Below are 576,716 nucleotides of genomic sequence, written 5' to 3' on the forward strand. Positions count from 1 at the left end.
TAGTAACGGGACGGTAATCCTGAGACTCAAGAGTTCCTTGACCACTAGGTACCCTGAAAGGATTACAGGGGTGGCTTCGATAGCACCTACTAGTTACTGTCACTGGAGGTAGAAAACGAAGTATGACAACAACGGACTGTTGCTCCACCTCTGGACTAAGGGAGACAAAAAGAAACTGTTTCTCTAGCACGGCCGTGCTTTACAGGTTCCTACCTCTAAGTGTTCGAGCAGGAAACGATGCGGCGTCCTCCTAGCGGGAAGGCAAGCGTCCGCGCACCACTTTATCCGGCGTCCTCCTAGCGGGAAGGCAAGCGTCCGCGCACAACTCTATCCGGCGTCCTCCTAGCGGGAAGGCAAGCGTCCGCGCACAACTCTATCCGGCGTCCTCCTAGCGGGAAGGCAAGCGTCCGCGCACAGGCTCTCTCTCTCCTGACACGATGGCAAGATTGATAAGCACTGAGCTACGCAGGAGGATTGCTTATATCTCTGGTCCCACAACCACTTCCGGTTAGCCCGCGCCCAGGTCCTTCTGGGAGTTGTAGTGCCCTTGTGGTTTCCGCGTATTGCGTACCTGTTTCGACCCCTCGAGGACAGCAGCGCTACACCTTACCACGATATGTACTTAATGACAATTCTAATGGGATCTACTCTTGACAAGTTAACTTTCTACTCTTGCATTAGACGTTTGCACAGATTATGTTAGATGGACAAACAATTCTTCATCAGAATTCAACGCATTAGGCGTTTTGCAGTCAAACATCAGTATGTAGCAGGATTCAAGTTTTCTTAAATTAGCCTCTCGGTACCCACCCTGTCTTTTTTTGGGGTACTGAGTCCACTACAAAGTATGACAAATCTTCAACCCTGCCTCCATGCATGTCATTAATGTGCCTGCCACTGGGTAAGACTGTTCTTAAATTTTAACCGCACTTAAATGCTGTAGAATTCGGATGTGGGCCATGTGGAATGTACTGCCCACATAGATCAAGGGGCACGAATAACACGTGGTCACTCTTGCAATTAAAAATATTTGGAATCCGCCACAGCTTATTCATGAGAGGAACCTGGACTTCTTTCTTGTTTACTCCGTGCTTGCAAGCTTTACATTTGAAACATTTATTGAAGCCCGGATTGGACTTAAGCCAGTTCCCACTCTCAATCATCTCTGGGCTGCTGTTCACCAGTGCCTGCTTCATGGATTTGGCTCTTCTATATGAGACTAGAGGTTTACGGGATACCAGACTACCTAAGGTGGAATCCCCCTTAACCATGTGCCATTGCTTGTTCATACAGTCCCTGTAACTGGTTATCATTCTGATATCTTGTTTGGAAATCTTATTAATTTTTTTCTCTTTCTTCTTTTCAAAAAGAATTTGTAGTCGGGACAGTTTGTCCACCTTTTCTAGCGCTTGACTAAGTACCGCCTTGCTGGAGCCCCTCTCCCTAAATCTCTGTCAGATCTGTTTGTGCTAAGACAAATGAGTTTGCTTCACTGCAATTTCTTTTCATTCAGAGTTGCTCCGCATAAGGAATGCCCTGCTTTAATTTCTTCGGGTAGAAACTGTCTAAGTGCAGTATAGTATTACCCACAGTGGGTTTTCTAAAAGTTTGTGTATGTAAAGTGCCATTGCTGATAAAAACTTCCAGATCTAAAAAGTGTATATTGGAATCACTGATCGTGCTTGTAAAAACAAAATTAAGTAAATTGTCATTGAGGGCTTTTATGAAGGCATCTGCGCTGTCCATTGGGCCCTTCCATATAATAAATAGATCATCAATAAATCTATACCAGACCTTAATGTTTTCTTTCTATCCTTACTCAAAGTTGACCCTTAGCACCCGCTCCTCCCACCAGCCCATCTGAAGATTCGCATAGCTGGGGGCGAAGCAGGTGCCCATGGCCGTCCCTCTGAGCTGTATGTGTCTGTGCCAAAGAGAAAGAAGTTGTTCTCAAGACATAGTTTGGCCATGTGCAATCACATTTCAGAGCGTTGATACACATTCAATGGTCTACTTCCTAAAAAATGTCTAAGTGCCCTTAGTCCATCAGCATGATGCAAGATATAGGGAAGTCAAAAACTATTTTCCTATGGAAACTAGGTCCCAACTATAACTACCTACTGGTGACGGCCATTAGGTTATGGAGATCTATATATACTCTTCCACGGCAGGGCATTTGTTTGAAATTGGATATATGTATATGTATATATATATATATATATATATATATATATATATATATATATATATATATTTATTTATTTCAAACAAATGCCCTGCCGTGGAAGAGTGCACCATCTTGGTAATCAAAGAGGCTGGGGCTCGGAACTGCATCTCAGCCACTTTTCAGCACAGCGTGCCAGAAGTAAGAAAATATTGTCCTGACTAGTAGGATCCTACTAAAGGATTTAAATAATGTCTTTACTACCACAAATGCGCTTTGAACCTAGTAAGGGAAATTAATTAAGTTCTCTCTTTGGACTGCAAAATCCAGCATGCAACATGGTTGATAGCGCACTTTGTGCGGCCCACTGAGGGCCATTAGCAAATCAGAATAAAGCAGCAAAATTGAACATAGAGACGTCATTGTGCCATTTGTGAAGCGAAACCCCTGACGAAGAGGTGTTCTGCCTTGAAACTCATTGGGTATTTCAGTAATACTTACCGAGGATGCAGAGGCAATTTGAAATGGTACACTGCATATTGGGCACGTTGTTGAGTGCCTCTTTGTAGTGAGCAAGTATATCTCAAATGGTCCCCGTAGGACGCCGAGTCTCTGGAATCGCCGATGGTCCAAATTGGATTTTTGCGCGAAATCCAATTTGGACCATCGGTGAGTCGAGAGACTCGGCATCCTATGGGGACAGTTTGAGATATACTTGCTCACTTTGGAGTGTCGCATATCACAGTGAATACTCATATTTCCAGCGGAAGGTCGACACTTGAAAGACTACGAATATATATAGAAATATTGTAATGACTAGTGTGAACCGCATTACATTTATTCAACGTCCCCGTTATTGGAATATTGGATAACTCTATTATGCTTATGTACATTTATGTCAGAAAACACCGCTACGTCGGTGAGCTTGAGTTTTTGCCCTGAGGAAGCCCAACCTGGGCGAATCGCGTTGGCTGTTTGTTTTGATCATCTCGTATCAAGAATACTCCACAGGATCTATTAATAAAGCTTTTTCATATCACTGAAGGACATTTATTCGTTTCAGTACATTGAAGCATTGTGCAATCACTTTTATTGTTGCCTCTCTACTTGCTTGTTGTTTGATTAAATGTTTATGGTCCTATGGCAGTGGGCCAGAGAGGTAGGCAACACTTGTAGAATAACCTACTGTGACTTCTTCTGTATAGGAAGGTGGTGCAACTAGTAATTCCCTACTGCCTTTTTTTGCTGTTTCATTGATAGTGCAATTAGCGCGGGCCACTGAGGGCCATTAGCACATCAGAATAAAGCAGCAAAATTGAACAAAGAGACATCATGGCGCCGTTTGTGAAGCGAAACCCCTGATGAAGAGGCGTTCTGCCTAGAAACGCGTTGTGTATTTCAGTAATACTTCCAGAAGATGCCGAGGTAATTTGAAATGGTACACTGCATAGTGGGCACGCTGTTAAGTGCCTCAATGTAGATTCGGGCATTTGGTGAATTATCTATACTACTATTATAAAGAGAGAACTGTGTCCTTTGAGCCAGGTAAACTCGAAAAGTACACCACCAATCCACACACCCAATACATGTTTGAAAACGTCAAGGCAAGCAGAAGGACATAGGCTATATAAATTTAAAAAATAAACGTTAATTTGAGAATTCATATTAAAAAAAAAAGTAGTCCCTCCAAAGTAGCGCCGGCCGCGATGTGCGTGCTCACGTCAGGAGCACTGGGAGGAGCGGCGTCCGAGGAGCGACGGACATGGCGCGGGGGAGGAGCGGTGACCTGAGGAGCAGCGTACAGGTCAGCGGCAGTGCGAGCAGCGGAGAGGCGGACGTGGCGCGGGGGAGGAGCGGCAGCGGACAGGCGGTGAGGAGCAGAGAGGTGAGGAGCGGTAAACTGAGGAGCGGCGAATCAGGTAAGCCTCCGGGGACAATGTCGGGGCAGGCGGGTGTCGGCCCGCGGTGAGGAGCAGAGAGGCGAGGAGTGGTAAACTGAGGAGCGGCGGATCAGGTAAGCCTCCGGGGACAATGTCGGGGCAGGCGGGTGTGGGGCCAGGCGGGGGACGGGGATCGGCTGAGGAAAGTTCACAAGATGCACAGATACTCCTGCTACCATTTGGGGTTACTGCAACACGCTGTAGTAAGTCGGACCAGGCGGGGGACGAGATGTTGGGATGCACAGATACTCCTGCTACCATTTGGGGTTACTGCAACACGCTTTAATAATAAATAGATGCATGTGTGTCTTTATGGAGCACAGAGGCGAAAGTCAGAGTCTCGGGGCATAACAATCACCACCTCATCTGTCTTCCCATTCACTGTCAAAATCTACTTGGTAGTAGACCCCACCACGAAGACAGGTGAACGCACCTTACACTGGGGCAGCCGGGGGTCGAGCAGGCGGGGGTTGGGGAAGCCTGAATGCTCCCGGACAAGGTCGGGACCGGCTGCTAGTATATATATATATATATATATATATATATATGAACAAGTTACTTACCTCCGGTAACTCTTTTTCTGGTGGATAGTGTATCTGCCTGTGGATTCATCACGTTTTTTTTTAACATAAGATTTTATTGGAAAGAAAAAGCAGAGTCATAAATCAGTCACATGTAAAACGACACAATTGAATCAAAATACAAAGTAATCAGGATGATAAATCAGCGTACATTTCGACATAAGGGTCCAGCCCGGGTCATGGCTAATTCAGCTGTCGGAGATTCACAGAGTTCACCACAGTATTATTCCAATGTCCGCATTTCTTATCCCACTTCGTGGGGCAACCTCTAGTTTTGTACACTGTTTTTTCGGCAAGCAAGCAGCGGTCCATCTCAGCCATCCAGCCCACCACCAGCGGCCTTTCGGGAGAGCCCCACTTCATAGCAATGGAGCGTTTAGCAAGCAGTAAACCCATTGCCGTCCACTATAGTTCCAGTACGTTCAGGTTCGTGGCCCCCCATATATTAAGGACACTTTCTTTTGGCGACAGTGGGACTGGCTTACCCAGGGATTTTCTCATTTTATGAACTGTTCCCCCCCAGAATTGGTGTATTACCGGGCAGTCCCATAAGATGTGCTAGAAGGTACCAGGTAAGCCGCAGCCCCTTAGACACAACGCGTCAGGGCGCCTTGCAATTTTGGCCAGTATGGGAGCGGACATGTAGGCTCTATGTAAAACCTTCAGTTGGATTAGTCGGAACCGATGGTTGATTGCTGTTTCCCTAGGGGACATTAGGGCCGCCCGCCATTCCTCGTCTTCTAAGAGACCCAGGTCTTCCTCCCATTTGTCCCGTAGTGGTTGGAAGGTGTCAGGGAGATTGTTACAGAGCTTGCGGTAAGTGTAGGATATGGCCTTTACAGGGAGAGGTTCAGATAGCAGTCTATCCTCCACGGGGGAAATCTCAGGTATGGAGGTGAGGTTAGGGATGGCGGTAAGGATGGCATGTTTGATTTGGAGATAGCGGAAAGATTCTGTCAGTGCAAGGGAGTGTTTGGTTTGTAGGTCCGCGAATGTCAGTAGCTTGCCCAAATGTACTAAGTCACCCACCGTCGAAATCCCTATCGTGTCCCATTTATCGAACCCCTGAAGGAAGCAAAGTGAACCCAGTTGTTGCGACGACCATAGTGGTGTCGCTTCGGTAAGTTTGTCCGACCACCCCATACACTTGTTGGCTCTATGCCATATTGCGACCGTGTGTGCCATGGGTCCAACATACCGTTTCCTGACCGGTTTGCTGTAAAGGGCCCCCAAGTAACCTTCCTGCCCGGTCTGATATCTGTCAAGGAGGAAGGCCGGATTCATGGGCGAGCCATGTATCCAGTGATTGATGGCGACCAATAGTAAAGGCGCAGATTAGGCAAGACGATGCCTCCGTCATACCAACTTTGGGTGAGTTTATGGAGGGCGATACGGGCTGCCCCACCGTCCCATAACAGAAGACGCATGCCACTCTCCACAGCGCTGAAATAGGAGTCAGGGACCGAAAAGGGGCAGTTTTGCAGGGCGTACAAAAAAAGACGGGAGCGCCAACATTTTAAATAAGGCCGCCCTGCCAGGAAGGGAGAGTGGGAGAGATCACCAGTGGGCTACATCACTGTATAGCCTGCCTAGGGGACCTAATAGGTTCCGATCATGGAACTGGTGTAACAAAGATACCTAGATATTTAAATCCATCTGAGGCCACCGTGATGGAAAACCATCGGGGTAGCATGGGCGGGGGGCCGTGTAGCATGTATAATGTCGATTTAGACCAGTTGATCGAATAGCCCGAATATTTCCCGAAATTAGTGAGGACATGGAATAGACTATTAATAGAGGACCGGGGGAGAAGTTACATATACCAGGATGTCATTGGCATAGAGGGATATTTTGTCTGTGATCTCGTTGGTCCATTGGAGGCCTCTAATGGAAACGTCCGTATGGACCCGGTGGGCAAGGGGTTTCAAGGTGAGGGCAAACGGTAGTGGTGACAAGGGGCAGCCTTGTCTGGTACTCCTGTGGAGTCTAAACCGTCGAGACGTAAGGTTGTTGACCCGCACTTGGCCCAATAAATCTGTATACAGAAGTTGTACCCATTGGATAATATTTGGTCCGAAGCCAAATCTGCGCAGGACCTCAAAGAGATAATCGAACGCCATTGTGGCGTCAAGGGACAGAATGGCGGCATCTTGTTGTATAGTAGGTTGCCGACTCAGAACATTGTTGACCCTTCGTAGGTTCAGGGCTGTGTTGCGTCCCGGAAGGTAACCCGATTGGTCATCATGGATTAGGGAGGGAAGCACGACGAGGAGGCGATTAGCCAGAAGCTTAGCCAGGATCTTGGCCTCCGCACTAATCTGAGAGATCTGTCTATAAGAACCGCAATCGGTGGGTGGTTTATTCGGCTTGAGGATGACCGCTGTGGAGGCCAGTCTTTGATCGAGCGGCAGGATACCACTATCCCGGCTGTCTACAAACATGTTTTTTAGATGAGGGACAATTCCGGGAGCCTCACCTTTCAGAAATTCGATGGGAACTCCGTTAGGACCCATAGCCTTGCCAGAGTTAACGGCAAAAAGTGCCGTAGTTAGCTCGTCCTCCGTAATGTTGGTGTCCAGAGTCTCTTTTTCAGTCTCTGAGAGGGTGGGTAGGCGCATATCCTCTAGGAGTTGTCTGGACTCCTCGCGACGTGTAATGCGCTCCAGTTGTATAGATTAGCTCCAGATGGTCGGCGAAAGCCTCCGCTATTTCCTGTGGGTCCACGGTCAAGGACCCATCTGTTCTTACTATGGATGATACCCATCTAGTTCCCTGTTCACGCCGTTCCAGCCATGCAAGCATCTTCCCCGCACTGTCACCGAATTCGTATACGCGGTGGCGTGTGTGGAGTAACCGAGCCTGTACCTTTTCCTGTGCCAGTGCTTTTTAGACGATTTGCTGGGCTCGGAGACGGCGAGCCGTCTCTTCCGAGGGAGCAGCGCTATGGGATATTTCAAGACTGAGATGGTCAGATTCGACCTGATAGATCTGTTTATTGTGCTTCTGTATATATCCCATTTTAAGTGCTAATGCCACACCCTTAATAACCGCTAGGTAGGTCTCCCGGATTGTAACTGCTGAGCGCACTGAACCAATGCTTTCCTCAAAGTAGAAGTCGGTTTGCTCTATCAGGCTATCTTTGATGTCCGGAATCTGCAGAAGCCAGGAATTGATAATGATGGGACCTCGGGTGTAATGGCGGTGATATGTTAGATCTACACTAAGAGGAGAGTGATCAGAGATGCCCAGGGGAGGCGCTTTGGTCGTGTGAAGAAGCCAATGTCTGTTGTGGGGCAGAAGAAAAAGTCAATCCAGGACATGCTGTTGTGTGCGTTAGAGTAGTGCGTGAAATAGGGCGTTTCGGGATAGTGGGTTCGCCAAACATCCTCAAGTCCTATCACCTGTACAAAGTCTGAGAGGTCAGAACTATGCCTGTGTGAGCTGCGCCTAGGATGTCGGTCAAGTTTGTTGCTCATTGTCATGTTAAAGTCTCCCCCAATGAGAAGTGTGCCGGTGGGGAGGCCTATCAGCCGGGTGCCCAGTTCTCTGAGGGAATCTCGACCTAGGGTCGGTGGGAGGTATGCCGATACAAGGTTCAAAGGACGTCCCTCCCATGCGGCCTCAACTAGTGCGGCCTAGAGGGTCAGCCCACGTATCCATGTAAGTTAGTGTTAAATTCTTTTTAACAAGAATCTCGTGCCACGGGATCCAGAGGTGAACCCCGCGTGTACTAGTAGTCTGTAGCCTCCTCTCTGAAGTGCTTGACAAGTGTTGCCCACTAAGTGCGTTTCCTGCAACAATACGATGTCGGGGAGTGGCGCCTTAGGTATTGAAGGACTATACCACGTTTTATTTTGTGCCCCAACCCGTTAACATTCCACAACATTATCGTGATGGTCCTAGAGAGGGTCCGTGGCATGGTGTTGGATAATGTGGGGTCTGTGTAGGCGTGACAAGAGGAGAGGCAACGTGCACTGCCAAGTGGCCGTGATAAGGAGGAATGCAAGATCTGGAGGTCTCCGGACCTCTCGGGGACTAGGTGATACCTGAAGGAGCTGACACGCCATGATTGGACCTTGGAGGAGATGTGAATTGTGACAAGGGAAGACTCTGCTGTAAGCGCCAAAGAAAACCAACAAAACCAAAACAAAACACCCAAGGACCCCCCTCCCTCTCAATCCAACCCCCCCCCACCCTGCCCCCCTGCCCGTGGACTTGAAACTATCCACTCCCCAACTAGGCAGAGTGCCTGTCGCCCTCCCAAACACATACGGGGTGTGTGGAGAGCCATGAGTGCCCTCGCCAAAAGTCTACAAGATGATGGAGCCTAGTGCATCTTAAGTCAACTTATATCAGCAGTGGCATTTACATAGTACAATAAACAATGAAAAAACTGGACGGTCCATAGTGTCCGGACCAAAGAAAGGAATGCATGGAGACCATGGGAGAATACAAACCAGACGATACATGGCCGGTCAAGGGTAAAAAGGCTCAGCAATATGAGGCGGGTCTTGGGACAACATCTTGACCGACCATCGAAGAAGGACCGGGCAGCTGAAAACGTCACTGGTCATCCTGATTGCCTTCAGTGAACAGATCCTGGCTCTCTGGGAGCAAGCCCAGGCCCGAGTGATCGGCCGATCCTCGGCGGTGATTCAGAGTGGTACCTGATTGATGCCATCCCTCGAGCCAGTCCCAGACCTCTGCAGGGGACACAAAGAACCAAGTCTTGCTTTCCCACTCCACGCGTAGTTTAGCGGGAAACAGCATGGCGTACTTTATGTTTTTAGCACGGAGTGCCCTTTTGACTTCAAGAAAACAGCGCCGACTAGCCTGAACTTTCACAGTGAAGTCGGGGAAGAGCGTGATCTGAGCGTTCTCCAGGCGCAGGGGTGGCCCCGCTCGTGCCGTTTGAAGGATGACACGGTCTCGGAAGTTAAACACCCGAGCAATTTGGGGCGGGACCCTGTGTGCCCACTCTATGGAGAAATAATTAGACAGTTGTTTTGGCTGGAGGTGTTTCAGGATCAAATTTTCAACAAAGATCAGTGGTCGGCCCCTCAATCCATTCCGGAAACTTGCGCGTCCTTCGTAATCGTCGAGGAGCTCTCCCATTTGCAGCTGTTGTTTTTGGAGTTGGGTCACCTGTTGTCGGAGGGTGGAGGTGTCATCTATTAGTGCTGTGGTTTTAATTTCCATGTCTCGTACTTTGGAGTCCATTTTGCGGAGATCTGCGCGCAGTAGGGTGACCTCTATGTTCACGAGTCTATGCGGGTCTCCAGCGATGAGCGGACACCAGCTATCCCCTTCATCACATCTTCCAGTGTGGGGGTTCGTGTTGCCGGAGGAGGGGTTGCGGTTTTAGGTGTAGTCTCGGGGTTCGCCTCCTTGTTCTCACCCTTAGATCCCCATGAGAGTTTATTGATCTGTTTCTGATTGGACGGTCTGTTGCCTTTATTGGAAGCCATCGTGAAAGCCAACACGCATGGTGTAGTCCAGTGGCGCGGGTCTAAACACGATCAAACAGGAGGTGGTCCTCACTCCCCCAGTCCGGGCAATCCGCCACCACCCCACCAGACTGTCTAAGGCCCAGGCGTGAGCAGGGGAAAAGGAGCAAAGCAACAGTAGTGTGTAGGGGAATGCAAGCGTGCCACTCACTATGAAGCAGGTCACAGGCCGCGTGCATAGGTGCCCCGCACAGGAGGGAGTCCAGCCAGTCCGTCCAGGAGGAGCGCCCCGGGACCAATCCACGTTATTGAAATCCACAATCAGGGGTAGAGCCCACGCAATCAATGCGCCGTGTGGCGGAGTGCCAGGGCGATCCTCTAGTGTGTTCAAGGGTCATGTTTGATGCAATATACATGAATTACCCAGCTACAGCGTCCTGTCGGTACCCTCGGGGAAAAGGAGTCAGCGCCCCCCCCAGAGTAAGCTACCCCAACCTCAGAGTTCTCCAGAAGCCGGGGTGTGCAACGGCAGTTCACGTGAGCCTGCAGTACTAGGTCGTAGGAGCCACCTCCATAGTCGCAAGATCAAGCCCCAGTCTGCGCCGACTCCTCATGGCCGAGGCGGCCCCACGGAGCGCCACATCGCGATACACGGCCCCCACCATACACCACGGGGTTAAGGGGTAGGCCAATCGGGCGGTGTAGCAGGCGATGGCCAGCTAAGGCAGTTAAGTCAGTTACAAGCAGTATTAAGCGGTCCCCGGCAGTAGGCCCAAAGCCGGGGACTCGCGTGATTTTAGCTCCGGGTACTGGGGGGGCCCACTTCCAGCAGCTGTAGTCGGCGCGTACCTGGACTAGCAGGATGGGACCTGCTCGGGACAGCAGGCAGTCGTCTCCCGAAGCTCCGCCATAGCCGGATCGGCGCCGCAGCGGCACCCAGGCTCCAGCAGCAGTCCCGGAGTCAGGCACTACAGCGGTCGGCAGCCGCAGCCACCATTTTGAGGCCGAGAGACAGTGGAGCCTCGGGGACCAGCCGCGACCACTGGAGCCTGGAGGCGTTTGGGGAGCAAATGTTGATGTCCAGTTGGTCAGAAAATCAATACCCCTAGATGTAGGGGGAATTGGACGCACAGGCTGATGATTAGTGCCGGAAATATCGGCGAGGGCCGAGGAGCCGCTTCAGAACGCGGCCATTCCTCTCGGCTGCAGACCACGCCCACCGATTCATCACGTTTTGAATTACCCCTGTGCCAGCATTCCACGGGTAATCATTTTCAAAGCTCTCCCACATCGACGAGGACGTCACAATAGCAGGGCTCTGCTCGCAACCCTGTATGATAATACCGGAGCCATAAGAAGACCTCATTGGCGTTCTGATGTCAGTTTCACCCATTTTTTTCCGTGCCTTCGAGGCAAACGGGTGGACCCACAACATATTGCAAGTATACAATATATATACAGTATATAAATGAAAGAAGAGGCAAAACAGGAAAAGCCGAAGATATTTCCTAACGACAAGTATCATAGCAAGGCCAATGACAAGAATGTCAAGCACAAAAACCTTTCCGTTAAACGTAGGTAGACAACAAGGAGGAGGGTGGGTCAGTGAGGAATCCACAGTCAGATACTGTATCCACCATAAAAAGCGTTATCGAAGGAAAGTAACTTGTTCTTCTGATGGATACATCTGCCTGTGGATTCATTATCTTTTTAATCAAATCCCCAAGCTATCCCTCTCCTAGTGGAGGGTGTCCACCTACTGATACCAAAAAGTCCTACAGCACAAAACGTGCAAAATGGCCGTCTCTCCTCACCTCCGAATCCAAGCAATAGTGCTTTGCAAAAGTGTGGAGGGAGGCCCAAGTTGCCAAATTGCAGGTGTCTACTACAGGGACACCTCTAGCCAAAGCTGAAGTAGAAGACTTTGCTGTAGTAGAATGAGCTCTAATACAATTATGCAGCTCCTTCTTGGCCAAGGCATAGCATATCTTGATGCATAAGATGATCCACCTGGAAAATGTTTTCTTGTGGACAGCTTTGCCCTCCATTCGTCCCACGAAACCAACGAAGAGCTGGTCGTCCAGCCTCAAATCCTTGGTTCTAGCCAAATAGAAGCTGACCGTCATACTAGGGTCCAGGCGGTGAAGTCTTTCCTCCTCCTTGGAAGAGTGAGGGGGAGGATAGAAAGTGGGTAAAGTGACGGACTGCCCTAGATGAAAAGGCATAGCCACCTTAGACAGGAAAGCAGCTAGCTCTGGTTCTAAGTACCGCCTTGTCTACATAGATGGTTGTAAAACGAGGCTTAAAACTAAGAGCCTGAAGCTCACTTACCCTCCTGGCAGATGTAATAGCACTTAGAAAAACAGTCTTGAAAGTGAGAAGCCTCAACGGGCAACTATGAAGAGGCTCAAAAGGAGAACCCATCAGGAAAGTCAGAACCAAATTTAAGTCCCACTGAGGCATAATGAAGGGAGTGGGAGAAATTGTATTAATGAGGCCCTTAATGAACCTCATAACTATGGGAGACTTGAACAACGAAGGCTGGTCTGGCAAACAAAGGAAGGCTGATAAGGCCGACAAGTAACACTTAACAGTAGCCACAGCACAACCTTGCTGCGCCAAGGAAAGTGAAAAACTAAGTACATCAGACACATGGACCTTCAAGGGATCAAACAACCTCTCTCCACACCACTTCACAAATCTGGCCCATCTACAGGAATAAACAGATTTGGTGGAGTGTCTTCTGGCTGATAATATAACTTCACTACATCCGGTGGGAGAGAGAAAGAATTCAGGTTGCTCCATTCAATCTCCAGGCATGAAGGTGCAGGCTCTGGAGGAGGTGGTGTAGAACCTGCCCCTGCAAGAGAAGATCTGCCCTGAGAGGGAGACGGAGCGGAGTGTGCAATGAGAGGTGAAGGAGGTCTGTGTACCACACCCTTCTTGGCCAATCCAGACCGATGAATATTACTTGCGATCAGCCTTAGTGAATCTTCCTCAGAACCAGAGGAATCAAGGGTGTGGGAGAAAATGCGTAGAGGAGTTGAGAGCCCCAATCCAACTGTAATGCACCCCCCAACGCTCCCCGGATCGGATACTGGAGACTGCAGAACGACGGGCAGTGCACGTTCTAGTGAGTGGCAAAAAGGTCCAACCAAGGAAACCTCCACATCCTGAACACGTGATGGACAACCTCTGGATGAAGCCACCACTCATAATAGGCCAAGAATTGCTGACTGACACTGTCCGCGCATTACAGTCAGCACTCCGGCTGGATGATTGGCAATCACACAAATCGGATGGACCTGAGTCCAGGACCAGTACCGCAGAGCCTATCTGCAGAGACAAAACAACCCTACTACTCCCTGTTTGTTGATGTACCACATCGCAGTAGTGTTGTCAGTGAGGACTAGAACGGACTGACCGCAAAGGGAGGGAAGAAAGGCCTTGAGAGCCAAAAAGTATTGCCCGCAATTCTAGAAGATTGATTTGAAGCAATCTTTCCTCTGGAGACCAAAGGCCATTGATCTCCAGATCCCCCAGATCAGCACCCCACCCCAGAGTGGAGGTATCCATGATCACCGTGGCCACCAGAGAAGCAGGTTGAAATGGCTACCCTTGAGACAGGTTGCCTGAAACACTCCACCGTAACAGATCCGCCACAGTGTCTCTGGAGATCCTGACCATCTCCCTGAGATCTCAGTTGCATTGAAACCACTGCCTGCGTAAGCACCACTGGAGTGCTCTCATGTGTCAGCATGCATGGTTGACCAACAGTATGCAGGAAGCAAAGAAACCTAGCAGGCGCAAGACCTTCAGGACTGGGACTGCCACTCTTTCTTGAAACAACGGAATCACAGCCTGGATGTCTAGAATCCTCTGAGGAGGCAGGAAGGTACGATTCACAGTAGAGTCCAGTACTGCCCCCTATGAACAGGTTGCGCCCAGTGGGCACCAGGTGAGATTTGGGTGCATTTATCGAAAAACCAAGTCGAGCAATAGCTGAGCCGTTATTTGCAGATGATGAAGCACCAACTCTGGAGACTTTGCTTTGAGCAGCCAATTGCCAGATAGGGGAATACCGGAATCCTCAACTTTCTGAGATGAGCTGCAACCACCGCCATCACCTTTGTGAAGAACCGAGGTGCGTTAGTAAGACCGAACAGAAGGTACGCAAACTGATAGTGTTGAGATCCCACTGTAAAACGGAGATACTTCCGATGCAACTTCAGGATGGAAATACGCATCCTGTCAATCGATCAATACCGTCCAGTCTTCCTGTTGCAGCATCATAGGAACCTAAGGGGGAACACCACTTACAACGCATTTTTACAACGCACTACCATTACATCGCAACCATTACAACGCATACCATTACAATGCATTGCGCTGGGGGGCGCTCTAGGATAGGGAATATATTTAATTTACTATCCAACACCTTCCCTGCTATCCACGGGGACTGGAGTTGGAATAGTAAATTAAATAATTCACTATTCAGCGCCTAAAAGCATTATGCGTTGTAATGGACTGCGTGGTAAAAACCGCGTTGTAAAGGCATGCGATGTAAAAGCATGCGTTGTAGTGACACCAATCCGAACCTAAGCTAGGGTCAACATCTTTTACTTCTTCTTGAAGTAAAAATTCAAGACCCTGAAGCCAAGGATTGGTCTCAATCGCCCGTCCTTTTTGGGGATCAGGAAATATCGCGAGTAACACCCCTGACCCCTTTCCTGCTCCGGAAACACCTCTATCGCACCTTTCTGAAGCTAGGCCAGAACCTCCTGCAGAAGGAGCAGCTGATGGTCCTCCAAACACCAGCCCCAGCGAGGAGGGTAAGCAGGGAAAACTCCTGTAAAGGTAGGGCGTACCCATTTTCTACAAGATTCAAAACCCAAAGATCTGACGTAACAGATTTCCAATTTTGTATAAAATGGGGCACCCGCCGTCCTATGGAACCAACATGCTCCAAGATAGGGGATCTAGAGCTGCTTCCATGAGGAACCAGTGGGGGGGGGAACAGGAGAGGAGGACTGTTGCATGGTGGCTCCCTGCAGGAGGCCTCTTCCCTTTCCTCTGTACGACTTGTACAGGGGGTTCTGCTGCTGCTGTTGTTACTGACGTGCTTGAAAGGAAGCCGTTGTTCCAAATCCACGAAACCTCCTGTAACCATAACCCCTAGCCTGGGACTGAAGGCCTAAGGACCTCGCAGTAGCCCTGTTATCCTTCAAGCATTGTAGAGCAGAATCTGCCTTTGTCCCAAAGAGCCTGGATCCATCAAAAGGAAGATCAAGCAGAGTTGCCTGCACATCTGGAGAAAACCCTGAAGATCTCAACCAGGCTTGCCTCCTGGTAGCCACCAAGGAGCCCATCACCCTGGCTACTGAATCCACCGTATCCAGACCTGACTGAATTACTTGACGAGCTGCAGCCTGCGTATCAGCCAACACCTCCAAAAAGCGAACTCGTACATCATCAGGCAGTTTAGGAGCCACCTCTTTATCTGAGTCCATCAAAGCATGGATATATCTTCCTAACAAGCATGTGGCGTTTGTAGAGTTTAAAGACATGCTTGCCAAAGAGACCACCTTTTTGGCTGATTGCTTCAGTTGTTTGGAGTCCCTATCCCCTAGGGTGGTGGGGAAGGATCCTGCTGACTGGTTGGTTGAACATGAAGCTTAAACCACCAAGCTCTCTGGAGAAGGGTGGGAGGTTAGAAAAGCCGGATCCCCCGGAGCAGCCTTATAGCGTCTTGCTACTCTTCTTGAAACCGTCAGAGCAGACAAAGGCTTCTAGCACACCTCCAGAATCGGTTCTGTTAAAGCCTCATTAAATTGCAGTTAAGTCTCAACCACTGGAAAAGGAGAGTGCAAAACTTCAGAATATTAGACCTGACCTCAGCTGTAGGCAGTTGCAGATCCAACAGGTCAGCAGCCTTCCTGATGATGGAAGGATAAGGAGCCACTTCATGAGAAGGCATTGACTTTGGGGAAGAAAGATCCCACTCCAATTCCAATTTCCACTCTTCTTGCCTTCCAAGTAATCAACTAATTCCTGTGAATGTGCTGTTATGTTGTATTCCTTATTTGCTAGTGTCATAATGCACATATCTTTCACTATGGCACATACCCCTCCTTCTTGGGCCAGGAGAGAGTCTATGGCATATATATTCTATTTGGAATATGCTTGCATACTTTCTAGTTCCACGGTTATACTTTGGAGGGCGCCTATGGTAGAATTAAATAATATCTTTGGTATAAATCCAAAATATTCTCTGCTCTTTTCACCTTCAGTTCCAGCCACCGCTCCCAAGGCCAGTAATGATGCCAAGATGTATCCAAATGTTTTCCCATTATTATAATTATCAAACCGAGCATCAGCTGGCGCAAAGTGTCCCATAGGTGTCAATCCCCTTTTCCCACTCTAGGAAGCTGCCTCTTTATATAGTGGACCAAACTGAGGAACCCTGTGTAAAGAGAAACCACAATTGGCTGACAGAGACACAAACAATAACCCAAATGCTCTCTTTGGGGTAGTGTGGTCGAGCAGTTAGGCCTATCAAAGGGTTGTGCTAAGCATTTATTGCACACACAAAGGATGTGAGACACACACTCAATAAAGAAAATCAACACCACTTTATAAAATAAAACTTCTTTTTATATGAATTTAGATACCAAGATCATCAGAATCAGGTAAGTATTTTTCGAGTTATAAAATGTATGCGGTTCAAAAGTTGGCACTGCAATTTCCGGAGTGGTAATGTTATCCTATGGGGGAAAACATGTATTGCATTCGGGCACTTAACAGTGACTTATCGGATCGCTCTCCCGGGACTTAAGGTAAGTATGGGGCAAAGTCCATGGCCACACCAACAGATCACCTCATAAGGCTCTGTGGTGTCTGGGTGCAGAGGTGTGTTACAGCATCGGGTGACCCATTCACTTTAATGGAGATCGTTCCAGTTAGAAAGAGGCTGCAAGCAGGAAGAGGTGGCAGTCTAAGAGTATCCACAGGGAGGCTCGAATCTTGAGATTCTCAGGCACGTAGGGACACAGTCTGTCACACTCCTCCTTGTGCTGTGGGGCTTGAGGGAAGTGGCGTGTTTTGGCATCAGGAGTCACTCACATTTGGAGGGAGCCTGCAGAAAGAGTTTGCAGGCGACGACTAAAAGTCCTGTCTTGGCAAACCCAAAGGGTGTGTTCAGCCTTAGAGGTCTCAGGACCCCACTGGCACTGTCACCTCCCTCTCGGGCTGTGGGGTACAGGTGCAGAGGTGCTTTGAGGTGTTGGGTGGCGGCATTTGGAGGCTCACTCTTGGTCTTTGTTTTTGCTTGAGAGGGTGCAAACAGGCCACTCCCAATGTGGGGTTCACTGTCCCTGAAGCCCCTCGTGCCGGTCGGTTTTCCTTTGCATTGGTGTCCGGACTGGACATAACAAGCTCTAATGATACTGTGCGACTCTGGTCAGTTCTGGCATCCCCACACTTGGAGGAAGGACGGATTGGACCTATGGGAGCATGGCTACTTCTTCCCGGGTGGCTGCAGCGTCAGTAGTACCAGTGAGAGGCAGGATGGTGAACTGGACCTTGCTTCTTTTGGTGACTGTGGCTGCAGGGTAGTAGCTCCACTACTCCAAGGGAGTTCTCTGGTGATTTGCGAAGCACTGGCAGCCCTCCGGGTTTCTTGGTGTCTGCACAGTGGCAGGACAAGTTTTTTTTCTCCCACAAGCATTGGGGGCAGCAGGCAGGATTGGTGCCAAGTCCGTTGTGCTCCTCTGTTCTTGGTATTTACAACAAGGGGTGGTGAGGGACAGAGTCTCTGAATTAAGCAGAAAGCTCTCACCCAGTCAAGAGATCAGGGCTAGATCCAACACCGTTTTTTAGCTCACTGCACCATCCCAGTTTCAGAACCTGGCTGTATGCAAATTAGTCTGTTCCTGTCCCAGTGCATGATGGGAACAGGGCAAACCAAACTACAAAAGCCAATTCTTACACTGGGAAGGAAACAAGCTCCCGGGGACCGGTTTCTGGCATTACAGCCGTCTTCGGCCCTGATCTTTGGACTGGGTAAGAGTGGTCTGCTCAATTCAGACACTCTGTTCATCACCACCCCCTTTTCTGAATCGTTTTTGGCCACTATAGGTGTGGCAGGGTATACTCAGACATGAGTCCCTTTCTCACTGCTCCATCAGGATTCAAGCAAGCCGGGCCGAAGACGGCTGAAATGCCAGAAACCGGTCCCCGGTAGCTTGTCTCCTTTCTGGTGAAGAATTGGCTTGGTAGTTTAGTCTGCCCTGTTCCCATGATGCACTGGGCCAGGGACAGACTGATTTGCATATAGCCAGGTTCTGAGCTGGGATGGGGCAGTGAGATAAATAACGGTGATGGATCAAGCCCTGATCTTTGGACTGGGTAAGAGTGGTCTGCTCAATTCAGACACTCTGTTCATCACCACCCCCTTTTCTGAATCGTTTTTGGCCACTATAGGTGTGGCAGGGTATACTCAGACATGAGTCCCTTTCTCACTGCTCCATCAGGATTCAAGCAAGCCGGGCCGAAGACGGCTGAAATGCCAGAAACCGGTCCCCGGTAGCTTGTCTCCTTTCTGGTGAAGAATTGGCTTGGTAGTTTAGTCTGCCCTGTTCCCATGATGCACTGGGCCAGGGACAGACTGATTTGCATATAGCCAGGTTCTGAGCTGGGATGGGGCAGTGAGATAAATAACGGTGATGGATCAAGCCCTGATCTTTGGACTGGGTAAGAGTGGTCTGCTCAATTCAGACACTCTGTTCATCACCACCCCCTTTTCTGAATCGTTTTTGGCCACTATAGGTGTGGCAGGGTATACTCAGACATGAGTCCCTTTCTCACTGCTCCATCAGGATTCAAGCAAGCCGGGCCGAAGACGGCTGAAATGCCAGAAACCGGTCCCCGGTAGCTTGTCTCCTTTCTGGTGAAGAATTGGCTTGGTAGTTTAGTCTGCCCTGTTCCCATGATGCACTGGGCCAGGGACAGACTGATTTGCATATAGCCAGGTTCTGAGCTGGGATGGGGCAGTGAGATAAATAACGGTGATGGATCAAGCCCTGATCTTTGGACTGGGTAAGAGTGGTCTGCTCAATTCAGACACTCTGTTCATCACCACCCCCTTTTCTGAATCGTTTTTGGCCACTATAGGTGTGGCAGGGTATACTCAGACATGAGTCCCTTTCTCACTGCTCCATCAGGATTCAAGCAAGCCGGGCCGAAGACGGCTGAAATGCCAGAAACCGGTCCCCGGTAGCTTGTCTCCTTTCTGGTGAAGAATTGGCTTGGTAGTTTAGTCTGCCCTGTTCCCATGATGCACTGTGCCAGGGACAGACTGATTTGCATATAGCCAGGTTCTGAGCTGGGATGGGGCAGTGAGATAAATAGCGGTGATGGATCAAGCCCTGATCTTTGGACTGGGTAAGAGTGGTCTGCTCAATTCAGACACTCTGTTCATCACCACCCCCTTTTCTGAATCGTTTTTGGCCACTATAGGTGTGGCAGGGTATACTCAGACATGAGTCCCTTTCTCACTGCTCCATCAGGATTCAAGCAAGCCGGGCCGAAGACGGCTGAAATGCCAGAAACCGGTCCCCGGTAGCTTGTCTCCTTTCTGGTGAAGAATTGGCTTGGTAGTTTAGTCTGCCCTGTTCCCATGATGCACTGGGCCAGGGACAGACTGATTTGCATATAGCCAGGTTCTGAGCTGGGATGGGGCAGTGAGATAAATAACGGTGATGGATCAAGCCCTGATCTTTGGACTGGGTAAGAGTGGTCTGCTCAATTCAGACACTCTGTTCATCACCACCCCCTTTTCTGAATCGTTTTTGGCCACTATAGGTGTGGCAGGGTATACTCAGACATGAGTCCCTTTCTCACTGCTCCATCAGGATTCAAGCAAGCCGGGCCGAAGACGGCTGAAATGCCAGAAACCGGTCCCCGGTAGCTTGTCTCCTTTCTGGTGAAGAATTGGCTTGGTAGTTTAGTCTGCCCTGTTCCCATGATGCACTGGGCCAGGGACAGACTGATTTGCATATAGCCAGGTTCTGAGCTGGGATGGGGCAGTGAGATAAATAACGGTGATGGATCAAGCCCTGATCTTTGGACTGGGTAAGAGTGGTCTGCTCAATTCAGACACTCTGTTCATCACCACCCCCTTTTCTGAATCGTTTTTGGCCACTATAGGTGTGGCAGGGTATACTCAGACTTGAGTCCCTTTCTCACTGCTCCATCAGGATTCAAGCAAGCCGGGCCGAAGACGGCTGAAATGCCAGAAACCGGTCCCCGGTAGCTTGTCTCCTTTCTGGTGAAGAATTGGCTTGGTAGTTTAGTCTGCCCTGTTCCCATGATGCACTGGGCCAGGGACAGACTGATTTGCATATAGCCAGGTTCTGAGCTGGGATGGGGCAGTGAGATAAATAACGGTGATGGATCAAGCCCTGATCTTTGGACTGGGTAAGAGTGGTCTGCTCAATTCAGACACTCTGTTCATCACCACCCCCTTTTCTGAATCGTTTTTGGCCACTATAGGTGTGGCAGGGTATACTCAGACATGAGTCCCTTTCTCACTGCTCCATCAGGATTCAAGCAAGCCGGGCCGAAGACGGCTGAAATGCCAGAAACCGGTCCCCGGTAGCTTGTCTCCTTTCTGGTGAAGAATTGGCTTGGTAGTTTAGTCTGCCCTGTTCCCATGATGCACTGGGCCAGGGACAGACTGATTTGCATATAGCCAGGTTCTGAGCTGGGATGGGGCAGTGAGATAAATAACGGTGATGGATCAAGCTCTGATCTTTGGACTGGGTAAGAGTGGTCTGCTCAATTCAGACACTCTGTTCATCACCACCCCCTTTTCTGAATCGTTTTTGGCCACTATAGGTGTGGCAGGGTATACTCAGACATGAGTCCCTTTCTCACTGCTCCATCAGGATTCAAGCAAGCCGGGCCGAAGACGGCTGAAATGCCAGACCCCGGTCCCCGGTAGCTTGTCTCTTTTCTGGTGAAGAATTGGCTTGGTAGTTTAGTCTGCCCTGTTCCCATGATGCACTGGGCCAGGGACAGACTGATTTGCATATAGCCAGGTTCTGAGCTGGGATGGGGCAGTGAGATAAATAACGGTGATGGATCAAGCCCTGATCTTTGGACTGGGTAAGAGTGGTCTGCTCAATTCAGACACTCTGTTCATCACCACCCCCTTTTCTGAATCGTTTTTGGCCACTATAGGTGTGGCAGGGTATACTCAGACATGAGTCCCTTTCTCACTGCTCCATCAGGATTCAAGCAAGCCGGGCCGAAGACGGCTGAAATGCCAGAAACCGGTCCCCGGTAGCTTGTCTCCTTTCTGGTGAAGAATTGGCTTGGTAGTTTAGTCTGCCCTGTTCCCATGATGCACTGGGCCAGGGACAGACTGATTTGCATATAGCCAGGTTCTGAGCTGGGATGGGGCAGTGAGATAAATAACGGTGATGGATCAAGCCCTGATCTTTGGACTGGGTAAGAGTGGTCTGCTCAATTCAGACACTCTGTTCATCACCACCCCCTTTTCTGAATCGTTTTTGGCCACTATAGGTGTGGCAGGGTATACTCAGACATGAGTCACTTTCTCACTGCTCCATCAGGATTCAAGCAAGCCGGGCCGAAGACGGCTGAAATGCCAGAAACCGGTCCCCGGTAGCTTGTCTCCTTTCTGGTGAAGAATTGGCATGGTAGTTTAGTCTGCCCTGTTCCCATGATGCACTGGGCCAGGGACAGACTGATTTGCATATAGCCAGGTTCTGAGCTGGGATGGGGCAGTGAGATAAATAACGGTGATGGATCAAGCCCTGATCTTTGGACTGGGTAAGAGTGGTCTGCTCAATTCAGACACTCTGTTCATCACCACCCCCTTTTCTGAATCGTTTTTGGCCACTATAGGTGTGGCAGGGTATACTCAGACATGAGTCCCTTTCTCACTGCTCCATCAGGATTCAAGCAAGCCGGGCCGAAGACGGCTGAAATGCCAGAAACCGGTCCCGGTAGCTTGTCTCCTTTCTGGTGAAGAATTGGCTTGGTAGTTTAGTCTGCCATGTTCCCATGATGCACTGGGCCAGGGACAGACTGATTTGCATATAGCCAGGTTCTGAGCTGGGATGGGGCAGTGAGATAAATAACGGTGATGGATCAAGCCCTGATCTTTGGACTGGGTAAGAGTGGTCTGCTCAATTCAGACACTCTGTTCATCACCACCCCCTTCTCTGTTCTTGGGTCAGCAAACTTCTCAGTTCACTTCTTGTTTTGGCCCATCAAATCTGAGGTCCTGGCATCAGGGGTGACACATAAATACTGTATTGAGGGACGTTACAGGCAGTGTCAGGTAGTAGCCAATGGGCTACCTACCTTTAGGGTGACTACACCTTCTATATGACCACTTCCTGTGGTAAGTAGGCATAACCCTAACCCAGAGGACCAAATTCCACCAAAACCAAGATGGTGGAATTTTCCTACTCGTGTTCACTACAAGGTAGACCACCTTAGGGGTGGTACTAGCCTGAGGGTTAACATGCCTCTTGACTGGCTAATTTTCCCACCTGTCTTGGTGCCAGATGGGCCCTGGGTAGAGGTGGCTTTTCCCCTGTCTGAGGGAAGTCAGGGTCACACATCAAAGGCAGTAGAGGCCTTTGAAACACTTGCCTTTAAATACAAATCCCCATTCCTCCTGTTTGGGGGAGGTAACAACACCTTCAGCCAGAGCAGGCATTCTTTCCAACCTAAGACAGCATAGCTATCACCTCCAGGGGGTCAAAAACGCGTCTGTGGTGGCAGGCTGGACAGGACCAGTCAGCTAACAAACTAGAGGTTCGTACGTTTTTTAGGGAATACCTCTAAGGTACCCTCTGGGAGCATGTATCAATAAACCCATCACTGGGATCAGTGTGGGTTTATCAATATGTGGTTTTTGATACCAAACACCATAGGTTTCAGTGAAGCCATTATGTAGCTGTGAAACTCGTTCTGACCAGTGCCTAGTACATACCTTAAGATGGCTCCCTTGTTCACTTATACTGGCAGTTATTGAACTGGACAGCACAGGGGCCTATCAGCTTTTGCAGATATGTCCTCACATGTAATATAATGCATCCTGCCTTAGGCCTGCTGCAGGGCTGACTTACAAATATTACACGCAGTGATAGGGGACATGGCACATGTCATGTTATGTTTTCACTTTTAGAGCACCTTGTCACTTGGCCTGCAGTGGCAGTTTGCATGGGTTTGCTGCTAGATCCCTTACAGTGACACAACATATGCTGTAGCTCTTAGGGACCCTCTTTAGTTCCTATACCTAAGGGTACCACTTATTAGGGACTTATAGAGGTGCTAAATGCCTGGTCAATTGGGGATCGATTGACCAGTGAACTTGTTTTGGGGAAAGAACACTGACACTGGGGATCTGGTTAACAGGAACCCAGTGCACTTCAGTCAAAGTAGCATCAAATATCAGGATAAAAAGTGGGGGGGGGGGCTACTGCAACAAAAACCCAGTTAAACCCAGTTTGCAACACACACATTATGTTGAGCACACACCATACAGGTAGTACATATTCTATCTGCTATATTGTGCATTGTACTGATTTCACAAAACTGTCTCTGCTGTAGACCATGCCATCCCGTCCTAAATATGAGGGCCCATGCATCAAAGTCACATGGTACAACAGTCTATCCAGCAATATATATCTGGTACCTGTTTTGTCTTTCCAGCATTCATTTACCCAGATACCTTGGTCCTTCCATTTCTGCTGTACTTCTGGTGTAGTTTGCTTTTGTAAACTGGCTATACCCTTTTCACTAAAATCATATTCTGTAATATCCTTTAATTGTACATTTGGCCTAAGCACGCATGCCAAACCTGAAACATTCTGTGCTGTTTCCTTTGCCACTATGTCTGTAAATGAATTTTCATTACCCCACACCATCCACTACTTTCTTGTGCGCATTACATTTCACAAAAGCAACTTTAGCTGGCAAAGCTAGTGCATTCAAAAGTCATAGAATTAGTGGACAATGTTGAATTTTGTTCCTTGAGATGTGAGAAACCCTCCCTCAGCACAAAATGTCCTCAAGTTGTGGGACACGCCAAAAGCATACTGGCTATCAGTATAAATATTAATGGTCAAATTTGCACTCAGTTCACGGACCCTTGCAAAATATATAAATTCCGCAGCTTGGGCAGATAATTCTGTCAGTCTGCATGTTTCAACTATTGTATGTAAAGTTGTGATGGCGTAGGCTTTAGTGGTGGTGCCATCCTTTATTTTGTAACATCACCCATCCACTCACAGATCTCAGCTCCTTCTTCGATGGCAATATCCTGCAAATGTATATGTCCCTTGGTGTGTTCATCTATTATCAGTAAAAAATCATGTTTTCTTCTTTATTCTCCTGTTGGTATCAGCAGCAGGATGGCTAGGTTAATTGTATTACATCTGTGTATTGTGACATTTGGGCTAAATAGGCATAGTTTATAATGACCTAATTTTGCGTTGGTCAGTGTCCTATTTAAAAGGATGTCTACAGAATGTGGAACAAGTAAGTGGACATGATGTCCCAAAGTCGGAATTTCAGCTTGCTTTAGAGCAGTGGCAGCACCTGCGCACGGGCAAGCCGGCAACGCCCTAGCTACAGCATCAAGAGTAGTAGAGAAATATGAAGGCTGTCTTTTCTTGACTCTCTTGTACTGTGTACGGATCCCTAAATCACAGCCATCTTGTTTAAGCCCAAATAAGTGAAAATCTTTTGCATAATCCGGCTGCATAATCCAAACTGTCTTGATGAGTATCTGACCAAGGCAGTGGTGTTGGAGTGCCCTTTGTTGTCAATTGTAACAGTGGTTCAGATATTAATCAAAAATTTGGAATCTACTGTTTGCAGAACCCCACCATTCCCAAAAATGCACAAACCTGTTTTGTGTTTGTGGGGATTGTAATTGCATTATTGTCTGAATCCTTTAAGGGTCTAGGCATCTCCGCCCTTTCAACAGGAGGAGGCCTACGTAGGTGAACTTCTGTTGAACCAGGTGTCATTTTTCTGGGGAAACCGTATGACTGTGGTGCGCTAGAAAGTTTAATATATTCAGAATTCATAGTGTCAGTGATACATGCATTTTGGGAGGACCTGGCAATCAGTATGTAATCAACATATTGTATGACATTGCTAACATGTGTAGGGTGAAACTTTTCTAGCTGTGTTTTCAATGCCTGTGAGCATTGAAATGTGAAACTAAAGAGATATTGAGAATCCTCATGTAAGGGGATGGGAAAAAAGCATTCTTCAAATCAGTGATGAAATAATGACATGCTGTAGGGGAATTGCCTGCTAAGATAGTGTAAATGTTGAGCACGACAGGGAATCGGGGGTTTCACAATTTTATTAATCTAGGGAAGATCAACTATGATCCTCCAAACATCTAGTTTATTGGGCGTATAGCTCTTTTTAATACCACAGAAAATAAGTCACTTACCTGTAACTATGGTTTTCCAGTATTGGTATCTTTCCTAGATTCACATGCTTGAATCATCCCCACTGTATCATAAAAGCAGTAGATACTACTATCATAGGCCACAATGCAATGAACAGTCACTGCAATAGCCTATCTTCTTTTGTAAAAAAAAAAATCCAAACTTGAACAACCAATCAAATGTCAGTTTATCTTTTTATTAATTGTTGCTTATCTTATCCTGGAAAATGTATTTACTTCTCTTTCTCTTATTACAGTTAGTTTTTTTCCAGTGATCTATCTGACAATCATTGTGAAACAAAAGGCTGTAAGATGTTTTTTTTCCTAACACAACATTTAAACAGCTTGTAAATCTATAATAAATATATAATGAATTACTAAAGCACAGAGTGATGCAAACAAATATTTAAATAAGAGCAAAATAAATACAAACACTTTACTTGGTGATGTGCAAATGACAAATATTTGCAGAAACTTGATTTCTAAACATTATTTGTACACTATATAAATTTTCAGTAGGTGGCATGTACGTGGACGATTTTGTGGCCATTTCAATGGAAACTTTGCTGATTGCAAACGAGTGTGCTACCAATTCATGCTTTAAGCATGTATTTATTAAAAGTGATGGTTTTTAAACATTATTTGCGAAATAATCCTGCCCTAGTGAGAATGCTGTTAATGAACTGAGATATTTAGAAATCAACAAGGGCACCCATACGAGTCAGCAGGGGACCTCGGGGAACATACTTATGAAAACAACAATGGTCCCATGCATAATCACAATTTAGACAGTAGTAAATATAGACACAATGGCTACTATATTGGTTATGGACATGTCCAGCCGGACAGAGGTCTCAATCTTTTACTCATCACAAAGAATTAATAAGAATTTCCTTTTACATGCCCTCCAGATCGCTCAGATCCAGTAAAAGCCATTTACTGGTAGTACTTCGCGCCAGAAAAGCCAGGCACGGAGGCAAAGCATTATCTGTAGTAGGACCCACACTGTGGAACAGACTCCCTCTGACTCTCAGACTATGCACTGAACATCTGAAATTCAGAAAACACCTTAAAACCCTGTTGTTTAAAAACGAGATCTAGCTCCAGCATTACTCACTCCTTTGTGGATGTCAACCGGCCCAAAAGCGCAGAGATACTCCAGTCGGAGTCGATTCCAGCGCTATATAAACTTGTAAATAAATAAATAAATGTAGTGGGGCATAAGCCTGTACCCCAACATATACAGATTGGCATGGTGAAGAGAAATACAAACAGAAAACACAAGGCTTTTAGGCAAAAAATGTTTGATTCCTGTAGATAATAATGCATTAGAAATTCAGTGACACCATTACAATTATATAACACTTGGTATACGTTATAAGTATATGGTGTACAAAGAAGTCAACGGCGTTTCGATCCCACTATCTAATCATGGGGATCATCATCAGGACATTAATAATGCCTAAACAATTTACACCTTTGTAGCCATTATCGTCTACCCTAGGGGTACAGGGCACGATAACAATTGTCAGGGAAGTAGATTCGGCACCCAGCAATCGGGGTGTCTTAATATAGACGCGTCCGCGTTGTGCTTGATCGCGTTCGGGAAGGAGACGTTCCGGGTCAGTCTGTCTTTATTTTCCTCCTACTAATGCCATTACAAACAAACAATAACAACGGATTACAAGGCACAGAGTGCACTCTCACGGGTAGTAGTAAGAATTAGCTCACAGAGACGGGTACTTTTATTCAGTTTTCTTTTCCTTTTTTTCACAGTTCACAGCATAACTACTATTGGCCAACGAAGTGGCATTTAAATCATTGTGGTTCATCTTAGTATTCAGTAAGTTCAGCTTGAGCACTAATCACTATCTTATGGTTTTTCAGTTATCTCAGCATTAATAATGATGGCATGATGTTTTTCTCGTAGTTTCCTGCAGAGTAAACGTCTACAAGACACCAGTTGCTCTTGTGATGGGCTTTGGTTACGTGTGAGTGTCTATTTCTACAGAAGCAAGCATCGATCTATACTAATACCTAGTCACAACTTGATAGGATCACATAGCCCCCCCTTTGAGCACTTGTTCAGCATTAATTTGCATGGATGTTAGGAAACTGGCTTCTTTAGCACATACTCCTTTTTCCTTTTCTTTCATGGATATTGGCTGTTAGTAGACTAGCATGAGGCATGTATCATGGTGATGAATTGTACACTACTTGGATTTTGATTGGTTGTGTTTTCTGTTAACATGGACTTGAGCAGTTTATTTTAAAAAAATTAGTGTGTTTATTGGCCTATCTTTGTATTTTCCTACAGTGCCGCTGAAGAAGGGATTTAGTCCCGAAATGCATTGTGCTTGATCAACAATTGACAATTGGTTTCATGGCAACATGACAACAACAGCTTTGTAAAAAACGTTAATGTTGATTCATGAATATGTTCGTTTTAGTAGGTTACTCCATGAGTAAGGACCCACAACACTGGAGATATCCAGATGGATCAGAGGACAGGCAATGAATGAAGGCTTGACATTCTCAGAACTATATTGTATGCTCCAAATGGAATACAAACAAGAGCTTAAAGAAATACACATAGTAACACATAAGAATGCCCATACTACATCACCCTTCCCCACATAAGCAATGCAAGATGCTACCAATGCTAATGACTAAAACAAATAACTTGTCAGTACAATTCAAAATCCTGTAGTTTAACAAGTAAGTTTACAGATCTTGAGCAGCAGGTAGACATGACTTTCGCACTATTTTTTTCTGGATTTCCAGCCTACTGATTGTTAGCTGGAGGAGCATAGCCTACATCAACATTTGTGACCCTGCAATCATTAGAAGCAGATCCTTTAATGTGTCCAGAAATGGAAGCAGACTGTGTTACTCAAATTAACACTACAAGAAGCTGTCCTTTGTAGACTCACTACATCAGTGCACAACATTGAATCATTCTCAATGTCACTCCTACATGTCTGTTTGTATATTTCAGCCTGAACATCTGAAATAGGAACCACACTATCTTTGTTCCACCAACCCTTGCTTTGTAGCAACACCAAAGGTTTTGATCACTTTAACAGGCAAAGTGAATCTCAATTCCCCTTTGAGGATTCTATTGAGTTTCTTAATCAAAACAAAATCATTTGTCTTAATCTAAACTGTGTGTACATGGTATCTAGAATCATACCATTCATTCTGTTTGTTCTATCATTACTCTGGCTCTCAGGAATTGATCATGTCATTTATTCCGATAATCTGGAAACTTGAATTCTGAAGCAAGCTGCAACCACCCTGGAATAAGTTTGGTCCTGGTTTCCCTACCTTGTAAGCTTTTGAATGGAGAGGCCTCTGTAGTGGAATGGGGTGTTGTCAAATAACTCCAAATGTTATCTTCCAAATCACAGTCCCTCCAGCTTGTTTATTAACAGTCAAAATGGTAACATGACCAAAAACAATTGGAACATCATGCCCTGGACGTAAATAAATACCTAACTTGGCTAAATCCAACTGACTAACAACGCCCTACCCCTTAACAGCTACATAGACCTTGGTGAAAGTTGGTTTACCCACACACTCAAGCGTTGTCACAAAGTACAGTGAAAGATCCACATCTTGCTCACTAAAGGCTTTGGTGTAGATGTCAGTATGGACCAAATTCATACGCCCAGGCCACCATTTGAGAAACGTGTAATCAGCCAAAATGGTGACGGGGCCCCAGAGTCCGCCATCATGGTAAGCATCTTACCATTCACAGTAGTTTGACAAAATGGTCATTTAACATGCTTATGAGAATGAATCGAAGGCATTTCAATGGCGAGAAGCACATTAGAAAACCTGTCAACACAGTCCTTAATGTCTTCAGTATTACAAGGCACCTCCACATGACTGATCCTAACTTTGTCTGAGTTAGTGGGAACGCTTTTGCACACACCCTGGAAATGCCCCATCTTGCGACAACGATTGAACCTTCTCTCTAGTTTAGGACAAATGGGATGATTTATCATGTGGTTCCTAGAACCACATCTGTAACAGACGCCTATACCCTTTCTAGACTTACCACCCTTATTAACAGCGGCAATCACAGAATCATCAGAAATATAACTAACAGGAGACAACCAGGTTGACTGTTAATTTGACTAGTACCCTCACAACTCATGACCTGGGTTGTTATGATGGATCTCTCAATGCTTCTCGCAATATCAATTGTCTCATTAAGGCTTGGATTCTTGCATGTCAAAAGCCTTTACTGCACCTTTTTAGAATAACAATTGAAAATTAAATTGATCCCTTATACAGATGTCAACATTGTTTTCAAACTCACAACGAGATCCTAACATGCAGTGTGGCAATATAATCCTCTACTCTTTCTTCAACAGATTCTTTACACTTGGAGAAGTTGTGCCTTTCAAGAAGGACACTAATTTTATAAGTGTACTGTTTCTGCATCCTTTCCTTGGCCTATGGATACACATTACAGGTCACATCTTCCCCTGGAAGATCAGGCACAACTGTGAGGTTATCAAACACTCTTTGTCCAGCAATACCAAGATGATTAAATAAAAGAGCAGCTTTTCTAACTGATGAATAACCAACAGCATCTATATCTGTAATGTAATCCTCGAAGATGCACAGCCCCTCTCGCCGCTTCACTTCAGGTCTGCCTGGCATTTGCAAAATGGGAGGAGGTTGTACTGCTCCTTGAACAGGTGCCATGATCCAAAGACAAAATATATAAGTCTCACCTGAGGAAATCTGAGAATGAGATATTACAATGCTTCCCTAGCATAAGCCAAAGAATACACCCACAAATGAGAGAGATGCTTACCCTCGAATCCTGCTAGCAGCGACGCTTGAAGAATAAATAAAAGGCTGTAGACGCGAAACAGAGATACACAGTTGCGCTGCGAGTTTCCAATTTAAAATGGCCACCGAAGCCTGGCATAGTTGAAGCATGAAGATCAGCTTATTGGAAGGAAACCTAAGAAGGCCACTGAAGTGAGCGGCTGATGTTGCCTGGGAGTTTGTTACAGGTCTTTGTTGTGACGTAGAAGGATCTTCAGCCTGCTTTGGTTCTCTGGATGCGTGGGGTCTCTGCCAGGGCGTGGTCGGTGGAGAGGAGGTTCCTTTTGGGCACCTAGAAGGATACTATTTCGTTGAGGTATTTGGGTGTGATGTTGTAGAGGGATTTGTAGGCGTGGGTGAGTACCTTGAAGGTTACTCGCTTCCCAACGGGGAGCCAATGGAGGTTTCGTAGGTGCTGGGTCATGTGCTTGTGTCGTGGGGTTCCAAGGACGATGTATTGAGTGGCTGAAAACCAATTGGTCTTTGGAGACGTTAGCACGCACGTAATCCAGCAAGGGTCACAATGAAGTCAAGAATAGCTGGGTTTCGCTGGAGCAGTATGAAGAGTCATCGCCCACGCGTAACTCCTCAAGAGAACACAGACACTCGAAAGAGGCTGCGGATGGCAGTAACAGTAGGACAAAAAAGTCTTGAGCATCTAACACATAAACAGGCTAAAGTCTGGATAATTTCAGTCAAACCAGCCCCATGCCACAAATTTCAGAAAGACCGCAAACTCACAAAGTAGTGTCATGTTGCTGTGTCATATACATATAGTCCTGCGAGGAGGGGGTTTTCTCTGCAAATATCTGTCGCTGGGTCCTTTTAGTATAAAACAATGAGATTCTTCCACCTACTCTTCACCCCACTCTTGGTACCAGATGAAGTATGGGGTTTAAGTAGGTTGTTTCAAATGAATCATGGAGACGTTGTCTGATTGTGAATACTTTATTCCATGAATAAGGACACACAACACAGGAGACATCCAGATAGTTCACAGGACAGGCAAGGAATGAAGCCTCGCTGTTCTCGGAAATATACTGTATGTTCCAAATGAAATACAAATCAGAGCTTAAAGAAATACACATAGAAATACATGTGAATGCCCATATTACAGTCTCTGCATCACTGCACTAAAATGCACTGTCACACAAATGTAGCTCCTTTTCATTGCTTGAGACGCTTTGGCTTCAGCACAGCATGTGTAAAACCCGCACTAGTCTGATGTAATGTGCTCTATACTGTGTGAGCCAGACCCAAGGAAGAGGTGCTTGTGGGTCATGAAACCAATCTCTGGACCCAGCTCAGTTCTCTCTCCTGGTGGGTGAAGTCACAGAGTGAGAAGTGCAGTGACACTGCTGAAGATGGGCTGATGACATCGACTATAAACCCCTGTGGCAATCTATGTCAGTGATGCAGTCTGAATCCTTGCTAACATTTCATGGAATTCCACTCTACGGGACCTGGTGAGCAGAGATGGCGCTAGTGTGAGCAACCTTCCTTCCAATGGTCACGCCATACGCTACACGTGGGAGCCTTGGCAGTCGGCGATTGACTAGCTGACCTGTGACGGACTCACTGCCTCTTTTCCTCCTGGTAGATGTTCGCGTCAGCCTAGGCAGCATCCGAACTAGAGCTCTGGATGCAGAGTGCTTTTTCTCATGTTCTGAGCAGCAGAAGCTTCAAAGCAAGAACCCGGATCTCCGTTTCACCTGCTGCAAGGGGGGCACAGCAACCAAGGGACGGACGGCTGCTATTATAACTGACTGGGTCCGAGAGTGCCTCAGGTTGTTGGGCAGTGGCAATAGTACCGGCGAGGAGGTGCCTGTAGCAACACACTAGAGTGCTGGAGAGAGTGCATCATGACTACCCTCAGGCAGAAGACGTACAAATTGAAAGCAGCGATAAATCAAGGGGAAATCGAGAAAGACAAAACTGAGAGAATGACAGAGAAAACTGACCCTCCTCCCAAAGGTAAACGGGATGCAGGGAACAGTAAAAAAAAGATATAGGGAGGCCAGGAGGAATAAACCTGTTAAAAGAGAATGCAGCGGGAGGTGCAGGGGTTTCACCATCTATTGCCTAACATTTTCCTGTTGTTAAGGGGCCAGCTATATCTACCTCCACCTCTATAGACCCAAGTTCACCCGACGGGAATAACACTGATAACCCAAAGCTGTCTAGCCAGATGAATTCAGAAAAAAGGGCCATACAACCAAAAGACTCAATTTTTTTATTTTCTGTCCTCATTCTGCAATAGTATGTGTAAGAAGTTATCAGAGACCCGTCTCTTAGTTTACTAATCCTTCACTGCCCCATCTTTTTTCGGAACTTGGTATTGGGGAGTATCCCTTTGTGAGTCTTTCCGAGGGATCCCCTTATTTCCATTACCATTTTCAATAAATATTGCCATTCTGGGGGAGATGCCTTCCTGGCCACTCTAACAGGCCTAATACAGCTGTGCTCTCGCAACTACATTGGGGTGTTACAAAATTCAGTACAGTAACAGGCATGAACAAATGAACAGAAGCAGATTCTTCAGTGTGTTTCTTGTCCCAGCAGGGAGATGATTTAATGCATCCAGACTTGAGAAGTATCACAATATGCCGACACGTGTTTCGTCGTGTGCCGTTGAGTCAACACGACTCGTCAGGGCTTTAGACTCAACACCAGGAATGGGTCGAGGGTAGTCTGGAGCTAATAGTACTATTCTGTGTAGGTAGATCAGAGAGATACAATGCTGATTCCTTGCTCAAATAAATAGATGAGTAAAGGTGAAGTATCCAACGGTCCGTTCGCGATAGACGGCCACCGGGAACCTGAAGAGGAGGGATACCTGACTAGGGCACGCCGCTTACCCAGTAAACGAACACGTTTTTGGATGCTCTTTGATCGACGGATCCCCTCCCGGCCACCGCCTGAAACACACACGCTTTCAGCGCTATTATTTTGGATATTCCGTCACCCTAACAGTGCGGAACACAGCGGATCAAACAGGATCTGACCTTACTACCTGAAACATACCCGTTTCCAGCGCTCTAATTGTGTAGACTCTTACACACCCGATAGGGCGGAACTTAGCTGTTTAAACAGAGCGTGATTCCATTGGATACTTCACCTTTACTCATCTATTTATTTGAGCAAGGAATCAGCATTGTATCTCTCTGATCTACCTACACAGAATAGTACTATTAGCTCCAGACTACCCTCGACCCGTTCCTGGTGTTGAGTCTAAAGCCCTGACGAGTCGCGTTGACTCAACGGCACACGACGAAACACGTGTCGGCATATTGTTATTCTTCTCAAGTCTGGATGCATTAAATCATCTCCCTGCTGGGACAAGAAACACACTGAAGAATCTGCTTCTGTTCATTTGTTCATACCTGTTACTGTACTGAATTTTGTAACACCCCAATGTAGTTGCGAGAGCACAGCTGTATTATTGTTGTTTAGTCTCTGACTTTTTAGACGGTTAAGGGTGTTTTGCCGTCTGCTCTTTACGCACTACACAGCAACCTCCTGAATTAACACACAGTAACGTAGAAATTGAGGTAGTGCGCCCTTGATATTGTAACTTTAAAAACCCCTAAACAGTTTCACTCTAACAGGCCTGTTTATTTATTGTCATCGCATAATCATTGGACTTTGGAATGCATGTAAAAAGGTTTTCAGTAAAATTACAACTTTTAATCAGGCTGATAAAAATCTTCCCATATTTCCCAGAAGTTATGCTTCCCTCTAGATTTCCCTTTCCTGTCCATCTTATTTATTCTGATAATCAAAGCCAACCATTCCCGGTGAGTAGGTGGTACCGGACTTACCTATTTAATACAGATTTCCCTCCTTGCTAATAGAATTAACAAACAAAAAATGTTCCTGTTTTTTCGAAGGTTTATCTAGACAGTCTAAACTGGTCATCCCAAATATAATAAGATCCATACTTACATCCAGAGGTCTTCTCACTACCATGTCTAAGGTCTTACCCACTTCCTGCCAGAATATGTCAAGCTGGGGACACTGCCGAAACATATGCAGGTTGTTTGCCTTCTCCAATCCACATTTTGGGCAGCTTTTCGTTCTTGTCCCGCAGAATTTGGATAGCCTCTCCGGAGTCCAGTAGGCTCTATGAACAGTAAACAAGTGTTTTCTCCAGATGTATGACGTTACCACGCATACCATTACCACGCATACCATTACAACGCGGTATTTACAACGCATACCGTTACAACGCATAGCGCTTTGAGGTGCTGGATAGTAGTAAGTATAATTTTATATTCCAACTCCAGTCCCCGTGGATACTAGGGAAGGTGTTGGATATAAAATTAAACTTATTCCCTATCCTAGAGCGCCCCCCAGCGCAATGCGTTGTAATGGTATGCGTGGTAATGCCTGCGTTGTAAGTGTAGTGCGTGGTAAAAAATGCGTGGTAACAGTTGTACACCGATTTCTCCTTAAAGCCGCGGATTTTACAATGGACCAGCATTTTTCCATAGATACTTGCCAAGATTTATGGATATCCAACGTCGCCAGATCCTTCACCCAGGTCGTGTCCGGCGTCAGAAAGTCTTCCTCCCCCGCTAAGATGAGAGCCCAATACCAACTAGAGATGTATTTCTTTATGGGGGTGTTTTTTATCATCTCAGTCTCTAGCACCGTATTTCTGTTTTTGTTCTCTTTCAGTGATTTTGCCCAGCTGGACAGTTAATAGAATTTGAATTTTGCTAGGGAGGCATTTGTCCTTATTGTCAGATAGTCCCAATCTACTGGGGTGTTCTCGGTCATTAATTGGCCCCATTCCAGGAACACTACTATTTTCAGTGGGGTAGCCAGGCTATCTTTAAGACAATCTGGGGTGCCTGGGGAATCCCATATTGGGGCAAAGGTACCGTAAAACGGTATATTCAGAGTACTTCTCATCTGGTACCATAGTTTTGCTGCAGATTTGAGGATCTTTAGTTTCACCTTTTTAAAGTATTTCTGGTGGCCAAATTTGTACAGGAAGTGTCCTACCTTTCCAGTCATTGCTTGTAAGTATTCTGGGTAGTAATCTTGGCTTTTCAGAAGGGACCATATGTGTTTAACCCCTTCGATGCTCATGACGGAACGGTTCCGTCATGAGCATCGGTTGAGCTATGCTCATGACGGAACCGTTCCGTCATGAGCACGTTGGCTCTTTAGAACCTTCAACGTAGCGCGAAAATTCGCACCGCGCTGAAGGTGTTAAATTGGAATGCTCTATAATATTCGAGTAGGTCTGGGCTTGCTATCCCTCCTTGTGCTTTCTTTCTCCTTAGTTTGCTCCAGGCTATTCTTGTTCCTTTTGATGCCCATATGAAACTTGTAAGTTCCCCATGGATCTTCTTTATCGACTCCCTCTTGAATTCTAGCGCGATAGCACTGAAAATATACGTGAATTTAGGTAAGATGGACATTTTGATTATGTCCGATTTTCCTAGAAAGGTAAGGGGGAGGCCTGCACAGGTCTTTAGTAGTTTTCTGACCTCGGCTGCGATTCTGTTGAGGTTTACCAGAGTTACTTCGTCCAGGTTCTTAACTAGATCAATGCCTAGGTATCTTATTTTTTCCCTGTAAGGGTTGTTAACCTGTACATTCCAGCTCATGATTTCCATGTTTGCTTGATTAGTTTGGTACCCTAAGAACTTCCCGAAATTAGTCAGGGTTTCTTCTATTGTATCAATGGAACCCACGTCATCTTTAGTAAAAATCATCAGGTCATCGGCATAAAGATCGATCTTCTTCCCCCATCCTTGATATATGAAAGGAGATATGTTGGGGTGATTTCTAAGACTAGTCGCCAGGGGCTCGATATATAGGTTAAAAAGTAATGGGGACAGGGGGCACCCTTGTCTTGTCCGTCTCTTGATATCTATATTTCACGTAAGGTTTCCATTAATTAAGATCCTGGCCCTTGGAGCTCTGTACAACTCCTTAACCATTCCTTGAAAATTTTCTCCCAGGTTATATTTATTTAGTGCTTTATTTAAGAAGGCCCAGTTCACCCTATCTAACGCTTGAGCTGCGTCGAAGGTTATTACACTTAAGGGGATTTTTTTGGTCATAGCTATGTCTATAGCCCCGAAAAGCTTGTGGGTTAAGTCTTGCAACCGTCTACCTTTCACAATCCCTTTCTGGTCAGTTTTAATCAAAATTCCAGCTGTCTTTCCCAATCGTTTTGCCATAATATGTGTGAATATTTTGTAGTCTCAATTTAATATGGATATGGGACGGTATGACTCACATTTCGCCTGATTTTTTCCTGGCTTTAATAATATATTAATTGTTGCGTCATTCCAGGAGTCTGGAAATTCCCCTTTTTCTACATAGATTAAATTTAACAGATCCGTGAGGGAGGGGGGGGGGGGGGGGGGGGGGGGTACGGGGAGAACAGGACTTCCCTTAGTTTGATGTAAAACTCGTTTGGGAATACATCTGGGCCTGCTGCTTTCCCTCTCTTTAGACGCTTTATTACCTCTTCTACTTCGTTGTTTGTAATTCTGGAATTTAGCTCATCTTTTCTCTCCGTTGTTAACGCCGGAAGTGCCTGGGCATCAAAATACTCTTTAATCTGATCGTCTGTTGGATTAGTGTCCTCCGTGTATATGTCTGTAAAGAAGGTTGTGAATTCCTTCTTAATCACTGAGTCCTCTGAGCTAGGATCTGTGTTGTTTTGGGGTTGGATGCTGACTATCTTATTCCTGGTTTGGTCCGTTTTTGTTTTCCATCACAGCATCTTACCGCACCCTTCTCCATATTCGTAATGGGACAGTTTACTTACTTCCCATATCTTTCTTACCTTGTTCTCAAGGATTTCTGTAAGTAATTATTTTTGTTTTAGCCTATCAGCTTCTAGTTTCTCTTTTTTATCTATTTCGTCTACTGCCGCCACTCGTAAGTCCAGAGTTTTTATCATATTTTCTAGGCGGTCTCTCTCTTATTTTGTAGTTTTTGTTTTATGTACCGCTAGGCTCAGTAGTTTTCCCCGGATTACTGCCTTGTATGCGTCCCAGGTGACTTATGCTGAGGTTCCTTCTTTATTGTTCTCAAAGTATTCAACTGTCTCTGTTTTAAGTTCTTCTATATTTTGCAGATCGGCTAAAATGGTACGAAAGACAGTCCATCTGGGGTGGGTTTGCTTTCTCCCACTCGTATTTTCAATAGCACTGCAGAGTGATCAGATAGATGGGCAAGCAAGTGTTCTACTTTTTGCGCATTTCCTACCAGGCATCTGCCCACTAAGAAATAATCAATTCTGGACTGGAGTCCTAATTTTTTTATTATGGAATGTATTTTTATCTCCCTTTTCCTCCCAAAAATCCGCCAAGCCTAGGTCTTTTATGCAAAGCCCCAGCCACTCCCTCATTTTTGGCAAGTTTACTTGTTTCCTCTATGGAAAGCGATCCACTTTAGGGCCTATGATTACATTGAAGTCTCCCCCTAATATTATCGGGGAAGTTGCTGATATTAGCTGTGTATACAGTTTTTGTAGTGGAGCTGGGTCGTCAGTATTAGGGCCATAATATCCAGCAATGGTTTAAAGATTGTTGTAAATTCTTACCCTGGTGACTGCCCACCTTCCTTTTTTATCCACTTCTACAGATTCTATTCTGACTTTCAATGATTTTTTAAAAAGTATGGCAATTCCCTTAATCATGCACTCCTGGTCTCTACAGACAAATGTGTCCACCCAACTTAATTTTTTTTATAATTTCTTCCCATTCTTTTTTTAAGAGATGCGTTTCTTGAAGTATTATGATTTTGCTGTCTATCGTTTTCAAATATTCCAGTATCCGCCGCCTCCTGCTTTGGGTCCTAAGTCCATTGATATGCCACGAAAGTACCTTAACTATTTTTTGGTCTTTGTTCATCATGGTTTTTGTTTTTTTCCCTTTAATCTCCCTATCTTCCTGGGGACCTCCTGATAGTGTTTGGCGGTTTCTGATTTCTCCTTTTCCTTTTCCACATTCTGAGGACTTTTTTTGGTCTTTTCCCCAAATTTGCTCCCCACCCTTGTGCTTATTTTTGAAATAGTTTTATTATTTGAGGGTGCTAAAACATCCCACACTGGAGAAGCCTCCCTGTTGTCTTCTTTGGGCTATATTGTTGGCCCACTTTGAACTCCGTGCTTGCCTCTTAGTATGTACCATCCTTTATTATTCCATTGCGTCTATTACTTCTGCTGCTGCTCTTGCATTTGATCCTGCATCTGTTCTAGGAAATGTGCGACTTCCTCTGGTTCCCTTATATTATGCACTTTATTCCTCCACATAATCGTGAGTGCTGCTGGGAACTTCATCTGTACAGTGGCTCCAAGGGCTCTTAACTCTTTAATGTGTTGGCCTAGCTCCCATTGTCTGTCCTGGGTTCCTTTTGAAATGTCTGACCGGATTCTAAATGACCAGCCCCCCCCTATCATTAGAACCCTTTTTTAAGGCCTCACTCAAGATTTTTTCCTTGAGGGTGTACGTTTTAAAGTTTATCAGTATTTTCCTTGGCTTCTTCCTCTCCTTGATTTTCCCATACGGGTCACGATGTACCCTTTGTATTTCTCCCTCTAGTCCTGCTGTTTTTGTCCAGTGGAAGTGATCTAGGTGTTGTACTATAAACTTTTTAATGTCTGGCTCATCTTGGCCCTCCGGTACATTTAGGATTCTCAGGTTATTCTTTCTTGCCTGGTTTTCCAGCGACTCCAGCTTTTCTTTATGTCAATTTCTCTCAGAACCCTGATCTCTTTTTGATTTGTTTCCACTTTCTTACTCAGAGCTCCTACCACTGACTCCATTGCTGTGACTCGAGCTCCCAGAGCATTCAGTATGGTGTCCAAAGTCTCACATGTTTCTTGGATCTTGTTCTGGTTTATTTCTGAAATCGCAAATTTTGCCCTTATCTTCTCCAGCATTTTTTCCAGCATCTGATCTGTTGATGTATAAGAGGTTACCGGTGGGGGCGTGCTATGATCGATATTAATCGGACCTTTACAACTCTGTGTTGTAGCTTGCGCAATGATTGATCTCTCAGTTGTGCTATTGAGTGCACTTTGAGGCGCTGGCTCTATGGGGTTACTTGAGGAATTTTCCATCTTGTCTATTACTCCCTTCCCTATACTGGTATTGGTGTTGCTTATATTGAGTGTACAGTCCTGAGTACCTTGCGGAGCGGCATGCATTCCTTGTTTTATCTGACTTGTGCCTGCTCCTTTGCTTGTACTTTAAAGAGTGATCTGAGGGATGGAGTGACTGATGTTTTGTTCTGGGAGTCCCCCAATTCCTCCCTTTTCATTCAACAGGTTTTTCTTGGCCTTGGGAGTTAGTGAGTCTGTCTTAGCCTGTCTCTTGGCCTTTCCTTTTAGTACTGCGGGGGCAATGTACTGTTTGGGGGGGGGGGGGGTAATAATCACTGAGTGTGTCTGAAAAACTTCCTATTTCTTAAGCAGTAATTTAAACGTCACTCATCTTGTTCCTTACTTCTCTCCCTGCCTGTCACTGGTTTAGTCTCCTCAGATAAGTTGGAGTGCCCCACCCTCCTCCCTGGGTATTGCCGTGCTAGGCACCTCTTTATGTACTGTTGGCTCCGTCTTCTCCGCGTTGCTACTCCTCCTTAGGTCTTTAGCCCCTTCACCCTCCTCACCACCCTCAGCCCCGCTTACCCGTTGCATGTGCTGTTGATCTTCAACGCCTTCCGTCTTCCCAGACCCTCCTTCACCTCCCCGGGCACGGTTAGCCCTGGAACGGGTGCGTGGGGCTGGGAGAGTGCTAATGGATTACCGGTCAGTACACCAGGGGGGTCCGTACCAGCTTCAGCCTGCACCTGCTGTGCCTGAAGATTTTGAGCTCCGGTTCCTTCGAGGCCCTGCCTGGGCGGAAATTTCACTGGGGCTACCCCCTGTGTGATAGTTGCGCTGCCCTTGTTTCCCCCCCCCCCGCACCCCCACCCGAGTCCCGAGTTATCGAGCGTAGCATGGGGGTTTGGGAGCTCTGTGCTCCCAGCCATTTCACTGCGTGTACTGCCCTCCATGCCCCGGAAGAGGAAAGGGATCCTGCTGGCAGCTTTCTGGCAGTACTTCCGTGCTTCCAGTGCCTTAGCCCACAAACCTACGTACATACTGAGCGAGACTCTCAGCGTCCTTCAAACAGAAGACACCCCCCTTCGATTGTAGGCAGGTATGTCCGTCTTTAACCATTGCGGCGGTTTTTAAATGCTTCCCGCTACAGCTTGCGGCTTTTCCTCCTTTTTTTGTTTTTTTTCCGTAACAGGACCAGAATCTGTCAAAATTGAAAATATACTTTATATCCTTTGTATAAAAAAAATGTACGATGCAGCTCTTACTTCATGAGGTTTTTGAGATTATGCCTCCTTTTTGCAGCGGATTTATGTCTTTTTGCGCTTGTATTCTGCCGGTGAGCACGGAGATCCGGACCGGACTACATAGCCGTCCGCCAACTTCTCCTCCAAACGGCTCAATTTTGCGGGTAGCTATGGATGATACTGGTGAGGGGATCATCGCTAATAAGGCATCGCTGGTTCCAGAACATACTACTTGTGCCCTTGATACTACCACTGCTACCCTTGACAACGAAGGTGCAGAAAATTTGATTGATTGATTTGATTTGATTCTTCTATTTGTATAGCGCGCGAATGCCCGAGGGCGAGTTGGCGCTGAGACGTACCACTGGCTCTTGAAGATGTTGACTAGAGCTGTGCAGAGAAAAGCCATGTTTTAACTTCCTTTCTGAATGATTTCAAGGATGGGCTGGTCTTTATGTCTAGTGGTAGTTGGTTCCAGATTTTTGCTGCGTATACCAGGAAGCTTCTTCCGCCCCAGTTAGCTCTCTTGAATCTAGGGACCCTGATGAGCTTCATTTGGCTAGATCTGAGAAGCCTGTTTGGATCATATTGTTGTAAATGTTTTTTTTAGAAATTGTGATCCATTTCCGTTTATTGCTTTGTATGCCAGGCACAGTGATTTAAATTGTATCCTATTTACAATTGGTAGCCAATGCAAGTTTTTTAGTTTGTGGCTGACTGTTTCGAACTTTGGTATTCCTAGTATCAACCTGGCTGCTGCGTTCTGCAGGTGTTGTAGCTTGAGTAGGATTTTCTTCCTTGCTCCGGCATATAGGCCGTTACGGTAGTCCAGTCTAGACAATGCTAGTGCTGTCACAACTGTCTTGCGTGAATCATACGGTAAGTAAGGTAGTATTTTTTTGATCATTTTTAGGATGTACCAAAGTGATGATGCCGGTTTACTGGCTTGAGCGTCGAATGATAGATTAGTGTCTAACGTGATCCCTAGGTTTTTCACCTTTTCTGACGACTCGGGGCATCTTCCCAGATCTTTTGGCCACCATGAGGGGGACCATATGTTTGTGTCCCCTCCTAATATCATGACCTCACTCTTGTCACCGTTCAGCTTTAGGCAGTTCATTCTCATCCATTGGCTGATTTGTGCCATGCAGAGTTGGAATTTCTCTGCTGTGTCCTGTACATCCTTACTTATGGACACCACAATTTGGGTGTCGTCGGCGTAGGATATTGGGGTGAAGCCACTGTTCCTTATTATTTGTGCGAGGGGAGCTACATATAGATTAAAAAGAGTGGGGCTCATAGATGAGCCCTGCGGGAATCCACATGGCAGGTTGAATAGGTTAGATTTTATTTCTCCTGATTCTACTGAGAAGGTTCTGTTCTCTAAGTAAGAGGCTATAAGGGCACAGGCTGAGTCATGTATATTTGCTGTTTTTAGGCGCGTTATAAGGATCTCGTGGCTGACTGTATCGAAGGCCGCCGATAGGTCGAGTAATATCAAGGCGGCCTTCGATCCGTTGTCCAGTATTTGCCTAAGTTACTCCACTGCTGTAATCAGGGCTGTCTCTGTTCCATGTCCCACACGGAAACCGAACTGAGAATGGTCCAGCCAGTTGCCGTCCATCAGATATTGGGATATCTGTTTGTTCAACAGTTTCTCCAAGACCTTTGCGGCAAAAGGGATCCTGGCAATGGGTCTGTAATTATTAGGAGTTTCGCAGTCTAGGTTAGGTTTTTTTAGCAGTGGCCTGATTGATATCATTTTCCAATCATCCGGGAATATATTAGTATTGATTATTTTGGAGAATAATTTTTCTAGCACTAGGCTCAGTTGCTGGGAACAGGTATGCATTATTTTGGGTGGACAAGGGTCCATTGGGCTACCTGAATTAGTGGTGTGGATCTCTTTCTGGATCTGTTCAGCTGTAGGGGATGTGAAGATGAATGATGCGGTTTGGGCTGGTTGTATTACTGGGTTTGGTAAGTGTGGAGTATCCTTTCCTACTGTCTCCATGCTCTGATTTCTAAAAGAGTCATAGACTGATGATACCTAGCTGACAAAGAAATCCCCTAGTCTGTTGCAGAAGTCTGATGACCGTGCTTCTGAGTTGTTGTTTTCAAATTTTGATAACTTCTTTACAGTGTCAAAAAGGGTTTTGCTGGAGTTTTTAGACTCATTGATTTTCTGAATGAAGTAGTTACTTTTCTCAGTTATTATTAATTTCTTGTAGCTGGCTAAGGCAGCTTTGTATTCTTGCCTGAGGTGGATATCGTAGTTGGTTCTCCACTTTTTCTCTGCTCTTCTGCACGTTTGTTTTTGTGTTTTTAGTGCTTCTGAGAACCATGGTTGTGAGGGGGTTTTTCTTTTAAGAGTGGCCTTTTTTTGTGAGACTGTCAAATTGACTGCATTATCTAACCATTCGTTGAATTGTTTGCAGGCTATATTACAATTTTCATCGAATGTGGGATGGGATGGTTGGAGTGTTTCTAGAAATGCCTGGATGTCAATTTTAGACCATTCGCGATAGGTTACTTGCTTGATAAGTTCTACAGGTTTTCCAGTGTCCTCTTTAACTTCCAGCGTGAATTGGACTAGTTTGTGGTCGGACCATGGGATCGGCAGAGTATCAATTTTACTTAGGCTCTGACATGAGGTGAAAATACCATCCAGTGTGTGTCCGGCGTTGTGGGTATCTAAGTATACCTTTTGTTCCAAGTCAAAGTTAGTCATTGCATCGATAAATGCTGCTATCTTTGGTTCTGATTTTTTCTCTAGATGCAGATTAAAATCTCCTAGGATTGTATAATCTGGACTTGTCACACTGGATTCAAGAAACGGACTTAGTAGTTCAATTAAGGGGTTTTTGCACTAGGTGGTCTGTATATTAGTAGTCCATTAAACGTATAATTGTTAGAGATTTTTATTTGGAAGGTCAAAGTTTCACAGTCTGGGGTGCTTCCTTTGTCTGAGATTTTAATTCTCAAACTCTCTTTTGCTATAATTGCCAACCCCCCCCCACTTTATTTTTCTGTCAGCTCTAGAGAAGGAGTATCCCTCCGGAATGGCTAGTGCCAGGTCAACATCTGATGCTTCGTCTGCCCATGTTTCAGTGATAAATAGAATATCAATATTTTGTTTATCTATTAGTTCAGCTGTCTGTATATTATGCTTGACTAATGACCTGACATTAATTAAGCCAGTTTTCAGAATATTGTTTCTATATTTTGGTATCCTGTGTTTGTTCAGATTCTTAATGGGAAGAAAATCAAATGTACGTGAGCATGTAGGACATTTTTTACCTTCTTTGTGTGGCTCTATCCGGGCACATATGATGTCTGGTCTCAGCCCTCGAAGTTCCAGGCTGGAGTATTTTCGTAATCTTTTATCAGGGTCACTTTGGACAGGGAGTATGGCCCTTGGCCCGGTCTTGGTGCGGACGGGCTTGCCTTCGGCGCGCAGGCGGCGCACCCGCTGCGCGCGTCCGCTGCGCGTTTGTGGAGGGCACATTTTTAGTGGCGGGGAAGGGGGTGTGGCTTGCGTCTGTGGGCGTGGCTTGTGCTCGCTCCGATTTGGCGGCAAGAACTCCGACCCGCCGCAGCCCTGAGATCGGCAGCGCGGGGAGTTTCTATCAGGTGAGGTGGGGGGAGTGCTCGGGGTTGCGTGCTACGGTTTTTTCAGAGTGCAATTATGGTAAAGAGCAGTCTGTGACAGCAGCGTGCATTAATTTGTTAAAATACAATTTTAAAAGTCAATCTTTAAAATCGAAAATACAGAAAATAGTTTACAAACAATTTTGCTCTCCCGTGAGGTTCCGTGACAATCGTAAGTGGTGTTTTCGACTCTTACGAATATGGTTGAGTCTGGTATCTATGAACCGCAAATGACGAGTTTAGTGGGTGTACGCGTTTTCGCTGTGCTAGCCTAAACCGTTCGTTTGTTTCGTGGGTTTCTACATCCGAGCCCACAGGTTCCATCTTAGATGCGACATCCATTTTGTCTCTTGCCCTCAAGAAGCCAGCGAACGGACGCTGCCCGCTTCGCGACCCTGGGATTCCCAAACTCTTGCGGAAGACACGTTTCCTTTGAAAGTGTCTTTATGATGAGGGGGACGGCACTGTAAGGCAGATGGCCCCGCTCGAGGCTCATCTTGGCGTGCCACTCTATTGTCTTAGTTGTGCATTCATTAGGCACGTCCCCTTTGATGCCTGCAGCTCGTGTTTCCCGTTACCACCTCTTTTACACCCTTTCCGATCTCCCCACTGTTTCTGTCTTCCTCTGCACCTGTTTTTGTCCCTTCCTCGATCTGTTTATTGTTGATTGAAATGTACTAATGGTGGGAAGATGGGTTTTTACAGTTGGGAACCACCAAACGTTTCTGTACTTATGTTCCGGGCCTTGAATACATGAAAGTAACCCCTTATGGTTTTTACAATGGGAACCGAGTTGTAAACTTTTGTGTACCATGATGTTCAATGCATTAGAACTGTATAAAAAGGAGCGACCCACAGAGGCAAGTCGAATCAGACTCCTCGAACCTACACATGCTGTACTTCCTGTGACTTCTGTGTTCCCTGCAGTAATAAACCTTGAATCTTTGACGCCGAAGGAAGTGTCCCGTGTCTCTGTCATTTGTACGCCGGAACAGGTTACCCACGAAGGTTTTAGGTGTTATCCCTGGCACCGCTGGGTCTTAAGAAAACCCAGTCCTTCACCCGGCTATCTCGCCTCAGGAGTGAGATCGGCTCTGATTAGTGGCTTGTGTTCAGCTCGCTTTAAGGTTTTGCAGAGGGGGCGTGGCCTGCGTCTGTGGGCGTGGCTTGTGCTCGCTCCGATTTGAAAAGACTCCCCGGGTGGAAAGAGGGGCTGAGACTTGTAACCGCTTGGAGGAGAATAGCAACCCCAGACCCACAGACCTGCAGACCCCAACTTAGTGATTGAAAACTTTCTCTGTCTTAGATGGGTCCATGGTACAGAAAATTAATTTAGTAGCTCTACAGAGAGTAGTAAATCAAAAGAGAATGAATCCAACCCCACAACTAGAACCATTCAAAAAAAAAAAAAAAGGCTTGGAGTAAAAGACGTAGCCAGTTGAAGTGGGACTACTCCGATTCATATGGGTCACTTCCGTTGGGGCCCCCAATCTTCAACCTGAGGTGAGCCCACAGCTAACTATCGGAAATCTGACGGAGCCCTCTCTAACCTCTATTTTTGACTCATTTAAACAGTTCCAAGAAGAAGTAAGATCCGATAGTCTTGCCGCCAAGGCAGCGTCCAAAAAACTTCAAGGCGGTATCAGGAAACTACATAAGATATGCACTGATATTGGCAACCAGGTCTCAATGGTCGAAGCACAGACAGAGACCCTGGAAACAGAAGTACCTCAAGTAAAGGAACACAGAGCTTTCCATGCGGCCTGTCTCACTGACTTAATGTCTAAGATAGAGGAGCAGGAAAATAGGCTACAGAGAAATAACCTGAGGCTGATGGGGATACCTGAAGGCGTTGAGGGTGAGGACCCCAAAGGGTATATTGTCAAGCTGCTCCGGGTCACCTTTCCATCACAAACTAGCTGGAACTGGGATCAGGAGGTCCAAAGGGCACATCGTTTTCCTTTTCACCTGAAGCAGAGGCGAGATGGCAATAACTTTGGAAATGAGAAACCTAGGGTATTTTTAGTTTTTGGGGAGAATTTTCTTTTGAGACAGCTGGTGTATTACCAGGCTAGGCCTAATTCCTAAAAGAAGTTGAAGGAATGAAACATTTTTCCAAGCCAGACTTTTGCCACGCAACAGTCGAGCGCAGATGGCGACTGCGCCAACTGATAACTCCTCTGCAACAACAAGGGGCTCAAGTATATCTAATGAACCCAGTAAGACTGAAAGTGATATTTGAAGGTGCGACCCAGGTTTTCCTGTCTGAAATCAACGCTGGGGAACATCTAAAGGATATTGTGGGGAGAAAAAGAAATGATGAATGAAGCCAATGACTCTGATATGGCTTACTTAAACAATTTTGATGGGGGTTCTGTTATCTTTCACCAAAGACGTTTGTTTTTCTTTTAAGATTATTTTTCACTGGTAGGTCAGACTAGCCTAAACTCGCTGACTAATAGACAAAAAACTGAGTATGCTGGCGACTGGGACTCACACTTGCTCGGGGTTTCCCTGACTGATTTTTTTTTGGGGGGGGGGGGTGAAGGGGGGTCCGCAATGAATGCAGTGGGACAAAAAATGTTGGTTCTGTTTAAAAGTTTGGTTAGATTTTTCCAGGAAATTTAGCACTTACAATGATGGGCAGAAGAACGGGATGTAGGGGGGGAGGGGTGTAGGCCAGGGGGGTTGGGTGTGAGGAGTGAGGGCTGGGGAGAGGAGGGGGAGAGTTAATCATGTATGGTTTAATCAGAGGCTGAAGCCACAACAAAAAAAGTGGCTCTATTTGAAAATAACAAAAGAGAAAATGGTGGCTGTCACTGATATTCATACAGGGTTACACTTAAAATCTGATAATGAGTACACAAAACAAACTTAGAATTGTCTCAATAAACATATGCGGCCTGAACGGTCCTCTGAAAAGACAAAAAACTGCTCAGGTTCTGTGATTAATGGGGGCGGACATTGTGTGCCTCCAGGAGACCCACATCGAAAGGGCCCAGAAATCTTTGCTGAATTCTTTAGGATATAAAATTATTGGGGCAACTTTGAGAGGCGCTCGGGCTAAGGGATTTTGGTCCGGAAAACACTACCTTTGGTAGCTAACCAGGTAAAATCCGACTCTTTAGGGAGATGGGTGATTGTAGGGTGCTCTCTCCTCTCTAATTTTGCTTTTACGATCATCTGTTCTATTTATGCAAGTAATTTAGATGATTCAGGGGTAATCAATGGTGTAAACGGAGAGCTAGCACATTGGCCGCTGTCTGTAATTTCATGTGGTGACTTAAATCAAAATCTGCCTAGTACCTGGAAATCTGATATATCCTGGAACTATAGAGGAGGGAAAACTAAGTTTTTACGGGCAGTGCTCAACCTGATAAGCACTCCTGGTTTAAAAGATGTTTGGGCTCACTTGAAATCTGATCAAAATGGATTCACTTATTTTTCAGCCCCTCATTTATCATTGACAAGGCTTGATTATTTTTTAGTCTCGACTTCACTGTCCCACGATTGTTGCATTGATACTGCCAATCCGACTATTGTCGGACCTTAATCCATTTATTTTAAACCTAGAGTGATGGGTCGATAGGCGACCAAGTTCGAACTGGACATTTGAAGAAGCACTTCTATACGACAGTAGTTATCGAGAACATATGATGGGTTGGATCCAAGAGTTTCTGGACATAAATATCGGGACAGCACCAATAATGGTGGTATGGGACACATTAAAGGCAGGTATAGGGAGGAACAAAAAGGAGAAAATACAGGTTAAATCTTACAAAAGCAGATGATAGATGCTGAAGAAAAAAAAAATACAGGCTGTCCAGGCAGGAATAGGAATAGAAGAAGCACAGACAAGGTAACCGTTACAAAAGCAGAGATGGGGACCATTTTAGCAGAGAGAATAGCTGCAAAGTGGGCATCGTCTTGAGAAAAACTTTATTAAAAGAGCAAACTCATTGGCCATCAACTGGCTATTTCCACTAGGCAACAGGTAACTGCAAATGCAATCTCCTCAAGCCAAACAGACTCTGAAGGGATAACCAGTGACCCTATAAAATAGGCGGCTTTCAGGGAATTTTACGAGAAGCTGTATCTTGAAGAGACGGTAGGGTCTATAGAATACAGAGAAATTGAGATTAGCGATTACCTAGAGACAACACCGATAGCCAAACCCAATAGCAAATAAAAATCTAATGGAAATTTCTCCAGTCTGGGAGGAAATTGCAACTGCATTAGCAAGTCTTCCGGATGGTAAAGCCTCTGAAACGGATAGCATTCCGGTAGAATTTTATAAAGTTTTTCAGCAGCAAATAAAAGGTCTTTTCACTGACGTAGCAGTTTCTATCTTTGACGGGGCTTCTCCACCGAGTTCTTGGTAATATTTCCCCAAAAAGATGAATCACCCCTGGAGAGGTCATCATAGAGACCTATAACCCTTATCAATATTGATTCTAAAATATTTTCTAGTCATTGCCTCTAGACTATCCTTAAATATTGAACAACTAGTCTCTAGCTGGCAACATGGGTTCATCCCGAAAAAGGACACCGCCGAGCATATCCGCCGGACCATCATTTTATTAGAAGCCGCAAAAGTGACAGAAGACCCGATCTCATTAATCCTCCTCGACGCCGAGAAAACGTTTGATCGGGTCTCCTGGCAATTTTTATGTCTGTCTTGCGGCAATTTGGCTTTGGCTCTAGGATAGTCCATGCATTACAGGCACTACATCAAAACCCTGCAGCTAGAATATTAATTAATGGACATTTGTCAAAACAGATAAGGATATCACGAGGGACGAGGCAGGGTGACCCTGTTCCCCGTTACTCTTTGCCCTGTATATTGACCCTCTGATTAAAAGAATCAAATTGAATCCTGAAATAATAGCAGTGAGTAGGTTTGGCACTAACACAAACAATATGACTTATGCCGATGACTTGGCCATAATAACACCGGAACCTAAATCGGTCATTAGGGCTCTGGAACAAGAAGCCCAAGAATTCGGAATGATATCTGGATATGCCCTTAAAGCAAAAACGCAGATTGTCATAAATGATAAAATAACTTGGGCTGACGACAGAATCACTAAGAAAGCCAAATATTTAGGGGTCAACATAGTCTCAGATCTAGACCTAATAGTTAAATAAAATCTGACCCCCTTAGCAGCTGACATGAAGAAGTCACTCCCAAAAATTAATAACTTACATATGACAATAGTAGGGGATGTAATGTTTTAAAAATGACTTATTTTCCCAAGTTACTTTATTTCCTTAGGACAATCCCGCTAGATTTTAATAACAATATGCTACAAATTTTTTAACACATTTTTCCCCAATTTATCTGAGCCTACTCACAATCGAGAAGGGCTTTTAATCTACTTTCTCTACCTAGAGACAGAGGAGGGTGGGCTCTTCCCAATTTAAAACTATATTATTGGGCTGCCGCTCTGTAATACAGCTCTGAGTTATTGCACGATGATTGCGTCCTACATCCTTCAGGACTGCCTTCTCCTTACATTTCACTTTTAGGGGAAAGTGTTAGGGGTTGCCTCTGGCGTCAGTTGGAACTCGGCTACTACAAGCGGGTCGGATTTAAAACTTGGATGAGTGCCTATAGGGTTTTTTCTATGCACAAAAAGTCAAGATTGAGCCACTGCACTCCTTTCCTTTGTAAATTACTCTTGTTTTTCAGTTCATGTGATGAAATGCGTGCGAACAGAAACCGTGAAACACCTCATCGCGGTTCATTTAGAAACCAATCCAATGGGGTACATTTCTCCTGCACCCAACTGTCGCACTGCGATAGAGGAAATCTTTCCTTTGTGAAACTCTTCATGATTACGTCATTTTTTATCTATTTATCAATATTAATCCAACATTTTAACTCGTGCATCTTCCTTAATTACGCCACTACGGAGACAGCATGTTTGCATTTTGAATTCTTTATTCATCATTTTCAAACACCAAGCATTGCCAATCCAGGCTTTATCGGAGGCATGTGAGGACAAACATGTTTCAAAAGTGGTTTTATGAAATCAACGTGCTCCCAATGCATTTCGAATTGTATAAATTCTTCGTCAGGGGTTTAACTGAAAATAAGATAAAGACACAATTATGCTGGCTGCTTGACCATTATTAATTTGCTCAAACTAATTACTCCAACCCAAAATGCAAACATGCTGTCTCCGTAGTGGCGTAATTAAGGAAGATGCACGAGTTAAAATGTTGGATTAATATTGATAAATAGATAAAAAATGACGTAATCATGAAGAGTTTCACAAAGGAAAGATTTCCTCTATCGCAGTGCGACAGTTGGGTGCAGGAGAAATGTACCCCATTGGATTGGTTTCTAAATGAACCGCGATGAGGTGTTTCACGGTTTCTGTTCGCACGCATTTCATCACATGAACTGAAAAACAAGAGTAATTTACAAAGGGAAGGAATGCAGTGGCTCAATCTTGACTTTATATGCTTTGCAACATAATCACCTCAGAGCTTGCACCCCAAGGATTCAAGTTTACCTTCTAAAGGAATTACCATTACGGAGACAGAAAGAATACATCATCTTAAGTGGAATGATTTAAAAGTAACGATTAACAAAACTGACACTGGCATGAGGAGACAATTGAACTTTGCTGCTTGTACAGTTCGTTTTTATGAGATGTTTATTCACATGTATTTTCTAAACGGGACACTCGGATGGTTTATTATTTTTGATATATGCTTTTACATTTTGTTGGAGGATTGAAAGGGGTGCATTTAATTTGGAGGGAGTATGTTTTTTTGACTGTGATGTGGGGCACCATGGGAGATTAAGTTTATTGGTATGGTTCTCAAACGGGAGGGGCGGAGTGGATTACAGCTGGATTGCTCACAGGTGTGAGATTTCTCTCTTTAAAAACGGCACTAGCGCGAGGGAAAATCATTAAGAGCATTTGTAACGTGGAAGCGAAGTGAGGTCATGCTGCTGGCAGTGGCGAAGAGAAGGTAAATTGAGAGAAGGGTGTCTCGTAGCTCAGTGGGACCTGTGCAGCTGGGAGGGAGTTGTGATTTATGGCATATATTATTTACTAAGGTGAATGACAATTTGGGAGATGGTAGGGTTGGAGCAGGGAGGGAGTGTCATGGGTTAGTGCAAATATTGGTTGTTTTTTCTGTTTAGTTGAGGGCAGAGATGGAGTAATTAGTTTGAGCAAATTAATAATGGTCAAGCAGCCAGCATAATTGTGTCTTTATCTTATTTTCAGTTAAACCCCTGACGAAGAATTTATACAATTCGAAATGCATTGGGAGCACGTTGATTTCATAAAACCACTTTTGAAACATGTTTGTCCTCACATGCCTCTGTTAAAGCCTGGATTGGCAACGCTTGGTGTTTGAAAATGATGAATAAAGAATTCAAAATGCAAACATGCTGTCTCCGTAGTGGCGTAATTAAGGAAGATGCACGAGTTAAAATGTTGGATTAATATTGATAAATAGATAAAAAAATTACGTAATCATGAAGAGTTTCACAAAGGAAAGATTTCCTCTATCGCAGTGCGACAGTTGGGTGCAGGAGAAATGTACCCCATTGGATGGGTTATAGGTAGGGCTCCCGGTTTTATGGTATTTATTTTTTTGCCATTTCCGTCTGTATTTATCCATATTTATTTTTGGGGCATTTTTTCTGTATTTATCCACATTTATTTTTCCCACAAGCAAAAGATGACGCTACTGCTAGTATTTTTCCACATTTATTTCAATTGACAATGCACATAAGCGCTTGGTTGTTATTGTTAAACAAAATACATTACAAACAACCACATATGAGTAAGGGCGCAAAATCCAGCTCTTTAAAACAAAATAGAAACCAACCAAAGGGCTGTCTTTATTTTGATAGCGCATGGAGGCAAAGGAAAGCACAAATGCAGTTTGCCTGAATCAGCACACTGAAGCCTAACCTGCTGATATGCCAGTACACTATTCCAAGCGCACTGTTGCTCTAATCACATTCTAACAGATGGCTCAGCAAATTAAGGGGTGGTTTCTGACATGTCATAAGCTCAAATGGAGGTGCGCAACGCCCATTGGGATCAAAAGGCTTCAGCCCCATCCCCATCGTGTGTGACAGCCCAGGATGAGACAGCTTCCCGGGCACACACACAGCGGCATCCGAGCACTTCACAGGTCTCTAAAAATCATTTGCATATTAGTGAGGCATTGTTGTTGTTTCACCCCTTCTAAGAGCCCCTGCAGCTCCACTCTGACTATTGCTTAAAGATTCAGGCCCCCCAAAAAATGTTCTTAGCGACACTTTCAAAGTAAGGACACCACAAGCCCCCCCCCCTCTCCCCACCCACATTAGGACGGAGGATAGTAACCCCGGGGGACACAGCTTGAGATTGCACCCATATTCAAATACGGTCGATGGCTGTTCATTGATAGGGGGGGGGGGGCGGGGTGGGAGGGGGGCGCCAGAGCTCGAGGCTGCAGTGGGACAGACAGAGTGAGGAGCAGCATTCATGGGGTAGTGTCCTGGGTCGCTGTGAGACCGCCATTAATCTGTTTCCCCGAGGCCACAGAAATGAAATTACTTAACTTGTGAAATGGTGTCAAGCTGGCGTCGAGCAGCGGAGTCTTGGAGATTCCGAATTGAAAAGAATCCAGCATCAGGAACAGGGGTGTGACAAATCTGGGCTGATGCACGGCAGCACTGCAAAATTTACTAGTATTTTCCCGTTTCTAAATATAAATACAGACAAAGGAAAAATAGTTTTCCGTCTGTATTTATATGCAAAAATCCGTTTAAACGGAAAACCGGGAGCCCTAGTTATAGGGTTTTTTCTAACATTCTCAAATTGCTTGGACTGGCTAAATTAAACTATTATACCCCTATCAGAAATAACGATAATCTACCACTTATCTTTAAAAATGTATATCTTGAGCGGTGGCCAAGATGGCGGCCTGGAGCAGTGGCCAAGATGGCGGCCTGAGCAGTCGCAACCCGCGGAGGCTCCTCATCCCAAACCCCCAAGGTGATATTTTCGAAGCACTTTCCCGCCTTTGCAGGTGATCAAAAGCTGCGGGGGAGACCCGGTATCGACCCAGACCAGAACAGCGGGAGCAGCGGGCTATGATACTGTTCTGCGAGCTTCGACCGCCGCCATTGGCAGCTGAAGGAACGGAGTAGGCGAGGCCCTCCCGCGTGAGCAGCCGAGATCCCGCACTACGGCCGGCCGGGGGTCGGGCCAGAGAGCAACGGCCAGTGCGGGTCATAGGAGCTGAGCTGAGCTGAGACCCGGGCCCGAGATCTGAAACGGCCAGCCCGGTGACCTGCGGAGCAGAGGACAGCGTCTGGTTGCGAGACACATGCCGGAGGCCCGGAACGAGACGTCGGCCGCAGCTCGCCGCCAGCCCAGAGAAAACGAGGTGAGAGACGGGCTGCCTAGGCACGTGTGGGAGGCACATCGGCGGGCGGCCATCGCGCCCCCGGAGCTGACAGGGCCCACCCAGCGATAGTGGCGCATCACGAGGCCCGGTGAAGGACGGCCAGACGGCATGGCGGAGGCAGGCAGTGGAGGGTGGCGGAGGCCCCGGCAGCCAACGGCTATGACTGCAAGGCGAGAGCGGGAACACTTTAGAGGCTCTGACGGATAGAAGTCAGACGCACACGCTGAGATTCCGGCGGTCGGGCGGCGAGGCCCCTTCGGATGGGAACGGTGATCGCAGGGAGAGAGAGCGGCCTGAGCCACACGGGGCGCCGGAGGTGAATGTGAGGGCCTGAGCGGCCTTCTGGCAGACGGAGACAGGAAAACGCGGCGACGAAGCCAGGCGACCGGACACGAAGTGACCGGCTCCGGGGGGCATACATCGAGCCCCCGGCGGTAGACTCCAAGGCGACACGGCCCTAGGGAAGCCGAGTACACCCCAACAAAACGCCAGCGAGGACATAAGGCGGCGGGGCCGGGGTGCCGGGGACACCAAACGTGAGAGAGGCCGCGCCATCGACCACGGCAGTAACCCACCTCAAAAGGGGTCCCCCGCGCGGACTCCCGACACAACGCGGAACACCCCGTTGGAGCCGGGGCTGACACAGCACCGCGACGAGTTATCCACCTAGCAGCCGCCATTTGCAGAGGATCCGCGGCTCCCTCCGGCTGCACTATCATACAAGAGAGCACCAACAATGTCCTCCACGAATCGTAGAGGGGGGCGCACTATCCCCGAAATGCTATCCAAGGGATCACACAAGGGGGAGAAAAGCCCAGACAAACCAGCACCACTGTCTCAACCACAAGACAAAGACAAAGACAGGGACGAAGGAGAAGCTCCCGCAACAAAATCGTTCATGGAGGACCTGTTTGCGTCTCTGAGATAGGACATTCAGACCCTAAGACAGGATATGGCAGGCGGCTACAAAGAACTACGGCGGGATATAGACGACATAGGAGAAAGGATAGCGGCGGACGAAAATTCAGAGCAATCCAGGAGTGGGGAGGTGGAACTCCTGCAACAAGAAATCATCAGGTTCCATGAACAACAAACAGACCTACAGGCACACACGGAAGACCTGGAAAACCGCTCCAGGCGAAATAACATAAGGGTTCGCAATGTGCCTTCTAAAGCGGAAGGGGGGACATCACGGCGTACCTGCAGGATCTGTTCCTCGAGATTCTGGGTGAGGGCGAGGACTTAGACATTCGCATTGATAGAGCCCACAGGGTGGGCCTTGCGCGCCGATCGCTCCCCCCCCCTTACCCCCCCCCCCCCCACCGGACATTTTGGCTTTCCTGCCAGACTACCCCTTGAAAGAACGCATCTTGAAGGCAGCGAGACAATTGCGGCCCATTAACTTTCGTGATCACACGCCTGAGCTCTTCCAAGACCTGTCCACGATTACACTGCAGAAGCGACGCACATTCAAGGTGGCAACTACCTTCTTAAGAGACAATGGGGTTCCATACTCCTGGGGCCACCCCTTCAGACTGATTTTCAAGTGGAAAGGGACCCTCCACCAGCTCAGGTCATTAAAGAACACATGCAAAGTTTTGGGCATCCCCCACGAAGAAGAAGCACCGGACGATGATTTAAGTCGACGATTCTCCCGCCCAAACTCCTCACAACAGATGAGAGACTAATGGCAACAAGTGAGACGCAGACGCTCACCCAAGAAAGAGTTCAAGCCGGACCCCGAGACTGTGGCACAAGAACATGAAGCAGCTATACTGGAGGTCTCCAATGCCGATTCATAGGCACACAGGAACGGAGGTGCATACTTGCCTTTCAGTAGCATTGCCAGGGGGGGCGGGGCGGGGGGCCTCGGGCTCGCCATGGACACGCTTTCCCACTACCAGACAATATACCACAGGCCTGGACTGTTGTTGAAGAGGCCTGGGACAATGTTCACCAGTTGGGGTTTCAAAGTTGGGGTTGGGGCAAGGAGGGAGGGGTGGGTGGACGGGGGACTCTGTGTGTTCAATCAGATCAGGAGATACGCAGGACAGTATGGGGCAGAGCTAGGTCAGGACTTCAGCAGGTAGTGCATACACCTTCCAATGGCCGAGAAGCCCATCCAAATTCTCACCCTTAACGTCAAAGGGCTAAATTAACCGATCAAAAGGAGGGCGATTATTTTTTTTCCTGGAACATTCTGGGGCGGATATATGTCTCCTCCAAGAGACGCACTTGCTGGCCAAAGATTGGCACCGCATGAAATCCAGGGCATTGCCACACCAATACTACTCCTCCACGACTGAGAAAAAGGCAGGGGTGGCCATCCTGGTAGCGCGGCACTTTAAGGGGCGAATAGGAGACAAAGTGGCCGAAATCAAGGGCAGGCTACTGGCCCACACGGTACAGCTGGGGGCTTTGTCATTCACAGTGGGGTCACTCTACGCACCAAACTCCAAACAGGAAGCCTTTCTAAAGGCAGCAATATCTGACACACTTACCGGGGACGCCAGACACATGCTGATTGGGGGAGACCTCCACCTGGTCATGGATAATGTGCTAGATAGATCAGGAAGGAAAGCTGGCGACTCAGGGGCCCTTGCCACAGCGGGGAAACAATGGCTAGCCGACAGGGGGTTGGTGGACGAATGGCGAGAAAAACACCACACAGCCCCAGGGTACACTTTCTATTCCCATGTGCACCGCACATACGCCAGAATAGACCATTTCATTGGGTCCGCTGATATGTCCCCCATGGTGAAAGATGTAGAAGTCACCCCAGCAGCACTATCAGACCACAATGCAGGGATCCTTCAACTGAATGTCCCACATACACGTTGTCATAGAGGCAGATGGCGCGTTAGGGAAAACATACTTACCCGCAAAGAGGTTATGAAGCAATTGTCCCAAAGTATTACGGACTACCTGAGCCGAAATGACACAGGGGAGGCGACTCAGGCGACCATCTGGGGAGCACTAAAGGCGGTCCTTCGAGGGGAGATAATGGCGATCACGGCAGCGGACAACAAAGAGCGAAGAAAAAGATGTAAGGACCTGGCGGAACAGGTGTTGGAACTAGAGAGGGTTCACTGCCGGACAGGGGCCCCGAGAATCTGGCGTAAACTGAAGGCGGCCAGGGCGCAGATCGCGAGCCTAGATTTGGACCGGGCGGAATATGCTGCACTCTGCCTCGGCCATACATATTATGTGGGGGAAGACAAGATCGGTCGCCTGTTGGCCAGCAAACTGAAGGCAAAAACGGTCCGCTCAAAGATTCCCCTTATTAATGTAGAAGATGGGGTGGAAGCTAGAGAGGACGATCGCATCGCGGAGGCCTTTCGGGCCTTTTATGCCAAACTGTACGTGGCAGATTCGGACTTGGAAGCTGAAGCAGGCACCGCATACCTAGAGACCGCAGACGTAACGGCCATAAACGAAGCTAGCGTACTGGCATTGGAGGCTCCGATCCGCCAAGAGGAGGTAATATCGGCAATAGAAAGACTCAAACCGCTGAAGGCACCGGGACCAGACTGCTTTTCCGCTGGCTTCTATAAAAACGTTCTGCCCCTTGCTAGCGCCGGTATTAACAAACTTATTCAACTCCTTCCAGGGCCCGGGCTCGATCCCGCAAGAGATGTTGGAGGCAGACGTTATAGTCTTGCCGAAGCCAGGTAAAGATCCAACTAGGTGTGTGGCCTACAGACCAATATCACTCCTTAACATAGATCTGAAGTTATTCACCGGGATCCTGGCGGCACGCCTCGGCCCTTGCTTGCCGGGGGTAATAGAACCAGACCAAGCGGGCTTTGTACCCGCCAGGCAATGTGCGGACAATACTAAACGCCTACTGCACACAATAGATAAGGCACACTTAAACGCTTCGGATGCGGCCTTGCTTTCAGTTGACGCTGAAAAAGCGTTTGACAGAGTGGACTGGCGATACATGGACAACACCCTGGCGAGATTCGGACTAGGGGATAGGTTTCGAGCCTGGGTGGCCAGCTGCCACGCCTCTCCCCAGGCGACGATTAAAGTCAATGGGGCATGCACCAAGCCATTCGAAATTCAGCGAGTCACTCGGCAAGGTTGCCTGCTATCGCCACTGCTGTTCGCCTTATATATAGAGCCATTCGTTCAACACATTCGGAATAACAAAGATATTTCAGGCATCAAATTTGTAGAGGAGGAGCAGACCATTAGCCTTTATGCAGACAACATTCTGGTCGCGGTAGAAAACCCTGGACTGTCCATACCGGCATTCCTGACAGAGATGGAGCGATTTGGGGTGGTCTCTGGATTTAGGATGAACGTGGGGAAGTCCGTTATTCTCCCCCTGGGTAGCAATACCCGACAGGCCCACAGAAGTACGCTCCACATAGGGGGGGCTGGCGGTGCAAACAGCATTGCCATACCTAGGAATTGAATTGACTCCCTCCACAGCCCAAACGGTAGAGCTTAACTACTCCAAACTCCTGACCCGCATACAGGGAGACATTTCTAGATGGCCGCAACAACCGCTCTCGTGGTTGGGCCGAGTGGCCGCTGCCAAGATGACCCTGTTACCGAAGGTGCTCTACTTGTTCCAGACCATTCCGGTCACTACCCCCCTGGGCATGCTTAAAAAATTACAAGACACCATACAACGGTTTATCTGGGCAAACAAACGACCCGGGCTACGCCGCGATTTGGTCACAAGAACGACGGAGGAGGCTGGACTGGGGGTACCTGACTTGAAGCGCTACTTCCAAGCGGCACAGATGAGATGCCTTCTGGAAAGGTCCCGCACACTCTCCGAGAAGCGTTGGCTTTTCCAGGACAGGGCGATGACGGGAGTGCCGCTGTGGAGGGTCCCCTTTCTGACACTGGCGCACAGACCAGCCTATCTTAAAAAATCGACCATCACCAAAACACTTCTCCAGATGTGGGACGCGGTAGCGGTCCCCTGAGGCCTGACATCATTTCCATCACCAATGACGCCCCTGCTGGACAACCCGGCGTTTCCCCCGGGGTACTCCCCGGCTGCTTTCCCCAATGGCGGCAAATCGAATGCTGCACCGCAGGACACTTATTTGATCTACAGGGCTTTATGACGTTGGACACGGTGAAGGAAAAGTATGGAATTGACCGGCCGCACCGATTTCAATACTTTCAGTTGAGGCACTGGCTCACACAAAGACGTAGAACCCCTGGTAGGCCGACCCCTCACTCCATATGAGAAATGGCTCCTCACTAAATCTACAGTTTCGAAAGCCATCACAGAGCTTTACAAACTTTTAGCCCCCCCTCCGCCCACAATGAGATCTGCAGGTCAAAAGAGGTGGGAGAAAGAATTGGGACGAACACTCACTGACAAAGAGTGGCAGGATATATACTACAGAGCACATCACACGGCTAGGAACACAGCCAGCAAAGATTCGGCGGTGAAAGTGGCCTATTACTGGCACCTGACACGGGAACGCCTACATCAAAGTAACCCACGGAGAGATACCGCATGTTGGAGGGGGTGGGGACAAACAGGGACCATGATACACATACTGTGGGAATGTGTGGAAGTGCAGGAATACTGGGAGGGGGTGCTCAAAGACATAGATGTATATTTCGAGACGGAACTTCCCCGTTTCCCGGCATACACGATCCTCGGCCTCCCCAACAGACTCATGTTCCCACTCAAATCCATCAGAGGGAAGCAAAAGGGACTGGCACTAGGGGCCGCAACACAACACAACACATCCTCTCCCTCTGGGGAATGGCCAGGAAACCCACACACACACACACAGGGTGGCTGCACTGACTGTGGTACATCATGGGTATGGAGCGGATCCAAGCTTCACTCACACAAACATCTGACGCATTCAAAGAAACATGGCAGCCGATACTCACCCAAGAATTCACAGAGCTCACATGCCCTAAGTACCTGCGGGTCCTCAGACTCTCAGATGAATTCCGCAATGGAACAAAGGAGGAGACGCACAAGGCCTAGACTAAGTCCCCTCAGGCGTTGGCGAAGGTTGGACACGGGGAGGGGGGCGGGGGTGGATGGTATGGGGAGACTTGGGGCAGTTGGGGTTAGGGTGGGTCGAGGGAGGGGCGTGGATATAAGGGTTCTAGCTTGCAATGCTTACACAGGCTCCCATCATTCAAGCTTACATGGATACAAGACACTCGTCCCCAAAGCTCAGAACTCCAGGGTATATGAGCTACGACGGGAGGGGAATGGAGCGCAAGGTCATATTGTGTTACAAAATGTGTTGTATTGCTTGGCTGAACCCAATAAAAACAAATTTGATCCCCCAAAAAAATAATTATATCTTCAACAGTGGTATCAGGCTGATATTTTTAAATTGGGGGATTTGATTACCCCTGATGGTATCTGGCCATTTGAAGCTCTTAAAACCAGTTATTAACTGAGCAACAATCAGATATTTCAATATCACGCTATTGCCAGATATTTAACAAATATGATCGGGGGTCCAATAGGGTTTGGAAGGATAGACCTCCTAAATAAACTGCTCGTGTCAAGCCTACCAAGGATAGGAAGTATTTATTTTATGCTAAATGAACGACGACCTGATGACACAAGTAAAATAGATGCAAAATGACAACTGAAACTAAACGCTCCACCTAACACCTTCTGTGAAGCTTTACGGTTTGCACACACATATTTATTGTCACCTAAATGGCAAGCACAATTTTATACAACAGAATATTTTCTATACATAACTCCTAGCAGGATTGCTAAATGGGGTACGGGCAGAGGAACAACTTGCCTGAGGTGTGCCGAGTATAGCGCAGATTCTGTGCATATGTTTGCTACATGTTCAAAACTAGAACCATTATTGAAAGAAGTGCAGCGGTTTTTAAGTGGAGTTTTACTACTAGACATTCAACTTACACCAACCACTATTATGTTAGGACTGTATGATACTATTGATCAGAAAAAAGGGGGTGCATTAGTGTTTGTCGCAGTGACTATCCTTAGGATCTGCATTGCAACATACTAGAAAGATCTGAACCCTCCTTCTTTTGGCCAATGGCAAGCTAGGATGTTAGCTACCTACACATTAGAGAAGGCTATCTATGCTAAAAAAAAAGGCAGACATGCAAAAAATGGGACTAGTGATCTGGGAGCCCCCCGACTAGATGGCGGGGCTTATTTCCCCGAACGGGAGCGCGCGGGGGGGGGGGGGGGGGGGGAGGAGGATGGTGGAGGGGGGCGTTTGCTGCGCCGCTGTGATCGTGACGAGCCCAGCTCGTCATGCTGCACAGTGAAGCACGCAAGGGGTTAATACACTGAATATACAGGAACTACAGTAATCGTTTTGTGATGTTATGATGTTACTATGTCTTCTTTTTTCCACTCCTCTTTCCCTGTCTTTTTCCCGCCCTCCTCCTTTCTCGGGCTCAACATCTCCTCTCCTCTTTCCCTCTGGTGCCCCCCCCTCCACTCTTGCTCTCTGCCTCTGTTTGCCCTTTTTGTTAACACAGCCCTTTTCCAAACAGGATTTTTTGTTTGTTTAAATAGTGTAAACTGATTTTTTTTTTTTATTATCTGGTTGACTCCCACTGCTTATAAACATAACATTTATTGTTAATATTTATGGACCTGGGGAGGGGGGTGGAGAGGACTATGTCTGGTGAATAATTATTTGACTTTGTATTATATTGTAAAGTTTAAAATTTAAACAAAAAAACATTTCATGTTTTGATTTAGTATTTCTGCATTTCCCCAGACAACATGTGACTGTCATATAGTGCCTACTAAGAAGTGAGCTGCTTCAAGGTCTTTGTGTAACTTCAGGTAATAGGTGAGTACATGTGATTACTTCATTTTTTGTCTCTAAGAGCATATGTTTTTTCCAGCTTTTATGTTGTCTGTATTTTTTTTCCATGCAACACAGGACGCTTGTACAATGCATACTGTGAACAGAGTCGCTGATTGGTGTCCATGTAAGTTCAGGTTATCGGAGCGTGGGTACAAATGAGAGCTTTGAAGTTGAGGCTGAGGGAAGTGAGTTTCTCACAGTGCCTGATGGTGTGGCATAAAGGGTAAAGGAGTTCAAACTTCATGTTTATCCAATGCTTGGCCTCCCTGCAGGACACAGAAAGATGGTCACATATGTGCCAATTGTAATTATTGTTTTATATAAAAGTGCAATAAGGAGGTACACAGCTGTTGAAATATTCACAGAGCTAGAGGAAAAGAAAAGTGTCTTTACAAATGAGAGAGTAAATCAATCAGATGATGATAAAAGGGGCAACACAAAATAGTACTCCTTAGAGGATCTCCACCTTGAAGTGGGTGAGGGGCTTGCGTGTCTCAGTGACCTGGAGAGCTTTGAAGGCGGGAGCTTAGTCTCCTGACAGGGTTGACCAAGCCGGCCAGGTCAAAGGGTAGAGGCCAGAAATTCACTGGTCCTCCAGGTTGTGGGGTGGGCACAAAGCAAACAACTTTGTCTCAAAAAGCATTTGTTACGGAAATAGAAGCAAGAACCTCAAAATATTTTTGGTAGGAGGGACTTCCAGAGTCTCTGAATGAGACGTGCATGAGTGACATAATAGACAGTAATAGACAGTAGTAGTAAAAGGAAAGTCCTGACAGGATGATGGAGGTTCCGAGTGCCAAGTGCAAGACCAGAACAGACTATTTATAACACAGAATGCTGGTTCAAGTTCAAGTAACATCTGAAATGGACACTGCAACCTTCACACACTAAGGGTCAGTGTAGGAAAGTCGAATATTATTTGGCATGGCTGGATAGCCTTACCATGAAATATTATAACAATACCCCAAAGGTGGTCCTTGGATTCACACTAATACATCCTTAGCTCAGTCCTAGTAGATTGGCAAAGAGCAGTCAGCTTTACTAGAGGAACTTGTGTTAAGCATTTCAGAGTACCATAATGGACAATAAGTAATTGACACGACGTGAGAGAAATGCGACACCAATTTATAAAAACAGAGTGTATTTTTTATTTTAGTCTAGACCCTATAACAAACGGAACAGCATACATATAACCGGAGTTTTCGATTTTTGAAGCAATATTAAATCGGTGCATGAAAAATACATGAAAAAGATAACATTGCAGTCAATTGGAAAAACCACAAGCGACAATTGGTCACTCAAGTCGAGGTGCGTTGTACCCCTGCAGGGTAAAGTTGATGTGGGTCCCAGGACCTAGCCACAACAGTCTGTTCACCTTCACCTGACATGTGGAGCCCAGATGCAGGTTGTCCTGGCTGTCCGTGGTGCTGAACGGAAGCCGCGGGAGAACTGCTTTTACCACTTAAACGATGCTGAGGAGGGAAAAAGATGCAAAGGTACAACAACGCAGAGATTGCACACTTAGGTCACAGGTCGGTTGGAGTTACTTCTTGATACAGCGTTGAGTAAAGGGGTTGGTTGCCAGAATGGTAGCCAACAAGCCTTGGTAGCGGTTAATACGGCGAAAAGGTTCTGGAACTTCACTGGGTCCGGGGGAGTGAGGTAGCAGCCTGAGACTTCAAGTCAAGGGAGATTACAACAATTTATCACTGCTATTTAGTTCCCTGCAAGACACACCCTGTTCACATCTGAGTTCGTGTTTCTGGTATACCCTAGATTTGGTTAACAACATCTCCCGGTCTGTTGCGGTTACCATTCTCTTGACTAGTAAGAGATCCCAGATGATGAAGGGCGGTTTCGATGGTGGACTGATGGGAACTCGTTCACGTTGAGTGGCTTTCCTTCACAAGTTTCCTTTCTTGTTTATCAACACCTTTGTTGTTTTCTGTTAGATACATAATTCAGTTAGCCCTTTGACTCACTGCTATTCTTTGTTGGTTTAGATTACAACTCCTACAATGCACTGGACCACCTGGATTTAAGAGATCCCATGGAGGGCCCGATGACCAGCCACTGGATCAGGGCCGGACTGTCCGGAGCAGGCGCTTCCCCGTCAGGCTGGGGCCCAGTTTGCAGCACTGAGGGCCGGAGTGCCGCAATATCGGAACCCAGTAACAAAAGCAGCAGTGCTTCACACTTGAATATCCTCCCTTACCCCACCTCCTCCTCTCAGGGAGCTGGTCCGGAAAAATTGTGTGGGCTGCTTTGGGTTCCCAGTCCGTTCCTGCTTTGGATCCGGAGAGTGTTTTTACCTGCAGTTTGCAAAGGACTAGTGTCACTATTCTAGGGGAGTCTGAGGGTACATCTGGCTTCCATAGGAGTCCCTCTCTTCTGGAGTTTTTGCCAAGGACGAGGGTCATTCCCTTAGTTCCAAGTCCGTAGCCACATGGACAAAGTATTCCTCATTTGCTTTGGTGCTGTGGGCAAAGTCCTGTTACTTGCAACAGAGGCATCCTCTTGGTCTTTCCTTGATGCAAGTTATTAAGATCGGAGATTCTGTTGTCAAGGAGGTCCCTTAAATACTAGATTTTGCGGAGTTATGGATGTGGAAGCTAGTGGCCAATGGCAGCTAGTGTCTGCAGCTAATCCGCCCCCGAGGTGACCACACCCAGGGGGTATATCAACTTTTCTACCCAGAACCTTCTATTCTGCCACTCCTAAAAATGGCAGAAATCTAAGTTTAGTGTTCAGACCAGGCTGCTCACCGTGGAGGTGTGGTCAGCCTTCTCTCTGGGTGTACAACTCCCTGCACAGCTAACTTCCACCTGCCTGGGTGTAAATGTGCCTAGGGCAGGGGAGGACTGTTTTCTCCGCTGGGAGTCAGCCCTGATGCATATTGGACGCGGAGCTGTATTTGAAAATCATCGCCTTGATGAGCCACTTCACCGGCCTGCTTGGAGGAGGGTAGTGTGACCTCCTTCCTGCCCAGGCCTTTGTTCCCGACTCCTGGGAATCTTGGTGGCAGCAGGCAAAGAAAAGTGCAGACTGTTCAGCCAGAGCCCAGTGGAGCTGGGAAAACAAGGTGAGCAACCTCTAAGGTGCCCCCTGGGTGCAAGCCACATCACCCAGGGCACAAGAATAATGTCAGGGGTGAGAAGGCATATTGTTTGATAGCAAATATTACATATTTTAGTGGTACCATAATAGGACTGCCAATCTTGAGAGTGTTATCCTATGGACCGCTAACACTTATAGGAGTTTCCAGTGGGAAACACAACTATAGGGACATATGGGTATGCACCTATATGTCTTCCCATATAATATAATGCACCCTTCCTCCTGGGCTGAGGAGACCTACCTTAGGGGTGCCTAACATATATTAGAGGTAGAGAACTTGACTGTGCCACACATTGTGAGTACACAGTCTAGTTCAAGCAGTTTGCACTGTCCTGTAGTTTGCAACAGCAGGACTGCTGTCAGTAGTTTGCTTGGGCCATCCAGGGTGGAACAAAACTGTGCTGCATCCCTGGGGACTCCTTTACCACCTATGTCCTGGGTACCCCTGGCACCATTACTAGGGGGTAAAGTCTTTGCCAATTTAAGATTATCAGGTCGAGCATAACAGTTTTGGGGAAAAGCACAGGCACTGGGGTCACGGCAGCAGACTCCAGTGCACTATCAGAGCCATAACCATCAGCATTTGGATACAAAAGGGAGGGGGCGGCCTAACAAAAAGGGGCACTTTCCTCCAGTCAACAAAAGTAGATGGACCGGATCTGGCAGAATGAAAACCACCACAAGAGAGACGGTACTGTACTTGGGAAGGGACAATGACCAACATCACAAAGAAGTAGCCATCATCCAGAGCAAAGGAACAGAGAAATGCCTAACTGAGTGAAAGCCAGTCAACAGCAGACTCATGACAGGCAGGTTAAAAGGCAGACATCAACACCACCATTATGCAGTAGTATGCTCAAACTAATTACGCAGAGAAAACAGTTAAAGACATATTTTACCAACAGATGCAAGCTTTGTCGAACCACAACCTGAAGATTATGATGGGAGACTTGAATGCTAAAGTGGGAAATGACAGCACGAACCATGACAGAGCGATGACAAAGACTGTTGGAATTATGTGCCATAAATGATCTGGTCACAGGAGGGAGTCCCTTCCCCCACAGTGATATTCACAAACTAACTTGGTGTTCGCCCAATGGCAGAGACAGAAACCATATTGACCACCTCATGATAAGTGGCACCTGGAGATGCTCACTGTAAGTTATTAGAGTGAGAAAGGGATTGGACGTTGGCAGTGATAATCTTCTATTGATCAATCTTGTGATGCTCAAACTCAGAAAAACAGAATGCAAAACATCAGTATGACAGCACTTTGATGTGGTAAAATTAAAGGACTCCAAGGCCGGGAGGACATTCGCTCTACAAATCAAAAACAGGTTCCAACTCCTGGCAGACACAGATCTGTCTGAGCCAGCTACAGACACAGTCAACAGCAAATAGGAACAGGTCTCTAATATAGATGAAGAACAGTGAAACATGCCTGGGGATCCAGACAAGGAAGGAGAAAGAATGGAAAAACAAGAAACATGGCAAACTATTGAAGACAGGGGGGCAGCAAACAATAAACTTGTGGGATCTAATGTGAGAGGCTGCAGGAGAAGTACAGGCAACAGTACATAGATACAAACAGAGCAGTCAAAAGAATGACAAGAAAGTGTAGATGAATAACCTTACCAGCCAAGCAGACAAGGCATCCAGTAGAGGAGAACTTGGAAAGGCCTTCAACATTTCAAAGATAGTCAGTGGTAAATCTTGTGCAACAAGCAACATTTCTATCATGGACAAACAAGGCAGACTACTCACAACTGACAAAGAGCAGGAAGTACATTGGGCGTAGCACTTTAAAGAAGTATTGAACAGATCAGTACCAACAAGCGAAGCAGACTTCTAAGAAGCAGAGACAAATCTGCCTGTGAACACCGCCCCACCACAGAATGAAGAATTTGTCACTGACATCCGATCTAAAAAAAAAACGGAAAAGCTCCTGACCAAATCAATCTGAATGCATACATGTTCAAGGCTGATCCTGAAACATCAGCCAAGAGCCTCCAACCATCTGTTACATCGAATTGTTTGAGGGAAAGAAAGTACCAGATGATTTGAACCAAGGCATCAGTCAAGATTCCAAAGAAACTAATATTAACAAAGTGTAACAACTGGCGTGAGAATTACCTTTCTGCCAATCCTGAGTAAAATACTGGTAACATTTATTATGCAGCGCATTTGTGATGCCATGAACAAGTGGTTAAGGAAAGAACAGGCTGGGTTCCCAAGGGCAGAGGGTGTGTTGATCAGATCCTTACTCTACACCATTTCATAGAGCAGTGCATGAAGTGGCAGACAACTATACATCAACTTTAATTGATTTTGAGAAAGCCTATGACAGTGTCCATCGTGCCAGCCTCTGGTGTATATTGAAGGCCTATGGCATATCGCAGTGGATAGGTCTCCTCATAAAGAGCTTCTATGATAATTTTATCTGCAATAAGGAAGAAGAGTATAGCTTTGAAATCAAGACCGATGTGAGAGAGGGAAGTGTGATATCAGCATTGCTTTCCACTTAGTGATACAACGCACAGCTGAAGACCATGCCAGAGACATCAGATGGACCTTATTCTCTACACTGGAGGACCTTAACTGTGCGGATGACCAGCATATGCAGGAAAAGACGTTGTGCCTCAACACCTATGCACAGCAAGTGAGAAGATTAACTCAAAGAAGTCAGAAGTCATGCCACTCAACATTCCAAACCCTTTACCAATCAAGGTAGTTGGAGAGGACCTAGCCATAATTAAAGAGTTCACTTAGGAAGTGCTAACAGAAATTATGGAGGCACAGGATGTGACATCAAGAGCAGACTGAACAAGGTAAGTAATGCCTTCAGGATGATAAGCAATGTTCAGATGTCATTTCAGTACAGCAGCAACGCCAAGCTGAGGCTATACCAGAACTCTGTTCTGTCCACGCTTCTTTATTTTTAAAGGCGGTTTATTGAGAATAAATATTATACAATATAATATGATATTCAAACAAAAAAAGAAAATACTAGGTAGATAAAATTGAGGAAAGCCAGAAGGTAAAATACGAGTCAGAAAAAACAGGAGAAACTTAACATTTTAATCATACATGGTCAGTTTAGTAACATTTTAAGGATAATATAAAATATTATGATGCATTAATATGTATTATAAAAAAACAGCGGAAAAAACATCATGCTACGGTTGGAAAGAGAGGAACTTCAGTGGGTTTAAGAACTTCCTCTGAATTTGAGTGATGTTGAAAAGAGGATTGTGCTTGTTCGTCCAGAAAATTTGTGATGGGAGACCATAGAACAGAACGGTATGCGTCAGCGAAAGAGGAAGTCAGTATGATGTGTCCAGTCTATGATTATGACAGATTGCATACCGCCACGCTTGAAAGATAATTGGGAGCAATCCTTCCAATTCTTTGTTATTTGTTGAAATTCCACTGCTCGGTGGTTAGACTTCTCAAAAATACATTGATGTTGGAAAAGGGTATCTTGGAGTTAAAAACAGAGGTAATTTGATTCCATACCTGCAGCCATAAAGTATGTACTAAAAAAGAAGTAATAATAAAGATGTGATGTATGCAGGGCAAGAATGGCAGGACCAACACTTGTTAGCTATATCGGAATATATGTGATGAAGTGTAAAATATAAAGAATAATCTGTTATAAAATTAAAATAGTGGTTGTGTAGTATTAGCAGCACAAGGCGTTTTGCATATTTTTGACCACATACATCGCCAAGTAGAAACAGGCCATATTACTTTTAAATCACTTTCCCAAGCTAATTCAGTGTCTTTTTTTTACACCTAATCAGAAGGGTTTGTTGTAAGTATATATAAATCTTAGATGCTTTAGGGTTTGTGAGCAGAAGATTCCTTAATGTAGAAGGGGTAATGAGGGTTGGGCTTCAGTCCACACTCCTGTATAGATGAAAATGCTGGTTGACGAAGAGCAAAATCACCAAACTGTCAGCCTCCTTCACAGTATTCTGAGAAGAATCTTGCACATTTTCTGGCTGCGAACCATCTCCAACCAGAAAGTGCTCACCAGATACAAGCAAGAGAGCATGCACACCATCATTACGAGAAAAAGATAGAGATGGATAGGACATAGTATCAGAAGAGAACAAGACTCCATCACAAGGACAGCTTTCCATTGGACCCCAGAATGCAAACGAAGAGAGGCAGGCCAAAGTAAACCTGGGACTGCATTATACATGCAACACATTTTACTTCATTGAGCTAGGCGCACCTTTCAAAAGGTGCTCCCAGAGCAAAAATGCGCTGTATTATGATGAAGGTGCTGCCCTCAGGGCAGCCGCGAACTTGCGCTGCCCTGGGGGCAGTGCATTCATGTGAAAAACGGAGCTGTGTTTTAACAGTGCAGGCGGCAACCCGCCTGCACTTGGGGGATTAGAGATCCCCTTGCAGACGAGTGCAGTCACTGACTGCAGCTACCTGCAAGGGGATGTCTAGGGGGTCTATAGGAACCCCTTTCCTCCCTCCAGAGGGATGCTCTCAAGGGGCGCACTGACAGTACAGTGCACCTCCGGAGAGCTTTTTTGCCTCTGCGCCCACACCTGTAATTCGGCAAGGGCGCAGAGACAAAGGGATTCCATCATTTGCATGGGGCAAGCCCCGTGCAAATGAGGGCATACCCCCTGAAGATAGCGCTGGCATTTATGTGCGCCAGCGCTATTGGTATTACAGAAGGGGGCCCACAAGCGTCTGTGGCACCTTCTATAGTACCAAAGTGTCTAGGGGGTTTGCACAGCGGGCACAAACGCCTGTAGTGCCCGCGGGGCAGTTTGTGTAATACGGCCCCTGTAGGTGTACTGTGGAAAGAGAAATTAATACCCTGAACGATAGCTGGGGCACTGGACAGAAACTTGCCCAAGACATACTGAAGTGGAGGTTCTTTGTTACTGCCCTACATGCCAGGTGGCATAATAGGCAGTAAGCAGTAAGTAATACAAGAAAGTACATCCAGCATAGAGTAGAAGCTGCATCAGAGCCAAAGCTGAAGGAGGTCGGAGGCGTAGTGTGAAGCCAGCCCTTAGGACTGGGAGAGTCCTGCTTGCCCGTCAAGGTGCCGAGTGGTGCGGCTGAGGAGCAGAAAGTTGACACTAGTACCGGCACGACTCGCCCCACCTACGGACCTACAGACCCGCCCTCCCGCCAGTTATTACTTTGCTAGTTTGGAGCCGCTGGGAGCCGCAAAAGAGCGGGCTAAGGAGCGGTGCGGAGCGGCTTTCCCTTCCAAGAGGAGGAGAGGAGGGCACGGTATCTGGCATCCAGCTTGGGCAGGAGGAGGAGCGGTAGAGCAGAGAGCTACGGCTACGGCTACAGCAGAGGAGCCACGGTGCCGAGGAGCTGCAGTCACAGCTGATAGGAGAGTTACTCAGTCCTTGTTGTACCTTCTTACTTTCGAGCTGTTTAGAGAGAGAGAGAGAGAGAGGAGGTTAGTGGAGACAGGCTGCGAGCGTGAGCCCTGAGAGAACAACGCCGCAGCAACCCGCAACCCCAGAGAGTGCTACCGCCAGCGCCAGGAAAAGGCAGCGGAGTAGGTTGAATACCACCGCCAGCTGCAAGCCGGTATTACACGAGACTAGCCGTAGGGGGAGTAAGGGAGAAGCCCGCGTCTTTTTGGTGTCCTACAAGCTTCCTTCATCTCTCCCGTCTTTTCCAAGGCCTTCCCGGAGCAGGGGACCGGCGCTCATTGAGAAGGAAGCGAGAAAGAAGCGGTCTGGGGGGGGGGCTCCAGTTCTCCGGCCCCGGCTCCCGTATTTTGGGCTTCAGGGGCAGTTCAGTTCAGAGATACACTACGCGGGAGGTAAGTGGTGGAGGCGAGTATTGTAAGAAGGTTCCGCAGGCATGTAGGTTCTTCAGTTGATCTTTATTAACATATAAGTAATGGTAGTACAGCAACAACACGATAGTACGTCCTCCGTCCTCCCTTCCAGTAACTGACTCCCCAGCATTCGCCCTTGCATACATTCCACGCATTCCACACGAGCACATGCACACACGCGCATACAGACACACACACGCACACAACACGAGACACACACGCGCGCAACACCAACACGATACCACACACCCTCCTCCTCAGAGAAACTAAGCACCCACACAGAATCAACCTAATCTATAATCAGCAAACCGGACAGGCAACTTCCTTACTCTATCACTACGTCGGAGACACCCATCATCAACGCCAGAATGAGAGGAAGCAGGCCTAACATCACCAACGTCCTCAACACCATCACCAGGATCACAATCAGTACTACAACTACCAGTACCGCCACTGTTTGCATCACCAGATAACTCCAAATCTTTTGCAAAACCAAACTCATCACCCAGAAAATAGCCACTACAAGATCCACGATCATGATGTGCACCAGCCACACCACCCCTCTCATTACAAAAACTCAATTGACGAAAATTCCATCTTTTACCATCTTCTAATTCAACAGCACTACCAAAAACCTTAATCACTTTTAAAGGTTTGGACCATACACTTTCACCCTTCAACACTTTCCTGGGGTTCTTCACCCTGACCAACTGACCAATCCGAACTAAAGGCCAAGCTGGTTTACTACCATGGTGCCGCTGGTTGCGATCTTGATATTTCTTAACCTCGGTTCTGATTTCTTTATCAATATTTCCAGTGTCGCATTGCATTTTATCATTCCTTTTCCTCAACCACCAAGGCACCAACCCAGAGAAGGGTTTCCTGCCCCTCAAGATCTCGAAGGGCGTTCTCCCTGTAGCTGAATGGGGGGTAACACGATAAGCAGTCAGTCTTTCTTGCAAGGCTTTCCTCCAAGGCAACCCTGCACTTAAAGCCAACTCGATTGCTTCCTTGACCACTCTGTTGAAGCGTTCAACTTGGCCGTTGCCTTCTGGGTGATATAATGAAGATCTAACATGTTTGATACCCATCACATGTAAAAACTCTTCCATCTTCTGTGACACAAATTGGGGACCATTGTCAGAGACTAATATTTCAGGAACACCCTCTCTAGAAAATACGTCTTCTAAAAACTCAATAACCACATCCGATGACATCCCACTTACCATCCTTACCTCGGGCCATTTAGAATAATAATCCACTAGTACAATGGCATAACATTCCGTAGATGATAAAGCAGAAAATGGCCCCATAAAATCAATAGCTACTTTTTGCCACGGATACTCAGGTAATTCAACCATGGTTAATGGTACATGTAATGGTTTAACTACTTTATCGCTAGTACAACAAACCTTGCAATCTCTTACTAGTCGGTCCACCATAGAATCTAACCCTGGCCACCAAAACCACTCCTTGACCCTTCTCTTCGAACTAGACATACCACCATGTCCTAAGTGGCTTCTCTCAGCAATAACTTTTCTTAAGCCCACAGGGGGAACGATCCTGTCGCCCCTTAGGATAATATCATTGACTATACACAATTCATCTTTAATTTTGGAAAATGCAACACATTCACCACGTAAACTGGACTCCCTTGGCCAACCCTCAACGATAAAACGTTTAATCTCCTTCAGGACTATGTCTTTCTCCATCTCATTCATCCATGATGTCTCCGAGATACCGCTAATGGCATCCTGCATCCCAACAAGAAATACATCCTTAGTGGTGAATGCTACTTCACAATCAGTATTGGTTATAACCTCCTTGGAATCCGCATTGGGTAATCTGGATAATCCATCAGCAACTACATTATCTTTACCCGGGATATACTCTATGCTAAAATTAAACATCTGCAACTTTGAAGCTAATCGAGCCAACCTTGGAGTTAAGTTTTTTCCTCCCTCAGGTCTTAAAATATTCACCAATGGTTTGTGATCCGTACAAATTCTAAATTTCCTCCCCCAGACATACATTCGAAATCTTTCAGCTGCCCATGAAGCCGCCAATAATTCTTTCTCAATCACGGAATAGTTCCGCTCCGCTTGAGTCAAGGTGCGTGAAGCATATGCCACTACCCATTTTTCAGATTTAACTCGCTGGGAAAATACAGCACCAATTCCATAACCAGATGCATCCACAGACAATACACATTCAGCCGTTGGCACAAAGGGTTTCAGACAAGGAGTGGTAACTATCTCCTTCTTCACTTCCTCAAAACATGTCTTTTGTTGCTCACCCCATGTAAATACTGCACCTCTTTTTAATAACAATCTCAAAGGTTCAACCTTTGAAGCATAGTTTTCAATAAAACGTGAATAAAACTCAGTGAGTCCAAGAAATGACATCAATTTCTCTTTGCTATTGGGCTCCGGAACAGCTAAGATAGCATCAACATGACTGATTTTAGGTCGGATCCCATCTTTAGATATCACATGTCCTAAATATTCAACTTCAGATTTTCCAAAAACACATTTCTCATTTTTTATGGTCAAACCACTCTTTCTCAACGCATCTAGAACCTCAAACAAACTTTTATCGTGACATTCTTTGTCTTTCCCATATATTAAAATGTCATCTTGAAAGACCTTGGCATTTTCAATGCCTTGTAAAACTCTGCACATTTCCCTTTGGAAAACAGCCGAAGCACTGGCGAGACCAAATGGCATTCGTTTGTACCTGAACATTCCTTCTGTAGTTATGAAGGCAGTGCAATGTCTAGAATCATCATCTAATACAATTTGATGGTACGCGCTGGTTAAGTCAATCTTGGAAAACCAAGATGAGCCACCAACAGATGATGTAAGCTCCTGCAAATTAGGAAGAGGGAATGTGTCCACCCAAATAGCTTCATTTAAACATCTTAGGTCTACACACAGTCGTAAATCGCCATTGGATTTAAGCGAAATCACGACTGGCGAAACCCAATCTGAACTTTCCACAGGTTCAACAATGCCATCGCTACATAGTTTCTTAAGTATCTCACCTAATTTTTCCCTATAACTGATGGGAACATTCCTAAGTTTTTGTCGAATAGGACATGCGCCCTCTCTTAATATTATTTTATGTTTGAACCCAACCATTTTGCCAATCCCATTCGAAAACACATCAGGAAATTTTTCTTGTAAGTTTGAATAAGTGTTATTCTGAATGCATTCATCTTGAATAGAATAAACAGGATATTCCCGTCTGGGGTCAATTTTCATGCCTAAATCAAAAATGTGTGGCCACCCCAAAATAGTTGCACCTTTGTCGGCCACATAAATTTTACCTTGGCACGAATTACCACCAAAGATTATTTCAGCAATTATGAACCCTTCTAAAGGTATTTTATGCCCAGTGTAACTACCAGGTCGTACATCAGGACCTAATAATGGTCTAGTAGGCCACAGAGATTTAAACAAATCCATGCCCATAATGGTGTACCATGCACAAGAGTCTACCATGACCTTTACCTCCAACCCATCAATGGTGACCAGACATGACGGTAATTTTTTTACCTTACTTGTCTCTTTAAAAGATTCATCCTGTATGCTACATACATCACCTACAACATAGAAAGCATCATCTTGGTTATTAGCATGAATACAATTAATATCATCTTGTTCATCACTTTGTAAATAGTTAACTTTAGCTTTGAAATCTCGACAGACTCTAGTAAAGTGTCCCTTTTTTTTACAATTAGTGCAAATTTTGTCAAGAGCAGGACACCACTTATAATTAGCTAGATGCGTCGAAGATCCACATCTAAAACATGCAAACTTTTTTGATTCACCAGTTTTTACATAAGTTTTTTCATTCCCCTTTTTATTAGAATAAGATGAATAACTAGTCATCTTACTGTCAGTCTTACTATCGGTCTTGGGTTTATAACTGTCAACCTTATTCACAGCATTGATAGATGCAGAATCACTATCATTTTTTTCATTTCTGACTTCACGAATGCATTGGTCAGAAATTTCCACGCCTCTAGCGACTTCAATTGCATTCTTCAATGAAGTACTGCCAGACGACCATAATTTCTCCTGGATTTTTTTAGATTTAGTCTTCATAAGAATCTGGTCCCGCAAAACCTGATCATATGTGATGGTTTCAAATTCACAGGTGACTGCTAAACCCCTTAAGGCAGAAACAAATTGATCAATTGACTCATCGCTTTTTTGAGCCCTTGAATAAAACTTAAACCTTTCCATCACTACGTTAATTTTCCTTCCAAATCTTTCCTGCATCTGTTTAACAGCACACTGATAAGCGCCCATATCACCAGCATTTTCAATTTTTGGTAGATTTTTAAACTCCCTCAACCCTACAGCACCTAATCTATGTTTAAGTAGTGATACCTTCCTATCTTGAGAAGGTTCTTCTTCATTTAACACTTCAACATAAGCCTCAAACATATCAATCCAAAGATCCCATGCAATAGGAGGTTCACCAGATTCCGCCAGAAAAAATGGAGGTGGATGAATTGAAGACATTATAACCACAATAAAAGAGAAATATAATTTAACACTTGCAAAATAAAAGAAAAAAAAATTTTTCCAAATACTTGCGCAAACAGTTCACCAAAGTCCAGGTTGATATGAAGTTCCACTTGTACAAAAAGTTCACCAAAGTTCAAGTAGTATGAGAGAAAAGAAAAAAAACGATTTTGTAGTTGTAGGAAAAAAAAAAAAAATAGTACATAAAGATATTACCCACAACGTAGAACTAACTGGATGGCCAGCGTTAATTTTACTTATAAACGCCGTGTATGTGTTTATTTAGCTGACATCTGAACACGTTGCTAAAATGCAGCGTCGAACGCGTTGCTCAATGTTGTTTTGATCGCGTTGCTATGTTACTGCCTAACGCGTTACTCAGATGTTGTCTTGATCGCGTCGCTATGATACTCTGTTGACGCGTTGATGCAAGGAAAACACATCCAAAATGGCCACACGTTGTGCGTAGTACGTGATGACACTATCACGTGACGATGACGATCAGCTACGGGAAGACTAGGAGATCAACTGCACGCGCAACTGTTCTTCACGAGTCATTCAGTTTAAAAGATGCATCATACGTTGCAGTGGATGGTTTAAGGTAACCTCTTAATTTTCACAAAAAGTTCAGCCAGAAGTTACTCACTGTTGTAGTTGAAAGCCTTTTAGAAGTAATCCGTTGGTTAGTAATTGATAGCAATCATATTCACTGGTCCAACGAAATTTAAAAGTAGAGAAAAAAAAAATTTTTCCTTTAAAAAATCGATGTTGCTGCTGCTAAATCCCGCTCGTCGCCATGTATTGTAAGAAGGTTCCGCAGGCATGTAGGTTCTTCAGTTGATCTTTATTAACATATAAGTAATGGTAGTACAGCAACAACACGATAGTACGTCCTCCGTCCTCCCTTCCAGTAACTGACTCCCCAGCATTCGCCCTTGCATACATTCCACGCATTCCACACGAGCACATGCACACACGCGCATACAGACACACACACGCACACAACACGAGACACACACGCGCGCAACACCAACACGATACCACAGCGAGCGCGGCCGCCGATAGAGGCGGCTGCGAAGTAAGAGCCCGGGGGCAGACCAAGGGGTTGCCCCACTAGGTCACTCAGCCCGCAGTCTCCACTGTGTGCTCCGCTTGCCCCCCCCCCCCCACCCCCCGACGAACAAATACATTGGATAAGTCTTGTTTAGAACTCGCTCAAAATCTTGCACAGATTCGTTCTGACACTTCCTGACTTTCCTAAGGCTCATCACCAGTGCCTCTTCCGTTATCCCCCTTCACTTCCATTGCCGCTCCCAAAAGCGGCCATGCGTTGTGGGAGGCCAATCATCTCACCGGGTCGATTATTGAACCACTTTTGACAAGTTAACCACTACGCGTTTGTTTCAAACTTAAAGCCTGTAACTTCACCACGATCCACACCACGACACCCGCCTCTAGTCTGGGTAACTAAGTGCTGACACAAAGGATTCTGGGTGCTGTAGTCTTCCTCTGTTTCTTGCGGAGACAGGCATATAAATTAAACATTAAACATTAGGGGAAACGTTTTCAACAAGGAGGCTCATAAGCATTGAGTCACATTGAGGAGCCCGCAACGTGCCCCGTAATCGGTGCTTAAGGATGTCGCACAAAAAGACCCAGTTAAGCACGGAGGTGGTCGCCGAAAGCACAGCACAAAGAAGGATAACAAGGAGCATCAGCTCTCAAAAACCCCAGGAATCAGTCAATGGCAATACCCTCCCTCAAGGACTCATTACTCATTTTTTCCATGCTTCCAGTGGCCCCACAGCCTTGGATGAGGGTCAAGCAGAGTCAGAGTCAGAGATCATCTTCAAACTGGGACCTCCAAAGACTATTAAGGATCTGAGGTGTCCTCATCCCTGTGAGTTTGCTGCCCCTCAGAAAACTGGGAGTCCCGAGGCATGTCCTCAGCCTGCCGCTAGGGCGAAGAGTCCGATAAGGATTACAGCTGACATTCATGTGAGACCTATAGCGGGGGAAAGTAAGGAGAAAGAGCATAAGGAGGCAGTCGTAGCTATTTCTCCAAAGAGTACACACAAACGGTCGAACTCAACGGAGACACCCTGGGTAAACAGGTGATAACCCCCTCGGGAACGGACGCTCTAATATCGTTCCTGCAAAAACTAGAACCGTCAATCGAACGAAAACTGGAAGCGACACCAATAAACCCAGGCAGACCTGCCGCTCTGAGAACGTCACAAATAGAGGGAGGGAGCCCGCTGGGCCTAGCACACCAGCAAGATGTAACGGAAGAATCTATTTACAAAGAGTTAAACCGGTCAGCAAGAAGAGAAGTACAGGACACAATGGCCAGGGTGCTGCTATGGCAGTCCACTAAGATGGAAGTACAAATCGATCTGTTGTACTCAATCGCTCAGCACCTGGCGCGTCAAGACGATAAGTTGGCTAAACTGGAGGTCCTACTTGAAGCCCAACACGCCAACGTGGCAAACACCAACGCTAATGCTGACACAATAGAAAAATGGGCAAGTTTACCAGAAGTTTTAAAGAACAAGCCATTCAACAGTCATCAGCCCTGAAGACGGTGCATTCCGAATTGTCTAACTATTGCACTGTGGTTAGCAGCCCATCAAAGGAGCCACTGGCTGGGCCAAGTAACAACATTCCTTCGGTAGCACAAGGGATTGGGGACCTTGAGGTCTTGGCACTCAACACCACAAGTGACGATTCATTTGACGCTGCTCCTCCTGCGGAGAAGGCCGAAGGTGCACCGGCAGGAATGAAAGCTCCGCAGACAAGGAGGGCTAAAAAAAGATTAAAGAAACAAATGAAGAAATTAAAAGTTAAAAGCAGACAAATATTACCGGTAACACAAACTTCTGGTGACACAGCAAACAAAAGCAGTCCAAACCCACTTTTTCCAATTTTTAACTTCAAACAGGATACTAAGGCCACGAAGCCAAGAGATGTACCTCCCTTCCCAGGTAAGGCCCAAAGGCATCAGATTACCCATCCGGTGGGTCCACACGACGAGGAGGTTCAGCTGAGGATGGCACAGGAAGAACTCTGTGCACAACTCAGCGCCCCCAGCCCCCCTGGCTTGGTGTATCAACACAAGTCTGTAACAAACTAACTCAAATCAGGGTGAGCTGCAAGGCGGCCAAAGAGAGGAAGGTTTACCAAATGAGGCGCCAGGCAGACAGCAGCCAGGAGTCACCTACAAAAATCCCCTGATCACAAACTGCCAGAGGCACATCATACTGGGAGAAGGGCAGACCTTGTGCCCCCTTCAACACAAAAACCAACCAGCCATATACGAGGTGCTGCTGACTCCCATATACACAGCCAAATGCTCCTACGATATTTTAAACAGGTCTAATATTGTTCGCCTCTTTGGCTCCATTGCATCATTGGCGCAAATCACCTCAGACAAGATCGAGTGGGTAAAGTTCAAAAGTCTGGAGACGGACGGGACACCCATGGTGACTCCACCTTGGTCGCATTTGCACAACAGCAGGTCCAACATGCGGTCCTCAAGGAAGCCACACAACTCGCAGAATGGGGCATTGAAGTCACTGTCCTCAGGGTGCCAAAATATCCACATGTCCTCACGCCTAATCATGGCCAGCAAGAAACTACCTCAGTCCTTAAAGGAACAAGGCCCATAAGCCTAGACGGGGGGACGAAAATAGGAAGGCCAAGAACCCCGCTAAAAATTAACGTCCTGCACAAAGACACTCAGCGGAGAGTGCAGCGGCTTCAGCAAGGACTGGACCATATGGAGGACACACTGAGACAGGGTCCCTAACCAAATATACACCCATGGAAATAGTGGATACCCATATCCGCCCAGGGGACAAGACCGTAAGCTAACCATCATTTCTTGGAACATAGCAGGGTTAAGTAACATTTTCGGAGACACAGCCTCACTTGAATACCTCGCACAGGGGGACATATTGTGCATCCAGGAGACCTGGGCGAGGTCAACCACTCCAATTGGAGGCTTCTACGAACACTTTAAATCAGCGACCAAAAGGACCATCTTTGGACGCCTGTCAGGGGGCCTTTCCATTTTTGTAAGCCATGCTTGCAAACTCAAGGTCACTGAATTAAACGTGGTGTCACCGGACCTTCAAGCCATTACAATAGAGGGGTTGAAAACGGGTCAAAAGTCCCACCCCCTTTTATTAATCAACTGTTATATCAATCCAACCAAATATCAAAACGCATCAGGCCATGGAATCTCTCATTACCACGTTGGAAGATCTACTCATAAGCTTAGAGCACCATGGCGTGATAATTGCGGGGGATTTCAACATAAGAGGCCTGGGTCTGATCCCTGTTGCACCCCCAAGCAAGAAGTCAGCCCCACTGACCGAATCTCACAAATTTTAACCTACAATCCACTCATGGAACACAAAAAATGAGCCATCCCTCCTGGACCGCTAAACCGACCTTCAGGAATGTCTCCACCATAGACTATATTTTTACTAACCAAGGGCTGGCCCAAAAACTTAGCGACTTTACTGTGGACGATAGAGAGGAAAGTGACCATAGGCCCCTCGGCGCCACATTCGACCCAATGCAGGAACATGTGGAAGCTCAGGAAATAATCGGAGCAACCTCAGGCGAAGAACAATATCGAGTCCTCAAAAGAATAAAATGGTCGACCAACCTCAGCCACAGCCTGTCACAGTTTGTAGCCAGTAGGGAGGCAGAACTAAAGTCAGAAGACATAAAGAACATCACATATTTCTGGGAAATACGGACCGTGGATTTATTGAAGAGCTTGGGTAACTCCAACCAACCAAGAAGCTGTCAAAACAACACCAGGCCAAGACGCAAAAAATCGCGGAGTTTGAAACAAAGCAAGGAAGCGCTTAACAAGGCAATCAAGAAAAAAGGCATTTATCTGCGAGGGAAGACTTCTATCTCTGCCCTGCGAGCCAATTACAAAAAGAAAGTCTGGGAGCTGAAAAGGCAGTGGTCAGAAAAGAACTGGCTCAAAGTGTTTTCCCTAATCAAAGAAAAAGACAACAGCAAGCTATGGCGTTACATTAATAGCCTGACCCCCAGAGGCGAGAGTAAGGAAAACAGTGTTGTAGGGGATGTGTGGGAAGAATACGCAAAGGGGCTGTACACCAGTGGGGTAAACCAGACTAACCCTGGCAGTTTAGAGTGGTCCAAGGGGGTTGCTGTAACTATTAAAACCCAAAGCACGCCGAAAGTCTTTTCAGGGCCCAGCCAATTCGTAAAGTTCACAGAGGAGGAGATTTTAAAGTACATTAGGGCTATAAGAACAGATGGGGCTCCCGGCCCAAATGGTATTCCCGCCCAGGTCTTTAAAACTGCCCCAGCCTTTTTTGCAACCATACTCACCCCGCTATTCAATCACTCATTCGCAACTGCAATCCTGCCACCATCTTGGAAAGGCTCGGTCCTATTTCCCATACATAAAAAGGGTGACCACTCGAACCCGGCTAACTACAGGCTCATAGCGCTTCTTGACATAGAAGCTAAGGTATACGCCCGCCTACTACTAAGGGACTTGGACGACTGGGTGGATAAGAATGGTATTCTCCCGCCTCAAAGACTGGCTTTAGGGCCAATAGTTCCACCTTGGACAATATCATAGCGCTCTCTTACCTTGCGAAGCAAGCCAACATGAGGAATAAGTTGCCCCTGTTTTGTTGTTTTATAGACTATTCTACCGCCTTCGATTGAGTAAATAGAAGTTGGTTATGGGCAAAGCTTGAGACCTGGGGGCTCCCTCAAGTTCTGCTCAAAGCCATAAAAGCTCTTTATGAGGGGACATGGGTCCAGGTGAAATTAAGCCCAACACTCACAACAGCAAGAATCGACGCCAACTCTGGTCTAAAGCAGGGGTGCGTTCTGGCCCCCCTACTTTTCAACTTGTATACTGCAGACATGGGGGTAGCCTTGAAAGACGCAAACTTAGTACCTCCAAGACTGGGGAAGCTGGTCTTGGGCACCCTCCGTATGCAGACGACACGGTGGTCATGGACCACACCAGGGTTGGGCTCCAAAGAGCTTTAAACAGTCTGGCAACATACAATAAGGAAAATAGCCTACGGATCAACGAGAGCAAGACAAAGATAGTAATCTTCGGTAAATACCACCATAAAAAACAAGCAATATGGTCCTTGGGGGAGCACCGAATCAGTAAAGCCCCATCCTACAATTATCTTGGTGTCTGGGTGTCAGAGAGGGCCACCGCAGTCAAACATCTAAAGGAGTTAAAACCAAGAGTTGACAAAATAATTCTGTCCCTGAGACGTTTAAGCCATCGCCTAGCCAGCCCTTCAGTAGAACCTATGCTGACTGTACTTAGGGCAAAACGGATTCTGTCTATTACGTATGGCCACATAGCCTACCCAGGAGCATTTCAGAAAGTGATCAATGCAGCCCAGGCGAAAGCGTATAAACTTGTGCTAAACGCCCCAAAACAGGCTAGGAATAACAGGCTAAGGCTAGAAATAGGCTTGAAACGCCCAGAGCTGGTACTACAGGGGGACCTGCTAAAATATTACATCAGAGTGCTGAAAGCGCACGAAAACAACCTCAAACATTTCCTAAAAATTATATTTGGACAAGCGGGCACCCCATGGCACGCTTAGGTGAAAAAAGGTATTTCCTCACTGAAAATCGAGGGCATGAGCTTACCTCTACATGAAATTCCCTATTCAGCCTGGGCCCAAGCCGTAAAGCGCCAAGTCCAGATCATCTCGTTTGAGCTTGACTGCTCATCACTTCGGCACAATCCACTAACTCTGGCCCTGGATCAGTCTTATATTCCCGACAAACCTCAACCATACTTGCAAGACTCGCTATCAATTCAAGGGAGGAAGAAAATTCTGTATCTGCGCTTCTCGGCCCTCAGGATTGTGGACTTTAACCCAAAATGGGCACGTACTGACTGTGCCATCGCCTGCCGACTATGCAACTACCGCAGAGAATCTTGGTTCCGTCTTCTGTGTTTCTGCACAAAGCTGGACAGCGATCGACATCGTCTGCTGCGCCCGGCCCTACGGAACCTAGGCTACAGAACCTGTAGAGAGGCCTCGGACTGGTGCTTCCCGGAAACTACGACCTGCCTTCTAGCTAGGGTCTGCAAGTTCATCCACCAAGTCAGAATGGCACTTGTTCTCCACCAAAATGTCATAGATGCCAAGGGTCCTGACATTGTGCAAGGAGATCCATCTGGTACCCCAACCATGCTAGCTGATAGCTAATTTAGCTTGCAAAGTGAGTGGAATTACCGAATCCAGAAATCAAAGCAGGGTTGGTCAAGGGACTTATGAATAACTTTCTTACTGACAATTGGCATTGCGATGAGAACAACTAAGCTGAATTCCCACACAACTTTTAGATTCTCGAAGGTGGGAGGTTAAGGAACAAACAAAAATGTTTCTTTTTAACAGAAGTTTTAATGGACAAAAAGTAATGAAAACATTTGTTATGTTATCTTAAAGTTGTACATAGGGTTTTAGTGGGAAAAGGGCATTCCGGGGGTGGTGGGGGGGATGCTCATGTGTTTTATACTGTAAAGATTTTAAGTAATCGCACAGTCAATAAAGTTTACTACAGTATAGAGTGAAAAGACAATGATAAAGCAGAAGGAGATGATTTGGGAGACATACTGAGGGGAGATTTCAGAAATGTTAGGAGAAAAGGCACGTAAGTGGCCATCAGTTAGAGACTAGGTTGACAAGCTATCCATAAATTACATGGACTGTCCGGATTGTCAGCTTGATGTCCGTTGTCTGTTATTGAACTAATAACGGACAGCATTTGTACATAATTTCAGCACTTACTTTTTACACCTTTATGGCATATTGTGCAGCTATCAGCTAGTGATGCAGATATCGGAACTGGCTTCCAATGCAACCTCAAAGGATATTGACCACTGAATGGACCAAAGACATATTTCTAACAGAACAAAATAACAATGTAGGGCATTTGAAAACCTTTAGCCTGCTTTTTTTCTGGCTTTTATTAGTATGGAGTTTCAGTTTATTTTCTTTTTTTTACTATTTTCCTCTCATATAACATGGCACTAAGAGTTTTACTTACATGAATGATTTTCATTTAACTTTAGCATTGTGGACTTTTTATTATTATTGTATGAGATGGATAGGTCTTGGAATTGATGAATGAACAGAGGGATAGATGGATGAGTAGGGGGTGGACTGATGAATGGATGGAGTGTGGGCATTAATGGAGACGGTGTAAATGGGAGTATTTATGAATAAATGGTTAGATTGGTGGGGCAGATGGATGGATCGATGAATCTTGATGAATGGGAAGTAGAAAGACTAATGGGTGGAGATGGGTGCCTGCACGGATGGAAGGAGAGACAGATGGATGGATGCACTTATAGATGGATAGATAACAGGGCAGGTGCTTGTGCAGATGGATGAATTAATATGGGTAAATGGAAGGATCTTGGAAGGTGGACTGATGGATGGATCTTGATGGGCATAAGAATGGATATGTCGAATTATGGATAGATGAGGGTTTGGCTTATATGGGTAGATAGGATGGATGGTAGATTGATGGGTAGATCGATCTTGCTGGGTGCATGGATGGATGGACAATGGGTGCTTGGATTAATGGATGGGTGCTAGAATGGTAGGATCTCTGTACATTGATGGAGCTTGGGGGTGGGTGAATAGACAGATGGGTGGATAGATGGATCTCGGGTGCATGGATGGATATACAGAAGGATGGATGGGTGGGCGCTTGAAAGGATGGATAGTTCTGGGCCAATGGGTGGATCTTGCTAGTGCATAGATGGATAGAGGTTGATCTTGGTGGGTGGATGGATGGATGAATGGAAGGTAACAAACTCTAGATGCATACTGTCTACAAGCTGAACAATGTATCATTAACCTTTCTGACATTGATATAAAGACGCTGCTGGTGCCTAGAGGAAGATGAGTGAGCATCACCATAGGTAGTTTTAATTATTCAGACACACAAACGGGCTCTTTACATTTCTTGGGATACAATCCGCGTAATAGTCTAAAACTGGTTAGGTAAAACAACGATACCATATTGTTAAAGGGGCTGTTCACCTAATGTGAAAACCAGAATAGGCCACTTTTTATTCGATGTAAAATGGTTTAGTATCTGGCTCTGCAATATTTTAGCGGCATCGAATAAGAAGGTAAACTTTAACTAAGACTCTTTTGGCATTGCACATCCAGAAATTATTTTATTTAAAAATCAAATTAGCAAAAAGGAAGTGAAAGACTTCCATAGATTGAGTTTTGATAAAAATATATATATATATCCTGTCCAGCTTTAGAATTATATTCTGGCAGCCAATGTACCTTTCCTGAGGTAGGGTGCCCACATATACACTAATTACACAAACTGTCAGTAGATTATATGCAACAGCCCGACACACGATAAAGGTTCGATACTCTATCTGATCATCGCCAAAGAGGACTCTACCCAACTGGGGGCAATCCAACCTTGTGACTGGTCAGACCACCACATTATCACCTTCTTTATCAATGAATAAGTCAAACCTACCCCGGCTCAACACACCAAATCCAAGATCTGGAAAAGGGACATGAAGAATCTTAACCCCAACTCCCTACCTCCCCACACCTACAGTCTCCTCCTTCCCCCTACTGGCGCCTCAGATGCTCAATCACTGACCGACCACTACCTCGACTCTATGTACTCAATAATCAACGAAGCCGCCCCACTGCAACTAAAGAGAGCCTCCACTAAGAATTCGAACCCTAGGTATGACGGCAGACTCAATGAAGACAGGCGTACTATGCGAATGGCAGAGCGCACTTGGAGAGCGGACCCCTCTTCACTGCATCGCAAAACGCTGAAGAATAAGAGAAATGCCTACTTTAGGAAAATAAAGCGTGCGAAAGCTGACTTTTTTAGCCTCCAGCTTGACCAAGCAAAAAAACGACCAAGAAAACTGTTTGAACTAGTCAAAACTCAAACCAAGTCGCAACCCGTACAATCAAAAGACACAGCAAGCGATATCCCACACAGTGAAGACTTTTCTGCCTTCTTTAAGCTAAAGACCGACAACATAAGAACTGACCTCCTCAATGATGTAAGCCGATACCCTTAGCACATCAGAATGCCTAACACTCAACCTAAAAATAGCGCATCATAGACGTCCTTCGACACCTACTCCGAAGAAGCAATACACAAACTGATCGGCACCTTGAAGCCCTCTAATCACCTCATTGACCCCCTACCGGCCAATGCTGTAAAAGACTTCACCCCCATGCTCCTCCCACTCTGGACCAAAATCATTAACAGTTCCCTTCAACAAGGTTTCATCCCCGACTCCCTCAAGGTGGGGCAAGTCACGCCCATTCTCAAGAAACCTACAGCTGACCCGTCGGACCTAAACAATTACCGTCCTATCACCAATATCCCCACCTTGGCCAAACTGCTGGAAAAATGTGTACAACTCCAACTAACAAAACACATTGACCAGTTTGACCTCCTCAACCCTCATCAATCAGGCTTCAGAGCGAAACACAGTACGGAAACGGCCATGACGCACATAATTGATGACGCCCTCCAAATTCTTGATCGCAATGACTCATGCCTCCTCATCCTTCTTGACCTCTCATCAGCTTTTGACACGGTCTCTTAGACAGTGGTATAAGCCAACCTTATAGCCTAGCTCTCCTGATCTCTATTGTAGCTGGACCAAAGGCTCTGCACCGTTCTTATATTATCGTCTGTTTGAGGGTTTATTGTTATTCCAACAGCATATGACTATTATCCGATCATGCTATTGAATATTATAATGTACCCAATATTATGTTTAGTCACCCTCTTGTTCCCTCACCCCCTGCTTCTGTGAAGCGCTCCGATATCTGCAAAGATCTTGTTCGCGCTATATAAAACTCTGAATAAATAAATATATAAATATAAATGTCCATCATCTGTTATTAATATGACAAAAGACAGAATATGCCAATTGTTTCAGCACTGTTCCACTTTCTACAGTAAGCCAGACCATGTCACATGATGTTATACAGCAGGTTTGTCAAATGTCGATAACTGCTTTTATACCAGGTGACATTTGTCTATAATTTTAATGCCACTTCTTCACAGCGAGTCAAGTGGTCTACTACATCCTCCAGTAGCTACCATTGCCTGTGGCCACAGTAAGACTGCTGACCCTGGATTGACAGATACGTCGGCCAGCTGATCCTAGCGCTCTACACAGCATGCTCTCTGTTCAATTGTCCTACAAGTGTGTGCTAGTTATTACTTACTGGCATCCAAGCCTGTTTTGGGCAAAATGATATCCTCTTTTCCAGGGACACACTGGACTTATTTTTGATCTTTATTATTAACAAGGAACCAACTGACCCATGAGATTATGAATGTATCAAAGCCCCGAAATAGGCCTACCTAGCCCTGACCAATGGGCAAGCCATCGGACCACCCAGCTCCTCCCTTACTCCGTAAGCACCAACACCAGAATTTGGCAAGGGTGCCATTCGTTCAGCTGCTTTGTCATTTCAGTTCCTGTCTTTTGCTAAAACCCTTCTTCCTGTGCACGACATTATTTCTCTAACAGTGAAAAAATATTCCAGGATCTCAAAGTCCAACATGAGAACATTATGGGTGCTTCTAAATTCCACACTGAAGGCAGTAGTTGGCATTGTGAGCGGATAGCATATGTCACCCATCTTGCATGACATTGAATGGCAGCCAGTCGAGAAGAGGATTAATTTTAAGGCACTGACACTGCTGTAAAAAGTTGTCAGTAGTTTAGCACTTGCATGCTTGTGAATAGACCTGAGAAGCAAAACTCCCTACCCATACATGGATGTCAAACAGTTATGGACACATTATAAATTAAGCTGATGACTGTCATTAAGGTGGTGACTTCTTCAGAGTGAGTAGATGGTAAAGTCGTCATTGATATAGTAGAGTTGTCAATCAAAGTTAGTAATAACTGACCTTGGCAGCCTCAGGAACGTTTTTAAACAAAAACATTGTGCTGTGTGTGATTGTGCACTAAGCCATGGGGGAATGTGGGGCAGTGGCCAGAGCGGCTGACTCTGGAGTATATGGCTCACAGCTCAATCCCCGGCGGCAGCTCAGCACCCTGTGACGCTGGGCAATAGCTCACAATCTCCCCAGCGCCTTGAGACTCCTAGGGGTGATTAGTTTGTGCCTTACAAATACCGGATACATACATACACATGCTATGCAGTAGTTTGGTGTACTGTTCTGGGTGGGTGGTGCAATGTCCCTAAGGTTGTAGTTGAAAGTACTGCCGGATGAGATGCACTGTTCGTTAAGTCACAGTTCCCTGTACAATATGGGCTGGTGCACTATGCCATTGACGGTGCACAGTGCACTAAGGAGATTGTGGTGAGCTGGTTTGCATGCCCCTGCTATGATGATTTTGGTGAACATGTATGTGTGTGAGTTTTTTACATTGTTGTATGTGCTCCTTCTCTGCATCTCATTCAAGTTTCTAGGTTTGACCTGTATTTGGTTCAGCTTTCTTTAACCAGTAGCTTCTTTGCTGCAGGAACCGTGAGACACTGTCAATCACTTCTTTGATTTACTCTACTTTGTCTGTAAAACTGACTTTTTCCCCTGAATGTTGACCATTTATCTTGAAGTTTTACGGTTCACTGCCGGAACTTGACTTTATTCCATGAGGTTTCCCAATGAGAGATAGCAGAAAAAAAAGTGCTAAAACGGGGTGTACTGGAGTGATTGAGAATTTCTGAAGATCAATACCCCTCCCACAGGCCCTAGTAATGTTTAATTCACACCCCAATATTTTCTGAAATGAAATATTTTCAGTTCGAATTATTCAGCCACAATCATTATTTGTAAGTTGGCTGATAGCTAGCAAGCGTCGATAAAACCAATAGGTATTGCTCTGTTTGATGTACGTCCAGTGTTGTGCGACACGCGTAGGTCATAGCAGAAAACTCAAACAGAGGCACTCCAATAATTGGTCATTGCCCTGCTTTACTTACGACAAAGAGTGATTCAATGTGTCACTCATTATTTGTAATTTAGCTGATGTTAGCGCTGGTAACACCAATAGGTGCTCTATTCCTTGCTGTATTTTTGTTTCTTTGGTTTGCTTCCTTACTGTCGGTCAACTAGGTAATGTAATGTCCTTCTGCTGTTTACTGTGTATGTAAAGCGCACTGATACCTACGGGTTAAGCTAGCGCTATATAAACTTTTAAATATGCACGTCGAGTGTTTTGTGACACGCGTGAGCCATAACAGAAAACTCACACAAAGGCACCAACATACTGGTCATTGCCCTACTTATGGCAAAGAGTGTTTCAATGTGTCACGCATTTGCCTGCAGATTGTCACCCACTCACACCAAGGCAGCTGATAGTGCTGCCATCTTCCTTTGCTGTCGCACCCTCTGCAGGCTTGCTATATCTCCCCGGGTACCTCTTGCCTGGTCTGTGCTCTCTTGCCTTGTGTGTATATTTCGCTTATGCCTCCATGCCTCTATCTGCACTTGCGCCGCGGTCCTCGCTAGAGCTGCTGTTCAAACCTTTCCCAAGCTGCATCGCGACGGTAACGGCTCTTGGGGGAAGCGAGCGTGCATCTTCCATCAACCTCGTGCCCCAGCCTCTAGCACGCGCGTCCCCCACCGGGCGCGTGCACCCTCAGATCAAACTCTTGTACCTTTCCACCGAGCGCGTGCTCCTCTCTCCGACCACCTGCTGCCCTACTACACAGGGCGAGCACGACAGTTCTCGTATCGCCCCCACCCCTCCGCCCCGCGCGCTCCCGTGACCCGGAAGCGCTACCGACCTGAAAGATGGCGGACTCGGCTCAGCAGCTACCGGCCACCCCGAGCCGGCACGAGAAGAGTCTGGGCCTCCTAACTACCAAGTTTGTGACGCTCCTGCAGGAAGCCAAGGATGGCGTGCTGGACCTCAAAGTGGTGAGAGAGAGCGCGTCGTCAGGTTGCAGCACGAAGAGCGCAAATCGTAAATGGTGAAAGAGAGTATTGAAAGTGTTGAGGAAAGTCTTAAACGGAGACAGGCGATGAGGGGCATGAAGAAGACTAGCCCCAAGACAGTGAAAGTAAAGCAAGGAGTGTCATGCGAGATACCAGAGGCTTTTGGGGCATCAGGGAGTGCTGCAGCTACAGCTGTGAGGGTAGACCCGGAGAGTGATGGACTAACAGTGAAGATTGGAGGGGAGCTTCTGAACTTTAAAGTGGTGAATGTAGGTTCTGTCTGTTCTGGGAAAGCGAAGCATTGACATTACTGGACACAAAGTGGTGAATGAATGGAGGCATGGGAGTGCTAGACTTGTTGTGATGCGTAGAGGTGTGGTTAGTGGGACTGAAAGTGCTGAATATAGTGTAAATCAGGTGGCTTGCCAAGTGCTGAACCTGTATTGTGGCGTGCATATGTGGACGGCCGGATCTGTGGCTGTTAGAGGGGCATGCGGAAGTCTGGACCTGTAGTGGTTAGTGGGCATGACAAGTACTTGATTTATACTGGAAGGGGCGTGAATTACTTGATTTATACTGGAAGGGGCGTGAATTGTTCCAAACAACCTATAAGGGTTCGCAGGTTCACAATCATTCTGTGACCACGAAGTTCAAGAAAGGTACCAAAAAGCACAGCACAGCAGAAATGTCAAACACATTAATTCCGTCTGTTTCAACGATAAGTTGGTGCAACTTCTCCCAACACCCGCTGCCAAAGGATGTATAAGAAACAAAATGTTCATAGAAAAAGGAAGGTGCACTCCAATGAAGTCAATTGCGCAGAATTTTTTTTTGAAAGTTCTTGTCTTTATTCGTATTCATTCATTTTCTTAAAAAAGGGCACAGCCAACGCTTTTCGTTCCCCGACATACACCCTATCAGGATATCACCGTTATGCGGATCCAAACAAGTTCCCAGCACCTGTAATAAGGTGCAAGCGTCCCGTGCCTCCAGAAGCCAGCAAAGGTTGGTGCTGACTCTGAGAATAGTTCAAGAATGTGGACTTTTGGGATGATTCAACCCTGGTGACGCATTCTAGTGAGGATTCGCGTTTACCTGACTTACAGCCATATTCATGAACCTGAATAGCGCTCGCAAATGGCCAGATTCTGAGAATCTGGCCGTTTGCGAGTGCGATTTTTGCATTTGGGATTCATCATCCCAAATGCAAAAATCGCTATTTGCGAACTCGCATATTTGCGAGGAATTGGATTTAAGGAATCTCTAATAGAGATTCCTTAAATACAATTCATCACCGTATTAGAAATTGCGAATTCGCAATATTTGGTCGCAATTTACCACAAAATCTGACTTTGTGGTAAATTGCGATAAACGATTAAAAAGCACTTTTGTGCATTTTTTTTCTTTTGCATGTTGCACACACACATGTGTGCACCCTTCAAATCGCAATCTTATTTGCGATTAGCAAATTGCTAATCGCAAATAAGGAATACTCCCCATTCATTCCTATGGGCCTTTTGGCCCATAGGAATGAATGGGGAGTTTTTCCTTATTTGCGATTAGCAATTTGCTAATCGCAAATAAGGAATCAGTAGGAATCGCAATAATTTTTGCTAATCCTACATGAATCCCGTTTTGCGAGTCCTTAATAGCGAATCGCTATAATTCGCTATTAGGGCCTCGCAAAACGGGAGATTGATGAATATGGCAGTTAGATTATAACTCTTTAGGTGCTTTCTCCATAAGCCCTGACGAAGTTCCTGTGGCACTAGGGGAACGAAACGCGTCAGCTGTGCCCTTTTTTTAAGAAAATGAATGAATACGAATGAAGACAAGAACTTTCAAAAAAAATTTCCGCACAATTAACTTCATTGGAGTGCACCTTCCTTTTTCTATGAACATTTTGTGACCACAAAGTGTTAAACCCCAACCCCACCCCAAGTTTCAAAAGTTCGAATAAGGGTAACAAAAACATCACCTGGAAATTACATTACACAACTTTTGGCCTGGTTATGACATCACAGGAATTCTCAGTTGAGGACCAGAGAAAAGAACCACGTAGCATCGGACACTTTTGTTTTTATCATATGTCAGTAACTAGCAGCAGATGTAAAGAATGCATTTCACATGACTGCCATGTTCTCAAAGTGTATTCGGAGAGCTCTTCCTACTCGGGAATCTGGGGTTTTCCTCCTAAAATATTTAAACTGTTACTTTCCAGTGAACAGTAGGATGACTAAAAGGAATTACAAAAAAAACATTGCATCAGATGATATGACTGTTGCATTGAGGAGGCTTGGTCTTCCCCGGTCAATCAATCTATCTGTGAGAACTCTAGAAAGTTACTTGCAAGTCTTCGTCAACTTGTTCTTTTTTGTGTGTTTTTTTTTAATATCACCCATTTAGGTTAATATTGCATTGAAACAGTCCCAACATATAGTTTTTGTGTACTTCTGTGTTGGCATATGTTATAACGAATCCCCGAGTTTTGACAGCACAACTTGTGTGTTGATGGCACATGAGCATCGTGATTGTTTACACTGATTCTAAATTATCGGTTATACGTACAAAAAAAAAGTTATTAGAAGTCATAAATTTAGTGCCGCAACATGCAATTAATAAAGTTCTGGTTCCGTTTTTAGTTTTGATAAAATCATCTTACCAGTCAGTCCCCGAATCTTAGCCCACAGTTAGATTTTTAGATCTAGCTTGACAGTGCACCTGTTGGTGACCTTATGCGATAAACAGGAAAAATATTTCATGTTTAGTATTAAGAGAGGGACTGTGTAACATCTACAAGTTGGTTGTCTCGAGTACAGCATTTTTGAATGGACAGAAAACATATTGCACCTTTTCCTTATGGGAAAGCTTGTGTCCCGTTCTACAGGCCTGTGTAATCCTAGCCATGGTCCCTGAGTGTGTATTGTGAAAAGTTATATTAAAGCCAGTAGGTCTCACAGATGCATTATGAAAAGCATTTGTTATTGTCAGTAAGCATTTAAGGGCGAATTGTTATTAGTCTACATTAATGCCTGCCCAGGGGTATCTTGCTACATGACATTTTCAGTGATTACCGCAGTAGATAAACATTTTGGTATTGGTTCCCTCTGACAAACCATGGAGATAGACGAATTGGACCAGGATAATCCTTGTTAGGCTTTTTTATGAGAGATAGTATTTTTCGTTGCTGAACTTAATTTTGTATACAATTGTAATTGTATGTCTGTATGCCTGGTAGTTGCCTTTTGGGAAATATGCTCAATACAGTAGCCCTGATTGGTTCACGTTGAAAAGTTGTGTCCAGTGCCATATTATGTCTAATCTGATTATTAGAAAAAGCTATGACTAAGGCTTTAGGTCAGGTTTATTTATTGTGAAAAGCATGTGTTAAACTCAGTAGGTCTTCAGAGGAGGATTGTTATTATACTGATTTACAGACTATAGACGGGTATTTTGTTAAATTGAATTACACTGATTACACCGGTATGTCTTTCTGCTCTGCTAAGCACAGGAGCGTTAAGATTTTCACTGTTAATCCTTGTTAGGCCTTTCTGAGAGGGGCTGAATATTGTTTTACCAAATGTAAATTTGTTTATAATTATTATGGTTGCTCCAACCTAAGTAGGCCTGTCTATGTTTGTAGTGTCAAGCTATTGTTAACTGCTACAGGCATTATTGGTGCATTGGCAAAACATGACGTCAGATTCCATAACGTGGTCTGTGTATTCTGAAAATGTAAGTCCAAGTCAGTAGGTCTGACTTCTTATTTAAATATACATGTAAATGTCTAAACCTGAACTTTAGTTATTAACTGTGAGAAGTTGGCCCGATATGCAACGTTCGCTATTCTAGCGACCGCTATGTATCGTTCCAACGACCCTTATGGTGTTTGGTTGTAAGTCAACCTATAGACCAGCTATCCTAGTAGCGTGGATACGAGCAGTCTAAGGCTAAAGACTCGAGAGGGCGCGTTAAGCCAGCTGTTTACCACACATGTACCCCTTGAACACCCAGTGAAAGGACACCACACAAGTGTTATGAAAATAAACAGTATATTTATTAAGAATCACAACAGCCCTGTACTCTTTATGAGGGCAGGGTACTAAGCACAAACCAAATCTCTTTAGCAAATACTTCAAGTGCACAATTAAAACAAGTGTCCGAGGACACGGAAAGATTAAGGTCTCGGGCGGACCCGATAAGGCAAGTCGGAAGCGAGGGACTCAGGACCCTAGAGTAAGGAGGCTATGCAGGCACCGAAATGCCGAGTTACCTAGCCACGAGGGCTGCGGCTGCACAAGTCTTACAGGCGTCGGGGTCTTCGCTGACGAGCCAGGAGCCGGAAGAAAAGGAGTTGCTGGCCGGCGACCAGTGCTGAATAGTTCGTAGAGATCCAAGCCTGGATCGGAGATTGATGAAACCTGAAAGCAGAGGGGACCAAGTTCGTACTACTAGCCAGTAGTCAGAGGGTACCAGGAAGGCACCGGTTGGCCGTCACCTCGACCAGGTGAGTGGGCGACGCTAGGCTCTGCAGTCTCACGGACCAGGAGGCGTTGTCGGCGACCACGGTGGAGGTGCGAGCTGTCCCACGAAGGATGATGCTGTCGGCGTCGCTGGGCCCAGGATGGGGCAACAAGCCTTGGCAGATCTCAGGGCCACGTGGTGGGCCTAAGATGGCGTCTTGAGTGGACCAGGAGGGTCCGGGGTGCTTCTTGCAAAGATGGAAGCAAGGGCCAGTCTGGAGCAACCAGACCAGCAGTGATGATTCTCGGATGTCGTCACAGAAGGGCACAAGCCAGCGGCTAGTGACCAGACAACGTGCTGAGCAGCGAGCAGAAGGGCCCCACGCAGATCGTGGAGATGCTGGGAGACTGCACTTCGGTGCTGGAGCGGCTCAGGGTCGGGGCTTCTCGGACCCCAGAGCACTCACCAGAGAGTTACCTCGATGGTCGTGCTGGTTTTAAGAGCGTGCAGGTTCTGATGATGGCCGGTCCCTCGAGGTCTCGTCGCACCCACAGATCACAGCTGAGCTGATGACGTGGGTAGAGGTCAGAGGTGCCAGGGAAGCCGGTTCTCGTCGAGCTGGGCCGTCGGATTCCTTGAGGAAGGACTTGCAGCAAACCGCAGAGTTCTTAGTTGGTGCCCGCTGATGCAGGGTGACTACTCCTTAGTCACAAGGGAGAAATCTTGAGAAGAGTCTTGAATGTCCTTTCGTAGAAAGTAGTTCTTGAATCAAAGATGATCTAATTTGGAAGGGTCCCCGCTCCGGTCTTTATTCTAAAGAAAGGGGTGGGTACATGACTAGGTCCTGCCCTAAGGGTGGGACCAGGAAGGGGGGTAGTTACACCCCTCTCCCCTGCCGGACTTTCCCCAGGCCAGGGCTGTCGCCCCTGGAACTGGTTCTAACCGGCAGATGCGTAGTGAGCACCGGGGTGCCACTCCGCAGTCACCTTCTCGCCAAAGCCCTACCTACCCAGAATACACAAACCCTGTCTGGGACGGTGCGAACACCGCCCTCGACAGGAAACCCTTTGTCCAAGCGCTCCTCGCTGGAAGGACTCCCAGCAGCAGGAGGTCAGACTCGTGTCTGTGGTGGCAGCATCCATTTTGTGGAGCTGAGGCTTTAGTTAACTTTAACCGGGGTTCACAGTTACGTACATGTCGTGTCCCTCTAGAAGGGTGGAATGCTAACCTCATCGCCAGAATTGGTGAGAGGGCAGCACCCCGATTCGTATGACACCTTACTCGACATGCCTTGATAACGCGACACCGGAGTTACCGATATGGTACGCGTTCTCATGGAACAGCTATTGGGTCTTGATTCCGCAAGCTGCAACCGGGCTCGGCTCGGGCCTGAACCTAGCTCACACGAGCCCACGCACTCTGCCTTCAGGATCGTTAAGGCCTGCCATAGGAGTGACTGATAGGAACTCTGGTGTCCATTGTATGGTTAGATATAGAGCTACTATACCTAAAGCGAAGGGTGGTTACACGTCTTCGCCCCAGCTGTCGTGCAGCCAGTTGTGTCAAATTTAGGAGGCCAGCCAGGGGTGGCATAATACATGCTTCAGCCCCTGGCGGCCCTGGGTACACCTATGCCCTGCGTTACGGGGTCTGATAAGGTGGCCCAGTACCAATTGGTAAATGCACCTCGGGTACATATCGTAATTTAGAAAGAGAACAGCCAGGCTGTGGGTCTGATTAGCAGGCCCACAGCCAGAGAAAGTCGTAAACCAGTGAAACAAAAGCAAAAAAATCTGGGTGATCATAGGATTGCAGACCCTACTCTCCTACATGACCCCCCCCCCAAACGTCGGAACAATAAGCTAACCTTGACCAGGTGAGTCTTCTTGTTCTAAGTGGAAATATCTGGAGAGCCCATCGGCATTGCCATGATCAGTACCAGGTCTATGTTCCACTGTAAAGTCCATCCCCTGTAGGGAAATGGACCACCTAAGCAGTTTGGGGTTTTCACCCTTCATCTGATTTAGCCACAAGAGGGGCTTATGGTCGGTCTGAATCTTGAAGTGAGTGCCAAACAAGTATGGCCTCAGCTTCTTCAGGGCCCAAACCACAGCAAAGGCCTCCCTCTCAATAGCTGACCAATTCTTCTCTCTAGGGGTCAGCCTTCTGCTTATAAAAGCAATGGGCTGGTCTTGACCATCAAAATTCAGTTGAGAAAGAACAGCTCCCACACCCAACTCAGAAGCATCTGTTTGGACAATGAATGGTTTGGAGTAGTCCGGACTCTTGAGGATAGGCGCCGTGCACATGGCCTGCTTTAGGTCATCGAATGCTTTTTGACAGCTCGCTGTCCACTGAACTTTTTTTGGCATTTTCTTACTTGTCAGTTCGTTTAATGGTGTCACAATTGAACCATAGTTCCTGACAAACTTCCTATAGTAACCAGTCAGGCCCAAGAAAGCTCGAACCTGAGTCTGGGTGGTTGGAGGAGCCCAGTCCCTGATTGACTGTATCTTGCTCTCCAGTGGCTGAACCTGACCTCCACCTACAAGGTGGCCCAGGTATACAACCTGTGTCTGCCCTATCTGGCACTTGGTGGCCTTGATAGTGAGACCTGCTGCTTGCAGTGCCTCTAACGTCTTCCGCAGGTGGACCAGGTGATCCTCCCAGGTGGAGCTAAAGACAGCGATATCGTCAAGATACGCCGCACAGAAGTCATCCAGCCCAGTAAGGACTTGATTCACCAACCGTTGGAAGGTGGCAGGTGCATTTTTCAGACCAAAGGGCATTACCACGAACTGATAATGCCCGCCAGGGGTTGAAAATGCGGTTTTAGGCTTGGCGTCCTCAGCTAACCTGATTTGCCAATACCCAGCTGTCAGGTCAAACGTACTTAAGTAGTTGGCCGAAGCCAATCTATCGATGAGCTCGTCTGCCCTTGGTATTGGGTGGGCGTCAGTCTTAGTGACTGCATTGAGACCCCTGTAGTCTACGCAAAACCTCATCTCTCTCTTACCACCCTGGGTGTGAGGTTTCGGCACTAGAACTACGGGACTAGCCCAAGGGCTATCCGAGGGTTCAATGACTCCCAGCTCCAACATTTTCTTCACTTCACTCTTGATGCAGTCTCTAACGTGATCAGGCTGCCTGTAGATTTTACTCTTGACGGGCAAGCTGTCACCAGTGTCAACCTCATGGGTGCACCAATCGGTCTGACTGGGTGTTAGAGAAAACATATGTCTGAACGACTGAAGAACCTGTTTACAGTCGCTCTGTTGATGTTCGGAGAGGCTGCCACAAAAGACAACACCATCTACCGAGCCATCGTCAGGATTCTGAGTGAGCAGGTCGGGGAGAGGGTCACTCTCCTCTTCCTGTCCCTCATCTAGGGCCATGAGCAAACTCATGTCCTTCCTGTCGACATATGCTTTTAGCCTGTTGACATGAAGCACCCTGTGGGGGCTCCGGGGAGTTCCCAGGTCGACCAGGTAGGTGACCTCTCCCTTTTTCTCCAGGATGGTGTAGGGCCCGGACCATTTGTCCTTGAGTGCTGCTGGGGCCACTGGCTCCAACACCCACACCTTCTGTCCGGGCTGGTAAACAGTCAAGACAGCCTTTTGGTCATGCCAAGCTTTTTGGAGTTCTTGGCTGGCCTTAAGGTTTTCAGATGCCTTTTCCATGTATTCAGCCATCCGCGAGCGGAGGCCAAGCACATAGTCCACTATGTTGGCTGCAGGCTTTTTGAGAGGTCTCTCCCATCCTTCCTTCACCAAACACAGGGGTCCCCTTACAGGATGCCCGTACAAAAGTTCAAAAGGGCTGTAGCCAACCCCCTTCTGCGGGACTTCTCTGTAGGCGAACAAGAGGCAGGGGATCAGGACGTCCCATCTACGCCGAAGCTTTTCCGGTAGTCCATGAATCATCCCTTTTAGGGTCCTGTTGAATCTCTCAACAAGCCCATTGCATTGTGGATGATAGGGTGTAGTGAACTTGTAGTTAACACCACATTCCTTCCACATAGCAGTTAAGTAGCTCGACATAAAGTTTGCACCTCTGTCGGAGACGACCTCCTTAGGGAAGCCCACTCTGGAGAACACTCCAACTAGGGCTCTTGCCACAACAGGTGCTGTAGTGGTCCTAAGGGGAATAGCTTCAGGATACCTGGTGGCATGATCCACTACCACCAGTATAAACTTGTGCCCTGATGCTGTAGGTGGTTCCATGGGACCGACGAAGTCGATCCCCACCTGTTCAAAGGGCACCCCCACCACAGGCATTGGTATAAGGGGGGCCTTTGTCGTGCCACCTGACTTACCACTGGCTTGGCAAGTGACACAGGATCGGCAAAACTCCTTGGTATCTTCGTTCATGTGAGGCCAGTGAAAGTGTGAGACAAGCCTGCCCCACGTTTTCGTCTGGCCTAAGTGACCTGCTAAGGGAATCTCGTGGGCCAAGGTAAGTAGGAAACCACGCTGAGACAAGGGTACAACCAGCCTCCTGGTCATGCCAGGCTTGGGGTCTCTTGACTCAGTGTACAGGAGTCCATCCTCCCAGTATACCTTGTGGGTACCTGTGGCGTTCCCAGCAGCCTCAGCAGCAGCCTGCTGTCTGAGGGGTTCAAGAGAAGGGCAGTCTAACTGGTCCTTTCCCAGGTCTTCCCTTGAGGGTCCCCCTGAACCCAAGAATTCAACTTGATCAAGTTCGAATTCCCTAGGCTCAGTTTCCCTCAATTCCTGTAGGTCAGCCTCCTCTGAGACTTGATCCTCGACCTGGGGCAAGGGGGAAGGCGCAGCCTTAACCCTACTGCTCTTTTTCTTGGGAGGTGTCTGGTCCGTTGTTCCAGGATCCAGCACCTGTTCAGTGGGGCATTTCCTGACCTGTGACCTAGTCACAGCGAACACATGTGCTGGCAAACCTAACATTTCCATGTGAGTCCGGTGCTCCACTTCTGACCATTGTGATGACTCCAAATCATTGCCCAACAAACAATCTACTGGGAGGTCTGGACTAACTACAACCTTCTTTTGGCCAGTTACCCCTCCCCAGGAGAAAGCTACAATTGCCATACTGTGATTGGTAGTGACATTGCTTGCATTGGTCACCAGGAATTCTGTACCTGGCATGATCTGTCCAGGGTCCACAAAGTTAGGCGTCACCATGGTGACGCTGGCACAAGTGTCCCTATAGGCCTGAGCCATCTTTCCATTTATGAAAGGCGTCTGTCGGTATTTGCCCAAAGTATTGGGGCTTACGTCAGGGGATACGTCCGCGTCCCCTGTACTGACAAGGACAGCCTGAGTGAGTGTGCCAACTAAGTTGTCACGCCCCTCAGAACCCAGGGTTAACCCTACTAAACCCTTGGGAGGCGCACTACCACTGCTGACTGTACTAGGGGGCACAGGTGCCTTAGGGGCTGCAGTGGCAGGAGTCTGCCCTCCTCCTTTCTTGGTGCACTCACTAAACCAGTGAGATTTACTTTTACAGTACTGGCACCATCTTTTGGATTGGCCTTCTTTCTTCTTTTGGGGAGCCTGACCCCCACCCTCTTTGGGTTGTTGGGGACCTGTCGAAGACTTCTGGTCATTTTGTTCCCCTTTAGAATCTTTACCCTTCTGGTCTGCTTTCTTCTGACCACCTTGATTCTGGCCCTGGTTCTGTTTAACTCTTGTACGAACCCATCTGTCTGCCTTCTTTCCCAATTCTTGGGGAGAGGTCAGATCCGAGTCGACAAGATGCTGATGCAACAACCGGTTCTGACAATTGTTTAAAATTTGTTCTCTCATCATCAAATTATACAATCCTTGATAATCAGTAACCTTACTGCCCAGCAACCAGCCCTCAAAAGCCTTAGTGGCACAATCGACAAAATCAGACCAATCTTGAGACTGCGTTTTCTGGGTATCCCTGAACAGCACCCTGTACTGCTCAGTGGTTAGGCCGAACCCTTCAACGAGTGTATTTTTCAAGATTTGGTAATTGTTAGCATCCTCCACCCTTGTGGTGAGGAGCTTGTCTCTTCCTTTTCCTTCAAAGGAGAGCCACAAGATAGCTGCCCACTGACTCTGGGGAACACCCTGCACAGTGCAGGCCCTCTCCAAAGCAGTAATCCATTTGTGGATGTCGTCCCCTTGTTTAAAGGGGGGCACTATCTTACCAAGGTGTTTCGTATCGAAACTCTTTTCCCTATTACTAGGTACATTGCTGCCACCAGTGGGGACTGCCCCACTTAACTGTTGCTCTCTAGCAAAGGCAAGCCTTTCTTTGGCCAGGGCAAGTTCTTCCCTTTCAATCCTTAGATTGGCTGCCCTTTCCTTAGCTTCGTACACTCTCCTCTGAGGGGACGTCATCCCTCTCTGAGACGAGTTGTGAGAGCCATTGGTTTGAAGGGATCTGCCAGAGCCTCTTGACAGAGATCGGGCTCGTCCATTCCCAATGTTAAGCTGACCTGATAGTGGCCCCAGGGGTCCCCCAGTACCGCTATCATGTTTGCTTAAGTTGGACCTGCTTAGTCTGACGACTTCTACCTGTCCCTTATCTGCCTCATCCCCAGAGAGATCCTCATCCTCATCCTCCTCCACATCTTCGTTCTCAGTTGCGAGGTGGATGAGGTCAGGATCGTCTCGGGTTCCCTCGAGGGGAGGCATGTCTCCTTCTGGATTAGAAGAGCTACGAAGTTTCTCAGCTCTTCTGGCATCATAAGTCTCCAAGAGACCAATCAGAAAGGACGTTGTGGGGTTAGACCCCTGCTGAATCTTCCTGGAGTGACAGTCGTCTTAACTCCTTGAAGCTCAGCACAGTATATCCTGAAGGGATGACCTGTGGAGGGTCAACTGACACAAGGGGAGACCCAGAGTTTCCTCCTTTGTCCGACATACTGTTTCTAGTGTGGTGTAAGTGATGCACCTACCTACACTACGTGTTTACCTACTGTACCCTTGCTAAGAGTTGTAGCCAAGGTGTGCTAAGCCTTGAGGAGCTACACCAGCTGGTTCAGTAGAACTCAGAGTATTCTAAGCTTTAGTTATATGTACTAACAGTACTTGTGTGATCTTTCAACAAGATATTCTTAGGATACGTGTGGTAAAACAACAGCAAGCTCAAATCCCAACCGCTGCTCACCAATGTGAGAAGTTGGCCCGATATGCAACGTTCGCTATTCTAGCGACCGCTATGTATCGTTCCAACGACCCTTATGGTGTTTGGTTGTAAGTCAACCTATAGACCAGCTATCCTAGTAGCGTGGATACGAGCAGTCTAAGGCTAAAGACTCGAGAGGGCGCGTTAAGCCAGCTGTTTACCACACATGTACCCCTTGAACACCCAGTGAAAGGACACCACACAAGTGTTATGAAAATAAACAGTATATTTATTAAGAATCACAACAGCCCTGTACTCTTTATGAGGGCAGGGTACTAAGCACAAACCAAATCTCTTTAGCAAATACTTCAAGTGCACAATTAAAACAAGTGTCCGAGGACACGGAAAGATTAAGGTCTCGGGCGGACCCGATAAGGCAAGTCGGAAGCGAGGGACTCAGGACCCTAGAGTAAGGAGGCTATGCAGGCACCGAAATGCCGAGTTACCTAGCCACGAGGGCTGCGGCTGCACAAGTCTTACAGGCGTCGGGGTCTTCGCTGACGAGCCAGGAGCCGGAAGAAAAGGAGTTGCTGGCCGGCGACCAGTGCTGAATAGTTCGTAGAGATCCAAGCCTGGATCGGAGATTGATGAAACCTGAAAGCAGAGGGGACCAAGTTCGTACTACTAGCCAGTAGTCAGAGGGTACCAGGAAGGCACCGGTTGGCCGTCACCTCGACCAGGTGAGTGGGCGACGCTAGGCTCTGCAGTCTCACGGACCAGGAGGCGTTGTCGGCGACCACGGTGGAGGTGCGAGCTGTCCCACGAAGGATGATGCTGTCGGCGTCGCTGGGCCCAGGATGGGGCAACAAGCCTTGGCAGATCTCAGGGCCACGTGGTGGGCCTAAGATGGCGTCTTGAGTGGACCAGGAGGGTCCGGGGTGCTTCTCGCAAAGATGGAAGCAAGGGCCAGTCTGGAGCAACCAGACCAGCAGTGATGATGCTCGGATGTCGTCACAGAAGGGCACAAGCCAGCGGCTAGTGACCAGACAACGTGCTGAGCAGCGAGCAGAAGGGCCCCACGCAGATCGTGGAGATGCTGGGAGACTGCACTTCGGTGCTGGAGCGGCTCAGGGTCGGGGCTTCTCGGACCCCAGAGCACTCACCAGAGAGTTACCTCGATGGTCGTGCTGGTTTTAAGAGCGTGCAGGTTCTGATGATGGCCGGTCCCTCGAGGTCTCGTCGCACCCACAGATCACAGCTGAGCTGATGACGTGGGTAGAGGTCAGAGGTGCCAGGGAAGCCGGTTCTCGTCGAGCTGGGCCGTCGGATTCCTTGAGGAAGGACTTACAGCAAACCGCAGAGTTCTTAGTTGGTGCCCGCTGATGCAGGGTGACTACTCCTTAGTCACAAGGGAGAAATCTTGAGAAGAGTCTTGAATGTCCTTTCGTAGAAAGTAGTTCTTGAATCAAAGATGATCTAATTTGGAAGGGTCCCCGCTCCGGTCTTTATTCTAAAGAAAGGGGTGGGTACATGACTAGGTCCTGCCCTAAGGGTGGGACCAGGAAGGGGGGTAGTTACACCCCTCTCCCCTGCCGGACTTTCCCCAGGCCAGGGCTGTCGCCCCTGGAACTGGTTCTAACCGGCAGATGCGTAGTGAGCACCGGGGTGCCACTCCGCAGTCACCTTCTCGCCAAAGCCCTACCTACCCAGAATACACAAACCCTGTCTGGGACGGTGCGAACACCGCCCTCGACAGGAAACCCTTTGTCCAAGCGCTCCTCGCTGGAAGGACTCCCAGCAGCAGGAGGTCAGACTCGTGTCTGTGGTGGCAGCATCCATTTTGTGGAGCTGAGGCTTTAGTTAACTTTAACCGGGGTTCACAGTTACGTACATGTCGTGTCCCTCTAGAAGGGTGGAATGCTAACCTCATCGCCAGAATTGGTGAGAGGGCAGCACCCCGATTCGTATGACACCTTACTCGACATGCCTTGATAACGCGACACCGGAGTTACCGATATGGTACGCGTTATCATGGAACAGCTATTGGGTCTTGATTCCGCAAGCTGCAACCGGGCTCGGCTCGGGCCTGAACCTAGCTCACACGAGCCCACGCACTCTGCCTTCAGGATCGTTAAGGCCTGCCATAGGAGTGACTGATAGGAACTCGGGTGTCCATTGTATGGTTAGATATAGAGCTACTATACCTAAAGGGAAGGGTGGTTACACGTCTTCGCCCCAGCTGTCGTGCAGCCAGTTGTGTCAAATTTAGGAGGCCAGCCAGGGGTGGCATAATACATGCTTCAGCCCCTGGCGGCCCTGGGTACACCTATGCCCTGCGTTACGGGGTCTGATAAGGTGGCCCAGTACCAATTGGTAAATGCACCTCGGGTACATATCGTAATTTAGAAAGAGAACAGCCAGGCTGTGGGTCTGATTAGCAGGCCCACAGCCAGAGAAAGTCGTAAACCAGTGAAACAAAAGCAAAAAATCTGGGTGATCATAGGATTGCAGACCCTACTCTCCTACATTAACTGCCAAAGAAAATGATCTGAGGTATTTGAGTTGTTAGGTATCAACTCAATTTGTGACAAGAACTTGGCAAAACAGTGAAGTGTCTCCATATATTGATGGCCTACCTAATGCAGCACTGAGATGAGCAGTACTTAGTTTTAGAATTGGGAGGAATATTTTTCTATTATGTCCAATGGCAAAGAACGTAATGGTTGACAATAATAGAAACTGTACTTGTGGCCTGTATCTAAGATGTAATTCACTGCACATTTTATTAAATCGTATATGGTTCCTCCCAGCAAGTAAAACTTTTTAAAGGCCAATTTTTAAGTAGTACGGCTTTTTTTTTAGATCAAAGACAAGGAACAGAGTTTTTAATGGATTTCAGGTGTTTGGTTTTGACCAGCACAATAGGAAGATTTTTAATAGCTGTGAATGACTTTTAAAATACATTTTAACAGTTTTGTTTCAGTTTTTTAACAATCAAGTATTTATACATTCAATATGTATGCTGTGGTTTCACGACTATGATCTGAATAAACATATCGTTTCGTCTTTTGAGATACTTACACTGATGAGCCAATTATAAAGGCTTCATGCCTGATAGGTTCATTGGATAAAGTTGTTTCCGAGTCACAGGTCTGACATTTGTTTATTAAAAGCTATGACAAAGACAAAAGGCCTGATTTATTTATTATGAAACGCACATGCCAATAGGCTTTTAAAGGTGTAATGTTATTGCACTTGTTTGTAGCATGCACACCAATTTTGTTATGTCATTTCACAAACGACCTCTGTAGACATTCATTTTGACAAACCTTAAGAATAGAAGATTTGTGCTGTATTAATTTTTGCTTTCATCCATGAAAGCATACAGCTGCCAGCCCATTTCAACCATTGGCTGTCTTCTCCTGAGAGTGGCAGCATTTGTCTGATCGCATGTGCACATTGACCTAAAATGAGTGTACTTCCGTGCAAGGCCTGGTGGGCAATGCAAGGCCTGGTGAACTATCACTTAATTATCAATTATTTCCTTTTTAGGTTTCGCTGGGGGGCGGAGCCGTTAGGCTCCTCCTCCAGAGAAATCTGTAGTTTCTAGTATGGGTGACTTGAACACGCCCCTCTGCTTCATTGGCTAGCTCCATAAATGGAGGATAGCCATTGGAACAGAGAAGCGTCCGTCAATGCCGGACCAGACACGGGGGCGAGATTCTTTGGCTTTTGCCGACGTCACGCGACGCCGGGAACGCCCCCGAGTCTGTTCCGGCATTGCCGGCACCCACCTTCCTGCTCCGGCCGTCTTCTGCGTCTCTCCTCCCCCTTTCCCGCCCCCTCCCGCAGTCAGTCCGAAGCGCTGTGCTTCCCCCTGAGCGCTTTTTGTGCACAGCCGTTTTGCCCGTGAAAATCACCGCCGCAGCCCCGGGGCCGCGGAGAAGCCGAGGGAACCACCGCTGACGTCACCCGGGAGCCGCGCTGCCATTGGTTCAGGCTGCGGGAGGCTCGCCGGGTGACCTGCGCGGTGATTGGCTGCTTGAGTGAGGAGAAACCAGGAAGCGGACGGGAGGCCACCCCGCGCTCCTGCCGGGAAGAAGAAGGAACCGTCCTCCGGCGAGGCTCTCCCGAGGAGAGAGCCCTGCGACCGTCACCCAGAAGAGCCCAGCGGAGAGGAGCCGCCGCCGCCTCAGACAACCGGTGAGTGCGGGCGGGCTCCTGGTCGACGGCTCTATCTGTCTTATGCTTGCTCCGATTCAAGGGCGTTTTTGCGTTTTCTTCTCCTTCTGACGTAATTTCTTCGTGGGGTGTGAACAAATGTTCTGTCTCCACCTGATTCGGGGTGCGTTTTCGCGTTTTCTTCCGTGGGCGTTTTTTTTGCTTTCTGTTTCTTTCGGCCGGCCAATCCCTGCGCGGCCGGAAGTCCCGTGGGCGTGGCTTATTGTTTGTCGTCCTGTTTTGGCTCCACGAAGCTGGCCCCAGGTGAGGAGGAACTGTTGGCCGCAGGCGCCAGGCCCAACTGGCCCCTCGGACCCACGCCCAGTCAGAGCCGCTTCCAGGTGGATCCGGTGACGGAGGGAGAAGCCCGAGACGACGAGGACAGCGGCGCTGACTCTCCGGAGCCCTCGGCGCACGGCGGGGTGAGCTTCCAGAACGGGGACACGGCGCTCGCAGTTTGTGCAATGGGCAGGAGCTACCGACCTGAATTTGGAAAGAATCTACAAGGGTGAGTGATCTAAGCTATGGAAGTGTAAGATATTGGACGAGAGAGGCACAAGTTAGAAACAGAATTAATTAAACAATGTATTTGGGAAATGGAGCACAGCTTTATTAAAGTCGCTGGGTTGGGGAACCGGGTCTTTTATAGATCTTAGATGCTTCTCTACAGCTTTTAAATCCCCTTTTTCGAATAACTAGCTAAATCCCTCCCAAATCTCTTGGGATCGTCCCATTACACCCCGTTCCCGCCCCCCTACCGCTGCCTCGCTCTCCGTGTCTCCCCGGCCCCGTTCCCGCCCCCCTACCTGCACAACCAGTCCTTGGCCTCTCTGCTGCGTGCACAGAACCGGGAGCCGAACTGTACGACCAGAACACATCACTAATGAGGCAGAATCACTCCTAAAAGCCACTCTGGATGCACAATGACAACCGAGCAAAAGTCGCCAGAAGGCTCGTATGAGGCAGTTCGAATAGATGCAGAATCCGAGCGGGATAAGTCAGCAGAGCACCAGCGCAGTGTGTTTGCAGTGCGTGCTTTTACAGGGAACTCATTCTAACAAGGACATTTTAATAAGGTAATGGGAGTTTTATTGCAGCGTGGTTTTTCTTGGGCTTCTTTGAAATGATCCAGACTGCGCGAGATTCCCCTCCCATTTCCTTTTCCCCTGCCGTGTGGGCTTCACGAGGCTTCCCATATATCTGCGTATATATCAGTTTGTCTCTTTAAGGGACTTCAGAGCCGGATGCGTTTGGTTGTCTTTGTACTCTGTAGCCCTGCCTACATGTGCGTTACGTTGTATTATGCTGTATGGCACTAGATATATGCGGTACATTAAACTTTACTACAGGAAGTGTGCAATTCTAGTTTGAACCTGCATTTGCTACTCTGCAATACGTTGTGCTCTGCATTACTCCATTCGACGCTGAATAGATTGCTTGTAAACTGAATAGTGCTGAATATGTAATTCTCTCGGCGAAGAGTATAATGTTGGGTACATGGGGTTCCTGAGATTCTTACTACACAGTGCAGTGCTACCAGTAGTATCTTGAACATGATGAATTATATAAAGTTTAATCTAAAATTAACTTTACTGCGCTGAATAAACGGCTCCCTTTGCAGTGCGCAGTACAGCGCCGTGTACCTGTGTGTTGCAAACACTAAGGAACTAGAGGTGGTTTATATTCTGGGTGTCAGACCTCATACTTGAGCTACTACAGCGTGTTCGAATCCAACTTTCACGAGATAGGCACATGTGAGTCGTAACATTTCAAGATCGGCACGTGCTGTCACACAACTTATGATACATTGTGTTTTTAATATCTTCTTTATGACTCTCAGTGCGTCGTGTATCCAGGAATGCCTTAAGCCGTGGCTGTCCATAATTATATGTGGTAGTATCTTGGTTCTAGGGTGACAGACTGTTTTGTCATCATCTCCAAGTTGCCGTGACTCTATTGAAATGTGTGTGTTCTCTTTTTTTTTTCTTGTGTTTTTTTCTTGTTTCTTTCTCTGGTATTGAATGTCGAAACCATGGAAGTTGTAAATACGGTTGAGATTAACCTTCAGGGGAATTCCATACAGCCATTAGAGGGGTAATTAAAGTAGTTGGAGTGTGAATATAATTTTATGGCAACCGTTGCTTCGGAAATACGAAGGGAGTTCTTGGTAGCAGCTTTTAATAACCAGACTTTTTCATGCTGTAAGCAGGAGCTAACAAGTATTTACAATGCAATAGGTCTCCGTTCCGCCCCCCTCCCCGTGTGCCCGTTCCCGCCACCCCTCCTCCCTCCCCTTTCACTCTCTGTTGCTTGTTGGTTTATCCAGGGAAGAGCCCCACAGGACTGCCCACCATCCAAAATCTATTCTTGACGCCACTTTGTTGAAACCTTTAACGCTCACATTTATCAAGTGGGTTTATTTTCCATAGACAGAAAACGGGAAACAGCCCTGGACGAAAGCTATTCATTCTCATCATCTCACACCACACACGTTATCCTGATTTGAAACCTTTGTACATTTTTAGATTTGTTAATGTTGTAAATGTGGCTCTGTAGTTTCTGAATCTTATTCACAGCGGGACGATAGTGCCAAGTGATTCCAGTAATAACAGTTTGGCATGACACCAGAATGCAACACATTTTGTTTTACAGTTTTTGTACTTTTTATAAACTCTGTAGAGTCGGATAGTGAAGACGGCTATCTATTAAACAGCCCTCAGCTTCATTATGCACTTTTCTCTTACTTTCTTTTTTCTCATTCTCAAGTTGTGGGTATCCATCATCCATGAAGTAATACATCATACGATACGCTGTCAAATGGTGTTGATTGATACCTTATTCTGTCGTCCTCTTCTTATGTGGGTGGGGCAGAGGCCATCCGTACAATTTTCAATATTGGATTTGTTTTTCGTTTTTCCTCCGTCCATAGTCTTCCTTCAGCTCGAGTAGCTTATGTGACACCAGTCTGTTTTTTCACCCTTGCATATTGTGCCTTCAACCATTTGCAGTAGATGACCAACATAAGTGAAGGCTTGCCCGGGGTGACCATTCACATGAGAAGTAGATTCTCATGTGAATGGTCACCCCGGGCAAGCCTTCACTTCAAGTGAAACTTTTAATACTAGGTTCCTCCAGGACGATCTGGTTTGCGGGAAGGATAATGGTGCCCGAATCACCAGGAGACATTGTTTTTCAGCATTAAGAATAATAGGAGATGTTTAGAGGGTCTCGGTCTGTCTGTGGCTCCCGGGATGCTTCTTTGTGGAGGCAACCGTCACCCACCCAATCCAAGCAGGTCAAGTAACCATGGCAAAATGGAAGGGTCACGCAACCCCCTTTCCTCGATGACCTGACACCGAGTTTGAGTCACTCCAGTTAAGGTCAAGAAATTCGAGGTGTGCATCCAGGAAATGAGAGCCTTTTAAGGGCAAAAACGATTTGGCTCTTTAAACTACATGGCACAGTCAGGTTAAGCATTGATGCCCCTCTGGAGTTAAAGTTCCAAGTTGCTCATACAGGCTCTCCTTCTGGCAGTCATGCTGCAGGCCTTTTGCGCCAAGAGGTTGAGAACGTCTGCCTCATTGGACGTGGGCCTGGGGAAGAAGCCTCAGTTTGCTGCAGTGACTCTGGATGCTGGACTTGCACCAAGAGTAAACTTAGTAAGGTCTAACTCCTAACCAATCCCCATCCATGTATTTGAGTGCAGCTCTAGCACTGTGCAGGTGACAGTTGAGACGGAGGTGATGACCCGGTCAGTCAATGCAGACCTTCACCACAAGTAGTAGTGCAGGAAAACAGAGACTTCCAGTGTTTGACCTAATCACTTGTTTTTCCCAGTGGCCCTGTGTATCAGCCATTGCTACACTTTGCATGGGACTGAATATCCATCCATTATCTAAGCACACTCAAACAGGGCCAAGGAGGCGTTGATTGCATTTCCCGGGCGTGTACCTGTAAGAGATGCATGCTGGGTGGCTTTGCAGGTTTTCCTATGTGCATTCTTTTGATACTTGGCTCTGTCCTACTTTCGTTCTTCTGATACTTGGCTCTTAAGACTTGCTCACTGCGTCATTCTAAGCTTGGCCCAATTTCGCTAAGTCGTGTACTACCAAATAATTCTAGCTCCTCCTCCCTTTTTCATTCATTCTCAGTTGCTGTGAACTCTACAAATAAAGTCATCAGTTGGAAAGATCCCAGATGTAAGAAGAGTATAAAGTTTTCTTTGGAATAACATCATTACTTTTTGTTCATAAGTTTCTTGTCATAATGAATATTGTCCTGCTGTCACTGAGCCTTCAGCTAAAACTCATGCAAGCTTGCTCCTTCAAGAAGGAAGTTGGCAAAGGCATTCATATGAGCAGGTATGGGGACAGGGTGTGTATGATGCATGTTTGCCATTTTGATACTAGTTGCTAAGTTCTCATGATTTTAAAACTTTTGTAGCTGTTTACAGTCTTGTCCACTGTATAGCACATAGCGGATGATGGGAAAGAGCTTACAGAAAATTGCTGGGAGTTTCCATAAAGTAAACTTTATCTTTTTCAATATTACCACCCCACTCAAATGTGTGGTCAAAGACCTCTTCATATATTAATTACAGATGACTACACACATTGTCAGGGGTGGCTGGTTAATTGTGGCATAAACGCTGTATGAAAATTAAAGTTGTGCTGTTCCTGAATGATCTAGAATTTAGCAATATACAAAGGACAGTAGGCTATAGAGTCAAAGAGATGGGAATCCATTTCTTTGGAATGTAATGCCCTCACACACCCAGTTGGGTGTCATGCTTCATCATCGAGCTGCTCGTCATCTGGCTGGCGCTGCAATGCCTGACGGCTCCCGATGAGGTGCACTTTGGCGGAGATCTTTTTCCAAATAGCTGTTTGGTGCAGTGGGGGTGAGAGATTTAGTGAGTGTAGATGAATAAGTGGTGTGTGATGTTTATGTGAGTTAAAACAGGGTTGGGAGTACCAGCAAAAATAACTTTAATTGTGGGGTCTCCTACCCTGATTAAAATAAAGAGGAAAGGCGCAATGGTAAGTTAATGCCTTAGGTGTGACCCTCCTCCTTGTGGTTGGTCAACATGTTTCTTTTCAATTTTACAAGTCTAGAGGCCATTCGTCAGGAGCTAAAGTTAAAAAACTATCTACACTAAGGTGGACTAGAGAACTATAATGAATTAATTTTGGGGATTTAAGCCACCATGACTTACTCTATCTGATGGCTGATAGTACTGGTTCTACCCTAATTGGAATATACTACTGCTTCATCAATCCCCGGCCTTGCCACACCATTGTGATCCACCACTCACTTGGGAGGGCTAGGGAGTGCAGAGTGACTAGGGAGTGCTATGGAGTGCTAGTGACTGCAGAGATTAAGCTAATGGCAATGTAAATGACAATGCCATTTATTTATCTGTTTTCAAAACCAACACATTAATACAAATTTTGTCATTTACAATGCCAATAGCTCTAACTTTTCCAAAGGCGAAACCATTGCATTGTAAATGCTTGTTATAGGTTTTTCTTTACTTCCCCTATTTTTATTTTTTAGAGTATACTCTATGCCCGGGCCCGTCTGGCCCTGTGAGTAATGGCATTTGCATGATTACATGTGCCCATTTGCCTCAAAATGAGGCACTTCAATATCAAGCCGGGTGGGCAGTGCCAGGCCTGGTGGACTATCTTTTAGTTTTCCATTGTTGGAAAGTGCCCCTTTTTGTATGGTAACCCCCACACTTTTTGCTCCAAATGCTGATGGCTATGACTTGGATTGTTTACAGGAATCTTCTGCCCAGACCCCAGTGCCTGTGCTCTCTCCCAAAACTGTTATGTTCGACTTGTTAATCCCAAATTGACAAAGACTTTACCCCATATAAGTCCCAAGTATATGATACCAGGGGAACCCAGGGCATAGGTGGCAAAAGGGACCACAGGACAGCAGCACCGTTTTGTGACCCAAGCAAACTACTGACAGTAGTCCTGCCATTGAGCAGTTTGCACTGCTCCTGCAGTCTGCAAACTTGATTGTGCTCTCCCCTCTGTGGCACAGTCAAATGCACTACCTCTAATATATGTCGGGGACCCATGAAGTAGGCCTCCTCAGCCCTGGAGGCAGTGTGTAATTTATTAAAGGTGAGAACATATAAGTCAATCTGATATGTCTCTATAATGGTGTTCCCAATTGGAAACTACTATAAATGTTAGCGGTCCATAGGATAACATAGGATGCCTCCCCGGGCATTCTTAAGGTAGCTTCATTATGGTAACGCTGAAATGTCGTTTTCGGTATTGAACAATGTGCCTTCTCACCCCTGACATGAATCTTGTGCCTTGGGAGATGTGGCATGTACTCGGGTATCACCTTAGAGGTTGCTCTAGCTTCTCTGTGCTTTCCTGCGCCTGCTGCTGCCAAGACAGGATTCTGACCTCCTGCCAGGTAGTGTGATTACTCCCAGGAACAAAGGCTTGGGCAAGAAGTCGGTCACACCTCCCTCTTCACAAGCAGGCTAGTGAAGTGCCACATCAACGTGGTGAGCTTCAAAGCCTGCACCACCTCTGATATTTAATACGGCTGACTCCCAGTGAAAGTAACAGACCCCCTCCATCCAAGGCACATTTGCATCTGGGCAGGTGGGAAATTAGCTATGCACGGAGGTGTACAACCCCAGAAGGGTAGCCACATCTCCAGGGTGAGCAGCCTGGTCTGTTCACCACAATTTGATTCCTGCCATCTTCAGGAATGGCTGAATAGTCGATTCTGGGTAGAAAAGATGACCTACATGCTCAGATGTTACTTTTCCTGTATGCTATTGTGTTACCGTATGTACACCTGTTCTTGAGGCTTCTTGCTGAAGCTGGTGTTTCCATCTTAGTACTTATTCTATTGAGGGTATGTTGCTTGCGTTTTGCAGATGCACTGTTGCCTTGTTCCATGTTCTCGGAGGCCATCCTCGGTAGGCCTTGTAGGCATTTTAAGATCTACTTCTGGTGCTTAATATATTTCTGAACACAAAGTGTTTGTGATTTCCGTAGTGCACCAGTCCGATTTAAGCCATCCCCCTGCAATCATCATAAGGGTTATCTTTTACATCCATGGGACATTTTTTCCAGTCAATGGTGTCCTTCTTTCCCAATAAGGGTTAATGGAACAAGGTGGTGGATTCTTGGCCTGGGTTGATATATTTATTATTGGCCTCTGTTGCTACCTTAGCTCGTATTAGTTTGCGGGGTTGCCTGGGCTCGTGGTCATGCTGTACTTCGTTGCCTCGAGCCCAGGGTTCCGCGATCGAACCGTTAGAGAGGCTGTTTCCTGACTGAGCTGGTCGGGTTGTTCCTTAAGAGCTTATCAAATAAAGGCTCCTTTCAAATTACGGCGAAGTCCAGACTATTCATTCATTACATTTTTATGGACGACGACAAGGCACGGACAACCCGACATCAACTGCACCCGTTTTACATTTCAAATGACCCCATCTCGCCTGAACATTTGTGTATATGAGTACCAGGTTACAAAGATATAAGGTACGTTACCAACTTCAGGCTCCAATCGCTCGTGCTGGCTTTCTTCACACTGCTAAGAGAGACTCATTAGACTCACTCGAGAGACACATTAACCTCATCGCTGCGGTGCATATTTTTGCGCTACGCAGCTTTTTTCAAAAAGCCGCGTTAGATGGCGAGCTCAGCTCGTCATCCGCACATGCCCCCCGTGGCTGATGACGAGCTGAGCTCGTCATCAGCATCGAAGGGGTTAAGGGGCGGTTCACGCTATGCGCGATAAAGTCTGGAAGCCCATAATTTAAAACGGCAATGGCGCATTCATGTTGAGATGCAGGGACTATACAGATAAACGCGCAAAGGGCACACTGACTTCTAAGGATACATTAAACACAAACAATATTTTGTTTTGCCTGGCCCTGCTGCCTGGTATTGCACTGCATTCAGACAACCAACAACACGAGTGGGCCCCACCTTCAACCACTCAATTGGGATTCTGTCTAGATCCACTTAAAGCGGCAACGCCAAGTCCCACGTGTTTGGGAGGCGTGTGTGCATCGTAATTGCCTGATACTGTATCACTACTGCTACAGTTTTGACACACACATAACTCATTGTGTCATATTATTCGTCATATTTTTGGTATCAGCAGTGATGCACACATCTCGTCATTTTCTTGTGTATCATTGCACCATCATCACCGGTGATACACACACACACACTCACCCAACTTATGCAATAGTTCTGTAACTTCCTTTTATTGTAAATTGTTTCCTTTATTTATAGTTGGTATTATTCTAGTGCCTTACTGTCAAAATGAATTTTGCCAAATCTTATCCTGCACCGCCACCATTTCTTATGTCTCCTGGGGAATCTTTCATGGAGTGGGACGATTGGTGTGACTCTTTTGAAAATTATCTTGTAACTCTTGATGGTTCTAAATTTTCTGCAGTTTGTAAGAAGGCTTTACTGTTAGGTGATCTGGGGAATGAGGCACAACGCATTTTTAAATATATTCCAGTTTCACCACAAGAAGTAGATGATGTGTATAAAGATGCCATGATTAGACTACGTACTAGATTTGCCAAACAAGAGAATGTGGTCATGCGGAGACACACATTTTATACTCAACCCCAAAAGTCTAATGAAACCATTGATGAATTTGTGTCTAGATTGAGAGAGCTGTCTACTAAATGTCAGTTTGGTACTATGCAAGATGATATGATCAGGAATCAATTAATAGTACTATGTTATAGTAAGAAAGCCCAAGTAGGATGTGGGTTGCTAGTAATCTGTCCTTAAAAGAAGCAATTACTATTGATAAAGTAGTGGAAGAGTCTGAGAAGTGTATGAGAGAGTTGAAAACGATCCAACAAGATAAGAGTTTCGAAGTGGCCGTGTTACAATCTGGTAGTAGTGAGGTAGTGAATCCCATACGTGGAAAACAATTCAAAGGTATAGCCTCTGGTGATAAAACGAATGTACCTAAGTCTTCTACTTCATCTTGGCAAAAACCTAACACGCAAACATGTCACAGGTGTGGCAGTACCTTTCATTTAGCTGACTCAAAGAACTGTTTTGCCATTGGTAAAGCGTGCCTAAAGTGCGGGGAAAAGGGACATTATGCACGCATGTGCAAGATACCTAGCAAGAAGGTTGCCATGATTGAGGATGATGAGGCCTCAATTATGGTGATCAAGTCTGATGAAGCCAGTGATATTGATAAAGGCAAGAGCTTAACTCGTCCAAAGGCAGACTTTGCTATCAATGGGTAACTTATGTCACTTATGGTGGATACTGGTTCACTATACACCATAATTCCCAAAGTTTTGTAGGATGCTTCTTGCAAAAGTGCTGAATTGATACCCTCAGATGTCATTTTGAAGGATTACCAGGGTGCCAATATTGGTATTTCAGGGTATTTTGAGGCACACATTGCTTTTGAGAAGAGGTCAACAGATGGCAAGATTTATGCATCTCCTCCGGGTCCTGCCATTTTAGGGTGCTTCACCCATACGATCTTAACATTAGAGTGGATCCTAGGGCTGATCAAACTGTAATGTGCATTAATGATGGACATTTTAGACAAATTTTATAGTGTTACTTTTTGTATGAATTGACAGACTTTTTATTCTTAAATCATTCTTGTTCATGCTTTTATGATATTTTATATCGAATAAGTACACACATAAAGTACATACAACAACAACAGCATTAATGATGATGCTGTTCAAAGAATTGTCAACTCACGAAAAAGTGTTTGATACTGTGTTGGGAGAGGCTGTAGATTTTCAACATGTGATAAATCTCAAAAAGGATCCAGAACCTGTTAAACATGTTGCAAGAAAGATACCGTTAGCTGCAAGGGCTCAGGTCAAGGATATCATTAAACAAATGCTTGATGATGGCATTATCGAGACTGTGGAGGCTGCCGAGTGGTTATCTCCCGTGGTTATTACTCAAAAACAGGATGGTTCTCTTAGTTTTTGTGTGGGCCTGAGGAGCTTAAACAAAGCTGTTATCATGGATAACCTTCCACTCCCAAACATTAATGAGATCATGTTCAGTCTGGCTGGTGGTAAAGTGTTTTCCAAATTAGATCTACGTAGTGCTTACCATCAAATCAAACTCCATCCTGACTCTAAAGAATACACTTAGTTCATAACATCTGGAGGCACGTATCAATTCAACAGACCTCCGTTTGGTTTATGTTCTACTGCCAGTGCTTTCCAACAGATGATTACACAGATTTTGAAGGGCATTGATCGTGTGGTATTTTTCCAAGACAACATTTTGATTTATGGTGTGGATGTAATTATTCGTAATGCCATTTTGGATCAAGTCTTGTCACGTTTGTCTACTGCTGGATTGACACTAGTAAAGATAACTGAGTGTTTGCTGTTCAAGAGGTTGATTATCTTGGTTATTTATCATGTCAGCAAAGATGGCATCCGACCTAAACATGATCTTGTCAGTGCCATAGTAATTGTAAGGGAACCAGATGACAGAGACAAATTAAGATCTTTCATTGGCATGGTGGAATACTATGCAAAATGTGTCAAAAACGTTGCAAATAAAGTTGAACCATTGAGGGAATTTGAGATGGGGTAAGACATATTCGTGGTGGGCTGATCAGAAGAAAGCCTTTAATTTAATTAAGGAGAACATTGCCAATGCCAACATTTTAACTTGTTTTCTCGCACATTTATCTACCTTTTTGACTGTGCGGTGGGCATTGGAGCGGTATTAACTCAAAAACATGCAGGACAGGAAAGAACTGTCGCCTTTGCTTCTCGCTCCTTAACTGATACGGAGAGAAACTATTCTGTTATCCAGCGTGAGTCATTGCCTGCTGCATGGGCAACTAGACACTTCAGGGTCTTCTTTGGGTCTCACATTTACCCTAAGAACTGATCGTACAGGAAGGGAGTGGGGTCATGACTTGTTCATTGTTGATTTTGCTTGCTTTGTGTCTTTTAACCACATGTGTAGTTTTGTTTCACATATTACTTGTGCTTTAAGATTATCTTATAATGTTCTTTTCCTCATTACTTCCTGTGTTGTTTGGAAGGAAAGGGGATGTGTTGTATTTATTATTGGCCTCTGTTGCTACCTTAGCTCGTGTTAGATCGCGGGCTTGCCTGGGCTCGTGGTCATGCTGTACTTCGTTGCTTCGAGCCCAGGGTTCCGCGATCAAGCCGTTAGAAAGAGGCTGTTTCCTGACTGAGCTGGTCCAGTTGTTCCTTACGAGCTTATCAAATACAGGCTCCTTTCAGGTTACGGCGAAGTCCAGACTATTCATTCATTACAGTTGAATTTTAGCTGTGGCCATAGACCTTTTCTATAACATTGACACTTTTTGTTGTTCGATTTTCACTGTGCATTGGCAAGGAAGGTTTCCTGCCACTGATCTGTCAAGTTCCTTGTTGGCCTGTAACGTGGTGGTGCATTGGGTAATAAAGGCCCATCTAATGCAATGGTTCAGAGCCCACCACTGCTGCAAGGTGTCCATGGTCCTGTACCACCTCCTTGCTGCTTTTTCTCTGCTTCATCCTTGGAGTGGATGTTTTTTCTTGTCGCATTCTGGAATACCTTATTCCCTTTTTTTAGGTCTCGCCTAGACAGTGCACATGCGCTGCTCTAGGAGATGACCTTTTGAAATTGGTCTGCTCCTTTTCAGGCACACTCGTGCTTGTGCTGGCATCCACCTTGCAGGAGCAAGCAGCGGCGCGCATGGTAATTGAAAACATATGGCTCTCGCATTGCTGCTGCTCGCTCCCGCAAGGTGGATGCCAGCACAAGCAAGAGTGATTTAAAACAGCTGCTGCTTGTGCTCTTTTCTCCATCCTGTCTTTAAACTCGTCCCCTTTTCGTTGCATGCATGCTTCACTCTGTCTGTTTTCTCTTTCACCATCAATCCTCGTTGGCTCGTTCTTTTTTCCAAATTGACTATTTAATGCACCAATGTACAGGACTTCTGTGCAGGTTGAGGCCCAGGCATCAAGGCAGTCGCCGATTTAATTGTTAAACACAGTTGTGCAGTGCCCCCAATACCTCTCCCCCTTTTCATGCCATCTTCTCAGCCCGCAAGCCACGCCTCAGCATGGGCGTTTCAAAGCCTGGGCAGAGGACGGCTTATTATCAGCCAAAATGTAGCTTATTTCTACCCTGGCAGTGTTTTGCCAGTTCCCTTTGGAAAAAGCTTTGACATCCATCTTGCTTTTCTCAGAAATACAGGAGCCAATGTGTGAGAGATCGGGTCACTGGCAGTGAAGGAGAGGTGAGCAATAGGCAGTTGCTTGTCAACGGGAAGAAGCTTTTCTTATTCCCCCAAAAAGTTGCAGGACCAACCATGCTGGCCTGCAGGTCTGTTTTTCTAACGCTTGCTCATAGTGTGTCCAAACACTCGCTTGCATAGCCATCTCACTAGTCTAGTTATGCACCTGCTCAACCCCGCACTTCAGTCGACCCACACATGGCACAATCTGTTTGCAGGTGTACGTGCAGGGCTCCTTGTGTGTCGGGTTACACACAAGGTGCAGCAACCTGCCACAGCACCTTCATCCCAGTCTGTGTGTGTGCCTGTCTCGGTACAGCCACGGCAGACCTCCTGTCAGTGACTAAACTATTCAGTACAGTACGCTGTTCTACCACATACTTTAAAAACATTGTTAAAGCCAATAGCTCTGTCTAAGCACTAATAAGATCCCAAAGGCGAGATCTATTGGCTATGCCAATGCTTGTTTCCTATAGGCATTATTCATGTACCAATTCTGATTACAGCCACACCATTTTCTTACTGTATCTGTTCTTCAGATGTCGCCATCTCACCCACCTTTTTTGTCGGTGTAGTGGCTAATTTTTATCTTTGGTTTTCCTGCTGAAACGTGTATCCCTTCGACATTATGGTTCCATCTTTTTGAGAATTGGTTTCTAAGGAGGCTGTTGTCTCCCTTACCATACTTTTCCTGAAGGTTCTTGATGGATCGATAGATTTTTGAGTTTTGTAGATCGCAAACGAATACCCTGAGGCATCATGTCATTCTTCTCCCTCCGCATAGGATATAATGAGGATTCTTTCCCAGAAAGCCCATTATTCCACTTCCACCTGATTTGTGAATCCTGTCTGCTTGGAAGAATTTTTTCTTTTTTCTCTCTCTTCCTTTGGAGGATGTGGGTCTGTTTTCCCTTTTTTACATTGTGTCTCCAGTAGAGGCATTTCTTACTGGCCTCAATCCTTGTCGTGCTTGTATGCCGGTAAAGATTTCAGTAGTACTGTAGGATGAGCCAGAGACCTAGCAAAGACCATTCCAATCCCACAGGATTTATACTATTTGTTGTAGATCTGTTGCAGACCGGACTTATTTGAATTAAACCTTACTGAGCACGTGGGTACCAGCCCTTACTCTCTGAAGACCGCCCATGCAGAGAGCCACATGGCTCATTCCAGGAAGTTCAATGGTTAAACTACAATTTAGAAATGGATGCACAGCTGGTTATATGTAACAAAAGTTCCTTTTGGATTGAAGAGTTGTTAGTTAGTTTTTATAGGTGCTCCACAAGGTGGCGCCAGGGGTCCAGTGGCGTCGGGTAAGTAAATACTAGAATGTGGACCTAGAGGATCTCTAGGGTCATCCCTTGTTGGGCACACTTTGCCATTATCTTTCTAAAAAGAAAAGATTTCCATTCTGTTGGTTTGTTGTTAATCAGCAAAATTTATTAATTGTTGACGTATTTTATTAGTTTTCCATGATCTTTCTACTTCTTGACACGTTTAAAGTACAGGCAATGTCATTCTGTCTTATCATATCCAATGCATTTCGGGCATTATGAGATCATGCCCTTCATCTTGGAAATAGACACTGTAAGAACGAAAATGGGGTAACATTTACTGATCTCAAAAAAAACATAAGTAGATTGCATCACAGTTAAAATAGTGCATCACAGTTAAAATAGTGCATACAGGTCAAACGTGCAAAGTGGTCGTGTGGGTGTGGTATACAAGCAAGGGATTGGTATGCGTGCAAGGATGAAGGAACGCAGTTACTTACATGCCTTTCTCCATGTAAGTTTCAAATCTGAAAGGAATGGGGAGGATACTGTTAGACTGTATCGCGGAGATTAAACAAAAGTAGAAAAAAACGGAGGGTTTGTACGCGAGTCAAAAAGACCGCGTGTGTTTCTCATCAAAACTAACCTGGTGAAAGTGTAAGTCCGGTTCGATGTTTGTTGTTCTTTTCGCCGTAGCGGTTCAACGTAGCGGCGGCTGCCAAAGGGTCAGTCCGCGCTTTTCTTATTTTGAAAAAATAGCGGTCATGTGGGGTATCACGTGATACTAGCTAGTGAAAAAAGACTACAGTATTATGAAGCTCTTGTCAGGCGATTATATAAAGCAGTGTTCCAATCATGGTGGGAACTACTAGGAAAAAATGCTATGGTGATATTTCTGATACATACGAAAAAAATTAAAATTAAAAAAATTACAATGAAAAAATGTCGAAAAAACGATCATAGGGGCCACGAACTTCATCAAGAACTTACCATTTTCGCAAATGGCTAGAGTTAAACGAATCAGTTCGGATGAACAAACGCTGAAAATCAGACTCAAACAAATGACCAAGAAATTCACCTCGAGAGGCTACCCACCAACCCTAGTGGAAGAAAGCAGAACCAGAATTGATAATACGGACAGATCCAAACTCTTAACTCCCAAAGAAAAAACTGAGCAAACACGGATTGTAGCTGTATCCAAGTACTCTACTGCAAGTAAAAAATACAAACAATCCATTCTGAAACACTGGTCAATTTTGAATATGGAACCGAATTTTAAACAATCTTTCAGCTCTACACCCATCTTTGCATTCACCAGAGCTAAGAACTTGGGGGAAATCCTCCGGAACAAACTTCCTGACATCACCACATACTCAGGCACCAAACCCTGTTTGAATTGTGGCAGTTGCAACAATATCATTAGAGGCAACGAAATATGCCATCCCACACAAGGTTACCCTATCAAATTAAAAGTAAATGGCACCTGTGAATCGTCCAACCTGATATATGGAATCAGATGCCCATGTGGGAAAATGTACGTGGGCAAAACAGAGCGTCGCATTAAGACACGCTTAATTGAACACAAATCTAACATTCGTCTGAAGAACACCAAATCAGCTCTATCATCACATTTTGTAGAAGCGCAACACAATGCTTCCCAAATCAAGTACATCATTCTTGAGACTATCCAGAAGATAGAGGGAAGAGACAATACAAAATTTTTACTCAGAAGAGAGAATTACTGGATTTACAAATTGTTTACCCAAAAACCAATGGGTCTCAATGAAAGAATAGAATTCTCGTGTTACCTTTAAAATATTTGCTCTGCAGACTGCTGCTTGTGTATACCGTTGTAGGTTCCATAATATCCGACATATGTACACACATACCTCACTTTCCACCACTACCCCTAGCCACCACCTATAGCACAATCACTCACTGTGTCGACCCTGGTACTAGGACCCCATAAGTTCGTGGCCCCTATGATCGTTTTTTTCGACATTTTTTCATTGTAATTTTTTTAATTTTAATTTTTTTCGTATGTATCAGAAATATCACCATAGCATTTTTTCCTAGTAGTTCCCACCATGATTGGAACACTGCTTTATATAATCGCCTGACAAGAGCTTCATAATACTGTAGTCTTTTTTCACTAGCTAGTATCACGTGATACCCCACATGACCGCTATTTTTTCAAAATAAGAAAAGCGCGGACTGACCCTTTGGCAGCCGCCGCTACGTTGAACCGCTACGGCGAAAAGAACAACAAACATCGAACCGGACTTACACTTTCACCAGGTTAGTTTTGATGAGAAACACACGCGGTCTTTTTGACTCGCGTACAAACCCTCCGTTTTTTTCTACTTTTGTTTAATCTCCGCGATACAGTCTAACAGTATCCTCCCCATTCCTTTCAGATTTGAAACTTACATGGAGAAAGGCATGTAAGTAACTGCGTTCCTTCATCCTTGCACGCATACCAATCCCTTGCTTGTATACCACACCCACACGACCACTTTGCACGTTTGACCTGTATGCACTATTTTAACTGTGATGCACTATTTTAACTGTGATGCAATCTACTTATGTTTTTTTTTGAGATCAGTAAATGTTACCCCATTTTCGTTCTTACAGTGTCTATTTCCCTGATGAAGGGCATGATCTCATAATGCCCGAAATGCATTGGATATGATAAGACAGAATGACATTGCCTGTACTTTAAACGTGTCAAGAAGTAGAAAGATCATGGAAAACTAATAAAATACGTCAACAATTAATAAATTTTGCTGATTAACAACAAACCAACAGAATGGAAATCTTTTCTTTTTAGAAAGATAATGGCAAAGTGTGCCCAACAAGGGATGACCCTAGAGATCCTCTAGGTCCACATTCTAGTATCATTCCAGGAAGTTACACATCTCCTAGTCATTCAGGCACTTTGTATTACTGTCTTAACATCAATCCTCCTTAGCGGCCATCACCACAACACCATCACATCACCAGGCTACTCCCTCTTAATTTAACATTTGAATTAGATTTTTGCGTTGGTGTGCTTTAATACTACATGTTTGGTGTCCTCGCAAGAATACTTTTGGGTGAATCTGACCCAGTTGGGAGTTTTCTTTCCTACAGAACACGAAGGTGCCATTTGGCAATGCCTTTTTAGAATACATTAATCGGCAATGTTGTTATAGCTGCCATTGATCGGCACTTAAACATCTGCTGGCAAGTGAATGGGTGAGACCCGCTACCTTTTTAAGACATTGAACAAGCAGAGCTGATATATTTTCTCTTAAAGAGGTCTGCCCCATGATGAACGGCGCCCATATCCCTCCACTGTTTGAAGATGTCATTTTCTGCCACATGACAAACGCCACACAAGCCCTTCTACTCTTTAATGTCATTATCAAACAATCCCCTAGAAGTTCGGGAGTTTGAAACAAACTACTGTATTCCATCACAGCCTGATCAAAGGTGGGCGAGAACCTCCTAATCAGTGGTAGTTAAAAGTGCCAGAGTATATGAATAGCCCATTCCAAAGGGATATGGTTCGCAGCTAGGTACGGAGGACATTTGATTCTCTTGGTTTTTTGTCTGCTCAGTGCTGGCAAGTGCACCCTGTATTCCGTGCTCCCTGTTTCTAAGATAGCTTACCTCTACAGGGCGAGAGATGACCTCGAGGCCTAAAGGAAGAGCTCAACAGCCAACGTGTGAACCAACAGGAAGAGCAGTCACAAGACACGCTTCTCTTGCTTTTTTTTGTTACTGTGCACATTACAAACAGAGTTACTAACTAGATTTATATACCAATTGCAAATAAAAAAAAATTAATGCAAAGCATTGTCATTTACAATGCCAATAACTCAAACTTTAATGCTGCGAGACCTTTTGCATTGCAAATGCTTGTTTTTTAAATGGAGTAAATCCGTTCAGCAGTTCCTGAGAAATAAAAACAAGCATTTACAATTCAATAGTTTTGCCTTTGGAAAAGTTAGAGCTATTGGCATTGTAAATGACAAAATTTGTATTTATGTGTTGGTTTTGAAAACAGATAAATAAATGGCATTGTCATTTACATTGCCAATTGCTTAATCTCTGCAGTCACTCTGCAGTGCCTTGCAGCCCCTAGCCCTCCCTAGTCACTCTGCAGTCCCTTGCAGCCCCTAGCCCTCCCTAGTCACTCTGCAGTCCCTTGCAGTCCCTAGCCCTCCCTAGTCACTCTGCAGTCCCTAGCCCTCTGCACTCCCTTGCAGTCCCTAACCCTCCCTAGTCACTCTGCAGTCCCTCTGCAGTCCCTAGCCCTCCCTAGTCCCTCTGGAGTCTGCAGGATCTCTGCCTTCCTCGATTACTCTTTGTGTTACCAACCTGATTAATGCCTCTCTCAACAAATGACATTCCTCAAAACTCCTAACAAACTAAAATCATTCTGCTCCTCAAAAACACAACAAGGGTATGTCCAATGTTTCCGGGTTCCAACTTTCCATACATTTAGAAGACATCTACTTGCCGAGTGCCTTCAATTTAGTATTACATCCCAGGTGCAGTACAGGAACCACCACCCTGAACATCAGAGCGGAGCTTTGTGCCACAAGGGTTGTGTGTGTCCATTGATACTCCTAAAAGGTCTCTGTGGCCTTAGACACAATTGATCATGAAATCCTCCTGGACAAGCTGGTGGTCCTAATCAGCTATTCCGATCACAAAAGTTGGTCAGCTTTTGGACCCAGTTGATCATTCACCTCTCCATTTCACTGGGCCAGGCACAATTGGTTTGCTGCCAGTGCTGGGTCAGAAGGTTCAAATTGCGGGCTCTTAGAGAAACTGATCTTTAATTTTCACAAGAACTCACTCAACAAATGTGCTTTCTAGGATTATCTCTGACTCAGCAGATCCTCTTTCCTCCAATTACCCCAGATGTTTGTGATAGTCCACAGTGTTCAGTTATTGCACTGGAGTTATTTCAGCTGCATTCTTACTCCTCTCCCTGAACAATCACTATACAACATGCACATATATTAACATGCAGCAAACTCAATGTTGGCCTAAACCACAAAGATCAGATCAACCCTGCCCAGAGATCATTGAATAAGCCATCAATTTAAGAGATCCTGCTTTAAAATGTTGTGCATCATCCAAGTCAGTTATTAGTCATGCACTTGTTTTCGTTTGTCCAGTTATCCATCCAGACACTAGAAATCATACTTTAAACTTGCTCAACTTAACATGCAAGTTTTAAGATATTGGGAGGTAGTTTTTTTTTTATGTGCAGGACTTCTCCCTCTAACTTCCTCTTCAGACTCAGTCAGAATGGAGAAAGAGTTCCCAAAGTTCAGCAGATGCCCAAGTATGCACGTTTTCCATACCTCATATGGCCTTATCTACACTGGAAGCCAAGCCTCATGTCCGATTCTTCCTTATGCACATGTATTTGCACATCCGAAACCTATGACTGGCTTATTAATGTGCATAAATGTGCCTTATGAATTTTACATCACTGGACACATTTCAGAATGATACTTCTAATTTGTGACCTATGCTTGCACCTTCGGCACATCTCTCATGAAGGAACACTCTAGCAATCTCCCATTTTACTCCTCTCCTTCGCCCTAGCACTTGGCGTTTAATCACTATACAGGACGCTATTGATAAATCAATGACCACTGGTGCTGCTAGGGGACATTATGTGTTAAACTTAACTCACTGTCTGTGACACCCCCACCACTGCAGGATATACATTTAGCGGCTAGGTTGAAGATACAGCAATTAGCTTAGAAAACAGACGTTTCTAATGCAATCAAGTACAGCAGCAGGGTTCCTAATTGACTTGGCAAAATTAAATAAATCAAATCCTAACCAGCAAACATCTAACATCTCCCCTTAGTGGGTAGAGTCCCCATTGAAACCCGAAAATCAATTTGACCTCTTGGTCAAGTTTGTTGAATCTTCAATCTGCAGACTCTTCGACAACTTAAGCTATCCATTGTGCCCCACGTGAGTGCCCAAAGGCTGCTCTTGCATGGCACCCAACCGCCCGACATACCCACAGTCCTGTGATGAGCACGGGATGTGTGAGGCCTTTGTTCAAAGAGTGCAGGGAAAAAATCAATTGGGGTCTGCAAGACTTTGAACTTCTCAACTTCAAAGTGACCTCAGTGCGGCTTCCAACCGAATCAGAAAGATCTTCCATCTATAGTTAATGTATGTAATTGCGCCATGTTCAATGGAAGCAGAAGTGGTCAAAACAGGCAGCTGAATGTGCAGGACAAAACCAAGGGTGCAAGCAGTACAAAATAGGCTGACTGGAGGGAGAATAGAAGCACAGGACCAGTAGCGAATATGCCCATCAGGTATTCATTCTAAAGATTAAGCCAGTGCGAGTTTGTTATGCGTGGAGATGTTTATTTGCACCGGTGTCGGACACTCCAGCATGCTTGGGGCGTGTGTGGTTAGGCTTTAAGATTCAAGATAGGCCAGTGCCTCTTGGGACTGGTAATGCAGAGACCGTCCTCTTATACAGTGAAAAAGGCGGTCCTCTAAAGGTTGATCTGGTTTGGGTACGAGTCAGAGCTTTTTCCAACGTTTGAGTAGCCCAGACCTGCGGATACTGTAAATGTCCCAAGCACAGCATTGCTAGCCCTAGCTATTTTAGGGATGTGATCAATCCGATTTATACAGTGATGGCGTTAATACCGGACACAAACATCTTTCTTGTGGAAAATGACTTACAAGGTTCTCGATTACACAGATCGAGTTATGGTGTGTAAGATTTTGCTGTCAGCAGCGTGTTCAAGTAAACAGCTGTCTCCCACCCAGAGACACCATGAGCTGTTCCACTGGCAAGCAGCATTAATCTGCTTTTACGTCTGCGACCTCAGCCGGATGACGTCCTCTACATTGTTCCCCTGTGGAACTTGCAGCAAAGAAGGTGATGGATAAATGCTAGTATTAATATTAGACCCTGGTGCTCAGTTGGGGCTGCAGTCCATAGTTTTTGCCCCACTATGGCACTTTAAACAGAGGCCCGCCTTCTGCAAAACATCCCTGCCTGACGGGATCCGACTTTACACTACACAAACCACCCCTGACAGTTTTCGGTTTATTTGGGCTTGTCAGTAGGGCGCAGCTCGAGCCCCACAGCACGGAGCTCACTCACGCCTGTGCATACCAGTCGCACTTAGGTGTTTCACGAGAACAAACGCAGTCACAGAATTCTGTCTCTGGAGGGTGACCAACGCTACGTGCCTGACCCCTCGATGGCCGCCCCCGTGCGTGACATGGCCAGGTACGTGCGAGACTCGACATCCCAAATACGCAGTTGTGTGAGGGAAGAAGGCAGGTCTCAGCGGGCCTGGGCCTGCCAATCTCTTCAGCTCGCAGCCCCTGGAGAAAGGTATGGCGCTTCTGTGCAGGAGACGACGAACGTAAACTTCGCGGCCTGCAGCAGTCGGTAAACATTCGCACCAGTACTCCCCCTGTTCACTGGCTTCCACCAGGAATACAAGCCTTTAGAAACCAATCCGCACGCATGTCACAGTCAGGGACCAAAGCCACGCACTTCCTGCCAGCACCGGCCTGGTAAATCCACTTTTGTTGCACTGAGAAAAACAAACAACTGTGCAACCCAGCAGCCAAAAGAACAATGTGTGTATAAACGCAAAGCATTCCTGTGAATAACAAGCACAAGTACCTACGAGCACACGGACAGCGGGAGGGGGGGCGGGAAATGAACGGACAGCGGGAGGGGGCAAGGAGAGCACTCACCTGGACTTCCTCGGGCAGCGGTCGGCCGCGGAATGACGAAAACAAACCTGGACGCCCCAAAAAAATAAACCCCGCCCACGGCCGCGAATACGTTGCGGAGGGAAGAAATCGCGGGAACGCCCACGAATCTGTTCCGGCTATGACGGACAGATCTCTGTTCCAATGGCTAGCCTCCATTTATGGAGCTAGCCAATGGAACAGAGGGCGTATTCCCAAGCCCACACTGTTCTAACATTAGATTTCGCCTGCGCCGAAAAGCTGCGCAGAGCGCAGCCTTCGGCGAGGCGAAACCTAAAAATAGAGGTCGGAAAATCAATTTCCCATAGGAAACTTTAGACACGGTTACAGCTGAAACTGTTGAACGGAATTACACCAAATTTGGCAAAAAGGTAGCCCTTGGTTCAGAAGGAGACCTTTTTTTTTAAATGGTGTAGATCTGTTCAGTAATTGCTAAGAAAATCAAAAAATAAAAGTTTAGATATATAGAGGCGCTGTAGATCCATGCACCCTCCCGACCATGAGCTTTATTCTAATTGGCTGTCAACACTCCAAACCAGGAAGTATTGGCAGCCATCTTGTGCCTCGGTAACCGAGGCACAAAAAAAGAGAAAAAGAAACACGAAAAACAAGAAAAGGGGGCAGAGTAGAAACACCCTGACCCCCTAGGCCTGCTCAGGGGGTCCCAAAAAAGCATTTTTGTGTTAAAAATCGTCCAGCTCCTGCGCTTTATTATTAAGCCCCCGGGTGGGCCAAGTCCCGGGGGCATGCTGAAATAAAATTGCGGGGGGCCTGGGGGACCTCCGCAGCCCCGGGGGACTGCCACCCCCTGGGCTTTGATAAAATATTAGCGGGGGGCACACGACTCCCCGCCACCCCCGGGACTTATTTTTTTAATGTTTAATTTTCAGAAAAACACACATTCGCTGGATGATGTCATTTGAGATGTCTTCAGTGATGTCAAGAGTGATGTCACTGACCATGTCATGAGTGATGTATTATGTGACGTCATCAGCAGTGCATTGCGGGCGCGCAAGTTATTGTTAGCTGTTCTACCATCCTGCTAGATCGCTACGTTCAGCCACTCAAGCTCTAGCTGTCGTTCCATCCAAAAAGCACTCGCGCATTGGAGGTCGTTCTTACAGAGCCTGTGCTCCGCAACTCTGGAATAAGCTCCCACTCTCACTGAGGAAAGCGGACAATCTCTTGTCCTTTAGGAAAAGCCTCAAGACCTGGCTTTTCAGTCTTTAGTGTGATTAGTCTCTGCTTTGTCTCTTTCTACAGATCTGTACAGCGCCGGGACACTCTGCTCGAGTAGCCGTGCGCTATATAAATCACTAAATAACATAACATAACATAACTAACTATTACTGCGAATTTCATTGGCTTTGTACGAGTGATACGTGCAACTAACTATAACAACCCTGAAACCTGTATTTTTTTATAGTATATATATATATATATATATATATATATATATATATATATATATATATATATATATATATATATATATATATGTATATGTGTGTGTATATGTGTTCACGTATATTCAGGTATATATTGCAAGTATGGTTGTGGTGAACTGGTTTCATATTGAGTACTTATCTGCTTTTGTCACTACGCTTCTCTTAAAGCTCTAGTTCGGCCTTGAATTGGTAGTTGCTTAAGCATTTCCTTTTCCTTTCTCCTCTGAACTTCTGCGTTACATAGTCCCGGAGGGTTGTCCTATAGGAGGGTTTTCACCGTTTGAGACGGGTTTTTACGAAACGTTGTTCATCTTGCAATGCTTTTGTACAGCATTGTAGGGATGTCTCTCTCGGTCTCTCTATCATGGATGTGCTCGGAGAGTCCCTTTCCTCTGTGTCAAATGGTTGGGATTAGATCGCTTTCTAGTTTCCAGGACAAGGCGCTGGAGATCTAATTCAGTGGTATGGGTTTGTTGTCCTTGGTCCTTTAGCCTTGTCCAGTCATGGGTTGATTATCTGTGGCAGGGCTACATAGTATTATTGTTTCTATCAAGTGTTTTTTCCAACACTTCTTTATCCCTCTGTTGTAGATAATGTTGTCCACTTATTTTTCATGCAGGGTTTGCCACAGTCCTTCTAGTAGAGTCTTCTTTGCTTCACCCATACTTCTTTAACCAGCCTGGTTGGTTGATCTCATTATTGACCAGTTAGTCCTATTTGGGGATCTTTTTCTCAGTTCAGTTCAAAAACCCGCCTTCAAGGATCGTGTTGCTTAGGTATCTAATTCTAAGATAAGAAATCTGCGGCTAGATGTCTCTATCAGATGAATAAATTACATACCTTCGGTAACTGCTTATCTGGTAAATACAGGATCTGGACTCAGATTCCTTAACGACCCCCCCCCCACCCTATCCTCCCTGATCTGCGAACTGTTGCTCTAGATACCTACAAGAGCCCTTTCTTGGCATTCTGATGCCCTTTTTTAGGACTCCGTGATGGTTTGACACAAAGATGTCTCTTTTTTGGCACACTGTTTCCACAAGCAGTTTCTATAGGTGGCTCTGTGTTGCTGGCGTAAAAAATAGTCACACAAGAAACTGACGTCAGTGCATCAGGGGAGGGATTATATGGACTCTGTCACATTCAAAGGACAACGTCGCTACAGAGTCGCCCGATGCCCTCTACCGACGGGCATAGGTACTGCTGTAAACATTTTCCGTATCCAGTCTGGCATCTAGGGATAGATCTAAGATAAGGAATCTGCGGCTAGATCCGGTCTGTACCAGATAAGGCGTTACCAAAAGTAAGTAACTTGTTTGTTAATTTCAGAGACACCCATAAAGGTCAACACTAGACATGAGTGGGCTTTTTGGAATCTTCAGTCAGCGCATTAGATGGCTTGTTAAAAGGCAATGAGGTGGACACTTAGGACGGGCTGCATAATTTAATTATGGAGGAGCACACTTTAAATAATTGTACAACAGAGAAATTTTATCAGCATTTGGTGGATTTTAAGTTGTCTTCACCCAGAGAGCTGGGGATGATGGCTGACAAATGGGTCAGAACCAGGGTGTCAAGAAAGACTCATGATGGGATTGACCAAAAAATACGGTTCACAGACTTCCCATCAGGGAAAGTAGGTGAGTTACAAACCAGATAAAAAGGAGTTCTCTAAAGGCCCCCAAAATTCTTCTCAAGAGGGACCCTGAGACTTCTCCCAGTCCTAAGGCAAGAGGTACCAAGGTAGAAACTGGGATCTAGCAAAGACTTCTGGGTTATGCCATGACTGCCCTCAGACAGGTCATAAGAAAGGAGATGCAGCATGCCCCAGAACAGTTCCAGTGGTGGACAATCCAAAAGGATTATCTAGCATAGGACTGTGGTAGAGGTGTACTCTGGAGAGGACTTTGAGGGATACAGGTGCCAATGTCCCTATGGTGACAGCTAAACTGGTTTCCCCAGATCAGATGTTGCCTGGTGTCCGTCACCAGGTTACCAAAGCTGATAATGAGACTAAGCTTCATCCATTTACCTTGTTCAACTTAGAATAGGGAGAAGTTACTGGTCCAAAGAAGGTGGTTGTGTCCCCTGCCATCCCAGTTGAGTGTCTTTTGTGAAATTATCTTGAGACTTCTGCATGGCAGAGGTAGAGCGAAAAACTCATGCAGAAATGCTGGCTCTCCCTGAGTGGGTGTGTTACTACCAGAGCCCCGGCAGCATGTCAGGGAAGTCATAGGAACTTGGATCCTAAAGCAGTGAATAAATTGACCCAAAGCAAGAGAAAGGGCAAGAGTCTGCTATGGCAGCTTCTGAGAGGCCACAGCACCAGGAGGAAAGTTCTCCTGAGGGATATGTCCTGGTGCCGGAAAAGGGAAATGCAGCTGATGGAGTCTGGCCTGACCTGGTAGAAACCTTAACCCCTTCGATGCTTGTGACAAGGTCAACTCGTCATGGGTGTTACCTGCGCTGTGCGTTTGACGAGTTGACCTTGTCTCAAACAATGGGATTTTGCAAATGGCAGCACACAGCGGGAATATAAGATAGCAACGATGCGGTTAAGCACAGGAACCCTCCAGAAAGGACCTATGCCAAGGGCAAAAACAATGCCCTACTATTGAAAGCCTTAGGCAGCAAGCTGCAGGGCAAGAAGAGGGACATTTCAGTGGTACCAACAGGGTCTACGTGGAGGATGGGCTTCTCTACACTGAGGCCAGGGTCCCGAAAAAAGGGGCAACCAGGCGAGTGGTGGTCCCCCAGGTGTACAGTAAGGTCATCCTTACTTTTGACCTGTGACCTAGCTGAACAACTGAGACAGACCAAAATCTAGGACAAGTTGGTTGCCATTTTTATTGGCCCCAGATGTCTGAAAAAGTGAAGTTTTGTCGCTTCTGTGTGACAGCCAGCTGCAAGACGGACACATAACCAAAGGCTCCCTTCATTCCACTATCAGTGGGAAGGTCTCACTTTGAGAGGGTAGGGATTGACATTGTCGGTCTCATTGACCCTCCGATTGCATCGGGGAATAGATTTATGCTAGTGGTAGTGGACCTTGCCACTAGATACTCAGAGACAAGTCCCTTCAGGACTGCAACTGCTCCTGCAGTAGCAAAGGCCCTTCTTGGCATCTTCTCCAGGGTTGGGTTTCCTGAAGTGGGGGTCTCTGATAGAGGGACTAACTTCATGTCTGCATACCTAAAAGCTATGTGTTATGAATGTGGTGTAAGCTACAAGTTCACTATCCCATCACCCTCAGACAAATGGTTTAGTTGAAAGGTTAAACAAAACGATCAAAAGCATGATGATGAGTCTCCCTGAAAATGAGAGATGGGATACCCTTGTACCTTGCCTAATATTTGCATATAGAGAGGTGCCACAAACGGGGGTTGGAATCTGCTCATTTAAACGTTTGTTTGGTCATCCTATAGGGGCCCATTGAGTCTTGTAAGGGAAGGATGGGAGAGACCTCTCAAAGATTCCAAGCAGGACATAGTGCACTGCGTACTAGGCCTGCGTTCATGTATGGCAGAGTATACGAAAAGGGGAAACCGGAACCTAGATGCCAACCAGAAGATTATTGAGCACTGGTATAACCAGAAGTCAGCACTGGTGAAATTCCAACCATGTCTGCTTCTGTGGGTGCCAGTGGCTCCCAGGGCACCCATGACAAGTGGACTGGGCCCTATCCAATCTTGGAGAAGCGGGGGGATGCCACCCACTTGGTTGACTTGGGCACCCCAAAGAGTCCTCAAAGACTTCTCCTTGTAAATCGCCTAAAACCCCACCAGGACAGAGCTGACAGGACCATGCTCATGGTCACTGATGGACGCCAGGAGAAGGAAAGTGAATCCCTTCCTGACCTACTTTCAAACAACCCCCAGGATGGGCCAGTTTAAGGTGTTGTCTTGTCTGACACCCTTAGTACAAAACAGCAGTATGACTGCAGGTAAGTCTTAGGTCAGTTTGCTGAGCTCTTTTCCTTGATCGCTGGTCAGACAACAGGATGTACCCATGATGTGGACACTGGTGACAGCCTCCCTGTCGAAAATGAGATTTACAGGTTTTCAGACCAAGTTAAGGCTTGCATTAAGACAGAGGTCAGGAAGATGTTGGACTTTGTTATTGAACCCTCTGACAATCCTTGGGGCAGCCCAGTGGTGATGGTCCCCATGCCTCATTACAAAAGATGGGAAACCTTAAATGATGCTTGGGTGGATTACAGGGGTCTCAGTGTAATTACCAAAACAGATGCTCACCCCATTCCAAGAGCAGATGAATTGATAGACACACTGAGTGCAGTCAAGTTTCTGAGTACCTTAACATCAAGTTACTGGCATATTGGATTCACCCAGGGAGCAAAGGTGAGGCTTGCATTTTCAATCCCAGAAGGCCACTACCAATTCAGTTTTGCCTTGTGGATTAAAAATGCACCTGCCACTTTCTAGAGTTTGGTGATTAGAGTCCTTCCAGGCCTGGATGACTTTAGTGCAACATAGCTAGATGATAAAGCTGTCTTTAGCTTCACCTGGGAGGATCATCTGGAAGTGTTATAGGCCCTGCGTTAGGCAGGCCTAACTAACAAGGCCAGTAAGTGCCAGATGAGGCAGAGTTCTGTTGTGTAGTTGGGCTACCTTGTATGTGGAAACCACGTCCAACCTCTTTATCCCAAGATCTAGACTATAACCTAGGAGGCTTCCAAAACCCAGTCTTAAGTCAGGGCCTTCCTTGACTTGACTGGGTACTACAGGAGGTTTATGAACGGCTTCAAGAACATTGTGGTCCTACTCTCTGAACCTACCTCCAAAAAGCAGCCTAAGAATGTCTTCTGGACCACAGGAAGCCAAAAGGCCTTTGACACCCTGAAGGGGGCTATGTGCTCCGCAGCTGTACCGAAGGGACCAGACTATGGAAATGAGTTCATTGTCTAAACAGATGCTTTTGAGCATTGGATTGAGGCAGTGTTGTGTCAAACAAATGATAAGTGCCGTGATCATCCAGTTGCCTATAGCAGCAGGCGACTCCTCCCTAGAGAGTAGTGTTGGAGTGCCATTGAGAGGGAAGCCTTTGCAGTGGTTTGGTCTCTGAAGAAGCTGATACTTTATTTGTTTGGGACTCACTTAATGGTTCAAACCAACCCCATGCCTCTCCGATGGCTGAGGCGGATGAGGAGAAAACCCACAAATGTTGAGGTGGTCCATTTCCCTACAGCATATAGACTTAACTGTGGAACAAATACAGACAGACCATGCCCAGTGCAGATGGCCTTTCCAGGTTTTTACATTGAGATAATGAGAACTACCAGGGTATGGGTTAGTTGCTCACTTCTTTCGTCTGTTGGGCGGGGGGGATCATGTAGGAAAGTGCCCCTTTTTGTAAGGTTGCCCCACCCCCAAAAAACCCCAAATTTTCTGCTCCAAATGCCTATGGTTATGACTCTGATAGTGCACTGGAGTCTGCTGCCCAGACCCCTGTACAGCGCTCTTTCCCAAAACTGTTCGACTTGGTAATCCCAAATTGGCAGCAACTTTACCCCCTTTTAACTTCCTCGTATATGGTACCAGCGATACCCAGTGAATTGGTGGCAAAGTAGTCACCAGGGCTGCAGCACAGTTTTGTGCCACCTTGGGTGACTCAAGCGCACTACTAACAGCAGACCTGCCATTGCAGACTGCAGAGCAATGCAAACTGCTTGAACTCGACTGTGCCCACATCATGTGTGGCACAGTCAAATGCATTTAATCAAATATATGTCAGGCACCCCTAAGGTAGGCCTCCTCAGCCCAGGAGGTAGGGTGCAGAATTTTAAAGTTGAGGGCATTTAAGTATAAAGCCTAGATGTCCCTATTGTGGTGTTCCCCATTGGAAACTACTAGAACTCTTAGTGGTCCATAGGATAACATGGGCTGCCACCCGGGCATTCTCAAAGTTGGCAGCTCCTCTATGGTACTGCTGTAATAGGTCATGTTTTGTATGTAACAAAATGCCTTCTCACCCCTGACATGCATCCCGTGCCCTGGGTGATGTGGCATGCTCCCAGGTGGCACCTTAGAGGTTGCCCACCTGGTTGCTCCAGCTTCTCTCTGCTCTGGCTGACCGCTTTCCCGTGCCTTTTCCCGCCAAGACAGGATTCTGATCTCCTGCCAGGTAGTGTGATCACTCCCAGGAGCCAAGAACAAAGGCATGGACAAGAAGCCGGTCACACCTCCCTCCTCCTAAGGAGGCTAGTGAAGAATAACATTACGGTGATGCACCACCTCTGATATGCATCAGGGCTGACTCCTAGCGTAGGAAATAGCCCCCCACCCTCCCCAGGCACATTTGCATCTGGTGAAGCTGGAAATTAGCTGTTCAGGACGGTGTACAGCCCCAGAAAACTAGCCACACCTTTGAGGTAAGCAGCCTGGTCTGTACACCACAATTTGAGTTCTGCCATCTTTGTGAATGACAGAATAGAGGGTTCTGGGTAGGATAGGTGACCTACACCCCTGGATGTGGTCACCTCCTAGGCAGATTAGCTGAAGGCACTAGCTGCCCATTACTACTAGCTCCCACAACCCTATTTTCCCAAAATCTAGGATATAAGGGATGCCACTGACACCAGAACCTCAGGCCTGAACAACCTTTATCCAGGAAGGACCCAAAAGAGACCTGTGTTACTGACAACAAGACTTTGCCTACAGCACCAAAGTAAAAGAGGGATACTTTGCTGGACTGCGTGATTGATCCTCGATCTTTGCTAAAACTCGGCACTCCTTGACAGAGGGGGGGCCCTATGGAAGCCTGAATCTCCCTCGGACTCCCCTGGACTAATAGCACAAGTCCTTTGACAACTGCAGGTAAAACAATGCTCTGGATCCATAAATTTGCTGGCCTTTGGGCCTTCTGAGGGACTGCCCAAATCCAAATGGACTAGTGCATTGTGGGAACTATAGTCCTGCCTTCCACAAAAATATAGGCAGCTACTGCGTTCTCGAGGACCACCGGATGTCGAAGTTACTTTTCGCAGTACTTACCGCTGCCAAGGCTTGTTGGTCGCCAGTCCAGCAACTGACTACTGACTACTTTACTCGATGCCGTATTAAGAGGGAACATAATGCGACCTAAAAAACAAAAAATACAAAAAATTAAATTACATTTTTAGTCTGCAAGCACTCAGTTGTTGTCCTTTGCCTCTTTTTATTCCCCCTGCAGCATAATCTCAGTGATAAAAGCAGATCTCCTGCGGTTCCTGTTCAGCACCATGGACAGGCAGGACAACTCTGTACCTGGGCTCCATGGACCTGGTAAAACTGAACTGACTGCCGTGGCTTGGTCCTGGGACCACATCATCTTTACCCTGTAAGGGTACAACGCAACTCGACCTACAAGTGACTGATTGTCACTATTGGTTTTTCTGATTAATAATAATAATAATAAATCATTTGTAGAGCGCCTGGCTACACAAAGAACTGTGTGTCCCCGTGCTAACTGCTGATAAATTTCTAGAGGCAGCTATGGAGAAGCTCTGGGAGGTTTACATGATGGGCAACAAAAGAAGAAGGATGCATTGACAGCAATGTTACATTTTCCTTGTATTATTTTTCATTGATTTTCTGTTAATTCTAAAATCTGTAACTTCGGTGTTTTGTATGCTATCCCGTTCATTTTGGTCCCTAAATTAAAAATAAACTCCTATTTTTATAAATTGGTTTTAGATTTCTCTCGAGTTGTTTCAATTACTTATTGTCCAAGTTTGTACTTTGAAATGCTTAAAACAAGTTCCTGTAGTAAAACTTTACTGCTGTTTGCCACTCTGCCAGGACTGAGCTAAGGATTTAATAGTGTGAATCCAAGGGTACCCTCTTTGGGGTATTGTGATAGTATTACATTGTGAGGACTTAACCCCCCCTCCCTCCCCCCTCCCCCCCCCTCCCCTCCCCCACCACCGCATAATAGGCCACTTTCCTACATCCTTTTTCCCTTTTATTGGCCCCCTTTTGTTTTCTTTGTTTTCTTCTCCTCTTTTCATTAGCATACTACATACAACATGCCAGAAAATGCTTATGGCCTGCTTGTAGCTCATTCCATATGTAGTGCACCCCATCCCTCGCTGCCATCATTTGGTCGTACTGTCAGTAGATTATCATTGTTGTATCACTACAAATTGACCGGCATGTTGGTTCTAATCGTGGCCTGCTGGATCATTAATGCAATGTTACATTATCTACCACTGCAAGACACCTACCTTATGCTGTGTTTCATTTTGTTATTGTAACCATATGCCTGCCATGTTTAGGCTCCAGCAGGTTTTTTTTCTACTTAAGTTCTTTTAAATGATCGAGTTTTGTTGAGTTTCTTTGTGTGTGTTGTTGTCGTCGTGTAAGTGAGTCAATGGATGGATGCATGAGTACAGATATTGGCAAAAGTGTCCCATGTGATGACTTTGAGTTCCTAAATCCTTCACTGACAAATAAGTACTTGTGTTCATAAGCCATACCCGTTGGCATTGTGAATACATGTATTATTGTGTCCCTTTGCCAATGTCCGTACCATCAGTATTACCCCAGGCCTCCAAAAACCTACGCCCACTCAAATTTGATCAGATCAAGCTATTGTAAGCACCTACTAGTCCCTTAAGCTGGAAAGGAACATGTGTTTCGTTCTTTCAGAAAGTGAATTAGCAATAAAGATGCCATTAAATCTTGTTTTTATTTTGACACATTTACTGTCTATACATTGAAAGCGGTCAAATGGCAATTTTTCTTTTACTGATTGGAGATGGAGTTCATTTTTCTTTCCCTTACTACAGCTGGTTTTTGTCAAGTGAGCTGTCTGAAGATGTCAGTTTTTTTCTCTAACAAATAACATATAAATAAGTAGCCTTAAATGAATATTACAGATATTTCAAAATATATCCGGAATTCCGAAAGCAATTTTTTTGTACTTAAGAAGAAGGATGCAAACAAAGATTTAAATAGGAGCAAAACAAATCGGAACACTTTGGTGATGTGCAAATGACGCATATGTGCAGAAACTCTATTTCCAAACATTTTGATTAATTTTGGAATACTTAGTTTACTCTCAGTATTAAAATTGTAAAGTCAAAATGCTGTTCACATCTGTAGTCAAAATTTTATATTTTTGGCCATGATTGATCTAACTTAGCAGATTCTGTGAATATGATAATTTTCCGATTTACATTGCGATATACATTTACATTATTTTTTTTTAATTTCCTGGGTGCGTAGCATACATGCTGTAATCCAGTAGTTGTCTGGCACCCACTACAACCACGCAGGAGAGCAGGGAGGAGCGAGTGAGGAGTGAGCGAGCCAGACGTGCTCAGCCCCCACCCCCCTGTCAGAAAGTAGGATGGGTTTCTTATGGTTACACGACTAGTGTCCAGAGAGAAAATATAAAGTGGTGGAAGAGGAGAGTCTAGGTTCTGTTCACACAAATAGAGAGAATTGCAGGTTTTGTCTCTTGTTGTCCTCACACATCCCAAGGGATGTCATACTTAATCATTGGGCGTTGCTCCTCGTAAGGCAGGCACTGCAATGCCCTATGGGCCCCCCGAAGAGTCTCTTTGGTCGAGATCTTTTTATTCCATTGTATTATGAGTGAGCATGTGAGATTTATTCAGAGGGTTTGTGAAAGGTGGGTGGGTGAGTGAGTATTTAAAACTGGCTAGGGGATACCTTAAAGGTTTTTTAATATGTTGGCTCCCTTGTCAGATAAAAAAACTCATAGGTTATTGTTACTAATGCGGTAATGATGTACCCTAGTAACTATACGGTCGACATGTTTCGCGCCCCACGATGGTCAAAACGATCCTTGGCGCTTTAACGGGACCAAAAAACAGGGTTAGTGTAGGTGTGAAATTCATAAAAATAATAACTGACCCCTTTATTTCAAGTGGTAGAGCAGTCCCCCTTGTATAATGTATAGAAGATTCAAGAAAAGATAAAACAAGCACTGGCGTTGCCAATAGGTCTCGCAGTAGGAAAGTTGGAGCTATTACAATTGCAAATAACAATGCCTTTTATTTTTGTTTTCATTTTAAAAACATAAAGGGCTTTGTCATTTACAAAACCAATAGCTCCAACTTTCCTACTGCGAGACCTATTGTGCACTGCACGGTGTGGGTGAAAGTGGCACTGCGTGTGTATGAGTGGCTTTGAGTGAGTTGCGTTGCGTGGGTGAGTGGCGTTGCATGTGTGAGTGTTGTTGCGTGGGTGAGTGGCGTTGTGTGAGTTGCGTTGCGTGGGTGAGAGTGGCGTTGCGTGTGTGAGAGTGGGCTTGTGTGGGTGTGAGTGGCGTTGTGTGTCTGAAAGTTGCACTGTGTGGGTGTGAGTGGATTTGCGTGTGTGAGTGGCGTTGCGTGTGTGAGTGGCGTTGCGTGTGTGAGTGGCGTTGCGTGTGTGAGTGGCGTTGCGGGTGAGAGTGGCGTTGCGGGTGAGAGTGGCGTTGCGGGTGAGAGTGGCGTTGCGGGTGAGAGTGGCGTTGCGGGTGTGAGAGTGGGCTTGCGTGGGTGTGAGTGGCGTTGTGTGTCTGAAAGTGGTGCTGTGTGGGTGAGTGGCGCTGCGTGGGTGAGTGGCGTTGCGTGGGTGAGTGGCGTTGCGTGGGCGAGTGGCGTTGCGTGTGCGAGTGGCGTTGCGTGTGGCGTTGCGTGGGCGAGTGGCGTTGCGTGGGCGAGTGGCGTTGCGTGGGCGAGTGGCGTTGCGTGGGCGAGTGGCATTGCGTGGGTGAGTGTGGCATTGCGTGGGTGAGTGTGGCATTGCGTGGGTGAGTGTGGCATTGCGTGGGTGATAGTGGGCTTGCGTGGGTGTGAGTGGCGTTGCGTGGGTGAGTGTGGTGATGCGTGGATGATAGTGGGCTTGCGTGGGTGTGAGTGGCGTTGCGTGTCTGTAAGTGTTGCTGTGTGGGTGAAAGTGGCATAGAGCCTTTGCCATGCCTTAAAACGTGGCCCACCACACCAAGCGGGTAATGCTAATATTATGGCTACTCCCACAAGGCGCAGTTCATGAAAGGACTAGCAGTTTGAAACTAGATGATGTGTCTCGTGGTTCAATATTTCAGTCCCACCCTAGACCCCTCAAATAGAAACCAAAAAAAGTTCTACAGTATCTATATTGCCATGGTAACCTTAGTTAAAGCATGTAGGTATAAACATTTGAAATGGTATAACATTTCCTAATAAGACCGGAAAAGAGCCGAGACTATAAGACTATTGTGTAAACCTAAATATCGTGCCTTTAATCATTGCCCAATTTTTCTGTAACACCTCAAATAACGTGCTATGATTATGGAACCTCTTGAGTGCCAGAGACTGGCAGCATCGCAGTAGTACTTCTGTCTCAAGGAAACAGAAGTCTGGCCTTTTGGAGCGCACTGAGCCTCGCACGTGAAGGAGCGTTACATCTTTACAATCAGGTGAGACTTTAAGAGCACCTGAAGTGAGCAGCCGAAAGTGCGCGTGCACTGATCACTTCGAATGCGCCCCTAATTTCGATTCAAATACCTTGCCACGATTACACTTGCAGACGGCTTTCTTATGACTATCGAAATCCAGATGCCGTTTAAAAAGAACAGCTGGCAAATGAAAATGCATGTGCATTTAGGAGTTTAAGAAATTCCGCTCCTGCTCAAAAGCCGCGGCAGTGGCAGCCTCCTGTCGACGGTGCAGGCGGCTGGATCTCCCTCGGAGCCTTCCCATCATTTTGGTTACGTTTTTCCGCTCCGATTCAGCGCCTTCGGGTCTTTTTACGAGTAACTGACCCTGCCTAATCCATCTTACAGGTAGGCAGGCGGAAAAGATATGTAATTAGTGGTCTGCGGGGAGGGGGAGAGAAGGGAAAAACAGAGCGAGAGGGGAGAACATGGAAATTGGTGGAGAGCTTAGTACAGAAACCGAGAAAGGAGTACGGAGAAGACAGACAACGAAACAAAGATGTGAAGAGGAGAGAACAAGAGGCAATCTAGACTACGTTGGAAGGAAAAATAAGTAAAGTGATGGAACAGCAGATGCAGACAAAGTGAGTGGAATCACAGGGGAGGAAAACAAAAAGGAGTGGGAAATAAACAGTCACGAGGATAAAAGGTACTGGCAAGAAGTCGAAGGAGGGGAAATTAGAGACAAATAGAAGGAAAAAGATGCATGGGAGTAGAGACAAAGAGAAGGAAAACGATGCATGGGAGTGAAGAAAAGAGTGAAGTGGTGAGAAGAGAGTGAAGTGGTGAGAAGAGAGTGAAGTGGTGAGAAGAGAGTGAAGTGGTGAGAAGAGAGGGAAGTGATGAGAAGAGAGAAATGAGATACACAGATAAAAGTCGAGACAGGGAGATGCGAGAGAAAGCAGAGACGCAGAGGTGAAGAGATTGGGGTCAAAGGCGAGACGTGGAGGGGGAAAGAACTGGAGAGGGGAAACAGGCGTGGAGCTGGAGAGAGGCAACGGCAACAAGCATTGAATAAAAAAAATTAATAAAACCAAGCGTTGGCAAAGCAGGCAAGTCTTTCGTGCTGAAAGTGAAACCAGCCCTCTGCATTGCTGTGGTTGGGGGGGGGGGGGAGAGGCAAGCAGGGAACAAGTTAAACGAGGTCTGGCAGGGAACAGATGGCCTGAGCGTGAAGCAGGGGGCGGGGCAGCGCTGGTTTGTACTTTGTTCTCCAGTAGGCCTTCGCAATTGTCGTTGAATGCTCTCTTCATGGCTTTCTTTATTGCAATTGTTGGGTAGTTCCTGTTCTCCAGGCTGGTATAGTGATGCTGCTTCAGAATCCTAATTAGTTAGGGAGCGGCAGTTCCTCCGGATCCTGAGAAATTGGCCATATGGGAGATTTTCTCTTAGGGCCTTTGGGTGGTGGCGATCGAAAGGGAGGAGACTGTTGCAGTATGTCTCTTTATTGTAGGTTTTTGTGTAAAAGCGTCCCTGTTCGATGGAGATATTAGATCTAGAAATGGGAATTCCTTGTTGGACGGTGATTTTGTGACATGTAGGTAAGGATTCAGGTTATTGATCCAGTTTTGAGCCTTTGGCAGCTTTCGTCAGTACCTTTCCAGAAGATGAGGATATCGTCAATGGAACATTGCCATGCCAGAATATTCTCCTGGAGGGGGTTGCAGTCGGCAAAGATGTTTTGAGACTCAGTATGCCATGTATAGACATGCCAAAATTAGGGCAAAGGTACTTCCCATGGAAGTACCTTGTATTTGATGGTATAGGTTGGTGTTGTACATAAAGAAGTTGTTCTTTAGAGCCAGGGTGATGCATTCCATTATGAACTCCACCGGGGAATATCTGTAGGGATCTCTGTTGTCGGTAGTAGGTTTTCCACTACTGCGATCGCGGCATCTTGTTCATGTTGGTGTAAAGAGCTTCCACGTCGAAGGTCATAAAGATATTAATTTCTTCAATGTTATTTGTATTGATTTCCGCAATAAGGTTGAGGACGTCCCTCGTGTCCTTCAGGTAGGAAGGGGTCATCTGGACCAAAAGGGCGTAGAAAGAAGTCACTAAATGAGGTTACAGTAAGGAGCCAATCCCTGAGACAATCAGGCGTCCAGGTGGTGGAAGAATACCTTTTGTGTATCTTCGGTGACACATAGAAGTATGGTATCTTGGGAGAGGTATTTATGAGAAAGCCAGACTCATGTGTGATGATCCATCCTGGTGTTTCCGCCTCATTCACTGCAATCTTGATCCGAGTAAGCAGGGTCTCGGTAGGGGCAGTTTCAAGTTTCTTGTAGTACTTGGTATTGGCTAGCTGGCGTAGACATTCTCGCTCATAATCACAAGTGTTCATTATTACAGTGTCACCCCCTTGGTCAGCTGGTTTTATGACTACATTTTCATCTTCTCGGAGTGTGGATATGGCTGTTCTCAATTTAGCTGATAGATTGTTGTACTTTTTTTTAGGTTATAGTCCATTTACCTCTTTTAAGACTGCCTTCTCAAAGGTGAGTACTTCGCTAGGTACCATGGCGGTCGTTTATGTGAATACGGAATGTGTTCTGAATCCAGTGTCTCATCTTTCAGTTATCACTTTGTCCTGCAAATAGGATTTTAGCCTTATTTTCCTCATAAGTTGATGCAGTTCACCGATTAGTTTGAAGGTGTCTTCCGTGGGAGTGGGTACGAAACTTAGTCCTTTCTGGAGTACAGAGACATCCTCATTGGAAAGGGTTCTGTCCGATATGTTGACAATCAGTTTTTTTTGTTCGCCTGGCTCCTGGTTTGTCGTTGTCTCAGCGTCCTGCCATTGGACGTTTTTTTTGCTGTTCCCTCTTCTTCTTCTTCCTCTGCCCCGGTCTCTGTTCCAAAAAGGAGGGGGAGTTGGATGTTGAAAGAAGGGGGGTTGATGTCCTTGTTGAGGTCCTGCATAGCCTGGGTACCACATGGGTGCATGTGTCTGGTATGGTTGATTGGGATTTCCATACATGGTTGTCGGGGTGGGAGAAGTCCCTGTCGGCCTCCACTGTTTCCCCAACTGTCGTTGCTCGACTCACTGTGGGAGGAGCGGTTGGATCGTAGTGACGTCAATGAGCATTCTTCGGAGGACATATCGCTTCCAGGTGGTTGGTAGTCCTCCTTGGTATAGGGGTATACTTTTTCCTTATCGAACCTTCTGATGGCCTTCTGTAGTTTTGAATTTTCTTCTCCATCAGATAATCTTTGTGCTCATTCATCTCCGCGTTGTTTTCTGCCAGGCGCAATTTGTATGCGGTGATACCGATTCCTGTCTTCAGTCCATTTTCTGCTATATTGATTTTGATAAGCGTTTGGCAGTGCTAATGAGGAGGACCAGCCAATCACAGGTACATTTCCAGGCTATCTGGCTCCATTCTCCCCTGAAAATGAGATCCTCTAAAAAGATGCGTGGTGCAGTTGCTACTAGTAGGCCATTAGGTGCCAGGTTGGCCCGAAGGTATTCTGTCATAACTGCTCCATGTAGAGCGAACTGCACGTGTTGTTTCTTCAGGGAAGCAATGAAATTCCAATCCCCATGGCTGCTAATAGTTGCCATGTTCCCCCCTGTATCAAGTAATGAGGGAGTTTACAAGATTTCTGCCACAATGTCTTCTCCAAAACGGAGTCCCAGATTTTCATTCATGGTGGATGTGGTGGTGTAGCTATGTATAATAGGTGAGAAGGGTACAGGTAGGAGATAGGAAGAGCAGGAGAAAAGTCCCTCTGCAGTGCCACCATACTAATGTCTATCAATCAAAAAGGAGTTGGGGGGGGGGGGGGACTAGGAGTTAGTTGAGGTCCAGTGCCCATGCTCCACATAGCAATATAGATCCATGAAATGGGGTTACTGTACCTATGGGGACACGACTAGTGTCCAGGGAGAAAAGATAAAGAAGGGAAGAGGAGAGTCTAGGTTCTGTTCACACAAATAGAGGCAATCACAGATTTTGTCTCTTGTTGCCCTGACAACATCCCAAGGGATGTCATGCTTCATCATTGGGCACTGCTCCTCGTAGGGCTGCGCTGCAATGCCCTACGGGTCCCCAAAAGGGTCTCTTTGGCAAGGATTTTTTTATTATGCTGTATGATGAGTGAGGGTTTGAGATTTATTCATAGAGGGGTTGTGAAAGGTGATTGAGTATTTAAACTGAAGACAGGAATCAGTATCACCGCATACAAAACACACCTGGCAGAAATCAACTCGGAGATGAATGAGCACAAAGATTATCTGATGCAGCAGAGAATTAAAAAACTACAGAAGGACATCAGAAGGTTCGATAAGGATACCCCTAAACCAAGGAGGACTACCAACCACCGAGAAGCGATATGTCCTCCGAAGAAGGCTCAACGACATCACTACGATCCAACCGCTCTTCCCACAGTGAGTCAAGCAACAACAGTTGGTGCAAGAGTGGAGGCCGACAGGGACTCCTAACCCCTCCACCAACTATGTATGGATATCCCAATCAACCATACTCAACACATACACTCATGTGAGACCCAGGCTATGCAGGACTTCAACAAGGATTTCAACCCCCCTTCTTTCAACACATAACTCCCCCTTTTAGGAACAGAGGCAGGGGCAGAGGAAGAAGAGGGAACAAAAAACAGGCCCAATGGCCAGATGAACAAAAAAAACGGATTGTCAATATATCAGACTGACCCTTTCCAATGAGGTCTCTGTATTCCAGAAAGGACTAGGTTTCGTACCCACTCCCAAGGAGGACAACTTCAAACTAATTGGTGAACTACATCAGTTTTTCAGGAAAATAAGACTAAAATCCTATTTCCGGGAAAAAGTGATACCTGAAACAGGAGACACTGGATTCAGAACACTATTCAAAATTACACCCACAACCGCCATGGTACCTAGCAAAGTACTCACCTTTGAGAAGGCAGTCTTAAAAGAGGTAAATGGACTAGAACCTAAGAAACCGTACACCAACCTATCAGTTAAATTGAGAACAGCCAAATCCACACTCGGAGAAGATGAAAATATCGTCATAAAAGCCAACTGACAAAAGGTGTGCCACTGTAATAATGAACACCTGTGATTATGAGCCAGAATGTTCTACGTCAGCTAGCCAATACCAAGTACTACAAGAAACCTGAAACTGACCATACCGAGACCCTGCTTACTCCGATCAAGATTGCAGTGAATGAGGCGGAAACACAAGGACGGATCACCACACACAAGTCTGGCTTTCTCATAAATACCTCTCCCAAGATAGCATATTTCTAGGTGTTAACGAAGATACACAAAGTTATTCTTCCACCACCTGGACGCCTGATCGTCTAAGCGATTGGCTCCTTACTGGAACCTCAGTCAATTTAGTGACTTCTTTCTATGCCCTTTGGTCCAGACGACCCCTTCCTACCTGAAGAACACGAGGGACGTGCTCAACCTTATCATGGAAATCAATACAAATAACATTGAAGAAATTCCTCTCTTGATGGATTGGAAGCTCTTTACACGAACATTCCCCAAGATGCCACAATGGTAGTAGTGGAAAACCTACTACAGACAACAGAGATCCCTACTGATACCCCGGTGAAGTTCATAATGGAATGCATCTCCCTGGCTCTAAAGAACAACTTCATTATGTAAAAGACCAACCTATATCATTGCATACAAGGTACTTCCATGGGAAGTACCTTTGCCCCAAGTCTGGCATGCTTTTACATGGTACACTTTGAGTCTCAACACGTCTTTGCCGACTCCAACCCCTTCCAGGAGAATATTCTGACATGGAAACATTACACTGACAATTTCCTCATCTTCTGGAAGGGTACTGACGAAAGCTGCCAGAGGTTCAACAACTGGATCAAAAACCTGAATCCATACCTACACTTCACAAAATCACAGTCCAACAAGGGACACCCATTTCTAGATCTACTGATCTCCATTGAACAGGGACGCGTATACACAAAAACCTACAAAAAAGAAACACACTGCAACAGTCTCCTCTTTTTCGATAGCCACCACCCAAAGGCCCTATCAGAAAATTTCCCATATGGCCCATTTCTCAGGATCCGGAGGAACTGCAGCTCCCTAACTGAGTATGATACCCAAGCAGCGTCACTAACTAACAGCCTGGGAAACAGGAACTACCCAACAAGTGCAATATAGAAAGCCAAGAAGAGAGCACGCAACAACAATCGCGATGGCCTACTGGAGAACAAAGTACAAACCGAGAAAGGTGTATTGACCTGTGTTACCACCTTCACCCCTGTGTCCAACAAGATAAAAAAATATCATGCTGAAAATTGGAAGATCCTGAACACAGACGCCCTATAAATAACACTACCTAGGTTCGCCTTCAAGAGGACGACCAACATAAGAGACCAACTTGTACACATGTGACCATGTCCCCGTAAAAACCTGGGAGGAAACACTTTGGAACCTGCCGCCAGTAACGGGACATTACCCGTGCAGTACCTGCAGCGCATGTGCATTTACAAAACACACCAAGACACTGCAAATGGGGGAGTTCACCTGGGAACAAAGACAGCACACAAACTGTAACACCAAAAATTGCGTATACCTTATTTCTTGCCCTTGTGAACTCCTCTATATAGGGATGACCACCAGACCATCCAAAGTCAGGATTGGGGAACACAAAAGCACAATACGTTGCAGATGCATCTCAACAAGAATGTGTAATCCCTTTATGGAAAGCAAACACTTGGCTGATGACATCAGATGGACTATTATAGAAGCTAATCCAACTTGGAGCACCACAACCCTACTATGACGTGAACAACAATTGGGTCCATCGTCTTCAAACTCGCAAGACGGGAGTAAATGAGGATATCCCGTGGATCGAACTATGATCCACCACACTAAGGAATCTGGGCCTATGGCTCCTGCTCATCAGCTTCTCAGATGCTAAAATACATGACTTGGTGTCTTCCATCCCACCTCTCCCATGTCATGCAACCAGTAAAACATGGGGTCCTCAATCCACGTACCATGTGGGACACAGTACGAAAAACACACATTAGCTTCTTTTCACCACTCTGGGACGAGCACAAATGCAAATAGCACATAGGCCTGTGCGATCTCCACATACTTCTCCATCTGACAGGAGCATCTGTCTCCATACCCATTACCCTTCACTCCCAACATCATCACCTGCACAGCCAATGAACAAGGTATGTGTAGTGATTGTATCCAGTATGCATGATGAGTTTCAGGTAGCTTTATTCACGATGGTACAATAGACCCCACCAGGAGTAGCCAGCATGCTGCTCAGCCCAGCCAACTGTGTAGATTTGACTCCACATTCTGAATGATGACAACATAGCAAGGTTCCAAACAGGGAGGAGCCAATCGTGACTCCATTCAAGCTGCACAGCCATCTTACAAATGAATCCAATAAATTAAATTCATATTCAATGCTTATACCATGTTTTGTCCCTTCTATTCTTCTATATTTTCTTTTCATTTTCTTCAATTTATTTTACGCATTCGCTTCTCAGTTAGCTTGTTTCCATGTTTCAACAAAAACACTGGAGAAAAATGTTTCCACAAGTCACAATTTATTCACAGACACCCAATGCATTTCGGGACTTCCCTTCCTCAGGGGTTATCTAAAAAAAGATTATTTAACAACCATCAGTGACATAAGATTTAAGAGACACACTATACAAGGCTTCAAACGAAGCTACAATCGTCCTTTATAAACTCTATGACTTAACATTTCAAACGTTTGCCATTACTCCAACGCTTATTCAAATAACTGCCAATATTATTTATAGCACTATAACCCCTGCTTAGCTTTAACCTATCCTGTTATTCCCACTTTTCGTTTGCATGAACCCTAAACATGCAGCGCTGTGTACGTGCTTCTCATTTGTCTCTAAACTGATTTAAATTATCTCTATTTCGACAGCAGCAAAAACCCTTTTTAGTACATTAGTCCCCGATTCTCATCGTTGTTAAAACAGACCCTGCACCCCCGTACTCCGCTTACCGTGACAAATGCTCATTTAACTACTTAAAACATATTCCATAAATTCCTTTTTTCAGGGTTGCTTTTTTCAAGGCTGTGCCACATCCTTTACGGATTACTCGGGTGTGTCCCGCACACCTTTAGCTTACATTCTGAACTGCTTTACACCATTTTTAACCTTCTCTTCCTTTTATCACGCCTCCCTCCCCTGGTGTTCTGTCGCGTGTCTTGGTGCATTTCCTAAAAGTCGGACCGGAGTTTGGCTATCCCTCTGAATTTAAACTTCCATAACAGTACTAATGCTGCTGTTTCCCTCGGATTTCGGCCACCACACTCCAAACAATAATATGCGCTGTATTCCTCCTTGAACTTAATTACCCAGAAATCTACAAGGATTGCCCATCACAAACTTTCAATCCCCGACCGAGCGACTATATGATGTCCAGATTTTATCAACAAAATGTACATATTTCTCATTTGCCAAATACATAGCAAGGTTCCACAGAGAGGGCAAGAATAAATTATTGTCAAGATACAACAGTATGGTTCAATTTGATGTGTGGGTTTCCATTACTTTGGACATTTGACATCCAACTATTAATGCATACCATGACACTTCTTTTAGTTGCCCGCACAAGCGTAACAACATACTTGTCTCACATAAATTAACACACTTAAGTGTAGGCTCCACTATGTACCTTGCACGATGTAACACTCTAAGATGTCTCCCAATGAGCCTCGATCTTATATGCATACTACAATAGGCATTTTTAACTCTCCAAGATGGTGCCCGCGCATGCCACTGGAAGTCAGGCAGCCGGACGCCAGGCAACAGTAGAACTGATACATTACGGGGACAGGCAAACCTTCCGGACAATATTCAGGCACGCATGCGAGGGTAGGTGTTGCAGACTAGTGCACCTGGCACAAACCGTAAGTACAATATCTTTGGCTCTCTATTGGCAACAGCCACAGGGCTATTTAGCTCCAATCAATATTAAGGCGCGGTCTATCGCACAGTCTCTTAAAAACTGTTTATTTCTGTTCCTCTTTTCCACATAAATAATCATAGCCCGTAGCGGTGCGGGCAGCCATGCAATTACGTATGGAGCCTATTGAACGTTACCAATAGGTAAGAATGCATTGCATTTATTAATGTTTAAAGATATGTGCAATCCTCTGTATCGTCAATAGTTGATTAGGACTCTATATGCTGCCAACTGATTAAGTAAGCCTATACTCGGATCTAGGGCCCTTCGCTATCCCACCACAGTGTGTGTACACAGAGTGAATGTGTATGGCGCACGTAGCCTATACCCTAATGTGGCACCAACAGCAGTTCTCTCATGCGTCGCAAGAGCGGACATAGTTTGGAATGAGATGCCATCAATCATCTCATCACTGAGAACAAAACAATAACTGTTTTTATGCCTGCCTATGTATTGTCTGTGTGTTTTTTTAATCTTTGCTTGATTCTTCTAGGTCACAAAACAAATGGTTACAACGAGCTGGCGCCACCGTATACATTATACATAGGGAACCGCTCTACCACTTGAAATACAGAGGTCATTCATTATTATTTTTATGAATTTTACAACTACACATTAACCCTTTTTTTGGTCCTGATGACGTTCCAAGGATCGTTTTGACCATCAGGGGGTGCGAAATTATGTCGACCGTATAGTTACTAGGGTACATCATTACCGCATTAGTAACAATAACCTATGGGTTTTTTAACATATTAAAAAAACAGCCAGTTTTAAATTCTCACCCACCCACCTTTCACAATCCCTCAATGAATAAATCTCACACCCTCACTCATCATATGGTGTAATAAAAAGATATCCGCCAAAGAGACCCTTCGGGGGACCCGTAGGGCATTGCAGCGCCGGCCCTGCGAGGAGCAACCCCCAATGATGAAGGATGACATCCCTTGGGATGTGTGAGGTTAACAAGAGACACAATCTGTGATTGTCTCTATTTGTGTGAGCAGAACCTAGAGACTCCTCTACCCCTCTTTACCTTTTCTCTGAACACTAGTCATGCCCCCATAGGAACAGTAACCCTTTTTTTTTATTTATATTGCTACGAGAAGCACGAGTAATGGACCTCAACTAGCTCCTAGGACCCCCTTCTCCTTTTTGATTGATAGTCTTCTTATATTTACCGTAACACACACTACTTAGAAGGGGGTCCAAGGGCTATTTTAATGACTCTGTACTGGATACATGCCCCTCACAGAAAATCCATTACACCAAAAAGTACCCAGGAGTCAAAGACATATTCGACTCATAGACAACCAGCTGCATGACATAAGAAAAGATTGTGGAACAAATGTGATTAAACACGTAAAGTCATTTAAACCAAAATACGTGCAACACACAACCAGGGTGAGAATTTTTCCCATCAGTTGTCTCTCTGTACCACCACTCTTTCATCATTTGGGTTCTCCTTACCCAGGAGTTTGTGTGCACACAGTCTCACAAGTTGTAAAGGAAAGACTGCGCGAGTAAGAAGACTTCACAGTAATTATTATACAAAGTGGTGTCAGTATGGTGTTACAACTGAAAAAGCAGTGCAAGTGAAGATTGTGAAGTGAATAAAATTAGGTGACACTGAGTAGAGTAATTGATTTTAATGTTTTCTCTTAGCTCCCTAAGCTTAAAAACAATAGTGTAAAGTGAAAGAAAGCAGATTAATATCTGCTCAGCGAGTGGTCGACATGTTTCTGCATGTGAGGAAAAGATCCTCTGCATTCATCAGGACCTAGATGTTGCTACTGCTGTAAAGTTATGTGAAAATTGATAAAAATAAATTATATCACCTGTTTGTCGGTGTCTCCAGGCGTTCCTCTGTGCTATACTGGGGAGGCAGTATAGCACAGAGGAACGCCTGGAGACACCGACGGAAAGAGCGGTGCTCCTTATTTACCTGAGCTGCACCCAGGTGAGGTGAGGCGCTATCCCCACAGAAATTCGATTGTGGAGGAGAATCTGCACCTGACAAACAGGTGATATAATTTCTTTTTATCAATTTTCACATAACTTTACAGCAGTAGCAACATCTAGGTCCTGATGAATGCAGAGGATCTTTTCCTCACATGCAGAAACATGTCGACCACTCGCTGAGCAGATATTATGTTAAATCTGCTTTCTTTCACTTTACACTATTGTTTTTAAGCTTAGGGAGCTGAGAGAAAACATTAAAATCAATTACTCTACTCAGTCTCACCTAATTTTATTCACTTCACAATCTTCACTTGCTCTGCTTTTTCAGTTGTAACACCATACTGACACCACTTTGTATAATAATTACTGTAAAGTCTTCTTACTCGCACAGTCTTTCCTTTACAACTTGTGAGACTGTGTGCACACAAACTCCTGGGTAAGGAGAACCCAAATGATGAAATAGTGGTGGTACAGAGAGACAACTGATGGGAAAAATTCTCACCCTGGTTGTGTGTTGCACGTATTTTGGTTTAAATGACTTTACATGTTTAATCACATTTGTTCCACAATCTTTTCTTATGTCATGCAGCTGGTTGTCTATGAGTAGAATATGTCTTTGACTCCTGGGTACTTTTTGGTGTAATGGTTCTTATATTTACCCCCAGTTTTGGTGGATGTAATGCTGTTTTGACTAGTCTGACTGGGATCCTGCTAATCAGGACCCCAGTTGATCTGCTTTCTCCCTAAACTGTTATGCTATGTACTTAAGTACACCCCAGATTGGATGCAGGGGTACCCTTGTCAGTCCCTGGTATATGATACTCATGTACCCAGGGCATAGGTACCCCAGAGGTCTCACATGGGCGGCAGCGTGTATTGTGCCACCCAGAATGAACCTTGGTGCATGCAAGTAGGTTTACTATATCTAAGGGTCACTGCAGGGGGTGTGGCCAAGGAGCCAAGAATGGCAGACGCATGAACTCGGAGCTCCGCGCCGGCTCGACAATTATAGGTGTATTACTGCACAGCTGGAGACTGAGGGACATCCCAAATCTCCCCGTGCGGAGCCGAGAAGCCGGAAAACTGGCCCGGTTATCTCGTCACCCCCCTGAGCGGCTGTAAGGAGCTCGACCCTCAGCTGATGCCGGCGCTCGTTGCGTCCAAGATGGCAGCTTGGAGCTGAATAGCCCAGGCAAAGCGCAGCCGTGTATGGGCTTCGCCGGGACTTGAGCTGTGGTCCGAGGCTGCGGTTCATAGAGATCTACGGAGTGCTGCGAGGGGCGGCCGGAGCACGGAGCCAGTGGAGGTGCAGAGGTACGACGCCAATCATACTGCGCAGAGAAAATCAGAGGCTGAGTGCAGGACGGGGTAGGTCGTTGGAGCCCAGTCGGGGCTCGTAGATTAAAGCGCTGGCTGCACCATCGGCCTTATTGTTGCAGCGGAGCGCAGTACCGGGCCAGAGGGCAGCAGCGGGAAGACCACTGTGGACGGCGATTCCCATTGGATCAAGATCACCACCCACTGGGTGGTGATCTTGACCCAGCGGGGCGGACTGGCAGTGGCTGGGACCAGACCCGTGGATGGCGTGCCGCCACCCCCCAAGAAGATAACCTGGGTGCAGGGCAGTGAAGGGGCCAGAGCATATCCTACCTGCTTTCTGTTTGGAGAAGGCCAGGCCTTTGAAGTCGGGCATAGAGGCCTCAGGAACTTTGAGACTGTGATGGCTCGCAGCTGAACTGTGGGAGGAGTGCAAAGTGTTTTGCCCTCGCCCAGACCCGGTCAGTGGCTGTGGATCTTGGTGGGCACTCCCCCTCCCGAGGGAGATGGGGACTAAGAGGAGAAGGGGCGTCCCTGGACCCCTTGGCAACACTGGAGCAAGAGGATCATCGGCAAGGAGGGTAAAGAGTGCCCTGGGCTCTGGGGGACTAAGTGCAGGACTGGCCCCTAGCCCTGGATAGTGGTTTACTGGCCAATGCTACCCCTGTTGGGAGCACACCATGGGAGGTGAAGGTGTTGGGACCCCCGAGTGTTATAGTCTTTACCCACGGTGTGTCCGGTGGGCCTTGGAGCTGGTTACGGAGCGGCATTCCTCCTCTGGGGTAACTAACTGGCCATATGGCCTATCCAGCACAATGGGAAAACCTTGGGGTCGGCAAACTGGGCCCCTACATGACCCAGATGATAGCGCTCCGGAGCAAGTACAGAATTTCCTGGAGGACCCAGTGCAGTTACAGTTGAATAAAATTCTGGAAGACATTTCAGACACAAAAGCCACTCTCCATCAGGACCTCAGCACAGTGACTGCGTGGCTTGGCCTCTTGTGGTAGGAGCACAAGAAGCTCTCTGAAAGGGTGAAGGAGACAGAATCCAGCCTCACTGCTATTGCTCTCGCCCAAAAGGCTCTAGAACAGCAGATTGGGGCCCTCAATGAGAAGGTGAGTGTGTTGGAGCGATGGGCTGAGGACTCGGAAGGGCGTAACCGTCGGAACAATGTCCGAGTCCTGGGATTGCCGGAAGGTGTGGAGGGCGGCGACATGGTGTCCTACTTGGAACACTGGATGGGCACGGTGGTGGCCTCCTTGGGCCTGTTGACCTTCTACACTCTTGAAAGGGCCCACAGAGTCCCGGCCAGGCATCTGGCACCAGGGCGTCCTCCCGGCCAGTGGTGGCCCGGTTGCTTCTCTTCTCGGACAGAGACACACTACTACAGAAAGCACGTACTGAGGCCCCCAACACTGTTAACAATAGCAAAGTCTTTATCTTCCCCGACTATACACTGGAGGTACAGAGAAAGCTGACCTCGTTTTTGGAGGTCAAGAAAGCACTGATCGAAGAGGGGCTCCAATATTCCTTAATGTTTCCAGCCAGATAAGGTTCTTGAGGGCGACAATAATTTTTGTGGCCGTCCGAAAGAAGCCTGGAAGTGGCTGGAATTCTACAGTGCTGGGATCTCCCGGCCCATGGGCTCAAGATCTGAGATGAGGAGAAAGTCTGAGCTTGGGAAACGAGCCAACGACTTTCTTTGCAGGAGAGCCACTAAAAAACCGAGTGCCTCGCAAACAGAGAAGGAGAGAGTGAAAGCCCTTTAGGTGGTGGCGGCACTGATGCAAGACAGCAGTGTGTCCCCAGAGGGGGGAGCTCGCACATCAAGAGACACTAGGGTCAACGACTCTGACACATACCACAGTGACAGCGTGAAGCCACCAGTGTACACACCGAACACGGCTGACGACCTCATCTGAGACTGCCAGAACCTAAAGGTGCTCCTGAATCCGGGGCCGCGGATGAGCTAATGTTGACGGACCCTGGTCTCGTGCTGACCTGAAGTTAGAGGGAACGGCACACTTCAGGCGAGACGGTTTGTTCGCAAAATGCATGTTCTTGCTGGCTTACTTACCCTACTCCCCCCCACCCCCTCCCCCCTACCCCCACTGAGATCCTTCCTGGGTTTGGGCCTCATCAAGGGCTACGTTTCACATGTTGTTTGGGAGGCTGCCCGTTGTCAGGCTGCCCTGGGGTTTGGGATTGTTCAGATTGGGGGTTCATCTGTTGGATTTTATTGGTTTGATATTTGCAGAGGAGGAAGGGAGTACATGAAAGTAGGCGATGCGAGGGGGGTTTACTCCCAATGGGTGTGGGGTGCGGATCGAGGGCCATGGCAGGCACACTTAATACTGTAAGATTCCTTACGTGGAACATTCGAGGGATGGTACAATGGCCAAACGCCACATTTATTCTGATCTACGGAGTAGAGACGTGCATATTGCTTTCCACCAGGAGACCCACCTTAACAGGGTGGAGGCTGTGAGGTGTAGAGGGTAGATTTTTGCAACCACCTTCTTAGCCTTCCCTAGGGGGGTGTTGATCTGGATGTTGCCCTTGAACACCCCTGGCTTGACTCCGAGGGACTGGCGGGACAGGAAGGTACGTTAGGTTATATATTCGCGCCTAACCAGGATCAAATCGGTTTCCTGGAGTCTTTTTCTGCTCCATTAGCTCTTCACAAGTGCTGCCATCTTATTATAGGGGGCGACTTTAATTGTGTTGCAGATGTTGCGGTGGATCGCTCCCACCCCTCATTGCAAGAACTCTGCCTCACCGTACAGCAAAGGGTTCCCGTAATTGGATGTCCCACTGGGGTCTCTGGATACATGGAGGCTGCAGCATGCAAGGGGTAGGGAATATTACTTTTTTCACAGGTGCACCAGGTACATTCTGGGCTTGACATCGTCCTCTGTTCCCAGCTTTTAATAGTTACGTCTCAGATGACTTGCGAGATGGAAACCTTGGAGGGGCACTGCGTTCACTTCTTTCCTGCTTTCATTTCTGGTGCACACTACAGTTACCCATTATGGCACTGATTACCCTGTCCAAAATGGTTATGCTGCCCCGGCTGTTGTACTTCTTCCTAAACTTACCGGTATTGATGCAGAGTGGTTGGTTACGCCCCTTAAATGCCCTCCTGTGAGAGCTGGTATGGGGGGACGGAAATCCTAGGGTGTCTCTATCAATTTTGCAGCGCCCCATGCTGGAGGGGGGCCTAGGAGTTCCAAATTTTGAATACTATATGCTGGCCACCTAGTTGCAGTGGTTAGCACAGTGGGTGGAGGTGGTAAATGGGGGTGGGGCACATGTCCGTCGGACCCGATGTCTAACCCTAACCCGGTGACTGCGAAACTGTTGCTGCCATCCATGCCAACACCTTACTGCAACGTACAGCTTTCCAGATGTGGACGCGGGGGGGGGGGGGCGCAACGGGCTGTCGGGTATACCCCCATGCTGCCCTTAGTGGGGTTGCCGCACAGCAACCCACGCTCTATATGTACGAGCAAGCAATTGGTGCGGTAGTCCGAAGACTGGACAATGTTGGAGATTATTTAGACAAAACATTGATACCATTCACAGAGCTGGTTGAGGGCTGCAGACTTCATTTGGGTCAGTTCCTTCAATATGAGGCGCTGACGCTCACGTTTGCACAGCTGTGGGGCGGCGGGAGGGAGGAGACTGATACATACCTGGTCCTCCATGCCCTGTTCACGCTTGGCACTTCGGGACATCTGGTTAAATGGTCATATGCGGCCCTGTTGGACGCTTCTCTGGCCCTTCTGGACGGGCTGCAGGCAGGGTGGGATAAGACTGGGGGATGGGCCCTCACCTACGCGGAGTGGCGTAAAGTGTTGCAATATCACAAGAAGGTCTCCCGGAACACCAGTTTAAAATACATTTAATTTAACTACATGCACATGACTTATATGACCCCGCTCCGGCTTAATGTGGCATATGGAGGGGAAGTGCGACACTGTCCAAGGCGTGCTTATCCAGATGCTGATTTTGGTCACATGACCTGGAAGTGTCAAGGTCTGCCCCCTTTCTGGGCGGCAGTGTTGGTCAAAATTAAGGAGGTATTTGGGAGGGAGCTGGCTCCCACAATATAGCTATGTCTGCTGGGTCTCTTTCCCCGACCTCCTAAGTGCATAGTTGGGAACAGGTTGGTTGATCTCGCACTAGCCGTGCAGGATACCGATGTAGTGGAAATCAGCGAGGGGGCCAACGTTTGCAACCTGGAATAAGGAGTTGATTGCATGGGTCGGAGCTGAGGGCAGGATACTGAGCTGGGAGGAGGCACTGGGAATGAGAAAGGTCCCTATTGCTGTGCAATGGAGAGAGGCTGTGACAGAGTGGGAGAATCCTGTGGGTGCCGGCAGGGAGGAAGATGGGCCTGATCAACATAGTTCATAACCTGATGTCACTGCACGAGGTGCCTTCCAGAGACTCTTTGGAGTTGTGAGGGTTGGCTACTCTAGTGGGCTGCATAGAGATTTCAGCTCACCTTTGGCTGGTTGGCGGAAAGTAGATGGGAAGTGCATGGTGGTGGGGAGTCACTCTGGACCTGATTGCGGGTCATGCCTGTTGCCAATTTCCTGGGACTTTATTTGAGTAACGCATACACGCTACTCCTCTGCACGAGTTACTTTATGGTTCTTTTCTAATTGTTTGGGTCTTCTTTTCTTTTTCCTTTTTCTTTTTTGAATTTCATTTTCTCCTACTGATGACATGAACTCTATTAGTAGTGTGACGCGAACACGAACCAAAATGTCATATCCGCAGGATGAATGACTGGACGTCTGCCCATACAATAGATGTACATTTACTGTAATAGTGGAGCAAGCACTTGTGAATGTGACAATTACAGGGCGATGCAAATATCCCCTCAAACTACTTTGATTAATGCAGTTGTAGTTGGGTGAAGCAACATGCAATTCCTGTATATGCATTATTAAACTAAAAGTAGGAAGGATTGCTGAGGGCGCTAGTGGGCTATTGTTGCCACTCTTGCGCTGCACAAAGTCGACTCGTCTGATTATTATGTCCTCCTCCTTCTTTTTTTTTTTTTTTTTTTTTTCCCCCCATTCTGTTTTCTGCGTATCCTTGTTAACTATTTGTATAAAATGCCAATAGAATATATATTAAAGAAATCTAAGGGTCACTGCACTTAAACCCTCCAAGTCACCCTTTACAATCCTGAGGGCAGAGTGCTTTGTTCCAAGTGAGAGGGTACCCCTGCAGCCTACGGAGTCCATTCTCCCAGGTTGTCAGTGAAGCAGCCATATACTAATATAGAGGCATTACGTGACCGCGCGATGACCATCTTGAAAACGGCTGCAACAAACCTTATTGTGTTTGGTGTCAAACATGTTGGAATCATACCCCCATACCGTTACCGGTGTGGGAGGTATGATTCCACCCACTGGGAGAGCCCTCAGTTTGGCTCTCTCTCGTTCCCGGTACCAGCCTTCTAGTCCCGAACAGCACAAACCGGTTACTGCCGTCCAGAGACTCATTTCTGCCCTCCTGCTGCTGAGCTAAGCTTGAGGCGGGGGAGGCAGGACAATAGGCATCCTGTCAAAGGGAGGTGTGACTACCTCCCAGACAGGATTTAGTGTATTGGGGCTGGGTGGGTGCGCTTGCCAGCGCCTGAAAGTCTGCATGAGGGGGCACATTTGGTGTCCCTGTGCATAGTCCAGTTCAGATCAGTCCTGGGAGCCATCGGCCCCCGCTCTGGTGCGTAACTGGACAAAGGATATGGGAGTAACCTCCCCCCTGTCCAGACCCTCCACTGAGAGGTTCCCCTGAATCTTCCCAACTCTTTCCTTAGGGTACTTAAGGGCTTACCTGGGTGTAGGTCCCTAGATTAGTCGTGGACAAGATTCAGAACTGAAACCACTGCACTCTGAGCGTCTGGGCACTCTGGATTTCGTTTGGGCCGGCCTTCGTCTCCCTCGGTCTGCTGCCTTGTCTATGCCTGTGCACAATACAGGATCTGTGTAGGACCTGTGGAGCATCCAAGACACCTGAAGATAATCTCTTTTGGAGTGAAGAAGTCAATCCCCTGGATTCGCAGGTACCACAACACTGCTGACCAGTCTGTTGATCCTGAGCTCCTACAGACTCCAAAGGGTTCAACAACACAGGAGATGGGTTCCCTCGAGGCTTGAGCTGCCCTCTCACCCAGTTTGAGGTCAGAATCCCTTGCGGGGGCTGCAATACCCAAACCCCTGTGCATCACATACTTTTGCAAGTGCAATCGCTTGTTGGCAATTCTGCAGCAAGTGCATTGGGCTCTGGCAGCTTCTCCTGCAAAGATCTTCAACTACATCGCATCGTGAGCTCAGAGGCCAGTTGTTTTGGAAAGTTGCCAGAGGTCCTCCTGCGACTCCAGTGTCTTCGACCTGTGGGTCCTATGGAGGGTCTACTACGTCTTCTTTGGGCTTCCCTGATTGCTCTGGGCTTGCCCTGACTCCGTTGTGGTGAGATTCCTGGACTTTGCTGGTCCTCTTCCGGCAATTTTTTTTTGTTTTGAATAAATAATTCTTTTTATTGATTAACCCAGATCAGCAAAATAGCATATGATAGGTTGAAATTATACACATGAGAGGAAACGACAATCAGTCACAATATTGATCATGGTATGGGTTGAGCTGAGTTGCAACAACATTATTAACATTTCAATTAAGGCGATGGCATATCGTCAATAGGAGACATCTGTGGTGGAGTACAGATTTCCCCTCGGTAGGAATTCCAAGCCCCGCATATCAGTAATCATTTCTTCGGGCAGCCCCTAGCGAGGTATACTGTCTTTTCACGAAACATGCACCAGTTCATATGGTTTTTCCAGTCCGTTACTGTTGGCAGGGTTGTGGCTCCCCACAGTTGAACTATGTTCCGTTTTGCCACCATGAGGCTGATAGTGACTCAAACCTTACCCATTCTACTCAGATCTGTGGGCTCCCATACGTTTAGGAGGCACCTCTTCGCCTCTAGTCTGATATCCAATTCAAGCACTTCACTGAGAACAGTGTGTATCCTTCTCCAGTATGATTGAATGTGCTCACACTCCCATATGATATGCATGAAAGCGCCTTCGCCACCGCACTGTCGTCTACATTCTCCTCTCTGTGCCCTCCCCATGCAAACTTAACATGGCCCAGTGACATATATCCACTGTAATATTTTCAACTGAACAAGCCTCATTCTAGCAGAGGTTGCTACCTCTTGTGGAGAGGTGAGTGCCTCCTGCCATTCCTCATCATAGAGTTCGAGGCCGGCCATCTCCCTCCCACCTCTCTCTTACTGCTTGGAGGGAAGTCCCAGTGTTGTTTATCAGTATCTTGTATGTGAGTGAGACCGTTTTCTCTGGTCGATAGCCGTTGAGTAATCTTTCCTCGAGGGGTGTGTATTGTGGGGGAGTGGACCCTTTAGGAATACCGTATTGTAAGGCATGACTGACCTGAAGATATCGAAAATGCTCCATCTGCGTGATTTTGTATTTCTGTTGCATGGTGTCAAATTACATTACTTCTCCCTTTGCCCATAGGTCTCCGATAGTCGAGATCCCGATAAGATCCCACTTGTCGAATCCCTTCGATTTCCAAAGGTCCCCAAGTGTCTCCGAGTCCCAGAGCGGTGTCGCCAGCGTCCGTTTTCGCTCCCATCCCAAACTTTTTATTGCTGCGTGCCAGACCTTCACTGAATGTTAAGTAGGTCCAATAAGTGGGAAACGTTGCGGTCTAGAATAGAGGGCTCTGTTATAGTTTCCCCCTGGGAGGAGCCAGCTGTCCATGGCATAGCCTGGATCGACCATGGGGCGGTAGGTGCCATGGTTGATGGCTGCTAGGTGTGAAGCCCAGTAATATTTTTTTAGGTGCGGGAGACTAATGCTACCATCATACCAGGTAAGGGTGAGTTTGGCCAGAAGGATTCTGGGTTTCCCTTCCCACAGCAATTCTCTCTGTAGTCCCTGTATTTCTCTAAAGTAGCTGGATGGCACTGGATCGGGGTAGTTCTGTAGTGCGTAAAGGAAGCGAGGCACGGACATCATTTTAAATAGCGCTGCCCTACCCAGCAGGGAGAGCGAAAGCGCCTTCCAGGCCGAAATTTCCTGTTTCCGGTTGCAGGTTATTAGCGTAGCAGAGGTGTGGGTTCGATGTCACCAATACCACCAGGTATTTAAACCCTGTCGTGGTGAGTTGTATAGGGTAGTCCTTGTGATCCTGGGGGGGGGGGGGGGCGGTGGCACTGTGGAGAATATAGAGAATGGACTAATTCCAGTTTATGGAATATCCAGAGAATCTGCCAAAACTTCAGAATATGTCAAACACCGATATCCGTGATACTCGGGGGGGTGGCGAGGAATAGAAGGATATCATTGGCGTATAGCTACATTCGGTCCTCCCATGATTCCGCCCATCGTAGGCCGCGTGTGACTGGATCCCTCCGAATCCAAGCAGCAAGTGGCTCCAATGCAAGAGCAAATAAGAGGGGGGACAATGGGCAACCCTGACTGGTCCCCCGACCTAGTTCAAACACCTCCGATTTCTACTACAACTTGCGCCAGGGGCTCGGAGCATAAAAGTCTAATCCAGCTGATGAATTCAGGTCCAAAACCCAGCTTCACCAATACTGCGAAAAGGTAGGGCCAGTCAATAGTATCGAAAGCCATTGAGGCATCTAGGGAAACAATGCCCGTCGGCTCTTGTTTCGTTGCTAGTCTCCCTATTACCCCATGTACCTTCCGGAGATTCAATGTTGTATTACGCTGGGGCATGAATCCCGACTGGTCGGGGTGCACGATGGCACTAATAACTTTGATCGAACGGTTAGCCAGGAGCTTAGCAAGGATTTTGGGTTCTGCATTAAGGGGAGAGATAGGCCCATATGAAGCGCAGTTTGTCTTGGGTTTACCCCCCTTGTGAATGGTTATGAGTGTGGCTATTGTCTGGTCTAGGGGAAGCCTTCCCTGCTCTTTACTGTCTGTGAACATAGTTCGCTGATATGGGGCTAGCTTGTCTGGGGCTAGTTTATAAAGCTCAATTGGTAGGCCATAATGGCCAAGCGCCTTACCCGACCTGAGGCATCTAACTGCCAATGTGATTTTGTCATTTGTAAAGTCACGTTCCAGGAAGTCTCTGTCCTGATCTGACAGTACCGGAAAGGCAATGTCTCTAAGGAGGAATTGTGAGTCTGCTTCAGTGTAGGAAGTGTGCGTGCGGTAAATGTCGCTAAAGTGGTCTGCAAATGTGTCGACAATAGCTCTGGGTCCGTTATGGATGGCCTGTCTCCATCCCTCAACTCCAGCACCATGTGGGACGCTAGTTCCTTTTTGTCCAACCACGCTATAAGTTTCCCTGCCTAATCTCCAAGGTCGTACACCCCACCCCCCTGTTCTCTCCCCATGGATTTGGCTCTGTCAGGTGCTATGGCCTTATATTCGTCCCTTTTGAGCTGCAGAGTATGGAGCTTTCCTTGCGTAACTTCCTCTCCCAGCTCCTCTTCCAGTTTAAGGACTGTCCCTTCTATTTCAACTAGGTCTTTCATTTTCTGCTTTCGAGCACCAGCTATCCGAGATAGCGCTTGTCCCCGTATGACTACTTTAAAGGCTTCCCACAATGTTTGGGGGGAGTCCACTGTGCCCTTGATGTCCTGAAAATAATGATCTATTGCCTGAAGCAGGGCCTTGCGTACTTTGGGGTCGCGAAGATGACATGGATTAATGGGAGCCACTCTGCATACCCCACTCCGTCCCAGCGTCAGATGAGCCCATAGTGGAGAATGATCTGAGATGCCTCTTGCCATGTGCCTAACCTCATTGATGTGTGTGATCTGGGACGATCAGGTAGTGTATACGAGAAAGGCTATTGTGTGCCCCATAATAATGTGTGTGTTGGATAGAGTCCGGGTGGTATGTTCTCCATGCGTTAGCGAGGCCCAAAGCCTCCAGGAAATCAGGTAGCTCGAGGAGGTGTCTGTCTTGTGTCCCGGAGACTACCGCGTTCAAGTCTCCCCCCCCCCACCCCCCAAATCAGTAGTCCCTCTAGAAGTGAGAGCAGCATGCCCTCCAAAGTCAGTCCCTAAACGTGCGGCTCTGTAGACCCGGCGGCACATAGACGGACATGAAAGTAAGTGTGCGTCCCTCCCATTGCCCTGTGGCTCCAATATATCTCCCCAAGTCATCTGACCATGTGGATTGGATCGTAAAAGGAAAGGAGTTTTGTGTCATAATCCCCACCCACGTGAGCCCGAAGTGAATCCTGCGTGTGCAATTTGTACCCCCACATACTCAGCGCCTTTTAGGTATTCCCAATCAGGTGAGTTTCCTGGAGGAGGACCACATCCGGCGCTTGTCTTCTGATATATTGCAAAACCACACATTGTTTGATCTTGTCCCCCAGCCCGTTAACGTTTCAGCTCAATAGTTTAATGCTGCTACCTCTGTGCTCGCACATAATTGGTTAAGTGAGTTAATGATTCCTCCCAGGTTACTACATATTTGTGTGCTGATTCCTCAAGAAAAAAACAAATCTTCAAAACCCCATCCCAACAACCTCCCTCCCGCACCCCTGCACTCTGGGCAATAAACGGCCCATAAACACACCATGCAGAGTGCCTGTCGCCCAAAAGTGACCTAAAAGTAGAACTGTCGGGTTAAGATAGGCGTCCCACACTCCCCTCCTCCCCGTGCAGTCAATCGTGTACTGTCCCATACGTAAATACCATGTCTTAAGAGTTGTGCCTTCAACAGTTCTTTGCAAGCTCATTCAGCCAGGAGCTGTGTTCGAATTCCGGTACCTTCAGCAGTCTCGGAGTCCAGCAAACTATTGCCAGGCAGGGAGGTTGCACTGCGCCCCTTTGGGGGTTGGAGCCCACGGTACCTCACCAATAGGTGCTTTCTGGTGTCTCAGCGTGGGTTATGGTCTCCAGCTCCTCGCCAACCTTCCAGCCATTCCGCTGCAGCCTCGGGAGTGTCAAAGAGCCAGGCCTTCCCCTCCTTCTCCACCCGGAGTTGTACCGGAAAAAGCATAGCGTTCTTCACTCCTTTATCACGTAGTGGCTTTTTAACGGCCAGAAAGGATCTGTGCTGCCTCTGAACTGTTTGTGTAAAATCAGGAAAAAGGGAAATTTCAGCGTTTTCAAGCCGGAGCGGGGAGCTCACCCTGGCGATTTGCAAAATCACGTCTCTGTCGCGGAAGTTCAGTACCTGTGCTAGCAGCTGTCGTTGGTGAGCACCGGGTTTTGGGTGCCCCCCAGGGACACTATGTGCCCTCTCAATCACAAAGAATTTTGACAGGCCCTTAGGCTGCAGGTGTTCAAGTATGAGTTCTTCTATGAAAAGGTCTGGTGCTTGTCCCTCCGCCCGTTCCGGCACCCCCAGGATTCTTACGTTGTTAAGGCGTGATCGGCCTTCGTAGTCATCCAGCTTACTTTCCGATAGTTTCCTGAAATTCTGAAGCTCTCGGACTTCACTCTGAAGTTGTGAAGTGTCCTCCACCAGGCTCTCTGTTTTGACCTCTAGTTGTTTGATCTTTTCACTAATTTTATGGTGGTCCGCCCTGATGAATGTCACCTCCGCGGAGATCGTGTCCATCCTTTGCTCACGAGAGGATCGGACCCCTGAAATGACCTCCATGACATCTTAAAGAGTCAATTCGATTGATCCAGAGGCGTCGTTTTTGGAATCTCAAAGCGGTCCAGTTTACTCTGTTGGGCTACTCTGAACCCTTTTGTCCCAGACATGGTGGCCGACGTTCGCGCCTTTCCCACACCAGACTTTGCTGTCTTCTGTAGGCCTACAGGGCTTGCTCTCAACTCTGCGGCGGCCGGGAGGCAGACCCGTATTTGCTGCTAGGTTTCAATGCCAAGGATGTTGTTGGTGGCCCTCCAGGCACAAGGCGCAGCGATACCAATGACCATCCCATCTCAGGACCCGTATCAGAGAGTTTGTTTCCCCCCAGTGCAGGCAGTAGGCGCCAGGTATGCTGTGTCTGGGGCACCACAGGAAGGCCTTAAAGACCCCCGCAGGCTGAACGGTGTCCCTGTTAGATGAATGGCGTATGGGGGATGAAAAAGTATGGGGCAGCCGAGTGGACGTTTCTATAGAGGGTTTACAGGATAATCAGGCCCCTCCCGATGCAGAGTGATGTAGGCCCGGTAGAGCCCACGTCTCAGCCGCGACACGTCTCCTCACCTCAATAGCAGAGATGGCGTCTGTGTCTCACCAGGGGGGGGGAAGGGGGTTCAAGGTCCCCACAGCACCGCTCCTCCGCTCGGAACTAGGAGAGTCTTTGGGAAGTGCAAGTGGGCCGGCCTGGTCGTTCCCGGGGCCGCAGCTCAGCCCCCAGTGTCAGGGCGTGTGGGGCGTCCAGCTTCCTCCCACTGGCTTTACCCGGCAACGTGCTGGGCACTCCTCCTTGATGTCTTCTGCCGCCACTCGCCGTGTCGGCCTCCGCAGCAGCTGCAATGGGCCGATGTCTGCCTCGGTTCAGCTCCCGGCCGTGAGTTAAATGTCTACGGCCTTACGTCGTTACGTGGGCGGCAGCTAGGGGTACTTCACTGCCTGGTCACGCTCTTCGTTTAGGCCTCGGATCTTCGCTTGTGAGAACTCCAGCTCCCTGCCAATTTGGGCTGCGATTTTTGGAGTCAGCAGACACTCTTCTGCCTTTTGACAACCGTAGGGACCGGAACTGTGTAACGGATTGACAGGGATGGGAGAGGTAAGACAGAGCTACTCTATCAGGCGGCCATCGCTGTGTAGCCACGCCCCATTCTTGCAACTTTTTGACTTCCTGCGTGGGTTTCTTTGGCCAAGGCTTGTTGGTGCTCCAGCCGGACACCGACCCCTCAGCCCTCGACAGCCCTCGTGGGACAGCTCGTATCCGTCCCCCACGTCGCCGCGTCCCCACAGCTGCAGAGTCAAGGTCATTGACTTCTATCCTGAAGCACCCGACATCGGTGGGCATTTGTCTACCGAGCCCCTGGCCACTCTCTAGTGACCAGATTCTCTCCCCTCTGCTTTCAGGTACTCTTCTTCAAGAATCTGCATTTGCATTCCCACGGACACTTTCTCCTCTTCCAGCAGCGGCACTTTCCTGAAGTCCCCTGTTGGGTTCAACGGCGGTTTCCGACGCCACTTCACACCTATGCACCCGGCTTCCCTAGGATGGGTAACTTGGGTACCATGGTATCCAAGGGTGGGGTAGCTCTCCACCCTTCTGTCTTCCACTGAGTTTCTTCAGGGTCCACTCGGAAGGATCCTTAATCTTTAAAAAATCCAACCGCGACTTGCACATAGATGTGTACGGAGCTCACAGTCGTGTACTCACACTGCACACACTCTCCATGGGGTCCCTATCTACTCGCCTTGGGTGGTTCCTTGAGGTCCCAGCATTTGTACGTCCTCTCGACATTGTCCTGACTCGACGTGCTTCTTATACCATTTCTTTTAGTATATGGTTCGGTCCCCTCCCTCATATTCCAGGCCAGCTTCTCACACCCCCTCCCTCCATCCATGCACCAGAGACCCACAACCTGAGATCCGGGAGGATGAGCGGAGGACGAGTGTGGCCAGCGTTAGCTGGCTGCCACAGAGTGTGAGACACAGGGGGACTGCAGAGGCGGCCCGGCTAGGTTTGGGTACGGCCTGAAATCATATTGGGTAGTCCCCAGTCATCAGTCCATCCAGTGGGAGCAAAGGGAGACAAAGATTACTCAAAAAAAAAAAACACCCTCCAAACTGCAAACCTTCAAACTGCAAACCTGCAACAATTTTTTTTATTCATTTTAAAAGAAACAAAAAGAACAACAAGGGGGAAAACAGACGAGCCAGCGACCAAGTGTGATTGCCAGTTTTCCAGAGGTCTACCTAGCTACAGTTTAATAACATTTTTGCTAACTTTGCCACTTTAAGTATATATCTGCAGGGGTCCAGGCGTTGGAGTAGCAACAGAGGTTCCTCAGCGACAGTGGCTGCGGCTTCTCCTCCGTCATACCAGCCTCAGTATAGCACAGCCATAACAGTTAGAAAGGTCTCTATGCACCTCATGGGAGCCACCTGAGGGAGCCATGAGGTAAGGAGACCTTTCGTATTTGTCTCTTAACTCGCCTTGGCAAGCTTCTGATCTTCCAAAGTTGAAGCTCTGGAAGCGCCAGTAGTGCCTGAAGCAGGCTGCCGGTAACTACCCCCAGCAGGCCCCCCCCTCGTTGGCTCCAGCGAGTTGAGAGAGATAGAGGAAGGATCTGCTCAAAGCCTGGTTAAAGGAAAAATGTCTATCTTAACGCAGAAAAGATGAGGAAAAACTAAAACAGAGCCAAGCAAGTAAGATCAATAGGAAGGGGTCCATAAATCCAGTCGGCCACACTAAATTGTAGTTCTCAAAGAGCACCAACACAGATACCTCTCCATCTTGCGCTCAGGGAGAACAAGAGGAGCACCAAAGGCCGCTCAGCTGAAACCGAAGCACCTTGACAGTTCAGCCTCAAATAATGCCATCCATGTGGACGCCGAAGGTGAATTTGGCTTGGTAGTTCAAGAAAAAGGATTGGTATTCTCACAACTTGAAACTCCAGCACTTAACCTCGGCCAGCAAGAGAATGCGTGCAGAAATTAGATTTTTTTTAAAGAATCCAGCTGACGCTTTACTTACTTATCGTAGGGATATTCAATTAAGTGGCCTTCAAAGCCCAATACAGCTGTTTCGTGAGATGATTCGAACCCAGAATATAACAAAGCCCTTGAAGTACAGGCGGACCTGAAAGTACCAGTCTCTATGGATGGCCCAAAAATAAAAAAAGGGTCCTTTCCAATGGGAATCTTGAGTGACAAAAAGCATCTGAATACGAGTGCCCAGGAGCAGAGCAGAGTAGAGGCTGGGGCATTACAGCTTGTGTCGGCCAAAATCCAGGACGAAGAGACCAACATAACAATCGCAATGGAAAAACACAAATGGGGTGGGAAGCCAAATACAATCTTCAATTTAAGCAAGGACATCCAGGTCACAGCGAAGGTATTCCGCCCCCACATAACTAGCCCTAAACTCAAAACAAACGGCCTGGACGGTTTGGATCTTATTCGGGGTCCAGTCTTTGGAAATTGATAAGATTGGCCAGTTGTCAAGTCATTACACCATCACCTCCCCCTTGAGGGCTGAGGCCCAATTAGACAAGTTCTTTTTATCGCCTCAGGGGGAGCCTCGCAGATTAGAAGTGGCATTGCAGTGACATTGTTCAGTCAGAGCTGGTCCTCTATTTCTGGTCCCCCATGACCATTTCACACAAGCCAGTATTCTTCATAATCTCCCAGGGAGTGCGGAAAAGGAAGTGATTCCTGGGACATCCGCTCCAATCATTTCAATCAGTAGTTAATGCCCTGACATATCAATTGAGCAATTTTGATATTCAGGTGGCTCTTTTAAATGCAAACGCTCTATACATCACTGCAATCAACTCAAATATGGGAGGTGCAAATCGATGCACAGTGTGCTTTCACCTGTGCTTGTAGCGTAGTATTGGACAAACTGACATTGCTTCCAGAGATGTTAGAAACCGAGCTTGCAGAGATTAAGGAGCAGCTATATAACAGCACTATTGTAACAGGTTCTGCGGTGCAAATAAAACATGACAGAATGGGACCTGGAAATACACCACCACTTAGAAGGTTATCTGAAGTAGAAGCATTGGGATTAACAACCAACGCTGATAGGGGACAACAGGAGATAGAATTTGTAGAGTCGACAGATACCAACTTGGACCTCAACCCTCGACACTCATTCCAACAGATTCAAATGGGTCGGAAAGGAGAGCCTTCAAAGTACAAACTGTACCAACATGCACTCCACAGGGGGAATTGGGCCAGCTCTTAAAAAGACAGCCAAAAAGAATTAGGAAAACTCATAATAGAAGGTTAACCAATGCCCAGAGGATCCCCATCGTGGCCAACCAGGTAAAGTCTTCTCTATTTTTCCAGCAAAATCAACAGCTACTCTAGGAAAAAACATGAAGGGCCTGTAGAGGTAGTACATACCAGTGAAAAGAGACCTAATTCTGAATCTGCCCAATTAGGTGTACCATTACGGAGGAAGATAAACAATCGAAAATTGGCCCAGAATCAATGGGAGGTACTCCACCTCAGACCAGGAATGCAGGGGCCAACTACAACATCGACTGATTATGATAGAAAACACCTCGGCCCAAAGATCCAGAATGGCAGCATGCTAGGTAATACAAATACGGACAGCAATACATTTGATCTGCCTCCCAGAGGTGGAATTCAATTAACCATCATCAAGCAGTCTACCTCCCATGAAGCCGAAACAACAACAAAAATGCAAATGTGTATGCTGGAACGAGCCTCTGCAGCGCTACATCAGTGGTAGGAAAAAGTAGAGCAGGGCACGGACGAAAAGGTAGTCGTTCTTTTAGCTCAGACAAAATTAAGAGCACCGGCGTGCTATACCAATGAACCTAATAACCTCTGCAAAGTGATATTTCGTCCAAAATATAAGTCAAGGGGCCAGTTTGACAGAATAAAAAGAGGATCAATGATACGCATGGCCAAAGAAATACTGGCATTAAGCCACATTGAGATGCCTGACGCTTATTCTGTTAAATTTTTAAAACACTTTAACACAAGGCGTAGAAGAATCAACGTTGATCACCTGGGCAATGAGTGCCTTAGCTGATCAGGTGTGGGTGGAAAAAACTAGCATTTGCAAATTGGGGCATAGTTACTTCAAGGCAAATGGAGGAAGCCTATGGACAGTTCGTCCTTCCGGAAGGCCGTGAGGTTAGTGTCTTCGATGAAGATGTGGATAGAAGAAAGGGCCCTCAAGGATCGATTAAGGACCGGAAAAACCCATTGAATAATCGAAAATTATTTGCCTCTTCAGTTCTAAAAGGAGCAAGGACTCAATCAATTTCATCATTTAGTGTCACCACAGCTATCTCTGAGGAGAATTGCACTGAGGAAGGTATTGCAAGTCAAACCCCACACCAAAGTTAAGACTGGTTGTGGCGTCCGGGCGCACTTTTTTCGGGGAGACACGACAAAGTAAAAAAATGACGAGAAAATAATTGGTTGATCTTCCAACAAGAGAACAAAGTTGCAGTCTGTGCATGAAATATTGAGGGTGTTGTGGCAAAGAGGGACGATAACTATTTTGTATCCTTTATCAGAAGATTTCAGATTGTGCTCCTGCAAGAGACATTGGCTCAATAAGCACTTGATCTGCCAGCTTATTCATGTTACACCAAACCGGCAATTAAAACAAATACAATGGGGCGTACTGCAGTGGGGCCTAGCGCTGTACATATAAGTGGATCTTGACTTTAAAACGGAAGAAATAAAGATAGATCACTCAAATTTACAGGCGATAAAGGTGTGATTCAACCATTCCCTCAACTAACCACCCCTGTTGGTAATAAATATCTTTGTTCACCCCCATCCAACCTGAAAAAAAGAATCTATTGAAATTATATTGAATTTTATATCCACTCAATCCTCCACTAATGCAGCGTCTCTAATACTCTTGTCAAGTGATTTGAACATGAACCTCTGCCAGGTCACGCCTAGGGATCAAATAATGGACATTATTGATTATATTTGGCATGTTCTGCCTATCCAAGTACTTAAACAATAGTGGGATACAATGGGAAATTGAGCGGCAAGCAACCTAGAGCACTTGGGCTTATGAGTATTAAATGGCCGAGTAACACTGGATATTCCAGCACAGCCATTGCACCACTCTGCAAAATCAAACTCATTTGTTGTTTATTTCTTAATATCGGTCCCTTTATATCAAATGGTCAACAGTTTCAGTTTGGGTAATAGGTTGGAAATGATCAGCCGCAAATTATCAATTTGAATTTAAATCTCACATTCCACAAACAATACGTACCACAAATAGGTTATGCTACTGTCCAAAACTATTGAAAAAAAATGAGTGGTCGGTAACCGGCATTGCGGAAGTTGAACATCAATCAAGAGTTTTGTGGGAAAAGCTACAAGAGTCATGTCAAACCCCCTTGGGCCATTGGGAGCAATTTTCTTCTCTCTTATTAGAGGGAAATGCTACTCGACAGTCCGCTAGTACAACAATAGGGAATTTTATTCCAAGAAAAACTTCAGTGCAACTCTCCTTAGCTAAAAAGTTGAACCACGCCCTGAGGGTATTGAGAAACAACCCGCTCTCAAGTCTACGGAGAGAGACTTTACCTAAATTAAGGATGATATATAAAAAAGAGGTAAGGTCTCAATCGAAAATTGAGTTTGACTAGTACTGGTGCAAAATTCTCCATGCCTCCAAACATAAATACTCTAGAGAATTCTGGAAGCTAGTTAATCCACCAATGGGAAATCCCAATGCTCAATATCAAATATTCCAGAAAAAACATGGAGCAAACACCTGGGTGACATGCACGGGAGGCCATCTAATGTAACAGGGTCTTTAAAAATGGACAGTCTTCATACCATTAGGGAAGAGCTCTCCACGGTGATTCAACCCAGAACAGTGTAAATGATCATTAGTAAAAGTCATCGGGAGGAGGCTCTGGGGCCGAATGGCCTACCTCAAGCTCTATATAAAGAGGACCCGCAATTCTGGGCAGAGAAATTTACAACATTATTCAATCATTTGAAAAAAAAGAGAACTGTAGCAAATAGATTATATCTTGTACGCCATATCCTATAAGGTGGACTTCTGTATTAATACAGTACACATAACAACATGAAAAAACAAATGATCACTACATTTGATAAAAATATATATTCTGTTTATTTATATTTTCTTGTTTTGTCTTCATTTAATTATATTGAGTTTCAAAATTGCTTGTCATATCAAATATATCTGGTCAACAATAAACAACATACAAAAAGGAGCATAAATCAACACCAAATGACAAGTTGGTTAAGGGACTATAGAGGTTGGCAATGCGGTGGGTTTGAACACTACGCGCGTTTCGGCCACTGCCTTCATCAGGAGACCATCATAAAAATAAAAAGTATATCAGATATTCAGTTGTGTACATTATTGTTAAACAATATAAATATATACATTTGTGTTCCACCCCTAGGCATGGTCATTTTATTTAAAATATCATACAACAACATGACAATGTTTATAGGTTTATAATTATACTCCGCAGCTGAAAAATTGTTTCCTCTTAGTCCATTTTAAATTGATACTGTTTTTTAGGACTCAACATTCTTGGTTTTGCAGTTATAAGGCAGATTGAATCTCCATTTTGATTATTATTGTTTATTTTGTATTCGGCTGAGGCAGATTCTGTTTGTAAACATGGACTCATTGGAAAATACTGAAAAGTAGTTCATTAACATCACTCTCATATATTAGAGCTCAAACAAACAGGAATAGCAATAACTACACAGAAAAAGATAAAAGAGATTGAGATAGAAAAAGAACAAAAGCATTAGTAGGTTCATCCTGTTAGAAAATTCTACAGATTCCCTCTGCATGACTGAATCGCTGTTACCTTTAAGACATGTTTTTGCAGATTTCTAAGTTATTTAGTTTTTTCTGATATAAGGCATATAAATTTGTATGAGTAATGTTCATAACAAGTGTGAGATTAATATGTACCTGTATATGTCATCACAACAGTTTTATTTACAAATTCATATATGATAGACGATCATTCTTGATTGCTTCATACATATCGTCTGTATAACGACGGAATCCGTCGTTATACAGACGATATGTATGAAGCAATCAAGCATGATCGCCTATCATATATGAATTTATATGCCTTATAGCAGAAAAAACTGAATAGTTTGTTAGAGCTCTAATATATGAGAGTCATGTTAATGAACTACTTTTCAGTATTTTCCAATGAGTCCATGTTTACAGTGATCATTTGTTTTTTCATGTTGTGTACTGTATTAATACAGAAGTCCACCTTATAGGATATGGCGTACAAGATATAATCTATTTGCTACAGTTCTCTTTTTTCAAATGACTGTTATTCCCTACATGTAGCAAATGCATCATTAGTAGGGGTCCCCTATTTTTCCAAAAACAACATTATTTAATTACATCCAGGTGAATCAAGAAGTTCCTGATAACTGTAGGGGATCCATTTTGGCCCCATCTACAAAGCTGGACACATTTCGGAACTCAACACTTATTGATTAATAGCTCTTAAGGACTGTTCGGCTACGTTTTTCACCAAATGTCTACTGGGCAACCTTACGGACTGGGTGGAATGTAAAAACCTGTTGCCTAGAAATCATACATGGTTTATTAAGGGGTTGGGTACATCGATTAATATTCAAAGGCTGGCACTCATAATTGAACAAGCAAAATGTCGCTCGTTGAATTGTGTTTTGTAGATTTTCGATCTGCTTTTGATGTGGTACAGAGGAACATCCTTTGGGTTAAGTTATCAAAGTGGGGAATTTCTCCCAATCTCCTTAGAGCTACACAATTATTGTATACAGATACATGTACAAGAGTTAGACTGGGTCAAGGCACATCAGTCTCGAAAAAAATACCAACAATGAATGGGCTAAAACAAGGCTGTGTCTTGGCCCCTTTCATATTCAACTTGTATCTTGCGGATATTTCTCTAGATTTGATCGTTAACTCTCACTCCCCGGTTGTTGGCAGCTTTGAGGTTTACCACCTTTTGTTCGGTGATGATATTATCTTAGTTATACAAAGGTGGGGCTTTAGCGGTTCATCATTAAAACTGCTCAGTATGCCTCGTACCACTGGCTAAAAGTTAATTTAGGTAAAACAAAAACTATGCTGGTGACAAAGGGAATAGTTTTCTACCCAAAGTGTTGTATAGAAGGGATTAATGCAAAAAGAACAATTGATGGACAGAATGTAGAAAAATATCATACATTCACCCCAGTACAGAGATATGGGCCTAAATCCATCGTTTTTTTGCTCACCATGCCATTCCAGTTTGGACCCAGCCATATGCAAATCAGTCTTGACCCACCCTGTGCCCAAAGGGAACAGTCCAGCCCGAACTGCCAGGCCAGGTCCTCCCTGGACTGGAAACAAGCATCCTAGAACCGGTTTCGGGCTTTCAGCCCTCATCAGCCAGGATAGCTTGACTCCGGTGGCATGGAGCGCACGGGACCCACGCCTGGGCATACCCGTCCCACTCAGGGTGACATTATCAAAAAGAATAATCGATGGACAGAATGCAGAAAAAATGTCATGCATTCACCCCAGTACAGAGATCTGGGCTTGAATCCATTGTTTTGTTGCTCACCATGCCATTCCAGTTTCGACCCAGCCATATGGAAATCAGTCTTGACCCTGCGCCCAATGGGAACAGTCCAGCCCGAACTGCCAGGACAGGTCCTCCCTGGACTGGAAACAAGCATCCTAGGAGCAGTTTTGGGCTTTCAGCCCTCATCAGCCAGGATAGCTTGACTCCAGTGGGATGGAGAGCACGAGGCCCTCGTCTGGGCATACCCGTCCCACTCGGGTGATAAATGCAAAAAGAACAATTGATGAACAGAATGCAGAACAATGTCATACATTCATCCCAATACAGAGATCTGGACCTAAATCCATCATTTTGTTGCTCACCATGCCATTCCAGTTCGGACCCAGCCATATGGAAATCAGTCTTGACCCTGCGCCACACTTTGTTCTCTTGCGAGATAAATCAAGTCATAACTTCAGTTTTGAAGCAATTTTCCCTGTATCTTGATTTTCTTTTTAAATCATTACGATTTTGCATGATTCAGGTAAAAGAAGTAGGGTTATATAATAGAATTAATACATGATCCATGTATAGAATTGGATCTTGATCCTACTTTAAAATGTTGAAATCCAGATTTGCATGAAGGCTGGCTGCAAGAGGCTGTTTTATAATTGAGAATAACAAAGAGGATAAAGGGCATCCTTTTGGATTCTCCACTTTATATCAAATTGGTCACTTGACTGTCAATAGATCATAATTTAGACTTTCGGAACGTTGTAATGTAAATCAAAAATTTGGAGTCCCATCATGCTTAATAAAACACTTTCTCCGTCTCATCATGGACTGCCATAAATGTGAAGAAAGAGGCCTTTGATTTATCAGCCAATATAAAAAAGGTGGTGCTATTTTGTTCCAGTTGAAGACTGTATAAATCATCGCTGGTCTGAAAGGACCAAATTGCTCAATATCTTCTGTAAGGAAGTTGCTGGCACCATACACATTGTTTTACTGTCCATTGTAACAGTGATATTGGTCTTTACAATGAACAGAACTGTATATCTTTGCTTGGCCTACAGAACATGGCAATGTTTGTCTCCTGCCATGACACTGGTATATGACAGCTCTCATACTTCTAGAGATACTGTTCTGAGTGGGTTCTGTGAGGTAACTTTTTTCCAGAATTTAGGCAGCCAGACCCAGTAGGCTCTAGTTTTGCCATAAAAAGCAGCAGTCGATTTCTTAAATCTGTAAAGTTGGAAAGTACCTACCCAAAAAGTAGCAGCTCAATCTCCTTTGTTTTTTTACCAAAGCCATCATGTAATTTTCAGGGAAATAGTCCAGTTTAATAATCTGCTTAGACTGCCACAAAGATTTTAATCTAGGGAACTGGGAATGTCTGTGTGCAGTGCTCAACTGAATGGCAATCCCTTTCCAGTTCACTAAAGGATTAAACCAGGTATGTAAAGGAGCTCAGTCTCTGCATATGCGAATGGAAGTACTGGGAGAGGCTGTATATGTTAGTGATGGGACAAGACAGGGGTGCCCTATCTTCCTTCTTCTGTTTACATTGGTTATACAAACATACATTATTAAGATGAATTCAGATAAGGCTTTGAATAGTTACTTTCAGGTACGAATAAAATTAAGCTTCACACTGCTAATGTGGTCTAGAAATATGATCTGGAAAAAAAGAAATGTTGAAAGAGCTCTGTGTATTATTCAGGGTTTCTCTGAGGTGTCCTGATAAAAAATCTACCACTCTAAGACCTAGATATTATTCTTTTGGCCTGGCACATCATTGCCAACTGCATTCGGGATGATTTATATAAATTATGAAGTAACCTATTCAGAACTATAATCTATAACGTCACAAAGCTTCTTGAATTAAATGATATCCCCGATTGAAAACCTTTCATATTTGATTGAAAGCCTGGAATCACAAAATTCTTACACTTATTGGACACATTTAAATAAAATGACCATTGTACACCAATTCATCTTTTCATTTCAAACAGTTCCTTGTAATTAAACATCAAAGTTTATTTCCACAAATAAACACAGCAAAATCTAGATTCATATAGATGAGAAAACGTCTGGCACTGAAAGCTAAGTCGTATTATATGTTTGATGGGGGAGGGGGGGGGGTTGGTCTTTACCACATACTGAAAGTTTTATAATGCGCCCTGTGTTACTCATTATCCATTTTTAGTCCCTTTTATATATTTATTTTGTGTACTTGCTAGGGTATGAATTCGTATTAACTTGCACGCACACTTTTTAGACAGATGTTTTTAGCGTTATTTGTTTTATGCTTTGTATTTTTATTCTATGCCAAAAAATGTTCCACACACATACTGCTAGTGACCTTTTTATAAATACTCAATCGCATTTTTATTATCGAGTTAATGTTTCTATTTTCTGTATAACTGTCAAACAATGCTTTATGATACAAGTTGTCGAAATAAATCTATTGATTGATTGATTGATTGATAGATATCATGCACCCTCTTTGGGCTGTCTAAGGAGGCTGATCGAGCCTTCGTGGACAAGACTTATGGGTAATATCCTTCTTGAATTCATGTATGGTCAAAACGGTACTGAGTTTTATTTATTTAAATGCCCCTAAGTACTTACAAAAATTAATTACTTAGTATTTAACTATAATCAACATTTCCTAGACCAATAGCAAATGTATTAAAATACCACGCTTCTATGACCCTACCGCCATAATCATTCCATGCGCCAGGAAACAAGAGGCTAGCCGAATTTAGCCAATTCATAGTATATGTACACTCTGAGCCTCAATCAGAGGTGAAAACATTTGCTGCAGTTCAGGCGCAATTCAAACACCCCAACAGAGGCACTTTCTTTGTGTTATGTACTGCTCTTTTAGAGAGCCATTTGCGTGAAAGCCTGGATTCTAAACTCAGTAATTCACTGCTATGACATAGCAACTGTGGATAACCGATCTTGTTAACCTTTGCAGCTAAATAATTAAGAAATTCCAGGATGCTCTGCAGGACTCTCGGGAGAGCTTGTCAGAGCAGCACTAGAAAGCAGGGAGTACAGCTGTTGTAGGGAAGGATGGGCACAAAGAGTGGTAAGAGAGGGGGGAGGGGGTGTTGGAGGCAATATATTTTGTGTGCACACTTTCTGAGTACATTTCTAACTTTCTGCCGAATTTGATGTAATTTTGGCGAGCTATTTCTTTGTATCATAGAGCAAAGTTTCCTTTGGTAATTGAAATGAGGAATCGATCTTTTGCCCCCCGCTTTTTTTCTTGGCCCCGCTTGAGGGATCAGTGAAAATGTTCCCATAAAAGAAACAATCCAGATTAACTTTTATTTTTTTACAAGACTCTTGCAGATTTACCAAACAAAGTAACATCATTAGTTTCCAAAAGCCCTCTTCATGTGGAAACTGACCTTACTAGAACTACACAATGGCAAACAACACTGTATAATATCCATGTGTGTGTTAAACTGTGACAATAGCACCAGTGTGGTTGTGGTTTATTCAGAGTCTCCTTAGGAAAGACCTTTATTGTTTTCTTAATAGCTTTGGGGTCGTTCAAAGAATCTGCTAAACAATAAAAAAAAAAGAATCTAATTTGGGTTTTTCATGGGTAGTTTTGTGTAGATGCATCAAGTGGGGCCAAGAAAAAAGTGGGGTCCTGTAGTATGTCGCTTTAAGAGCTAGAATGCTTGTAATGTTCTGGAACGGTTTACCTGTGTTGGGGTTCATGGGTTTCAGTTATTATATGAAGATTCCTGTATTCCTGATGATGTACTTTTGCTGTCTCCTGTACTGGGGGTTTAAATAAAGAACCGGACTTCCTAAAGATACCGGTGTCACTTTCAATTACTACACCGATTTGGCGACGAGGACCAGGAGCCAACAGTACAACCTTTAAAGGAGAACTTTATTTTATTATTTTTCGAAAAGTTCAAAAAACGAACTCTGGAGAACTTCCCATCTCTTCAAATTGAATCTATCGGCACTAGAAGAAACTTCTGGACTTTGTTTTTTGAGTTTTCTTTGTTTAAAAGAAAGACAGAAAAGATAAAACTTTCTTTCCGTGTTTTTTTTCTTTTAACATAAAATTCGTAAGGCCTTTTCTTTCCACTTAAGCCTTATTTACATACATCTCAGCGCAAGCTATTTTGTACTTTTAGAGACTGGCTTACCGGTTAAAGCTTTAAGTTAATATACAATTTCCCGAGAGAACGAAGAGTAAAGAGCTGTTTACCGTTTGTCAAAGCGTGCCATGTTTTCCTTTGAAATCACCAGCGCGAGCGCATATTCCTTCGGCGCATGCAGTCCGCTCTGTGGCTTGGAATAGTACGCTCCCTACGTCACAGCTCTCCCTACGTATTCACCTTTAAGGTCACGCTGGATCACGTAACGTAGCGGCCATTTTTATTTATTTTTTAATCTCTCGTTGAAATTACTTTATTGGGTGCATCTCTTTAACGATCAGCTGCGCAGTCATCGGAATAAACGCGATTTACAGGAGATCATCACTATCATCCTTGGAACATCAACAACACAGCATTACTTTTGGATCGATTTTATCATTTCCTTTCTGAGTAAGACTACGAAATTTAATATATTTTCTTTCTTTTATTTCTTATTACGGACAATGAATCGAGATCCTGAAGCAACTACTGCTGCACAAGGTGACAATCCTGTTCCTATCTCTAATCCTTCTAGCAACACTACTCCTTCTGGCAACATGAGCATTAACCTGAGTGATCCTAAAGAATTTTTAATCAATCCAGGAGAACCAATCATTAAGTGGCTAGATTGGAAAGAGTACTTTTTAAACTATGTGGCTACTTTAGAAGATAATGGCAACATTATGTCTCCTGAAAGAAAAAAGAGAATTCTTTTGCACTGCTTAGGACCTGAAGGCCTTAGAGTATATTTACAAATGCAGAAAGCTGAAAGATCTGGTGATGTTGATGTATTTAAAAGTGCGATTTCAGATCTTGATGATCATTATTCCCCTATTGTATGTGTGGCAGTCTCCAGACGTAGTTTTTACAAACGTAAACAGGATGTGAATGAGAGCATTGAGGATTACGTTTCTGCTCTTAAAAATTTAGCCATCAAATGTAAATTTGGATCACTTCATGATGATATGATTAGAGATCAAATTGTTATGTGCATCAAAAATAAGAATGTTCAGGATAAATTGTGGATAGAAGGGGATGCATGTCTTAAAGACATAATTACCTTAGTAAAGAAAGCAGAACTTTCTGACAGGTGTGTGAAGGCTGTTTCTAGTTCTACCTCCAGTGATCAATTGTCTGTTAATAAGACTATTGATACTAGGAGAGATAAAAATCCAAATTTTAAACAGTCAAAACAATATCAAAATTGGAAACCACGCCAGAGTGTTAAGAAAGAAGACAAGTCTTCTCAATTTTTTTCTTGTTACAGGTGTGGTAGTACATCACACTCTGCTAGATTTGATAAATGTCCTGCTCTGTCTTTTAAGTGTGCAGTTTGTGGCCTCATTGGTCATTTCACCAAACAATGCAGAAGGGGTTCTCAGAAGAAAACTAAAGTCACTTGCGTGACCAGTGATGATTTTGATTTATCTGATGAGGATGGAAGTTTTTATGAAGAGAATCCAAATACTCCTAATAACAAAGTTAGACATGTAGTTGTAAACATTACATGCGATGATACTAACAAACCATTATGCATTGTTTCTTTTGGTGGCATAAACGTACAGGTGGCAGCTGATTCTGGCTCACCGTTTACTATTATACCTAAATCTATTTGGGTCAAAAAATTTGTGAGTGAGATTGGTTCACAATTGCAGCCTTCAGATGTAATTCCTTCTAGTTACACTGGGCAAAATATTGTCATGTTAGGTTTTAGAACTTTGAGGTTTGAGTTCAAGGGTAGAAGGGCTATATGCAAACTCTATGTAGCAGTGGATGGACCACCTGTTTTAGGCTGGAGAGATCAGCGATCTCTGGACATAATTCTAAACCCTAATAGTCCTGAGCCAGTTTTGGTTGTGTGTGAATCTGAGAATACTAAAGTTTGGGTCATGAAGGAATTTCCTGAAGTTTTCAATGGTAGTATTGGAAACCTCCAAGGTTTTTCTCATAAGATCAGGGTCAAACCTAATTCCGTTGCAAAAATCCATAAGGTGCGTCATATACCTCTGATTGCCCGTGATGAAGTAAAACTGGAAATTGACAAATTACTAAATGCTGGTATAATTGAACCTGTTGAAGCGTCCGATTGGATTTCTCCGATCGTGATTGCCAGACGTTCCAATGGGAAAATCCGCATGTGTATTGATTTAAGGTATTTAAATGATAATATCAATTTTGATCAATTTCCTCTTCCCAGGATCGACGAGATGCTGACTTTGACCCGTGGTGCTAAGTGATTTTCAACTATTGATTTATCTTGTGCTTATCATCAGATTTCCTTACATCCCATGAGTAAACATCTTACTGCATTCTGTACTCCTTTTGGGTGCTATCAATTTTGCCGCATGCCTTTCAGACTTGCGGCTGCAGTTTTTCAGCGATTGATGTATGAACTGTTTGGCAACCTCAAAGGTGTGATCTTTTTTCAAGATGACATCTTGATTATGGGGTCTAACAAGACTGTGCATGATGAGCGTTTGAGGAAAGTCATGAGTATTCTCCAAAGTAAAGGTGTCACGGCTGAACCATCAAAGTGTAAATTTGCAGAGAAGAGCGTCACTTACCTTGGGCATGAAGTTAGTGCCTCAGGGATAAAGCCTGAGTCTAGTTTGGTAAATGCAATCAGAGATGCTCCTGCTCCCGAAGTCAAAAGAAGACCTTAGATCATTTTTAGGTCTTGCAGAGTTTTACGCAAAATCTGTTGACAAATTTTCTGAAAAAACTCACACCATGAGGTCTCTTTTGAAAAACAAGGTACAGTTTAATTGGTGCAACGTGTGTCAGAAATCTTTCGAGGAGATAAAATTAGCCATTGCTCAAGCTCCTAGTTTACAAGGTTTTGAACCCGACACTTTTGTTACAACTGACGCCAGCAGTAAAGGTTTAGGCAGTGTCCTTACCCAGGTGAATGAACACAAGGAAGAAGTTATCATTGCATTTGCCTCGCGCTCTCTCACTCCTACTGAAGAGCGTTATTCCGTAGTAGAAAGGGAAACACTCGCCGTTGTCTGGGAGTTGGAACATTTTCGTAAATTCTTATGGGGACGGAAGTTTGTGGTTCGGTGTGATCATAAACCATTGATTAAGTTGTTAACGACTGATGGTCTCACCAATGCCACTGCTAGGATAGCTAGATTATCAATGAGACTTCAAGATTTCTTGTATGACATTCGTTATGTTCCTGGTACAAGGAATTTCACTGCTGATTTTTTTGAGTCGCATGTCTTTGCCTTTGATTGAGTTGGATAAAAATCAGTGGGATGATTTTTCTATTGCTTTTGTTTCTTTTGACACTGCTCAGGGTAGTTTCAGCAAGGAAGAGTGGTGTGATGCAGAGAACTCCGATCAGATCTTGAGTGTGGTGAGACCACTAATTGTTAAAGGTTGGAAGGGCATGGATAAAAAGATTGTCAATGATGAGTTGAGAGGATTCTGGGAAGTTCGGGATGAACTCAGTATCTCAGATATGTTGGTTGTTCGTGGTGATAGAGTTGTTCCACCCAAAGACTTGAGGAAGAAGATTGACCTTTGTCATGAGGGTCACTCTGGGATTACCCGTACTAAACTTCGTGTAAAGGAACTGTATTGGTGGCCTAGGATGGACGTTGAGGTTGAAAGGTGTGTTAGGTCTTGTGTCCAGTGTGAGGTGTCTGATAAAACTTTTAAAACCTTTAATCCACCTTTGGTGTCACGGATTGTCCAAAGTTTCCTTGGGAAGTTTTAGCCATTGATTTTATGGGTCCTGTTATGTGGCAAGATGGTGTACAGAAATACATTTTAGTTTTGATTGACACATTTTCAAGATGGCTAGAAATTAGTGTTGTCAAGGTTATCAACACTAAGACCGTGGTTAATTTCTTAGAAGAGATTTTCTTGAGGGAAGGTTTCCCTAAGTACATCTTGTCGGACAATGGAGTACAATTTAAATCCCAAGAAATGAAAAATTACTTATTGTCTTCTGGTATTCAACAAAGATTCACAGCCCTTTATCATCCTGCTGGTAATGGTATTGTAGAAAGGGCTAATCGCAGTATTAAAGGCATGTTACAATTAGCAAACAAAGGCAGTTTATCATGGAGTTGTGAGTTAAAAAAGTTACTTTGGGCTTATAGGAACACAGTTCATGGTTCTACAAACCAGAGTCCATTTTCCCTAATGAGAGGCAGAATCCCACATTCTAAAGTCAATCCAGGTTGGATGAATAAAGGTGGCATGGTTAATTGTGATTTGTCTAGAGTGAGAGAGGATATTAAAAACTCTCAGATGATGAATTAAATCTACTATGATTCTAAACATGGTGTCAAAGAGGTCAATTTGTCCAAGGGCCAATGGGTTTGTGTTAAAAGTGCTAGGAAAACCATCAAGGGTGAGAGTTGTTACAGTGAGCCTAAATTGGTTGTCAAGGTTATGAATAACACTGCTTTGTTGCAAAATGGTGAGGTGTGCATTTTAGTCGTCTCGCTCCTGTATCGAAAGGGGACAACAAAGTGGAGGAAAGTTATTGTTCACCTTGTTGGTGGGACATTAATGTTGAGAGCTCTCAATGCAGGGATTCCTCATCTAATTTTCCTCAACCCAGGAATGATTGTTTGAATTCTGAGTGTTTGGATCCTGATGTTCATCTCTGTGATTCCTCTCCCGAGTGTGATTTACAGGTTGATGAGAGTGTGTTACCTGGTACTTTCAGTGTAATTCCTGGTATTTCCGATGTGTATCCTGATGATTTATCTGACAAAACTGTGTCACCTAGTACTTCCAGTGTCCCTAATGATACTATTGTTAGAACCTCAAGTGGAAGGATTGTCAAAAAACGCGAGAATTTGGAATTGTTTGATTGTACTTGATTGTTTTTTTTTTTTTTTTTTTTTTTTATTGTTTCATTAAGAAGGGGGATTGTGTAGTATGTCGCTTTAAGAGCTAGAATGCTTGTTATGTCCTGGAACTGTTTACTTGTGTTGGGGGTCGTGGGTTTCAGTTATTATATGAAGATTCCTGTATTCCTGATGATGTACCTTTGCTGTCTCCTGTACTGGGGGGTTAAATAAAGAACCTGACTTCCTAAAGATACCGGTGTCACTTTCAATTACTACAGGTCCCAGAAGTGAGATTTCCCATTTTATTACCAATAGTGTTCTGGTCTTCGATACAGAAAAAACAGCTGAACAAAACTACACAGAACACCACCAGTGCCAACCGCCTGACCTCCTGGTCCAACGTCAACGACGACGAGACACGCAAGGTCATGAACTCCATCCACTCAGGATCTCTCGTCAGACCCGTGCCCACACCATGTATTCAACAAAGCAGACGCTGCCATCGCACCCCAACTACGGAAGGTCATCAACATCTCCTTCGAAACAGCGACATTCCAGGAAAGCTGGAAACACGCCGAAATCAGCGCCCTCCTCAAGAATCCCAAGGCGGACCCCAAGGACATCAAGAACTTCCGGCCCATCTCCCTGCTCCCGTTCCCGGCGAAGGTCATCGAGAAATTTGCCAACATTCAACTGGCCCGCCACCTGGAAGACAACAACATCTTGGACCCGTCTCAGTCCGGGTTCAGATGAAGCCACAGCACCGATACAGCCCTCATCGCCGCCACAGACGACATCAGGTGCCAACAAGACAACGGCGAAACATCAGCTCTCCTCCTCCTGGACCTGTCAGCCGCCTTCGACATGGTCTGCCATCGCACTCTAAAGACACGCCTCCTAGAAGCCGGAATCTAAGAGAAGGCTTTTGACTGGACCATGTCCTTCCTCTCCGGCAGAACCCAGAGCGTCTGCCTTCCGCCCTTCCGATCCGAGGCCACCGACATCATCTGCGGTGTCCCCCAGGGCTCATCCCTCAGCCTGACGCTGTTCAACATCTACATGGCCCCCCTCGCACAAGTGGCCCGCCAACACTACCTTAACATCATCTCCTACGCCGACGACACCCAGCTCATCCTCTCACTCACCAAGGACCCGCACACCGCCAAAACCAACCTCCACGAGGGAATGAAGGCCGTCGCCGACTGGATGCAGAACAGCCGTCTGAAGCTAAACTCTGACAAGACGGAGGTACTCATCCTCTGACCCACCCCCTCAGCCTGGGACGACTCCTGGTGGCCGACCACACTGGGAGCAGCACGACACCCACCAACCATGCAAGCAACCTAGGATTCATCCTCGACTCCTCCCTCTCAATGTCTAAACAGGTCAACGCCGTCTCCTCCTCCTGCTACAATACCCCCCGCATACTCCGCAGGATCTACAAGTGGATCCCGACCGAAACAAGAAGAACGGTGACACAGGCCCTCGTCAACAGCAGACTGGACTACGGCAATGCACTCTACGCAGAAATCCCAGCCAAACACCTACGACTGCTACAATGCATCCAAAACGCCTCTGCCCGACTGATCGTCCGCTGCCGCAGCCACATCACCCCCCACCTGAGAGACCTACACTGGCTCCCCGTCGACAAGAGGATCACCTTCAAGCTCCTCACCCACGCACACAAAGCACTTCACAACTCCGGACCAGCCTACCTGAACAGCAGACTCAACTTCTACACCCCGACCCCCCAGCTCCGCTCTGCCAGCCTCGCCGATGTCCCCCGCATCCAACGAACAACCTCTGGCGGCAGATCCTTCTCGTACCTCGCCGCCAAGACCTGGAACACCCGCCCTACCCAGCTACGGCAGACCCAAGACCTACTCGCCTTCAGAAGACTCCTCAAGCTCTTCGAGCAGTAGTGGCACCCCTTCCCCTTAGCGCCTTGAGACCCTCACGGGTAAGTAGCGCGCTTTACAAGTATTCTGATGGATTGGTTGATATAGTTAGAACTTTACTCAATAATAGTGTTTTTGTTTGATTGTTGTATTTTAGTTAAGTAGTTTTCGAGAAAATAGTGTTTAACGCCTTAAATGCGGTGGCAATTACGCCGCGGTGCGGGGCGTTCCATTGAGTGGGCGGGCCGCTTCGGCCATCGGACATGCGCAGCACTACCGAGGTAGTGTTCGCGACTGCCGTTGGCCGACGGGCACACTTAAAGGGTTAAAGAGGTCTTCAGGTTGGGCATGAACTTCAGTGCTGCTGATTAATGTGCATGCAATTTAGTAAAGGATGGTTATGTTTAATGTACTTGTTGAATTTTTAAATTCATCGCTGGCACTTTAAAACATTTTAAAGGGGTAAACAAATGTTTTATTTGATAATAACTATGGGAATGATTTGACAAATCAACAAGGAATTTGACAGATATTTATAGCATGTTTAATTGTCTGTGAATAAAGTTTTGTAAAGATCCCTCAAAAGGATGGCAGCATATCTGGAAGGGGCAAAAAATAATGTAATGTGCGAATAATTTTCATGTTCTGTAATTAATCTGCATGAAATTTGACATGCTCGTAGCACATTAAACCAATTACAGGAGCATTTGGTTTCATGCAGATAGGGGAAGGTACGGGAGTTAAATGGGAGGGGTAGAAATATGATTTACTTAGACTTTAGCACAGTTTTACAGATCTGAGCAACACTTGGCAGACACTTAACATGTTTTTCATACTCATGATGTTTTGAGTTTTATGAACACCATTGGGGCTTGGAATACCCTTAAGAGTGCTCATAAAGCAGCAGTTCCCATTTTAACTCTCATAGAAATCGTTGCTCTCTCTTACAACATAATAACCCTGAAGAAAATTGTAGCAATGTCGGAATGAAAGCAGCAGCCATAAACCACACACCAAAGGCAACGAATGCTCATGACCATACAATATCCATACCAATAATTAAGCTTTAAAAGGAAAATATAATTAAATAACATAATTTAACTGATAAATGATACTACATTCATTGTCATCCCTATGTTAGTGGTAAATGCAACTTGATATGTAAGTTTATGCTTTTTGTAATTGCACCTGTTATATTAAGGGTGAAGTCATGAGCATTACTTTTGGTGTGCAAGTTATAGTTTCATGGTTGTTCAAATTATGGATTGCGGTCCTAATCATAACTTGCACATTTCAGCATTTTCTTGGCTTTAAGTCAAAACCATAACTGCACTTTAACTGTTTTTAGGTGCATTTCTGTTTTTTAAACAGAACAGGCACCCACAGTAACATTTTATAATTTTTGTTTTTGTTTTTAGAGCTAATCTTTGGTATATATTTATATGTTTATGTGCCTGTTTAGTAAGGAAAATGATGAGAGGTGGGATTAGAATAGTGCAAATGACATAAGGAATTACATTGATTGGCCTTACTGGCGATTGAACATTAATTGTTTGCCAGCTTTTGACTGCAATTTGTATGTAATCCATTAGCAGGAGTTTTACGATGCTCACAGTAGCTTGATTTAGCTTGATTTAGGAATATCCGCCGTTCTCATAATTTTATGAGGTCTTTTATATTTAAACCTACATTTGTTTTCTCTCTCTCTTAGAATAGTCTAAAATGTACATAAGGAGAAATTGTGTAGGTAATTATTCTATTCTTTATAAAGCCATCAGGTTATAATATTTCACTTGCCTGCCGAAGCCCTTAAACCTGGAGTCCTGTAGGGCTCATCACTGAGTCCCACTCTGTTTACTGTCAATATGTCACCTCTTGCCACCATCATTAAAGCCTTCGATATTCAGGCTATCTCCTATGCTGACAACATCTAACTTCTTTTTTCTCGAGGCGGTAGTCCAACACTAGGACAGGAGACTTTCAAGCACTGTATACTGATGGTGATAGGGTGGATGAACCAGAACAGTCTGTGCTGCAATTTTTCTAACATCCTACCCTTCGGTCACAAGGCCAGTGGTTGGTCTGATAACTGGTGGCCAACAGTACCAGGCCTGGCCCCAACATTTTAATTGGTGGTAAATAATCTTGGGGTAAATGATGATAGGCTTACTTTTAGTCCCCACATCACTTTGTTGGCTGGAATGTGCTTTGCTATGCTCTAGCCATGAGAAGCATTATTGTTGTACTTATTCCTGCTGCTCAGCCTAGAATGTTGGGTGTGAGAGCTTGTTAGGATGTTGAGTGTGTAAGACTGTCAGTTGGATGGAGGGATGAGCGGCAGGAGGCTGATCCTGGTGGGGTTTTCCTATCTTCTTCTTAATGTGCTACAGGATCATCTCACACAAAGCTCCTCCCTACATGACTGATCTGGCTATCCCCTACGAGCCTAACAGAACTCTCCGCTCTGGGGGAACTGGATTGCTTAAAATTCCCCGCATCAAGAAAGCCAGAATGGGTGGTTGTTCTTTTCGTGTAATGGCTGCCAAAGAATGGAACTCTCTCCCCATGAGCATCAGACTAGCGGATTCAGATACCTTGTTCAGAAAACGTCTGAAAACCCATCTGTTTTCCCTTTAATGTCCCTCTCCTGGCCCTGACTTTTCTCCACAGCGCGGGGACACGCCGGGATGGCGTCACCATGCGCTTTACAAGCCCCTTTAATAATAATAATAATAACTTACCATCTTACATAAATAAAGTACTTACAAGGAACTACAAGGACTACGCTACGTTTATTTACAACATTTTGGCGACGTTTTTAACCTAAGTGTACCTCCTAAAAAGAAGCAGAATTTAATTTACATGAGAACCTACTTGGAAAAGAGAACAGCACTGAAACAGTGGACTATGCAAAACAAGGTAAAAGACTTTCTACATTTTACAGCTTGTGTTTAACCTAACTGGCACTAAAAGACCCCACCAGTGACCCCGTAATCCGTCGCTCTAAGAACTAAAAGTGCCAGATCTAGCTCAAGGTCAAAAGCCACAGTAAAGAGTACTGGCGTTATGTGATGTGAGACTTCGACCTTTAAACTAGTGTTCGACACCAGTTACGTGAAGCCAAGAGTTATGCCCAACTCTGTTTCCTTATTTAACCTACACCACGCTCCTGTGTTTCAAGACACTTAAATCGAGTGCTCGAAGTTGGACACCCATTAACACACAAGAACGATTTGAGCAGTTTGTTCTGGAAAAATCAGCATCCTTGGTGAGCTTTACACCTCATCAGAGTTTACGTGAACGAGTGTCTTGTTGTGCATAAAGACATTTCTTTCAGCAGTTACACACGTTAACCAAGTCGTGCTCTGCTGCTTGTGAGCCCATGGAGAGAGAACGGAACGCAGCGTGGGAAATTCGCTCCGTTTGTTTGTTTTGGCAGCAGGTAACACGGAGCAAAGCATTATTGAAGGACTGTTATTTATTTTGAGCCATGCCGATTTTCATCTCTTTTTGAGAAAAAACATACGGACTTGCTTTCATTGAGCGTATATTTTGGCAAATGTGATCGCATGGCATCTAGACGATTTTTCAGCCATTAAAGTGTGCGATGTTTAAACCTCTGCGAAAGTTCGTTTCTACACGCGCACACTTTACCTTTCCTGCGTGTTCTTAACCTCTTCGATGCTGATGACGAGCTCAGCTCGTCATCAGCCACGGGGGGCGTGTGCGGATGACGAGCTGAGCTCGTCATCTAACGCGGCTTTTGAAAAAAAGCAGCGTAGGGGAAAAATCACCGCAGCAGCGATGCGGTTAATAGGACATCTGATTCTACGTGGAGAGGCTCTGGAATCTTGTGCTGTTTACGGACGCTATGCTGCTTTGACGTGCCGGAAGCCACCGGCACAACGTGAACTACGTGCTGCCATTTTCCGAGTCTGATGCAGCTATCTGATAGCACGCATACCACCTTGTTCCCTCAATAAAGTTTTGGGAACGCTACACTAGTATATTAGTCGTGGCCAGCGGTGTGTCCATTGGGGCGTAGGGGTGTAGCCCCACTAAGCCCTGGACGCCCCGTGGCACTGCAGCTAAGCTATATAAACGTACCGGCACACATTCTTCAAATTAGCGCAGCGCGGGAGGGACAGGCGATCAGACAATCATGTCGATGCCTGTAATTGGTGCGGTCCGGAGTGCGCAGGGGGTGGGGGTGGAGGGGGGGGACGGGTCTGCTGCAGCTGCGCATGAGGATTCCGGGCTGAGACTTGCCCGCGCATGCGCCTTTGCGCGAAAAACACTTTTGCCATAGAGGAGGGGCCGGGGGTGCGGCTTCAGCCGGGCCGGGTGTTCAAGGCTGCCCAGGGCGAGTTCACAGTGTGCCCCCCCTAGCCAATCCTGGTGCTGCATGCAGGGCCAGGATTGGCTGGTCCACCGCGCATCCAATAATGGATGTTGCGCGGTGGACCAGCCAATCCTGGCGCTGCATGCAGCACCAGGATTGGCTAGGGGGGCGCGGCGTGGGTGGGGGCAGAGTGGCGCGACGCCGGGCAGGAGGAGAAGCAGACGGCGGTGAGAACCCCTCATGTGCCATCGCCGGGAGGCGTGATGCTGCGGGTGAGCGGGTGATAAGGTTGGGCAGACGGATTGGTGTCAGTACAACGCGGTTTTTTACATCGCATTCCGTTACATCGGAATTTTTACAACGCAGGATCCATTACATCGGATGCCATTACAACGCATGGCATTACATAGCAGATGCTATTACAACGCATGGCATTACATCGTAAGTATAGGTAAGTATACCTTTTTAAAAAAAATGTAATTAAGTTAATTTAATTTAATTTAATTAAAATACATTTTAAAATAGTAATTAATTTAATGTAATAAATTAAAATCAATTTATTTAATTTAATTTGAAAAAATAATATTAATTTTATTTAAAAAATATAATGAAATTAATTTGATTTAAATATTTTTTAAATAGTAATTACATTAAATTAATTAAAATAATTTATTTAATTTAATTAATTTAATTAAAAAATGTAATTAATATAATATAATATATTTAATTTAATAAATATATTTTAATTAATTTATAAATGGTAAATATAATTTAATCAGCCCTAAACACAAACCTACCCCTGAACCCTAAAATACCCCTGCACCCCAAAACCCAAACCCTACCCTAAAACCTAAAAACACCCCTGTACCCCAAAACCCAAACCCTGCCCTAAAACCTAAAAACACCCCTGTACCCCAAAACCCAAACCCTGCCCTGAAACCTAAAAACACCCCTGTACCCCAAAACCCAAACCCTGCCCTAAAACCTAAAAACACCCCTGTACCCCAAAACCCAAACCCTGCCCTAAAACCTAAAAACACCCCTGTACCCCAAAACCCAAACCCTGCCCTAAAACCTAAAAACACCCCTGTACCCCAAAACCCAAACCCTGCCCTGAAACCTAAAAACACCCCTGTACCCCAAAACCCAAACCCTGCCCTAAAACCAAAAAACACCCCTGTACCCCAAACCCTGCCCTGAAACCTAAAAACACCCCTGTACCCCAAACCCTGCCCTGAAACCTAAAAACACCCCTGTACCCCAAAATCCAAACCCTGTCCTAAAACCTAAAAACACCCCTGTACCCCAAAACCCAAACCCTGCCCTAAAACCTAAAAACACCCCTGTACCCCAAAACCCAAACACTGCCCTAAAACCTAAAAATAACCAAACACCCCAAAACATATACCTCAGTACCCCAAAACATATACTCCTATACTCATACTTATTATAAAAATTTATTAAATTAATATATTTAATTTATAATATTAAAAAACATAAATAAATATATTTATTTATAATTAAAAATAATTAAATTAATTATATAATATTAAATAAAAATAAAAAATGATATACTTACGATGTAATGGTATGCGTTGTAATAGCATCAGCTATGTAATATCCTGCGTTGTAATAGCATCCGATGTAATGGAACCAGCGTTGTAATAGCTGCGTTGTAACAGTATTACGATGTAAAAAATGCGATGTAACAGTAACATACCAAGGCAGACTCATCTGTCTATAATTAAGTAGAACTTACTCTCTTGTCTAGGCTTCTGAGAACTCCAGAACAACAGCCTTCTGGAAAGTCTCCTACTTTTTCCCATTTGACCAGTCAGTCTGTAGACTTGCATGACGGAGGCTTGGTGGAACTTTGCTGGGTGTCTTTAATATCAATTCTTCTGCAGTTTCTGCCTAGTACGGGCACGAGCTGAATGCCAAGACACAATTGTACTTGTTGGCAGAGGCTCATTTGCTGCAACTGAAGCCCTAAAATATCCCTAATCACCTAAATGCAAGTGAAGTTCCTTGTTCCTTGATGAAGTTTCCTACTAGTAGAGACATCCTTAACTGTTTTCCTTGAAGTAGGGATTAGCGACGCAGCTCGTGACGGGCCGTAGGACTATGATAACAAGTTGGCAACAGACACGGTGGAGAAAAAAAAGGGAGCTCGAGTAGCCGTCCACTTATCTAGTTTTTATTTTCCAATTCCAGAATCGGTCCCGCTGGGAATCAGAAAGCAGATGCTGCGCTTGGTCTATGGCAAGCAGGCAAGCGCATGTTGCCATAGAGACCGGATGCCCGTTTTTAAGGTGGCTACAACAAGTCTTTCGATTGTGAAACTGCAAGCCTGAGAGAATTGCAGAGTTCGAATGTGGCAGCCTGAAATTCCTCGAGGTCTCGATCCACTGCCCAGCCTGACAAACTGCCTTGTCCTTTGTGGTGTGTATTTTGTGCAGTGTTTGCCTTTATTCCCTGAGTAACGGAGATGCCTTATACTCAGTGTCTGTGCAGCGATGGGGTACTATGATGCGTGTCGTCTACCGTTTGGAATGTGAATATTTCTGTAGAATTTGCTTTTCATATTACTGCCAGTTGCAGGAGGAGTCCTGCGTTATGAGCATGTTCTTGCTGCACCTGCTGCAGCCTCGGTGTGCGTGAGAATATAACATGAATATAATCTTACTTCAGCCTCCTTTGAGCACATAATAGACAAGATGATGACAAGAAATTACATAAACATTTGAAAAAACAGGTATGAGAAGTGAAAGACAACTTTAATGGAATGTAACCTTGCCTGAACCACAACACTGCAGCAGCAAAATACAAACTACACTTGTTTTTCTCCTGACTTCCAGTAGCTGAGCTGTTTTTTTTGCTGTTTGCGGACTTCTGTCAGTACTATTCTAGTTTCGGTTTTGATTTGGCCTAGTTTTAAACTTTTCTTTATTATCTCTGTTTGGGCCCCCCTTCCAGTGTTTTTACCCAGGGAAAGTGAGTGTGAAGAAGTGGCCATGGTCCTTGTGAGTGCCAAAATAGGATTATTACACGTGGAGCTGGTCAATAACGCTAGTATTGGGCTACACCCCACTTATGGGCTCAGATCTTTATCAAGGGCTCATAAATTGGGTAAGGGACAATAAATATCGGTATTGACCAACTCAGAAGTCATTAATGCTATTGCTACAGCAATGTGATAACAGTGCCTGACACACTGCTTTCCCTACCCCATGTCCAGGCCTTCAACCTCTGCTCTTTGACAGATCTTAAAATGAACCGTGGAAGGAGAGATCCCAAATCAGCCCAATGATAGCAGTTCTTAACTGATTTCAGAAAAATCTGACTGGCTGGCTTGCTCTCAACATTGATTCCCCTGCTAGCATAGGTTTTTCTAATCTTGTGCGCTTTATGCTTTTAACTGGGCTTCTCTTTACCGCTCAGGATCACAGCACTGTGGCTTCAGGTTTTACCCCTGGCTGCAGCACACTGTGTATGTTTTGTTTTATGAATGCCTGTGATATGTTTTTTCTGCAGCCTTTGCTTTCGCTCTTTAAAACTTGCTCGGCAGGTTGTGTTTGCTCGGATGTCATCACTGCTGGCTATATTTGAAGCTACGAAAGTCAAGGTCTACCACTGAGCGGACATTCCGACCCTCTAGCGCCTGGTCTTCACGAGGAAGAGGGGAGGGGAGTGGGCATGGGGATGCCGTTGAGGTTGGCTGTGCTGTGCCTAGGAGCTGGAATCTGTTACCCAAAATGCGAGCTGGGCCTAACAAGGATGGAACAGTGAACAGGAGGAAGAGGGGAGGGGAGTGGGCATGGGGATGCCGTTGAGGTTGGCTGTGGCTGTGGCTGTGCATGTAGTGTGAGTACATGACAAACGCCTGTAGGTAAACTATGTTTCCCAACTGCTGTGCAACTTCTTCTACTCTTAGAGCTGAGATTTCCATGAAAGTCTTATAGTCTGAATTCAGCACCTGAGCATAATAGACGGAATGTATGAAGCTCTGTGGTTATACTGAATAAGCAGATACCTATGTTATGCCATCTATTAATTTAATAACTGCACTTTCACAATTGCTTTATTAATCTTCCTGCTTTCTCAAATTTGCTTGAAAATGCGCGATTTTCTTCTCATTTTTCCACATTTTCTCGGGGGGGGGGGGGCAGCCCCCCCCCCCTTTGGGGTTCGGGCTCGCTCGCTACGGTTCTGTATGCAAATCACTTTGCGCCTCACCACTTTCAAATGTCACCCACCGCCCCTGTTCCACCGTGCAGTTTACGCCTGCACCGTGGAGCACGGCTCGATTTGCACCGCATTTCTGGGAGACAGCAGGGAGGTAATAACACTCTCAGTGAGCAGAGTCAGCAGAACGTGGAGTGAGAGTCTTAAACTTTCAAATGGTAATAATTTTGTTCATACAAACCCTTCATGACGACAACGGTGACTACTTCTTTTCTTTTAGTTTGTTGTGTTAACAACTATTGAACACTTTGACAATTTATTGTATTGATGCACCACTTAAAGTGAATGAACAAACAGTGTTACTGATCAACATTAAGAGTCATAGCATTATAGTGTGCATGTCATTTTAGTGTGCATCCTCAACTATTTTAATAGCTTGTTTTTCTCCTGGTTGTCTTTGGTATGTCCTCTTGCGGGGAGGTTGTGGGGTAGAGTAACTAACTGTCCCAGTTAGGGATCATAGGGAGGTGTGTTCCCTATTTCGTGGAGGGTGTAGGAACTGTGTGCTCCAGTCCTATCTAGTTTGAGAGCAAAGTGCCCCAGTTCAATTTTCAGACGTTTTGGGAGCTAGGTGCCCCAGTAATGCATCATAGGGATGTCTGTTTGCCTTTTAAATGGCCATTGTGGGAGTTAAGTGCTCCACTACTGGATCGTGGGGTGATGTTGCCTTATAATGTGGAGGTTGTGGGAGCAGTGCGCCCCAATTCAATTTTAAGAGGTTTTGGACCTGAATGTTCCAGTGTCGATCATAGGAACATGTGTATCCTATTATATGGAGTTTGTGGGAGTTTAGCACTCCATTTCTGGATGTTTACCAGATTTTCTATTTTGAGTGATATGCCAGCCTGACCTTAGTGACGTGACTGTCACATTTGCAAGTTTTGTGTATTGTGTCTATAATTGTTGCATCTTTCCCTGTCACGCCGTGAGTTGGTACCCTTTTGCCTCTTTCTGACCGGCCAGTCGGTTCTTTTGGTTTCTTGGGTGTTGTATGCTGTGTGTTGGCGTGGTGGTGTGTTGGTTATTTTTATTTGGGTGTAATGTCTGTGGGAGGTTTGTCTTTTTGTTTGAGAAAGGGAGAAGGTGGTGGTGAATGTAATTTGCTGGTTTGCGTGAGTGAATGTTAATTGCTGATCTTACCTGATTTCATGTTGATTGTTGAAGTTGCGTGATTTGACTTGTTCTCTGCAATTTTACTTCTATTTATTGTTTTCTATTAAAGAAGTTAGATGTGTTGTACTTATTCCTGCTGCTCAGCCTAGAATGTTTGGTGTGAGAGCTTCTTAGAATGTTGAGTGTGTAAGACTGTCAGTTGGAAGGAGGGATGAGTGGCAGGAGGCTGTTCCAGGTAGGGTTTTCTATCTTCTTCTTAACTTACCATCTTACTTGAATAAAGTACTTAAAAGGAACTACAAGGAATATGCTACGTTTATTTACAACAATTATACTGATAAATTTGCTTTGTTTTCAGCTAAAACAAAATGAGCCGCAGTAAGCTGCTCTAAAACAGGCCATCACTAACATCTTTTGTCTTTTATATCCTGGCTGGAAGAAAGTGTCAAATAGGAAGGGACTCCAAATATTCTTCAAAACCCCCACCCCCATAATTGAAGAAAATTCTGAGGCCCTGATGATTTGTGTTTTCCCTGGGGGGAGCGACACTAAATAGTATGTAGTCCACTGGCCTAGAGCCTCTACTGAATTGCAGTTTAGAAGACCGGTTAAGACTTGGTTTCTTTGTCATTAAGAGTTATTCCTATACTGCTTGCTGCTAGCCCTGGGATAACTGTTTTTGGCAACTGTAGGCTATACAAGTAATATTGTATTGTGTGGGAAGGAGTGATGGCTCAGTCTACCTTGAACAAATTGCACCTTTGCTCCATCGTGGTATCCACTGGGCCTGTATGAAATTCTTGTTCAAGTGCCATTTTGCCTAAAGTTCCACATTTTGCATTGTGTGAAATATACACAAATTTTCACCATTTTGCTTAATATAATATTTTGATGGTTTCTGCAGATTGGGCAATAACAAGCAAGATCAGACTTGTCGAGGTTGCCAGTTTTTTTTTCTTTTTCACTCCTCTCATGCCATATGTTTGTTTATTGCTTCTGCTGGAAGGCTGTTAAACCCATTCTCAAACCATTTTTTAGAAAAATATTACTAGGTAATTATTTCTGATTCGCTTATCATTTCATGTTGTGACGTATACACTCTAGAATGCGTTGTCACTAAAATAACACTCTATTCCTTGTTTAAAATGTCTTTGGTGATTGCCTACCATTTCTTTAATACATAGGAGTGTCTCCTCCTAAAACATATGGTACAGTTAGTTAACATTTGGGTGTCTGATCTCTGGACTACCACCAAATAAACAGGATGGACCCTTCTTTAGATTTGGCTTTCAGAATTGAACGAAATGCTCCAGATAAAACCGGAGTAGTGTGTGTATAGTTGTTCTGCTTCTTATGATCTCCCATAAATCTCAGCATCTTCTGCACTCCAAGGCCTTCTCAAATTACCTGGCCACATTGATACCATCCCGAAATGAGATACTGGCTGTGTTTAACTGGCGTTAGTAGAACACACTAGCAACTTTCTAAAATCAACATGTTTTCCGCTTCTATCCGTGGTATGTATCATCTAAAGAGTTGTAAATACTTACATCACAACTACCAGCTCCTCATGAATATTAACCTTAAATTCTCCAAGGAGTACTGGGCCAGAGCTTTCAATTTAACAAGTTGTTTGCCACTTTCTCTACCTAAATTGTCCTTGTGACACATCAATGCTGCCTTCGATCCTGAAGGCCAGTTACTGCATGATGGAATACTGATTTCTTTTCTAAGTGATTCTTTTCATTTTCCGCTACTGATATAGGTCAAACAAACCTGTATTTGCTGCTTTCCATCCTGCTTGTCCTTGGTTGAAAAAGACCTCTTCATCAATCGATCTCCATCCTTGTTCTTCAGAGAAAATTGAGTGTAACTGTTTGTGGTAGCATACCTACATTTCTTCATTATCTTGATTTTTTCAATGTGGGCCAGTTTTTATTCATCTTCTGGTCTGCAAGCTGCAATTGTCGGGTATCATTCTTCCTCTTTTACCTACTCTCAGGCTTTTATGTTCCTCTTTTCGGGAATTTAACCCTCAACAGTACTGTCATTAGGTTTCGCCTGGCGATCCGCTGCGCAGCAGCGTTCGCGCAGGCAAAAACTTTTGTTTACCAATATGGGGCTTTGTCCCGCCTCTCTGTTCCATTGGCTAGCTCCATAAATGGAGGCTAGCCATTGGAAGAGAGAGGCGTCCGTCATTGCGAGGCGATTCGTGGGCGTTCCGGCGATTTATTTTCCCTCTTCGCCCCTTTGTTGCCGTCATTGCGGCGGTTGCTTTTTTTTTTCCTGCAAGGCGTGTTTTTGTCATTCCGCCAAAGCTGGCGCCAGGGCCCGTCGACTTCTCGTTGCTCTGGCAAATACGCCATCACCGTACATTAGGGGCGGCACATGAGTATCAAGCCGAATTTACAGCATTATGGTGATCTATTTCGTGCACGGATAGAATACACACTTCATTTTAGTGAGTTGGATATAACGTGCAGTGGCCCGTTACCTCGTATACCTAATTGCCGGCGGAGCGGCTACACATTTCTGACATCCTTTTGCATTCTTTTGTCTCTAACAGGACCGTAATGGTCCTTGTGGCTGCAGTTTGGATCTAGACGCAGTCCAAGGTTAGTGTCATATGTGAGTGGGAGACATTTTGTTTGCTACGTCATTATTCGGATCTTTCCAGCTTTGGAGTTATCTCGGGTGGCAGTGACATACTAAACGAGTGTTGCACCTCCAACTCTGAGCTGCCTTCACTATGACTGTGTTATATTCGGGCTTATTTCTGTATCTGCCTGTTTACATCACAATATAGAACACTCTTAGGAGTCATGACACTGCCATGGCATATGCGGTGCAGAAGTAATAATTATGGGACCCTTCTTTCCCCTACAGCATCTGTTCCCATAAAGGAGGTAACACATGTAACCTCGAGGCTCCACTGCGCACGCATTGACTTTGGGAATCGCGAAAGTGCTGGGTAAGATACTGGGGGCTTGTTGTGTTTTTTCCTGTGTGATATTTTTGTTTGGCCTTTACTGTCGTGTAGCATTAAGTATTTTCTTCCAAATAGTAGGTGATATATATTCTTTGGAGGTCGCTTCTCACTTCGTATCCAACAGACCACACTTGTTCCAGGTAACGCACTGCTATATTCCTATCGTTATGAACCATAGATCGGTCCCTTTTTGGCTTCAGATACCTGGCCAATTAAATAGTTACAACCTGGACGTTGTAGCATTTTATTGAGATTGCACAGCTGTCCGGCTGGTTTGCACTGCTCACCAGATATTGGCCTCGATCATAATATTATAATGTGGCCTGTGTATTAACTAATTAAATATTTTACTTAAACACTTCTGCATTTAGACTGCGGTTACATAAACAATGTCAGCCTGTCATTTATTTTATGGGTTCTGATGTTTTCCTTACTTTGCAAATTTGGTTGCAGTGCTTCTTACTCTCCTGTTTGTGGATTGGGTATTCCCTCCATGATCACGCCCATCGTTGCCAGATCTCTGATTTATTCTTATCAAGTAGAGCTGCTTCCCTGCCCCCTCAGTTTTGTGTGTGCCTCTGTTGCCTGCTTGCGACCCGGTTTTGTGTATGCCTCTGTTGCCTGCTTGTGACCCGGTTTTGTGTGTGCCTCTGTTGCATGCTTGTGACCCGGTTTTGTGTGTGCCTCTGTTCCCTTCTTGTGATCCGGTTTTGTGTGTGTGTGTGTGGGTGCAAATGCAATAGGTGTCGCATTTGCGAGAGATTAGGCTATTGGCTTTGTAAATGACAATGCCATTTATTTAGGTTTTCAAAGCCAACACATAAATAAAAATGTTGTCATTTACAATGCCAATAGCTCTAACTTTTCCAAAGGCGAAACCGTTGCATTGTAAATGCTTGTTACATTTTCTTTTTAAACAAAACATTTTTTCAGCATCAAGGTGCACCCCTTAGGGAATCCCTCGCTGTTGCAAAGTTGTTTTTCCCAACATACGTTAAGAAATTGCATTAATATATTAGTACCCCAATGAGAAGGCAGAGGGGTGTAAGGGATTTCTCTGTGGTGCTAGATCAAACCCTTAATTATTATATACTCATTAATGTTGAAAATAGGGATTGCAGTTTACAATGTCCCCAGCGTGAGTTTCTGAAGGAAAGTAGGGCACTATTGAGAAACCATTTGTGTCTTTGCCTTGTTATTCAATAGATCTGCCAGTGGTCTTTTCCTCGTTGACTTCGGGTGGTTACATTTAGGAAACCGTTTCGGGGTGTTTTATTATCTTGCGTTATAATGTTTCTGAAGGACTACAATATCAGACTATTTTAAAGAATGGTTATGGGAAAGAAAATTCAATGTTTGTCTAAAGGAGATAAGTTGGATTTGTTTTAAGTTCTAAGGGTTTCATGGTATGAGGACAGGTCTTCATGCAGATATTTATGACTACATAAATCTCAGAATAAGAGTGAAAAGAAAGAGCACCCATATAATTTCCAGTTCCTCTGCAACTCTCGCTAACATTTGAAGTACCAACACACATTTTAAGTGTGATCATGTAGTAAACCCAATATGTATTCTAGCAGATGGTAGTGGCAAGGCACTCCTACTAATGTCAGGACCTTAAACTCTCTCCAGCCCTTCAAATACCAGCACTCTACACATTCTACCCACAAGCGTTCTACATTTCGCTTGGTACATTCACCTCATTACAAATTTTTCTCCTGACTGACAGCACAACCACATCGGCATACACTAAAAAGAAAAAAAGAGAGCTCAAATTCTCAACTCTGTAACCACCTACTCCATTGTAAAATCCTTATATTAGGAAGGCTTTCAACAATCCCTTAAAACCCATCTACTTCTACACCCATCATCACCATCTTTCTCACGAATCTCTGCTGTACTTCAGGTTGTGCTTCTTTGTGGTGAGGAGTGTCAAATTCAGTAACTTCTGGAAATGCCTTTAGCTCCTTAGCAGAAATTTCATATTTGGTCCTCGAAAACCTGGCCTTTCTACTGCTCCTGAAATTATCCTACCGCCACAGTCCGTATACATTTTCTTTAAAAAACTTAAATAAAATCAGTCAATCGGTGGTATATAGAGCGCGCTACTCACCCGTGAGGGCCTCAAGGTGCTTGGGGGGGTTGGGTGGAGGCAGGGGAGGGGAGATAGAGAGAACAGCTCCAGGTCAGTAGAAGAGCCAGGTCTGGAGGTCCTTCCTGAACGTGTGGAGGGTTGGGAGCGTCTGATGTTGACCAGGAGCTCGTTCCAGGTTCTGGCTGCCATGTAGGCGAAAGCTCTCCCGCCGGCTCTGCTTCTGCAGATGCAGGGAACCTCTGTCAGGGCGAGGTCAACGGAAGTGTCTCTTGGGTACGTGGAAACATACTCTGTTGTTGAGGCATTTGGGCCCGATGTTGAGGGATTTGTAGGTGTGGGTGAGGAGTTTGAAGGTGACCCTCTTATCGACAGGGAACCAGTGGAGGCTTTGTAGGTGTTGGGTCATATGTTTGTTGTGCGGTGTCCCTAGGACTAGCGAGGCTGCGGTGTTCTGGGTTGTTTGGAGCTTGCGTAGAAGAGTCTTGTTGAATCCGGCGTAGAGGGCGTTGCCGTAGTCTAGTCTGCTGGTAATCCCTTTCACTTTCCTCTCTCCCCTGAATCGCTCTCCCCCTTCCTGCTTTGTTCCATTTAATCTCCGTCCCCTGCGCCCTTACGTTACCCCCTTACCCTTCTACACACAATGAACCACAGGATGTAACTTGTAATTAATGTACCATCTGTAACAATGTGTAACTTGTAACCTATATAACTCTCCTCATGTAAAGCGCTCTGATACCTCCGGGTCTAGCCAGTGCTATATAAAACTCAAGTAAATAAATAAATGAGTGCGTGGGTGACGTTTTTTCTGCAGTTGGGGGGATCCCTTTGAAGGTCTTACGGAGGATGTGGAGGCAGTTGAAACTGGTGGAGGCGACGGCGTTGATCTGGTGGTTCATGGAGAGGAAGGAGTTGATGATTATGCCGAGGTTCCGAGCGCGGTCAGTTGGGGTGGGTGTGCTCCCGAGGGCGGGGCGCCACCATGTGCTGTCCCAGGCAGAGGTGCAGGGCCTGAGGATGAGGACCTCTGTCTTCTCGGAGTTGAGCTTTAGGCAGCTGTCCTTCATCCAGGCTGCCAAGTTCTTCATTCTTTCATGGAAGCAGAGTTTGGTGTCTTCGGGATTCTTCATTAGTGAGAGGATGAGCTGGGTGTCGTCGGCGTAGGATACGATGCTAAGCATGTGCTGTCTGACAATGGCGGTGATGGGGGCCATGTAGATGTTGAAGAGCGTCCGGCTTAGTGACGATCCTTGGGGAACTCTGCAGATGATGTCAGTGGGGTCGGAGAGGGGGGGGGGGGGGAGTCTGATCCTGTGGGTTCTGCCGGAGAGGAAGGATTGGATCCAGTCAAGGGCGGTTCCCTGTATTCCTGCGTTGTGGAGTCTGGTGACTAGTGTGCGATGTGAGACTGTGTTGAATGCTGTAGAGAGGTCTAGGAGGATGAGGGCTGCGGTGTGTCCCTGGTCTAGCAGCATGCGGATGTTGTCGGTGGCTGAGAGAAGGGTGGTCTCGGTGCTGTGGTTGCTGTGGAAGCCAGACTGGGAGGCAAAAAAAGAAAAAAGAGAGCTCAAATTCTCAACTCTGTAACCACCTACTCCATTTTAAAATCCTTATATTAGGAAGGCTTTCAACAATCCCTTAAAACCCATCTACTTCTACACCCATCATCACCATCTTTCTCACAAATCTCTGCTGTACTTCAGGTTGTGCTTCTTTGTGGTGAGGAGTGTGTCAAATTCAGTAACTTCTGGAGATGCCATTAGCTCCTAAGCAGAAATTTCATATTTGGTCCTCGAAAACCTGGCCTTTCTACTGCTCCTGAAATTATCCTACCGCCACAGTCAGTATACATTTTCTTTAAAAAACTTAAATAAAATCAGTCAATCAGTGGTATATAGAGCGCGCTACTCACCTGTGAGGGCCTCAAGGTGCTTTGGGGGGGGAGGGGGAGGGGGTGGGGAGTTGGGTGGAGGGAGGGGAGAGAGAGAGAGAACAGCTCCAGGTCAGTAGAAGAGCCAGGTCTTGAGGTCCTTCCTGAACGTGTGGAGGGTTGGGGAGCGTCTGATGTTGACCAGGAGCTCGTTCCAGGTTCTGGCTGCGATGTAGGCGAAAGCTCTCCCGCCGGCACTGCTTCTGCAGATACAGGGAACCTCTGCCAGGGCGAGGTCAACGGAAGTGTCTCTTGGGTACGTGGAAACATACTCTGTCGTTGAGGCATTTGGGCCTGATGTTGAGGGATTTGTAGGTGTGGGTGAGGAGTTTGAAGGTGACCCTCTTATCGACAGGGAACCAGTGGAGGCTTTGTAGGTGTTGGGTCATATGTTCGTTGTGCGGTGTCCCTAGGACTAGTGAGGCTGCGGCGTTCTGGGTTGTTTGGAGCTTGCGTAGAAGAGTCTTGTTGAATCCGGCGTCGAGGGCGTTGCCGTAGTCTAGTCTGCTGGTAATCCCTTTCACTTTCCTCTCTCCCCTGAATCGCTCTCCCCCTGCCTGCTTTGTTCCATTTAATCTCCGTCCCCTGCGCCCTTACGTTACCCCCTTACCCTTCTACACACAATGAACCACAGGATGTAACTTGTAATTAATGTACCTTCTGTAACAATGTGTAACTTGTAACCTATATAACTCTCCTCATGTAAAGCGCTCTGATACATCCGGGTCTAGCCAGTGCTATATAAAACTCAAGTAAATAACAAGCATTTACAATGCAACGGTTTCGCCTTTGGAAAAGTTTGAGCTATTGGCATTGTAAATGACAAAATTTGTATTTATGTGTTAGTTTTGAAAACAGATAAATAAATGGCATTGTCATTTACATTGCCAATAGCTCAAACTTTTCCAAAGGCGAAACCGTTGCATTGTAAATGCTTGTTTTTTGTAATGTTTCCTGGTCTAACTTTGCATGAGCATCCCAAACTCTTTGAAGAAAGGATGTCACAACACAAACAACTGGATTTTGTAAAAGTAGTGAAGGTACATTTAAATCTGGGTCTCTGGAGTGTCTTCAAGACAAGGCGTATGCCTCCATATTTTTAGAACAGGAATTCATAAGAAGTTATGTGGCTGTTGAATGGCAACTGAATACAATGTATTCCCATTTCATTCATTCCTTGGCATGGCCAGATACTGCAATATATATAGATCTATATCATGTCTACTTATAAGAATTCATATATATCTTAAGGACTTTGCCTCAGCTAGTGCTTGACTAAGAAACATGTTAAAAAAATAGACAGTCATACTGCTAGTCTTAGAAATGTAAAGATGCTTTTGTAGCCATCAAGAGATGCGTTGCTAAAGTGAACGTCTCCTTCCATGATCGTGCAATGCACACAAGATTGGTGTGGATCCAAGTCTATGGCCTAAGAATTTTTTTAGCCCAGCATGAGGCGGGGTCTGATTGGCCCGGAGACACCACTGCCAATATTAACAGAAGACAGAGGAGTGCTGAAAGGCCAATGTCTAACCTAATACAAGGAAAGTCCTATGTCTAACCTAAAGAAACAGGGGGTTATAGTGCAGGTGAACTCAGTTTCTGCCTGTTGCCTTAAACTTGAAACTTAAAAACAAAAACCTAAAACTTTACTTTTTCTCATTTAGAAAAGAGCATGTGTTTAAATGGGGGTTGCAAGGAGTAGTGAGACGAATTCTACAGCCTCAAAACTGTCAGATGCTAGCCTATACCTGTGAAATTATGCAGGGAAATCTATGTTTTGGAGAAAAATGCCTCGTACAGAACAGGATATGGCAACGCCAAAATCGGTATGTTATGCCCCATTTGTAACTGGGTCTCATTTACTGCAAACGGTCAATTCTATTGCCACACATAACCCAATTACAATTTGTGTGATAAGCATCACACCTCACGCATTTTCTTCTACTACATGTCAGCAGCTTCAACCTGTTGAAATTTACAAAGGCACATACAAGCCAGTAAATAATATGAAAATCCACACATTAGCCCAATTTTTGGGGCAGTTATAGTAATTGAGGCTTTGTTTTTTTTTCACCCCTTCTTAGACCCCCTGCAGCTCCACTCTGCCCATTGCTGGAAGAATTAGCCCCCCCTCAAAAAGTTTTTTCTTAGCCCCCCTAAACTTGGCTCTAGTTGTGCTTCTGCCCATACATTAACATTCGTCAACCGTCGGAATACAGGGTGTAATAAATAGGGGAACCCTTTTACGGGCAAATACGAATTGTAAAAGTAAACCACACTCTGCATGCTGGGGGGCCTGAACTCATATGTAGTTTTAAAGAAAAACTACAAGTCCCAGAACACAGTGAGCTATTAGCTACAATTCATGACTGGATGAAGTTGTCACATACATGGTATACATTAGAGTGTGGAAAGAGATCCTTTCTGCACGAGTATGTAGGATCTCCATGTGGCTCCACATCACCGGAACACCACTTTATACCACTTCTGAAATTTGCTTTTACATATCATTGTTGTCGATTGTATTGGCTGGTCTAAAGGACTCAAACAAAATTAACTAAGACTACAACTCCTAGAATGCTCTGATATGTGAAATCAAAGTACAAGAACGGAAAGGCGGTGTTTCTGTGACGTGGTGTCATCTGGTCACCCTACATCTATCAGCAGTTAAATGATGTGCATGTTGGAAACAAAAGTGAAGCAGCATGCAAGCTGTTGCCATTTGAAGTTCTCTGTCACATCATGCCAGCGATGTTCTGAAATGAGTGATTTTGGATTAAGAGGCAGTTCGAGCAGCAACACTTCTCTTCCGAATCAATTATACTAATAAGAGCGGAGGACCACCCAGCTGAGGCTGCTTGTGCTAAAACTCGTGCTGAACTTCAGAGAGCTCTCCTGATTGGCTCCAGTCTCCCTCGCGCACCAGGACTGCCAGAGTGTGCCAAAGGGGTGTTAAGACCAACACACGCTGTTTTGTTGATTCTGATGGAGGCGTTCGCTGTTCACAGCCCCGCAGCCGCGGCGTGGCAAAGACTAACATCAATCACACACTGCCTGAATCAGCCCACACAAAATGTGGAAAGTAGTAACAACGACAAACACTCAGAAAAGATGAGCGGAAACATCTGAGGCTCGTGCCGCATTCAAGACTAAGCCCCCCCAACACGTCCCCATTGCTACAAAATCCTATAGCCTGATGGATGCAGGGACGTCATAAATGCAACGCACACACAAACAAATCAAATATAAATAATGCAATACAACCCACATACGCACCGCTGCAACTGGCGTGTTTTGAGGGAGATCGGTGTTATCATGGCAAAGCGAAAAACATGACAGATAACATTTTCAGCCATCTGGGTGCGATCTGTACTCGGTGAAAGCAGCCACAGCTAGCTGTTGCTGGGGTAGCGCAACCCACATAACAGCACAGAAGATGAGGATTGAGAAACAGGCTTTGGAGAAAAAACATGTTTTTTTCCTTTACCTTGCAGATTCTGGACTCGGATGTCGCTTATCTGTCCAATCAGCTCCTCCCGCTGGAACCAGTCCCATTCGTGCCCGGCCATGGGGGCTATCCAGGGTGAAATGATAAATGCTGCAAACACACACCAAACGGTTCAAAGAGAGCGTGGCGCCGGAGGGGTCCTGTTCCTGTGCCTGGGGGAGGAGGGCGGAGGGCGGCAGCTTCCCAGCTCAGGGAGCAGAGCGGGAGGGGGACGGCCAGCGCGCGCAGGAGCAGCCCTCGGCCATCTCCCGGGACCGGAGCGGAGGGAGCAAGGAGTGCAACAGTGGAGCAGTGATGGGAGGGCGAGAGTACGGGACCAGGAGCAGGGAGAGGGCACGAGCGTGGAAGGAGGTGGAGTGACTTGTCGGCAAAAGCAGCAGAAAGTACCTGCTCCGGAGAAGGGGCTGGCAGCTCCCTAGCAGGGCAGCGTGGGTTTGCTTATAGAGAGCTAAAAAGCTGCAGGAGCCTCAAAGAGAGGAGGGAGGAAATAAAAACTGCAAGGAGAGGGTACGCTCAAGACAAGGGTTGTGAGAACGTAATGTTTTGCTTCTGTGGGAGGGGAAAGCCAGGGCAGGGCAGAGGGGCCGATCAAGGCGCACATGGCATTAGGCAGGGGCAGAGAGAGGCAAGCTCTCAAGCATTGCGGGCACCGAGGGCTATTTTGATTCTATAAAGGAGGTGGCTGATGTGCTGCCAATGTGGGACTAGGCAGGGAGAGTGAATCTGCGTGTTCCCACACCCTGGCACCCGACGGGGCAAGCTCAGGAAAGTGACAGCTACAGGGGAGAACAAGCACCACGAGCACACGGAAAGCGGGAGGGGGCGGGAACGGGCACAGGACAGCGGGAGGGAGGGGGGGGGCGGGAACGGCGCACGGACAGCGGGGGGGGCAGACAAAATACGTAAACTTACAAAGTAAAAACACATTTATAAACAAAATGCTCCTTACCTGATCGCTTCGTGGGAACTCGAATCTTGCAGCCAACTCCAACAGCAAACACTTGGAAAAAGAAGAAAACAGGCCGACTCGAAGAAAAAAAAAAAACGCACCCACTGCCGTGATGACGAACAGAAGTGGGTGGAGAGAGAAAAAATCGTGGGAACGCCCCCAAATCTGGTCCGGCCTTGACGGACAGATCTGGCTCCCAATGGCTAGCCTCCATTTATGGAGCTAGCCAATGGGAGCCGGGGGACCTTCCTGAAGCACTTATAGTAAACAATAGATTTCTCTGGGGGCGGAGCTAAGCTCCGTGCTCCAGCAAAACCTAAAAAATGAGTGCGTGGGTAACGTTTTTTCTGCAGTTGGGAGGATCCCTTTGAAGGTCTTAAGGAGGATGTGGAGGCAGTTGAAACTGGTGGAGGCGACGGCGTTGATCTGGTGGTTAATTGAGAGGAAGGAGTTGATGATTATGCCGAGGTTCCGAGCGCAGTCAGTTGGGGTGGGTGGGCTCCCGAGGGCGGGGCGCCACCATGTGCTGTACCAGGCAGAGGTGCAGGGCCTGAGGATGAGGACCTCGGTCTTCTCGGAGTTGAGCTTTAGGCAGCTGTCCTTCATCCAGGCTGCCAAGTTCTTCATTCTTTCATGGAAGCAGAGTTTGGTGTCTTCGGGATTCTTCATTAGTGAGAGGATGAGCTGGGTGTCGTCGGCGTAGGATACGATGCTAAGCATGTGCTGTCTGACAATGGCGGTGATGGGGGCCATGTAGATGTTGAAGAGCGTCAGGCTTAGTGACGATCCTTGGGGAACTCTGCAGATGATGTCAGTGGGGTCGGAGAGGAAGGGGGGGGGGGGGAGTCTGATCCACTGGGTTCTGCCGGAGAGGAAGGATTGGATCCAGTTAAGGGCGGTTCCCTGTATTCCTGCGTTGTGGAGTCTGGTGACTAGTGTGCGATGTGAGACTGTGTTGAATGCTGCAGAGAGGTCTAGGAGGATGAGGGCTGCGGTGTGTCCCTGGTCTAGCAGCATGCGGATGTTGTCGGTGGCTGAGAGAAGGGTTATCTCGGTGCTGTGGTTGCTGTGGAAGCCAGACTGGGAGGCGTCTAGGATGCGTTTTTCTTCGATTAAGGCGATTAGCTGGGTGTTCACGAGTCTTTCGGTGACTTTGGCTGCGAAGGGGAGGAGAGAGATCGGCCGGTAGTTCTTCAGGTCGGTTAGGTTGGCCGTTGGTTTCTTAAGGAGGGGTTTCACCTCTGCACGCTTCCAGTCGTCTGGTCAGATGCCGGATATATGAGGGAGGAGTTGATTGTTCGGCCTAGTTCAGGTGCGGCGGCCCTGTGGAAGATGTGCGGGTGGCAGGGGTCTGTTGGGGCTCCTGAGTGCGTCTTCTTCATGGTTAAGGAGATAAGGTTGATGGAAGCAGGGGCCCAGGAGGTGATGGTCGGCATCTCGGCGGTGGTGGGTGGCGTGATGCTGTTTTCTGCTGGCTCGCTGAAGTTGTCGTAGAGGGCCATGATCTTCAGGTGGAAGTAGGAGCTGAGTTCGTCGCAGAGTTCCTGGGAGGGTGTGATGTCAGAGGATTCGCAGGTGGGTTTGGCGAACTGCTGAATGATGTTGAACAGTTCTTTGACGTTGGATGCATTGGTCTTGACTTGATCTCTGATGAAGGTTCTTTTGGTGTCCCTTTTACGCTGGTGGTAATCCTTGAGGGCGCTCTTGTGGTTGTTCCATTCCTCCGTGGTCTTCTGGTTCCTCCAGCTTTTCTCCAGGCGTCTGCAGGAGCGTCTGGCTTCTTTGAGTTCGGTGGCCCTCAGCGGAGGTTGATTGGCGCTTCGGCGGAGAGGTGCCAGCTTGTTGGCGCAGCAGGAGACCCAGCGGTGGAATTCCCTGGCTGCAGAGTTGGTGTCGGTCGAGGCCTTGGGGGGAGGGGGGAGTGGGGGGGGAGGTCTTGGAGGAGGGCGGAGTTCAGGTGTTCCTCTGTGACCTTACTCCAGTTTCGTTGCGGCGGGCCTGGGGCGGTCTTGGGTGCGGTGGTGTGGTGTTGAACGTGAAATGGACGCAGTGGTGGTCCGTCCAGATGGGCTGGGTGGTGTGGCTGAAGCGGATGTTAGATCCTACCGCGAAGATGGGGTCGAGGGTGTGGCCCTCTCTGTGTTGAATATAGATCACTTATTGGGTTCTATTTCAATGGCACCCTTATTCTTACCTATATACAAAGTAAAAGTTCCTGAATCAGATCTACACACCTCATGGAAATGTAATGGCAAATCACACCAAATTTTATAATTAGTATTGAGTTTTTATTTTAATTACATATTATATTTGTATAAATTAGAATTTGCCTTGAGTATTTGGCAAAAATGAATAATAAATGTTTTAAATCAGTTTTATTAATTTAGCCAGTAACATATGCTCACCTCCTTCCAAAAACTGGTGGCGCTCAACAATAGGAGGGGAAAAACCAGGGGGTGGGGCGGGGGGTCTGGTATAGGTCACAGTAAGAAAAGGGAGTGGAGATCTGGGATAACTTGGAGGTAGTCCATATGGAGAATAATGCTAAATATCTGTATAACATTAGTTCCAATTTAATAATCCGAATGTAGGAATAGATGTGAAGGCATGTGCACTTGTCCTTGGGGGAGGGGGTGGGGCTGACCCTGGTCACTCTCCATCTGCCTGATAAAAGTTTATGTAATTTACATTGTGCTGCTAATGTTGATTGATGTTTTCAAGTTCCATATCTGAAATAACTGTGTATTTGATTTTTTTGCAGGCTGCTGACACTTTAGCTGTGAGGCAAAAACGGCGTATTTATGACATCACAAATGTGCTAGAAGGCATTGGACTGATTGAGAAGAAATCCAAGAACAGTATACAGTGGAAGTAAGAGACTTGTATAGTAGCATCTCCCACAACAGAATGATTTCCCAAACTCCTGCATACTGATTTGGATTGTCCACTTCATATACAGTCATATTTTTCTAAAATCCTATCTGGCAACATACTGTAAAGAAGAAAACTTCCAACTGATTGATCTTCTTACTCAATTTCTCAATTCATTTTGTTTACGATTCTACAGTTTGCACTCCTATACTGGAGTACATAACTGACATAATTTATTTTAAGATACAATTGTTAGGTAGGACACATTACAATTATTTTGTATTTTAGTGCTTTGGTACGAAGGACTTCTCGGTGGGATGCTATGCTACAGGTCAGCAGGTATTTCAACCCTTAAACTAGAGTCTGAAGTAGATGTTTAGTCTTGTTGTTAGGGCTGTCTTCAAACCATGTGCAGACCAGGCTAGCTAATGCACTTAGCGTGTGTTAGCCCACTGATTGCGCTGGTGTTTGATTGGTGGGTGTAAGATACTGCTAATTCATGTGTGCATTGGCTCACAAGGAGTGCAGAACTAGATTCAGGTCCCACTGTGGCATCACCAGGGCCAGTTCTAGGGTGATGCTATTAGTGCGACGGCACTGGGCGTTGACTTGGGGTTGGGGCGTATTTTTTTGAAAATGTATATTATCATTTTAAAAGCACATGCTGCCACGTTCCCATTCCTCCAGCAATTTTCAGACATCAATTAAAATGCCGAGATAACTCCGGTGATTAATCGTCTTCCTGGAAAGATACTAGAGGTTTGTCTAGTGGAAGCTCTGACTCATCCTAAGGTAGTGCAAAGGGTTAAAATGCCTGCTGCTAAGAAATTGTTAATTTGTGCCTTAAGGAAGCCACTGTCCCTCCTGAGTGGAAACATGCTAAACTCCTCCCTTTGTTGAAAAAGCCCTCACTGAACCCTGCTACCCCGGACAGCTACCGCCCTATTTCCCTCCTTCCGGCGGTAGCTAAGGTGTGTGAAAAAGCTGTGCATAAACAGTTCTCAGAGTTTGTTAAAGGCTCGGGCGCCCTTCACCCTGCCCAGTCGGGCTTTAGACCCTCCCATAGCACAGAGACAGCCCTAGTGGAGGTGCCTGAGGCTATTAGAGAGTGTCTGGATGCTGGCGGCAGAGCAGCTCTGGTTCTTCTTGGCCTCTCTGCCGCATTTGACACTGTTACACACCGCTAACTTTTGGCACGGATGTCTCATATTAGCATCTCTGGACAGGCGTGGGAATGGAGTAAATCTTTTTTTGACCAATAGAATGCAGCAAGTTTGGCTGCCGCCTTCGCCTCATCCTTGCAAAGCTTGGCTACAGGGGTTCCTCAGGGCTCAACATTGCGCCCTCTCCTGTTCAATGTTTATATGACACCCCTTGTCTATTTGGCAGAGGAGCTGGGGGGCAAGATCATAGCTTATGCTGATGACACCCAGCTCCTCTTTACGTGAAAAAAAACAGATCTCGCCCCAGTGATGGCCAAAAAGTGTTTGGCGGGAGTGTTTCAGTGGCTAGCCTAGGCCCAATTAAAATGTAATGAGGAAAAATCAGAGGTGCTTCTGTACGGATTGCCTACGCCCCCCTACCCCCCCCCCCCCCCCCCCCCCCCCATTTTAAAGAAGATATTTGCCTGGTAGGCTACACCTTGCCTAATCTATGGGGAGCCCAGCAAAAAATGTGGGGGTATGGTTTGGCGAAGAATTGAGATTTTTGCCTCAGATCAACAGGTTGGCCGGTGTGTGCTTTGACACCCTGAAGCGCCTGAAAAAGTTTCTTCCACTTTTGCCTAGAATGGCGAAAGAAATGGTGACCCGGGCTCTCATTCTCTCTCGCCTGGACTATGCTAATGCCTTATATATTGGCCTACCGACATATCCGTTAATGAAAGCTACAGATGGTTCAGAATGCTGCGGCCAGAGCATTACTGGGCATGCCGGGAAGGTCCAGTGTGTGGCAGCTTCTTCGGTATCTGCACTGGCTTCCGGTCGTCCAACATATACTGTTTATGGCTCTCACGTTGGTCCATGGATCACTTTACAAGTCTGGCCCTCAGTATCTTAGAAGTCGTTTCACGTTCTACATGCCGCCCCGACAGCTACGCTCTTCTGGCCAATGCCTGGCCACGGTCCCCAGGTATCAATTTGGCTAGAATGGGAGGCAGCTCCCTCTCTGTTAGAGCAGCTGCGGTCTGGAATGCCCTGCCCTTTTAACTAAGGAACATCGGCGACCTCAGACTGTGCAAAAGACACCTGAAAACGATACTGTTTAAGTAAGCTCCTAGTCTGACCTGTTCATCTCTCCTTCTTCCATTTGGTTTTCGCGCCGGACACTTCCGAGTAGCCGTACGAGCTATAAATTGAGGATAACATAACATAACATAACATAACCTTGTGGATAACAAAATGTATATAATGTAAATAGGTCAATGGGTTACTGCTTCTGTGAGAGAGCTCCTTTTGTTGTCTTTTATAAGTTAAAATGCTAATCTAGAACATTGAGCTATTAGCTGTCATCTAAGAGCTGCATGCAAATGGCAAGGTATATGTTAGAGCTATATGTTTTTTGGCCCAATCTTTCATCATCCTAATCTTGTGAAAATTGTTCATTTGGATAGAAAACAATTTGTATTATAAAAGAGAACTCCTAACAGTGATGTTATGTTTTAACACCTTAGCTGCGTGTAAACATCCCTCCCCAGTGCTGCGCTGTCCATTGGAACCAGTGCTGAATGGACGTCCAATGGTCGTGCGCAGCACTGGAGAGGTAGCGCTGCTGACGACCGTTGGCCGTCAGCAGCACTTAAGGGGTTAAATTCTGGATTTGTGCTTTTCCAGAATAAGGACTCAAACTATATTGCCTATCAGTATCGATGACCTGTCACTCCTACACTACACCTTGTAGAACTGTCTGATGTAACATTTATTATACACTGATTTACACACATATGGTTGTATCTGTGCAATGTGTGTGAGGTGTAAAGTGCTCCGACACCTTACACTGGTATGAGTGGTGCTATAAAATTAAATGAATCTGAGAGACAGTGGTTATGGAGACTTGAGAGGCACTGTTAAAGGGTGTTAGTGAGGGAATCTGTTGCAGAGGTGGTTATTGGGGGGGGGCGCCAACAGACATTGTCGCACAGGGCACCACCAGCGCTGAAGCATCACAAAGGGCTTTGGTTGGAGCATATATTGTAAACTTTAAAAAACAAAATCTCTTCACAACAGGTGATTTGAACAAAGAAGGTTGATCCGACAATCACAGAAAAAGCCAAAAGAGCCTACAAGTAGCCTTTAACAGTGTCCAGCGCAAGTCCTTGTGTCAAAGATAAGACAAGCCACAAAATGTCTGTCATGGTTGCCGCACTAAGCCACAAATTATTCCCAGTACATCTTCCAAGATAACATCAGCGCCCTCGGGGGTGCGATCAAATGGAATCAACTGCTGCGATTTCATCTCCACGCATGGAGGTGCAGGTTACACAAACCCAGATTCAAGACCCTGCCCTGCTGCTGTGAGTGATGATCTTAAGAAGTGGCAGCGTGATCAAAGGGCAGATGCTCAAGCACAGGAGTTTTAGTTATGACACTCTTCTGGTCCAATCTCAGATCCCATTGTGGGCTCAGCAAACATCTTAGCCCTTTCAAAGTTGAAATTGGCAGAGACAATGCTTGGTGTATCAAGGAGAACACAGAGCTCTGTCCGCTGCCCCTGCAGCAACCAGAACTTCAAAAACACTTTACTGAATCCATTCTTATGCAGCAGCCACCCTGCAGGAGGCAGAATTGATCATTCCGTCCACGGGTGGTAAGACACTATGTCTGATAAATGGGTCCTACAAAATTGAACAACTGAGCGATGCGTTTCCCATTTCATTCTATCCCGCTGCACCTTCCACCCACATCCGCGCAGAAGACATATCCCTTTTGCAGCAGGAAGCACAGGCCCAATCGGCTAAAAGGGACATAGAGAGGGTTCCAACCTTGAAAGTCTGGACTGGATGCTATTCCTGCCATGTCCTTGTGCCAATGGAGGACGGGTATTCCGTCCGGTTTTAGATCTCAGCCCTTGCAATGCCTTCCTGTGATAGGCCAAAATCAAGATACTCATGCTCACCTGGGGGCTGTCTGCCCTGTATTCTGGAGACTGGGTGATAGTAATATTTACTTCAGGACAAATATTTCAAAATCCACACTCTGCAGACCCATGGGCACTATCTGAGGTTTACAGTATGGCAGGAGCATTTCCAGTTTGCAGTGCTCCCTTTGGGCATCACCAGTGCCCACTAGGGTTTCACGAAAAAGATGGTGGTAGTTTCAGCACAACTACAGAGTTTGGGGTTTCTTTATGGTATAAAAGACCCATACTGACACTAGATAGACCGAGGAGTAGCTCCACGCTGACAGTAGGCGCTGACGCCCCGGCCTGCAGAAGCTCCAACAAGCAGTGTGGTCTGACATCCCTTGCGGGGTGTTCAACTCAAGACCAAGTAGTGAAACAAAACAGGAGTGGGACCCATAAACCACATAGGGATTGGGTACAGTATATACTTAAAAAACAATATCCCAACAGGTATCAGTTCAAAGACAGTTATGCATGTATGCAGAAAGCATTGCACAAACTGGAAACAAGGAGACTCAATTGGTTTGTCTTAAGGTTGTTAATCACCAAAATATATCAAACATAGTTACATAGGGATATACAGTTAAAGCAGCACTGTATAGAGAAAATCATATGACAACCCGAAGGCACTTGGTGTATAGTGATATCTACAAGTAGATAAAGGTGACGACGCAAGTGATCAGAATGAACAGCGTGAACGGCGCAAGGTGAACAATGGTAAAGAAAAATACAGTGGTGGCTCAAAGAGTAACAATTTACATCAATCGCATTCATTATTTTCCATTTTTGTCGTGAGCCAAATTGAAGAAATACGCCAAAGAATTGCGCTGTGGTGTCGGCGGCGTTTCGATTCTCTTTACTAGGGATCGTCTTCAGGACGGGGTTGTCAAATTTGCTGAGTGCTGCGGGGGAAAGGGTAGAGATCAGGGCGGTGAAAGATGGGGACTGGGCAAAGCAAGAAGGCGTTTAAAGACTGATGCGTGCAGGCAGTGGAGTATGGCTATGGAAGAATAGAGTTACTGGTTAGGGTGAGACTAGTGAAGATCTCAACATAAGATCTGTGAGGATACATAGCGAACGATCAAGAGTTGCGCAAAAACACGGTTGGTAATACCTAAATGATCAGGTACCATTTTACAATTTTTTCAAGCCTAGGCCGCTCTCCTTGTTCTTTCCCCGCTAGGTGCAGATCCTTTAATTGGACCGCGCCCCCGGACCCGCTCAGAAGCACGTCCTGATTCCTCCTATTACCATGTTAGTATAACGCCTTTGACACAGCGCACCCGGCCTTTTCCCTGGCCCACCAGCACCCTCCTCACCCTCCCTGTCTTTCCTTTCAGCAAGTCTAGGAGACGCTGCCACCATGGCCGGCTCCCCAGGCACCCGAGACCCAGGGTGGTGCCTTTTTAGGTATGCTCCCCCTCAACACTCGCTCATTCCTTACCGTGATTCGTTAGCAGCTAGTACCTTAACTGCCCTTTAGCATGTACATGGACTGGTTTCACGCCTAGAATGTTGTCCGCTTTATGAGTGCGCAGCCCTATACTTCTGCATCAAAGCTTACTTCACGAACAGACTTACAAGACTTTAATCGCACAGGGCATCACTATACCTGATCATCTAGGTATTACCAACCGCGTTTTTGCGCAACTCTTGATTGTTCGCTATGTATCCTCACAGATCTTATGTTGAGATCTTCACTAGTCTCACCCGGTAACCAGTAACTCTATTCTTCCATAGCCATACTCCACTGGCTGCACGCATCAGTCTTTAACGCCTTCTTGCTTTGCCCAGCCCCCACCTTTCACCGCCCTGATCTCTACCCTTTCCCCCGCAGCAAATTTGACAACCCCGTCCTGAAGACGATCCCTAGTAAAGAGGATCGAAACGCCGTCGACACCACAGCGCAATTATTTGGCGTATTTCTTCCGTTTGGCTCACGACAAAAAAGGAAAATAATGAATGCGATTAAATTGTTACTCTTTGAGCCACCACTGTATATGTCTTTACCATTGTTCACCTTGCGCCGTTCACGCTGTTCACTCTGATCACTTGCGTCGTCACCTTTATCCACTTGTATGTATCACTATACACCAAGTGCCTTCGGGTTGTCATATGATTTTCTCTATACAGTGCTGCTTTAACTGTATATCCCTATGCAACTATGTTTGATATATTTTGGTGATTAACAACCTTAAGACAAACCAATTGAGTCTCCTTGTTTCCTGTTTGTGTAATGCTTTCTGCATACATGCATAACTGTCTTTGAACTGATACCTGTTGGGATATTGTTTTTTACGTATATACAACTGAAGACCAAGACAGGGTCCTTCGCTCTCTCCCATCAGGTATTTGGGCTGCCTCTTTCCTAGGGGATTCTTGGCTTTACACCTACATACATGGCATGTACACTTTGGTAGAGGTTTGCATCCTAGGAGTACGCTTGATTACTGTCCTGTATCTATGTGCCTGCATATATTCACTATTTTAGCATAATGTTAGAATTCCACCTTTTATTTTCTCTGTTGGTGCCTGTAATCTTGTACACCTGTTTCTGTCTAATGTTTGTTGGAGCAAACATGTTTTATACTAAAATGACACTTGTTCAATAAATGCTTATTGAAAATGTCCCCATAGTTTATTCTGTGTATCTCTCTGAGACCAAGTGAGCAGGAGGGACTGAGCGAAAAGTACTGTACTGTTTCCACGATCCCTGAAGGATCAAGGGTTGTCATGTTCGATAGTTGCCAGAAACTATTCGCTCCTAGGTCAGATTAGGGGGTTTATGGTGGCACTGTGAGGTAGCTGGTCTAAAGGCTGACATATTCTGTGGAGGTGTCTGGAATCAGGCTGGATACCAATCCCTTAGTTTATGTTGTCTAAGCGTGCAGATCCTATGTATTATTAGGAACTACACAACATGGCCCGCCAATGTTGATTTGGTTCTTATTTTACGGTCAAATCTGAGTAGTTCAGTCGTGCTTTCTCAGAGACCCTACTCCCATTTAACCACAAACCTCTGGAGTGGGAAGGGAAAATCCGCCGCAGCTAAGTTATGTTATGTTAGACTGATTTAAAAAGCGCACGGCTGCCCCAGCACAGGGGTGTCCGGTGCTGAAACCAGATGAGCGTAGCTAGTAGCAACTGAACAGCTTATAACTAAGGGAAAAGGAATGTTTTAATAGCTTTACGGAAAGGCAGAAAGAGCTTTATGCTGCTAATAGAGATAGGAAGGGAATTCCAGAGTTTAGAAGCCAGCACCCGGAAGGAGCGGCCTCCAGCATGAGCCCTCCTCACCCTGGGGACAACCACAAGATTCTGTCCCATGGAGCGATGTTGGCGAGAGGGGGTGTAGAAATAGTGCAGGTTGGACAGAATGCATGGCAATGAAGAGTTGAGGATTTTAAAAGTAATGCAGAGGGCTTTGAATTCCACACGCTTGGCCACAGGCAGCCAATGTAGGCGGCGTATTGTATTAGAGGTAGAACACCACCGTGGCAAGCCAAGGAGCACTCGGGCCGATGCGTTCTGGACCCTTTGCAGTCTGACAATCTCAGCCTGGTTAACCCAGAGGTAAAGGGAGCTGGCATAGTCCAGTCTCGACCGAATCAAGGCCTGGATGACAACCTGCCTGATTGAGGGGTCAAAGATGCCCAGCAGAGGTTTAAGCCCCCGCAGTAGCCCGAAACACGTCCCTGCCACCTTCTTAGTTTGGGTTCTGAAGTTAAGGGCGGTGTCAAGCCAGACCCCAATGTTTTTTACCACATGTTTAGGAGCGGGTGCCGACCCCAGTGCGGCGGGCCACCAGTGTTCACACCACAGCTCCGAGTCTCTCCCCACTAACAGAACCTCGGACTTGCTAGCATTGAGCTAGAGACAGTTGGCAGTCATCCACCCCGAGACAGCCTCAAGATCGATACAGATCTTACACGTGTCCGAGTAATGTCATTGGTGAGAGTGACTACCAACCTGGTATTGTCTGCATACGACACCACCGTGAGTCCTCTGTTTTTGGCCACCGTCGCCAATGGTTGCACATACAGGTTGGACAGGGTAGGGCTCAAAGCCGAGCTCTGAGGAACCCCCTGCTTGATGGCATGACCTCTGGACGAAAAAGGAGGGGGTCGGTCAGCTGGAAAGTACTCCTAGAAAGAAAATAGGCAAACCAATCCAGGGCGGCATCTGCTATGCCCACCTCCTCCAAGCGCCTGAACAAGATCTGGTGGGAGACAGTGTCGAACCCGACACTGAGATCAAGCAAAATCAGTGCTGACGTACGACCGGCATCTAAGGCCCATCTCAAATGTTCGGTTACAGCAAGAAGAGCAGATTCCATGCTGTGACCAGGACAGAATCCATTATAAGAAGGTTCTAGTAGATTATTTGCCTCCGGATACTCTATCATGATGGTTGATGTGAACCTCCGAGATTTTCGAGACCCAGGGCAGGAAGGAGATGGGGCGGAAACTCTCCAGCTTAGTAGCATCCAAGTTAGTTTTCTTTAGTAGGGGGATCACCTTAGCATGTTTCCAAGTGCATGGCACAGTCGCCGTAGAAAGAGATAGATTGATCACATGGCACAAAGGAGGGATGAGCACAGGTAGAATTCTCACTGCATAGGCCGGCTTCATTGGGTCAGACGGGGAACCGGACTTGACCTTCCTACATATCACCGATAGTCTCTCCTGGGAGATGACTGGGAGAGTGGTCAGAGTGTAGGAAGTAGAAGACCAGGCCAAGGGGACGGAAATAGATGCAACGGATGAGTAGGTATATCCTTTGTATTGGCTGTAGGTTTGTTCTAGCTTGAAGGATTATATTTCCCTAAAATTGTGCAAAACATATATTTTGCTTAAAACTCCTCTCATCATGTCTAAAACTGGTGATGCTGCTACGAGTGGTGCTAGTACGGCGGAAGTGGAATAGGAAGGTGCTCTTAACATTTCAGAAAATTGCAGACCTGCTCTTACTGTGAAACTATGAGATTATGGAGTCACATCATTAGGTGGGACTGTTAACTTCATGATTGAGGCACATGAGGCATTCACAACCGAGGAATTCTATTCTTGGTTTAAATTACCACCTACAGGTGCACGCACACATTTGTTTCATACTTAAATTCTAGATGAGACAACTGACGAATACGCTCCATACAAGGACATAGAAGTACAGTTAACTTACAGAGAGCATATTAATTAGTTTAAAGGCGCCCTCCCCCATGTGGGTCTGTGCTTTCCATGCCACTGGAGTCAAGCTATCCTGGCTCATGAGGGCTGAAAGCCAGAAACCGGTCCTAGGATGCTTGTTTCCAGTCCAGGGAGGACCTGGCCTGGCCGATCGGGCTGGACTGTTCCCCATTGGGCGCAGGGTCAAGACTGATTTGCATATGGCTGGGTCCAAACTGGAATGGCATGGTGAGCAAAAAAAACGATGGATTTAGGCCCACGTCTCTGTACTGGGGTGAATGCATGGCATTGTTCTGCATTCTGTCCATCAATTGTTTTTCCATTTGTCTCCCCCACACCACAACAAATGTGATACTCTGTCTGCTCAGCAGAGATGGAGCAACCTGGCCGGTCCTAGCTGCTTATACACCGCATCCGGAGACTGATCCATTACCAGCAGGAGACTTGCATACAATTTACAGAGAGATTGTAAAACTCTACAGAAATCTTACACAGTTCGTAATGCGAACACTTACAATTCAGCATTCAAGGCTCACCCAAGTTGGTCATCCACAATGAACAGCGACAAAAATCACCCCACAAACACTGAACGTGATTATTGGAAGAATGCCCACTAGACGTGAGCAAATGCCATTCTGGACAGCACAGAAAATAGCACAGATTGAGGCAGTATTTCCCCATACAAGCCCGCAAGAAAAACACAGAATACTGACAATTTACTTGCCAATGAGAATAGCTCTGCCGATAGAGTATTATACCATGTGGGGTACAGTTTTTACTGCAGTTCATACCAGAACTAATGGCACCCCCCTCAATAGCAGTCATACCAGAAGTATTGAAACAAATACAGAATGAGTACAGGACAGAACCTGCCCTGGACTTGGGGATGAAATCAACAGTTATGTAAGCTAAAATAAGAGGGGAGGCAACAGCGGTGGCTGTACGCCAACACCTTGGGAATGGACTCCTGTGCAACAGGAGCGAGAACTACCTAAGATTATCGAAGATACCTATGCCTCGCTGGGTAGAGTTCACTTGGGAGCTAGACCTGTGAAACCACAATCAACGAGTAATCCTGAAAAAGACAACTCAAAGCAGGCACCCAGTTCCTGTAAAAAGAAATGGGATAGCAAGCAAACAAAAAATAATAAGCAGAATGCATCAGGATCATGGGGTGGTCTCTTCAACAGGAGCCCTCTGATAGAAAATATATTCTTAAAAACTGTGACAATATTAAAAAACCTGACCGGTATCAGGATACTGATACACATTCCTCTTGTTCCTTTCAGGATTCATCAAAATACTTGGAGAGGGAAGAACGATCTGAACGCTGTGCAGAAGAGCGAGCAAAAGCAAAAAAAAACATCGCACATCAGATTACTTTATCAAACAAGAAGATAAACCCAAAACTAAACTTCAATTTTAAAGGGAGAAGGTAGCTGTCCTTAAAATAAGAAATGCCCAGGCTACTGAGGACTCTACTACTGAACGAAAGATGAGCTCTGACGATGCTAGACAGCCCAACAGAAGTAGCAATAGCTCGCCAGAACCTGATGGAATTTCTGGTGACAGCACCGTTAAATGAGCATATCACGGTGGAAACACTTGATCAAGGGTAAGTATTCCACATCAGTTATACGAAATAACCCTCCAAATGGAAGGGGGCACACCCAGAAAAGAGAAAGGTCTCTATGGGGAGAACCTGACTTTTGGATACAATATCCTATTGGCTGAAAGAGATTGGCTGCCTGTGTTTGTTATGGCTTGTCCTAAAGGGGAAGAGGTAATATCACCAGCTTTCTCCGACCTCGCTCCAGAGTCCCTGAAACATACATACGCTCTGGAGTGGGTGTTGGTGCTAGCTCCCGCACTTTACCGCAATCATGTAGGGTGGGATGCTGAATTACCTCACCATGAAATCCCAGTTCAAACTACTTCTACACCACAGAGGCAGTACCCAATAAAACATGAGGCAAATAAACAAGTCAGAGAGATCTTAGATCAACTTGAATACCAAGGTGTTATTGAAAATTGCACCTCTTCCATGAATAATCCTTTGTTTCTAGTAATGAAACCTGACAACACGAAACCTGACAACACGAAGGGATGAAGGAGGTAGCCAAGTGGATGACGACCAGCCGCCTAAAACTGAACTCGGACAAGACGGAGGTCCTCATCCTGGGCCCCTCACCCTCCGCCTGGGACGACTCCTGGTGGCCTCCCGCCCTGGGCACCGCACCCAAACCGACAGACCATGCACGCAACCTGGGCTTCATCCTGGACTCCTCCCTCTCCATGACCAGGCAAGTCAACAACGTCTCCTCGGCGTGCTTCAACATCCTACGCATGCTACGGAAGATCTTCTGGTGGATCCCCACCGAGACCAGGAAGACCGTCACCCAGGCCCTTGTCACCAGCCGACTGGACTACGGCAACGCCCTCTACGCCGGTACCACCGCCAAGCTCCAGAAGAGACTCCAGCGGATCCAGAACACCTCAGCCAGACTCATCCTCGACATCCCACGAACCAGTCACATCTCCGGACATCTGAGAGACCTTCACTGGCTCCCCGTCAGCAAAAGAATCACCTTCCGCCTCCTCACCCACGCACACAAAGCCCTACACGACCAAGGCCCGAGCTACCTCAACAGCCGAGTCAACTTCTACGCTCCCAAACGCCACCTCCGATCAGCCAACCACGCCCTCGCCGCCGTCCCCCGCATCCGAAGAGCGACTACAGGAGGAAGGTCCTTCTCCTACCTGGCTGCCAAGACCTGGAACTCCCTCCCTCCCGACCTGCGCCTGACCCAAGACCACCTCTCCTTCAGGAAGAAGCTGAAGACCTGGCTGTTCGAGCAGTAGCGGCACCCCCCCCAACCCCCCCCCCCCCCCCACCCCCCCACCCCCAGCGCCTTGAGACCCTACGGGTATGTAGCGCGCTTTACAAATTTCATTGATTGATTGATTGATTGACAATTCATAACATCTAGTTTTAGACTACAGGCATTTAACACATGCACAAAAACATTTGCAGTACTAAATGCACACAGTGCCGCATTAATGAATAACATTGTGTGGAAAAAATACAAAACATTCAATATCTCAAATGGATTTTTCTGCAAAAATTTAGCGCCTGGGAGCAGACATTTAACAGCATTCTTGGCCATAGGCTCTAAACACTAATTCTATAGACTGCCCCAAAGGTACAAGAATAGCCCCGAGTTCTCAGTAAGAGTAACGGAGTTCCTTCAAAATTGTGAGCAGGAGGCATTGTCCTACGCAGATGATATTTATCCGATGGACGATTAATTATTGGATCACTTGCACAGAGTAATCTTGGGATTCGCCACTGTGGGCTACAAATGTAACTTTAAAAAATTGCCCACTTCAATTTCCTATTTTTTTGGGATATGAGCTATCGAGTGAACGAAAAAGCCTTGCAGCTAATTTATTAGAAAAAGGAGCGCTGCTCCAACCTCCTAAACTCTGAAAAGCTTACAATCCATTTTAGGATTCCTAAATTTTGGCAGAACATAAGTTTTGGATTACGCATAAAAGGTTTCTACGACCTAATTAGGCCAGATTTTTCAGTTCACCAATGGACACAGGAACACACAGAAATACTTTGTTCTGTATAAGCTGACATGATAGCTTCCAAACATTTATACACAAGTGTAAATACTACAAAATTAGTGATCCGGTAGTCGCGGGTCAATCTGGGTACACTTACCTTACCTTCAATGAAGGCCTAATGGTACCCATTGCATACAAATATAATTTGAACACAAACGCTGAAATGCGTTTTGCTTCCATGAAAAAGATACTTACAGTAGTACACACTTGTAATAAGAGAAAGAGCACTAGCACAGGGGAAACTCATAATTGTCGTATCTCCAGTACTAACCTTAGAGGCTATTATCAAAACAAGCGTTCCAAATGCAAAAACACTACATCCATGATAGATACAATGGGCTAATTCTGTTGCTGCAACAGATGTAGACTTCAGATTTGATTCTACTTTAAAAACCCAAGCATTTCTGTAGTATGAACAAGAATATCCGCTCGCAAATGAAATAATGCCTCTCGATCAGTATGAATACATCATATACACTGATGGATCTGCCCAGCTTGCCGTAGGAAGAGAAACAGCAATACAGTGCGGCATTATCTTGAGTTTTATATAGCGCTGGCTAGACCCGGAGGTATCAGAGCGCTTTACATAAGGAACAACCTAGCAGCATAGCGAGTTACAAAGTTTAATAATTAAAACCTTTTGTTGCACAGAAATTACAAAATGAATGGAAAATCATAAGAGGCAGAGAAGGAAAAGGGTGACAAGAACAGAAGCCAAAGAATAGGTGAGAGGAGAGAACGGAAACTGAGGGGGGAGGGAGTAAAGGCAGTCCAGCGAAAAAGAGAAAAGCATTCGAGGGTCGTCGGGGGGAGTCAGGAGGGAAGAAGGAACGGGCAAAGGTCAGACAAGATGGAGCGTCCGAATCAAGGGAATCGGCGGAAACCATCTCCAAAAATGTCGGGATGGACAAAAGTCACAGAAATCATAAATCCAGAAGTTAAAAAACCCAGAGAGCATGAAAACACAGAGTACAGTCTTAGGGGGGACGTAGCCACGAAACCCAAGGCGACAGGAAGGCTGTGAGATGCATGCTCAGGCTCTGGACCACAGGGGCATCGGTGTAGACGGTCCGCAGACCAAGGTCCAGGGAAGCCAGCTGGAAGTTAGGGAGGCAGCAGCGAGGTCCGGAGGGGGGAGGGCGCGCCTCCCAGGCTTAGGGTGGTACGGAAAAGCACCGGGAGTGTTGCACCGCAGCACCGAGTATGTTCACTACCACTGCACTCACGTGTCCCTGATGTCCCATCGGAGGCGAAGCCTTAGGGCAGGCAGTAAGGGAGGAAACTGCGGTCGCCCTCAGAAGGGTCGGGTGATTATCAGGAGGGGTGATCCTCTTCCCCGCTATTCACCAGCCATCCATGGAGCTTCGTGAGGGGTAATCACTGTCGAGACTGGCTCTTTCATCAGCCGAACGATCAGCATTCACCGGAGTACAGGGGGAGGGAGACAAGCAGCGGAGGAACGATGGGACATGTTTGCTGTCCGGCTGGGTAGGTGACAGCCGTGGCGGTGTGCCGGGGCCAGTCTCCCCTTTAGCTGGCGATGCAGCTCCACCTAGCAACGGCCATGTTGCTTTGCCTTTGGGGACCCGGTCACAGGAGATCGCCCAATATAGCGACTCAATACCTGACTTTCTCATTGACGAACATTTTGTGGAGTATTTATCTGACGAACGGAGCGCATTCCTTGCCCTGAATAATGGTACTATAGAATCGGGTGGATACTGTGGGGGGCATGCAAAGCTTCGATGAGGGGTATTGCCCATTCCTATGCCAGGGAAATGGACTGCGAAAATTGGGCCCAAATTGTGGAGCTAGAGTCTTCAATACGGTCATAGGAATTGGTGAAGATGAGTAAACAGACGGTGCTGAGGCAACAGCAGTTGACAATCTGTAGGGCATCCTTGCGTGGAGAAAGCCCGTTAAGGTTGGATGGCCCCCACAAAGAGGGTGTACAAATTGGTTGACAAATCAAGCAAGCTTTTGCACTGGCTAGCCACAAAAGAAACAGAGTCCATGGGGGTGCCTACAATAGTAGATGGAGCAGGGCAGGTAGAGGAGGCCTCTAAGGGAATTGCTTCTGTCTTTGCTCAATACTATGAAACTCTTTATGCGGACCAGGTATGAATGGAACGTGAATCTCCCGCCTCCTTAGTCACAGACCTCCCACTGACTCGGCTGAATGCAGTAGACAGAGCAGACTTAGACAAGGCACCTACACTTGAGGAAGTGGGTGACGCATTAGCAGACAAACTCTGGAAAAACACTGGGCCCGGATGGTTATTCAGTGGAATAGTATTGGAAACTCCATCCGCACATCCTCTCTCCCCTTATGAATTTATTTACAGAGGTGAGCAACAAGGGGTCCTTTCCGCAAGACATAGACCTGTCAACTCTGCTCGCCCTACACAAGTCTGGTTGCCCGCAGAGCCAGTGTGCTTATACCGGCACATTTTCCTCATCAGCACAGAGGTTAAAGTATATGCAAAGCTTCAAGCCAAAAGTCTCCTGCAGGTAATACCCCAGCTAGTCCACCTGGACCAATGCGTTTTTCCTCACTGCAGCACAAGACACTGCATTGGAGGGTGCACCTGGCACTAGCCCGTATTAAATCTGGGAGGGGGGGAATCAGCAGCCCTTCTGCGTATAGATTTTGAGATGGCATTTAATACTGTAAACAGGTCATTCCTAAACGAAACCCATACCAGGATGGGGTTTGGGCCCAAAAACTGGGCATATGTCAAGGTCCTCTATGCCACACCGTAGACTCAAGTGCACATTAACAGGGTTTTGTCTCCTAGGTTTTCCATCAGACAGGGCACCAGACAAGGTTGTCCCCATCTCCCCCTTCTTTTTGTTCTGGCTATCGAACCCCTGGCGGTCTGATGCGATGAACAAGTCTGGGGCTTGGACTGAGGCTTGGTGAACGAGGACCGGATAGCCCTATAAGCCGATGATGTGTTGCCATGCCTCTCTTGACCCGCCAAGGCAGGACTCTTTAATTCTCATCCTAGACACCTTTGGAGCAGACTCCGGTCTGAGGGTTAACTGGGACAAGTCCCACCGATGCGAATACGGGGCGACAGGTCTCGGCGGAATAGGTTTCCCCTAAATCTTACGGGTAGAATAGCCCTTTTTAAAATGATGATCCTTACGGGGTTACTTTATGTACTTCAAAATTAACCCCTCCATATGCCACAGGTCTGGTTTAACTCTTTCGAGGCTATTGGGTTCACAAAGACCTGAGAGTGGCTTTTGTCAAATGTGTTTTCTCCGTGTATGAGGGATGGCTCGCCATGGCAGACATTCAGCTCTATTATTGGGCGGCCCAATTACTGACCATAAATGACTGGGTGGGGAGATCCACCTTTCCAGGGTGAACTGTCCCTCCTTGACTTGAAAACAGTGATAGGTATCCTTTACGGGGCACCCATTCCAACAACCCTCCCAGAACCGACTTAGGTGGTTGTCAGGGTGTGAAGGGTGGCACTGAGGTGGAGAGACTGGGACTGTCATTTCACACTTGAGACTCCCTGAACGGGGAGGCTAATGTACGATTGTTATGGGACGTATGAGCGACAGCAAGTTCCATCCTAGCAATACACAGACACACTCTCTAGGAGATTGCAGGGCACAGCTGGCAGAACTAAAAGCATTGATACTGCCACTAAAAAAATACGGATCGGGAATTCCCCACACTCACTGTGTGCAATTCGTTTTACAGTGTCCAGTCATACAATGAATATCTTCACTATTGGGGAAAGAATGGGTTTAGAGATTCCAAAGGTTGTACAATAAAGCACAAATTGCTTTGGGAACAGGTGACCGATCTAAAAAAAAAAAAAGGCTTGTAACGGGCTCATGTAATTTATTTATTTATTTATTTATTTATTTATTGTAAGACTTATATCGCGCAAACGAATCATTCCGGCAGGGATCTCTCGGTGCTTTTGGCAGCCCAGTGCACACGGCTAGACCAGGGGTTGCGACTTTAAAACAACCAAGTTTTTAGTAGCTTCTTAAATTGTTTCAGGCTAGGGCCGTGCAGCTCATCCGGCAAGCGATTCCAATGGAGAGAGGCTAGATGGGAGAATGCGGGTCCTCACATTTTTGTTTTCTTAATTCACACATTGAGTCATCAACGTGTTGGCGTGCACGTTTAAGGGGGTTCACTGGCTGATCAAAGTGACAGTGCGAACTGCTGCCGTTGCTGCAATCACTTGTTCTAGTACGAGAATAGACGGACAGATAATGATAGCTGTGAACGCTACGTGCAACAACAGCTCAGCCTTGCCAAAAGGTATTCCACTCAAGTACTACTACAAATTAGATGCGCAAAAAATTCTGGTTTCTTACATTCCAGGAGTGGGGGATAGAGTAATACCAAACATGGATCGCAGATTATGATTCATTCTCGCTGCACACAAAGTTCTGGGTTCAGCACACACTGGATTCGCTGCAACTATTTCACCACTGAAGCAGTATTATTGGTGGTCAGGTCTTCTAAACAGACCAAGGGTTATGTTCTTAAGTGCGACATCTGTCAGCAGTTGAAGGGCTCCACCGTATCACATCCACCACAAACACCATTACTAATATCAGACCGACCTCTCGCCAGTTTCTATTTGGACCACTGCTGCCCCTTACAATCTGTCAGGGCTTACAGGTACATCCTGGTGGTAGTGGATTCATGCTCTAGATTCTTGTGGGTTTGGCCTAATCGCTCGGCTGACACCCGAACTGTTATAAAGGATTTGCGAGTCTTCATAGGGACTTATGCAATTGGCACATTACATTCTGACCGTGGCCCAGCATTTAGCGCACAGGCTTACAAAGAAGCCATTGGAGCTTTGGGTGTTGCTTTGCGGTACTCCTCTCAGCATCATCCAGAGGGAAATTCAATTGTGGGAAGGAAAAACCAGGATTTAAGGCAATCCTCAGCAGCCAGGGTATGAGGATCGGGTGGCAGTTGGGTCAGTCACCTATATTTAGTCCAGAGGGCACTTAACAATATGCCAAAAAGTTCCCTGGGGGGGCCGTACTCCATTTGAAGTCCTGGTTGGGATTAGAATGAGGGTACCCGACCTGGACTGTGGCAGCACAGTGGCGGATAAAAAACTATTTGACATCAGTAATCGTTTGTATGTCTTACAGGATCTCATTGAATTATGGGCATTACAAAGCAACGTCCAAGTAAAACGCACAGCCCCTGGAGAATCGAAATTTGATCCTGCAAGACCTGCCTGGGTCCTGAAGATTGGGGACATAGTCAGAGAAAACAGAGTGCCTGTACCTGTCCTGGCTGTCGAAGGAACAAGAACAGTATTACTTCTGCCTCTTGCCGGCAAGAAAGAAATAGATTTGTCTCAATTGATCTGATCAAACCTTACTATGTGGCGATACTCAATAGTAGGCCATGTGGGCTCCTGGGTAGCACCAGATCTCCTCTCGCTACCGTATAGGAAGTTCAAACTGAAAGGTTAATATCGTTTGAAGATTCTACTCCACGAAATGAAGGAGCCATCAACCACGGAATAGAGTTTGTACCAGTTGAAATTGAACGAATTCAATCTGCAAATGATACACAGTTCTCAATTCAGCCTAACACCAACATATATGTTAATGTCTCAAACTGAGACATCTGCCAGTTCTACGAAACCTGCTGAGCTTCCAAAGATAGATCGATCTGCGTCTGCATACTTCATTAACTTTGATACTTTCTCATTGGATCCAAGTGAACCGGAGTTACTGCCACCCGTTTCCCACAAACAAAAGATTTGTTGTTTCTACCTTAGCTGAAAAAGACTAACCTTGATTTTCCCTAGATACAGCTCTGGATTGCAATTGGTCTACTGTTCCTGGTCCTTTAAATTGGTATAGTGACTGTCTTCTTCCTGTTCCTGATTGGGCATTATCTCCCTAAATGCTCTGCAACACAAAATGTGAACATGGTCCTGAAAGCTTGTGCATCATTACACCGTGAACAAAGAGACCTGTCCTTGGTGAACATTACAGCAGTTCCAGTTTCCGAAGGAGTATTATGGGACGAAGTTTCCTATCATGTATTTGGTCCTACTGAACGTTTAAAAAAATACCACACTTATTTAAAATTTCTTTAAGTGATATCATCACCTTCAGTACTTTCTCTGAAGATTGTAACTTTGAAACTGTAAATACTATGCTTTCTGATTTAAAACAATCTGCTGCATTTTCTTCTTTTTTTAAAAAAAACGTTTTTTATTAACACAAAGGTGGCCAGCACTTTGGGGCATGTATACATTACATGTAATAGATTTACATTTCTGACATATGTTACAGCATCAATGAGCAGTAGCTCTGAGAGTACACACATTCAAAGGTTGGTCTGGAATATGCTCCATTTTCAAACATTGGATTGTATGACAAAACGTCTAATTTTGACACCATGTTTTGTTACCAACGCTAGGATCATCATTTCCTGTACAAAGCAAGTATCCCACAAAATGTTTTATTTTACCTTCATTGGGAACATTGCCCAACACCAGCGAACTGTAGTTCAAGCACATTTACACAAATGTTTGCTTATTTTTCTTGGTTTAACACTTCATACCCGACCTCTTATTATTATAAGCTTGCTCCAACAACTGCAAAGAAAAATATGCTCACTAACATGAAACAGAAATACTCTGCTTCCTTTATTTCCCAACTGTCTTTGCAGGGTTTTGACTTTCGGAGAGACACTATAGACATGCAGTCATGCTGGGGGACTAAAGAATGGCAAGTTCAGGGAACTGAAGCCCTATTTAAAGCATGCCTCGTACCCTATCAAATGATTGTTCTGAACAATGCAGTTCAACAGACCTCCTGTACTTGTCTAGCCAAGATCAAGGCTTTGAACACACCTTGGATTCCTTCACTTACACACTTTGAGGGTTGGCAAAATTACACACAACACAGTGAGGATATTTTCGATGCCATGCTATATGATGGTTCTTACAATTTCAGACCCCAATTGGAAGGGATGGTTGGTTTGGCTAATCGACACAAATAGGTGTCAATCACGAATTAGGGGTACCGCCGATGGGTTTAGTATCCATAGGCCTGACCAACGCTATGTACAGACAGAACATTCGGGAGTGGTGACCTCTTAGTGTTGGGAAGTTGTGCCTAGAGTCGCTAAGAACCTCAACATTGTTCCAGGTTAGGTCGTCCGAAGCCACGTCAAAAGTACTTCTTGTACGCTATTTACAACAAGGTATGAAAAATTACCTAACAGGAAGCTCCTGAGGGATTGCGTGACATTTATAGGATTACCCTAGAAAAGGCTTTGGCCGTGGTCGACAATGGCAAGACCACACATCTAGAATGTATTCACTGGGTAACCTTGTGTCTTCTGCTATATATATAATGGATCAGGATGTGTCTATTATTCAACATGGACAATCGCAATTGCAATCCGTTCTATTATTAGGTTGGATGCTACAATCCTTGCTTTCTGGTCACATGCTTTGGCGCTACATCAACAGAGCAACTCTGTTTTCAGCAAACTATCAAACGGAAAGACAGATGTCAATGGCATCAGAGATGCAAAATATACAATGCTACATATTGGAAAAATTGGACCAATTACCTTTCACCGTGACTGAGTTGTCTTCCACAGAATGGTTAATCCATGGCTGTATTACACTGCCAGTCTTGACATTCCTATTCCAGTACTGTCTACAGTACCAGCAGGTAGGCAGATATGAAGCTTTAGATGTAGCAATGGGGACACTGAAGTTTTTCTCAGCGGTTCAAAACGTGAAAGTGCTTTAAGTGGGCCTCTAGTTTGCAATTATATTTTGCTTCACGGAGCCTGCGATGCTTTGGTTGCCAACTAACACTTTCGCTTGAAGCGTTCCCCAGCTGCTGTGATTCATCCGGTGTTCAAGCTGCTTTCCAATTGAAGCTATTTGATGCTGAATGATCATGGTTGTTGTGGGATGGTACTAGGCATCGCATAGCTAGTCACAGTAAGTTCCAGGGTTACTTGTTGTATGCAAGTATTGTTTTCACTGACACACACAGTTAGGGAGGCGACACTATGGCCTTCATTGAATGTTTCCTTTATACGGTTTGATTCTCTGAGCGGACTGAAAGCAATGCTTTTGCAGAAGGATGTGGCCTTCACCTCAGCCTGAGAGACTTTTGATCTCCAGGTTGCAAGATCTTCATCTGAAATACTATCGCTAGTCCATGCGAACTACCCGCTCAATTTCGGGGCAATGGTTCATCGTATCTTTAACTTGCCTGATGCGAGGGGAATTGTTCACCTAATTAAGAGCATAGGTTCTGGACAATTAAGCACTTTTTAGGCAATAGTCGAAGTTATTCCAGCATTTATACACTCTGTATTGGGAAGCGTTTTTGGAGGGCTTCCGCTGGTCCTACTACTTGTAGTGGGTATCCTGGTTTTAATTTTCCTGCTACGCAATGGATGGCCCAGTTTTTCCAGAGATGGAAAAAGCCCTCCTGGTGCGACGTTGCTGTAGGCGCTCGGTACTCCATCTGGGCACACCTCTGCTTCAGGAGCTAAAAAAGCATTGGTTCTTGTCATTCAGGCTAGTATGGGTAGACTGCATCTTGCCTGTGTTCCGCTGCCTATTCTGCAGATAAGAATGCGTGTTGTATACATGTCTAACACCTCCATCGGATGCGCCACCGGACGTAGACTTACTACTGGACCCCTTAAAGGCCCACATATTACATAATCCTCAGCTTATTCCCATGTTATCTTATCGTCGTTCGGATGAGGAGTGGTGTGTTATGTACCCCAGTGCACCTCAATCTAGGCCTAGGTATGCCCACAACCTTTTACCTGCCTTGGTACTACCTTGCTCTGCATAACTGTTCTTGCACGGACCTTTTTCCTAGTTATGTGCTGAATAAATGTCTATCAGTTTCTTGGAAACTAGCCTCATTTATTATGCATGAGGATAACAGCATGAACATATTCTGTGTAAAATCTCATGGTCATCTTCATCCTAGGGCGAAAGATCTACGTTGCATAATTGCAGGTATTGTTCTAGTTTCATCTGCATAATCATACTTGCAAAAGATTGATTATGTAAGGAACCCCGAGGCTATCTTTATGGTATAAAAGATCCAACTGTCACTAGATAGACAGAGGAGAAGCTTCACGCTGACCCTATATGGAGGTCCCGGCATGCAGTGGTCTGACATCCCTTACGGGGTGTCCAACTCGAGACCAAGACGGGGTCCTTCGTTCTCTCCCATCCGGTAATCCCTAGGGGATTCTTGGCATTACACCCACATACATGCTCGGTAGACTTGAAGGATCAAGGGTTTTCACGTTTGATAGTTGCCAGAAACTATTCATTCCTTGGTAAGGTTAGGGGGCGTATGGTGGCACTGTGAGGTAGCTGGTCTAAAGGCTGACATATCCTTTGGGGGTGTCGGGAATCAATCTGGACAAAAAATCCCTTACTTTGTTGTCTAAACGCGCAGATCATATGTATTATTAGGAACTACACGACATATGGTCTTCATTAGTCATTCACGGAGTGTTATGCAATCATCGTGGAACGACATGACACCATCTACCAGCGCACAGAAGTACTTCTTTTAAGTTTTCCGGGTCGAGTCAGACTTTTTAAAAATAATTACAAAGTAAGGAATCTGCGGTTACAAGTGTCCATCAGAATATATAGATTGTATCACTTTGGAGATGAACTGTGTACAGGGTGCCAAGTGTTTTTGGAGTTTTGTTGGTGTAGGGTGGAGAATCGATTTTGGTTGAGAAGGGTGTGCTATTGAGGCGGCAGTACCAGGCTAGCTGAGTGAATTGTCTGATGTGAAGTATTGGTGCAAGTTAAAGAAGGAGGAGGCCTGGGAAGCTAAAAACAATCTGGACATTCCTATGACCTGTCAAAGGTCTAGCTCCTTGTTTGTGTTTAGGTATGTATATGCATTTATGGATACAAGTACATTATGTTCCATTGGTTATTATTGTGGGAGAAAACATTTGAAAAGAAGGCAAAAGAAGTGAGTACATCTTGAAATGTTAAGAAAACGTAATACCTAAAACACTGCAAGGTGCCTAATTATAGCTATGAGGAGCATTTAGTCAAGATCGGAATATGCAATGTCGGTGCAAGATCAAAACAAGGATATGGTAATATGAAATGACCTCTGGAATGAGAAAGAGGGATTTCTTAATGGAATTGCTTGAAGTAATACAGTCATTTCACATAATTTTATTTACCCTCTGCCCACACAAAGTGACCTTCAGTGAGAGATGTTGCATTACAGACCTGCACGTTTTCAAAACTATGTCCCATTCATTTTAAAAAGGCAATGTTTAATAAAATATGTGAGAAAGGTCTAAATTTAGAGATGACTCAAGCCATTTTGATAAAAACATTGACTTCTGGTCTTGTAAAAAAAACACTTTTGAAAGGTCCTTTCACTTTTTGTAATTGCTGACAGGTGCACTGTAATAGAAGAATATTGCAGGCTCGGTTTGGCCAAATAAAGATAACGTAGTACTGTTGCTCCTAGCTCATCATAGTGTCTTTCTGCTTCTCTGTATACATCTTTCAGAAGCTCCACTCCATGAATGTATTAGTAGATCTGGCGTTAAGTCTCTCAGTATTGCTGTGCAGTTTTATGGAGGATCTAGATTAATTACTCCAAAGATGAAGCTCAAATTCAGCAACGGAAGGCTGTGGTGCAGGAATTTGCCAGATGTTCTAGACAGAAAACCTGATTTGCACAGACACCTCTTGCATGGATCTTGCAATAGAAAAATGGCCAGATACCAACATTACAGATGGTAAATCTGAATAATAAATTATCATCTTTTTGTTCAGCTTGATCAGACTTGTAGGCAAAAGAGGAATTTCCAAGGTTGTTAGAACAGTCTGTCAAAAGGAAATGCTCCCTGAAATTGAGGATCTGTGCATGAAGTGTCTATTTCTCCAGTATTAGGGGTGTCTTTCATAGATTCACATGCTTGAATATTCCCCGTCGTCGAAGTGGGAGTCCCACGGTACATAAAGATAGCAATAATGCTAAAATATATATATATATATGTAATAACATAATACATAATAAAAATAGAGATAATACACACTGAAAAACCTCTACAATGTTTCCTCCATAGGAATGCATTATAAAGAGAAAAACTCATTTGTAACATATCAGTGCCATTATGTTAGTCCAAACTGCAGCCAATCAGGCTCAAGCACCCTCTAGAACCTTCTCCTCAGAAGCTCCAGTCCTCAGATTTTCTACCGCACGTCGTGTGAAGGGAGTCTCCCTGAGCTCTGCTCAGTTTTCTTCATTCAACTACTACTTCAGTTGTTTCTCAAGATGTCAAGTGAGAAGTCAGTCAGTCAAAATACACTTTATTCGATTTTTGTTAAAATCATAAAAGGCAAGAAAAATACATACATTTAAAAACATTTTAAAAATGCCCACAATACATGTATTTTACACAGCGTCCGTAAAAAGAGTCACTTGATTAATCATCATAATATATAAAAAGGGGTTAAAATTGATTTACTGGTTTTTAGTTTAAAATGGTACAGTTCTAGGGATTCTTTCGTATCGTATCGTATCGTAAGGGGTGCTTGTAGAGCGCACTGACACCGTGGGTTTCCTGGCGCTGGTTGGAAGTAGAGGAGACAGAAAGACTAACCAGATTGGGGGAAAAGCCACGTTTTTAAAGACTTACGGAAAGCGGTCAAAGAGTTGGAAGTTTTGAGAGAGAGGGGGAGAGAGTTCCAAAGCTTGGGGGCCAGGTATGCAAATCTCTGGCCTCCAGATCTACAGAGCTTGTAAGAAGGGACAGTCAAGAAATGAAGGTGAGAGGATCTCAGATTGCGGGATGGGCGATAGGGTCTGATGAGGGATTTTACAAAGGCGGGACAGGGGCCAACTAATGACTTGAAAATAAGGCAGCCGATCTTGAAGGCTGCCCTAGAGATGACAGGGAGCCAGTGGAGTGTGACAAGAAGGGGCCTGGCGGATTGCCACTTCGGAATCCCTAAGGCCAATCTCGCCGCCTGATTCTGAACCACTTGCAGTCTAGCCGTCTATGTTTTAGGCAGACCATGATAGATCGAATTGGAGAAATCTAGGCGGGAGAGGACGAGGGCCATGATAACCTGCAGGAGGGCATCGGGTGTAAAGAGGTATGCCACTTTCCTGATCCTGCGCAGTTGGTAGATACAGGACGAAACCACGGTCCCCACCTGCGGCCCTAGGGATAGGGCGGAGTCGATAGTGACCCCCAGGCTCTTCACCGAGACTACGGGGGTGGGAGAAGGGCCCAAGTCCGCCGGCCAGAATTGAGGCCCCCAGAAGGTGGCGCTCCTACCGGGGAGGAGGAGCTCCGTCTTACCGGGGTTCAACTTTAACTGGTTGTGGCCCATCCACTGGAGAATGTGGGACATAACTGCCTGAAAGTTGGGGATAGCAGAGGGGGAATTGAGAGAAAAGATGAGCTGCAGGTCGTCCGTGTAATTAAACACTGTGACGTCCCACTGCCTCAGAGAGAAAAGAAGGGGACGAAGATAAAGATTGAAAAGAAGAGGGGACAAAGAGGAACCCTGGGGGACCCCGCAGAGCGAATGCTCTCTAGGAGCCCTGAAGGCGCCCAGGCTAAGGGTCTGAGACCTGCCGGTCAGGAAGGATCTGACCCAGGCCAGCGCCGGGCCCTGGATGCCAGCCTGTTCGACACGGTGGAGAAGAATGTTATGATCCACCGTGTCGAAGGCGGCTGACAGATCTAGTAATACCAGGGCCTGGGGAACAGCCTTGTCAACACCATCTCTCAGGGCGTCCAGCACGGCCAAGATCACTGTCTCCGTAGAGTGGCCGGGTCTGAAGCCTGCCTGGTTGGCCTCGAGAAAGTTGGAACTCTCGATGAACTGCGTGAGACAGGTGGTGACGTGGGCTTCCAGGATTTTTGAGAAGAAAGGTAAGAGAGAGATAGGGCGGTAGTTTGCCGGGACGGCGGGGTCAGCCCCCGGCTTCTTCAGGAGGGGCACCAGCACAGCCTCCTTGAAGGAGCCCGGCACCGTACCGGAAGAGAGAGAAGAGTTTAACAGGGGGAGAATGCAGTCGGGTAGAGAGTGGCAGATGTCCCGGAGTATGGAGGGGGGGCAACAGTCATCTGGAGATCCCGACTTGATGCGGGTAGCAAAAGTGGCCAAAGATGTAGAGTCTAGAAGGGGAAATTGTGTGAAAGAGGAGGTGTTGTGAGGAGGGGAGACAGATCCAGCGCCAGGAGACGTTACGGGGATGGTGTCCTTAATCAATACGATTTTTTCGATTAAAAAAAAGTGCTGAGGGTATTACATGCTTCCTGTGTGGGGGCCTGAGTGGGGAGCGTCCTGGGGTCGGAAGTAAATTCATTAAGCACCTTAAAGATTTCCTTAGACTGGCAGGGGGCAGATAAGATTTTACCTGAGGCATAGGTTTTTTTAGCAGCCAAGATGGCGAGTTTATACCTATTTCGGGCAGCCACATAGGCATCTCTGCTTGAAGAGCAGTAATCCCTCCTCCACTTGCGCTCAAGCTGGCGAAGTTCCAAATGGAGGGCTTTTAAGTGGGGGGTAAACCATTTGTGGGAATTGCTGTGCCGGGATTGGGGAAACTTAGTGGGGGGGGGCAAAGATGTCACTGGCTGTAGTGAGCCAGTCTGCCACGAGCCCATAGAGCTTGTCGGTGCCAGTGTCATTGGGTGACAGGGGATAAGTTTGGGACAGATGAGCCAATAGTTTGGAGGAATCGACAGCCTTCCACTTGCGAGCCGTGCCACCCTCCCGTGGGGGGACCTTGATCTGGCCAACCGCCGAGAATGTGGTGTCGATCAGACAGTGGTCTGACCACACACAAGGTGTTATAAGTGGGCGAGAGGACGTGACTCCATGGGTCCAAATATGGTCGAGGATGTGGCCACCCTTATGGGTGGCAGACCTGACTAGCTGAATGAAATTCAGGCTCGAGAGACCCTCGAACAGTTCGGAAGCATGTGGGCCAGCGTCCTCGTGCTGAAACCAGTAGTTAAAGTCACCAATGATGACAATACGGGGGGAGCAGGTAGCAATGTTGGTCAGCTGGTCGATGAAGGATGAAGGGAAAGATGGCATAGAGTGGGGGGGACAGTATAGTAGCACAAGAGTGACTGCACCTACCTCGGTCCCCAGACTAAGGACCAGGGTATCTACTTCCGGTAGAGTCATGGCCGCAGAGGCGATGATCTTAAGATCCTTACGGATTACCGCCGCCACCCCTCCCCCCGTGCGGCCCCCTGATCGATTGGTGTTCAGCAAAAAATAGTCAGGGGGTAGCGTGGCCAAGATGTCTGGGAGAGAGTCGTCGGTAAGCCAAGTCTCTGATAGCAATAAGACATCGGGACCTTCAGACATGAGTAGATGTAAGATGTCAACTTGGTGCTTGACCATTGAATGCGGCTGTTAGAAAACTTGCAACACAAAAAGTGACGTGTGCATCCGGTAATCTTTGAAGATAAAGCAAGGCTGGTCTCACTTGTATGAAGCCAAGAGTTTTCAGGAGGGGTATTAAATATTTTGTCCTCTCCGTATTATAAAACGCACAGAAAAACAGAAAATGGAGAGTGTCCTGATTGGAAAACTGGTCACACTCACAGGGTGGTGCATGCTCCGGTTTACCCCACGTAGGGAAACTGCCTAGTGAATAGTGGATCAGATTCATTCTAAATTTGGTTAATAAAAATCTGTGCAAGGGTTTAGAAACAAATTGCAGGTATGGTTCCATCGAGGGGGAAGAGGACAAAACCAAGTGTGCTCTTACTAGTGGTTTGTTAACTTCAGACTCCTCTCTCTCTAAACGTGTCCTCCCCTGGAATTCCTTCTTAATCCATGCAATGTCCATTTTCCTAATTATTGACGGTGTTGTATATAGGTCTGGTCTCCCGAGGGCAGTGAATGATGACTTTATGTATTTCAACCATGATATTTTCATTGCCCCCTCCCTTGCAATCATATCTTTAAGAATTATGTGGTTTAGAGACAATTCTGTATTTAACCAGGTGTTGGCCCAAAAAAGTAAAGGGGCCACTTTCAGTCCATCTATAATATAGGGTAGGCCAACTTCTTCATGTATGGAGTAGATAGGTGTAGAATTTGGAACCGATAGGATTCTTCTAATAAGCTTATTTTCTACCCTCTGCATACTGTCCAGGTTAGCATAACCCCACAAAGCTGCACCATATGAAGCTAGGGAAATGCATTTACTTTTATAGACTTTTAACACAGCCTCCATTGGTTTAGCCCCTAGTCTTTTAGTGAAATCCATCAGGGCTGCTGTGGACCGGGCTAAAGAAATATTCTTGGCCTTAATTTGCGGAACCCAAGAGCCTTTCTCATCAAACAGGACCCCTAAGTATGGAAAGACAGGGACCCTGGAGAGAACCTCGCCTTTACAAGTAAAGGTTTTTGTGTGTGATTTATTTTTCTGCGGACCCACAATCATTGTGTGTGATTTGGTCACATTGATTTTTAAGTCTAATTTAGCCATAAAGGAACCAGAAAGCTCCAGGAGGGTCTGTAGACCAATGCCCGTGCGGGCGATGAGAACGGCATCGTCCGCATATAGGAGAGCCGGAATCTGCTTCCCACCTACCCGCGGGACATCTGCGTTGCCTGCTAACAAAGACTTCCCTAGATCATTAATATAAATGGTAAATAAAAGCGGGGCCAAGATGCAGCCTTGGCGAACACCTTTATTTGACCTGAAGCTGTCTGAGCATCGCCCTTCCCTGGTTACCCGGACCTTCGCAGAGAGTCCCTGGTGCAAACTTGCTATGAGGGCCACCAAGGAATCCTCAATTCCAAGCTCACGGAGTATAGCCCAGAGCTTGGCCCTATTGACCAAGTCAAAGGCCGAGGAGAGGTCCATAAAGGCTAAATATAGTGAACCCTCCCCTACTGTATACTTGGATATTAGGAGATGTAAATTTGAGCATTGCTCTAAGGTTCCCCGTTTCTCCCTAAAGCCGTATTGAATCTCTGCGAGGCCCCCACATACCTCCAGGTTTGTTCTCAATTATTCAATAGTACTCTGCCCAGAATCTTAAAGGCAGAGTCTATTAAAGATATTGGGCGGTAGCATCCCGGATTCTCCCTATCTCCTTTTTTAAAAATGGGCACTATGACAGATGTATTCCAAGTTTCTGGAAAACATCCCTCATTTGTTGCCCTAAAGACATTTGTGAGGACTTTAGACCAGGTGGTTGGGGCGTATCTAAAAAAGTCTACCGGGACTCCATCTGGGCCCGGAGCCTTATTCTTTGTGGAGTCCATTATAGCTTTGTAGACCTCCTCCTCATTGAATTCTACTGCCGCTAGCCCCCTGGTTGGCCCCATATCATTTCCATCCACAGAGTCATTACCGCCATATATATTTTTTAAATGGTCAACCCATTTCTCCTCACTGATAATGCAATCGGAGATTGTGTTAATCTCTCCAGAGAAAAATTGGTTATTTATAATGTCCCAGAATCTCTTACTATTACGTAGTACATCCACATCAAGTAAATCATTCCAGGCATTGTTTTTAATTGTATTTTTCCTATTTTTAATAACCAGCTTATACTCCCGTCTTAATTTGGAGATTAAAGTTTTATCCCTCGGCTTTGTTTGGAGTGCATTTTTCAGGTCTCTATGGGCTCTAGAGCAATTACTGTCAAACCATTTATGAGGCTTGGGTGGCAAACGGGATTGGGGAACTGTGAGTTCTTTAGCTGTTTGTGAGCAAATGAAGTTAAAAGCTAAAATAATCTCGCTATTAGTGGCATTTTGGTCTAGACAAATACACATGGGTTCTTCTATCTTTGGACACAGGGAAGCCATAAAGGTTTCCTGAACCACCTTACCCCACTTAAGCCGTCTGCCCTGGTCACTGGGCACCGTCGATGTGCAAGCCCTAGGAAGACCCAGGTATTTGCTCCATAAGTCACTCCAGTGAATCTGAGCAGAAACTGGGTTGTGGTCACTATGTGGGGAGGCAATTACCTCATATTTTTCCATCTTAGAGGTTAAACCCTGGGAAACAAAAATGAAATCTATCACGGACCCACTTTCTGACCCTTTGTAAGTGGGCAATGATTCGTCACTACCAGTGCTGAGGGGTTCAAACATATTGAGGCTAGCAAGAAAAAATTCAAGCGCCTCCCCCGCTTTGGTGTGAGCGAAATGCAGATTGCCGATATCAGTCTGACCCTCCAGGTTACCTAAGTTACATTTTAAAACACATTTTTGAATGTTAAAATCACCTAAAATTATAAGATCGAAATTAGTGCGTGATTTATGACTGTAGTCGTTAAGGACATTTTCCAGGTGATCCACATGGGCTGTGTCTGTTTGTCTAGCCCAAGAGTTATAAAAATTTGTAACCACTAGGATCCGCCCTGGTGAGATAGTCCACTCTATAATTAAAATGTTTGGGGAACCAGACTCTAGTTGTTTAAACGTCCCTGCCAAATTAAGGGAAAAAAGGAGAACTAGCCCACCCTTAGCTCTTCCTGCACTGCTTGGTATTGCTGGTATAGTAAAGCTTGTGAAGCCATCCATCCAGAAAGTTGGTGAGGTATCCCATGTTTCTTGGAGGGCAATTACATGGTTACTGGCTATAAAGTCTATCCATGTGGGATCTAGTCTTTTGGCTCTAGTGCCCGCCACGTTCCAGCTAAGGAACTGGCATGGAATAAGTTCCGCCTCCCCTAGTGAAACTAAAGGCGGTGTCTGAGTGGATGTTGGCTGTCAGTCATTGACGTCTAAGCCCGCCAGGGGAGTAAAACTATTTGCCAGTACCAAGTTGGAATGAGGGCTTATAGTAACATGTCTTTCTGGTTGACGACTGAGGGGTATCGTTTGCCATGGGGTACCACCCCTACCGGGCTTAGGAAGTGAATGGGACTGTGTGCTCAATGGGAGATTGCCTTTGTGGGGTGGGTAGAAAAAACCTAATGGGACTGGTCTAATAATGTCATCCTCAAGAATCTCTGATCCGTCCCAAAGGAGTTTATCTACACAGTGTATGTTCTCAAAGTTTACCACCACACAGTCACCCCGTACAGATTTTCGTCGACGCCCCACCCATCCCACCCTTCTTGCAAAGATGACACTGTTAGAAATATTTGTGCTCCCACAGCTATGGTTTATACACCAGTCTTTTGCTTTCCCAATTAGAATGTTGGTGGATTCTACTTCCCCCTCAAGTAGTGGTGGGACCCCTACAAAAACCACTACAAAAGGTACAACAGTGGGGGGGAGATGTAGGTGTGCTTTAGAGTATACAACAGATTTTTTCCCTACTACATTGCTTGACAGTGAGAAGTCTTTGTTTAGGCCTTGCTCTTCCTGTGGGAAACTGCGTTTGTTTGAAAAAGACCCCCACCAAAAGTGTATTTACTGTTTATATCCAGAACACAAGGTGGCTGACTGCAAGTTCTGTAGAACTTTTCCTGCTAAAACTATCAGAGACAGGGAAGGTCGTCTTCTTCTGTGGTTGAAGCGCCTTCAGGACAAAGACGCAGTTTTGTCAGACGCAGAGAGTTTCCAGTCAGGTCCTTCAACTGCTGCTTCCAAGCATGGCAGTGTTCAGGAGTTGCCTTCTCCTTTTCTATAGAAGAAAAAGCTGGCCTTAACAGTAGCCCTAGTAAAACCTATTGCTACTGTAACTTCTGTGTCTACGCCCACGAGACCTGGCTCTCAGGCGTCATTTCCAGCCTCTACAAGTGTTTTTACACTTCAGTCAGCACGGTCGTCGACGGGCTCGTCGACCGCCATTCCAACGTCGAAATTGGCTGCTGTGGCTTCGTCGACGATTACAGTGACGACGACGTCTGCTTCGTCATCGTCGACTATTGTCTCGTCGACGGCTTGCACGTCGACGAGAGCCTCAATCTCCACAGTCTCGTCGACGATCCCTATTATCTCGTCGGCGAAGAAGCTTCCGTCGACGAAGAAATCATCGTCGACGCTAAATGTCCCGTCGACTAGTTCAACGACGACGAAGGTCCCGTTGACACTGAAAGCTCCGTCGACCAGCTCGTCGCCGGCTTATATCCCGTCGACGAAGGCTTCGTCGACGAAGAAGATAACACCCAAGGATTCGTCGACGAAGCTCCCGTCGACGAAGGCTCCGTCGACGGCTGTGGCAAAACACTCGTCGTCGACGAATACATCTAAAAAATCACCGTCTCCGGCAGCTGTGCCTGCGTCATCATCGTCGACGGCTGCTCCAGGGAAAACATCTACGTAGACTAAATTATCTACGGCGACTGCTACGCCGACGGCAGTTTTGCCTTTAAATTCTGGAGCGCAGCAGGAAGACGCAGCATCCACATCAGGATCAATGTCTTTCGCCACTATGCCCCTAGTGCCTTTGGACACTTCAAATTCAAGAAGTTTTCAACCATGGCGTCTACATCAGTCCGTGCCGCAAATGCATTGGCCATTTTAGGTCGTTTCGACCGACAAATGTGGTCAGACATTTCTGCGCTAGTCTCGTTGATTCCGGAGACATCCAGAGCGGAAGCGCACCAGATCCTTCAAGATGGCAAGAGGGCATCAGAAGAGATGATTGACTGTGCTGTGGACGTTGCGGGTACTGGTTTTCGTATCCTTGCCAGTGCTGCGGCTCTCCGGCGTCAGGGTTGGCTAAAATCCACATCGTTTCGACAGGAGGTCCAGTCGAAGATACTCGACATGCCGTATGACGGTGAGTCTCTCTTCGGCTCTCACATCAATCAGGCACTAGAATCGATAAAGGAAGATACCGATACGGCAAAGTCGCTTGGATCCTAGCAATTCAAAAAGCAGCCTTTTCGTGGTGCGAGTGAACGAGGCACATCTTCAAGCACTTTTCGAGGAGGGCAGTCCCAGTACCGCCAGTACAATCAAGGAAACCAGCGTTACTCCAACCAGCAGTCAAATCGTCAGCAGCAGTCAAAGCCCTATAGAGGAAAATCTAACTATAGGGGCTCAAAGAACAAACGTCAATGACTTTCAAGTTCCGCAGAGAGTTGGAGGGCGAATCTCGCAGTTTTATTCCCATTGGTCTATGATAACATCGGACCAATGGGTATTAGACATTGTACACAGGGGTCATGCCTTGGAGTTCACAGAGATTCCTCCAAATTCTGCACCATCAGGCCCGCCACCTCCCCATCTCGAGGAACTACAACATCAGGTTCGTCTTCTGATAAAAAAGGGTGCAGTCGAAGTGGTTCCTGTATCTCAGCGAGGGAAAGGTTTCTACTCACGGTTTTTCCTCGTTCTCAAGAAGACGGGAGAGTAGCGGCCCATTCTGGATTTGAGAGCTCTCAATTTGTTCCTAAAACAACAATCTTTCCGCATGCTGACGCTATCGGAAGTCTTGCGACTTCTCTACAGCGGAGATTTTCTAACAACAATAGACCTGCAAGACGCCTATTTTCATGTGCCAATACTCCATCGGCATCGCCAGTTCTTGAGGTTCAAGGTGGGTCACATACACTATCAGTTCAAGGTGCTACCTTTTGGCCTACGATCAGCACCTCGTGTCTTCACGAAAGTTTTGGCTCCGGTCATGGCTCATCTGCGTCTTCAGGGAGTTCAGATCTTTCCTTATCTGGACGAATGTCTTCTAAAATCCCAATCTCCTCAACAGCTGGCTCACAACACACGTCTATGTCAGCAGACGTTCGAGTCACTGGGGTTAACCATCAATATGGAGAAGTCACACTTTGCACCGCTGCAAAGAAGAAACTTCCTGGGAGCAATTCTAGACCCGGACCTGTCAAAAGCCTTCATCTCCCTCGAACGTCATCAAAAGATAATCCGTCTTGTCTCTCTCATCCGGTCAAAGCAGTCAGTTTCTGTGCGGACGTTAAAGTCGTTTCTGGGGATGGCATCGTCCTGTATCGCACTGATCCCAAATTGCAGGTTACGCACTCGTCCTATACAGGAAGAATTAGACCTGCAATGGCGCCAGGTGTCGGGGTCTTTCAACGACCTGGTGAGGGTAATGTCCCGCATGAAGAACAGTTTGCTTTGGTGGGAACAACCATCCAATCTGGACGAAGGAACTTCGTTTCTAGCCCAGTCTCCGGATCTGACGTTGACTACAGATGCGTCCATGGAGGGTTGGGGCGCTCATCTCCAGGACCTTTCCATCAAAGGCAAATGGACGGCGACACAACAACCCTGGCATATCAACCGGATGGAGTTGATGGCGATCTTCTTAGCGCTCAGATCATTCTTGCCCGTAGTGCAGGGGGAGTCGGTGCTGGTTCAGACAGACAACACCACCAGCATGCACTACATGAACAAACAGGGCGGCACAAGATCTCAGCCACTGTCTCGACTGGCTCAAAGGATTTGGGACTGGGCTCTTCGTCATCAAATTTCTTTATCGGCGGTCCATCTGCCGGGGTATCCAACATCCTTGCGGATTCTCTGAGCAGGTCCACGTCATCCACTCACGAGTGGTAGATACATCAGCCGACTCTAGACCTGGTGTTCCGCCGTTGGGGTCGTCCCATGATAGACCTCTTTGCAACCCCAGTAAATCGGAAGTGCCGATCCTTCGCAAGCTGGCATCCCCACCCAGAGTCAAGCGGAAATGCCCTCCTCATGGATTGGAACGGGCTGTTTGCTTACGCATTTCCACCGATCCCGTTGGTGCCGTGGACGTTGTAGAAGATGCGCAGGCAACCCTGCCACTTAATACTGATCGCCCCTCGTTGGCCCAGACAGGCATAGTTCTCAGAACTGCTTCTGTTATCCCAATGCACACCCATTCATCTGCATCCACGTCCAGACCTCCTGATGATGGACGAAGGTCAAATTTGCCATCCAGACCCATCCACGCTTCAATTATCGGCATGGAACCTGAATAAGTCGAATTTGCAAATTTAGATATGCCCCAAGAATGCAGAGACATTCTAGCGTCTGCTAGAGCTCCATCAACCATCAAAACGTACAAGCTAAAATGGAAGCGTTTTTGTCATTGCATCCAATATCCATCCAATCAATTCCACTCCCGAGCAGCTTTTGCCTTTCTTTCTGAGCCTCGCTCAGTCTGGTCTCTCTCATGCCACCTTGAGAGTTTTTCTAGCAGCTATTTCGCGCTTTCGACACGATGGTTCAACGTCTCTATGTTCATCCAGAATAATCCGACAGTTCTTTAATGGTCTCTTCAGGAAGTTTCCTCCTGTTAGGCGCCCTCCTCCGGCATGGCACCTCAACGTGGTGTTGTCACAGCTTATGAAGCCTCCTTTTGAGCCAATTCACAGAGCAGACATCCAGTATCTTACCTGGAAGGTTGCATTACTTTTGGCCTTAACATCTTCTCGTCGTGTAAGTGATCTTCACGCTTTCACGATCAAGCCTCCGTATTTGCAATTTAAGCCCGATGGAGTGTCACTTCGTACCAATCCTTCTTTTTTGCCGAAAGTACCTACTGATTTCCATTTGAACGAACCTGTCTTCTTAAAGACTTTTTTCCCGGATCCAAGATCTCCGGCAGAATGATTACATTCTTTAGACATCAAACGTTGCCTAAAATTTTACATTTCAAGGACTACCCCTTTCCGTAAATCCGATCAACTGTTTGTAGCATATGGACGGATGCGGAGGGGACATTCAGTGACAAAACAAACAGTTGCAAGATGGTTCTCAGCAGCCATATCCTTTTGTCACCAGCAAGCTGGCAAGCCTTTACAGTGTTCAGTGAAGGCACATTCGACGAGAGCGATAGCGTCATCCACCGCTTTGTTTGCTGGGGTGCCTCTACACCAGATTTGCCGGGCAGCGACATGGTCCAGCAGGCACACCTTTACCAGACATTACTGTTTGGAGGCCATCAACGAAGCGGATACCGCAGTGGGGCAAGCAGTGCTTCGGCATCTTTTTAAATAAGGTGAGCCTCTGTTCCCTCCTCCATTTCTTTCTGTGATTGCTATATGCTTTTAAGCTGTATGTTATTGTCTTCAAGTTTAGAGATTGTGTTTAGCAATCCCAGCTCTAAGGAGGTTACTGCTATCTATTCTATTCAAGCATGTGAATCTATGAAAGACACCCCTAATACTGGAGAAGAACAATTGTTACTTACCTGTAAACAGGTGGTTCTCCAGTATTGGTGTCTTTCATAGATTCACATGCGACCCACCCGTCCTCCCCTCAGAGGCTCTCTTCTCCTCATGCACTCTACTTCACTTTGGTGCTATGAACATCTGAGGACTGGAGCTTCTGAGGAGAAGGTTCTAGAGGGTGCTTGAGCCTGATTGGCTGCAGTTTGGACTAACATAATGACACTGATATGTTACAAATGAGTTTTTCTCTTTATAATGCATTCCTATGGAGGAACCATTGTAGAGGTTTTTCAGTGTGTATTATCTCTATTTTAATTATGTATTATGTTATTACATATATATATATATATATATATATATATTAGCATTATTGCTATCTTTATGTACCGTGGGACTCCCACTTCGACAACAGGGAATATTCAAGCATGTGAATCTATGAAAGACACCAATACTGGAGAACGACCTGTTTACAGGTAAGTAACAATTGTTCATTTTGTGTTCCTTGTTACGACAAACAGAACAACCCTACGTTTCCCTTCTGTCTAAAGATGTTGGCCAGAAGTTCATTGTTGAAATGTCATTCATGTTCCTTCAGTAGGTTCCTAATATATTCATTCAGTTTTTAATTCTGTTGATCCAATAGAAATGTTTGTCATCGTATGGAACTGAGAGGTGTATTTTTATGCTTGGTCACGTAAAGCGATTACAATTAAAAAGCACCAGCACTTTTTATACTACATTATGAAATCACAATAGATAAGGCATGCCGTTTTGTTTGGACTAAATCAATATTTGGAGCATAATTATTTCATCTTTCATACAGGATGAATAATACAATTGATATATTTTGCCATTCTGGCACACAATTCCAAATTTGCCCCATAAGACAATACCTTGTGTTTGCCTGACATAATCGAATGCACAAAGAGTGGGTTTAACCAGTAAATATGCTAGTTAGATAAAGCTGGGCATATACAGATCATGTAGTGGAGGTTCTCAATGGGTAACTCTGAGAGCTGGCACTTTCTTGTATGACCACTAAAACAGGACCATGTGCCTCTAAATTCATGCAACTGTATTTAGGAAACATCAAATGCATTCAGACCTATTACATTAATGACCTGGAATCAGAGAGTGCACTAATTCCTGGTGTTTAGCATATACATAGGTCTCAATAACTTATGTAGCCTGTTATTCTAAGTCTTGTGAAGGTTACTGTAAGAAAATGCCTCTATTTGCATGTACACTCTCACAATTTTAGAATGATGCTGCTGGTTTTTCGACACTGTTCCCTGCTAACCGGACCTCTGTGCTAATGTTCTAACCCATCACATAATGTATGTCAAATTGGCTATCCCAATTGGCAGAGACTGACTTAATTGTAAGTCCCAGGTATATGGTACCCAGGGCATGTAAGGCAGAGTGTCCACCTAGGGCTTAAGCACTGATCGTGCCACCCTGTGTGTGATAAATCACAAAATGGCTCCCAGTCTCTCACTGCAGACTGAAATGGCAGTTTTTAAACTTCTAGTTTGACTTTGCCATTTAAACCAGTGGCAAAGCTCAACTTTCCTTAACAATATATGTAACTCTCCTCTAAGGCAGGCCTACGGAGTCCTAAGGCAGTGAGCTGTATATTATTAGGTGGGACATGTATTTCTTTTTATATATGTCCTAACCGCACAGCTCCCAAATTGTTGCTTTTGCTGAGGAAGAGTTAGTAGCCCCATTGTCTAACACATAGTTACTGGCTGACCATTCGGCCTGGCAAAGTTCTGAAAGGGGTACTTCAAGGTACCAAATCAATCGTGGCATTAAACCTGACTTGATGCCCAAGTTGAATTTAATGTCACTTTTGTGGGAACACACCTGTTAGAAAGTTGCCACAATGAATTTGTCCAGTGGCCTCACAGTCACTGGCCACCAGACCGCTTTCCGCCCTTTTGGGGAGTAGTGTGAATGACTCCCAGGCTCAGGAACAATAGCAGCTTGCTACAAGGCGAGGTGTTCCTTTCCCCTTGCAGAAAGCCACTCAGCGTATTGGCCCGAAAGACGAGCTTCAAAAACGAAGCTGCCTTTAGTAGGTGAATGGCAGTCACACTCCTGATGGGTTGCCCCCTTTGTTCAAGTTGACAGGCTGATGGGCGAAACAGAGAAGGGAGACCAGTGCCCAAACTGGTTTTCCCGTCAGCGTGTAGCCCACAGGTAGCCCCACCTATAAGGTGGCGCTACAAAGCTCTTTACATCAGAGAAAGGGGTCAGAAATCTTGAGTGGGCAGAATAGTGCCATCTGGGATTGCTAGAATGCACACAACAGCGTAAGTTGTCACAGGGAGGGATGAATCCCGGTATCCCATTGGCTAGTGACCACTGATTTCCCCCCATCCCGGTTCCACTTTTTGGACAGAGATATGGCACCCTGAACCTCAGATCACAACAGAACTGGAGAAGTGACCGAAGGACTGCTCTGCTGACCCCTGAACTTGGAAAAAAAGAGCCACACGTTGGGCTAGCGAAGAGAGAACGGTGGCCCCTGGCTGGAGGAAAAGTTGCTCCCTAATACCAGACCAAAGAAGTGACTCCAAGGGTCAGTCAGTTCACCCCCTTGAACCAGCACTAGTGCCATCACAGCTGAAGTAGCCCAACTCTACAAGTCAGTAGCCACTTCTGAAGAATCACTGCTGGGCGCCCCAAGAGACAAAATCTCGATGGCCAAAATTTGTACCAAAGACTGCCAGACTCAGGAGTGTTGTCTGAGTCCAAATTGGTCACTCAAGAGGGACACCAGCCTATACCAAAGGATACCGCTTGACTGCTGTGGAAGGAGACTCATAGCCCAGCAGCAGCTGGCCTTCTACTTGCTTAAAGCGGAAAACGCTTTAGTGGCCCACTGACCTACTCGGATTTGGTTGCCCCAGTTGGGCTGGAGGAGCCAAACACAGCTCTTACAAACTTTTCAAAAGTTTACAAACTTGCCGGTGACCAATGCTCGTTTGCAGTTGAACTGAGATTTAAATTTTCTTTAAAAATCAATATCTTCAGAACCCTCTGATAGATTTTGTTAGTCTCGGTCTCTAAAAATTCATAAAAATATAATCTGTTATAATTTGGTGTCCGATTTCTTTTGTGTTGTGTGACTTTTTGATGTTTGGTGCTATTAAATGCTTTACACTAGTTCCTTTGTTCAAGCCTTGCTGCTCAAAGCTACAGATACCCACGGTTGAGCTAAAGGTTTTGTAAACGAGCATGAGAAGTGGTTGTAGCCCATAATTCCTCATGCCTAAACCAACTAAAGATTGTTTTGAATAACTAGACCAATGGTTCCATGCTTTGATTCTGACAAAGCTTGCAAATTCCTGTCAAACCAATCCTTTCCTTGTTTGTTTTGGTTTTTCGTAACATAAGGCAATATTTATAGTTTCCAGCTAATGTCTTATCAAACCAAAGTCTATGATCTGTGCCTGCTTGTTTGCTTGTGGCAAGGTAAGTAACGTCATAAAGAGGGTCTATATCGAACAGGATCAAGGCAATTCATCATTGTCCCCAAAATCACCTCTGGGCACAAGGTTAATGCTGGCACAAATGTAGGAATTACTTCTGGAGAAAGAAATAAACAAACTGGCTGTAAGACTGACCGGTTTGTAAAGATGCTGTTGAGAACAAATGTTATGCTCGTGGACTTACTATTCTAGTTGGATATTACATAGTGATGGTTGATGTTATCTTGAAATTAAACTCTAAAATATCACGAGAAATAGTGCAGTCTACCGTCCTTAACGCTGCTTTTTAACTCCAGCACTTATTGTGTTTCCCACCTAAGCCAATTGTCCTTGTTTTACCCACATTGATCTCCAGCATATGGAGATATTATAAACATCAAGAGTGCCCAAGCTCTTGGGAGGCATACTGTACCAAGAAAATGTTGGATAACCTGTATGTCCTGCCCACACAGTTTCTTTGGAAATGTTTAGCTTGCTCGGTATGGTTGCCTAAGTTAGAAGTATTCAAGCTAAGTAACATGAGCTCTAAATACTCCTGTTTTAGTTCTTAATTAATATGTTTTCAGGCTGATTCAGAACCCTGTTAAAACGGCCTGGAGCTCACTTAATTTTTTTTTTTTCTAATCTCAAAAACCTTTATTGCACCATCAAGTTACACAGCGGAACGCCTACAACCCAGTGGGCTGGCCGCTATAGCAGTTAGTAGGTCACATGGCAACATTATAAAATCAGTAGTACATTCTCCAATAGTGTAGTCCAGTGGTTCCCAAACTTATGACTCCTGAGGACCCCCATTGAGTCACCACTGGAAGCCGGGGACCCCCAAGCAATTTGTAGGAGTTACATTTCAAATATTAAAACAGTAATTCGAAAAAAATACACGTGTGCATATAAAACAAATACTCAAAATACTAAGGATTTTGGGGCCAGATGTACGACCATTTCATTTAGCGCCTCGCAATTGGCGACACATGGCAAGCGGCAAATTGCGAGATGCTAAATGAAATGTACAACAGTGTGTTTAACACTGTTTGGGATTCCCAATGGGGTCGCAAATTGCGAGGTTCATTAATATTAATGAGCCTCTCGCAATTTGCGAGCCCATTGGAAATGCCAGTCCTCCCAGGTATGGTGGCCTGCTGGGCTCTGCCGGCCACCATGTCTGGGACTGCTTTTAAATAAAGCAGGTTTAAAAGAAAATGCAGCCCATTTACCATGCATTTAAAGAAAAAGGAAATGAAACATTTTCGTTTCATTTTCTAAGGGCAGGCAAAGGTCCGTGGGACCACTGCCTGCCCTTAAAAAAATAATTTTGCATGCATTTGCAAATGGGAAGGGGACCCCTGAGGACCCCTTCCCATTTGCAAATGCATTACCGTCTACTTGAAGTAGGTGGTAATTGCGAATGTTTTGCGACCGCAAAACATTTGTACATGGTTTTGAGACTCGCTATTTGGAAGGATATGCCCCTTCCAAATAGCAAGTTGCCAAACATATTTAGCGAGTCTCAAACAAATTGCGACTCACAAAATAGGCAATGTACATGGCCCAATAGGTTTTTGAATGCGCTAACGGGTTTGCGAACCCGTTCGCACATATAAAAACGGATCATACATCTGGCCCGTAGTATTTTATATTGAAGTAATAGTCCCTCTGTCACATGTATTTCATTTGTTTTATAGCATCTCTCATACCATTGTAGGATGCGAGAGCACTTTACATCACACACATTTAGAGACATTGAATCATACATGTAAATCAGTGTGCATATAAAATGTTTAACGAGTGCTTGGTCTGAAAAAGCACAAACTCAGGATTCAGAACATAACACGGTGGCTAGCACTGACTTTAACATTAAAAATGTATTTCCACCCAAATAAACCTTTTTAGCAGCATCAGGATAATGAATAACTGGGGAAAAACATAAGTTACTAACTGGTACCATGCAGTTTGCAAGCAGCTCTTTGATGACAGTTTATAGCTCCCTCTGCTACATTACAATTGTCACTTGTGAAGTTCACAGTAACGAAAGAATCTCTGTGACAAAAGCAGTAACCACGAACCTATGCACATAAAATACTGCGTTTTAAAATGCATGTTACACGTTCTTTGCAGTAGGCACATTAACCCTCTGTGCTACATTAGTTAAGTCAAAGCTGCCACTGAACAAAACTCTCCTCAAGCTCCAGCAGGTACTACATTAATCACTGGCATGATCTTGACACTTTTATTGTTGCTGGAAAGCTGCTAATTATACAAGAAACTTTTCTGTGCTTTTAAAACTGTTGCCTACGGACCCCCAGGGAATGTGTCACGGACCCCTGGGGGTCCGCGGACCCCAGTTTGGGAAACACTGGTGTAGTCAGTAAGTCAGCTGCCAAAAAGAAAGGGTGCAGCACATGCATACGTATTTCAGAGAGTATTGGTTTTTGTTTTTTTCTTTTCTTCCCCCCCCCCCCTCCACCCCCCCCCCCCGTCGTGGTCGTGTATTTAGTAATACTGAACTTTTGTAGCCTCCTCACCGAAATATCCCTTACTGGTTCCCCTCTCATTCTCGCCAGCCGCCCCCGACTACCATGCTTGTGCTAGAGTAGACACCCCTCTCAAGTGGTGATCCGTGTAGTCCCTCTGCTGCCTATCCTGCATGCTAATGTGGCGAGACGCCACTTCCCCGTCCCTGGCTCCCTTTTCTCACAAGACGTCCAGAGTACTAGCCCTCTGTCTCTTCCTCGTCTGACTCATCTTGATCGTCCTCTGGTAAGGGATCACAAATCTTCCCTCTGTATACATTCCATTTGGTCCAGATTTTATTCCACTTTCCCGGGCAGGCACGGTTAGAGTATACCGCCCTTTCCGTTATCATTACTTTATCCATATTTCGACACCATAATGACTTGGTTGGCACTTCCGTCACTCCCCATCTTTGTGCAATATCACGTTTCGCTATTATCAACCGAACTGTAACCCAGAGTTGCCCATGTCTAGAAATATCTGTAGGTTCCCACACGTTTAAAAGGCATCTTTTCGGTTCTGGCAACAATGATATTTCTAGGGTTTGTGAGATCGTTCGCAGTATTTGCCTCCAATATTCCTGAATCCGGGGGCAGTCCCATATGGTGTGAAAAAACGTGCCCTCCTCCCCGCACCCACGAAGGCAGTAAGGGTTTTGTGTCCGGTTAATACGATGCAGCATTGTCCTCGTGTAGTATACCCTGTGTAGTATTTTTAATTGTACTAATCGCAGCCGCGCTGAGATGCCCACTTCCTTAGGTGAGGCTAGTGCTTCATTCCATTCATGTTCGTCCATCTCACTGGTGTCCCCCTCCCATTTCTCCTTCAATGATAGTGTTGGGTCTGATAGGTTGTTGAGTAATTTGCGATATGTGAGAGATGTTGCGCGTTCGACCATAACATTTTTAAGGAGGCGGTCTTCCAGTGGGGAAGACTCTGGCAGGTCAGTGTCCGCGGGCAAGGCCGTTAGCAATGCATGTTGAATTTGGATGTATTTGTAGAGCTCCCTGTCACTGAGATCGTATAATTCTTTCAGTCTATGGAAGGGTATCACCCCACCCCTTTCCCAAAGATCGCCCACCGTGGAAATTCCTATTGTGTCCCAGTGTGAGAATCCCTTGCTGTTCCTCATGTTGCCAAGGACTCGAGAGTCCCACAGCGGGGTTAGCTTGGTGATTCTCCCCCTCCAACCCAAGGCCGCCGTCGCTGTATGCCAAATTGCTACCGTTAGTCTGGTGGGTCCCACTAATACGCGAGTTTTGCGTTGGCCATATAATGGGGCCAGTAAGCTGTTAATGCCCAGTTGCGCCCTGTCTGCCTGAAATGCCGGCTCGGTTTGTAGAGTATGGATCCATTGGTTGATGGGTTTAAGGTGTGCTGCCCAGTAGTACAATTTTAGATTGGGTAAAGCAATACCTCCGTCATACCACCCTCTATGCAGTTTGGATTGTGCGATACGAGCGGGGAGGTTCCCCCATAGGAGGTTAGATACCAATGCTGCAACCTTTTGGAAAAACCTAGGAGCCACCGGGTAGGGTGTATTTTCAAGGACATATAAGAATCTTGGCAGGGCCATCATCTTATAAAGTGCAGCTCGCCCCAAAAGCGTCAGCGGGAGTCCCGACCAAAATTGAACGTCATGTTTGAGCCTGTTTAAGTGGGGTTTCAGATTTTTGTCCATGAACTCCGCAGGGTCAGAGGTGACCTGAATGCCTAGGTACTTAAACGATGTACCAGCTATCTGCAAAGGACAGTCCGCGTCAAGGACCGGGGCCCGTCCCTTCAGGACATACAATTCTGACTTGCTCCAGTTTAGTGTGTACCCGGATATCCTTCCGTGAGTATCACAGAGGTGTAATAGAGCAGGGATTCCGGTGTCAGGATTGGTTAGGTATACCAGCATGTCGTCTGCATACAGGGACAGCCGATCCTCCCATCCCTTCTTCCAGGGTATACCCTGAAGTTGGGGTGAAGTTCTAATTAGAGTGGCAAGGGGCTCCCGCGAGATCGCGAACAATAACGGTGACAGGGGGCAGCCTTGTCTTGTGCCCCTGCCCAAGGGGAACTCCCGTGATATATGCCCATTGGCCACCACCCACGCTACCGGGTCGGTGTACAGCAATCTCACCCATGCAATAAATCGGGGCCCGAATCCCAAGCGCGACAACGTCTCAAACAAGTATGCCCACTCCACAAGATCAAAGGCCATCTTAGCATCAAGTCCCAAGATCACTGCTTGAGTCGTCACTGAGTCTGCCCGTGCCAGTACTCCGTGCAGTCTGCGTAAATTTAGTGCTGTGTTGCGGTGGGGCATAAATCCGGACTGGTCCGGATGTATAAGAGACGGTAAGTGGGGCAAAATTCTCGTTGCTAGGAGTTTGGCTAGAATTTTGGCTTCTGCGTTAAGCAGCGATATGGGGCGGTAGGAGGAGGACTCTTCAGGTGGTTTGCCAGGCTTGGAGATGGCCACTATTGTCGCCGCTCTCTGATCCGGTGGGAGCGTACCCTTCCCCAGACATTCCTCGAACATCCCTAACAGATGTGTACTGAGGGTCTCAGGCATCGCCTTATACCACTCCACAGGTATTCCGTTTGATCCCATTACCTTACCCGGGTTTAAAGCACGGATCGCCAGTTGTATTTCTTCAGCGGTAATGTCTGCATCCAACTCTTTTGATTTTTCCGGGGTTAACGTACTGACCTCAATTGGAGCTAATACTTCTCTGGCCATCTCGGGCGTTACTGTGTGTTCAGGGGTGTACACCCGTTCGAAGTGGTCTGCGAGTAGTTCTACAATGTGTCCCGGGTTAGTGTGTATCCCCCGCGTTCATCTTTCAATCTTTGGATCCCCCTTGAGTTCCCTTCTCTTTTATCGAGCCATGCCAGCATTCTCCCCGCCTTGTCTCCCACCTCATAGATCCTATTCTGAGTATCGACTAGGCTTTCCTTGACATGTATGCGCAGGTGATCGTTGTACATCTGTTGTTGTAATGTAAGTGCGTGTAAGGTGGATGGAGTGGGATGTTGTTCATGAGTTGTAGTCAATTCCTGCAAAGTTAATTCCAGGTCAACTAGTTCCTGAGATCGTTGTCTTTTGTAGCCCGTGATGGAGTTTATGGCTTGACCCCTTAGAACTGTTTTATATGCCTCCCATAATACCTCGATTCAGAAAAGGGGGTGGTGATGAACAGAGTGTCTGAATTAAGCAGACCACTCTTACCCAGTCCAAAGATCAGGGCTTGATCCATCACCGTTATTTATCTCACTGCACCATCCCAGTTCAGAACCTGGCTATATGCAAATCAGTCTGTCCCTGGCCCAGTGCATCATGGGAACAGGGCAGACTAAACTACCAGGCCCATAATACCTCGGCGGAGCGCACCGAGTGGACATTCTCAGTGTAGTATTGTGCCGTTGTCTTTTTAAGAGCTTTGCGAACCTGGGGGATCTTGAGGCAGGCAGCATGTATGGGGTATATGCGTTTACGTGTTTGTTTCTGTGAGGAAAGTGTTAGAGTTAGCGGGGAGTGATCCGAGATCCCTCGAGGGTGAATCGCCATTGCATCTATATAATGGAGACCATCTCCCAGGGTCAGGAAGTGGTCAATTCTAGACAGACTACCATGTACTGCAGAATGGAAAGTGTATTGTTTCACCGCGGGGTGGAGGTGTCTCCAAATATCGACTAGTCCCATGGCTGTCAGGAACTGCTGGAGGCGGGGAACCCCTCCCGTGGAGACTGGTGTCGGAAACCTGTCAAGTTGTGTATTCAGAATTGCGTTAAAGTCCCCCCCGAGGATAACCTCCCCCTCTGGGAGAGATAGAATAAAGTCACCCAGTTTAGGGAGGTGTACCGAGTGTAGCGCCGGTGGGATGTATACCGAAACTAGGTTAATGAGTCTCCCTTCCCACTGCCCTTGCAGTGCTGCGAAGCAGCCTTGATCATCAGTCTTGGTTTGTAGGGGGAGAAACCGTGTGTTTTTTTGCATCAGGATTCCGGTCCCCCTGGAGCCGGATGTGAAATCAGAGTGGACCATCATCTTGTATCCTCTTCTATTCATGGCTTTGGTAGCCCCCTCTGTTAAGTGGGTTTCCTGCAGTAGTGCTATGGTGGGTTTTGTCTCTTAAGCGCGGTTAGTACTAGCCCCCGTTTCACCTTGTCTCCCAGCCCTCTCACGTTCCAAGTCATTAGACGTAGGGAGGGGCACTGTGTCTCGGGGTCTACATTCCCTCCGTCAGGCGTTGGGATGTCAGCCATTCGGCACTATGGGATCCATGGGGTGTCGGTGGGTAAATGTGGCATATGTGGTGGGTGTGAAGTCGTGTAAGAGGATGGCGAGTGTCCTCATGGAGGCTGTAGTCCCCTTTTCTTTCCTCCCCACTGGGATTAACTCAGGTGGATGCCTAGTTTTTGTCTGTGACCTAGCATACAAATTCCTAACTGTAGAAAAACAACCCTTCCCCCTTCCTCCCCCTCCCTGCATCCCTGCCTAACGGACTTTCAACTGCCCGCCCCCCCAACTGAGCAGAGTGCTTAACCCATCCCACAACCAGAGTACTTGCGTGTAGGGGGGAGAGTGTCTCCCCGAGCAGGCGGCATCCCTGCGTGCTTCTGGGGTAGCCATGCCAGAGTCCATGTGCAGCAGTTGAAATGTGAAGTCAATGATCAGCGATTGTCACTAATACAGATCCCGGGGTAGGAGTTATTCCTCTCCACCTGCCCCTGCAAAGCCACGGGTGGGAGAACTCTCCGCTCCCTCCCCTCGACCAGACGTTTGTGAGCCATTTCTGCTGTCTCCTTTGCGTTCGTGATCCGGTCTATGAGTTCTACGCTGCCGGCCAACAGTGTGCCATCCCTCCAGCCAGTCCCGGGCAGTGTCCGGGGAGTCGAAAAACCACACCTTTTTGTCCGCTACTACTCTCAGCCGAGCCGGGAAGATCATCGAGTATGGTAGTTCCTTCTCCCTCAACGTTTTTTTCACTTCCAGGAACGTCCTCCTCTTCCTGGATACCTCGGCCGTATAGTCTGGAAAGAAAGCAATTCTCGAGTTCTGAATTTGAATGGCCGGCGCCACTCTCGCGGCCTGTAGTATGGCATCCCGGTCCCTGAAGTTGAACAGTCTAGCCAATATTGGTCGAGGCGGGCCTCCTGTCTTCGGTTTTCCCCCCGTAATTCGGTGGGCCCTCTCTACGGAGAAGAAGTTCGAGAGTCCCTTGGGCTGGAGTCGTTTTTTGACCAGGTCCTCCACATAGAGATCCATTGCCCCGTGTCTTCCGATTCCGGCACACCTAAAATTCGGACATTGTTGCGCCGGGAGCGGCCTTCTTGGTCATCCAGTTTGTCCCTGAGCAGTTTGTTACCAGTTTGTAGTCGCTCCATCGCCGTTTGTAGTTCGGATACATCCTCGACCAGTGATTTAGTGACTACTTCGACCTGCTTGACCCTCTCGTTCATTTTCTGGAGGTCCGCCCGTATCAAGGTGACTTCAGTGGCCGTAGCACCCACCGTTGCCTGCACCTGGGCCAATGCCGCCAGGACATCAAGTGTGGCCTTTTTAGCCCCCTCGGTCTCCGTCGCTTTCCCGGCGTTCTTGCGTTGCTCCTGGGGCGGCGTCTGTCTTTCGTACGCGAATTTGTCCAGCTTGACCTGGGTAGTGCTGTGCTTGGGGCCCCTGTTTGACATAGTGCAGTTCTTATCAGCGTTGCCAGATGCTACAGTGGGCCAGTGTTCGGGTCGAGCAGGGCCGTCCACGTATGCACCGGTAGTCGGCTGTGCCGAGTCAAGTAGGAGAGTCCACAGTGATGGAGAGTAGTGTCCCCCTCGCGGGCTTCCGGCAGCTGAATGTCCCCTTAGGAACGACTTACAGGGTGTTATCAGAGTCTATGATAGTCTATGTGGCCTCTCACCTAGTAATGCTATTAATTAGGTGGTCCGTCGAGCCCTCATATCTGCATTGAACCCGTTGATAAATCCGGCGGTGAGCTGTGGGTCGCGGCTAGCGCTGGGACAGGCCTCTGCGTTTTGTCGAGCCTTAGTGCCCCTTCAGTATGTGTGCTGCCAGGGCCCCGTCCGCTCCCAACAATGTCCCTCCAGTGGAGTGCCTTATGAGTGCTTGTTGATGCCACAGAAGGGAGTCCGCAAAGAACCGCTGTCTCCCGCTTGCATTCCCGGGAGATTGCAGTGATCGCTGCTCTGTGTGAATGGCCGCGGGGTGATACTCGCGTGCAGTTGGCAAAATGGTGGCATTGCGTCTGCAGTCCGCGGCTCTCTCCGCGCCCCTGGCCGGGTCCTGTGGGGTTGTAGAGTACTGAAGGGTGTCGCGGGATGTCGCCCGTGTAGTCGGGCCGCCGGAGGGAGTTCCGCGGACTTTCTGAGCAACGCGCCCGATGGGCCGGCACTTCCTGCCACTCACCGCCGTCGCTAGGCCACTTCCGGCCGGCTATAGTCTTGCCGCGACTCCGCTGCTTTCAGGCTGACGATAGGCCCTGCTCCTCTCCGGTCTCCGTCCAGCGTTTCGATGCGCATTCAGGCCGTCGCCGACCCCAAAGTTGCTGCGTTGGTAGCCGCACGTACTCCGGGTCTGGTCCTCCCCTTAAAGCTCGTGAAAACAAGGATAATTATGACGGATTGTCGCGGGAGGCCCCCTCATCTCGGGAGCCTCTCTAAGCTGCGGCCGCCATCGTTGGCTGCTAGCCACGCCCCCCCGGAGCTCACTTAATTTAATGGAAAGATGCCAGGCACTCACTTAGCCAATGATACTACCCTATCCAGCGCCATCAAATGCCGCCTGATATTAAATGTGGCACACACATAGTGGCTCGCTTTTGGCTGAGTGATATCCATTTACAAGAAGAGACAAGGTACCTAGCGAACCACAGAATGGACGAAATCATTTCTGGTACACTGGAAGCAATTCTACCTGCCCTGCCCTTCGTGAAGCTCCTCCGGAAAAAGGTTGGCAAAGTGTTGTTCTGCAGCTTCAACCAATGCAGTTACAGAATAGTTCCTAGGTACATTTGGGTCATCCCAAAGGGGTTTTTTCCCCCTTTTTCTTTTTTTTTTTAACGTAAATGCGATGCATAATTGAACTCCCATCACCCTCCCCCAACACACTTAACTCCGGATCTAAGCTGGTTTGATTACAGGGTCAGAGCACTGTATTGTTCTGACTAACTGTTAGCTCCCATTTCAAAATCCTTGCCGTAACCAGCAAGTGCGGACATCGGCACAGTGCATTATAGAAATCTTTATCCAGCTTATTTATATAGACCCAGAATCTGCAGCTGTCACTCTTCTTGTAAAGCTGGCATGTAGTAGTCTGCTTATTATTTCGTGTTTGAAATGTATCAGTTTCTTACAATTCTATTTTAAAGTCTTTATTTCCCCAGGGTTCCGAGTTTATCCAATGTCTTATTCGGCTGTATGAACACTTTAGTTTTCATTCATCTATTAGCACGGTCATTAAGCACGGGCATTAGGCAAGGCCAAATACCCCATTATTAAAATAAGTAATAAAGACAGTGTTTGGACTTCTTCTGCCCAGTACTCTGTTACCTAATCTATGCACCTCTTATGGTGTGAGAATTTAGTATGACATGAGGATAATGATCACTTTCTAAGGTTGGCCACACATAAAAATCTTACACATGTCGTGGTCCCAGCACCCCTATTGACAGACAGTATCATATCCCATCAGGAATATGAAGATATTTGTGAACTCTAAAATCCATTGGAAATGTCGGCTACATTTAATTTTTTTTTTTTTTTTTAATATATTTTTATTGCAGGAATTAGCCAGAGTTACATGTCAGATCAGCAACACATTTGCAGGAATAAAAGGGTAGAAACATCCGATCCCCCGTGAGAAAACATCGTGGATACACAGCCATTCAGCCCACAACCCGAGGGTCGGGCGGCGTCTTCTTACAAAGAACACAGGTGGGGATCTGGTAGAACGTCAAAGCTGATCCGGATAATCCCACGGGCTTCATCTGCTTTTCTAGATCAACCTAACAGAAAAAACTCCCCCCCCCCCCCAACATTCTCATGATTCAACTCCCTCCCCCCACCCAACCCCGCCATCAGTGTGTAGTGGTATGTGTAGGAAGAGCTTGTGGGAAGAAACCCCAGATGACTGTATAGAGATCCATGTCGTGGTCGTCTAACGGGACTCAAGTTGTGCTGCATCATCACCCTCGGAATCGCTGGAAGCGCAGTAATCTCTAAGGGCCTGCACTATTGTCTCCCATTCCAGTGCTGATTCTAGCGCTCTCGTTGTGCTGCCGCCTCGCCAGTTGGTATCGCAAAGTGCTCTCCCCTGTGGCCCACTTCAAAAGTTCGTTGTGCCATTTAGCTCCCGTCGGACCAACTCTTGCCTTCCAATTCCTGGTTATCTCCCGTATAGCGAGAACGAGCCCTAAATCAATAAATTTGCTTGAAATTTTATTTTTAGGGGTATGCGGGAACCAGTGTAAAAGCCCCACCGCCGCGTCGATCGTCAAAGTTCTCCCCGTAATCCTATTTAGAGTGTCCTCGATCAAAAGCCAGTATGAGGACAGCGCCGGGCAGGACCACAGCATGTGAATGAGGTCTGCCTCAGGCGCTCGGCATCTGGGGCAATCCGCTGTGTCCGTGGCGAAGTATTGCTGAATTTTCGCCGGGGTCAAGTAGGCCCTGTGGAGTATATAAAAATGAACCAGTTGAAATCGGGCAAGGCGTGCTCCCTTCCAGGCTCGGCGCATGAGTTGGGACCAAGCCCTCTCCGGTATATCTTTCCCTATGTCGGCCTCCCAATGATTCCGCAGTGTGGTGAGGGGGGGCAAGCCCTCGTTAATCAATCTGTTATATAGGCACGTGACTGCCTTGACCGTCCCCGCGGACACCATAACGTACTGGCATACCGGAGACGTAGGCGGTTCCTCTAGACCACTTTTCCAGTACGTCTGAATCGCTCTAACCAGAGCCGTGTGCAGGAGGAAGTCGCCTCGGGGAACGTCGAAACGGTCCAGAATCTCTTGGAAGGGCAGTAACACCCCGTCCTCATAAAGGTCCCCCACCAATTGCAATCCTGCGTCCTCCCACTGTCCTAGGCGCGACCAGTCTCCCCCATGAGGCAGGGCCTTCAGCATCCCCAGCGGTATTTCCGGTGCATATGGAAGCCTCAGTTGTCCCCGGGCGTGGGCGCGATTCCAGCATAATCTAATAGTCTTTTCTTCGAGTGTCAGGTCCTGCAGGGCCAGACGCTGGCGTAGTGCGATGAAGGAAATAACATGCCTAGGCATTCCCGTACCCCTCCCAACCTCCGGGCCACGAAACTCCCTCGCAATTTCCTGGGTGAAGGTCTGCAATTGAGCGGCCAGATAATATTTCTCAAAATCTGGCACCGCAAGGCCTCCTTCTGACTTTGGTCTCATCAGCGTCTTGAGAGCCACTCTCCGGCGGCCCGATCCCCAGAGGAACCCCACCACCATGGATCGCAAAAGCCGAAAGGTGGCCGGTGGGATCCAAATCGGAAGCGCTCGAAAGTAGTATAGCAACCGGGGAAGCGTCACCATTTTCAATAGTGCAATCCGCCCCGCCACTGAAAGCGGCAGGGTAGCCCAAAATTCCATGCTACCTCGCAACGCGCGAGTACAGCGGGCTATATTGCCGTCCAGAAGGTCGGTGGGGTCATGGTATATGTATACCCCCAGGTACTTGAGGCAGCTAGGTTCCCACCTAATCTCTCTGCTGGTGTCGGGTCTGGGCGTTCCCTTGCGAACCGGGAACAGACAAGTCTTGGCCCAATTCACCCGGAGGCCCGAGACCTCCCCGAAAGACGTCAGTGCCTCAGCAGCCCCATCCAAAGCGGTACTCGAATTCTCGAGGAAGAGCAGCAGGTCATCAGCATATAGCGAGATATAGTGCTGGCCAGATAAGGTCTGCAAACCGCCGAAAGCAACTCCGGATCGGATTGACAGCGCCAGTGGCTCCACCGCTAACGCGAAGAGCAATGATGATAGCGAGCATCCCTGCCTTGTGCCTCGTTCTACTGGGTATTGTTGGGATATCAGCGGGCCTGCTCTCACCCTGGCCGACGCCGAGGTATAAAGCACCGTGGTCCACCTGACAAAGCCCTCCCCTAGACCAAAGCGTAGCAGCACTCTGCGCAGGTAATCCCATTCCAAACTATCGAAGGCCTTTTCAAGATCGACCGAAAGGACGATCGGGCACAGGGCCTCCGTGTGCGGTTCCCCTAACAAGCGAAACAACCTGCGAATATTCATGGTCGTATTACGTTTGGGTATGAATCCTGCCTGGTCCTCGTGCACTAAAGAGCGCATGTGTCCTAGCAGCCTCGATGCCAATATGCTGCTTAGGATTTTATAATTGACCGTTAACATTGATAACGGTCGGTAAGACGCCGGGTCAGCTGACTCTCTACCAAGTTTGAGGAGGGGAACTACTAAGGCCTCACACATCGAGCCGGGGAGTCGTCCCAAACGCTTCGCCTCTCTGTAGACTATCAGCAGTCGGGGCGCCAATAGGTCTACATAGGTTGAGTAAAATTCGACCGGGAGTCCGTCAAGGCCCGGGGTCTTATTCCTCGCCATCCCCTTAATGGCGCTACGGATTTCCCCCAGTTCGATATCGGAGCCCAGGGCCTTCGCCACGTCGGGCTCCAGCGCTGGCATCTCCAAGGGTTGCAGATAATCATCAATCAGGGCGGGGTCTCGGGTCGGGTTACTGCGATATAGCCGTTCGTAGTAGCGCTGGTAACAACCTAATATCTCCGGTTGGTTGTGCACCTCAAGCCCCTCCGCTGTGTGCATGGACGTCGTCGGAGAGGTCCGGCGCGTGGGATTGGCCAACCAAGCTAACAGCGCGCCCGACTTATCCCCCTCCGTGAGCGACCTAGTGGTGTAGTCCTTATAATCGAAGCAGCGCAGTCTTTCGACTTCCGCTGCCACCGCCTCCCTCGCCGCAGCAGTACGCTCCTGAAGTTCAGGATGGCCGGGGCGGCGAGTTTCCATCTCACAGAGCTTTCGGTCAGCCGTAGTCAGGTCATCGAGGATGACACGTCGCATACCCACTTTCTTAGAGATACAATAGCCCCTGACCACTACCTTAAACGCGTCCCATTCTGACGCTCTCGATCCAGCAGTGCCCCCATTGGTCGCAAAATAATCAGAAATTTTGTCCTCCAGGTCCGCCCTAAAGACTATGTCCTCTAAAATCTCCGGGCGCAATTTCCAGGTGGGCACACTAGGGGTCCCGGGAAACCAACGGAAGTCCGCTAGGAGGGGGTTGTGGTCAGAGATGGTCCTAGTCAAATATTCAGAGCGCACTGAGGTTCCGTGACAATTGTAAGTGGTGTTTTTTCGACTCGTACGAATATGGTCGAGTCTGGTATCTATGAACCGCAAATGACGAGTTTAGTAAGTGCGCGCAGTTTTGCTGTGCTAACTTAAACCGTTCGTTTGTTATGTGGGTTTTCCATCTGTACCCACGGGTTCCATCTTAGATACGGCATCCATTTTGTCTCTTGCCCTCAAGTAGCCAGCGAACGGACGTTGTCCGCTTCGCGACCCTGGGACTCCCAAGATATCTGCGGAAGACACATGTTCTTTGTGAATGTCTTTATGACAAGGGGGTTGCTACTGTAAGGCAGATGGCGCCGCTCGAGGCTCATCTTGCTGCACGGACTTATTGTCTCAGCCGTGCATCTCATTAGGCACGTCCCTTTGATGCCTGTATCTCGTGTTTCCCGTTACCTCCCCTTTGACACCCTTTCCGATCTCCCCACTGTCTCCGTCTTCCTCTACACCTGTCCTTGTTCCTATTTCGATCTGTTTTACTGCTGATTGGAATTTGCTAATGGTGGGAAGATGGTTTTTACAGTTGGGAACCGCCAAATGTTTCCGCACTTATGTTCCGGACCTCATGTGTTTCAAAGTGACCAAAGCGACCCCTCTGGGGGCTAATGATGGGAACCGGGTTGTAAACTTTTGTGTTCAATGTTATCCTATGGGTAAAAACTGTATAAAAGGAGCGATCCACAGAACCAATTTGAAGCAGTCTCCCCAAGTTGCACGTGGTGTACTTGTCGTGATCTCTGTGTTCCCTGCAGCAAATAAACCTTGAATCTTTGACGTCGAAGGAAGTGTCCCGTGTCTCTGTGATTCGTACGCCGGAGCAGGTTACCCACGAAGGTTTCAGGTGTTGTGCCCTGGCACCGCTGGGTCTTAAAGAACCCAGTCCTTCAGTTGGCGCCCAACGTGGGGCTGCATCAGTTGTACCGGTCCAAGCCCGACGATCGTGAGGAACTTCGTGTGAAATCTCCGAGGGAAGGTGCACTCCGCTTCATCGATCCTGTTGTCGAAATAAGTGGCCCGAAGACTTTTCCCGCGAAGATTCCCGCCTCCGGACGGCTGCGACGGACTGCTGCCCTGACTGTAGACCTGTTTTGGCGCCTGGCGTAGACCTTGGTATAGCGAGACGATTGACGGGCCTTCCTGGTGACGCCATCGATTTTTGAGTTAAGTATTTGTGGGTCGCTCCCATAGTTCTTGGTTGTTGATACTTTAGCGAGTGTTTTTGTTGTTAGCGCTGTGTGAGTGTTTTTGTCGGTGACACTTTGCTAGCGTACTTTGTTGTATTGTTTGACGACTGCAGCCGCCAAAAACCGAGGGTTTTTGTTCTTTGCTGGGACTTGGTAAATCCCGTAACCCTTGAAGTTTGTGAAACTCGGCTAGTGTGCAAGATGCCTGGTCGCAGTACTTTGTTTAGTTGTTTCAGACCTTGTGGTACGGATTCCCGACTGGAGGACTCGTGTCCGATACCTCCGGTTGTAACTCCCACATATGAGCTCTATAGTAAGCATGGGCTAGGCCCAGTTACCTTTAACGATTACTGGATTAAATATACGAAAAAGGACGGCGACCTTCGTTGGCCACCTCATGGTAGCTTCGAAGCTCCGATCTTAGATAATCTAGAGATAAAATTGTTCGAAAGAAAGTCAAGGCCGGCCATGTTTGATGCCTTTCGGTTGTGGCGCAAAGAAGCCCGACAGAAAGAAATCAGACAGACTAAACGTAATCAGCGAGATAATGTTGCTACCATAGTGAAGAAAGCAGAGCAATTTCAGCGTGATAAGGAGGTTAAGGATAAGGAAGTGTTTGACCGATTACAGCGTATGACTATAGATAAATGTTACCCCGCTTTACCAACGGAGTCGGATAAGAAGGAAGAGCCAGTTGAGGATCCCTTGATGTCTTATCTCATGAAGTCGCCACCTCCGTACGTACAGGGTTCCGCAGCTCCTGTGGTCCCTGCCGTACCTATTCCTCCGCCTATTCCTCCTCCGCCTGTTCCTCAACCTGCACCCGTTCTTCCGACTGTTCCTGCTCCTTTGCCTGTTGCTATCCCTACTGCTCCTCCGCTTCCACATACTCCTGTTCCCGCTACTGCTCCTGCTACTGCTCCTGTTTTGTTAACCCCTGCTGTTGCTACTGTTTCTACTCCTTCTCTTGTTAGTCCTGTATCGTATGCTTCTCCCTCTACTCGTAGTCGCAATTCTCCTCTTGCGGCTAGTTTCTTTCATTCGCTCGGACCTGTTCATGGGTCCGCTGGTTCCGATGGTCCTCAGAGACGTAGCCAGCTTCCTGGAAACAGAGAACGCGTTGCGTTATATAATATGGCGATGGGTTGGATGGTGAATCCTCTTAGGTGTCCACCCCGTGTTGTCCTCGAAACATTTTGTCAATTCAATATACCAACCCAGAGATATGTGTTTAACGAAATGTGCAAGTTCCTTTATGATCAAATAGCGGCCGATGCGCCTGACGAGGTGCTGACCGCCCTGTCTGATCTCCAGCTTCAGTTCGCAAATGGACTGATAGTGGATACTAATGTTCGACGTGCTGTTGAACGATTGCTATCTCTTCGTCCCGCTCCAATCCCTCATGCATTGTTTGTTGAGGATATTGAAAAACAACCAGACGAGTCTGGCCAATATCCTATGCGTGAAGTTCCGCCGGTTTGGATACCAGCTAATCCTAATGCTAATCCTCCGACATTGGCGCATTTCCAGAGAGTATGGATACATCTCCCATGGAAACGCTCGGAAGTGTTACAGGTGAAGCAATCTTTGCCTGACCCACGCAAGAACCCTACAGGGTATTACAAAGAATTATCACAGCTTGTAAATGCTACGGTAATGAATCTTGCCGATATCGATATGTTGTTTGGCAATGTCGTACCGCAACCGGTATGGGCAAAGATTCGACAGGAAAATCACCTGGCTGAATTAGGTGGTGCTTGGGCTGCCATTGTAGCGGCAGACGCCGGACAAGTAGCTGCTACTAAACCCGACCAGTTGATTCTTGACCTTCCTCAAAGAATTATTACGCTAATGAAAACACTTATGCCAGCTATGAAGGTGAACTGGGACAAGTTGTCAGCCTGTAAGCAGAAGAAAGATGAGAGTGTTTCCGACTTCTTTACGAGGTTTGAGGAGGCATTCATCGACCATAGTGGTCAGGATATGGGTACTGAGGGTGGTCAGAGATTGTTTGTGGATAAATTTGTTTCAAATTTATTGCCCGACTTGAGCAATAAATTGAGAAATTCGGAAAGTGCATGGGCCGTTTCTACTTCGGCTCAGATATTGGCTACGGCACAATACTATGAGAATAGGGAGAAAGAAGAGAACGATCGTGCTGATAAAAAGACGAAAGAGCTCAAAACTAAAGTGTTGTTGCAACAAGCGTATCCTCCGCGGTCAAATCAGAATACTTCGCAACAGAATAGGTCACAGCCACAATTGAACAGATCCCAAACTCGTAACGACTCCTCCTCCCAAAGATCCTCGTTAGGGTACAATCAATGTGCTTATTGTAGACAGGAGGGACACATTAAATTCAATTGCCCTGTTTTGAATGAACGTAACAATGGTAACTCATCTAGAGGAGGTCGTGGTGGTTCACAGCAAACATCACGTGGTAGAGGTCGTGGAGCTCAGAATGATCGCTCGGATAACTCGTCTAATTCTAATAATTGTTTCGATCAACGTGGATCATCGCAAGGACGATCTGCGCAGTACAATGTAGACGATTATTACGTCGATCAGGGAACTGACGACAGTAATTACTAGGACAGCCATAGACAAGGAGAGGGAGTGGTATCAGTTCCGGTTGATCAGAGAGGGCCTTACGTCGCAGTTGCTACATCGGGCGTCGTTGAGCCTTTTCTGTTGGACACTGGTGCAGCGAAAAGTTCTATCATGCATTCGAAACTCCCTGGCGCACCTTTGTCTGGCTTAACAAATGTTTCCGTTGGATTCTCTGGCGCCCCCGTTAGCAATCCAGTTTCTCGCCCTGTGCCCCTTAAAATTGGGCCACGTGAGCTAGAAGCTCCGTTGATTTTGACTACGGGTTGTGGTGAAAATCTTTTGGGCCTGGATTTGCTTAAACGTTTGTACGCAACTTTGTATTGTTCTCCTGCGGGTGTAAAGCTTACGTTAGGAGAGAGGGTTGTCTCTCCTATGTATTTGTCCCTCGATAAGCTCCCACCGGAATTGAGTTCTCTTCCTGCGTCTTTGTGGGCAACAGGTCCAAATGACGTGGGCCTGCTTGATATCTCCCCTTATGTTGTTCAGTTGAAATCTAATGTGCGGTTGCCACGTATTCCCCAATATCGTATCTCCCTTGATGGTGAACGAGCACTGTTGGCGATCATCTATGATTTGATCGAGAAAGATGTTATCGAAGAGACTCGAGGAAACGTGTGCAACAGCCCTGTGCTGCCCATTCTTAAACGTACTGATCCTTCAAAACCGCCTGTTTATCGTTTTGTTATCGATTTACGGGAGGTAAATAAAATTGTGGTTCCTCAATTTCCCGTTGTGCCTGACATCACGGCGCTACTGACTCTGATTCCAGCTTCTGCATCATGGTTTTCGGTGATTGACTTGAAAAATGCGTTTTTCAGCATCCCGATTGCCGAGGAGAGCAGGGACCTTTTCGGTTTCTCTCTCGGTGGACGTAGCTTCCGGTTCAAACGCGCTCCTCAGGGCTACTGTGAAAGTCCATCTATTTACAGCCAAGCCTTGAAGGGTCAACTGGATGCGTTTAGGTTGCCGGTTGGTGCGGCCTTGATCCAATACGTCGATGACTTATTGGTGGCTGCTGATACTCAGGACATTTGCAAAATTGCTACGGTGTCGTTGCTGCACCATCTCTGTGAGTTAAATCACAAGGTGTCACCTTCTAAACTCCAATATTGTTGTCAAGAAGTTACCTATCTAGGTCACTTATTGTCAAAGGAGGGAAGGAGATTGATCCCAGAAAGAATTGCAGCAATTGCGCGAATGGCTGTGCCAAAAACCCAAAGAGATGTGCGTGCCTTTCTAGGTATCACGTCGTACTGCAGGCAATGGATTCCAAATTTTTCATTGCTAGCGAAACCATTGGTGGCTCTTACGTGCAAGGATGTTTCAACTCCTTTACCATGGACGGAAGAATGTCAGAAAAGTTTTTCTGAACTGCGGGATTCATTGTGTTCGGCTCCTGTGTTAGGTACCCCTGATTACAGTAAGCCGTTTACGTTATATGTTCACGAGAGGGAAGGTTGTGCTTTGAGTGTCTTAACGCAACCTTTTGGTGGTAAGCAACGTCCATGTGCATATTTTTCCTCGACCTTGGACCCAGTAGCTAGAGCATTGCCGAGTTGTTTACGAGCAACAGCGGCAGCTGCGGTCTCCATCCGACAATCAGCAGGATTGGTCATGGATAATATGCTTACGTGATGGTTCCGCATGCAGTCGATACTCTTTTGAATCGAACGAAAACTCAGCACTTGACGAGTGCGAGGTTGTCTGGGTACGAATTGACGCTCTTGGCAAGCCACATTCAGATAAAACGTTGTAATGTTCTGAACCCGGCAACTTTGTTACCAATTAGTACAGAGTCAGATGAAGTAGCAGAACATGACTGCTATTTGAGGACTGAAGAGGAAACAAAAGGTCGAGTGGACCTTAAAAACACCCCATTGGAAGATCCGGATGGTACTTTGTATGTGGATGGGTCATGTTTTAAGTTGCCGAATGGCGATGTGACTACTGCTTATGCTGTTGTAACGTTGAATACTGTTGTTGAGACTGCAAGGTTGAATCAGAATTCTGCCCAAGCTGCGGAGCTGATTGCTCTTACTAGAGCATGTGTGTTAGCGAAAGGGAAACGTGTGAATGTGTTTACTGATAGCCAATACGCTTTTGGTGTTGCTCATAGCTTTGGACGATTGTGGAGAGAGAGAGGTTTCTTGACGTCGCACGGTACGAAGATACAGCATGGCCAGCTTGTGAATGATCTTTTGGATGCATTGACTTTGCCTACGCAAGTTGCGATTGTTAAATGTAGTGCGCATCGTAAGGTGACGGATGATGTTGGTCGTGGTAACGCGTTTGCGGACGAGACTGCTAAGGAGACTGCCCGGAACCTTAGCACTCGAATGTATGTGACGAGTTCGGTTAGGTGGCCTACAGAATCGAGTATGTGTGAGGACACTATCGAGAGTGTGAAAGCAATTCAGAATGAGGCCACCGAGACTGAAAAGACGAAGTGGAAAGAAAGTACGGGAAAGTTGGATGCGAATGGTTGTTGGATTGATTTGTCGGATCAGAAAAGATGGTTGTTGCCTGATGCGTATGTGCTGGCCGTTGTGACAATGGCGCATGGGTTAGCACATATTAGCGCGAAAGGTATTTGTAAATTGCTGGCTCCTGTGTGGAAGAATGATGGTATTACAAAATGTGCTGAACGTCTGGTGAAGAATTGTATGGTGTGTATTATGTACAATCCTGGCAAAGGAACCCCAACTCCTCCTGGCAGTTTTGCTCCCCCTTCGTATCCCTTTGAGGTGATTCAATTGGACTTCATCCATATGGAGCGATGCAATAACCTGAAATACGTTTTAGTTGTGGTCTGCGCATTCTCCCGATGGATTGAGGCCTATCCCCTCAAAGATAATACTGCTTTGTCTACTGCGAAAATCCTACTGAAGGAATACTTTCCTCGGTATGGAATGCCTAGAGTCGTGTGGTCAGATAACGGAAGTGAGTTTGTTGGGAGTGTGATGAAGAGTGTGTGTAAGGGCCTTGGAATTAATCAAAAATTCCACAGCGCCAATCATCTCCAGTCAGCTGGATTGGTTGAAGGGTACAATGGCACCCTTAAACTAAAGTTAGCGAAGATTCAGGCTACGACTGGTCTTTCGTGGCCTGACGCTTTACCGTTAGCATTACTGTCAACTAGGGCGACTGTACACTCCCGAGTAGGGCTTAGTCCCTATGAAATAGTGTTCGGCCGTCCTGCGAATGTGTGGGGGGTTCCTAGGCCAGGAATGTTTTCTGATCTTGAGTACCCAATGTTGATCGATTATCTACATGACTTGACTGCTAAACTGAGGTTAATTCACCAACAGGTTTACGACGCATTGCCGACGCAGACAGAGGGTCCAGGCCACCAGCTCCAGCCCGGAGACTGGGTGGTGACAAGGAATTTTTCACGCAAAAATAACCTGGACCCGAGGTTCACCGGACCCTATCAAGTGCTCCTGGCCACGAGGACTGCCGTTCGTCTCGAGGGACGTAAGAATTGGGTGCATGCTACGCACACCAAACGAGTCCCCATCCCCTTGCCGGCAGACCCGTGGGTAAGGAGAGGCATTGCGTCATCTGAAACAGAAACATTGCCGGTGTTTGTGCCTTTTAGCGACGCACAGCTTGTTGAAGAATCCTCAGCGCAGCAGAAAGACATTGTCGAACAATTAGCATCAAAAGACTCAAGACCAGAACACTCAACTGATCAGCAGGACGCTGTCTCTTCAACGGATCCTTTGTTTGACGAGCAGACACGTCCTGGGAAAACCCGATACTTTTTGCGATCTCGCACTAAGGACAAATAAAAAGATCTTGCTTTGCCGTATTGACAACTGCATTATCCCGTTTTCCCGTGATCAGTTTTGAATTTTCGTATTACTGTAATTATTTTTGTATATATATATATTGAACTTCATTCCTTGTATTTTTGCTTCCACAGCAGAGAGACTTTGTTTTTGCATATACACATATTGTGCATTAAAGGCCGTAGGGCCGCGCGCGTACTTCCTTCTGGATAGTAGGTCTTGACGCTAGGTCAAAGGCCGTCGGTTCCTGGGAACTCCTAGGGATTGACTATTGCTGCACAGAACGAAGTGCGTCAAGAAACGTTGCGGACGGTCGTAGGGAATGGCATTCTCGAAGCTGAATGATTTGGAGGGAGCTCAAGTCTACAGATTCAAGCTGCAGCAACTCAGTCGTACCAAATGTTTCATATTCCAACTGTTTGTATTGTTTTTGACTGCTTCTGCATTATTGGCGGGTGGGGTGTATTACACGATGTCTTACTTCTTACCTCCTACACCTACTCCTACTCCTTACCCTAATCTTACCTCTACTACTTCTCCTCATTCCTTTCATATGTTACCCGAACACGAGCAGGCTAGACGTGTAGAATTCCGCAACAATTCCTTTATTCAGCTCCTCCATCAGCATCAGTTAGTGGTTAACACTACTAATTGTTGGGTGTGTGGGTTGATGCCACATACTACAGATAAGGGAATTCCATATCTGGTGTTACCGTATAGTTCCCAAGGGTCAGCTCGAGCATTTCAAACCATGTTTCGAAGCGCACTGGGTTTCCACCCCATTCGAGAACCACGTTCCCCCTACTCTGGTCCTACCTCGAAACGAGATAGTGATATCTATGATCCCTCGCTCATTCCCGAAGAAGAGGTACAAGCCTATAGAGTCCTAAGTAGAGGTGAATATAGTGTGTTCACTAGCGAAAAGCAGCTTAAAAGCTCGCCTCCGATATGGGTCGTACCCCACACTGGTAATTTTTGTCTTATGGGTCGTGGCCGAAGATCGCAAGCCCGACTTGGAGCAAGTGCTTGCACTGAAAATTACATTCTGCCGATGTCCTCGTCCCCTGTGTTTCTGGCTGCCAAGGGTACATACTTTATCTGTTATGATCGTGCATACACATGGTTGCCCGCTGACTTCATGGGCTCATGTTTCATTGCAAATTTGTTGCCTCCGACGTTTACTGTAGATGCCGATTATCATAAGACTAGAGTTGCACGAGGCGTAATTAGCGAAGAGGATACTGCCGGTCAAGAGGCAGGAGACTTTTTCAAGGGTTTCCTCCCGTTTTGGGGACCTATGGTCAATAGTAGGAACCTGAGACAGTTGACTCGGGTGGTAGAATCGACAGCTAATATTACTGCCAGTGCCCTTGGTAATATCACCACAGAACTTCAGGCGGAGAGACTTATGACGTTACAAAACCGTATGGTTTTAGATGTCATCTTAGCAGATCGAGGTGGGGTATGTAAGGTGATCCATTCGAGCTGCTGCATTTTCATTCCAGATAATGCTCCTACTGTCTATCAAGCCATCTCGAGGTTGCATAAGATCTCCGAATCCATACACGTGGATGTAGGGGATTGGACGCTACTTGGATGGTTTTGGGGCCTGATGTCGACTTGGGGTTGGAAAATTCTGATGATCATCGGAGTCGTTGTAGTGTTCCTGTTCACGTGTTGCCTTTGTGTGCAGTGTGGTCCTGCCTTATGTGGCCTCTGTGCTACAACGTGTATGAGACAACCATCTGTTACCAAGGGGACTCGGTTGGACAGAGCTATGCTACAGCAACATCTCGATGGTCTGATGAATATCGAATATGATTCCGACTAGTGCTTGCCTACATGAGGGCAAAAGGAGCGTCTGAGGTTCCGTGACAATTGTAAGTGGTGTTTTTTCGACTCGTACGAATATGGTCGAGTCTGGTATCTATGAACCGCAAATGACGAGTTTAGTAAGTGCGCGCAGTTTTGCTGTGCTAACTTAAACCGTTCGTTTGTTATGTGGGTTTTCCATCTGTACCCACGGGTTCCATCTTAGATACGGCATCCATTTTGTCTCTTGCCCTCAAGTAGCCAGCGAACGGACGTTGTCCGCTTCGCGACCCTGGGACTCCCAAGATATCTGCGGAAGACACATGTTCTTTGTGAATGTCTTTATGACAAGGGGGTTGCTACTGTAAGGCAGATGGCGCCGCTCGAGGCTCATCTTGCTGCACGGACTTATTGTCTCAGCCGTGCATCTCATTAGGCACGTCCCTTTGATGCCTGTATCTCGTGTTTCCTGTTACCTCCCCTTTGACACCCTTTCCGATCTCCCCACTGTCTCCGTCTTCCTCTACACCTGTCCTTGTTCCTATTTCGATCTGTTTTACTGCTGATTGGAATTTGCTAATGGTGGGAAGATGGTTTTTACAGTTGGGAACCGCCAAATGTTTCCGCACTTATGTTCCGGACCTCATGTGTTTCAAAGTGACCAAAGCGACCCCTCTGGGGGCTAATGATGGGAACCGGGTTGTAAACTTTTGTGTTCAATGTTATCCTATGGGTAAAAACTGTATAAAAGGAGCGATCCACAGAACCAATTTGAAGCAGTCTCCCCAAGTTGCACGTGGTGTACTTGTCGTGATCTCTGTGTTCCCTGCAGCAAATAAACCTTGAATCTTTGACGTCGAAGGAAGTGTCCCGTGTCTCTGTGATTCGTACGCCGGAGCAGGTTACCCACGAAGGTTTCAGGTGTTGTGCCCTGGCACCGCTGGGTCTTAAAGAACCCAGTCCTTCAGCACCGCCGCGGACACCAACTCCGCCGATCCCAGAAACCCATCTAGCCGCACGTGCAATTCGTGTAGGCCGGAAAAAAAGGAATAGTCTCTAGAGTCGGGGTGTTGCGCTTGCCAGATGTCCGTGAGCCCCCAGTGCGTCTGCCATTCCTTCCTTCCTTTAGCCACTCGCCGGATTGGAGAGTCCGGGAGGGGGGGGTGTGAGCGGTCGGCCTCCACATCCACCACTGAGTTAAAATCACCACCTAGTAAGAGGGTTCCCGAGAGGAAATGGGCCAAGGAGCCCGACAACCCGGAGAGGAAGGCAAGCTGGTCCACATTAGGTGCATAAACACAACAAATATTCAGGTCCCTACCCTCCAATGTGCCAGAGATAGCTACATAGCGACCCTCCGGATCTACCACCGATTTTGTAACCTGTAGGGGAACCCCAGCCCTTATCCATATTAGCGCCCCCCTCGCGTAAGCTGAGTATGAAGTGCAGTAGACCTGCCCTCTCCATCTATGTTGCAGCGCCGCCCCTTCCGCCTTGGTGAGATGTGTCTCCTGCAGCAGCGCTATTTGCACCCCTCTACGCACTAGATAAGCGTGCACCTTGTGACGTCTGGACATAGTGTGAAGCCCCCGTACATTCCAAGTGATGCATTTTACATTAGCGATCTCAGCCATTGTCCCACATCGTCTGTCCCGGGCTCTCCCAACAACGCTCAAACAAAAAACAAGCTACAGTCGAGTCAACACTGATGGCGGCCATCTTCCCCAACAAAAACCCAACACCCGTCTGAAACAAACCCCACCCCACCCACCCCAGAACAGGACCCAAATAGCACCATCTAGTTCCCATTCAAACCGTGTCCCCGGAGACCCCCCCTTCCCCGACTAATCCTGCGGTCGCCACCGCAGGGAAGCCTTAAGGGCTAGGTGCGGGCCGGGCGCCAGTAATGGGCCTTCGAGTCTCGGTCCACCGAGACTAATTCGAGCCCCAAGTCAAAAGCGTCAGCCCGATCCGGGCCCCCCAACCCCATCAACGGATCATGGCATTAATCGCATCCTCCACAACCCCCTCTGCAACCCCCCGCCCAAATGGAATTAGCTCACCCAGTCATCCCTGCCCGTCCAGCATGCCCTCAGCCGAGTCCGAAGTAACCACTGGCAGGTGAGCACTATCGGTCTACGACTCCTCTGTGTCCGTATGAGCCCCCTCGCCGCCGGGTTCCGATTCTTCAACAATGGGGCCGCCTTGTGAACGAGACAGATTAGAAATCCTTTCCAGCGCTCCCCGCCGCTCCGCCATAGTCTCTATAGTCGACGGCTTGCCCGGTTTGCCGCGGCGGCTCCGAAGTCTCTTGGAACGACGTTGTTGTCCGGGCTCCGTAGTCAACTGGGATGATGAGCCGAAACCATCTTTGCCAGCCCTATATAGTTCGAGCCAAGTACAGACTTCCTCCGGGGTATCAAAGAACTGGGTCTTGTCGTCAAGGATAATGCGGAGCCTCGCAGGGAAGAGGAGCGAGTATTGGATACCCTCGCTCCGGAGTTCACGCATGACCGCCAGGAAAGGGGTCCGTTTTCGTTGGGTCTCATAAGTATAGTCTGGAAAAATGTTCACCTGGCTATTTTCCACCTGATAGGGCCCATTGTGCCTGGCAGCGTTGAGGAGCAGGTCCCTGTCCCGAAAATGCAATAAACGCGACACCACCGGGCGTGGGGAGCGACCTTGTTGTGGCGGCCTCGCCGGCACCCTGTGTGCTCGTTCCAGGGTATAGAAGGAGGACAGACCTTCCGGGGCCACCGTGTCCCGGAGCCAAGCTTCTAAATAGGCCACCATGGCGCCATCTTCGATCTTTTCCGGTAGGCCCACCACCCGAATATTGTTCCGTCTGTTACACCCTTCAGCGTCCTCCGCCCGTCTCTCCAAGGCATCGATCCGGGACAGGGCATCCCTCATCGCCGCAGCCAGAGTCTTCTGTGCTGGCTCCAGGACCTTCACTGAGCTCTCTACCTCCTTAACTCTATCCGAGAGCTTGCCGTGGTCCGCCCTGAGGAGGCCCAAACTCGTCGCAACCTGGGCGATGTCTTGCTGCAGGGCAGATCGCGTGTTTGCGATCGCCTCCAGGACCCGGTCGTATTGTTGTTGTAGGTGGGGACCACCAGAGCTCTCCGGGTCAACTCGGTCGTCCTTGTCCGGCGCCTCCGTGTCCGAGGCGGCCTGGGTGGTCCCTGTAGGCCCCCTTGGTTTCCCCATGGCGGATGTGCCTCGTGGGGGAAAGTTCGGCAGAATCTCCACCAAGTGTGGGCGTCGACTATAGCTCTCCTGGTGCGTGGTCGTATTGAAGAGGGCCGTCGATCGTATTCGCCAAGTCCTACCACTCCTCCGATTTTTCGGGATGTACCACCGCTGTGTCCCCGGAGGCCACCAAGGGGGAGGCTGGGGCGATCGGCGCCAATCTGGGTAGGCCCGTCGGGTCGAGGAAGACCTCGAATGAGAGTCACCAGTGCGGCCGGAGACTCCATGGCGCCTGGTCGCCGTGCTGCCCATAAAGTTCTCAGGGCTCCGGCGAGTTCAGGTGCGCAGTGGGAGGCAGCCGGTCGTTTCGAGTGGTATTGTTGTTCCGCTCGGGGCCTCCGGCCGTTCATGACCAGCCTGCGCCGAGAAAAAGCGACTAATAATCAGTTCAGAGATGGCCACGGTGCCCAGACACTCCCAAACCATCAGCCGGATGGTCGCTTCTCGGGAAGATGGGATGCGAAGAAGATGCATGCAGATCTGCTAAGCGTCCCCGGGCCTGGGGTCTCGGCAAGGCCATCGAGAAGGTCCGGGCGCCATCTTGGGCTCCGCTCTGTTCCCTTCGCAACTTCGCCTTTTCGTCGGAGCAACTGGTTTTCGAGTGTCTCCGGGTGTCTCGGCTGGTCGACCCCAACCCGATCTTCGAGTTGTGGGGGTCGGGGTGCCCCACGGTCCTCGATCTGCAGGATAAAAGCGGGCTCAGTCCCGGAGCCGAGCTCTCAGGCGACCATCGCCATCGGCGTCCAAGCCACCATCGGCTACATTCCATGGTACAAAGTTCAAATTATCTTCCAAACCACTGGGTTAGTTATGCTCTGGGTAGCTGCTTTAGCGCAACTGTGGTTTACTACAGGATATGAGCATATCTGCCAGTCATCTTTTAACCTGCTCTTCTCCTGATATACATTTTCAAAAACATTATAGTCCCGATCATTATTTACAAAAACATTTAATGGGTTTAGATAAAATAACATTTCCCATCTCTTGCCCTGTGTCTATTTAAATAAGGCTATTGAATTCCTTTTGTCTCTTGGCCAATGAATGTATTTCCTTTGTTCAATGCCTCGTTTACTGTCATTAGTACGGCAACTGGGTATCCCATGCAGAAGGTACAACACTCACTCTTGCATGATGCCCACCCTTGTCGTCATGATAGTAGTAAAAAACCAATCCCATTAAATTGATAAGTATATACAGTATAAAAGCAAAATGAATCAGAAATAACGTGCAAATACTGACATTAAATGAGGTGGAGTGTCATTTAGGCAAAAAGAAAAAAACACAAAAATGATACCTGTGTAACAACCTTGATCAAAATACAGTTTCATATCAGGCAAGACTAAATATTCAAACAACCTAAAACAAAAAAACATATACATTCTTAGCCCAATTGTTTCGTTCCTCGTAGGTGTGTGGCTAAGTAGATAAGAGGAACAAAAACTGTTTAATGCATAATATCTTTCCATATTCAACATGGCTGCCAAAGATAATTAGTTCACCAAAACTGATTGCTAACACTGTTCGTTCATTTACAAAGATGTAGTGCATTTGGCGTCTTGGTTACAGATCTTATATTCTAGTATCTGCTAAGATAGAACAGTGCCAACAATAGTTTACAATAGCACCCCCACCACATTCCTCCCCTGCTCTTTGCCATCTTTTATGGACTGGCTTCAGGTTCAACTGTAGGTCCTTCTTAGTTGACAATGTCAAGCATGTTATGGTTGTTAACGTGCCCCTTATCTTTCGAAACTGCTTCAGAATCTCTCATATATTATGTGTTCACTTTTCCATGCCCGGAGGTGCTGCAGCATTTCTCATTTATCTTCAGTAGTGTTTGTTTGTTATTTGCAAGATTATCTTCTTTTCCCCCCATTTTAATGCTTTCATTGTCAAGACTCCCAAAAGCGTGGACTATGAGTTGAGCAGTGTGTTTATACCAGTGCGTAATTTAACCCTGGGGTAGACGGTGGGGGCACCGGTGCTTATTTTTAAAGTCCAGAACTTATTTTTCTGTATCCGATATTTACCGAGTGTGAGAAGTTGGCCTGATATATGATGCTCACTAGTTCTAGTGATCACCTTGTATCAGTCCAAACAACCCTTATGGTGATTGGTTGAAAGTCAACCTTATAGACCAGCTATCCTAATGGTAGCATAGACTAAGCAGTCTTAGGCTAAACTCTTTTGGCATGTGAAGCCAGCTGTTTTACCACATATAACCCCTTGAATACCAAGTGAAAGGACACCACACATGTTGTTATGAAAATAAACAGATATTTATTTACTAACATACACCTCTGAACTCTTTATGAGGTCAGAGGGATAAGCACATGACAAACTCTTAGGAAAAATACGTTTAAGTTGCACGATTTACAATGGTGCCCTAGGGGCACGACAAACCATATACTAAGTAAGTGGAATGTGAAAGTCAATAATAGGAATGGAGCTGTCCAGAGGCTGTAGGATCGCTGGGACCACGCTATACTAACTTGTGGTAGGTAATAGGAGGCCCACGGAACGCGTGTGCAGAGTGTGAACTCACACGCCAGATGCGTACAAACGTCTATGGACAGTACAGTTTAAGAAAAAGGTGAGTACGGACGTCCCTGACTAGATAGGACCAAAACGACTGTGGAACTGGACACTAGGAGAGTCAAGCTACCCTTGAGCACCGAAATGCTCGTGTTACCTCACCCACAGGCTGCGGGTGCATAGGTGCCAAGTCGTGTCGGGTTCCGGCGTTGAAGTCTATGGAGCCTGGAGGAAAAGATGCTGCTGGGGGTCAGGCGGAAGATGTCTGGTGTGATCCAAGGGTGGATCAGTGAAGAGAAGAACCTGAAAGCAGAGGGGAGAATGTTCAAAGTCACTAGCCAGTGACTGGAGTGGAACCAGGTGTCGTCGTCGCGATCAGGCGAAGGTGGACGCTTGTCTCTGCAGCCTCGTGGACCAGGTGGTGTCTTCGACAACCTGGATGGAGGCACGAGCTGTCCCACGCAGGCTCTCGCTGTCGGCGGTGTCGGCTTCGGATTCGGAGTCAACAGGCCTTGGCAAAGGCAACCCACGCGGTCAGTGGAAACGGCGTCTGGAGTAGACCAGGATGGTCCGGGGTGCTCCTCTTTTGGAAGGGAGCAAGGGCCAGTCTGGAGCAACCAGACCAGCAGTGAACACGTCGGGTTTCGTCGTCTAGGAGGTCACAAGCCAGCCGGCAAGTGACCAGACAACGCGTTGAGTAGCAAACAGGCAGAAGGGCCCCACGCAGATCTCGTGGATGCTGGAGGGCTAGTCTTCGGTGCAGGAGCTGCTCGGGGTCGGGGCTTCTCAGTCGCCAAAGCACTTGGACGAGGATACCTCTGAAGTCGTGTTGGAGCGAAGTGCTGCTTCTTTCAAGATGGCCGGTCCCACGTGTCTCGTCGCACCCACGGATCTCAGCTGGGCTGCAGATGTAGGTAGAGGTCGGAGAGGTCTGGGAATCCGAGTCTCGTCGGGCTCTGAAGTCTGGATCCGGGAAGGAAGACGACAAAGTGAAGCCGCTGGACACTGATGGTGCCTGCTTGGGCAGGGTGGACACTCCTTGCCCACAAGGGAGATTTCTTCAGTCTTCTGTGGAGCAGAACGTCGAAGTCCAGAGTTTCTTCTTGTAAAGTTGTTCAGGATAATCTAATTTGGAATGGGACCAGCTCCTACCTTTATCCGGCTAAAGGGGGCTGTACTACGACTAGGTCCCTCCTCTGGGTGGGACCAGGAAGGGGGGTGGTTACACCCCCTATCCTTTGTCAGGTCTTGCGCCAGCTCTGGGGCTGGAGTGCCCCAGGAACTGGTTTAGACCGGAGTATGCACAGGGACACCTTGTGTGCCCCAGGCATGTCTCATTCCTTTCAGCCCTGTCCTACCTAATACACAAAATCCTGTCTCGGGTGGTGCTAGCACCTCCCAAGGCAGGAAACCCTTTGTCCAAGCCTCCTTCGCTGGAAGGACTCCCAGCAGCAGCAGGAGGTCAGACTTGTGTCTGTGGTGGCAGCATCCATTTTGTGATGCTGAGGCTCGAGTTAACTTTAACTAGTGTTCACAGTTACATACATGTCGTGTCCCTCTAAAAGGGTGGAATGCTACCCCGTCGCCAGAATTGGCGAGGGGGTAGTATTCCAATTCGTATGACACCTTACCCGACATGTTTTGATGATGATATACCAAAGTTAGCAATAACCGCGAGGATTATAATGCACTTAAGAGTATATGGTATAGCGTTATCATGGAAACAGCAAAAGGACTTGGTTCCAAAAGCTGCAGACAGGCTCAGCTCATGCTAGAGCACCATCTCACATAATTCCAAGCACTCTGCCTTCAGGATTGATAAGGCCTGCCATAGGAGTGACTGAGAGGAGGATATGTGTCCATTTTAGGGTTAGATATAGGGATACTATATCTAAAGCAAGGGGTGATTACACCACCTTGCCCCAGCTGATTGATCAGCCAGTTGTGTCAGATTTGGATGGCCAGCCAGGGGTGGCATAATACATGCTGCAGCCCCTGGTAGGCCCTGGGTGCACCTATATGCCCTGGGTACCTAAGGTACACTGTACAGGGACTGATAAGGTGACACAGTATCCAATCGGGTATGCACCTAAGGTACATGGTTGTCAATTTTAGAGAGAGCACAGCTAGGCTGTGGGTCTGATTAGCAGGCCCACAGCCAGGGAAGTCGTAAACCAGTGAAGCAAAAAGCAAAAATCGGGAGTGACCATAGTATTGCAGACCCTACTCTCCTACAACGAGTACAAGAGAGGAAAAAACACACAGATCGGAAAGACAGAGAAAGAAAGATGGCAAGGGGCAGGGAGTGTCTGGTAGTGGAGTAAAAACGACTTGCCTAGGTATTCCGTGTGCTGACATTTAATTGCATAGCTTCTGGCATTGCCAGTCTTTTTGTTCACAAAGTAAGCACTGGTTTCTATAAATTCTTAGATTTATTCCTGACAAAATGTCAGAATTTTGTGTAACTTTGGGAGATGACCATAAACTGTGCTTAATGGAGACTCCAGATTCTTACCAACAAAAATTAGTGCAGGGCCTATCCATGGAATGCATCCGACCTGTTGTGTAGTTCTACCATAATGAACTCTTGCAGAGTGTTTCTTTTCTTTGCACTTGATGAACGAAATTAGTTTTTCTTTATATCTTGTAATCTCATGGTTTCTCTGTAAATTGTTTGCCCGACTCTTCCTGGAATTTTCACCTGTCTTGGCCTCATTTTTACATGTCGGGAAACTGAGCATATAGTCTCTTAATCCGCATATGCCTTGCAAATGATGCAATTTTCATTGTGGCACTTCTCTTGAGAAATACATGCTAAATTCAGTCAGGTATTTGGAAATATGTAGCTCATAGGGTTTCTGACTCACTAAAATCTTGCTTAAATTGGTGGAATGGTGTCCTAGACAAATGATGTCTTGATATGAGCTTTGATAACAACCTGGATATATGAAAATATTGCTGCGGTCAGATTAAATTAATCTCTATCACAAAAACTGCTCCATTCCAAATTCCTTCATAGACTGAGTAGCTCCTCACACTATGTACATAGACTAGATCCACAGAAAACTGTGAAATGTATTAGATGCTAATGTGACCCTGCAGGTTTCTTCCTCCTGGCATGGGAATGCCCACCTGTCAGACATACTCGGGGGAAGGTCCTATGCACCATTGAGGAGATAGTTGAAATCCCTGTGGAGCGTATTCTGTTACTTGCAGTATTAGGATTCACTAAACACCTCTCACAGTCAACTAGAAGGTGAACTGGCATATTACTCCTAATGGCAAAAAAACGCCTTGTCTGTTGTTGGATGAGGGACCTTTCACCCAAGACTGTAGATTAGCTAGCATACACTGCTCTTTTTTATGATTGCGCTTAACAATATGTAGAGCTGCAACTTATCAAGTCATGCCTGTGGAATATTTTGGAACCACTGAGGGCATTTCTTTATTGCAACCTCCTGCGATTGCTAAGTCACAAGTGGACCATCCCCTAACAGACCTGAATAATTAACACCCAGGTGGTGTATTGCTTGAAATGACTCTGATAAGTGCGTACTGCTTAAGTGCTACAGTCAACCTGACTGCACCTTATTCTCTAGACTACATGCCTCCCTTCTGTTTACCATTAAAACTCATTGTCTTGCATTGTATTGGTGGGGAAGCTAGCCATGTATTGCTGAATAACTGTCTGTCTGTTGACTTTGTTGTATAAAAATACCTATAAAAACAACTAAAAAATACACAATATGGTGTATTTTGTTAAAACAACCATTTGCAAAATGTGTCCCTTTTTAATGCATGCCTCTTCCATCCATTTAACAAACTCTCTCCTTTATGTATTGGTCGAAAAGTCTTTATTTCTGTAAAGGGTCTTTACTGTAAGTGGTATGTCATAAAATCTTGCTTTAGACCCAAGTTATTCTGTATTTGTGAAGTCTTTTCTGAAATTGTGGATCAATATTTGTTACATTTCTGTCTCTTTGGAAGCCAGGTACCTCCCATTGTGCTTTCTAAAGAAAATACCAAGATTTTTAAATGAAGGGTCAGACCCATGCTAGCATGTACATTAGCTGTGTTGAATGATGATAGCATTTAAGGTTGATGATTCTTAGGCCTCACCTAATTGGTTTTATGCCACCTTGTTTGTTCTACTTATCTTAAAGTAAGACTTCTAAAGAACACATTGGGGTGTCTACTGTCAAATACTCGGTAGGTTTTCCCCTTCCCAGATAAAGGTATAACAGTCTTTCTGATGTTGGCAAAGCATGCCTTTCTTTAATGGAATGAACATGGTTAGGTTAGGTTATGTAAAAATAAAAAAAACAAGGTATGGTTTTAATGGTGGCAATTAATCCCACCCAGGAGATAAGTGCTTAAAATTACGACATTTTACTCCAGGCATGCAAAGTGCTCTGTACTTCAGTCATATTGTGCAGTTATCAAGTGTTATGCACACATGAAAAGCTTTGTAAAGTTGTTGGTAAATGTTTCTGAACTAATCTAACGTCTTTCTCATGTAGAGCACTCCCTTATTGGATTGTTTTTTTTAGATATCTAAGTAGTGGAAAACGTCTGTTGCCAACTGGCGTCTGAACAACCTTATCAGGCGGTCCTTAGCTGTTGCTTCCCTGATAATGTCAGCCATGAGTTTTGGTCAAAAGTCTGTCTACAATCTTATTGCAAGTAAAATCAATATTGTACCAGATTTTGAATTCCGAACTATCAGTCACCAATGCCTCTATAATGCACGTAATAATGAGAACTTGAATGTCTGAATCTAACTATTTGAAACAAAGTGGTTGAGTACTCTCAGATACTCCCTGCTAAAAGTTGCTTAAAATGTGTATATTCACCAAATTCATCTATTTCATGCAGAAGCTTGGAAATTTAACAAACAACCCATCTATCAAAGAATAATTACATCAAACTACTGTGAAAAGGGACATCTCAGGCTCGTAGACCACTGGGAGTTCTTGTCGATGGTAAATTTCTTCGACAGTTGGCCTCGTCGACGGTAGGCCCGTCGACGGTAGGCCCGTCGATGGTGGCCTCGTCAACGGTGGCCTCGTCGACGGTAGGCTCGTCGACGGTAGGCTCGTCGACGGTGAGCTCGTCGACGGTGAGCTCGTCGACGGTGAGCTCTGTAGACGGTGAGCTCTGTAGACGGTGAGCTCTGTAGACTGTGAGCTTCGTCAACATTCAGCTTCGACGCCAGTTTGCTTCGTTGACGGATGACCCTGTCAACTGTTGGATTCGTCGACGGTTGAGTCCGCTGACAGTTGGTTTCACACACTGTTGGCTTTTATGCACAATGTTTTTCGGTAGACGATTTATCTCGTCGACTGCAGCTTTCTGCTACATCCACATGATGGCGTGATGGCTTTTTACTTCTGCCATTCTTCTTCTTGGACAGCACATAGCCGTATGAGCATGTTTTTTCTTCAGATCAGAAATATGTATTTCTGACAGCAAAGCTGCCACGGCCTGTACCATGGCGGGATTACGTCTTCTCTTACAACTGGAGTTTTATTGCATTCACCTCCGGTGAATATTGGAGGTTTCCCCTCCTTATGAAGAGAGCGACGAATCGTTTTCCCTTTTTCCCCTCGTCCTGGGGTAACTACAGAAACAAGTTCGTTCAGTTCCTATCATAGACTGTATTTAGCAAGAAGGTGTTAGACTCATACAGAGGCCAAACTCTGTGCCGGCGGTTTGTTTTCCACGCATTGACAAGAAATGTAAAGCTCCCCACTATTCAGCCTACCCTGACTCAGTCATTACTCAGGCGGCACAGCGATTATCTTGCAAGCCAGTTGGGCAGGTATGCCGCCAGATGTGCTCTGACATGTTGGCGCCAGTAGAACTTATTCCAGAATCCTCCAAGCCTCACGCTTTGAAGATCCTGCAGGAGGGAGAGAGAGAGAGAGAGAAGTGCATCAGAAATGATACACTGTGAAGCGGACATTGCGTATACAGGTTTTTCCACAGCTCGCTGTAGGGGCAGTCTGGCAAAGACAATTTTGCTTCAATGCTACGTCTTTCACAGGGAGTTTCAGACTTCAATACTTTACTTGTTCTATTGATTGAGGATCCCTTCTGGCCAGCATGTTGATGAGGCACAGCAGACCATCTTAAAGGACACAGATACTGCCCGCACCTTTGGGATATAGAATCGTAGCCTTTTTGTGGTGCCGAGAACGTAGCTCCACGTCCTTTATTTCAAGGGAGTTCCATCCAGTATTGGCTCCTGCAATCAGAACCAACTGCGTTACGCAAATCAAACGCAGTCATATAGGCACAGTACCAACAGGTCCTACATAGACAATCATCGTACAGCCGAGGCAACTCTTCTAGAAACAATGGATTACCTGGAACACACCTTGATTCCCTCCAAAAACGTCAGAGGTCTAATATCTCACTTTTATTCCAATTAGTCAAATTTCCCTCTTTCTACTCCTCCAAAGGGACCTCCACCTTCTCTTCTACGGGTGTCGTTTGCGCAAGTGTCTATATGGATACAATCGGGGACCGTCAGAGTGGTTCCGAATCTCCAACAGCGTTGGGGTTTACTCTCAGTTCCTGATCAACAAGCAAATGAGGGAAGTAGCGCATGATTTTGATCTTTGCGCAAACTTTACAAATGTGGTCCCTCAAGACAGTCCTAGAGTTCTTATGCCAGAACGACTTTATAACTACTCTCAACCTCCAGGGTGTCTATTTTCATGTGCCAATCCTTCTTAAGCACAGGAAGTGGCTATGCTTTACAGTAGGTACAGAACTTATTCAATTAAAGTCCTACCTCTTGGATTTAGGTCCTTTTCACGTGTCTTTACGTAGATGCTGGCACCAGTGGCAGCCTATCTACGTCTGCAAGGCATTAAAATTTATCATTACTGAGACAACTGTATAATAAGGGCTCGCTCTTATTTACAAGCAGTCCAGCACACCCAGACTTATCATTCACTGTTTCAAGACCTGATTTTCAATAAATCATGACCAGTCCCAACTAGTACTCGCTCCAATATCAACGTTTCTCGGAGCATCATTCAATACAAACCTAGCAAAGGTGTTTGTCTCACACGAACGACTGGCCAGCATCTCCCACTTGGTGGTTCTTATACGTTGTATGCAGGTCTCCAGTTCATTCGAAGATCTCATTCAAATCAATCCTTGGATGCAAGAGGCCTTTTTGTTTGGTGGGTCCAAGAAAGAAATTTGTAGAAGGGGTGTGCGTTTTTTCCTTCAAAAAGCGCCAAATTACACAATCACCACAGACTCATCCCTCAAGAGTTGGGGAGCATATCTTCAAGGGCTGAAGGTCAGCAGGGAATGGAACCCTCAACAAAAGGCTTGGCACATCAGTCTGCTAGAGCTAGGTGCCATCTTCTTAGCCCTCAAATCCTTTCGTGTTATCATTCAAGGGGTCATAGTATTGGTTCGCACAGACAATACTTCAAGTATGCATTACTTAAACAAACAGGGAAGAACGAGGTCGGTTCTTCTATCTCAGATTGCCCAAGAGATATGGGCTTGGGCAATATGGCACAGGATCAAACTCTTGGCTGTTCATGTGCCGGGAGTTGCAAATGTGCTGGCGGACACCCTCAGCAGGTCAACAGGTGTCCAACCACGAATAGGAACTGCAACAGCCAACGGCGGATCGAATCTTCCAGCTGTGGGGTCATCCCGATCTAGACCTCTTTGAGACAAAAAAGAACAGCAAATGCCTGTTTCTTTGCAAGCTGGCATCCCCACAAGGACTCGCAGGGGAAGGCGTTTTTCGATAAACTGGTCTCAATTATATGCTTACGCCTTTTTCTCCGATATCGGTTGTTCCGAGAGTTCTCCGGAAGATGAAGAAAGAGCTGTGTCGTTTGATTCTCATCACCCACAGGTGGCCTCGCCAATACTGGTTCACCGAACTTCTGGTCCTCTCAGAGTACGATCCAATACAGTTTCGACCAATACCAAATCTCTCCAGTCAGTATGGTCAAATTTGCCATCCGATCCGGCTTCTCTAAAATTAGCAGCTTGGCTCCTGAAGCGCCTTGAATTCGCTCATCTGACTATCTTGGCGGATTGTAAGGAGGTACTGGCTTACACGAGAGCACCTACTAAAATAAAGACATACAGTCTTTAAAAAAAAAAAAGAAATCTGCATTTGGTGTTAATCTGCTGGGGTTCACCCATTTCATGCAACGCCGGACAAGATATTACCTTTTTCTTGCACCTGGCAAGATCAGGCTTATCTCGTACAACGTTGAAGGTCTTTTTGGCAGCCATTTCAAGGTAACGTCAGGATGGGTCCATCTCTCTTTATTCTTCAAGAATACAACAGTTCTTTAAGGAACTACTCAGAATGTTTCCTCCTGTACGTCGTCCGCCTCCATCATGGCATTTTAATGTGGTATTAGCGCAGCTCATGAGCCAATTTTCAGGATGTATTTCAATTTCCTAACATGCAACGTTTTTTCTCTTTGCTAGCATTAACTTAATCTGAAGAGTCTGTGATGTTCAAGCTCTCACTGTCAATTCACCTTTCTTACAATTCACGTCCAATTCTGTGGTGCTACGTGCAAACCCAAGGTTTATGCCTAAGGTGCCTTCGGATTTTCACCTGAATGAACTAGTTATCTTAAAGAAGTTTTTTCCTAATCCCCAATCCCCTGCAGAGAGGGCATTACTTACCCTTGGCATCAGAAGATGTTTTAAAATTCTATTTGCAAAGGACCTCTGTCATTCTCAAATCCGATCGACTGTTTTTTGCCTATGGATATATACGGCAAGGACAAGCAGAGTCTAAAGGCACCGTAGCTAGATGAATTTATGCAGCTGCTGACATTTGCCATCTTCATAGCTTATGGACGTTTCCACTAAGGGCGTCCAGTTCCCAATCCTACTATCGCTCGTGGGGTTTCCTCGGCCATTGCTTTCTGCCATCAACAGACAGGCAAGCCTCTACAGTCTTCAGTGAGGACCCATCCTACAAGGGCGATATCGTCTTCATCTGCCCTGTTTGCCGGTGTGCCGCTGCATCAGATCTGCAGAGCAGCCATGTGGTCAAGCAGGCACACGTTTACGAAATACTACTGCCTGTGTGCCATTAACTAAGCAGACATTGCAGTGGGACAGGCTAGGCTTCGCTATCTTTTTCAATAAGGTGAGCCTCTGTCTTCCCTCCTCCATTATGGTTTACCTTGTTACTGTACGTCTTGCATGATTATAGACATATTTGGTCTTATAAGTCTATGCATGTGTATCATGCTGGGAAGTTTTCTTCAGATATTACTGCTTTCTATTCTATATTCAAGCATGTGAATCTATGAAAGACACCCTAATACTGGAGAAGAACAATTGTTACTTACCTGTGAACAGGTGGTTCTCCAGTATTGGTGTCTTTCATAGATTCACATGCGACCCACCCTCCTCCCCTCAGAGGCTCTTTTCTCCTCATAGACTCTGTGGTCACTCTTGTGCTGCGAAAATCTGAGGTGCTGAGCTCTGAGGAGAAGTTCTAGAGGGTTGCTGGCGCCTGATTGGCTGTGGTTTGGACCAACATAATGACAATGATAGACTGCAAATGGTTTTTTCCTTTTCCATGCATTCCTATGTAGAAATATGTGTAGGCTGGTTATGCCTTTTTTCTATTACATATTTCTGGTTTTATGTTACATATAAATATATATATATATATATATATATATATATATATATATATATACAACAGCTGACAACTTGACGAAGCCCCAAGGCGAAACGCGTCTTTTGCTGTTGGTTTTCCCATTAAAAACCTGTGGAAACCTCCCCTGCGTGTGCTACTTTCCTTTTGGAGTGATTTTCCTGGGATACTTGGAGCGTATATATATATATATATATATATATACACACATACACCGTGGGACTCCCACTCCGACGACGGGGGATATTCAAGCATGTGAATCTATGAAAGACACCAATACTGGAGAACCACCTGTTTACAGGTAAGTAACAATTGTTCTAGCGTGGCTAGTTTCTTGGTGGCCGCCTCCAGGCTCAATAAGAAAAGGAGTGTCTGTGTATAATACTCGTGTTGGTCCATCACCCAGATGAATTGTTCTGCACTACCTGTTAGAACGCACGCGGATTGTCATAATTGTATATATATCAATTGTAAAAAAATATGTATTTTTAATATTTTCAAATGTATCCTGTTTTTTATTGTCTTTTATGATTTTAATTAATCGAATAAAGTGTTTTGACTGACTGACTGATATATTGGATGAGGCTTAATAGTTAATATACTGATTTTACATCCGTCCATAAAGGGTCCGGGAGTCAAAGAGCAGTGTCAGTCAGTCAAACACAAGGATGATTTAGGGGGAAGATGTGGCCTAATGGCTAGAGCAGTCGACCTGAAACTGAGGAACCTGGTTCGAGTCTTTGCAGAGATGCTCAAAATCCTGTGATTCTGGGCAAATCATTTCATCTCCCTGTTCCTAAAAAAATTGAAAGTGTCCGTCTGTAACACAACCGGTGCTCATGTAAAGTGATATGATACCTTTGGGTCGAGGTCACGTTCTATAAAACCTCACACCTGCTCAAGCGCCGACAGGTGATTAGTGTGTTCTACAAATCAACATAATAAATAATATAGTTGCTTTCTGTGATTTAATCCAAAATTAGAAACTCATGTGTACTGCCTCTTAAATAGTGAGATTAGACTTCATCGACTGGCAGCAGTTAGGGAAACTGGAAAATTACATCACCAGAGAGCAGGGCAATTAAATGGAAAATTAATCAGTGATCGATTCTGCCTGTTAAGGTCACTGGAATAGAGAGAAACAGGCATTGAATAATATATGTGAAAAACATGGCATTAATTACTGCCAAGTACTGACTGTATGTGTGATGGCAGAGGTTTGAGGTAGCAATGGTGAGCATATGGTTCCTCTACATACCTTTGCTAATCTGGAGAGTTTGGTTGCAAGCCTATTCCCTTACAAAACAATGAGTTTAGTGTAACATTCAAACAGTAATGCTGTTGAAGCAGACCTGTACAAACAGGTAGCTTTATGTAGTGGATCACAAGAAGTGCAAGGATTAGGGGTCTTATTATGAGTTTGGCGGTCTTGGATTGGGCCGTCACGTCAGCACTCCGCTCCAAGACCACCAAACTCATAATGAGACCGCCCGCCAGATTCCAACTTGAATCTTGGTCAGGCGATGCTGTGATGCACCTGGCCCACAGCGGTGCCGTGGTAAGGCTCATATGTGAGCCTTACCGAGGAACAGCAATGGGAACTTCAGTGCATGTTCTTGCGGAGCATGGACTGTTAAGTCCATTCCCTTGCGGAACTGGGGGTGCATGCATATAGGGGGGCACACCATGTTTTCCCCTTGTATACATCCCCTGGTGCAGAGGCACCAGGGTGCCCTGTTACCTCACCACCACACTTTTCATGGCAATCACACCACCAGCGTATTACCAGCCTCACACCGCTGCAAGACCACCAGGGATCACGGATCCCTGGTAATAGCAGTTGTTCTGTTGCAGTCCGACCGCCAATGTCAGAATATGGTGGCTGGACCTCCTCCACGACTACTCTGATCCAGTAGACCGCTGTAGTTATAATAAGGCCCTAAGTAGCTGTGTATCTTCCTGGATCCCCATTAGGCTACATCTGATCAGGGTATTAATATATTGTTTGTGCTCAAACATTCAGTGAGGCTTGGCACCCAATAGAACATCCTCAGACAGACTGCCACTGGGGAGTATGTGACTTTTAACCTATGCACTTTGAGTCGGGCATATGTCATTTAGTATTTTGACATGAGTGACAACAAATACTTTACATATACTCCCACATGCAGTCTCTGCAAGATTCCACACACCTCCCCTTTCACAACAATTAAAATGCAACATACAAAGGCAAAATAGATTGTACAAGGAGAGGCACAATAAAAGCACAGCTGTATGTCGAGTAATACAGCAGATTAGAGTGCATTAGCAACGGAGTACAAATGTAAAGACCATTACAACATTTTAAAAATGGAATTCCATGCCAGCACAGAACAACCAACCACAGCCTACATTGTATCTCTCGCAGAGGAAACCTACTTTACTAATCACTCTTAATCCAGAGTAGCAACCTGATATGCACCATTATTGCAGAAAAAGTAAAAAGGCCTAACTAGGCATGCCTTGTACCTTGCATTCCTAGCAGAATGGCTTAAAAGCCTAGGAAGAAGACCTAACTTTCAACAATTGCTGCTTGGCCTATTCTGTGTATTTGGTACCTTTTTAATACTAAAAAGGTGAATGAACCTAATTACTTGTAGTCCTTAACGGTAGAAGAATGGCATCTCCTCCAATACACTTATCACTCTGTATTAAGAGTATTTTGGTGGTCATTTGTTTTATGCAGCCGGAGCCATGCAATAAAGTGGCTGTGCTCCAACCCAGTGGCGGCGAGTCCATTTGGGCGCTGGGGCGTTGCCTCACCTGCCACTAATGCCACATGTCCCCAGGGCCCATTCATCGTTCGTTCAATCTAATCTGATTATTGTTTGTGTTGTATAAACGCAAGGTGCGGCGCGCCACGCGACGCAGCTGTTCCGAGCTGGCAGCACCTGACCCCGAGGCTCGCCCACTTGGTGATAACTGACAGACAACAAGAATCAGTTGTTTGTGAGCTCAGTAATAGTGTGCATGCTCCGTTTTGGGCATGGTAATTTTTACGACCAGCTCGAACATGCGCACTACTACTCTGCTGCCTTCCCCTTAGGAGAGCGAGGGACCGAGGGTCACTTGCTTCATTGCAGCAGTCCCGGCCCCCCGGTCTCCAAATGGGTGGGGGGCATCTCTGCCCTCTAACCAATCCCTTTCCCAATTCGTCACAGGGGGCGGTTCCTGTCCTATGATGGGTTATGAAGGGGTGGGGTAGAGGGGGACTGCAGGCAGGCGGCGGGAAGCTCAAAAGTGGATTGTGCACAGTTTCTCTCGTTCCCACTGGCTGGACTTAACGCGCTCTGCTGTGCTCAGTGCTCCCAGGCATTCTGAAGAGACACTTCGCAGACTGGAGGAGGTGTGTTGAGAAAACGTTCACATTTTTTAATCTTGAAGCTCCTTCTTCATATTTTTAGTTTACGTTTGTTGCACAATTTACATTCCTGATGTGTGTCTCTTAGAGCGACGCCAGACATTGACTCGGCTCCTAGTCTGTCTCACAGAGAGTCTTTCACCGTTTAGGAGTGTCTTCGAGTGTATGCGAAGTTTTGCGGTGCTGACTGTGTGCAGTGCGGTACACGAACTCCATGATCAAGGGTTCAAGACGTGGCTATGAAACTCCAACAAGCGGAGGTATAATATTCAGAAAAACGGCACTTCAAACACATGCTTTTGTTTATTACGAGTTTAATGTGTTTGTATCTAAGAGGGGTATGAGTGGCTCTAAGAAGCAGTCAACACATTTTTTTAAAAAAACGTTGATCTTGTTTGATTGTATCAGGAGAATTTAAACTAGAGGTACTGTAGGACGAGCAGTGTAAGAGCACCTTACAGAAATCACATGGGTGTTAGTACTACTGTGGATGTAATGCACAATGGTACGAATACAAAAATCAAGCCTGTCTAAAATACACTAGAAAACATACTCCCCCCTCCTTGCCTGAACCCCCTCTCTTCTAATTTTATGTTTCGTTTGTGTGGGTCGCAGGTTGCGCTCCACTTGTTAATTTTTTTTTTCACTAATTGTATAAATAAGCATATTGTCTAAATAAATTCTGTCCGGTTGGACAAAGAACATAGTGTCTATTTAGCATATGTTGATTAGTTGCTCTCTACCTGTTGTCTAGGGACCAGTGTCTTAATGGAGCTACGGCAGCAGCGGTTGCACTGAATTCACTGGGATGCCCGTTGTGCTGGCGGGGATCTCTGAATATGGCAGACAGTCTTCTGCCAGAGGAGCAGAGGCTATAACTTCCATTGAGCTTGCGGGCTAGTTGACCACCCGCTATGCTCTAAATCATCCTCTTTTGCTGCTAAAGTTAATCAACAGCCCTGTGCAAGTTTCTAATTCAACATTTCCTTCTGTAACACAGCTTCAGTTACAACAACTTATATGGAAGGACATGCAGTTAACCACAAATCATTTATGCATGAAGAAACTAGAGGTAGACGTGTAGAATAGAAATTGCACATACATCATCATCACATAAGAATGAAGCCCAAAAAAATAGCTAGGAAACTTTTTAAACGGAGACCGAAATCAAGAGCAAATCCCAAGCTTCGCTATTAGTTAAGCATGAAGGCACACCCATTTCCAAATTATATCCACCTATGGAATATATATGTTCTAAAATCATGAACTATACAAGAGAACAGAAAGAAATAACATTAACAGAAAAGATGTGCACCTCCTCTGTTATTACATTAACCAAAGATTTTCAGTACATTAAATTGACACATTTGTATCTTCCATATAAACGTAGAACTAACCGTATGTAAACAATCATGAGGCAAATTGTTACACACCTTTCATAACCAGACATTATATGTATATGTGTGTATGCAGCAATTTGATGAAATGCTTACAAACTGAGAACATTTGGTTTGATAAAAATGAACCCACAGAGAGTCAGCGCACACCCATTGCAGCAGAACGTCAACTGCATCAACAAGAGAGGTCCATCCATACATAATCATGTTTTGTAAATAAAACTTCCTCTCTTTATTCCCCTTTTTAGTATTACTCAATGATTTCGGAGTAGGATACAAGAGGAGACCTGAATACCTTGCATACACTATTACTTACACAGTGCAACACACCAAGATTAGTTCTAGAAATAATCTTCTGCAATGTGAAAGAATGTCTTCCCATCTATATAGCCTACTACACCCTTCCGTAAGGGATATGTATACCCAAGTATTTAATTGTACAATGATCTGCTCCTATTTTATCAGAGGATCTCATTTTCCTGTGACTATTGTCTTTGTCTCATATGTTTGGCGGCAAATTTATATCATGCATTCCCAAGAAGCAGTTTTTTTTAAACGTATCCTAGTCATATGTCTTCCTAAGAACTTCTGAATTTTTATTTTTTTGTGTATGTGACCTGGTGCATGACTCCAGTGTCCAATCTCTGTCGCTCAACATATGCATCATCAAACAAGAAGAGCATTTTAATAAAGACTATGCTTTTGATGTAAATGTAATTTCTCTTTCAGGGGTGTAGGTCCAGGCTGCAACACCCGAGAAATTGCCGACAAACTTATTGACCTCAAGACTGAGCTTGCAGACCTGGAAAAACGAGAACAAGAACTGGACCAACAGAGGACCTGGGTGCAACAAAGCATCAAAAACGTCACAGATGATGTTTTGAATAGCAGATATCCTTTATATGTGTTAAATCAGTCACTAAGGGCAGCACACACGTCTGTGCCTGCACAGCCAAAACATTACCTCAAAACTGTGTCTCCAGTTGCTGGCCAGAATCTAACAACTTCCTCAGTAAGGGGGGGTCTCCCTTCAGCATAATTGCTGCCTGACAACTACCTATGTAGACAGTTGCTATTACTCTACAGTTACCACCCACCCACCCACCTGCTAGCTGCGGAACGGCACTAGTCTCTAAAGCATGCAGCGTGTCTGACAACATACAGCACCTTAAAAAAAGCACATGTTCTTCCCTAGGCCACCTAAAGTGACACTGAGGTAGAAAATGCAAAACCCAATGTCCCACATTTCACACTGATAACAACCTGTCTGTAAATAGGGTGATATATATGCTTCCTGTGTGTACTGCAAGTGCCCAACTACCTAAACAAGCCACTTGTAGCAATTGGTCACAGCTCATCTCAGAATATAAGCTTAGTAACTCAACCTCACATTCTGATAGATGCCTCTACTAGTAGATTTTTCATCTCTTCAATATCCCAGGTTCCAGACTGAAACTAGAAACTTTCAATAGCTCTTCCGCACCCGTTGTGAGGCCTTGGCTCCACATCAGCACCCTAAATGATGACTGTGCTTAAACGGGACCACTCTGCTACCTTGACTTAAAAAAACAATTCTGTGCCCTTTTATTCAGATCTGGAGCTCGCTCTTTTGTTTGAGAGTGTTTATTCCCCCCAAAAATGTAATGCAAATTTGGTTCAGTTTAGGGATTTCGATATGTTAGGAGGGGTGGGGGCTGGTCCCCTCTGGAGCACCTTTGGGCCCACCTGGAAACTTTGGGACCTGACACAGGTGAGTCTTTCTCGGACGCACTTTGACACAGTACTCCTCCAGTGCTGCCCGAGGTTGTACCAATGCAGACTTTTTCACTGGTGAACCCACCTCCAGCACCGAAGCTGTTGCCTCTCTTGAGGCATCGGATGACAAATGCATTAGCAGCAGTGTCAACTCCAGTGCCTCCAATACCCGCTCTGCTTGGTCCTTCTGGTGATCAACCTCTACCTAAATCCCTGTAGATAGTGCATAGTTCCAGAAGGTGGTTCAGCAACCTACTAGAGGAGTAACCAATGAGAAACGAGCAAGTTGAGTGTGCATATTACAGTATTGGACTACTATGCTTGTCCTCTTTGGGTCACCCTCTGATCCCATAGACCTGCTGGATATTGTGCAACATGACATGGTTGGCAGTAGTGAGGTGGCAGTCATCATACCTCCCTTTCTCAGAGATATGGCTGACTAGCATTAAGGAATGCAAGTTGCCTGGACACGTCTTTGGAGACTGAGATAAAGTTCCTTTCACAGCTTCCCCTCCTTAGGTGACACCCTTTCACTCCGTGATTTGGAAGGCTGTAGAGATTCTAGAACTCCTGTTACATGTGGTGGAGAGCAAATCTGACTGAAAGAAGTTCTGCAGCTGTCTGTATAAGTGTCTGAACAACTGGTGCCTTTTAACAAAGCTGTCTTGGACCCATTGATGGCAGCCTAGGAGATATAGGCCTGCTCTGGGGCAACCTTTATTCCTTTCTCTCCCTCAATCCCCACAAAGCCTGTTAGTGCAGGCTTCAAGCTGTCCAAAAAACGATTTCTTGCACACACAATCCAGAGAGCTCAGGCGAGTAGGGATTCTTAAGAAACTTGAAACTGCTGGGAGGAAAGTTTTTTTGAGTGAGTAGTCTAACCCTAAAATCATTAAATGCCTCCTGAGAAGATACTTCCATGTCTTGTGGGATATGATCATATGGTTATTTTTTACCTACCAGATCCCCTCAAGGAGCACAGTTCGGAGGTGGTCAGGGAGGGTTGGGGTACATAAAAGCACATTATTAAAGCCGGTCCGGACACAACTGACTCTGTTGCAAAGGCTTTTGGGTCTTAAGTGCGTGTTTGTCAACACACCTGGTTAAGATCTTTATGTTTACATATTATGTCCAGGCTACCCTAAAGAGTATCCATTTCCCCCTCAGGTGGGGGAGACAAGGTGAAGCACGGACCCGGCTCCGGCCATCTTGAAGATGGGAAGCCCTGCCCAATCACCTCAGAGGAGCAGGCTAGGGGGTGTACCCACCTCAGAACAGGGACCTATTGGTCCCTGCCTTGCCCTACCTGTACCACCCCTAAATTCAGTATTTGGGGACTCCCTGAACCTTCCTTCCTCAGATCCTGATAAGAAAAGAAGATGAAGAAGAAGAAGACCCGCCGTGCAGCTGCTATCAACAGGACGACACCAACTGACTTGGCCCCAGCCCTACCGGCCTGTCGATCATGGAACATACCCCTGCCTAATCCCGGCGACTCCTGCGGACAGCAACCTTGGGACACCCGGAGGACCTGCCTGCCTTGACCCTCTTAAAGACTGGGACTCCCTTAAGCAGAGGCTCTGCTCAACAAGCATACCCCTGGTGCCAGCCAGGAAGCTCCCGACCAACCCACTCTTCACCTGCCGAGCCCGGCCCGTGCCGGAGTGATCCAAGACCGCGAGGACGTCCCCCCGGCGACTGGGACCCGAGGTCCAGTGCCCAAAGACCCTCCTCGACGACCCCGACGACGCCTGCAGCCTCAGGACAAAGGACCCCTCCGACTGCGACCAGCAAGGGGGTAAGATTTCCCGACCTCAAAAGACACCCCTGAACCCCACGGCCCCCTGTGCCCAACTCCTTGGTGCCTACCCATCCTCCAAGATCCCAACTTACCCCTCGAAGTGTTGGTCGCTCCAGAAGATCCTCCGTCCCCGAGCCTTCAGCCTTTGTTCCCATTTCAAGAACGTCATGGAATAACATTGATTCCCGACGGCTCAAAAGCACCCTGCACCCAGCCGTCCGAGTGCCCCTGGCAGTGCAACCTGTACCCTATCCTACTTCCCCATTTGCCCTGAGCAAGTGATCAGGAGCCCAGCTCCCACAGCTGCGTGGCCTGCTAGCCAGCCGCCACCAACCGAAGGACCCCTGCCTCTCGTTGGATAACATTGGGCCTAACTACCTCTGCACCCGGCTGCACCTGTGCCGCTGTGGGTGTACCAACTGTACCTACCTGACCCTGGGGGACCCCTGAGTCTATGCCCAGAACCTTAACTTCACCAGTCGAGTACTCGCCTGAAAACCGATAACTCACTTTCCTGCCATAGGATAACATTGACTGATTTGACTGTGAAGATTTGAAACTCTAAAATATTCCTATAAAATCAGCCGAGTAACGAATTTTGAAATACTCCCCTGGAATCAGGAGAGGAGCCAGTACTGTACCTTTGAGCCCAGTACTGACCTGCAAAAGTAATTTTAACCGGACTTACCCATAACTGAATTTTCTGCCTTAGGAAACCATTGACTTTTGCTCTGAAAATTCTTCTGTCTACTTTTTCTTTAAAAATCGTACCAACTACTGAAACGTAATTGCTTACCTGTCTTAGATAGAGTTCCCAGTGCTGGACCTAGGAGCCTAGTACTGGATTACAAAAGTAACAAGAACATACTTTACCTGTGACTTGAATTTCCTGCCATAGAATAACTGCCAGTTTTTCACTGAAAAGTTTCTGTCAACTTTGAAAATACCTTTTTATTCCTTAAAAATCATTGCAATAACCAAAACGTTTTTACTAAACTGTTTTCAGCTTAGACCCCAAGACTGAATCTAGGATCCAGTCCTGGGATTACAAAAGTAATCTATAAAGTAATCAACTGCATTTATGTAGAAAAACCCATTGAACTCAATGTTAAATTGTGTTTAGAATTGTGTTGCCTACTACAACCCCTATAGCTGTTTGCAAAGTTTGTTGCCTTTCTGCAAAGTATTCATCCGAGATCACTCATATTGAGAAAAGTATATTTTGATACCTGTTGGTTCTAAAAATAAAACAACTATATCTTTGGATATAAAAACAATTGGCCTGGAGTTCAGTCCTTGAGTGTGTGAAACCTTTTGCCGACTGAGTGTGTTCAACAAATGCTTTACACTGTCCTCTGGTACTGCCTTACTGCTCGACCAAGCTACCACTTTAGAGAGTAAGGTCACACCTGGCTTTAACCTCTCTTATACCTCTGGGGATTGTGGACTCTATACACACTGTACCTTACTTCGATCCAGAATATATATAGGCACTTTCTCACAACATGCTCTTAGCGTAATATGTACGCTGACTGTGACAGTAACAATGTTAGTGGATTGTTCAAAAAAAGGAATTGTCACTCTTTTCAAACAGTCTGCACTTGTGAGCATGAAGACATTTTCCATGGTTTTCAATCTATTATTTCATCCACAGACTCCACGTTGTCGTTGAGGGCAAGAACTGTTAATTTATTGTCCTGCGGTTTCATTGCCATTGCTGTCTGCTCCGAAAGGACTTGTACTGCAATTCTATGGGTTTTCAACCTGACCCAATACTTTCTATTCCGTGATAAATCAATATTGTACTTTAACATTGAGACACACAGTTAGAACCCTGCTCTCAGAAGTTTATGCATTTTCTGTTTAGCTCTTTGTGCTCTCCAGTAGCACAACTGTGGAACTTTCATAGATCTCCAGTCTTGGGTCAACAGGAAGTTATGATTCTCTGTCAACTTTCTACTGTTAATGAACTGAGAGCCTTATTCTTGAAAAATTAAAGTTTGTGTCTTGATTGGCTGTAGGTACACATATTCTTACTATCTAGAGTTGGGCCCATATGTTTACAAGTTGTTTTTCTTCAAATTTGTTTTCGAGTCACAAAATCTGTTGTTACTCCACCCTTGGCCAACAGTGCACCAGGACAAGAACTCCACCTCAGAATGTTTTCTTCTGCCATCAAGTTCAGATATGCAAGTGCTGAACAGTAGAATCTTTCTCTATGAACTTTGAGGGAGTGACCATTGAAACTTTGTCACAGAACACATTTCCTGACTCCAGCGCCAGCTGCGAGATCCTGGTCCCACCAATATGTGGTGTGTAACATGTGCTGGTCCTCCAAGCACATTGTGGCCTCCTGCGCTGCTTCTAAGGCATTCTTGTACAAGAAAACCCTTTAGTAATTTAGTGATGCAGCACCAAGGCTTATCAAAACCGCCACATCTTCAGAAAGGAGGACAGTTTTGGAACTGAAAGGGAGGAAGGAGGCCTGTTGGGGGATGAGCAAGGATGAAAAAGCCCAGATGTTTTGACCTTTACGCCTCGAAGTCTGAGTCCAAACATGAGGCGCCCTATCCTTCCTCAGATATAAGAGGGTCAACCCCCAGCCAGGTCGCTCCCGAAAACATCCCAGTCTGAAGCAAAGCATGCCAACTGAGGCCCCAAGCACAGTCTGAAGAGACACCAACCATCCGATCTTGCAAAACCAGCAGAATCCACTACAAAAAAGAGACCCCTTCAGTGCAGAGAGCCAAGCTGCCCATCTCTCCTAGTCCCAGAGGCACTGGAAAGCTGATCTCCCCATTTGAAATTGCTGCTGAAAGTTTCAGCCAAATCTTACAGAGGTCAGAAATGAAAGAACTCTCAACATGAGATTGAGGTTGAGAGAGGGTCTGCATATGCTTCCCCTCCTGGATGTCCTAGGCTGAAGGCAGAAAGTTATCCACCCCTTCATAAACACACAAGTTCCTTCAGAAATGGGTACTTGCATTAGAAGAAGAACCCTCCTTTTAGTCATCTGCCCCTTCTTTTACCCATTCACGTTTCCCATTCCTAGAAGGATTGGGGGAAGACCATCAGCACACCACCACTGCCGCTTGCCCTTAGGAGTACTTCTTCCCCCCCCCCCCCTCCCACCCTGCCCTCACCCACCTCCCTGGTCTCGCTCCGCACACTCACCTCCACATTCACTTAATACAGACTCTGATCCAAGAAGACTGTGCCACCTTGGGGACCCATATTACGAGCCCTTAGTGCTAGGGGAGGGTGAGGACATGTGGGAAGACTACAGAGCTGATCCTCCTGATGACCTAGACCCTTCCCTCGCAAAGGATTCCCCATCAGACAGCACAACTGCCTACCATGCGGTAATCCAAAGGGAGGTACAGAACCACAGCATTAAGATTCATGTGGCCCAAGGGGAAGACAACCTCTCTGTAGAAACGTCCAGCACAGATGTCAATACAGAATCTCCCTGTGTGCTTAAGAGCATGCTGAAAACTGTAAAGAACCAGTGAAAGATAGTGGCTAATCCACGCTTGGAGAAGAACTTCAAGCCTGCTCCTGAATGTTTCAGTATCCATACAAGATCTGGTTCCCCAGACTCCCTTGTAATCCACACAGCAAGGCTGTGTCCCTTGGCAAAGTCACCTAGGAAAAATCCCCATCTCTTAGAGAAGGCGAGTTGAAGATTAATTCTGCATAGAAGCCTGTGAGGGTTGCTACAACCTGCTGAATCGCCAACTCTGTCCGGTTGCTTTCCCGGTATGCCACTCCACATTGGGAGGAAATGAAGGAGCCTATTAAACACGTTCCTCCAGTCCACAGGAAAGATATGTACCCAGAGACAGGGCTACCAATCCCAGCAGCAGCCCTTTCAAGACATGCCGACTGCCAAGATACTTGGCAGAGTGGATACAGGGGCAACAGGCGATATACGGGGAGAGGCGGCACCAATTAGAGCACCTCTGTCTTCAACAAGTGATCTTCCCACTATTCTCCTCTGACCAAACGACACCTGTTAGGGTAAGACAAAGGAGTTTCCTCCCCAAATCGGAGAAAATTGCCTCTGACAAGTGGGTGCGCTCCATTGTACAGCACAGGTACTGCCTAGACTTCCTCACCAGGCATTCTGTCTTGGCAGCAAATCATCACCTCCTTTATCTCTGGCAGCTAAAGCAGAAAGTGCAGGCACTACTCCCTGAGGGTGCCATCAAGCTGGTGTACCCACATTAGCACGGCAAAGGTGTGTACTCTCTCTGCTGCTAAATACCCAAGAAGAACTGAGTCTTTTAGGGTTGAACCTATTCTTCATGCAGCTAAATCAGTACATCCTGCCTGAGAGCTTCCACATCACCACCCATCAGTATGTCATCACATTCCAACGAGGGAACTTCTCAGTGGTGCTCAACCTAATACTCCTGTTTGCACTTCCCCCATGCATCAATCTCACCACCACTACTTGCGCTTTGTGGAAAGTGGATAACTCTGTCATTTTAAAGGTCTGGCCTTTGAAGTCTCTGTGGCCCCATGGGTGTTCACAAAGTGTTCCCTGGGGGTTATGGCTACAGAAACATTATTCACGTCTTTCTGAAACCTCAGCGACTGACTGATCAAGGGCAATGCCTAGCACACACTCGGCTGTGTCCTTTCTCCACATCCTAGGGTTCACCATCACCACTAAAATTAATCTTCAGCCTCAACAGACCCAACCCTTCTTAGGGTTGATCATAAATGCCCTCACAGGGAAGACTCACCCCAGCCAACGTAAGATGATGGCATTCCAAAAAGCTGCTTCCTGTTTTGTAGAGACTTTGTCCTCTGCAAAACAGGAAGCCGGAGGCAGTAGGGTATAATGACTTCCTGTATTGCAAAAGTGCTTCACAAGGCAGTTGGTGTGGAGGGTGAATGGAAGTAGCTGGTATTGCTAAAGGCCAGACCTCCGTGCTCTCTCAAATGGTGTCCTGTTACCACAGTCGCCTCTCTTATGGGATGGGGGAGCTCACCCCAATTACATGACTGTTCAAGGGTGCCTTCAGCCCACAACTTCAGGGATGCCATTTCAACTACCAGGAACTCTTGACCATCCATCTAGCCCTAAGATCCCTCGCTAAGCCCATTTTAGGCAAAAAGTCTTTCTAAAGAAGAGCATGACAGCCATGTATTACATCCAAAAGGGGGTGGACCCCTTTACTCCACCTGCTTCCACTTGTGCAGGAGATATACACAATGCTATTTGCAGCAACATCCCGCTCTTAGCAGAGCATTTGTCGAACATGGACAAACCACTTTGTGGACCTGCTAAGCAGGGCGCATCAACAAGTCCACAAAAAGCAGCTGAAGCCAACACCTCTTCAAAGACACTTCCTTCAATGGAGCACTCCGACCATCGATCTGTTTGCCACCCTCAAAAACGTAAAATGCGAAAACGTTGCCTTCTAGGTAACCAGTTCATGGATAATGTACTGTGGCTGAATTGGTCTGGGAGATTTGCTTACGCTTTTCTCTCTTTTCCTTTAATTCTGTATGTAGTGAAAAATTAGGCAAGTGTCCATGATCCTCATCCTGGCAGCATCATTGTGGACCAGGCAACCTTGGTACTCAATGCTCCACGAGATGTAAGTGAGGCCACTTGAGAAACCACTGCTGAGGATGGACTCGAGTCAACTCAATCTAGAAATCTGGCTAAACCTTGATTACCTCAAACTCCCAGAGGGGTGTATTCAAATCCTGCAAGGTGCATGAACTCGCCACATGTTACTGTTATGCAGCCATATGGAAACAGTCCACTACTGCATCGGCATGCAAATCAATCTCCCCCCACACCCCACCCCCCCCGCCCTTAAAGTCTCTGTGCAGGATATTATATGTTACTGCTTGCATTTCCAAGAACCTGGATTAGCCTGAACTTGCATCCTTTTATATTTAGAAACAGTTGCAGCATACATACAAAACAGAAACTTTATCACCTTTTAAATTTTTTAAAATACCTCATGGAGGACGTCAAGTCATACCTCATAGTACTGCAGCTTTATGAATAATGTCCTTACAAGGCTAATTGGCCCACCTTTTGAACCCCTACATTCCTGTGGCATACATCTTGGAAGGTGGCCATCACTTCTTTGCGACACATCAGTGACCTATAGGCATTGACCATATAGAAATCCTTTATCAAGGTTCATCCCCAAAACAGAAGTTTAAAAAAAATCGATTTTCCCTTTCTGTGATTTCTGTCTTTGCCTGTGGTTGTTACAGTTTAAAAATTGTAGTTTTAACCTGCCTGTGATTGGATATTTTATCACCTGTTTTGTGTTTTAAACTTGTGTTTTTTCACTGCCCATTATTGCTTCCATTTAACGGTTGAATTGTGGGATTTGCAGTCCAAACTCTGTAGTTTTTTCCCTCTCATTGCTGATGACTTTCAGTTTTCCCTCCAAATTTCTCATTTGCTCTGTGCCAAGACCTGTATGTTAAAACAGTGCACCCCAGACACCATTTTGTGTTCACAAGCCAGTGAAACCAGCCCCCCTGCTTCCCCCCCAGCAACAGAGATATTCTACATCAGAGGGTGCTTCTGTGTAAACTGTGTTGACTATGGACTTTGCACTTCGTTTTTTGGCCAGTAGAGGGAGTAAAGTTTTTATTCAAACAGTATTAGATTTCAAGTTAGTGAGGCCTTTACCTGCAGAAGTCCAAAGTGTGGATTGAACCTGTCTGTCTCCTAGGAAATTCTGAACTGGAAAAGCAGCTTCCAACTCGCTGGCCAGCAAACCTTGTCTGAGGTCGCTGGGACCTTTTATGGTCTGATATTGTTTCGTACATGTGTACACTGATTGGTGGTTGTATCTGATGTTTCTATTGGATTAGGGTTATTTGAGTGTTCTGATTGGTTTCTGGGTCTGTGATTCAATCAATCTAGGTTTGGGACTAGGGCTAGGGTTAGGATTTCTATTGGAAGTAGGGACTAGGGTTTCCTGTGTTATTGGTTGTTGGGAATAGGGTGGGACTAAGGCTAGGGTTAGACGTTTAATTGGAAGTAGCGATTAGAGCTTCTGGTGTGATTGGTTGCTGGACTGGTTGTGGGACTAAGAGTAGGGCTAGGCTTTCTATTGGAAGTAGGGACTAGGGCTTCCTGTGCTATTGGTTGCTTGGACTTGGGGTGGGACTACTGGTAGGGCTAGGGCCTCTATTGTACGTGGAGATTAGTTTTTTTTAGCTGATTGAGTGCTTGGACTAGGGCTAAGATTGGCTGTAAGGTTCTGGTCTCCTATTGGTTCTAGATTGCTAGGGCTAGTGTTGTGATTAGTGTTAGGACTAGGGTTCCCATTGGCTGACGGGGTCACCTGATTACTAGGGCCATAAAAGGCCAGGCTTAGGGCGTCTCAGCCAGGGCGTCAATGCTAAGGGCGGAGAGGACAAGGGCAGTTGCCTGTTTGAGCCTGTTAAGGGCGGAGAAGACAAGGGGAGTTGCCTGTTTGAGCCTGTTGAGGCCGGAGAGGACGAGGGCAGTTGCCTGTTTGAGCCTGGTCGAGACTGACCAGGGTCAGAAATGCTGCCCACTATACATACCTCCATTATGCATCTATATACTTTCAATGTTTTCATGGATCTATATATTTATCACTTTCTTCTAATTTAGCATTTCCAATGCACTTCCCTATTTCTCAGCCTATACTTCGCTCAATATATCCTCTACATCCACTCTTTCATTTATCCCCAAACCCCATACCACTACTATGACCCCCAAAATAACCCTTTCTAGACTCTCTCCTACTCTTCCCCTCCTTGCATCATCTTACACCTCTTTTACTATAATGATCCCCAAAACAAACCTTTGTAAACTCTTCTCTACCCCTTCCCCACCCTTCTCAATCCAAATAAATAGGTAACATATCCACCACTAAAATGACTTTCATGTTTCACCATACTAATTCAACACTAATCCTGATGGGTTCCAGAGTAGCGAGCTACTTGCGCTTCAAAGCCCATCAGGGGTAGCAAGCGCTATATAAATACAAACCTCTTTCCCTTCACTATCCCGCCACCTACCCTTCTCTACCCAAATAACTGAATAACATATCCACTACTCAAATTACTTCATATTTTACTATACTAATTTTCAACACTAATCCTTTATGAGTTCCGGAGTGGCATGCTACTCGCCAGAAAAGCACTTCAACATCCATCAGGGGTAACAAGTGCTATATGAATGCAAACCTTTCTTCCCCTTTTATCCCTCCGCTATCCTTCTCACTCCAAATAACTGACTAATATCCACCACTGAAATTACTTTCATATTTCACCATATTAATTCACCACTAATCCTTTATGGGCTTCATGAATAGCATGTTTCAACACCCCATCAGGGGTAACAAGCACTATATAAATACAAACCTTTTTTCCTCCTTTATCCTTTTACTATCATTCCAAATCCAAATAACTGACTAAACCTATCCACCACTTAAAATGTACTTGCATGTTTCACTATACTAATTCAACACTAATTCTCTATGGGTCCCGGAGTAGCGTGCCACTCGCCGAAAAAGCGCTTTGACGCCTCATCAGGGGTAGTAAGTGATATATAAATGCAATCACAATACAATAATGATAGGGTGATCCTTAGAACTAATCCTAAATTTCTACCAAAGGTGGTCTCTCAGTTTCATATCAACCAAATAATCAAGCTGCCCTTCATCCTGCATTCAGACTCTGTAGTGGAGAGGCCTTTAAACACATTGCATGTTAAAAGGGCACTCGTACTATATAGACAGAACAAGCACATATGCAAAACAAACCACTTTTTTAAATAGCTTTTCCTAAGCCTCATACCGGATAACCCTTCTCTAAAGCTGGCATTGCTAAGCTGATTGTCAAATCCATTCAAACCTAATATGCCAAAATCAAGTCCACACGGACTGCGTCTCCAAAAGCAAATTCTACATGTAAAAAAGGCTCCACTATTGCCTTTTTGGGAAACATTCCTTTTCAGACATCTATGGTCAACACCAAACAGGTTTACTAAACTTAACTGTGTTGGATGTCGAGAGAAAAGTGAGCGGCCCAGAGATCCTGATGCTGGAAATGAATACCTAGTGGTATCGGAGGAACTTTTACTCAAGGCTCTGGACCTTTACAGCCTTGAATAAACAGTTGGGGGAAGGGTTGTGAGCAGGTGTTCCTCCTTTCCAAAGGAGTATTAGTGTCGAAAGATAATTACTGGTTCAAATAACGCACCTAAATCCTGGTTGATTTGAGTGAAAGTAGTTCTTTTTATTCACCACATTGTTATGATCATTTCACTCGTTTTTGTTTTTTCTTAGAGCAAATTTTAGGGAAAGTAAACAGCAGACACGTGTTTCGCCCTATGTGGCTGATAGAGCCAGGGCTTTCTCAAGGCTAGTCTTTACATTCCAACATCACGATATCAACTATTATTCTGTACATTTTCAAGTTATTAGTCAAACATTGTGATTAAAATCCAATTTTTGATGGTCATGAGAAAAGAAGTCCCACGTCGGGTCCTAGGGTAAATCCTCGATGTGTAGTAGTGATTCTATCGTCATTTTAAACATAAAGACGAGGTACCCCGGAAGTAGAATTACTAGCGTTAACTGTGTTGGATGTCTAAGCCCACCAACAGGATTTAGGTGGCCAGACTATCATCTGTTCGCTAGGCACCACTTTGGGGAGAAAATGCTTTATATTCTAAGCAGAACATATTTATCTACAGCAACGCATGCTACAATTGGAAAATATGTTTTCTGTAACAATCTATTCATAGCATGTAGTACTGTAGATTCACATATGCCTACCCTCCCACAGAAGCCAGCGATGAACTCAGATGTCCTTTTCATCTTCATTTGTTCTACAGTCAACAGTTCACAATATCTTTGTCTTCAACATTGAATGAATGAATGAATGTTATTGATCAGTTAATGAAAACTTTTATAATTAAAATCATGACAATAGTCCCAGAGAATTGGGTACAACTTTTCCACTTTGCGAAACTTAAGAAAAAGTTGCTAGTAATTTTAAAGTGCAGTTTGTACAAAAAGCAGCAACGCTAAGTTATGTCCCCAAAAGATTGTAAACAACTGATTACAGCTTTTACCATTTGGCGATTACCCTCCAAAATCAAATACAGCCTTACCATTTATCAAAGGTTAAAAGGATTCCTAGTAATTTTAAAATGTTATTTTTGCCAAAAAGGTAACACCACCAGACTTTATAAAAGCAAATTGTTGGCTTTCTTAATATGATGACATAAGAATTATAACAACAATGTTGTTAATTGCCAGTTACAATTTTTTCTAATGATCCAATGTTGGACCCCTCTGTTGGACCTCACTGTTTACATGGTAATACAGAATGAGGTATAGATAACATTAATCTGCAACAGTAATATACTAAAAGCACAGTCAGTTGTAAAATACCACTAATAAGAGTCTTTAAGGTATTATATGCTCCCTACATGAGGCTGAAAGTACCCTGGTTTCCTTGTCTTTAACATTACACTCCATTGACACTACTCAACCGCTGAACAAGAAAGTATCTGAAGTGGAGTCTTCATTTTAGTGCATTGTGGTCTATGGATGGAGTCGCAAAAGGTTTTGTGATTCGAAAATAACTTGCAACTACACACTAAGAATATATGGTAACAACGTGAGTAATGTTTTCCTTATGCATGCTGATTCCTGTTTGAAACTAACACTGCCTTCGTTTTTGCAGCCAGGACATATTTCAGTAGATATTAATATACGCAAATGTCTTATCTTTTGTTATTTGTTGATTGTTCCCTCGAACTCTTAGCCCTTTCTTTGATGATAAAGCACTGAGGATAATCTTTGGGCGCCTAGGGTTCCAGATTCTGGATTGCCTTAGTGCCCAGCCGAGGAGCAGAACTTACCCACCTCTTATTCGTAAAACACCTGAAAATTAACTCTTTTGTTTACTTTTCCTGGCCCCCGTATCTTACATTCTTGAGACAGATCAGCAAGTTTAAATGTTCTGCGGTCTCATTCAAACTGTGCTGATTACGAATGAGACGAAAGTTGTAATAAGCGAAAACATTGTACATGTAATAGCTTGTAATATGTAGAATCTCTGTTTAGATTCTTTCACTCAGGAAAACCTGCTAAATAAAGATGATCTAAACTCTTTAGTTTGTTTCTGCTAATGTCCTTTGTGTGCAGAGCATTTACTTGTTTACAAGATTTTACAGTTTTTAACTAAAAATGTCAGTCCTGCTCCTAAGCGAGGATAGTCCTTTTTCATATTGGAAGGACAACATATGTTGCTAGTACTTGAATGAAATGAATGAATGAAATGAAATTTTTGATTTGTAGAGTGCATGGCTGCCCGAAAGCGTCCCAGCGCTTGCTTAGGGAACCCGTCCTGGTATTCCCCTGCGAGATAACCCATTACTGGGCATCCCCAAGGTGAAAGCCAGGCATCCCGCTGCGAGGGGCCGTTGTGGAGATTAAGCAAGCTATTGCCCAGAGTTACAGAGTGGGACTCCATGATTGGAATAGGCACCGAGGTGATAATTGTCAGGTCCGGGGAAATTTGAGCCCAAGACCCGCCGAGGCGGGGAATTGAACCCTGGTCCGGGCCAGACCTCTGCATCAGGGTCTGCCGCTCCAACTACTTGAGCCACACTTCTCCACTCTTACTTAAATTCACTTACTTTCTCAAATTGTTCTCCTTCACGGTGACAAGGTAGACAAACTTTGTGTAAAACCAGAAATGTATTTCTTCTAATATTGGGAAACAAGCTTTCTTAACTAGAACAGATACTCACTAAAGAGGCTAATATTGCAGTTTTGCTCTGAAGTCTCTTTCACCAACTCCCACAGCACTTTCTGCTGTAGTATAAATGAGGCTAAGTCCCTGGTGTGAAACTCTTCTCTCATTATTGAGATATGTACTTCTGTATTGAGATATGTACTTAACTTGGAAGTCACAAAATTACTTCTCTACTTAGTCAGCTTAGCAGTCTTCCTTTTTTGATCGATAGGTTAAATAGGGCATTATGAACACCTTTTATTTACAGCACTAGAAAGCAGTAAAAAGCTGAAATTGCCATGTAAACCATCCACATGGAAGGAAGCAAATTCACACTGTCTGGCGATGGTTGTTAAGAGATTGTACATATTGGGCTTCCCACCACTTGCAAAACAAGTAACTGACCAGTGACTTGTGCACAAATCAATAGGTCTTTTTTTGCTGTTGTCACCTTCATTAGTAACAACATATGTCAGTATCCTTAACTTCATGAACGCTGTCATATGTGACCCATGAGGACATCTGCATGTGCTTCAAAGGTGAGTGAAATGTACATCCCTTGAAGTTTTAATGTGATGGATAGTGTGCATTGTAATGGAACATGGTTTCCTCAAAGGTCTTTTTAGTTACATGACTGTTTCTGGGAAGGTCGTTAATAACCTTATGGAAATCTGGATGGGGGAGAGCTTTGGACCCTTGTCTAGCAGTTTCTATTTATGCCTTGAATGTTTTGGGTCTGCAGAAATGATGTGTGCTAGTATGAAAACTCTTGGGTAAAAGTGCTGCACTAAATGGGCAGAATTCTGTAAGTATTTAAAAAAAAATCATGGGTGGGATTGAGATGTATTCTTGTCCTTTCCTTTGAATGGCCCCTTCTTAAAGGAAATAACTTCAGATTTATGGTATTTCTTCCCTTTAGAATCTGTGTTCCTGTTTATGCATAGATAAATAACCCTTTGCTTTTAGGTAATGGATTACTCATGTTGAATTTCTCTTTTAGGGGACACGCTTTTAGCCATTCGAGCTCCTTCTGGCACCCGTTTAGAAGTTCCAATTCCAGAGGTAGGTGATATTCAAACGTTTTACGTAGGGGTAATCGGCCAACAACGCAAGTTTTAAACTGGTAATGATAAAAGAATCGGGGCAAATTAGCCCTTGCGTTCTAGGCTGCAAATTCACCTAACGTAGGCAGAGGATTGGGGTGTAGTCAGGGAGATGCTTGTTGAGACATTAAAAACTGTTGGCTCCACTGACCCTTGACCTTGAATCCACCTGCCCCATCACCTCCCTCCCCCTGGAAAAATCTACTGCGAGAGATGGTTGTTAGATCGTTCGTGGCACAAAGAGTGACACCACTGCTATCCATTCAAAGTCCTCTTCTGTGGATGAGTGCACAAAGTGCTGGCATGAGATTATGGCTGGTCCCTGCAGGAGCCCCGGCACAATAGAGTCTGCCCGGAGCGCAACGTCCTCAGGAGACCAAACAATGCCATGGTGAAACCAAGATATAAACTGTGTCCAAGGCATGGGGAAGAGAAGAAATAGGGCAGCTGTGAACTGGTGATGTATATCTGGATGGCAGAGTGGCATGTGCGCATGCAACGGTTGAACACATTCTCCTAAACGAGTGCAGACAGGGGAGAGCGCATAATATTTGGAGGCCTGTGTGCAGAATGTATGGTTGGCAGAGAAGTATTTGAAAAGTAATAACTCCCGGCTCCTTGATGTGTCTGAAACTACCCTGAAAGAATTGCACTTGAAAGGGAGAGAGCAGGATACCAAGGCAGACCCTGCTATTGTTCGACCAGACTTCTGATTCTAGGTTTGTTGTGGGTACAGTATCTGCCTTAAACTGTATTTTTGTGTTAGATGTGGGAGGACACTAGGATTACCATAGTTCACACCCCAACCCTAGGAGCCCACGTTTAGTGTGGCTGAAGACTTTTGCCATTTTTGAAGTGCCCTGGCACATTGCATTTTGGGCCTGTTTGCAGTGAGGGCACCAGAACTCACCCTCGTCCACTAGTTAGTGCAAGGTATAACTGTGGCATCCCCAAGCACCTCCTCAGACATCTTTGTGCTCCTGCAAAAGATCAGAAGAGGACTGGGCCTATTGTCTGTGACCTGAAAGGAGCCCTGAATCCAGGTCTGTCGGGAAGGGTACTTTGTTTGCTCGGTTCTGCAAGGCTGTTTGATCAAAACCTACTCCATAGTCCCTTCACTTTTTTTAGGATAATGCTTTGGTATATGTTCTAAGGTGAGGAATGTTTGATAAGAAATATTATTCAGAGGAACAAGTTACTTAAATTTGTTGATGCGCATTTTGAGGGATACCCTAGTTAACTGCAGATTCCTCTTTGCCCTCTCACACCTCCCAGTGCTGTGGAATGTTCCTTGTGTAACATCGAAGAACATCTCAAGTTAGTCCTCAACTAGCACAGAGGCTAATCAATGACCACCTGGAACCAGGGGCCTATACAAATATTGACAACAGGGATTACCAGTGGGATACATAATTCCACAGTTAATCAATAATAGTGTTGGACCATTTAATTAAGTGTTGAAAACGTATAATTAAGTCAACAATAACATTTCAAGTAAATGCTCAATTAGTGCTGCAGCCCACTTGTAAAATTAATTTAGAGGCCCTCAGTACATATAATACAATATTCAAGGCACGTACAAGCAATTTAAATATGCCAGTTGGGGGTAGGCCAATTTGACTATGTTTAAAATGGAGAGCACAAGCAATTTACCAATGGTTAGCAAGAGTAAAGTGCACAGAGTCCTATGACCAACAGTTAATGTAGGCACAGATCTGGGGAATACCATGCAAAAGATGGTCATTACTGAAAACATCTGCAGGTTGACGTGTTTCAACCAACTTGTTCTGCCCCTAAGGATAGTTTGGCTTTCTTAAGGACCAAATATGGATCCCAAGATACTTCCAATGTGGGTTTATTTGTATTATTCATACCATCCCACTATGTGTGTGTGTTTCCTACTGCATTCATGCCATACATACTTTCAGGCATGCCACACCTACAAACCTACTATTTGTATTCTTCAGTAGGCTATTTGTTGGGTAAGAGCTATCATTAATAATTTCATATCTGTATGTGCTTTTTGTGTGTCTCTCGGTGAGCACTGCACACTCAACAACTAACAGTGTGGTGAAATTGTGCACAGACTGTGTGAAAGAACCTTTTCACAAGCTTTGCAAACATCTTGGAGATTCGTATCCAATATTTGTGCTTTCACTTATCAATAAGCATACATCTTTTAATTTCTTCACCTATAGAAATACTTTTACTGGTTTAAGCTCTGTGTCTCATGAGATCATTAGAAGCGGGCAGACCTTATTATTACAAAATGATGGAGAAACTTATTATTACAAAATGATGGAGAAACTTACATGTCGCATTAAAGGCATGTTGCCTCATGTTTTTTTGTCGAAGTAATACTCCCCGAGCGCCCTATTTAACTTATGTCTTCAGGATTTGCACCCAGCGTTTTATCTATTTGGCTCAATTGCACCTTGATTGTTGCTTGTAGGTGTTTTTCCTGCGCTATTTCTATTCTCTCAGGTCTTACGTATCACGATTGGCGTACAACCTGCGTGCGGAAGCATGATGACGTCACCCATTATTCCTCGTTATCATCTTCTTTTTAGCCACTCCACCTCATGTTTGTTAGAAAATAGCTCAAACTTCTGTGAAAATAAATACTAATGGTTTCTATGGTGATTAAGAAGCCTAACCTCACTTCGTAATTCCTGTTTATCCAGTGTGCTTTGAAATCAGGGCTGTCTTAATTTAAGAGTTTCATATTAACACAATATTTTCGTAATGTAATTAATTTTAGAAATCCAGACATCATGGACCATTTAAGGGACCTGGACGCAAATATTTTAGAACGCTCCTATTATCATTATTCCTCTCAATGAGGACCATATTAGCTTATGTTGTTCTCGCCGTGCAACATTTGTAAGTGTTGTCTTTATCAATTCAGACTCTATTTAATAACATTTTGTTTACTAATCTTCTGTATTTTCGACGCATCTCACTGCATTGTTATGCAGCTTAGATCTCCAATGTGTGTTGAATGTGGCTACACCTCTCTAGATTCAGGATAGGTAATCTCTGTAGAACCCCCCCCCCCCCCCCCCAGCCCCACAGTATTTAATCATTTAACCCTTCTCTGTGGGTTGTCAGTCTGTAACTCCAACGCTTTTATTTTTCAGAAAGTACTTGACTCTCGAATCTTTGTCTTTGCCTCTAATTGTACAAGCACCACACATATTACATATTTTTCAGTATGTCCCTCAAAGATCTATATTGGTTTGACATCTTAGTTGGGGTCAGTCTACACCTCAAATTACTGGGGTGTTCGCAGATACAAGTTTTTACTTTTCTCATCGTTCTTGCCCACATATCTTAAGAGGCATGGACAGGTGATCACATACACCACCTGTGTTGAGTTACGGTTGGTGTTCCTTATGAGTGTCCATAGATTCTTTATGCCAGGTCTGATGTTTTAGATTGATCTGTTAGGCTATAGACACTGCAGTATTTGCAGGAGTATCCACCTATTATTTTACGTATATTCTACAAGGCAGGTGTGGGATTCATGGCTCCATTGAGTGACCTAGTTCTTGTGTGTACCAAAATCTCTTTAAGCTAATGCCTCTTTTATGCAAGAATAATGATTTGTCCAATGTAAGCGTGCCTGTGTTCTGTATGTGTCAATTCATGTTGATGATTTTTTTATGTGACTTGATGCTTTTTGGTATGTGGTCACAAATCATCCTGTTCTCTTGCCCTGATTTAAGTCTATCCTCTAATACGGCCTCCTTTTTCTGAATGTCCACTCTCTTTTTTGATCTTTGAATTCTTTTTTTCTTGGTAGTGCTAGCAGCTAAACTATGGAACTCCTTGCCTTTGCGATTGCATTTAATTCCAAACTAGCCAGCTTTCAAGAAAAAATTTAAAACCATGCTTTTCTGAATAATCTTCAGGTCAACTATGAAAGTTAGCAGGTTCATTCAGTGCTGGGAAGTCCTAGTTTGGCAGCTATGAGCTCTATCAATCATAAACCAGTTTCTATTGATACCAGTTTTGGCACACCCAGTATACATTTCTACATGGGGCATACCTAAATTCTTGCTGGCTCATACCTGAATCTCAATGTACGCTCCACACATAATTGGTCAATGTAGGAAAGTGCCCCTTTTTGCATGGATGCCCCCAACATTCTGCATGATTTTTGATGCTTCTTCACTAAGTGCGCCCTGGGTTCCTGCTTATCAGGTACCCAGGGCCTCTGTTCTTTCCCTAAAACTGTACCTTTGCTCCCACATTGGCACGCCTCTGGCCTTCCTATAATTACCAAGTAAAAGGTGCCAGTGGCACCAAGGGCCTTGTAGCCATTGAAAGTCCTGAGGGCTGAAGAATATATCTTGCTACCATAGGAGACTCTTCCACTGACCCATGCACACTGCCAGTGCAGTCTAAGTGCCAGGGGAAGACCCTAAAACTACAAGTCGACATGGCACACATGTCTGTGTGCCATTTCCGTCATAACACTGCCTGTGGCATAGGTCAGTCATCCCTCTAGCAGACCTTACAGCCCTAAGGCAGGGTGCACTATACCACAGGTGAGGGTACAGTGGCACGAGGCCTAGGCCCAGGCCCCTACGGTACCTGTGCCATTCACAGATATTGTAAGTGCAGTGAAGGCATTTTAGACCATGGGGTGGCGTTTGGCACCCCGAACGCCACAGCTCCTTGATGGCTTTACTGAAGACTGAGAGGTTTGGTACCAAACTTCTCAGACCATAAAACCCACACTGATGCCAGTGTTGGATTTAATATAAAATGAATGCACTCAGGGGGCATTTTAGAGATGCCCCCTGATAAACAACCTAACTCTAGTGTGCTGACTGAGTGCTTGCTTGCCAGCTGCCACCCCAGACATGTTTCTGGATGCCTGGGTCGAGAGCCTCCTGCTCTTGGGGTACTGAAACAAAGCACCTCCTGGGCAGAGGTGCCAAGCATCCTCCACCAGGATGGACAGGGTCCATGACGGGGAAGCTGCAAAGGCTTGCCACCTATGTTAGCTGACCCTGCCTTTTGCTGCTCCCAGCAACTAACCCCCACTGGTTCTAATCCCCACTTTGGGAGGGAGAAACAGTGGAAAATCAACTAGGTATGAGGATAGGCGTGCCCACCTTTGCCAACTCCAGACCTCAGGTGATGGAGTCATAGTACAACTCACATCCCCGCCGTCTTGAAGATGGGGTGGCAGCCAACCAGAGAGAGGCTTGTGCCCCCTCCCACTGGAAGGTGGCATAATAGGAGGTGTATCCACCCCAAGGAAGGGACCCGTTGGTCCTGAGCTGTACCTGCCTGAAACTCCCCTAAATACTAAGACCCCGAACCTTGCATCCTCAGACAAGCAAGAAGGAGGACCACCAGAGGGCTGTGCTGAAGGAAGAAGAGGAGGACACCAACTTCCTTGTCCCCAGCGCTACCGGCCTCTCCCAACCTCGACCTGCACCAGCGGAATCCCGATGTGTCCATCAGCCCCTCAGAACCCGAGAACCTGCCCTGCGTTCCCTTCAAATACTCTGTCTCCCGTGAGAACCGGACTTGCTCAAGAACCAGACACTGGCTCCGGCCAAATCCGCAAGTCTGCACCACCCCCAATTTTGAAACAGGAATGTATACAGTATTATCTGAAGCTGGAGTGCTTTCACAGCTTTTTATTTTTTAAACAGTTTTTATTGCTATTAAGTACAGTTACAGCATCAGAGTCACTGGTATTTAAAGGGACAACATATAGCGGTTGACATGAAACAGTGGTATAGATTATGAACAGACCAGACTGTCATGCGTCCGACCGGACTCTCTTCCCCGTGATGTCTAAGGTTCCCCCAGTGTTCCCGCTACTGTGGTTTGTGTCTCGTCGTGGGTCAGTGTTTCTTCCTCCCCTGTGGGGATTCCATAGTATCGCATCCAGGGGCCCCCTATTTTGGTAAATTTCCTCTGGCATTCGTGAGCTTTATACGTCACCTTCTCAGCTGTCATGTACAGATCCATCCCCCCTCTCCAAAGTTGTAGTGTGGGTGGTTCCGGTGCCCCCACAGTGCCTCACGCCTAGATTTGCAAAAAGTAGCTTGGCTCTAGAGAGATCTACTTCTGTGGTTATTCCCAATACCACATATTTGGGGTCCAAAGATATTGTCTCCCCAGGATCTCACTAAGTTCTGTCGTTGGGGTATTCCAATACCTTTGGATAATAGGGCATTTCCACAGTTTGTGCAGATAAGTCCCCTTCTTCATCTTACAGCTACGGCATTCTGGAGTTTCTGCTCTCCCAATGTTGTATTGGCGAACTCTGTCATAATATTCTCTTGTGAGTATTTTTAGTTGTATTAAGCGGAGGCTTGAGTTGATGGCGATCTCTCTGGGATGCATCAGAGCCCTCTCCCTGTCAAGATCCTCCAGGGGTCCTAGTTCTGTTTCCCACTTTGCCCTTAGTCTTGTTACGGTGTCTGGCATGTTGTTAATAAGAGTTCTGTAATTCCATGAGACTGCCTTATCACCAATTTCCCCCATAAGAAGTAACCCTTCCAATGGTGCATACTCTGGTAAATCCTCCGTGTCAAACCACTGTGCTTTCAAAGCGTGTGCCATTTGGAGGTACTTGTAATATTGTTTTGTGTGCAGATCAAATTCCTTTTGTAGGGAGGTGAATGTGATAAGGCCCTTGCCCTCCTGTATATCCCCCATCTTTGAGATGCACAGCATACCCCATGACCTAAAGCTTCACAACTCAGCGCACTCCCTCACTTGCGATCCTACCCACAATGGGGTTTCCTGTGTTATTCGGTTGTTCCATCGCATCTGCATTTTTGCCCCTTCCTATGAGGCTACAGTCACCTGCGTCACCGGCAGCAGTTTCCTCACACCCTTGCCTTCATATAGGTAGTGTGTGTGTAGGACTGAATTGGGTGGGTTCCAGGGCATATGTGGGCTGGTTTCCTGGCAGGTATTCCCAATTATTGATTACAATCAGATGTGCCACCCAGTAGTAAGCTCTAATGTCTGGGAGGGGTCCCCCCATTGTATTGGCTTCGTTGTAGGGTGTTAGGTGCCACTCTAGGTGTGCCGCTGTTCCAAAGAAATGTTCAGAATGTCTCCTCTACCTTTGTAAAGACCTCTTCCGGAAGTGAGTGATATGTGTTTTGGAGGACACATAGTATTTTCGATAGCGTTATCATTTTATACATTGCTGCTTTCCTGTCAGTGGTAGTGTTTTACACCGTTCCTCGTCCTCATTAAACTCTGAGATGACCCTGTGGATATTACGATTAAGGCTCTCTACTTTCCTCGTGAAGACGTACAAGCCCAAATAGGTGATTCCTTCTTTTTCTATTTTAAGTTGTCTGGGACTATCGCTTGGGTCAAAGTTTGGGTGTACCGGTATGGGTTGGATGTTTCCCAATTTATTTTGTAGCCCGCGTATGCCCCATATGTCTCAAATACATTAAATATTCATGTGAGAGTTGATCCGGGGTTGGTTACATATAGTAGGACATCATCACCGTTAAAAGAGATTCTTTCGTCTTCCGCCCTCTGTGTCTCTTCTTGAAAGCCTGTGATCTCGAGTTTGCACAGATTATACATGCTAGGGGGCTCTAGTATCAGGGCAAATAGTAGCGGAGATAGGGGCACCCTTACCTTGTACCCCGTCTAATAGCGAAGTCCCTCGACAATGCCCCATTCACTCGCGCTCTGGCTACTGGGCTTTCATTTAATAAGTCTATCCACACCCGGAATTCAGGTCCGAAAGCTTATTTCTGGAGGGTTAGTTTCAGAAAGGGTCAATGTACTGTGTTGAGTGCTTTTTCTGCATGTAACGATAATATTAGATATGGGGGTCTTCTTTAGATTTTGTTGCTTCCAGCCAATTATGCAGGCGGTGCAGGTTTAATCTGGTCGACATTTTGGACATAAAGCCAGACTGATCATCGTGGACAAGAGGAGATAAAACGTTCTTCAATCTATGGGTCAGAATGAGGGCCAGAATTTTTATTTCCTTATTTAACAGTGAAATTAGCCGATATGAACTGCATTCTGTGGGTGGCTTGCCCGGTTTGTGGATTACCACAATCGTGGGTCTTCTAAGATCGTGTGGGAGGGTAGCTGTTTCTATTGCTTCCTGGAATAGACTTAACAGGTGCAGGCTCAACAGATCCGCATTCTGTTAATATAATTCCCCTGGTATGCCTTAGGGGCCTCGGGTTTTCCCAAGCTTCATGATACCTACGGCTGTTCTAATTTCGGCCAATGTGATCTCCTCCAATATCTGGATGGCAGCCTCATTTAAGGTAGGGGTGGAAATCTCAGTGAGATTGTTTTCTATTTGTAGGGCGCTTGCTAATGGGTGCAATTTCTAAAAGGCCTCGTAGTAGGCGGCAAATTTGTTCACTATGTCTGTAGGTGTGGTGCGGTATGGCCCCTCCCCGATTCTATGTGTGTTACCCAACGTGCCTCTGCTTCTTTTTTACTCCACCACACCAGCAACTTTCCAGCCTTATCGCCAGCGTCATTAAGTGGCCTGGGTGTGGCCTAGATTGCCGTCTGTGCTTCGCGATGTGCTAAGGCCTGATATTCCTCGCAGAGGATCATCATGGCTTGTAATTGTGAGGGGTCCTCGGGTGCCGTCATCTTACTTTCAATTTGGGGGAGACTTCCTTCTTTTTCCTCCATCTCCCTACTTTCCTGTCTTTTTTTTTGTATAAGCTATTATGCTCTGTGCCCTGTCACGGAGGACTATCTTGTAGGCCTCCCAGACTACGACCACTAATGATACGAAGCCTACATTTTCTTTGAAGTACAACAACGTATCTGTTCTAATCTCCTGTGCTACCCTAGTGTCTCTAAGTTTCCAAGCATTGAATTTCCATCCGGGTTCAGCTGCATGACTTTTCCTTCCTAGGTAAAGCCATACTGGGGAGTGGTCCAAAAGACCTCCGGCTAAATTCTCTGCTTTGTCTATTACTGCCACCTCGCCTGCCGGGGCCAAGACGTGCTCTATCCTTGAAGACTCTATGTGCTCCCGAGTAGCATGAGTAGGCCTGGGCCTGGGGGTGGTGTCGTCTCCAAAGGTCTGTCGGTCCCATTGTCGTGAGGAAACGTTTGAGCTGCGTGTCCCTGTGTGTGCCATTTGTGGGGGTGGTACGGTCCAGCCGGGGATCTACCACGTCATTAAAGTCTTCTCCCACTAAGTGAATGCAGGAGTCCGCCTCAAACAGAATTTCTATCAGTTTTGTTATTGTATATGTCTGTAGGGATGGGGGTGCGTAAACACTGATCAGCGTTAGATTGCTTTTGTCTCATGTCCCCATGAATGCTACGTGGGTTATGTTTCGATCTATCCAAGTTTGTTCTTCCATAAACGGAGGTGATTTCATAATCCGGATTGCCACTTTCATGCACCAGTGGCGAAGCCTGCTTGTGCCAATACTTTGTATGCCCTTCTACCTAGGAATCCACATTGCGTTCCTCTCAAGTGTGTCTCTTGGAGACAGATCACCTCAGGTTTCAGCCGTTTGAGGTAAGCAGCCACCAGGCCTCGCTTCACCTTACTTCCCAGTCCGTTAACTGTCCATGACAGGATGGAGTATTTACTGAGGTCATGTGACCCCCCCCTCCCTCTGCTCATCTAGGTATAGAGAGATGTTGTCTTGGGTGGTCCTTTCTTGCTCTGTCTGAGGTATGGACCCCATGTCTATGTTAATGTCTGCTGGTATCACTGTACTTTTTGTGTGTGCCCCAACTGCCCACCCACTTGTTTCCCCACGCACCGTCCCCTGTATGTCAATATGACAACTGTGTTGTGGATAGTTTAAAAGAAGTCTGTTGCCCACCCTACCCCGAATAACTAACCTATTATCCTTCCCTTATTGTGCCTGTTAAACTTGTGTATAGTCCGCAATAGGGAGGACTGTGAAACAATGAAACCAATAAACAAGAAAACAATTAAACTTTAACAAGAATGTGGTGTAGCAGTCTCTCACAAGCGCCAGTTTGTACCGATGAGGGCTCACCGTCTCCCATGTTTCCGCCGGGCTCCGCCCGCCACCAGTGTCAACAATTTTTCTCCTCTCCACCTTGTGCTCCTGTATCTTGTCCCGGACGTTTGCAGGGAGAGTGTTCCAGGTACACAATGGAAGTCAACAGGGGGTGTTCCAGTTCAGAGGCATTCGAAGAAACACTGACCGAGGCTCTCACTGGCTTCATCCTCCTGGCTCGGTCCTTGGGGGGGGGGGGGTCCCCTTTCACAAGTGTGTGCTCCACTTTCTGCTTAGTGTAGTCACAAGAAGGGCTGTGTAGATCCTAGAGATTACGTGGATTGTACAAAAACTCTAAAAGTGTGGGATGTTATAGGGTCTCATAGAGTCCTACCATTGGGCATCCATTTTGTTGGATGTAATGCCCTCACACACCCTTTCAGGTGTCATGCTTCATCATTTGGGCTTGCTCCTCGTTGGGTCGGCGGTGCAATACCCAACGGGCAACACCTCAAAAAGGGGCTCTTTGGTGGAGATTTTTTATCCAACTGCCGTATAGATGAAGTGCGGTGGAGGGCCAGGAATGCGTAAACGTGTGTAAGTGATTTAAAATATAAAGCTAGGAGTACCGGGAATGACTTTATTCTGGAGGTCCCCTGCTCTAAATAAAATAAAAGTAACTAGTACTCGCTGGGATGTTATGTTCCCAGGTGTCGAGTCACAAATTAGTGTGTGTTGTAGTTGGTCGACATGTTTCTAGCTGTGGTGCAATAGCTAGCGATTCTTCAGGACCTACAATTGAAAGTAACTGTTCTAGTCAACTGTCTACGTCAAGGAAAATTAGTATCAGATTTAGATAATATCAAAATAAAGGTGTGCGCAGAAAAATTAGTGTTTCTCCGCATGATACCCGTGTTGGGCTGCTTCTACCTAGAGTTGGAGAAAGGAGCAAAATCACAACAGGTACAAAAGTAAAAACACAATTAGTGGTCAAGTGCAATCTTTGTCATGCTAGAAAGTGCTACTAGCATGTGAGTAAAATACAATGTGATTCAGTGTGCGTGCAGATCCTTAGTGAGCAAAAGTGTAGGCATGCTCCTGTGGACAAATTGTTTAAGGTTAAAAGACTGTAAAACCTGTATATAGAACAAGCTGTTGGTTAAAGACAAATATGTTAATATTGCCAACTATGGCGCGTTCCTGACTCACCTACTTTGTTAAATTAGCAGGCAACAGATTTCTGACGGGTACAACAGCGGGGAATCCAATGTTTGGCTGTTGTAGGAGGAAACCATCAATTAGAGCTAATTTCAGTACGAGTCCAGTGACCCACAGAGTTACTAGCAGTCGTCACGGGGGTGGAGTATTAGCTGCATGGTGTGGTGCTTGGTGATCTTACTTATGCTGCGCTTTCTCAGTGCTAGGCCTACATCAGCTATGTGCCCCTTATGTCCATACTTATCACGTGGCTTTCATTTGTGTGCAATAGAAAGAAAGAAAGCGGGCGCTGCACCCGGTCAGTAGAGTGCTAAAGTAAACAATAGCTCTTTCAGAATGAACAGTCGGCAGTTTAACACCCTGGTTTAGCACCTCGGTAATCTACATTAGGTAGGAGGGTATGTATACTCAAAGGTTCGGTATTAGTGAGCATTAACACTCCATGGTTACGGGTAAAGCATAATAAAAGATGCCTGATGTTTCTCATCTTAATATCTCAACCCCCTCATGTGTAGCCATTCACAACATCAAGCACGGTGTTCCGCACTCGGCGTGATGCGTAATGGTCAGTGTTAGAGAGCATCTTCACTCCATGGTTACGGGTAAAGTATAGTGAAGGATGCCCAATGCTTCCACTCTCCATATCTCAACCTACTCATGTGTGGCTGTTCACAGAATCAAGCCCGGGGTTCCGCATTCGGCGTGATGCAAAAATAATAATACTGTCATAACTCAAACAAGCGGGGCATATGGTCGTAATACCCCCTCTTTAAATAAAGCCATAGCCTACGTGTGGGCCGCTAAACAATATAAATTAGTATGCCGCTTTGTATGAGGAGGGTGCGCTTTGTCTGGAGCGCGTCTACCCCCGTAACGGAGTGTCCAGCTAACTGGTCTAATTACTCGAAGAGCGGGACACAACATATTGCCAGTCACTTTCTTGTTTCTCCCGTGCTGTGGCCTCTAGCACCTACCCCTCGCCGCCGCCGGCTGTGCTTAAGAGGTGAAGTGCTCTTAGTCACGTGACCTCGTGACTAAGCGGTTAGGTGTTTGTCCGTACTGGATATCGGATGAATGAAGCGGCCATATTGGACTGGAGTTTAGGTTATGTGGGAACATTGTAGTTCCCAATCGGTAGAGGGTCCCGCGACCATTGTGGTTCGTGACTCCTCTGTCAGTAATTTAAATGTAGGCATGGTCGAAAAACCACGGTCGTACTTCATGTTAATTTATTGTGGAGCGCATCTTTCACCTGTGGGGTCGACCAGACCTAGACCTATTTGCGACAAAGACCAACATTAAATGCCAATTCTTCGCAAGCTGGCATCCCCACAAGGACTCTCAGGGGAATGCGTTTTCGATAGATTGGTCTCTGACATATGCGTACGCTTTTCCACCGATTCCACTAGTCCCCAAGGTCCTGCGAAAAATGAAAAGGGAACCGTGCCGACTGATTCTAATTGCTCCCAGATGGCTACTCCAGTATTGGTTTACAGAGCTCCTTCTTCTGTCGGAGTGCGAACCGATTCAGTTGAATCCAATCCCGAACTTACTCAGCATTCGAAACGGACAGGTTTACGATCCGGATCCAACATCATTGAGATTAGCGGCCTGGCACCTGAGTACCGTGAGTTCGCCCACCTAAACATCCCGGAAGACTGCAAAGAGTTTCTGGCCAAGGCAAGGGCGCCTGCTACCATGAAGACATACAGTCTTAAATATAAGCGTTTTTGCATCTGGTGTCGCTCAACCGGGGTTCACCCTTTTTCAGCAAAGCCGCAGGAGATTCTGCCTTTCTTCCTGCAATTAGCAAGATCAGGCCTGTCTCACGCAACCTTGAAGGTTTTTCTGGCTGCGATCTCAAGGTATCAACAGGATGGGACCAATTCCCTTTACTCTGCGAGGATTATACAACACTTCTTTAAAGGCCTCTTTAGAATGTTCACTCCAGTACGCCGTCCACCTTCTGCGTGGCATCTAAATGTGGTCCTGGCACAACTCATGCGTCACCCATTCGAACCCATGCACAAGGCAGACCTGAAATATCTCTCGTGGAAGGTATCACTGCTGCTGGCTTTAACATCCTCCAGGAGAGTCAGTGATATCCAGGCTTTCACTGTTCACCATCCTTTCCTGCAGTTTACAAGTGACTCTGTAATGCTCCGCACTAATCCGAAGTATATCCCTAAAGTACCTTCGGATTTTCACCTCAACGAACCTATAATTCTAAAGTCATTCTTTCCTAACCCGCAAACACCGGCGGAAAGAGCGTTGCATACGCTGGACGTTAAAAGGTGTCTTAAATTCTATCTGCAGAGAACATCCGCTTTGCGCAGGTCTGCCCAACTATTTATCACCTACGGTGCAATTCGTTGGGGGCAGGCAGTTTCTAAACAGACTATTGGGAGATGGAAATCTACTGCCATTGCCTTTTGCCATGCACAAGCAGGACGACCGTTGCAAGCAGCTCCTAGAGCGCATTCTACAAGAGCAATGTCATCCTCTACGGCCTTATTTGCCTGAGTTCCCCTTCAGCAGATCTGCAGGGCGGCTACTTGGGCCAGTCCCCATACATTTACCAGACATTATTGTCTGGAGGCAACCAGCGAGGCTGATACTTCTGTGGGTCGAGCAGTTCTACGGAATCTTTTCAACTAAGGTGAGCCTCTGTTTCCCACCTCCTTTTACTGCTGTCAGACTCTTCCTATGTTCTGTTTGTTACACATGCTTGCATGATTGCACTCTGCTATGCTTAAAAAGATATGTGTATTTTCAGTTGGCACTGTTATATGACTTATATGCTGACAAGCTTGACTACCATTGGCGTCTGCCTAGCACGGATATGTACTGCTAGCTACTCTGATTCAGGCATGTGAATCTATGAAAGACACCCCTAATACTGGAGAAGAACAATAGTTACTTACCTGTAATCTGTGGTTCTCCAGTATTGGTGTCTTTCATAGATTCACATGCAACCCGCCCTCCTCCCCTCAGAGGTTTTTAGGCTATATTGGTTTACCTTCACTCCTTGCGAGAAAATCTGAGAGCCTGAGCCTCTGGGGAGAACCTTCTGGTGGGTGCTGGCGCCTGATTGGCTGTAGTTTGGACTATACAAAATGACTAGGATAGTCATAGGTGTGGAAGTTTTTTCTACTGTAGCTTTGGCTACTTTAGTTCCTGGTTTGTTTTTATTGGTATTTACTATGTATTTATGGCATATTATTGCTTTTTATGTACCGTGGGACTCCTACTCCGACGACGGGGAATGATTCAGGCATGTGAATCTATGAAAGACACCAATACTGGAGAACCACAGATTACAGGTAAGTAACTATTGTTCATCCCAGCGAGTACTAGTTAGTTTTATTTTATTTAGAGCAGGGGACCACCAGAATAAAGTCATTCCCGGTACTCCTAGCTTTATTTTAAATCACTTACACACGTCTACGCATTCCTGGCCCCCCACCCTCACTTCATCTATACGACAGTTGGATAAAAGATCTCCGCCAAAGAGCCCCTCTTTGAGGTGTTGCCCGTTGGGTATTGCACCGCCGACCCAACGAGGAGCAAGCCCAAATGATGAAGCATGACACCTGAAAGGGTGTGTGAGGGCATTACATCCAACAAAATGGATGCCCAATGGTAGGACTCTATGAGACCCTACAACATCCCACACTTTTAGAGTTTTTGTACAATCCACGTAATCTCTAGGAACTATACAGCCCTTCTTATGACTACTCTACGGCTGAGGGCATCTGCTGTGTCTGGACCTACCACTCGCTATGAGTGGAAACCGCACTCTTATAAATAGTCCTCCCCTTTGTTGTTTAATATCCACTTTCTGCTTCCCAGAAGTGTCTCGATCGCCAGGTGCTCCCCCCAGGCTGGGGTGTAAGGCGTTGTCGCTTGGTCCAGTTCCGGAACCTCCTGAGCTTTCCCTCGGTCTGCCTTGATTTAGGTTTGATCCTTTGTCGCCAGGTCCCTGGGGCTTCCCCAGGTTGTGTCTCGTCTGGTCGTCGCGGTGGGTGTTCTTCTACCCATGTCCTGGCTTCTTCAGGGTCTGGAGGAAGAAGAAGGTCTTCTGGTTATATATGACTTTGAGCTTGGCTGGGAACAGAAGCATATATTGTATCCACATTGCTCTTAGTTTTGCTTTCACAGAGTCAAAAGGTGGGCCTTTGCTTCTGCACCTCTCTGGAGTAGTCCGGGAAGATCATGATTCTTGCCTGTGCGTGCCGGAGTTCCTTTGTTTTCCTTGCTTCCCACAGTATTAAGTCTCTGTCTTGGTAGTTTAGGAATCGGTCTATAAGTGGACATGGGGGCTCCCACCGGTATGTGCCTTCTCAATCACGAAACAGGATGAGTAATGGGCTGTAGGGAATGAGTCATAAAGCCAGTTCTTCAGGTACACCTCTATGCCTGGGCCCTCTGTCACTTCAGGGAATCCAACAAAAGCGTAAGTTGTTTCTCCTCGCCCGGTTTTCAGCATCATCTACTCTCCTGGCCATCTCTTTCAGGGTTGCATGCATGTCGAGAACTTCTTTTCACAGCGTGTTTGTCTTCCACCTCTGAGATCCTGCCTTCTGTTAAAGTTATCCTTTCTGAAACTTGTTGCAGGTCTTGTAGTAATGTTACCTGCGATCTCACCTAGTATATCCTCCCATCCAGGGCTTCTCTAGAGGCATTTATGGCTTACAGGAGCATCACGTTGTCCAGGATGGGGGGTTATGTACCACTCAGGTCAGCGCTGTCTCAACCGGTTTTGCGTATTTATCTAGTTTGCCTTGCCACTGCTGTTTGGGTTCCTTGTACTTGCCCATGTCTTTCATTGTTGCCCCTGGTACGTAGGACCATGTGTTCTTGGGAAACGGCGTGTTACTGGCCATCTTCACTCCTGAGCACCAGGGACAGGTTCCCCCTTGCCTTCCTGCAGATGTGGGTTGCTTCAGTACTTAATTGCCAGTCACTACTGCCTCATGATGCTCTCGCCAATGATCTCTTCCCTTCAGTCCCAGAGGTGTTGCCCGACTCACCTGGCTTGACTTGCTTGGCTTTTCTCCACCCACTTACCGCACCAGCGTCTTCAGGCCTGCTCTCTGGCCCCGTAGGATTCACAGGGATCGGACCGCTGTGAAATGAGAGGAGGGATCCGCCGCTCTCCTCACTTCCTCTGGTCACTTCAATCCGTAACCCTCCCGCGGGGGATGCCGTATGTCCGTGCCGACGCTGCAGCTCTGGTTGTTCAAGGGCTCTCCGCACTGTTGCCCGGCCTCACCAGCAGGTCTTCGCCCTTGGAACAGTGTTCCTCACCACTCTCCGTGAAGGAGCAGAGAGGCCGCACATCGTTTCCTGGCCTTTACTGCATCTACCGAGCGCGATGCCCGAGGAAAGCGCCTCTGGGGCCCGGCCGCTGCCACGCCCTCTAGTCAGGTAGGCGACCGGCTAGCCCAATGGGCGACCGGCCGCCTTTTACTTCCGGGGCAACGCGTGACGCGTATCCGGTGGGGGAGAGGGCGGAGACTGGGACCTATTTAGGTTCGGGGAGCTGTGCTCCCGGTCTCTTCGTCCTCTCCTGCACCGGACCAGGTGTGCCCCCCTATAGCTGCACCCTTGTTCGGTTTTTAACTCCCACCCACCCGTCCCTTAGTTCAGTAGTTGGGGGGGGGGGGCGAGTTGCGGTAAAGAGACCTTAGAACAGTGACATGGACTTGCAGAATAGACGGGAGTCCGCCTTGCATACTCCCTAAGCCAGCACTGAGGGAAGAGACGGTAAACTCTCCGCAGGGAGAATGTGGCCACCGGCTGGAGAGGCTAGGGCGACAGGTTACGAGCCTCCTGGGTTCCTAGTGGGCCCCGGAGATGGCGGACAAGGACCAGAGGGTTGGGGCCCACCACTCAAGGGCGCAGGTGGGTTGCGCCTTGCGTGGGAAGCTCAACTTGGGAGATGCGAGCCAGATGGCCCCTTAGTGCTGGAAGATAAGGATCTTGCAGAATGAGAACTTGGAATGTCAATGTTAAAATTGTGTCATTTATTGATCTAATAATGAATATGAAAATGTTTTGCCATGTTTATGAAATGTGGATATTAAACATGGCCGTTTTTACACCCACTCAATCTCCGTGGATGATTTAGCTGTGGGTTGTAGGTTTGTCTTGGCGGGCGGGGTGCACGCTGGGGGATCCGGGTCCTATGCCCTGGAGGGCTCGCAGCACACCTTGTTCTCGTCCCGTCCGTAGGCGGGTCTGTTTTGAGCCCGTCACAACATTTGGTCCTCTTGCCAGACAGTGAGTATGTTCTTGGGGCACAGTTTCCTGTTGGAAAGGTAGAGTTTAAACAGCATTAGGTGTTGGATTTTTCGTGGGCCGGTGGAGCCGGTGCTTATAGCTGCTAGTCGTCCATCTTCCTGGCCACACCCCGAGCCCTTTCACAATTAACACTTAGAACCACCAGCAAAGTAATGTACATAATTTAAATGCAGGGTCAGCCATGTATAGCTGACTTCCTCCTTGGCAAGAGATGTGTGGGACCATCCTCAGGCGTCCTCTTGCCAAAAAGGGTGCGGTGCACAAGGGAATTACTAAATCACAAAGCCAAAATCCATGCATTTATCACCAGGCTCAGTAGGGAAGGATCAAAGCAGTACATTATTACAAACTCGGGAAAATGGTTCCAACTATAGAAGGACAGAAGGATTTCATGAAATGTGTGTGATAACTGGTTGCACCACTGAGCAATTCAAAAAGGGCTTTTATCTTGGTCCAAGCAACCTGCAGTCTGTGACTATTACAGTTCTATTATAATTAGAAACGGTTCAGTTGGCCTTCTTGACTGGGGGAACAATGGCAGTACTGAACACCACACAAAACACACAGTATCATGAAGCCAAACCATAACTATCAGTGTATACGAACACCCCTTTAGAAAGTGACCCCACAAAATTAGGCGAACCAAATCAACCACACAACACCTCTTTAAAACCCAGTACTGTTCAACATTCACTTAACCATTACAGACTGTCACAAACCTGCTAAACAAGTCTACTTTGTACTCCATGCAAAAAGAATATTGAGAAGGGTTGATGCAAAAAAGATTAAGGAAAATGGAAATCCCTTGAGCAGGGAACCTAAAACAAGTTAAACCCTCAGAAAATGGCGCCAGGAACCAGAAAAGGGGCCTCTGGGGAAAATATAAAGGTGAACACTGAAACAGTGAGACTGGGGAACTAGAGACATGCAGTTAGATAGAATACCAAATGGACCCCGCCAGACCAAACAAAATTAGCAGAGAGAAATTAAAAGCGTGATTGCATCTCACCATGCAGTGATTACTCTAAGGAAACGAAAAGGATATCCAGATATTGTTCTAGCTTCATGTATGAAACTGGGCTTTTGTTGTAGTTGTACCCCACTTTTTGCCCCCTTTTTAGCTACTAGATGCTGATTTTCGACTCCGACAGTGCACTGATGCCTGCCAATCAGACCGCAGTGCCAGTCGTCCTTCCCTAAAACAAATTGAATTCCAATTGTTCTACAATTGACTAAGGACTTTAGCACCCCTGTAAGTCCCTAGTAAATGGGGCCCCAGGTATCTAGTGCCTGGGTGCTAGAGAGGATCCCTAAGGGCTTCAGCATAACTTATGCCACCCTAAGGCACCCACATACAAATTCCACACAGACTGCCATTGCATGCTGCATGACATGGTGCAAACCATGAGTGAAAACATGACTTGACACACTCCTGTGTCGTGCCAAAGTCACTGTATCTAATATATGTACATCGTCCCTAAGACTGGGTGCATTACATTTTATGTGACAACATATCTGCATGAGCAGATGTGCCCCTGTGATGTCTAGTTATATTCCTATATTTTGCAAGTAAGCAGGGTAGCCATCTGAAGGTATGTACTGGGCACTGGTCAACACGAGTTAACCAGCTACATAATGGATTCACTGAAACCTATGGTGTTTGGTAGCAAACACCTCATATTAATAATGCCACTCCGAGTCCAGCCTGCCACTATAGATTGGTTTCTGACCTCCTACCAGGACTATCGACGCAGCAACCGCCCAGGAAGAGGTAGGTAGCAGTGCTCCTGCAGGTCAAATCAGTCCTCCCTCCAAGTGTGGGGATGCCAGGACTGACCCAATCCAAACAGTACTAGTACTTGGAGTACTGGACCCCTTGCTGTAACCAAGGCTTGTTGTGTCTAGTCCGGACCCCAACGCCGAGAATAACCGACCTGTATGTCAAGGGACTTAAGGGACAGTGAGAGCCACTTTGTGAGTGACGCAGCTGTCCTGTTTGCCCCTCTTTAGCAGAAACCAAGACAGAGAGCCTCTGTCCGCTCCCACCCGGCGCCTCAAAACACCTCTGCACCCACGCCGCAGAGCCCAAGTTCAAGGGAAGTGAATGTGCCAACAGGTTCCCGAGACCCTCTAAGGCTAAGCCCACCCTTGGGTTTGTTTGCCAAGACTGGACTTCCAGTTGCCGCCTGCATCCTCTTAATACAGGCCCCCTCCAACCACGATAGACTCCACCACCGGACCAGCCACCAACAGCCACCACTGCAACCAAGCCCAACAGCCAGAGAAGTGGGGCAACGGTGTCCCTATGTGCCTGAGCATCTGGAGGGTCTTGCCTCCCTGTGGGTTCCCCTGGACTGGTCTCCCCAGTCCCAGCTTGCAGCCTCTTTTCGGACACCCGACGCAGTAACACACCTCTGCACCCAGACGCCCCAAAACCTCGCGGGTTGACCTGTTGATGTGGCCTTGGACCTTGCCCGTACTCGCAGTAGGTCCCGGAGTTCAGTCCTATAAGTCACTGTCAAGTGTCCGAATGCAGTACATGTTTTCCCCCCATAGGATAGCATTACTTCTCCCAAAAAGTGCACAGTCAACTTTTGAAAGCTGTTAAAATTCATTAGTTGAAAAGTACTTGACTGATTCCCATGATCTTGGTATCTAAATTCATATAAAAAAGTATGTTATTTTTATAAATTGGTGTTGGATTTCTTATTGAGAGTGTCATTTACTGCATTTGTGTGTGCAATAACTGCTTAGCACTACCCTCTGAAATGCCTAAATCCTCGCCCACATGACCAAACAAGAGATCATTTGGGGTGTAATTTGAGCCTCTGTAATTCCTTTGGGGTTTGTCTGGACTCTTTACAAAGTGTACCTCTTTTTGGTCCACTATATAAAGACCCTGCTTCCTACACTCCAGCCTCCCCTGAAGAACATCAACACCAAGGTAAATGTCAACATATGCCTCACTTTGTCATCAACACAACCACTCAACGGTGGTTCACCATGATGTGCAGGATAGGTTCCAAAAAAGAACTTTAGCTACAGACTACATTTTGAAAGCTGGCTCAAGTAAGGAGTCTGGATGGTAGATGTGCTTGCTGCAGAGCCAATCAAAGAATCCAGTTACTCCACACAGATGTTGGCACCAAATTTCAAGACCCACATGTTTTATATAAAACTCAACCACGGGTAAACTCTGCACCACCTACACACAAAGCACATTAAAAGAGTTCAGAGATTCTCTAATAAAATCTAAGACACCGGGCATATTATTAATCTGTGCTATTAAATGCAGAGCTTTTCTAGGAGTCCAAGTAATGTGTGACTTTACACTATCTAAAAACACATTACTTAATAAGACAGATGTGTTCTCTCATACGATGATCTAATGCATTTTTTAAATAATTATTTGTGTGCATTTTGCCATTTTATGTATGTTCTATATATGTTTGGCGCATGTGGTGCTTTTCTGAATGTAGGGTACATCCTTTTTGGGTTCTTCTCATCTTAGTGACACGTATTTGACTTGTGTACTCTTTGTTGCAACCCAGGGTCTGAACGGGCAGAGAAAATATCTAATCCATCTAAAAAGCACAACAGGCCCGATTGAAGTTCTTTTGGTGAACAAGGATGCATATAACTCCACCCCAGTTGTTGTACCTGTACCTCCGCCTGAAGACCTTATCCAGTGTCAGCCCACAGCAACACCAGCACAGCCTGCTGTGACATCTGCACCGCAGAGGCCATCTCTAACACAGCGACAAGATTCAGCAGAGACTACTAAAAGTCAACCTGCAGAGCACAGCCCTCCAAGCAGCCACAGTCCAAGGACACCCACAAACAAAAGCACAGGTATGTCCGCAGCTCTAGAAGTATTTTTTTTTCTCTAAGGCGCATTCCAAAAACTTCCAAACCACCTTTGTGCTGATGGAAAGGTATTCACAAGTCTGGCACTCCCTTCTTGGAAGTTCCTCGTGTGACACTGGTGCCAGAATGCAGCTTCCATCCTAAAGATCATGTCTTAAAAATCAACTAAGAGGACCTTACACCTCTCTGCACACCAGGTCCCTCATATAGTTCCATCATCACAAATAATCAAAAATCTCCTCCTGGTTATCCATAAATATGATGGGGTTAGAAATGCTCTTTTCCAGGGCAGCCTTCCCCACCTTCTTTGTTTGGTGTCACAGTTTTAGACTTCACTTATTTCTTTTACTTTAATGCAAGGGTTGGTTCTGTCTTTTATGTTTATACTGGCTTTTGAATTTGATTTCCTGCATAATGAAACCGTTTGATGGTTGAGGATTTTCCAATTCATAGTTTATAAGCAGAGGATTGCGCTTGAGAGTGTGACACTTTTCTCAGCTTTGTTGCTTGTCTGCAGGTGGTGCACTTATTTAGGAAATAGCCAAGTTTTCAACTTTGGATCTTTATATGCTCCTGGGTTTCTTAGTGCTGGCTGGAAGTGAGTTCCAGAGCTTGACATCTTGTACTGAGAAAGCAGTGCCTCCTACTGATTTCTTATGGTAAGGTGTTACAATGATAAAAGGTGTACGCCTGGAGTGCAGTGTTCTGTGTGGTTTGTATTGCTTGACTTTAACTTGCAGGAATAGCGGTCCTTTACCCTGGGAGCCTCTGTGGACAATGCACAGTGCCTCGAACATTACCTTCTAGATATAGGTAGCCCGTGCAGAGGTAACAAGACTGGGTGATATGCTCTCTTGGGTGAAGGTGGAGAAGAAGCCTTGCAGCAGCATTTTGGATGAGTTGTATTTTACGTATAATGAATGCAGGTGCACCGAGGTAAAGGCTGTTTGCATAATTACTCCTAGGTTTCCAGCTTCTCTTGATTTTGTCGGAGGGGCTTCAAGTTCCTTATGCTACATGGTGGTAGGCTGGTAGTTTTGCCATTGTCTGCATGTCATAAATCTGTCTTTGTGGTGTTGAGCTTTAGATGGTTCTTCACTTTCATTGTTTATGGCTCGAAGGCAGTCATCGAGTTTCAAATTGTAAATGTCTTGGGAGCTATCCAGTTCAAGTTCAAGATTTCTTTATTCGGTTTTGAATTGTACGAAAACCATAAAAGGTAATTTTTTAAAAAAGAATTCTTTTTAAAATACCGAAACAAGTGCATTTTACCTTCATTAAAAAGATATACAAAAACATAATTAGTATTTAAAATTGCTACGCACACCAGCCTGAAAATGGTACAATAGAAAGTCAAAATATGTAGAGCGTGAGATTAGATTAAAATACAGAAAAACATCTTAAAAATTAATTATATCATAAGTGCTTCAGTGCTACTGTTATAGATTCGGTCTGTGTTGTAGGCAAAGTTTCAAGAATATAGCCATATTCTTTGTGAAACTATCTGTTTCTAGGTATAAAATTGCCAAAAATGCCGGACGGCATTGTCGCAAACCCATGGTCTTTAGTGATGATCTGGATACAGTGATCATATTAAAGAAAACGTTTTGTGACTGGGTATTGAAGGTATGCATTTGTGGATGGTTGTTATTAAGAGTTTCTGTGGTGTTTAGGCCTCATGTTGTGGTGTTGTCTGTGTTCTCCTTCAGGTAATTTTCAGTTTTCGTAATTTTTTAAAATCAATTAATTGGATGTTTTGTTGCAGACTTCTTGTGATCGTCGTGTTTCTGTGATCTGAAACTATTAGTTGTAGATTCCTTACCTTAGAATTTTCCCCAGGCGCCAGTCTGGATCTGGAGATTTCTCAACAGCAGTACCCCTGCTCATCTGTCGGCTCTGCGTTTGTCGTCTACATCGTGAGTGCCGGGATTACATCGCAGGACCTATATAGACGCCGCCCATGCGTGCTGATGTCAGTTCTTTTTTTTCTTCTGCGCCTGCCTAAGCGCAGATCCGGAGAGAGCTACACCTTAGCCGTATTTTGGCTAGCCTTTTTTCAACAATTTTTGAGTCTTTAACTCCTGGTGCGTCGAGGATGTCCCAGCATAGGACCCGCTTCAAACCCTGCCGCTCCTGCTATCTGTAACTGATCCGCACCTCTTGTGCCTCGGATCGTGGTTGCGTTCTAGGTACCAGAAGTCGTGCTCGGAGTGCCAGGCCATGAATCTGAATGCTTTGCTGGAGTGGTCCCGAAAGCTGTTGGAGGCCCAGCGATTGGCTCCTCGTCACTCTTGTTCGAGAGGAAGGTACAGAAAATGGTTGTGGAGCTCGCACTCATCGTTGCATTCCAAGTCATCACAAGAAGTCCTCGAAATAGAATAAGCATTCTTTGACTTCTCCCTGTCTGTCGGCCAACAGGATGCTGGACTTTGAACGTCGTCGCTCGAAAGCTCAGTCCCTGGAGCCTCCTTCTGAGACTACTTCGCGCCTCCCTGCTTTTCCGTAAGCCGGAGCGTCTCCTGCCCAGATCCAAAAGTTCTATGAGGCCTTGTACCTCATTTCTAGGCAGCCCACCTCTACTGGTGTGCCTTCGGACCCCGTGGAGTCGGTTGGGGGCCCTAGGCCTCCCATTCCAGCGGCTTCTGCCTGACTCCAGTGGCCCCCCGTGGGTCCATTATCGGATGAGGCCTGACGCTGGTCAATCTTACTCCACCTTCCCCGACGTCAACCGTGGCCCCGGTCTCCGTCAACCCCGGCCCCGGTCTCCGTCAACCCCCATCCTCATCCGGAAGTGGACAAAGAGCCGGACCGGCATTGGTTCTGATGCTGGAAGGAACTTTTGTCCCTATGTTATCACTGGTGCTGATTTTATGCCAGGTGGTGAAGAGGACTGGAAGGGGCAGCTGGACCTTTTAAGTGATCAGCTTGAAGATCTCATGGACTGGCCGATGGACCTGGGTGAGGCCAGTGGTTTGGACACTTTCCCTAACACTGGTTTTCTTTCCCCCTTTACCGTGTGGTGAGATGTGCGGCTGAGGTCCTTGGCCTCAAGCTTCCTTTATTGGCAATCAGGATTAACCTCCTGACAAAGGTGCTTCAGCCTGCGGCTTTCACTTCAGAAACCCTGTTGCCCTACAATGAAGCCCTCACGGATGGCCTACTGCACACTTGGTCCAAGCCCCGCACAGGGAAGCAACATTCTCCCTTGAGATCTTGGTTGTCCAAGCCTCATCTTCAAAGGGTGCATTCCCTTCTGCACCCCCAGATAGGGAACCCAAGAATCTGGATCATCTTGGGAAGAGGATGTTTTCTTCCTCCAGCCTGGCATTGCTGTTTGTGAATACAGCTTGCCTCTTTGGACGATACTCCCATACCATCTGGGAAACAGTTGCACAGGTGCTGCCTCAGTGCCTGGAGGAGACCCAGGCCATTCTCTCCCAAGCAGTTGCGGAGGGGGGAGAGACAGCCAAATTTACCATTCGTTGTAGTCTAGACAACACCGACTCACTGGGCTGAACGGTTGCCTCGTCGGTAGCACTCAGAAGCTACACCTGGTTTAGGACTTCTGTTTTTTGGGGGATTGTCCAATCCACTTTGAAGGACATGCCTTTTTATGGCACTTGCCTTTTTGGCGACAAAGCAGACTCGGCACTTGAGCGCTCCAAGGAATCTCGCGCTACGGCCAGATCTGTGGGCCTCACAGCAACCACCCACCCCCTCAGTCTACCGTTCATCCTTTTTGTGGCTACAGAAGGGGCACCCAGCCACATCTAATCCAGACCAGCCACTGAGTCATTCACGCTGTCCAGCTTCCGCGTGGGCGAAGACATGGGACCCAACGTACTCTTGGGTTAGGGATCCATCGGGCAGGCCAGTCCATGCCAACCCTCCCCCCACCCCAAACCTTCCTAGTACGATGTTTCAGACCCATCATATGCCAGTTGGAGGCAGGATTTGCCATCCTGTCCTCCGCTGCAGTCCTTCATGTTGGACAGGTGGGGTCTGCAGACAGTCCGAAGGGACTACTCCTTCCCCTTTGAGACTACTCCTCATTCCATGTCAGCTTCTTATGATTGCATGTCGGAGGATCATTTGGCACTTCTCCCCAAGGAAGTTGTCTCTTTTGGCCAAGGGGGGGCCATAGAGAAGGTGCCTGTGACAGAAGCAAGACATGGTTGTTATTCCCGCTACCTTCTGGTGCCCTAGAAGGACAAAGGCTTGTGTCCTATCCTAGACCTCCATACACTCAACTTCTTCCGGAAGGAGAAGTTCAAGATGCACACTTTGGCCTAGGTCCTTCCTGTCCTCGGCCCAGGAGACTGAATATTAGAGTTGGACTTGCAGGACACTTATTACCATAGTCCCGTCCTGCCTGCCCACCGCGTTTCTAATGGTTCACAGTGGGCCATGAGCACTTTCAGTTTACTGTGCTCCCCTTTGACGTTACCAGTACCCCTCAAGTTTTTACAAAGGTAATAGCGGTGGTTGCAGCTCATCTGCACAGATCATGGGTACCAGACTTCCCCTACCTAGACGACTGGCTATTGAAGGCAAGCTTTCCCCAGGCTGTCATTTTCCACATCCAGACTGAGGCGAACCTCATGCACTCGCGGGGATTCACTATCAACCTGCCTAAGTTGCACCTGACTCCCTCTCAGATGCTGCCTTTCATCGGGGTGGTTCTGGACACTGCAGTTTTGGACCTAACCTCCTGAGTAGCAAGTCCAGGAAATTTGGGCTATGATACCGATGTTTCCACCTCTATCCCGGATTTCGGTGAAAATTACTCTGAGGCTGCTGGGCCTCATGGTCTCCAGCATCCTGCTGTTGGATCATGCCAGGTGCCATATGCTGGCTCTGCAGTGGAATCTGAAGTTCCAGTGGGCGCAGCATCAGGGAAATCTTCTGACTATGTCCAGATCTCGGAAGGGACTTCGCAAAAACTGCAGTGGTGGCTAACAAACCAAGTTTGGGTCAGAGCAGATCCCTCTCCCTTCCCCAACCAGATATAACGGTGATGGCCGATGCGTCGCTTCTAAGATGGGGCGGCCACCTGGGAAAGGTGCTGATCAGAGGCGTCTAGTCTCCGGCGTAGTCCTGTCTCCATATGAACTTCATGGAACTCCGGGTGATCAGACTGGCACTGAAGGCATTCGTTCCCTCTCGCAAAGGGAAAGTGGTGCAGGTGTTCACGGACAACACCACCACCATGTGGTACAGCAACAAACAGGATGGGGTGGGGTCGTGGACCCTTTGTCAGTAGGCTCTCCGCCACTGGATATGGCTGGAACATCAAGGCATAACCCTGGCGGTTCAACACCTGGCGGATTCTCTGAGTGCCAGACCGGAAGAACTCCGCCGTCAGTGCCTGATCGATCACAAATGGCGTCTCGCACTGGAGGTGGTTCAAGGTTTTTTTCAGCTGTGGGGAGAGCCTTGGTTAGATCGGTTTGCCTCTGAAGAGAACCTGCAATATCAATAGTACTGCACGTTGGAGTTTCCAAGGTGGCACTCACTCGGCGACAATTTTTGTAGCGAGTGGATCTTCGGCATCTTCTACGCCTTTCCGCCTGTACCAATTCTGCCCAGAATGCTCTGGAAGATCAAGCACGACCGGCTCAAGCCATTCTTGTGGCTTCGGTTTGGGCACAAAGAGTCTGGTAGTCAAACCTTTTGAGCATGGCCATTAATCCTCCAATCAGACTGCTCATCCTGGAGGATCTTTTGTGGCCGCAGCAGGTGACGGGTCTTCACCCGAACCTGTCCAGTCTCCACTTCCTTGCGTGGAGTTTGAGCGGCTGCAGGTGACAACTTTCGACCTTCCACCCGAAGTCTGTGATGTAATCTTGGCAGCCAGGCTCGAATGCCAAGACGCCGCGGCATTCGAGCGCTTAATAAAAACCTCAGTCAGTCAGGCGCCCCTCCACTAAATCAGTATACGCAGATGGAACAAATTTGTGGCATGGTGCACAGAAAATGTTGTTGATCTCCTTTCTGCCCCTCTTTCAGAGGTTCACTTGTACATTCTTTCTTTGGCCCAGCCGGGCTCTGGTTTGGGCACCCTTAGGGTTATCTTGTAGCTATCTCTGCTTTTCTGTGACTTCCTGATCAACCTTCCTTGTTCAAGTCTCCTATTGTGAATTGGTTCTTTAAGGGACTTCCTCACTTGTTTCCTCCGTCCCCTTTCATAATGCCCCAGTGGGACTTGAATTTCGTCTTGACTTTTCTTATATGCGCTCCCTTCAAACCTCTTCATAATTGCCCTCTCAGACTTCTGAATCTTAAAACTGCTTTTCTTATTGACATCACCTCTGTTCGCAAAGTTAGCAAACTACAGACGCTATCTTCCAAGCCTCCTTATCTGTCTGTCCTTCCAGAAAAAGTGGTGATTTGAACAAAAGCTATGTTCCTCCCTAAAGTCGTCACACCCCATCACTCTGCCCATCCTTTACTCGTCCTGCATCCTTCCAAGGAGGAGTTGAGACTCCACTGCCTGGATCCAAAAAATGCGTTGTCTGTCTATCTATCTTGACAGCACAAAAGACTTCTGGGTGTTTGATCACCTTTTCATTGGCTATGTGGGCACTAAACAAGGTCAGGCTGTACTAAAACGGACCATCTCTTGATGGGTTGTCCTCTGCATTAAAATATGCTATGCATTGGCGGAAAAGGAACCTCCTGTGGGGTTGCGTGCTCAATCCACTAGAACAAAAGCGTCAACTACTGCGTTAGCACCTGGAAACCCAGTCCTTGATATCTGCCTAGCAGCGACCTGGGCATCCCTGCACACATTTACAGACACTACTCCCTGGACAGCCAAGTCTTGAGGGACGGGTACTTTGGCGGTTAGGTCCTTCAGAATTTCTTAGTGTGAACTTGGTTCTCAGACCCTCCTCCGGGGTTGGTATTGCTGGGGTATTTAACCCCTTCCACGCTGATGACGAGCTGGGCTCGTCATGGCGTAGCCTCCTCACACGCTGATGACGAGCCCAGCTCGTCACGTAACATGCGCTTTTAAAAATCTCAGCGTACGAGCGGAATTCCGCTAGCGCGCATGAGGCTATTCTAAGGTAAGGAATCTACAACTAATAGTCTCGGATGAACAAGTTGCTTACCTTCGGTAACCATGTATCTGGTAGAGACACATATTCGTTGTAGATTCCTTACCGCCCCACCCTTCTTCCCCGCTCTGCAAACTGATTTCTAGGGATAGGGACTAACGTGAAGGGCCCTAGTTTTGACGCACCAGTGTCTTTCATGGCTCTGCGCTTCTGGAGTGGAAAGACGTGTTAAGAACTGATGTCAGCATGCATGGGCGCCATCTATATGGGTCACCCAACGCCATGCTGGCGCCGACGACCGACGCGGAGCCGACAGACGCCACATACAGACGTTCAGGGGTACTGCTGTTGAGAACTCTCCGGGTCCAGACTGACACCTGGGGAAAATTCTAAGGTAAGGAATCTACAACTAATATATGTCTCTACCAGATACATTGTTTGCAAAGGTAAGTAACTTTTTCTTTAGGCACTCTGTATTGCGGAGTTCTGTTACATTTTTATGGGGTTCTTTAAAAGTTGGAAAGGCAGTCTGCTTCAGTTATGCACATGCATTATTGTTGTCTTTTTGTGATTCTGATGGTCCTTGTAGGAAACTGGCTCTTTATGTGATATATCAAAACGTTGATATACCGTGTTAAGAGTCCAGGGCTACCCTTATGAGTGGGCAGGGGCTTTCTATTCATTCCCAAAGTGCTCTGTAATGTGGTCGAGCAGCCTTAGGCTTAACACACAGGAGTGTAAGGCATTTGCAAAATACACACAATGATTAATAAATGACAACGCAACTCAAGAAGGAGATCCCCACCAATTTAGAATAATACCAAGTACCTTTTATATATGATTCGGCATCAAAGAAAAATCATTCAGTAAGTACTTTTTTAAATATAAATTCTTTTCACTTCAGAAAGTGGACACATGTAATTTCTGAGTTCCTTAATGTTATCCTATGGAAGAAGAACAAGTTCTGCAAACAGGTACAGTACGTTGACTTACAGGACCAATCTCCAGGAGTTAAGGCCAGTGGTGGGCAAGTTCAAAGGCAGCACCCACAGTACACCAGTGGCACAAGGGCAGCTGGGTGCAAGGCTGCAAATTGGCATCGGGAGCCCAATGCATTTCAATGGGGAATCGGTCACTGTAAAAAGAGGCTCAAGGCTCTGTCTAGGAAGCCAGTCGGGCGGAACCAGCAATTGGGCTCAGGTCTTGCGATGCTTGGGGACGGTGGTGGGGGGGTGCACCTTTGGCTCCTTTCTCCAAGGCCCAGGGGAGACGGATGCAGGGGTGTCCTTAAGCATCCGGTTGATACTTACTGAATTAGTTGCGGTTGAGGGGGCCAGCATGCAGAGGCTGCAGGCAAAATCGATTGAGTCCAGGAGAGGTGAAACCACGATGGACTCGAGCTCTGAAGTGCTGGGAACCTTGTTGGCACCTGTGACCCACTTCAACTTGGGCCGGAAACGACAGGTGCAGTGGTGGCCTTGGGTATCAGGTTTTGGAGGTTCAGGATGCCTCAGAGATTTCTCTTTTGGAGATTCTTGAGAACAGTTCCACTGTTCATGGGAGGTCTTGTCTTGAAGGCAGGCAGTCCTCCCAAGAATTGGGAGCCACAGCTGCAGAACGAGTCTACTTTGGTGCAGTTTTCGACGAGGGATGCAGAGAGGCTGGCGGTTTTGGTACCTGGTCAGCTGCCTCTTCTCTGCTTTGCCAGCTCTTTGGTGTCCTCTCTCTTCATAGATCGCCAGGATCTGCTTCTCTGGTGGCTGCAACTCCCCTAAATACTGAATTGAGGGGTGTTAGGGGAGTGCAGGATAATAGCCAAGTGACTACTGACCTCTGGGGTCATTACGCTTTGGGGTCACTACGCTTTGAGCTTATGGCATAACCCTGTCACAAAATTCCTAAGTATGCAATCACAAAGATGGCTATTTCTGAAAAATCGTGTTCACCTCATAGTAGCCCACCTTAGGGGTGGGTGGGACTAGCCTGGTGGTGGCACGCCTACTTGACTAGTTAATGTTCCTGCCTGTCTAGGGGGCCCTCAACAAAGGGGTAGGCTTCCTTTCCTATGAGGGGGAGCCAGATTCGCATTTCAAAGGCAGCAGCCCTTTGAGGCTTGCCGCCCAAGGAAGGCTAATTTTATTTATTTCAAAAGTTTTGTATAGCGCTAGCTAGACCCGTACGTCTCAGAGCACTTCACATACGCATTGTGAAAAACAGAAGGGCCTTGCCCTACCCAGAAGGCTGACAGTCAATAAGCAAACCACGGATAAAGAATACAGCATGAACAATAAATAACTGCGCAAAAAAAACTAGATGAATAGCATAGTCCGTTCGCCAACAATCCTTGAATGGGAGTCAATTCGGAATATTGAGGTCTATGTTAGTTGACGTTGTTCCGGAAATTATTTGTTAAGGAGATAGAGTTTGAGGTCCCTTTTGAAACAGGAGAAGGAGGGGTTGCATCTGAGGACTACAGGGAGAGCGTTCCATATCCTGGGAGCGTTGCCAGAAAACGATCAGAATTGGGTGGTTTTCTTTTTCATTTTTGGTGGAATGAGAAGGAGTGAGTTGGAGCTTCTCAGTGTTCTGGTTTGACCTGCTCTTACCAGTTTGTTGTTCAGGTAATTGGGGGGCGGAGAGTGGAGGGTTTTGTGTGTTATGCAGGCCAGTTTGTAAATGCATCTCCCTTCCATGGGAAGCCATTTGAGGGAGTTGAGAGCTGGAGTGATGTGATCAAATCTTTTTACTCCAGATACAAGTCGAGCGGCCATGTTCAGCATTGCCCTTAGAGGGGCTAGGTGAGCTTTTGGAGTCCCTATAGTGATGGCGTTCCCGTAGTCGATTTTAGAGAGAACTAGGGGTTGAACTACCGTCTTGAGGTCCTCATGGGGCAGAAAAGGTTTCAATTTCTTGAGGTGTTTTAGAGAGAAAAGAGCACTTTTTGTAGAGTTTTTGATGTGGGCCTCCATTGATAGGTTCTTGTCGAGAGTGATGCCTAGAGACTTAACTGAGTTGGATAGAACGAGGGGACAGTTTAGGGCAACCAGATTCTTGAGCCTCTCTTGGATGTGATAGTGATTGCTTTTTGGAGAGAATAGGATCAGTTCTGCTTTATCTGGGTTGAGCTTTAAGTGGTTGACGTTGAACCACGTTTGGATCTTTGTTAGAGTGTTATTGAGGTGTTGGATGTCATCAGGGGACTTGATTTTGAAATAGATTTGGGTGTCATCCGCGTAAAGGTGGTAACTCACTCCAGCTTTTTTCAAGATGATTGTGAGGGGCTCTATGAAGAGATTGAAGAGGGACCGGGGAGAGGATTGAGCCTTGTGCTACCCCAAGTGTGTCCTTTGTAGGCTTCGAGAGACAGGAGTTGATTTTAATTTGTTGTGAGCGATGCTGCAGGAAAGAGTGAACCATTTTAGAACAGTTCCATTTATGCCAGAGCGCTTCGACAAGGTCTCCAGAAGAGCTGGATGATTAACCGTGTCGAATGCTGCAGATAGGTCAATAAGGATGAGTAGGCAGGCATCACCATTATCTAAGGCTTTGCGAATGTCGTCCGAGACGTTGAGTATGGCTGTTTCAGGGCTACAACCTTTCCTGAATCTCGATTGAAAGGTGTCGAGGAGGTTGAAGTCGTATTGAGTTGGTGGAAAACATGTGACTCCAATGTTTTTGCCAGGAATGGGAGGTTTGAGATAGGTCTGAGGTTGTTAAGATCCTTAGGGTCGGCTCTTGGTTTCTTGAGACTGGGCGTGATTTGTCCTAGTTGAAGGGAGTCTGGGACACAGCCTGAGGTGAGAGAGGCGTTGATGATTTTTGTCCAGAAAGGGGGAATGGTGTGGTTGAGTTCTTTAATGATTGTGCAAGGGAGAGGGTCCATGGTGTGGGAGGAAGGTTTAACCTGAGAAATTATCTTGAAGACCTTGTTTTCCGCCATTAGCTCAAAGTCAGACCAGTGCACATTGTTTTTTACCTGGAGGCCGGTCAGATTGTCCTTATACAGCACTCTTTCCGTGTGGTCAGGGGAAATAGAAGGGGGGCAGGTTATGAGGGAGGAGTGTTTGCGGTTTGTATGAAGGATTGATCAATTTTAGAGAATTTATTAGTGAAGAAGGAGGCAATTTCTTCACATCGCTCCTTTGTGGCTTTGATATCTTGAGATGGGGTGCCGTTAGTTTGGCTTTTGACAATGCTGAAGAGTTCTCTAGGTCTGTTTTTTGCCAGATCTAGTTAGCTGCGGAAAAAGGACTCCTTTTCACTGAAAATGTGTATTTTGTATGCCTGCCGAGCAGATCTAAGATGTTAGGTGTAAGGTACCGGGGTTAAGCCTCCAAGCCCTTTCCGTTTGTCTGAGTTGACGCCGTTCATCGTTTAGCTCCACGTTAAACCAGGGTTCCGATTTGTTTTGCCTCTGTTGTTTGAGTTTGAGTGGAGCTACTTGGTCTAAAACCTCTGTCATTTTAGAGTTAAAGTGTGAAGGGAGGTCATCAGCTGTCCCTGATGAGGGATGGAGTTGAAGATGGGGATGAATCATGGAATCAAGTTTGGATAAAGGGGCTTTTTTGATGTTTCTTGTCAAGAGTTTAGGTTTGACGTCACAAATAGGTTGGTGGCGGACCGGTATGTCAATCCTGAACAGAATGCGGTGGTGGTCGGGACCAGTCAAGGGGAGAAATTGCTCTGAGAGACCAGTTCTTTGTTGGTAATGATCGCATCTAGTGTTGCACCTTTGATGTGAGTTGGCTTACTGCAGAGTTGTTTGAGGTTATGTATTTCCAGAAGGTTGGATAGGTTCAGGACAGTGGAGTCCTTTGGGTCGTTCCAGTGTATATTGAGGTCACCCAGGAACACGTCTTTGGTATCTGTCAAGGAGAACCGTGTAATTAGGTCTGTTAGTTCTTCGGGGAAAAATAATACGTTCTCCAGGGGGATGGTAGATGGTGTGGCATTTGATGGATGAGGTGCCCTTAGTGGTGAATTCGACACCCAGGTATTCAAACAATAGGTATTCTGCAGGTTTGAGGTTAGTAATCTGTATTCCAGCTTTGTGGATGATGGCTAGTCACGTCCCCCCCCAAACCCCCCCGTTTTGATCGGCCGTCTTGTCTGATTTTGTTGTACTCTGGGGGGTGTGAGAATGTCAAGGATGGGGGAAGAGTCGACATTGAGCCAGGATTCAGAAGGAAAGCGATGTCAATTTCTTCAGCAAGAAGTGCTTCAGCAATGTCAGAAGCGTGTTGTACTGCTGACCTGCAGTTTAGGAGCATACAAGAGAGAGGGCGGGGAGCCACGAAGATGGGGGGAGTTAGGCGGATAGAGGTGTATTGAGCAGGTGGACAGTATTAGGGATTGTGTTTGTGTCAGTAATAACAGGGATGTGGAAAGGGGCAGACTTCTGTTTGGACGTGAGGTAAGAGTCATTGATCTCATCTGGTTTCGGTCCCGAAAAGGGCTGGCTATCCCAGTTGGGACTAAGTGTCTGACTCGCTGCTGGACTTGGGGGTCGAGGGGTGCTCTGGGGGGTCATGAGGGGTGTATTGAGTGGGCCATGGGAGGTGTATTGAGTGGGGTAGGGGCAGAAATACCCAGGGGGAGGGAGCACGGTGGCTTGGCTCTGTTGAGGAGGTTTTGCTGTAAATGAAGGAAATCAGCAGTAAGGGAGTGTATTTTCAACTCCATTCTGTTCAGTTGCTGTGTTATTGAACTGAAAAAGTTTGGCGTTTTAGGCAGAGGTCTAGATTGACTTGGGTCTAAGGAGGGAGATTTAACAGGGGACAGGGATGGGATGGAGTCCCTGGGATTAGGAGGGGGGAGAGGTTGTACACAGGGAGCCAGATTAGTCAAGTTCCGATTCGAGGAGTTCAGAGGAGGAGAAGTGGGACTAGAGTCCAGGTGAGGAGGGAAAGAAATTCTAGGCTGGGCGTCTGAGTTCTGGGTCATGTCAGAGAGATTAGCGGTGGAGGTAGGTTGAGTATGAGGGAGTGAAACAGTGGAATGGGAGTGTGCAGAGGAGGGAGAGAGATCATAGGATTGGAACTGCCGTTAGACCCGGGGGAATCAGGGTCAGGGTCAGGGTAACAGGGACTGTGTAGGGGGTCGGGGAAGATTGTGAGGGAGGGTTCAGATTATCAGGGGTGGGGAGGGGAATGTCTGATCAGTAGGTCATACTGTGGGAGGTGGTCTTATACCCTCTTCCTGGAAAGGCTTTTGTTCTAGGCCTCCTGAAAGCAGAGGCTCTCACCCTGGGAGGTCAGCACAGTGTCTCAGCTGGAAGAAACCAGTCAGCAAGTACACCAGAGGCGGGTAGGTTTTCAAGGGGCACCTCTGGGTGCCTGTATTGGTAAATCCAACACTGACATCAGTGAGGGTTTACCAAAACAAGATGTTTGATACCAAACATCCCTATTTTCAGTGAAGCCATCATGTAGCTGGGGTATTCTTTCTCACCAGTTTCCAGCACATGTTTTAAAATGGCTTCCCTATCCACTTGCTCTGGCAGTAATAGAACTGTGGGAGGTAATGGCAGAGCTAGAAAGACATCCTTGCAATTTTGATGAAACTACATCATAACAACTTCGCAATGGTCCGGTGTGGGAGAAGCGGCAATCTAACTGAAAGATTCCCCGTTCGCAGAGGGGTGAGGCAGGGCTGTGTGCACGCACCGACCCTGTTATGCCTCTTCGTGAACGGGATAATCGCACACCTGACCGGGATCGCCAACACTGATGCCCCAAAGTTGACTGGCAGCAGGGTGCCCGCAATCATGTTTGCAGATGACACCCTGCTGCTGTCTAAATCCCCGATGGGCATACAGAGGGTGCTTGATGGCTTCCTGGAGTTCTGCACAGAAAGGGGTCTTGAAATTAACCCGCAGAAAACGAAATTTATGATCTTAAATCCCAAGTCCTCCAAGCGCCCAAATCCCCTGCTTGGTGCAGTACGCTTGGAAAGGGTTCACACAATAGAGTATCTGGGGATAACCTTAAACCAAAACCTCACGTGGGGGCTCACCAGACCAAAGCGAACATGAAGTTGGCCCAGAAGGTGGGTGGCATTATGAGAATTGCGACTAAGTCAACATACCGCCCTCTGAGTCCCGCTATCCAAATATATAAAGCCCAGGCGCAGGGGGGAGTAACCTATGGGGGAGAGAAACCTATGGGGGAGAGATGTGGGGCTATACCTCATCCCCCAACTTGCTGACCACAAAAAAAACAAATTTTTAAGGCAGCTGACCGCTCTCCCACCAAGTACCCCACTCCTGCCCCTGAGACTGGACCTGGGTTTGAGGCCCATCACGGAGGAACTAGGGCTCAAACCTTTAACATTCTGGCGTTGCCTCTGGAGTAGCCAAGATCTCACCTCCTACAGAACTGAGTTACAGGAATTCCTATCCTTACCTAATGCCACCAAGACCCCTTGGTTAAATTATATTAAGAGAACTTGTGAGACCCTTGGACTACCAGAACTGTGGTCACACCCAGAAAGCACAAGTACCAGGATCCCAAGGAAAGCGCTCTCTAGAGCATACTATGATAAAACGCTTCTCCAAGCCCTGGACAGTACACAAGAGGGATCTCTGACACATCGTTTTATTACAACCAAAGACTTACACAATCTTGAAAGTGTTTTGGACGGCATGACCCCTGTTTTAACAAGAAAATTATTCCTGCAATGGAGGTATGGGACCCTTCCTCTAATGTCTTTCACCAAAGCATGGTCTGGTCGGTCTCCTACAGAGATGTGCCCCGCATGTGACCACACTAAGGAGAACGAAGTACATGTTATTTTTTTTTTCTGTCGAGCCTACCAAAAAAGCAGGAAATTTTGGCTCGTCCCCCTCCTTAAAAACCTGGGATTTAGAACATTCACACCTGCATTTAGAGTTCTAAAGACAGACTTATCTCCGCCAACTGTGTTTGCCCTAGCTAAATTTTTAACTGCAATGTGGCATGTCCGAACCCGTTACATAAAGATGGCAGGAGACCCTTGAAAATTCCTTTCCCTTGGTCCACTCTCTCTCTCTTGTTTTAACATTTTTTAACTCATGTATTTAATATTAAATTATATATTGATATTTCGGAATTTTAAATGATGTGTTATATTGTATATCTTTTATGATCACCTTATCGAAATAAAGATTTGAAATTGAATAGAACTGACCAGCACAGCGGCATATCTGCTCATGCAGGTGTGCCCTCAAATATAGTATTCAGCACCCTGCCTTAGGGCTGTTAGGCCTGCTTTTGGGGTGACTTAACAATATAACATGCAGTGGTAGGAGACATGGCACACAGGGATGTGTGGCATGTTGTGTTATCACTTTTGTATGCACCAAGACGCGCAGCCTGCATTGGCTTTCTTGCATGTGCTTGGTGAGGAGTCCCTTAGGGTGACACAATTCATGATGCAGGCCTTAGGGGCTCTCTTTAGTACCTCATGCTCCAGGTACCAGGGTACCATTTACTATGGCATTACAGAGGGTGCTAAAGGTTTTGCCAATTGGGAGAACAATTGTACATTTTTGGGGAAAGAACAGTGTTACTGGGGACCTGGTTAGCAGGAACCCAGTACACTTCAATCAAAGGTGCATCAAATACCTGGTAAAACGTTGGGGGTATTGTAAAAAGTACATGTAACAAAGCGCCCGACAGTGGATCCTTGTAAGCGGCAGCACCTAACTTACTATCCCTCCATTATTTTGACCTCCTCTTTAATCATGAGGATATGCGTGCACACTGTATTTACTCCCACTGTCAGAATGTATTCCTAATGGAACTCACAATTCAAATCAAAAAGCTCAGGTGCACCACTTCTTCTGTTCATCCTTTCAAACTTGTAACTCGTTGGCCGCTCTAATTTCTCATTGTGTTTGGGCAACTTGCTGACCAACAACTACTAATTTTCTTCACGAGGAACCTTGGTACACTTATGTTGGGATTTAGCTATTTTCTGGCATCTTTTCTTCTTTCTTCTATGCACTTCTTTATTTGAAGTGTCAGACATTGTAAAAAGAATTCCCTCTTGTATTGACTTTAAAGAACTTGTTATACTGTTTTGTCAACAGCCTTGAGAAAGTAGTTTAATGCCGAAACGTGTTGGCTGTTTATTTGCTACACCTACGTGTCAACATGTTCGAGGCATGTGGGCTGCTGAATTCATATCTGTGCATAGATCGCCGCCTAGTGTTGGGTCCGGATGATTGCACATTGTTGTCCTGGAAGAGTCTTCGAAGTATCACGAGATAGGTGGCTCCTCCCCTGGACTACAGTGCGCATGGGCATCGCCTCCATCCCCAGATTGTTTTTTTCCGCCATTGGGTTCGGATGTGTTTCGGTTCCCTCTGTCGGAATCGATAGTTGTTTAACTTTTCTAACTTGAGACCAAAAGGTCTTTAGGATTTGCGTCGGTATTGTCATTCGTTCGGGTTTGTTTATTCATCGGCTCCGAACACTTGCTGTCCTTCCGCGTGCTGTCGGCGCGGACGGGCCTACACGACGCTCCAGACTACTCAACATGGAACGAACTCCATTTAAAAGGCGCCCGGTGTGCACCTCAAAATATTCACACCTCGATGTGCACCCAGTGTGCAACAAATGTTTGTCGCCGGACCACGATGAGGCCAGGTGTATGGCCTGCTCCAAGTTCCGGTTCAAGAAAACTCTCAAGCTTCGTAGAGCCGCTAGGCTCCAGGCCCAGTTATTGGCACCCCCGCCGGACAACATCTTTGAAGAAGACGTTGATGACGACACCGTCCTACAAGTTTCGGACTCCAGCCCGGCGTCGGAGGATGACAACTACGACGCGGGGGACGAGGAATTTGAGGAAGTCGTCGGTGAGGTAGGGGACGACGACGGGGCCATTGCCACCGTGGAGGATAGCTCGGAGGAGGAGCATCCTCAGACTGATTCGGGGGTCAATCCCCATTATACGGCCCAGGTCGAGGGATCGCCTTCGGGCCTTACCCAAGACCTTACTACGCGTCCCACGGCCCCGCCTACGGGCCCGGCCACGGACATTGGTGATGCGCCATTCCCGGTACAGAAACCGAAAGTGAAACCATCAGGGTCCACACCAGTAGTGTCGAAAACGAAAGTGAAAGTCGCACTGGTGAAACTAAAGGTTCCAAAGGCCTCGGCGCCTAAGACGTCCAAAATGGCCGCCGACATCAAGAGCCGTGCTAAGATGGCCGACCCGAAGACCCCGGTGTCGAAGGCGAAGACGACCGACGCGGCCGCGTCGGCGCCGAAGAAGGTCGACGACCCGAAGAGAGCCTCGAAGACTCGTCAAGACGACCCCGAAGCTCTGGCTGCGCCGATTCCGGTCGACAAGGCCAAGGGTGGTGATGTGTCGGCTCCGAAGACCGTGCCTTTGATCGCCGACCTGACTCCGGACTCGGGGGAATCGCTTGAGCCGGTCCAGCCCTCACCGTCCTTGACCAAGAAGGTCACGGAGTCCCTTCAACGTATTCGGAAGGACACCTTGGCTCCCGGACCGAAGGATGTGGTGCCGAAGCCTCCACAGAAACCGGCAAAGGCGCAGACGCAGATCCATTTCACGCTGCCGCCGAAGAAGACACCGAAGGCTTTCGCTCCAAAACACGGGCTCTGGGCGCCCTCGAAGATGGTGTCGACACCAAAAGCATCCTTGGTTGTGCCAAAGCCTCGGCTCCAGCCACTCGCGGACGAGGAGCGTCGAGAGGTTGTCATCGACGCCAACACGGGCAAACTCTCTCTCCTGAAGAGAAAAATTGCACCGGAGCCAGTGTTAGAACATTATCGTATTCCACTCAAAAAGAAGTTGGACTCTGCGGGTACTTCTGCCCCTATCGAGCCTGCATCCCCACAACATCTGGGACTCTCACCAACTCATTCCAACGCTGGGGAAGGTGATATAGATGAGGAGGACGAGTACAATTATCCAGCGTACTCGGATCCAGAGGAGGTCAATGAGCCATGGTCTGCTGGAGGCGACCCTGAGGACCCTCAGTCAGGCCCTGAGCCGCAGCTCTTTGCTGCAAAAACTTCTCCAACAAAGGACTCTGCAGCCTTCAACGCCCTAATTGAGAGAGCTGCGGCCAATCATGATGTCGACCTCCATGCGGATCCAGTGAATGTCGACTTTCTGTTTGACACTTTCTCGGTGGCTGAAAAGTCAGTCAAGACATTGCCCACGCTCAAGGGAGTGCTAAAGCACGCGCCAGAGGTCTTCAGGGAGCCCAATCGGGCGCGAGTCATCAATCCTCGGATTGACAAAAAATACAAGGCAGCGCCGACCGATCCAACGTACATCAAGGGACACTTGCCACTGGATTCTTTGGTTGTATCCAACGCACGCAAGCGGGCAAACTCGCAGACCACGGGTGATGCTCCTCCCCCAGACAAAGAATCAAAAATCTTTGAAGCCTCAGGGAAACGTATTGCTGCGCAGGCAGCTAATATTTGGCGCATTTCAAACACGCAAGCCCTACTCGCACGCTACGATAGGGCACATTATGACACCTTAGAAACATTTCTACAGCACTTACCTGATCAGTACAAAGAGGCAGCAGAAATGTTAATTCAGGAGGGGAAGCTAATCACTAATGCTTCCATTAAGTGTGCGCTGGACGTGGCTGATACCGCCTCCAGGGCTATAAACACTAGCGTGTTACTGCGTAGGCATGCATGGCTTAGAATATCAGGCTTCAAACCAGACGTTCAGACAACCATCTTAAATCAAACAGTTAATCCAGACCACCTGTTTGGCCCTGAAGTGGATGCAACCCTTGAAAAGATGAAAAAAGACACGGACACTGCCAAGTCTATGGGGGCTCTCCAGTCCCAGCAGTTTCGGGGTGGTTCCTTTCGCCGCTCCAATAACAGGGGCACCTCAAGGGGTCAGGCATCGCAATCCACGCAGTACTATAAGAGCAACGCCCAGACCTCATACACCAACAAGGGTAGAGGTGGTTACAGGGGCAACAACGTCAAAGGCAGGGGACGTGGAAACAACAGCTCCAGGTCCTCCACCACCAACAAACAGTGACGCCTTGTCACTGCCCCCCGACCACACAACACCGGTCGGGGGGAGACTCCAGCAGTTCCTGCCCGCGTGGAAATCCATCACCACGGGCAGGTGGGTCAAATCTCTTATCCAGTACGGTTACTGTCTGGAACTTACTTCCACTCCACCAAACATACCTCCAAGAAACCGTCCTATGTCCGGCGAGCACTTGCACTTGTTGCAGCAGGAGGTCAAAGCCATGCTGCAAAAAGGGGCAATAGAGCTCGTGCCAGTGCTAAGAAAGGGGATCAGGAGTTTACTCTCTGTACTTTCTAATCCCCAAAAAGGACGGATCCCTCAGGCCCATCCTGGACCTCAGGCCCCTCAACTGGTACATTCTGTCAGAACACTTCCATATGCTCACGTTGCAGCAGGTTCTCCCTCTGCTTCGGCAGGGGGACTTCCTGGCTACGCTAGATCTCAAGGATGCATACTTTCACATTCCCCTGCATCCTTCACACAGGAAGTACCTCAGATTCACAATTCAAGACCAGCACTACCAGTTCAGGGTTCTGCCTTTCAGGCTCACCACAGCGCCAAGAGTTTTTACAAAGTGCCTGGCGACTGTGGCGGCTCATCTAAGACGCCAAAACATCCACGTCTATCCTTATCTAGACGACTGGCTCATTCAGGCAAAGTCGGAACAGCAGTGCGCCGACCACGTGTCCCGCACCATTCATCTCCTGCACGATCTGGGATTCTCACTGAATTACCCAAAATCCCATCTCCAACCCGCCCATATACGGCAGTATCTGGGCGCGACAATAGACACTCTGGCAGCCACTGCGCAGCCAAATTCAGTGAGAATCGCCAGTATCCAGACGCTGATCCAACGGTTCAGACCTCAGCACTCGCTTCCAGCGAAGGTGTTCATGCAGTTGATAGGCATGATGGCCTCCTGCATCTCCATCGTCCCGCACGCGAGGTTACATATGCGTCCGCTTCAGGAGTGCCTAGCACGTCAGTGGACTCAGGCTCACGGGCAACTAACAGACCTAGTGTTGGTGAGCGGTCGGGCATACAACTCTCTGCATTGGTGGAATCCACAAAACCTTTGCAAGGGCCGACCGTTCCAAGAGCCTGTGCCACAGATTATCCTGACGACGGACGCTTCTCTCCAGGGATGGGGAGCGCATGTACTCCACTACACAGTGCAGGGACTATGGACACTACAGCAAAGGAAGATGCACATCAATGTACTGGAACTGATGGCGATCTTCATGGCCTTAAAGGCATTCAAAGTAAATCTGTGCAACAAGGTCGTGTTGATCCGGACGGACAACATGACGGCCATGTACTACATTCAGAAGCAGGGAGGCACACACTCTCGGCAGCTGTCTCATCTGGCTCAGAGCATGTGGAAGTGGGCCATTCAGAGGAACATATTCCTCATGGCGGAGCATCTCCCAGGCAAGGACAATCAGATGGCGGACCTGCTCAGCAGGCACAGCCAACAAATGCACGAGTGGGAGATACATCCATCAGTACTCCAACCGTACTTCCAAAGGTGGGGTCATCCAGAGATAGACCTGTTCGCCACAAGGGAGAACGCAAAATGCCAAAGCTTCGCCGCCAGGTTCCCACACCCGCAATCGCAGGGCAATGCGATATGGATGAACTGGTCAGGCAGATTTGCGTACGCTTTTCCCCCAGCACCTCTGATACCGCTGGTGGCGCGCAAACTCAGGCAGCATTCGATGACTCTCATCCTGGTTGCTCCAACGTGGGCTCGCCAACCATGGTACACCACGTTTCTGGAACTTTCTGTGGTACCGCATCAAAGGCTTCATCTCACACCCAGCCTTCTGACGCAGAGCCATGGCGACATTCAGCACCCAGATCCGCAACAGCTCAACCTGGCGATCTGGCTCCTGAAGTCCTAGAGTTTGGCTACCTCAATCTTCCCCCCGATTGCATGGACATCATTCGGGAGGCAAGGAAGCCCACTACTAGAGCATGTTATGCGGCTAAATGGAAGCGGTTTGTCGTTTACTGTGTAAACCACGACATTGACCCGCTAGATGCTTCCATTCAGAACATCATTTGTTACCTGTTCCATCTGTACCAATGCAATTTGGCGTATTCTTCCATCCGCATTCACCTGTCTGCTATGGCCGCATACCTCCAGAATAGGCAACACCTTTCGCTTTTCAAGGTTCCTGCTATCAAGGCATTTCTGGAAGGACTCAAAAGGGTCATTCCACCACGGACACCACCAGCACCTGAGTGGAACCTCAATGTGGTTCTTACAAGGCTGATGGGTCCTCCTTTTGAGCCACTGCACTCCTGTGAGCTTCAGTTTCTAACTTGGAAGGTGGCTTTCTTAGTAGCAATTACATCGCTACGGAGGGTTAGTGAGTTGCAGGCACTCACCATCCAAGAACCATTTTTCCAAGTGCATGCTAACAGGGTAGTGCTCCGCACTAACCCTAAATTTCTACCCAAGGTTGTATCTCAATTCCACATAAACCAGACAATTGAGTTGCCAGTGTTTTTTCAAAACCCTGAGTCGCTGGCGGAGCGGATGCTCCACACCCTTGATGTTAAAAGAGCCTTAATGTACTACATTGACAGGACAAAGGATTTTCGAAAGACCAAGCAACTTTTCGTTGCATTTGCCTCACACCACAAGGGTAATGCTATTTCCAAAGCTGGTATCGCTAGGTGGATCGTGAAATGTATTCAGATCTGTTACGCTAAGGCTAAACACACTCTCACTATTCCACCAAGAGCCCACTCCACCAGAAAGTTGGGGGCCTCTATGGCTTTCCTTGGGAATATTCCCTTGGAGGATATTTGTAGAGCAGCCACATGGTCTACCACACACACTTTTACTAAACATTACTGTGCAGACGTGCACTCTAAACAGCAGGCAGCTGTTGGTCAGGCTGTTCTCAGAACACTTTTTCAAACTGCTGCAGCTGGCACGGGCGGCCGCCAATAAGAGGGGGACTGCTATGTATTCTATGCACAGATATGAATTCAGCAGCCCACATGCCTCGAACTGCAAATGCTACTTACCAGTATGCATCTGTTCTTGGCATGTAGGGCTGCTGACATTCATATCGCCCGCCCTCCTCCCCGGCGCCTGTAGCAGCTGCAGTATTCATATATATATATGCTCATAGCATGGTCATCACTCACATAGTTCACTCCATCTCTGCCAATGGCTAAAAACAATCTGGGGATGGAGGCGATGCCCATGCGCACTGTAGTCCAGGGGAGGAGCCACCTATCTCGTGATACTTCGAAGACTCTTCCAGGACAACAATGTGCAATCATCCGGACCCAACACTAGGCGGCGATCTATGCACAGATATGAATGTCAGCAGCCCTACATGCCAAGAACAGATGCATACTGGTAAGTAGCATTTGCATTTTTAAACTGATCCACCTAAGATCAAGATTACTGTATACTGATTGTTTCATCCATTGCCCAGTTTGGAATTAAACACATTACTTCCTAATGATAGTCAGTTGGTTCTTTTTTGTGCTGTACTCTGGTGTTCAGATTTTAATAATCAATTCAAATAGTAAGGGTCCTTTTACAGTCATGTGCTTTTTATTTTATGATTCATCCAGATAAACGTCAGTCATTTTGCCTAGTGTTGTTTCTTTATTGTTGGATTGGATGATAAAATCCATAAACAATATGCAGAGTAAACACTTTTTAACCCTTTCCCTGCGGCGGCTATTCCGCCGCAGCGCTAAAGGGGCGGGGCGGCCGCCGCATGCTGGTGACAGAACCGCTCCGTCACCAGCTACAGTTGAGCTGTGCTGGTGACGGAGCGGTTCCGTCATGACCCGCCCCGCTCAATAAGACAGCCGCGCAGGCGCGAAATCAGCGCCGCGCAGGCGCGGCGGCCGGGCCATGACGGAACCGCTCCGTCATCAGCACAGCTCAACTGTAGCTGATGACGGAGCGGTTCCGTCATCAGCAGGGGAGGGGTTAACAGCTGCATAGTCATGCAAGTACATTTAAATAAAACATGAACAAATATTCTTAAAATCCTAAATTCACTTATTAAAATCATTTGAATAAGAGAATACGTTTAGGAAAATAGATACTTATTATAAATTGCAAGTGCCCGAGTTTCCTAGTGTTTTAGATTTTATCATCCACGCTGCATAGAGAAATTTGGAGGCGGAGAACACAATATGCATTCTTGAGTCAGTTACCTTAATTCTTAGCGTGTGTATCCTCTCTGATCTGCCCATGATCTGACATAGCTGCACAATCCTTTTAACCCTAGGTCTTAAATAAGCAGCACAAAAAAATGATTGATATTCCTCAGATTATTCGGCAATGAGGCAAAAGATATAAGTTGTACTTAGCGACTAATGAGAACCAAGTGAATGTGAATTTAGCTAGTAGAAAGCCATATATAAACTTCAAACACAAAGATCTTAAAAGTGATGGGTTAATATAATCTAAAACTTCCTCACTGTTAAACCGTTTTGTGGAGCAAAAACACTTGAGATAAAGTGCCTAATGCTGGGGAATATATTCATTCAAACAACAGTGGTCCCGTGCATATTCGAATTTTAGAACCAATAAATATAGACGGAATCAAATCTATATTTAGAATGACATGTCCAGCCGGACAGAGGTCATTCAAGTTTTACTTAATAAACAGTGTTTCTGAATAACATAAAGATACCTTCCACAAGAGCCCTGAGTGGTACACAAGCCTGTGCCCAACACTAGCGGGGTGTTTACAGTTGGTGGAAAGTTAGACGGGTTTTTAAGGCAAACAAGCGTTGTTCTGTTCAAATGTTAGTTACACAGAAAATGTCAAACGGCACCATTACATCAATTTAGCAATCAAAAATGTGTATAAGGTGCTTAAGCAAGTCGACGGCGTTTCGGTCCCCCTTAAACAATTATGGGGACCATCATCAGGACAAAACATAAATTGCCTTTTATCGCTAAACCTCAAAAATGCCTGAAAGGAAAAGAAAGGAGAATACATACTTTAAGAACAGAGCACTAATTATTTCTAAACAAGTGACTCTTTGTGCAATGTGCATTCAACCGTTACCGTGGTGAAGGTGTTGCAGGGTTTCCACGAGAGGCCAGTGAAGAGGTGGTAACGCGGTGGAGTAAGGAATCAAGGGTTCGAAGTCGAGGTGAGACAGGCTAGTGGGCGTTCTGTGTCAAGGCTAATTGTGCCTATAGTGTATGTGCATTCTGAATTTCGACAATGGGCGTAGCTGGTTTCAAGTCCGTGAGCTGGGTATTGTGGTTACTCGTGCCTAATGCGATAGTGCACACTCGAGGGCGGCGGTAGGACGTGAATTAGTTTGGAATACGTGCCTATATCGCGACTGGTTATAGAGTTAAGAAACTCAGTTAGCTTACCGAGGTGACATAAGAATAGTATCTAGTCGTCTGGAAGAGCAATTTTGCCCGGACCAGCAAACCTATATGGGGAAATAATCTATAATTTACAAAGGGATTAACCAGTGAATGCTGTCTGAGTTGCGGGAGTAAGCAAGCAGTCTAAGGTACCACTCCTTGCTCGGAACGCTGCAACTAAGGTTCCTAAAATCCCCCTTTGTTTTCACAGGCTTACCCTGGCGTCGCCCGGTTACGATTGAGTAACGCGGCAACCCACATCCTAATTGGGTAAGAATTGGTACATGCCTCGAGTCCCGCAACTCAGGCAGCATTCACTGGTTAATCCCTTTGTAAATTATAGATTATTTCCCAATATAGGTTTGCTGGTCCGGGCAAAATCGCTCTTCCAGACGACTAGATACTATTCTTATGTCACCTCGGTAAGCTAACTGAGTTTCTTAACTCTATAACCAGTCGCGATATAGGCACGTATTCCAACCTAATTCACGTCCTACCGCCGCCCTCGAGTGTGCAGTATCGCATTAGGCACGAGTAACCACAATACCCAGCTCACGGACTTGAAACCAGCTACGCCCATTGTCGAAATTCAGAATGCACATACGCTATAGGCACAATTAGCCTTGACACAGAACGCCCACTAGCCTGTCTCACCTCGACTTCGAACCCTTGATTCCTTACTCCACCGCGTTACCACCTCTTCACTGGCCTCTCGTGGAAACCCTGCAACACCTTCACCACGGTAACGGTTGAATGCACATTGAACAAAGAGTCACTTGTTTAGAAATAATTAGTGCTCTGTTCTTAAAGTATGTATTCTCCTTTCTTTTCCTTTCAGGCATTTTTGAGGTTTAGCGATAAAAGGCAATTTATATTTTGTCCTGATGATGGTCCCCATAATTGTTTAAGGGGGACCAAAACGCCGTTGACTTGCTTAAGCACCTTATACACATTTTTGATTGCTAAATTGATGTAATGGTGCTGTTTGACATTTTCTGTGTAACTAACATTTGAACAGAACAACGCTTGTTTGCCTTAAAAACCCGTCTAACTTTCCACCAACTGTAAACACCCCGCTAGTGTTGGGCACAGGCTTGTGTACCACACAGGGCTCTTGTGGAAGGTATCTTTATGTTATTCAGAAACACTGTTTATTAAGTAAAACTTGAATGACCTCTGTCCGGCTGGACATGTCATTCTAAATATAGATTTGATTCCGTCTATATTTATTGGTTCTAAAATTCGAATATGCACGGGACCACTGTTGTTTGAATGAATATGTTCCCCGAGGTCCCCTGCTGACTGAATTGGGGCCCCTTGTTGTTTTCAATATATTGTGCGCAATCGGCTGATTGCAAGGGCTTTGTCCTCCCTTCCACTTCTCCTAAGTGGTCACCGGCCTCCCTACCTGTGCACGAGCGGTCTCCCCCGGCTCTTCACCCTTTTCTTATCTCTCACACTGTAATGTCTGACACAGCTCCCCTATAGTCACTTGAATATATTAACAAAATCTGTGCAGGTCCATCCCTGTTCACTGACCAAGAGGAAACCAATGCCGCAAGTAGTACCAGCCTTTCTGAGGAACTTGAAAAACAGAAAAAGAAGCATGCTAGACTAGAACTAATGACTCTGATGCTTACCCAATGACTCTGATGCTTACTCAATATCTTAAATCCAACACTATTCCACTTGGCCTACATGTTAGGAACATCCCTGGTGTCTTTACTGACAATCCTAAGTACATAACAGGCTTTAGTAGTATCGGTACCACCTGCTCTAGGCACTGGCTAGTCCTAGGCATAGAAACTGCAGGCGAGGAACTTAAAAAACTTGAAAACATCATCAAAGACTTAGAGAAACAAATAACTGATGACAAAACCATTACTGATACAAAAGCCCTACTTGAGAAAATCGAGAAAACAGTCTCTGAATTTCACCGTATCGAACAAAACAAAAAATCAAATAAGGTTAAGAAGGACATTAAAATCTTTACTGTTGAACGAACTTATCCTTATTTACAAAAAGATTTCTATACAAATCGCAATTTTTACCAACATCAACAAACCCCAAGACCCTGGGGACGTTTCAATAAAAGAAACACTGTGGTAGGGTTTACTGACTCCGCAGCAGACTCATCTGACAGCTCAAATCCTGGTGAGGGTGGCAGTGGACCGACACACAATCAGACTCCTTTTTTATCCAGAGGCAATCCAGAACCCCCAAAAAAAGGAGGGTCAAACAGCAGCAGAGATGGCACAACCCCCCAGGAGAACGCCAGACCAGACAGAAATTTTACCAGTGGTAACAGATAATGTTAATACTATTCCCATTTTAAACATTTCTAACCATAGACTTTCTACTCAGGAGTTATCCATCCTCAGCAAAGGTTTATCCTTTGTCCCAACCACCTACCCGAATTTTCTGAACCTCCAATCTGAATTGCTAGGCTTCTTCCGAAAATTGAGACTGCGTTCATACTTTGAACTCAATCCTTCGGAACCAAGAACTGTCACGACTCCATTTCGCCCACCATCAACCTTCTCACCTACATCTAACATGATTCCAAAAGAAATCATTACTTTTGAAAAGGTTATTCTTAAGGAAATCTCTAGCATGGAGAAATCCCATCTCTTCATACCGTACAACATCTCGCTGGAAGAAAAATTAGCAATCAGCTCCCTCAAAAATAACACCAAGTTGATTATTAAATCAGCAGATAAAGGTGGTGAGATAGTTCTGCAAGATATTGAGAACTATAAAAACGAGCTCCAACGTCAGGTATCCAACACTGGCCATTACTGCAGATTGCCTTATAATCCCACTGAAGATATTCAAAAGCTTATTAAAGACATCACAATGGAGGCCCTGGATAATGGCATTTTAAGCAAACATGAGTACAATTTCTTAAACATTACCAACCCAAGAACGCCCGTTTTATACACACTGCCCAAAATCCATAAAAGGGTGGATAACCCCCTGGGTAGACCAATACTGTCTGGATGTGGTTCAGTGCTTGAACCACTAGGCCATTATGTTAATTTCTTCCTGAAGGACTTTGTGCCTATAACTGAATGCTACATCAGAGATAGCATGCACATGATTAACTTTATTGAAAATTACTCTTTTGATCCTGAGCATGAGACTCTATGCACATTAGACGTAGAGTCTCTATACACAAACATTCCCCAGAAAGACTCCCTACTTGTAATGGAAAGCATTCTAAACACCAGGACACGTCCCCATAGGGTGCCTACCCTATTCATAATACAACTCCTGGAGATTTGCCTCACTCAAAACTTTTTTCTCTATGACAGTATTACCAACAGGTGCGTGACACTTCCATGGGGGCTATTTTTGCCCCCAACCTGGCGATACTGTATATGGACTAGCTAGAAACCAATACCATTCTGTCCAGCAGTAACCCATTCCATCAGGGCATACATACTTGGAAGCGCTACATAGAAGACATCTTTCTAATCTGAGGTGGCTCTACTGAGGACTTCCCAGGGTTACTGCACTGGTTGAATAACAATTGCAATGGCCTCACGTTTACCTTGTCCCACAACAAAGAAAGCATTCCCTTCTTAGACTTAACCATCCAACGCCATGATGGGATTCTATATACATCCCTGTTTCGTAAAACCAACAGAAAGAAATACCCTCCTTAGCTACAATAGCTGTCATCCTAGGGCACTAAGGGATAGTTTACCTTATTCATAGTTCCTTAGACTAAGAAGAAACTGTTTTAAGAAGGACTACTTCACTGAGGCCAGCACCCTCTCTGAGAAACTGAGGACTAGAGGCTACCCTAGGCGTCTGATAAACTCCATGAAAAGAGCCTGGTATTGCCCTCGAGACACTCTTGGAGCCCAAACCCAAGGAAACCACTGAAAAAACAGTATGTGTAACCACCTTCTCCACCATATCCAATCGTGTGAAACAATGTATTAAAAAGAACTGGCACATTCTGAATTCAGGTCCCCTCAATTGGCAAATCCCCCTCTTTGCTTTCAAGAAAAGCAAAAATCTTAAGGATCAACTGGTAAGGGCTGCTTTGCCACTCACAATTGGCAAAAATACCACACTCCATGATCATTGGTCGTTACCCCCTCTACGTGGTCATTCCAAGTGTGGCTCATATGTGGTGTGTGACTTTTCAATTGACGGTAAAGAATTTGTATTTAAAAATGTAAAAAACGAACTGCGCACCTTTACCAATTGCAACAGTTGTAACCTCATCTATGCAATCTTTTGTCCGTGCAATCTTATATATGTTGGCCAGACAAAACAGAAAATCAAGCTGCGAATATCCCAACATCGCAGCCGCATTAGGTGCAAAACATTGAACTCTCCCTTGGTTGAACATTTTTTGGACAAAGGGCATACTGAGAACGAGATCCGTTGGACTGTGATTACACAAATCATTATACCACCCAGAGGAGGCGACCTAACCCGTATGCTTAACAGAGAAGAATTGAAATGGATTCTGAAGACAGTCTGAACTCTGGTCTGAACTTGCAGGATGAATGGACTGCTTTAACCTGAATCCACCACAGTGATGCTTCAGAGACTATGGGGAAAGCGCCAACCACCCCCTTTCTTTAAAAAGTATACTCTTTGAAATGTACTGTTTTTTTAAAAATACACTCCTTGAAATGCATTGTTGAATGCTGTAGTAAATTGTCACCTTGCATGCAACATCACTGTAAATACGACTCACCCAAGATGGCCACCACAACTTGCACACCTCGTTTATGTTTATGTCTCAAGCCTCACTCGTATTGACCAATCACTGCCCACCCGCCCCCTTCTTTACTTCCTGGTTCGATCGCACAAGCACGCCAGTGAAGAATTCCAAGACCGTCCATATTGGTGAGTAAGCAAGCAGTCTAAGGTACCACTCCTTGCTCGGAACGCTGCAACTAAGGTTCCTAAAATCCCCCTTTGTTTTCACAGGCTTACCCTGGCGTCGCCCGGTTACGATTGAGTAACGCGGCAACCCACATCCTAATTGGGTAAGAATTGGTGCATGCCTCGAGTCCCGCAACTCAGGCAGCATTCACTGGTTAATCCCTTTGTAAATTATAGATTATTTCCCCATATAGGTTTGCTGGTCCGGGCAAAATCGCTCTTCCAGACGACTTGATACTATTCTTATGTCACCTCGGTAAGCTAACTGAGTTTCTTAACTCTATAACCAGTCGCGATATAGGCACGTATTCCAACCTAATTCACGTCCTACCGCCACCCTCGAGTGTGCACTATCGCATTAGGCACGAGTAACCACAATACACAGCTCACGGACTTGAAACCAGCTACGCCCATTATCGAAATTCAGAATGCACATACGCTATAGGCACAATTAGCCTTGACACAGAACGCCCACTAGCCTGTCTCACCTCGACTTCGAACCCTTGATTCCTTACTCCACCGCGTTACCACCTCTTCACTGGCCTCTCGTGGAAACCCTGCAACACCTTCACCACGGTAACGGTTGAATGCACATTGCAGAAAGAGTCACTTGTTTAGAAATAATTAGTGCTCTGTTCTTAAAGTATGTATTCTCCTTTCTTTTCCTTTCAGGCATTTTTGAGGTTTAGCGATAAAAGGCTATTTATGTTTTGTCCTGATGATGGTCCCCATAATTGTTTAAGGGGGACCGAAACGCCGTCGACTTGCTTAAGCACCTTATACACATTTTTGATTGCTAAATTGATGTAATGGTGCGGTTTGACATTTTCTGTGTAACTAACATTTGAACAGAACAACGCTTGTTTGCCTTAAAAACCCGTCTAACTTTCCACCAACTGTAAACACCCCGCTAGTGTTGGGCACAGGCTTGTGTACCACACAGGGCTCTTGTGGAAGGTATCTTTGTTATTCAGAAATCAATCAATCAATCAGTGACACTTATAAAGCGCGCTACATACCCGTAGGGTCTCAAGGCGCTGGGGGGGGGGGGGGGGTGGGGGGGGGGCGGAGCCGCTACTGCTCGAACAGCCAGGTCTTCAGCTTCTTCCTGAAGGAGAGGGGGTCTTGGGTCAGGCGCAGGTCGGTCGGGAGGGAGTTCCAGGTCTTGGCGGCCAGGTAGGAGAAGGACCTTCCTCCTGTAGTCGCTCTTCGGATGCGGGGGACGGCGGCGAGGGCGTGGTTGGCTGATCGGAGGTGGCGTTTGGGAGCGTAGAAGTTGACTCGGCTGTTGAGGTAGCTCGGGCCTTGGTCGTGTAGGGCTTTGTGTGCGTGGGTGAGGAGGCGGAAGGTGATTCTTTTGTTGACGGGGAGCCAGTGAAGGTCTCTCAGATGTCCGGAGATGTGGCTGGTTCGTGGGATGTCGAGGATGAGTCTGGCTGAGGCGTTCTGGATCCGCTGGAGTCTCACTGTTTATTAAGTAAAACCTGAATGACCTCTGTCCGGCTGGACATGTCATTCTAAATATAGATTTGATTCCGTCTATATTTATTGGTTCTAAAATTCGAATATGCACGGGACCACTGTTGTTTGAATGAATATGTTCCCCGAGGTCCCCTGCTGACTGAATTGGGGCCCCTTGTTGTTTTCAATATAATGCTGGGGAATATTCCCTATTCTCCATGAATGATTCCCTGTACTTGGCCTTCACTCTGGTGGCTGATGTTGGGCAAATAGAAGAATTATACATGTAGTCGCTCAGGCCAAGTTTTATTAGAGATTTCTTGATATAACTTAGCCAAGGGATCATTGATGCTCGAGGCCGAGTAATATCATGAGGCGCATTCCTAAATAGCTGTAACCCATTGATACTCCAAATGTGAATTTAATATAATATAGGCCTCAACTTAGTGAGTTCTACAGTGGACTTTGATGCAAGATCTAATTTTAGAGGGAGGAGAGGAGTGATATAGACAATTTTCATAAAGGACATAATAAATGTGTTCTCTCCAATTGCTGACATTGCAGTGGCCTCAAAGTTCAGTGCCATAAAGTTGCTTGGACTTTGTAAATTTCTATTGTTGGGGAGATGAAGTAGGATGTAATATGATTAGCAAACTTAAGGATGGGCAAGGCCCTGTACTTTGAGGGGAGAGCTTTTTGTAATTTGTGACATCCATGAATTAGAGTAATTAAACCTTATCCCCTGATAATCAAGTTCAGTAGCTCTCTATTGGAGGTTCTCCCCTAACCTCATAACCCCTCAGAGACTTTCCATGTGATTAAAATACATGAATTTGTTCTTTTTGATGTGTATTTCCAGTACATGCATATCACAAAAAGTAGATAACCCGCAGAGCAGGATTTAGTCCCTTTGGGAATTTAGAAATGAGCAAGTTATCCTCCGCAAAGAGTAAGGCCAGAATCCTCTTTCCATCTAGCCTGGTGACAACATTTTCGCAACTAGACAAAATACGAATAAAGTTAGATTAAAAAGAAAAAATAGGATTAGGGCCTGGCAAAGACTTTTGTTGACCCTGATTTTTCCTGTGAGTTAACCATTGTGCCCCACCTGACCAAAATTATCTTCGTGGAGGCGAATTGTAATTTTTAAGAGGTTGATGGCACTTCCCACAGTCTTCTCCTTTGAACCAGGTCAGATGCAGCTCCGAGATCGACCAATTCAACTTAAAGGTTTCCATCACCAATGTCTAACGTTCTCTATTTGATCATAAGGAATCTGAACATGTGGTCAGCTGTTACTGTGTTTTTTCTCTAAAGCCTGATTGATAGTGGCTTAACCCCATAAGCGCTGCCGTCGGCCAATGGCCGACGGCAACGCTACCTCCCCAGTGTTGCCGTCGGCATTCCACCCGCGCAGGGAAACGCCCGCACCGCGGCGGAATTCCCGCCGTGGTTAACGGGTTAAATATTATTTTCCTTAATCCAGTCAGTTAACTTATCTAGTACTTGAATGGAAAAAATCTTTTGGACGTTATCCAAGAAGCTAATGGGGTTGTAGTTTCCTGACAGGTTTCTACTGCCCTTCTTCAAAATAGGGACAATCTCTGCTCCCTTCTCTGAGGAGGGGATTGGGGCACCAGCAGCTAAGGTGTTAGAAATAAGATTGATAGAAGGCTCCCAGATTTTGGGCTCTGAACGGAATAAGTCTATGGGGACCCTGTCAATGCCTGGGCATTAAACTGCCTTTGGGAAATAACTGCTTTCTGTGTGTCTTGAAAGGAGAAGGTAATGAAGTGTGTGGTGTCCGTTTGTTAAAAGTTACTGTTTTCGCCTTGTAGAGTATCTGGTTGGTGAGATAAGTTTGCTCTGGCGTAGAGAGATTCCAAGTGGTTTATTCAACTGCTGGACTGGATGTCGGTCTCTAGTCTCATGGCAAAGTCACAACCATCATGGCTCACTATATGCCAGAAGCTTCTTATTATTAGTTTTCGCTGCACTTAGTAAATCCTCAAACCTTCTCTTTTCCAGTCCCTTTTTGCTGAGCTTTGTGTAGCCTTATAAATTGTCCTCGCTTCCGCTATCCTGGCCTTGTCTCCCTGTTTGATTGTCACTAAAAATGCATTCTCAGCAGTTCTACAAGTCGATGTCAACCATTCTTGAAGCTTGGGAGCTCTTGGTGCAGGTTTATATTCTTTCTGGAGAAGAACTTTGCTTTTCAAAGAGTTTGGCATGAGTTTCTAGAACTACATTGGGCTTGTCCAGTTTTTCTATCATCCAGTTTAAGGCAGAACCTACAGTGTCATACATCTCTGAAATAACCATTGGAATTGGCAAGAGCTTAGCATATGACGGTCCTGCTGTTATTGCTAACTGTCAAGGAATCCAAGTAATTAGAGGAGTTCTATGCCTAATCGCCGGAAAATATGCTGGGCATATGAAGGGGTAGTAGATAATGTTCATTCTCGTCTCTTTGTACAACAATCATGTTTGCCATAGTTCTACAACCCCTTATATCCAAAATAATGTAATCTGTTGCTTCTGTAGGCCCTCCTTTGAAAGGTCAGAGATTTGATAGTAAAGGCGAAAAACTGCCATTTCATGTGCACAGGCCATATGCAAGTATAATGCCAATTGTTTGTAAAGCTTGTCTACTCTGTGAAGTTGGTAAGCGTGGTATACCGCGTAATACATCCTCATCTTTATTTGGATTGTGTGTCAGTCACAATGGAGCTTATGTTAAATTAAAATCACTTGCAAGATGATACTAGAGTTGAAGAACAAACGTGCATTAAGGAGATGGAGTGTGGCTGATATTGTTCGAGAGTTTGTACCTCTGTTATGGATATAAATTATTTTTAAAGGGGCAGATCTTGATCAGGTGTATCCCTCAGACGTCTGGTTGCCCATCATTCTCTCTTACAGAACACTGTAAATACCACAAGACCTCCAGAGGCTCTCCCAGCCCGTGAATGAAGAGCTGGCATACAGAAGCTCCTAAAACCAACCCTGTGAACATTAGCTATAATTCACGTCTCTTGAAACATACATAGTTCGTACCCATCAATAAAATAACCACAGTCGCTACCATTACATTTTGATTTTAGTCCAACAACATTCCAGCAGATGAATGATACATTACCTCTGAAATGTGAAAGGCTGATAGTAGGAGCCCTGTCAGTTCCCATCCCTTGGACCTGGTCAATAGTAAAGATTTGGTGGTTTTTAATACTGGCATCTGCCTCTTTCCCGCCCAAAACCTCCTCTAATGGATGCCTAGTGTTCAATTACTGGTTTCTAACTGTCATGTGTTTTCTTTTTATCAATAACTTAATTAATTGTTTGGTTTGCGAAGTTCCCATTCTACGTAATCAAATTTTTTCTGAAATCATCATACTTCAGGCAGCCAGAATATTTATACAGTGATTTTGAGCCTACCACCTTTGTATTTTCATTAGAACGTTCCTTTGTCTTTACATTGTTCTAAGAAAACCTGGCACCCTATCATGTCTCATTGTAAACCAGAAACCTAAGACTGCACAACTTTTTTGCTTCAGAGAAATTTTATGTTTAATAAATATAGGAAAAGAGGGATGGAACAACTCATGCAAAATGGTTTTTAGACTGCTATTGCCTAGACTGCTAACCCCTAATCTTTTGTCTGCCAAGAAGTACAAGACTCCTCAATTTATGCTAAAACGCGGTCTTATTGTATATAGATGAGACACTTCTAGAACAAGCACACGCTTGCTGCTCTGCCGCGTTCTCTGCCCCTGAGGCCCCAGGTTCGGTCCAGCTGCCCTGCATGGTAATTCTAGCTCTGCTGGTTGCATTTTCCTAGTGCTCATGATTTTCGGCTGTGTTTGCCTTTTCTGGGTGTAACTCTGTTACATTGCAGCTACTGTTTAATTGGGATTAGTTCTGTTTGTTTGGCTTTCTGTTGACTGCTTATTCAGAGCTTGGCTCACTGCTCCCGCTGTTCTTTTCCCACTCCCCTGGTTTTCCCTCCCGCCTCCCAGCCAACCTCCCACCTCCCTATGCTACTTATGAAGGCCGCTGGTGTGCCAGAGGCCAGCCCGTCTGCGCCTGTCCGCAACGGGGCCAGACCCAGCTCCAGGACCCGTGGTCCTCACACCATCCTCTGCTACACCACCAAGGAGCTCAAGGCCCTGGACCTTGGACTCCGCAACAACAGCGGCTTCACGTCTTCCCCACAATCAACCAAAGGAACCTTCACCTGCCGCCACTGCTTCTTCTCCGCACCACATGCCTGCACCGAACACCACGCTGCTTTTGCTCAGAAGAATATGAACAACCCGGAAACGCTCCATTTCATCCTGCTGATGCCCGCTTCCTCTGCAACCACGCCATGGAAATATCGAGCACAATCACCACCCTCTCCCCTGATGTTGCCTTCATCATCAAAACATGGCTTAACCCCGCCTCGAACCCCGAAATCGCCACCGCCCGTCCCGACTGCTTTAAGGTGAAACACTGAGAACGCACCAACAAATACGGCGGGGGCATCGCCATCATAGGAAACCATCACTAACGACGACCCAGCGCCTCTCATGAAACACCTCAACTTCCGACTACAGGCCAACGCTAAGGCCACGATCCAAAGCACCCTCGCCTACAGACTCCGGGACCTCGACCAGCTTTCTGCTACGCCATCTCCAACCTTAAACACCCCCTAGCCATCAACTCCCACCTCTACGTCCTATTCGGCGATCGTAATTTCCACACTGACTACCCCAACTTCATCACCCTCCTAGAGAACGTGAACAATATTGACTTCACCCAACTGGTCACCAAACCCACGCACAAAGCCGAACACACACTTATACTTCCAGCGACAGAATCAAATTCTACCACGTCACAGAACTCACCTGGACCACCCACGCCATTGTTCACTTCACCATCTCTGACGCCTAGCATACCATCGACAGGCACCACAGGTCCTCTCGCCACAGTTGGGGCAAGGTAGCCGAAACTCAGTGGACATAAACCGTCAGCATCACATAACCTGAAACGTCAACAGACCTTGACGAGACTGTCCAGAACTTCTCTATCTGGATCACCAAAAGTATGGACAGAGTTGCGCTACTCAAACCAGCAAAAGCCAACAAAGCCTCAAAACAAGCCAGCTGGTACACCCCAGAGCACAGAACCACCAAGCTTGATTGCTGCTCCAACAGAGTCTCACACAAAACAGCCCTCAGCAACTACCACCTGTGCATCAGGGAAGCCAAGAATGCAGCCAACGCTGCCCATATCAACACCGCGGCCAGTCACACGAAGAAACAGCCACAAAGAACACATCCATCCCTACCAAGAACTCTACACCTTCTCTCACCACTTCACAGCAATATTGACACCATCTACAGCCACTTCAACCCTGACACACCACCTGATACTCTCCATGAAGTCAGTTGATTCGTGAGTTCTAACTTCCGAAGAGTAAGCCCTCAGATAGGAGTCTAACTATGCACTGGATGTCAATGCACGGTTACCTTTGCAGTCCAGCCAGAGTCCTTTTAGTAACAGGCACAGTGATGTTAGATCCCTTCAGTGTTTGGGAGGGGGTTACAGTTTCTGTCCAGAAATAAACTGAAAGCTGATGTCTCAGGACTTTAGTATGTTTTGTTACTAATGCTCTGAAGATAAATACATCTCATCCTTTACGGTATTCTCAAGGCCCTTTTTAGGTCTCGGCCGAGACCTATTGCTGTTGAAATGCCTGCCAAGGGAGATAGATTGGGGCACGTGCAGATTGTGGTCTGTGGACGCGCTTCTAAAGAGTCACGCTTGCGCAGACATGCTTCCAAATACACACATAGCCCGCTTTCACTTAGCTAGCATGCACTAACGGCGCGCGCACACACACAGCCTTGAACGCACACACACAGCCTTGAACACACACACACTGACACGCACACACACATACACACACATACACACACGCACATTGCCCCCGCCCCACTCACCGCATCGGCGGCCGCCGCCTCTTCTGACTTCTGCCATCGCGGGGTTCTCCCTCGGGCATGGGAGCCCGCGTCAGTTTTGCTTCCCTGGTCCAGTCACTCCGTGGAGCGGGCTTCCCATAGAAAACGGAAGTCCCGCCCCAAGACAGTCTTAACGCACCCGAACTTCCGGCTGCACATCCCGACATCAGCTGCGCTGTGGCCAAAAGGTAGGACATGGCCGTGGAAGAGGCAGAAAACTGTGGAAAATTAAGGAAAAGGTTCCTGGGCTCCTAGAGGGGCGATGAAGATGTTTATTTGCCGTTCTCTTTCGAACTAGCACCAAAATAAGGAACGTCGAAATGTTCCTGGTTGTGCCCCCCTGCTACTGAAATGTGATCGCCTATGAATCACTATTCGTAATAGATCCTTTTAGTGCCCTTTGTCTGATGTTAGAATTCATTATTTATACTATAACCAAATTACTTTTTTGCTGATAAAATGTAATTGTTCCGCTGTTAGGAGCCGTTTGTGTTATCAGAATTAAACAGTTTTCTAATGAAAATCGTAGATATTTCTGCTGCGACAAGAGTCTTTCTGCCGTTAGAACTGAATATTTCTGGTATCAAGAGCGCCTCTCTGTACTGTGTTGTACATGTGCATGAAGCAATTCCGCTGCCTTGTGCAGCCTACAAAGACGCATTGCATAGCCCTGCCAGTCATGTCCTTGGGAATTTGTCCTTGTGTCGTCAACAGGCGCGGACAGGAAGTGAAAAACCTGTAAATTGCAAGGGCTGTTGGAATACACTGGAGGTGGGAGGGGGATAGTTTGAGGAGTAGTGTCGGACTTGTATTGACCAAAGTGGCAAAGCATTTACAGGCTGAGCAGACAAAAGCGGGGCTGTATGAGTAACACAGCACACACACACCAGCAAAGATTACAAAACACAACGTGCGTGTAGTATTGCAGCAAGAGCTTGTTGTTTTTAGCCAACGTGTTTGCTTGCCTGACCTCACCGAGCTAGAATGTATAGGGGCGGCGGGAGGGGGTAACCTGATGCAGGTAAGCATGCCGTCAGGGTGAGGCCTCTGATGGACGCCGCTGATGAGGGGTCTCAGGCATTGTCTCGGTCTTTACAGCCGGAGGATTAAAGGTGAGAGTCTGGGGGACCCTGGCGGGGGCTGGAGGTGGGGACGGGCGTGGCAGGTAGCTTTACTGCCACAAACAAATGAAGCACCCAGGGGACTACCACAATGGAGGGGACGGAGGGAGTCTCTCAATGGCTTTTCTAAGGGGCAAAGTTGCAACGTGGGCTGTTGAATCTCTGTCTGGTTGTGTTTTTTTTGCTTGGCTGAGAAGATCAGGCAACAAATACAATGAAGGGTCTGCATTAACCACTGTTAACCCCTGTACCATTCTTTCTGGGTGCACAAAGTCAATTCGATGAGTTCTACAGCAAAGACTGAAAATTAGGACTGTTGTATTTTTGGATAAGAAGCGCTTCACTAACGCACGCATTTTGCAAGTTTTTTGCTAGATCCTTGGAGTATGTGAGATCTAAGATCTCACAGGCTGGGGAGAGCAATTGTGCAGATCTTCAAAAATAGTGATCATCTTGTAGGCCAGGATATTTTCAACTTAGGGTTTCTCTGGAAGAAATCAGATCCTTTCCGGTATTGCACATTGATCACAGTATTTAGTAATGGTTCTTGTAGTGTGTAAAGATTTTCCATGTGAGATTCGGATCTCTCTGTGTGTCTGGCTCTGTGTGTGTGTGTGTGTGTGTGTGTGTGTGTGTGTGGGGCTCTCTGTGTGTGGGTGGGGGGCTCTGTGTGTGTGGGGCTCTGTGTGTGTGTGTGGGGGGGGGGCTTTCTGTGTGGGGGGCTTTGTGTCCGCGAATACTCTACTACTCTCCAATGCTCACCTATTGCCATTGTAAATTACAATACCATTTATTTATGTTTTAAAAAAAAGAAAATTAAAAAAGAATGTCATGAGCAATGCCAATAGCTCTACCTTTAATAATGCCGAGACCATTGCATTGTAAATGCTTGTTCTCTTCTCCTTTCACCAGAGGCAAGGATTTCTCCCAACCACAGCTTCCTGCTATGCATTTGCAGATGAATAAAATAAAATGGAATAATAAGTGCCAATGGCCAAAAACATTTGGATTCGGCCGTACACTTCCTCTACAGGCATGACCCACTTCCACCACAGTCCCCCCTCACTTCACTACTGACATTGCCTCCCTCTCTATTCTCTACTCCTTGTTCTCAGTCCACTTTACTCTACCTCTTCTCACTTATCAGGTTTATCTCTCCTTTCAACTTATGTTCTCTCCCACATTCTTGTTTTCACTTATGTTTTCTCTCTCACATTCATCAGTGTTCTCGTTCAGGATCTGGAGTTTTGAAGGTCAATTACATATGGGACTAGTGAGGAGCAGGAGACTAATACTTATTGTGAGTGTCTCTCTGCAAACGTGCCTGATTTTTAAATGTCTCCCAGTAAATGTACATGTGCCTAATACTTTTAAAAAATGCACGTTTTAACATTAAAATGCAGATTTCTCAGCGGTTTGGCTCATTTTGTAGGAAATCACCCTGTTCACGTGGTACAACGCAATTTACTGTTGCCAGTTTTCCCCCCCACAAAACTGCAGATTTCTCAGCGAAGTTTGCCTCATTTTGTAGGAAATCACCCTGTTCACATGGTACAACGCAATTTACTGTAGCCAGTTTCCCCCCCACAAAACTGTCAAGCTTGGCACGTGACGGTGCCCTTGATATAGCCTGATTTACTTCAATAATCTAAGATTCCAATGCTTGGCCTGGGGATGCTTAAAAAGTCCGACTGCTCTGAGCTGCGACCAGCACTGGAAATAGTTAATGACTTGAGATTTCATTTTGAATTAATGACATAGGGACAGCCGTCCCCCGGTACTGGTAACAAGAGTCCTAATCCAACCACTGGAACAATTAAGTACTGGTGCTATAGGAGATGATTTGTTTTACCAACAGGCAAGTTGAGAGCGATAACCTGGGCATCATGGGAAACATCTTTCTGACTCACCAAATTAATGATTATCTCCAGAAAACTCTGCTATGGGCATATTATAGAGCACGTCCAAAAATACATTAATGCTTTGTATTTCTATTAGTTGCAAAACGTCAGTTGTACCAAAAACATTTAAACAGAAGTTAAAAATAATGTTGATGGACGTCTTCATCCTTTATGCTCATTCCCCCCAACCCCTCCTTTTCCACCCCCCCCCCCCCCCCCAAATGTTCCCCTGAATGAATCTGAAATGTTTTATGAAAAGGTTTGTCATGTAGACCCCTATAATAATGTCAACTCAGTTTGGTGCTCAGACAGTTGTATCCATGTTTGCCGACTACGCCCTTCTTTCCAAATCCTATATGGGACTTCAAAATCCATAATATCAATTTGAGTGCTTCTGTAAGATAAGGGGCCTAGAAATTAATGTGCATAAAACCAAGTACACGGTCCTGAATCCAGGGCCCTCTACCAGCTCAAACCCAATGTTTTCTGGGATCTCTTTGAAGCAGGTGCATACTTTTGTGTACGGAGTTAACAGAGCACATGGGATGGCAAGCACATATCACACAGCACTGGTTAAAGTTGGAACAACTATCAGGTGGATTTATTAGAAAGGACTTAGGTTCCCAGTTCTGCCCCGTACAACCTGCTCCACAGACCTATAGGCCTCAGCCCTTAGGGGTGGCCCAGTATGGTACAGAAATATAGGGTCACTTGGGTGTAACTGCGCTAACTGGTGGGGGAAAAATGTATGCAACAGCTGGTTGGTGTCCCCACTCCTCCCCCTGAGGTTGGCTTTGGGCTAAGATCACTTTTTGACGCAGCTGGATTGCGCCTCCTCCTTTATTGGAGAAGGATATGGCCGACCCCAAAGCTCGAGCCTTAAGAGCATGGACTGGAGGAACTTCTCTCCCATGCTGGCTCTAGTCATATCCCATGGATAAAGCAGGGGAAACCACCCTGCGGGAGATGGGGTGAGCAAGTTTAGAGCATGTATCTGGTGTGGCTGGGGGTGTCTCCGAGGCCACTATTAAAACAACCTATAGGGCATACAAGGACGTACTCCTCAATTTTCAGGTGACCCTTGGAACCCTTACCAACGCATGTTTTTGTGGTAAGGATACCTATATGATGGAGGATTACTTGGACGAGATTAATATCCGTTCTTGGCAGTAAACCTTACTGTTGCCTTTTCCTGACTGGTATTCTTGATTCCAGATAACGAACGCTGATCCGTATTCTATATTGACCTTCACATCCTGGGTGTGAGCCTAGCTTTTAACACATGGATTGACAGTAGCCCTATATCATACCTTTAGAACTTCACATTTCTCTCTGTCAACCCCCCGCCCACGTTCACCCCCACCCCCAATTTCTGCTGTATTTATCTTGCCATTTTGTATTTTAGAGGAGTGGGGAATTTGCAGGTTACCAATACATTTCCTGACCAGTCCTGGGCTAATTCACGACGCTCTGTATCACACCATTTAATACTTTTGGCTGCCTCCAGTAGAATCCATTCTGTCTTGAGTTTTATCATCATGTCCATTGCCATCTACTTCATTTGCTCTAGAATTTAACAATTTTAGTTATACTGCTTCTCTAGTAGTATGCTACAGTATGTTGAAATATACCCAACCAGCAGCTCTCTGTTGATATTTTGTCCCAATATGTCAAGCAGTTGTTTTGCTGGGTGTGTTTTGGAGATCCCTGAATCTCGGTACACGTGAACGATTCCAATCAAGTATTAGAGGGGGGAGAGAGCTTCCTTCTTACAGTGCCCTTCATTCTATTCCTTGAAAGGAATATACTAAACTTATTCTCTTGACCTGTTGTGCTAACCAGCAGTCCAGCACCTGCTGTCAACACTCTGATGACTCGTCACCTACATTGGTCCTTCTGGGCTGTAACACTTGTACTTCAGCTGCCCAACTGAACTGCATTCAACTTATTTTTGCTAAATACTTAATCCCAATCTTTAAAAAGAATCTCTCCGGTACCCAAGGTTCGCCTTCACTTCCATTGGTGCAGTGACTGGTGTTAGACTGCCACCATTTTGGGTAAGGGTTACTCCATCAGTAACGTCTCAGAATACTCAGAGCAGAGCTAACAAGATAACTAGTTTAATATATAGATGGAAGTTCCAGCTGCCTGTAAATAGGTGCATCCTGGTATCCAATCACTTACTGGGTTATTTTAGTCCCAAACTGAAGTTCAAATTAGGGTTCATCCACGTTGCGGTCATTTGAACTGAGGTTTTCCTTACAGCAGTTTGAGTTCCTGAACCTTTACCCCAGTACCTCTGATAACAATTCTTCTGGCATTGGTTTGAGTATTAGATCTGCTGCTAAAACTGTCTCTGGCAAGGCCCTCCAGCGGGGTTCCTGCCTATTGAGGCCAAGCCAACTATTCACTAGAAGCCATGGCTGTTAGACTTGGATACCAGCTTGAACACCAACAAAGATGTGCTTTCCTCAGTAAGAAGATGTATTTCTAAAACAGCATATCTGTGGCTGGCCATTGAGACACCTGCTTTAATGACAGAATGTAAGGTGATTTTGTTCCTCCTCCAAACCCTTCCCTCCACATGGAGCCATAGTACTTAAGACCGGTGTAGGACCTCTGAAAGAATCCTCACACAAGTCTGCTATTTACAAGTCTTTGGCCACAAAATAAATGTGTGAATCTTTACTCGCTACTACAGTTACTCCAAGTAACTTATTTTACTAACGTATTGAGTGTGAAGAGGGTCAATGATCCACAAATAGCGTAAACTATAATACATGCAGACCTCGGGAGCAAGGACCTTTTTATTTATTTATTTATTTATTTTGAAAGTTTTATATAGCGCAAACAGGATCTTTGCAGATATCAGAGCGCTTTACGCGGCTGGGAATGCCAGCAAGAGAGTGGGGTTACACATAAGTAGTACAGCACATCAATAATACAAGTATAACAGTTAAATGTGTGCATAGATAGTCAGTAGCATCAATAATACAGGTAAGATACATATTCATAGAGTTCGCACAGCGAGTTAAATGTGTGCGTAGATAGTTAGTAGCGACAATAATTCAGGTGAAATACATAGTCGCGGTGTTACTCCAACTCAAAATGGCTCAAGGTGAAATACATAGTCATAGAGTTCGAACAAAGTAATACAGGTCAGAGTAGGGTCTTTCCAAATCCAAGCTAATAGGTCAAGTGTATTTGGCCATAAAAATAGCTTTTACTTCTTTCTTAAAAAGTGTGAAGGAGGAGATGAGCCTGGTTTCAGGAGAAAGTGAGTTCCAAATCCTGGGTGCCATTCCTGAGAAAGAGCGTTTATAGGTTTTTACCTTCCGGAATCTTCGAGGTTTTAGCAGAAGATTGACTGTGCCTCTAGTGTTTCTAGAGCCGCCAGAGATTGACAGCTTCTGAGTGAGGTATCCGGGAGAGCTCAGATGTAGAGCCTTGTGTGTCATGCAGGCGATTTTCAAATGTATTCTGGCTTCAAAAGGCAGCCAGTCCAGCGTTTTCAGATCAGGTGTGATGTGCGAGTGTTTTTTTGATCCAGTGATGAGTCAGGCTGCAGCGTTTAGAGAGGCTCTTAGGGGTGCAGTGCTGGTTAACGGGAGACCGCAGAGGGCGGTGCTGCCGTATTCAATTCGCGGGATTACTAAAGCTTGTACTGCAGTTTGGAAGTCTTTGGCTGGTAGGAAGGGTTTAAGTTTCCTCAGTGTATTGATTTGGAAGTTCGCTCCCTTAGTAGCCTTGCTGATATGCTGCTGCATGTTAAGGTTGGAGTCGAGGGTTATGCCTAAAGATTTCGCTGAGTCCACTATGATGGGTTGGACATTGAGTGCCGTTAACTGTTTAAGCCAGGTTTGCGTGATGGGGATCTTCGCGGGAGGTGCGATCAGCAGGAATTCTGTTTTCAGAGCATTGAGTTTGAGATGATTATCAGCAAGCCAGGATTGGGTGCTTCTAATCGTAGAGTTCAGTAGTAAAATGTCGTTGGGGGATTGTAATTTGAGATATAGTTGGGTGTCATCTGCGTACATGTGAAAAAGTCTCTACAGACCTTGATGGGACATGGAACATGAAACATTGCCTTTAATCTGAGATGTGGTAACTGCCTGCTACAAACACACAGAACCAGAGCAGCGCCGGTTGCCTGACTTAAGAACTACCCAAATCAAAAAGGTTCTAGTTGTAATAGGAGCAGAGGTCAGGATTAATGCATACAGAACTTCAACATTGTTAAGCTGGGCTGGATGGATAGGACCGAGAATTTGGGAGTTGACTATGAACCATAACATGCAAGACTGCCTTGCAGGGCGAACACAGAGCATGGCTCACTGCACTCTGCTGCCTTCCTGGTCGTGGGGCTTAACATGCATGCAATGTATAAGCCTCTGCACAACCTGTAAAACAGCCAGTAAGGCTCAGAGAGGCATTAGAACTTACAGCATACGCATGCCAGTAAAGACTAGCATCATACCTCGTGACCTGCAATCACAATAGACTGATAGTATGCGGTGAATGAAGAACAACAGTGAGCTTATTAGTGATGACCTTTGCTCTCTCCTCCAAGACTTACAGAAGCAGTGGAAAATAGACCTGAAACCGGAATTGTAGGATATCTGCAGGCGAATGGGAAAAACAGTCCCCACACTCAGATAATATGTAGACCAAGTAAGAGAATCTAATCTGTACTAGAATTAGAAGCAAGATTCACAACTATCCTCATTTTGGAAGAGGGAGGGGGAGGGGGGCTTGGCTAACCACCTAAGATGGCAGGCGCATACAATAGAAGCTCCTGTACCTGGTCCCCGTAATACAATTATTTAATGATCCTGGAAGCAGCATCGGCCCTTAAAGCAGCTTCTACACGTGGATGACCCTATGGTGCCCGCAGTCACCCAAATGTAGTGAAAAAGCCAGGAGCACACGTAGAGGCTGTATCCAGCAATGACATTAGTATGACTGATTGACCCGTGATCTACTGTTTTGGAATGCAGAGAGGCCTGGACCCTTGGTGTGCCCATGGAGTCATTCTCCTAATGTACTGTGTAAACACTGTTCTGAACTGCAGTGCAATCCACTCTATTGGGTGGTGGGCCCCTTCCCCCCCTTTGTGCTGGGCATCCCTGGAGCCGACAACCTGGCAGCACTTAGGCACAATTACAAACTGCCAACCCGACATGCAGCAGGCCTGAGGATACAGATTTGATCTGACTATCCATCTAGCCTACCTTCGACCACCCAAACACTGCATTACAGAGTAATTTATGCTGGTTCAGACAAACGCAAAAAACTAGAAGACAGTGCTCCTGAAGTCCAGGAGCCGGAAGCCCTTTGGCCACTGAAAGACAGAAGATGGTTCTCTGTCCCTCCTCATATTTGCAGGAATTGGAGGGCAGTAGCAAGAATTTTGGGCTGCACCTAGACCAAGACCATTAAACCTGGCTCCTACTCTCACTACCGGTCCACCTTATCTGAGTGCTCCTCGCCTTGATGCCAGAAGACTGTATATCTCTCACCATGGCGGCAACCCTATGGACAAATTGGGCATTATTCTCCAGGAAATACAAGACTTCTGAGTGGCCTTTGAACACTGCCTTGGGGGTCATCGCCACGGATATTGGCCGCCTTAAAGATGACCAACACAAATTTGCCTGAAAGGTCAAGACCAATGAAATGACACACTACCCTGTCACCATGCCAAGCAGAACACACATCTCTAGTTGCCCAGGAATGCACTGATGATGCATAACAAAGGGCATGCAGAAATAATATCCGTATTTCGGGTGTACCAGAAGGCGTAGTGGGTCCCCACACCACTCAATACCTAGAGGATGGGCGCAGGACATCAATGGCATCGACTATCCTGTTGGACCTGTTCACGGTCAAGAGAGCGCAACGCGTACTTATGAAGAAACCTATACCGGGTGCACCATTGAGACCTATCATGGCCATGATACTCAACCTCAAGGACAGGACGCACAACTGCAAGCTGCTTGTGAGAATGGAGCACGCAAAGATCTCGCTGTTTCTTGAGTACACCCTGTCTGTCCAGCACCGTTGCTCCTTTCAAGAAATGAAACACCACTTACGCACAGCGGGCCACACATATTCCCTTCTGTTCCCAGACAAACGTTAGGTGATACATGACCATCGGACTATCTTTTTTGACACTCCAGAACCGGCATGAGACTGGCTGGACAGCATTTCCTTTATTCTTGAAGGTGAAGATCCCCACAGCCCTTCCTGCCTCAGCCCCAACGAACAACTCGTAGACAGGAATGAGGCGTGGCCGCTCTGGACCGCTCGAGAGTCATGACATCCCGTAAAGCCCTGGCAGGCTGACAGGCGGGATTCGATCTGCCGTGTCTGGACAAACCGTACAATCTGGCATGACCTCGCCACCTAGACAAGGTTTTCGCTATAGGTTTTGGGCCACGCACTCCAAAAGCGAAGGCACATGGTTTCCTTTGGTTATTATATTGTTTTTTTTTTTTTTTTACAGTTTGGTCGAACAAAGGAACATTGCTGGATCGAGTATTGGGGAAATAGGTTTAATTGTTTGACAAAGTCAACTAACTTAGCTGATTGATGTGACCAATGCCCTTAAATGTGAATTATTTATGCAAAATGTCTACTGCAACAAGCTGTTATAACATCACCTGGAACGTGAGGGACATGGGTTCGGTGCACAAACAGCATAGGATATTGGCCCAATTACATAAGCATCGTGCACATATCACTTATTTAACAAGAAACTCGCGTCACCGCTTCGAAGCCCAGAACCTGCTAATGAAATGGAGGGTGGTCAGTTTTTTACACCTCATACTCTGCGTTTGCACAGGGGCGGGTGCTGCCGGTATGGCTCTGGGCAGGAGTCCCCTTTGTGGCCCTAGATACTTGAATTGATGGATAGGGCCGCTATGTACTGCTTACGGGGAACCTTAGATGGTGCACCAATTGCACTTAAGAGTATGTATGCACGAAATACAGAACAGGACGTTTCTCTGTCACACCTGTCCTCTGTGCCGGCGCACTGGAAACCACACCAGTGAGTGGGGGGGGGGGGGGGGGGGGGGAGATCTGGGGGACTTTAATGCAGTTCTAGATATTACTCTGGACTGAGCACATCATTCCCCCCGCCCCTTGCCCAGTGCTGTGCCAGTTATACAAGCTAAGGTGCTGCAACAATGAGTGGCGGGCTGGAAACCTCTCTGATGTGTGGCGCAGCCGTAACGTTGCTGTGAGGAAATATTCCTTCTATTCTCCCCCACATGCACTCCATTCCCATCTTGATAAGTTCCAATGCACTTCCCACCTTCAAACTAACATTACACATGCCACATTCCTTGGTAAAACACTCTGATCACAATCCATTAGAAATGTCATTGTCATGGGGCCGGGCACCAGCCCAGATCCTTACCTGGCACATGTAGCCACTGCTCCTCGAGGATTTGGTCTTCTGAGAGACGCTCTCCAACACGATTGACACTTCTCTGAAAATTCTGGCACAGCCTCCTTTCCATTGGTGGAGTGGGAGGCCGTTAAAGTGATACAGGGGATATCAATAACATGTTGTTAGGTGCTAGGAGGGAGGACCTACTGGAGCTCACACACATAGAGAACAGTCTGGGGCCATTGGAACGGGTAGTGGCGGAGAATGTAGACGCCACAACCCAATAGCAAAATGCTAGAATCGCCTACACTACACTCCTTGAACGTCTCCTGGTAATCGACTGTAGGACGTGTGTGCAGAGAGTGTACTCTCCCACGCTGCGGGATGTTGTAATGTGCTCTTAATCGTCCCTGTCCTTGGCAGTACAGGAGATCAGGAGGCAGCCCATCTTCCTGGGGCAAAGGGTTATTGGAAATGGAGCCCCTTCATTGGCTCGCAGCAGTGTCCAAAATATCCTTCACTACAGGAGGTGGTAATGCACTATTAAGCACGGCTAAAAGGAAAATGTTACTATGTAAGCATCTGTTCGTGGCATGTAGTGCTGTAGATTAACATGCGGCCTGTGACTGTTTGTAATCACCTTTACTATCTTTTTTTTTTTTCCTTTTTTACATGGACATTTCTCTATACTTCACTTCACACTCCATCCTCACCCGCCGTGTGGTAAAACAATCTAATAGTGGAGTTATTCCTCAGCAATAGAGTATTGCTCCTCATTACCAGCAAGAGGAGGAGTCACACTACTTCGTGATTCGAAAGACTTCTTTGAATATAAACAACTTGCACACATCCGGGCCCAACCCTAGATATCAGGAGTATGCACAGTATGTGAATCTACAGCACTCAATGTCACGAAGAGATGCTTACACAGTACTTTTACTTTTAGGTTAAAGCCTACCAGACATTTGCTAAAGACATCTTTGGGGCATTCAGTAAACTTCCCTGGGAACGCATTCTGACCATTGAAATTAAAGGGATAGATAAAGCCCCAAAGGCAGGCTAGGGAAGTATGTTACTCTGAACGTAACAAATGGGAGATATGTAGTACAGCCTGTACAGGATATCTAGTAACTATCGACACACCTGAGATATCCGAAAGTTCATTAAAGGAGACAATGAAAACTATGGTCATGCACATACTTATTAACCTATCATCTGTTTACAAGAAAATTAAGACAGAAGAACAGACACAAAGGAAGGACCCAAAGAATTTGAAGACCAATATAAGACAACTGGAAGAAGAGCAGACCTGAGAAAGCTTACAGAGCTACAGGGTCAACCAAATACACTCCTGGTGAAGAAGTCAGGAAAGGCACTCTTATTCCTGTAAAAGAACACTTCAAAATATAGCATTAAAGCCCAAATATTTTATTTGCAAATACTCTGCTAGTGAGGAGGAGTAGAGAGGCCATTCATGGAACCAAAGCACAGAATGAGGAACTGGTCGTTGGAGAGGGAGGAAATAGTGCAATCTTCTGGTATTTTCATAGAACACTCCATGAGGATGGGAAAGAGTTGCTGGCAAGTCAGACAAACATGCTTGAGGGTCCTTGTTTTGCCAAGGCTGTTCAATAGACCAGAGAGAGAGTATTGTAGAGTCCTTCCCAAATGAGGAATGCAAACCTTTAAAGCACCAGGCCCAGATGGGCTCATGGGTAAATGTTAATAGGCATTAGAAAATCATTTGACATTACCATGACACAGACCTTCTAATGCATTTCAGACATAGGAGAGACATCCAAATCTTTGAGCAAAGTAGATGTGGTTGTCCTATCCAAACTTGGAGGCAACTATATGATGTGCCACTACCATTGTTAAATATAGAAATTAAGCTCTGTATGAAGATTTAGGCCCACTAAATCTGTTACATGAAATCCAGTCAGGCTTCATTATGTCAAACAAATATGATGAAATTAGGTGAACAGTTCACTTAGTGGGAAAATCCAATAAAAAATATACCTGCAGCGCTATTGGTGTCAGATGCGGAAATACGTTTAACAGGGTGAGCTGGTCTTTATAAAAACGAGTGATGGAGAAATTTGGACTTGTTAAAGATTGAACCAGAATGATTATGGCCCAATATCAGGACTGAGAGGCAGGAGTATTAATAATGGCGTTTTCAATGAAGATTTAGTATCAAAATTGGCATGAATCAGGGATGCAGAATGTTGCCTTTACTACTTGCACTGGACACTCTGGCATTGTCAACATAGCACATTTTGTCTATATAAGGGTTTGAATTTGGTAAAGTCGAACATAAGATCTCACATTTTCCAGATGACGTTCTAATTCATTTAGATGAACCAACGACCTCTATACACCCACTATTGAGGCTGTTGGAGCAACTTTGGAAAGCCTCAGGACACAAAATAAACTCTGATAAGTCAAAACTGTTGTTGCTGAGAACAGATACGACTGAAGATAAAACTCTAAAGAAAGAAACACTTCTTAGGGAAAATTCTGCGAAATACAATGGGGTTTATGTAACATCGCGAACTTCAGACATCTTTAGTGTTGCCGTAACCTAAACCATTGAGATTATATTTTGTGGCGGAGAAGATCAGCTGGAAAAAAATAGTGATAGTACTGAAACTTCTTTACATTTTTCAGGTTCTATCAGTTAGCGTAGAAAGGGAGGCCTTCCAAACAATGCAGAAACAATTGGTATGCTAGATGTGGCTAGGAAAAACATTGGATGATCTCAGAGTACTAGAGTGAGAAGAGGACTGGTCCGTGGAACTATCCAACTATAATTATTTTTCCCTATTCAGTTTCAGCAAGTTGTTACTCATCCATGAGGCTACCTGATCCAAAGAGGAGGTCAAGGACATGGAGCTGCGTTCCTGATCAGATGATAAAGAGAAAATTATTTGGGTATCATTAGCATAGGAGACCACAGCATTCCACCATGTCGGCTAAGGGGTGCCCATAGATATTAAAACGTGCAGGACTCAATGCCGACCCCTTAGGAACCCCAGAGGTTAAAGCATGACTCATGGATGAGGAGCTTCCTGAAGAAACCTGAAAGGTACAGCCCTTCAGGTAAGAAGAAAACCATGATAGTGCTATTTCCTGGATCCCAGGTGTGACAGTCTCCCCAAAAGCATGCCATGGAACACAGTATCGAAAGCAGCGGTGAGATCAAGTAAAATCAGTGCTGCTATCTCACCCTCGTCTAGGAGCCCCCTTAGATGTTCTCTGACATCCAGGAGGGCAGAATCTCCTCTGTGTCCCGTTCTAAATCCTGATTTGGAGTCATGTAGAAAATTCGGAGACTCCAAAAAATCAGAAAGTTGGGTGCAGACATGCTTTTGAAGAATTTTTGATCAAATAGGGAGAAAAGAGAGAGGCCTGTAATTAGGCCAGTTGCTAGGATCCAGGTTGGGTTTGCTCAAAAGAGTAAGAACCGTGGCATGCTTCCATGCCTGCAGCCAACATTTAAGAAGTCTAATCAGAGGAAACATGTTATCAGAGCCAAGTTGGTGAAATGGGGTCTTTGGAAGAGCCTGATTTTATAGATTGTGCCAGAACCACAAACAACTGCGGCTCCAACAAGTCCCAGGAACCCAACAACTGCCCTACAGGAAGAGAATTGCCAGAAATCTGGATTTCAGAGTCAGAAATAGATGGACAGTTATTCGTCTGAGAACAAACCCTGCTTGTCATCGTCAAAGAATGCAGGATGACGTGTACTTTTTTCACAAAAATGGGCCATATCCTCACATTGGGCCTGAGATAATGATGCAGGAGCATTCTTGCTTAGGTTAGAAAGTTCATTGACTGTTCGGAAGAGTAATTTGGGACAATTGTGGGCTGATCTGAGATAAAGGAGGCACAAACTAATCTACAGCGACTATGATGATGCGTCAGTGCCATTTTGTATTTAAGTTTGGATATGTCATCATAACTAACAGCCTGATTCATGAAGCAAAATTGCGCTCGCAATAGCTGCGAAAATGCTATTGCGAGCGCAATTTTCAAAATCGGTATTCACCACGAAAATTGCGAAATCGCAAACACAGAATAGCGAAATCGCTAAAAGATTCGCAGAATGCCGGCAGTAGACCATTTGCGATTCGGAATTTGCGATAAACCACGGATTCTGCGATTAAAATAGCGATTTCGCAATACAATCGCAATCGGTAATCATGAAAAATCGCAAATAGCGAAAAAAAACAAAATCGCAGTTTGCGAGGCGCAATTTAAGGACAACCCAAAGCAGGTGGTAACCATCAAAGCCATTGTAAAAAAAAAATTGAAAATCCGTTGCCCAATCAGTAACAGGTGCAGGCCTGACCAAACACACTTAAGGAGATGCAGCATCAGCATAAGGAGTCTCAGAATGCCAGGACTCTACATTGTGGTCAGGCGGCAAAGGCTACAGCGAGCAGCACGGAGGAGACGCAGAATCCAGGACAGGATATTCCGCCAGCGGGTGACCCTGCTGGGCCAAACCAGAGAGCAAATATACGCAAAGTACCGCCTGAATGGGCCAATGATCATCAAGCTAATTCAGGACCTTGACCCCCTGATGCAGCACCCAACAAGGCGGACCAATGCCGTGCCCACACATGTCCAGGTATTGTGTAGCCTGCACCTCCTGGCCTCCGAGAGCTTCCAGGGGATAGTTGCGGCTGCTGGGGGGATATCCCAGCCCACCATGTCCCGCTGCCTAGGGAGTTTCCTTGACGCAATGCTGACCCAGCTACACCACCACATCAAATTTCCCACCAGCCAACAGGATTTGGATGAGACCAAGCATCAATTCTACAATGTTGCGCATTTCCCACATGTGATAGGATGCATTGACTGTACCCACATCCACATCTACCCACCATCTGCAACGGAGTACATGTACCGCAATCGCAAGTCCTACCACTCCCTCAACATCCAGATGGTCTGCAATGCTAAGACATACATCTCGGACATAGTGGCACAGTACCCGGGGAGTGCACGACTCCTTCATATTCCGGCACTGCGGCCTCCACACACGACTGGCCAGGGGAGACTTTGGTGAAGGACACCTACTTGGTAAGTACACTTTTCCCACAATGTTACACTGCGATGAAGTAGCTGTGCTGCACAGGCACTCACCCTCTGCTCCTCTCATTCAGGTGACAGTGGCTACGCCCTCCGTGAATACCTCCTCACCCCATACCTCAACCCTGCTACACCACAGCAATGGCGTTACAATGTAGCACACATACGCACAAGGAATTGCATTGAGAGGACATTTGGGCTACTGAAGAGCAGGTTCCGCATACTGCACAAGACTGGTGGGGCCATGTACTACAGTCCTGATGTGTGCTGCCGCATTGTGGCTGTGTGTGCAATACTACACAACATTGCTATCAAGCGCCGGATACCTCTAGAGATCTCTGGCAGTGAGTCGGAAGGGGAGGACCGGCCACCTGCACATGGGCGTCATGCACGCGGAGAGAACCCAGCTGAAGGACACAGACGCCGCAACCACATCACAATGAACAGTTTCTAGTGCACCCACTCCCCTCACCCAACAAATCACAATTGCTTGCCAATGGAAATAATGACAGGAGGCCGATGTAAGATGCTAGAATAAATATTATTGTTGAAGGCACAATAATAATGTTATGTTTCTATTCTTTAAATGCAAGCAGTATTGCGCCATACTGCTCCAAACAAAACACAGGACATGCTTGTATCATCAGCATGTCCCAGCCAATGTACATGAAACTCAAGTGCGCCTCCGGCGGGCAGCACCCAATCGCCTCTCTGGCTCTTCCTCTGGGACGGCACGTGACCCTGCAGTGGGCCTGGTGCTGCGGCGTAACACGCCAACCTGTGAGGCAGACAGGCTGCTCACACTGGAGGTGCCCTCACTGGTGTCGTCCCCCCCGACATTGCCTGGCCCAGTAGGATGGAGTGCCAGTAAGGCAGTGGTGACCTGCTCCAACACTCGTGCCACATCCTCGCAGCATTGGATCATCTGCTGCTGCTGCGCCAGGGACCGTCGTGAGAGCTGGGAGGTGGCATTCCCAATTACATAGTTTGAGCGGGTGTAGGCTGACAGCTGCGTAAGTAGCTGCCGGTGGCGGCGGCGGGCGGTGTTGCGCTGCGAAATGAGCGCAGCAGTGTTGGCCTCCATGGCTGTCGTCATGCGCTCTATCCTGTCGGCCACATTTGCCACATTGCGGCCAATGTTGTGGAGCTGCAGTTGGATCGCCCCTTGCCGTCGTGCCTGCAGTTGGTGGATGCGTAGCATCCGGCGCTCTATGCTCAGGCCTGGCACGCGCACAGCCATCCCCCTCCTGCCGCTGCGTGCTGTGTTCTGCTGGCGAGCCCTGCCATGCCTGCTGTGCTGGCTGGCCACAGTGGGTGTGCGCACTGTCACCGCAGTAGCTGCACCAGATGTAGAGGGTCCAGCTGGTGGTGGAGTTGTGGTTGTCATAGGTGCTGCGCCTGTTGGTGCTGGCGCAGATGGTGTTGGCCTGGCTGCGGGGATAGGTGCTGCGCCTGATGGTGCTGGCGCAGATGGTGTTGGCCTGGCTGCGGGGATAGTTGCAGCGCCTGATGGTGCAAGATGTGTTGCTGTTGGCACCTCCTCTGCATCCTCAGGTGCCTCGTCAATAAACAGCCTGTCGCTGTCGCTGCTGTTGTCAGCGCCACCTGTGAGGGGAAGTGGACGTACATTAATTGCATGTATCTGTCACACGTGCAGTTGCTACATGCATGCTGGATGACATTCCCTGACTGGCTGTGGCATAGCGTACTTTGGGACATGTCTGACTGCATTGGGGTTCTTGTACATTGTGGGCAGACTACATGTCCCACAATGCTTTAGGGCATGACCTAATGTGCATGGTTTACATGACTTGGGATGATTATGGGAGGCTATAGGGTCATGGCCATTGTTAGGGGACAGGGTCGCAGTCGCATGCCACTTACCTTGGCTGTCTTGGGTGGGGCAGGATGAGTCCAGATTGATGACCCCTATGCATGTCTCTGGCTCAAGAGTGTCCTCCACGTGGTCCTCCAAGGGGGTGTTGGGAGGGACTGTAGGATATCCGCCTCCAGTAGCCAGGGTCTCGCCCAGCCTCTCTGCCACCCTCTCCTTGGCACGACCTCGGAGGTCGTATCACCTCTTTTTCAGCTCCTCCAGCGACCTGTGTGCCACGCCCACAGAGTTGACTTTTGCGGCTATCCCAAGCCAGATTCGGAGTTTCTCCGCCTCAGGCACCCTCCTGGGGTCCTTTCCAAAAAGTTTTGGGTGGCTATCAACCACTCCATCAATCAGGTGCTCCAACTCCTGCTCAGAGAATTTGAGCTTCCGCTTGCGCCCGGTGTCGCTGGGCCCTGGTGCAGCATCCTCTGCCATTGCTGCAGTAACAAAAGTAAGGGATTTTCAAGTTTGGAGGTGTCCTGGAAGGAGCTCAGTGAGATGCAGCCTCGAGATCAGCCTCACTCTTCTGAATGGGGGTGGGAACTGGCTGCTTCCTGGTTGTGATGTCATCACTGTGCTCGAAATGCGACATCCCGTTTTTGCGATCTCGCGATTTTGCAAGATCGCATTTAGCGATCTCGCAATTAGCGATATTAGCGATATTGCAATTAGCGATATCGCAATCCCTACACGGATGTTGACGGAAATAGTGATTTTTGCGGCCGCGTGCGAATCGCTTTATTTTCTCGCTAATTTTGATGAATGCCGATCTGCGATTTCTAAATTGCGATTCGCTGTAAATCGCAATTTTAAAATCTCAGAATTCGGTTTTCATGAATCGGGCTGCTAGCCTCCAAGCCATATCCAACCACTTGCAGCTCGTTTTCATTCCCTGTACTTCCTCAGTGTACCATAGGGCTAGGAAATGGAGACTAGTAGAGCATCGAGTTTTAAAGGCAGAAAATGGTCTAACAAGCTACGTAGCCAGTCATCAACTCTGGGCTCGTCTTTCTTGACATCTTCCAGTGAGTTAGGAATCGACTTCCTCAACTGGCTGTTCAAAGTACCTATGTCAAGCTTTGACCAAGCCCATACATTGATCGGAAGTTTATTCCGCTCCTCCTGCATTCTAATAGGAGGAAAAGCTACATTAAAAGGGACCGCCAGATGATCCGACCACACAGGAGGTACCGGATAAGGGAGTGGAGATATTTATTATTGGAAAAGGCTGGCTCTAGCAGGTGACCTGCTTGATGAGTAGGAAAGAAGTTCGTCAAACTCTGGTTCAATGCCTGTAAATCTTCCATAAGAGTCTGGCCCGTACGACATAACGGGTCATCGAAATGGACATTCAGGTTAACCAACTCTACAAAATTGACTGATCTAAGGATTAAGGGAGCTAAGATGTCAGGCAGTGATTTGGCCTAACTACTTGCATTACCAGGCGGGCGGTAGATCAGAGTGCTGGACAGAGTGAACTTAAAAGAAAGTTCAAGTGCAAATCATATAGCCTTACAGGATGGAATGGATAAATCTTGTGATTTATATATGTCTATTAAAACTATTACAAGTCCACCCCCTGACCCATCGGCTCTGTCCCTTCTTACAATAGAATAGTTTGAAGGAAGAGCAGCAATTACATCAGGCTGGATGGCTCATGTTTCTGAACAAGACATCTAGAACATGCTCCTCGGCTGTCGGCCAAGTATAGAAGAAGGTCTGATGCTTAGAGCAAGATATGTTCATAGCAGTCTATTAGTATGCTGCTTCCTCTACTCGAAATTTGTCTGTCAAAGGCTCTATGGCCTTGGCAAAGAGTAAGGGTTATAACTGGCAGCCCTGTCTGGTACCTTGGAATATGTCGCACTTGGTGGAGATCGTGGAGTCTATCTTGACTAAAAGTAGGGTAACCCATCTACTCCAGCCCCCCCCTTCCATTCCCATGTTCTGCATGATGTTCGGCATGAAATCCCGCTGTATCGAAGGCTTTCACAAGATCAAACGACATGAGCAGTGCTTCTGGCCAGGCCTGTACTTCTGGGTGGTAGAGAACGGTCTTCTGAGGCTGAGGTCAGTACTGCTCCCTATGGGGAAGCAATCTACCTGCCAGCACCTTACTAAGGATGTTGAAGTCCATGTTCAGTATGGAAAGTCGGTGGAATGCTGTGATGGGTGGCCCAGAGACTTTGGTTTTGGGAAGGGGGATCACAATTGTACTCCTTGTGGAGTCTGGTAGGTGGCCTGCCTTCATGGATTCCGCGTAGAGTGTTTCTAGTTTTGGAGCTAGGGTAGCTATGAAAGCAGAGTAAAACTCTGCCGGGAGTCTGTCAGGAACCTGGAGTCTTGCCAGTGGCCATCTCCTTAATAGTGTTTATTGGACTGTGACTGGTCCTCACGATAGACTTGTGTGTACTTTGAGGTAGGGTTGGGAGGGGTAGGCGGTCCAGGAACCTGTCTCGCAAGCTCTCTGGCAGCGCCTCTAGGCGACATTAGAGTGCTTCGTAATGAGTTAGAAATTCATCATTAATGATCCCTGGGGAATAAATGTGAGCGCCTGCAGCAGTTGTTAAACTTGTGATTAGTGTGCCACAGAGCTCCGGGCAAATGGGCCATGCCAGTAGTCTTCCTAATTTACCCATCTCGTCTTGTGCTCTAGCTATGTCGTTTTTATAGACATGGCATCTTAGTCGCTCTAAGGTAGTATTGTAGCGATCTCTGGCTTCCAGAAGCTGTAGGTGATTAGCTTAGTCTGACCTTAAGTTATTGTCCAGTGTAAGAAGGTTGCCATCTGATGTGTGTAATTCCCTATTGAGATCACAAATCCCTACTGATTGGCCCATGCAGTGACCTCGGATTCCTATCTGAAAGGTACCCATTCTATCGAGGCAGATGATGCGGAGTCTTAATTATTAGCAAAGTACTCTGTGATGGCGGTATGAAGTGACTCTTTGCAGCAGTCATCCTCCAAAGCTGCCACTAGGGAATCACCAGCCTGTCATCTATTGTGCAAAACCTCAGAAGGAGTGGACTGCGGTCTTAGAGGCTGAGTCCCAAATATTCAGTTACAGTTGCATATTGGCTCAACCTCTCAGAACACAAGAACCTGTCCAGCCTAGGTGTGGAGGGCATGTATGTTGGAGAAGGATGAATAGTCTTGTTGTAGACCATGTTGAGTGCTCCATACATCTGTTAATTCCCATTGGTATAGCCATTCACAGAATCCTGCTGCTATTTTTTCAGCCGGTGCTCCAGGTAAGGGAGATGTGGAGGGATCAAGGAGGACAGCGGAGACAAAGTTGAAGTACCCTCCAGTGAGTAAGTCCCCACCCACTAGTTGCCTCAGAGGAGCTGACAGTGACTAGAGGATTGCCAGCTGTTCTTGGTTAGTCACGTAATTGCTCCCCAGGGTCATCTCTTTCCCTAAAACATATCACCCCTCCTTATCAATCATCAATTGTGGATGTTCAAAATAGGTCCCAGCCCTGACCCCCAATTAGTGCCTTCTGTGCGTAAGCAGAGTAAGAAGTGGCATATATTTGGCCACATCACCTGTGGTGTAGGCGTTCCACTTCTATTCCAGGAAGGTGGTCTTCTGTAATATTGTAACGTGAACCCATCTGCGTCGAAGGTACCTGTGAATGTTGTGTCACTTAACTGCAGATCCCATCCCCCAGGCATTCAAAGTCATACAAATGAGTCCCAGAATCCTATTAGCTATTTATTGTGCATTGCTGTTAACTGTGTCCAGACATTCCCACAGCCCAACCACCCATGCAAACCTCCCACCACCCCGACATACAAAAATAAGTGTCCCAACAACAAACTCCCCATCCCCAGGGCAGAACAGCAATGCGTGTCTGCCCAAACTTGATGTAACCAATAATCATAGTCATGAGCAAAGCTCCATCAGACTCCTACAAGGGGTCAAGTGGTAGGGTTCAGGCGATTGCAGACTAATGTTCAGGCTTCTGCTCCGACCCACAAACTGCTTGTTTACCAGGGGTAAGCGAATGCCATTGTTGAGGCTGTAACTGGTCTTAACCTTAACTGTTCAAGAGGCCTAGATTTAGGCAGTTACCTCCCCTCTCTTATGTGGGGCGACGGCGAAGTCCAGCACCATGTTGCATGTTGTGGGTCGTATCCATGGAGCTCTCTGGTATCCCCCAGCTGTCATATGACCTCTTGGTAGAGGATTAGGGTTAGTTTAACAAGGTTTGTTTGGTATCTCTGTCAATCCAGTTCATCAACAGATTGTGGGGTCACCACTGTGACCCCTCCCCCATCTAGGACTGATCCTTCTGACTCTGAGTCTGCTGCTGATTGCTTCTCTGGTGTGGGGCCGATCTCGAACTCCGATCCGGTCTGTATTGTGATTTCGACTGCCTGAAGTGCTGCCGCTCTTATTTTGTTCAGCCTAGGTCTTGGTCGGTTTCTTCCGTACCCCCCTATGTGCCCTCTGAGAGGCCCATTATGCAAACGTTGTTCCTCCTGTTACCGCCCTCCTCATCTTCAGCGTGATATTCCAACGTACGCACCTTGTCGGATAATGCAATACCCTGCCGGGTGAGTTCCAGTTGGGCAGGGCGTAGTTCTTCAGTCCCCACCTTTACCTCCTGTCCTCTGTCAGCCAGCTTATTGTATTCAGGTCTCAGCAGGCCCAGTCCCACAGAGACAGCACTTGCATCTTGTTGGAGTGCGAACTTGGTGTCTGCAATGGGCGCTAATATTTTGTCAAACTGTAATTGCATGGGGGAGTGCTATAATGTCCGATTCCCACAGCCTCTCCGGGTGTGGTCGCCATAGGATTTGTTTGACTCTTTGCTTCCCCATATCCATCAGGCATTTCATTATCGCAGGTGGCATCTACAAGGGGGTGATAAACAGCGGGCTAGTTGAGTAGATTAGCCAAGTAAAAGTCTGTAGCGCTGCGCCGCACTCCAGTTTCTGATATCTTATCAGTCCTGTGCACACTGGACAGTCAGTTGCCCTTGATCTGTGCCCTGAATGTTTTGAGGTCTCTATGCTACGGCAGGTGTCACACAGGGGCTTCTCGCATGCAGGGGATATGAATGTTACCCTGGCAAATCCTTCGGAGGACAGCACCCTGCTCCCTTCTTTGGTGGGTGAATCACAGAGTCCAGTGGAGCTCGTGGTGTGGGAGGCAGCACAGGGTCCCTCACTGTTTCGTCATCAGCCCTGGTTCCTGGTGCGGCCCCAAGTGGAACATTGGTTCCATGTGGAGGCTGTGACTGGATTTTCTGATCAACCCAGGAGGTGGCGACTCCTCTCTCGCTGCCTCACCCCCAGCCCTAATGATCACGGAGGGCGATAGGGGAGGCGGAAGCCAGGGCTATTTCGGAGCCCGTAGCAATGTCTTTGTAGGGGGCCACATCCTGCCCCTTTAGTTTCTCAATAGCACAGCATGCAGGTTCTCCCACTCACAGCCAGCTGTAATGCGGGAGGCACACATAATGTGCTCTCGCGGTTAGAGCTCCCCAGTGTCCCGCTCAGGGATTTAAGCAAGCTCTCCAGGGTTTGGCAGCCAAGTGCAAGTCTCGGGGGCTGCTACTGAGTCCCCCTCTGCCGCTGTGCACACACCTTTGTCCTCCCCTAGGCAGGGCCGATCATTGTGGGTAAATCGGGGCGAGGCCAGAGTTTGCCAGGGCCTAAGATGGAGTTGGGCCACAGTTTTCACCTCTCTCAAGCAGGAGCTAGGAGCACTCAGGAGCCCACAGGCACAGCCGCAGGCATTGCCATGCCTTTGATTCTAGGTGCCGCCGTTCTCCACACCAGTCTCTGTATGGGCGGTCTGCTGTGGCCGGCCAAGATTAGTGAGTCGGTTCTCTGGGCGCTGGTGCCTATTCAGGCCGGGGTCTGTTATTGCATGCCTGTGGTAAGCGCCCCCACAGAGCAGGTAGCGCGGTCCACTGACTTCAGGTCAATGAAGCGGTCCTGTCTAGCATGCAAGGGGTGTAAATCTATTCTAAATTTTACTATAGCATTTATGTTTGTTGGATTTTATACATACACAGTTAAATTTTTCTATGAGTCACACAAATGGAGGGTGGACTCTTTTGGGTGTAGTAAGAGTCCCTAAATCTAGATCCTGACAAACTCCGTTCATTAAATCGAGCATTATAGGGTTTTCTGTCATAAAATGATTAAAATCAACATATGTAGAGATCAATATAATTTGAGTTTCAAATGACCTTGCCAATCCTAATTCTCTGCTAATTGTTATTTCTGCGATAGCTTGACATTTTTATCTCAGGGCCAGTAAACTGTGTAGACCAAAAACAAAGGCTCTGTTCTAATGCAATACAATTCCACCTTAACTGCTTAAATCATTGTACATTTCGGCAAGCAAAACATAGTGTTCTAGGCATATGAGCTGCAGATCCTACACTTGGCAATAGATCGCCACCTGGTGTTGGGCTCGGATGATTGCAGGTTGTTGTCTTCTTGGAAGAAGTCTTTGTAGTCACAAGATAGGTGACTCCTCCCTTGGACAATACTGCGCATGGTCATCGACTCCATCCTCAGATTGTTTTTTTCCGCCACTGGGTTTGGATGAAAGTTTTCCGCTCCGGCTAGAAAAGACTTTTTCTGCATCTCTCGAAGCGAGAAACTTTAGTTAAAATTTTTCGACATCGAATAGACTTTTCGACATCACCAGCTACATTCCGGGCGTCGACGCGGGCCGTTGGGCCTATCAGCGCCGTACGGTCTACGCCACATGGACAGAACTCCATTTAAGAGATGCCCGGTATGCCGAGCAAAATTCCCTCATAGCGACCATCACGAGGTTTGCAACCTCTGTCTCTCGCCAGAACACGACGAGTCGACCTGCGCAGCCTGTGCCTCCTTCCGATCGAAGAAAACTATTCGGGATCGGAGGGCCCGTCGACACGAAATGAGAAGATCAGCGCCAGCACCGGAGGCCATCTTTGAGGAGTAGATCGTCGAAGAAGACGTCTCCGAGGACGAAGATCCAATCAAAGCTATCTCCGAAGACGAGGCTTCACTCGTCGCCAAAGAAGACTCGCCTGATCTCCAGATCATATCGGGGGCAGAGGACTCGGACGATTCAATTCCTTCTCGACAACCTGTGAGTACCACTGCCCCCGCACAACATACACTACCCAAGACAAAGGCAGCAGTCGGCACTCCGCCCATGGGGTGCAGTCGAGATCGAAATTTACCCTCCGACGCCTGGCCTTCGGGCTCGGCTCCGAGGAAAAAGACTACGCCTTCCGGTGCCTCAGCGCTGAAAAAACATCACGTGCCAATTCCACCTCCTTGGCACCGAAACATCCTTCGACACCGAAGGATTCTTCAAAACCGAAGCCAAAACGCCCTTCGGTGCCCAAAGATATACGGCCAGATTCATGAAAGACCCGTTTTGCGAGTCTGAAGTAGCGATTCATAAGAAATCGCTATTACAGACTCGCAAAACGGGATTCATGTAGGAATCGCAAAATTAAATGCGATTCCTACAGATTCCTTATTTGCGATTAGCAAATTGCTAATCGCAAATAAGGAATAACTCCCCATTCATTCCTATGGGCCCAAAGGCCCATAGGAATGAATGGGGAGTATTCCTTATTTGCGATTAGCAATTTGCTAATCGCAAATAAGATTGCGATTTGAAGGGTGCCAGGGGTGTCCAAAGGACACCCTGTAGCACCCCTTAAATGCACTTTTCAACAGGTGTTGCGCACACACATGTCCTAAGGACGTGTGTGTGTAACACGCAACTTAGAAAAATGCTTTTAAAAGCATTATTCTAAGTTTTCGCTATTTACCACGAGGTTTGAACGCGCGGTAAATAGCGGCCGAATTTTGCGATTTCGCAATTTGAAAATGTTTCAAGAATAGCATTTAAGGAATCTCTAATAGAGATTCCTTAAATGCTATTCCTCGCAAATTTGCGAATTTCTAAATAGCGATATTTGCATTTGGGATGATGAATCCCAAATGCAAAAATCGCACTCGCAAAGGGCCAGATTCTGAGAATCTGGCCCTTTGCGAGCCGATTTCAGCTTGATGAATCAGGCTGAAAGACCCTTCGGCACCTGAACCAAAAGACACATCGGTGCCAAAGCCAAGAACCGTACCGGACCCGAAAGCTTCGACTCCGAAACCCTCCGGTTCCAAAAATAAAGAAGGGAGGCCAGATTCCGGCGCTGCAGGCCCAACAAAACCTGCCTTCATGCCGGAATATACAAAATCGGTACCAAAGTCTCCAAGGCATGATACAGACAAGCCTAAAACACCTTCGGCACCGAAGAAATTGCCACAGGACTCGATCACTCCTTACAAGGCAAAGAACGCTAATCAACCTCTATTGGCACCGAAAAAATCGACGCCAAAGAAGATTATGGAACAAGAAGAACTGTTTAAACCAGATCCTAAACAGAAAAAGGTCTATGTTAATCCAAAAACTGGACATGTGGAAGCAATTCCATATAAGAAAAGACCAGCAGACACACCACTTCCACCTGTGGTTCCTGCCAAAAAGAAGGACTGTGCAACTTCTCCAATGCCCCCCTCCTCTCCTTCACCTTCTTCCTCTCCTAATCCTTAGATTGAACCCATAACTTCTCAAATTCAATCTCCTGCATCATCACACCACACTGATGAAGAGTAAGATTTAGGTGGGGGCAATGACGTAACATACCCTTTAGATGAGGAGGTCAACCCACAATATCCCAAGGAGGACGAGGCATATGGTTTTACACCAGACATCCCGAGCCTCAGTAATACCCAACAAAACCTTCCTCTACAGAAGATAGTATTGGGTTTAATCATTTATTAAACAGAGCTGCCCTTTACCATGGGGTGTCAATGCACTCTGATGCCATTGAGGAGGATTTCTTACTAGACACTTTTCAGCAGTCACAAAGGTCTACTCAAATATTACCTATGATCAAAGGGGCGATTAAACATGCACCGGATATTTTTAAAGATCCAGTAAGATGTAGAGTGCTAAATCCCAGAGTAGAAAAGAAGTATGGACCAGCACCAGCTGATCCGGTCTATATTAAGGGACATCTGCCACTAGACTCTTTGGTAGTGTCAAATGCACGTAAAAGAGCAAACTCCAAAACATCTGGCGACACGCCCCCGCCTAACAAGCAATCAAAAATTATTGATGCGTCGGGAAAAAGGATTGCTGCACAAGCAGCAAACATATGGCACATAGCAAACACACAAGCCTTACTTTCACGCTACTACAGGGCTCACTACGACCAACTAGAAAAGTTAATGGAACATCTCCCAGATCAATTCAAAGATAAGGCAGCAGAGCTCTTACAAGAAGGCAAACTAATATCTAATGCCTCAATTAAATGTGCACTAGATGTAGCTGACACAGCATCCAGAGCGGTCAATACTAGTGTGATTCTCAGACGTCATGCATGGTTACGCATTTCAGGTTTTAAACCAGAGGTACAGACTACCATTCTGAACCAGCCCTTTAATCAAGACCAGTTGTTTGGGCCGGAGGTAGACAACACACTAGAGAAAATGAAAAAGGACACAGACACAGCTAAGTCTATGGGTGCGTTACAATCCACCCAAAATAAAAATTATTTTCGCCGCTCCTTCTATAGAGTAGGCGCAAAGCATACAGGCACAGAGACCACATCATCTTTTAAAACAAACACGCGCACCTCCTCTAATAAAGGATACTTTAGAGGAGGATACAGAGGCAACAACAACAAGGGAAGAGGCAGAGGTAATTACAACAACCGCTCCTCTTCCACTCACAAACAGTGACTTCCCTCTGCCTCCCCTACAGCATTCCACTCCTGTAGGGGGCAGACTTTCACAGTTCCTACCGGTCTGGAACTCCATCACAACAGACAGGTGGGTAAGACAAATTATTCAACATGGTTACTGCCTAGAACTCACAGCAACCCCCCCAAACATACCACCCAGGCAGCGTCCAATGTCCACAGACCATATAACTCTGCTTCAACAGGAAGTTCTAGCACTTCTACAAAAATATGCTATTCAAGTAGTTCCTTTAGAGGAACAGGAGTTTACTCCCTGTACTTCCTAATTCCCAAAAAGGACGGGACATTAAGATCAATTCTCGACCTCAGGCCCCTCAACCACTACATACAATCGGATCATTTTCACATGATCACTTTCCAACAAGTACTCCCTTTACTACAGCAGGGAGATTTTCTGTCCACACTAGACCTAAAGGACTCCTACTTTCACATTCCTATACATCCTGCGCACAGGAAGTATCTAAGGTTTGTCATACAAGGACAACACTATCAGTTCAAAGTCCTTCCATTCGGAGTCACAACAGCATCACGAGTGTTTACAAAGTGCTTAGCAGTAGTAGCAGCACATCTCAGAAGACAACAAATACATGTCTTCCCCTACCTCAACGACTGGCTCATAAAAGCAAGGTCGTTCAACCAGTGTGTACAACACACAAAACAAACAATTCAAACATTGCACGACTTAGGATTTTCGATAAACTACACCAAGTCGCACCTAGAGCCTTCGCACGTTCATCAATATCTAGGAGCTACCATAGACACATCTACAGCTCTAGCGTATCCCAGTCAAGCCAGGATTCAAAGTATTCAGATATTGGTCTCCTTTTTTCAATGCCAGCACTCTCTCCAAGCCAGAGTGATTATGAAACTAATAGGCATGATGGCGTCTTGCATCTTTATAGTTCCTCACGCAAGACTGCAAATGCGCCCACTACAAGAATGTCTAGCACAACAATGGAATCAGGCTCAAGGTCAGCTCGCAGACCTGATGTTGGTAGACAGCCGTACATATCGCTCTCTGCAATGGTGGAACACCAAAAACTTAACAAAGGGACGCCCGTTCCTAGACCCTGTTCCACAGATAGTGCTTACGACAGATGCATCCCTCACAGGATGGGGAGCCCATCTCTTGCATTATACCACACAAGGTCAGTGGAACAATCAATAGAAACCGTTCTACATCAACCATTTAGAGTTGCTAGCAATTTTCCTAGCACTCAAAACTTTTCAAGTACAAATGCAAAACAAAGCTGTCCTAGTCCGGACAGACAATATGACAGCCATGTATTATATACAAAAATAGGGGGGGGGACACACTCTCTGTAACTGTCCCTGCTTGCACAGAACATTTGGAGATGGGCCATCCCTCAAAACATACATCTGACAGTAGAACACCTTCCAGGAATTCACAATCAGATAGCAGACTTGTTGAGTCGTCAATTACAACAGATTCACAAATGGGAGATACACCCACAAGTTCTACAACCATTCTTCCAAATGTGAGGGCAGCCACAGATAGACCTGTTTGCCACCCACGAAAATGCAAAATGCCCAACCTTCGCCGCCAGGTTCCCACACCCACGGCCGGAAGGGAATGCAATATGGACGAACTGGTCAGGCAGATTTGCGTACGCTTTTCCGCCTCTCCCACTCATTCCACTAGTAGTACGCAAGCTCAGACAACAGTCTCTCAAACTAATACTAGTGGCCCCCACATGGGCACGCCAGCCGTGGTTCACCACGCTACTGGATCTCTCACTGGTTCCACATCAGAAATTACGGCCCACGCAATCCCTGCTAACACAGAACCATGGAGAAATAAGGCACCCAGAACCAAGCCAACTGAATTTGGCGTTCTGGCTCCTGAAGTCCTAGAGTTTGGTTACTTAAACTTACCACCAGACTGTATGAATATCATTAAAGAAGCTAGAAGACCCACTACCAGAGCATGTTATGCTGCTAAGTGGAAAAGATTTGCAATATACTGTAACAACAATCACATTGATCCACTGGATGTTTCCATCCAAAATATCATTTGCTACCATCTACACCTACAAAGGTCCAATTTGGCTTATTCTTCCATACGCCTGCATCTAGCAGCAATTGCAGACTATTTACAGAATAGACAACATCTATCTCTCTTTAGAGTACCTGCAATAAAAGCATTTATGGAAGGATTAAAACGAATAATCCCACCTAGGTTACCACCTGCACTAGTATGGAACTTAAATGTGGTCCTTACAAGACTCATGGGCCCCCCTTTTGAGCCTTTACATAAGTGTGAACTACAATTTCTAACATGGAAAACTGCCTTCCTTGTTGCCATCACCTCTCTCAGAAGAGTCAGTGAAATACAAGCATTCCCAATAGAAGAACCATTTTTTCAAATACATCCTAACAAAGTGGTTCTTAGACCCAATCCTAAATTCCTGCCAAAAGTGATTACTCCTTTTCACCTAAACCAATCAGTAGAGTTACCAGTGTTTTTTCAAAAACCGGACTCTGTTGCAGAAAAGGCTTTACACACCTTAGATGTTAGAAGAGCTCTACTATATTACACAGACAGGACTAAATCCTTCAGAAAGACAAAACAACTATTTGTATCTTTCTCTCCCCCACACAAAGGCAATCCCATCTCTAAAGGAGGAATTGCCAGATAGATTGTAAAGTGTATTCAAATAGGCTATCAAAAAGCTAAACGTACACTAACAGTTCCTCCTAGAGCACACTCCACTCGCAAACTAGGAGCCTCTATGGCTTTCTTAGGAAACATACCACTAGAGGACATATGCAAGGCAGCAACATGGTCTACACCTTCACTAAACACTATTGTGTTGATGTGCAAGCCAAGCCGCAAGCTGCAGTGGGCCAAGCTGTCCTTAAAACACTATTTCAGTATGCTGCAACGGATACAAGCGACCACCGCTAGGGGAGACACTGCTGCACAATCGTTGCTAAGTGTAGGATCTGCAGCTCATATGCCTCGAACGGAAAATGCTACTTACCATTATGCATCTGTTCTTGGCATGTAGGGCTGCAGAATCCTACAGGCCCTCCCTCCTCCCCGGGACTTGTATCCGTTCCAGTAATCATCTTAATTAGATGCACACGCATGGACATCCTTTCTCTTTGCTTCTACTCACTCCAACATTTCCCATCATGGCGGAAAACAATCTGAGGATGGAATCGATAACCATGCGCAGTATTGTCCAAGGGAGGAGTCACCTATCTCGTGACTACAAAGACTTCTTCCAAGAAGACAACAACCTGCAATCATCCGAGCCCAACACCAGGTGGCGATCTATTGCTAAGTGTAGGATTCTGCAGCTCTACATGCCAAGAACAGATGCATACTGGTAAGTAGCATTTTCCTTCTATTCATTTCCCTTCCACTTTATCCCAATCAGACTTCCCATCCCTACTTGGATTATCTTACCATATAGCATGTGTGATGGCAATATAGCTTTATATGCTGTCGATATTGGGTTTGAGGATTGTATTAATAAATTTCCTTAACCCTAATTCATTGGTGTATATATAAGATGTAACTTCCTCCGCTTTCATTTTCCATTAGCCCCAAAAAGGTTTACTTTTCTTGTTGAAAACCAAAATGTTATCGTTTACCATGTTAATCACCAAAATATTAGCCTCACTATATTTTTCAAATGCATTTAATTTCTTTTGAATGCCAAATTGTGTCATATCCATTAAAACTAAGTTATTGTCATAAAGTAGACCGTGGACATGGTGGTGCCCCCATTCTTGAAGAACATGAATAAACCTTTAAAAAAAAAAAGAAGAGGGTAAATCGGAAAGACAAGGTGTGAAAGAGTGAGGAACTAATACACATCCCTGATGTAAACCATTCTCTGAAGAGATTTTACTCGAGAGTAAGCCACATCCAGCTCCAATCTTGCCCAGTTATTCCTGTTTAGTTTTTTTCAACTCATTGCAACCCTAGGGGCATTTTAACACATTCAAATTTTTCACACAAGATAATCCGGTTAACTAAATCAAAAGCAGCTGGAAAATCCACAAAACAGTAAAATCAATTGCTCTGTATTTTAGTGTCTTTTTGGACAATTGTCCAAAGCCTAACACAGTAATCTGCGATCAAGTGACCTTCCTAAAATCCTCCTAGTTCAATCGGGATAAACTCAATATGAGCTATCCAGTCTTTCTACTATAGTAATAATGCTTCAGCATAAACACTTGTTTGCTTCACCATCTGACTAACTAAAGGTAATAGTTTTTAGGGTCAACCGGGTCGCACCTTGTTTTTTTTTCTTTGGTTTTATAATGGGCTTACCTATTGCCCTTCCAACTTTGATTCATTTTTTGTCATAACTGAAAAGATTGGTTAAGACCATCTTGACCGCCAGTCTATATTTTTTTTAAATTATAATTGTAGGAAAATTACCTGGGCCTGCTTCCCTTGTAAAGACTTGATTTTTGTTATTGAATCTACCTGTAAGTATGTGGATAATTACTGATGACATACATATGCATCAACTGAAACTTCACAGCTTCTACCAACATATGGTTCCCTCAGGTTCATAATCTTGCTGTCTTTTGGTACCTTGCAAGTTAATGCACGCACGTAAGTCAGTCAATGTACTTTATTGAACTAAACACAAACATGTTACCGTGTCCATACCCACGATTACCATTATCATTCAGGCACATCTTGAATTATAAATAGGGCTCCCGGTTTTATTGTATTTCTTTTTTTGACATTTTCGTTTGTATTTATCCATATTTACTTTTTGTCAATTTTATCTCTATTTATCCATATTTATTATGGGTTTTGTGAGAAAAATAAAGCTGAAACTGGTATATTTATATATAACCAATGAAAATGCAGTTATGCTTGAATGCCCACCAGGTTTCAGTGATATGAACACCCCCACAAGATAAATAAATGCACTTGTATGAGAATATGCGCATTTCAGTATCAGCTTTGTGCATATCTGCTGCTATTTAAGCCTCTTTACTAAAAGTCCTTTATTTTTCAACCCCCTTACCTATTAATCCACACAGTAATTGGCCTCAGTCATGGCAAAGCGTATTTAGAATCACTGAAAAAGCACCCAATTTCCGTCTTTATCCCCATTTAAAAATAAATACAGGCAAGAAAATAAATGTTTTTCTATCTGCATTGATCTGTAAAAATCAGTATAAATCCTTTTTATCTGGGGATTATATTCTGCGCTACATTCACACTAATTTCCGATCTCCCACTCATCCTGATTATGACCCATGTCCTTTTTAGCTACCCCAATTGTGTTTTTTAAATATTGACACTGGACATCAAACTATATCCTATTCTTGTTCTATTTACTGAGCTGCATTTTTGTGATTGGATCTTTGTAATAACACTAACTTTGAGACAATTAACAAGTTCCTTTATAACTTTTGTCTACAAAACAATGTTATCCATCTCATTGTCCTCAAAATTCTCAAGATCCAAGTTATATAAATAACTGCATGGAACTTGCAAAGTCAGTATTGCACAGTTCTACTTAGGACTAGAATGCAAAGAAATGTTATGTAAAGCAAGTATGCTAAATGTTTGTCCTTTATCTGCGGACAGTAACTATTGAAGCATGAAGGTTGCTAGGAACTACAGTTACAGTTGAATAACATGTTCTTGTTTCTGTATTTTTTTGTCACAATTTTGAGCTGTAATTTACTGTCATCCGTCTTCCAGGTCCGAGAGGTGCAGCTGCAGAGTCCCAGAGCAGTAACAGCACAAACAGTACACTCAGCTTTGACTCTCCAAGTCCCTTATCCACGAAGAGCCCAGGAACATCTTTGGATACTCAGCCTCTCCAATCATCTGCCTCCCTGGACAGCTGTACAACCCTGCCTAACTCCTCTACCTCTTTTGTGCCAATTAAATCCGAGCCCTCAGAACGTGAGTTCAGATGTTGGGAGAGGGGTGGGGGCTTCCTTTTAGTCAGTTGACATGGTAAGAGGACGTTTTTCCCTTAAAGATCCGCACCGCTTTCTAAACTGTGTATCAAGGTATAGGTTTATCCAATTAACTTTCTAGTGGATGTTCTATTTATTTCAATACCATAGCATTTGGTGTCTATTGTTTATCTGTTTTGGTTACCCATCAAAGGTAATTTTTGTTACTTTGGCATTTTTGTGCTCAGTTGTGAAGGTGTGTAGATAACTCAGAAATAAGTTAAAATAACATTTATTTTCAAGATTTGTTTTTAACATTATCTCGACAGGATTACAAGCACACCGGCATTTAGGGACCAGGTTTAAGGATTGCTTTAGCATCGCAGTACTAATTTGTCACTTTGTGTTATCTGATAAAGCTGAGGAGAGTGGATAGTAAATTGTTTTTGTTTTTACCTGAATCATTTGTGAAAGAGATCCCTGGCTAAGAGCAATGACTTTCTCGAAACGTTGTTGTTAAGGACTTCTTAGGGAAGGGCAGTAGGAGCATGACGGCTGACTGTATTTGGGTCTAGCTTGTGCTAGTTATACCTACACCAGCCTGCCTGCAGTCTTATTTGAATTTGTTTGCACTGCCTGCTCGTTCAGTGGAGCTGGAAGGTGTTATCCATTAGCTTCCAGAAAAAACAGAAAGATATGACAAGGGAAGTGACTAGCACTGCAGGTTGGTACCAAGTCCTTCCTTGACATAAACTGCCTTGGAACGTACCTTCTTTAGCATGAGTCTGTTATAAAGTGTGGGATTTAGTGCTTACCCTCATCGATTACTGAAAGCATCTCTTTGAGTGACTAGCAAGCTCAGGATTCTCTATTTTCCCTGATGCTTGTGAATCCTTTCTATTTCAAGCATTTTGTTCCTTCGATACAGCTGGTGTTATCTCTGAGTTAGTCTCTACTAGTTGGGTGCTTTTCTGTGGATGCAAGTTCCTGTGGATTCCTTACCATATGATTATCCCTTCACGCGCTAGCGGTGTCCAGAAAACTGTTCTACAGCAGTAACACTGCAGCGCCGCCTGGTGTCATCATTTGCTGCAGCTTACCCCATTGTATGTGATGACATCTGAGTAAATTAAATGCCAGCCTGCACACTGATGTACACCTTTGTGAGGACTTTTTCTGACATTGTGACTCCTCAGGTTTCATCGCCTAGGAAGTAATTGAAGCTTGTCAGGGTGCCATCGCCACTTTTGTCACCTCTTCTGACACAGAGCTCCCTAAGATACGAATATAGTTCTGCCTTTGAAGTCTTATGTGGGGCGAAGCCTATCTGGCAGTGTATCTTCCTAGGGCCTAAAGATTTGCCCAAATGGAAGCACTATTTGAATCTGACACTATTCAGAGGCTATTGACCTGCATGATGAGGATTATGACCGCCTAGATTATGACTCGAAGGTTGATAATTTCCTTCCTCCTTAAAATACTGATGCTGACCTATATCTTGATTTTCAAAATGCAAGTGGTTGGCATACTTCAACAGAAGGGAATGTCTCTTATCCCCCTGTCCCTCCTTCAGAAGAAAATTTGTTGTGGTACTTTCCTGGAGTTAAGATTTATTCAGGCAAATATGTTTAGTTCTCCGATTTTGAATCTTTCATTGAATCTTTCATAGATTCACATGCTTGAATCTTCCCCGCTGTCCAGGTGTGAGTCCCACTGTATTTTGATCCAGCAGTGAAAGCCAACCGCACTAGACAGTAAAGTCCAACCCCATGAGATGGTATACCCATCCACATAATTTTCAGTAGAACCAAACTTCAACTAATCCTAGAGAAGCCCTTGCCTCATTCCTCTCCTCCAGCACCACCACACCTCAGATTTCTAACCGCACATTGCGTGAAAGAGAGTCCCTCTAAGCTCTGCTCAGTTCTTTGTAGTGATACTGTCACAACTTTTCTTACTTGTATTGAGGAAAATTTTCCTACCTGTGCCTAATCATGACAGAATCTCACCATGTCCGAGGGATCCAGAAAGGGTTTATTTAGAACTTTTAAAACCTGTGATATTAGGTCTGGTCCTGATAGTGAGCTGACAGGAAGCTGAAGCTGGTCACGAAGCCGAAATCAGAGAGAGCTGTGAGCCTCAGCCAAGAGCGGGGAGCTGAGAGTGCTGCCGCCACTGTTGCCATATTACGTCCGCCTACCGACTGCCAACCAGCGTTTCCCCCGATCGGGACCCCCCTCTCCACTTGCAGGGGTAGGTGTACTGTCTGGCGGGCAAGTTGCTTGGCGCAAGAGTGAGTGCTGTGCCACTGAGCAGCTGCTCACAACTCATGCCTACAATGCCGCATATTCAACACACATCTACAGCCCGTGAAGCGGCCGGGCCTCCTGCTCCCCACACGTCTCACCCCCACGACAGCACAGCGGCCTCAAGGTGCAACAAGACGGTTTGGGGCGCCTGTGCATGAACGCGACAGTTGTACTCAGCTGCCGCTATGTGAGGAGCTCCAGTAGTCCTACGGAGATGGCCCGGCTAATGGCGGTGCGACTGGTGGTCATCTTCGAGGCTTCTACAGCTGTCACTCTGCCGCCCTCCACCCCTCCACACCCCCCCCCCCCCCCCCCCCCCCACCCCCAGACGTCCTTATTGCAGGCTCGCTTTATCCCAACACCATTCAGGCGCTGAATCATCTGCTTCAGAAGCTGCAGCAGCAGGACCAGCATCACCACGGGGGGTCCTCACAAACCCTCCTCAAATTCTTCTCGAGCTGTACCATGCATTTACGGCAGAGATGGAAGCTGGCGGCAGCAACAGTAGCAGATAGCGGGGCTCGGGTAGTTCAATTCAGCGAGCAGGGAAGGAGTGATGACTAGGTCTCAGGCAGCCTCTTTGGGATAGCTGTCTCTGGCACCATTCATACACACTCTACAATTCTGTGTCCCGCTCCTCGCCCCCCTCCGTGCCCCTGGACAAGGTCCAGGCTCTGGTCCACAAGGCTGACAGACCCCTTACACCCATGACGCTGTTAAGGAACTATTAAGAAGGCCACCGCAAGGAAGTCCCCAACTGTTCGGTTCTCCTCCATGTGTACTGGACCAACTTACTCCTATCCATCGTTTACCAAGCTCGCAAGCTTACCCAGCCAGCCAGGAACGCCTTCAACAAAAGTCAGCACAGCGCCCACAGCTCACAGGAGGAGAAGTGTGGCTCACTGGTTAGAGCAGGCAGACCCTGAAGCAGAGGTCAGACCCAGGACCAGGGTTCAATTCCCGACGCGGCAGGGTCTTGAGCTCAAATGTCCATGGACTCGATAATTCTCGCTTCGGTGCCTGACCTAATCATGGGTTCACACTCTGCAACTCTGGGCATTAAGCTTGCTTAATCTCCACAACGGCCCCCCCGCGGCGGGATGCCTGGCTTTCACCTTGGGGATGCCCTGTAGGGGCAATCTCACAGGGAAAAGCCAGGACGGGTTCCCAAGGCAAGCGCGGAGATACCCCTTCGGGGGTCGATTCTGGCGCTATACAAGAAACATAATAATAATAATAATAAGGGAGACTGAGGTCTGGAAAGAACAGATACCAACCCCTTCCCCAATTGCAGGGACCCAAACGCAAAAGGAAGACCAGGGCAACAAAACTCAACCAGGCGACCTCTTCCGAAGTCATGTTGGATGTAAACCCTCCAGGCTCAGCACCACGAGGTGCCTGGCGTAAGCCACTAGGGAGCCCCGATAGCAGGTGCTCCCCCGGGAAGGCCTACTTCACACCTTTTCCAACAAAAAATCTATTCCAAATTCTACTTTCTCAAAGATACAGGATCCTTCATATTCTCAAGCGGTGAAATCCAAATCCTCCAGGAGCATGCTCGACCTGTTGCCCCACAACCAAGCAAATTAATTTCCACAGAGCAACTAATTATCATACTACAACCATTAGAGAAGCAAGCAGATTTAGCCAAAACTAGCAATGCTAAAAACATATGAGATTTAAGGAAGAGGTGATCAACTCTCCAATCCAAGCCACCCCCAGTCTGCCCCCTAGCCCTCGGTCTGGGTGCACCTGCCCACTCACCCATCCAAGCTAGCCTGAACTAGGACGGGGGAACGTGCTGAAGCTCAATCCACTGCACAGGAATTAGCTGGAAAGGAGAAGGGGCTAAAGCATGGCACTCTTGGGTAACTACACCCAAACTCGCCATCGCCATCATATCCCCTAAAGTATACCCCATATCTGCTCACACAACTGCAAACAAACATGGCTGTCATGGAGCATTCCGAAGTAATGTTGCGGTCCTAGAAGCCCGGGGGATCGAGCATGAACCGCTCTTATATAAGGTCCCAGGAGTGGGCTGATCTAGTTGTCTCCTACACCGTGGACTTCCCCAAAAAACCTGACCCCACACACAGACAATATACGCGTAGAACAAGGCCATGTTCATAACGCTGCAAACGGCACAACACCATCCAGCCACAGGACCATAACTCGCACCACAGACTCGTCAAGCTGACCATCCAACACTTGGGATACCTTATTGAACACTATGCAAAGAACTGTTGACGTCCTTCAATATCAGTCTGACAAAATGGACCTGCAACTGACACTACTTGACACTCTGATATCTTTGTAGGGGGGGTAGACGAAAAACTGGGTCAATTAAACTCAATAATTAGTAGAGCTCATCAGGAGGCCAAATTGACCTGTAGCTGGGGTCCCATCATCCACAAACCATCCTCACTCCCTTCAATTTTGTCTACACTGCTAGAGGGCTTACAAAAGGAATCAAATGACAAAAAAAAACTGCTACACTAGAAAAAGAAGCATTTAAGAAACCAGTCGCAAAGGAATCCGCTGCCAAACGCTTTACCCTTTCTAAATCAGTGAGCCGCCCGGGGGGAGACTACAGCACAGGTCAACACAATTACATAGAGAACCAACTACAGCTCAAAACGTCAACTTCTGAGGAAAGGCCTCAACAAAACAACCATCCTCAGCCACCCAGCAGTATGCCCCCTCTTCAACACAAAAAAAGCTTCAGGCGACAACCCAACTTGAAATAGCAATCAGTCAACTGAAATTCCTGGTGCTACAAATCGGACCACCGACCAATCAGGGCCACCATGGTGGCTTCGGGCAGCCTAATTGACACACTAGTCACCAAAAACAGACTCCACACAGCCCCAGTAGCATAGCGACCAAGGCAGAGACACATGGACGCCAGACGAAATGGAGTCATCTGCTATACAGGAATACAAACAGGCGAGAGTACAAAACAAATACCCAATGGAACACGGGGCCCACACACGGAACGAGACAATATCCAACTTAGCTCCACCACAAACACAGAGAATCTATCACAACACAAATAAAACGACATCTGAGAACTGCGCACCTAGCCCTCCGCAGACATCAATGCTAACAGCAAGGGAAGTAAAAAGAGGAAATTCTGGGTATAGCCTAGCTTTACCTACGACACAGGGAAAGCACCATGGCACAACAATAAAGACAGCGGAAAATCTTGACCCTCTCCAGACGCTACATCAAAAAAAATAGAACCCTGTTCAGAAGGTTCCTCTGGCTTTTCCAGTACAGAAAGTTCAGGGTCACACAGTCACAACCGGACAACCCGGCAGTACTCCTGGTCCAACGGTTAGATATACACAGGGGAGTACCCTCCCAGAGCAACCCCTGCCTGGCAGCCAATACATTCCAGTACTTTACTTTTTATCCTGGAGTTCAAATCAAAAGCGAACTGCGATGCTCAGAATAGAGGGAATATTCTTCAGCTACCGGCTACTGTGCCAACCCTGAGTGATATCAACACAACTGATCTCCATTCCATAGAATTTATAAAGGCTGACTGGGTGCCGGGGTGGGAATCCACACAGCAAACTGGGGATCAATCCAGCTAGCAAACAAAGTACTGAGTGAATGGGAAATCTTTTAAGCACGGGGCATACATATCTCACCGTACCACAATACCGGAAACCCCCTCCCACTACTTGCCACCAAGCAGGTAGAAATTCGCGACAACAGAGAAAAAACATAGTCGGTGCCTAAGGGAGCACAAGGCCAGTCGCCCCAAAGAGAGCAGTTACTCGGTGCCCAAATAGGTCAAAAACAGCATCATCCCACGTATCCGGCGACCCTTCCAATTTTTAGAACCAACAACATAAACAGATCCACACAGTGACAAACCGTCCAACACACAAAACGGCCACGCCAGGTTAGAACATCAAGGATCATCTTAGCAATGGATGGTGAACAATTGGAAATAACAAAACAGGTTACCCCACCCCTGCAGTAGGATCCAGACAATCCTTAATCAAATTACCTTTTTAGTTTTGATACCAGTGGCTCCTGGTCACTCGCAAAACTATGCTTTACAGACATGTCAACTGTTTCTTGCTATTCACTTAAAACCAGCATGATGCAATCTATATTACCTGTGTAATTATCCCTTCTAAAAGTAGAGGTGGCACTGCTCCATTACAAGCTTGCTTATAATGGGATAGTGCTCTGTCCATAACCTGAAAGGCTGGTCTGCTCATGAAATTCCTACATGGCACTGTTAATAAGGTATTCCCCAGTAATCATCCTCATCCTTAGCCTGATCAAACGTTAAACCCAACAGTTCCAACCTTATATTAAAATACCCAGCAAGAATAGCAGAATGATTTTTTTTCTCTGGAGTTTAAGACATTACAAAGGAGCTGGAGGGTAACATTTTTGTTTTAATCTTTAACTTTAGAGAGGCTCCTATTACAGATGTTAATTAAGAGAAATTGATTCCCATACTGGGGAGTGATCGCCAACCCCTATACTTTTGGGGAGCACATGGGAATCTGTTTAATTGAACAGTCTATGTATAGAAGATCATACCCAAACAATCAAACCTCCCAAGGTGCTGCCGGCCTTTGAGTATTGGATCTCAATACTAGAACTCATAAACCTCAACCTGTGGACTGGGTCAGTAGCCCAGCTTTCTTGGAATAGATGCAGGTGTAAACCATTAATAAACTGCCCCCAGTCGCTAGGTGATAATTTAGCTTTTAAGTCTACAGTTTTCGAGCTCTTCTTGGAGATTTTCGGAGTAGCTGCATGAGGAGCCCATTTCCCACATTTCTCTCTGTGATATCTATACACACAGAGGTTAAAGTATTACTAACCGAACTTGGGGATCGCCAATCACCTACGTTATAAATTAAACTGCTTGTTGTTCTAGCCATCTTCAGGATTTCTAAATTTGGGTAGGTAGTTATTTTATCCAAACACCCCAGATACTTAAGCATTTGGGAGGACCCAGATTTAACTGGATCTCTGATTCCACAGGTGGAAAAGTCCGAAGATCGAACATAATTTGCTCCCATGCAAGTCCCATTCCTACTGGTCACTTCAATGAAGTCCAATCTTTCCTTATGGTCTCTATGGCGCTTAGCAGAAACAACGTTTGAATAAATGATCAGATAGCAATGTCAACATTGGAAATGCAATGTACTACCTTGTTCTTCATCATTACCTAATTTTCAAAAGCACCATGCGGCAGCTTATGGAGTTGTATCATAAAAACATCATTCTTGTTAGGTAATCTAGGACTGCAGCAGTCTTGCAAGTCAGGGGTTGATCTACCTGGATATAACTCTTTACAGATTATCTTGTTCGTGGCCCTTTAATTGGTGCAGGCACAGTTGTGGAATGCATTTGTTGCAGGCAACAATTTTACTTTACTTTTGCCAATTAAAGACTCTGGATGTAAGGGTTTATCTTTCTTTTGCAGCTTATGACTGTAAACCCTTTAATGACAGTTAGACTTATTCCCATTCCATCCTGTCAACTTTTGACCATGTGTGCAAGCAAGAGTAGCAGTTGACAAATAGGTCGTATGGTTAAAAAACTGACAAAGTTTAACAGACTATTGAAGCATGGTTGAAGCAGTGGTATCGCTAAAACTAAAGACCCTTTTTCATTACTTTTGTGGTGTATCCGGAACAAGAAGAAATTTTACAAAGTGATGGGCGTAATAATTGAATTAATCTCAGCCACTGTTAATTACTCGGGCAGTATCCCAATCCATCTTATTTTATGTCCCCTATGCCACCTCAGATTAGACCCAGCTATATGCCAATAGGAGCTCTCTAGCCCAAACAGACAGACCAATCGCAATAGGAACACAAGCAACCCTAGACTGGTTAAGTCTTTGCTAGTAGGGTGCAACTTGAGTCTTATGGCACAGTGACCCGTATATGGGCATACCAGTCATACTTTGGGCGTCCCACTGAGGAAAACAAAAAAGTGATTGCCAGATTGATTGCCCCTGCTAATTCCCTTGGGCTGCTATAATTGAGCCTGAACTGCTAGGCCAGATCCCCTTGCAACAGTAACACAAGTAAGTCCAGAATGATTACGGCCTATTTTGGCTTCAACACCTTTTTATTTTCCTTTTTCAAAACAGAGCATAGCACCCTGGTCCTCAGCATGTATATCGTAATGCCAAGCTAAAGCTGGTCATCCTCTGAGAAACAATACACGTGTATTTAATGAGATGCGTGACTGCCACAGCTGCACTGCTCGCTGGTGTGTCCTTGCTGAACCGAAGTAACCAGAGACTTGGTTTTCAACTCTCTTCTTCGCAAAGCATTATCGTCTGGACATCAAGTCGAAATGGTAGTGGGACAGGCGGTGGTGCGCAACCTATTTATTTAAGGTGATCTTTATTTCCACCTGAGCATTATGACTAATGTGATATGCTAGTTTGGTATCTTGTTTCAAGCATGTGAATCTATGAAAAGTCCAATTCTGGAGAAAAAAGTTATATAACTGTAACTACGATATTCCAGCAGATTCCCATAGATTCTCATGCTCCCCTTCTCCTTTCCCTTCATCAGGCCACCGACAACCCTTTGAGTCATGCTATGAAAATCTGTCAGCTGGTGTATCTGAAGAGGGTTGGTTAGACTTTGAGTCATTAAATGAGCTGGGTGGGCTAGTGGTAGTCTACTGTTTCAGGTTTATTTTCAGTGTTGCTGTATTAAAATGCAGCTGCGGTAACATTGACTGCTGATGGTTCCACAGCATGAAGGCAGTGAATAATTTGAAAGGTACCAGTGCTAGAGAACTCTTGTAATAGGTAAGTAACTTTTTCTAAGATCACTGGCCAATAGCACTCTGGGTGCAAGACAGAGCAAATTGGGCATCTCTGAGGCTGTTCTCTAGGGGTGCTAAAAATAAGATCAATCTCTCACATCACTGTGTACTATGGCAATTAGGGTGGCACTGGGTTGAATAAGTTACTCTTTATAAGAGGAGGAAACTACTGTTTCTCCAGGGTTGGATCTTCCATAGATTTACTTGCTTTAATCATTACCTGTTGGTAATGGCTAAAGACATCTATCAAAGCCTACATCCACCTTCAGGGCTAGTATCTGAATAGTTGTCCACAACAAATTCCAATTCTACTTCCAGTGCTTCCCACATAAGCAGAGTCAAGAGAGCAACCCATTACTAAGCCCAAGACACCGGAAAAGAGTATACTTGACAAAAATGTTTGATTCGCTGGTAAACACATCGTCTGACACTCATAGTGATTTATCAACATCCGAGGTTGAACACCCGGGACCATCTAGTGCCTTGAATTCACCACAGGATACCACCGACACTGGCTTACTGCCTTCAGATGGAAGCAGTGATGATGGAGATGATGTATCTCATCAAGAGAATCAGACTGCTCTGATGGGGACCCAGACTGGAATGATTTTGACGTTCCAGAGGATGCAAGTCCTTACCCCAAACCAAGAGACTCCCCACCTGATGATTTTGGAGAAATTTAGTGCTCTTAGCGGAAAGGTGCCTCAGCACTTTAGCTTACCAATTTTGAAGAATCATGTTTCCTTTTCAACTTCAAAGAAAAGGCACAGAGACATTTTGGATCAATACCTATATTAGACCATTCATAGGAAGACCTGGTAACCATTTTTTTTTCTACAAAGTTTTATATACTGCTAGCTTGAGCTGGTATCTGGTATCGGAGCACTTTACAGAGCACCAGTTGCATTACATGAGGACACATTCATTCTTTGTTAGTCACGGGGTAAGTGATTTTCCCAGAATCACAGGATGTTCAGCGTCATTGCCGAGACTCAAACCTGGTCCCCCAAATTTTAGGTCGACCGCCCTAGCTGTTAGGCGAACTCCTCCCCTCATGCAAAATCCAGCAACAGCTGCTGTTACTGTAGGAAACTGGCTTTGTGTATACTATACCAAAGCAAGGTATAGTGTGCAGAGTCCAGTGGGCCCCTAGAGGTATGGCAGAGGATAACTTAGATAATACCTTACTATCAAGTTAGTGGTAACTGGACTGAGCAGTTAGGCTTTTCAGAGGGTAATGTTAAGCATTTATTGTACACCCTCAGGCAAGAAATGATAGCACACACTCAGACTGAATCCAGACCAATTGTTCATATAAAAAGTTATTTTGTTCTAGAACCAAGAATCATTTAGTGCAGGCAAAATGTAGAGTTTTGTAGAGGTAGTAATACTTTTCAAGAATGCAGTAATCTTTTGTAGATGCAGTTACACACTTTATAGTATTAAGAATGTTTTTCTGTAAATGTCAATCAAGTACAGTTGTATGTTTTTGCTTTGATAATGTTAGACAGTTCAATGCAATTGATAGGACTTACAATGCAATCTCATGGAGGAAAACAATGTTAAACAGTTAGGAGGTAAGTACTCGGGGGGGTTGGGACTACACAGGGCAAGGGTCAAAACCAGGTAGGTACTGCACCACCGGCAGCTCTGGGGCGTCCGTGTGCAGAGGTCATTGGGCCCAATGTTATCCAATGGGGCTGGGTATCTCGAAGAGGCACGGTTTGCAAATAGATAGCCACAGTCTCAGAGCAAAGGCCCTGGGAGTTGAAGCGAGCACAGGGTGGCCACAAGCGGCATTGGGGCGGCTTGGTGCAGATCAGCGTTGGGAGCCCAATGCTTCAGGTCCTCCGGGGTTCTTGAGGTTGCTGGCTGTGGGCCATGCAGGTTACTGAAAGCAGGGTAACTGGAAAGGACAGGCCAATAGGGCTTGGGACCAAGTGAGTCGTCATCTTTTCCACTGGTGCATGGCTTTTCCGTCCTCCTTAGTTCATCACATCCAAAGAGCAAGGTTCAGGGGTGCCTCTAAATACTCGAATATAGGGGCGTTACAGGGGCGTGCAGATTGGGACCAATGGATCCCTTCCCTGAGGTGTCTAAACCCCCTCCTATGCCATCCTCCAGGAGGAGGGGGGTATATGCCCGTGTCCTGATTAGGGGAGTCCCCTCATCTTCAAGATGGAGGAGAATGAGAAGTGCTCACTGGGAACCTGATTGGCATGGACCCAGTGCACACCCAGTCACAGTGCATCAGAAATCTGGCAAAAAAAGTGGGTGGTTGAGGGGGTTACTACAACTGAAATCCACTTTCCTACAGTTACTGTATCAAGAATACGGAAAAAATTCTGCTGCTTGTGTTGGCAGTACATGTTTCTCTCTGGATGTCATAATGTCTACTGATATGAGGAAGATGTTTGAGAACTCATACAAAATTTCCTAATTTTTCTTTCTACAGCACTAAACATAATTTCTACAATGCTCATTCGGGGGGGGGGGGGGTGGTGTTGCCTGGGTTCACACACAATGGGACAGGACCAAATTCTTAGTGTGGCGCATACCTATCATGTGGCTTCACCCAAGAACCACCAAATTAAAGTAGATTATTTTGAACGTGTGATAGGTTGGTGCCTAATAATTGTACGTAAATTCCTGGAGTAAAAGATTCCAAAATCTGATGTTGTTTGAAATGTAATATTCTATATTTTATTAGTTGCCAGAAATAGACCAAACAAAACAGTCGACACGTGTTCGTTTTTTGGCCAGCAGGGGGAGTAAAGCTTTATTCAAACAGTATTATTAGATTTCGAGTTAGTGAAGCCTTTACCTGCTGAAGTCCAAAGTTGTGGATTGAGCCTGTCTGTCTCCTAGGAGATTCTGAACAGGAGCAAGCAGCTGCCCAGACCCCACCCCCAGGCCAGCAGACCATTGGCTATTCAGCTACCAGGCAAGCCTGAGCCCTCCTCGCACACCTGCCCAGGCCCCTGAAAGCCTTGCTGGGTGCACCCCAAATCAGTCTCCTCCATCTTGTGAGTTGCAGCCAACATGTGCCCCAGATTGCTTTGAGCAGAGTCCAGGAAGTGGTAAGGAGACAGACTAGTGCTGTCTCTTCCCAAGACAAAAAGTTATTTAAAAAACGATTTTCACTTTCTGTGTTTACTGTCTATGCCTGTGGTTGTTACAGTTGAAAATTGTAGTTTTAGCCTGCTGTAATTGCATATTTTATCACCTGTGTTGTGTTTTAAATGTGTGGTTTTCCCTGCCCATGATTGCCTTCATTTAGTGTGTTGAATTGTGGGATTTGCAGTCCAACTTCTGTAGTTTGTCCCTCTCATTCCTTGGTGACAAATCTGTTTTCCCTCCAAATTTCTCCTTTGCTCTGTGCTTAGGCCTGTGTGCTGAAACAGTGCACCCCCAGCCACCATTTTGTGTTCACAAGCCAGTGAGGCCAGCCCCGCTGCCCCCCAAGCAACAGGGATTTTCTACATCAGAGGGTGCTTCTGTGAGCTGTTGAAACTGTATTTACTGGGGCCTGTGCACTTCGTTTTTTGGCCAGCAGGGGGAGTAAAGCTTTATTCAAACAGTATTGTTAGATTTCGAATTAGTGAAGCCTTTACCTGCTGAAGTGAAAAGTTGTGGATTGAGCCTGTCTGTCTCCTAGGAGATTCGGAACAGGGGCAAGCAGCTTGCAACTCCCTGGCCAGCAAACCTTGTCTGAGGTTGCTGGGACCTTATATGGTTTGCTGATGGTTGGCACATGTATACACTGATTGGTGGTTGTATCTGGTGTTTCTATTGGGTTAGGGTTAAGGTCCTCAGTGGCTGGGTATTTGAGGGTTCTGATTGGTTTCTCGGTCTGTGATTCAATCATTGCAGGGTTGGGACTAGGGCTAGGGTTCGGATTTCTATAGGAAGTAGGGACTAGGGCTTCCTATGTTATTGGTTGTTGGGAGTAGGGTGGGACTAGGACTACGGTTAGACCTTTAATTGGAAGTAGCGATTTAGTGCTTCTGGTGTGATTGGTTGTTGGACCAGTAGTGGGACTAAGAGTAGGGTTAGGCTTTCTATTGGAAGTAGGCACTAGGGCTACTTGTACCATTGGCTGCTTGGACTTGGTTTGGGACTAGTGGTAGGACTAAGGCCTTTATTGGATGTCGAGATCAGGGTTTTTGACCTTATTGGGTGCTTGGACTAGGGTTAAGATTGGCTGCAAGGTCCTGGTCTCCTATTGGTTCAAGATGTTAGGGCTAGTGTTGTGATTGTATAGTGTTAGGGCTAGGGTTCCCATTGGCTGAAGGGGTCACCTGATTACTAGGGCTACAAAAAGGGCCAGGCTTAGGGCGTCTCAGCCCGGGCGTCGAGGCTAAGGGTGGAGTGGACAAGGGTAGTTGCCTGTTTGGGCCTATTCGAGACTGGTCGGGACTAGGGCCTGAAATGCTGCCCTTTTTCTCTTAAAAAAAAAAAATCCTTCACTCTTTTATCCCTCCACTATCCTTTTTCTATCAAAAGTAACAGACTAACATGTTCACTTCTCAAATTCCATGTTCCATATTCAACTATACTAATATACTGCCCAAATAACTGAATAACATATCTACTACTCAAATTACTTCATATTTATACTATACTAATTTTCAACACTAATCCTTTATGGGTTCCTGAGTGGCGTGCTACTCGCCAAAAAAGCGCTTCAACACTCATCAGGGGTAACAAGTGCTATATGAATGCAAATCTTTCTTCCCCTTTTATCCATCCGCTATCCTTCTCACGCCAAGTAACACACTAATATCCACCACTGAAATTACCTCATATTTCACCATATTAATTCACCACTAATCCTTTATAGGCTCCCTGAATAGCATGCGTCAACAAGCGAGCGATTAATAAATACTAACCTTTGTCCTACTCTATCCTTCTGCTATCATTCCAAATCCAAATAACTGACTAACCTATCCACCACTTAAAATGTACTTGCATGTTTCACTATACTAATTCAAAACTAATCCTCTGTGGGTCCCGGAGTAGCGTGCTACCCGCCGAAAAAGTGCTTCGACGCCTCGTCAGGGGTAGTAAGCGCTATATAAATGCAATTACAATACAATACAATACAATATAAGAACAAGTTTGAGAGATCTAAAGTGATGTTATAAAATGAGAAGGAAAGAAAATGAAAAACATTAAGATGAGGTTGTGTTGAGTGAATTAGGCATGAGAGTAAGCAAGGTGCCAGATTCGGAATAAATAGCAGGTGATAGGAAAGGGGCAGAGTTAAAACGTAAGGAACGTTGTGGGGGGGAAAGAGAAAGTAAAGGGGAAAAGAGATTGGGAGAACGGAAGTGCAATGATGGTCAATAATCAGTAAATCTGTACAATAGTAACATGGTATGGTCAGCTTAAACAAAAAGCAAAGATACAACAAATGTTGCAACTAACTTGCAGTGCATGCAAGTGTCCAGAGGGAGACCGCTCATATTGAGGTAAGGGAAAATAATACTTAATTTGTTTAACATGTACAAAAGACAACAAAAATACATGTATAATGCATTCATAGCTTAGGCTAAAATTACAGTTAGAGAATATATTTGTCTAGCCAGATATTAACATACAAAGGCCTTCAAGCATGGAGCAGAGGCGATTCAGAGGAAAGATTGTTAGAGGCTCCCGATGCCCAGATTTAGTCTTTTGTCAGAATCATTTTGGTAAATGCTTGCTGCCTGTCATGTCCCTGAACTCTCTCGGCCACTGCGCCTTGCCAACCACCCTCTGCTCCCGATGCCCAGATCTAACCTTTTGTCAGATTTGATTTGTCGGCTCTGCCACTGAGCGCGCATCTTCTTAGGCTCACTACTCACAATAACATATCGCATAGTATGAGCCGGACAATGCTATTTATCGATTACGCCCATGTCTTTTCCCTGCCACTGCACTTTTCCAACCACACCGTGTTAATTTAAGCATCACCATGACTCCAGACATTAATCATTTGAATAATACTCTGACTCCTTTCCAAACGGCAGGCACATTTCTCGATAGGAACCCCTTCTATTACGAGTCACTGTCCCCCACACAATACAACCCTCTGCTAAAGATCGCTCCCCAGACTTGCAAGCTGTTTCTCCTCTCCTTGCTCCTATTTCCTCCACAGACCACTTGTTATTATCAAGATGCATTAAGCTACGTGATTCTTTGGTGAGTACCTGTTCCCTATTTCAGTCACACAACTTTACTTGCCTCTCACTACCTTTCCTCTGAATCTCATCTGCTTCATTTATTTATTTATTTATGCTTAAAGACCTTTCTATTCTAATAACTGGCTAGACAAATATATTCTCTAACTCCCAAATCTATTTACCCCTTTTCGTTCTCTTTCCCCTCACCTTCCCTACTTTTCCCCTCAGCCCCTTACCTACAAGGTTTTACCTTCCTTTTATATCAAGATGGCTTCAGGTGTGCTACAATCTTGTCATCAATAATGTTGGTACTCTAGTTGTTATTAGAATGCATGTAGGAGACTGCAGTAGAACACTGAGGAGTCAACTGGCCTGCTGGTGCAGTTGAAAGTACATGTTTTACAGAGCATGGCATTCTTAATTTTTTACATAGCTGCGGGAATTGGTGTGAGACCACATAAAATATACTCTTTCTAGCTTCTGGAGCATCTTCCATAACCTCTGAGGTTCATCAAGACTCAGCAGGGACTCAGCATTTTACACAGGGTAAAGTGGCCTTAGAATATACCACAATTCCAAAAAACTAGTCTGATACCTCCAAAAATGTACATTGTGACTAAAATCTGTTATCACCCTTTATAGGAACTCCTTTTTGTGATCCTCAAAAACAATGCACTTCATTGGGGACCATGCCCCCCACACACATGCCCTTTAGGGTCATGGTGTTCTCAACCTACCCCTTTGGAAGTATGACGTATTAACACATGCTTTTACAACGTATGCCATCTGAAAGAAACAGTTAAAGAATCCTTACCTTATAATTACCTCCAGTCGTCAGACTGCATCCAGAACGTTTTTTAGTCAGCAGTACCCCTGCGCTTCAGAAGGTGGCGTCGGTCGACTCCGTGTTTGTCGTCGTGATTGACAAGATGATATCGCGGTAGCTACTTAGACGCTTCCCTTGCGCGCTGACGTCCGTTCTTTTTCCGCGCCAGCAAGCGCAGAGCCAGAGAGAGCGGTTACCGCTCTCTCCGGATCACTTTTTGACTGCCTTTTTTCTCGACTTTTGTCGACTTCGTTTTTTTAGTCCATTGACTACTGGTGCACGAGGAATGCCTGGCTTCAAGGCTTGCGGTTCCTCTACCTGACTGATGTCGGTGACGGATCCGCACCGCGTATGCCTCTACTGCCTGGAGCGCGACCACGACCCTAAGTCGTGCTCCAACTGCCGGACCATTGCCCTGAAGTCTTTGTGGGAGCAGTCCTGAAAGCTACTTGAGGCCCGGCAGTCGTCTCCATGTTGCTCGAGGTCCCGGTTGCGTAGGAGGTCGAGGCGCCATCACCATTCTTCATCGGCAGGTCAGGTAAGTCGAAGCACAAGAAGAAGTCGAAGAAGCATCGTCGCTTTGCGACTTCTCCCCGTCCGTCAGCCAACGCGTCAAGGAATGCGGGTGGTGCCGCTCCCGCGGCTCCACATGCGGAGCCCGTAGGGTTGGCTCCAAGCTTCCCTTCCTTCCCGGGACCCGGCGCCCCCCTGCCCAGCTTGAGCTTTCTACGAAACGATGCATGCCATCTATGGGCAGCCTGACTCCGCCGGCGGGCCTTCGGGCCCCGCAGACTCGGCTGGGGGCCCTGGGCCTTTGACGCTACCGGCTCCGGCCTCGGCACCGCTGGGTCCCCTTGGATCCAGGCCTGGATCCGGATCGGCGCCGGTCGACCTCGTAACACCTCCACCAGCGCTGACTCCACCTGCTCCATGTCCGCAGCAGGCGTCGGCTGTGTCCCTAGCCAACGTCGACCCGGCCTCCACCTCGAGGTAGACACAGAGCCGGCCCAGGGGTGACCGACACCTGATCTGTTGCCGATGGGTACTTTTGTGCCCCTGTTCTACCCTGGCTCTTTGTGACCAGATTGGCAGCCAGAGGAGGGTGAGGAGGACTGGGAGGGGTCTAGGGACCTTTTAACTGACCAGCTAGGTTATGAACCAAACTGTTGAGAGGAACTGGGGGAAGCCAGTGGTCGGGATACCTCACCATACCTTGGCATGTTTTCTTCTCCTACCGTGGCTACGGAGGAGGGAGCCTCATAAGCCGTGGTGTTGCGCAGGGCGGCCGAGGATCTCCACGTTGAGCTACCTACAGTGGCCGTTAGAACTAACTTCCTGACTGAGGTGCTTCAACCGACAGCGAGCTCTTTGCAGTTTCTGCTGCCGTTTAATGAAGCCCTCATGAACATCCTTTTGGGCACCTGGTCCAGGGATGATTGCCAGACTCCACCGCCCGGCCTGGGGGACTCCACTTTCCTCTCGCAACACCCCACCCCTGAGAGCTTGGTGGTCCAAGCCTTCACCTCCAAGGGTACTTTCCCTACCACTCCATATGATAGGGAATCCAAAAAGCTGGACCATCTTGGGAAGAAGATCTTTTCTTCCTCCAGCTTGGGACTACGGTTGGCAAACACTGCTTGTCTGTTGGGCCGTTACTCTCACTTCATGTGGGATACGGTTGCGCAAGTCCTGCCTCAGTGCCTGGAGGAGACCCAGGACATACTTACTCCAGCAGTTGCTGAAGGAAGAGACGCGTTTACCATCCGCTGTGAGCTGGATACCGCCGACACACTAGGCAGGATGATTTCCACGTCGGTAGCCCTTCGACACTATGCCTGGTTGAGGTCGACTGTTTTTTCAGGGGATGTTCAATCCACTCTTATGGACATGGCCTTTGCCTATTTGGCGACAAGGCAGACACAGCGCTGGAGCGCTGTAAGGACTCTGGCTACGGCCAGGTCCTTGGGCCTCTCCACCACCGGCCCTACGTAGTCTGCTTTTCGCCCCTTTCGTGGCTACTGAAGGAGTGCCCCATCACATCCCACCCAGGGCCACAGGCCGGCGCAAGCTGTTTAGCCCCTGTGCGGCTGGGGATGTGGGAACCAATGCCGTGGTTCTGGGGGGCAGCGGTCAGGCCAGTCCACCACAGCCCCCTCTGCAGCAGCCTTCAAACCCTCCTAGTCCAACCTTTCAGGGCCACCAAGCGCCAGTGGGCGGCAGGATTCACCATCACCTCCCTTCACTGGCGCACCATCACGTCGGACAGGTGGGTTTTGCAGATAGTCCGAAGAGGCAACTCCATCCCCTTCGAGACTGCCCCTCCATCCATGCCACCTCAGTACCATCGCATGTTGGAGGATCATCTAGCCCTTTTCCAACAGGAAGTTTCTGCACTCTTGGCCAAGGGAGCCATCGAGCGCGTTCCTGTCCTGGAAGTAGGTCGTGGTTGCTATTCCCACTACTTTCTGGTGCCCAACAAAGGCCTGCGTCATAATCTTGGATCTCAGGAACATCAACTGCTTCCTCCGGAAGCATAAGTTCAAAATGTTGACGCTGTCTCGGGTCCTGTCTGCCCTCGATCCAGGAGACTGGATGGTAGCGTTGGACTTGCAGGACCCTTACTTTCACATCCCCGTCCTGCCGGCCAACCAGACCTACCTAAGGTTCACGGTAGGCCACAATAATTTTCAGTTTACCGTGCTCTCCTTTGGCCTTACCAGTGCCCCTCGGGTGTTCACAAAAGTGATGGCGGCGGTCGAAGCTCGTCTGCGCAGATCAGGGATTCGAGTCTTCCCCTATCTTGACGACTGGCTATTGAAGGCGTGCTCGCCCCAGGCGGTCGTCTCCCACCTCCGGACTACAGCCTACCTCTTGCATTTGCTGGGGTTTTCCATCAATGTGCCGCAGTCACTCCCGATTCCCTCTTAGAAGCTCCTCTTCATCGGAGCGGTACTGATCACGACGCAGTTTCGGGTCTATCCTCATGAACAGCAAGTCTGGGATATTCAGGCTATGATTCCGATCTTTCAGCCTCGATCCCGGGTTGCGGTCAGGATGACCCTCTGGCTACTGGGCCTGATGGCCTCATGCATTCTGCTGGTGGACCGTGCCAGATGGCATATGCTGGCTCTGCATTGGGACCTGAAGTTCCAATGGGCACAACAACAGGGGAACCTGTCCGATTGCGTCCAGATCTCGGAGGGCACTGCACACCAATTGCAGTGGTGGCTAACGAACCAGAACTGGTTTGACTGCAGATCCTTCTCTCTTCCCCAACCAGAGTTCACAGTGGTGACCGATGCATCACTTCTGGGATGGGGTGGCCACAAGTAGGAGGCGGAGGTCAGAGGCCTCTGGTCTCCGGAGGAGTCTGGGCTCCATATTAACCTTCTGGAGCTTCGGGTGATTCGTCTTGCACTCAAATCATGCCTTCCCTCTGTCGGGGAAGAGTAATGCTGGTGTTCACGGACAAAACCACTGCCATGTGGTACTGCAACCAACAAGGGGGGTGGGGTCGTAGACCCTATATCAAGAGGCTCTCCACCTCTGGACATGGCTGGAACATCAGGGCTTATCCCTGGTGGTTCAACACCTGGCAGGTTCACTGAATGCCAGGGCGGACAAACTCAGCCGCAGGTGCATGGTGGATCACGAATGGCGTCTTCACTCGGAAGTGGTTCAAGGTCTCTTTCAACAGTGGGGAGAAGCCTTGGCTAGATCTATTCGCCACTGAAGAGAAAACGCAATGTCAGGAATTCTGCACATTGGAATTTCTAAGGCGGCACTCGCTGTGTGACACTTTTGGTCAAAAGTGGAGTTGCGATCTTCTATATGCCTTATACGCCTATAGCACTTCTGCCCAGAGTGATGAAGATCAGGCGCGACCAGGCCCAAGTCATTCTTGTGGGTCTGGACTGGGCACGAAGAGTCTGGTATCCCTAGCTGCTCAACAGGGCCATCGATCCTCCGATCCGACTGCCTCTTCGGGAGGATCTTCTGTCGCAGCAGCAGGGGACTGTCCTCCACCCAAACCTGTCCAGCCTCCACCTCCTTGCGTAGAGATTGTGCGGCAGCAGTTGACGCCGTTTGACCTGCCTCCCGAAGTCTGCAATGATATCTTGGCAGCCAGGCATCCCTCCACTAAGATGGTATACGCCTGTAGATGGAACACATTTGTGGCAAGGTGTACAGCAAAGGCTGTGGATCCTCTTTCTTCCCCTCTTTTTCAGGTGCTCTTGTTCCTCCTTTCTTTGGCCCAGCAAGGCTCTGCTCTGGGCACTCTAAAGGGCTACCTCTCGGCCATTTCAGATTCCTTAGGCTTCCTGATCAGCCCTCAGGTCCTGATCAGGTCCCGCCTTTCCGGAAGTTAGCGGTCTAGTCGGGGGTGCACAGATAAAAGAGATGCTGACGCGAGCGCGCAGCGAATGCGCCGGCGGCGCGCTGATGGCGAGCTAAAGGCAAACCCGTCTGCGCCTGTCCGTGCTAAGGACACGCTTAGCTCTGGGCATGCTGCCCTTCCCTTGGCCTACCTGGATCCGGAGAAAGTAAGACACCCGCTCTACTACTCCAGTGCAGAACTCCACCTTATTTATAGAGGGGCCAGTTATAGGGAAGCTCTCTATTTTACGGAGACCGCCTCTCCACTGGCTGACTTCTTGGTTAAGGACTTTCTACCTTGTGGGCTTTTGACTGTTAGATCGTTGCCCAAGCATAGGGTTGAAATTCAGTTATTAATGGAAGTTAACAAGCTCGAAGTGCTGGTTTAGCGAGGAGCTGAAAACCCTGAAACTTGAATGTAAACGGGCCGAGAGGAAATGGAGGCATGGGTACCAGGATGTGAATAAGCTCTCCTGGAGAATAAAGATTTCAGAATATAGGAAGAGGATTAATAGGTCCAAGGCCGACCATTTTGCCACCTTGATACTTAATGCCCCTAACAGCGCTAGAAGCATTTTTAACATTCTTAATAGCTTGACCAACCCAGATTGTTCCAAAAATGTGATTTCTCCCTTTCAAAGTCTTTGTGAAGAGCTAGCCAGGTTTTCCCATGATAAAGTCAATGACATTATCATGGATATGGGTGGGGTCCCCCTTTCTCCTGTCGGGGATGAATGCGCCATTGCTTGACATGGAGGTCAGTTGCTCTGCAGGTGCCGGTGTCAACTTGGAGGGAGCTACCTCGGGCTCTCTCTCAGTTTCCGTCTTTTGAGCCGGAGGATTTTTATAGACTAGCTGATGATATTGCGTCTGGTTCTCCCCTGGATCCGGTGCCTTGTAAGATCTGGAAAGAATTCAGAGCAGAGCGGTTTCCTCCATCTGATTTGCAATCAGTCTCTCACTGATGGGGTGGTGCCGTCTCAGTGGAAGCAGGCATTGGTGACACCCTTGCTTAAGAAGCTCTCCCTCGTTCCGGAGTGTCCTAAAAATTGCATATCTCCTTGAAACCCCTGATGGCGGTCATCAAGCGTCATAACATTGAGATTGTTAATTATGCGGATGATAGGCAATTAATTCTCTCCCTGGAGGGAGCTCATTCAACCTCTCTAGATGAGTTTCATAGTTGCTTGGGGGACACGACATTGTGGCTGAGGGATAACTCGCTGCAGTTTAATGCATCTAAAACGGAGTTGATTTATTGTGCCACGGAAAGGATACGTTCCGGGCTGCCTAGTAATTTTTGTCCCTCTGATCCCCCCAATATGGTTCAGCCTGTTAAGTCCGTCTGTAACCTGGGTGTGACATTTGATTGTAATCTCACTTTGGAGGCGCATGTGACGAAAGTTGTAGGTTGTTGCCTGGCTATTATCCGTTCTTGACTACTGCAATGCCCTGCTCCTTGAGTCACCAAAGTTTCTTCTTGCTAGGATGCAGAGGCTACAGTCAACTGCAGCTAAATTAGTACTAGGATAGTCCAAAAAGGTCCTCCGCCTCATTGGCTTTGGCGGAGTTGCGCTGGCTCCCTGTGAAACAAAGAATCCAGTTTAAATCACTCTGCTTAGTATTTAAGGCCTTGCATGGAATGGGTGCCACCTCTTTCCAAAACAAATTTGAGTGGTATGTTCCTGTTAGGACATTACGCTCATCTGGGACAAAACTGATAAAAATCCCCAGATTTAAAAAAGTTAGAGCAGGTGGTAGATCCTTTGGGGTCCCTGCTGCAAAGCTCTGGAACACCTTACCTCTTTAGCTGAGAAAAATCAGTGACCGCCTGCTTTTTAGAAGGAATTTAAAAACATGGCTATTTCCCAAGATCTAGGGGTTGGCTTCAGTAGGATCTTAAAAGAGGTATGTTATGTCAAGTCACTATTAGCGCCAGGATGCCTGTCAGGTGATAGTGCGCTCTAGAAATGATATAAATAAATAAATACAATTCCTTACCTCCCCGTTTTGCAAACTGACTTCTAAGGTTAAGGATTTCCTTTCAAGGCCCTAGTTTTGCGCACCAGTGGGCAGTGTCTTGCATGGCTCTGCGCTTCTGGCGTGGAAAGTCGTGTACAGAACTAACCTCGGCACACTAGTGCGGCGTCTAAGTAGCTACCGCAACGTCATCTCGGCGACCCGACGACTAACGCGCAGTCGACTAACGCGGAGTCGACTAACGCGGAGTCGACTGACGCCACCTTCCGACGTACGGGGATACTGCTGAAGAAAAAACTTTCCGGATCCAGTCTGACGCCTCTGAGTAATTCTAAGGTATGGAGTCTATAACTAACCTATGTTTCTTACAGATATATTGTTACCGAAGGTAAGTAACTTGTTCTTTACAACGTGGGCAATACAGTGAACGTGTCGTTACCACGTGTTACATTACAACACAAGTTGTTACAACAACTTGCCTTAGGGAAGTGCTGGACTTTGGAATAGTATCTTTTACTATTCCAACTCCAGCGGGGCAACAGTAGAGAAGGCGTTGGATTTAAAATCCAACAGTGCGTTCCCTAAAACAAGTTGTTGTAATGGAACGTGTGGTAACAACGCGTTTGTTGTAGTGCCTGCATTGTAATGGCACTGCGTAGTTCTGTCTGCGTTGTAAAGGCTGTTTCCCACCCCACTATGTTTTTTGAAAAATTCTTTTTCAGGACACAGGGACCTGAATCCAGTAATGGCTGCCAGAACATCTTGATCAGATTGTGACTAACCATTTAGACATGACAAGTCCCCTTTAAAGTGGTCAATCAGAGCCTATCTGGTTATCAACGGTCAAGATATAGCTAACTTTTGAACCTTTCATTTCTCAAAAAATGCTTAACTGTTTTACACTATAATATATAGTTATTCTGGTCATGCTTGTTAGTGCTAAATGCATGGATGTTTGGTGAATTGTTTTTTGCCAGTTGCTAAATAGCCTGTCTCTCTTCTTTCAGTGCTGGAATTTCCCAAAGACTTATCAGATATGTTTGATCCAACAAGAGGTTTGTCCTTCCGTCTGCTTGTGCCTTCTTCCTTACACCCTCCCATAATCTATGAGACGATTGTTCCAAAGACTTGACACTTCATTAATCTCCCTTAAGTGCCTTGTATAGCACCTCTCTCTACATTACTGACCCATCAGTCTTGACGCCAGCTCACTGCAATGTACATCAGTCTGGCCATTATCTGTCTTTTTCTTCCTACTTCTGTGTCATGCACCTACCTTGTTGTAGTATTTGCTTCATCACTTCTGCTAAAATTGTAATTTAAAAAAATATTTGTCATGTTCGTTTCTTTTCTACTTTCATAAATTCAAGTTACTTTATCATGATGTCTGGAATATTTCTTAATGACATGTTTTCTTTTCCAGAATGTATGACCTCAGACCTGTTAGAAGAATTGATGTCCTCAGAAGGTGGGTATCTTCCATTCTCACTTGCCTTTACAGAGTAAACCGCCATATGCACCTTTTTAGTGGCTTCTAAGTTCACTAATCTGTTTCATAGCTGTCTTTGTTGCACCTCTAAAACCCTGTCTGATAGATACTTCTAACTGCAGATTCCTTACGTTCGAATTATCCCTAGGCATCAGACTGGATCTGGGATTTTTTTGTGAGCAGTACCCCTATGTGCCGGTAGGTGGCATCGTTCAGCTCCGCCTGGCATTGTTGGTGTTGTCTGTGTCAGAAGAGACTTTTGCAGTGCCTCTGTAGGCGCTACCCAGGCGCACTGACGTCTGTTTTCTTTCTGCGCCAGCCAGCGCAGATCCAAGGAAGAACTTCTCGCTGGACTCTGAATTATACTAGCCTTATGTCTGCTTGGACTTTTGTGAGGATATGGGTGTAAATATTGTACTGGATACTTCTCCAGATACTGGCATGCTTTCTATCCCTACCATGGCTACGGAGTAGGGAGCATCATTCCAATGGTGGTGCGAAGAGTGACTGAGGTCATGGACCTTAGCTTGCCCTCGGTGGCAGTCAAGACTAATGTCTTGATAGAAGTACTTCAGACAGGACTGTCCACTTCCAAACCGCTTCTCCCATTTAATGAAGCACTTACTGATGTCCTGCTTGCGACCTGGTCCAAGCCCAGCACAGGGGCTCCTGTGAACAGGACTATTGACCCCCCCGCAACCACCCTGCTCCTGGGTACCCTAAATTCTTCACGGATCACCTTACCCCGGAGGGCTTGGTTGCCTAAGGCTCCACTTCTCATGTAAATTATGCCGCATTCCCAACTGCCGCGCCGGATCGGGAATCCAAAAAGCTGGACAATTTAGGCAAGAAAATTCTTTCTACCACCAGCCTGGCATTGCAATCAGTGAACACCACATGCCTTTTGGGCTTTGATTCCCCTGGCCTGTGGGATACGGTTGCGCAGGTGCTGTCAGCAGTCCTGGAGGAGGCCAGGCCATCGCCGATGGGAGGGATGCAGCTAAGTTCACCATTTGCTGTGAACTAGACTCCACCAACTCACTAGGCAAAGCGGTATAGTCAACAGTGGCACTGCAATGCCACGCCTGGTTGAAGACTACAGGCTTTTACGGGAGTGTCCAGACATCCCTCATGAACATGCCCTTTAATGGCTCCTGTCTCTTCCGAGACCAGGCAGATTCAGTGCTGGAGCTCTTTAATGACCGCATGGTTATGGCCAGGTACTTTAGCCTTTCTATGGCTCCTTGTCACCCTCAATCCGCTTTTTGCTCCTTTCGTGGCAACAATAGGGGTGTACAGCCGCATCCTTACTCACCCATCCACAGCGGCACACACGCTTTCTAGCCTTTGCATGGCAGTGGATGCAGTATCCACCGGCTCCGTGGGTCAGGTGCCCAGTGATCGGGTCAGTCCACCCGCTCCCCAGCAGCCTCCAAACCCTCCTAGTCTGCCCATTTACCCTCATGAGCACCCAGTGGGCGGCAGGATTCACCATCACCTGCCTTGCTGGCAGTCCATAATATCGGACAGGTTGGTTTTACAGATTGTCTGACGGTAGACTTCCTCCCATTTGACACTGCCCCTCCCTCCATGCCACCTACTTATGATTGGTTGACGGAGGACTACCTTCTTCGCCAGGAAGTAGGAAATGGAATGGAATGGAAATAGATTTATTGAGCGCGATTGCTGCCCAGGGGCGTCCAAGCGCTGAAGTGTGAATCGGAGGGACAAGCGGCGTGACAGATTAGAGCTCGGAGGCTTGGGTAAATAGTAAAGTCTTCAGCTTTTTGCGGAATGACAGCAGGTCCGGGTTGGAACGGAGTGAGAGGGGGAGGGTGTTCCAAAGTTTAGCGGTATTCAATGAGAACAGCCTACCCCCGGATCTGGCTCTCTTCGCTCTAGGAACCGCTGCCAGGAAAGCCTCAGAGGAGCGGAGGTTCCTATTTGGGTGGTAGGGAATGACAAGGTTGCTGTTAATTGCGGGTCCTGTTTTCCAAAATGCCCGGTGTGCAATGCACAACGCCTTGAATGACACTCTGTGTTTTACTGGCAGCCAGTGAAGACTTTTTAATGCAGGTCTGGCTGACTGGGCTCGTGGAATCTGTAGCAGGGTACGTGCTGCGCAGTTTTGCACTACCTGGAGTTTCCGGAGAGTCATCTCGGGAGCCCCTACATATAGAGCATTGTTTGAGTCAAGGCGGGACTGGATGAGGCCTTGGACTACCACTTTCTTGGCTTCTAGAGGCAGAAGTGGAAGGACCTTCCTTAGAGTTTTGAGGATGCCAAAGCAGGTGGCGGACAGCTTGGTAGCCTGGGTGGAAAAGGACAGCTTACTGTCCAGCCACACTCCTAGGCTCTTGACACTTTCCTTGGGGGTGGGGGGAGTGCCCAGAGCTTGGGGCCACAAGGAGATAAAAGGTATTGGCGAGACTGGGCCTAGAAGCATGAGCTCTGTTTTGTCTCCGTTTAGTTTGAGAGAGGAGCTGGTCATCCACTCCTTAATGTCCTCTAGGCAGCTCAGCAGGCCTCCTTGGGGGTGACTGATGTTCTCTTGAGCCAATGATACCACTAACTGAGTGTCGTCGGCGTACGACACAATTTTGATGCCGTACGGTTCGACGATTCCAGCCAGTGGTTTCATGTAGACATTGAATAACACAGGGCTCAAGGAGGAGCCCTGTGGTACTCCACAGCTGAGAGGCTTGCTGGTTGATATTATGTCACCATCGAAGATCTGAAAAGATCTGTCGGACAGGAAGGAACCGAACCACCTTAGAGCGTCGCCAGAGACTCCGATGTCCCGGAGACGGTTCAGCAAGGTGGCATAGCTGACCGTATCGAAGGCGGCACTTAGATCAAGGAGGATCACTGCCACTGATCCTCCCTGATCCAGAACCCTTCGAGATTCCTCGGCGACCGCTAATAAGGCAGTTTCGGTGCCATGTTTTGGCCTGAAACCTGTCTGGGAGGTATCCAGTAGGGAGTGATTTTCAATAAACTGGACCAGTTGGACGTTTATGTATTTTTCCAACACCTTGCCAGCCCAAGGGAGGAGTGAGATGGGACGATAGTTGGAGTGATCGTCGGGGTTCAGGTTAGGTTTTTTTAGCAGCGCCCGCACCATGGCTTGTTTCCATGCTGTAGGAACAACACATGAGGCTTTAGATGTATTTAGGAGTTCCAGGATAACAGGCAGGGTGGCTTTGTGTGCTTGCATCAGAACTTCTGGTGGGGCTGGGTCGCGTGGGGAACCCGATTTGACTTGCCGTGCCATTTTACCGAGGGTGTCGAGGTCCAAGGGAGGGAAGTGCTCGAGGGTTGACTGGACAAGGGGAGGGAAGATTCTAGGAGAGGGTGGGTCGGCTATCTCTGGAACTGTGGCTCCTGTTTGAAAGGTGGAGTATATTTTCAGGACTTTGTTGTGAAAAAAGTCCGCAAGCTCGTTGCATTGATCTTGGGTTTTGTTCGGAGGAGGGGCGGTGATGACATTTGAGCAATGTTTTATTATCTGAAAAATTTCCCTGGGCTTCGATTTGGCCTCTAGGATTTTATCAGAGTAAAAGGTTGCTTTCGCCGTTCTAATCCCATCTCTGTAAGTTTTTATCGCCTCTTTATAGGCGACCTTTTTTTCCGGGAGAAAGTCCAAACGCCAGGCTCTCTCTCGTTGCCTGCAACGGCGTTTTAGTTCTCTTAAAGAGTCAGAAAACCAGGGCGCTGATCTCTGCATTCTCTTAGATGAGGATCTCCGGAGAGGGAGGATCGTATCCAGTGAGTTAGTGATCCAGCTGACATAATTTTTGTTTGCTACACTGGGGTCTGAGCAGGGAGACGGATGGGTAGCGTCCAGGCTATGCATCCAGGATTCCAACTGCGGCTCTTTTAGTTAAAGGAGCCAAAGAGAGATTGCCGATGCCAGAAATGACTCATCGTTGTTGTTCCCACTACTTTCTGGTGCCCAGGAAGGATGGTGACCTTTGTCCTGTCCTCGACCTGAACATACTCAACTTATTCGGCAAGAAGGAGATGTTAGAAATTCTCACTCTTGCTCAGGTCCTATCTGCCCTGGACCCAGGAGACTGGATGGTAGCATTGGATTTGTAGGAAGCATATTTCTATATTCCCATCCTACCTGCCCACAGGTGTTACTAACTTCACTGTGGGCCACAAGACCTTTTAGTTTTCTCTGCTTCCCTTTGGCCTTACCAGTGCCCCTCAGGTGTTCACCAAGGTGAATGCGGAGGTTGCAGGGATGGTAGTCTTACTCTATCTCGATGACTGAGTTTTAAAGGCGGCCCTCCCCAGGCCATTACCTCCCACCTCCAGACTACTGCAGACCTCATTTGATGGAGTTCACTAGCAACTTGCCGAAGTTGCACCTGATTCCTTCTCAGACGCTCCCTTTCATCAAAGCTGTTCTGGACACAGTGCAGTTTTGAGCCTATCTGGAACGGTGAGTCCGGGATATTCAGGCTATGATACCGATGTTTCATGCACTATTCTGAATTTCGGTGAGACTGACTCTGAGGCTGCTGGGCCTCATGGCCTCCTGCATCCTGCGGGCCCTGCATTGGGACCTGCAGTTCCAGTAGGAGCAGCATCAGGGGATTCTCTCCGACATGGTCCAGATCTCAGAGGGAACTGCGAAAGTCTGCAGTGGTGGTTAACGAACCACGATTGGGTCAGCGGTAGAACCCTCTCCCTTCCCCAACCAGATCTCACAGAAGTAAATGATGTTTCAGTCTTGGGATAGTGCGGCCATCAGGGAAAGGTGGAGATCAAAGAACTCTAGTCTCCGGCGGAATCCAGACTCTACATCAAGCTGTTGGAGCTCCAAGCTATCCGATTGTCATTAAAAGCCTTCTACCCTCCATCCAGGGAATAGCAGGTGTTCCCGGACAACACCACCGCCATGTGGTACTGCAACAAACAGGGCAGCATATGTTTCCTCCCTCTCCTTTCATTATGCCTCAGTGTGACCTTAATCTAGTCTGACGTTCCTGCTGGGCACTCTGTTTGAGTCCTTACATAACTGTCCTCTCAGCCTCCTTACCATCAAGACAGCCATCCTGGTAGCTATAACATCTGCCCGGAGTGTCGTTAGCTTCAGGCCTTGTCATCCAATCCTCCCTATCCTAACATCTACCCAGACCAACTATTGCTTGGTACAAGGACTTCCTTTCTTCTGAAAGTGGCCACTCCATTTCATGTGGGTCAAACCATCACTCTGCCTACTTTTTATGCTCCGCCTCATCCCTCCAAAGAAGAGTAGCGACTTCCCTGTCTGGACCCAAGAGCGTTGTTGTTCTACCATGACCGCACAAAACTGTTCTGGGTGGATGACCAACTCTTCATACGGTATGTTGGAGAGAAGACAGGGTGGATCGTACAGAAGATGACCATCTCCTGATGAATTGTGCTCTGTATTCAAATCTGCTACACATTGGCTCAGAAACAATCCCCTGAGAGTTTGCGTGCTCATTCCACCAGAGCTAAAGGTGCAGCAACAGTGTTTGCTTGCGGAGTTCCTGTCCTGGATATCTACCAGGCAGTAAATTGGGCTTCCCTGAACATGTTTAAAAATACTACTGCCTGGACAGTCTGATTCGTAGGGATGAGCATTTTGCCCGTTGGGTCCTGCAGGACTTCTCATGTGAAATTGGGCCACAGACCTACCTCTGGGGAGGTACTAGTTGGGTATCTATTCTAAGGTGAGGAATCTGCAGCTAGAAGTCTCTGTCAAATGAACAAGTTACTTACCTTGGGTAATGCCTTATCTGGTGAAGAGACTATCCAGCTGCAGATTCCTTACCGACCCTCCCATCCTCTCCGCTCTGTGAATAGATTGGTAGGGACCGAGCTTTTCCCTTTCAGGGCGCTAGTTTTCCATACCAGTCAAGTCAAGTCAAGTCAGGATTTATATAGCGCGCTACATACCCATAGGGTCTCAAGGCGCTTGAGGAAGGGGGGGGGGGGAGTTACTTGTCGAATATCCAAGTTTTAAGTTGTTTTCTGAATGCCAGGTGGTTCTGAGTAAGGCGTAGGTGAGTGGGAAGAGAGTTCCAGGTTTTAGCTGCCAGGTAGGAGAAGGATCTACCTCCCATGGTGGCTTTGTTGATGCGAGGTACAGTGGCAAGGGCTTGGTTGGAGGATCGTAGCTGACGGGAGGGGGTGTAGAAGGACAGTCGTGTGTTGAGGCATTCGGGTCCAAGTTCGTAAAGTGCTTTGTGTGCGTGGGTTAAGAGGCGGAAAGTGATCCTCTTATTTACGGGGAGCCAGTGGAGGTTTTTCAGGTATCCAGAGATGTGTTCTTTACGCGGGATGTCTAGTATGAGCCTGGCTGAAGCGTTCTGGATGCGTTGGAGTTTTTTCTGGAGTTTTGCGGAGGTACCGGCGTATAGGGTGTTTCCATAGTCCAGGCGGCTCGTGACCAGTGCGTGAGTGACCGTTTTTCTAGTTTCGGTGGGGATCCAGCGAAATGTCTTTTTGAGCATGCGAAGAATGTTGAAGCAAGATGATGAGACGGCGTTGACTTGTCTGGTCATCGAGAGTGAGGAGTCCAGAATGACGCCCAGGTTCCGTGCGTGGTCCGTCGGGATGGGTGCTTTTCCAAGGGCCTCTGGCCACCAAGAGTCATCCCAGGCGGAGGGGGAGGTGCCTAAGATGAGGACTTCTGTTTTGTCTGAGTTAAGTTTCAGACGGCTGTGCTTCATCCACTCGGCTACTTCTTTCATTCCTTCGTGTAAGTTGTTTTTGGCGGTGTTAGGGTCTTTGTTGAGTGAGAGGATCAGTTGAGTGTCGTCAGCGTAGGAGATGATGTTGAGGTTGTGTTGGCGTGCGATGGCTGCGAGGGGGCTCATGTATACGTTGAAGAGGGTGGGGCTGAGTGAGGATCCTTGTGGCACGCCGCAGATGACTTCAGAGGCCTCTGACTTGAAAGGAGGGAGCCGGACTCTCTGAGTTCTTCCGGTAAGGAACGAGGTGATCCATTCCAGTGCTTTTCCTTGGATTCCGATGTTTCTGAGGCGCTGTAATAGGGTGCTATGACAGACTGTGTCGAAGGCTGCGGAGAGGTCGAGGAGGATGAGAGCGACTGTGTCTCCATTGTCCAATAGAGTTCGGATGTCGTCTGTTGCTGCGATGAGTGCGGTCTCAGTGCTGTGTTTGGCTCGGAATCCGGACTGTGAGGGGTCGAGGGATTTGTTGCTTTCGAGGAAGGTGGCGAGCTGGTTATTGACAGCTTTCTCGATGACTTTGGCCGGGAAAGGAAGAAGCGAGATGGGGCGGTAGTTTTTGAGTTCGGTGGGGTCAGCTGTGGGTTTTTTCAGCAGGGCGCTGAGTTCTGCGTGTTTCCAGCTTTCCGGAAAGGTGGCGGAGTTGAGGGAGCAGTTGATGACGTCTCGGAGGTGTGGAGCTATGATGGAGTCTGCTTTGTTGAAGATGTGGTGAGGGCATGGGTCAGTTGGGGATCCTGAGTGGATGGAGTTCATCAGGCGGATGGTGTCCTCAGTTGAGATTGGGTTCCAGTCGTTAAGGATGTTCAAGGGGGGTGAAGGTCCTGCAGTAGGTTGAGTGGGTTTGTCTCCGGGTCGGTTGTCGAAGCTGTTGTGAATGTCTGCGATTTTGTTGTGGAAGAAGGAAGCTAGTGAGTCGCATAGGGCTTGGGAGGGGGTGATGTCGTTGGAGTTGGCTGATGGGTTGGTAAATTCTTTGACGATGTTGAATAATTCCTTGCTGTTGTGGGCGTTGTTATCTAGTCGGTCTTTGAAAGCAGCTTTCTTGGCAGATCGGATAAGTTGGTGGTGTATGCGGGTGGCGTTTTTAAAGGCGTCCTTGGTGCTGGTGTTTGGGTCTCTTTTCCAGGCCTTCTCGAGGGAGCGACAGAGTTTCTTAGATTTCTTAAGATCATCGTTGAACCAGGAGGCGTTTTTGCTGCCAAGCTTGATTTGACGTTTTTTCAACGGTGCTAGGATGTCGGCGCTGTTGGATAGCCATTGGGTGAAGTTAATGGCTGTTTGGTCGGGGTTTGAAGAGTGGACAGGAGGGTTTTGAAGGAGCGATGAGGAGATCTGGTCGATGGTGATTTTGTTCCAGTTTCTACGCAGGGTGGGTTGAGGGTGGTTGTGGATTGTGGTCTTATTGTAGATAAAGTGTACGCAGCTGTGATCCGTCCAATGAAGAGCTGTGGTGTGGCTGAAAGAGACATGTTTGCTGGAGGTGAAGATAGGGTCGAGTGTGTGACCTGCAATGTGGGTGGGGGAAGTGACAAGTTGTTTGAGTCCGAGGTTGGCGAGGTTGTCCAGAAGGGTGGTGGCGCTGTTGTCATTGCTCTTTTCCAGGTGAAAATTGAGGTCTCCTAATAGGATGTAGTCCTCGGAGGGGAGGGCGTGTGGGGTGATAAAGTCAGCGATGTCGTCATTGAATTGTGCACGGGGTCCCGGGGGCCGGTAGAGGAGGGTGCCTCTGAGTGTGGTCTTGGGGTCGGTGCACTTCTAACGTGGAAAGTAGTGAAAAGTAACTGACGTCTGTGCACCTGGGTAGTGCCTATTTGGCACCACGAATGTCTCGTCTGGCGCGTCCGTCGCCACCTGGAGCTGGACACCACAACCTACCGGCGTGCAGGGGTACTGCTCACGAAAACTTTACAGATCCAGTCTGATGACTTGGGATATTGCTACGGTAAGAAATCTGCGGCTAGATAGTCTCTAGCAGATAAGATGTTGCAGAAGGTAAGTTTACTCCAGTATTGGAACTTTCATAGATTCACATGCCTGAATCATTCCCCGTCGTTGAGACGGGAGTCTCCGGTATATAAAAAAGCAGTGCTTAGTAGTATAGCAAACTGAAAAAAGGCCTAGGCCCATTTCCCTTTTGCAAACCTTAGCCTTTGTTATGTAAAAAAGGCCCAAACCTCTCCCTGAACCAATCAGAGCTCCTCACCCTCTAGAACACTCCGGAGAGAACCTTCTGCCCCTCAGATTTTTCTACCGCACGTTGTGCTAGGGAGTCTCCTTGGAGCTCTGCTCAAACTCTTTACTTTTACAGTATTTTGACTTAGATTTGAGGTTTTTCATCTACCATGTCTGAGAACGAGAAGAAAGGATTATTTAGAGTTTGTTCCACCTGCTCTAAGAAGAGGCTTTAAACAGATGACCCTCGCAAGGACTGCATCTACTGCCTCTATCTAGACCATAAGGCAGCAGATTGTAAGGTATGTCGTACCTTTTCGAATAAGACCTTGAGAGATCGTGAGGGAAGGCTACTGATCTGGCTTCAGAAGGTTAAGGTCAGGAAAGAGATCCTCTCAAGTGAGGGTGAAGAGGAATCTGTAGCGTCTAAGAGATCTCAGAAGAGAAGTAGATCTCCTCAGACACATTCCTCAGGGGAAAGACCTGAGAAGGCCCCAAAAAAGACCACTTCAGGGCGCAGTCCCTAAAAATCCCCTTCAGTTTTAGCTAATGGGAAGAAGGGTTCTGCTTGTGAGGTGAAACTAGTGAAATCCACCTCAGATCCACCACAATCACCTCAGAAAATCAAGATTACCAACAAACGGTCTTCTTCTACGCCTTCTGAGGAGAAGGGTACTGTTTCAGCACCGTCGGCGGGACCGTCGACAAAAAAGGGATCATCGACGAGGACAAAAACACCTTAGTCGTCGACGAAGAAAGATAATGGTAAAGCTGGTGATAAAACACCGTCGACGATTTCACCGTCGACAGCGATACCGTCGATGGTTTCACCATCGACGGCGGCGTCGACGACGGCAGCGTTGACGAGGACTGTGTCGACGAGGACAACGACGACGTCGACGAGGACAGCGTCGACGGTGACTACAACGTAGACGGTGGCGTCGACGATGATGACTTGGTCGACGACGGCTATGGGAATCTCGTCGAAGGGCTCGTCGACGAGGGAAAAAACACCAGAAAAAAGGTTGGTGCCTCGGAAAAATTCCTATAACACCAGAGATTACATCTCCGAGCAAGGTCTCCCCATTGTTGCCGTCTCACCTGCTGGAAGAGGAAGATTCAGAAGAGGAAGATGACTAGTATGGAATTGCCAGTAGCCCTTCGCAATTGCAGGTCAAGTACCAGGAAGTGGGTTCTGAGGAGGAATATGGGGGTTATCAGGAACAACCCCAGGAACAGCACCGATATCGCCAACAGCAACGCGAGGAGATGACAAGTGTGCCATCCTCTTAGTTGAAGGATCTCCGGGGCATGTTAGAGGATTATGGGAGGAGATACTCAGCGACTCCAGTCGCTCAACAGGCCCCAGAGGTTACTCAACGTCCACGATCGGTACCAGGAACACCAGTTCGTAGGAGAGATTTTGCCGGACCCTACTGCTAGGTCTCCACTGCCGACGGCACACCACGATTCCTCGGATGACGATCATGAGGATGCGGAAATTGCGGACACAAGTGCAGAATGGCATGACTATATCACCCCCTCACCGTCTACTCCTCCACAGTGACCAGTAGATTCTCCACCGGAGGACATTGGTGGATTTCATAATTTGATGGAAAGGGCCACTAAGAGATTTGCACTGACCATGACAGGGGAGAAGACGGAATGTTTTTTATACGACTTCAAGGACTCTTATCGGAAATCCGTACGAACCCTGCCTATAGTGTCCCATATTTGGAAGGAAGGATTAAAGGTCATGGAGACGCCAGCGACGCTAACGCTGGTTCTGGCCAGACTAGATAAGAAGTATAAGGCACCTATTGATGCTCCTACTTGCCTTTTGGGTCATCCCAAACCGGATTCTGTTATTACACAAGCGGCGCAACAGAAATCCAGGAACCCATCTGCTCCGATTGCAGCACCTTCAGACAAAGAGGGCAGAAGGCTGGATAATGCGGGAAAAAGGTTTTCCTTAATGTCGGCTCTGCTAGTGAGAGCTGCTAATGCCCTCGCTATCTTGGGAAGGTATGACGGGCAGATGTGGTGTGACCTGTCTCCATACATTAGCCAGGTGCCGGAACCAGAGAAGCAGGAGGCAAAAAAGATTCTCATGGAAGCCGAAGTCATAGACTGCGCTATGGATATAGCGACCATGGCGTTTAGATCCATGGGAGGAGCGGCGGTCCTACGCAGGCAGGGATGGCTCCGAGCAACAGCGTTTAGGCCGGAGGTGCAAAACAAGATTTTAGACCTTCCTTTCAATGGAGAAGATTTATTTGGGAAGCACATTGATGATACTCTGCAGAGTATCAAGAAGGATACGGATACGGCAAAGGCTCTGGGAACACTGCAATACAGGAAAACCCCTTTTCGTGGCTCCAGGGGTAGAGGACAGTCCTCTTATAGAGGAGGATACCAACAGGGGAGATATTCTTCTTATCCGTCCTCATCGCAGCCTTACCGTCAACAGTACAGCCAGCGTCAATCAGGAGGATATACAAAATTAACTCCAAGAGGACAGGGTGGCCGAGGAAAGGACAACACCCGTCGACAATGACAACCTCCATCTTCCGGCTCTGTCAGATGCTCCCCTGGGTGGAAATATTGCTCTCTATCTTCACAATTGGCGGAAAATAACAATGGACCAATGGTCCTCAAAATAGTTCAATTCGGTCATACCCTAGAATTTCTTCAAGCGCCCCCTTGTACGCCACCGATGCACCAGAGAGCCAACCATCTGCATCAACTCCTGCAGGAGATTCGGACAATGCTCCGAAAGGGAGCAATAGAACCGGTACCGAAAGCCCAGGAAAACAAGGGGTTTTACTCCAGTTTTTTTCTTATCAAGAAAAACCAATCAATCAATCAATCAAAGCATTTATATAGCGCACTACTCACCCGGAGGGTCTCAAGGCGCTAGGGGGGGGGGGTCCGCTACTGCTCGAACAGCCAGGTCTTGAGCTGCTTCCTGAAGGAAAGGTGATCCTGGGTCAGGCGGAGGTGGGTCGGGAGGGAGTTCCAGGTCTTGGCGGCCAGGTAGGAGAAGGACCTTCCTCCTGTGGTGGCTCTTCGGATGCGGGGGACAGCGGCGAGGGCGTGGTCGGTCGATCGAAGCTGGCGTGTGGGAGTGTAGAAGTTGAGGCGGCTGTTGAGGTATCCTGGGCCTTGGTTGTGTAGGGCTTTGTGTGCGTGGGTGAGGAGACGGAAGGTGATTCTCTTGTTGACCGGGAGCCAGTGCAGATCTCTCAGGTGTCCGGAGATGTGGCTGCGACAGGGGATGTCCAGGATGAGTCGTGCTGAGGCGTTCTGAATCCGCTGGAGTCTCTTCTGGAGTTTGGTGGTGGTTCCGGCGTAGAGGGAGTTGCCGTAGTCCAGACGGCTGGTGACGAGGGCCTGGGTGACCGTCTTCCTGGTCTCGTGGGGATCCACCGGAAGATCTTACGTAGCATGCGCAGGATGTTGAAGCACAACGAGGAGACGGCGTTGACTTGTCTGGTCATGGAGAGGGAGGAGTCCAGGATGAAGCCCAGGTTGCGTGCGTGGTCTGTTGGTTTGGATGCTCTGCCCAGGGTGGGGGGCCACCAGGAGTCGTCCCAGGCGGAGGGTGAAGATCCCAGGATGAGGACTTCCGTCTTGTCCGAGTTCAGTTTCAGGCGGCTGTTCGTCATCCACTTGGCTACGTCTGTCATCCCTTCGTGTAGGTTGGCTCTGGCTGTGGCGGGGTCGTTGGTGAGGGAGAGGATCAGCTGGGTGTCGTCGGCGTAGGAGATGATGTCGAGGTTGTGTTGGCGTGCGATGGCTGCGAGGGGGCTCATGTAGACGTTGAAGAGGGTTGGGCTGAGCGAGGAGCCTTGAGGAACGCCACAGATGACTTCGGTGACTTCTAATCTGAACGGGGGGAGGCGGACTCTCTGTGTCCTTCCGGCGAGGAACGAGATGATCCATTCCAGTGCCTTCTCCTGGATTCCGATGTTGCTGAGGCGCTGCACTAGGGTACGGTGGCAGACGGTGTCGAAGGCCGCGGAGAGGTCTAGGAGGATGAGGGCCGCTGTTTCTCCGTTGTCCAGCAGGGCTCGGATGTCATCGGTGGCTGCTATCAGGGCGATCTCGGTGCTGTGGTTGGCCCGGAAGCCAGACTGCGAGAGGTCGAGGGATCCGTTCGTCTCGAGGAAGGCGCCAGCTGCTTGTTGACGGTCTTCTCGATGACTTTTGCAGGAAACGGGAGCAGCGAGATGGGGCGGTAGTTCTTGAGGTCGGTGGGGTCGGCTGATCGCTTCTTTAGTAGAGCGGTGAGTTTGGCGTGCTTCCAGCTCTCCGGGAAGGTAGCGGTGTCGAAGGAGGTGTTGATGATGTCCCGCAGGTGGGGTGCGATGACAGCGGCGGCCTTGTTAAAGACGTGGTGAGGGCAGGGGTCGGCCGGAGATCCGGAGTGGATGGAGTTCATCGTGCGGATGGTGTCTTCGGTGCTGATCGGGGTCCAGGCGCGGAGAGTGGTGGTGGGGGGCGGTGGTTCAGTCCTGGCGTGCGTTGGTTGAGTGCTGAAGCTGTTGTGTATGTCCGTGATCTTGTTGTGGAAGTAGGAGGCGAGGGAGTTGCAGAGATCTTGCGAAGAGGTGATGTCGTTGTTTCCGGCTTTGGGGTTGGAGAGCTCTTTAACGATGTTGAAGAGTTCCTTGCTGTTGTGTGCGTTGTTGTCCAGTCGTTCCTTGAATGCAGTTTTCTTGGTGGCGTGGATCAGTTGGTGGTGTTTTCGGGTGGCGAGCTTGAGGGCAGTCATGTTGTTCGGTGTTGGGTCTCTGCGCCAGGCTTTTTCGAGTGCTCGGCAGTTCTTCTTGGAGCTCTTGAGTTCGTCGGTGAACCATGGGGCTTTCTTGCTGCCGGGTCTGCTGGGCGGGGGCTTCAGAGGGGCGAGGTCGTCTGCGCAATTGCTGATCCACTTCGCGAGGTTAGTGGCCGCCTGGCTTGGGTTCGTTGCGCTGGTGGGAGGGTTCATGCTCAGGGAAGTCGCGAGCTGGTCGGCTGTGATCTTGTTCCAGTTTCTGCGTGCTAACTGTTGCTGGTGATGGTGGATCGTGGTCCTACTGAAGCTGAAGTGGACGCAGCTGTGGTCCATCCAGTGGAGTCCGGTGGCGTGGCTGACGGCGATGTCCTTGCTGGATGAGAAGACTGGGTCGAGTGTGTGTCTGGCGTAGTGGGTGGGGGTGGTCACCAGCTGCTTGAGACCGAGATTGTCCAGCAGGGTGGTGATGTTGCGGTCGTTGTTGTTCTCCAGGTGGAAGTTGAGGTCCCCGAGGAGGATGTAGTCAGCGGAGGGGAGGGCGTGCGGGCTGATGAAGTCGGCGATGTCTTCGCTGAATTGTGTGCGTGGTCCCGGGGGTCTGTAGATGCTGAGGGTGGTCTTGGGGTTGATGTGGATCTGGAAGTGCAGGTGTTCGGCAGGTGTGAGGGTGTCGTCGGTGTTGGTCGTGATGCGGATGGTGTTCCTGTGGATGATGGCGATGCCTCCTCCTGTCTGGTTGATCTTGTAGCCTTCCGGGATGGCGATGGCGATGTCGGGCGCTGAGGAGGCGTTCATCCAGGTTTCCGTGAGGAAGGCGACGTCTGGGGCTGTGGTGTCGAGCAGGTTCCAGAGCTCGGCGGCGTGTCTGTGGATGGGAGCGGGTGTTGAGCAGGATGCACTTGAGGTGGTTGCTGCTGGTGTTCGGCTTGGTCGGTGCTGGTGTAGTGCAGGTCCCGGTGCAGGTGAACTTGCAGGAGTGGCAGCAGAAGGGTCCGTGAGTGCGTCTCGGGGTGGCTCGATAGCATCCCGGGATTCGGCCGGCGTTGAGTGCGTAGAGTTCGGTGGCGTCGTAGGTCCGGCGGGTGGGCTGGTGTCTGCGGGAGCCAGGGGTCGTGGCACTGGGCGCGGTCCAGGCGCAGACGGGCGCAGACGGGCTTACCTTTGGCGCACCTTCGGCGCTCAATCGGTGCTCCCGCTGTGCGCGGTCGCTCTGGGGGCGTCATAAGAAGGGGGACGGGAGGGCGGGGCAGCTGGGCGGCGGGAGCGGGGCGGCCAATGGGCCGGTGGTGGGCGGGGCCGCAGGGGGTCAGCGGCGTGAAAAACTCTCGGGAGGGCGGCTCAGCTGTGGCTGGGCCGCTCGGGGGGGCAGGGGGGGTGGCGGTCAGGAGCTTGGCAGGCGGGAACACTGGCGTAGGCAGGAGCAGGAAGCGGCAGGAGCAAGGGGGTGACCCGGCCTGGTGAGAGGCGCAGTGGTCAAGCTCCAGTGGCGCCCCATTCTGGATCTCAGATCCATAAACACCTATCTCAAGAAACAATCTTTCAGGATGGTGTCTCTGCAGGACATCCTTCCGTTATTAAACCCAGGAGATCATATGACCACATTGGACTTACAAGACACGTATTTCCACGTGCCGATACATCCTGCACACAGACAGTACCTTCGGTTCTGGGTTGCCGAAAGACATTACCAATTCAAGGTACTGCCATTCGGCTTGAAGTCAGCGCCAAGAGTTTTCACGAAATGCCTGGCTCCAGTGGCGGCTCTGTTGAGAAAGCAAAAACATCAAATATTTCCTTACCTCGACGACTGGTTAGTCAAGGCACCATCAAAGGTACAGGCCAGAGCGTCAACACAGGCCTGCATAGACTTATTTGCCAATCTAGGATTGACTCTCCACGAGGGAAAGTCGAACCTCCACCCAGCAAAAGTGATCACATTTCTGGGAGCAATTTTGGACACGGAATGCAACAAGGCGTTTCCCTCAGAGGAAAGGCAACTGAGTATTGTGTCCCTCTTCCAAGACTTTGTAAAAAGAAAGTCTTTCAGTCCGCAGGTACAAATCCTTGCTGGGCACGATGTCATCTTGTATTCCCCTGGTACCTTGCTGCAGGCTAAGGATGAGACCATGGCAAGAGCAGATCGATCTCCAATGGCGTCAAGCGGAGGGATCCTTCGACGATACAATAGGGGTGACACCAGTGATGGTACAGGCAGCAAAGTGGTGGACGCAAGAAGCAAATGTGTCTCAAGGACTGACGTTTCTGGCAAAAGCAGCTCCTCTAGCGGTATTTATTTATTTTATTTATTTATTTCAATGGTTTTATATAGCGCTGCTGGACCCAAGAGTATCAGAGCGCTTTACAGGGAAGGTAACACATAATAATAGCAAATAACAAACAATTAGACAATGTGCAGCGAGTTTACAAGGGATGTAGCAATGCATTCAGGAGAGCAATGAGAGCAAAGAAAACAAAGATAACATTAAAAGGGAAAGATGAGATTTTAAAGATATGAGAAAGAAGGGGGTGCGGTGGAGGGGAGGGAGAGTGGAAGGTGGAGAGGGTGTTGGGAAGGAGTGGGTAGGGGAAGATTAAAGCGTGAGCAAGTTCAGGATCAAAGGCATTGGGTACACCAATATTTGTTGAGAAGAAGTTCTTTGAGTTCCTTTTTGAAGAGAGGGTAAGAGGGGTTGCAGCGAAGATCTTTGGGGAGAGAGTTCCAAATCGTAGGAGCGTTACCAGAAAATGCCCAGGATTGGGTCTTTTTACATTTGAGTCTAGGAGGGATTAGGACAAGAGAATATGTGCTCCTCAGGGACCTGGAGCACCCTGCTATCTGTAGTTTGACTGCAAGGTAAGAGGGAGTGTTTTGGTGAAGAGCTTTGTGAGTGATACAGGCAATCTTGTAGGTGGATCTTCCTTCTATAGGGAGCCAGTTGAGAGTTTTGAGGATGGGGGGAGATGTGGTCAAATCTTTTACAGTCAGAGATGAGTCTAGCTGCTAGATTGAGAACAGATTTAATCGGTGCAAGATGGACTTTAGGTGTGCCGGCAAGTGTGGCGTTGCCATAGTCAATCCTGCAAAGGACAAGCGATTGGACAACGGTTCTAAAATCATCAGCTGGAATAAAAGGTTTGATTTTTTTGAGGTGGTGAAGGGTGTAAAGAGCACTTTTGGCAGCATTTTTAATGTGGGGGATGAGGTTAAGATTGTGGTCAATGCTGATGCCTAGGGATTTCACAGAATTAGAGGTGGAGAGGGTGCAATTAAGTGCTTTGATATCGTTGATCCAGAGTTGAATGGGAAGGGAATTGTTTTTGGGAGTGAAAAGGATGATTTCAGTTTTTTTCGGATTCAGTTTTAGATGATTCAGATGGAACCATGCTTGAACTCTATTCAAGGTATCATTGAGGTGAAGAATGTCATTGTGAGATTTGATCTTGTAGTATAGCTGGGTGTCGTCAGCATAAAGGTGGTAACTGATTTTGACTTGTTTGAGAATGAAAGTGAGTGGTTCCATGAAAAGATTAAATAGGGTTGGGGCGAGGATGGATCCTTGAGGGACACCGAGTGAGACAGGTTGTGGATTAGAGAGGTAGTGGTTTAGCTTGATTTGCTGTGATCTGTTTTGAAGGAACGAGGAGAACCAATTGAATACAATGCCTTCAACGCCAAATCGATTTTTGAGAGTGTAAAGAAGGGTGGGATGGTGGACAGTATCAAAAGCAGCCGAGAGGTCAAGTAGGATTAGTATGAATGATTCACCTCTATCTAGGGAGCGATGAATATCATCTGTGATGTTTAACATAGCAGTTTCGGTGCTGCGTCCCTTTCTAAAACCGGATTGGAAAGTGTCCAGGAGATTGAAGGAGAAGATCTGGTTCTCTAATTGGGACAGGACACATTTTTCAAGGGCCTTAGATAGGAAAGGAAGGTTGGAGAGGGGGCGTACGTTGTTAAGGTCAATGGGGTCAGCCGAGGTGTTTTTAAGAATGGGGAGATTTGGCCAAGCTGAAGGGAGGCAGGGACAACGCCAGAGGAAAAAGAGGAGTTGATAATATTGGTCCAAATAGGGGCAATGATGTGTTTGAGTTATTGAACCAGATGGGCGGGGAGAGGGTCTTTAGTATGGGAGGAAGGTTTAAGTTTAGAAATGATGTTGATATAGAAACTGGACTGAATTCACTCCAAGAAGCGTTGTTTTTTAGCAGAGTGGACCTTGGGAGAGGAGTCAGATTGTGGGAGAACGGGGATGGATTGAGGGGGGTCATGAAGTGTGGGAAGAGAGGAGGAGGAGGAGAGAGAGTTAGGAGAGTTGGTGAGTGTGTGTTGGTTGAGGGAAGGTTGGGGTGAGAGTGGGGGGCAAGAGAATGATAGTTCTATCTTGTTGATTTTGTTCGTGAAGAAGCTGGCAATTTCTTCGCATCTTTTCATAGAGGCTAATATTTTAGGAGGGCCAGAAGACGTTTGTTTTTTAACGATGTTAAAGAGTTCTCTGGGGCGGTTTCTAGCCTGGTCAAGTTGTGACTGGAAAAAGGAGGATTTTTTGTTGAAGATATGTTTTTTGTATTGAGCTCTAGCAGTTCTTAGGAGAGCTAGATTATCTGCAGAGGGATGATTCCTCCAAACACGTTCAGATTGTCTGAGGGACCGTCTTTCATTATTGAGTTCAGAATTAAACCAAGACTTGGGAGGGTTGTTTTTTTGTTGCTTGAGTTTAATTGGAGCAATTTGATCAAGGGCTTTAAGAATATAATTATTATAATGCTTGGTTAAGTCATTGGTGCTATCAGAGAGGGGGGAGAAGTAGGCAAGTTTTAATAGAGGATTCCAATTCGCCAGGTGGGATACAGTGAAGGTTGCGTGTTAGTTTCGAAGGTAAAGTGTTGATGGGGGCAGGGCTAGTAATGGAGCTATTCAGGGTGAAGAGGATAAGGTGGTGGTCGGACCAGTCAACGGGAAGTATATTAGAGAGAGAGGCCAGATCCTTGCTAGTCATTATAGCATCAAGGGTTGCACCTTTGGTATGAGTAGGGGAATTACAGAGTTGGGTCATGGTGGTGATGTCCATGGCATCCTTAAATAGGATTACAAAAAAAATTTGATGGACAGAATGTAGATCAATGTCTTACATTCACCCCAGTACAAGGATCTGGGCCTAAATCGATCGTTTTTTGCACTCCACACCACCCTGGGTCAGATAATGGCTTTATGCAAATCAGCTCTGACCCTGTGCTTTACATTCTGCTATTGGTAAAGTCAGGATTGGCACACGCCTCCATCAAGGTGCATTTGGCTGCGTTATCCCGCTACAGGAGGTCATCGTCAGGCCCATCCTTATGGTCATCAAGGATTATCAAACAGTTTATGAAGGGGATATTCAGGGTCTTTCCTCCAGTTAAGCCTCCACCACCATTATGGAATCTGAATATTGTACTCTCTCAATTGATGAAGCCACCATTTGAACCGATACACAAGGCAGACCTGAAGTTCTTGTCCTGGAAAGTGGCTCTTCTCATTGCATTGACTTCAGCGAGAAGAGTAGGGGAACTTCAAGCGCTCACGATTCAGGAGCCTTTCTTACAGTTTCAGGAGGATAGAATGATTCTCAGGACAATCCCGAAGTTCATTCCGAAGGTGCCAACTGATTTTCATTTGAACAAACCGTTGGTGTTGAAACGTTTCTTTCCTCATTTGTCAACAGCAGCAGAACGAGTATTGCACTCGCTGGACGTTCAGAGATGTATGAAATTTTACTTGAAAGAAACTAAGGCGTTTCGCAAGTCTTCTCAGTTGTTCGTCACAATCAGCGCGCCCAGGAAAGGTTTCCCGCTGTCAAAGAGGGGAATTGCCAGATGGATTTCCAGTGCGATTGTCTACTGTCATCAAGCTGCTGGAAAGCCTTTGAATGCACGAGTTCGTGCCCATTCCACAAGGGCGGTGGCCACATCCACTGCGCTGTTTGGAGGAGTGCCAATCCAGGATATCTGCAGAGCAGCGACCTGGGCATCTACGCACACCTTCCCCAGGCACTACTGCTTGGAGGCAGCTGCAGAATCGGATGCAGCGGTGGGAGAGGCTGTACTGCGGAATATCATCCAGTAACAGTGAGCCTTTTTTACATCCCTCCATCCATACTTTCTCTTGTTTACAACGTCACATTTTATATGAGTGTATATGTGTGTATGTGTATATATATATATATATATATATATATATATATATATATATATATATATATGAGATTATGCTTCATTTTCAAATGGTATTGCATGATTATGAAATGTATCAGAGAATTTTTTTTTTTTTTTCACTGCTCGCTATTCTGATTCAGGCATGTGAATCTATGAAAGTTAACAAGTTACTTACCTGTAACTTTAGTTCTCCAGTATTGGAATCTTTCATAGATTCACATGCACCCACCCTCCTCCCCTGAGAGGCTCACCTCTGATTTAGCACAAGAAGTGTGTTATATGCACAAGTGCGCGAAAAATCTGAGGGGCAGAAGGTTCTCTCAGGAGTGTTCTAGAGGGTGAGGAGCTCTGATTGGTTCAGAGAAAAGTTTGGGCATTTTTTACATAACAAAGGTTATGGATTGCAAAAGGGAAATGGGCCTAGGCCTCTCTTCAGTTTGCTATACTACTAAGCACTGCTTTTTTATATACCGGAGACTCCCGTCTCGATGACTGGGAATGATTCAGGCATGTGAATCTATGAAAGATTCCAATACTGGAGAACTAAAGTTACAGGTAAGTAACTTGTTTTCATTTTGTTCTTCAGATGAATTGGGGTATGCTAGGGTGTAAAGAAAAGATATGAATTGGAAATGCTGGTACCAGTGTAAAACCAACGGTGTGTGATGAATTCATAATGCGGTTTCACAACCCCATGTGTGTGTTGGATGTAGGGGATAAATAGTTATAACACAGAATTTAGGTGGTTATGGACTACATTTAGATGAACCTTGGGTGGTTGATGATTTTGGAGGCACATAAAGGGGCGTCAAGGTTGTAAAGATACAATCTAAGTCAGCTGTGTTAGGAAAAAATGGATAGAGTTGATTGGTTAAAGAGGGTCAATGAGAGTTAGGTGTAGGGAAGGGGCTAGAGATTTAGAGAGTAGTGGGGGGGGGGGGATAGTTGTGTATGCTGGTGAGGAAAATATTTGTTTTCCTATTTTACTTAGATTTTTCATGATATATTGTTTATTATATTCCTCCATTCTTTTATCACCCTCCATTCTTCCTGTGTCCCACATTCATACTATCTTCCGTTCAATATTGTAATTCCACTTGCTTCTATCTCCCTTTGCCCATTCACTTATGTCATGTATCCCTCCTTTCTGTATGCACGTGCTAATTGGTTACTGCCTTTTCTGATTTTTCTTTGTTCTTCCATTTGGATTGTACACTCTTACTATATCTTTCCTTCGCTCATGCACTCTTTCTGATAGATACATCTGCCGTGTGGATTCCTCACCTTGTGAATATCCCCCTTGCGTCAGCAACGTTCGGAAATTTTCTTCGTAGCACGCCGACGTGGACGACGTCACCGGAGCACGGCATCGCGCGTGACTCCGCCTGACGTCACCGACCCCATATCAGGTCCACGCCGGCGTGATGACGTCAGTTCCCTTTTTTCCGCGTCTCCGACGCTAACGGTTTTCGGGATCTTCAGCGATACCTAGTATCTTTCTGTTTGATATTTGTCACTGTTTCTCTCTTACGACCTTGTTCTTCTCCGGAGATGTCGTCGAGGAAAACAGGCTTTAAACCATGTAGGTCTTGTGCCCGCATGATGTCTATCACTGACCCACATAAGGATTGTTTGTGGTGTCTTGGTTCAAGTCACGATGTGAAGAACTGCGAGTCCTGTTTTAAGATGAATCCAAAAGCGCTTCGGGAGCGTGAAGCAAAGTTGCTTTTGGCGAAGGTGAAGAAAGACTCTGGGCGACTTTCGAGATCTACGTCACGGAGATCGAAGTCGAAGCAAAGGTCTCGGTCGAGGTCGGTATCGGCGTCGAGGTCCAGAGCGGGCTCGAGGTCTGGAGAGGACTCGAGGTCTAAAGCGAAGTCGAAGTCCAGAGATAGATCTAGGTCTAGATCTAAGTCGGCTTCCGGACATGCTTCGAGCTCTTCGAGGAGAAAGCATAAGAGGAGGAAGCACAGTTCGAGACATCATTCGGGGAAGGATTCCTCTGACTCGAAGAGAAGGTCTCATAAACATCGTAAGGACTTTGTCTCTCCTTCACCTGCTTTGTCAAAAGAAGGATCTCCGGAGCCGGACCCGGAGCCGGTCTCCTCGGGGCATGAAGAAGAGGAGGTGATTCAAGAACCGGCTTCGACGGAGACTCCTGTGAATCCGGAAGGTCAGGGTGAGGATGTGTCGGGTCGGCCTCCATTGCAACATCCGGTAGGTCCGTACCCTTCCTTTCCTGGTCCTGGGCAGGATCCCTCGCATTTTCTCAATGCGATGTATGGAGTTTATTCGAGGGCAATGTACCCCACTGGAGCGCCTGGTGGCCCCATGGGTCCATTATCATACAATCTGGGTATTCCTCAGTCGTATGCCCCTGCTCCATTTATGCCTTTCATGCCGGCGCCTCTTTCACCTTGGCTCGGTACGGCTCCACCGAGGTCTTCGACTCCGCATGCGGCTTCGCCGACTCCGGATCGACCTCGTCGTGATCGAGGTACTACGCCTGTTCATGACTCTCGTCCTCCTGCTCCGGTTCCTCGATCGACGTCGGAACCGGCTCCGTCGGAGTCGTTGCCGGATCCATCGACTTCGATTCGAATGGAGTGGTCGAGGCGGAGAGCTCAGCGTCTTCTCGAGCAAAAGGATGATGAGAGCTCAGATGTGGAAGAAGGCGAGCTTCCTGATCATGATGATGACTTCGATGAGCTTCGGGATGCTAGTGGTCTGGAACTCTCTCCCGAGTGGGGTCTGCCTTCGACTTCCGATGCACCATCAAGGGACGTCGCTCCTTATCACGTGGTTATTAGGAAGGCTGCTGACCTTCTTAGCTTAAAGCTGCCCACAGTGGAGTACAAGCCCAACATTCTCACGGAAGTCCTGCATTCTCCTTCTTCGATTGTGGAGCCAACTCTGCCGTTTACTGATGCCTTGTCAGATCCAATTAAGGAGGTTTGGAAGAGGCCGTTGTCTGCTCCTGCAGTTTCAAGGGTTATTGCAAGGCGCTATAGGGTGGCTCCTGATGACCCTGCCTTTCTGTCTACACATCCATCTCCGGAAAGTCTTGTGGTTCAGGCGGCTTGCTCTAATAGGGCTGCAGGCTCTTTCCCTCAAGTGCCAGCTGATAAAGAGTCTAAGAAATTGGATCAGGCTGCGAAGAAGACTTTCTCTTCTGGGAGCATGGCTCTGAAGTCATCAAACGCTACTTGCCTTTTAGGTAGATATGTGCACGCGCTGATGGACTCAGTGAAGCAATTGTCTGCAAAACTTCCTGAGGAGGATAAGAAAAACTTTAATGAAGTGATCTCTGACACTCAGGCTGCGGCCCGCATGGTCATTCAAAGTGGCATGGACACTGTGGATTCTGTTGCCAGAATTATGGGCTCATCCATTGCAACCAGGAGAGCTGCGTGGTTAAAGTCTTCTGATTTCTCCGCGGATGTACAATCTACTTTGCTGGACTTACCCTTTGATGGGACTGGCCTTTTTGGTAAAAAGGCTGATGTGGCCTTGGAAAGGTTTAAAGACAGCCGTGCCACTGCGAGATCCTTGGGTCTGCAGATGAGAGGGTCGACGGCTAGAAAATTCAAGGGATTTAAATCTTCTTTTCGTCCCTTCAAGCAGGGCCAACAGCAACAGCAGCAGCAGCAAAACCCTCTATATAGGTCCTATAGAGGTAGACAGAGGGGTCGTGGACGTGGACGTCAAGTCTCCTCTTCCTCCACTTCCTCCAATAATGCCCAACCCCCACCCGCATCAGCAAAGCAGCCCTAGATCCACCATTCTGGATCATGTAGGGCCAGTAGGGGGTCGGCTTACTCACTTTCTACGAGATTGGGAATCGGTTACATCAGATCTTTGGGTTCTCAATCTCGTAGAGAATGGGTATGCACTTCCTTTTCAGGAGTTCCCTCCCAATTACCCTCCTTGCCAAGGTTATTGCTCGTAGGACCACCTGCTTCTCCTGCAGGAGGAAGTCCTGGCACTGTTTCGAAAGGGTGCAATAGAGGTGGTTCCAGAGCAGGAGAGGGGTCAAGGGTGCTACTCCCGGTATTTCTTGATTCCCAAGAAGGATGGCAGGCTTCGGCCTATCCTGGATCTCAGGATTTTGAACCTCTATCTCAAACAGGAGAAGTTCAAAATGCTCACCCTTGCTCAGGTTCTTCTGGCGCTGATGGAAGAAGACTGGATGGTGTCGATCGACTTGCAGGATGCGTATTTCCACATCCCAATCCTGAAGTCGCACAGGAAGTATCTCCGTTTTACGGTGGGTTCGCAGCACTACCAGTTTGCGGTCCTCCCGTTTGGACTTACTACTGCGCCTCGAGTTTTCACCAAGGTGATGGCTGTGGTGGCTGCACATCTCAGAAGGTCGGGGATTCCAGTTTTCCCGTACCTGGACGATTGGCTGATCAAAGCAGAGTCGCCGGAGATGGTGCTCCATCATCTGCAGGAGACAACTCAGTTGTTACACAGGTTGGGTTTTTCGATAAACGTACCCAAATCTCACCTGGTGCCCTCCCAGCGCAACCTGTTCATAGGTGCGGTACTGGACACTTCTGTATGTCGTGCATTCCCTCCACCTCAAAGGATTCGCGACATTCAGGAAATGGTTCCTTTATTCTTCAATGGGGCGGTTGTTCCAGTCCTGAAGGTCCTTCGCCTGCTCGGTCTGATGGCTTCTTGCATTCTGTTGGTCAGTCATGCACGCTGGCACATGAGGGCGCTCCAGTGGTGCCTCCGCAGGCAGTGGTATCAGCACAACGGAGATCTCAGGGAGTCAGTGAGGATCTCCAGGGAAGCTGCAGCGGATCTGTCTTGGTGGGGCGTGGAAGGCAATCTGTCACAAGGAAAGCCTTTTCAGCTGCCTCCATCGGTGGCCACAGTGATATCGGATGCATCCACTCTAGGGTGGGGTGCTCATCTGGGAGACCTGGAGGTCAAAGGTCTTTGGTCTCCGGAAGAAAGGTTGTTTCACATCAACCTTCTGGAATTGAGGGCGATACGTTTGGCGCTCAAGGCCTTCCTCCCTTCCCTTCGCGGTCGTTCGGTTCAGGTTCTAACGGACAACACGACCGCGATGTGGTACATCAACAAGCAGGGAGGAGTAGGGTCGCAGTGTCTCTGCAGAGAGGCTCTGCGTCTCTGGTCCTGGGTTCAGGACCATCAGATTTGTCTGGTGGCAAATCATCTGGCCGGGGTTCTGAACGTGCGTGCAGACAGTCTCAGTCGGCAGTTCTCTGCCGACCACGAGTGGAGGCTTCACCCGGAGGTTGTTCACGACATCTTTCGGATGTGGGGGACTCCTCGGGTGGATCTATTTGCCACTCGCGAGAATGCTCACTGCCCTTCATTCTGCAGTCTCCAGTATCCGATGCAAGGAGCATTGGGGGACGCGTTTCAGTTGAGTTGGGGAGATCGACTCCTTTACGCGTTTCCCCCCATACCTTTGATTCCTCGGGTTCTGAGGAAGATTCGTCAAGACCGGGCCCAAGTCATATTGGTTGCTCCGGATTGGCCAAGAAGGGTGTGGTAATCGGACCTACTCCACCTATCCTCTCACCCGCCGCTCCGTCTCCCTCACAGGGCAGACCTCCTCTCTCAGTTGGAGGGGCAGGTTCTACACCCCCACCTCCAGACATTACACCTTCATGCCTGGAGATTGAACGGGGCAACTTGAGTTCATTTTCTCTCCCTCACGAGGTCGTGGATGTTATTCTCTCTGCCAGGCGTGACACCACTAAGTCCATATACTCCTATAGGTGGACTAAATTTGTTTCTTGGTGCAGGGAGAGGGATGTTGACCCTTTGAAGGCTCATTTGTCTAATATTTTACAATTTGCCCTTTATCTGGCACAGCAAGGTTTGGCTGTGTCCACGGTCAAGGGTTATCTTTCGGCCTTATCGGCGTTTTTATGTTTGCCGGATCAGCCTTCTCTCTTTAAATCTCCGGTGGTTTTGAGATTCTTGAGGGGTCTTTTGAATATGTTTCCTCCTACTCCTTTTATTGTTCCTCATTGGGATTTGAATCTTGTGCTGACCTTTTTAATGGGTTCTCCCTTCGAACCCTTGCACAAGTGTCCATTGAGGCTTCTCTCTTTTAAAACAATTTTCCTCGTTGCAATCACCTCGGCAAGGAGGGTAAGTGAGCTTCAAGCTCTAAGTTCCAAACCCCCATTCCTGACCATTCATGCAGAAAGGATGGTTCTTAGAACCAGGGCTGCTTTTCTGCCTAAGGTGGTGACTCCTTTCCATCTTGGGCAGTCCATTACCCTTCCTACCTTCTATCCTCCCCCTCACCAGTCTAAGGAGGAAGAGAGGCTGCATCGCTTGGACCCTAAGAGGGCGGTGTCTTTCTATCTGGACCGGACTAAGGACTTCCGGTTGGACGACCAGCTGTTTGTTGGCTTTGCTGGCTGCAAGAAGGGCAGAGCGGTGCACAAGCGCACTCTTTCCAGGTGGATAATCCTGTGCATCAAGATCTGCTACTCCCTTGCGGGTAAGGACCCTCCTGAGGGTATTAGAGCTCATTCAACTAGAGCAAAGTCTGCAACATCTGCTTTGTCTAGGGGTGTACCTGTTGAGGATATTTGCAGGGCCGCGACTTGGGCCTCCCTCCACACTTTCGCGAAGCATTACTGCTTGGATACCGAGGTGAGGAGGGATGGCCACTTCGCGCGTTCTGTCCTCCAAGACTTCCTGGTGTAGCAGAGTGGACACCCTCCTCCGGGAGTGGGGACTGCTGTGGGAATCTATTCACAAGGTGAGGAATCCACACGGCAGATGTATCTATCAGAAGAACAAGTTACTTACCTTCGGTAACGCTTTTTCTGGTAGATACTATATCTGCCTGTGGATTCCTCACTGACCCACCCGCCTCCCCGTTGTCTACTCTGCTATACCTGGTCTTTCTGTATATATGATTGTAATACTGTTGTATTGATTTGGTTCTATTTGTACTGTGTACATTGTATATTTGCATATTTGCTATCGTTGGTCCGTCCGTGTGCCTCGAAGGCACGGAAAAAAGGGCGGAACGGACGTCATCACGCCGGCGTGGACCTGATATGGGGTCGGTGACGTCAGGCGGAGTCACGCGCGATGCCGTGCTCCGGTGACGTCGTCCACGTCGGCGTGCTACGAAGAAAATTTCCGAACGTTGCTGACGCAAGGGGGATATTCACAAGGTGAGGAATCCACAGGCAGATATAGTATCTACCAGAAAAAGCGTTACCGAAGGTAAGTAACTTGTTCTTCTTTTCCATTCCTCTCCAATAATTTCTTCCTCTATCCATGCCTTTTCTTCATCTTGTCCTCTTGTAATTAATCAGTCTTAAATCCTCCTGCCACATACTTTTCACACCCCTTTGCATTACCCTCCCTTTTATCTCCATTTGTCCCAATCCTTTTTCTTCTCCTTTTGGTGATCTTTTAGTTTCTTCTTTTCTTACTCGTATTTTGACCATCTTTTCTTAGTGTTTATCCCTTTGCTTCGACTCTCGCCTCCTCCTGGAGATCATGACTACATCTACAACTTGGATGAGAGTGAAGGCGTCTGCGACCTCTTCGATGTACCAATTCTCCCTCTCTGACCTTTGAACTATGCCATTTGGCTTTGTGAATACAGACTGTTTTTTAAAAGTTTTCGGATAAGATATATATTTTTGGATTCCTTGTGTGAATGGCGACTTAGCAAAAGGAAATAATCCTTTATTGCTTTTCGTTTTGCCTGAACTGGAAATCTCTCTTCTGAAGAAACCTGGATAAAGCTCTAGCAAGCCCTTTGGGTGTCCAGTCTTCACTGGAGATGCAGATCCTCTCACCACTCACAACACATCCTAGGTTTGCCATGCATCTGCAGGAGCTACTTCTGATTTACCCGGGGTGTCGCAGATATCTACATGGACCAGAGGAGGAATTGCTTGTGCTGGGTGTGACAAATCTCTTCTGACACGCACAGATTGCTTCTCATTCCCATAATTTGACTCTTCCATTGCTTTGCTGTACAACAATCTCTAACATTGTGCTCTTTACCAGAGTTGCAGGAACAACACATTTTGTGTGATGAGGAAACATTTCTGATTCAATCCAGTGACGGCTTGTCCTCTCCTGTTGCAGTGTATGTCTTCATGTCTACATGAAACAAGCATAAATGCTGAAGCTGATAAGAACGTTAGCACTCCCAGCCGATTCCGGAACTGTCCTCTAATGCTTCTGGCTGAGATTTCTCGTACTGGGCTACATATAAGAAGTTGTTGTATTCCCATAGACCTTGATGAAGCTGTTTTAGGGATTCAGTCACAAACTGTCCACACGTTCTCCGAGTCGGTTTCCTTGCCCAGTGCATTCACAGTGCTTCAGGATCAAGAACGACTCTCAATATACACTGGTTGTAAAGTCTCTTCACCTCACATTGTTGCCTATTCATGAGGCTTTCTGGGTACCACATCTCTTATCTAAATACATGCATAAGCTGCTCTTTGTGTGTGACAAATCTTTTTGCAAATCCTATACATGAACTGTTGATTTTTTCAGTTTTGGGAGCCGCATAGCAGGGTGCATTCAGAGACTGCGCAAGTTTCCCTCCAAGATGTATGAGACACCAATATTAAAGATCTGAAACAACCATCATTTTACAGCTATCCATTTTCAGGTATCTACTGGAGGAAGGGCACGGAGAGAAAATCATTTATACCACACAGTTAATTTCCTGTTCTGCTGCCCTTTGCTTAAAGAAATATGTATTCTGCAGTCCTAGTTCTGTGATAGAATGTGGCACTGAAGCAGTTGCGGTGCTATTAAGTAGAATGTATGCCCTACTGCTCCTTGATCAAGTGAGATTGTTCTGCAGGTTTGGTACTGTATGATAATGTACAGTATCATTATGTTGCGGTCCTAATGATATGTGATAAAAGTGGATATCCTTACACTGAAGTCATGGTGCTCTGTGATTGAATGGGATGCCTTTACAATTTCCCCTAGTGATACAATTTCCTGCTAGTGTGCTATTCATTGTTGCATTGTTATGCAGTGACGTAACCTATCCATCATTCTACAGTCCTGATGTTCTCTGCTGAATTGGTTATACCTGTGCTTTTTTAATACCTTTTGGGTATCTTTATTTTTAATACAAGGTTTCATTATTTTGTATGTCCCTCCACATTTGCAAAATAGAATCTGAAGATAGGCACTATTTATGTAAATATGCCTGCTCGTAATTAACCAGTACAAAAATCGCAACCATCTGTAACTTGTTTCTTAATTTCTGCTCTGCCTTAATGGCATTATAATTCCCTGAATCAGCGGTATGTTTTCTATTTTTAGCCCACAACCATTTGTAGTGTTGTAATTGAAGCAGAGACAGCATTTTCCCATCTTCTGTTGCGTGTGCAACAAGAAAAATACTTCAGCTTGACTATAACAGTTAAAGCAGGGAATATTTTATGACCTTTGTCTGGGGTGACCATAATACCAAGAGAACTTTATTTTATTTACAGGTTTAGCTTCTGTGGCTGAGCCTGCACCAATGACCCATTAGTCTGGAGCAGGGTGGATAGAACATGTGGTGCTCTCATGTGGGTGTCACAACCCTCTAGCTATGCAGACTTTTTTGGAACATCATCCTTATTGAGGGCATCATTCTCCGCAAAGTACATTTGTCTTTGGTTCACCACAGAAGTAGGGATTTGTCTCAAGTAAAGATGGCGGGTTGTAGGAAAGTACATGTAGAAACGTACTGTAGTAGCTGACCTGTAGTCCGGTGCACCGGAGAGTTAGTTCCAAAGAGCAGTACATCAGGAATCGGTAACAGTCTACTCTCACTCTTAGAAACCACTTAACCCTCCAGTCACATAACTGTATCCTTGCATTTGACTCAGTAAAGCACTTGGCTGACTTATACAAATGCCATTTACGTGCAAAGGCTCAGTGCCCCACCAGAAGCTTGCTCCAGGCAACTTCTACCAGTTCCCAACTGTTAGGAATGCCATAATGGGTTAGAACCATGTAACCTAAACAGTACCACAAGCACACTATGATAAGACCTAGCACTAAGCATGAGCCAAGATATTGCCTTCTGTTAGAAACAAAATATATAAAACAACCACCTCCCCTACTTGTTGCCATGCATACAAATTAAACAAAAACTCAAACTCCACACCTGGACAGGAGTACCCTCTATATGGCTACATTAATAAGGCAAAAGAAAGTGACTTAATGAACAGCGTGAGCCCCTTGAATTTAGAAAACCATCTGACCTCCTTTCATTGTCTTCCAACTGCACCATCCTAAAAGACTCCCTCTGTAGGATATAGACTCTGCTCAGGTGCACTCCTGAACACATTACACCATTCCCAAGTAATGCAGCGGCACATAGATGGATAATAGAAGCAACCACCAGCCAAGGCGTTCAATTGAAAGGAAATGCTCAGCTCATCTGCACAGTGCATCCACCTAACTTAAGCTTATGAGACTTAATAAAAACTAAATATTCATTTACGTAGTGTTTTCACAGAAATTATTTTCTTAGCTCTCCCACGTCGACTAGGACTTTAAAATAGCATGGCCCCCGTTCGCGACTCCGTATGACGTCACCGGAGCCAAAAGAAGACCTTGTCGGCATGCTGACGCCAGTTCCCTTTTTTCGGCGCCGTCGATGCTTAACGTTTTTTTCCTGAGACTCACCATTTTATTGTGATTACTTTGTTTCTCCTTCTTCGTGTTGCAAGGGAAATGGCTACTTCGAAGAAGTCCGGATTCAAGCCCTGCAGGGAGTGTAAGGGCCATATGTTGATCACGAAGACTGTCTTTGGTGTCTTCAGACCACGGCGTTGATGGGTGTTCGTGCTGTCAGAAGATGAACCGGAAGGCGCTAAAAGAATGTGAAGCCAAACTCTTCATGGTGCATGTGAGAAGTTGGCCCGATATGCAACGTTCGCTATTCTAGCGACCGCTATGTATCGTTCCAACGACCCTTATGGTGTTTGGTTGTAAGTCAACCTATAGACCAGCTATCCTAGTAGCGTGGATACGAGCAGTCTAAGGCTAAAGACTCGAGAGGGCGCGTTAAACCAGCTGTTTACCACACATGTACCCCTTGAACACCCAGTGAAAGGACACCACACAAGTGTTATGAAAATAAACAGTATATTTATTAAGAATCACAACAGCCCTGTACTCTTTATGAGGACAGGGTACTTAGCACAAACCAAATCTCTTTAGCAAATACTTTAAGTGCACAATTAAACCAAGTGTCCGAGGACACGGAAAGGTTAAGGCAAGTCGGAAGCGAGGGACTCGGGACCCTAGAGTAAGGAGGCTATGCAGGCACTGAAATGCCGAGTTACCTAGCCACGAGGGCTGCGGCTGCACAAGTCTTACAGGCGTCGGGGTCTTCGCTGACGAGCCAGGAGCCGGAAGAAAAGGAGTTGCTGGCCAGCGACCAGTGATGAATAGTTCGTAGAGATCCAAGCCTGGATCGGAGATTGATGAAACCTGAAAGCAGAGGGGACCAAGTTCGTACTACTAGCCAGTAGTCAGAGGGTACCAGGAAGGCACCAGTTGGCCGTCACCTCGACCAGGTGAGTGGGCGACGCTAGGCTCTGCAGTCTCACGGACCAGGAGGCGTTGTCGGCGACCACGGTGGAGGTGCGAGCTGTCCCACGACGGATGACGCTGTCGGCGTCTTGAGTGGACCAGGAGGGTCCGGGGTGCTTCTCGAAAAGATGGAAGCAAGGGCCAGTCTGGAGCAACCAGACCGGCAGTGATGATTCTCGGATGTCGTCACAGAAGGACACAAGCCAGCGGCTAGTGACCAGACAACGTGCTGAGCAGCGAGCAGAAGGGCCCCACGCAGATCGTGGAGATGCTGGGGGACTGCACTTCGGAGCTAGAGCGGCTCAGGGTCGGGGCTTCTCGGACCCCAGAGCACTCACCAGAGAGTTACCTCGATGGTCGTGCTGGTTCTTAAGAGCGTGCAGGTTCTGATGATGGCCGGTCCCTCGAGGTCTCGTCGCACCCACAGATCACAGCTGAGCTGATGACGGGGTAGAGGTCAGAGGTGCCAGGGAAGCCGGTTCTCGTCGAGCTGGGCCGTCGGATTCCTTGAGGAAGGACTTACAGCAAACCGCAGAGTTCTTAGATGGTGCCCGCTGATGCAGGGTGACTACTCCTTAGCCACAAGGGAGAAATCTTGAGAAGAGTCTTGAAGTCCTTTCGTAGAAAGTATTCTTGATTCAAAGATGATCTAATTAGGAAGGGTCCCCGCTCCGGCCTTTATCCTAAAGAAAGGGGTGGGTACATGACTAGGTCCTGCCCTAAGGGTGGGACCAGGAAGGGGGGTAGTTACACCCCTCTCCCCTGCCGGACTTTCCCCAGGCCAGGGCTGTCGCCCCTGGAACTGGTTCTAACCGGCAGATGCGTAGTGAGCACCGGGGTGCCACTCCGCAGTCACCTTCTCGCAAAAGCCCTACCTACCCAGAATACACAAACCCTGTCTGGGACGGTGCGAACACCGCCCTCGACAGGAAACCCTTTGTCCAAGCGCTCCTCGCTGGAAGGACTCCCAGCAGCAGGAGGTCAGACTCGTGTCTGTGGTGGCAGCATCCATTTTGTGGAGCTGAGGCTTTCGTTAACTTTAACCGGGGTTCACAGTTACGTACATGTCGTGTCCCTCTAGAAGGGCGGAATGCTAACCTCGTCGCCAGAGTTGGTGAGAGGGCAGCATCCCGATTCGTATGACACCTTACTCGACATGTCTTGATAACGCGACACCGAAGTTACCGATGTGGCACGCGTTATCATGGAACAGCCATTGGGTCTTTTCTCCGCAAGCTGCAACCGGCTCGGCTCGGGCCAGAACACAGTTCACGCGAGCCCATGCACTCCGCCTTCAGGATTGTCAAGGCCTGCCATAGGAGTGACTGATAGGGACTCGGGTGTCCATTGTATGGTTAGATATAGAGCTACTATATCTAAAGCAAAGGGTGATTACACGACTTCGCCCCAGCTGTCATGCAGCCAGTTGTGTCAAATTTAGGAGGCCAGCCAGGGGTGGCATAATACATGCTGCAGCCCCTGGCGGCCCTGGGTACACCTATGCCCTGAGTTACAGGGTCTGATAAGGTGGCCCAGTACCAATTGGTAAATGCACCTAGGGTACATATCGTAATTTAGAAAGAGAACAGCCAGGCTGTGGGTCTGATTGGCAGGCCCACAGCCAGAGAAAGTCGTAAACCAGTGAAACAAAAGCAAAAAATCTGGGTGATCATAGGATTGCAGACCCTACTCTCCTACAGTGCAGGCAAAAAAGGAGAAGAGGGGTCATAAGCGATCGATGTCGTCAACTTCGCATACTTCGAAATGGAAGGAGCATAAGAAGTCAAAGGAAGACATGGATCACAACGTTGTTCTTCGAAGGGCAGGGCTTTGAGGTCAGCCTTTCCCATACAGCGGCGTCATGAAAAAGACTTTGTCTCATCGTCGCCTTCTCAGCAGGCAACTCCAGACTATTCTCCCGCTCTGAGGGATTCGCCGGCGCTCAGGGATTCTCTGACGTCCAGAGGTTCACCGGCACCCAGGAATTTTCTGGCTCCCAGGGTGTCTTACCTTGTACCTGCGGCTTCACCTGTGCTGGCTCTGCAGCCTCAGCCCCCGTACAACCTTGGATGGATCCAGACCAGGGGAATTCGGATCCTTATCCTCCCTGACCAGGATCACATCCTTTGCATTTTCAGAATGTGTGTTTGGCATGTTTGCCAGGGCTTCCTATCCTACCGGTGCGCCCTCTGGCCCCGTGGGTCTGCTTGCCTTTAATATAGGCATTCCCCAGAAGTTTGCCCTGGCACCCTTCGTGCCTTTCATGCCGACGGCTCTATCTTGGCAGTTCCCGGCGCCGAGGTTTTTGACTCAGATACCTCAATCACCAGCGCCATCTGGTGTTAGGCCGTCGTCATCCCGTATTCGATTGGCGCCCTTGCCCACTTTGGAAGGTCCTCCTTCGACGTCGGTGCCGCGGCTGGCGCCGCCGCCGATCCGGAAGGAGCGTTCTAGGAGGGAAGAGAAAGACTGCTGGAAGAAGATGAGTACCAGCTGGAGGAAGGAGAGATTCTCGACTCCGTAGACGAAGTCGAAGGTTTACGTGAGGCTAGTGGCCTTGATACTTCCCCAGAGTGGGAGCTTTCTTCTCCGAAAGGCTTTACCTTCACAGGATGTTGCCCCTTATCACTTGGTCATCAGAAAGACTGCTGGTTTGTTGGACCTTCAGTTGACCTCAGCTGAAGGTCCACTGAAGTGCTAAATTCCCCTTCCTCTTCTAATGAACCTCTGCTGCCATTCAATGAGGCGTTGACGGATCCAATTATGGAGGTGTGGCAGAAACTCTTGTCTGCCCCTGCAGTTTCTAGAGCAGTGGCAAGAAGATATAGACCTGCTCCTCGTCATCCTGCTTTCCTTTCTGGCCATCCATCTCCAGAAAGCTTGGTGGTTCAGGCTTCTTGTTCCAAGCAGTCTACGGGTTTCTTCCCTACCACCCCAGGGGATAGAGACTCAAAGAAGTTAGAGCAGTCGGCCATAAAGGTGTTTACCTCAGCAAGTGTGGCTCTGAAGTCAACAAACACCACATGTTTGCTAGAGAGGTACATTCATGCTCTTATTGACTCTGTCAAGCAATTGGCTCCTAAACTCCCTGAAGAGGATTGAATTCATTTTCTTGAAGCAGGTTCAGATTTGCAACAGTAGCTCGTCATGTCATCCAGTCGGGTCTGGACACAGCGGACTCTGTTGCCAGAGTCATGGGTTTCTCAATTGCTACTAGAAGGCATGCCTGGCTTAGATCTTCAGTTTTCTCACCAGATGTACAGACTACTTTGCTGGATCTACCCTTCGATGGGTCTAGATTGTTTGGAACCAAGGCGGACTCTGCACTGCAGCAGTTCAAGGACAGTAGAGCTACTGCAAGATTCTTGGGCCTGCAGTACCAACCCAGGGGTTATGGGTACAAAAAGTATTTAGGCTTTGGGAAGGCAGCTTTCTTTTGAGGCCGTCATCAGCCTCAGCAGCAGCAGAATCTTCTGTATAGGTCGTACAGAGGAAAAGGTAGAGGCCATCTGCGGGGAGCGTCTCATCCACCACCGGTACCATGGGAAAGCAGCTCTAGATCCCCCATCTTGGAGCATGCTGGCTTGTAGGGCGCCAGGTGTCCCATTTTCTACAAGATTGGAAATTGGTTACCTCAGACCATTGGGATTTAAATCTTGTGGAGAATGGGTACGCCCTACCTTTTCAAGAGTTTCCACCTCCTTACCCTCCTCTCCAGGGATAGTGTTCAGAGGACTGTTAGCTGCTTCTGCAGCAGGAGGTTTTTGCCTTGCTACAGAAAGGTGCGATAGAGGTGGTTCCGGAGCAGGAAAGGGGTCAGGGATGTTACTCCTGTTATTTCCTGATTCCCTATGTCCGATCCTGGACCTCAGGGTTTTGCATTTTTACAACAGACAGGAAAAGTTCAAGATGCTAACCTTAGCTCAGGTTGTTCTGGCGCAGCAACAGGAAGACTGGATGGTGTCGATCGACTTACAGGATGCGTATTTCCACATCCCTATTCTGAAGTTGCATCAGAAGTATCTCTGGTTTACGGTGGGAATTGCAACACTACCAGTTTGCAGTCCTCCTGTTCGGTCTTCCTTCGGCACCTTGGGTCCTCACAAAGGTGATGGCGGTGGTGGCAGCTCATCTCAGAAGGTCGGGGATTCCTGTTTTCCCCTATTTGGACAACTGGCTCCTCAAAGCAAAGTCACCAGAGATGGTGTTGCGTCACTTGCATGCAATAACGCGACTGTTGTTCAACTTGGGTTTCTCGATAAATGTGCCCAAATCTCCCCTGGTGCCCTCTCAGCGCAGCCTGTTCATAGGGGCAGTTCTGGATACTACTGTACGTCGAACTTTTCCGCTACCGCAGAGTATTCTCAACATTTAGGAGATGATTCCTTTATTTCACGATGGAGCGGTTGTTCCAGTCCTGAAGGTCTTATACCTGCTAGGTCTGTTTGTTTCCTGCATATTGCTGGTCATCCATGCATGCTGGCACATGAGGGCGCTCCAGTGATGCCTCCGCAGGCAGTGGTATCAACACAATAGAGATCTATGGGGAGAAGATCAGAATCTCCAGAGAGACTGCAGCGGAGCTATCTTGGCGGAGTGTGCAGGACAACCTGTCTCAAGGAAAGCCCTTTCAAACTCCTCCACCAGTGGCCACAGGGATCACGGATGCCTCCACTCTAGGATGGGGTGCTCATCTGGGACATCTGGTGTTCAAAGGCCTTTGGTCTCCAGAGGAAGGGTTACTTCACATCAACCTTTTGGAATTGCAGGCAATGCATTTGGCTCTCAAGGCCTTATATCCCTCCCTTTGCGGTCAGTCGATTCAAGTCCTGACGGACAAAACTACCACGATGTGGTACATAACCAAACAGGGAGGGGTAGGGTTGTATCGTCTCTGCAGAGAAGCTCTGCGACTCTGGTCCTGGGCTCAGGGCCATCAGATTTGTGTGATGGCAAATCATCTTGCAGGAGTGCTAAATGTGCGTGTAGACAGTCTGTCAGCATTATTCGTAGGAATGGCGGAGTGGCAGCTTCATCCAGAGGTGGTCCGGCACATCTTCTGGATGTGGGGGTTTCCTCTGGTGGACCTTTTTGCCATTCATGAGAATGCGCACTGCCCGTCATTTTGCAGCATTCAGTATCTGATGCAGGGAACATTGGTGGATGTATTTCAATTGGATTGCAGCTTGCAACTCCTTTGCGCATTTCCTCCCATACCCTTGATTCCTCTGGTTCTGCGGAAGATTCGCCAACACCGGGCCCAGGTCATATTAGTTGCTCCGGATTGGCCAAGAAGGGTGTGATACACAGATCTACTTCACCTCTCCTCGCACCCTCTGCTCCATCTCCCTCTCATGGCAGACCTCCTCTCGCAGGGGCAGGTTCTACACCCCACCTCCAGAGCTTGCACCTTCATGCCTGGAGATTGAACAGGGCAATCAGAGTCCTGTATCTCTCCCACCGGATGTGGTGGATCTTATTTTATCATCCAGGAGACACTCCACCAAATCTATTTATTCCTCTAGGTGGTCCAAATTTGTGAAATGGTGTGGAGAGAATCCATTCATCCTTTGAAAGCCCACTTATCTGACGTTTTAGGATTTTCACTTCCTTCACCCAGCAGGGTTGTTCTGTGGCTGCAGTCAAGGGTTATTTGTCTGCCTTGTCAGCTTTCCTCTGTTTGCCGGACCAGCCGTCTTTATTTAAGTCTCCCATTGTTATGAGGTTAATTAAGGGCCTCACCAATCAGTTTCCTCCCACTCCCTTCATTATCCCTCAGTGGGAATTGAATTTGGTGCTTACTTTTTTGATGGGTTCTCCTTGTGAGTCTCTTCATAGTGGACCGTTGGGGCTTCTTCCACACATTTGCGAAGCATTACTGCTTGGATTCGGAGGTTTGGGAGAACAGCCATTTTGCTTGTTCTGTAAAAGATTTTTTGGTATAGGCAGAAGGACACCATCTTCGAGGAGCGGGACTGCTGTGGGATTCATTTCAGAAGGTGAGGAATCCAGAGGCAGATGTATCCATCAGAAGAACAAGGTACTTACCTTCGGTAACGCTTTTTCAGGATGGTACAGTATCTGCCTGTGGATTCCTCACCGACCCGCCCGCCTCCCCGTTGTCCTCCTGCAGATACCCGAAAAGTTCTGACTCTCTGACGTTGTTATTTTCTATATGTGTCTTTCAGGCATTTCATTTGTTGCTAGGAAATGCTTTGTTTATTGGCTTTTACTTTATATTTATGTATATACTGTATGTATTTGTATATATATTATGTATTCTCGATATACTTGTATTATGTTGTTGGTCTGCCTGTTCGCCTCAAAGGCACGTACAAACGGGTGGAACTGATGTCATCATGCCGACGAGATCTTCTTATGGCTCCGGGGACGGTATACGGAGTCGCTAACGGAGCTGGCTATTATGACGTCCTCGTCGACGTGGGAAAGCTAAGAAAAGAATATCTGAAAGAAACCGTTAGTTATAGATTCCTTACCTTAGAATTACCCACAGGCATCAGACTGGATCAGGAAAGTTTTTTCGTCTGGAGTACTGTTGCACGTCTGAAGGTGGCGTCGGTTGACTCAGAGTTCGGCGTCGTGGTTGCCGGGATAACGCTGCAATAGCTACTTAGGTGCTGCCGTCGTGCACTGACATCAGTTCTATCTTTCTCCGCTCCAGCAAGCGCAGATCCAGAGAGAGCGGTACCCCAGTCACTTTTTGACTGACGCGACGAGAGATGCAGGTGGTGCCCCTCCCTCGGCTCCCATGCGGAGCCTGTGGGTTGACTCAGAGCTTCCCTCCCTTCCCGGGAACCGGAGCGACCCCTGCCCAGCTTCGAGCTTTCTACGAAGCAATGCATGCCATTTTTGGGCAGCCTGACTCCGCTGACACGCCTTCGGGCCCCGCGGACACGGCTGATGGCCCTGTGCCTTCGACGCCAGCGGCTCTGACCTCGGCACCGCAGCGTCCCCATGGATCCAGGCCTGGATCCGGATCGGCGTCGGTCAACCTTGTAACACGTCCACTGGCACCAGGTCCGCAGCCGGCGTCGACCCTGGCCTCCACCTCGAGGTAGACACGACGCAGATGGGTACTTTGGTGACCCTGTTCTAGGGTGAGGAGGACTGGGAGCGGCCTGGGGACCCTTTAACCGACCAGCTGGGTTATGAGCTGGACTGGCGAGAGGAACTGGGAAAAGCTAGTCTTTTGGATACCTCACCAGACCTTGGCATGTTGTCTTCTCCTACAGTGGCTACGGAGCAGAGAGCATCGAGCTACCTACGGTGGCAGTCGGGATTAACCTCCTGACAGAGGTGCTTCAACGGGCAGCGAGCTCTTCAGAGCCCCTACTGCTGTTTAATGAAGCCCTCATGGACATCCTTTTGGGCACCTGGTCCAGGCCCAATAGAGGGGCTCCTGTGGATAGGATGATTGCCCAACGCCACTGCCCAGCCCCGGGCGACCCCACTTTCCTCTCCCAAAACCCCACCCCTGAGAGCTTGGTAGTCCAAGCCTCCACCTCCAAGGGCGCATTCCCTACTACTCCATCTGATAGGGAATCCAAAAGGCTGGACTATCTTAGGAAGATGATGTTTTCTTCCTCCAGCTTGGGTCTGCAGTCAGTAAACCTTCATGTCTGTTGGGCGGTTACTCCCACTCCGTGTGGGATACTGTTGCGCAAGTGCTGTCTCAGTGCCCGGAGGAGGCTGGGCCGTACTCTCTCTCGAGCAGTTGCTGAAGGGAGTGACGCAGTGAAGTTTACCATCCGTTGTGGCCTGGATACTGCAGACTCACTAGGCAGGACGATTTCCACGTCTGTACCCCTTCAATGCTGTGAGTAAGCAAAGATATGGAGATCTCTTGGGAAAACCAAAAGGTTCACAACTACTCCTAATGTTATCTGATTCCCTGTATTCAATGAACTAAAGACACACTATCCATACACACTCAATTTAAAACCATGGACCCTACTTGGCAATTATAATACACACATACGGTGCTACAAGAATATATATTTTTATTAAAAACCAAGGGTTTCATTTCATGAGAATGATGGAGTAATCCACTACTCAACAATACATGAAAACCACAATTTTATACAAATATGATGAGACACAACACAGAAAAGTGCAAACTATTAATCACATCCTGTTTCGGTTGTTCCACATGGAATTCATTCATTTGTTTGTTCAAATGTCCATAAACCTGATCATCTATTGGGCATGAACATGTTCCTTGAATACAACCACATATAAAAACCAAAAGGCGTCAACGCGTTTTGGTGGTGTTTCCCTTGATACCAACCACCTTCTTCAAGACAAAAACATAATAGTCTCTCTTGTGTTAAATCATGAAAAACCTCATAAAATCCAGAAATAGATTTAGAAATAATATCCTTAGATTTCCATACGCGGGGCTCCTTAGGGCTCCAAGCACGAAAATTCACAATATCTAGTGGGCGGACCAAACCCTGCACCTCAGGTATTCTAATTCTGAAGATCCAATCGCTCACCCCGTTTAATGTCGTTCCATTTAAGGTATACAGAAGTTATTTTGGATGAGATGGGCTTCAGTATTAAGTTAAAACCAAGAGCCATACGCTGATTAGTCCTGATGCATTGAACCCACAATTTTCTCCAAGTACAATTGGACCTTACGTCTACTGCTAATTTCCACTTGCGTGTGCGGCCCCTCTGAGATACGGTGATTCTTGTATACAAAGCTATGCCTGTTTGGGGTCCACAGTTTTTTACAGGGATGTCCAATCCACTCTTATGGACATGCCCTTTGATGGCCGTCGCCTTTTGGGCGACAAAGCAGACACAGCGCTGGAGTGCCTTAAGGACTCTTGGGGTACGGTCAGGTCCTTGGGCCTCTCCACCACCCGCCCTGCACAGTCTGCTTTTCGCCCCTTTCGTGGCTACGGAACGTTTGCCCCACCACGCCTCACCCAGGGCACCAGGCCGGCGCAAGCTGTTCAGCCCCTGTGCGGCCGGGGACGTGGGAACCAACGCCGTGGTTCTGGGGGCCAGCGGGCGGGCCAGTCCACCACAGCCCCCTCTGCAGCAGCCTCCAAACCCTCCTAGTCAGACCTTTCAGGGCCACCAATCGCCAGTAGGTTCATGTATAATTTGCAGTTTTATATTCTTTCTACAAAGCCCCACATGCATTCTTCACATACATCTTGGTAATACGTTTACTCTGTTTTTATCTCTCAGCACTGAAAAGAGGCAGGTGGCGTTTTCAATAGCAAATGAAAGTCTGAGTTACAATGCTGGTTTATTGGAGTCTATATATGTAACACATTGACTCTTTCTCAAACATTCGGTTATTTTTTGCAGATATCCCCCTATAAAGACTAAACAAACTACTTTTGGTACAGAGATTTGTGAAGCTCACAAATGTGGGTGTGTTCTAATACTGATGGATACATTATCCTAAAGATTCTTCACCTAATCAATATTTTCCCAGATGTTTAACTGGCCTGTAACACTTTACTTTGTGTAGCCATAGCGGTCTAATGCTGCCAGGGGTTGCCATAAGGCTTCAGCTGCGACTCTGGCTGTGAGATATTACAACACTGTCAAATGATAAATGCCAGTTGGCATGCTGAAGTCTATTCCTGATTTTCTGCACCTCAGCAACCCAGTCTGTCTTCCTCTGTGGTTCACCGAAAAATAATTCTTGGGCTTCAACAGCGACTAGGTAAAATGTCTCCTCAATACTTTGAGGTCTTTATCGGTCCACATGACTTCTGCATGTTTTCTCTTCACCCCTACAATGACTCTACAGCATGTGACTCATATTTCCCAGATGTATTGTAACAAAAACAGGGAGCAGGAGAACAACTTAATTTTGACAAGTACCCACCAGGATTCATCAAAGTTTACCCCTTTCTCTTAGGTAAGTTGCCTGATAGGGAACCTCCAAAGAAGTCTGTTCATGTGAAGCTTCATAGCCCAGAAACCTAGATGGTTTCCTCAACACAACTTTTATTACTACTAACCATATTATTGTTTTCTGGCTCCTGCTATGTGTCTTCCCTCCATGTCTCTTTTTGCAGCACAATATGCTCCTCAAAACTCTCTGTTGCCTTTGTGATATCTTTAAATAGTAGATAAAGAAGCAATATTCAGTTACCATAACCAAGGTAAGATCTATTTTCCCCCCATTTCCGTTGAAACCTGTTGGCCCACCTTTAGCCAGAATTTCAGACTTGCTGGCATCTCGACAGAGTAGATTCTAGTGTACCAGACTGGTTCCAACCTCGAAGGCATCTGTTGTCTACTCTCACCATTTTGATCTAGTTCTAGTTTAATATCCATTGTGCTATATTTTGAGTTTCTAATATTGTGAGTTGTACTGGATAGAACCTGGGTCTGACAGTAACTTCTCTTGAGTATTTACATGCCTCCCCCTAGTCTTCCTTCTCTAGGATCCCAAGATCATGCTCCCATCTGCTCTCCACAGTGTCCAGTGGGGTCTGACTATCAATTAGTATTGTTATGTCTATTTATGGAATGTCATGTGTGTGGAATAGTGGCACCAATAATCCGTACTCTATGACCTCAGATGGTGTGCCTCTAATATGTCACCTAACTTGGAGGTACCCAAAATGTCCCTTTTCTTAAGGCCCTCCAAAATCAAGTCTGTGAGGATGCTAGAGTCCCATAGGGTTGTTTCCAGGTTTAGCTCCCCACCCTGTTCCTGTCTTTTGAGTGGTCCTCCTTAAAAGGTTTAAAGACTGTTGGAGTCTGCTGTTGGGCAATTTGGCCCCTACCATATACGATTGTTACATGCGCTCTAGGCTCTATAGCTCTGCTGTCCACTTGGTTCTTGTTGTGTAGCACAAGCCCAGTAGCTGGGCTGCACAGTAGTGGAATTTCAGATTTTGCAGAGTGATGCCACCCTCATAGGTTTTCCTTGTCGGAGTTACCCCGCGCAATCCTGGGGGCAACTCCATCCTAAAGCAGGGATCTCATCACACTGTCTACTGTCCATAAGAACTTGTCTGGGACTGCATACAACGTGTTTTGAAGTACAGATAAGAATTTAGGTAGTGTGATCATTTTTTATAGAGCTGCCCCTCCCTTTAAAGAAGTAGGGAGATTCCTCCAGTGCTCAACATATGCTTTTATTTTCTTCCCAGTTTCTGCCTAGGTTGTACCGCATTAATTCACCATGGAACGTTTGTTGTGTAGACCCCCACATATATGACGTATTCTTGTGTCCATATCAGCGGATACTCCCAGTCGTCTGGCAGCTGCCAGGCATTAAGGGGAAATGCCATTTACTTGTGCTAGTTAATAGACACACCCGACTAGTTCCTAAAGGTAGTCAACATCTCAAGAGTTCTGGAAATAGTCGTTGGGCTCTGCCAGGTATAAGAGCAGGTCATCCACATCATTCCAACCTGAGTCCCATTTAAGGCCTGGGATCAAAGCATCCTCTCAGCCATCTCAGCAAAGGTTCCATTACATAAGCAAACATGAGAGAGAGGGGACAGCTCTTTCTCCTACCCTGACCTAGGTGGAATTTTCCAGAAAGAGTGCCATTATTCCGAACCATTGCTACCTGGTTAGTGTATAACTGCTCAGTCCTAGACAGGGGCTCTGGACCAATGCCAATTTTCCTTAGATTTGCTATGAGGTATGGCCATTCCAGTGAATTAAATGACTTTTTGGCACCTAAGGCCAAAAATACTGCTGGCTCTTGCATTCTCTGTCGCCTTGCCAGGCACCCATACTAGTGACTAAGGTTGACATGTAGCCCTGTGGGGCATGAATCCTGATTGGTCTTTTGCTATTAATATATTGGTCGCATGCTATAAGCGATTGGCCAGCATCTTTGGCACTATTTTGGCCTGACATTGAGAAATGAGAGATTGGTCTGTACGTGGTGGTGCATTGTTCTGGTGGTTTATCTTTTTTAAAGTATGAGTACTATGATCCCTGTCCTGAGGTCCTGTGGCAGGATGCTCTCTTGTCTCCGGGGCTTCCCTGCCGTGCACCTACAGAACTTGGGAAGTAGGCCTTTGGGTCCCAGGGTTCTCCCACTTATAAGTTGTTGATTGCCTTTGTAAGTTCCTCTATTTCTATTTTGTTGTCCAGTAGTGCTCTATCTTCTTTATTAAAGCAGGAGTTGGGAAATCCCCCACAACTTTTCTCAGCTCATTGACGGAGGATATAGTTCTGGACTGGTGTAATTGACTAAGATATACTTTGAAAGCCTGCACTACCTCCTCTGCCAAATCTACTACTTTACCTCCTTCTGTGTTCATTCTGCAAATCCACCTCTGAAGCGCCTCACTTTGCGCCAGTCAGGCCAGAAGTTTGCCTCTTTGTTTCCCACTTAAACAATTTTTTTTTACCCGATATTGTGCCCTTGCTTCCTTCTCCGCCAACCACCTGTACTCCTCTCTGGCTAGAGCAATCCAATGGCATAAGTCGTCTGTCGGCTCTAGTATGTATATTCTGCTTCCCACTGCCCTAGTCAGTGTTCCAAGTTGACCACCTCTTTGGCCCTTTCTCTGCATTTAGAAGCAGTGAAGGCTATGAACTGACTGTTTTGTATGCCTCCTGAATGTCCATCCCTTTCTCACACACTCCTCTGGGACATGGGAAGATGGAAGGCACACCTCATGGGGATCAGATTTGGCCTTCTTCCTGGAGCACTCTGGGCATTTATCGAATAATGCAGGCATATTTGATATAGAACAGAGTGCAACACTAAGGAGAAAGGCACCAAAGTACTTAGAAAGCACTTAACTTTGAAAAAGTAGTGAAAAATCACCAAAAACCCTTAAAAAGGGAGAGCTCAATGCTCCAGGGTCCTGCTAGCAGGAGCCGGAAAAAAGAACTGAAAGTAGAAGGGACCTGCAGTGCATTCTGGGATACTGTGAAGTTCTGGAAAGTTCTCTTAAAGGCACAGTATCCTGTTTTGAGCCACATAATGGCAGCCTATGGGGCTTGTCTGTCTATGTCCTCCTCTCTATCATTCCAGAGGGTTTTTGCTGCTAAGGCAAGGGAAATCTGGACAGACTTTGCTGTTTGTGGGTTTTTGGTGGAATTTCTAGTCGAAGTACTGGACAGTGTTTATAGGCTGCATTATCTGTCTTTAATTCTCTCTTAAGTGTCTGTGCAGTTCTGCATTTTTTCGACACTTTAAGAGATTATTTTTTATTGCTCCGGGGTCCGCGCACATGGGCGGGACTATTCACTAGATTATGACTATAACAGAGATACCCCTACTACAGAACTGGAGTTACAGGACAGAAACTGCTCCTTCTACACCATTCCAATGTTTATGTTAAAATAGTTGTGTTTTTACCAGGTAACTCCTTGTAGCCCGGTTTTTCAGTTCCCAGGGGTCCAATCTCCATTCAGACCATATTTTAATGGCTGGAGTTTCAAGCCTAATCCATAGTGGGAAATGGTCTGCTATCCCTCTTGGCAGAAAATGTGTATCCCATTTCCTTCCCTCCTCTGCATCAATGGCACTAAGTTATAGTACAATCAGAGAAATTATTTTCTACAGTTAGATACAAGTTTTGCCGTATGTTGAGTTGTGCCCCCGCCAGAGGTCCAGTAGCTCCAAAAATGTCATTATATTTTACAGTTTCTTTTCCTTTATACCCGTCTGTTTTTTTTTTATAGTAATCCTGTTTATTTCCACCACCTGCATTGTAAAATTGACATCACCTAATAAACAGAAGTGCGTCTGGACATTGTTCTATTTCTCTATCTTTTCCAACATGTTAGTGTCAGATCGAGATCTTGCCTGGAAAAATCTTTAGTATCACCCCTCTCTTTAGCTTGTGGCTGAGGCAGTTGACGTTCCATGGTGATATATAAAGGCCCAGTCTCTTAGTTCTTGTATTTCTCAGTGTGGTCATCACCTAAACCTACAAGGAAGTCATCCATTCATCGCTATATCTCCCCACCCCGCTCATACCCAAACTATACCCCCCTCCCTACTGCCTCATGCTGCAAGTTTAAAACTACCTGCTTCCCCCAATGCCTGAGGCACCTGTCGCCACCACTATATCTAATAACAAACCTTCAAGTAATCAGAACAACACTGTTCATGTCCTGCTGGCAAAGAGAACTAAGCACAGTTCCTTTTAGATGCGTCTGGTTATCTTCCTCCTGCCTGCTAATTTCTCCAGCCTTTTCAATCTTTTTAGTCTGTGGTTCACCACCATCCTATCTGGGTTCAAATGGACTGGGGTAACCCTGTCCTTCCTCTGTCCCTCGCAGTATTTGTCACTTATACTGTCTGCTCGTTCCAGACCATCTCCTGGTTCAGGTTCTCAGGATGGTGCTCATGCTCTCCTTTGTCTCCTGCTTTCAATGGGTCGTAATACCTCCATCAATCGCCTGGTCATCCTCCCATGATGTGAGGAACCATGACTATCCCTTTGAGGGAATCCGCAGTTTCACTGGAAAAAGCATCATATATTGTATGTCTTGCCAATGCAGTTTTTTTTTTTTTTGCTTTACTGAAGGATCGTCTTTTGGCTTGGACGTCTTGGGTATAGTCAGGAAATATAATGGTGTGAATTTCGAACTGCAGTGGTCCGTTTTTGCGAATCCCCCAGGATTGGGTTGCGGTTCCTTAATTTGAGGGCCCAGGTGATGACAAGTCTCTGCTTAGCCCTAGATTTTAACAGCATCCCAGGAACGTGTGGTTCCCACTCGATCACAGATGGTCAAGAGATCTGCAGGTTTCTCTATGGTGTCAGTAAAGTTCTGGATGAATTGCTCTACATATGCACCGTCTGACTTCTTGGGGGAACCCACCAGGCAGATTTTATTGTATTTGGATCTCCCCTAAATATCTTTTGGTCTGACATACAAGCATTTAGAGACCTCTCTAAAGAGGCGAATCTCTAGTATCTATCAAATAGAGACTATTATCTACAGATTACTTACTATAGAATTATACCCAGGCATCTGAAAAATTCTAGAAAGTTTTACGCAGTACATCTGCATGCCGGTAGGTGGCATCAGTTGGCTCCAAATCGGCACCATCCACGTCCGCTGTGAAGTGCATGATACCTATATAGGCACCACCCAAGTGTGCTGACATCAGTTATGTTCCATCTGCTCCACCAGCGCAGCACCAGAACAAGCTACCGTAGTCCATTTTTTGGACTACATTTTCAATGTTTTGTGAAACACTTTTGAGCTTGTCTCCCAATGGGCTTAGGGATGTCCACTAAATAAATCTGTGGGGTTTAAACCCTGTGTTTCCTGCCACAGACAGATGTCTGTGATAGACCCCACCTGGTTTGCATCTCATGCCTGGAGCTGTGCCAATCTCAAGGCACTTCAGGAAGCCCTGTTGTAGGGCTTGGCCCATGCCCTGAGCAGGACATCCGTGAGGGCTTCACTGAAAGCGAGAAAAAGTTCTGTGGGGGCCGCTCCCGACTCTTCTTGACTGCCACCAAAGGCAGCGTAATGTTCAGGACCCCAGCCACCCTCCTCACCACCATGGCAAGGGAAGCTCCTTTTTCTATAGCCCCACTAGCAGGAAAGACTAAGCCAGTGTATGGAGAGGTATGCAAACCAGTGGCATTTGCCAGTTCCTTGTGTTGTCAGGCTCTTCCAAGAGGTTATGGTAGCCAAAAGGATCCTCAGATCGTACTCCTCACAGGGCCCACAAAAAATTGGGCCTTGGCTCTAACTCTGAAGTTTGCGTTTCGGCCAGTGCAGAGTCGGGCAACACCAGTACGGCTCCGTATCGGAGTTGGGTATGAGGATGGGATCAGCACCGCCGGGAACAATCATTGGAACGGACTCTGGGGAAGGTTTTGGTCTTGTGACTGGAGCTGATCTGGATCAAGAACCGGATCCAAGGGACTCGACTGGCACCAAAGGCAGATATGCCAGCAGGAATCCAATGGGGGTACCTGTTGAACCTGTGAGGCTCAAATGTGCTCCAGAGGGGTCTGCCAACCTAAATGAGGTGCATTGCCTTATAGAAGTCCTTTAGTTTAACCCTGTCAAGGATAGCTGCGTGCTTTATAAATTAAAATTAATAATAATAATAGTTGGGTGAGGGTAGCTGAGGTGATGGGAAATTCTTGAAGGTGCTTCGACTTCCTCGATTTATTTGTGGGACTTACCCGATGACGACAACTTTGAGGGAGATGACCAGCGCATCGAGTGGCTTTGCGAATGGGACCTTCCAATCGATCAGGACCTGGAGCACCGCAGTGTTGACTAGCATGAGCATTGGTCCCCCAATCAGGCTGAGCTTTCGGGAGGATTTCCTGTCACAGCAACAGGGCATGGTCCTGCACCCGAACCTGCACACCCTCCATCTTCGTTCATGGAGATTGACTGACCGTCTTTGACCTCCCTTCTGAAGTCTTCAATATTAGTCTGCCAGCCAGGTGTTTGACCAAGACAAAATACGCCTGCTTTTGGGACTAATTTGGGGCTTGGTGTGCTACTAAAAATGTTGATCCCCTCTTGGCAACATTGTCCGAGGTGCTGTTCATTCTTTTAGCCCAGCAAGATTTTGCTTTGCACACTGTTAAAGGGTATCTTTCTGCCATATCTGCTTTCATGACGTTGCCTGATCAACCCTCCCTGTTCAAGTCACCTTTTGGGACTAATTTTCTAAAAAGACTCCAACACACGTTTCCTCCAAAACCCTTCATCACTTACTTTTGATGTGCTCGCCCTTCAAGCTTTTGCTCAACTGCCCCATGTGTCTTCTGACCTTCAAACCAGCCTTTCTAGTAGCCATTACATCGGCAAGAGTGTTAGCTAGCTGCAGGCATTCTCCATGCAATTTCCATACACTACATTTTTCCAGACAAACTGGTTCTGAGAACACGTGCCTCTTTCGTGCTGAAAGAGCTGACACCATTCCATGTCGGCCAGATGGATTTTACTCTGCATTAATATCTACTATGCACGGGCCAAGAAGCAACCCCCTGAGGGTCTTGCAGTCTCATTGCGCTAGAGCCAAAGGTGCAACCACTGCATTAGCTCATGGAGTCCCCATCCTGGACATCTGTCAGGCTGCAACAAGGGCATCTCTGCACACATTTACTAAGCACTACTGCCAGGACATTCAAGCCTGCAGTGACTAGCATTTTACTCGTTCTGTCCTCCAGGACTTCCTGGTCTGAATGCGTTAGCAGACCCACCTCTGAGGAAGTATTGCTTGGGTAGCTACTCTAAGGTAAGGAATCTGCGGCTAGAAGTCTGTATCAGAAAACCAAGTTATTAACCTTTGGCAATTCCTTATCTGGTAGAGACTATATTTAACCGCAGATTCCTTACCAACCCTGCCATCCTCCCTGCTTCTGCAAATTGAATTTTTCTACTAGGGAATGGCTGCTGCAGGCCTTTAGTATCTGCACACTGGTCCATCAGCATTCAGCAGTGGCTCCGTGTTTCTGGGGCAGAAATGTTGCAAAAAGAAACTGATGTCAGCAACCTGGGGTGGCACTATATAGGCACCTTGCATATCACATTTGCTGGTGCTGATGCAAAGCCGATCAACACCACCTACTGGAGTGCAGAGGTACTACTAAAAAATGTCCATATCCAGTCTGACACTTGGGGAAGATTGTAAGGTAAGGAATCTGCGGCTTGATAGTTTCTACCGGATAAGGCATTACCAAAGGTAGTAACTTGTTCTTTAATTTACTTTGTGTGGTTGTTCAAAGTGAGTTCCATCTTAGTGACTCTGGCCAGTATTTTCTTAAAATCTGTTAACAAGATATTGATGTCCGCAGCCACCATGTCAATTTTCTGTTCTAGTGTCCCTGATTGCCTCAAACAGCTATCTGGATGAAGGATCTTGATCACCACAGCTTCTTTGATCTGGCTTAGGGGGCAAATGGGAGTCCTCTTTTGCCACACTGCTCTGAAGGCATATTTTTCCTGTTTGCCGGACAGCAGCATTTCGTGACCCTTGTCTTGGAGTATCTCTTGTGTGCCATAAGGAGGGGCTCCAACTGTGTTTTCAGAGAAAAAGAAGTGGGGTTCTGGCAAAGTGGCCACCCAGACCAGCTACAAAGAGCCTTTCAGCCATTCCTCAATTCATCTTGTGGCGGTGCTACACTTGCAGCCTCACTGTGTCCCCTGGAAGCCTTGTCCCGCCTGCCCACTGATGAGCTTCACACATGGGTTGAGGGGTGACTGCTGTCCCAGCCCTGGCATCTCACTTCGACGTGAGCTCCCCAAAGACTGACTGATGTGTGCCGGATCCTGTCTTCCTCCACAGCAGGTTTTTATTAAGGTGCTATCTTGTTAGTGTCTTAGGCACCCTTACTAATAACATACTCCTGAGGAGTCTGGTTTCCCTAGACATGCTTCTTTTCCAAGGGGGTTTGGTTTTAACAAAAAACTAATAGTACTCTCCTACTCCAACCCAAGAATGCATGCATATGCACAGCATATGAATCTAGAAGAACTTCAAGCTGCAAAACCATTGTTACAGGGAAGTAACTTATTCTTCCTCAAGGAAATTATCCTGTTCCTGACACAGTTCGGATTCACAGTGCCATTCCCCAACATTGGACTCTTCCGGGTCATTGGTGCCCATTCCAAGGCTACAAAATAGTCAGCTGGAATTTTCCTCTCCATCTGCCAAGGATGCATAGATCCTAGTTTTCCATTCAGCCATGTTTAATATCTTTATGAAGGATCTAATACCCAATTGGCCACTCCCCAATGCCTGATCTCTCGCTCCGGCTTGGTGGCTCCAACCCTAAAGCCACTAGACTGCGCGTTTCCAGAGGTTCTGGCCTACGCATCTACAAGGATATCATGGACCACAGAACCATGCCCAATCTGTCCAGCATGTCCACAGCACTGCACTTGAAGTCATTCTAGGTGCCGTCCTCCTATCCTTTCCTATTCAACAAGCATAGCCAATAGACATTTTTAGTAACCCTTCGATTATTTAAAATCATTACAGTAACATGAGCATAAAAAAAAACGAGATTTTGTTACCCCACCCCCACCCCACCTGTTCCCCAAGTTTCATGACTGCTTACCCCCCCATACAAATGTCTTCTAAAATCCTTCTTAGTTTCCTTGTGGAAAAGGACATCCTCAAATTGATCTTGTGATAATTTTCATACATTAAAATTGTGCCACTATAAAAGCAAATGTGTTAAAAACATTCAACTGAGACCAAGGGAGTGAATAAAGTGAACCTGAAAGAGACACGTTAGTGATGGATTCTTTACCTTAGAACGTCCCCAGGCGTCAGACTGGATCCGTAAGGTTTTTGCTTAGCAGTACCCCTGCGCGTCAGCAGGTGGCATCCTGCTGCTCCGTGTCCGTCACTGGCGTCTTAAGCGCCAAGATGATGTCACGGAGACTACTTAGGCACCACCCATGCGCTGATGTAAGTTCTTTCTTTTTCCGCACCTAAAGCGCAGATCCGGATTGAGCACGTACCTTAGTCACTTTTTGACTACCATGAGACTTTTGTCTCCCCCTTTTTAGGTCTCGCTGCGATTGCAGGGGCGAAGCCCCTGGTCGCAAAGCGAGCCTATTGCTATCATGTCAGCTTTCAAGGAGGAAAAGGACTGGGACAAGAGACTGGCACGCGCGCAGCCTGTCGGGGTCAGGTCGCGCGCGTGAACACGCGCTCCGATTCCGGCAGGCTGTTCAAGCAGACAGGTACACACACATACAGAGACCCCTCCCGCCGCCGCACACATACACACCAGCGCACCTACACGCACACACACACACACACAGAGACCCCCCCCGCCGTGTACACACACACACACCAGCGCACCTACACACACGCACGCACACACACAGAGACCCCCGCCGCCGCCGCGCACATACATACACACACACACACACACACACACACAAGCGCACCCCCCTACAACTCAGCCCCACTTACCGCCATTCTGGACTTCTGCAGCCTCCGCGGGGCTCTCCCTCGGGCATGGGTGCCCCGCTCTCAGGCACTCCATGGGCGCGTGCGCGGGCTTCCGAAGACGGAAGCCCCGCCTCACGGAAGGTTTTGTTTTCCTGACTACACTTGTTCTTAAAGTACTCCATGAGAGTGCAGGTTTTATACAACTGTCTTCTGCGTATGCTTTTCTAGGCGCCCCCCGACTTCACCCCACGAACTCAGCCCTAGGGCATTTGAGCGCTTTAAGCGAGCACCAGTTACGTTACACAAGGTCACATTTATCAATTAAGCAAAAAGGAGATTACGTGATGTGCCCAAGATCATAGAACAGTGAGCAGACGCCGGGGCTCAAATGAGGCTCCCCAGTTCCAAAGTCGGCAGCCCAGACAATAACACCATGTCCTTTGCTTAGGCAGGCCATGCCATGCTTCGTATGTAACGTATTGTCATAAATAAATCTCATTTGCCACACTTTCCTGGGCAGTCGGAGACAAACAGCTGATCGAGTTTGTTCATTTCGTTTGGTCACTGCTAGTTTCTCGGTGAACCCTGAACAAACCAGCTCCTATGAATAATCTCAGCCTTTAACTTCGAACTCCTCACCTGCGGGGAGCGCCCCGGGGAACAGGTAGACTGTTCATGTAAATCAAGATGATAAAATCTACAGGTGCAAGGTTAAGGGTAAGCCAAGCAGCTCCTAGTCTCCACAACGCTTGCTAAGAGTAAGCTCATTGTTCGCAAAGTGGGCCACGTCTCTCCTTCTGTTACAACCTGCTGACACACTTGCTCTGGAGAGGTGAATTTCCAAGTGTGGCCTGCTTTAAACAGATGGGAGAATAAAGGAATGATAAAGTTGCCGTGAGAAGAGAAGAATTCGTTTGGAGCATCCGAAAAATGCAAGGTCACCCTATGTTTTCGACTGCACTCTTCCTCTCGGGTTTTCATTTTCTTTCAATTATACTTTTCAAGTTCGCGCTCTGAGTTCCTGGCGCCAGAGAATTGCTCTAAATAAAGAAATAAATGTGTGCTTGCAGAAAACGGAAGGTGTGGTCAATGGAATATATACATTATATTAATTAACTTGTTTGTGCATTCAATGCAGGACGGGGGAAGTTACGGCAGTACATCCATCAGATTTTTTTTAAGCGGTCCACAGTAAATACAATTTTCATCTTCTCACAATTACCCCCACGAGATTGCTTCATTCATCTCGCCCTGCTTATTGCAAGCGCAGTAAAGGGCACACAGAGGCTCCAATGTTTTTTGCTGCTGAATGTGGGATTTGTTTGCTGATTTAGGATTTTCCCGCACAGCCCAAATCTTCATAACTAGACTTGCTCGTTTTAGTTCATATTTGCTACCAGGGAGAGCCAAAACAAAAAATGTGGAGAGACCGATTTCAACCATTTCTTTGCAAACACTCAGAATTCCTCTTGGTAGCATTTCATTCCACTTAATTAGAGTTTGCCTTTGCAATTACAGAAGGACATTTTCCATATGGAAATCATTCTTGCCTTTCCCACCACAACCCAAACAAAAAAAAAACCTTACCTAACCCAACCTAGCCCCTTCGATTCTTCAATAGATCCTAAGCAAACAATTCATAGTACGTTTTGCTATCGTTGGGCCCTATCAGTAAGATACATTAGGATCAGCACCTTTTATTGCCGGAATATTCTCCTGGATGTCCGGTTCGCGGCTCAAACTAAATGGAGCAAAAACAGAGATCATGCTCTTGGGTCATCATTTTACATCTCTCCCCAAAGCTGCCTGGCCCCCCTGCTTGGGTGAGTTGCCCATACCGAAGGATAAAATTAAAAGCTTAGGGGTGTGGTTTGAGCCTGACCTAACTTTTAAAACGCAGGCACAGAAAGTTGCAGACATTTGTTTTGGCCTACTACGATCAGTACGGAAAGTTCTCCCTCTCCTGCCTTCCCAGTCCAGGACACTACTGATTCATGTGTTCATATTATCCAGACTGGATTATAGTAACGCCCTGTTTTTAGCAGTTCCTGAAGCTACCATCAATATCCTACAACGGGTGCAGAATGCTGCAGCCAGGATGCTTGCAGGTGCCTCAAGAAGATCTTCGGCTAGACCCGTCTTGAGAGCACTCCACTGGCTGCCAATACGCGAAAGAGTCATCTTTAAATCGCTATGCATCACCCATAAGGCTCTTCAGGGTAAAGGACCTCCTGTCCTCAGGAGCCTGATCTGCCCCTATAAATCATCTCGGGCTCTCCGGTCAGACCATGGAAACCTAGCCAATGTTCCCAGAGTTAGGAAGGTACGCACAGGGGGTCGCCGCTTCTCTGTAAATGCGACAAAAACGGCCAAGTCCTTGGGTCTTTCTGCTAAGAACCCATCCACTCCTGGTTTTCGTTCCTTTCGTGGCCAGGGCATGGGCACCCAGGCACGTTCCTTCAACAAGCCTGTGCAGAACCAGCCTCAGCGCGGCCGTGGTCGCCGCCTCCGCAGGGGAGCGGAATCAGCGTGCGGGTCAGTCCACCTCCACCAGGATTCGCCACCACCTCCCCCACTGGCGCGATATCACACCGGACAAGTGGGTGCTGCAGATAATCCGCAAGGGTTACTCCCTTCCCTTTCAGTCCTCCCTTCCAGCCATGCCACCTCGATGCCACCGCATGTCGGGGATCATTTAGTTCTTCTCCAGCAGGAAGTCCCGGCCCTCTTGGCCAAGGGGGCAATCAAGAGGGTTCCCGGGCACGAAGTAGGGAGTGGTTGTTATTTCCACTACTTTCTGGTCCCCAAGAAGGAAAAGGGGGCCTGCGCCCCATCTTGGACCTCCAGGACTTCAATTGCTTCCTCCAGAAGGAGAAATTCAAAATGCTAACTGTGGCTCAGGTCTTGACTGCCCTTGATCCTGGAGACCGGATGGTAGCGTTGGACTTGCAGGACGCTTATTTTCACATCCCCGTTCACGGTAGGTCAGGAGCATTTTCAGTTTGCCGTGCTCCCCTTTGGCCTTACCAGCGCCCCTCGGGGGTTCACAAAAGTGATGGCCGTGGTCGCAGCTCACTTGCGCAGGTCAGGGGTGTCTGTCCTCCCCTAACTCGACGACTGGTTGTTGAAGGCGGGCTGGCCCCAAGCAGTTGTATCCCAACTTCAGAGTGCGGCCGATCTCCTGCATTTGCTGGGGTTCTCCATCAACGTGCCGAAGTTGCACCTGAGTCCCTCTCAGAAGCTCCGTTTCATCGGAGCGGTTCTAGATTCGACGCAGTTTCGGGTTTATCTTCCCGAGCAGCGAGTCCAGGATATTCAGGCTATGATTCCGATCTTTCAGCCTCTCTCCTGGGTTTCAGTCAGGATGTCCAGCTCCTGGGCCTGATGGCCTCCTGCATCCTGCTAGAGCAAAATGCTAGATGGCATATGCGGGCTCTGCAGTGGGACCTTATGTTCCAGTGGGCACAGCATCAGGGCAACCTGTCCGATCACGTCCAAATCTCGGAGGGCACTGCTCAACAATTGCAGTGGTGGCTCACGAATCGCGATTGGGTCAATGGCAAATCCCTCTCCCTTCCCCAACCGGAGCACACAGTGTAGACGGATGTGTCCCTCCTGGGATGGGGAGGCCACTTAGGAGAGGCGGAGATCAGAGGCCTCTGGTCTCCGGTGGAGTTCCGGCTCCATATCAACCTTTGGAGCTGCGGGCGATCCGACTTGCACTGAAGGCATTCCTTCCCTCTGTCCAGGATAGTTCGGTGCTGGTGTTCACGGACAACACCACTGCCATGTTATATTGCAACAAACAGGGCGGGGTGAGGGCCTGGATCCTATGTCAGGAGGCTCTGCGCCTCTGGACGTGGCTGGAACATAAAGGCATTACCTTGGTGGTTCAACACCTGGCAGGTTCTCTGAACACCAGGGCGGACAAACTCAGCCGCCGGTGCATGATGGATCATCAAAGGCGTCTGAACTCTGAGGTGGCGCAAGGTCTCCTTCTGCAGTGGGGAGAGCCTTGGTTAGATCTGTTTGCAACCGAAGAGAACGCGCAACGTCATCAGTTCTGCGCGTTGGAATTTACAAGGCGGCACTTGCTCAGCGACGCTTTTTGTCAGGAGTGGAGTTACGGTCTGTTGTACGCCTTTCCGCCTATATCACTTCTGCCCAGAGTACTGGAGAAGAGTCAGTGCGACCGGGCCCAAGTCGTTCTTGTGGCTCCGTATTGGGCACAAAGATGCTGGTATCCCGAGCTACTCAGCATGGCGATCGCTCCCCCAATCCGACTGCCTCTTCGGGAGGATCTTCTGTTGCAGCAGTAGGGGACAGTCCTCCAACCAAACCTGCCCAGCCTCCACCTCCATGCGTGGAGATTGAGCGGCGGCAGTTGACAGCTTTCGTACTTCCTCCCAAAGTCTGTGATGTCATTCTGCCAGCCAGGTGTCCCTCCACAAAAACAGTACACGCCTGCAGCTGGATACGTTTGTGGCATGGTGCACTGCAAAGGCTGCGGATCCCCTTTCTGCCCCTTCTTTTTTTCCTTCTTTCTTTGGCCCAGCAGGGTTCTGCTCTGGGCACTATCAAAGGTTATCTTTCTACGCCTGATCAGCCTTCGCTTTATAAGTTGTTAACCGTTTTCTGAAAGGCATTACGCACACGTTCCCTCCTGTGCCATTCATCATGCCTCGATGGGACTTAAACTTTGTCTTGATGTTTCTGATGTGCGCTACCTTTGAGCCCCTTCATAACTGTCCTCTGCACCTTCTCACCTTAAAGACTGCTTTACCGGTGGCTCTCACCTCTGCCAGAAGAGTGAGTGAGCTCCAGGCTCTTTCTTCTAAACCTCCTTTCCTTTCCGTTCATCCGGACAAGGGGGTTCTGAGGACCCGCCCTTCTTTCCTGCCAAACGTTTTCATGACCTTCCACAACGGGCAGACCATCACTTTGCCCACCTCTCCGCCTCCGCATCCTTCCAAAGAGGAAGAGAGGCTGCACCGTCTGGACCCGAAACGTGCGATCTTCTTCAACCTGAGTCCTACACAACAGTTTTGGGTGGATGACCAGCTCTTTGTTGGCTACGTGGGTGCCAAAAAAGGTCGGGCCGTGCACAAACGGACCATCTCTCGGTGGGACGTCCTCTGCATCAAGACCTGTTACTCATTGGCTAAGAAGGATCCTCCTGTGGGGCTGCGTGCCCGTTCCACCAGGGCAACAGCAGCCACTACTGCCTTGGGACACGGCGTTCCCTTGCAGGACATTTGTCAGGCAGTTACGTGGGCCTCGCTGCACACGATTACCAAGCATTACTGCCTTGACAGTTAAGTCTGGAGAGACTGCTTCTTTGGCCATTCTGTTCTCCGTGACTTTCTGGTGTAATCTTACTCGCTGACCCACCACCGGGGTTGGTATTGCTGGGGTATCTATTCTAAGGTAAAGAATCGATCACTAACGTGTCTCTTTCAGATGCACAAGTTACTACATGTGTAACGATATATCTGTAAGACACATTAGTTAGTGATAGATTTCTTACCGCCCCACCCATCCTCCCCTTTCGGCGAACTGATAACTAAGGTTAAGGACATCCCTTTCAGGGCCCTACTTTTATGCACCAATGGTCGGTATCTTTCATGGCTCTGCGTTCCTGGCGCAGAAAGTTGTGTACAGAACTGACGTCAGTGCGCATGGGTGGCGCCTAAGTATTCTCTGTGACATCTCGGCGCTTACGACGCCAGTGATTGATGCGGAGCCACAGGGCACCACCTGCTGACTCGCAGGGGTATTACTAAGCAAAACCTTTCCGGATCCAGTCTGACGCACGGAGATATTCTAAGGTAAGGAATCTTATCACAAACTAATGTCTCTTACTAATATATAACGTTACACAAGTAGTAACTTGTGCTTCAAGCAGGTAGCTAGATTATAAAGTGTGATTGCCCCTGTCTTAGTTTAAAGCATTCTACTGAGACCAAGAGAGTAACGTAAAGTGCTTCAAGCAAGTAGGAAGGTTAATAAGTGTGATTGCCCATATCTAAGCTTGTTAAACGCATTCTTAGGCTATTATCTAAGTGCTGAAATAGCATTTATGACCTCCCTATTGTTAATATTCATCCCTCCGCTTTCGTTGGTATACGATGACTAGTGACCCTGAGTGGTGGTATTGGTCCTGCCTGCCGGTTATAGGTGCATTATTAGGTCTTATTCATCCGCTTTGTCCATGACTGGTGTTAGCATATAAATTAATTTGCTTTGTGCTAGTTAGTGCATGCAGTGTCTTAACCCGTCCCGGTTGTATTAAGCTCGAGACTGCTAGTCAAGTGCCAGTCTGATTATGTGCGTGAACTTTGCCATTCTTGCTAAATTGGTTGCATCTGTTTCGGTAAAACTCAAATCCTAGGCCTCCTTGCAAGTTCTTTATCCCTTAGCCTTAAAGATTGGGCAAAGCAACAGTTGGCGATCTTCGGCCAGGGTAAGTCAGCAACACAACAAGTGCAACCACGTTTCTTTTCTGTATGAGCATAACCTGCATGAAGAATTTTCCCCCTTACATGCCCATGCTGGGTTAAAGTCTGTTATTCTTAGAGCTGTGAGCCGCAAAAAAGAATGTTTTAGGCATATGAGCTGTAGATCATATGCTTTAGCATAGATCGCCATCTGGTGTTGGGCTCAGATGTTTGCACTTTGTTTTTCTTCAAAGAAGTGTTTGTAGTCACAAGGTAGGTGACTCCTCCTTACGGGGATAGTGCACATAGGCATCAACTCCATCCCCAGATTGTATTTTTTCCGCCATCAGGTTCGGATGTGTATTGCTGTGCTCCCATTCGGTACCTTCTTCCAACCCTTTCGACGAGCAAACCTTTACCACTCAACGGTATTGTATTCGATCGCGATTTCCCTTTCGACGCGCATCGTAAAATCCAACAACTTTGATCAGCAGAAATCCACTGAGAGGCCTGTTGATCATTCCTATCGATGAAAACGATTTTTGACCGTCTGGCTCGACGAGGATTCCGAATATGTATAGTTTGATAATTTTGAAATTTCTAGTGATGATGTTAACACGCAAGGGTTAAACTGTCCATGAATCGTTACAGCATTTTGCTAATTTGAAACAGGCAGATCTGTGGATATATTAATTTCACTCTCTTTTCCACTCTTATTACAGCCAAGGGTTTGATGTCCACTCCTCCTTCAGTTACATTTCCCCTCATGGCGGCCTTTAATGCTGTTTTTGTAGCTGCCAACGGCTCCTCTACCTGCACTATCTGACTGTCGATGAGACCCAGTGCGTTTTTTAGATATTTGGTGATTGGTACGTTCTTTGTGGGCATTTTTTCCTTTTGCGGTTTTAATTTTCTTTTACCCATTTTTCAAAATACTTTGCGCTTTAAAAGGTCGGATTCCTCTTACCTATGATGGCAGCCTCTCAACGGAACCACGGGGGGGGTGGCCCAGCCCAGCCTTGTCCGGTCTGGGGAGGGCACAAACGGGCGCAGGCTGACTTCGCCCGGTGCGCGGGAGCCCCAGACGTTACTTGAGCGCCTCTATGGCGCGTACGATGACTATGTCGGTAGGAGCGCCGCTCGCCGTGTCGGGAAATTGTGGTTCCCTGGCTATCCCCACGTCCCTCAGAAACCTCCAACCTTGCAATGTTCCGATGTCAGGAAAGTGACGACAATCTAGCAGAAAGTTTAGCAGGGAATTAGAAAGAGTTCCCCTCGCATGTCACACAAGGCAGCACCCTCTGCTCCACTCTTACAATCACTAATATGCAAAGTTACAGTGTAGTTGTGGCCCTAAAGAAGGACCTTATGCATAAATGGAGTGTCGGGTCCAACAATGTTTTTCAATATCCTCTGGGAAACATCCAGGGCAAGAAAGCAGCAGCCTCTCCACAAACCTCCACATATGTTGTGAATCAATGAGGCCTCACACGGGCCTGCTGTCCATTGGGGGAGGAAGCGTCCTCCAGGGTGACGAGGCAACAGCCGTTTCAGAATACAGGGGAGAGGGGGAAGACTCCACACCCGCCCCTCACCTTCACCACAGGAGCTGTGCAGTTATTCCGACAGAATCACCGGAGACGGCCACGCACGCCGGAGCCCACCTGGCATTTCAGATCACTCGTGCGCGGCCGGGAGCCTGCACCGGACGCTTACAGGAGACTCACAACGAAGATCTGCTGGGGCCAGGTACTCAATTGCTGGAGGCGGCCGGGAGCATGCAACGGGCTCACAATTCAGGGCCTGGAGGCTCGGAGGTGCGTCACAGCTAGATCTCTATCCATTTGCTGTATAGTCTATGCTAAAGCATATGAGCTAGAGCTCATATGCCTCGAACGGAAAATGCTACTTACCCAGTATGCCTCTGTTCTTGGCATGTAGAGCTGTAGATTCATTTGTGCCCACCCGCCTCCCCGGGTACCTTTATCTGCTGCAGTATTATCTTACTTGGATACAACACACATGGACATCTGTTTCTATTCTTACTAACTCCATCATCACCCTTTATGGCGAAAACAATCTGGGGATGGAGTTGATGCCCATGTGCACTATCACCGTAAGGAGCAGTCACCTACCTCGTGACTACAAACACTTCTTCGAAGAAAAACAAAGTGCAAACATCCGAGCCCAACACCAGATGGCGATCTATGCAAAAGCATATGAATCTACACCTCTACATGTCAAGAACAGATTCATAATGGGTAAGTATCATTTTCCTTTCCTGCGTGCCTGAACTGACAATGCTTCACGTAGATAAAGCTGGGCTTTCCCCGGGATACATGGTGTGTTCAGTGCTGTGGTGATGGGTTTGAACTGCGATGTTCCCATATCTATTTCAGACTAGATAATCTGTACCTGCCTCTTCACCACTTTTTTTTCCATGCTGATATTGGGATTGAAGGTAAATGCAGGCTTTCAGATGGTATCCTCTGGTTGCCGATTGCTTGCTCCAGCTGCCAGGGTGAATGTTCTTCCTTGAAGACTGTTCCCAAGTAAAGTTTGAGTGAGTTTTCTGGTGCTCTCGAAATTCTGATGTACAACTTAATGAGATCCCCTTGGAGCTCCACCTCGGGCCTCCAGAGGCCAAACTCTAGACTTAGCCTTGCTCTTCTGGCTTGCCGCTGGACTAGCATCACTAATTTGTAGGCTTTGACCTGTGCTGCTGATATAAAACTGTTCAATGCATCAGGAAAGGCCAGGTGGTAGTAACTAATTACCCAGGTAAGTTTCGCTTTCAAGACTGTCAGCATTGGATCAGCTGTTGGACTTAGCAGTGGTTGCCCCATTTGCCTCAATGAACGGATGGTTTGGTCTGCCTTTCCCCTTAGGTGTTTTAGATGTGTGCCAGCTCTTGTATTCTCGGGAAACCATACCCCAAGGTGATTGTAAGCTATGATTGTCCCAATTTGATAGTCACCCAGCTGCCAGTGTGCATGCTTCTTTTTTGGGTATTTTCCAAACACAAGTATCTTGGTTTTACTTTGGTTGACTTGCAGGTGGTTTTCCTGGTTAAAGCCATGGAGGGCATTAAGGGCTCTCTGGAGGCCCACCCTTGTGTTATCCATTATTACGGTGTCATCTGCAGCAACTAGAGTAGAAACCTTGCACAGCGGCCCCCAGGTCTGCGGTGTGTAGGTTAAAGAGTAAGGGGGCCAAGACACAGCCCTGCTTAAGCTTGTTGTTAGTGTCTCAGAGCTTTTTTTGATGTACAGCCTTTTTCTAGGGCCCATAATGTGCCCTGATTTGCGAGTTATTCTGATCCGACTGGCCAGATGAAGATTAAAAGGGTGACAATCTGTTTCCTCCCCTTACTTTGATGCTGGCCTTTATTTTTACAAAATGTCAGTGGTCTAGATACCTCTCCATGTGGAGACATTTCCCATTCCTCTGGGTCCCAGCAGAAGAAGTATCCTCCTTCACCACAGAGTTTGCTCTCAGAGGAGCCAAATTCATAACATTGTGACAGAAATCTTGCAATCTACTTCATCAGTTACGGAGCCCTTGCTTACGTTTAGTCGGCCACTACTGTAACTGTTTTAGGTTGTATGACAAAAGTCATTCTTGAACCCAACAGTTCAGACAAAAAAACTGGACAACAATCAACAGCTCTTGGTGACCCAAAGTTCTAGCCCTCCAACTATCACCAGAGAGCATGGTGGGTCACGTTTACATCGCCATAATTCTATTAGTAGGTATGACGGCTGACCCTTCAAGCACATACCACAAAGGTCCAACTAGACATAGGCTGCATAGGATTTTGTAAGCATCTGTTGCACAGTTTCTTATTAGCAGAGAGTAGAGCGATTTGCGTAAGAATATGCTGGTCAGACTGCTATAAAGACCCCATGAGAGCGTGATGCACAGGTTCCCATAAACACTTGTTTCACTGGCACACATAAGTGAACGTCCCAAGGCCTTCCGTTATCGCTCTGTGCACAGGTAGGGTGACCAGGGGTCCTGCATTTGCCAAGCTTTCTTGGTTTTCACGTTCTGTCAACAGATTTCACTAAATTTAGCACGTGTACATGTTTTAAGAGATTAGACTAAACAAGAAGGAAGGAGGTTTTCAAGTGTTCCAATGCAGAATTAGTTTGCACCTCCTAGTAGAAAGCAAGTTAGATAACACAGTGTACTGTGTGTAAAAGTTCTATCAATCCCCTCGTCGTCTGTTTTCTATCAGTGAATGCAGTCAGATTCGTTTCTACCCTTCAGCCAGTTCAAAATTAAAGTGCTACTTCTGTCTTTGTGAAACACTCCGGTTTTTGGTTTTCAGAGGTTGTATTGAACAGACTGCATTAGTCAGTGTTATACGGGCTAACAGTGGGTGTCACACAGGCTCCCTTTAATATGTAGCACAGTCTTAATATCGCCCAGTTGCAGTTTCAAATTACACTCGTGTCACAGTACATATACTTGAGTAAAACGTCAGTGGAAATTATCCGTATGGCCACTGGTACAGGGTGCGAGGCCTGCCTTCCCTTCACTAACCCCACTGGTATCCCTGCTGCAGTACATTGCCTGCCTGGTTCTTAATGTCTCTCTTGGACGACCTTGACTTCACTTGTTCCAGGTAGACTCTACCCTGATCCAAAGCCCTACTCTTACTTTCCAAATTGTCCTCCTCTGTTATTAGTTCCAGTGGCCCACAGCACCAAGGGACTCCTGCAGTGCATGGAGGCTGCAGTGAGCACAAGGCAAAGCTCAATTCTCAGAACATAAAGCCATCTTTGTGTCTGTGCCGTTTTGCGCTGTAAAATGCTGGCAGCACCTGGATGCCTACTATGATGACGTTGTTTGGATTCCCAGTGCAGTCATGCTTTACCCAACAGCTGCGTTAATGGCCTGTCTTATACACGTTCGGGGTGTTTAGGCTATTTCAAATGCATTTTTAGAACTCATTGCTCTAAAGAGTACTTTTTGATACTTTTCCAGTGTCACAGGTTTTGTACTTGGCTTCGCTCTCAATAAAGTATCACACATAAGCGACGGAATGTCGGGCAGAAGCAGATTTGAGACCATGGGACTGTCACACATAAGCAAACTAGACATTTGGCAGCAATGATAGAACATTGATTGCACTCAACAGGACAAAGTTGATGTGTACTTTACAGGTTTCGCTTTGGGTGTTTATCAGAATCTACAACATTTTTGCCAAGAAATCCCTCGAGAGGTTGTGTGCCCACTCCAATAGCGTTATGGCTGCTTCCACAGCTCATATAGGAGACGTTGCTGTGTCCGTTATCTGTTAGTCGTCACTCTGCATAGGGTTACTGAACATTGCTGTCCATAGCCCAAGCACACAGTGACGGATACTGTCCCAGGGCTGTGCTGGATGACTTCCTTGGTTAATCAGCTGCACTCATTTCAGCTTCTGGAGAGTACTGCATTGGGTTTCATCCCTAAAGTGACAAACCTGCAGAAAGATTTATCTATCAGAAGTAAGTAACCTTTGACAACAATATATTTGATGGAGTCACATTCTTCCTGCAGATTCCTTACTGCTCTCCCTATCCCCTCATGAACCAAGGCCTCAAGTAATAAGGCACAGAGATGATTTCAAGAACAGATGCAACTGCGCAGGTTTCTACCAACTATAAGCTAATGCTATGTTCAGTGGATGGAGTTGTGGCTGACGCTGCATGTTGCCACTATGCTGTGCTGGAGCAGTACTGTTGGGGACTATGTTTTCTGGGTCAATCTGACGATTTGGAGGGTAATCTTAAGGTAAGTAAAATGCTGGCTGATTTATGTATTAAAAAATATATAATTATTGAAGGAAAGTGACTTCTACTTTTTATAAATTCATGCATATATATATATATATTTCCAGTGGCAGGATAAACCGTAAGATTTGTGAATGTCTGCTGAACCCTAAAATTGCTGTAAAGAACATATCCTACGTTAACTTTTATACATTTTTAAGTCAACCCGATTAGTAACAATATCCATATAGTACAATTTTGGTTCTGCCCCTTTGAACCATCAGCTTATTCGGCCAGCCTCTTCGAGCCATTGAGTTGTAAGTCACGTCCTGGCTCAGCCCACTGGAGTATTCTTTATTCCCCTATTGGTATTGGCTGTTTGAGAATACCCTTTCGTCTCCACTCGAATGCTTGCATTGAACTGCATGAAAGTCTACGTTACAATTTTAGCCCTTACTCTCCACGCTTGCTGGCTTCCTCCTGTGTGTGTTACTCTAATGAGCTAACACTGTATTAAATCCAGACCTACTGGCATTTTCAATACTTGTTTATTTTGCATGGGTTTTAGGTGCCGTTTACATGACAGCTGTGATTCTTCCCAAAAGCAAGAATCTTTTTTATTGAAAAAAGTGAAATTGTGACCTATACTGATGCCTATAGTAAAAAGAAAAGTAATTATGTAGTTAAGAACACAAGCTTTTATAAAATACATGCTAATATTGGTTAAAAAGCATATTCTTTTACTCTTTAAGCTGTTGCCTGCAAGGTGTCGCTCACAATTGGCTCCACTTGCAGTTAGAATGATCGTGTTTTGCTTAGCTTTCATGAAGAGATTGCTAACAATAGGCAGTGGTAAAGCTTAGTGGAGTGGTTTGTGGCTGTCCTTATCTAAATTAACTGCCATGCATAGCAACTAATTATCTGGAGGTAAGGAAATCCGATTGAATGTAGGTTTCCTATTGAATGGAATCCAGGTTTCATGTCTATGCGACATAACACCTTTAGCTTGTGAAATAAGGGTTTTTATTTCACGACTTTTGTGCAATAAAAAAAATCGTTTTATATATATTTTATCATTAGATGGCCGAAACGAATATGCATGCCGCAAAGCTTGTGCTTATGTTTGCACGTGGGTGATACATGTGACTACGGATTGGCACTCATTGCTACTAGAGTGGTGATGCTTGTACTGATATGAACAAGCCATAAAGTGACTTTGGGGAAATGAATAGACTGCAGACTGGGGAAGAATTTTAAATAAACTGGGATACGAAGAAAAAAAAAATTAGGCATGTCACCAGGTAAAGTATGGGTTGGGCTTCTACCGCTTCATAGCAGCCTCTCTAGTAAGTAACACTCATGGCATATGTGAAGAGGAAGATATTTCTTCATTAATGTGGTTACTGTGGCAAAAGACTCTTGACTTGAAATCAGATGCAGCCTTCTATGAGCTGGCTTATCCCTCCTCAATATTTAGCAATTGCAAATGCGGTCAGCCACGCCTTGAGACCAACCTCTACCTGTTATAACTCTCGCTTACTTTCCTATTATCTGAAAGAAACATGTTAGTTATAGATTTGTTACCTTAAGAATTACTCCCAGGTGTCAGACTGGATCCGGAAAGTTTTTTCGTCAGCAGTACCTCTGCGTGTCGGAAGGTGGCGTTGGTCGGCTCCGTGTCCATCGTTGGCGTTGTGGTTGCCGTGATGAGTTCACAGTAGCTTTTTAGACTCCGCTCTCGCACGCTTACGTCAGTTCTTTCTTTTTCCGCGCCAGCCAGCGCAGATCCAGAGAGAGCGCTACCTCCAGTCACTTTTTGACTGATGTTTTCTCGACTTTTGTCCACTTTTAATTTTTTTATTTTTAGTCCATAGATTCCTGGTGCAAGAGGGATGCCCGACTTCATGGTCTGCTGTTCCTGTAACCGACTGATGTCAGTGACTGATCCGCACCGTGTGTGCCTCTTTAGTTTGGAGCACGACCGCGACTCCAAGTTGTGCTCAGACTGCCGGTGGATGGTGCCGAAGGCTTTGTTGGAGTGGTCCCGAAAGCTGGTTAAGCACCGGCAGTCTGCTCCATGCGGTTCGAGGTCCTGGTCACAAGGGAGGTCGAGGGACGGATCATGGAACCATCACCACTCGTCCAAGTCTTCGGGTTAGTCAAGCACAGAAAAAAGTTGAAGCATCATCTCTCTTGGACTTCTCCCCATTGGTCGGCTGACACAACAAGGGATGCCGGCTGTGCCCCTCACGCGTTTCGCGCACGCAGCCCGAAATGTTGACTCCGAGCTTCCCTGGACCCAGAGTGATTCCCGCCCAACCTATTAAGTTTTACGATGCGATGCATGCCCTCTTTGGGCTGCCCAAACCCGGTTCCTGCAGACTCTGTTGGGGGGGCCTAGGCCTTCTCCGCCGTCGGCTCTTGCCACGGCGCTGCAGGCCCCCCTTGGATCCAGCCCTGGATCTGGATTGCCGCCGGTTGACCTTATTACGCCTCCACCAATGCTGCTTCCTCCGGCACCGCAACCCAGGCCGGTCGTGTCCCCAGCCTCCATCCCGTCCCCAGCCTCCATCCCATGGGACCCAGATGCAGATCTGTGTTGCCCGATGCCGGATCTGGCGCCGAGAGGGGTTTTTATGCCCCTGTTTACTCCTGGGGTCCCTTTTCGGCCAGATTGGTAACCTGAGGGTGAGGAGGAGGACTGGGAGGGGTCAGGTGACCCTTTGACTGACCAGATGGAGTCTGAGCAGGACTGGAGAGATGGCCTGCGGGATGCCAGTGGTATTGACACATCTCCTGACCTTGGCATGTTGTCTCCACCTACCATGGCTACGAAGGAGGGAGCGTCCTATGCAGTGATGTTGCGTAGGGCGGCCAAGACCCCAACCTCAAGCTTCCTACTGTGGCAGTCAGGACTAACCTGACAGAAGTGCTTCAGCCAGCAGCGAGTTCTTCGGAGCCCCTGCTGCTGTTTAATGAGGCCCTTACTGACATCCTTTTGGGCACATGGTCCAGACCCAACACTGGGCACCCGTGGATAGGATGATTATCTGACGCCACCACACGGCTCCGGGCTACCCCACTTTCCTCTCCCAACACACCACCTCGGAGAGCTTGGTGGAAATTTTCTTTTCCGCCATCTTGGGACTGCGTCAGTGAAAACTGCATGTCTATTGGGCCGTTATTCCCACTCTGTGTGGGATACAGTTGCGCAGGTGCTGCCTCAGTGTCCTGAGGAGGCCCGTACAGTTCTCTCCCAGGCTGTTGCCGACGGGATCGATGCGGCTAAGTTTACCACCCGTTGTGGGCTGGATACCACTGACTCTCTAGGCAGGACAATTTCCACGTCTGTAGCCCTTCGTCGCTAGGCCTGGATGAGATCAACTGGGTTTTTGGGGAATGTCCAGAACACATTGATGACATGCCCTTTGATGGCCGTCGCATTTTTGGCAACAAAGCAGAAAACGTTCTAGAGCGTTTCAAGGACACACGGGCTACGGCCAAGTCCTTGGGCCTTTCCAATCGCCAGCGCAGTCTGCTTTTCGCCCCTTTCGTGGCTACGGAAGGGGTACCCCACTATGTTCCGCCCAGACCCACAGGCCGCAGCAAGTCACCCAATCTTCGCGTGGCTAGGGACTTGGGAACCAACGCCATGGGTCAGGGGGGCCAGCAGGCAGGCCAGTCCACCAACCCCCCTCCTCTGCAGCAGCCTCCAAACCCTCCTAGTCCGACCTTTCAGGCCCATCAAACACCAGTGGGCAGCAGGATCCACCATCACCCCTCCCCCTCACTGGAGCACCATTGCGTTGGACAGGTGGGTTTTGCAGATAGTCCAAAGGGGCTACCCCTCCCCTTCGAGGCTACCTCCTCCCCTTCGAGGCTACCCTTCCAGCCATGCCACTGCAATACCACCGCATGTCGAAGGATATTTTTCTTTACAAATGTGCCCTTGTGCAAGCGAAAATATCACCCGTAAGACAACAGGGTTCAAGCTGTGTAGGAAGTGTCGTAAATAAATGTCTGTGACCGGCTCTTACGAAGTGTCTCTTTGGTGCCTGGGGTTAGAGCATGACTCTAGGACCTGTGATTACTGCACCTAGACAAATCCGAATGCTATACAAGACAGCAAAGCCAAACTTTACATTGACCAGTATAAGACTACTCCAAAACTAGTCTGGGTCAAAAGAAAGGTCCCGCTCCCGAAGTCGTTCCTGTGACAGATCATTGTCCTGGTCGAAGCCTTCGGGTAAGTTGAAGGGAAAAAAAGTTGAAACAGTAATTGGCCTCTTCCCACCACTCTCAAACTCCCTGTAGGGCATCAGCGTGTCTCCTGGTCTTGCTCCTGATCTCCATCAGAACCGATTCCGACTCTAGTCCTGATGCATTCCAAGTTCATGGGTTCTTCACAGCAAGTAGAGGCCTTCAGAGACACCATGCTGCTAATTTTTGCCACATTACTGATTCCATCTGGTGTGAGGGACATCGAATCGGGATTTGTCTGGCGTGTTTGTCCTCTGTGCCATCTTTGCCCCTTGAATCCACTTTGGGTTCAGTACTCACTCCAGTACCAATTTTAATCCTGATGCATCCCCCCCCTCCCCCCTCCACAAGCCTCCCCACCCCCCTCACCCCTGTGCCAGTTCCCTTTGCATGGACGCCAGAGGAGAATTTGCAGCCCGTTGTGTTATATAACTCCAGACAAAATCTACCATCACGGAGGCCATGCCTGGCTCTGAATGGGACACAACCAACATGCAAGGTGTTCACTTCTGATTCTTTGACCTTACCATGTAGTAGGACCCAAACTTAGCACAATCCTTTTGGCACTGACTCAGACATTTACTGTTATGTAAATAATTCTGTCCCACAATGTGATGAGGAAAACTGGTATGAAGAACTCCCAAGATGCCAGTGGTCTGAATACTTCTTCAGATACTGGCTTTTCCCCCCTCCTGGTCCTGTAGTTATGCAAAGGGCAGCAGAAGTCTTAGACCTACATTTCCCTATTATGGAGGTGAAGACTTATGTTTTGACTCAAGTACTTCGGCCAAGTTATGACTCAAGTACTTTGGCCTACTCAGGCCCCTAGCGAACCTCTATTGCTTTCTGGCTGAGGCCCTCACAAATACCCTTTTGGGCACTTGGGCTCAACCATGTTCAGTTTCACCTGTTAATAGGCATGTCCTTCATCTCCATCGTCCTGCTCTACACCGTTTGAACCTACCTTAATTTCACAACTTTTGATACCTGCGTTTGATGGTACAGGCAAGCACTATTAAAGTCAATCCCAATGCCTTCCCTGCCACCCCGCGTGATCGTGAGAGGAAATGATTGGAAACATTTGGCAAGCAGATATTCACATCTACTAGCCATGCTCTGAGGTCAGGGAATGTCAGGTGTCTTCTAGGCAGTTACTCCTATGCCCTGTGGGACACAATGGTTTAATTGGCTGTTCCACAACATTTACTCATATGTTATCTCTTGGACACTACTGACTGCTTAGATCCAGCTATGTGTACAAGTGTGGCACTTTGGGGTTACGCATGGGTAAGGTCTACAGGCTTTTCAGAGGATGTTGAAGCATTGAAAGTGATGGCGGTAGCAGCACTCCTTCGGATATCAGATTCGCCAGTCATTCCCTTTCTCGACGACTGACTGGCTGACAGCTGGTTCACACCAGGCAGTTGTCAGCCAGCTCCAGACTACTGGGAACTTCCTATCATCTTTGGGGTTCGCTATCAGTGAGCTGAAATCCCACCTGACTCCTCAGATGCTCCCTTTCATTAGAATCATTCTGGACACTGTTCGGTTTAGTCCATCTCCCTGGTGAGAGAGTACAGGATATTCAGGCTATGATCCCGATTTTTCAGCCCAGGTCTTGGATTTCCGTGAGGTCGACTTTGAGGATGCTGGGGCTGATAGCCTCCTGTATCCTGCCGGCCGAGCATGCCAGGTTGCTTACAAGAGCTCTGCAGTGAGATCTAAAGTCCCAGTGGGCCCAGCATCCAAGGGACCTCTCTCCAACCGCATTCTGATTTCAGAGGAGACTGCAAAAGTTCTGAAGTGATAGTTGCTGGACCACGATGTTGTCAGCAGCAGACCCCTGTCCCTTCCTCACCCGGATGGAACAGTAGTGACCAATGTATGTGATAGAGACATCTAGCCGCAGATTTCTTACATTTCAATTTCCAGTTGTCAGGCTCGCCGATATATACTATTCCAAAATAAGATATAGTGTGCACAGATTCCAGTGTATCCCCAGAAGTATAGCAGAGGCTAAAGTAGATAATACCTTACTCTCCCTTGTGGTGGTGTGGTTGAGCAGTCAGACTTATCGGGAGGGTAGTGTTAAGCATTTGCTGTACACACTCAGGCAAGAAATGATCTCTGATTCTCTTCCAGGGGATCCTCATCAATAGTCATAAGCATTAGAATATTCCCGCCCATGTGCGGGACCCCGGAAACACTATATTATATGTGCCCCACATATAAATACACATATATATATATAAATAATATATATATAAAAACAAGCAATAGCAGCCAAATCACATTAGAGCTGAAATATGCTGTGAAGAATTTCCACCATACATGAATAATAAGCATTAGAAACAGGAGAAAACCACACCAAAGTTTGTTTAGGAATTGTTTTAAGGCTCAGAAAGCAGTAGAAATTCTCAGAACTCACTAGAAGCATAGGAAGCTCCCAGGCTGCATTGCAAACACACAGTCTAACAAGACTGAAAAGCTAACTGTAGCTGAAATAGCAAAAAACTGACACTGTGCCTTGAAGGCACTCATGACCCCCTGTATCCCATCATGCCTCAGGAGTGGCAGTTAGGTCAGTTGTTCTTTCCGGCTCCTTCAGTGAAGGACCCTGGTTACACAGCTCCACTAATTTTCTGTTTTTTTACAGAAAAATTGCTTCTTTTTGACAACTTTTGATCTTAATTCGACGTCTTTCATCTAGTCAAGTAAGATTCTGCTTGTTTTGAGCAGTTTGGAGAGCATTTTCCTCCAAAAATGCCTTCACTCTTTGATAAATGTCCTTCTTGTAACAGCAAGAAGGCCAAGACAGACAGCCACGAGGTCTGTATCATTTGCCTGCCTGAAGACCATGATCCAGACACCTGTCCTCATTGTGAGAACCTGTCAGGAAGGACTCTCAAGGACAGGGAGAGAATTCGAATTTATGTCCTGGCTCACAGAGCTTCGAGAGGGAGATCTCCAGTGAAGAAGGGCTCCAAGAAGACCCATTCCTCTTCAAAGAAGAAGTCTTCACACCCTTCCACTTCAGCATCGAGCTCGGCGCTGAGAAAAGATCCACAAGTGGGATTTTCCTCTTCGAAGCTGCCGTCGACGGCGGGCTCGCCGTCAGGAGGAAGACCAGGTACGTCGACTACATCGAAGGCTCCGGCCCCGTCGTCGAAATCTCCTCCGCCGTCGTCAACCGGGCGGCGATCGGCGTCGAGGAAGGCTACTCCGCCGCCGTCAACCGGGCGACGGTCGGCGTCGAGATCCATTACTCCTCCGCCGTCGTCAACCAGGCGACGATCGGCGTCGAGGGTCGTCATCTCGCCGTCGTCAACCAGGCGACGATCGGCGTCAAGAAGGGTGACTCCTCCGCCGTCGACAGTGGCTCGCCGATCGGCGTCGAGGACGCGGTCCCCGTCGGTGCGGCAGCGGCGCTCGGCGTCGAGGGCGCCCAATACCCCTCCACCGTCGTCGCACCGGCATTCGACGTCGAGACATGGATCGGCGTCGGCGACTGACCATCGCCGTTCGACGTCGAGGCAGAAAGCTCCGTCGACGACAGGGCGAGACCGTTCGACGTCGAGAGAGAAGCCTCCGTCGGCGTCAGGACATCGTCGTTCGACGTCGAGGCTGAGGTCCCCGTCAGCGACTGGACACCACCGTTCGGCGTCGAGGCAGAAAGCTCCGTCGGCGGTTGCTCATCGCCGCTCGACGTCGAGAGACTACGAACACTCTCATGGACATTCGAGGTCGAGATTGTTTGATCCTCCGACTCCTCGAAAGCGGTCAGCTGCGAGAAGTGAGCGCTCGATGTCGAGGCACTCTGACACAATCATGGTGACAGAATCTGCTTCTCACCATTCATCTTATCGGTCCTCGGGCTCCTCTACTGCGCATTCAAGATCCAGAAGCCCCATACACAGGACTCCTGAACGTCGCCCAGATCCTTTAGCGGGGCGCATCAGACTGTCGCCTAGATGGTACAGGTCCTTGGACCATTGGAGAGACGATGGGCCTACCAAGCGTATGCAGGAGTATGCCAGCCCACACCACAGGTCACCTCTCCAGAACCTGGTGGAGGAGATGGACAAGCGTAGCCCTCCCAGGCGCTCGACGCATGTGACGCTGCCCACCAAAGCGCCAAGGAGGTCCCCTTCGCCTACAAGGGAGGCTAGACGGGACGGTCGGGGAAGATGTAGATCGCCTGCAAAGGATCCTAGACAGGAAGGTCGGAAGAGCTCTGGCCCTTCCCGGGGCAGATCTCCCGTGCGGTCGCCAACCAAATCTCCCAGAGCGTCCCGATCACCTAGAAGAGAACATCGGACAAGAGATCGGGTCATGTCTCGCTCCCCTAGACGGGAGGAGCGCTCCAGGAGGTCGCGGGAGAAGAGACGCAGTTCTCGCCATCGACATAGACGTACTCCGTCTACCTCCTCCACTTCATCTACCAGATCCTCCAAGCGGGACTACTCGCCGACTTTGACGGACAGTCCAACGTCCAGGTCCTCCCCAGTGGATGATGTTGGCACGTACCTGGACGTTCTGCAGAGAGGTGCGCTTAAACTGAACATCGAAATGTCTGTCCCTCAGGTGACGACGACAGTCATTTTCGAAACCTTGCACAAGAAGGCCATCTCCAGACCTCTGCTGCCTTTGGTTCCGGGGATTATGGACCCTGTCAAGGAAGTTTTCCTAACCCCAGCAGCAATCAGAGCAGTGCCGGCACGCATTCACAAGAAGTACAAACCGGCGGCTTCTGACCCGGTGTTTGTGAAGTCTGACCCTCCGGCAGACTCTGTCATCGTGGCAGCGGCGAGGAAGACACATGCGGTTGCTGGTTCATCTTCAGTCCCGCCAGATAAGGACAGCAAGACCCAAGACTCCTGGGGTCGGAAGGTTTGCAACTCTGCTGCTTCCACTCTTAAGGTCGCCAGTGCAGCTGCGCTCCTGGGTCGGTATGACAGAGCCTTATGGGACTCGATGGAAAGATTCAAAGCCAAGCTGCCGAAAGAGGACCAGCAGGACTTTGAGGAAACTGTTACGGAGGGGTGTCTGGTGGCTAACCAGATGATCAGCACGGCCGCGGATGGGGCGGTGCTTTCGGCTCATTCCTATTCCCATGGAGATTGTGCCAGAAGATCGGCCTGGTTGCGCCTTACAGGTCTAAAGCCGGATGCTGAGCATCGGATTCTAAATCTCCCCTTTTCGGGTTCCGCTCTCTTCGGGGAACACGCGGACGAAGAGATGACCCGAATGAAGACTGAGCTGGACACGGTGAAGGCGGTGGGCTTGGAGAAGAAAAAGGAATTCAAGCGCCGCTTCAAATCCAACAGGGGGAGAGGGGCCCAACAGAGGGTTCAAACCCCTCAGTGGTCCCAGAACAAAGCTCAGGGAAAACCCCAGTTTCGTGGTAAGCCCAGCAGGGGCAGAGGGGGCCACCAGCAGTCCTCCAACACCACGAGAGGAGGAAAGGCCTGAACAGTGGCTTCCTCTGACGCCGTTGCCCACTCCAGTGGGAGGAAGTGCTTCACAACACCTGGCAGAGTGGGTCAGCATCACAAGAGATCAGTGGGTGCTGAATATACTGCGAAATGGATACAGGATACGTTTCCGTGCTCTTCCAAAGAGCATCCCTCCGAAGAGCTCTTGCCCTCACCAACTGAGCTTGCTCCGACGAGAGGTGACAATCCTGCTGCAGAAAAGAGCGATAGAAGAAGTTCCTCGCGCTCTAAGAGGCAAAGGAGTTTACTCCAGATATTTCCTTGTCCCCAAAAAAGATCGGGAGGACAAGTTCAGACCCATACTCGACCTACGACTCCTAAACAAGGTTATCGTCAAGGAAAAGTTCCGCATGTTGGCGCTTCACCAAATATGTCCTCATCTGCAAGCCGGAGATTGGATGTGTTCGGTGGATCTACAAGATGCGTACTTTCACATCCCGATTGCGCAGCAACATCGAAAGTACCTGAGGTTTTTCGTGGGACACAAACACTACCAGTACAAGGTGTTACCCTTCGGTCTCAAGTCCGCACCACCAGTCTTCACCAAATGCATGGCAGTGGTGGCGGTTTTTCTTCACAAAAAGGGTCTCTTCGTTTACCCATATCTGGACGACTGGCTCCTGAAGGGTCCATCCCCGGTACGGGTAACTCAAGATCTGCATCTGTGCCTGCAACAGCTTCACAGGCTCGGCCTCCATGTGAACCTGGAGAAGTCAGTCCTGCGGCCTACGCAATCCATCCACTACCTAGGCTCCGTTCTGGACACAAGCGTGGGAAGAGCGTTTCCTTCGGAGGAGAGACTTTCTTCCATGAACCTGAAATGCGGGATTCTGCTGGAGTCTCGACCTCCAACAGCGCGACAAGTGGCGTCTCTACTGGGTTCCATGGCGTCCTGCATCTTTCTCATCCCGCACGCCAGGCTGAGAATGCGTCCTCTGCAACAGGCTCTGGAGGATCAGTGGGACCAGGCAACAGGTCGTTGGGAGGACCGAATCCATCTCTCCCAGGCGACAAGAGAGTCCATCAGATGGTGGACTCGGAGACACAATGTGATGGTGGGAGTGCCGTTTCATCAGCCCATTCCGTCCCAATCTATAGTGACAGATGCCTCCCTGCACGGCTGGGGAGCACACATGGGCCCGCTTCAGATTCAAGGCCGGTGGTCTGCGCAGGAGCAGACATACCACATCAACATGCTGGAACTCAGAGCGGTATTCCTGGCTCTCAAAGCTTTCCTGCCAGCGATCACATCCAACTCAGTCCTGGTTCAGACGTACAATACGACAACCATGTTCTATCTGAACAAACAAGGAGGCACGAAATCTCGCCCACTGTCTCGAGAGGCTCAGGCAATATGGAATTGGCTCCTCGCTCGAGGTCTCACAGTAGTGGCGGTGCATCTTCCGGGCGAGTTGAACGTCAAAGCAGACGCGCTCAGCCGGCACTTCGAAGATCAGCCAGACTGGGTGCTAAACGACGAGGTAGTAGAAGAGCTTTTTCGTCGCTGGGGACGTCCATCCATAGACTTGTTTGCAGACGACGAAAACACCAAGTGCCACGCCTTCGCGTCCAGGTTCCACAGACCAGGGACGCAGGGGAACGCTCTTCTGTTGGATTGGGCAGGGATGTTCGCATACGCGTTTCCTCCCCTAGCTCTGATCCCGAGGGTGGTTTCCAAGCTCCTCAGGACGAACATGGAGATGATCCTGATTGCTCCAGACTGGCCTCGGCAGTGGTGGTATCCGTACCTTCTACATCTGTCTGTGTGTCCACACAAACGACTCCCTTGCAGACCAGACCTGTTGAGCAAAATGAACGGGAGGATAATGCATCCCAACCTCCCATCATTGAACCTAACAGCATGGCTCCTGAGGTCCTGCAATACGGACATTTGAACCTGCCTCCAGACTGCATGAGCATTTTGAAGGAGGCTAAGAGGCCGTCCACGAGAGCATCCTATGCCTTCAAGTGGAAAAGGTTTTACTTGTGGTGTAGGGACCATCATTTGGATCCAATTAAGGGGCAGGAGGACGTCATCTTACCATACCTCCTTTCCCTCGCGACAGCTGGTTTGAAGTACGCCTCCATTAGAGTGCATTTGTCAGCTATTGTGGCTTATAGGAAGTCCCCATACCAGGTGTCTTTCTTTCAGGTTCCAGTGGTCAAGGATTTCCTCCAGGGATTGAAGAAAGTGTATCCCCCTGTGCGAAATCCTTCTCCTCCGTGGGAACTAAACCTGGTTCTATCTAGGTTAATGTCTCCACCTTTCGAGCCCATCCACAAGGCTTCCTTACAACATCTCTCTTGGAAGGCAGCTTTTTTGGTGGCAATTACCTCTGCACGCAGGGTCAGTGAGATACAAGCGCTCTGTGCAAAGGAACCTTATACGGTATTCCACCATGACAGGGTAGTTCTGAGGGCTCACCCTTCTTTCTTGCCTAAGGTCATCTCTGATTTTCACATAAATCAGTCTATTTCCCTCCCTTCTTTTTTTCCAAATCCGACGACCCCAGCCGAGCGGTCACTTCACTCCTTAGATCTTAAAAGAGTGCTGAAGTTTTATTTGGAAAAGACTAAAGGGATTAGGAAAACGGACCAACTGTTTGTGAACTATGGTGCAATGAGAACTGGCTTTTCAGCGGCAAAGAGGTCCATTTCCAGGTGGATTGTCTCTTGCATTAAGTTGGCCTATCAACTAGCGGGTAAACCTTTGTTGATGTCTCCAAAAGCGCATTCCACTAGAGGGAAGGCGGCTACAGTGGCTTTCTTGCATGACGTTCCCATGTCAGAAATATGCAAGGCCGCGACCTGGAAATCAGTGCATACCTTTACGAGACATTACTGTCTCGACTCTGATTCCAGGACGGACACTCAAGTAGGGCAAGCCTCCTTGAGGAATCTGTTTGGGTAGTCTATTTTGGTCTACTCGCGTCTATTGATGAGATTTCTGTCTTATCTTTCCTTTGCCCGCAGGGATGAGGAGAGGCTCGCTATTCTATTCTAATGCTTATGACTATTGATGAGGATCCCCTGGAAGAGAAGGATTAGTTACTTACCTGTAATCCTAGTTCTCTTCCAGGGGTATCCTCATCAAAGTCATAAGCAACCCTCCCGCCTCCCCGGGCAAAGGATACTCTTTAATAAGGAGATATTGTTAACCTATGTGTTATTGGGTTTGTTTTTCAGTCTCCGAAAAGAACAACTGACCTAACTGCCACTCCTGAGGCATGATGGGATACAGGGGGTCATGAGTGCCTTCAAGGCACAGTGTCAGTTTTTTGCTATTTCAGCTACAGTTAGCTTTTCAGTCTTGTTAGACTGTGTGTTTGCAATGCAGCCTGGGAGCTTCCTAAGCTTCTAGTGAGTTCTGAGAATTTCTACTGCTTTCTGAGCATTAAAACAATTCCTAAACAAACTTTGGTGTTGTTTTCTCCTGTTTCTAATGCTTATTATTCATGTATGGTGGAAATTCTTCACAGCATATTTCAGCTCTAATGTGATTTGGCTGCTATTGCTTGTTTTTTATATATATATTATTTATATATATATATATATATATGTGTATTTATATGTGGGGCACATATAATATAGTGTTTCCGGGGTCCCGCACATGGGCGGGAATATTCTAATGCTTATGACTTTGATGAGGATACCCCTGGAAGAGAACTAGGATTACAGGTAAGTAACTAATCCATCCAGACCAATTGCTTGTTTAAGAAGTAATTTTGTTGTTTTATTTCTAGAACCAAGTTATACTTAGTAGCTGTTACATTAAACCCTTCATACAATGTTACTTTCAGTACTAAAGGGAACACTGGAGTTGTAGGAACATTCAGATTGTTTTTACAGTAGAGAAAATGATTGGCAACCTGTTCAAAACACTTGTAATTACCTTTAGATTATTTTGTGATTACTTTTTTAGTTTGGCATGAAACACACTTCTAACAGTTCGAGCAACACTGGACATTGGTAAACAGGTTAACTCTGGAGAAGGTACTAAGTTGCATTTTGTTGCAGTACAAGACAGTTCAACCCTTAAAAGAATTTTCAGAGAAAACTCACAATTCAGTCCTATGGAGAAAACTTAGTGTTAATGTTACAGGTGAGTAAAACGGTTGTAGGACTGGAGTTTTGGGGGGAGGGGGGGGGGGGGTGAGAATCAAGATTCTCCAAAGTTCAGGTTGGCACTAGAGTGGCCGGCTGCCAAAGTTAGCCAATGGGGCTAGAGGGGTACCTTGGTTGGGGACTGCTCACAGGCAGGTTACTCAGTCTAGGGAGCCAAGCTCCTAGGGTTAAGTTAAGGGCAAAGGGGGTCCCAGGCTGGCACCAAGTCCACACCATCAGCGGCACAGGGGCCGTTGGGTGCAGGGTGCTCAGGAGATGTTGGTAGCACAGTGCTTTTCAACGGAGGACGTCTGTCACGGAAAAGGACTTGCAGGCTGGAGCCAAAAGACTGGTTGAAGGGAATCATGGACTGGAGGATGAAGATGAACATTTGCTAGACACCAGGACACTGTTGGTCGGAAACCTCAGGAGCTGCCGTGCAGGACTGTCCTTTCATGTCGGATTCTTCTCATCGGTTCTGGTTGTGGTTGGGGGGACCCTTCAGGATGAGACTGCAGGTGTCGAGGAGAAGGTCGTGGAGGTTATTCAACGTTGGCACCCAGGACAGGATTGCTCGGGATCCATGCTGGGGTGTTGGGCCACTCAATCCCAAGCCTTGCGTGCAGAGTGATGAGGACTGACGGATCCTGCTGGATCTGGAGTCCTGACTTGGGATGGTGTTGAACAAATTCGGTGTCCACAGGAGATAAGAGTTCTTTGGGAAGGCAGGGCAGGTCCCCGGGTGTCTTGGAGGTTGCTGGCTGCAGGACACATGGGGTTCAGCTTGCAGGAGTTCAGAGCGGGAGACAAGCCTGTAGGGCTGAGGCCAAAGCAGTTGTCTTCGTCCTCTTCTGCAGCATGGCTCTTCAGTCCTTCTTCTACTTGTCACTTCAAATCTGAAGAGGCAAGGTTCAGGAGTGCCCCTAAATACTACATTTAGGGGCATTACAGGGGTGTGCAGGTTGGGACCAAGGGTCCCTTCCCTGTGGTGTCTACACCCACTGGTATGCCACCCTCCAGTGGTGGGGGGGCATAAGCCTCTTCCTGATTGAAGGGGTCCCCCCATCTACAGGACTGAGATGTGTGCTTCACCATGCCTCTGGCACCTGAGGACTGGGGTGGGCACAACTCCCTTCCTGGCTAGGTTTTCCCACTGGTTCTTGCACCCAAAATGGGGGGGGGGTCCGAACCAGTGGTAGCCAGTTGCTGATAGCAGCAAAAGGCTGTGGGTAGCTAACAAAGGCAGCAGGCCTTTGTAGCTCACTCTTCGAGGTCCCTGCTCCTCCTGGGGGAGGAGGCATGACACCTCTGCCCAGGATGTGCTTTATTCCTGGACCCAAAGAGTGGCGGGCTCTCTACCCAGGGGTCCAGAAACCTATCTGGTGGTGGCAGATGGCTGGGAGCCAGTCAGAACCCACACCAGAGTTGTTCATTTTTCAGGGTGCATTTCTAAGATGCCCTCTATGTGCATTTTCATTAACGCCAACACTGACAGTGTGGTTTTAATCTGCTAGGAAGTTTGATACCAAACTTCCTGGACTTCATTAAAGCGGTGGAGGTAGTGTTAAACTCCAAGCCCATGTATTCAAAATGGCTCCACTGCACTTACAATGGCCCAGGCACTCTAGGGGCATATTGCTCATGCAGCTATGCCCTCACCTGTGGTATGGTGCACCCTGCCTTTAAGGATGTACGACCTGCTAGAGGGGTGACTTACCAATGCCACAGGCAGTCTTGGTGGGCATGGCACACAGGGTTGTGTGCCATTTCGATTCTTCAGTTTGGTCTACACCAAAACACCCATCCTGCAATGGCAGGTTGGGGGTGTTAAGGCGAGGGGTCTCTTAGTGTGGCATAATACATGATACAGCCTTCATAGGCCTTCCTGGTCACAAGGCCCTCCTGGTCACAATGCCCTTGGTACCTTTTACGATGGTCTTGCAGGTGGCCCAGAGGTGTGCCAATTGTGGGTAACAAAGGAACAGTTTTGGTAAAGAACACTGGTTCTGGGGCCTGGTTAGCCGGGTCCCATCACACACTCCGTCAAGTTGGCATCAGGTATCTGGCAAGAAGTTAGGGGGTAAAGATGCAAAAAGGGGCACTTTCCTACAACCTTCAAAAGAGGAACGACCCTTGCCAAAGGGGCCGTTCCTCAGAACATTTTGCACCATATACAATAAAATACCTAGTGGTCTAATGGCTTTCTGCCACCTGTGGGGCAGATGGTCCTAAAAATATGGCTGATCTGCCCCCGGGAGGCAGTAAACGACCAAAACATTTGCCCAATAAAGGGGAGTGACCTTTGCCCAATGGGCCACTTCCTGACAGATGCAACTTAATATCCCTGGTGTCTAGTGGGCTTCCGCCCACACCAGATGTCAGATCGGCCTAAAACCTGCTGTTCTGCCAAGGGAGGCAGGGGGCGCGAAATTCCTTTAAAAAAAGTCATCCATATATGCAGTTAGTGTCCACCGGAAACATTGGTACTGAAGATAAGTAATGTGTTCTTTTCTGATACAGTGCAGTTGCATCTTAGTTTCCACAATATCGAATTGTTTGTGTTATTAGCAAGAAGAGCCCTTAATCTGGCATTTCCAAGGCAATCCGAGTCTACAGGGCATTAATTGTGACAACTGAATTTGTTAACCACTAATCCCACAGTATTTTTGGACCACAAACTGATTTACTAAGACTCACCTGAGCTCCTGTCTCTCAAGATGGCAAGGTAGCGCACTCCAAGGTTTACATAATGATGTGGATGGTAGGGAGGGGTCTAGCAAACATTTTAATGCTCCTTAATAACCGAATGTTTGGTTTTTTGATTTAGATTTGATTTTAAAATGTATATAGCGCACGAATGCCGGAGGGTGTCTAGGCGCTGTGCGGAAAGGTTTTCCGTAGATAACAGAAACAAGTGACTTTAGTTAGAAAATAGCAACGTTTTTAGTTTGGATTTCTAAAGGAGAGTAACGTAGGGCTGTTTTTGATGTCTATCGGGATTGAGTTCCATAGTTTCACTGTGCCCAGAACAAAGCTTCTTCCTCCCGAACGGGATTTATTGAATTTAAGGGTTTGGAGGAGTTTGCTCTGCAATGATCATAAGTTTCTAGCAGGATGGTACCAGGTGACGTGTTGTTTCAGGAACAAGGAACCGGTCCAGTGCATAGCTTTGTAAGCTAAGCACAGGGATTTGAAACCTATCCTCTTTTTCACTGGGAGCCAGTGAAGTTTTCTTAAGCCTTGGGAAATAGACTGGAATTTGGGGATGTCCAGTAGCAATCTGGTGGTGTTGCGTGTTTATCTAGGTTCCTGATCGATACTGTGACCTTATGCCCCTATTCGGCTATAAATCCATTTATTCCCTATATTGGCATAACCGTTCAAGTGCGATTTTCTGAAAAGTCATCTCTGGCCTCACACGAACAGAGCCACATTCCAGCATAGTTCTCTCTGCCACTTCCTTTGCGACCAATTAGTGCAATGACAGAGCAGTAGTCACTATCTGATATTCCTAGATAACACTCCGAGTTCTTCAACAAGATAAAAACTTAGCAAACCTGGAAATCCCCGCTTGCTATGTTTTGATTAGTAATGGAACTCTAATGAGCAACTGATAACTATCACTTCCTAGTGACATCTTTAATTGACGTCTTATGTCCAGCAAACTTGCGTCAAACCCGGCACCTGTCAGGTATAAATATTACCAACGTTGCCTTAAGCAATGCCTGTTGTACGAGCTACTGAAGCCAGCTGCCTGCACGACCCCGTGTTGGTAAAATCTAGCACTCTGTCGCTGCAGCCTGCTATCCTGTGGTGGTGAAGCTGCTGATACCATTATCGCCGCTAAAGCGCGAACTATGGTGCAGTACGCTTAAGGAGCTGAACAGCCGTCCTCTGCGAAGACATCCAGCAGATTCCAGCTGCCCGCGGACGCTGTCCCCCCTCCTTCCTCGACGCGCTGAAGAGACCCGCTGCCTTTCTCGTGCACTGAAATCCAGCCACGGCGTTTCCGGTTTACCCTCGCGGGTGACTGGGATATCGAGAGAGACCCCTGAAGGAGATACCAATCCTCCATCATTCTATTCAGAGGTATGGTGTCGACTAAACCCTTAGACGAGAATTCTTGAAACAAACCTTGGCAAAACCAACTTAACTTAAAGCTACTTACTTACTCCCCTTTCACGTGTTAGGCTTAGGTCAGGCACACTGGGGTAGGCTTAGTTAGAAGCACCAGTTGAGTATGTTAGCCTAATGTATATATGACTGTATATATGTTTTATTACTTTTAAACCATTGTATGGCTAAGAAACCATATCAATGCTTTTACAGTTCTATTTCGCAATACTTATCTTACTGTACGTACTTTTTATAATAACAATTATTGCAATTGTGGCAATACATTTCTCTTGTACGAGAAGAAAGACTGTTCAATAAATGTTAACCCTTTATTGATAAACGCCCGTCTCTTATTCTCTACATCTCGTGAAAGTAAACTGCACTAGACTGACTGAGTGAAATACATGTCTATTGTTTCACACGACCCTAGAGATTGACTCTTGATCTGAGGAGCAAAGTTGTCATGTTGCACGGTTGTTGGAAAACTGAATCCCTTCTTGTCTGTGCCAAGGAAGCTGATCACTTCCTATGCAGAGAAGAAAGTTTCCAGTGACCTCTGAGCTAGTTGGTAACACAACCCAATTAAGTTTAGCATAGTCAGTGGAGGCCTGGAATATCCGCAGTTCCACGTCGATACTACTGTTTATGTTATTCCAATGCGCAGGGCCTAGTGGGAAACTAGGAACTACACTACAGTGGCTGTGTTCTGCGCCTGCTGGAGTTTGATCATATGCTGTTTTTGAAGGCCCGCATACAAGGCATTTCTGTAATCGAGTCGAGCCAAGGCTAGGACGGTCACTAGTGTTTTTACTGCTTTTGGGGGGATAAAAGTGCGAACTTTCCTGATTGTCTTTAGCGTCAGGAAGACCAAAGATGAGACCTTATTAATCTGACGTCAGCCCAGCAGGAGAACCTCTGTTTTACCTCTGTTTAGCTTTAGTCAGTTCGCACGCATCCATTGATCTACGCGAGACATACATTGGCTACAACAATTCCGCAGTTTCCTCCAAATTGCATGAGATGGACACCACTATTTGAGTATCGTCCGCGTAGGAAACCAAGGAGAAGCCAAACTGCCTAATGATATCAGCCGAGGGGATCACATACAAGTTAAACAATGTGGAGCTCAGTGAGGATCCCTGCGACACCTCACATGGAAGCGTAAACTGCTCTGACCATGAATCACTGATCTGAACATATTGAGACCTATTATTCAAGTATGATTTAATCAGATTGAGGGCAGAGTCCTTGAATCCTGCCTCTAGGAAGCTTCCGATTAGGATATCATGGTAAACGGTGTCAAAGGCTGCCAATAGAGCCAAGAGTATCAGGGTGGCTTTGGCACCCGAATCCATTATTGCTCAGAGCTCCTCTGCTGCCTTAACTAGGGCAGTTTCCTTGCTATTCCCCTTTTGGTAACCATATTGTGAGGTATCTCACAGGGCTGCCGAGGAAATGACCTGCTTAATTCGGATACTCTGTCCATCACCACCCCCTTTTCTGAATCGTTTTGGCCACCATAAGCGTGGAAGGGTATACTCAGATGTGAGTCCCTTGCTCATTGCACCATCAGGATTCAAGCAAGCCGGGCCGAAGACGGCTGTAATGCCATAAACCGGTCCCAGGAAGCTTGTTTCCTTCCCAGTAAAGAATTGGCTTGGTAGTTTGGTCAGCCCTGTTCCCATGATGCACTGGGCCAGTGACAGACTAATTTGCATGTAGCCGGGTTCTGAACTGGGATGGTGCAGTGAGCTAAAAAACGGTGGTGGATCAAGCCCTGATCTATTGACTGGGTATGAGTGTTCTGCTTAATTCAGATACTCTGTCCATCACCACCCCCTTTTCTGAATCGAGGAAATGACCTTGGCAAGGAATGGAATCCTGGCAATAGGTCTGTAATTGCTAGTGTCCCTGGGATCCAAATTTTTTTTTTTTAAAGAGTAAGAATTGAGACAGTTTTCCAAGAGTCAGGGAAGATACCAGAGCTAATAATTTCTTTAAAAAGTATGTCGAGTTGCTCACTGATGCTATCGGGTGCCGTCGGAAATATTTATGGGAGGCATGGGTCTGTGGGTGCTCGGGACTTTAATAATCTTACTACCTGGGATATCTGTCCTATATTAGGAGGATCGAAAAATGCCAAAACCTTATCTGAACAGGGGAGTGTTTTCGTGGAAGGGTTGTCTATCTGCTACAGTGTAATGCCTTCTCCACCGTCTCTCTGATTGTCTACGGAGTTGTTTTTGTGCACGCAGCGCGTCGCATAACCAAGGTTCAGAGTTTTTCTTATGCTTGGTAGTGAAGCTTTTTTTCGGGGCTAAAGTATTTACTGGAGTTTTAATCCAGTCGATAAAACTACCTTTTTGCCATGTTTGCCTCTGATGTTAGTTCAGGCTTTGAAGATGCCAGAGCAGTTTGCAGCAACTGGGGGTCAATGTTCCTCCAGTTGCACCCTATGGGGATTATGAGGGCGGGGGATTTAAAGTGTGTTGGTTACTGCAAACAATATGGCTTTATGGTCTGATCAGGTGATTGGCAGAACCTCTTGAATTTTCAGATGAGTGTTTGATGTGAAAATTCCTTCTAGAGTATGACCAGCATTGTGTGTGGAATGCTTGACCAGCTGTTCCAGCGAGTCACTGGCCATCATATCCACAATAGATGCTGTTATGGTCTTCTAGATTTTCTAAATGGTAGTTAAAATCACCTAAAATCGAGAACTCCTCTGATTCAATACTTCATTCTATGATCTGGCTGATAATTTCTGCGAATCTGTTTTTCGCACCAGGAGGTCTGTACAGCAACGTTCCTTTGAACGTGTAGTTATCACTTATATTGATTCTAAAGGATAGCAGTTTGCAATCTGTGCAGCTTCCTGTTCGGGATCCCTTTATTGTCAGGGTGTATTTGCGAATGATCGCTAAACCTCCTCCCCATTTATCTTGTCTGTCATTTCTGATTATTGTAAATCCTGATGGAATAGCTAGGGACAGTTCGAAATCGGAGGTACTGTCCGCCCAAGTTTCGGTAACAAAAGCTATGTCAATTTTGTGAGCTATCAACAGCTCTGTGAATCCTAAATTATGTTTGATAAGAGACCTTGTGTTGATGAGCAGGCCTAAGACCGTTTTAGGTGTGGGTGATTGTTTGCAATGAAATTGTTTCACACTAGTGCACGCTCTTATTTTCCTGATTAGAAATTTTGAAGAGCAGTGCAGGCATGATTTGGGCTCCTTAAATAGATCAAGTTGAGGACAAATGGGAGTTTTATTAGTCCTACTGAGTCTCAAAATCAAATGTCTAGGTGGTGCTTTAGCTTGTATAAATTCAATTATACAAAATGAAATATTACTCATAAATAACGTTTCTTCTTGAGCATAGATGTTATACAGCTTAGGCCCTAAGCTCTAGTTTAATACTGGGTCTACGCTAGTGCCTTTTAAATATGCCCAGGAATATCTTGGGCAGAAGTCCTAAGCATTATCTGCCAACATTCAAACATGCACACTCAATGTCTCACCACAGTTCAGTGGGTTGCTTCTCCGGTTGACATTTGAAGAAATGCGTCAGTTTCACTAAACTGAAGAATCACACACCACTTCAAATGCTTGTCGGATGTTGTAAGGTGTCTGCCTTTGCACAAAAGCTTTTCAGGGCTGAACCTATACCTACTGTCAAAACTGGTCTGAAGAGCACATACAAGCTTGATGCTGCTGCTCAAACAAAGGAAGGTGTGATGGTACAGAGAGCACCATCCCCTGCTGCACATAAGAGTCCATGATGTTGGGAAACTAAATATGATTTCAGCACCTGTTCACTTGTGTCACAATGCTTTGGCGGATTTTAACAAAAAGCACTATAATTTTGAAACAGTTCATCGCAGTTGAATCTGTTCAATTTGCTGGGCCTGTCTCCACTCCAGGGGCACTGACTTGTTGGTGGGGGACAAATGCAGTTCAGGAGATGGGGATTTAAACACACCTATCCTTGCAACAGCACAATAAATATGAACGGGGTCTGAGTCATTGAGACCAGCAAATGCTCCCATACCTACCTCACGGTCTTCTCCAGGCTGGGAAATGAGATCTAGGTGTTGTGCTACAGATGGTGCACACAGGTTTCCCTGTAGCCCGGGTGGGGTCAGCAACACAAATGAGGATCAGCAAACAGGCTACTAGTGTTCCCAGTTAATGTTTTTTGCATGGTAATTGCTCCTCCTTCACAACAGCTGGGCTGCCTATTGTTCTGGAAAAACGAAGCCTCAATGACAGGTCTCAAAGATCCTCAGGCACCTGGGCTGGTGTATTCCTTCCATGCACATTGTCCTTTTTAGGATGTATTTCTAGCAGGAATCTTTACCCAAACTCAGCCCAATGTCCTAAAGCAGGACCGGTGTCAGCAGACTTGTGCTCTGGAACTCAGCAGTTCCTCCACTGTACAGCCCATTGCTTGGTCAGTGAGGGATGGTGGAATAAGGTACTGGTCAAGCTGGCCACTATTGGTCCAGGCATTTAGCATAGTTCAAATTTTAGAAGGCTCCTCCAATCAAATACTGCATTACCTCTGTATAATCGGCACATGCCAAAGTCAGGAGCAACAAGAGGCCTCATGGCCTGGTTCCAACCAGTGCAGGTGTTTGTATCAAAGTCCAGACAGTAGGCTGAATCCTTTATGAGGCGGATAAGGAAAAGAGAACAGACTGCAGAAAAATTACAAAGGAAGGATGCTGACACTCCCACCCACAGGACACTATATCCTCTACCGCAGGACAATGGGGGAATTAAAGGAGCAAAAGTACTGCCTAGCTCCCAGGTCAGCAGAGTCATAAGCAGCCTTGCACAACTTCCTCCACTATTTTGTGTTGCCATATGCACAGGAAAGCCAAAATGTACATGCAATTGTGTATGCGTTGCGCTAATAAAAGTTACAATTATTCGGTAAAAGAAGACTGTCCGAACGTTTTTTTGTTTGTTTGTTTTTTAATGCAAATCATAATTTAATGAAACTCTCGCCATAGAAGACTATTAGCTCATATTCTTTATCCAGTTTTCAATATTCTGCAAATATGAGGCATTCCAATTTTATGGATCAGGTTTTGGTCAATAACATCACTCTTAAATAAAAAGATATTTTTCTAACGAAAGAGACAAGAATAATATTACGATTTTTCCAGCAATCTGCGAGTCCTAATATACATTGACCGTCTTCTCAAGAAACATGCATAACATATCAGAGATTTCCCCCATTTGTGGGAGAATACATTGCAAAGTAAGACATGAAAATTCATAAAACTGCTATCTTTCCTTTACTTTCAACACGTTGCCTCATCCGATGCATGTGCTGGTCTGATTACACACAGCGTTAAGCCCACAACCCTACATAGGGCCGGCCGCGTAGGTGAGACTTTCTCTAGCGACACGAAAATCTGCCACTAGGGGCAAGCCATAACACAGCGTAACGTCTACAACCCCTGAGGGACCGGCCGCGTGGTATGATGCATAGGATTATATCAATAGGGCATAGCATGAAGAAAGACCTCTGAAGATCCACAGCTGTATCAGACAGGCAACAAGCCCAAAGTTAACAGACAGATCTAGACAGACAATAGAACCGTGAGAATGGGAAGTATAAGAAAAAAAAAGATAGGACAGAAGAGAGGAGAGTGGGTTGTGCAGATGGGGGGGGAAGCATATGTCATCACATATGCTGGCAAGGACCAAGTTCAAGGGGGTGCCTTAAGCAACTAAGCAATGCGCCTACGGGAGCAATCTACCAGAGTCAGGTGGAGCAATAGCATCCTCAAATAGGCGGAGCGCCCTAAGCTTGGTAGGCATGTGACGCGCACGCTCAACCTCACAAAGGTATTTAATCAGAGGTTGCCAGACGGCCTTAAACAGGTATCACGTGCTTGCAGCCGCGCTGTGAAGAGATCCATAGCGATGACATATCATAGATGCACAAACCAGGCAGAGACTGGAGGGGCCTCAGTTTTTTACCAATAATAGGCTATGAGCGTTTGGCCGCCCCTAGCATGTGAAGCGCCAGAGTCCAGTCGCTCCGGGTGGACGCCTTCAGGCCAGCAGGTTTGATGCCCAATAGAATCGTGCTCGTGACCTGAAGGCAGAGGGAGTCCCTACAACCCCCTAATGTGGCTAAGTACCTCCTTCCAGAACATGGTCAACGCTGAACATGCCCACCAAAGATGAATGAAGTCCCCAGATGCAGCCTGACACCTCCAACATAAGGGAGAAGACGCAGGAAACATCTTATGCAAACGCTGGGGTGTATAATACCATTGAGTCATAATTTTATATGCATTCTCCTGCTGCGGGATACTGCAAAAGATTTTGGGGATATCTTGCCATAGCCGTCCCCACTGGCGCAGGCGTAATGTCCCCTATGGATGCTGATTGCCATTGCCGTTGATACGGGTGGGAGGACACTACAGGAGGGTGCTGCAGAATCTGATAGATCCGAGATATCAGTCCCTTGGATTCGTCAAAGGAGCGGACCAGCCGCTCCAAGGGGGTGAAGGCACGGGTAGCTGCCTGCTGCATCGTCAGAACGTTTTTAAACATAAGGTCGATTGGCAACTTCCCTTTTAATATAGAGGTAAAAATGCATCTCTCCGGAATTAAATTATTCTGCGACCACCATGGTAACAAAGCCCAGTTAGAGATGTCCTTACCCACTATTTCAAAGGAGCAGCCTTTTGGGTACCCACTTTCTTTTATGTTTGTGTGCATAAGTCTTCTAGTGGTCCTTGGCAGTCTCCTTACAAGTGTTACGTAATCTGGTGAGTGTGACTGGGAGTGGTTATTAAAGTTTATGATGCAGTGCATTCTGATTAACATTGGCATGCTGAAGGATAAAGATGTGCAAACCAGAGCTCCCTGTGTGGTGTGATCTGGTACATGCTCCCGGGCTGGGGAGCTATCTACAAGTGGCGACGAGATAGGTGATATGTGCCCCCAAAGCTACAAGATTGCTCTCCCTGAGATTTTGCTGTGGTCCAGCAAACTGCTTGTGCATGCCAGGTGCGCCTCAAAAAGTGGTATACAGTTGACATGTGGAGTCAAAGTGCAACTCTAGCTTTTGAAAGGACCTCGAAGAAGGTGAAAGCCTTATATAGGAGCACAGTCTGTAAGAAAGAAGAGATAGTGCGTCACAGCATAAATTAGAGCCAGCACTGATGCAAAGCAGAAACACTAAAGACAGTAACAACCAAGCACAAAGAAGTGCTAAAGGCAGCGATAGGCAGGTATAATGCATAAAGTCGAGAACGGTGACCAGTGTATTCAAGAAGCGAAATCATCACTGTAAAGTAGGAAAGTGGCCTCCACCGACCTCAGCTCGGGTGCGACGATCTCAGTACTATTGAGCAGGCTGATGTTTGTAGAGATGCCACCGGGCAAAGAGGTGCTGAAGGACAAACACTGTCTGAACAGCACACACTAAAACAAATAGAGAACGAGAAAAGTGGGCAAGTACAGCACAGCCATGTTCCTGAACCCATTGCCTCTATTGGACACCACCAAAAGCTGAATATTGGTCCCAGATAGACTGCCTGGATCAAACGTTCAATGACTTCATGGATGATATAGAGTAAGCAGATGACAAAAAGATCATCAAATACTTAAAGAACCTTGCGGGTGACAGACTAAAAGAAGTGATAAAGAAAGGCTCCATTTGGAGAAAGTGCTCATGGCTGCAAGAGCATAGGAACGTACTGATCAACAAGCTGCTGATATGGAACAACCCAGAATGAATCAATGTTGAGCATGAAAAGAAGCAGAAAGCCAAGGCAGAGGCCCACAGAGTGATGTCTCGGTAGAACAAGAAATTGTGTTTTCGCTGTGGATTCTCTTTTCTACGTGAAGGTAAATGTCAAATGGAATGTAGGGAGTAATTGGACAAGAGTTAAACCCATCTCCAAAGTTATATCACCCGAGTTGTGCAAAGCACACTGTTTCGGTATGTGTTTAGTAGTCGCTATCATATAAACGCTCTTCAGGGTAACAGGAAGTTGTAACTATCATTACAAACCATGGAAAAGAAAAAGAAGAAGAAAATATTATGCAAATAGAGTATCAAAGTAAGAGGCCCATAGGTATAGATCAACCTTGTGTATTAAGTCATCAATACAGCCAATAAGTACCAAAGTAAGAACCCTTACTGAAAAAAAGTATATTGTTAAAGAGGCTCACCAGCTCAATTGTTGCCAATGTCCAATTCAGTAAGAAAGGTAATAATAGCATCTTGCAACAAGTCCAGATGTCTAAAAGGATCACCATACTATCAATGGTTCCGGTATATTCAAATAAGGTGCGGCTATTTAGGCCATTCCCACTCATCTGAAATGTAAGTTGAAGACTTTAAGCTCACAACACTTTTCCCGAAATATGGGCACCATGTAAAATTGCATCAACACATATTTATACTAGCATGCCGTTGTTGCTAAATTCCCATCCATATTAAATACATGCTTCCAAATTCAAAGGGGGCAAAAAGCGTCACCCCAGGACAAGAAACATGACATCAAATCAGGTGCTAGTACCCAGTATCTCCGCCAACGTTATTGGTGCAATCACAAATCTCAGTACTGCGTGCCCAATCACTTATGCGCGTCGTCCGCTACATAGTGAACTCGCTACATAAAGTCACAAGCAGTATAAGCCCAAGTCAGTAAAATTAATGTACTGCAAAGCGCTTGTCTATCTGAGCACGTATTAGAATCTCCTCAACCATGTCCAGCTTGCTCCAGATAATGGCATGGTTTCAAGCGGAGTGCCTTATGGTATATACGTGTCGTTCACTGTATAATGGACTCACTACATGAAATAGGAAGCAATATAAGCCCAAGTTATTAAAATGCACGTACTGTAAAGCGCTTGTCTAACTGAACATTCTTTAGAAGTCCCCCCCAACCATTCGTTTGGGTCTCAGTGTCGAGTTAAATGTACCATTCTATACCATACTATTGAGCTGGTCTTCACTATAATTTGTTAAATGTCAATTATCAAATCGGACAATGGATGGAATATTGGGTTAATACATGTCTTTAATTTGAGCAAGTAGTCTGTTGAACTGTCAATTACTAAAATAATTTGTGTTGGAATGAAGCAGACTCTAAATATGGTATCTGTTCCCTGAACTTGCCAATGTTTCATACCCGTAAATTGATTTCATTTCAATGGTATCCTCAAAATACTCATAGCCTTTCAAGGCTAATTGTGTAATAAACAAATATGTATGTATTAGCTTGGTTTGCATTAGCATATATTTATTTGCTGGTTAGGGACGAATATAACATAAAAAGATTTTGGGTCTAAAGAACAGTGGCCGGAAAAATGTGTGAATTTATCTCTATATGTTTTTGAGCCTCCTTGTGGGGCAGTCGGACAATGTTCCCATTGTGTGTCATTAAAATGTGTGTGTTGAACACTAGCTCAACGTAAATAATGATGCTAACAGAACATTCCATCATAATTAGCAGAATTTATATACATGTCTTCACTTTCAAAAAATAGCATAATATTCCAGCTCCAAGAGCGTGTGTTAACAGTGTCAACATCTAATTCATCACAATGTAACACAGGCACAATAACATCTCCCATTGACACCTTGAAGACCTAAGGAATCTGCAGAATTTCTGTAGGACCGAAAATATAGAGTACCTTATCCCAAATAATTCCAGCAGTTACTGGGACAGCTGAAATGTTCACAAGGGACAGGTCTCTTTTCAGTTTATGTGAAGATGAGTGAGGTTAACACCTCGTCTACCAGTTCTGTGGCAGAGTGTTCTGGCAGGTACTGGCCATTGATTAGCAAGAAGAAAACAGTCGCAAATCCAATCCAATCCAAATAAATTGAAAAACCAAGGAAAGTGTATCCAAACATATATCCAAGGAGGGACCAGATAAGTGTGTTTCACCATGAAAGGAAAACAGGGGCCGAATAGGCGGAGTGCCTAAAACGGTAGAACTGTCAAAAGAGTCAGATGAAAACTCATCTGTTCCCACATAATAACCAGAAGCAGTATGTTGAAAAACAGGAGCCAGTTGTATCAAAAGAACTGGTAGTTGTATCATTAAAAATGACATTGTCTGCAGGAGATGCAGCAGCAAGTGAAGAACGCACTTCTGTCGTGTGTCTGGCATTTGAAGTGGCATTAGGATTTGACTGAAGTTTATTCTCCGCCCCCCCCCCCCACCCCCCCATCAGCTGGGGTGAAACCGCTTTGCTGTTGCTCACAAGCTTTAGAGGAATTTCAAGTATGATAGCGAGACAAGTTACAAGGACTCCTCATGGCCTACTGTTTAGAACTGGCCACATGATGTAACTTGATGTCATTAATGGAGACAAAAAGATTGTCTTTAAAACCTGCAATCAGTGGCAATATGACAGTCCTGGTACCTTGAATGCCAAGGACTGGCACTGATGTATGGTTTGATGGGCCGAATTCCTTTTTCACTGCAACCTTTTCTTGAATGAGATCCCCAATTTGTGGAATCCAGCCAGAAGACGCCGGAGGCTTTTTGATTCCAGTAGAGGTAGATGTATTCAACTGTTTGTTAGATTGATCATCACAGAAGTGTGGCAAATCGGGTAAGACAGCAGAATGATCATTTACTTCTAAAGGCATGGCTGCTACTACAATGTCTGGACTATCAAAGTCTGGAACATACATTTTTATGCCAAAAAGGACCTCGTATGGGGCCCAGCCACCCAGAGATAGTTTAGGGAGACTATTAAGTGCTCTTTGTACCCCATATTGGTGATGGATCCAGCAATTCCCTGGACCTAATACTCTAATTGTTATGGATTGCTTTAAGTCACGGTTCATTCTTTCAACTACCAAATTTCACTCAGAATGATAGGGGGAAGAGAAATGCACCTCTACATCCAGGGATGCCATAGAATCCCTATATGCCTTTGAAGTGAAAGCAGGGTCCTGGTCAGAGTGGAATGTAGTGCATGCATACGTTCCAATAAAGACTTGCAAACCTTTAATGTTGTGACCACACCCAGAGGAACCTTGAGCAAGAATCAACTGCAAGTAGGCTAAATGTGAATGCACCATCCGAATTAAGAAGACAGGAATGGTCTAAATAAATGCAGCTGAAATGTTTGTTGTAATTCAACTCGTGAGTATGCGGTGGGTGTGCCACGGTGGAAATTTTAATTTGTTGATAAATGCCACAACAAAGAACATATTTCATGGCTGTTAATTAAGCCATGCCACCAATAACGTTGCTATAGTATCAAAATTGTGGCCACCACACCTACGTGTGCAGAAGCAACACCTTCATGCACACTAAGGCTAGCCTGCGGTCTTGGTTGGCAATCAAACTATCACCAACTCCTGGAATCGTAACAAAGGGAACATTTTGGTCACTTAAATGATATGTATATTTAGCAGAAATGCCCCTAGGCAAAGGGGTGCCGTTGGGTGTAGCATTAACGTCAGACAGTATATCTTGTATCCTCACATGAGAATGAGTAATTGCAGCAACTGTTGCAGTTGAAACATGATTTGGCTGCTTCATCTGCCAAATAATTGCCTAAAGTGTGTGTTCCCACATGCTGATTACTTAATGTATGAATGACATGAGTCTGTGGCAACCTATATTTTCGGTCCACCACCTTCACCAAAAGCAATTTATGCTTTAGTGTTGCCTTTAAAATCTTTTAATCTATTTTGCTGTCAGTATTGCAAATTGTCATTAAAATACTGGACACAATAATCTGAATCGCACACTATAAATGTGTAAAATTCAGGATCCATATTTTCTAATGCAAGAAGCAGTGCTTTTAGCTCAGCCAACTGTTCAGTGCAGTCCCCTTAAGACTGCGAGTTTTTTGTGGTTGGAACTGACCATCCAACATACACCATGAACGGAGGTGCATGCCGCTGAATATTAATGCTTGGTCCCTATAGCAAGCTAGGTGGAATTATCAGTGTAAATAAAATGTTTATACTGCTCAAGAGGCATAACATTGTTGGACATGGGATAAACACGCTCATATTGAAGAAATTCTTGTGTCTGTAAAGACGGGTCAAAGACGAAGTCTACATCAGTAGCTTTTAAGGATGTTGCCCATTGTATCTATCTGGAATGGAAGGCTTTAGCATTTGGAACCTTTGCTTTTGTGGCGGCCTCTAAGGCTAGAACTGGAGTAGCAACCGTAATGCATTTCCCTTGTGCAATTACCTTTCTTTAATTATAGCCATCTGCACTTCAGTCAGTATTTTTTTAGCGGATGTAAAACACATCTCCACATTGGAATATAAATGTGATTTATATGCAATCGGCACTGTTTCACCTTCATTCAAGGTGACCTATGTAAAGCCAATGGCACCCACCAGCTATACAGATGATCAGGTTTGTAGTGCTTATACATGTATGTAAGTGTTGTGTAGCAAGCAAGTCAGTTTGTCGTGAACTGGGTATGACTGCATGTTCTGATGTTCAAAATAAACTGGAAAGATCAGTATGAATTATTCTGACAAAATTAAAGAATCCTAATAAGGACTGCAATTTCCTAAGAGTGTTTGGTGGTTATAGGACGAGCAAGGCTTTTTGCCTCATAGGTAAATGTGTATTCTAAAAATTGAATAATTCGAAATGCTATATTAGATGTCTTGAAGTTGAGCTTGTGTAAATTCTGTAAACCCCAATATTAAAGGAGCTACTCTGGCTAAATGTGTTTAACTCATCGTCCGTCAGGTAGATATCATCTACACAGGACAACGTGTCTGGGTCAATATCATGTAGAAGTGATACAATGTGGGCGGCAAACAGTCCTGGACTGTTCTTATATCTCATAGGGAGTCGGCGAAAGTGACGTTAAAAGCTTAGCACCGAGAAGGCAGTGCAATCCCTGCTTTCATGTGCTATATTCTGGCAGAAAAATCCATTGGAAATATCCACGGTTGTTTTAAAAAATGTACAGACTATATTATTTATAAGTGCCTTTCTGTGTTTTTATGTATTACAAATGTGCGGATATGACTAAATGTCTGTAATCCAAAACTATACAATATGAATGATTCAGCTTTTAGACCAGATAAAGGGGGTTATTCATTTGGGAGACATAGAGTTAAATTAGTCCCCGGTACTCTAATTGCAAGAGTTTTTCTCAAACAGGTGCTTTAGCATTTTGTTTTATTGGGTATTGTGGCTGCACTTGTGGGCTGGACCACATAGGTATTATATGAGAAGGACTGTCCTGATCATAGCCGACATAATTGTGATATAAAGCTGGAGCTTGTGCAAGAGCCCATTCTGCTGCATTGGTTTGTTTGACCTCATAAGGGACAAGCGCAGAAAATGATGGTATAATTACATCCTCTCTTTGTGAGTATGTTCATAAAAACTCCAGGGGCCAATCGACCTCCGCCCAGAGAATGTTGTATGATAATGTTCAATTTTCCCAGAATGGTACGCTGTAAATCACCCTCAATTTGTATATCCAAATTATATCATCTGTCTGGAGGGGCTACGTGCCTGTCTGGGCTTTCAACTGTAAAATATTGATCAGTTCAATGCTTAACTTGAGCTGGTGGTTTCCAGCACTTAATTGTTAGCACCAGCACTTCTGACTGTCTGCCACAAGGTGGCGCTGTCTGGCTAATTTAGAGATGGCCACAACAACAGTCAATTATTAATTCAATATACACTAAAATGACTGTTACCCTGAGCCCAAGCCATTCTTATAGATTTGGGGGTCTAGAATAGTTTGAATTGTCACACTTGTAGAATGTGATGGTTAGTAGTTATGTGTTACTATCACTGGCAGTATGGCAGGGAAAATGTGTGGTGCACTCTGCAGTAGCCTCCTGACAAGAGCCCTGGCACTTATTTTGTTTACAAATTAAGCATGAAATCAGTTGCTTTCACCACCAGAAACGTTAGGAGTTTCTGGCGAACTATAGTGATCTCTGCCGCGCTGTCGAGGAGAATCACAGCCAACCTCCTGTTCAGGAGGAGAGTTCTCATTGTCAGTAGCATAGTTTGCAGTTAAAACCGCAACGTTCTTTTTCCTGAAATTGGGATTTAAATTGTGGAGGATTCTCTTCCATCTTTATCTTTAAGTCAGATGAGGGTTGCGAGTCCTTTTTCAGTTTCACATACTCTTCATGTCTTCACTCCGAACGCCCTCCTCTCTTGTCTTGTGTTTTAGATGAGTCCTGAAAGGAATGAGAAGGACGAGTATCAGACTGCTGAAACCTATTATGTGCTTTCAAATGTGTGAGATCATGCAAAATATAGCGTCTGTGAGAGGGCTCTGATGGCAGAGAACCTCCTTGAGACCTAGACTTTTCTTAAGATTTGGATTTGTCCCATCGTATTTTAGCAAACTCCGGGTTCTGCTTGGCAGTATCTTTGTTGGAACCAGGTTTGCCAAGTTGTGGTTTATTGGGTCTGACCCCCAAATTATTGCGACTTATTGCAGGATATACTTCAGCAATAATTATAGGTAGCTTGTGTTCCTGGTTGACTGGTGCAATTTGCACGAGCCGGTGGTGTATAGCCAAAGTAGCTGCTTTGCCTTTGATGTTGGACAGAATCATTGAGGAGCCCACTGGAAATTTCCCTTTAATTTCATCCCCAAATCCAGGGCAGAAGCTGCCCCATGTTCGTTCTGTATTTGTTTTAACACTTCTGGGAAGACTGACAAAGAAGGAGTATCATGCATGATGGTACAGACTACAGCAAAGAAACCATCAATGGGGTTAGCAGATAGTCAATACTCTGTGCTTGTCTTGTGGTCCCGTAAGGAGAAACGCTGCTTCAATCGAATCAATTTTTTGGGCTACCAAAAATGTAATTTCCTCACAATTTGAGGGAATTTTATCTATAATTAAATAATTTCAGGACTTATTGAAGATACTGCAGGCAACTGCTGTTACCCTGGTAGTGCTGCCCTTGCTGGGACAGCAATCAAGGTGTGCAAAACATACTGAGTTATGGTCTATATTGTCTAGACCATTGTATAATTGCTGCAGCTCATTAACATTATTGTTTAGTAGGTCAAGCCAGGGTATGGGTATAACCAGCTAGTGCTGGCCTGGTGGACCCATCATTACTAAAGGGACCAGTGTGTAAAGGAGCAAGTACGTGTATTAGGGTGCCTCAGAACCAATTTTTATGTTTCCAATAAGAAAGTGAAATTTCTAAGAGCTGATATGCTCTGTATTGTTGTGGTGGTGCAACAACAGTGTATTCATGAAATGTCTGTGTATTAGCATCCACAGCTGGAAAAATGACCCAGGAATAGAATGCTTCTAAATAGGCATTGAAGGCTTCAACCACAAAGATTACATCACTGTCTGTATTGCTAATGCCATGTAAAAGTAAATGTGCATGTTCTGCAAGTCTGCAATTGTCAGCTATAGATGTAGGCTGTGGCGCCACCATTAATAAAACTGTAATTAAAACTGAGTGTAAACAAATGAGTAATTCTTTCAAAGGTTTCAAGCTTGAACAACCAACAGAAATAATAGGTTCTTCCTGAAATACTGTGGAGGGTTAGTCCCCACTACCACAGAGGTCTCTGGAGGAAGTGGAAGGGTACTATGGCACACACAAGTACTACTCAGGAGACCTGTTAAATAAGTACCTGACTAATGTCGATAGCGCCATGTCACAGGGATTCTGCTGGTAAAGCAGAACTGTGCCTTGGGGTGCCAGAACGTCGGAATGTAGGAGCTGAGTCTCTCTACAACATCAATATCTGTCGCACAAATCCTGGCTAGCTCACGGTGCCCACCAGAACTCCTAACCTTCCCAGGGTAGCAGGAGATTTTGGCAACCTAGAACATGACCCTCTGTTCCACAAGGGAACCATAGAAACATCCTCACCTTTCGTCACTCACTCACTCATGCATGCCTGTAGTAAACATAAGAAAGACACAACAAATTTTTAAATACATTTATTGAAACTATTGTTGTCTATTATGAAACAAATATGCTGCGAGCACAAGGCAGATGAAACTTAACAAAGTAATTAGCATTACTATCAGGCTGTAAAAAGCAAACATCCCCTCCATGGCAAATTATCGATCTCTCTAAGCCTACCCTTACTGTGTGAGCACAGGGATATATACGTGATCTCTAGGATGGCAATAGACCCCATTCTTGTATGTTGTTAGGTGGTCTACATCATGAGTGTAAACTCAATGTACACAAGGCTGCATGTCAGGCTCTGTGGGCGTTTGTTCCAGGACAGGTCTCTCTGCTGGAATTTCTTTCTCTGGCCCCCAAGGGGACAAGACTCAGTTTATATGATAAGAACTACTGTGTTGGAAATCAGCAGCTAACTTGCCAGGTTATGTCTAAAACGTTAAGAGCTGTTGTTGAACGAGCCAAGAAAACAGTACACCACTTTTTGATATATTCCAGGAAACCTTGTACAAAATTTGCAGAGTGACTCCCAAGAAGAATCACTGAATAAAAAACAATTTGCAGAGTGTTTTCCTTAAATAATTTCACAAACACAAATGTATTATGTGTGGCAGCGAAGAGCAGAGGCAGCTCAAAACATCTACTATGCTAAACTAAGGGAGATCCAAAGTGGTCCTAGAAAGGACATCCCTACAGAATCATAGTCAGAACTACAATTAAAAGCACTGATAATCTTATGTGAAGGTCAAAGAGCTTAAACAAGACTCAGTGGAACCAGAGAATAGTGTCATTTGGGTTGTGGGATGTAGTGAAGACATGGTTGGGATTAGGGCAGAGACAGCACTCCTGAACAGGGAGATATCAAGGAGTTTTACAGTGACCCATGGTTTGTCTCTTGAGAAAGACGCACACCTAAACCACTGCCAAAAAGTACATACAAACAATGTGATAAAAGTTGAAAAATCATTTAAAAATAATCCGTTTTTGAGATACATTTATTTAACTTAATGTGTTTTGAGTGGGCAAAAAGCTAACACTATCTAGCAACAACTTCAGTGTATAAATACTCTGTACCAGTGGCTCTATACCAGTGGTTAGGAGATACCTGGGGCTCCCTGAAGCTTACTCAGAAGGTCCATGACTGCTTAGAAAATTAAATAATGTTAACAGATTAATACATTGCATATAAATAAAGAAGCCAAATATAAATTTGAAAATGTTAAAATGCTCTGTATATCTGGAGGAATTTGAAATTTGAGGCTAAAAAATAAGTTTGTGTCCTGTGATTGATTTGTGGGAGCAGTGCAAGAGCATCAAATAAAATATGGAATGGACGATGAGTGGCCTCAACTGAATTTAGAAAAGCTCCAACCTTCCCATTAAATGTTTTTAAAAAATGTTTTATTTGTGAATTAAATAAAATATTTCATCATTTGTGTACTTTGTTGATTAATGCATTTTTTGTGTATTGTTTTGCGGTTCAAATAATTGGAACTACTTAGGTTGGACTCTCTGGCTTCCAGTAATGACTCAGTCAGGGTCCCTGGATTTCAACAATGATTCAGTGTGTGTCCCTGGGTACCAGTAATGATTAGGTGGGCAGTCCACAGAAGTCAAAAAGTTGAGAATCACAGCTCTATACCAAGAGTCCTGACTTGTTGTCTTGGGGGTGCACCATACAATTGCATCAATGATCAGATTCATCAGCCTTTTATACAGAAAGTACATGAAGTTCAATTGAGAAAGGTGTATTTGGCAAAGGCCTGCAATTGAGGAGAGTTCAGGAAACGGAGATCAGCTCTAGGCAGTATTCCAGAACAGTTTTGCAAATGGGGACACTGCAAGAAGTGCATGCATGTCAAGTAGGAAAATCAGGTCTAATTGGTGCCAGAGGTGTTCAGTGGCACACGCCTGCTCTACAGAGGGTGCAGCATTTACCGGCCTATCCAAAAAATGATGCCCAGGGGAAAGGAGTATCCCAACAGGCTCATTTCTCTGTGCTTGCTAATCGGCAGTCCTCTCTGTCTGTGGTATGGTTTTGGGGCTCGCGCCTGCTTTGCAGTGCGCAACACTGCTCGTGCAGCGAGAGCCCTTTTGTATGGGGTTTTGAAAGCTGACCACATGCTTGTGTGTGTGATCAGCTTTCGCCGTCAGACATTGGCTTTCGCATGTTTTTTTTTGTTACAAAAAAAGACGCGCGATTAGGCAAAGGCGGGCGCATGTCCCGCCTTTGTAACGCCCATTCCCGACGGTGGCTAGCACGTGCAGCAGTGCGTTCGCCTCACTGCTGCTGCCGTGCTCCCTCCCCCCGCTTCTCTGTGGTGCGTGCGTACTACTAGTTGCATTTGCAAGAATCCTGCATTGCTTGTTGTATTTCTCCACGCCCCTTCATATTCCCTCTTCGCCTGTAGCCCCTACAAGTTTCTTTACGCCCCCACCCCCACGTACAGTCCATCCGCTCTCTGCGTAACTCGTCTTTATCCTACTTTTTGCCTAGCTTGTTCATATTTTTCGCCTCTCTCTCAATCTTTTTTCATGGCACCTTGTACCTCTGTCTTTCTTTTTCCATCATCCACTTTCTTTCTCTCCCTTTTTGTCTACCTCGCTCCCCCCTTCCACTTCCCTTCTCATGATCTCTCCGTCGCCTCCTCTCCTGCCTCTCCGATTTCTAACAATCTTCCATTTCTTCTTCCATTTGTCTTCCCATTTCTTGCCCCTCCCCCATCCTCTTCCGGGTCTCAGCAGACAAAATAATTCTGTCTGGAGAGTCGAGATTGATCTGTTGCACGGAGCACCAGGCCAGGGACTGTCTCCAGAGGTGCCTAAGAATAGCAAAGGCACAAAGCGCTGTCCCAAGACACTTGCTGTCTCGAATCCAGTCTGCAGCACACTCGAGATCTGTGTGTGCGTGCAGCTATGACCGTGCATGTTTGTGAGCACGCGCAGACAAGGGGGAGTGTATCTGTGCATTTGCTATGGACACGGGTATTTGTACAAAGCTGAAGGTTAGCTTTGTCAGGACACACCTTATATGCAGTAATGTGTTTGTGTGTGCATGTAGGTCCATGTGGTGTGTGTGCATGTGCATATACTTGTGTGTGCGTGGGAGGTCTGTTCGCCAGGGAACGTTTTGAACATCCTTTCAGGCCTCACGCACTTCACCATTTTTGTCCCACAAGCTGCTGGGAAAACCCACACCATGAAGGAATTGTCTGCAGTGCTTTAAATGGGCTGGTGCTCACAGGTACTCAGTTCCTTCACTGCTTTCATTTGAAAGAGCACAGGAAATAGTGGTCCCAATACACAATTATTTACAGAAAAAGGTTGCACATAATATGCATAAGGAAAATCATACACAAATTTAACAGAGATGTTATTTAATCACATCCTCATTCCAGCAAAAACATCAAAGACATTGCGTTAAATATCACATTAATAACGTGCCCAGAAGAAGGAAGGGAGTAGGTCAGGTAAGGTAAGTGATTCAGTGAAGGATAAAGTGGTGTACGCGATACAGAAGGAAAGTGCAATCACAAATTTGTCAGTTTGCTTCCAAAGGGCATATTATTCAGCCACCTAGAAGATTTCGAACAATTATTAGCTAAGTCCATATAAGTGCTCCGTGCCCAGGTATTTACAAGTGAATTTATACCAACGTCTGCTTGAGGAGCAGTTGCAAAAAACAATGGAATTAAAATGAGTTCATTGTTGGAGCATCATACTACGCCAAAGGGGTGTCCCTGTCCATTGCAACCAGTAGTCCTTAACTGCTTCATGCTCAGGTGCTCCAATGCTCTAATTTCTGCTTGGGGACCTCCAACGGTTTGCTAGCTAGGCTTGTCCGGGCTGGTTTAGGCGCTAGGGCCTCCTAATTGATGGCTATATTTTAAGTGGTGATGGAATATAAGCGCCCAGTTCAACTAACCGGTTCCATTTGCTTTGTCTAAAATGTCCCTGCTTAGCGACGGCCATTTTTATCTAATGTGACTGGGTTTTCTATTAATTATTTGTTCACTTGTAATAGGAACTTGGCAGCCCTACAAGAAAGCTGAATTGATTTGCTTTTCAATTATGCCAGCACTACGTAATGGCATGATCTTAACTTAAGAGCCCAAAAGGCGACGCCGAGTAGTTTCTGTCTTAATTGGTTAACGGCGGAGAAAATACACAGGAAATGTAATAGCTTTCATCATATTGGCCGCATAGACAGCAAAGAGAGTTCGACCATCTTTGTTTCCAGGACGGAACCTGGTCTTTTGAAAGAAAGGCTCCCATTCATGTTATTAAAAAGAAATGCTGGATTGTTTGGGGGATGTAGCACGTGAGATATGGTTGGGGCCCCCCAGTTGCTATAAGGTTGTAAGACTGCCAGCTGTGAATTTTGCCTACCGTTTCTGCTTTGTCAAGGGACTACAATTTTAGCTTGGCAACTTTGGTGGCAATTTTTTTAAATGCTGTATGACTGATGTTGAACTCCTAGGCCTCGTGGAGGTTGAGATGTCAAAGCTTGGTGGAACAATGCTGGCCAGTCTTTTTTATTGGTATTTTGGCTTTCCATTTTAGACCAACACAAAGCGGCCAAGGACTCGGCTGGAGCGGCTCTCTTCTTCCAGCACAGTTTGATTAAAGCGGCCATCTTCACCTGGAGCTGGTGAAGAAACCCGAATTCCAGATGTACTTGTGCTTGAGAGGTGCATTGTGGTAGGCGAAAGGTGCGTTTGAACAAAGTGGACCGTAGATGATTGAGAGTTGTTACGTCTTTGCCCTTAAGAAGACCTGAGCCATAGGTCAGTGAAGGTAAAAATTTTGCTCCAACGATTTGCAGTAGGTATATCTGAGACTAGCTCCCCATGCAAAGAATAGCTTATTTGCTAGAGCCCTTCAGTGTGCAAGATGCTTTTGAAATGTAATCTTCCACCCCTAAATATTTGTAGGTTCTGACCTGGTCGATCTTGTTCCCGGCAGCTTTCATTAGAATTTTGCGGTCTATTTCTTGTCAGGAAACAGATGACTTTAGTTTTGCTGTAGTTTAGCTTCAGGCCTAAGGATTCAGTGATACTAAGGATGGCAGTTATTTGGCACTGCAGGCCTACGGTAGTCTGGCTACATAGAACAATATTGTATGCATATTGTAAATTACATTACAAGGTAAAGATGTCCCAGGAGTTAGCCACCAAGTTGGTAAAGAGTGTACTACTGGTGCCAGGCTTCTTGTTGTTTAGCAATACCAATCACACAGATATAATCAAAACAGGAAATCAGATCACTGGACATAGGCCAACCAATATGGACGTTTATCAAACAGCAAATTCTACCAATATAGCACACATATTACTTATGTTCAGTCTAGAAAGAAAGCCGGAAAATTGTTTTTGGAAAAATATATATCATTTGTGTATTTATTCAAGCATTCATAATTATCACAGTTGTAACAAATAGTTTAAAAAATATACATACAGTATATTGTACATTTCATTAAAAGCATATAAAAATTACAACAATAAGCAAAACAAATTTACACAGTATAGGTTTAAAAAATTCGTAAGAACAGGGGTCGACGCGGCGTTTCGGTTAAGGAGACACAATTAACAACCTTCTTCAGGACCAAGTTCTGTGTTTTATAGTGGCATCCAGATCTATCCTGGAAGGCCAGAGGCCGGTTGTAGAATCCGGACAATAACTGTGTTATATATTCTCAATGCTTTTGATGTAGCATGCGCAGTATTGATGTCTTGTACTTGTATTGGGAGGGTTCACGCTCTGGTAGTAGGAGCCACCGATATTAGTTTTTCAAATAGGCCAGGTTTTAATAACTGACAGCTTAATAATATCACGAGCTTTTCAATTGGCTTGTGTTTCGGTTTTGGCGTTCATAGCATGGCGGGGATTTTCCTGCCGCTGGGGATTTAGATTCGGCATCCACGGAACCCATGAAACGCTGATGGATTAGGGGCAGGGAGGCCGAATCTAAATCCCCAGCGGCAGGAAAATCCCCGCCATGCTATGAACGCCAAAACCGAAACACAAGCCAATTGAAAAGCTTGTGATATTATTAAGCTGCCAGTTATTAAAACCTGGCCTATTTGAAAAACTAATATCGGTGGCTCCTACTACCAGAGCGTGAACCCTCCCAATACAAGTACAAGACATCAATACTGCGCATGCTACATCAAAAGCATTGAGAATGTATAACACAGTTATTGTCCGGATTCTACAACCGGCCTCTGGCCTTCCAGGATAGATCTGGATGCCACTATAAAACACAGAACTTGGTCCTGAAGAAGGTTGTTAATTGTGTCTCCTTAACCGAAACGCCGCGTCGACCCCTGTTCTTACGAATTTTTTAAACCTATACTGAGTAAATTTGTTTTGCTTATCGTTGTAATTTTTATATGCTTTTAATGAAATGTACAATATACTGTAAGTATATTTTTTAAACTATTTGTTACAACTGTGATAATTATGAATGCTTGAATAAATACACAAATGATATATATTTTTCCAAAAACAATTTTCCGGCTTTCTTTCTAGACTGAGCATAAGTAATATGTGTGCTATATTGGTAGAATTTGCTGTTTGATAAACGTCCATATTGGTTGGCCTATGTCCAGTGATCTGATTTCCTGTTTTGATTATATCTGTGTGATTGGTATTGCTAAACAACAAGAAGCCTGGCACCAGTAGTACACTCTTTACCAACGTGGTGGCTAACTCGTGGGACATCTTTACCTTGTACTGTTACTCCCCTGTCCCATAATTGACAGATAAGGGGGCCTCCTTTTACTTTTTATGACTTATTGTAAATTACACACAGGTCTGTGTGTGAGTTTTGGAGGATCACTCAAGACTTCTGATAACAGGGCTTCCAAGTCCGCTGTATAAATGTTGAAGAGGCAGGGGGCGAGGGCACAGCCCTGTTTAAGACCAATGAATGTGGGGATCTTTCTGGTCGTTCTATCAACCTTACCTATTTTAATTTGTACCCAGGTATCAGAGTTTAGATCGATGATGGCTTAGAGGAGGTTTGGGGGTACACCCCAACTAGCTATTATTGCCCATAGGAGGCATCTTGGAACTGTGTTGAATGCTGCTTTTAAGTCGACAAAACAGGTGTATAAGTTGGAGGCCTTTTGGTTTGCCTTTTCGATTAGGAGAGTAAGGGCCAGAAGATTTGTGGTTGTACTAATGTTATGTTATGTTATGTTATTTATACTTATACCGCGCACAGCTGCCCCAGCGAAGGGGCGTCCTGGCGCCTAATGCCGGCCCTAAACCACTCTTTTTATTATTTTTATTGCAGGTTCACAGTGGGTCAGTGACAAACACTCAGATACTTCAGACAAGAGCCGCCAATGGCGCATCTCACTATTAGTAGACGGATCCACGGCTATTTAGCCCACATCCCGGAGGTTGGGCGGCAAGTTTTGGTAGAGCGCATAAGGCATATCCAATATACATTCCTGAGCATCCAGGTGGTATTCCAAGTCCCTGCATTTTCTCTTTTGTTGAACCCCCCCCTCCATAACCATAAGTGACGCAATTTGGTATGAATGCTACAATACAATACTATACATAGAGGTGGATGAGCTACCTAAAGCTCAAGCTAGAGGCCTGGCTCTTGCTACACTCGAGATCCTCTTGAACACTTGAGTTGAGATTTAATGCAGCTTCTGCCTGCCACCCACACACTACCATCATGCATCAATAATTAATAAAGCATAAACCTTTGATGTTGAAAATTAGAGAAATAGGTAGCCACATAGTGAGTGAATTGCATATTTGAAATGAGAAAACCTGGGACCAATCCTGGCTTCCTGCTTCATCAACTTGTTTGATCCTGGGTAAATACTGTACAAAGCCTCATTTTACTTTGTCACATATGAGAGTAACTTCCAATACAAGAATTCAGTATGTGCGTTGTACAAAAATAATCTGCTGTATTAAGGTGACACGCTTGTACATGTTAAAGAAATATCTTTATTTTTTTAATTTTAGGTTTAAATCTTTTTATTGAAAGCAGCACATAAAAAACCAAACATACATTGCATATGCTATGTGGTCCGACATTGGCATGGAACATTTGAAAGGCACATACAGCCCCAAGAAGGGCGAGCATAGTACGCAGAAACCAACCCAACCAATAAAGGCATAAATAGACCGGAAGTGCTGAGAAAAACCCCTCAAAAAGAAACCCCGTCACCCGCCCCCCGCCCCCCCAACTCCCCGTTCCTTCCCCCCCGGCGCCCCCCCCGTCCAGTGCTCAAAGCCACCCCCCCTTGCCCTCCCCCTCTAGCTCGTAAGGAACTCTCCATTCGCACCCTCCTTAGGCGTCCGTCTCTTTGGGCCCTGTGAGTCGCAACAGGCGGAGGTATCTCGGGCAGGTGAGCTCCCTAAATTCAATGACCAACAGTGAGCGAAATGGTTGCCAGAGGTCATCATATTGATCTATGTCTCCGGCTAAGGTGAGTGACAGCTTCTCCATCCCCAATACACACCACATCCTATACAGTCCAGTCTGTAGTGGAGGGGATGGTAGCAATGCGCCAGTGTGTGAGGATGTTCTGTACTGCGGAACCTAAGGCAATGGCCAGCTGGCGCCCCCCCTGCGCGAACGCAGGGGGTATGTCCATGCAATGGATTAGGGAGCCCTAGCAAGGCGTAGGCAGGGAATCGGGGTAGTTCTGTTTGGAAATGAGTATCAATGTCATCTATTACCTGCGTCCAGTATGAATGGAGAAGAGGACAGTCCCATAAGAGGTGTAACAGGGTGCCTGTGTGTCCACAACCCCACAAAGAATTTTTGTCTTTACTGCGGTCCATCTCATGTATCCGTTCTGGGGTGTAATACCAATACGTGGATATCTTAGTGTCTCCGTAAGCCCGGTATGGTATGCAGAGTGGCGCGCTCTATAAGAAATCTGGTCCAATTCTTTATGGCTCAAGGTCCTGCCTAGTTCACGTTCCCAGCGTTCCCTGCCTGGATTGTAGAGATGTTTTGTTAGTGGTTGTAAAAATGTATATAGGTCGGATATCAATTTAGTGCAAGAGGTGCGGGATTGAAGCCATCTTTCATATGGCTGGAACTTCCTATCTGCCATCTCCCTCACTTGTGGCTGGAGTGCCCAGTGTCGGACCTGCATGTAGCGTATCCGTTCCGTCTCAGGGAGTTTATATTCCTGTTTAAAGAGTGGAAAGGGGAGTACTCCGTCTGGACCATAGATAGGGTAAAGGAAACAACACCCGCGGGTCGCCAGTGAGTGAAGGCTCCCTTCGCTAGGCCTGGAGAGAAGTCTGGATTGTCGACCAATGGCGTAAGTGGCGAGGGGAAGGTGGTAAGTTCGTGAATGGTATTAGTGGGGTCCCAGACTTTCAGAGGGACCCGTGGGACAATCGAGGTGTAAAGGTTAGCGGGCCGGTGGGCCTTACGAAGAAAGGGGATTTCCTGGAGTGGGCGCCCTGCAACGGCCTGGTCCTGAAAGAGCCGGTTCTTCTCCGACTTCCACTTACTCCACTCCACTCCACTAAGTAGCGCAATTGCGGCGCCTGAAAGTATTTGCGCAAATCCGGTATCCCCAAGCCCCCAGCCTCTGGGGCCAACATGGCCAGTACCTTCTTCATTCTCGGCTTCCGGCCGTGCCAGATAAAGTGGGCTAGGTCCGCCTGTGTTTGCTGGATTCATCCTGCAGGTGGCTGCAGCGGTAACGCCCAGAAGAGGTAAAGGATTTGGGGCAAGACGGTCATTTTGACCACTGCGATCCTGCCTAACCAAGAAAGGGGGAAGTGTTTCCATTGTCCTAGTTCTTCACGTATCTTCCCATGGAGTGTAGTATAGTTGACCGTCGTCATAGCTGAAAGTGTGGGGGCCAGCTGGATCCCCAGATACCGCACTGTGCCGAATGACCATTGGAGGGGAAAGAGGTTCTGTAGGTAGGCTTTTGTGGAGGGGGCTAGGGACAAATCGAGAGCCAATGACTTGGCCGCATTCATTTTGAACCCGGCCACGCCGGCAAAGGTATCCAACTCCGCTATGCAGGCCAGTAGGGCCGTCCGCGGGTTCTCTAGGAAGAGCAGGACATCGTCCGCATAGAGGCTGATGGTGTGTGTGAAGCCACCGAACACTATCCCTGTTGTTGCACGGTTTTGGCGGATCCACTGAGCGAATGGCTCCATATATAGGGCTAATAACAGGGGTGAGAGTGGGCATCCCTGCCTCGTGCCACTCTCTATGTCGAAACTCTCCGAGCTGTGACCATTCACTCGCACCACTGCCGTGCGGAATTTGTAACAATTAAAAATGAGAGTGCGGAACTTCTCCCCAATTCTGACCTTCGCCAAAACCTGTTCTAGGTAAGGCCAATGAACCCGGTCGAATGCCTTTTCGGCGTCGACCGCCAGCATCATTCTCTCTCCAGGGATTCGGGAGGCTTTTTCTATGAGGTGGACGACCCTTTTGGTGTTATCTACCGTCTGGCGTTCGGGGATGAAGCCCGCTTGCTCTGGGTCTATGAGGCCGGGTAGGTGGGGGGGGGGGGATTCCTGTGTATAATTTAAGGTCCACATTTAATAACGAGATCGGCCTGTAGGAGCCGCATTGAGCCCTATCTTTCCCTGGCTTGGGGATGACCGTGAGGGACGCCTGCAGGAGGTCCGGCAGGATGGCGCCGGGTTCGGAAAGGGTGTTAAACAGGCGGGTGAGAATCGGAGCTAGCGTAGTGCAAAACGTTTTGTAAAAGATGGCTGTAAAGCCATCCGGGCCCGGAGCTTTCCCCGGTTAGAGTTTGGCAATAGTGGAAATCACTTCCTCAATGCGGATATCCCTTTCAAGATATTCCGATTGTGAAGGTGCTAGAGAGGGAAGTGTAACTGAGTCCAGGTATTCGGACACTGCCGAATCGGCCAATGGGCTGCTTGTATAAAGAGTAGCGTAAAAGTTGCGGAAAGTTTCCGCGATCTGGGCGTCCTCTGGACCCGTCGGGGCGGGTGAACTCTTTAACCGTCTGTTGTTGGGGCGCAACTCGGAGTCTATTTGCCAGGAGGCGGCCACATCTGTCTCCACCGGTGTAGTAGGCATGTCGCAGCCGCAGGGCTGCAAACTCCGCCCGGTCCATGTCCAGAGCTGTCAGAAGTTGCCGTGCAACTTTGAGTTGCTTCCAAATTCTGGGTACCCCAGTGCGTTGGTGCATTTGTTCAAGTTCATGCACACGTTGTATGAGCTCATCACGCTTGTGTTGCCGGTCCCTATTCTCAGCGGAGGAAAGGGCCAAAAATTCCCTCCGGATGACCGCCTTCATGGCCGCCCATTGGATCGCTAGAGTCGTGTCAGAGTTAGCGTTGTGTGACAGGTAGTCATGTATAGTGTCCTGAATGTGCTTCACCACATATTTCCTATGTAGTAACGCATCCTGAAGACGCCAGACCCTGGGAGGATATGAAGCCGGTGGCAAAGTGAGTGTGGTAGTGACTGGTGCATGGTCCAAGAGTGAGATTACCCCTATCTCCGTCGAGGTGGACAAAGCGCATACTGGACTAGAGACTAAGAGCTGGTCCAACCTGGCGTAGGTTTTGTGTGCATTGGAATAGTAAGAGTATTCCCTATTGTGCGGGTGTGTGCGGCGCCAAAGATCATGTAGATCCAGCTCTGTCAGCCGGTCAGTGCAACTGAAAGAAAGCGCTCCAGTTTGGTGAGTGCGTTGGGCGGACCTAATCAGAACCGTGTCAAAGACCATGTTGAGATCCCCCCCAGTATAATATGCCTATCCGGTGTGTCTGTGATGTCTGTAAGGACTGAGTGGATAAATTGTTCCCGGCCCTAGTTAGGGCCATAGAGGGATCCAATCGTAAACGTGAGGCTCCCCAGGGCAAAGCGGTACGCTAGCACTCTCCACTTCTGCTCAGCACTCCTATGTAGGACTTCCCCTTTAAAATGTCGTGCCACGAGGATCGCCACCCCTGCTGTCTTAGTGGGGCCAGAGGAGAAGAATTGAGTTGGGAATTTGCGTGAGCGGAGCCTATGGCAATCGCGGGCCAGCAAGTGGGTCTCCTGCAGTAAACAGATGTCTGCCCGGGCATTTTCTAATTGGGACAGAATTGCACAACACTTTACAGGTAAGGGTCAGGATCTTAAAGGTTGTAGGCGGCATGTTTTACATAGGAATTGGACACGCTAGTCACCAAGCCTAAAGGGGCGCGAGGCATGTATGTGGGTGTGCAATGGTAGGCCGATCGTATCGGCTGGCTCAACCAGCAAAGTTGGGCATCGCAATCAAGTTTAGAGCACTGGACATCCCCCCTCCCTCCTTCCCCTCCCCCCTCACTCCCAACAACCCCTCCTGACCCCAACTGTGAATCCCCAACTAGTACAACCTTCCTCCCCCCTCCCCTCTTCCATACCTCCCCTCCCTGACCCCAACTGGTGACCCCGACGGCAAACCATTGTCTGTCCATACACCATTCAGACCCGTGGTAAAGATAAGTGGAGGAGTGTGTGGCTGTGGCGACCTCGCTGGCCCCCCGCCTGTCCCCCGCTGTGCCCGCTAAATGTCATTGCGAGGATGAAACCCCCTTCTGTCAGTGCTACATCAGTTCAAGGGTGCTGTGTCCTTGGACACTTCCTGGACTGCCGCTGCTTTGTCCTGGGCCATCGTTGCCATGTCCGGTCTGAGATCTGCTTTGGGTGGGCGTTGGCGGCTCACTTTTTGCCATCCTCGCTGGGAGGTGTTTGGGGATTTATCTTGAGATGGCCGTGGCGAGGCTCCCCCCGCCAGCATGTCATCCCTGGGGTCAATGCTTAGCAGTTCGCACATGTCAGGTAGGAAGGCTAGAATGTCAGGTGGGGGAGCCGGTGCCCAAAAAGCTAGACCCGCCCTGTGCGCTCTGTCGATGCGAACCTCAAATTCATCGGACTCCCCCAGAATCTCATGGAACAGTCCCTGTAGGAAGCCGGCCATACTGTTCCCCTCCATTTTGGGCGGTATGCCTCTAGCGCGTATGTTATTTCGTCGAGAGTGGTTCTCGAGGTCCTCCGCATGTGCCTGTAAGTCAACTTGCTGCTCGCGGAGGCGGACCACTTCTTGCTGCAGCTGTTCCACTTCCTCGCTCCTAGCTTGGTCCGCTTCCTCCACTGCCGCCACTCGTTCCCCTAGGCCATCCACATCACGCCTTAGCTCCCTGTGTTCCCCAGCCATGTCTTGCTTGAGTGTCTGAAAGTCGTCTCTCAGGGAATTAAATAGGGTCTCCTAAAAGGCTATAGTGATTGGAGCCCCGCCATCGTCTTGTCCTGGAGGGTCTTTTATTGCTGTCGCGGGCGGCAGGCTCTTCTCTCCCTTGAGGAGGCCCTTGGCTAGCATTTCTGTGATGGTGCGGCCGCCGCTTCGGTTCGAGTTGGCCATAATTCACCAAATGTCTAGTTCCGCAAGGCTCGCTCCAGCAGAAGAGCCCCTGTCTAGCAGGTGTCCTCCCGGTATGTTAGCAATGCTGGCTGGAGTCCAAGCGCACCCGGGGCCGGACAATGACTTGGCGGTTGGTAGCTTGGGAGCGTGCCACCCTCCAACTACTAGGGGGGGGTATGAGCTGCGGGAGGTCCACCTCTGACCTTTTCCCCAGGTTTGGCGAAGGGGGTCGGTCCTCAATTCACAGTTCCTCTGGGCCTAACTCCACTCGGCCTTCTAACGTTCCCGGCGGGTCCACTCCTCAGCGGTAGGCCGCTGTCTGCAATAGGTGGTGTCGCCAATCCTGTCCCTGCTCATCGCCTGCAGCGCACCTTTTCTATGGGTCGGTCGGGTTTCTGGCCTCACTCTCCTTCTGCCCTGCACCTCCACTCCGCACCAGGGAATCCCCGTCGATAAATGAAGTGATCTAGGCCCAGCACCAGGGCCCGAAGTACGCGCTGCTATTGTGCCGTTTCCCCCACCGCTGGTCCGACTCGCAGGCTCTCACCTCCTGTACCGGAGCCAAGATCGGTTACCGGCCACCTCTGCTGTCAGGCCCAACCCTTGAAGGCTGTGTCCTCGGGCCCACACCACGGCTGCCTCCTGTCGTGTTGTCCGCTCCCTGGTCACCAGGCGTCAGGAGTGCGGGGGTGGAAGCTTGCATGTATCTTCAATCCCGGTGTTGGCTCCTCCTCGCTTATGGGCCTCGGGGTTACTGGAGCTATGCTGTGCTTAGGGGGCCGCGACGCCTGCCGGTGGCCGCCTCTGCCTTTGGGTGGAGCTGACCCATGTGCCGACGTGCCCCCCTGTTACCAATGGGGCACCTTTGCTTCCGCGCTCCAGGTGTGCTGCGCTGGCCTGTACGGGCCCCAGCCCTAGGGGCTCGATTTTCGCATGCGGCGCTTCAGTGGCCGCCTGGGCCCGCTGCGTTTTCTTCGCCGGATCCGCTCTCACCCAATGTCCTGCTGGGGCGGGCCGCGGTGTTCCGGAGCCCTCTGTCTCTTTGAGCGCCTCAGGGGGGGTCCCGTGGCCACTCGTCCTCCCCACTGGAGCTCCGGAGGGGCGCCGCGGGTAGGCCCCAAGACCAGGGCCTCGATTTTCGCACCTGCCGTTTGGGCGCCCCCACAGGCGGAAGTCGTTGTGCGCGGCGCCGTCTGCCCTGTCCGCTGTCAGCGCTGCCCTGCCCCTCACCGCTCTGGGGCTCTATTTCTGCCACAGCCACCGCCGAGTAGGCGCCGGCCTCCGGGGGTCCCCTGCGGCTGTTGCTGGGTCCGCGCCTCCCAATCAGGCCGCCATTACGTCTGGCTGCCCGGGCCCTCACACCGACGGCGGTCGCCTCCCACGCCACTATCTGTGCTCCCTGCCGCCGGTGCTGCGCCTCACCGCTTCGGAACTCAGTGCTATGCCCGCCACTGGTTCCTCGCCAGCCAGCCTGCTTCACCCGTCTCTGACCGCCATCTTATCCTGGTGCCAGTCGGCCGCCGCAGAGCGATGGGAGTTGTACTGGGGCCAGCGCTGCAACCGGTCTGCTGGATAGGGACAGGTTCTTGCCTCGATAGCTGGGGGAGACAGGTACGTGCAATTTCGGGGGGGTTGTATGCTGTTTATGGGCCACTAAAGGGGTGAGGGCCGGGGAGCCACGCAAACCTGCGTCTGCTCAGGTCGCCATCTTGAAGCAAGAAAAGGTTTAGGTGTCAGTGGAATGGCCGCACTGCTAGAAATCAAAGCGCATGAGTTTACAATTTGCAAATGTAATTAGGTGGTGCAACTGGGTGAATGGAAAACCTCTGAAACCATTCAGTAGTCTACCCAGCAAGCTGGTGAGACCCAACTCCTAAAACAGCAACCCTATGCACACACATTAAGGAGTACAAGTAAAAATCATATCATAGGATTAGAGCAGAGTAACACAAGGTAAGGTGGCAGAAAGACAAAGAAGTCTTGTGTATGCTGAAATCTTCAGTTCTTTATTTCCATCACAAAGAAACAGCAGCCAGCCGACACGTGTTTCATCCCTCACGAGAATCTTCAGGGCACGGACGCTACTGAAAATACAGAGGAGGTCGCTCTGCCGGTGATACTTCCGACCCGGTGGGGCCCTTGACCAATATAAGAGATGTCGAAAATGTGAGGAAGGTCACCTCCGATTAGGTTGCATCGGAAAGGTATTACTTGCTGAGGACCGGGATGTCGTGTGCATTCAAAGTGAACCCACTGTCCAGTGTCGTGAGTTTTGTTCACTCAATCTCGTTCTTGTAAATGTTTTTTAGTCTCCAGTGGTAACATGTAAAGCGAGACGAGATTTAGCCGCGAAGTGCGCGGTAACATCAGAACATCCCGGGTCAGAGGTCCTGGCCTCGGACATCTCTTATATTGGTCCCACCGGGTCGGAAGTCTTTCTGCCACCTTACCGTGTGTTACTCTGCTCTAATCCTATGATATGATTTTTACTTGTACTCCTTAATGTGTGTGCATAGGGTTGCTGTTTTATAGGTCGCCATCTTGGCCACGCCCCCATTTTTTTTAATATTAAAGAGAATGTCATATTTGTTGTATGATTTACATGCCAACTATTTTCAGAGCTCGGCATGTGCACTGATCTTTAAACCCCAGCCAGACCCTTGGTGCGGTTCTGGCTTGTCTCTCTCTGTTGATTTGTTGGGTCACAGACCTCTAACTGTACAATCCTGAATTTTAGCCAACCGTTCATACACTCTGGGTCTTGTAGTTTACTTCTTACCAATGAAACTGTAGGCTTACACATATAAGGACAAGAGTGCAAGTTGGATAACAGCCACAGCTAACTAGAGGTGGGCAAGCCAATAAATTAATGGAGAGAGCCGAACTCAGGATCTGGCTTGGCGCTTAGATCCCAAAAGCAAGCCGAGTCCTGAAAATAATTGCCATGTAAATCTTACAACGAACATCACACAAAATATGATAGTCTCTTCAAAATTCTAAAAAGTATTTCTGTAACGTTTAGAAGCTTTGACCTTAATACGTCACATTACTGCACTGCAATGACAAGTAATTATTAAAAGTTTTGTAAACATGAACTTAGAACCATTGCTGCCCCCACCCCATCTTGACGTCCGTGCCATTAGTGAACTAAGCGGCAAGAAAGTTGTCATGTGAACCCTGTATGTGGCTTCAATTCCTATAGATAGAGCAACATTATAGCCTATTAAATGAAACACAATAGGTTTATGTGCAGCTGGTATTCTGAACTAACGTATTTGAAAGTGCTTTCATATGAGATAATGAAGAAAAAGGAGGAAAGGTTAAATAAAATATTTGCCTAAGATAACCCAATTTGGTTAAGCGAGGAAGCCGCGATTAAGGGTTTCTAGTTTCCCTTGGAACAAAAAAGCCACTAAATGGGTATCTATTTGTCTCTCCTTCTTACTTCAAATGTTAATGTTGTTTTTACTTCTTTGTGCATGAGGATACAGCGAAGGTGGCAGGCAGAACCCACATGAAAAATCTGCTCGTTATGAGCTCGAAGTTACCTGAGGACCCCAAACTGAGCCAGAGTCAGGCTTCAGGCTCGAGCTTTCAGTGGCTCGCTCACTTCTACGGCTAACTGAAGGTGTCACATGTAGAGGTGCTCAGGCCCCCTCCCAAATGATCACTCCGAGGCAGGTGTGAGGGGAAATACTCTTATATTAATTAAAGTAATTACTGGGGAAGAGCCGCGGGCGTCTAGTAGGGATCGCGCTCTGACGGGCTCTGACTCTCGCGAACCGCCGTTCGCACATGCGCAGTCCCGCGTTCTCTGCCGATGCGTGTTACGTCACACGCAGGCCGGCTGCATCTAGAACGCTAACACCACATATCTCCTCCTTTTACACAACGGACATTTACAGTTCAATGTTCTCTCACTCAAAGTCTCTGAGGTGTGAAGGTCTGACTATCACTCTCCCAGCGCGCGTGCGTCTTACCGGAGTGGAGGCTCCATGGACAACCTCGGGAGCGGGGCTCCCTACCTTTTCTCTCCCTTGACCATGTCCCATTCTCCTGGGTGTCGACTCTTCTTTTGCTGGTGTTTCTTTCACACTTGTCTCAACCAGTTCTTCACTCTCTATGCACGTATCTCCGCCTCCCTGACTTTCGTCAACTGACTCTCCTTCAGTTTCTCCTTCTTGTCCTTGAACAGAAGTGCAGTTTCCTTTCTCCTCCGGCCATTGCACAATCTTATTTATCTTTGCCATGCGATCCTGAGACCACACCTTTCCGTCGCTAAGGAGGCTGCTCTGCTGTACACTTCCTCCACTTGTAGGGGTGGGCTGTATTTACTTTCTCCCTTCTTCCTCATTACTGCTTGTTTAACTCTCACCCATTCCCCTTTTTCCAACGTCGAGCCCTTCACTCTTTCTCCGATTGTAGTGGTCTGTGTACACTCTTTGGGCCTTCTCCAAATTGCTGGACTACGGCAGGCGACCACTTACTGGTGACCATTTTTTCTCTCCATACTACATTGTCTTTCATGAACGGAAGCCTGCCTCTAAGGATCTGGAAGGGACTGTACCCTGTTGCAGTGGGAGTGATTCTATACGCCCACAGCATTCTTTGAATTTCTGCCTCCCAGTCTTTTCCTTGCATAATGGCAGCTTGAATTGACCCCATCAGAACTCGGTTAAACCTTTTGACCTGTCCATTGCTGGCAGGATGATACACTGAGGTGTGTTTGGACTTGATTCCGTTCCTCTCTGTGTATCGGTGCCACTTATTGGATGTGAATTGCGGGCCATTGTCTGGCAATATAGTCCTCGGGATGCTTTCCCTTAGGAACACAGACGTGAGGAATTTTATGACTACGTTCCAGTCCATTTCTTCCTGCACATGCACTTCTGGCCATTTGGAATACTTATCCACCAGTACACACAAGTACTTGGCCGTTCCTTGTCCATCCAGTATCGGCCCTAGGATGTCGACAGCGAGGTCTTCCCATGGATCATGGGGTTGTTCAAAACTGCCCAACACCGGCCTCAAAGGTTTGAGCACCTTTTCTGACTCCTGGCATTGGCTGCAGTCCCTGACATGTCTCTCGATCTGGATGTCCATTCCTGGCCACCAGTACATCTGCTTCACCCTCGACTTGGTCTTCACAATGCCGAGGTGACCTTCATGCAGTTGGTTCAGCGATGTAGAGATAAGCTTTTCTGGGGGCACCACCTTGTCCCCGCGATACAGAAATGTTCCTGAGTCACTCATGGATAACTCCTCTCTCACTTCCTACAGTTTCCTAGGCACCTCCTTTAGCCTTTTCTTTTTTGGCCACCCATTGACAAGGAACCTCTTGATCTCTTCCAAGGTCTCATCTTCTTCATATGCGTGTGCCCATTCTTGTATGCTGATCGCTTTCTCCATGTCTTCCATTACTGCTACCCTTTCTTCATTTTCCTCTGCAGGCGTGGGTGCATCCTCCATGGCTGAGGCCCTGCTGAGATAGTCCGCCACTTTGTTGCGTGTCCCCGGGATGTACTCTACATCGTACATGTACTCTAATAGTTTGAGAGTCATCTTTGCAATCCGTGGGGTGGCCGTGGCATGCCCACTCGAGGTAAGCACCTTGACTAGTGGCTTGTGGTCAGTTTGTAGGCGAAACCTCGTGCCCCACAGGAACTGCCGGATCTTTCCCATGGCCCACACAACAGCCAGCATCTCTTTCCCTATTACTCTGAACTTCTGTTCAGTGTGTGACAGTGCTCTGGACGCAAAGCTGAGTGTTTCAACCGTGTTGTCTCTCTGTTGGGCGAGGACTGCACCCAGACCTTTTTCGCTGGCGTCAGTGGTAAGGATGGTGACCCCCGCTGGGTCATGTCCATGCAATGGTACGGCCAGGCTGATGTTCTCTTTCAGCTCCTCGAACTCCCTCTGAGCCTCGTCATCCCACTGGAATGACGTCTTGTCTCTTATCAGTTGTCGTAATCTGTGCATTTTCGTAGCAAAATGTTGGACGAATTTGCTGTAGTACTCTGCCATTCCCAGGAATTACCGTAATTCATCCTTGTTGGTAGGGGCTCTGGCCTTGCAGATTGCTTTCACATTGTCTTTCTTGGGCGTGATCCCTTGTCCGCTTATTTCGTGCCCCAGTTAGGTGACGGATGTCATTCGGAATCTGCACTTCTCCCATTCCGCTGTGAGCCCTTTTTCCTGTAGAACGCTCAGCACTTTGTCCAGCTTGGTATCGTGGTCTTTACGATCCTTCCCCATTACCAGGATGTTGTCCTGGAAGTACTGGATGCCTTTGACATCTTTGAACAGGCGGTGCATGAGCTTTTGGAATACCGCCGCGGCAGACGCCAGAGCGAAGGGCATCCTGCGGAACTGATAACAACCATAGGGGGTGATGAAAGACGTCAGTTTCCTGCTGGATGGGTGTAGGTCGATCTGGTGGTAAGCTGACGTGAGGTCAACTGTGGAGAACCATTTCACTCCCCTGGTTCCCGCCAACATTTCTTCTATCCTAGGAAGGGGAAACTTCTCCACCACCAAGCATTTATTCAGCTCGCGCAAGTCCACATATAGGCGCACCTTGCCATTGGGTTTCCTGGCAACCACCAAGGGAGCTAACCACTCTGAGCTATCGATCGGCTCGATGATCCCTTGCTCTTCCAGTCGAGACAGTTCTTGCTGGACTGCTTCCCTCACTGCAATGGGCACATTGCGGACCTTGTGGGATACTGGCCGGGAGTCTTCTCTGAGCACGATTCTATGCATGAACTTCTCCAGTTTGCCCACTTTGCCGCCTAAGACGTTGGGAAATTCTCTTCTCACCCTTTCCAGGTCTGGCCATTGCTCACTATCTGTTAGCAGCACCTGTTCTTTGCCTCCTGGGTCCAGCTTGATCCCCAAGTCTCCCTGGTCTCTCCATCCCAGAACGGAGGGGCCCCTCTCAGCTACGTATAGCTTACATGTGGCTGTTCTCCCCCTGAATTCGAACTTCAGGCTCCGGTATCCCACTATGGGGATCGGGTTGCTCGTGTACGACACTGGTCTGATGTCCGGCGGGTTTAGCTGTGGGCCTAGGCTTGGTCTGAATTCCTCTTCCCACACCGATCTCTGCACAATGGTGTACAGGGATCCAGAGTCAATCGCGATTCTGATTTTGACTCCTCCTATTAACATGTCTGCTCTCGGTTTGTCAGAACGCTGAGTGTCGATGCCTAGTACTTGCTCCTCGATGCATAACACTCTGTCGTCTTCGTCTGACTCCTCCTCGGTGCCTTCGTCCTGCTGTTGGTGCGCTATGTATTTCACCATCGCTTTCTTCTCTTTCCTCCGACACACTTTCTCATAGTGGCCTACCAGGCCGCAGAACATGCACTTCGCACGAAAAGCAGGGCAGCGTTTATCGTGGGCTGCGTGGTTCACACTTCCACACCTATAGCACGTGGATTTGGTGAATGAGGGCTGTTTCCCTGCTTGCCCCGGTCTTCACGCCCATTTGCTGGTTCCGCGGTTATCTCCCGGCGCCATCTTGTGTCTACTCGATGGTTCCGCGTCCTCAATCTTGTTAACCATGACCCTTTGCGCACTCACTTTTTTTGCGGCTTCTGCGCACCGCTTGGAGAGTTCAGCTTTTTTCACCATTGCAATTACTTCTTTTAGTGTTGCCTCGCCGTGAGCCCATAGCTTGTCCTGCACATTCCTGTTGGTGGTGTGCATTACTATCTGGTCTTTGATTGTCTTCTTCCAGTGCCCCGTACTTGAACGTGACTGCTAGTCTCCTCAGGGCTGCCACGTAGTCAACTGATTCAGAAAAGGGGGTGGTGATGAACAGAGTGTCTGAATTAAGCAGACCACTCTTACCCAGTCCAAAGATAGGGGCTTGATCCATCACCGTTTTTTAGCTCACTGCACCATCCCAGCTCAGAACTTGGCTATATGCAAATTAGTCTGACCCTGGCCCAGTGCATCATGGGAACAGGGCAGACCAAACTACCAAGCCAATTCTTATACTGGGAAGGAAACAAGCTTCCGGGGACTGGTTTCTGGCATTTCAGCCGTCTTCGGCCCGGCTTGCTTGAATCCTGATGGTGCAATGAGCAAGGGACTCGCATCTGAGTATACCCTTCCACGCTTATGGTGGACAAAAATGATTCAGAAAAGGGGGTGGTGATGAACAGAGTGTCTGAATTAAGCAGACCACTCTTACCCAGCCCAAAGATCAGGGCTTGATCCATCACCATTTTTTTTTTAGCTCACTGCACCATCCCAGCTCAGAACTTGGCTGTATGCAAATTAGTCTGACCCTGGCCCAGTGCATCATGGGAACAGGGCAGACCAAACTACCAAGCCAATTCTTATACTGGGAAGGAAACAAGCTTCTGGGGACCGGTTTCTGGCATTTCAGCCGTCTTCGGCCCGGCTTGCTTGAATCTTGATGGTGCAATGAGCAAGGGACTCACATCTGAGTATACCCTTCCACGCTTATGGTGGACAAAAATGATTCAGAAAAGGGGGTGGTGATGAACAGAGTGTCTGAATTAAGCAGACCACTCTTACCCAGTCCAAAGATCAGGGCTTGATCCATCACCGTTTTTTAGCTCACTGCACCATCCCAGCTCAGAACTTGGCTATATGCAAATTAGTCTGACCCTGGCCCAGTGCATCATGGGAACAGGGCAGACCAAACTACCAAGCCAATTCTTATACTGGGAAGGAAACAAGCTTCCGGGGACCGGTTTCTGGCATTTCAGCCGTCTTCGGCCCGGCTTGCTTGAATCCTGATGGTGCAACTGACTCTCTGTCGCTTTGTTTCCTTTGCTGAAAGTTGAACCTATCTATGGAGACGCAAACAGCCGGACGGTAATGGGCGTCTAGATCATCCAGGGCCTGTTCGAAGACATCTGCGTCAACTGCTTGTAGCGGCGTCGTCGCGATGTTCGTGAACACCCTTATGCCCTCTGGGCCCAGGTTGTGCAGCAATATCCGTTATGGATATGACGCTTGGTTGCTCATCCTGACCTGTCTCTCTGGCCCTTCTTCCTGATTCCTGGGGCTGCCTGGCACGCTGTTGTTCCCTTCCTGACTTCTGGGGCTGCCGGGTGCGTTGGCGCCTTCTGCTTGCGACTTGGTGGAGCTGGGTACGCTTCTTCCCGCTCCCTCGTGGACACCCTTTTCAGCCAGGGCCTTGGTGGGGGGTGCTTGCGTGCTCCTACCGTGCTTCTGCGCAGGTTGCCTTGCTTCTTGGCTCTCCGACTCTCAGTGTACCTGGGTGTATCTCTGAGCCTCTGCCACGCTCTTCCCTTCGGTTTTTGTAGTGACTTTACGCCACCCTCCTTCTTCTGCAGGTTGGTGGCATGGGTGATCTTGTCCTGGGTTTCCCTGTGCCTCCACTTTTCTGGATCCTGCCAGGTTACAGTTTCTCTTTTTTTTTTTTTTTTTTTGTGGACAGATCCCACTCCTCGTCGCCACTGTAGAGGTGCTCAGGCCCCCTCCCAAATGATCAATCCGAGGCAGGTGTGAGGGGAAATACTCTTTTATTAATTAAAGTAATTACTGGAGAAGAGCGCCGGGCGTCTAGTAGGGATCACGCTCTGCCGGGCTCTGACTCTCGCGAACCGCCGTTCGCGCATGGTCAGTCCCGCGTTCTCTGCCGGCGCGTGTTATGTCACACGCAGGCTGGCTGCATCTAGAACGCTAACACCACATCACACACATATGAGGCCACTTTGGAACAGGATAATAATGATCTCTATATCTCTAAATATTCAGATCATGCAACTGTGTTCTGAAACTCGTAAAGTGCTCTGTGGACGTTCTAAGGCATGAGCAAAGTGGGCTTTGGCCCAGGCCCCTAGACTTTCAGGGGGCTGCCTGATAGTTCCAGCCAGGGCTTTAATTGGTTTGTTAAAGGGGGCCTCGAAACGGGTCTCTATCGAGCTCTGTTTTGAGCCCTGGCATATGCGGTCCGTTTTCTTTCCGGAAAAAAGTGTCAGGGCGCAAAACAGCCCGATAGAGACCCGTTTCGAGACAGAAAGCACATCGATGTGCGCTGCTCACTTCTCAGTGAAGAAGTTACGGCATGACTTTATGCTAGGTGAGCGTTGTGGGGGAAGGGAAATACTTTACAGTCATTTTCTTTCTGGATTTCCATTCTCTTTCTGAATTTCCCTTCTCTTTCTGAAACACAAGAGCAGCAACATTGTGGTAGGGTCACCAGGGCTTTAATTGGAAGCTTTTTCAATATTATATGTAACAAGACATAGTTGCAGTTTATTTATCTTATGCAACTAATAACCATTGACAAAGCCAATAGTCCTTACTTGTTGTAGGCATGATGTTACTTGTTGTATCACATATCTGGATGCAATGACAGAATCAGTGAGATACAAATCGGGCTGCACACTATCCTAAACCCACATTTTTAGCGTGTTTCAAAGCCACACCCCTAATTACACTGGCCACGACCCTTTGAGAGACCCCCCAGTTTTTTAAACGCACTTAAAGCCCTGGATCCAGCTGTGTTCTTCACACAGACCTGCCCTGGTGAACTTGAACGCCTTTTAAACCTAGATTGTTTTAAATACCATTTTTCTTTTTTTTTTAATAGTGGTAATACGTGGGAGTCTGTTACAGATATGTTGCAGAGAAATGTTGTGTTTATGTTCTTCAACACCATGCAACTGCCGGAAAAAAAAGTTCCTTTTAGATCAAAACACGACCTCACATCTGATAAATGGCAGAGGGTCGCAAAGATTATTTGAAATAATATTGGTGAGCTTCTGCAATGTTACAATATTGAAAACACTCATCACGGAATATTAGATAAAAACATTTACAATTTGGACTAATGTGCCTGTGATCTAGCTAAAGAGTGCATTAAAAGTAGAAATTGGATTATAAATTCATAGCTGTTCTGAAAAGGGAGCCCAAAATATGTTTTCCCAGGGCCCCCCACATCTTTAAGTTGTCCCTGCCTCCACCGGGTGTCGGACCATCCACTTCCCCTGTCTAGACTGGTCTTTTACTATATATAGTATGAACCCCTGGCTGTCACCCCACTGCCTCCCACATCCTCCCGCCCAGGACTCTTTCCTTCCTCCTACAAATCCATGCGTCTTCCCTTTGTTATTCTCCCATTCTCTCTTTCCCTTGTAATCCCCGTTCCTAAAATTTGGGAATCAATCTCCTCCGTCCTCTCCCGCAACCCAACCTTCGTTCCGCTTCCTCGAAGCCGTTCGCCCCTCTTCCTGGGACTCCCACACTCCTCCCTCCCCTGGGACTCTCCACCCACTCGCATTAAGACTCCCGGAAGTGCTGGCGCTGCAGTGAGGGAATTGAAACTTGTGAGCAGGGCACTGGAAGATTGAGGGCAGGCTTAGCGGACACCGGGAGTCGAAGCGAGGGCTCGGTTCTGAAGGCACGGGGTTTTGGTGGCCGGGCAGCGGTAAGTGTATTGTCAGCTCAAACTAATATATAAAAAAAATGCTCAGGCATTTTCCAATAGTGTACTCTGGCTGCTGGCTTCGCATGCGCAACTTAAAGCAGCTCTTGACAGAGGTTGCAACATTTTTTTTTGCTCTACATCTCTGCTGCGCATGCGTAACTCTTGCAGGGGTCATATATTTAGAATACTCGATTTAGGGGTGAGGACTTCAAAAAGTGTAACATTCAGTATGAAAGGCGAGTAGCAGATAAAACCACTAAAAAGGAGGAAGACAAGGGAAAGCGAATACAGCAAGAAAGTGTTAAGAGAAAGACAGAGAGCATGAAATATGAAACCAGGGTAATTGAGAACAAACCCGACACCTGAAGACAAATATCTGCCAAGAAAGAAAAGGGGGAAGAATCCTTATTCCCTCCCTACTGGCTTCCTAAATCTATAACGCGTGTACAACCCACTTGGGTCTTTTGACGCGGTTCTTAGCCACTGACTGCTTTAAAATATGTAGCTTTTCAGATTTTACCAAAGGCATCAGGGGTTAAGATTGACTTTATGTTCAGCGCTGTGTTGTTCTTTTCGTTAGGTTGTCGCTATGAGACTACCAATGCTTTATTTGTAATAAAGAAAATAAGTGCAGTGGTTCAAAACTTTTTCCTGGAAGCTCACCACCACTACAGACAGATGCCGGGGTTGCCCAAAATCAAGGCAGCCTAGTCTTGGTTCTACCACATGCCTCTAGCCCACTTCCTTGAGCTTCTGTTTCTGTATCTCAGTCGCTCTTGCAGGTACTTTTTCTGTGTTTACTCCCATTACCTTTTTTCATTCTCCTTTTCTCCCTCCTCTCTCTTGCTGTGAGTTAGTCTGATGATGGAATATAAGCACTGGGACCCAAGAAGGGTTGCTATTGGCCACCACCTATAAGTATTAACAGTAGTTAAGAACTGTGAGTACCTGCATATCAACATACATTTTCCGTATGTGGGTGTGCCAGTTCCCACAGTTCATAATTGCGTTATCTTCACGAGTCGGCCATGCATTTATTGCCTACATGCTTGGGTTTTAAGGAGAGAGCTCACTTGTTAAAATCAATATTTAACATCTTGCCAATAATTTCCTGCCTGCAAGCTCGGATTGTTAATATAAAGTGCTCTAGCATACAACTTAACTATCTTCATCACATTTTTTATCGGTGGTTGACCAGCAAAAAAAGTCATTAGAACACAGGCAATCCCCTAACTTCTGAGGAGAGCAATTTGGAATGGCAGCACGAAATACGGACTTTGATGCACAGCCTTCACACCCATCATTTGCTGTCACTTCATTAGGATAAGTTATTGTGTATGCCATTCCTTTACCACCTTGTCATACTTCTAGGCCACTTCACCTGGAACACACTTGAATAGTCTTGCACTTTCCGCCTTGACTTTCATATCTGCTGTAGCGTCTTCTCCATATGTAATTTTAATAGGTTGAGGTCTTTTATAGCTGACATTTGCTTTTAAATTAAGTTGTGTTGCCTGATCCAATAGTGGTTTCCTGACTTCTATGAGTTTATGATTTATTTGCTTATTGCAAGGTTCGTTATGAATAAAAAAAAACCTCCGTTTAGAGAGCTCTTCGAGAAAGTAAATGTTAGAGACTTTGCTGACGGACTGGCCATGTTGTGAGAGTTGTACATTTTGTCTTTTGATCTATTTTTACAAGGTCATAATGTATTCAACTTTTATTGATGAATTGTATATTGTTTATGAGTACATTGGTACACTTTTATAGTTTTACCAAGCCAAATAGAGTATTTAATCATCATCACATACATTTCTGAGGCACATCAGAAATTCTGAGGCTCACACGTACCTTTGACAGTAGAATGAGCATCCGATATTACCATTCAAGTCACTAATGTCTATCTGAATTCAGACCCCTCCCACCAGGAAATTGTGGCATGGATTAGCAAATTTAGCTGCACAAATATGAAAATTTAGTGGCACAAATATGATAATTTAGCGGCACTTTATTTTACTCATAATGATTAATTTTCAGTCTGAAATCAATGGAAACTGTTTTAGCAGAGTATTCCACTTTGCAATAGGCCTGTTTAAAGTCGTTGCAGCTCTACGGAAGCACAGCTCTAGGAATATATGATGTTATTCCGCGGGTTAATGTCCCGCATACCATTACTCCGCATTTTTTATAACGCAAGTGCGTTTACTCCTCATACCATGACCACGCAAACATTTACTCCGCATATGCCTTTACCACGCATGTCATTACAACGCAAAGGCATGCGTGGTGAAGGCATATACTTTGTAAAAGTACTTAATATATATATATTTATATATATATATATATATATAGTTAATTTTAAAAAACATGTTTTAAAAAAAATTGAATTATATATATATATATATATATATATATATCTTTATTAATTACCCTGTACACCCTAAAAAATAATCCCACCCTGGTCCCTTTAAATACCCCTGCACCCCGTAATCATAACCCACACGTACTCCTTAACCACATGGCTGCTGGGCGTTTCCCCCCCCCCCCCGTGCTGGAAATTGCCATTTTAGTGGCACCATGACGAGCTCAGCTCGTCATCAGCACACGACACCCGTGGGTGATGACGAGCTGAGCTCGTCATCAGCATCGAAAGGGTTAAAATACCCCAGCACCCTTAAACAGTAACCCATCCTAACCCTAAAAATACACCCTGCACCCCAAAACCCAAACATAGCCCTGAACCCTAAAAATACCCCTGTACCCCAAAACTCAAACCTAGCTCTGAACCCTAAAAATGCCCCTGTACCCCAAAACCCAAACCTAGCCCTGAACCCTAAAAATACCCCTGTACCCCAAAACTCAAATCTTGCTCTGAACCCTAAAAATGCACCTGTACCCCAAAACCTAGCCCTGAACCCTAAAAATGCCCCTGTACCCCAAAACCCAAATCTAGCCCTGAACCCTAAAAATACCCCTGTATCCCAAAACCCAAACCTAGCCCTGAACCCTAAAAATACCCATGTACCCCAAAACCTAGCCCTGAACCCTAAAAATACTCACAGTACCCCAAACCTATCCCTGAACCCTTAAAATACCCAATCACCCCAAAACATATACCTCAGAACCCCAAAACATATACCCCTATAACCATATTTACCTTATCCTAAAATATATAAAAAAAACATGCTTTTACCATTCATGCATTTACAACGAATTTCGTTGTAAATGTATGCGTGGTAAAAGCATATAAAATGTAATGCCATGTGTTATAATCATAGTAGATTCGTAATAAAAGTATGCGGAGTGATGGTATGCGGGAAGAAAGATTTGGTATAATGGGTGTTTACCCAGCTCCAGTCCTAACCTCGTGGTAGGGAGCTGTATTTCTTTCTGGGTTGTTCTAGTACCCATGTATGCACGCTTGCCTCCTTGATCCTTGAGGCAGGACACCTCTGGTCCTTATAGCCAGTCACTGGCCACTATAATTAGTGTCAGGTGTCACAGTACTGAATCATGTTGGGTTATCCTAAGTGGACCTTTAAATTATTTCAAAGTTCTTGCTGGCAATGGGGTTGTGAGTCAATGGTAATAAGTGCATTCCACATATGTTTCCTGTTGTAATTCGCTCCGCTATGGTTAGTAGAAAAACATATTATCGCATTTTTCATATTTCGTAGGCAGTTTTGTAAAAATTGCCACCTTTTTACAAAACTGCCTATTTCACGATTTCTTTTGCAAATCGCGAATTCCTGGAGGGACTGATATATGAATGAAGATGTAGACGTGGAGCAGAACGGACAACCGATTAAAGCCAATCATCGGTGTGATGCACTTATAAAAAAGGTCATAAATTTAGACACAAATATAAGTAAAATCAAAGACTTTGACGTAACACCACAGATGCGTCTACAACCAATACAAATAAAGATGCGATTAATCAGATTAAAATAACAAACAAGACGCTTACAGGACAATTAACAGAATGGATGGCAGTGCATCAATATCCTGGTGGCCTATCAAGGGAACCCAAAAAATCACAAGTGAGTCAGACCCTGAATTAGAACCAGTTAAAAAGAATAAAAAGAATAAGAACTTTAAAAAAAACGAAACAAGAAAAGAACTTCACGCCTAGAACAGCCGCAGTTTACAGCTGCTAGAGAGACAACCAGTATATTTAATATTCGAAAAGGACAGTACAGTAAAGCTACAAACTTATCCAACTAAGGAGAGGCCAAGGCTCGAACAGAATGTCTTCCAAGCGCTCCTCAGACATTGCCTAAAACCTTGACTGAAAACTCTGATTAGAAAACATCAGACTCCAGAAAAAAGGGTAGAAGTTCTACCTGTGGAGTTAATACAAAACTCCTCAAATATGATACATTTTAAGAGTTAAAGCCACGGTAATTTTGAAGAGGAAGATAAACCCTCATCTGCTGTCTGTTCTTCGATTGGGCATTTAACAGAAGAAACTGCCCGCAGCCAGTTTACTTCATGCGACAAAAACACATGACCTTTGACTTCTGATGTTTCCTTAATTTCTGTGTTAGGAAGCACGTCTTTCTTCATGATAAATGGCAGTCCGATGAACATGAGAGAATTACTGAAGCAATTAAAAAAAGATGCTCTGAACACACCGGATCGAACAACACCAGTTTGAGGGTGCAACAGATGTATTAAAACGCTTTTTGTTTGAGAGTATGCCTCTCAAGCTTGCTGTCTGGATCCCCCTGTATCAATGCCCCAACTCACAGGTGAAAGGCTCGCCGGAGCCATGAGCTGTCCTGACCCCTATAATCCATAAAGCTTGTTCAATTACTCACCACCTCTAAATTAGCAAGTACTGCTGTACGGCACCACGTAGTGACGTGTGCGCGTACTGCCAATCACATACCACAATTTTGTTTGCTGTCTTTTGAGGCCTTTTTTTGCAGCCGAAAACTGAAATATCGCTGTCATTTACCTCCTCACCTGATTTTGCCATTATTTTGTGAATCACAAAATCGCAAAATGTTGGAGGATCTGTCTAAAATAGCAACTCGCTCTTAGTACACTGAAAAATAGCAATAATAACGTACTAAGTAATTCCCCTCTCTATTTTCAACATAGTCACATTATGACAAAACAATAGTCTAGGCAGACCAAAGTATGATCGTGCATATGTTCACAATAAGTGCAACTGGTGGGTCCCATATTACCAAGAAAAAAATTACTTAAACAACTTGAGGCTTACCCTGTATATTCCTATCATAGCAAGGGAGGACTTATCTTTGTTCAGATTCTCTCAATAGCCATCTTAAATCTGGTCCTCAATCAAGTAAACCTCATGAACACAGACATGTCCAATGTCAAACATAATACAGTTAATACATGTACAGAAAATCTAAAAAAATATATATATCCCTACAGTAAGAAATAACAGAATTCTAATAGGCAGCCACATGGGATCAAGAGCTGGATATATATGAGTGGTGTAAAATAATATCTTGAGTGTTGGGTGTCAAGGCACGATTGTCACTTACATACGTTCCATGAGTCTACTAAAAAATAGTGTAGTTGATTATCATTAGTCTTACAATAAATTTACCTCTGAAGTGGCATATTCCTGGTGTACAATTCTGCCTCCAAAAAAGTTTCAAAGCCGTAATTCAAAGTGAAGCTCCTATTCTATGAATTAGAGCTAATATATGATACAAACTCGATCTATTTAAATGCCCACTCCAAATAATTAGGACATTGTCTATAAAAGTTCCTCAATAATATACATTTTCAAACCATTTTCTTCCATCCGGGGCCCTGATGGGCCTCTCCTCGAGCCAAGCCATAAATAGGTTTGCACAAGTGGGGGCAAATCTGGAGCCCATGGCAGTCTCACAAAGGTGATGGTACCGTTGTCCACAGTAGATGAAGACATTATTTTCAAGGATCAAACGAATCATATATAAGATCATATGTGTGTGTGACAGGAGTTCAACGGATCTATTAAGAAAATGCTCCGCTGCCTGTATTCCAAAATCATGTATAACTTTGGTATATAGCGAGACAACATCTAAGGTGACCAATATTATCCCTTCTTCCCAGGTTATAGCACATAAAAGATTAAGGGCATGTTTTTGTCCCTAATGATAGATAGTAGATTTAGTACATATGACCTTAAAAACACATCAACAACTTCTAAGATTTGCTCAGTTGGTCCACCAGTACCCAAAATGATAGGCCTACCCAGGTTAAAGCGACCCTCGTTATGTATTTCGGGAAGGCTGTACAAGGTACCTAGGTTTTATCATTTTCAGATACAAATATTCGTCGTCCAATAGTAATTCTTTAGCATGCAATAGTTTTAACTCGGTATTAAGCAAGGTGCTTATACCAGAGATAGGATTGTTATCAAGTTGAACGCAACAAAAAACATTCAGTTGTCTGAAAACTTCATTGTCATAGTCACTTTTGTTCATAATGTCTATTTTGCCACCCTTTTCATCCTCCCTAGTGATCAGTTCCTTGTCATCTTGAAGTTGTTGTAGGGCTGAGCATTCAGTGTGTGATAGATTGTTTTATGCGATACCTGCATTTTTTATTTTTATCTGCCATTTTCCATTCATCAATATGCACACAGACATTCTTATAGCATAAATCTCAACTGTTGCCACTTGTAAATTGAGGAGTCAGTTTGGAATTCAGTCATAAGCCACTATCCATACTCAAATTTGTATCGATATTCAAATCTGATAAGAGTGGCATAACTGTTACCGGATCATTTTTATATTCTCTGATAGACGGTGTTAGATTTGGGGGTCTCTAGTTGGCACAGGTAGGTACTTGTGACAAATAGGGACCCTTGCCTCTAGTCAGGGTAAGGGGGTACACTCCTAGAATAACCCTTGCTCACCCCCTTGGTAGCTTGGCACGAGCAGACAGGCTCATCTCAGAGGCAGCGTGTAAAGCATTTGTGACCACAAACAGTAACAACACTACAAATGGACACAACACAAGGTTTATATCAAAAATAAGTATTTTTTATATAGACTTAACACAAGACCATTAAATGACAAAAATCCACAATACTATGCTTAAAAATTGTAGTTTAATCTTAGTTCATTTCTGAAAATGCGACACTTTGTGTCAATGTACTTTACGATGCGTTGCGCTTCCACAACAAGTAATGTTGCAGCGATGGAAATGCGGCAAAGTTCCGGTGCAAAGAAATAAAGACGTGAAGATCTTCCAGATGCGGCACGCTTCTCTGATGATGCGAGAAGTCTCAATTTGATGCGTCAACTGCAACGGCGACACCATTGTTCAGCTATACGACGGCAACAGCTTCAGCTGCGATTCTCTTCTCCGACGGTTGCGTGAAGCTTCCGCACGATGTGACAACTACAGCGGCGACATCCTTGTTCAGAAATGTGACGGCAGCAGCTCCGACGGCAGCGCGCTTCTCCGGGGATGCGAGGCGCTTTCCTTGAAGCGGTGCAATGCGACAGCGACAGCCTTGTTCAGAGATGCGACTGCAGCCACAGTGACGGCGACACGCTTCTTCCTCGTTGCGAGACACTTCTCTCAATGCGGTGCAATACGACAGCTCTCCAACTTTACCTTAATGCAAGTTACTAAACAGTTCCTCTGCTCATTTTTCACTCTCTGCAATAGATGATATGATTATTACAATAGTAAAATTGAGGATGGTGCAGCCAACCCAAATTAACAATACACTGGAAGATGGAAGCGGGGTAAAATACTGCACACACAAGCTCAGTGTGATAAGAGTGATCAAAAACAATACAAGCAATTTATGTTGATGAGAGCACGAATCAGGTGTTGCAGGGTAAAGGAAAGTCACAAAATATTCTTCAGAAGCCAAAGTCCATGCTGAAAAAATGTTGAAATAGAGAGAGGAATTACTTATGCCATGTTATTATTGATATTTTTCAGCGTACTAGAAATGTGTTGCTACTTTAGTTAGACATTAGTGACTTGAATGGTAATGCCTATGATGGGTGAGCTCCCACTCAGGCCATTCACCGTTATTTTGCTTCTTCTTTTTATCCATATAATTTTTATTTTACCACTATAGCTACTAGTTCATTATTTTGATTTGTAGGTGTCAGCAGCTCTGGTGCATCACACCAGGGAATTCAATTTGTATTCGAACACATCTGGAATTCTAATTAAGCTTTCATTAACATTTGATTTACTGTTTTTATTGAAACATGGATTAACTTAACGAGTTGTAAATTAATATGTAAATTATTTGAATCCATTGTCACAGCAATACAAGTATCTAAAAACCCACTCAGTGATTCATAGATGTATACACACATCTAATCACTTACCTGTATTCACTCATACATGCTGTCAATGAACAATAGAACACTATCAAAAATACTTATACACCTATATCGACATTACACACCAGCACACATCCTATTCACATAGGAAGTCATCCTACTCACTTATGCAATTTTGTATGAGTGAAATGTGCAGCTAACTATAACACCCCTAAAACTTATAGTTTAAGTGAATTTCAATGTTTTTTTTAAATGCTAATTTCTAACTATATAAGGCCTGAAACCTATGTTTTTTTCAGTGAATTTCAAAGGTTTTTTAAATGCTAATTTCTAACTATATAAGGCCTGAAACCTATGGTTTTTTCATTTAATTTCGAATGTTTTTTAAATGACAATTTTTAAATGTATTAATTGTTATATTTTTTATACTGATTTACTACATTTTTGCAGGCAGGTGTTCAGAGGGCACGCCCCCTTTTTACAACACTCTGCAGCGCAACCCCTGGCGCCTTTGCAGAGGAGGAACTAATTCCCCTTGCATCCTGGGGGTCCCTGGGGGGCAGCTAGCCCACCAGGAGCCTCCAGTATAAGCCAGTGGGCTGCATTGCAGAGAGGTGTAATGAGGCCACACCCTTTTTTACACCTCTCTGCAACGCAGCCCCCGGACGTGTTTGCAGAGCGGAACTAATTCCCCTTGCATACTGGGGGTCCCTGGGGGGCAACCAGCCCACCAGGAGCCTCCAGTATGCGCCAGGGGGCTGCTTTGCTTTGCCACAGAGGGTGGCGGTCCCCGGGGCATTGCGGGGGGGATTGGGCACCCCCCACACTTCTTTATCAATATGCCCCCGCAATTTGGTCCCCCTGGGGGGTTATTTTTAAATAAACATACTGGGTTTTTTAAAAATATATATTTTTGGCCTTGGGGGTCCTTGTGGGACCCCTGAGCACGTTTGTGTTTTTTGCTTTCTTGTGCCTCGGTCTACCTAGCACAAGATGGATGCCAACACTTCCTGGTTAGAAGTGTTGACAGCCAATGAGCATGCTGCTTTCTCTGGAAGGCATGCTGATTGGCTGCCACTGTCTGTCAACACTCCAAACCAGGAAGTGTTGGCAGCCATCTTGTGCCTTGGTAGAACCAAGGCACAAAAAAGCAGTGAAACAAAGGGGCAGGGTAGAAGCACCCTGACCCCCTAGGCCTGCTCAGGGGGTCCCACAAGGACCCCCAAGGCCCCCCCAAAAAAGTGTTTTTTTTTTAAAAATCACAGGGTACGCGCACCCCGCGATTTAAAAAAAAAAAAAGTTTTTTTAGGCCTGGTGGGTCCTTGTGGGACCCCATGAGCAGGCCTAGGGTGTCAGGGTGCTTCTACCCTGCCCCATTTTTGAGTTCTACACGTTTGTTTTTCTGCTTTCCTGTGCCTCAGTCTACCGAGGCACAAGATGGCTGCAAACAATTTCTGTTTTGGAGTGTTGACAGACATTGGCAGCGAATCAGCATGAAGCTCGCGCACGCGAAGGTCCGCGCACCGTACGCGTACGGTGCGCACACGGTACGACTACGGTACGCGCCTATAGATATATAAATGTTTTCAAATTCAATTTTCTCAACAACTACTGGAGGGATTTACACCATTTAAACAAAAGGGCGTACTGCGTACCAGTCCCTACCATTTTGCCAAGTTTGGTGTAATTCCGTTCAGCGGTTCGGGCTGTAGCCGTGTCTAATCGTCCTATGGAAAATAACATGGGGAAAACACGTTTTGGGCCCCCCTTTTTTCTCATTCCCCACTTGACGAATCCCCCCAAAACGTTCAGGGAAGTAGCGGAGCGTAATGGGCCATCTTGTTTGAGAAATTCACATAGATTCATCAACCGGCGCCAAAGTTATTCCCAATAGAATGTTGCGGGTTTCCTATGGAAACTAGGTCCTAACTATATATACCTACTGGCGACTGCCAGTAGGTAATGTGTGTGTGTGTGTGTGTATATATATATATATATATATATATATATATGTGTGTGTGTATATGTGTGTGTGTATATATATATATGTGTATGTGTGTGTGTATATATATATATATATATATATATATATATATATACAAAACCTCCGTTCTCCTGCCACAATCACCCTTGACTTGATCGCGCTGGAAACAGACACGGACCACAATTTGGATGCTGGTTATTCTCGTTTATTCAGCTGTCGCCATAACGTTTCGGCACAAAGCCTTGATCACATGACAGCGTAACCATATTTTTTTAGCGTATTTAAAGTGCACAGTGCTCATTAGTGATTGGTTCATTTGAATTTTTTCATTTTTTTCATTTTTTACAACCATTGGGTAAACACAACTGATGAACTCGCATATCACAGTAATACGATATTTACAAGTATTTACAATGAATGTTAACAGTCCTTTGCTTACTGACCACTTTCTCTTAATACCGGGATAAATCCCTAAGTATTATTAAATGATTCTGGGTTAAAGAATCCCCTTATGTGCTCAAAGAGTTTTTGCCACATTAATAAGATGTTACCAACCAATTGCAATCCTGGGTTAAATCCCCATGTTGGCCATCATCCCCATTACTTAATTCAAGATTATTTTTAACATTTCATTTAATACTTCATCTTTTCTTGCATGGTTTGTGTTATTTCCCATTCCCAAATAAAGTGCTCCTGTGCAAAAAAGTGTTTAAAAACAGTGTGAAAAAAAGGGGCTATACATTTTCAATTTAGATAATAGCTATTATTTCTTCATTATTGCTGTTTGTAGATCCAAACTTTTCTCCCTCTTTTTAACATCCCACTACGATTATACTTATGCTTTTCATTTCAACATTGTTTTTCCCAGTTACTCCACTCTTGATGATCATATACTTCAGGTTGCCTACTTCTGTACTAAGTATCAGTAAATATGGTCCTTCTACTTTTTACTCAATTGTCACATGTGATTGATTTTGTCAGCGAATATGATAGTTGCCCAACCAGTTTTTGTATAAAATTAACTATTTACAGTTGATATCGTATTTACATATATACATTTATATATATACACACGTATACACAGTTGTTCTAAAATATACATCTATGTACAACACATTTTTCTTTAAAACTCCGTTTCATCAACCCTCCATTCTCCATTATTTCATATATGTACACCTTATTTACATAGATTATAATATTGACACTTTTTTATCGTATTGGGGCATTTTTACTATTCATAATCTTTAGTTGTGCAGACATGTGTACAAATCCTCAGTCAGATTCAGACCTATAGGGTGTTTGCTATTTAACTTGAGTATGTAGTTGGTTTCCATTTTACGTAATTTGTTTTCCCGATTGCCTCCCCTCCTACTTGCAGTTACAGCATCCACCACCCAATATTTCAGCTCCTTGTTGTTACTTTGGTGTTGTCTTTTAAAATGCCTCGCCACGGGATAGGTGTTATCCTGCGTGGTTATCGCCCTTAGGTGCTGCAATATCCTTTTGTGCACGGGAAGCTTCGTGCTTCCCACATATTGCAGTTTGCAGGGGCACTCAAGGACGTAAACGGCGTAGTCCGTTTTACATGTCAGGACCTTTGTGATACGATGCTCTTGGTCACTGAATCCGTCCTTGTACATTTTCTTGTTCACACCATGAACACATGCTTTGCAGGTTTTGCACCTGAAAAAGCCTTGATTGTTCTGATACCAAGAGCTACTGTCAATGATTTCTGGGCAGGTTACCACCAATCTTTGTCTCATGTTGGGTGCTTTGCTGAAGGTTAAGGAGGCTTTCTTGGGGAGATCCTGACCTATTAAGGGATCACTGCTGACTATTGGCCAATTTTTGTTAATGATTTTTCGTACCTCTTGATGTTGATTACAGTACCCCACTATTATGCGGAATGGTTCTGCCTGTTTGTCGTGGTCAGGGTTAGTTGCGAGTTCATTATCAGATGCCTCAGCCGAGGCATTTACAATGCCTAATAAATCCTTACGGTCCTTGACCATGGATTTTCTGATTGCCTGTTGTATGACCCCTTTGCTATACCCTCGCTCCATGAACCGCTTGGCACAATCATCTTGTGCTCTTAGCAATTCATCAGGTTCACTACACAGCCTGCGAATCCTTAGCATCTCACCGTACGGAATACTCCGTATTAGATGGGCCGGGTGAGTGCTGCTGGCGTGTAGGATCGTGTTCCCTGCTGTTGTTTTGCGGAATAATCTGCTTGCTAGGTTATTTTCATGGGTATATATTTCTATGTCCAAAAAGGGGATCTTTTTCTGGCTCATTGTGTAGGTAAAGTTAATATTTAACTCATTCACATTTAGATTTTCAATGAATTTTTCCGCATCCACTTGTGACACTCTCCACACTACAAACAGATCGTCTATAAAACGATACCATGTTACAATGTTTTCTTTCATCTCTTTTTCAAAGTTAATTTTGAGGACCAGCTCCTCCCAAGCCCCCATGTGTAAACATGCCACGCTCGGTGAAAAACTGGCCCCCATTGCCACCCCCTGGCATTGACGGTATAGTAGGTTGTTGAATATGAAAACATTGTGTTCTAGGCAATAAGTCAACATCATTATCAACATTTCAGTGTGTTCTTTACAATCATCAGGTCTTCTGGATAGATAGTACTTAACCGCATTTATACAATCTAGATGTTTTATGCTTGTATATAAGGCACTTACGTCTAGTGCTAACAGCCAGTCTCCTTGTGGGACCCCATGAGCAGGCCTAGGGTGTCAGGGTGCTTCTACCCTGCCCCATTTTTGAGTTCTACACGTTTGTTTTTCTGCTTTCCTGTGCCTCAGTCTACCGAGGCACAAGATGGCTGCAAACAATTTCTGTTTTGGAGTGTTGACAGACATTGGCAGCGAATCAGCATGAAGCTCGCGCACGCGAAGGTCCGCGCACCGTACGCGTACTGTGCGCACACGGTACGACTACGGTACGCGCCTATAGATATATAAATGTTTTCAAATTCAATTTTCTCAACAACTACTGGAGGGATTTACACCATTTAAACAAAAGGGCGTACTGCGTACCAGTCCCTACCATTTTGCCAAGTTGAGAAATTCACATAGATTCATCAACCGGCGCCAAAGTTATTCCCAATAGAATGTTGCGGGTTTCCTATGGAAACTAGGTCCTAACTATATATACCTACTGGCGACTGCCAGTAGGTAATGTGTGTGTGTGTGTGTGTGTGTGTGTGTGTGTGTGTGTATATATATATATATATATATATATATGTGTGTGTGTGTATATATGTGTGTGTGTATATATATATGTGTATGTGTGTGTGTATATATATATATATATATATATATATGTGCGTGTGTGTGTATATATATTACCTACTGGCGGTCGCCAGTAGGTAGTTATAGTTAGGATTTTTTTCAATGTTAAATCTCAAAATTCTATTTGGAATAACTTTGGCTTCGGTTGACAAATCTGCCTGAAAATTTCCTCAAAATGGCCTCGCGGCGCCCCAGTCCTTCCCTGAAAGTTTGGGGGGGATTCGTCAAGCGGGGTCCGAGATAAAAGGTCGGTCCCAAAACCCGTTTTCCCCATGTTAATTTCCATAGGGTGGTCGATTTCACTTTTAGCTCGAACGGCTGAATGGATTTACACCAAACTTGGCAAAATTGTAGGGACTAGTAGCCCGATGTGCCTTTGCTATGTCTCAAGATATGTGCTCCAGTGGACTTTGAGTAATTTAGGTTCAAAAAAATATATATATCTATAGGCGCGCACCGGGGAGCGCACCGGGCGCGCCACGCGACTTGCGCGCAGAAAGCTGATTGGCTCTTGGGTGTCTGTAAACATTCTAAACAGTCTGGAGCGGCCGCCATCTGGTGTCTCGGTAAAATCGAGTCTCAAGAGGTGGCAAAAACAAAGGGGGGAATTGACCATAAGGGGGCATGGTAGACCCCCTCCTGACCCCCTAGGTTTAATGTGGGGGCTATAATAGGGTCCAGCGGGGCATTTAAAAAAAATATTATTTTTCGATTTGCGCGGGGGGAGCGCCCGGTACGCGCACCCGGAAGCGCACCGGGGAGCGAAGTAAGGGGAAAATCCAGGACCATATTTATGAAGGCCTTGCGCCGCCAGTTTTACGCCGCCTGTGCGTCACTTTTTGTGACGCACCAGCGGTGTAAAAAAATGCTCATCGTTACGCTATATTTAAAAAGTGACGCATCTAGGTAGGTGGGTCACTTTTTTAAACCCTGCGCCACATTATACCTGCGTCAGGTATAATGTATGCAGAGGGGGCGTTCCCCTGCAAAAAGCTTCGTAATAGCGACGCAGTGAAATCTATGAGATTTCACTGTGTCACTTTTAGGATGCTGTTGCGTCAAAATCTTGCGCCTGCCTCACAGCAGGTGAAAGACTGACGCAAGATCTTTCACATGGTGCTTTCCCCATGTGAAAGGACGCATTACTGGAGTTGCGTCACTTTTGTGACGCACTCCAGCAATGTGTCACTTTTGTGTTTACAGATACGTCAGAAATACGGACGTATCTGTAACTCCTTGTGACATGATTTGTCATACATTAAATATGACACATCTGGAATGTCGTAAGGAGTGCGCACAGAAAAGTGACGCATCGCACCAGCGGTGTAAAAAAATGCGCATCGTTACGCTATATTTAAAAAGTGACGCATCTAGGTAGATGGGTCACTTTTTTAAACCCTGCTCCACATTATACCTGCGTCGGGTATAATGTATGCAGAAGAGGCGTTCCCCCTGCAAAAAGCTTCGTAATAGCGACGCAGTGAAATCTATGAGATTTCACTGCGTCACTTTTAGGATGCTGTTGCGTCAAAATCTTGCGCCTGCCTCACAGCAGGTGTATGACTGATGCAAGACCTTTCACATGGTGCTTTTCCCATGTGAAAGGACGCATTACTGGAGTTGCGTCACTTTTGTGACGCACTCCAGCAATGCGTCACTTTTGTGTTTACAGATACGTCAGAAATACTGACGTATCTGTAACTCCTTGCGACATGATGCGTCATACATTAAATATGACACATCTGGAATGTCGTAAGGAGTGCGCACAGAAAAGTGACGCATCGCACCAGCGGTGTAAAAAAATGTGCCTCGTTGCGCTATATTCAAAAAGTGATGCATCTAGGTAGATGGGTCACTTTTTAAAACCCTGCGCCACATTATACCTGCGTCAGGTATAATGTATGCAGAGGGGGCTTTCCCCCGCAAAAAGCTTGGTAATAGCGACGCAGTGAAATCTATGAGATTTCACTGCGTCACTTTTAGGATGCTGTTACGTCAAAATCTTGCGCCTGCCTCACAGCAGGCGTAACACTGACGCAAGACCTTTCACATGGTGCTTTCCCCATGTGAAAGGACGCATTACTGGAGTTGCGTCACTTTTGTGACGCACTCCAGTAATGCGTTAATTTTGGGTTTACAGATACGTCAGAAATACTGACGGATCTGTAACTCCTTGAGAATTGATTAGTCATAAATTAAATATGACACATCTGGAATGTCATAAGGAGTGCGCCCAGAAAAGTGACGCATCGCTGTTTTCACGTAGCGATGCGTCACTTTTCAGAAATGAGGCCTCCAGTTTATTCACTGTGTCACCTCTACGATCCTTTCTTGCGTCAATACGTCCCTTTTGCATACATTACACCTGACGTAGGAATAATGTGGCACAGGGGTTTACAAAGTGACGTATTTACCTAGAAACGCCACTTTGTAAATATGAATAAATAAGGTGCATTTTTTATTGGACTGTTGTGTTACAAAAAGTGATGCTTTGGTGGTGTTAAAGTGACGCATGGCTTCATAGATGAGGACTTCTGCCTTCAACTCCAGCAATGCATCTTTTCTTATCCTTCCACACCCCTGTTCCTTTTCAACATTTTCATTGAATATCAACATTCCCCATATTCACTCTTCTCATAACTTTCTTTCCTAACACTCACCTTCTTTCAGTCCTCCTACTTCACTTCCTTTTTCCTCTCATACCTTTCTGTTCTTTTTTACTCATTCTCCTTTCCATTATCAATGCACTCTATTTCACTTACTCTTTTTCATTTTTTAAGAGTATAGCTCTTTGATGAGAATTGGAGGTAGTTCTGAAAAGAACTTTTGGTTTTCTTCTTTTTTCTAAACAGGAACAAAAACAGGGAATGGAAACTGCTCAACAGGAGCAAAAAACCCAAAATAAAATAGGGGTGGCAAGGGCAGCGATGGTTTTCTAATGCTCGAACCATGAGCTGTACACTTTGTTCTCCATAGGTAAGCAGTTGATTGCAGTATCTGCATCTGAGGGCACCATGGTTAAATGTTCGGAACCAGCTCTTGTGATCTCCCCCTCCCAGAAGAAGTTGCTCCTCCGGTTGATGTAGAGGCCCCATCACTGGGAACCTCTTGTGCCAGAGCCCTGACACTTTCCCGGGCAAAATTTTGGGGGTGCTTCCTCTCCACATGCCGGATCATTGTGAAGTTCCCAAAAGAGTACTTTTTTAAAGGGTTACCCCGTGACAGCTCTTCTTTGCAGATCCTGCACTGCACTTTTGGAGCATTCACCTTTTTTTGGCCAGGTGGGATTTAAAAAAAATTCCAAATGAAATGTTCCTTAACTTTTCGTTGAGGAGGCTCTTCATTGATGAATTCTGGTTCATCCTCACTGCTGGATTGTCTGGTAGCCATTGTAAAACCAACAAATATCCAGGAGCAAAAAGGCAGATCTTGCAGTCACAAAAGTGAAAGAAGAAGTGAAGGAAATGGGTGGGGATTTCATTCTTTGTAAAAAAAAAAACTGTTAGCAACCAATGAAAAGTGTTATTTTAAGGTCACATGACCCAACGCGCTTACGCTACGCGCTCCGGAGCGCTTCCGGGTGCGCACACGCGGCGTGAACGTAGGCGCTACCGGGGCGCATACGCGGCGCGAACGTAGGCGCTTCCGGGGGCGTTTACGCGGCGCGAACGTAGGCGCTTCCGGGGGCGCTTACGTTGCGCGCCCAAGTGACGTCATCATACTTTTACGGAAATGCATAATCATTTTCCTTATAAAAAAACTGATTTTATTTGTATGGTACGAAATGTTTTGCATTATTATTAACTTTTCATTCATATTTTTTTTCACGAACGAAAGTAGCGCTCTGGGTGCGCTTTCCGGTGAGCTTACCGGTGAGCTTACCGGAAAGCTTACCGGAGAGCTTACCGGAGAGCTTACCGGAGCGCGCACCCAGAGTGCAAAAGAAAAAAATGATACAAAAAAAAAATCAAAAATGAATACTTACTCAAAACAGCAAATTGTAAAAAAAAAAAAAAAAAAAGGTTAGAAACTCGATATAGAAAGAAATTAGCATTTAAAAACCCTATGAAATTCACTGAAAAAACCATAGGTTTCACACCAGTTATAGTTAGGAATTAGCATTTAAAAAACCTTTTAAATTCACTGAAAAAACCATAGGTTTCACACCAGTTATAGTTAGCTGGAAATTTTACTGACATAAAACCATTGAAATTCCCACGTTATAGTTAGTTGGACTCACTATAACTTGCGCGCCTGCAATGCACTGCTGATAACGTCACATATTACATCACTCATGACATGGTCAGTGACATCAATCATGGCATCACTGATGACACCATCCTTATGACAGAGTGACAGACCTCCTTTCAGTGTAATGTAAGCCTTGAAACACATATTCAAAAATAGTATTTAACATTTTCAAAAAAGTGGAGATACCCATACCAGTTACAACAAACAATTCAGTAATTCCACCATCTATATACACATCCACTCATTCACAAACAGTTCTATATAGTCATTCATACATATACTCACTCATTATATGTAGTGATACACCTATACATCCTGTTACACACTGACAGTCATCCAAAAGTTACTCACACACATATTCACACATGCAAAAAAACTAATGAACATTCATTTATTTGCATATACAGCTATACACACACTACCACTTTACTTCTAAGAATACTTACACATATTTACTCTCTTAAACAATCACTTATATAAACACATACTAATTTAAACAGGAACTCTTATAATCTCTCACTCTCACATATACTCAGTTTTATAAATCAATACTCACATATACTAGATTAAAACATATTTCGTTACTGAAAAAGACAATAGTGAGACAGTCGTTTACTCACTAACATACACATATACACACTCCTACATCTATACAGTCCTGTACATATGCTGTCTTCAAAACACATACAAAGAGTGAGTCAGTCACCAACCCATACAGTCACTTATACACAAAGTGAAACACTGATACATACATTTCAATATATAAAAGTTACTTGCTAATCTATGTATTCACTAAGATACACTTAATAAGGCAGTTAACCAATCAATTATTTTAAAAACAAACATCCATTTACACACTTATTTAACCATTTATTCTTGCATCGTACTTTACAAATACATATAAAAAATTTTTTTTTTAAGAAAGACAAACATTCACTGGATGGTGTCATCAGTGATGTCATCAGTGATGTCACCGACCATGTCATGAGTGATGTAATATGTGACGTCATCAGCAGTGCATTGCAGGCGCGCAAGTTATAGTGAGTCCAACTAACTATAACGTGGGAATTTCAATGGTTTTATGTCAGTAAAATTCCAGGTAACTGGTGTGAAACCTATGTTTTTTTCAGTGAATTTAATCGTTTTTTTAAATGCTAATTCCTAACTATAACTGGTGTGAAACCTATGGTTTTTTCAGTGAATATATATATATATATATATATGTGTGTGTGTGTGTATATATATATGTGTGTGTGTGTATATATATATATGTGTGTGTGTGTGTGTATATATATATATATATGTGTGTGTATATTTATATATATATATGTCTGTGTGTATATATATATGTGTGTGTGTGTGTGTATATATATATGTGTGTGTGTATATATATGTGTGTGTGTGTATGTATATATATATATATGTGTGTGTGTGTGTGTGTATATATGTGTGTGTATATATATATATATATGTGTGTGTGTGTGTGTGTATATATGTGTGTGTGTGTGTATATATGTGTGTGTGTGTGTATATAAATGTGTGTGTATATTTGTTGAAGACTAGGGATATTCGAAACGCGTAGGCCGTTCTCCTTGCAATTTGCACATGGTGTTTTAAAAGAATAAATAATTGAAAACTTACTGCTGCTGTGGTGCCGTGACTTTTGTACCATACGTGGAAAAACGAAGGAATCTGAAGCAATATATATATATATACATATATACACACACATTTGAATGTTGTTCATTTGACATCTGGGAAAGCCTTTCTGTTAGAGAACATTGCATAAATATAACCCCAAGGCTTTTTCCAAAAACAGTCTTTGATGTGCTTTATTTTCTAAAGTGAAATCCCTTTCCAAGTGGTGTGTCTATTGCTTCGTCGTGTTTGAGCCTCCGTGTGGGAGAGTGGTGTCCTCCATTTTTTGGGTGTGCGAAGCAATACAGATGTGTCAAAGTTCCAAAGCTGGGAAGAACAGGTAATCCATACGAAACAGCGACCCATGCACCACTGAGGCACGAGTATATTCATGTCTCTCAGGGTTCCAAATATGCCAGGAGTCACTAAGTCCCAACCCTTCCGACCATTCTGCAGACCCTCACCTGCCTTGGGAGCCCACCCATGGATCTGTACCAGTCCTAATCATCCATTACATCATTAAATGATCCCCCCACAATTGTTACCCCGTGAGGCAGGACGCTTATTAGCTCTCTATGGGTAGTTAGTCAGTGTAGAATGGTGTGTAGCTGGTAGAACATAAACACTGACTACTTAGTAAGGGGCACCTTCCATAGAGCCCTCAAGGATCATGTGTCTGCCTTCAGCATCCCATGTGCCTATAGTTACTACCAGGGGAAGTGTTCTAAGTTAAATGATGGCCCCTGTGATTCTCAGGAATATCCGGCATGATGCACACTGTCATAGCCCCTGTGGGCGAGGAACGGACAGTTGTGTCACTATAGAAGTGTCTCTTGGAGCAACAGGATTGTTGGATAATGTCTGTGGGCAAATTGTATTACAGCTCCCCTCTTAATCCGATCTACCAAGCCATTGTCATTCCATGTCATGACCGAATGTGCCCACATGGTGGTGGTAGTGGATTGACATTTTGAGTCCCAGTGTGTGGTGTGTCCCCTACCACCAATGAGGAGTTTCCACTGGGACTCATGCAGGCAATGATGCAAAGGGCAACGCGTGAGCAAGCAAGGACTGATAGCTGCAAGAAAATCTCAAACGAAGAACAAAACCCCTACCCCCCAAACCCCCCTTGACTAATCTTCCCATTATTAAGATGATCTGTCACCCGAATCCAACATAAACCCAGAACTAACTTGGGATTGATGTAGTTAGATGGTGTAGATGATCCACCTCCCTGAGGAACGTTGTCCAGTAATTTGTCAAATGATACATTGGTGCTGGCGTGAGAGAACAGAGTCTCAGTGTTCATTGGGGTTCCGTACCAGGTGCCCCGTCCCTCGGCAGTATCTTTCCAAGGCCTTTCTTGGTCCATGGGTCCCACGGCCGCTTGATGTTCCCACCGTTCCCCTTTGAACTTCGTGGAGGCATCAGCTTCTGACGTTCCTCCCTGCCACCGCCGTTAAGAATGCTTATGTCATCGTGTATCCTCCGTCCCTACTGGCTGACGCCTTACAAACGTTGTGGGGGTGGCCGATGGCCGCAGTGGGGGTGGCGGGATGATTCACGCACAGGGGCCTTTGTTTGGTAAGCCAGGCCCAAGCCTCCTCCGCGTTGTCAAAGAATATAGCCTTGGAATCATGGATGACATGCAGCTGGGCAGGGTAAAGAAGCCTATAGGATGAGTTCTTAGCACGTAGTTTTTGCTTCACTTGGACATAGGATTCGGGTTGTGTCTGAACCTCTCGAGTGTAATTGGGGAATATCATGATACGACCGGATTGGAACATCATGTGCCACTTCGCCCTTGCGCCTCTTAGAACAGCATCCCTGTCTCTATAATTTAGAAATCTTGCAATCTCTGGACTCTGGGGACCCTTGGGAGAGATTTCTGAGCCAAAGACCTGTGGACCCTCTCAAGGATAAAATAAGTGGCAAACCCTCTGCATTCATTCAGGATTTAATTAATTATTTTAGGAAGGGTTCCAGGGTCAAACTCCCGGCTCCCTCCGGAAAGCCTATGAAGCGGAGGTTGATGCTTCGGGCCAAGTTTCGGCTTCTTCCACCTGATCATGTAAAGTCTTGGTATTTTGTGAGAGACGGGCGATCTCTGAGGAGAGACCCCGCACTGTATCTTTCAGCGCCGCTATCCTGCCTTCGCTTCGGTCACCCGGTCCGCAGTCTGAGGAAGATCTTGATTCAGTAAGGCTACATTAATGCCAATTCCCCCTATTTTAGTCTGCAATGCTGCTTTAGCATCCTGAATGGCTTGTAGGATAACCAACGTGTTGTCACCACATAGCGGAGAAGCAGACCCCTGCTACCCACCCTGGGCCCCCTTTGCTCCCTCAACTGGTGCTGTATATTTGTCCATTTTGACCTGGGCCTGTGGGCCTGGCTCGTCCCGTATGGTTCTGTGGCTCCTGCTGTCCCCTTTTGTACCGCTTTTGGCCGCCATAAGTGTGGCAGGGTATGCTCAGACGTGAGTCCCTTGCTCACGTTGCCACTGGATTCAAGCAAGCCGGGCTGAAGACGGCTGGAATTCCAGAAACCGGTCCTCGGAAGCTTGTTTCCGGTCCAGGGAAGGCATGGCTTGGTAGTTCGGGCTGGACTGTTCCCATGAGGCACAGGGTCAGACTGATTTGCATATAGCCATGTCTGAACTGGGGTGGCAGAGTGGGCTAAAGAACGGTGATGGATTAAACCCAGATCTTTTGACTGGGTGTGAGTGTTTGATTGCTTCAGATGCTCCGTCCATTACCACCCCCTTTTGTACCGCTTTTGGCCGCCATAAGTGTGGCAGGGTATGCTCAGACGTGAGTCCCTTGCTCACTTTGCCACTGGATTGAAGCAAGCCGGGCTGAAGACGGCTGGAATGCCAGAAACCGGTGCTCTGAAGCTTGTTTCCGGTCCAGGGAAGGCATGGCTTGGCAGTTCGGGCTGGACTGTTCCCATGAGGCACAGGGTCAGACTGATTTGCATATAGCCATGTCTGAACTGGGTTGGCAGAGTGGGCTAAAGAACGGTGATGGATTAAACCCAGATCTTTTGACTGGGTGTGAGTGTTTGATTGGTTCAGATGCTCCGTTCATTACCACCCCCTTTTGTACCGTCCCAAAGAACCCCGGCACTGGTAGGGTCCCGGGGTCACTCCCTCTTCCAGATGCTCCCTGCAAAGAGTCACCAGTGCTCAGGGAGTGGGGTCCAACTCGCTTGCCTGAATAACTCCCAGGCAGCACGAGCAGTCAGCTCCCTGCAAAGCCCTCCTTCTTCCTTGCCAAGTTATTCACAGTCCAAGGAGGAGACCCCGGCCCCTCTGCAACAACGCTACTTCTCCCAGGGACCCTATCTAGCTCGGGCCTCTGGCTCCGCGAGCCCTGTTGTCAGTCGCTGCAGGGTCGCTTGAGGCCACCCCTCCTCCCACAGGCAGTCTCTCAGCCCCCAGCCCAACAGGCACGATCGGGCAGCCAGGGGGGGATCCTCCTGCTCCAGTCACTGTGGTGCCCAGGGGCCCCAGTATGTCACTCCTGGGCCACCATTTTTCATATCACACCCCTCCGGGATCATGGCCCGTGGCTCACGTCTCCTCCAGTCTCAGGGCTTGTTGCCCCTCCATCGCCTCGAGGGAATGTCAGGTAGCTTGTCACGCCCCGCACCCACCCCTACCCCTATGGGCAGGCCAGTACCCATAAAACTGGCTCCTCTGCAGATCCAGGCAGGAGCTCACAAACGATTGTCGGCCATCTTAGCCGTCCAGTCCATGCCCCTCATATTAAAAACAAAATTAAAACAAGAACTCTGCCTTCAGATATTTTTTTGCCAGTACAGGCGTTTTCTCAAGGGAGCACATTTGCCCTTCTACACACCAAGATGTGGGTCCAAGTAAAGCTAGGAATGGGAAACTTCCTGTCCAGGAAAATTTCAACAACTATGGGGCTCAAACAGGGGTGTGTGCTGGCCCTGACACTCTTCAACTATTATATGGCTGACCTGTCGATTGAACTGGACACTTGTAATAAACATGCACCAAGGATGGGAGGGCTTCCACTTTGCAACATGCTGTACGCATACAATCTTGTGCTGGTAAGCCGAACCCCCATCGGTCTTCAACACCTACTAGCACTCCGCAACCAACAGTTTCACTATCAATTATGATAAAACGAAGGTAATGTGATTATATCCAAAAAAGACGTCCTTCAGTTACCGCTGGCAATTGGCTGACACAATAAAACAATAAGTTGAAGAATACAAGTACTTGGGACTCAGTGATAATAGACAACAAAGGCACATTTAACACACAAAAAGAAGCAATCAATAGAAGAGGCAACTCAATTGTGGCTGCTTTAAAATCAATTAAACACAAAACTGCCGGCCCAAGCCTTACCCCACTGCTACAAGTTTGGCAAGCAAAACTCATTCCGGCCATAATTTATGGGAGTGAGTGCCTCAGGGGAAGAGATGAGGATATTTTAGACAGAATAGTCTCAAGAGCGGCTAGGATGATTTTCAATCTACCCAATTTTGTGTCGCCAGCCCAATTAAGACTGGATTTCGGCCCGCAATGGAGCCTACGTCAACTGCTGGCATAAGATCAACAAGCATTAGAAATGCAATAGGTCTCGCAGCATTAGAGTTAGTGCTTTTAGAATTGTTTATGGGTTTTTTTGTAAATCTTTAGCATGAGGTTGAGGGTGAGTGAGGGTGAGGGGTTGAGGGTGAGTGAGGGTGAGTGAGGGGTTGAGGGTGAGGGTGAGTGAGGGTGAGTGAGGGGTTGAGGGTGAGTGAGGGGTTGAGGGTGAGTGAGGGTGAGTGAGGCGTTGAGGGTGAGTGAGGGTGAGGGGTTGAGGGTGAGTGAGGGTGAGGGGTTGAGGGTGGGTGAGGGGTTGAGGGTGGGTGAGGGGTTGAGGGTGAGTGAGGGTGAGGGTGAGTGAGGGGGAGTGAGGGGTTGAGGGTGAGGGTGAGGGTGAGTGAGGGTGAGGTTGAGGGTGAGTGAGGGTGAGAGGGGTTGAGGGTGAGTGAGGGTGAGTGAGGGGTTGAGGGTGAGGGTGAGTGAGGGTGAGTGAGGGGTTGAGGGTGAGTGAGGGGTTGAGGGTGAGTGAGGGTGAGTGAGGCGTTGAGGGTGAGTGAGGGTGAGGGGTTGAGGGTGAGTGAGGGTGAGGGGTTGAGGGTGGGTGAGGGGTTGAGGGTGGGTGAGGGGTTGAGGGTGAGTGAGGGTGAGGGTGAGTGAGGGGGAGTGAGGGGTTGAGGGTGAGGGTGAGTGAGGGTGAGGGTGAGTGAGGGGTTGAGGGTGAGTGAGGGTGAGTGAGGGGTTGAGGGTGAGTGAGGGTGAGTGAGGGGTTGAGGGTGAGTGAGGGTGAGGGGTTGAGGGTGGGTGAGGAGTTGAGGGTGAGTGAGGGTGAGTGAGGGGTTGAGGGTGAGTGAGGGTGAGTGAGGGGTTGAGGGTGAGTGAGGGTGAGGGGTTGAGGGTGGGTGAGGGGTTGAGGGTGGGTGAGGGTGAGGGGTTGAGGGTGAGTGAGGGTGAGTGAGAGGGTGAGGGTGGGTGAGGGTGAGTGAGGGTGAGTGAGGGTGAGTGAGGGTGAGTGAGGGTGAGTGAGGGTGAGTGAGGGGTTGAGGGTGAGTGAGGGTGAGTGAGGGGTTGAGGGTGAGTGAGGGTGAGTGAGGGGTTGAGGGTGAGTGAGGGTGAGGGGTTGAGGGTGGGTGAGGAGTTGAGGGTGAGTGAGGGTGAGTGAGGGGTTGAGGGTGAGTGAGGGTGAGTGAGGGGTTGAGGGTGAGTGAGGGTGAGGGGTTGAGGGTGGGTGAGGGGTTGAGGGTGGGTGAGGGTGAGGGGTTGAGGGTGAGTGAGGGTGAGTGAGGGTGAGTGAGGGGTTGAGGGTGAGGGTGAGTGAGGGTGAGGGTGAGTGAGGGTGAGTGAGGGTGAGGGTGAGTGAGGGTGAGTGAGGGTGGGTGAGGGTGGGTGAGGGTGAGTGTGGGTGAGTGTGGGTGAGGGATTGAGGGTGAGGGGTTGAGGTTCTGTCATCAGACTTTGACCCAGAGCAGGAGTCAGAAATGCAGAAAACAAAGAAAGCAAAAATGGCAAACCCTGCACGATTGAGATCGTCACAGGAGTGGAAGGAAGAGGCGTGAGGTAGAATCCAGAGTAAGCAGCCTTGGTATTAAGCAGCGATCTCTTAAGAAAAACTTTTGGAGTTACACTTTCAATTTTTATAATCGAATTAAGCACTGGGGTTAGATAGATGTGTGTGTGGGCCGAAGGGCGTTATGTTGCGATGGCCTTGCATGACGTGCAGATAAATCAGTTGTGTTTAATCATCTGTGGGCTGTCTGACGTGTTCTGGCGTTTGTTTGATGTTGGGCTGCTGATGTGTCACATGGGCGGGCAGGCCAGTGTCTCACAGTGGATTCTGCTTGTATATCCGGGTTTTCCTTTGTGTTGTTGGGGGTGGCTTTACATGGCACTGGGAGGTGTTTGCATTGAGCGGCTGCCTGGACGGACAAAAGGTGGTGCTTAGCGGGACAACGAATGCTGCCTTCTCTTTTGTTTTGGTGCTGTCATGTATGATGGTGTCCGCCTGAAATGACGTTGTTAGGGACGTGTGTACAGCATCGGTGAATCGACTACCATGGTTGAAGATCTGGAAGGCTTTCCTTCTCTGACGCTGGTTCTGGTCTCTGTGGCGGCTCCCTGTCCCTCGGAGCGAAACAAACAAGGCATCTTTGTGCTTTTTCCCTTGACCCAGTAAGCGCAGCACAGCTTATTATGGCGGACTTAAATGGCGCTCTGGATTGAGGTATTGAGAGCAGAGGGGGAGGGGCGGGGGGACCTTATGCAAGATCCGGATTCGTTGTAGGTGCAATTGGCGTTGGAAGCAGAAAGGAAAGATTGTTGATGCCTTCTGGTTAAGGGCCCCATCAGGATGTGTTTGGGTGGTGAACATGGAGGAAGTGCCGCCCGAGCATGAATACGTGTTACTGGGTATTCTGTTTACCACTGTGCCATGCCGTTCTCAGGCGGGGGAGGGCGGGTTTGGAATGACGAGCTCGCGAGGCGGTGTTGGCGGGGAGGGGGCGGAGCGGGGGAGAGGGTGTGTGTGAACCGAGACGGAGGGGAGAGAGGGGAGGGGGAGGAGAAAGAGAAATGCGACACGGCGGGAGGGGGCGGAGCGGGGGAGAGGGTGTGTGTGTGTTGTTAGGAGACGGACGTGCACGCGCCCGTGACTTTTAAGGTCAATGCGCATGCGCATAAGCTTAATGCGCATGCGCATTGACCTTAAAACTCACGGGCACTGCAAGGAATCGCCACGATTCCTTGCAGTGCAGATAAAGTGTGGATAACTCGCAATAGTCTCGCTTTGCTCGATGCGCATGCGCATCGACAACAGGCGAGACCTAAAAAGGCTGGTACACTGAACTCCCACCTATGGAACGAAATTCACTCAAAGAAGGAGTGTGCAGCTATGAGCTACCTGACAGCATCAATAGAACGTCTGGGCCTTGAGGATCTCTGGGCAGCCTCAGGGACCCATCAATGTTTTAAACAACCGATTTGCTGACCGGCTCTAGAGCCAGAGAACCAGTCCAGAAGTGCCATTGTAGAGCCAGAGAACCAGGTCAGCAGAGCCGTTGTAGAACCAGAGAACCAGGTCAGCAGAGCCATTGTAGAGCCTGAGAACCAGGTCAGCAGAGCCATTGTAGAGCCAGAGAACCAGGTCAGCAGAGCCGTTGTAGAACGAGAGAACCAGGTCAGCAGAGCCATTGTAGAGCCTGAGAACCAGGTCAGCAGAGCCATTGTAGAGCCAGAGAGCCAGGTCAGCAGAGCCGTTGTAGAACCAGGTCAGCAGAGGTGCTCTAGAGCCAGAGAACCAGGTCCGCAGGGGGGCTGTAGAGCCTGAGAGCCAGGTCAGCAGAATAGCTGTAGAGCCTGAGAATCAGGTCAGCAGAGCCATTGTAGAGCCTGAGAACAAGGCAAGCAGAGCCATTGTAGAGCCTGAGAACCAGGTCAGCAGAGCCATTGTAGAGCCAGAGAACCAGATCAGCAGAGCTGCTCTAGAGCCAGACAACAAGGTCCGCAGAGCTGCTGTAGAGCCAGAGAAGCAGCCGAGCTGCTGTAGGGCCAGAGAACCAGGCCAGCAGAGCCGCTCTAGAGCCTGAGAACCAGGTCAGCAGAGTTGCTGTAGAGCCAGAGAACCAGGTCAGCAGAACTGCTCTAGAGCCTTTTGAACTAGGTCAGCAGAGCCGCTCTAGAGCCTGAGAACCAGGTCAGCAGAGCTGCTGTAGAGCCAGAGAACCAGGTCAGCAGAGCTGCTGTAGTTTCAGAGAACCAGGCCAGCAGAGCCGCTCTAAAGCCAGAGAACCAGGTCAGCAGAGTTGCTCTAGACCCAGAGAACCAGGTCAGCAGAGCGGCTGTAGAGGCTGAGTACCAGGTCAGCAGAGCTTCTGTAGAGCCAGAGAGCTAGGTCAGCAGAGCTGCTGTAGAGCCAGAAAACCAGGTTAGCAGAACCGCTCTAGAGCCAGAGAACCAGGTCAGCAGAGCTGCTGTAGTTCCAGAGAACCAGGCCAGCAGAGCCGCTCTAAAGCCAAAGAACCAGGTCAGCAGAGCTGCTCTAGACCCAGAGAACCAGGTCAGCAGAGCCGTTGTAGAGCCGGAAAACCAGGTCAGCAGAGCTTCTGTAGAGCCAGAGAGCTAGGTCAGCAGAGCTGCTGTAGAGGCAGAAAACCAGGTCAGCAGAGCAGCTCTAGAGCCTGAGAACCAGGTCAGCAGAGCCGCTGTAGAGCCAGAGAACCAGGTCAGCAGAGCTGCTGTAGAGCCAGAGAACCAGGTCAGCAGAGCTGCTGTAGAGCCTGAGACCCAGGTCAGAACAGGTGCTGCAGGGACTAGAGAGGTACAAACGTAATCACACACAGAAGAGGTGCAATGATGCAGCGTAATGTGGCACATTCTGTCGCAATATTTTGCCATAACAACACAGTAATAATGTCTGGGCAAACTTTTCTCCTCATTAGCAGCACTCTAACACCCGAATACAGCTGTCTGCAACAAAATGGTGACAGTTAATCTTTTTAAAGCATCTGTCCCCCCGGGGGACTATGGCTGATGCTTTTTAAAGCCTCTTTTGATCCATCTGAGCTAGAATCACTGTTTGCAACTGATGCAGAAGATCTGAATCAAGCGGCAAGTATGGAAAATATGTAAATACTCTGAGAACGCGGCGGCCACGATATTTCGTTATTCCAGTGGTCCTGCCTATGAACAAAGTCATGTAGTGTAATGGCCTTGATTTACTGACTGCGTTGCATGGAACTGTACCCCAGAAGATTATTTGGGAAAACAATATCCTTGGAATACTGATTCTGTGGTACTGATAAAGTAAGGGTAAAAGTGGAGGCCATGCAAGGTCACTGAAGTCAGGAAGGAATGGGCAGTTCTGGACAGCATTGTCGTTCTCCAGGTAGGAATTCCCATGCAGGGCAGCACCAAGTAGCTGGGATGAAACAAGCATTTGCAATGCAATAGGTCTCTCATTTACGCAAGTTGAAGCTATTGGCATTGTAAATTACAATGTCTTTTGTTTATGTTTTAAAAACCAAAACATAAATGAAAGGCATTTCCAATTTCAATGCCAATAGCTCAACCTTAAGTAAAAAGCGAGACCTATTGCATTGCAAATGCTTGTTTGTTCAGTTTCACAGTTGGTGGTTGTTTGGTTTTAGTTAGACATGTTCTCTTTGAAGTCACAGTTGGTTTTTCATCTTCAAATTGGTTTGTGTTTTCTTGTGTGTTAAAAAAGATTTAATGGCGGTGTGCGTGGACAGGTGCTTGGCTGGCGTTGTATGTGGCCTGGTGTTTGCCTTGCGGTCTGTGTAGACTGGCACTTGATTGGCTGTGTATGTGGACTTGGCGGTGTTTGTAGACTTTCCGGTGTGTGTAGACTGGTGCTTGGCTGGCGGTGTGTATGGGCTAGTGTTTTGCTGGTGGTGTGTGTGGACTGGCACTTAGTTGGCAATGTGCATAGACTGGCTCTTGGCTGGTGGTGTGCGCTTGACTGTGGTATAAAATGTATTTTTCTGAATCAAGTCTGACTGTTCCTGAAAGCTGAGAAGAAGGTGATTTTAGCATCGCAAACCTTTTGTTGCTGCTGTTTGCAGGAAAAAAAGAGACACTTTCTTCTGCAGCATCACCCCCCTACCCACAAACACAAAAAAACTAAAAGTAGCAATATTTTATCTAATTTCTCGGTTCCCTCCAGTGAAATCCACAAACTCTGGGTATCCTTGGAATCCCCAGTATTTTGTGTGAATACCTTACGTGGGAAAAAGTCATGGAGGTCTATGCGCGAACTATTCCAAATTGCCTTAATACTAGGGGAGAAAAGGTCTAGCAGAGAAAGTGCTCACCGACATTTTGCTTGTATGTAAGAAACTAAGTCAGGCACTTTACAGACATAGAGTACCTGTATTTTGAAGCAAGGATGTGTATTTGGCAATAGAGACTTTAAGATTTCTAAACTCACCAGAACTGTAGATCTATTGTATCCTTTTATTTAGATTTTTGTAAATTATTTTATCAATGGTAAAGTGATTTCATATGCGAATGGGATATTTCTTAAAGGTTACTTGGCTTAAGATGGAATTAACTGCTGAAAGATATAGGCAAGAATCCAGCGAATACAGAGGGGACCTTTTGTTTACTTTTTTGAGTAGCATCACATAATTAATTCCCTGTTTGACTGCCTGCGGAACACGCACGGTGCCGCACTTAATAAACAGTGATGCATTTATACAGTACAACATATTAAATGATGATCACTAGTAAAATAAATATAGAACACCAGTGCAGAATTTAACACAATGACACACCCACTGCCTTGAAGCATAGCAGAATGCTCTTTTATTTAGTTAGTCGTTTATTTATTTTTGAAATGGCGCGGTCTGAAAATGTAGGTTTTAGTGAATAAAAAGGTAGTGGGAAACTTCAGAAACATTTTTCACTGCTATGTATGTCACGGAGGCCTCTCGCTCAGTTATGAGAGGATGATACATCTGAGTTGCAAGGGTTTGGGAACCTTGTGTACTGTGGCATATCACGTTTGACAAAGTTTCTTTTGGACATGCATTGCCGAGGAATATTCCGCACATTCTCCGCGTGCATGGCAGCGTCCCAGCGTCGGTGATGCAGCCCTGGCGGCGAGGGATTCTTGCACACGAGGCGCCCTTCCCTCAGCCTGAGGGGCGAGGGTGGGGCGTCTGCTGACAGGCAGGTAAAGGTGTGGCGAGTTACACACGCCTCACAACAAGTCACAGCAAGCTTCCCTTCTTGCATTGCGCTGAAAGGGAGGGAGCCGGATCTCCCTGAAATGCGCCCATCCAGACTGCGCCCGTCGCAGCCGCTGTGCAGTTATAAATAGTGCAGCAGATGCAGTGGCACTGGCGTTCCAGAGTGTGAGGGCCTACTGCACTCCATTTATGGCTCTCTTTTACTACTCTACTAGATGTCACTCCTTCCTATTCCTTTTAAAACATAGTTTTCTGATAACATGTTGTGAAGGGCGCGAGCCTGAGGGGAGTGGACTCGGCGCCAGGCTCGTGGATGCTGTGGCGACCTGGAAGGGTGAGGTCAGCCTGGTTGGTGGGGAGAACTTAAGCAACGTGAGGGGGGGGGGGGGGGGGCAGTGGGAGAGGGAAGGCGCGTGCACTTCTCTCCTGCCTTTAACCGTTCTGCATTCCTTACATTCCTCCAAGCTTTGCCACCTCCCTCCTGCTCCAGAGATGTAAAGCTGCCTTTTATTCTCCTCTGTGGAGATGTGTTTGTTGTGCAGTGTGTCCCAACGCCCCCCTCTCCTCCGCCCCCCGCATAGATGCGCACTCCCGAGGGCTGTCTCCATGGAGTGAGCGTGGTCCGTCTCCAGGCCCTTTGCACGTCGCCTGCCAGCGCAGGTTGTTCAGCAGTACAGGTAAGGGGAGGGAAGTGGGGCGGGGGGGGGGAGGGAAGTGGGGCGGGGGGGGGGGGGGGGGCGCCGCCGCCGCCGCCGCTGCCGCTATCAAGTTTGTATCTGCCCCTGTAATTGTCCATTTACATCGCCCACTGTTGCCCCAGTATTGTGCCTGTATTTGTTATTGTTTGCATCGTTGTGCCCAGTGCCCCTGATCGTTCTGTGCCTCGTTGTGCCCCTGATCGTTTCTGCCCCCTGACCTCAGTATTGTCCCAGTATTGTGCCTGTATTTGTTATTGTTTGCATCGTTGTGCCCTGTGCCCCTGATCGTTCTGTGCCTCGTTGTGCCCCTGATCGTTCTGTGCCTCCACCGCCGTTTCTGCCGCTGACCCACCCTGCTCCCTGCCGCTGCTCCCCCGCGGCCCCACCCCCGTTCCCTCCAGCATCACCGCTCCCCTCCCCACTCGCCACCCCGCTCCCGCCTCTCAGCTGCTCCTCCCTCCCACGGTACACAAAAGGTGGTGTTCGCGAGGCGGGGAGCTGTGACCTGACCTGACCTGGTCAGAGCCGGTCGCTCCTCCCGCCGCGTGGCCCCGGTATCCGATTGCCGCTGCTGCCAAGTTTGTATCTGCCCCTGTAATTGTCCATTTACATCGTCCTCTGTTGCCCCAGTATTGTGCCTGTATTTGTTATTGTTTGCATCGTTGTGCCCTGTGCC

The 576,716-nt window shown here is 46.6% G+C and overlaps 2 protein-coding genes across 3 annotated transcripts in view; both read left to right on the forward strand.

The window, feature by feature from the left end:
• The first annotated feature begins 88,808 nt into the window (after positions 1-88,808).
• E2F4 (E2F transcription factor 4) lies at positions 88,809-450,849 on the forward strand. The gene is made up of 10 exons (XM_086947763.1): positions 88,809-89,179; positions 207,416-207,525; positions 291,328-291,489; positions 306,428-306,471; positions 306,933-306,994; positions 328,088-328,388; positions 398,153-398,359; positions 421,856-421,903; positions 422,272-422,316; positions 449,695-450,849. Exons 1-10 carry the CDS (start codon positions 89,054-89,056, stop codon positions 449,808-449,810), a joined length of 1,221 nt encoding a protein of 406 aa, XP_086803889.1. The 5' UTR covers positions 88,809-89,053; the 3' UTR covers positions 449,811-450,849.
• Positions 450,850-544,455: 93,606 nt separating this feature from the next.
• Positions 544,456-576,716, forward strand: part of ELMO3 (engulfment and cell motility 3) — a 254,101-nt gene continuing 221,840 nt past the window's right edge. Inside the window, exon 1 of one of the 2 annotated variants that reach the window (XM_086947764.1) lies at positions 544,456-544,599. The gene's annotated coding sequence lies outside the window, so the exon portion shown is untranslated. Of the gene's footprint in view, positions 544,600-575,909; positions 576,020-576,716 lie in introns of those variants that run through there. The other variant, XM_086947765.1, reaches the window with a different exon arrangement.

This window comes from Lissotriton vulgaris, chromosome 12 (genome assembly GCF_964263255.1).
Source record: "Lissotriton vulgaris chromosome 12, aLisVul1.2, whole genome shotgun sequence".
Taxonomy (NCBI): Eukaryota; Metazoa; Chordata; class Amphibia; order Caudata; family Salamandridae; genus Lissotriton; species Lissotriton vulgaris.

Bases quoted from the DNA above. Each gene is read 5' to 3' on its own strand.
- E2F4 (XM_086947763.1), top strand. From the start codon at position 89,054: ATGGCGGACTCGGCTCAGCAGCTACCGGCCACCCCGAGCCGGCACGAG. The intron at 291,490-306,427 runs ATATCCTTTATA...AACTTCATGAAC, and splicing joins GATGATGTTTTGAATAGCAG to GCTGTCATATGTGACCCATG. The intron at 398,360-421,855 runs GTGAGTTCAGAT...CTCTTCTTTCAG, and splicing joins TAAATCCGAGCCCTCAGAAC to TGCTGGAATTTCCCAAAGAC.